Source organism: Antechinus flavipes, chromosome 1 (assembly GCF_016432865.1).
Source record: "Antechinus flavipes isolate AdamAnt ecotype Samford, QLD, Australia chromosome 1, AdamAnt_v2, whole genome shotgun sequence".
NCBI lineage: Eukaryota > Metazoa > Chordata > Mammalia > Dasyuromorphia > Dasyuridae > Antechinus > Antechinus flavipes.
Window position 1 is genome coordinate 527,658,716 of NC_067398.1, and position 576,716 is coordinate 528,235,431.

Here is a 576,716-nt window from a genome sequence, read left to right on the forward strand (position 1 = left end):
GTTAATAATGTAAATTGCCCTTTAACTCACAAATCCTGGTCCCTTTGAATTCCAATAGAAGATCCGGACCTGTCTCAGCCCCACCCCGGTTTGAGCCAACTTTGGGGCTACACCCAAAAGCCCTTGGAGCTAAGTGTCCTATTATAAAAAGGTCACACTGGGAACCCCTCTTTGCAGAGATTCCAAACATGCTAGCCATGTGAGGACCCTCTGTCCACTGAACCCTCTATCCAGTGCCCTCCTTATCTCTATCTTCACCTTACTGCCAAACCTAATAATAAACCTCTTTTTATCAATCTATCTCTCGGGCCAATAAATGCTTTTATTGGAACTCACATTGCTACTAGACCCCATTTACCACCGTACCCTTGCGCCAAATCCAAGGGGGTTGCAGAGGAGCTTTGCTTGACTCCCTGTACCCCAAACCTGCCACTAGACCTTAACTAAACCCTAATTTCATTTAGGTACCCCAAATCTAGACCTCAACAATATCTAAATAACTTTGGACCATATTTCACAAAATTTATACTACATATCCATCTGGGCTGACAAAATGTTAAAGAACAGCTCATACAATTCATACAAATTACCCAATATATAATTTAGAAGATAACATGGTCTATTCAGGAAATACAAACATGGGACCTCTTTAGATAAGTTCCAAGAGAACCATATTTTTTTTTAAATTTCAAATCAAATACAGATTTAAATTTCTAGGACCAATATTTCAATATCAATGCACATATATTTCTAAAATCTTATACAAGAATAAACAAGTACACGATTTTAGCATGCACTAATAGTGATTATTTCATACAATTTCAGAATCAGAATTCTGCAAAGAAAACCAGGGCAGAGAAGCTTGGAATATCCTAGAGAGGATGTTTTTTGTTTTTGTTTTTGTTTTTTTCCCTGTTGCAGTTTTTTTTCAAGTTCATGTTCAGGCCCTCTGAAGGCTTTTTTAGGCCTACTTAAAAATACAATAATTCAAATTAGTTGATAGATAATACTAAGCAATTTTAAACTTATTCTTGAAAACCCCAGAATCTGCTAAAATGTTTTAACAGTTCTGTAACTAACTATTTTTGTAGACCCAAATTTGTCTATTCTAGGTCCACAAAAATGTTAGCTTTTTGGGATTTTTTTTTTTTTTGAAATGGCAGTTAAAAACTTTTCCCCATTCAGAACTAGTCCTTCCTCTCTCTAGCTAAAGGCTATTTGTATATGTCCAATTACAAGTGTTTTTAAATCCCAAATAGCTAAATCTTTCTTCTGTAATTCACCTGACAGAGAAGCACAGAAGACAATACACAAGCTCACAAACTCACAAACAAACTTTTCCAAATAAATTAAGCTCCTGTTCTTGGACTCACTTTGAGATGGAAGCAAGGAAGGGAATAATGGAGCTGAAAGTTTGAGAACCAGCTGACTGAGTGTTGAAGGCTCCTTTGAATTTAAGCCTAACTCTGAGGGGATGGACAGCTCCTTAGAGTGAGGAGCACCAGCCTCAAACAAAATAGCCATATTTAATACCTAAACATTTTGGTACTTCATCTCAATTCTTCCTAAAGAGCTATCTTCTGGGTGATAGAGTTCTAGTGACAGAGAGTTGTGGAAATCCCCTTTTAGTCAGTACAGGTCCTTCATGAAAGAATTCATAAACCCGAACAGTTTTAAGTGGCAAAAATGGAAGTTTATTGTTGGATGAAAAGTCAGCTTTTCTAGAAAAAACTGACTTCTTCAATGGCAAAGTCCTATTAGGGAAATAACAATCATTTTTTTTTTTTTTTTTTTTTTTTTTTTTTTGCTGAGGAGAGGGCCTCTTCATAGCTGGCAGAAGTCCTGGCAGGCTTTGGACATTCTGCAAAAAAGTGAGTTTAAAATTGCCCTTTATTAGGGAATCTTGAAGCACCAGTTTCAAGTTGAAAAGAAAGCCAAAGTCCCCAGGACTAATGTCCAATTGAATGGAAATCACCTTTTGAAGGCTTCTGGAATTTGGAATTTCCTGAAAAGGATCTGTATCAATGGGGTAAATTGACTTAATCAATGGGGTAATGGGCCAGCCTGAGAAACACACTCTCTCATAGACTCCACAGAGTCTGGAAAACCAAGAGTCAAAAAGGGAACAGAATTTCAGAGTGTTAATTTTACAGATCAAAAGAGAATACAGTTTCACACCCCCATCCTGGGGATAGGTTATTAGAGCCAGCTAGATTGTTCCTTTCCCATGGTTCATAGTATCTTATTCTCTTTATGGAGGACTTACCTGATCTTACTAAAGAAAAATAAGAGAACTCTTAAGTTTGAATTGCTTAGAGTTTTCAAAGGGAAATGGGGGCCTTAAATTCTCCCAATTCCAATCCCAATTATGCAGGTGGCTCACCCGTTCTTAGCAAATGGAAAATCCTCTTAGTGACTTGAACCACTTAGAGTCTATAGCTTCCGCACCAGTTGCTTGTCCTACTTGGGTTGTACATTTATATGACTTATTTCAAACTTTTCTCAGCTGATTTATCTTCTGGGAAGAATTAATCCTTTATCTTTGCTAACCTATTTCTGTTTTGTTTTCTTCTGGTGTCTCTCTTCCAGGGTTTCCTTGACTGGAGCAAGAGTTCCCCAGTCTAAGGATTACTGGAGAACTCTTTGGAGGGCACCTGCCCAAGGTTTCAATACAAGGGAGACCCCTTAGGAACAGGAAATATCCCAAAATGAGTCCTCAAACTGTGTGGGACAGTGACCTTTAGCGAAATTAAAATTAGAGACTCTCAAGGTAAAAAGCAAAAAAAAAAAAAAAAGGATTTATTACTATGGCAAGAAAAGATGCAGACAAGGTGTCAGTAGAAGAGTGCAAACTACAAAACACAAAATTATATAGAAGTCCCCTCTCCCCACACTTTTTTTCCCATTGTCTAGGGGAATCCAGACTTACACTCTAAACACTGAAATCTATCCAAAACAAAACAATAAATAATAACAAAAGACTAAACAAAAGAATAAATAATAAACTTTTAATTCAAATTTCCCTACATAACTGCTATATAAACAGATATTCTTGGATGAGAGAATTCTGTTACCTGAATTCCCAAAGCCATCATGGCCTTTAAAAGAAGTACTTAAATGCTAATTAAGAGGTATAGGAAACTAGAGGGGAAATGTTCATCCAAGATAATCTAATAACTGCAGCTTTTTAGCTGTAGCTCAACTTGTTATTGTAAAATCTCAAGTCACAATTAGGGTATAGTTTAAGGTCATATTCCCATGAGAGGTCACTTAGTTTATCCCATTCAGTTCCAAGAAGAGCTATTCTGAAATCAAGTTTCTTCCAAACCCCATGGTCTTGATGAGGTTTAGATTTGGGGGTTCCCTTTTGAAGGGAGCAAATGATAAGGTCTAGATTTAGGGAACCAAAATGAGATTAGGGTTTCTGGTGATCAAAGAATTAAATGATAAGGTCTAGAGGCAGGTTTGGGGTTCAGGGAACCAAATGGAGAGGTTTGGCTTTCCTATAACCCCTTGGGATTCAGTGCAAGAGTAGGGAGTTTTGGGGAACCCCCTTCTGGTGGCACAGAGATTCTTTGTAAAGGAATTTACAAACCTGAAAAGCTAGTTTGATAAAAGAGATTTATTATAGGGATTGGGAAGTAAGGTTAGAAATCCCAACAGAGGCATAAAGTCTCGTTAAGGAAATCAGTGAGGATAAAGAGAGTATGGCCCTGGAAAAGAATATCATTCCAGTGTGCAGAGGCTTCCATGGCACAGCATGGCATAGCCTGGCATGTTTAGAACCTCTGCAAAGAGAGGATTTTAGATTGGCTCTTTTATAATAGGAGCTTTGGCTACAAACTGAAGGGGGCTAATGGGTAGAGTCCCAAGTTGGCTCATCTACAAGCTGGATTTCAACTTGAGTTGAATTTGAATAGAGTTGTATGAGTTTCTTTAATTCAATAGGGAATTCTTTTGCTCAGGACTGAACTAACCCCACCTAGATAACAGAATGAAACTGTCTTATTTCCCTTGGGCGGGGTCCCTCACTGAGGCAGAGTTGAAGATTTTCTCCTTCAAGGAGTTTTAGAGGTTTGGAGGCTCTTCTTCAGTCTCATAAATCAAGGTTATTATTCCTTTTATCAAAACTTAAATTAGGCACTAGTCATACTTTAAAGAAATAGAGACTGTACCTGTCATTTTATTGGGGAGATCTAAGGATAGAATAAGCATTTATTAAGCATCTGTTATTTTACAAGTATTATCTCATTTGATCCCTAAAGCAACACTGTATGAAAGTTGTTTTTATTATTCTTATTTTACAGTTGAGAAAACTGAGGCTGAAATTAAAGTCACACAGATCTAAGTGTCTAAGGGTAAATTTGAATTCAAGTCTTCCTGACTTCATGACTTCAGGCCTGCATTCTATGCCCTGTGACAGTAGCTGCCAAAGGATCTCCTTCTACTAGTGAATGTCAGTATCTTTTCTATAAGTAATAGACCCCCAATTAGTTGTCCATACTAGTGAAAGGTTAATGGATTTGTCCAGAAGTCATAAAACCACCCTGAAATAGAGTCAAATCTTAGACTGATCATAAAACCTCCTCAGAGTAGTCTGAAAGCTGGGAATTTTCTGAAAGATGGGAATTATAATTCATCCATCTATTCCTTTGAAAAATAATTAATAAGCAGCTATTGTGTGTTAAGTTCTCTGAAAAAAGTTGGGGTAGGGAAGAGAGGAGAAGAGAAACAAAGTTCATTCTGGAGGTATTTCCTACTGTCCTGGAATTTCTACATTGGCAACACTTAGCTTCCATACATTATTAATATTTATTGAATAAAAACACATTGAAAATTAATGTTTAAATTAGTGATGTCTTTTTCAGAGGTTTTTGATAGAATAAAAATAGAAGAAAATATGCAAATTATCATAAACTAAAATTTTTGAATCCATCTTTTTATGAGTTTTAGAAGAATGTATAATTCAGTTTCTATTGCCTTAGTAATATAGATTGAAACATAACTTGAGGATTATATTTGTGACTTTGTTTTAATATGTTCCAATCTGACACACAGACTAATGACATTATATTACATCTTTTTTAAAAAATTTCATCAAATATCAAAAAGTTATTTAAAATCCCTTGAAGAAAACAGATCAATACTGAGCTAGAGAGGGCAATATCTGCAAACAGAATTTGAACCATAAAACAGAATATAGTCACATCTTTCTAAGTATCCTAATGTGTCCAGAAAAAAATAATATAGAGTTTAAGTTTCTTTTAATATTTCTTTGCCAGGCTATAATATTGGTTTGCAATATGATAATGTCACTCTGGCCAATCAAACTCACTAGACTTTATCAGGGCTTATTTAAGAAGGCAGAACAGCAATAGTCGCACTTGTAAACAAAATGGCATTTAGTAATAGTCTGAATTTCAAGGCCTCTACCCGGATTTATAATTTGACACTTAGAACTGCAATAAAAGAGGACTCCTCTATGCAGAAGATATTCCTATATATCTGTAGCCTATAATTGGCTTCACATGCAAGAGTTTAAAGAGTTTATCTTACTCCTCTCCTAATGTCATTGCTCCATTCTTCCAGAAAGAAAATTTAGCCTTTATTACTCATCCTTCTATACCTCATATTCTCTTATCTGGAATACTTATTTTAGTAGATTGTGGCACCTATTTTAGCACATTGATGAAAATAGCCAAGAGATATGTTTCTGTTCTCTTGTTTCTAAAGATAGTGGAAGTTTTCTTGAGTAAATTTTCTTTACTCTATTTCCCTTTCCTACTCTTCTAAACTTAGAAATTTTCAAAACAGATAACTTTGAACTCCGGACATCAAGCAAAACAACATTATGTATACACATATTTTAAAAGACATTTCTAATAACTAAAGATGTACAAAAAATGAAAATGACTATCCCTGAAAGTAGGAAGATTTGGATATTAAAAAATTTTGTCAGTGGTTGGATAATTTCTAGGGGGCCAGAGGAGTGGTTGAGGTACTGGGTGAGCTGTGAGCACTTTTTTTTTTTCAATTTCATTAGCTTAGATGTCTTCTGAGATCTTTTCTGACTCTATCATCTGTTCTGGATTATGACCTCATTTTATTTTTAAAGTCTCAACTCCATCTGTAAATTATTTCAAATTCAGCTTCAATTAACATTTATTAATCACCTGCTCCCATATAAAAAAAAAATTTTAGTAAAATAGGGATCAGTCCCTACCAAATAGGTTTCTTTTGAGATACAAATGAGTTGATATACATTAAGGCATTTTGGAACCATAAAATATCATACAAAGTTCAATTAATGTTTTAACACAGAATTTGTATTTTATTGTTTTTCCCTCTTTTTTAGGCAATTAGGGTTAATGACTTGCCCAGGGTTACACAGCTAGGTAATATTAAGTGTTTGAACTCAAGTTTTCCTAATTCCAGGGCCTGTACTCTTTCCAACTGTGCCATGTAGCTGCTCTGGAACAAAATATTTTAGATAATACCAGAAGTTTAGGTGTTCAAATAATTTCCCCTTCTGAATGTAATATATAACAAAACTGGAAAATGACTGCAATAATAATGTCAAGATCTCTCTGAAGTTATAGCAAGATTTAATAAATGTAAAGCAAAACAAAATGTGCATTCATGAAATCATAAAAATTATCACATAATGTCTTAAAAAAGCAGCCTATAATCTTTAATCAAAACAATTTCTTCTTAGATTAATCTATTTATAAAAATAAAGATGTTTTATTATTATAAGTTAAACAAGAAAAATGCACAATCTACTTATGTTTGATATAAATCAGATGCTCCACCCAAATAGATTTGGGGTTTTTCTGAATGCATATACTGTTATAATTAAAATGTATTATTTCTAATAAAGTAAATTCTTCATACTTGAACATCAAAGAAAGAATATTTTTTTTGGTTGTTGTTGTTTTCCTTCCTAGGAGGAGAAATATTATAGAGGTCATAATTAGACAATGAGGCTTTTTTCCATTTATGTTTTGCCTCCTAAACTTTGAAAGCATCATCTCTTCACTGGGCTGGAGTCCAGTGACCTAAAAACCAGATCTTGATCATATGGTACTCAGTCATGAAACAAAATAAAACCTGAATGAGAACCTTTGACAAGGCATAAAAATACCAAAATCTATTTTAAACCCTAAGACAAATTATTTATGCAAATCCTCTATATAGAGGGAAATGCAGGGGATACAGTATGGAACTTGAAGTTATGAACACCTGAATTCAGATGTGATCCTAAATATTTATTAAATGCTGGATTCCCCATACAAAACATTTAACTTCTTTCTGCTTCATTTCTCTCTTCTACAAAATGAAGATCATAATAGCACCAATGGTCCAGAATTGTTGAGAGGATAAACTGAGATAATATTTATGAAGGATTTTGCAAACCTTAAATCACAATATAAATGAATAAAAATTGCTAACTAAATAAACACATTATTATTACTATTACACTAGATTATTATCTTAAGTACTAAATGTATAGTGCAATGCTTTGATTTCTAATGAATATTGTGCATTATCATGTATCTGGTTAATAATAATCATCAGTCCACTTTTAAACAATGTCCATACTACCATATTTGGTTATTACTTAATTAATATAGTGGCTCAGGATTTTATAGTATTTTAGATGTGCCAAAATAGGTTAGATTACAAAATATAACAATGATGATTATGATAATTGTTATTCATTTGATATTTTAGCAGGTTAGTGAACAAACATTTTTAAAGCCACTTATATGCTGGACATTGTGATAAGTGCTGGGAATATAAAGAAAGACAAAAACAGACCCTGCCCTAAAGAGGAACTTGTGGTCTGCAAAAACATTGAATAAAATTCAACTTTCATTTATTGTTAGAAACCTATTTCTGATCTGAAACTAGCCTTAGAAAATGATGTGTAAAGAGAAAGACTGTCTAGAGATTTAAGCAGTCAATTTGCTGCCCATGAGTAAAGAATTCAGAGATGCTTATTACAGTTTCCGAATTCTGACAACCATACCCCCTGGCAGTGGGAATAGGAAACTACACTGTTATGAATGAGAGGTGACAGCAGGGTGCTGCATGTCCTATTTTAAGTGAACAGTCACAGGAAACATGAAGATTTTCGTGCTCAAAAAATAAATGTTGAAGTGTAACAACTATTGTTATTTCCAACCTCTCATATATACAGAAAAGCAAAATAATTGAATTAAAATTTTCACCTGCCACAATTTACTAGACTCATAAGAAAAAGTGACACCACCCCTGAAAAAGTCAGCTAAACTATTTTTCTGTAACTTCCTCCAGGATTAAGGAGAAAAAAAATTAGGAAAGGGAATGTTTATTTTTCCTTTTGATTATAGTCAGACTTTGATTCTTATCACATCTCTCATTTCTTATCATTACACCCTAGCTTTAACTGATAAGTTAAAATATAAATGCACACACAGAAAACCTGGCCTTTTTTTAGATTTTCAAATACTCTCTCCTTCTTCCCACCCTACTTTTAAACATCTCTTCTCATCCTCCTCCAAGCCTCAGGATTACATACATAAAATCAATAACTCTACAGAAATTAAATAAGTGTGTTTAAGAAAATTTAGTATCTTTCACATTTCTTCCAGATTTTGTTTAGATTCACTCTAATTTCTCTAAGGTACTGGATATATGCAATATGTATGTATATATATATATATATTTTGCTGATAAAAACAAGAAAAATCTTGAGTTCTAGAGTTTTATTCTAATACCAATTTCTCCTTCTAATGGGAGCTTTTTCACTTAGTCACTGCTGCATCCATTTAAGAATTTTAAACCTTTTTAATGACTCAAAAATTTTATATAAAGTGTTCTATATCATCTATTCATTCAACAAATATTTATTAAGCACTAGGTATTTTTACAGGACTATGATACAATACAGGGAAAAGTCAGAGACTAAGTTAGACAATGAGATCTGTCCCAGTGCAAGGAAAGGAGCTGATATTTCTATTCATAGTAGTATATTTTCTACACACAAGTGTGGAGAGAGCATTGCCACCAGAGTCAGGAGACCTAGGTGCAAATCCTGATGCTGCCACAGTTAGTCATGAGTCATGAGTCATGACCAGAAAATCAATGAGTGGCATCTAAACATTTCTTATATCTGAATTTCCTAGAGAATTTCTTAGGTTACCCTACCTCCACAGTGAATTTTTGGGTAACATAATTTTGTAGTCACATAAAGCTAGGTTGCACAGTATTAAAGATAAATAATAAATTTTCTCCATGCCACTTAGTTCTTTTATGACCTTAGTTTACTCCCTTCTTTTATGACCTTGGCTTACTCTCTTTACTCTCAAGGATTTATTTTCTTCATTTGTAAAGGGAAGTAATCAAGTTATAATCTAGGATGTCTATTTAATGATGATACTTAGGATTCAAAGTTCTAAAGTTTCATTGTTATAAGTACTTCAAGTGTTTTAACTTTCATTGCTGCAGGAACAAAAGTGGTGCAAAACTTGAATCATTTTATTTTAGTATGTAATTCCCATGGATTACATAGGTTACATAGTTTGAAAGAGTTCCTACTTTGGGCCCAGCATTGTTCCATCTTCTTTCAATAGTCTAGAATTAAATGTCCTTCGTCTCTTGTCACTTCTTTTGCTGCCTCCCTCCCTCTCTTCCTTCCTCCCTCTATTCCTTCCTCCCTCTATTCCTTTCTTCTTTCCTTCCTTCCTTCCTTCCTTCCTTCCTTCCTTCCTTCCTTCCTTCCTTCCTTCCTTTCTTTCTTTCTGGACTGGAAAAGAGAGGGTGATCAGGTCATGGGGAGTGGAGTAGTAGAAGAAGGTGGAAAATGTGCAGATTATTTTGTAGCATGAAAATACATAATTTTAGGACTTATGTTTGTGTTAGTTGTTGAATTACAAGTTTTTAAATTGTGACTTTTTATTAGGAACTGGTAAATGTATTTTAACTGACCAATTTGAAATGGAACATTTACAGTTTTTAAATAATGCTTTTTTCTCTTACTTCAATAAGCTTTTCATCATTCTATGGATCACTCAACTTCCTATTAATTATTGGTTGGCTTGATTAAATTAAATAATGATTGCAAAGAAATTTAGACAGAGAGGCTATTGTGATCTATAGTTAGCTCATGGATCATATTTCTGTCAATATATTTGATTCAGATTCTTTCATTCATTATTTGTCCATTTATTCAATTTTATTTAGTAGTTCCTAAATGCAATCTAATTCAGTTAAATTTATCAGTTGTGTATTAAGTACCTACAATGAGAAAATCACTGCACTGGGTACTGAACACTGCACTGGGTACTGAAAATACAAAGAAGAATAAAATAGGTTTCTTGCTTCTTTATGTATTGATACTAAATGAAACAAGCACTATTTCTTAAATTACTTCATTATAAAATTTCATGGATTGATTTCCTATGTGAATTGGAGGTAAGCAGCTAAATGTTATGATTGTTTTTCCCTAAGGTTTTTATGGCCCTCATCTTATCACTTGAAAATTAGATTTAAGGACATCTAGGCATATGCAGGAAAACATATCAGTGGTCAAATTAAAAAAAAAAAAAGCTGTATATAAAATGAACTGTATCTACACCCAAACCAGAATTGGAACATCCTCAAAATACAGATTTATATTCTTAAAAGGAAGATGCTTAGAAAATAGATGTTGGATTTTAGCATTTCATTGATAGGGACATTTTCTTTATGTTTCTCTTTATTTATTATCATGGTAAGATGTTTATAGTATTTGGAGATTTATTATAAACTTACTTCAAAATGATGTTTCTTATGTGGTTGGAATGTCATTCCTTCCTGATTACAGGATATCTGGAAAATTTTAAAATCTTCACCCCCACCTTAATTCTCTAAAGCAGTGATTATTAACCATTTTTTGGCAGTCTGGTAAAATTTACATATTCATTTGCAAAATAATCTTTTCAAAAACACAAAATAAACTACAAAGGAAAGAAATTATATTGAAAACCATTTATCAAAATTTTACAACAATTAATTCTAAATCTAGGGGCAGCTAAACATCATAGCCCCATATGTGCTTACAAGAGATAGAAGTATTACTAAATAGAATAAAAGCATGAATATAATTGACATATGGATAGATGGATTATAGACGTAGATATATGGACATATACACACACATACACAGATCAGCATTCTTCTGTTTTGAAACTCATGCAGTATTTGCTGCATTTCAATGAGAAAAAAAGTGCTTCAGTCACTTCTATTGCCCTGCATAGGGGGCAGTTCCTTCCAAGTGAATACCACAATGCATAAGACTTCCAGATGGAACCCACAATGCTGAAGTTGTATACTTTGTTAGGCAGGATGAGGGGCAGTTTCTACAGGAAGATGTGGCTGCAGCTTATAGTATTCCTGGCTCCCAAAACAGTTGTACTGGAAGGGTCACAAAGCTTCTCCTTTCTGTTTAAGCAGGAGGATAAATAGCAGGAGCAGGAGCTAGGAACCCAGGTGAAGAAGGTGATAGAGGAACCAAGATTCTTTGGTATTCTTAAGTCCCCAGCAACAGCTAGAGCCCTGGTGATGGGAACAGGATGGAGACAATTGCATCAGCCTCCATATCTATCAGTCCACCACCTCCATCCCAAGAAGGTTGGATGGCCTAGTGTATGGGGGAGAGTAGAGAAATCATGGTTCCTCTCAAAAAGTGAGTTGTGTCTAGAAGATAGGAGCTCAGTTGTGCTGCTTTGTTTCCCAGCAGCTGAAAACCCACTTGTACCTTTGGAAAATTGGGTGGGGAGGAATGATTTTACTGAAGCCTGGAGATATACTCCTTATGGGAAAAATTTGGGAAGTCCACTTGTCAAGCCTTCTGGTACCCAATAATAATGAATACCAAGGTATCATTGTATGTAATACATATATATGAAATATGTATTTATATATAACATATATATGTATATATATACATGCATACATAAATACAGATATATACATGTACATGTATGTCTACTAAGGAAACTAAAGGAGGGTTGTATGCCAAAGATGGAAAATATCTTGGATGTTAATAATGTGGGAAATGCCAGTAGAGAGAATATCAATAATTACTAACCTAAATCTTTATGAACATCATCCAAAAAAAACTGATGGCATCTTCTATGAGGGTGTCAATAGGAAATATTAGATTTTTGAAAGTGATGTCTAATTATGAACCTTATAGCTTTCATTTTACAATTACAATCTAGAGAATGACATGGAGAATATAAAACTTTACTGGGCTTATAGTTTGTCTATTATAAAAAAAAAAAATCATTTGATTCAGTAGAGCAAAATACTGCCTTATACAAACCTTTTCCAAGAAATTGTTTTCTGGTTTTATTTCAAAATCATTTATTATTCGTTGACAGGTATAAAAACAGAAATAGCCCTGTTCCCAGGGGTTTCTGATCACAAATATGAGGCAAAGCATAAAACAGAGAGATGCATGCTCACCAAAAATAAGGCAGCCATCCAACAAAAACTTACAGAATAACACAAAAAATAATTTGATCTCTCTTTTAATTGTGTTTCTTGTGGTACTTATTCAAGATTACTTTCCCAAACTAACCATCTGCCTTAGGTTAGAAAATGTTATTTGTTAAATACTTACTTGTTAATCTGTACCTCCTAAACCCATTTTGGGGACTTTACCCAAGGTATTGTGATGTGAATGGGTCAATGAGGCACGTAGACAGACTTGAAGAACAAAAGAGCCGGGTGAAGTAGGGAGAGTGATTGACTTCTACCTGTATTTCATATTTCTATCTTTTAACATTTTAGGCTCTGAAGCCACATTTCAGCCAGAAAACTTCTATTCTGTTTCTTGTTATAATAATTATTATCCTTCATGTTCAAAGATGCTGATGATACTGCATATTAATTCATTTAGATACTGTGGAAATGGTGAATGTGTCACCAGAATTTTTTTTCACAAAAAGTCCATAGTTGCAAAATTTTTCTTTTGCTTTGTGACTCCATCCTTTGTTACTGTTTCTTATTATCATTTTTGAATCAGTCTCTTCATTTCATGTGAGTCCTTTTTAGGGATCCATTGAATTTCTTATTATTATCTGACAATTCCATTTCTTTTTTTCCAGAATTTTGCAGCTTTGCAATAATATTTGAAGTGCTGCTTTAAATATATTTTATATGCTTTTTTTTTCATCCTATGCTTTTCAACATAATCTTCAGCTCAATAAAAAGCACCTGCTGAGTATGTCTTTTGCAGCAGAACTCACCTGAAGCATCTCTTCTATATTGGTGGACTGAGAGAATGCTATTAAGAATTCCTTGACTACATTTTGGTATGGTGAGATTTTTAGTAGAAAATGAAGAATTTTTTTCAAGGATATAGATATCAGGTCTGTATGATCATCTCACATCCAATCTTCATCTGTTTTAAGAAGGAATATATGTTTTTTGTTGTGATTAATTTATTTAGCATTTTAATTTCATGATTTCATAATATAACATAAATAAATATATTTAAATAAATATAATATAAATAATATAAACAAAGTTGTGATTTTAGCCAGCATGCTCCAATGATAAATGATATATGTATATATGCATGTATCAATATATGTTTGTATATTATATGTGTATTGTATATATTACATGTATACTACATACATATGATATGTGTTTACATATGTCTGCATATGTATGTATTTGTGGGCATGCTTGGTTTTATAGCACCTTTATTTCTAAATAATTTGCTCCACACAAATCTACTTAGCAATCCATCCATTCTACCAAAGTACAAATGAGAAAGCAGGTAAGCAAAACCAACCAACACAAAAAAAATATGTGAAAGCAAAGTACAAATGAGAAAGTAGGTAGGTAAAACCAACCAACACAGATAATATATCTGAAAGCATATGCAATATAACAAAACAATGGTTACCTAATTCTGCAGAAAAGTAAGCGGAACAAGTATTATTAACATTTCTATGGGACAACCTTGCTTGCCCCATATATAATTTTGTATATATATATATATATATATATATATATATATATATATATATATATAAATATAATTACAAATTTATATTCTGTTTTTTTTCTTTCTATTTATATGAGTTCTCTATCTCTGTCTTTGACACTCTCTTTCTCTCTTTTTATGTGTTCTCTTCCCCAACAAAATTATGAGCTTCTTGAGGTTGAGGATATGTTGAAAACATGTTGTACTTCCATGGTTCTGTTTGCTTTAGTCTTAATCTCACTGATTCTTCCCATGTATTTCTGAATTCTACTTAATCATTGTTTCTTTATGGTAGTAATATTCCATTACACTTAACATGCTATCATGTGTTAATGTATTCTTCAAATGATGGACTTCTAATTCACTAACACAAAAAGTATATCTATAAATATTTTAGTGTTTATTATACCTGTCTTTCACCTCTTTGAAATTTATGTCTGTCAGTGAGATCACTGAAAGAAAGAATATGGGGTGGGGGTGGGGGGAGCTAAGATAGTGGAGAAGATACAAACAACATTCTAAGCTCCTCTCATGCCCTCACTACTAATTACCAAATTTAGCCTCAAAAATAGTGCTTGACTGGTAAAATTCACAAAGATTGGAATTACAATTTACCAGCTGAAGATAATCTGGAAGATTGCCAGAAAAGGTTTGTCTTCAGCGATGGAAGCAGGCCAGAACAAGCAGGGAGTTGGAACCAGAGGCTAGCATACCAAGCAGACCAGGGTGCGGGCGATCTCTGTGGCTGAAAAATTTATAAGGAGAACTCTACCACAAGTTGGCTGCTCTGCTTTGGTTGCAAAGCAGTAGACCAGCAGAAAAGTTAAGGCCAAAGAGAGTGTACTCCAAAAAATGCCAGAATCTAACAGGATCTGGCTACACCCACCCAAAATCAGAAGTAATTTAGCACAGACCACAGCATAGCTGTGCAGCCTCATTCTTTAACATGGGTATTTTGCCCGGGGCAGTCACAAATCTGCACTGCAGAGGGGTTCAGACCTGGGTAGCCTCTAATCTGCACAGTGGGGGGCTCTGCCTGGGACAATAGAACTTTCACAGCAGGACGGCACTCCCCAGGGCAGAGACACTTCTGATGTGGTACAGGAGTCTTCCCAGGGCAACTGCTAATCCCCGCAGTAGGGTTCTGCCTATGGCATTGGCACTTTCCCTGCTCATCCTCTATCTCCAGGACAGTCACTAATCTGCACAGCAGGGCTCTTAGCAGGATACTTCCGCAGCTTGGCCATGCTACTCAAGGCAGAGACATTTCTGGTGCAGGGCTTTTCTCAGAGCACTTCCCCAGCTTGGCTGCTCTTTGCATCTGTTTGTAGCATACCTACTATCCATATATCTATCCCTGCTCTGCAGAGAAAGCTGATAACCTCCTTCCCTTAAAGGCAGATCCTAAGGGCTTAAAAAAAAAACGAGCAAAAAAGGCAAAGGAATCATGGATAGCTTCTATACAGAAAGAGAGCAGGTTTTCAATCCCAAGGAGACTAATAGCAGAAAGTCTCCAGACAAAACCCCAAAGAGGGATGTAACTTGGTCCCAAATACACAAGGCTCTTCTAAAAGAAATTTTAAAAATATATTAAAAGAGAGCTAAAAGAAAAATGGGGAAAGGAAAGAGAAGCTATGCAAGAGAGTACAGAAAAGGCTTATAACTCACTTAAAGAAAAAATTGATAAACTAGAAAAAGAAAACAACTTCCTGAAATGTGAACTGGAAAAGGTAAAGAACTCCCAGGGAATGCATGGGAAAATAGTTTGTGAATTGGGAAAGATAAAGCACTCCCAAGAAAGTGGGATTTGTGAATTGGAAAAAAGAAAATAATTTAGAAAAAAAATTAGTGAAATGGAAAAAAATTTCATAGAGCAAAACAACTCATTTAAAAATGCAATTGGATATATACAAAAAGAAGTAAAAAAAAAAAAGCTAATGATGAAAATAACTCATTAAAAATCAGAACTGAACAAATAGAAATGAATGATTCATTGAGACATCAAGAATCAGTCAAGGAAAACCAAAAATAAAAATGAAAAATAGAAAAAATATGTTAAATATCTACTTGGAAAAACAAATTACCTGGAAAATAGATCTAGGAGAGATAATCTGAGGATTATTGGACTACCTGAAAATTATGATGAAAAAAAGAGCCTAGATACTATTTTGCAGGAAATCATCAAAGACAACTGCCCAGATTAATAGAATCAGAAGGTAAAATAGTCCTTGAAAGAATTCATCAAACCTCTTCTGAAAAAGATCCTAAAATAAAAACTCAAAGGAATATTGTGGCTAAATATGATACCCATAAGTTTAATACTGGGGAGAGGGATAAGGGGAGTAAGAAAAAGAAAAACATAATCTGGGGATAATGGGATAGCAGGAAATACAAAATTAGTAATTTTCATCATAAATGTGAATGGGATGAATTCTCTCATAAAGTGAAGACAAATAGCAGACTGGATCAAAAGCAGGGAGATACATACAGAATAAAGCTAAAAAGCTGGAGCAGGATCTATTATGCTTCAGGTGAAGTCAAAAAAACAGGGTTAGCCATCCTTAGATCAAGCAAAAGGAAAAATTGGCCTAATTAAAAGAGATAAGAAAGAAAATTATATCTTGCTAAAGGGTAGCATAGACAATGAAGCAATATCAATACTAAACCCTTCCTAAAGGAGAAGTTGAGAGAAATTGACAAGCAAAACTATAATAGTGGGAGATCTCAACATTGCACTCTCAGAATTAGATTAATCAAACAAGAAAAAAAAGAAATAAAGAAATTAAAGAGGTAAATAGAATATTAGAAAAATTAGGTATGATAGATCTTTGGAGAAGACTGAATGGAGACAGAAAGTAGTATACTTTCTTCTCAGCAGTTTATGGAACCTATACAAAAATTGACCATATATTAGGACATAAAGACTTCAAAATTAAATGCAGGAAGGCAGAAATAGTAAATGCATTCTTTTCAGATCATGATGAGATATAAAAATTACATTCAACAAAAAGCTAGGGGTAAATAGACCAAAAAGTAATTGGAAACTGAATTATCTCATCTTAAGGAATGATTGGGTGAAACAGCAAATTATAGACACAATAATTTCACCCAAGAAAATGACAACAATGAGATCATACTAAAATTTGTGGGATATAGCCAAACATCTCACATTGTGGGATGTATGAATACTTGAATAAAATAGAGAAAGAGAAGATCTATAAATTGGGCTTGCAACTTAAAAAGTTAGAAAAAGACCAAATTAAAACCCCCCCAATCAAATACTAAACTTGAAATTCTAGAATTAAAAGGAAAAATTGTTAATTTTGAAAGTTTAAAAAAACTATTGAATTGATAAATAAAACTAAGAGTTGCATTTATGAAAAAAAAAACAATAAAAAGATAAAACTTTGCTAAATCTGATTGAATAAAGGAAAGAGGAAAATCAAATTGTTAGTCTTGAAAATGAAAAGGGAGAACTTTTCACCAATGAAGAGGAAATTAGAGCAATAACAAGGAGTTACTTTGCCCAACTTTATGCCAATAAATTTTATAACCTAAATGAAATGGATGACTACCTCCAAAAATACAGGCTTCCCAGATTAACAGAGGAAGAAGAAAATTGTTTAAATAGTCCCATTTAATAAAAAGAAATAGAACAAGCTATTAATCAACTCCATAAGAAAAAATCCCCAGGACTAGATGGATTTACATGTGAATTCTAACAAACATTTAAAGAACAATCAGCCCCAATACTATATAAACTATTTGACAAAATAGGGAATGAAGGAATCCTACAATATTCCTTTTATAACACAGACATGGTACTTACACCTAAACCAGATAGGTTGAAAACAGAGAAAGAAAATTATAGACCAATCTCCTTAATGAATATTGATGCTAAAATCTTAAATTAAGATATTAACAAAAGACTACAAAAAATCATCCTCAGGATAATACACCATGATCAAGTAGGATTTATTCCAGGAATGCAAAGCTGGTTCAATATTAGGAAAACTATTAGTATAATTGACTATATTAATAACCAAATTAACAAAAAATGTATGATCATATCGATAGATGCAGAAAAATGATTTGATAAAATCCAACATCCATTAAAAACACTTGAAAGTATAGGAATAAGTGTACTTAAAAAAAAATAATCAGTAGCATCTATTTAAAACCATCAGCAAGCATTATATGTAATGGGGATAGACTGCAACCATTCCCAATAAGATCAAAAGTGAAACAAGGTTTCCCACTATCACCATTACTATTCAATATTTTATTAGAAATGCTAGCTTTAGCAATAAGTGCTGAAAAAGAGATTAAGGGAATTAGAACAGGTAATGAGAAAACCAAATTATCACTCTTTGCTGATTATATGATGAACCCCAGAGATTCTACTAAAAAGCTATTAGAAATAATCCACACCTTTAACAAAGTTTCAGGGTACAAAATAAATCCACATATGTCATCAGCATTCTTATATATCATTAACAAAAGCCAATAGTTAGAGTTACAAAGAGAAATTCCATTTAAAGTAACTAAGGATAGTATAAAATTTTGGGGAATTTATCTGCCAAGGAAAATCAGGAACTATATGAGCAAAACTACAAAATACTTTCCACCCAAATAAAGTCAGATCTAACCAATTGGAAAACTATTAAATGCCCTTGGACAGGCCAAGTAAATATAAAGATGACAATTCTACCTAAACTAAACTATTTATTTAGCGTTATACCAATCAGACTCCCAAAAACAATTTTAATGACCTAGAAAAAATAATAACAAGTTCATATGGAAAAACAAAAGGTTAAGAATCTCAAGGGAAGTAAAGAAAAAAATCAAATGAAGATGGCCTAACTGTGCCCGATTTAAATTTTATTATAAAGGAGCTGTTACCAAAAACATTTGGTATTGGCTAAAAAATAGATTAGTTGATCAGTGGAATAAGTTAGGTTTAAAAGACAAAATAGTCAATAACTTTAATAATCTACTGTTTGACAAACCCAAAGATCCCAGCTTTTGGGATAAGAACTCACTGTTTGAAAAAAATTGCTGGGAAAATTGGAAATTAGTATAGCAGAAACAACGCATTGACCCACACTTAACACGGTACACCAAGGTAAGTTCAAAATGGGTTCATGACCTAGGCATAAAGAATGAGATTATAAATAAATTGGAAGAGCATAGGAGAGTTTACCTCTCAGACCTGTGGAAGAGGAAGGAATTTATAACCAAAGAAGAACTAGAGATCATTATTGATAACAAAATAGAAAATTTTGAATATATCAAATTGAAAAGTTTTTCTACAAACAAAATTAATGTAGACAAGATTAGAAAGGAAGAAATAAATTGGGAAAACATTTTTTACAGTCACAGGTTCTGATAAAGGCCTCATTTCCAAAATATAGAGAGAGTTGACTCTGATTTTTAAGAAATCAAGCCATTCCCCAATTGATAAATGGTCAAAGGATATGAACAGAGAATTCTCAGACAAAGAAATTGAAATAATTTCTAACCATATGAAAAGATGCTCCAAGGCATTATTAATTAATGAAATGAAAATTAAGATAACTCTGAGCTACCACTACACTCATGTCAGATTGGCTAGAATGAGAGGGAAAGATAATGCGGAATGTTGGAGGGGATGCGGGAAAACTGGAACACTGATGCATTGTTGGGGGAATTGTGAATACATCCAGCCATTCTGGCGAACGATTTGTAACTATGCTCAAAAAGTTATCAGACTGTGCATACTCTTTGATCCACCAATGTTACTACTGGGCTCATATCCCAAAGAAATTTTAAAGAAGGGAAAGGGACCTATATGTGCAAGGATGTTTGTGGCAGCCCTCTTTATAGTGTCCAGAAACTGGAAATTGAGTGGATGTCCATCAATTGGATAATGGCTGAATAAATTGTGGTGCATGGATGTTATGGAATATTAATGTTGTGTAAGAAATGACCAGCAGGAGGATTTCAGAAAGGGCTGGAGATACTGAGTGAAATGACCAGGACCAGGAAATCATTATATACTTCAACAACAGTACTATATGATGATCAATTCTGATGGATGTGGTTCTCTTCAACAATAAGATGAACCAAATCAGTTCCATTTGTTCAATAATGAATCAAACAAGCTATACCCATTGAAAAAACTCTGGGAAATGAGTGTGAACCACTACATAGAATTCCCAATCCCTCTATTTTTGTCCACCTGCATTTTTTATTTCCTTCACAGGTTAATTGTACACTATTTCAAAGTCCGATTCTTCTTGTGCAGCAAAATAACTGTATGGGCATATATACTTATATTGTATTTAACATATACTTTAACATATTTAACATGTATTGGTCTACCTGCCATCTGGGGGAGGAAGTGGGGGGAGAGAGGGGAAAATTGGAACAAAAGGCTTTACAATTGTCAATGCTGAAAAATTACCCATGCATATATCTTGTAAATACAAAGCTATAATTAAAAAAATAAAATAATAAAGGAAAGAAAGAAAGAACATATACTTTTAGTTATTTCTTAGCATAAATTATTTTTTTTTACAAAATGTCTGGCCAGCATGTATTTAACATGTATATCTTACCACATCCCTTCTACATTGATTTTATATCTTCCATCATATATACAATACTTAGCACATTGTCTGGCACATAGAGAATGCTTGTGTGTTTATTGAGTGGTTGGATGTATTGGCTATGGCATAAATCCTCAGACTTTTATTGCTTTACATTTGTCTAATTATGAGTGATTTGAAACAATCTTTGATAGAACACTTGACAGTTTTCAAGTCTTTTAAAAACTATTTGTTCATACTCTCTGAAATGTTATCCATCAAGAATGGAAGTGATAAAACTTAAAAAAACAGAATCAAGGGAACAATATATACAATGACTACAATACTGAGTTACAGTCAGCAGTTTCTAGCATAGGTAGTTTTTTGCATTTTTTCACAGACCTTCAATAGTTGTCTTAATGTCAATTATACAAAATATATATTTTTCTATCTTCTGTATTATTTATAAAATTATTGACTTATAATTTTAAAAAAGAATGGATTGATATTTATAAGAACTATGTATTCAAATTAAATAATTACACTTTTCTCAAGTACAATGTATAAGTCATTATGATGGTGCAGAGAATAAAAAGATGCAATAAAATATAGGCCTTCCTTCAATGAGTTTACAATCTAATAATATAAATAACTTACACATCCAAATAATTATAATCTAAACTTGAATATTATATGAGTAAAGGGATGATAGAAAGGACTATGAGAGATTCCCTGAGGGAGAAAGCATTTGTAACTAGACATATAGGTGAAGGTAAAATATAAAATTATATTTTAGTAGATTCTTAAAGGAATAAAAGGATCCCAGTAACTGAAAATGGAGAGAAGGGTGGGAATCCAGTCCATTTATAGACAAAGCACAGAGCTGGCTGAAGATTCAATGGAATTCAACCATGGTGAGTTTCCTGTTTGATTAGAATGCATAATCCATGAAGTTGGACAATATAGAGGTAGAAAAATAATATATAAAAATAATTTCATAGAGCCTTATGTACCAATTTTAGTACCATATGTTTTCCCCTTAGCAGATAATGGAAAGACCAACTACATATTTGTGAATGTGGGGGGAATGGTTTGAAACAATTGAAGTAATACATGGAGAAGAGTACTTGAGCAGAGTCATGAAGAATGGGTTGGGCATTGAGAGCTCAGAAATAAGGACACATTTTAGGTTAATAGAATCTCCTTTGTTTGAAAACATCCGCAATGGGTTAGCCATAGTAGATGGACACAAAATATTTGCTATTTTGATGATAAAATAGCAGGAGTAGCTAATGCCTATTCAGGGACATTTTGAAAAAGTAGAAAGAAAAGACTCAAAAATAAGGGTTACATATCTAATGTATATTTTGTACTGGGGAAGGAGAGTAATCTTAAGTTGAAAAGATTAATCCATGCTACAATCTTGTGGTATATATCAATGTAATTTAATGCAAAATTAAATTGGTTTCTATACATGTAATAATTTATGCATACCTTAGATATATTTCCATTTATGCTGTACTGGGCACAGTCAGGTGGAGTTAAGAGTGGGGCTTACCTCTTCAAAAGATTATCTTATTAAATTAATGCCTAATAAGATTGCTTTTAAAAAGTTTCTGCAAAAGGCAGATGATTTGCTGAGTCACCATAAAAATACCAACCTGGTGCCTTATAAAAAATTTAGATAATTAAATATGATCCAGTGTATTGCTATTTATAATCATGTTATTCAACAATTCAAATAATAAATAAAAGATCATTTATTCCTTTCTAAATAAAATGATCTCTTCATTTGAAATAGAGACATTTGTACTTTAAGAGACTTTGCTTGTAAATGTTCATAAAAATCCCTTTTGTTTTTACCACATTGGCAGTCTGAAAACAAAGTTTCCTCTTTTGCCCTGGCCTCCCCAAAGAAATTTTAATGTGTTCAGTCACTGGATTATCAATGCCACCTGTCAGAAGCTTCATCAAAGAAAATATGATTGCTCTTTTCTACTTGATTCTTCATTGCCATGTTACAGAAATTTATTTTCAGCTACTCCTTTGTTTCTTATTGCTTCTGCTTGGCTAAAACCTTGTTCTCACTCAAGTCATCATAATGAGATTTTCTGATGGCCCCATTGCATTCTTCTGTACCATATGTTTTTAGCTGACTTTCCAAAGTGCCCTAAATTCCATAAGACACAATGTAGTTTGTCAGAAAGAATACTGAATTAGCAGTCTGGGGATTGAGGTTCTCTGCTCTATGCTGTCATTGTTAATTTGGTCAAACAAGACAACTTTTACTGTGGCTGACTTTCTTCTTCTACATAATGGGGTTTAACAAGACTTGGCACTTCAAAGTTAATTTCAGACCATCTGTGGTGAACTAAGAAGCATTCTTTCTTCTTTTTGGGCAGATCCTAAGGTTGCAACTAAAGATGGAAATGTGAATGTGTGCCTAGGAAGATAAATAAATAGTCGCCTTATGGAAGATATGGGTTTGAGTCTTCCTGTAACATATTGGCTATGTGATTCTGGGCTAATCAGATAACATCCCAATGTTTCAGTTTCTTCATTTGTGAAATGGAAATGTTGACTCAGTGTCCATTCATTTCTCTTCCACCTATAAATCCTATGATTGTCAATCCTACACAATTATTTAAAGACTATAAAATGCTGAATATATTATATTATATAGAGGGAGAAAGAGTTTCCTCACTGGGAGTTCTTTCTAACATATAAGTCACAAATCCAACCAATTCCCAACCCCTTTTTCCCCTCACAATATTTAACTCTATATCAGAATTCTTGATCAGTGGAATAAGTTAGGTTCACAAGATATAGCAGTTAATGATTATAACAGTCTAGTGTTTGATTAAAGCCAAAGACCCCAGCTTTTGGGACAAGAACTCACTATTTGACAAAAATTGCAGGGAAAATTGGAAATTAGTATGGCAGAAATTAGGCATTGTCCCATACCTAACACCTTATATGAAGATAAGGTCGAAATGGGTTCATGATTTAGATATAGTCATATTATAATCAAATTAGAAGAACAAAGGATAGTTTACCTCTCAAATCTGTGGAGTAGGAAGGAATCTATAACCAAAGAAGAACTGGAGTACATTATTGAATATAAAATTGATAATTTTGTTTTTATTAAGTTAAAAAGTTTTTGTATAAACACATTCAGTGCAGACAAGATTAAAAGCGAAGTAATAAACTGAGGAAAAATTTATATTCAAAGTTTTGATAAAGGCCTTATTTCTAAAATATGTAAATGACTCAAATTTATGAGAATTCAAGCCATTCAATTATCCAATTGATAAATTGTCAAAGGATATGAATAAACAGTTTTCAGATGAAGAAGTAGAAACTATTTCTAGTCATATGAAAAGGTGTTTTAAATCACTATTTATCAGAGAAATACAAATTAAGAAAACTCTGAGATACTACTTCATACCTCTCAGAGAGGCTGAGATGATAGGAAAAAAAATGACAAATGTTGAAGGGGATGTGAGAAAACTGGGAGACTAATACATTGTTGGTGGGGTTGTGAACTGAAACAACCATTCTGGATAGCAATTTGGAACTATGCCCAAAGGGCATTAAACTGTATATACCCTTTGATTCATCAGTGACTCTACTGGACCTATACCCCAAAGAGCTTATAAAGAAAAAGGGACCCACATGTGTAAAAAAGTTTATAGCAGCCCTTTTTATGGTGACAAGAAACAGGAAAATGAGTAGCTGCCCATCAGTTGGAAAATGGCTGAGTAAGTTAGGGTTTATGAATGTTATGGAATATTATTGTTGTATAAGAAACAATCAGCAGGATCATTTCAGAGAGGCCTGGAGAAACTTATATGAACTGATGCTAAGTGAAGTGAGCAGAACCAAGAGATCAATGTACATGGCAACAGCAAGATTATATGATGATCAATTCTGATGCATGTGGCTCTTTTCAACAGTGAGGTGATTCACACCAGTTCCAATACTCTTGTGATGAAGAGACCCATCTACATTCAGAGAGAGGACTGTGGGAACTGAGTGTGGATCACAACATACTATTTTCACTCTTATTATTGTTGCTTGCTTGCATTTCATTTTCTTTCTGATTGTTTTTCTTATTATTTTTGATATGATTTTTCTTGTGTAGCATGATTAATTGTGAAAATATGTATAGAAGAATTATATATGTTTAACAAATATTGAATTATTAAGGGAGTGAGCGAGGAGAAGAGAGGGAAAAAAATTGGAACACAAAATTTTGCAAAGGTGAATGTTGAAAATTATCTGCTCATATTTTTTGAAAATAAAAAGCTTTAATAAAACATAAAAAAACAACAAAAAAAAATTAACTCTACTTTAAAAATAAATTTTATCTACCTAATATATGTAAGGAAGATTTATAGTATCATCAATGAAAAAGGTATTACCAACACTTTCGTTGAATTACTATTATCTCTTACCTAAATATAAGTTCCTGTATGTATTTCCTGCCTCTAGCCTCTTGATAAAGCCCTGGCCTTTGAGTTCAAATTTAACCTCACACTTCCTACCTGTGTGACTCTGGGTAAGTCATGTAACTTCTGTCCTAAGTTTCCTCATCTATAAAATAGTGATAATAATAGTGCCTGCCACCCCTGGTTATTGTAAATATCAGTGAATAATATTTGTTAAATATTTATTGCAATGTATGGAACATAGTAGAGAAATGTTTATTCTCACCCTATCATTAATATAGTTATTGAAATAATCTTCCTAAGGCATAAATGTGACAATCTTATTCCACCAATTAAAAATCTTCCATGACTTTCAATTGCCTTCATGATAAATAAAAACAAAAAATAAAACAAAAACTTCTTAGCCTGTTTTATGGCTCTTCAATATATCCCTTCAATTTGCCTCTCCAATTAATATTCCCAAGCTTGTTTTATTTCTATCAGTATGTTTCATCCTACCTCTACCCTGATTCTTACATGTGTCAGGATCCTTGGAACTGTATTTTAATAAAAACAATAGCAGCAATAACAATTATATGCATAATACCTAGTACAGTGCCATTGACATGAGTGGCTTAATAAATGTTTATTGTTCATGTAATTAGTTAGTAGCTAGACCAAAATGAAATTGCTACAATATTTACTGTAAGGAATCTCTACAGGGAATTGTATAATATAGAAGACAGAATTCTGAGTTCAAATTCAGCTTCAGATATTTACTAGTTGTATGACCCTGGGCACATTTTTGGTTTGCCTCAGTTACCTCAACTATCAAATAGTACCTACCTCCTAGGGTTGTCCTAAGATCAAATTAATGTTTGAGAAATATCTGGTACATAATAGATATTAGATAAATGCTAATGACTATTATTAATTTTAATCTATATGTGATTGAGAAGATGTTCCAATCCAGTTTGAGAAATTTTAGAAATCCATTTTAGCTGTATATTACTAAAGGGCTGGTACTGTGTGATTATGATAAGTTTTCTGAGTGGAGGCATAGAGGAATCAATGATTCAGCAGATACTGAGCCAAAGTTAGTCTTTTTTCCTTTTTAGTGGCAAATGAGGCATGGATCTCTGCAATCTGTGAGAGATACATTCCCCTCTATTGTGACTATCTGGAATTACATGACATCTCTTTTTTTTTTTTTTTTTTTTTTCTGTGTTCACTTCTTCATGAGTACATAGGCAAGTGAGTTCAAGAAAATATTAAAGTTCTATCAGATATCTACACAGTAACTAACAATGGCAACCAGCTACAAAAAGGATGATGAGAGAAGAAGCTTCTGTGGACAAATTTGAGGAAAAAATCACCAAGAATGGCAGCACCTTCAAGGATCATAACCCCTTATGATGGAGAGAATTACCAAGTATGGACTCTAGAAAAGTACCTATTTAAAGAGCCTAGCAGAGGTGGACAGAGATAAAATGATGGAAGAAAGGCAGAAATTTGCCTGAGCTCTCCAAAATTCCTCTCCAAATATCTTTAATGAATTCCATAGTGAACAAACTCACAAAAGGATTGGGTTATAGTCCTATATGATAGTCCAGATTGAGGAGAAACACTAGAACAACAAAATTTGTGGCTTCAGGGAAGCAGAAACCCTAGTCACAGTTCCAGGCTGGAAAAAAAAAAAAAAAAGTGGTTTGTGATATTATAGCTCACAGATCAGAGGGTAGGCCTAGAGAACAAGGAACACATCTCTTCTTAATATGCAAGTTTAAAGAAATGAAAATTCAGAGAATCTAAGAATTAGCTCTTAGAGGAGGAGGAAGAAAGACCTGAATCTTTGATTAGAATCCCTTCAACTTTGGGAAGAGAGCCTTACTTTGAAATAGAGTTAAAAGTCAAGAAATAAGCTGCAAAAATGATCAAATAACAACAAGAAGAAAATTTTAACCATTTCATCCTGTTGCCACACAGGATTAACTGCCTGTGAGTAAATTCTCTCATTTAAAACAATTAGCCTTAATGAAACCTATTAACCAAGTTAACCTGGGTCCCTCTGTGTTTGGTATCTCAGGACATTCTATAATTGGTATGATCAGAACAAAACAAATCTTTTCTTTACAATTGGTATAGTAAAGAGGCTAATTTGCACTCACACTACCACCTCCACCCCTGCAACAAATCTTGTGTTGTTATATGATGTCTTATTGACAAAAATACACTGGTAATATTATTTTAAAAATGGGCCTTTGTTTTGATGGGTAGCAGTTATAATTTCTACATTCAATCCAATACATTTTTATCTTATTGCTTGATTCTGGGTCCATTTTATTTTCTCTCTGAACTTTCTGTTTCAGATGTACACAGTGATGGATAAGTTCTATAAGTTGTATATCTAAATGAATGCTAAAATCTGGGAAATAGATACGCTTCATCTCTTTGGTAATTCCTTTGTAGATGTATGGGCCATATACAATTCAGGGCTTGTATATCTTCTAGGAGATTTTACAGAGTTAGTTCTTTATGCAATGAGCAAAATATCATTTACAAGCAAGATATAAAAATATCCACCATCCATAGAGAATCCAACTTTTATTTGGAATCTTTGCTGAATCTCTGTTATCAAAGTGATAACCAGTGCAAACCATCAAATCTCTTCTCTTTTTTTTCTGAAGTCTAGATCAAAATCATATAACAGAAGTCTAAACCCAATCAATCAACATTGATAAACATTTGTTATGTATTATGGTAAGTACTGTAGATACAAAAAGAGGCCAAAAAAGTATCTACCCTTAGGGATCTTTCAATCAAATGGGGAGGAAAACATACAAACATATACATATACATGTATATACACAAAGCAAACTATACACAGAATAAGTGAGATAATTAATAGGAAAGAAGATATTAAAATTTAGAGGGTTTAGGAAAGGTTTCCTGTAGAAATTTGATTTTTTAATTGGATTTAAAGAAAGTCAGGAGTGGAAAATTGAAATTGTTCTAGGCATAGGAATCAACCATAAAAAAGGTCCAGAACAGTGAAATGGATTGTCTTATTCATAGAACTGACAGAAGGCTAGTATCACTAGATCAAAAAGTCATGTTAGGGAATAAGATGTGAGAAGACTGGAAAAGTAGAAAGGAAATAGGTGATGAAAGGCTTTGAACACCAAACAGATCATTTTTTTATTTGTTCCCAGAGGCAATAGGGAGCCACTAGAATTTATTGAGTAGGAGCATGACCTAATTGGACCTGTATTTTCAGAAGATCACTTTAATGGTTGAAAGGAGAATAGATTGAAGTGACGAGAGTCTAGAGGTAGGTAGCCTGACCAGCAGATTGTTGTGATAGTCCAGGAATGAGATGATAAGGGACTATATTATAAAGAGAGAAGAAAACATTCTGAATATACTTCACAGATTCAATCAGGTTTCAGGCTTTTTCCCTGGTCCAGAGAGGAAAAGTAAATACCCTGGTTACACACACACACATGCATGCATAGATTTCTATGTGTAAAATGCCTGTCTAGTAGAGTGTATAAAGATCCGGCCTTTAGTTTTGGAATTAAGAATCAGTCAGCAAATAATTGTCAAATACCCATAATTCTAGGCACTGTGCTAAATGCTGTGATAAGTGACAAAAGTACAACAGTTCCTGACCCAAGGAGTCTATGTTATGTTGAATGAAACAACAAAATATAAATAATTGTATGTAAAATATTCATAAGGTAAATAGAAAGAAGAAGATACTTGTAGTTGGAGATAAGGAAATGCTTCACATAAGAGGAAGATGTGGGTAACGATTCTGCCATATTATATTTATTAAGTGACCATAGAAAAATCATTTAACTTTTAAAAATCCACAGGCTGCTCTCAGTCACTAAGTATATAGTACATTGACAAATGTTGGATTCCATCAGAGGATCTGTGTTTAAAATCCTGTCTCTGTTGTTTAGTTTCTTTATCTTTAAAATTTGAAATTTAGATTAAATGGGCTCTAAGACACCATCTAAATCCTATGATCCCATAATTACTAAATATTAAGTAACTATAAATGCATATTACTTGGATAACACAAGCAGAGCAATCATACATTCCATTCTCCTTGCTCTCAAAGTAGCATGATGCATTACAAAACTACTCCCCAAATTAAATCTAAATATTTTAAGAAGTTGATTTTAATATTTTATTTAGTTACAGTTCAAACTGTGCAGAGACATCACCTGCAGTCCCACAGGAAAGCAATTTTTGGATATGTGGTTTTCATTCTGTGCAGTACTCCCTCTAAATACATTGCACTGAGCTTTTTTTTTTTTTTTTTTAAATTAACATTAGATGGACTTGTAAGTAGATATCCTGGGGAAGGGGAATTATTTTTTTATTCTGTGTAATTATTTGAGAGGAATATCAATTTAGAAAAATCATTAGTTTTTCACTTATGGGATTTAACATATGAGTAGTAAATTCTTCTGAATATGCCTTAAGAGAAAAAGTAACAATGGACATATTAGGAATTTCCTCATGTTATAAAGGTTTTCTCCCACTGGCCCTTCAGTGTTTCTACAAGAGACTGTGAAGTCAAAAATATTATGTGATTATCAAAGTCCTCCTGGCTTTGATAGCTCTATAAATTTTTTTATACATTTTATCTATTTCTTAAGGCAGCATAAGTTTGATTTCTGCAAACCTCTAGCAACCCACACCATGCTGGAGGCAAATGAGAGTCATGAGGGACTGATTCCCCATTTTGTAAACAGCAAAATCACCAGCCTGACATGAGCCCTAGAGTCAGCAGGTAATAGACATTAATGGATGTTAGCCTATTCCCTTCCCACCTTGAACGTGTCTGGCCACAGGGTACTTTTTAAATACCAGTAATTTTGAACTTCTTATTTTAGGGGGGCAGGAAGCTTTTATGGGAGTTTAGTGAGGAAAGAAGATCCTCACCCTGAGGCTGCAATCAAAGGACAAGTGATCCTTTTGGCCCATCAATCATGTTGTTATTTAAAGGGGCTATAATATTTGACTCACTGTATGGAGAGTACAACTGCTTAAACATCAATCTTTGAGGGTTTCAAGTACCACTCTGGGTCCATGACTACAATTTAGTCACCTGCTAGTAGATGTGACTGCAATTTTAATGTAGCAGACTCAAACTCCAAATCATTCCATTTGAGATCATCTTCCATTTTTTTTTAAATTGGACTTAAAAAAGATAAACATGTATTATTATGAAAATGACACCATCAATTAAATAGGCCAATGTTTACGTGATTACCTACTTCACTGTATTATTTTGGATAAAATGTCCTGGAAATCTTTAAGCACTTTGTAAATATGAATTATTATCATCATTCTCATAAATATTAATAATAATGCAGACACTATGTTATGTCATCAGTACAGTAGGGAGTTCCTAATGAAAATTATCTTCTACCAATGCAGATCAGTAATATCTTTGAAATTTTTAGGCTTAGAGAGTTGACCAAAGCAATGAAAAGTTATGTGACTTGAACAGGGTCATGTAGCCAGTATATGTCACAGGGAAGATTTGAATCTACTGTTCCTGATTCTAAGGCCAGCTCTCTATATGCTAAGTAATGCTACCTCTTAAGTTTTTGTTAGATTATATTAATATAAAAACTAATGTCAAATTTGACCTCCTTTCCACAGTCTGAATTGCTAACGTTGTTATAATAGTGAGAAAAAGCCAGAGTTGTGTTCATTCTCTGACTTCCACTTCAAAGGACATTAACAATTTTGGCAATAGATGGTCTTAAAGTTTTTTTTTTTTGTTTTTTTGTTTTTTCAGAATCCTTATTTCAGGACTTACTGTTTTCTGGTTAAGGAAGTTAGCCTAGATGAAACAAACAAACAAACAAAATATTTTAAAGGACATACAGGAAAGAGAGCATTGCCAACCAAGTTAAACCACAGCTATCACTGTGTCCAAAACCTCAGGCCTCCATGAAGATAACCCAGGATACTGAATCCCAGAGCTTTCAGAATACAAATGGCCTGTAGTCTAATGAAACTCCTTCCAACTCAGACCTTATTAAGCCAGGCTTATCAAAGGGAGAAATCACTAGGAAAAAAGAGGTCCACATTCCTTTCTACCAAATGCCATATTCTAACCAACTGATACCATTGATTAGGTAAATCAAAGATTCTAGGGCATGGTAGGACTACCCTTGAAGCCATTACTCAAAGAACAAACCCTATTACTTTTAATAGTTATGGAAACCAGGTCAAACAGAAGTTAAGACACTTACTTGTCCAGTAACTGTTTAAGTTTTTATGAATTTAACTCTTCCTAAATCTAGACCCAGCATTCTATTCATTTAGCCACCTAGCTGTCTCTGCTTAGGTATAAAGGAAAAACTTAATAGGTATGCTATTGATCAAAATGATTAGAGGAATCTAATAATATGGTGACTACAACTTTTCATAGGCCTTTGAATATATTAGATGAGGGTTGTGACACCTAAGAAGTCAAAAATTAATACTGAATAGTCAGAAACTTGGTGGGGTTGGGGAAAATGGAGGAGAAAAAAGTTAATATTCAATAAGGCAATAGGATGGTCAGCATCCTCCTGACTGCATAGCACTTCATGACTAGTATATTCAGATATTGTATAATGGATTAATTGGATAATGAAAAATGAATATACCATGTTACTCCCTTAAACCCTGGTGAAACATTTACCATTAAAAACAAACAAAAGATGAAGAACAAGAAGAGCTGATTATGCTACTAAGAGGTCACTGTTAACATGAATAAGATGGCTGATAAACAATTCCTATAATTTAGCAATTTGTTTCAAATCCATATATGTATATATGGGTGTTTGAATAAAACATATTAGGAAAATAATGTGTTTTGGACAATACTTGATAAAAATAATTTTCTTTCTTATCATAGAAATTAAGTGGGCTGGTGGACAATTTTAACCTATAGGTTTCCTAATTGACATCACCATGACATTTCATCTTTTCTTCATTTGAATGTGAAATCTTGTGGCTTCATGATGAAAGTTCACATTCTCACTAACTCCCAATCCAATTCACTAAGTGAATTCATCAAATACCTATTATGTGCAAGGTACAGCATGGGTGCCAGGGACACAAAAATAAAACAAACAAACAAAAAGTGGTTGTCTCCTCAAGGAGTTTACCTTCTATCTGGAATTAGTCAAACATTTGGCTCAAGAGACCACTGTAGTGATTTTATTGATAATTGTAATTGATTTAAAAATATCAAAGAAATTAATAGAAGACTTTTTGTTTTAATCTCTTCTAGATGGGGTTTTAGTTTAATTTCACTTTTAATTCAGCAAACATAGAGTAAAGAATATTTAAGTTTGGATCCTGCCTCAGATATTTCCTAGCAGCTTGATCCTGGACAAGTCAGTAATCTCTCACATATTAATTTTGCTTATCCATAAAATGAAAATGACAATAGTCCCTGCTTCATAAAGTTTTTGAAAATATCAAGTATATAAATTTTGAAATATTATAAAAATGTTAGTTATTATAATTAACAAATATTAATTAAATACCTACTATAGATTCTGCTAACATTGTAATAGAGAGGAATTTAGAAAACTGTCTTGTTGGTAAAAACATTTAGAAAGTAGACTCACTACTCTTAAAATTTAAACATAATGAATATCTCATTAGTAATCTTCCTAGAGGATTATACTATTTCATATAGGTCAGAATCTATATCTTCATAGGCTATGAATGTAATAACTAGGAATAGCATATGCACACACTTTAAGAGTGCAAATTATACCTTAGTTTCTAAAAGAAATGAGGGGGGGAAAAGACTTATGAAGCCTGGAGGAGAAAAAGGTTACCAATAACACTGGAATAGGTGAAAGTTCTTTGCAGGAACTGGTATTAAATTGGATTTAAAAGGATGGGTTAGGATTCAGTACATGAGGGAGAATATTTCAGACCTAAGAAACAATATATGATACTTATGTAAAATAATGGGAGGAGAGAGGGACACACAAAGAAAACTGGAGTTCAATCAATTAATATATATTTTTTAATTTTTAAACCTTTTTTTTTTTTTCAAAACATGCACAGATAATTTTTTAACATTGATCTTTGCATATACTTGTGTTTCAGATTTTTCTTCCCCCCACTCCCTCTCCTAGATGGGAAGCAATCCAATATATGTCATACATGTTTAAATATATGTTAAATCCAATATATGTAAGCTTATTTATACAATTCTCTTACTGCACAAGAAAAATCAGATCAAAAAAGGAAAGAAAATGAGTAAGAAAACAAAATGGAAGCAAACAACAACAAAAAAAGTGAGAATGTTATGTTGTGATCCACATTCAGTTCCCATAGTTCTCTCTCTGGGTGTAAATGACTCTCTGCACAAGATCATTGGAACTGATATCAATCATCTCATTGTTGGAAAGAGTCATGTTCATCAGAATTGATCATCGGATAATATTGATGTTGCCATGTACAATGATCTCCTGGTTCTGCTCATTTCAGATTGCAGGAAGAGATGAAGAGGGAGACCATTGCAGGTTTGAGGAGTAGTGAGAAAAAAATACCTGGAGTTGAGAAATGAAATATCTTTTGCATGGAATAGAAAGCAGGCTAACACCACTAGGTTGAGGAATAGTTTGACTGCAGCATGTGGTTAAGTATTATAAGGATCTTTCAGTTTTTCCCCATATTGATAATATGGAAAGGGGGACTCAATGTATCTGGTGAGGACCAGTGCAAGAATGTGAACTTGCATCTCACAGTTAATGTAAACTACCTTGATTAAATGTAAACAGCAAAAGTTACAACTATCACATAAGAATGCTTGCACAGGATCATCCATAAAACTATGCTTTCTTTGTGCTATTTCTATATAAAATCTGACATGACCTGGAGTTTTCCCAGGAATCCATTATACAATCCTTTCCTCTTGCCATCAAGAATTAGGTCTAGTGTGTAAACTCCCTGGAATTACCTAATCAACTCAATTAACTTAACAAATTCTAATAAACCTATTATGCATCCAATGTGGAATGGATTCCTTTTTATTCAGAGTCTGCATCCCTAATATCAGGGCATAACAGATTATCTCCCTTACATTTAGTTTATAAATGGTATAGCTGGCAGGATAGAGTGCTTTTTTATAGATTTTGTGTTGTCATAATGGTAACATAAATCAACCAATGGTGCTTATATTATGAAGTGCTTTCAATTCCTCATTCTCCCTAGTAATATCATAATTATTAACTAGTACTTTATGGCTATGGCCTAAGCTATACTTTCCCCTATAATGCTGTAATCAACAACTGATATCTTCTGGCAGGTTGGAGGACTAGGAGGAGAGTAAAAGGCTCTGGCCTTTCTCTAATTAGTCTTTATCAGCACAAGAATGCTCCCTAAGAAGTCATAGGTTAGGGGTCAGCTTCCCATCATAAACAGTTTTCAGAGCACTCTTCTTTCAATACTATGGACTTCTTCACTTGATGAGATCAAAAGGTCCATCTTCTAAATTGATATTTACTCAATGGCAGAGTTTCCAGTGTGAATAAGAATTATATCATGTTCAATTTTTAAAAATTTTTTATTATGGGTAGGCAGGGCATCACTTCCAAGGAGGGAGAGCTCTGAAATATATGATTGAACAGGGGACAATTTGGCCTGAAGAAGTGGGCAGGACTTGTGGAATTTTATTTTTTATCTTTTCTACTGTTATTCTTTTGACTGTTTCCCTGTTGATATCAAGGGCACCATTATCTTACCAATAATCTATATTTACAACCTTTATGTCATCCTTGATTTTTCACTTTTATCCCATATGTTTAATTAGCTGAAGTTCTTACATACATCTTCCACCATCCTAGTTCAGATCTTTCTCATCTCTTACCTGGTCTATTGAATAATCAGCTACCTTGTCTCTCTGCCTCAAGTCTTTCCTCATTCTCCTCCAATCAGATGCAAAAATGATTTTTCCTAAATCAGAGGTCAGATAATGCTATTTGTCCTTTTTATTTATTTCAACTCCAAAACTGGCTCAAAAGGGGAAAACAAAAAGGAAAAGAAATAAACATTTATAAAATACCTATTACATAAGGAACTATGTAAAGAACTTTACAAATATAATCTTATTTCCCTATTCAATAACAAAATATATAACTTCTCCCAGATGCCCCCATATAATTTTTGGCATCAGAAACAAGACCATTTATACCCCTTCTGTTAACTAACATTGAGCAAAAAAGGAAAACTGTCCCATAACTTCTACTTCATTCTATCCCTTCACTCTTATCCATTTCAACTACTTAATATATTCCAAGTTCTCAGAGAGCAGATCTAGAAGCTGATATAGGAGGAAACATCTTGCTTTCCATCAATCATTTTACTTATCTTTACTATACAAAAAAGAAGTTGGAAAGACATTTTGGAACTACTTTATAAACTTAATCTGGAGAGCTGCTAAACCATCCCCCAAATTGGATGCAGATTTGGAGGCTTCACAGTATCTTACTCTCGTATTCAGTCTGTAAAATCATATTCTTCAACGACTCTCCTTGGAGATGTATAAATCTTATGCTCCAGTTTTCTTTCCTCCTCTCTAGTTACCATATAATCAGTCATTTGAAGAAAAAAATTGCTAGCAAATGAAGAATTAAAATGTTTAAGAGCGTTTGATCAAATTTTCTCTTCATTTTTAAATTCCCTGTACTCAAGGAGATCTCATTTTAGTTTTCTAAATGACTGTCATTATTTTACAACAAAATTTGCAAACTGATTATCAATATTACTTTTACCCACATTTCCCCTTTTCTTTTTGTTTCTTTTATTTTCATTGATTTCTAGAATAAGAGACTAAAAAAAAGGCAAAAGTGTTTTTTTTTTAAATAATCAGCTTTATTCTTAACTAGCATATAGAATGTAAGTTATTTGACATCAGTGACTATTGATCCTCACAACAATCCTGAGGGAGAGATGCTATTACTATCTCCACTTTATAGTTGAAAACTTAGGCAAAGGTTAAGGAATAGCAATTTATATAACACTTAGTGTATGCCAAGCACTCTGCTAAGAACATTAAAATTGTTAACTTATTTGATTCTCACAATAACCTTGTAAGATATGTGCTACTCCCACTTTACAGATGAGGAAACTGAGGCAAACTGGGGTTAAATCACTTATCCTAGGTCATAATGCTAGGAAGGGTTTGAGGCTGGATTTGAATTCATATTTTTCTAATTCCAAATCTAGTACTCATTCCATTTTGCCACCTAGCTGCTACGACATTTGAGACATATGTCATAAAGCACACTAGTGACTGACTTAAGCATTCAAGTGTTCAGTTCAGTGGCAAAATGTTTTACAATCAGAGTCAATAGACTTTTGTGTATATCTTTTTGTAGACACTAAATCTGTAGCCAAAGTATTTAATCTTTTGGGGTCTTATTTTCCCACTCTTTAAAATGAGTCAATTGGAATAGATGGCCTCTAAGGTCTTTCTCAGTTCTAAATTTATGATACTATAATACAAAGTAATTCAATTACTTGTATAATTATTAATAACAAGATGATATTACTGTCAACTAAACATTGAAAATAAATCTTTTGTTTGCCTTAAAAAACAAGACATAATCATGTAACTAATAAGGTTTTTAATTTTTTTTTTCATGATTGATCCTGTGAAGGGAAATACTCACTGCATATGGCTGAGAATCTGTTCCTTCAATTTCTTTCCCTCCTTCCATGTATCTAAAACATTTTAACTCCCTACCCTTTAATATACATATACATATGTGTATTCATGTACACACATAAACACATACACATTTATGAGAAAGACAGAGACAAAGCCAGAAAGGAGACAGAGAGGGAGAGAGGAAGACAGAAACAGAGAGACAGAGACAGAGAGCAGGGAGAGACAGAGATAGTGTATGAGAGAGAGAGAGAGAAAGAGAAAGAAAGAGAGAGAGAGAGAGACAAAGACAGAGAGTAAGAGAAAGAGATCTTTGGTGTTTAACTAAGACATTTCTCAATAACAACTTTCTGAAAACACTCATGTAGAGGAGACAATCTAGATGTTTTGTGAGTTTTTACCACCCTCTAGTGGACTTTTATTATTCTTATACTAAACACCTTTAGTGCTTCATATTAAACCCAGGTTTAGCTGTGGATTTTTCTATGACAATGATAGGGAAAAACAAATGAGGAACATACTTCCAAGATTTTCTGGGGAAAAAAAAAAAAAATTAACTCAGAAAAATCTTTAAACTTAAAGCCTTGAAATTCCCCTTCCTTCCAAACTCAAGGCCATAGAAATTTATTTAATTTTAAAAAATGATAGTAATTCATAATTCATATGATAATTTAAATAGATAGTTGTGGTCCTGAAAACAAGAGGGCCTGTTTTTAAGTCCCATCTGTGACATATACTGGCTGTGTGACATGAATTCTCTAGGACTACAATTGACTATAAGAGGCTGACCTTTATTAGTACTGAGAATCCTCTCATATTCTAGTGAAATAACAAGTCTATCCCAGTCCCCTTAAAAACAAATTATTCTTTAATGGAATATTAGTCTTAAAAATACATACCTATATTCACACACAACACACAATTTCCACTCCAAATATGAGAAATACATTTCCTATTTACAAAGAAAATGCTTTGAGTATGCAGGAAGAGAACTATTTCAATTATATTTCAATTAAGGCAAATTTTAAAACAAAGATCAAAAAAATAAAATGAAACTCAAGACTGAGCTGAAACTATGAACTGAAGAGATTGACACAGAAAGACAAGGAAGTCTGCCTTACTGGTCTCTGTCCAGTCATGCAGAAGATCATATGCATTCCCCTTAAGCATTTACTTATGGAAAGGGCATGTTAAAAGTCTACTTCATGTGCTACATTATGAAGCGTAAGAGAGCAAATTTTGTCAGACCTGAGGCAACATGTGGCCTCATTCTTTTTTGCTTGTCAATGGAGCGTGATGGTTGACAATATTGAGAATGTCATGACAGTTTCTATGACAGGGCCTACATATAAATACACCACAAAAAAGGGGGAAAAACTGGGAAACAGTTTAACTTGTTGAATTATATAGTCTAAACGTTCAATGCACAGAAATGAAGGTGAACATGTTTCACATCTTTGGATATTCCTTATACATTAATCAAATAGAATAGTAGAATGATAAAGGTTCTGAATTTAGAGGGCAAAATGGAGAGTAGATCTTAATTCAAATTACAGCAGTGAATATGAGCTCTTTGATTGCTTATGAATGTATTTAAAAGACCTAATTCTGTTATGGCCTGATTTGTTTGCCTCTGTCCTTTCAGTTGCTCTATTTGTAATTAGACTCCATTGCTTGTGGCTTCTGGAAAAGTTATCATTGGTTCTTCGATCTCTGTGTTTGCTTTTTTTCTCTCTAGGTGAATAAAGTAGAATCTCCAATTTTGTGTTTTGAAAGTTCAGGAGTAAATCAACAAGATTAGTCCCTTGTTCCAAAGTTTGCATTTGTAACCAGAGCAATATTATTGACTTGAGGAATAAGGAGTAATTATTGGGACCCAAAAGAAGCAGAGTCATCCCATTTTCATGATACTTTTAGATAGATACTTGATGGGACCAATATGATCTAGAAATTGAGCTAAGTTTGAGCCTACTACACTCAATCTCTGAGACAGTATAGGGAAAAATATACCGAAAAGGTATTGGAGAAAATATGTTTGAATTTTGTTAAATTAATAATATAGAAACTTTATGTTGTAACAAAAAACTAAAGATAAAATTAGAGTTATTCTGGAAGTTGGCTGTAAAATCTTGCATGACAAAGTAATGCAATACTACTTCAATATAACAAAAGAAAATTCAAGAGGAAAACTGAGTATATTTGTATGAACTGAAATTAGTAGGGTAAGCAGGACCAAGAAGGTCATTAATATATGCTATAACTGCAATCAGTCTTAACAAAAAGAACGACAAAATTAATTCAGTCCAATTATGAAGATCAATTTTGCTTTGAAATAAATGTTGGTGAAATACATCATCCTCCAGTGAAAGACCATGGGTTTACATATATTGATGGATACAATTACTGTCAGATGATTTTACTTAAGTATTTTTCTTTATCACAAAGATATTTAGGGAGGTGAAGAGATAGAATTTAACTAGAAATGACAATCATTTAAAAGTAAAAGACATCATTAAAAATTTAAAGCATGATCCAGGAATATTGGGGAAGCAAATGTGCTAATTCATTGCTAGTGGAACTATGAATTGTTGTAACTTTTCTATAAAAGGGTTAACAATTATGTAAGAAAGGTCACTATATCCAACAGTGTCCAATGATCCCATTATAAGGGTTATTATCTTACAAGATCAATGTCAGGAAGAAAAGATTCATTTATACCAAAATACTCACAGCAGCAATAATTGCAATAGAAACAATGTTGAAAACAAATTCTGTCCAACATAGAGAATGGCTGTAAATTGTATTATGTTAATATAATATAATATCAATGTGGTATAAGGAGTAGCATGTATAAAAAGAATTCTGATAAGCACTAGGAGTTTTCTATTGATAAAGTGAAAGCAGAATAAGAATAAATAGATAGATACGAGAACAATATAAATAAAAACAACACTAAAATAAAATAAAATTCCTTCTCTCTCTGTTTTGGGAAGGAGAATCAGAATGGTCTCCTCTTTTTTATCATCCCTGCTGTGCTATTGACTCTATCTGACTTGATCAATATGTCCAGGAGGGAACACATTTCCATCTTCCCTGTTTTATTTCTTGTCTTCCCTCATTATAATGTAAGTAAGCTCCTTAAGGACAGGGACTTTCTTTTTACTTCTATTTGTATTCCCAGCACTAAGCACAGTTCCCTGCAAATAGCTCATAAATGCCTGTAGCGTATCTGCCACAAAATTCCAGTCAAATACAATAAACAATATTGCTTCTAAATTTGTTAAAGCACATATCATTCTTTTATGTTAAAAGAAATGACTTGGGAAATAGAAAGTAGTCCATAGCAAAATCTTTTCATCTCTTTTCACATTTCTTATAGCTATCCTTTCCCTATCTTCCCAAATCAGAATTTTGACTTTATATTTCACTGAAAAAATTGAAACAGTTCCCTGAGAGCTTTCTTTTCTCCCCTCTTCTGCATGGTACATCACTCAGATGTGTTCTGTCACAATCTATTCCTTGACTCCCATTTTATATGAAAAAGTGGTCTTTCTCCTTGCCAATGTAAATTCCTCTATTATTAATATTATCCTATTTCATTTTATCTTCTCCAGCAGATTTCCCATTTATCATCTCTTGTCTCAGTAATCTCCCATTGGTCTCTGTCTACTGGCTACTTTTCTTCTACCTACAACATCCCTGTCTCTTCCATCTTCAAAAACCAAAAAAACAAAAACCCTTATTTGGTCCATCCCTCCTATTGTCTCAAATATCTCCTTCCCTTTCATAGTTAACCTCCTTGAAAAAGTCATTAATAATATGTGCTTCTACTTGCTTTCTTCTCCCTCTCTCCTTCAACACTGTAATTTTTCTTTCAACTCCATTCAAATAAAATTTCATTCTCCTAAGTTACTAATGATCTCCAAATTGCCAAATTTAATGATTTTTTCTCAATCCTCATATTTCTTGATTTCTCTTGCAGCTTTTGACACTATTACTCTCTTTTTGACTTACCTTACTTTCTAGGTTTTTTGATTCTGCTCTCTTCTGATTCTCCTTCTACATATTTGACTGCTTCTTTTCAGTCTTCTTTACTGAATCTTTATCTACATCATATTTGCTAACAGTGATTTTCCCCCAGGTTCTGTCATAAGCTCTATTCTCCCACTATATAATGTTATCAATCCACAGGGCTTCAATTATTATCCCCATACACAGGACTCTTATTTATTTCTATTTATCTAGCTCTAGCCTCAATCTAACATTTCCAATTATGTATCAGGCATTTGAATTAGATGTTTCATAAACATCTTAAACTCACCATGACCAGAACCGAATTCATTTTCTTCCCCCTCAAAATCTGTTTTCTTATTTCCCTATTACTATTGATGGTTACATTATCCTACCAGTAATCCAAACTCAAAATTTAGCTGTTGTCCATGACTTCTCACTCTTGCTCATCCCATTTCACCTAATCAGTGGCCAAATCCTGTTGTTTTTACCTCGAAACATCTCTCATATATACTCACTTGTTTCCTGAGACTATCACCACCTTTTGACTTCCCTGGATTCATTTAAGTCTCAATTAGAGTTCTATTTTCTTCATGTATACTTTCCCAGTCCTATTAAATCTCCATCCCTTTTTTGTTGATTATTTCCAAATTTCCCCATATGTAACTCTTTTGGTATACAATTATTTGGATGTTAACTCCTCCATTAGACTGAGAACCAAGGGTATTTTTTTGTTGTTGTTGTTTGATTGTTTTGATTTTTTTGATTTTTTGATTTTTATTTTGAGGTCTTAATACAGGAAGATCTAGCACAAGGTAGAAACTCAATAAATGGTGATTGGCTGATATCTCCAACTCTGAATTTGTTAAACTAGATTCACAGCCTTTTTTGTCACTTTACTATTTCTATTGAGAATACCACCATCATTTCATTTACTCAGGTTCACAATCTCACTGAGTTCTTCAACTCTCACTCACATATCTAATCAATCACCAATTGTCACTTTTTTATCTCAACACCTTGTCTCACATATATTCCCTTTTCTTCATTCATGAAGCCATTACTTTACTTCGGACTACCTTATCATTCACTAGGACTATTAGGAGTGTTTTCTACTTGATCTTCCTGTCCCAAATCTTGTTGTCAAGATCAAATATTATAACATGTAAAGTGTTTTCCAAACCTTAAAACATCATGTAAATGGTGTTATTATCATTTTTGTTGGTAATTTGTATCATATTTTATTAGAATCCTTTCATGCCTTGATTTTACCTTCTGACCAGTAGGAGTTAAAGGATACCCAGGAGTTAAAAAAAAAAATCGGGGACAATTCTAGGTGAAGACAATAAGAATTTAGTAATATCTACCTGGAGTTATCTTTACTTTGCAAAGTGATTTAAGGCATATCATGCTGGTTGTGGTGAGTAGCAGGGTCATTTTAAATGGATTATGATCAAACATATCTTCTCTGAAAGAAGTGATGAGATTTCATCAAAGGTTGGCCAGGCTCTGGGTGCATGCTTTCTTGTTTCTGTTCATTTGGTGGAAAAGCTGTCCTTTGAGCTGAATTTTCAACTTCATATCCCTTTGAGGCTGAGCGGCTGTCAGACTGAGAACAGGCAAGAGCCTTGAGGAAGTTTACAATTGACTTTTCTAAAGAAAAAAGAAATTGTTAAGACTTCTGGATAGAGCAAGCCTTCAGCTCAGGGTCACAGTGAACCTTATTCTTTAGGGAAAATAATTCTTAATAATTTAGGGATAAAGAGCTGGGAGAAAAAAGAAGAAAAAGTTAGTTTATGAACCTCTATTTTTTAATTATTAAATTTAGTTGTGACTGTGCCTGCATAAAATTTTATTTATTTTCTTATTCATATAAAATATCTATTAAGCATATATCTGGTACTTTAAAAAAAGGATAATGAAGTATAAAGTATGAAATTAAGGATAAATAAAATATAATTGATTTCTGCCCTAAAAGAGGTTATACTTTAGTTGGGAAGAAAGAGCCTGTACAGACATTCAAAGTTAAATACCAATATATGTAATGACATTTAATAGCATATGATGAACTTCCAGAGATGGTATAAACTAAATTGTTATGACTTCAAAAGGATATTATGGTTTTCTGAAGGAATCAGGAAAGTTTACAGGAAGAGATGGAGCCAAGTCAGCACAAGAGATGGAGATAGGATATGGAGAGGAGAAAGGTATAGGGTATGAGCAACATCCTATAAGCAACTTGTTCATCTCTTCCCCAATTGATGGACACCTCTGCAATTTTCAGTCCTTTGCCACCACAAAGAAAGCTAATATAAACACTTTGCTACATATAAATTCTTTTTTCTTTTCCCCTGATCAACTTTGGAAATAGACCTAGTTATGTTATTGCAAGGTCAAAGCATGTAGGCAGTTAAATAACTCTTTGGGCATAATTTCAGATGGCACTCCAAAATTGTTGGATCAGTTTAAAATTCTATCAACAATGAATTAATGTCCCATTTTTTCCTAAATCCTTCCAACATTTGTTGTTTTCTCTTTCAATGATTTTAGTTAATCTGGTAGGCATAAAATAATATCTCAAGTTTGTTTTGATTTCCATTTCTCTAATCAACAATGATTTAGAGCATTTTTTTCATAGAAATAAATTATCTTTATTTTTTCATTGGAAAATTGCCTGTGCATATGTTTTGACTGTTTATCAATTGGGAAATAGTTTGTATTCTTATAGATTTGTCAAATAGATATGAGACCTTTATCTAAAAAAAACTGTCTATTACCCCCCCCCAAATTTTGTGCTTTCCTTCTGATTTTGGTTACATTTGTTTTATTTGTACAAAATATTTTAAATTAATGTAATTGAAGTTATCCATTTTACACCTAACTTTGTTAAATATTTCTTGTTTTTTCATAAGTTGTTTGCCTATCCATAAATCTGATGAATAATAAGCTCCTTTTTCTTCTAATTTTCTCATTGACAGCTCTATATTTAAGTTATCAATTCATTTTGACCTTATCTTGGTCTCAACATTGGTTTATGTCCTATTAGTAAAATATTGGTCTATGCTCAATTTCTAACATATTGCTTTCAATTTTCCCAATAATTTTTTTTTTACCAAATAATCAATTTTTATCCTAAATTCTAAAGTCTTTACACTTGCCAAATACAAGTTCATCCCATTTGTAATAGATTTGCAATTAACTATTCCATCATCATTATATATAAAATGTTATGGAAATTCTTGTTTTTTCTATAAATTATTTTTTAAATCATATGTGGTAAGAATAATTAGAATAGATCATATTTAGAAGGGCTTTAATATTTAAAAAATACTTCTCTAACAATTACTCTTTGAGGAAATAGCACTAATTTTGGGAAGGGCATTGAATGGATCCAAAGAATCCAGAGAAGGGTAGCCAGTTTAAAGAAGGAAGAAAGAAAAAGGTGAGGGAGGGATGCATAAATGCTGGCCTCAAATATATAAAGGGCTTTTGTGCAAAAGGATTTGATTTGCTCAATTTGGCTGCTGAAACAAGTAATCAGCGGAAATAACAGAGGATTGTATTTAAGTGTTATGCATGGGCAAAGTTCCTGATAATTAAAAATGTCTAAAAGTATGATGGACTGTCTCAAGAGAATATCTTTTGAAGGTTAGAGAGTGAAGTAGGGTATAAGTTGGAACAGATGGTCCCAAAGTCCCTTCCAATTCTGTAAAGATGGACTTCTTCACTTTCAAATCTTTCTTTTCTTTTTGTTTGTTTGTTTGTTTACTTTTTGCTTCTGTGATTTCCTAGTTGTCCTACCCAAAGAGAAATGTGTTAACTAAGCATAAATGAATATATGAAAACAAAAAAATACTTGCAGAACAAAATCATACCAATCAAACTATAGTGCTACCACTAGAAATAATATTCTACTCATTCCTTATCTCTAGTCATTAAAACTTAACACTAAAATCTTCTGACACATGCTGTATTACTCTAAGAAAGTTACTCTCTACATGGTTCTCTAAGACTATACTTTGGAGAGCAGACAAAGATCAATAATGATAGGCATCCCTTGTACCAATCAAACTGTTCATCCAATCCTGTTCGGGACAAAAAATGGAAATGGGAAAATTTCCACAGATAATGGCTTAAATGGTGGGCAAATAAATGAATTATTTCTCATATATGTCTTAATCTATTTATTCAAATTTGTTTTAACTGAGTAACTAAACATTTAAACTTTCCATACATGAATAAGACACAAAATTAGGCATCATAATTGTTGAGATGAAAATATCATCTACAACTGGAAAGAAGAAATAAAAACCTAAATAAGTCAAATAATTTTATTGTTACCTTGTTTTTTTTTTTTTTTTAATTTTCATTGAGATATACTTTCTTTGGACTTGTTTCTTCTTGGGTAAATAGGTAGTCTCTGTTCAAGGCTTGATACCATGCCATTTTCCTGTTCTTAATAAACATTTCTGTCAAAAACAATTGAATTTTATTCTGCAATATTTGCTGATATGAAAAGATTTAATATGTAAGAAGCTTTTTTTTTTTTTCTAAAAAGACTATAATCTGAAGAAAAGCAAACTAGCTTGGCTAGTTTAGTAACTTATTTTGAACTATTTCCAAGACTGAGGTAACATATCAGAACCTCAAAGTGTACATTAATTGAAATGAAAATTAGACTGTCTTTTTAAGAACTGAAAAATCCCAGTGTGCATTAAAATATGATTCAGTGCAGTTGTTCTATCATAAGTTTGTTTATTTATATTTTTTTAAATTTTTATTTTTTATTTAATGATTACTTTATATTGACAACATTATTCCTTGCACTCCTTTTTTTTCCGATTTTTTTTCCCCCTCCCTCCCTCCACCCCCTCCCCTAGATGGCAAGCAGTCCTTTATATTTTGGATATGTTGCAGTATATCCTAGATACAATATATGTTTGCAGAACCGAACAGTTCTCTTGTTGCATAGGGAGAATTGGATTCAGAAGGTATAAATAACCCGGGAAGAAAAACTAAAATGAAGATAGTTCACATTCGTTTCCCAGTGTTCGTTCTTTGGGTGTAGCTGCTTATGTCCGTCATTTATCAATTGAAACTTAGTTAGGTCTCTTTGTCAAAGAAATCCACTTCCATCAAAATATGTCCTCATACAATATCGTTGTCAAAGTGTATAATGATCTCCTGGTTCTGCTCATTTCACTTAGCATCAGTTCATGTAAGTCTCGCCAGTCTTCTCTGTATTCATCCTGCTAGTCATTTCTTACAGAACAATAATATTCCATAACATTCATATACCACAATTTACCCAGCCATTCTCCAATTGATGGGCATCCATTCATTTTCCAGTTTCTAGCCACTACAAATAGGGCTGCTACAAACATTTTGGCACATACAGGTCCCTTTCCCTTCTTTAGTATTTCTTTGGGATATAAGCCCAATAGAAACACTGCTGGATCAAAGGGTATGCACAATTTGATAATTTTTTGGGCATAATTCCAGATTGCTCTCCAGAATGGTTGGATTCGTTCACAACTCCACCAACAATGCATTAGTGTCCCAGTTTTCCCGCATCCCCTCCAACATTCATCATTATTTTTTCCTGTCATCTTAGCCAATCTGACAGGTGTGTAGTGGTATTTCAGAGTTGTCTTAATTTGCATTTCTCTGATCAATAATGATTTGGAACACTCTTTCATATGAGTGGTAATAGTGTCAATTTCATCCTCTGAAAATTGTCTGTTCATATCCTTTGACCATTTATCAATTGGAGAATGGCTTGATTTCTTATAAATTTGAGTCAGTTCTCTATATATTTTAGAAATGAGGCCTTTATCAGAACCTTTAACTGTGAAGATGTTTTCCCAGTTTGTTGCTTCCCTTCTAATCTTGTTTGCATTGGTTTTATTTGTACAAAGGCTTTTTAATTTGATGTAATCAAAATTTTCTATTTTGTGATCAGTAATGGTCTCTAGTTCATCTTTGGTCACAAATTTCTTTCTCCTCCACAAGTCTGAGAGATAAACTATTCTATGTTCCTCTAATTTATTTATAATCTCGTTCTTTATGCCTAGGTCATGGACCCATTTTGATCTTATCTTGGTATATGGTGTTAAGTGTGGGTCCATGCCTAATTTCTGCCATACTAATTTCCAATTATCCCAGCAGTTTTTATCAAATAATGAATTCTTTTCCGAGAAGTTAGGGGCTTTGGGTTTGTCAAACACTAGATTGCTATAGTTGACTATTCTGTCTTGTGAACCTAGCCTTTTCCACTGATCCACTAATCTATTTCTTAGCCAATACCAAATGGTTTTGGTGACTGCTGCTTTATAATATAATTTTAGATCAGGTACAGCTAGGCTACCTTCATTTGATTTTTTTTTTTTCATTAATTCCCTTGAGATTCTCGACTTTTTATTGTTCCATATGAATTTTGTTGTTATTTTTTCTAGATCATTAAAATATTTTCTTGGAAGTCTGATTGGTATAGCACTAAATAAATAGATTAGTTTAGGGAGTATTGTCATCTTTATTATGTTCGCTCGGCCAATCCAAGAGCACTTAATATTTTTCCAATTATTTAAGTCTGACTTTATTTGTGTGGAGACTTTTTTATAATTTTGCTCATATAATTCCTGACTTTCCTTTGGTAGATAGATTCCCAAATATTTTATGGTATCAACAGTTATTCTGAATGGAATTTCTCTTTGTATCTCTTGCTGTTGAGTTTTGTTGGAGATGTATAAAAATGCTGAGGATTTATGGGGATTTATTTTGTAGCCAGCTACTTTGCTAAAATTATGAATTATTTCTAATAGCTTTTTAGTAGAATCTCTGGGGTTCTCTAGGTATACCATCATATCATCTGCAAAGAGTGATAGTTTGGTTTCTTCATTGCCTACTCTAATTCCTTTAATATCTTTCTCGACTCTTATTGCCGAGGCTAGTGTTTCTAATACGATAATAAATAATAATGGTGATAGAGGGCAACCTTGCTTCACTCCAGATCTTACTGGGAAAGGTTCCAGTTTTTCTCCATTGCATATGATGCTTACTGATGGTTTTAAATATATGCTCCTGACTATTTTAAGGAAAAGTCCATTTATTCCTATGCTCTCAAGTGTTTTTATTAGGAATGGATGTTGGATTTAATCAAATGCTTTTTCTGCATCTATTGAGATGATCATGTGGTTTTTGTTTGTTTGGTTATTGATATAGTCAATTATGCTAATAGTTTTCCTAATATTGAACCAGCCCTGCATTCCTGGTATAAATCCTACTTGGTCATAGTGTATTATCCTGGGGATGATTTTCTGTAATCTTTTTGCTAATATTTTATTTAAGATTTTAGCATCAATATTCATTAGGGAGATTGGTCTATAATTTTCTTTCTCTGTTTTCAGCCTACCTGGTTTAGGTATCAGTACCATGTCTGTGTCATAAAAGGAGTTTGGTAGGACTCCTTCAATCCCTATTTTTTCAAATAGTTTATTTAGCATTGGAGTTAATTGTTCTTTAAATGTTTGGTAGAATTCACATGTAAATCCATCTGGTCCTGGGGATTTTTTCTTAGGGAGTTGATTGATAGTTTGTTCTATTTCTTTTTCTGAGATGGGACTGTTTAGGATATTTACTTCTTCCTCTGTTAGTTTGGGCAAGCTATATTTTTGGAGGTATTTTTCTATTTCATTTAAGTTGTCGAATTTATTGGCATAAAGTTGAGCAAAGTAACTCCTAATTATTGCTCTAATTTCCTCTTCGTAACTGGTGAGTTGTCCCTTTTCATTTTTAAGACTAACAATTTGATTTTCCTCTTTCCTTTTTTTAATCAGATTTACTAAGGGTTTGTCTATTTTGTTGGTTTTTTCATAGAACCAACTCTTAGTTTTATTAATCAATTCAATAGTTTTTTTTACTTTCAATTTTATTGATCTCTCCTTTTATTTTTAGAATTTCAAGTTTAGTGTTTGACTGGGGGTTTTTAATTTGTTCCTTTTCTAGCATTTTTAGTTGCAAACCCAATTCATTGATCTTCTCTTTCTCTATTTTATACAAATAGGCCTCTAGAGATATGAAATTTCCCCTTATTACCGCTTTGGCTGCATCCCATACATTTTGGCATGATGTCTCATTATTTTCTTGTGTGAAGTTATTAATTATGTCTATGATTTGCTGTTTCACCCAATCATTCTTTAGTATGAGATTATTTAGTTTCCAATTATTTTTTGGTCTACTTCCCCCTGGTTTTTTGTTGAATGTAATTTTCATTGCATCGTGGTCTGAAAAGGATGCATTTACTATTTCTGCCTTACTGCATTTGAGTTTGAGGTTTTTATGTCCTAATATATGGTCAATTTTTGTATAGGTTCCATGAACTGCTGAAAAGAAAGTGTATTCCTTTCTGTCTCCATTACATTTTCTCCAGAGATCTATCATATCTAACTTTTCTAGTATTCTGTTTACCTCTTTGACTTCTTCCTTATTTATTTTGTGGTTTGATTTATCTAATTCTGAGAGTGCAAGGTTAAGATCTCCCACTATTATAGTTTTACTGTCTATTTCTTCTTGCAGCTCTCTTAGTTTCTCTTTTAAGAATTTAGATGCTACCCCACTTGGTGCATATATGTTTAATATAGATAGTGCTTCATTATCCATGCTGCCCTTTAGCAAGATATAGTGCCCTTCCTTACCTCTTTTAATTAGATCAATTTTTGCTTTAGCTTGATCTGAGATCAGGATGGCTACCCCTGCTTTTTTGACTTCACCTGAAGCATAGTAGATTTTGCTCCAACCTTTTACCTTTAACCTGCATGTATCTCCCCGCTTCAGGTGTGTTTCCTGTAAACAACATATTGTAGGATTCTGGCTTTTAATCCATTCTGCTAACCGCTTCCTCTTTATGGGGGAGTTTACCCCGTTCACATTTATGGTTAGAATGACCAATTCTGTATTGCTTGCCATCTTGCTAACCCCGGTTTATGCTTTTCTCCCTTCTTTCCCCTTCTCCCCCCCCTTCCCAATATTAAGCTTGTGAGCACTACTTGCTTCTCACAGCCTTCCCTTTTTAGTATCCCTCCCCCCGCCTTAGAGTTCCTCCCCCTATCTTACCCCTTTCCCTCCCAGGTCCCGTATTCCCTTCACCTTAGCTTATTCCTTCCCTTTTCACTTTTCCCTTCTCACTTTTCAATGAGGTGGGAGAAGTTTCACCATAGATTGAATATGTCTTAAGATTTTTCACTTAAAGCCAATTCTGAAGGCAGTAATATAGCCACTATATTCATCCCCCTCCCTTCTTTCTCTCAGATATAATAGGTTTTCTATGCCTCTTCATGAGATGTACTATCCCCACTTTACCCTTTTTCTGGTACAATGTCCTTTCCACATCAATTTCTAGAACAAGGTATACATGTATTCTTTATACATCTATATAGTCAAAATATAGTTCCCAAGATTAATCTTTACCTTTTTAGATTTCTCTTGAGTTCTGTACTTGTAGATCAAATTTTTTGTTAAGTTCTGGCTTTTTCATCAGAAATAGATGAAATTCCCTTACTTCGTTGAATGTCCATCTTCTTCCCTGGAAAAAGATGCTCATTCTTGCTGGGTAAGTTATTTTTGGTTGCATACCAAGTTCCTTAGCCTTTTGAAATAACATATTCCAGGCCCTTCGATCTTTTAATGTGGATGCTGCCAGATCCTGGGTGATCCTTATTGTGGCTCCTTGATACTTGAATTGGGTTTTTCTAGCCGTTTGCAATATTTTTTCCTTCATCTGAGGGTTCTGGCATTTGGCCACTATATTCCTTGGTGTTTTGATTTTAGGATCCCTTTCAGTGGGTGATCGATGAATCCTTTCAATTTTTATTTTTTCCTCTGTTCCTATGACTTCTGGGCAGTTCTCTTTGATAATTTCCTGGAAAATAGTGTCCAGGCTCTTTTTTTCATCATGTTTTTCTGGGAGTCCAATGATTCTCAGATTGTCTCTCCTGGATCTGTTTTCCAGGTCTGTTGTCTTCCCCAGAAGGTATTTCACATTCTTTTCCATTGTTTGATTTTTTTGGATTTGCTTGACTGATTCTTCTTGTCTCCTCGAGTCATTCAATTCCATTTGTTCAACCCTGATTTTCAGTGAAGTATTTTCTTCGCTCACTTTTTTAAGATCTTTTTCTAATTGTCCAATTGAGTTCTTTTGTTCTGTGGAATTTTTTTCCATTTCACCAATTTTGTTTTTTAGAGAGCTATTTTCTGTTTCCAGTTCACCAATCCTATTTTTCAAGGATTTTACTTCTTTATCCACTCTCTCTTTAACTGACTTCTCCAGGCTCTTTTGCCAAGACTCACTCTGCTTTTCCCATTTTTCTTCTAGCTCCCTTGTGAGAGCTTTTTTAATTACTTCTATGAGGTTCATCTGTGCTGAGGAACAGATGATCTCCTCCTTTGGGGATTCACCTGGGGACTGTCTGTTTTTAGTCTCCTCAGGATTTAGAGTCTGCTCTCTATCTGTATAGAAGCTGTCAAGGGTTAAAGTCCTCTTCAGCTTCTTGCTCATTCTGTCTAATAATCAGAGACAAACAAGCAAAGAAAAACAGAAAAAACTGGAGTCTTTCTTTGGGGGGGGGGGGCTGGGTGTGTTATTGAGCTTCCTCTACAGACTGCAGGGGGCAGCAGTGAGGTACTAGCAGGACTGTGTTGTGCCTGCACTCTGAGATCCCAGAGTGTGCTGAGTCACTGTGGGGGGGGGGGGGTGGGGGGGGCGGCCAGGTCCCAAGAGACTCCAGCCGTTTGGGGTTGTATTCTTCAGCCCCGGTGTTTTTAGCTTCTCTGCTGGGCTGCTGACTTGCTGCCGGAGCAAAGTATCCAAACCTGTAGCGAAGCTCTCCCCGCAGTGACGGCTGCGATCACTCCCCACCTCCTCTCCCGTCTGCTCCCGTGCTCTCACTGCCGCTGCCCTCAGCCTGCGCCCGATCTAAAACCGTCCCAGCCCTCCAGTAAAGACAGACCTTTCTTGGCGAATATCAAGGATGGCTTCTCTTGGTAACTATATGTGGGTTTTTTTCAGTCAAGCATTGATTCAGAGGCTTGTAATGAAGTGGATAGTGAGAGAAAGCGCGGAGCTTATGCAGCTGTGAACCTCCTCTCCGCCATCTTAACCGGAAGTTTCCCATAAGTTTGTTTAATATCACTTGTTAGAATTTTACTTACCAATGACATTTTGTAATAGAAAAGCATTCCATTCTGGATTGGCACTCCATTTGGTTTGTCTTTCCATATCCATCTTTTTGAAGCTGTCTGATTTTTATTGGGCTCCCATAAAAATTAGATTTTCCCTGATACCTGTGATTAGGACACATTAATAACAAAATGGAAAAAAATGAAGTAAGATCATAGACAGAGAAAACAGTAAGTAGCCACTTTCTACATATATCTTGTATTAAAAGTGTTTATTTTCCTTTTGTTGATCATTTTCATTTCTTAAATGTTTGCAGAAAAAACTTTTGCCGTCTACAAGGCAAGGTGTTTTAAGAGAGAGAAGAGGCAATATCTTCCAGTTACTTTATAATTATGGATTATATTTAATGATATTTGATCAATACATCATGTATTTCTGTCTCAGACTTTAGGGAAAACTAGATGGCACAGTAGGCTTGGAGTCAGGAAGACTTGAGTTCAAATGTGGCCTTAGACACTTACTCTATGTGTGACCCTAGACAAGTCTTTTAACCCTCTTTGCTTTAGTTTCCTTATTGTAAAATGAGCTGGAGAAGAAATGGACAAAACATTCCAAGATGAAACTTCAAATGTTAATCAAAAAAATTTCAGAGTCATAAAGAGCTATACACAACTGAACAACAACAGCAACAACAAAATCTCAGAAAAGTTATTTTTTCCATTTGTAAGAAGGCTTTTAAGACATTTTGCAAAAGACATCATTTCTTTTCTGATTACATATCCTCTTCTCTATCAAAAGCTTTGGGGGACATTGAACAATCCTCTGGCCCGGGTTCCTGCAGTCATACAAGAGGCATGTTCTGTTTCTTAGTTATTTCTCTGACATCCTTCAGAGATGCTCCAGGTTCTGCCCTCAGCCAAGACAACTTCTTTAGGACTCCACAAAGACTCCAATCTAATCAAGAAGTGTCGTGGTCTTTAAAGCAATTTATTTGGTATTTCTGGGGTAGCAAAATTATTTCAGGGTTTAATGTCTCTATTAATTTTAGGCTCTAGAATCAAGGCAAATGTTAAACACAAATGATTAGTTAGCAAAGTACTGTCATTCATTCTTCAGTCACCACAAAACCACAACTGGGATTGAAGGCATGTCTTAAAATAGCTTTTCTGTTTTTCCAAAGCAACATTACCTCAGGTTGTTGGCATTAGATGTCTGCAAGAAAAGTTCTGAATACCAGTGGTTCTAGAAAATGATAATATGTTCTATTGAAATAACATTGTATGAGATGATTCAGGCCAATTCCAATAGACTTGTGGTGGAGAGAGCTATCTGCATACAGAAAGAGAGCTCTGGAGACTGAAAGTGGATCACAATATTGTATTTTCACCTGTTTTGTTGTAGTTTGCTTGTCTTTTTTTTTTCTTTTTCATTTCCCCCCTTTTTATTCTGATTTTTCTTGTGCAGAATGATAAATGTAGAAATATGCTTAGGAGAACTGCACATTTTTAACTTATATTGCATTACTTGCTGTCTAGGAGAGAAGATGGGGAGAAGGGAAGGGAAAAAATTGAAACACTAGGTTTTGCAAGGATGAATGTTGAAAATTACATTTATATATATTTTGAAAATAAAAGTTATTATTAAAAATTAAAAACAAAAGAAATAACATTGTAAATAATTATGGAGCACTGAACAAGACTGCAATTGAATTAAAAATAAATTGATGATTTGGCTAAAAATGAAAATATTTCTAGATATAAAATTTAAGTTAATAAAAATATATTAAGATGAATTTTATGCTTAAAAATACTTGGGAGCAAAATGATAAAAGTGTGTGTGTGTCTGTGTATCTGTGAGTTGTTCATTGTGGAATATATATATATATATCCATGTGAGTGGTCTAAGTAGGCTTGAAAAAATATTTCTAGAATTTTGACTTTCAGAAGAGAATTTAATCCCTGTATGATAGGGAGCAGAAAAGGATATGAGCCTACTTTTCCTGATTTCTTTTGAGACAAGGGAGTATCTTACTAGAATTATATTTATTTACTCCCTGTATATTTCTGATGAATGAAATTATTTTCCTTAAAGTTCAAGCTGTTTTCCCCTTCACTGTCTTAAAATGGAAGAGCTATCTTAAAGTTATATCCATAGTATTGACTCCTTCCTATCAAATGCTAGTTACATAAAAGATTATCACAAATAAGGAATATCAAGAAGAAAGGAGAAAATTATGCACATTAAAACATACCAGGACAGAACTTTCAGGAAACAAGATAATGAAGTAAGCAATAAACTTTCTATTATTCACCTACAAAAAATAATAAAATAATATCCCCCCAAAAACAAATCTTAGAATATCAGAACCAGTGGAAAAAAACAAACAATATTTTAACCCAAGAAACTTAGAAGATCAGCAGAAAAGATATGCCTAACTTAGGTAAAAAGGGAACACAGTCCAGGACAGAAAGCATCTTAGCAAATCAGTGACAAGCCCCATTTCAGCAACTCAGAAAGAGATCCTGAGCCTAAGTATGGTGAGCCAGGCAAAGGCCAACACCAGGACAACCTTATGTGTCTCAGCATAGAAAGAGGAACCTGTACCATTCAGCATCAAGTACTTTCACTTGCTTCAGTGTAGCCCTGGGTAAACAGGCAGCCTCCAGCTACCAGACTACCACTTGCTTTGATATAGCCTCAGGGAAACACAGAAACAACCCATAAGCCTCAACAAATGACATATATATTTAGCTCAGGTAAGCTGCCAGATTCTACAACCTTCTGCTACCTCCAGCCCCCTCAGTGCAGCACAAAATACAATAAATCACCATGGGTTTCAGGGCAACATAAGTACAGCACCAGCTAAACAGCCAGGGCCTGCAGTGCTGGGCACAGAAAGCCTAAAACAGTGCCCTTTCCACTCAGGGAACAGAGCTCAAATCTAAAAGAAAAGGGAAAAAGGCCCAAGAGGGTGAGCAAACAACAACAAAAAGAATCTGACCATAAAGTTATTATGGTGATAGGGAAGAACAAGACATAAACTCAGAAGGGGACAATGCCAAAACATCTAGAAGAAAAAGACCCCCCCGCCAAAGTGAGAAAGTGGTCTCAAAACCAGAAAGAGATCACAGAAGAGCTGAAAAATTATGAAAGAGTGATAAAATAAAAACTGGGAAAAGAAAGGAGAATAGGGGAAAGGAACTATGAAAAAAGAGTCAACAGCTTGGAAAAGGAAAACAATTGCTTAAAAAGTACAATTGGTCAAATAGAAAAGGAGATATAAAAACCACCTAAGTAAATAACTCCTTAAAAGTTAGAATTGGAGAAGTGACCCAATCACTCTATGAAATATCAAGAATCAATCAAATAAATTTAGAAGAATAAAAAATAGAAGAAATTATAGAATACTGCATGAAAAAAAATGACTTGGGAAACAGATAAAGGAGAAACATTGTCAAAATCTTTGGACTACCTGATAACCATAAACTAAAGGAAGGCCTGGACAGAATCCTTTAAGAAATTATCAAGGAAAACTGCTCTGTTATCCAGGTATTGGGGGCACAATATGCATTGAAAGAATCTGTCAAATTTTTAATTAAGCCAAACTAGTTTAATAGTACAATTGAAAAGGAATTTGTATACACAGAGGATACAGGTATAAGGTGAATTTGAGGGAATGACATAAAAATATAGGATGAGAAAGAGGAGTACACTGATTATACAAGGAAAGAAGATATAAACTGGGGTTAATTAATTCACATGAAGAAGCATGAAAACATTACAATGAAGGGTTGGATGGGAAGGGGGGAAGCTTGAAATCATTTGAACCTTACTCTCATCAGTACTGGATAAAAGAAGGAATAATATACACAATCAGTTGAATATAGAAATCTATCTTACCTTAAAGGAAAGTAGGAGGGGAAGAGATTAAGTAAGGGATGGGGGAATAGACAGAAGAGAGGGAAAATCGGGGAAGGTAATGATCAAAAACAAACAAACAAAAATATCCAGGAAGGAAAAAGAGAATACATAGGAGGAAAAATAGGATGGGGTGAAATACACAGTAATCATAACTGTGAGTGTGAATAGGATGAACTCTCCCATAAAAAGGAAGTGTATGTCAGAGTGACTCAAACCTCAGAATCCTATAATGTGCTGTTTAAAAAACACAAACACACCTTGAGCAAAGAGACACATAGACAATAAAAATAAGGGGCAGGTGCACAGTCTATTGTGTTTCAGCTGAAGTAAAAACAAAAACAAGAAAACAAACAAAAATAAAGGTAGCAATCTTGATTTCAAACAAAGCAAAATAAAAAATAGACCTAGTGAAGCAAGATAAGTAAGGAAACTACATCTTGCTAATAGGTGCCACAGACAATGAAAAAATATTAATACTGAGTGTATATGTACCAAGTGGTATAGAAATTAAGTGAGTTACAGGAAGAAGTAGACAGCAAAACTATACTAGTAGATGGACCTTAATAGCCCCCTCTCAGAACTCAATGAATCCAACAACAACAACAAAAAAAAAAAAAAAGAAAGAAAGAAAGTAAGGAGGTGAATAGAACATTAAGAAAGTTAGCTATGACAAATCTTTGGAGTAACCTGAAAGGGAATAGAAAAGAATATGTTTTGTTGTTGTTGTTGTTTTACTAGCACATAGCATCTACTGAAAAAAGACTAGGTATCAGAGGATAAAAACCTCAGACTCCAATGTCTTTTCCAAATTAGAAAGATAAAATTAAATATATTCTTTTTTTAGATCAAAATGCAAAAAAAAAAAATACATTTAAATAAAGCAGTGAAAAGAAAGATTGAAAACAAATTGGTAACTAATAATCTAATTCTAAAAGAATAAGTGAGCAAAAAACAAATCATAGAAATAAAAATTCCATTAAAGAGAATGATAAGATTACAATGAAGGGTTGGATGGGAAGGGGGGAAGCTTGAAATCATTTGAACCTTACTCTCATCAGTACTGGATAAAAGAAGGAATAATATACACAATCAGTTGAATATAGAAATCTATCTTACCTTAAAGGAAAGTAGGAGGGGAAGAGATTAAGTAAGGGATGGGGGAATAGACAGAAGAGAGGGAAAATCGGGGAAGGTAATGATCAAAAACAAAACAAACAAAAATATCCAGGAAGGAAAAAGAGAATACATAGGAGGAAAAATAGGATGGGGTGAAATACACAGTAATCATAACTGTGAGTGTGAATAGGATGAACTCTCCCATAAAAAGGAAGTGTATGTCAGAGTGACTCAAACCTCAGAATCCTATAATGTGCTGTTTAAAAAACACAAACACACCTTGAGCAAAGAGACACATAGACAATAAAAATAAGGGGCAGGTGCACAGTCTATTGTGTTTCAGCTGAAGTAAAACAAAAACAAGAAAACAAAACAAAAATAAAGGTAGCAATCTTGATTTCAAACAAAGCAAAATAAAAAATAGACCTAGTGAAGCAAGATAAGTAAGGAAACTACATCTTGCTAATAGGTGCCACAGACAATGAAAAAATATTAATACTGAGTGTATATGTACCAAGTGGTATAGAAATTAAGTGAGTTACAGGAAGAAGTAGACAGCAAAACTATACTAGTAGATGGACCTTAATAGCCCCCTCTCAGAACTCAATGAATCCAACAACAACAACAAAAAAAAAAAAAAAGAAAGAAAGAAAGTAAGGAGGTGAATAGAACATTAAGAAAGTTAGCTATGACAAATCTTTGGAGTAACCTGAAAGGGAATAGAAAAGAATATGTTTTGTTGTTGTTGTTGTTTTACTAGCACATAGCATCTACTGAAAAAAGACTAGGTATCAGAGGATAAAAACCTCAGACTCCAATGTCTTTTCCAAATTAGAAAGATAAAATTAAATATATTCTTTTTTTAGATCAAAATGCAAAAAAAAAAAATACATTTAAATAAAGCAGTGAAAAGAAAGATTGAAAACAAATTGGTAACTAATAATCTAATTCTAAAAGAATAAGTGAGCAAAAAACAAATCATAGAAATAAAAATTCCATTAAAGAGAATGATAAGATTAATTTTACATTATTTCAAAGTCTGATTCTTCTTGTGCAGCAAAATAACTATAAACATGTATATATATACATACATACATATATATATATATATATATATTGTATTTAACATATACTTAAACATATTTAACATGTATTGGTCTAGCTGCCATCTGGGGGAGGGGATGGGGGGAAAGAGGGGAAAAGTTGAAACAGAAGATTTTGCAATGGTCAATGCTGAAAATTTACCATGTATATATCTTGTAACTAAAAAGCTATAATAGAAAAAGAGAATGATAAAAATGAGACAATGCCCCCAAATTTATGAAATGTAGCTAAAGCAGTACTTAGGGGAAAATTAATTTTTCTAAATTCTTACAAAATAAAATAAAGAATAAATCAATGCATTTGGCATCCATATAAAAAAATTGAGGAAAAAAGTTAAAAATCTCCAATTTAGCACCAAATTGGAAATCTTGAAAATCAAAAGTTAGATTTATAAAACTGAAAGTAAAACAAAACAAAGTAAAAACTTAATTAACCAATTAAGTTAATAACTAAAACTAGGATTTGATTTTATGAAAGGAAAAAAACAGTAATACAGATAAGCCATTGGTTAATTTGATCTAAAAAAAAATGAAAGAAGAAAATAAAATATTTCTATATTAAAAAGAAAAGGGTGAAATAGCACCCACTGAAGAAGGTAAAGTAACCATTAGAAACCATTTTGCCCATTTATAAGTCAATAAATGTGACAGTGTGAGTGAGATCAATGAATATTTATGCAAATATAAATTACCTAGGAACAGATCTTAATAGGTAATAGAATACCTTAATTACCCCATCTTAGAAAAAGAAATTGAAAAAGCCTTGAATGAATAATTAAGAATAAGTTAAAAAAAAAAAAAACAGGGCCAGATGAGTTCGGAAATGAATTCTACCAAATATTTTTAAAAAAAGTTAATTCCAATATTTTATTAACTAATGAGAAAATAGGCAAAGAAGCAGTCTTGCCAAACTCCTTTTATGATGCAAATATGGAGCTTATATCTAAACCAGGAGAAGTTAAAATGGAGAAAGAAAATTATAGACCATGAATATTGATACAAAAAAAGGAACAAAATACTAGCAAGGGGAATATAGCAATATATAAAAAGTATTATACACTATGACTGGATGTAATTTATACCAGAAATGCAGTATGGGTTCAATATTAAGAAAACTATCAATGTACTTGAACATGTAAAGAACAAAACAGATAGAAATTATATGATTGTTTCAATAGTTGCTGAAAAATGTTTTGTCAAAAGACAATATCCATTCCTACCAAACACACTAGATAGAACAAAAATAAAGGAAGCATCCTTTAAAATAATAAATAGTATCTACTTAAAGCATAAACAAACATTATATCTGATGGGAATAAGCTAGAATCCTTCTCAATAAAATCAGGATGAAATGAGGATGTCCATGATCACGATTCAATATACTACTATTAGCTTTAGCAATTAGAGAAGAAAAATAACTTGAGGGAATTAGAGAAGAAAAATCAATTGAGGAAATTGGAATAGGCAGTATGGAAACAAAACTATCACACTTGGCAGATAATATAGCAAAGTACTGAGAATGACCTAAAGTACTTAAAACAATTAACAACATTAGACAAATTGAGGGTATAAGATAATCTATATAAATCACCAGTATTTTTTTATATGGCCAACAAAGCCTAGCAGCAATAGATAAAAAGAGAAATTCTATTTATAATCATTGTAAACAATATAAAGTACTTGGGAGGCATTTTTCCAAGACAAACCCTGGAACTATATGAACACAATTACCAAAAAAAAAAAAAAAAAATCTTTCATGCAAATAAAATCAAATCTGAACCATTGAAAAAATAAAATTTTTTCATTGATAGCCAAAAAAGGGCAAATTAATAAAAATGACAAATCTAAATAGGTTAATTTACTTATCCATTGCCATAACAATTACCTTACAAAAATTATTCGATATAGCTTGAGGGGAAAAAAAAGAATTTTATCTGGAAGAATAAAATGCCAAGAATATCAAGATTAATGAAAAATAATAGAAAGGAAGGTGATCTTGCTGTAGCAAATCTCAAACTTTATTATCAAGCTTTAGTTATCAAACTATTTGCTATTAACTAAGAAATAGAGTGGTAGATCAGTGGAATAGCTTTAGTACAAAAGACAGTAGTAAATGAGTATTGTAACCTAGTGTTTGATAAACCAAAAGACTTCAGCTTTGGGTGTAAGATAAAAAACTGGAAAACAATAGGATAAAAAGTAAGTATAGATGAAAGTCTAACCACATACCAAGATAAGATGAAATAGTACATGATTAGACATAAAAGGTGACACCATAAGCCACCTACAGGGCAAGAAATAGTGTACTTTTTAGATATATGGAGAAGGAACAAATTCATGCCCAAACAAGAAGTAAAAACAATGTAAAATAGGTCATTTTGATTAAATTAAATTTTAAAAGCTTTTGCACAAGCAAATCTAATGCAGCAAAGATTAGAAGGAAAGTAGAAAGCTGGGACACAATCTTTACAGCAAGTGTCTCTGATAAAGGCCTCATTTCTCAAATATATAGAGAACTGAGTCAAATTAATAAGAATACAACCCATTCCCCATTTTAACAAATGGTCAAAGGATTTGATAGTTGTCACATAATGAAGTCAAAGCTGTGTATAAAAATAGGGAGAACTGCTCTAAATTGCTTTTAATAGGAGAGTGGAGCCAAGATGGCAGAGAAGGCACACCCCACTTTCTAAGCTCCTCTCATACCCTCATGGCCAATTATTAAATTCAGCCTCAAAAATAGCGCTTGACTGGTAAAATTCATAAAGATTAGAAATACAACAATTTACCAGCCAAAGATAATCTGGAAGACTGCCAGAAAAGGTTTGTCCTGATTGGGGTGGAACAGACCAGCACAAACAGGGATAGAGAATTAGAGGCTAGCATACTGAGCAGACCAGGTGGGGGTGGCCTCCATGGTTAGAAAATTTACAAAGACAACTTTGCCATAGGCTGACTGCCCTGCTCTGCTAGCAAAGCAGTAGACCAGCAGAGAAATTAAAGCCAAAGGTAGAGGATACACTAAAAAAATGCCAGAACCTAACAGGATCTGGCTATACCCACCCAAAACCAGAAGTGAGTGAACCAGCACAGGCCACAGCACAGCTGTGCAGCCGCATTCTGCAGTATGGGGCTTTCCCCTGGGGCAGTCACAAATCTGCAAATCAAGGGGGGGGGGGCAAAGCCCAGGGCAGCTTCTAATCTGCACAGTGAGGGGCTCGGCCGGGGGCAATAGAACTTCTGTAGTGTGACTGCACTTCCCTGGGCAGAGACACTCCTGGTCCATGCAAGTATTTGCTGGACAACTGCTAATAACTACAGTCCCACAGTGGGCTTTGGCTTGGGGTAGTTACACTCTCACTCCTCAGCCTCTAGTCCCAGAGCAGTTACTAATCCGCATAGCAGGATTTTTAACTGGGCACTCTCGCAACTTGGCCCATGCTACAGCTTACTCAGCTGTAAGTCTGAGTCACTTACAGTGGGGAAGTTTTTCCCAGAGACTCCCACATCTCAGTCTTTGCAGCCCATTTGCAAGACAGCTATTGTCCATACACCCATCTTGTTCTGCAGAGGAAGCTGGTAACCTCCTTGCTCTGAAAGCAGACAATACAGGCTTTAAACAAAAATGAGTAAAAAAATCAAAAGGACAATTGGTAGCTTCTATACAGAAAGAGAACAGGTTTTCAACCCCAAGGAGACTAATGGCAAACAGTCTCCAGATAAAACCTCAAAGTGGGATGTAACTTGGTTGCCATCACACAAATCTCTCCTAGAAGAGACTATTAAAAATCTTAAAAGAGAACTAGAAGAAAACTGGGAAAAGGAAAGAGAAGTTATGCAAGAAAGTAACAACTTACTGAAATTGGAATTGGAATTTGGTAAATTGGAATTGGAAAAGGTAAAGAACTTCCAGGAAGTACAGGGAAACAGAATTTGTGAATTGGAAAATGTAAAGAAATCCCAGGAAAGTAGAATTTGTGAATTGGAAAAGATAAAGAACTCCCAAGAAAGTAGGATTTGTGAATTGGGAAAAGAAAATAACTCACTAAAAAAATAAGGAAATGGAAAAAAATCCTATAGAATAAAACAACTCATTAAAAAACTCAATTGGACATATTAAAAAAAATGTAAAAAAAAGCTAATGAAGAAAATAACTCATTAAAAATCAGAACTGAACAAATATAAATGAATGATTCATTGAGACAGCAAGAATCTCTCAAGCAAAACCAAAAAAAAAAAAAAAAAATGAAAATTTAGGGAAAAAAACGTTAAATATCTACTTGGAAAAACAACAGACCTAGAAAATAGATCTAAGAGTCATAATCTGAGGATTATTGGACTTCCCGAAAATTATGATGAAAAAAAGAGCCTAGATACCATTTTACAGGAAATTATCAAAGAGAACTGCCCAGACATGATAGAACTAGAAGGTAAAAGAGGCATTGAAAGAATTCATTGAACATCTTCTGAAAAAGACCCTAAAATAAAAACTCCCAAGAAATATTGTGCCCAAATTTCAGAAATATCAGACTAAGGAAAAAAGATTAAAAGCAGCCAGGAAAAAATGATTCAAATACTGAGGTGCCACAATAAGGATCAATCAAGATATGGCTGTCTCCACGTTAAAGGATCGAAGGGCCTGGAATCTGATATTTTGAAAGGCTAAAAAACTTGAAATGTAGACAAGAATAATCTACCTAACTAAGCTAAGCATTTTCTTCCAGGGAAGAAGATGGACATTTAATGAAACAAATGAATTCCATTTATTTCTATGAAAAAAAAAAAGATCAAAACAAAAAAAATTGATCTCCAACCACAGAATTCAAGAGAAGCAGAAAAATGTAAAAGGAACTGTTGAGAACTGTATTTCTGTTATGGATATACATAAAGACCACCTGAATAATTTGATTTTACTGATATAACATAAAAAAGAAATAGAAATGGAAAGGGGATAATGTCAGAAAAAGGGAAAAGGGGAGATAAAAACAGGAAAATGGCATCCCATGAAGAGGCAAAGGAAACCTATCATATCTAAGAGTGTTTAGCGAAAGGGAGGAACATTATGTGAATCTTACTCTCATCAAAGTTGGCTCAAAAAGAAAATATTTGACATATTTGGTTTACAGAGAAACTTCTCTCACCTCATTTAAAAGTGGGAGAGGAAAAGGGAAAAGGAAAAGAATAATAAGGGAAAAGTACAAGAAAGGGGAAGAGAGTCAAAGGCGGTGGAAGGGATTCTGAAGAGGGAGAGACATGTGAAGCAAGTGATGCCCATAAGTTTAATACTGGGAAAGGAGGTAAGGGGGATAAGAAAAGGAAAAGCATAATTGGGGGATAATGAGATGGCAAAAAATACAGAATTAGTAATTTTAATGGTAAAATTGAATGGGATGAACTCTCCCCTGAAGCAGAGGCTGATAGCAGACTGAATCAAAAGTCAGAACCCTACACTATGTTGTTTACAAGAAATACATTTACAGCAGGGAGATACATACAGGGTAAAGGTAAAAGGCTGGAGCAGAATCTATTATGCTTCAGGTGAAGTCAAAAAAGCAGGGGTAGCCATCCTTATCTCAAATCAAGCAAAAGCAAAATTTGATCTAATTAAAAGAGATAGGGAAGGAAACTGTACCTTGCTAAAGGGTAGCATAGACAATGAAACAGTATCAGTACTAAACATATATGCACCAAGTGGTACAGCATCGAACTTCCTAAAGGAGAAGTTGAGAGTTTCGAGAAGAAATAGACAGCAAAACTATAATAGTGGGAGATCTCAACCTTTCCCTCTCAGAATTAGACAAATCAAACCAGAAAACAAATAAGAAAGAAATTAAAGGGGCAAATAAAATATTTTTAAAAAATAGGAATGATAGATCTTTGGAGAAAACTGAATGGTGACAGGATGGAGTACACTTTCTTCTCAGGAGTTCATGGAACCTATACAAAAATTGACCATATATTAGGATATAAAGACCTCAAAATTAAATGCAGGAAGGCAGAAATAGTAAATGCTTTCTTTTCAGATCATGATGCAATAAAAACTACATTTAGAGGCTTACTTGAATAAAATAAAGAGAAGATCAATGAATTGGGCTTACAACTTGAAAAGCTGGAAAAAGACCAAATTTAAAAAATCCCAATCAAATGCTAAACTAGAAATTCTAAAATTAGAGAGAAATTAATAATATTGAAGTAAAAAAACTGATTTAATAAATAAAACTAAGAGTTGGTTTTATAAAAAAAAAACAATAAAATAGATAAGTCTTTGATAAATCGGATTAGAAAAAGGAGAGAGGAAAATCAAATTAGTAGTCTTAAAAATGAAAAGAAAGAACTTTCCACCAATGAAGAGGAAATTAGAGCAATAATGAATTACTTTGCCCAACTTTATGCCAATAAATTTGATAACCTAAGTGAAATGTATGACTACCTCAAAAAATATAGGCTTTCCAGACCAACAGAGAAGGAAGCAAATTGTTTAATAGTCTCATTTCAGAAAAAAGAAATACAACAACCTCTTAATCAACTCCCTAAGAAAAATGACTAGACCAGATGGATTTACATGTGAATTCTACCAAACATTTAAAGAACAATTAGCCCCAATGCTATATAAACTATTTGAAAAATAGGGAATGAAACAGTCCTACCAAATTCCTTTTATGACACAGGCATGATACTGATACATAAACCATGTAGATTGAAAACACAGAAAGAAAATTATAGACCAATCTCCGTAATGAATATTGTTGCTAAAATCTTAAAAAAGACATTAGCAAAAGACTACAGAAAATCATCCTCAGGATAATACACCATGATCAAGTAGGATTTATAGCAGGAATGCAGATCTGGCTCAATATTAGGAAAACTATTAGTATAATTGACCATATTAATAACCAAATTAACAAAAATCATATGATCATCTCAATAGATGTAGAAAAAGCATTTAATAAAATCCAACATCCATTCCGATTAAAAACACTTGAGAGTATAGGAATAAGTGTGCTTTTCCTTAAAATAATCAATAGCATCTATTTAAAACCATCAACAAGTGTTATATGTAATGGGGATAAACTGCAAACATTCCCAATAAGATCAGGAATGAAACAAGGTTTCCAACTATCACCATTACTATTCATATTGTATTAGAAATGCTAGCTTTAGCAATAAGAGCTGAAAAAGAGATTAAAGGAATTAGAATAGGTAATGAGGAAACCAAATTATCACTCTTTGTTGATAATATGATGGTATACTTAGAGAAACCCAGAGATTCTACTAAAAAGCTATTAGAAATAATCCATACTTTTAGCAAAGTTGCAGAATACAAAATAAATCCACATAAGTCATCAGCATTCTTATATATCACTAACAAAATCCAACAGTTAGAGTTACAAAGAGAAATTCCATTTAAAGTAACTACTGATAGTATAAAATATTTAGGAATCAATCTGTCAAGAGAAAATCAGAAACCATATGAGCCAAATAACAAAACACTTTCCACACAAATAAAGTCAGATCTAACCAATTGGAAAAATATTGAATGCTCTTGGATAGGGTGAGCAAATATAATAAAGGTGACAATACAACCTAAACTAATCTATTTCTTTAGTGCTATACCAATCAGACTCCCAAAAAACTATTTAATGACCTAGAAAAAAAAACAACAACAACAAAATTCATATGGAAAAACAAAAGGTGAAGAAATTCAAGGGAATTAATGAAAAAAAAAATCAAATTAAAGTGGCCTAGCTGTACCTGATCTAAAATTATATTATAAAGTAGTGGTTACCAAAACCATTTGGTACTGGCTAAAAAATAGACTAGTTGATCAGAAGAATAGGTTAGTTTCAAAGGATGAAACAGTCAATAACTTTAATAATCTAGTGTTTGACAAACCCAAAGACCCCAGCTTTTGGGATAAGAATTCACTGTTCGACAAAAATTGCTGGGAAAATTGGAAATTAGTATGGCAGAAATGAGGCATTGACCCACACCAAGACAAGGTCAAAATGGGTTCATGGCCTAGGCATAAAGAATGAGATTATGAATAAATCAGAGAAACATAGGATAGTTTACCTCTCAGACCTGTGGAAGAGGAAGGAATTTATGACCAAAGAAGAACTAGAGATCATTATTGATCACAAAATAGAAAATTTTGATTTTATCAAATTGAAAATTTTTGTATAAACAAAACTAATGCAGAAAAGATTAGAAGTGAAGCAGTACATTGAGAAAACATTTTTATAGTCAAAGATTCTGATAAAGGCTTCATTTCCAAAATGTATAGAGAATTGATACTAATTTTAAAGAAATGAAGCCTTTCTCTAATTGAGAAATGGTCAAAGGATATGAACAAACAATTCTCAGATGAAGAAATTGAAACTATTTCTAGCCATATGAAAAGATGTTCCAACTCATTGCTAATCAGAGAAATGCAAATTAAGACAGCTCTGAGATACCACTACACACCTGTCAGATTGGCTAGAATGACAGTGAAAGGTAATGTAGAATGTTGGAAAGAATGTGGGAAAACTGGGACACTGATACATTGTGGGTGGAATTGTGGATACATCCAGCCATTCTGGAGAGCAATTTGGAACAATGTTCAAAAAGTTATCAAACTATGCATATCCTTTGATCCAGCAGTGCTACTACTGGGCTTATATCCCAAAGAGATTTTAAAGAAGGGAAAGGGACCTGCATGTGCAAGAATGCTTGTAGTAGCCCTCTTTGTAGTGGCCAGAAACTGGAAACTGAGTGGATGCCCATCAATTGGAGAATGACTGAATAAATTGTGGTATATGAATATTATGGAATATTATTATTCTGTAAGAAATGACCAGCAGCATGATTTTAGAAAGGCCTGGAGAGACTTACATGAAGTGATGCAGAGTGAAATGAGTAGGACCAGGATATCATTATATACTTCAACAGCAATACCATATGATGATCAATTTTGATGGATGTGGCCCTCTTCAACAATGAGATGAACCAAATAAATTCCAATAGAGCAGTAATGAACCGAATCAGCTACACCCACTGAAAGAACTCTGGGAGATGACTATGAACCACTACATAAAATTCCCAATCCCTTTTTTTCTGTGCACCTGCACTTTTGATTTCCTTCACAGGCTAATTGTACACTATTTCAAAGTCCGACACTTTTTTTTACAGAAAAAATAACTGTTTGGACATGTATACATATATTGTGTTTAGCTTACATTTCAACATATTTAACATGTATTGATCAACCTGCCATCTGGGGGAAGGGGTTGGGGGAAGGAGGGGAAAAGTTGGAACAAAAGGTTTTGCAATTGTCAATGCTGAAAAAATACCCATGCATATATCTTGTAAATAAAAAGCTTTAATATAATAAAAAGTAATTTAAAAATTGCTTTTAATAAAAGAAATGTAAAGTAATGTAACTGTTGAGATACCACTTCACACCTATCAGAGTGATTTTTTAAAAATTGACAAAAAATTAAAATGATAAGTGGTAGAGAAAATGTGGGAAAATAGGGTAATGTACCATTGTTGAAACTGGGAACTGATCTAGCCATTCTGGAGAACAATTTGGAACTATGCCCAAAGGACAACCAAACTATGCATATCCTTTGATCCATCAATATAACTAATACATCTATAATCTTAAAGAGATCATAAAAACAGGAAAGAACATGTGCAAAAATATTTATTGCAGTAATTTTCATGCTGGCAAAATATTGACAATTGAGAGGATGCCCATCAATGGGAGAATTGCTGAACAAACTGTAGTATATGAATGTAATAAAATAGTATTATTCAATAAGAAATTATAAACAGACAAATTTCAGAAAAACCTGGAAAGACTTGTATGAACTGAGGCAAAGTTAAATGAGCAGAAATAGGAAAAAATGTACACAATAAGAGAAATATTGTGTGCTGATCAACTATGAATGATTTACCTCTTTTCAGTAAGACAATGATGTAAGACAACTATAAGGGACTCTGGAAGAAAACTGCAATCTAACATTCAGATAAAGAATAGATGGACTCAATGAAGATCAAAACATACTTTTCCACTTTTTCTTTTTTTTTATGTTTTCCCCCTCTTGATAATTTTTTTTTTCTTCACAACTATAAGTAGTATGGAAATAAATTGTACATGGTAGCACATGTATGATCTATATCAAAGTGTCTGCCACTTTAGGAAGTGGAGAGAAGAGGGAGGGAGAGAAAGAAAAAAAATTGGAAATCAAAATCTTATAAAAATGAATACTAAAAATTGTCTTGATGTGCAATTGGGAAAAATACTATCAAAATAACAGCAACAACACACAACCAGCAACACACAGAATGAATGAGGTCTCTCAATGGTGATCTAGATAGCTCAGCTCTTCTCTTTCATTCTATTTATCACATTAAAATCATTGTTTGATGGCATTTGTAGAAATTTGTTTAAAAGAATTGCACATATATATCCTATATAAGATAGCAATCTGTCTTGCTGTCTTGGGAAGGGGAGAGGTATGGAAGGGAGGGAAAAAGATTTAGAACACAAAATATTACAAAATGAATGATGAAAACTATTTTACATGTATTTGAGAAAATAAAATGTTATTGAAAATTTAAAAAGAATCATTTTTTGTAATTTGTTCCAGCCTATTTATGCCTACCTGGCAAATTTACATTGTTTTAAATTTTTTAATTTCTCCAATATGATGCCATTCCATGATACACTTTTTTTTTATGATTCTTTTTTTTTTTATGTTTTCCCCCTCTTGATAAGTTTTTTTTTTCTTCACAACTATAAGTAGTATGGAAATAAATTGTACATGGTAGCACATGTATGATCTATATCAAAGTGTCTGCCACTTTAGGAAGTGGAGAGAAGAGGGAGGGAGAGAAAGAAAAAAAATTGGAAATCAAAATCTTATAAAAATGAATACTAAAAATTGTCTTGATGTGCAATTGGGAAAAATACTATCAAAATAACAGCAACAACACACAACCAGCAACACACAGAATGAATGAGGTCTCTCAATGGTGATCTAGATAGCTCAGCTCTTCTCTTTCATTCTATTTATCACATTAAAATCATTGTTTGATGGCATTTGTAGAAATTTGTTTAAAAGAATTGCACATATATATCCTATATAAGATAGCAATCTGTCTTGCTGTCTTGGGAAGGGGAGAGGTATGGAAGGGAGGGAAAAAGATTTAGAACACAAAATATTACAAAATGAATGATGAAAACTATTTTACATGTATTTGAGAAAATAAAATGTTATTGAAAATTTAAAAAGAATCATTTTTTGTAATTTGTTCCAGCCTATTTATGCCTACCTGGCAAATTTACATTGTTTTAAATTTTTTAATTTCTCCAATATGATGCCATTCCATGATACACTTTTTTTTTTTATGATTCTTTTTTTTTTTAACTTTTTATTGACAGAACCCATGCAGGATAATTTTTTACAGCATTATCCCTTGCACTCATTTCTATTCCGATTTTCCCCTCCCTCCCTTCTCCCCCTCCCCCAGATGGCAAGCAGTCCTTTACATGTTAAATAGGTTACTGTATATCCTAGATACAATATATGTGTACAGAACTGAACAGTTTTTTTGTTGCACAGGGAGAATTGGATTCAAAAGGTATAAAAAACCCAAGAAGAAAAACAAAAATGCAAGCAGTTTATATTCATTTCCCCGTGTTTTTTCTTTGGGTACCTGTTTCTGTCCATCCTTGATCAATTGAAACTGAATTAGCTCTCTTTATCGAAGAGATCCACTTCCATCAGAATACATCCTCATACAGTATTGTTGTTGAGGTACATAATGATCTCCTGGTTCTGCTCATTTCACTTAGCATCAGTTCATGTTAGTCTCGCCAGTTCTCTCTGTATTCATCCTGCTGGTCATTTCTTACAGAACAATAATATTCCATAACATTCACATACCACAATTTACTCAACCATTCTCCAATTGATGGGCACCCATTCATTTTCCAGCTTCTAGCCACTACAAACAGGGCTGCCACAAACATTTTGGCACATACAGGTCCCTTTCCCTTCTTTAGTATCTCTTTGGGGTATAAGCCCAGTAGAAACACTGCTGGATCAAAGGGTATGCACAGTTTGATAACTTTTTGAGCATAGTTCCAAATTGCTCTCCAGAATGGCTGGATGTGTTCACAATTCCACCAACAATGTATCATGATACACTTTTTTCCCTCTCTTTTCTTTATTATTTTTGTCATTTATTTAATTGTGAAGGCTTGCTGAGCTATTTTGTGGGTTAATCATCTACCTTTGATGTCTATCTCAACTCTCAACTGTGGCTCCAAAAATCTATAGCATAAATAGCAATTCAAATCTCAGTAAAACATCTCAGTAGACAGGTTAGCCAAATTAATAGAGACTGAAAAGCTTCAAACTCTTAAATGTATTTGGAAGATGTCTACCCTACCTTCTGAAGATTTCTACCAGAAGAATGGCAAATGAGAACAATTTCTTCTCAACATCCATTAATGTGACTCAAGCACAAGTTCTGTGAGGTGCTTACAGAGTTTGGTTTCACATTGACATATTAAGATCATTCACTGCATATCAGGTTATTTCTGATTGGAGATAGCCTGTTATGAAGTGAATGATCTTAATTCTGGAGATTTTTTCTTACAATTGAATTTTCATGATTCTATCTGATAACTTTGTGTAACTTTGCCTCACTTAAATGCAATTCACACTAACAAGTAAAGACATCACCTTCAAAAATGAAAGACAAACAACTCAACCCAATCATACTAAATACTTTTCAAAAGATCTACTCATCTATCTGTAAATTATTTAAGTTGACCTTTCCATTTTCACATATATAGTACCAATGGTCAGATTTGAATGCATCTCCTCTGGTTCCATATCCAAAGTTATTAGATTTTATTCCTTATTATGTCACATCATTAGAAGAATGTTGGTATTAAGAATCAGGACTTTAATAAGAGTTAGCAACTTCAAAACATTGAAAGGACCTTAAAATGTCCCAAATGAGTTCCACTGACATCTACCCAACTCTCTTTCTTCTCCTATATTTAAGGTAAAGGTTATTATCTATCTGACCTTCCAAGATTCACTATTCATGTATTCAAATTATACATAGTGACGGACTAGAGCATAGACCAGGAGAGCAGTAACTAGATCTCTTCCTAAATAATAGAATTTTGGAAGCACCAAAATTTGCAGACTTCCAGAACTAGCTCTGAAAACAGCAACTTGAAAAAGCCTGAAGCTTGGCAGAGTGCTTCCTCACTTCTAAATGAGTGGAATCCAACTTTATCATAGAATTCAAGTTTAAAAAACAAAGCCTGGAAAAATAATCAAACAACAGCTATAATAAAGAACTCGATCATAAAAAGTTACTATATGACAAGGTAGATCAAGACATAAATTCAGAAGACAACAACAATGTGAAAATACCTACAAGAAAGAAAAAAATGTTCATTGAAATCAAGCAAAAAAAGAATTCCTGGAAGAATTGAAGAGATAAGAATGATAGAGAAGAAATCTGGGAAAAAGAATGAGAAAGATGCTAGAAAATTATGAAAAGACACATACATATATAACACCTTTTAAAAAATGGAATTGTCCTAATGGTAAAAGTGGGACAAAAATTCATTAAAAAAGGAACTCCTTGAAAAGTAGAATTAACAAATGGATTTAAAAAGTATAAAAGCTAACTAAGGGAAATGATTTCTTAAAAGTTACAATCAAACAAATAAAAGATAACAAAATAGAAGAAATAAAATATCTTACTGGAAAACAACTAGCCTAGAAAATAGGTTATTGAGAAGGTAAAATTTTAAAATGATTGAACTACCTGTAAGTTATGACCTTAAAAAAAAAAAAGAGCCTAGATATTATACTTCAAAATATATTGAAGGAAAACTACCCCAATATCTTAGATTCAGAGGGTAAATTGAAATTGACAGAAGCTATCAATTACTTCCTAAAAGAGATGTCAACATGGAAACTCTCAGGGATATTATAGCTAAGTTCCAGATTTCCTAAGTGAAGGAAAAAAATATTGCAAGGAGACAAAAGAAACGTCGGAATCACATGAGATTCAGCATCCTTCATGATAGAGGACTAGGAGTATGATATTTTAAGGCAAAGGAACTAGAATTACAAGCAAGGATCACTTAGCTATAAAAAGTGAGTATAATCCTTCAAGGAGAAAAAGAAAAAGTTATTCAGTGAAATAGAATGCTTTCAAGCATTTCTGGTGAAAATATCAAATTTGAATAGAAAATCTGACTTGCAAATCAACAAGTTTATATTATTTCATAAGAAGATGATACAAGTAACTCCTAAGAACTTTATTACTATCAGGACAGTTAGGAATTTACATAGACAGAGGGCATGCATGTGAATCAATTATGTTGGGATGATCTTTAAAAAGTGAAGGGGTGAGATTAAGAGGCAGTGGTCAGAAACAAAAAAAAAATTGAGAATAGACAGGATAAAAAGAGAGGGAGAAGGTCAAATAGAAGAAATAAAAAAATATATAAAGGAATATTAAGTTAGTAATCATAACTGTGAATGTGAATGGAATGAGCACAGTCATAAAAAAGAAGTGAATCATAGCTCATTTAGAAAGGAGAATCCAACATGCTGTCTATAAAAGATACTTGAAAGAGAAAAACAGCAAAAGAGTTCAAATAAAGGCTGGAACAGAATCTACTTGAAACAACTGATATAAAAAAGCAATCATGATCTCAAAGAAAAAACAAGTTAGTCCTAATTAAATGAGGTAATTTGGCAAATTATATTTTGCTAAAAGGTACCATAGACAATAAACAAATATCAAAATTAAATTATACCACATTTCTATGATATAGGCCTTGTTTCTCAAATATATAGAGAACTGAAATAAATTTATTAAAAAAATTATGTCATTTCCCAATTGATAAATGGTCAATGGATATAAATAGGGACTGTTTAGAAGATGAACTATCTCTACTTATATGAAAAAAAAAAAAAAACTTTCCAAATCACTATAGATTCAGTACTGCAAATTAAAAGATCTATCAGAAATGACAAATGATAGAGGGGATGAGTGAATATATGTACAATAATAAATGGTTGATTTGATCATGAATTGTTTCAGCTGTTCTAGAGAACAATCTGAAATTATTTCCAAAAGGCTATAAAATTGCATACTCTTTGACCTAGGAATACCATTAATATCTCAAAGAGATTAAAAAAAAAATGAAAAGGATTGTATATATGTAATACAGTAACAACTCTGTAGTAGTGAAAAGTTGGATATTGAGGGGTTGCTTGTCACCTGAGGAATGACTGAACAAGTGGTGGCATATAATCGTGGTAGAGTACTATTGTGTTATAAGAAATTATTTGGGGGAGTTTCAAAACAAAAACAACAACTTAGGAAAACTTCTATTTACTTTTGCAAAATGAAATGAAAGGAGGGAGATCATTATACACAGTAACAGCAATGTTGTAATCATGTAAAAGATTTGGCTACTGTAATTATTAAAATGATCCAAGAACATTCCAAAGCATTCACAATGATAAAATTCTATTCACCTCTAGAAATAAAAATAATGAACTATGACTATAAACTGAAGTATAATTATATTATTATGCATATGTGTGTACAGATGTACATGCCTTTTTCATGATTTGATTAATATGAAAACATGTTTTGCATGATTTCACATGTACAACTGACATAATTTTACTTGGTTTCTCAGTGGGCAGGGGATGGGCGAGAAAGGAAAAGAGAATTTGGAACTAAAATTAAAAAAAAACTGTTTAAAATAAATTACATAAAACACTATTGATTAGAGAACTGTAAATTAAAACAACTCTTAGGTGCTACCTCATACCTCTCGGATTGGCTAAGATAACAGGAAAAGATAAGTGTTGGAGGGAATGTGGGAAAACTGGGACACTAATACACTGTTGGTAAAGTAAACTGATTCCACCATTCTGGAGGGCAATTTGGAATTATGTCTAAAGGACTATCAAACTGCATATCTTTTGACCCAGAAGAGCCATTTCTGGATCTATATCCCAAGGAAATCATAAAGACAGAAAAGGACCCACCAGTACAAAAATGTTTGTGTCAGCTCTTTTTGTGCTAGCAAAGAATTGGAAAATGTGTAAATGCCTATCAAATGACTGAATAAGTTGTGGTATATGAAGATAATGAAATATTACTGCTCTATAAAAATGATGAATAAGCTGATTTTAGAAAGACCTGGAAAGATTTGCATGAAGTGATGATGAGTGAAAGAAGCAGAAGCAGGAATACATTTTACACAATAACAGCAAGATTGTGCAATGATCAATTATGAATGACTTGATTTTTCTCAGTGATTCAGTGATTCAAGGCAATCCCAATAAACTTTGGATAAAAAGCACCATCTGCATCCAGAAAAAGAACTATGGAGACTGAATGTAAATCAACACAAGCTATTGTTCACTTCTTTTTTCTGTTTTTTTTTTCTCTCCCTTAAGTTTTTGTTGTTGTTGTTGTTGTTGTTGTTGTTTTGGCTTTTTTCTTCCAACATGATTCAAAAAGCAATATGCATTTAAAAAATTAATATACATGCATAACCAGAAAAAAATAAAACAATTAATAAAGAAAAAAGAAAAATAAATTAAATTACATTTAAAAAAATAAAGTCAACATTTGGAGAAAGACAGAAAGGTATGTAGACTTTGGTGATAGAATCTGGCCAGGAGAGGTCAGAGGGAATATTATAACAGGTCAAAGTCTGGATGCTAGAACAAGAGAAGTTGCCATGCCAATTTCTGTATATTTCCAGGACATTATTACTTTTTACATAGTGGAGAAAAAGATTCCAAATATACTTCCCCTTCCCCTTCTCCCCCCACCACAATCTAATTCTAGTTCACAGATTCAGGCTTGACTGAGGAGGAACAAGGGTCCTAGATGATGTAAGGAGATAAGAAATTCAGAAGTAAATAGCAGTAGTGTGGCTCAGACTCTAGAAGCAGAATATGATATCATTTCCTGTTTTGAATTTATTCTGCTTCGTGCAGAGGAATAACCAAGAAAGGAATCTCAGATCAAAGAGGAATTAGCAGTTATATTCCTCTCAATCAGCAGAACTTCACTGTTAACTAAAAATGGCTAAGTCTAACAAAAGTCTACCATTCCTCAGACCCAACTCCAAGCCAAGAACTTGAGCAAGACAAACTCAGTGACAATAATCAAGACTTTTCTCTAAATCAAACTTTACACAGAACTCAATATTTAAAAACAACAGCAACAAACAACAAAACATAGAACTTCACAGTAATATTAAGTCCGAAGTCAAAAGGTAACCTGGAAAAATGAGGAAAGAAAATAATCCAATCATAAAAAGTTATTTTGATGATAAGGATACTCAAGACACAATCCCTGAAGAATGATTTGAAGACATCAACAAGAAAAACTTTGAAGAAAAACAGTTTGAGAACATACTTAACTAAAATTCCTAAAAATAAATAAATGCATAAATAAAATAAAACCAAAAACAAAACAACGAAGCAAATATTTCTTAATGATATACCTACACAAAGACACACACATGCATACACACACACACACACAGATGTATATGCAAGTGTATATATACACACATATATAGTATGCATATAAATAAAATGCATACATATGCATATTTTCTATATATGGTGTGCACATTGATGTGCATTTATATTTACATATGTACATAATATGCATGATATCTATGCATATCATGTATACACATACATGTCACTGAAATGAGAAGGCTAAAAGTAAAATATAGAATGGAAAAAAAGCCCTTAAAGAGAATTAAAAAAGAAATTAACAGTATGGCACAAAAGGTACAAATTTTTGCCTAAGAGTTTTCCTGAAAATTATAATGGACCAAATAGAAGCCAATAACTTCTTTAAAAAAAAAAAAGAAAAATTTAAATAAAGTTAAAAGAGTGAAAGAAAAACCAGAAGAAAGTTTATGGGAGATCAAGAGGGTGAGAGGAAAGAAAAGACCTGAAAAACAGATGGAGTAGAAGAATAAAATTAAGAATCATTGGACTGATTGTCATGACAGGAAAAAAAAAAGGTGCCAAAAACAAAACAAAAAGATACAGATATTATATTACAAAAAGTGTTAAAAGAAAATTGTCCACGTCTCTTAGAACCAGAGTATAAAGATAAAATTTAAATCACCAGGTATTTCCTGAAAGAAACTCCAAAATAAAGACTTCCAGGATATCATAGCCCAAATCTAAATCTTCTAGGACAAAGAAAAAATGGTACAAGCAAGCAGAAATAATTCAAGTACTAAGGAGGCACAGTCATGATCACACCTGATTTAGCAGCCATCATCATAAAAAATGAGATATCTTGGGGAAAGGATGAGATCTTGGAATACAATAATCCAGCAAGCAAAAAATATAGATTTAAAAGATAAGAGTAATACCAACAATAAAATAGAGAATTTTTAAAGTATTCCTAATGAAAAGAGTAGAGCTTCATAAAATCTTTGAAGCTAAAATAATAAAATAGAAGGAAAACATTAAGACCCATAAGGACCCAAATGAGAATATACCATTTATATTCAATAGAAGAGATAATAAATGAGCACTTTCTGAAATTTATCTTCATAGAGACATAAAGAGGGTTTACATAAAAAAAAGTCTGGGAGCATTTTGTTATATCTTGATGATTTTAAAAGAATAATGGAGAAGGATGTATGTCTAGAATAGAGAACAAAAAGAAAGATTAGGGAAATTATTTCAAATAATCAGTGTATTCAAAGAGATAATTATATAAATGAGAAGGATGTGAGATAACAGCTAACAAATTTAATCTTACTTTCATCTGAACTGGTCAAAGGAGAGAAGATTTCACATACCCACATATACACACACATACACATAGAATTGGTTAAAGGAAAGATTTTACATACATATGCTTCTTTCTATTTATATGTCTATATGTGGAGATTATAGTACCTACATGTGTGTTTACCTGTATGTATGTTTATATGTCTATATCATTATAGGTAAATATATTTGATAGGTTGCTGCCTTTTTTTGAGAGAAAGAAAGGAAAAGAAGGAAAAGATAGAGACAAAGACAGACAGACAGAGACAGAGAGATAGAAAGGTAGATAGGCAGAAGAAACAAAGAGAAACAGAAAGACACAGAAGGAGAGACACACAGAGAGACAGAGAAAGAGACACAGAGACAGAGACAGAGACAGAGACAGCATTAAATATTGACAGAAGCTATAAAAAGTTCTAGACACTTTGTCTTAGAAATGTAAGTGGATTTAGATGTTTATGGTACCTATATTAAACAGGGATCTTTAATACAAGCTAAAGAATTATCCGATTCTCCCTCACAGATTTGTTTAGAGGCAAATTGCGTTCCATCAGCAGCTGTTTTGACTTACTGATTTACATAATTAACTGATATATGAAATATTTAATGGCTCTGAGGAAGGAGAAAATCATCTGAAAAGTGAATAATAATTCATGGAGGGTTAATCCAGTTGGAGAGAGGAAACATGGCAAGAAGGAACATAGAACAAATCTCAGAGACAGAATTTAAATTCCAACTCTGACAAATAATATGTTATTTAATGTCTTCAATGCAAGTGAAGAACAGATTCCTATATGCTCTACTATAGGAGTTTCTCCCTAAATGAATGAACACAGATTCTTTAAAAAAAAAAAACTACTTTGCATGTACCTTTTCTAGATGGATGATACTTAATGTTAACTGAATCAAACACCCCTCCCTATAACTGGTGGATGGCTGGAGCCAAATAGAGCAGACTAGTGACAAGAAAATCAGGAATGAAACAGAAGTTTAATTTCAAAGTAGGGAATATGCCTTCCAGGATTCCCTGCCTTAGTTGGGTGATATGCTTTAGTATAGGCATATCTCAATATTTGTATCAGTGGCTAAGCAGTGAACAGTAGGCCTGACAATGAAGGTTAATGGTATCAATATGACAAGTTTGATTCATAGCTGAACTTCATGACCAGAATTTGAGCTTGTCTAGTGCTTGTCTGAGCTCAAAGAAAACCTGGTGATTTTGTCAGAGAATGAGATCATCTAGAAGATGAAAGCAAAGATTATTGTTAATGCCAAGTTCAGGGCACAGATTTCTTCCTGGACCTTAGCTCTGGAAAACAGATTGCTCCTAGTAGCATCCTGACATTCTAAAGTTATGCTATAAAAAATGTGAATGTCAGGGCTAAGAAAGCAAACATCTCAAATATATGTTGAGTAACTATTATGTGCTAGTCAATGAGCTAGATACCTGGGATTGTTGTGCCAAAGTTCCCTTTTAATGTCATGACCCAGTTTCTCCAATTATCCTATTTAGTTATTGTGCCTCAGGTTATAACCTTTCCCTCTTAATGTCTGATGAGATAAAGGTCTACCTCAGTTTCTCTGCCCCAAAACCCCAGGGTATAATCATTCCCTCTTAAATGGTTGATGAGATAAAGGTTTTAGATCTTTAGGTCATAAACATTCCTTCTTAATGTTTGATAGGATAAAGGTTTATCTATTTTAGATGTCATTAGAATATCAGTAACCTCCCTCCATTGTGTGATCCTAGGGGCCTTCTCCCCATTACATTAAACCCACCCAGGTACCTCCCCCATTATGTCATTGTTCTTGTTATCTATAAAAAGCTTGCCCTCTGATACTTAGTGCTGGACTCTTTGAGATGATAGTCTGTCCAGCCCTGGGACCAAACATGGATCCATTGGGCCCAGTATCTCTCTCCATTTAATAAACTACTGAATTGGTCTCTAATCTCTGTCTTGCTCAGTTTCTCTGGCATTACAGAATAAATATCAAAATAAACCCTGACCACAAGGAATTTGTAAATCATCAAAACAAAAAACAAACAAAAAAAAATCTTACAATCATTTTTTTATTTAAAATTGTTGTTGATTTTTTTTTTTTTTTTTAGTTTCAGTTTAAGTAACCTACACCAGTTAGTAAATCAGATTATTTTATTTCAAAGGAATGGAAATGAGAAAACTCTATGTGTCATCAAGAAGTATTCATGTTCTCTATCATTAATTGCTCAATTCCAAAACTGACTATTTATAGTCAGAGATAAAATTCATATAATTATAGAGCTGAACAGGCTTAAAAGATCAATTACATGTGTCCCTTTATTTTTCAGTATAGGAAACTGAGGACTAAGGAAAAAATTATTTTCTTTAAAGCAAAGAAGTAAATGAATGATGTAAGATTCAAAGTTAGAAAGACTTTTTGCTCTATGAATCTAGTGCTTCACTAAGGTCAACTTGAATTAAAAGAAATTTTATCAAATGTCTAATACATCTGGAATCCTGTTCTGTGCCTTGATGTAGATATAAAAATTCAGTATACCACATATTCTGCTCTTAGCAAGTTTCATGGAAGTTAAGGAGATAAATTGAAAAGATATACATGTAATTCATAGACCTATTATTTGGTTTGAGTTATGTGACCTTTCCAAATGGAAAAGAGGACCCATAGTCAGGAAGTTGAGTATTTAGTCTTAGACACTTATTTGCTGGACAAGTCACTTAACCTCTATCTGTCTTGATTTTCTTAACTACAAAATATGGTTCCTCATAACACCTATCTTGTTGCAAGAATCAAATGAGACAATAATTGTAATGTACTTAGCACATTCTCTGGTGCATCATAGACACTTAATAAATTATCATTTCCTTAAAATGAGAAACTATTTATAGTGCACTTAGAAAGTGCCTGACACACAATAAATTCATAATAAATGCTTATTTTGTTTTCTTTTCCCTGTAAAGATAGGAATGTTTCTTTTCCCAATCTGAAGTATCTGCCTCTCTTCCCTCCAATGTTCCTCCATTTTAAGGCTTTTCATTTCTTCTTTTCGCTGGTGAGTTAATAAGGGAAATCTCCAATATTAGAAGTTTCAAAGATTGGGGAGCTAAGTAAAGGAAAAATGATTTATTAAGCACTAATATGTATCATATATTGTTAAGTGCTTTCAAATCTATTTTATCATCATAACTACCTTAAGAAGCAGGTGCTATTGTAGTTGAGAAAACTGAGACCGGATGGGGTTAAATGACTTGATCATGATCATATAAATTATAAGTGCCTTAAGCTGAAATTGGACTGAAGTCTTCCACTGAGTTCCATTCTATCTGCTGAGCCTCTTAGTTGCCTAATAGGAAGCAAAATTTTTCCTTGATGGAAGGAGGAGTTCAAGGATCATGAGAGGCAGAAATAATGGAAAGAGCTCCTGGAATATAGTTCATTCTTAATAAATGTTTATTGACTTTATTATGAACTTTTATAATTAGTTTGCTTCTATATAAAAAATAATAATAAAGTTACTCATTGTTTCATTTTGTTAACCTTATTTATTTCAAAATTTAAAAAAAATAAAACAGAAAAAGAAGAATAGAAAAAGAAAAAAAAAAGCATTGCTATATGCACACAAAACATGAGAGGATTTTAATAAGTTTTCCTTTTCAAGTTTCCAATTCAAGAAAGCCTATGTAATATATACTACTCATTGTGTTCAGAAATGTCTATTTTTACTACATTTTCTTGTATATTTACTTTTGTTCTCTGTGGTACACTTTTTAACTCTATTCCCTTCTCTTCTTTCCTGCCCCAAACTTCCTACAAGAAGGATACAATTGAGCACAAATATATTTACATATAAATATATAGACACATATAACATACATAAATTTATACTTACATATACAAACATGTACACACACATAAATTTACATAAATATCTATAATTATATACACACACACATACATATATATATATATATACACACATGTGCATTTGTATACATCTATTTAAGGTCATACAACATTTGCTTGTCTTCTATTCTCTGAAGGTAGATAACATCATCCTTCATAAGTCCAACTCTTTCCATAGTTTTGTGCTATATCCATCCACTCATTATTACCTATACCACAGCAAAATTACAACCTTATATTATCAAAGTAATTTAAATAGCTTAAATAGTTTAAAAGAATATTGATTAATATGACTGGCATATAATATAGTTTTCCTAATTTTTTTTTCTTTTTTGATTAAGTCTACTTGTGATTAATAATTATGACTTTGGCTTTTTTTGAAGTTTTAAAAAAAATATTTGAATTTTAAAAATCAAAATTATCTTTTTTAAATGCTACATGCTCTGTAGGGTACACATACCTTTATACTGTGAACAATTCACATGAATTAATTTTAATTATTTTTAGATTAGTATATCTTTAATATCACTTCTTTCTTGATATACATACATAAAAATAATAAAAATATAGACAATGATAAGGTGCAAATATAATCATCACAAACATGAAAGTCAGCTTAGAATAATATCTAATGTCTAACAATTATAGTATAAATGTTAGATATTATGTTTTAATATAACTATATTTTCCTTTAATAGTTAACTTTCATATAACATTCACTATGTGCCAAGTACTGTACTAAACACTTTACAAATATTATTTTCATCCTACCAAGCCTAGGATGGGATAAGTGGTATAATTATCCCCATTTTATAGTTGAAGACACTGAGGTAAGTAGAAGTTAAGAGACTTGCCAAGCATCACATAATTATAGCTAGCAAGTGTTTGAAGCCAAGTCTTCCTGACTGCAGGTTCACCTCCCAATATACTGTACCAATATAGAGAGATCAAGAAGCTGCAGTGTTAACTCTGACATTCTAGTGTAGGGACACTGAAGAAATGACTGAACCTTTTAGAGCTCTGATTCTCTGAGAATGGTGACTTGCACTGAGAAAGGATAATCATTGATGGGAGTTCTCAATAGCTCTGGAGGAAAGAAGCAAAGAAGGAAGGAAGGAAGGAAGGAAAGAAGGAAGGAAGGAAGGAAGGAAGGAGAATGTTATATTGTAATCCACATTCAGTTCCCAGTCCTCTCTGGGTATAGATGGCTCTCTTCATCATAATATCATTGAATCTGGTCTGAATCATCTCATTGTTGAGAAGTTCCATGTCCATCAGAATTGATCATCATATAATATTGAGGTTGCCGTATAAAATGATCACCTAGTTCTGCTATTTCATTTTGCATCAGTTCATGTAAGTCTCTCCAGAAATTTTTGAAATCATGCTGATCATTTTTTATAGAACAATAATATTCCACAACATTCATATACCATAAATTTTTCAGCCATTTTCCAACTTATGGGTATCCACTCAGTTTCCAGTTTCATGACAAAGGGCTGCCACAAACATTTTTGCACATGTAGATCCCTTTTCCATTAAGATTTCTTTGGGATACAAAACCAGTAGACATACTGCTGGATCAAAGGTTATGCACAATTTGATAACTTTTTGAGCATAGTTCAAAATTGCTCTCCAGAATGGCTGGATCCATTCATAGTTCCACCAACAATGTATTAGTGTCCCAGCTTTCCCACATCCCCTTAAACATTCATCATTAACTTTGCCTGTCAGTTTAGCCAATCTCATAGGTGTGTAGTGGTATCTCAGAGTTCTCTTAATTTCCATTTCTCTGATCAATAGTGATTTTGAGTATCTTTTCATATGATTAAATGTTTTTAATTTCTTCATTTGAAAAGTGTCTGTTTATGTCATTTGACCATTTATCAATTAGAGAACAACTTGAATTCTTATAAATCTAAGTCAATTCTCTTTATATTTTAGTGATTTATTTATTTATTTTTATTGCTTCTCTTCTAATCTTATCTGCATTAGTTTTCTTTATACAAAAACTTTTTAACTTGATATAATAAAAATTATCTATTTTACGTTCAATAATGAACTCCAGTTCTTCTTTGGATACACATTCTTTCTTTCTCCGCAGAACTGAGAGGTAAACTATCCTATGTTCTACTAATTTGCTTATAATATCATTCTTATGTCTAAGTCATGAACCCATTTTGACCTTTGCTTGGTATATGGTGTTAGGTGTGGATCAATGCCTAGTTTCTTTCATACTAGTTTCTAATTTTCTCAGTTTTTGTCAAATAGTGAGTTCATATATCAAAAGCTGGGGTCTTTGGGTTTGTCAAATACTAGATTGTTATAGTTACTTGTTGGAATCCTTACTAACTACTAACTAATTAGAGTTGATCTAATCTTACAAGAAGATGTTTTGGCCAGAACCTGAAACAAGGTACTAAGTAGAACTAATCAAGACAAGGCTTGTGTTCACACCTTTACTCATTGGAGTTCAATGAGTTCACACCTCCCTTGAAGCTTTGGGCCAGAGAGCACTATGGGAGAACTACCCATAATCCCTCTCTCTGGAAGGAGCATAAATAGGCCAATGGGCCAGTCGGAGAGTTCTTCAGAGGAAGACGCTACAAGTCGAGATTTCACCGGAATGACATGAAGACTGGAGCTGGCTGGAGGCTGAAGAAAGCAGAGGCAGAGGCTGAAGGACCAGACCTTTGGATTTAAAGACATTTGGAGAGAGCTCTTGGAGCCAAGCAGAGAGATAGGCCGAACAGGGACCGACAAAATCCTGATTCCAGGGAAGGCACCCAGAGAGAACTTTTATAATATTTTATAGAAGAACAAGAACCCCACATTTGAACTCACAACATTTTGGCGCCCAACGTGGGGCTGACAGACCCCCTCAGTGGATTTCAGTGGAAAAGCTCCATCCTGATTCAAGTGGAAAAGCCTCTGATCCTGATCCAGTGGAAAAGACTCTTCAACCCAGAAATTAGGGTGAGTGCAACAAAGAAATTTTGTTAGAAGAGTTAAAGTAGAATTTCATCTAAGATGGGACAGATATTTAGAAAACAGCCTTCTGTTTCTGTTCAAGGAAAATGTTTAGAGAGCATTGTCAAAATTATGGAAAGCCAAGGTTTAATTATAATTTTGGAGCAGATCACTGAACTTTTAGAAATTGTTAAATATATATGTCCTTGGTTCTCTACAGATAAGGAATTAGATTTAGATGAATGGAAATTAATCGGAGAAAAACTGGGTGAATGCTACAGATCTAATTCAAACTCAATGCAGTGGACATTAGAAAGAGAGGATCTTTTTTATAATAGAAATGGACCTGACTTAGTTTCCAAAGACATAATTAATACATATAATGTAATACAAGTGGCTATAAGAAGTTATTTAAGTGATAGAATGAAGAAAAGGAAAGTACAGGAGGAAGAAGTGCCAACTTTACTAGGTGAAAAGGAGGACGAATCAGATGAGAATGGAGTTAATTACAATTCTGAGTGTGATACTTCACAGCAGGAGGAATTAGATCATTCCACATCTCATGACCCTCCCCCCTCAATTATAGAGGAAGAAGGGGGAGGAAGAGAGGTAGAAACATAATCAGCGATTCCTGTAAAGCAGAATTTGACAAGATTAGAAAAAGCATTAATTAAGGCAAAAAATGAAGGAGAAGATATATCTGATTTTATAAATGCATATCCTGTGATTGAAGAACTCAACTCCTCAGGTCAAAAAGAGAGAAAATACACTCCTTTTAATTTGGGAAAAATTAAAGATTTGAAAAAGGATTGCACTCTTTATGGGGCTACATCATCTTATGTGAAGATGTTACTGGATAATTTGTCTTATGAAATCCTAACCCCGAATGACTGGAAATCCATAACGAAAACTTGTCTAGAACCAGGACAAAATTTATTGTGGCTTTCGGAGTTTCATGAATTATGTAGGATTCAAGCCCAACGCAATAGGCAAACAGGAGCTATTGTACAAATCACTTTTGACCAACTAGCTGATGACGGTCAGTATGCAGAGAGTTCAGAACAGATTTATTATCCCACAACAGTGTATGAGCAAATTTCTAAGGCTGCCATAAAAGCTTGGAATTCTCTCCCTGGACAGAAAGATGGAAATAATGCTTTCACAAAAATAGAGCAAGGTCCCAATGAACCTTTTGCAGATTTTGTGGGACGTTTACAAACAGCTGTAATAAGAACCATTGGAGACAATGCAGCAACAGAAATAATGACTAAACATTTGGCTAAGGAAAATGCCAATGAGGTTTGCAAAAGAATTATATGGGGGCTAGACAAAGATGCTCCTTTAGAGGAAATCATTAGACGCTGTGCCACAGTGGGCACAAATGCTTATTATGCCAGACTATGATGAACATGGAAAGACAAGGTCCTTCTTGGCAGAGGAATTCTAGAGAAACTCGTCGATGTTTTCATTGCGGAAAAGTTGGACATTTGAGAGCTCATTGTAGATATGGAGATAGAGTGAGAAGACAGGGTGAGAGAAAACCTAAAACCCCATGTCCAAAATGTAACCGAGGCTTTCACTGGGCCTCTAAATGTATATTGACCCAGAGGAAGGAGAGGCAAGGCCCAGCTCCAAAGTATCAATCAAAGGACAGGTGGGGCATGATAGCAGCTGAGGTTACACCCAGAGAGACTTTAGAAATTCAGGACTCTGATGTCATCAACCAACAGAAAAGCTATCAGGATTACAGTTGGGAAGAATACAGGCCTTTTAAGACAACAAGGCAATATCCAGTGCAAACAGCTCCAATGTAATTACCAGATGATGAGGAGAAATCCCAAATTTGGTAAATAGAAAGGATGAGACTTTTTGCAGTACTTCAGAGCTTACAGGAATTATTAGATTCCTGGCGCATGAACTAATGGACAATGGATTCCTTATGGACTATTTCTAGGACTTATGGACATTTGTAAATTTTCAGGTCGATTTATGTTGTTACATTACTACTAGCCTGTGTTATATTACTATGTGCTTATGTATTTTAAGCAATTGCAAGAATCATTGGATTTCTTGAGATGAAAGATTGTTGATGAGACTTTTGCAGTAGTTAAATTTTCATGTTGATTCATGTTATTTGTTACATTACTACTAGCCTGTGTTATATTGCTATGTGCTCATGTAAATTATGTATAATGCCTCCCATATTGATGGATTTATGTATACCATGTATATCTGTTACAAAGTTCTGGCCCATATTGATGGATTTATGTGTACCCCCTCAGAAACCCCCTATGTTTTAAAACAAAAGAAAGGGGGAGATGTTGGAATCCTTACTAACTACTAACTAATTAGAGTTGATCTAATCTTACAAGAAGATGTTTTGGCCAGAACCTGAAACAAGGTACTAAGTAGAACTAATCAAGACAAGGCTTGTGTTCACACCTTTACTCATTGGAGTTCAATGAGTTCACACCTCCCTTGAAGCTTTGGGCCAGAGAGCACTATGGGAGAACTACCCATAATCCCTCTCTCTGGAAGGAGCATAAATAGGCCAATGGCCAGTCGGAGAGTTCTTCAGAGGAAGACGCTACAAGTCGAGATTTCACCGGAATGACATGAAGACTGGAGCTGGCTGGAGGCTGAAGAAAGCAGAGGCAGAGGCTGAAGGACCAGACCTTTGGATTTAAAGACATTTGGAGAGAGCTCTTGGAACCAAGCAGAGAGATAGGCCGAACAGGGACCGACAAAATCCTGATTCCAGGGAAGGCACCCAGAGAGAACTTTTATAATATTTTATAGAAGAACAAGAACCCCACATTTGAACTCACAACAGTTACTATTTTGTCTTGTGATCCTAAACTATTCCACTGATTAACTACTCTATTTCTTAGGCAGTACCAAATGGTTTTGATGATCACTGCTTTATAAGATAGTTTTAGACCTGGCACAGCTAGGCCACCGTTAGTGCCATTTTTTCCCAATAATTCCATTGAAATTCTTGACTTTTTCTTCTTCCAGATTAACTTTGTTATTATTTTTTTTCTAGGTCTGGAAAATAATTTCTTGAGGGTTTGGTTGTTATGGTACTAAATCAGTAAGTTAAATTAGGTAGTATTGTCATTTTTATTATATTCTCTCAGCTACATAAGCACTTGATATTTTTTCAACTGATTACATCTGACTTTATTTGTGTGGAAAGTATTTTATAGTTGTATTCATATAGTTCCTGACTTTCCCTTGTCAGATAGATTCCCAGATATTTTATATTATTGACAATTATTTTGAATGGAATTTATTTTTGTATCTTTTGCTGTTTTATTTGCTTATATATAAAAATGCTGATGATTTATGTGGCTTTATTTTGTATTCTGCAGTTTTGCTAAAGTTGTTAATTGTTTCTAACAGTTTTTTAGTTGATTCTCCTGGGTTCTCCATAGGAATGAATAGTAATGGTGATAGCAGACAACCTTGTTTACTCCTCATTTTATTGGGAATGGTTCTAGTTTGTCCTCATTATATATGATGCTTGCTCATGGTTTTAAATAGATACTACTGATCATTTTAAGAAAATGTCCATTTATTCTCACACTCTCTAGTGTTTTTAATAAGAATGGGTGTTGGATTTTATCAAATTTTTTTCTGCATCTATTGAGATATTCATATGATTTTTGTTAGTTTAGTTGTTTATACACTAGACTACACTAATATTTTTCCTAATATTGAACCAGCCCTGCATATCTGGTATAAATCCTACTTGGTCATAGTGTATTATCCTGGTGATGACTTTCTGTAATCTCATTGCTAATATTTTATTTAAGATTTTTGCATCAATATTCATTAGGGAAATAGGTCTATAATTTTCTCTCTGTTTTCATTCTACTTGGTTTAGTTATCAGCACCATATCTGTGTCATGAAAGAAATTTGGTAGGGTTTTTTCTTTCCCTATTTTTCCAAATAGTTTGCATAATGTTGGAATTAATTGTTCTTTAAATGTTTGGTAGAATTCACATGTAAATCCATCTGACCCTGGAGATTTTTAATTAGGGAATTGATTAATAGCTTGTTCTATATCTTTTTCTAAAATGGGACTATTTAAGTGATTTACTTCCTCCTCTGTTAATCTGGGAAGCTTATATTTTTGAAGGTAGTCATCCATTTCAATGAGGTTATCAAATTTAGTGGCATAAAGTTGAGCAAAGTAACTCCTAATCATTGCTTTAACTTCCTCTTCAGTGGTGGAAAGTTCTTCTTTTTCATTTTTATGACTAACAATTTGATTTTCCCCTTTCCTTTTTAACTCAAATTTACTAAGAGTTATCTATTTTGTTGGTTCATTTATAGAACCAATCTTTAGTTTTATTAATTCAATAGTTTTTTTTCTTTAAATTTTATTAATTTCTCCTTTTATTTTTTAAAATTTCAAGTTCAGCATTTGACTGTGGGTTTTTAATCTGTACCTTTTCTAACATTTTTAGTTGCAAGCGCAAATCATTGACCTTCTCCTTCTCTATTTTATGTAAATAGGCCTTTAGAGATATAAAATTTCTATTTATTACTGCTTTGGCTACATCCCACACATTTTAGTATGATGTCTCATTATTATCATTTTCTTGGGAAAAGTTATTAATTATGTCTATGATTTGCTATTCCACCCAATCATTCTTTAATATGAGATTATTTAGTTTCCAATTATTTTTTGGTCTATTTTCCCCTGGATTTTTATTGAATGTAATTTTCATTGCATTGTGAGCTGAAAAGGATGCATTTACTATTTCTCCCTTTCTGTCTTTGAATTTGTATTTTTTATGTCCTAATATATGGTCAATTTTTGTATAAGTTCTATGAACTGCTGAGAAGACAGTGTACTCTTTTCTATCTCCATTTAGTTTTCTCCAAAGATCTACCATCCTTAACTTTTCTAGTATTCTTATTTACCTCTTTGACTTCTTTTATTTATTTTGTGGTTTGATTTATCTAATTCTGAGAGTGCAAGGTTGAGATCTCCCACTATTATAGTTTTGCTGTCTAATTCTTCTTGCAGTTCTTTTAATTTCTCTTTTAAGAATTTAGATGCTACACTACTTGGTGCATATATGTTTGCTATTGGTTTTGCTTCATTATCTATGCTACCCTTTAGCAATATATAGTGCCTTTCCTTATCTCTTTTAATTAGATCATTTTTTTGCTTTTGCTTGATCTGAGATCACTATGGCTACCCCTGCTTTTTTTTTTTATTTCACCTGAAACATAGTAGATTCTGCTCCAGGCTTTTACCTTTACTCTGTATGTATTGCCCTGCTTCAAGTGGTTTCCTGTAAAAAACATATTGTAGGATTCTGGCTTTTAATCCAGCCTGCTATCTGCTTCATCATTATAGGGGAATTTACTCCATTCACATTTATGGTTAAAATTACTAATCCTGTATTACTTGCCATCTTGTTAACCCCTGCTTACGCTTTTCTCCTTTCTTTCCTCCTTACCCCACTCCCTAGTATTAAACTTGTGAGCACCACTTGCTTCTCTTTTTTTTTTTAAATTTTTATTTAATAATTACTTTATATTGACACTCGTTTCTGTTCCAATTTTTTTTCCCTCCCTCCCTCCACCCTCTCCCCTAGATGGCAAGCAGTCCTTTATATGTTGGATATGTTGCAGTATATCCTAGATACAATATATGTTTGCAGAACCGAACAGTTCTCTTGTTGCATAGGGAGAATTGGATTCAGAAGGTATAAATAACCCGGGAAGAAAAACAAAAATGCAGATAGTTCCCATTCGTTTCCCAGTGTTCTTTCTTTGGGTGTAGCTGCTTTTGTCCGTCATTTATCAATTGAAACTCAGATCTCTTTGTCAAAGAAGTCCCCTTCCATCAAAATATGTCCTCATACAATATCGTTGTCGAAGTGTATAATGATCTCCTGGTTCTGCTCATTTCACTTAGCATCAGTTCATGTAAGTCTCGCCAGTCCTCTCTGTATTCATCCTGCTGGTCATTTCTTACAGAACAATAATATTCCATAACATTCATATACCATAATTTACCCAGCCATTCTCCAATTGATGGGCATCCATTCATTTTCCAGTTTCTAGCCACTACAAACAGGGCTGCTACAAACATTTTGGCACATACAGGTCCCTTTCCCTTCTTTAGTATTTCTTTGGGATATAAGCCCAATAGAAACACTGCTGGATCAAAGGGTATGCACAATTTGAAAATTTTTTGGGCATAATTCCAGATTGCTCTCCAGAATGGTTGGATTTGTTCACAACTCCACCAACAATGCAATAGTGTCCCAGTTTTCCCGCATCCCCTCCAACATTCATCATTATTTTTTCCTGTCATCTTAGCCAATCTGACAGGTGTGTAGTGGTATCTCAGAGTTGTCTTAATTTGCATTTCTCTGATCAATAATGATTTGGAACACTTTCATATGAGTGGTAATAGTTTCAATTTCATCCTCTGAAAATTGTCTGTTCATATCCTTTGACCATTTATCAATTGGAGAATGGCTTGATTTCTTATAAATTTGAGTCAGTTCTCTATATATTTTGGAAATGAGGCCTTTATCAGGACCTTTAACTGTGAAAATGTTTTCCCAGTTTGTTGCTTCCCTTCTAATCTTGTTTGCATTAGTTTTATTTGTACAAAGGCTTTTTAATTTGATGTAATCGAAATTTTCTATTTTGTGATCAGTAATGGTCTCTAGTTCATCTTTGGTCACAAATTTCTTTCTCCTCCACAAGTCTGAGAGATAAACTATTCTATGTTCCTCTAATTTATTTATAATCTCGTTCTTTATGCCTAGGTCATAGACCCATTTTGATCTTATCTTGGTATATGGTGTTAAGTGTGGGTCCATGCCTAATTTCTGCCATACTAATTTCCAATTATCCCAGCAGTTTTTATCAAATAATGAATTCTTTTCCCAGAAGTTAGGGGCTTTGGGTTTGTCAAACACTAGATTGCTATAATTGACTATTCTGTCTCGCACCACTTGCTTCTCAAAGCCTTCCCTTTTTAGGATCCCTCCCTCCATCTTAGAGTTCCTCCTTCTTTCTTACTCCTTTTTCTCACAATTTCTGTATTCTCTTCCACTTAGCTTACTCCTTCCCTTTGCACTTTTCGCCTCCCACTTTTCAATGAGGTGGGAGAAATTTCTTCATAAATCGAATGTCTAATATTTTTCTCTTTAAGTCAATTCTGATGAGAGTAAGATACACACTATGTTCATTCCCCTCCCTTTTTTCCCTCAGATAAAATGTTTCCTTTGTTTCTTCATGATATGTAGTACCCCCACTTTATCCTTTTTTTTTTTTTTTTTGGCATAATTTTCTTTCCACCTCTAGTTTCTAGAACAAATTATACATGTGTTCTTTATGTATATTTATAACATAAATAGTTCCCAAGATTTATTTTTATCTTTTAATGTTTTTCTTGAGTCCTATATTGGGAGATCAAACTTTTTGTTTAGTTCTGTTTTTTTCATCAGAAATGGGTGCAATTCACCTATTTCACTTAATGTCCATCTTCCTCCCTGGGGAAAAAAAAATGCTCATTTTGACTGGGTAAGTTATTCCTGGCTACATACCAAGTTCTTTAGCCTTTCGGAATATTACATTCCATGCCCTTTGATCCTTTAACGTGGATGCTGCTAGATCCTGATTGATCCTTACTGAGGCTCCTCAAATTGGTATTTGAATTGTTTTTTTTTTTTTTTTTCCTAGCAACTTGTAGTATTTTTTCTTTGGTCTGATAGTTCTGGAATTTAGCCACAATATTCCTTGTAGTTTTGATTTAAGGGTCCCTTTCAGTAGGTGATCCACTAGGTGAATTCTTTCAATGTCTATTTTGCTCTCTGTTTCTATAACATCTCTTTGATAATTTCCTGGAAAATAGTTTGCAGGCTCTTTTTTTTTCAATCATATTTTTCAGGAAGTCCACAGATTATCTCTCCTAGATATATTCTCCAGGTCTGTTGATTTCCCAAGAAGGCATTTGACATTTTTTTTTCCATTGTTTCATTTTTTTTTTTTTTTTGGTATTGCTTGATTGATTCTTAGTGTCTCCTTGAGTCATTAAATTAAATTCCATTTGTTCAATTCTGATTTTTAATGAATTATTTTCTTCACTCATTTTTTAATTTCTTTTTCTAATTGTCCAATTGAGTTTTTAAGTGAGTTGTTTTGTTCTATGGGATTTTTTCCCATTTCACCAATTATAGTTTTTAGAGAGTTATTTTCTTTCTCCAATTCACTAATTCTGTTTTCCTTGATTTGTTTACCTTTTCCAATTCTTTTTCTTTTCTATTCTACTCACATAAGAAATGGGTCAAATTGGGAGTAATGCATACATATCTAAAAGAATGGAAAAGTCTTCTAAATTTTTAAAGAAATAAGGTGTGTGTGTGGGTGGGTGGGTGGGGTACTTCCAGGCAAGATGGTGGGTATATTTTCAATTATTATTCTTTTTTTCAAGGATTTGATTTCTTTATTCACTCTATCTTTAAATGAGTGAGGTGTCTTATCCAGACCCTCTTGCCAAGCTTCCCTTTTCTTTTCCCATTTTTCTTCTAGCTCTCTTGGGAGAGCCTTTTTAATTTTTTCCATGAGTCTTGTGTGTTGAGGGCCAGATCATATCCCCCTTTGGGGATTCATCTAGACACAGTCTGTTTTTAATCTCCTCAAGTTTTAAAGTCTGCTCTCTATCCATATAGAAGCTCTGTATTGTTAGAGCTCACTTTATTTTTTTGCTCATTTTGTCAAAGAAGAATCAAATAAAACAAACTAACAAAAAAAAAAATGCAATCTGCTTTTTTTTGGGGAGGATGGGGGGCTGGACGGTATTACCAAGCTTCCTCTACAGACTGCAGAGGGTAGCAGTGAGGCACTAGGAGGATAGCAATGACTGTGCTGCATTTGTACTCTGAGACTCTGAGATCATGCTGAGTCACTCTGAGTGGGTGTGGCCAGGTCCCATGAGACCCTAGCTTTTGGGGATTATAGCCTTTACCCACTGTGTTTACAACTTCTCTCCTGATCTACTGGCTTGCTACCAGGACAAAGTAGCCACACTGTGGTAAAGTTCTCTTCACAGAAAAGGCTGAGATTATACTCCACCTCCCTCAGGGCTGCTCAATGTGAGCTGCCTGCCTTGCTTTCACTGCCTGCCTTGCTCTCACTGCCTGCCTACAGTCTGTGCCTGATCTAACCGTCCGCAACTGCGAGCAAAAATAGACCTTTTCTGGTGAATTTTGAGGATATCTTCTGTTGGTAATTATTTGTTGCTTTTTTCAGTCAAGCACTAATTGTGAGGCCTAAAGTATTCTGCAAGCAAGAAGGAGCTTAGATAGATGTGTGTGTCCTCTCTGCCATCTTGGCCAGAAGTTCCCCCACCCCATTTCTTTAAAAATTACAAGACTTTTCCATTCTTCTAGATATGTATGCATTACTCCCACTTTGACCCATTTCTTAGTTCTTAGGATTGCAGAACTGCCAGCCCTCTTCCCCCATTTAATTTCTTTGTGTCAATTCTTGCTCTTTTACCTCATTTGTACCATGTAGTTATTGTTATTACCTTTTCCTACACAGTTTTACTTGTTAGAATTGCCCCATACTCTGTCCTACCCCAATCTTTCTTTTGAACTACCCAATTATTAAGGACAATCATAAACATATGACTTACATTTCCACATATGAAACATAAATACTCTGTCCTTAGGTCCCTTAAATTAGTCTTTGGAATTGATTCTTATATGTCATATTTTCTATTAACTTCAGGTTTGTTTGATACAAAATACTTAAAGGTTGGCAAATTATTAAATGTCCTTTTTTTCATTTAATAGTATACTTAATTTGCCTGAATTTTAATACTTTTGTCTACACTCTTAGTTCTTTTGCTCTTTGCTATAATTCTCTTAGACCTATGTATGGCTGTTGCTAAGTATTATGTGATTCTAATTGTGGTTTTGCTATATTTGAACTGTTTCTTGTTGCTCCTAAAATTTTCTTCTCAATACAGGAGTATTGGCATTTATGTTCCCATAGGCTTTTCTTTTAGGGTCTCTTTTAGGTAGTGATTGGTGATTTTTTTTCCTATTTCTGCTTTCCCCTATAAGTTTAATAAAAAAAGACAATTTTCTTTCATCATTTCTTGGCCCATAATTTTTCTTGCTTCTTCTTGCCCAATTCTTGTTCTGAAAGAGTCATTTTCTTTCTTAAGACAGGATCTCCTTCTATAGTTTCTAGAGTCTTTTTACAATGGGTCATCCCAGTGCAAACAGGAGGTTGAACTTGAGAGGCCTGGAAGTAATTTCTGTGACCGTCTCATGGGAGGAACCCCAGTCATATTAAGATAGCTCCGTAAAGGGAGATGGCTCCTTCTCTGATTGGCTGTGTGTGTGACCTTTCTTAAGCCCAGCAAGAGGTCAGTCTCTTTGTTCTGAGGGAGCCGAGCAGAGTGGATGGATATCAAACAGGTAAAGAGCTTGATAGTGAGCATGGGGGTCTCTCATTTACCTAGTGTTCACTTGGCAGTTAACAGGTCAGGGCCAGACTTTACATTTGCACATGGCTATTCTTGAGCATGCTATCAGTTTTAAAACTACAATTCATGAAATCATAGCCAGAGACCTCTGAAGACCTCAGAAGAGGTAAGTCAGGTTAAAGTTGGTTGTCACTGCAAAAGGTCAGTGACCAGAGGATTCTCTGAAGCCCTGGGAATTAGGAGAGACTGTCAATGTAAAGGGCTGCTGAGTAGCTCTAGGGCATTTGCAAATGAAGTGACGGCCCAGGGTTCTGCCCTTTACATAGAGTTGGTTGATTTTCTTTCTTTCTTTCTTTCTTTCTTTCTTTCTTTCTTTCTTTCTTTCTTTCTTTCTTTCTTTCTTTCTTTCTTTCTTTCTTTTTTTATTCTTTTGTTTTTCTTGGATTGGTCTTTTTTGAAAAAAAACTTTTTTCCCTTGTTCTCGCTCATTGATTTTTATTTTTTTTAAAGTTCTTCTATGAATTCTTTTGGGGCATATAATCAATTAACATTATTCTTGTTTTGTTTTGTTTTGTTTTGTTTTGTTTTGTTTTACTTGATTATCCTTCTTTGAAGATTAAACCCTGGTCTCCTCTGTTCCCATAGTTACATTCTACAATGGGATTCTTTTTCCTCTGTTTTTTAAAAGCTTGTTATCATAATTATCTCTGCTCCTGGGGTGAGGGGGTGGTAACTCTGGCCTCAGGTCCTTCTTCAGGTTTCCCTTTTTGTCTGGAGCCCCAAACCAAAAACTCCACCCTCCTGGAAGTATCCAGAACTAGCAGCATCTCTGCCCTATTACTACTTCTATACTCACCAGGTTCTTTCTCACCCAGGGGCAAGTTTCAACAATGCAGCTGGGCCTGGCATTCCTTATCAGCAGAAATTCCATCAATTTCCCCTGACTCAGAGACCTGACTCCTCACACTGTCTGGAAACTAAAAGCTCCTGTAGCTGAGGTAGAGGTTAACTGCCAACCCACCTAGTTCCAGGGCTTGTTGTATCAGTGGAACCAGCTTGGACATGTTCAAGAGTCAAACTTCCATCCTGATATCACTCTTTGGATCTCTTAAGAGTGTTCCATGAGGACCACTGTTTTGTTCCAAATCCTATTAGTTTTTAACCTTTATGTGTTAGTTCTGAAAATTTTGTCTTATTTGTGGGGGAAATCTTGTTTTCTGACCCTCTGCCATCTTCACAGAATCTTATCTGTTCATCTTAAAAAAACTGCTTTCTGAGTACCTGTGTAGAATAACAAACTTATAACCATTGTTATAGATTGTATTCTAGATGTTTTTCTGTTTCTCCATCACTATTACTGTTTCTGTGTCTCTCAGGCTTTCTCTTTCACTTGTCTCATTTAGACCTAAAGAGATGCTTCAAAGTATAATCTCTCAGTTTCACTGTTTCCTTTTAGGTTATTTGTATATAATTAATAGAATAAAACAAATGAAATCGTGAAGTATAATTAGCTTGTTTCTCTATTTAACATACATACCAGTATATTCTTTCTGCCAAACAGAAAAGAAAAAGAAAAATACATATATCTGGGTGTAACAGGCCTTAAATTGATTCAGCAATTCTTTTAATGAATTCAACTTCCTACCTGAAGTTAAATTTCTAGTTTGGGAAATAATAAGATCAGATTCTGAATCAATGAAAATTTTCTGAATTATCCTAAAGCAGGATGTTATGATAATAAAAGACATTTCCTATTAAATACCACTAGATGTCGCCCTCATACTTTGTAAAGGACCTATCAAGCACCATGGCTATTTTTTTACCTTCTTAAGTTTTAGGTAATCATTCAGTGGCAATATCTACAATTTTGCTAAGTGTATACTTTTGGTAAATAGTAATTTCAAGAATATCTATTATTTGTAAAATAGTATCCATCTTGCCATTTATTTTCAGCAAAAATGGGAAGGGAATGTTCTAACAATAAAAAGAAGGGTTTTAAGTTTTTATTTGTGCTAAACAGAATTAAAAAGGAAGCAGCATGCTTGACCAGTGTTCCTAATCTGTATCCTCAGCCCATTATTTGCATGAATGTAAGACTCCCCTCCACTCCTCTTCTATCACATTCTAGAAGTGTGCTGGTCAGGAGAAAGAAAAGAACATCATGTGCTTTCTGGGACTTTGTATTTCATGTGCTGAGTCTTTTGACAGAGGAGATATAGTGGCAATTTCAAATTAACTCCTCCAGTTTCTCTCTATCCACCACTTAGCCCCAAATAATTTGCCTTCCTACTTCATTGAGAAAATGGAAATCATCTGAAAAGAGCCCTTCTCCATTCCTCAACCTAACCTTAAATTTTTCTACATTGTCACCCAATTGGCCAATTATTTAATTATCCAACAGTGTTGCATTGTCAATCACATTCTCTGTTTTTTCTTGTTTAAAAGGGAAAAATATCCCTGCTCCATGCTGGTCAAAGAATCCCTTCACTCTTAATTTCAACCCCCTGAGTCTTCGTTCCGGGTTTGCCTCAACAATTATTCTTTTTTACCATAAAGTATGGCACAATGGAAAAAGTATAGAAACTGGAGTCAAGAGGTTTTGAATTTAAATAGTTCATCTGATAGTTACTCCTTCCATAATCTTGGACAAGTGTTTATGGCTTTGAATTATCTGACCTTTGAATCCTTTCCAGAATCCAAAATCTTTCTATAATCACAATCTTAAAAACATTTTTAAAATTTCTTTACCAGATTTTTTATTGTGTCTTGTAAAGATCACCATTGGCATCCTAATGGCCATACCCAAAGGCCTTTCTCAGTTAACATATGTTAAGTGACTATCTAAGCTAAAAGAGACATAGAAATATAAAGAGGAAAGCTTCTGGATGTTAAATAGACAATCCCTACCCCAGAAAGTGTCAGAGGCTTGAATAACTCAGAATAACATGAATAACAGAATCAAAGATCATGGGAAACTGAATTGGCCTCCAGGGCACAGATTGAATTCCTACCTGTGTCTTGGGTCATGAAATCCTGCATAAGGACACCTTCTGTACCACAGAAAAGGACAAATCAATATTATCAATGTTTTAATATATTTTTTACTTATTTTGCTAAATATATTCTAAAGACATTTTAATCTGGTTCAGCCCTTGGGAGTATTGTTGTTACCATGTACTACACCATGCTCTGCAAAGAATATTGTGAGGACCCCCCAGAGCAAATTGAGTTTGTAAAACTCAAATAGAATATTTTTCAGTTACATTTTATTCTAACTTGGACCACACTACAGAATTTTGTAACAATGGCTTTTGTTATCAATGCTAGGTTAAAAAAAAAAAAAAAGAATTATCATAGTAATAAGCTGTTTCTGCCTTATACACAAGCATCATTCTCATTAAAAAAAATTAATATTCTTGTTGTTTTAGATTTTGAATTCTAGATTTTCTCTCTTCCTACCACCCCTTCTCCATTCACTGAAAATGCAAACAACATATCAGTTATGCATGTGAACTCATGCAAAAAAAATTCCATATTAGCCATGTTTCCAAAAAAAAAAAGTTTTTTTTTTTCTTAAACTCAATGTTTTTATCAGTTCTCTCTAGAGGTATAGGATGTTTTCATCATGAGTTCTTTGGAACTGATTTGGTAGTTTTTATTGCTTAAAGTAGCCAAGTCTTTCATAACTGATCATAATTACAATAATGCTCTTACTAAACACTATGATCTTTTGGTTGTTTTCCATTTACTTTGCATTAGTTCAAAAAAGATCATAAGGATTATTGTTGTTGTTGTTTTGTTTTATCTTGTTTTTCTTCTGAAATCATTCTCCTCATCATTTCTTGTAGGACAATGGTTTACCATCACAATCATATGCCACAACTTGTTCAACCATATTGATTTCTATATAGAGTCCTAGTAATAACATTGTTGGATCAAAGGGTATATACAGTTTAATAGCCCTTTGGGCATAGTTTCAGATTGTTTTCCAGAATGGTCTTACCAGTTCACAACTAAATGGACATTTTATTCTTATACATGTTAGATCTCATGTTCTCCACAATTTATGTTTTCCAATAGGTATATGGTAGCACTTCAAAGCTACTTTAATTTGCCTTTTTCTAATCAATCCCATTGTTTTAAATTTATTCCCACTCCAAGCTTTCAATGAGTCTATGAAATTTTAGGAAAATGTGCCCCTAGTGATTCAGGAAGTTTTAGAATTATTTTAGAATTATTGCCTTTACTAAAGAACTAACTTAATACCAACAAAAGCTTGTAATCGATTCTTAGAAGATAGCCATTCACATGATTACCTCATAGAACCTTAAAAGTAGTAGCAGCCATTACTCTGAGGACCCAGCCTAACATGGGTCCCCCTAACTGGGGACTGGGCAAGTTAGTCCTGAAAGAATAATGCTGTTTTTATTACACTTATTTATATAAAACTAGCTTTTATTTAGTGCTTTGTTTTTGAAAGTACTTACAAATATTTTCCTCATTTTACATTTGATGGAGTCCAACTGAGGTTAAATGACTAGCCTGGGTCAATAAGTCAGTCAATAAACATTTATGAAGCATCTGCCATGATCCAGGCTATATGGCTGAAGGATACAAAGAACCACTAAATACAGTCCTAGGGCTTATAATTAACAAAGGGGAGAATTTGTATAAATAAATAAATGAATGAATGAATAAATAAATAAAACTAAAACAAAACAAAACAAACAAACAAAAAAAACTATGTAAAAGCAAATGCTATACAGAATAGACAGAAAATAATCAATAAAAGTGAGGTACTAGAATTATGGAGTATTGGGTAAGGCTTGCAGTAGAAGGTGTAATTATTTCTGGAACTTGAAGAAACTAAAAGGAGCCATGCAAAGATGTGTATAATATGAAGGGCTTTGAATGTCAGGGACTTTATATTTGATCCTGGAATTGAGAAAGTCAACAGAGTTCATTCAGTTGGAACATGACACAGACCCACACTTTAGGAAAAGCATTTTGACAGATGAGTGGAGGATGAATGGACTAGAGTAGAAAGATACTTGTTTGTGGTAGTCAGGAAAAATCAATTGATTGTTGCAATGAATAGGTCAGGAGAGTAGAAATGAGCTCCTATTTCAGAGTTGTGACAGTATCAGAGGAAGAAAGGAGAATACTTGAGAGATATAACAAATCTCAAATCTATAGACCTTGGCAACAGATTACATAAAGTTCTGAACTTTTAGAATGTTGCAGATAACTCTCCACTCTTTTAGCAGCTCTTATTTGTTAAGACCACAAAACAACATATCCCAAGTTGGCTTTTCCTTGGTGTTCCTTTTCACTCCCTTTTTTAGCTTCCTTTTATGTGTTGTGTAACTTCATTAGATTTTAAGTTCTTTGAGGACAGGAGCTGTCTTTCTTTTGTCCTTATTTGTATCCCCATTGCTTAGCATCACACCTGGCATATGATAGGTGTTTAATAAATGTGAATTAATTGAATTATGGTGGGAGGAGAGTTAGAGAGAATAGGGATTTAAAGATGACACAAGTGTCAAGACTGGTTGTCTTGGACAATGGTGGTATCCTTGACAATACTAAAAAAAAAAAATGTAATCAGAGAGGGCTTGGTTAAGGGGCAAGGGAGGAAAATAATGAGATCAGTTTTGAACACATTGAGTTTTAGATGTCTGTATTCAATTCAAAATGAGTAATAGGCTAAGACACGAAATACAAAATTAATGGAGATTAATGCTAGTTAAGTGTATTTGAGAATCATTGGAATTGAGATTATAATTAAATTCATGGCAGTTTATAAGATCATCAAATGAAATAGTAGAGAGGGAGAAGAGGTTCCAGTTCAGAATTCTGTGGGATACCCACAGTTATTGGGCATGATCTAGATGAACATACAACAAAGGACATTAAGTAATTAGATAGGTAGGAGAAGAACCAGGGAAGAAAGGAGACTTGAAAAAAGTAAAGAGCGTTATCAAGGAGAGGACAGTGTCAATTGGTGTAGAGAGGTCAAAAACGGATGAAAGCTTTAGAGAGAGCAGTTTTGGTTGAATGATAAGACTGGAAACCAGACCACAGAAATTTTTTAAAAAGTAAAAAGAGAGAAAGTGGAAGCACCTATAATAAATGATTTTCTCCAGAAGTTTAACCTCAAAAGGGAATAGAAACATGGAATGATAATTATCAGGGAATAATGATGGGTGGATCAAACAAGGATTTGGGGAATTCGGGGAGATACAGGTAAGTTTGTAGGCAATAAGAAAAGTCCAAGACACAGGGAGAGACAAGTGAGAAAGTGGGGTTTATAGAGGATCCTTTTTGCTGGAGGAGAGAGGACAGGATGGGATAAATTGTCCATGTAGAAGGATTGGTCTTGTCAAAGAGAAGAACCAATATATTATTTGTGACAGAAGTAAAGGAAAAGATAATGGCAGATGGCTAGTAAGTGTCTGAAACCATATTTGAACTTGGACTCCAAGTCCAGGGCTCTATCCACCTATTTACCTCTAAATAGTACTTTTCTAAATCCCATCAGGAAGGTACTGGTGTTTTTGTTTTTTTGTTTTTTTTTTTAACTATATGTATTTAACTAGTTGATATTCATCCAGAAGAAAATATACTATGTCTTCAAATATCTATAAAGTATAATTTTTAAAAACATAAAATATATGCTAATTGACTCCAAAAGGCAGAATTAAAAACAATGAATGAGTCCATGATGATGCAGATCCAAATTTGGGGTCAACACAAGGGGAAATTTGCTAAAATTTAGAAAATATATGATCTTTTATAGATCTGACATTCTGTGATTTTGCCACCCTCTTTTTGTTGTTCAACATATCAATATTTCATGTCATATTAGAGGATCAGGTTTTCAACTGTTAAACTGGCAATCACCAAATAAATCCCTCCAGAGCTAGTAAAAGTAATCACATATCTGAAAGGGTGGCGAATCCAAAGTACTTGTAGCATATGGCTAGAGAACTTATGCTATTAAAAGCCAAATATTCACCCACCTATTAAGAAGCCTACATGATTCTAAATTTGATCAACCAAGGCCATTTAAAAATAGTTAAGCTAAAGTTATACTAAAAATACTGTATCTGGGCACATCTTAGTATTGAGGGTGGCTAATAAATCTGTTTTATTTGGCAGAGGAAATGACTGAAACATTTCTCACAGAAAGGTAATGTAATTTTTTCTTAAGACTAATAAGTAATTTGTTGTTTCTATTATCTTAGTAAATGTGAAATAAAAACCAGCATGTTTATGAAACATAGTTGGACCATGAAACAAACTTAAATTTTTTTGCTGTTGCTTTTCTTCCGTAAGTTTAATCTTCAAAGGTAGCAGTATATCAAAAGTCAATTGCAAAAATCAATTGACAAAGATGAATTGTATCAGGAACTCTCTATTAAACTATGGAGGCAGGAGGACTATGGGGACTCACTGTGGATCATAACATAATATTTTCACCTTGGTTGTTGTTTTTTGCTTACTTAATTTTTTTCTTTCTCATTTTTTTTCCTTTTTGATCTTATTTTTCTTGTACAACATGATAAATGTGGAAATATGTTTAGAAAAACTGCTCATGTTTAGTCTATATTGGATTTTTTGCTGTCTAGGGAAGGGGAAAGGTGAGGAGATGGAGAAAAATTGCATGGGTGAATATTGAAAACCATCTCTGCATGTATTTTGAAAAATAAAAAGCTATAATTATAAAAAAAAATAAACTATGGGGCAGCTAGATACTTAGAGATGGGAAAAAGTATATGATGGAAATCATATAAGATCTAGTTTCAAGTCACCAGATGCATCAATATTATTTTTGCCTTCCTATTGCCAAAACTGTTAGTGATTTCATACTATGGAACCATTGAAGACTATGTAATTTACTAGGTAATCAAGATTTTTTTATAATAGATAATGCAACATATTATAAAGGAAAGAATAGTGGATTTGGATCTGAATCTTCTCTGTCAGACTGCCTCTATGAGTGCTGGCCATTCACCTAATCTCTGAGAGTTTCATTTTCCTTATCTAAAAAAGTCAGGCTTAGAAGTGTGAATTCATTTTTTCATCCTCTTTCTTCTCTAAATACCAAATCTCTGATTTTTTTTTCCTCTAAAAGAGAAATTAAAGTACTGTTAGCATGACATGGAAAAAATTTACAGCCACCTTAGCATTATCATTGACTCATGCTAATAAAAAACCTCTCTAGGAAAAGCAGCAGTAACAATAGTATATTTTGAATCCAAAAGTCTTTGTAGACATGACTATTCATAGCCTAGAGCAATAATCTGAAAGGGTAGAAGGAACTGACAAAAGAAGAGTTAATCTGGGAGCCATTATTTTTGTTCCAATTGAAAAAAACATTTTGTGGTTTTTATATATCTATATCTATATTTATGTTTATATGTTCAAATAGAATAAACCCAAACCTAACTTCATGAGATTAATTAATATTATGTAACTGTTTTATAAATTGAATAACTGGTGGGAAATAGTGTGTTTTAGGTTACATACATGAAGATGTGAGAGATTTCTTAAAGGAAAAAATATTTATAGATAAGGTTGTATCAGCATTTCTACAATAGTATTATTTTGAAGAAATCTAGATTGACGTATAAGCATTCCTAAAAAAAAAAATCAAAAAACCAAACAAATATATATATATATATATCTTCTTACTATGGAGGATTAGTTTTTTCAAGATAGCATGTGAGTGTATATGTATTGTGTTGCACTTTATTTCTTCTTCAGATCTCTCTCTAGCCACTGATATTCTGCCTGACTATATTCCTTCATGGGTAGCTTATATTTCTCCCTTCCACTTATACCACATCCCAGTGATTCTGAACATCCCCTAATTATGTTTAAACCTCATTCTACATTCCTCATTGTCCACTCCCTTCTTCTCATTCATTTCAATCTAAGACTTCAATGTACTATTCCAAACTGCTTACTCCTCCTACTATGGTCTCTGGAAAAGCTATTACATAATTAACAAGCTTTACTTTCTCTCTCTTTGTATCTTCTGACACTCTTACTATCTTAGCTACTATGTCCACCTTTTTATTACCAACACAGATTAAATTTAATTCTATTCTACCATTAACATTCAACAACTACTCCTCTGCTAAAGTTCATGCTATCCAAACTACACCCCAGTATAAATCCTGCTTGCCATTAGCTATTTCTATCCTCTCCTCATGTTCCCCATCTAAAACATTCTCCTTTCTTTCTCAATGAATTTAGTGCCTTGCTCATTCATTCCACTCCAACTCCTATCCTCATACTATGGGACATCAAAAAATATAGTTATGCTTCCTCCAATATCTTAACTCAATTCTTTCATTTCTCATGAACAATTCTTATACTTTGCATCAGATGACGACAAAGAGAGATGGTCATAGTCTTGATCTTATCCTCACCACAGGTACTTTACTTCCATGCTCATGAATGTCAAATGTTTTATCTGATCTAAATTGTCCAATCTTTTCTTAAGTTTCACAATAACCTTTTATTCATTTTAATCTTTATTCCTTACCTCTTAGTTCTTTTTTCAGGACATTACTCCTTTGCTGGAAAGTATACAATTTCCTCTCTGATCATATCTCATTCCCTCAGTGAACCAGTTCAACTCTACATAAGTCTATTTTTTCTGAATATTATGTCCCTTTGTCCAGTCACTATTGTGTCCTGCCAAATTTCATTTCTGGATTATATCCAGTATCTGTCTCTTTCATTCCTATGGACATGCTGCTTTAAGAAGCTAGAGACAATCAGAAAATAATATTTATTGGATCTATTACAGTTTTGTTATTTAATCTGAAATGAATTTTCTACACTGCACAGCAAGTCTTGATTTTCTCGCTTGTCTACTTTCTATCCACTTCTACATAAAGATGATCTAAAACCCTTCTCATTTCTACCATGGTATTATATCCTTTCTTTCCTCCACCCAAACTGAACATCTTATCTCAAACTGAAAAAAACAAAAGCCTTTCAATAAAGCTTTCAATTTAACTCTATTAAAAAAAAATCTCATATCACTCAGAAATCTTTGTTTACTATCTCTATGTACAGTCCTCTCTCAAGATGAAAAGGTGGCTTTCCTTGCAAAAATGTATCTTTATAAATCCCCTTGATTTCATCTTTTTCTTTCATTTCAAGCAAATTGAACCCTTTATCTTTCTTACTTTCTCTAATAATCTTTAATATCTCCCTATCTCCCTATTCCTTCAATGCTGCCTAAAAACATTTCTATGTGTTCTCCATCCTAAAAAACAAAAGAAAATAAAAACAGAAAAACCCTCTGCTTGATCAGGTCATTCTTTCCAACTATCCTCAGTTATTCTCCTCTCTGTATTTTCTAAAACCTCTTCAATCTACTTTTAATCTCATCATTCAACTGACTGTGCCCTCTCCAAAATTACTAATGATCTCTTAATTGTCATATCTAATGGCCTTTCCTCAATCCTCATCCTACTTGATTTATTTGAGTTATCTGATACTATTGATTACCTTCCTCTTAATATTTTCTCTTCCATAAACTTTTTTAACATTTTTTTTAAATCTTCCTCAGTCTCTTTGGTTGGATTTTTATCCATGTAATTCAGACTAAATGCAGATATTCCCAAGGCCCTGACCTGAACTCTCTTCTTTCTCTGTTTATTCCTTAGGGATACTGAATGTCCTGTTGGTATCTAAAACTATAAATGTCCGAAACAAAACTCTGTCCATTCCCCAAACCCACACTCCTCTTTTGAACTTTCCTACTACCATCCACTATTACTACCCTCATTTCAATCACTTAGACCTAGGATATCAGTGTCATCCTTTGTTTCTCACTTTTACTCAGGCCACATATTCAATTGTTTGTCAAATCTTGTAGTTTCTATTGTCATAGAATCTATGCCCTTTCTAGTCATTAGTCTACTTCATACTCTGATCCTCCAGTTTGGACTGGATTTTTACAATCTTGTTCTTTCTTAGCTTTGTATTTGTTACACTCTTCCTGCCTCTACAGAATCTACCATCCAGATATACTGCCTTATTCAATAGCTTATTGTTAAATTTTCAGTGTGAGAATCTATACCTTCTATTTTGTTGATTATCTATATGTAAGAAAGTGATGGAAGAAATGTCAATAATGAAAAAATAAATACAAAAGTATCATACTTTCAAGGGAAGTAATGAAAAAAAAAATCAAATGGAGGTGGCCTAGCTGTATCAGATCTAAAACTATATTATAAAGCAGCAGTCACCAAAAACATTTGGTATTAGCTAAGAAATAGATTAGTTGATCAGTCGAATAGGTTAGGTTCACAGGACAAAATTGTCAATAACTTTAATAATCTAGTGTTTGAAAAACCCCCAACCCCCAACCAAGGAATAAGAATTCACTGTTTGATAAAATTGCTGGGAAAACTGGAAATTAGTATGAAAGAAACTAGGCATTGACTCACACTTACCACCATATACCAAGATAAGGTCAAAATGGGTTTATGAGCTAGGCATAAAGAATGAGATTATAAATAAATTGGAAGAGCATAGGATACTTTACCTCTCAGACTTGTGGAGGAGGAAGGAATTTTTGACCAAAGAAGAACTATAGATCATTATTGATCACAAAATAGAAAATTTTTGATTATATCAAATTGAAAAGCTTTTGTACAAATAAAAGTAATGCAGACAAGATTAGCAGAAAAACAATAAACTGGGAAAACATTTTTATAGTTAAAGGTTCTGATAAAGGCCTCATTTCCAAAATATATAAAGAATTGACTCTATAAGAAATCAAGCCATTCTCCAATTGATAAATGGTCAAAGGATATGAATAGACAATTTTCAGACGAAGAAAATGAAACTATATCTAGCGATATGAAAAGATGCTCCAAGTAATTATTAATCAGAGAAATGCAAATTAAGACAACTCTGAGATACCACTACACACCTGTCAGATTGGTTAGGATGACAGGAAAAAATAATGCTTAATGTTGGAGGGATGTGGGAAAACTGGGACACTGATACATTGTTGGTGGCATTGTGAATACATCCAGCCATTCTGGAGAGTAATTTGGAACTATGTTCAAAAAGATATCAAATTGTGCATACCTTTTGGCCGAGCAGTTTTCTACTGGGTTTATATCCCAAAGAGATCTTAAAGGAGGGAAAGGGACTCATATGTGCAAAAATGTTTATGGCAGCCCTTTTTGTAGTGGTTAGAAACTGGACATTGAATGGATGCTCATCAATTGGAGAATGGCTGAATAAATTGTGGTATATGAATGTTATGGAATATTATTGTTCTGTAAGAAATGACTAGCAGGAAGATTTTAGAAAAGCCTGGAGAGACTTACATGAATTGACGCTGAATAAAATGAGCAGGACAAGGAGATCATTATATACTTCAACAACAATACTATATGGTGATCAATACTGTTGAACGTGGCTCTCTTCAACAATGAGATGAACCAAATCAGTTCCATTTGTTCAATAATGAATAGAACCAGCAACACCCAGCAAAAGAACTCTGGGAAATGAGTGTGAACCACTACATAGCTTTTCCAATCCCTCTGTTTTTATCTATTTGCATTTTTTATTTCCTTCTCAGGTTAATTTTACCTTATTTCAAAGTCTGATTCTACTTGTGGAGTAAAATAACTGTATGGATATGTATACATATATTGTATGTAACATATACTTTAACATTTAACATGTATTGGTCTACCTACCTTTTGGGGGAGAGGGTGGAAGTAAAGAGGGGAAAAGTTGGAACAGAAGTTTTTGCAAGGGTCAATGCTGAAAAATTACCCAGTGCATATATCTTGTAAATAAAAAGCTATAAAAAAGTAAGTCATACACAATTTTTGCTATTAGCAAAAATTACCAGAATACTTTTATTAGAATTATTACTTACCATCTATTGTTTCCATGTCTTTGTTCCAACTGTTCCCCATAAATACTTTACTTATTTTTATTTTGTAGTTTTTTTGAATTCCTTAAAAAATATAGCTGAAATTCTACCTTCTAAAGAAGGCCTTTCCTGACCCCACCTTGCTATTAGTTTCACTCCTGAAATCACTTTCAAATCAATCAATATGTATTTTTCTTACTGTTTTTTTGTTTTTAATTTTTTACTGATGCTTTTAAAAAAAATCCTCACCTTGATTCCCCCCTTCTTTCTCCTTTCCCCACTGCCTCCCAGAGAGCCATCCCAAGGAAAGAAGAAAAGTAATCATAAAACAGAAAATTTGAACAAGATACTGAAAAACTCTGAAATAGAAACCTTTGAAAAACAAGTAAAACATTAATGAACTTTTTATTTCTGCTAAGGAGTGGGAATTAGGATGTCTTTCATAGCTATTCTTTTTCTTTTACATTCTTTTTTTATATATAGCTTTTTATTTACAAGATACATGCATGGGTAATTTTTTAGCATTAACTCTTGCAAAATCTTCTGTTCCAACTTTTCCCCTCTTTCCTTCCACCCCCTCCCCCAGATGTCAGGTAGACCAATACATGTTAAATATGTTAAAATATATGTTATATACAATACACACACACACACACACACACACACACACACACACAGTTATTTTACTCCATAAGAAGAATCAGACTTTGAAATAAAGTAAAATTAATCTGAGAAGGAAATCAAAAATGCAAATAGATAAAAAACAGAAGGATTGGAAATGCTATGTAGTGGTTCACACTCATTTCCCAGAGTTCTTTTACTGGGTGTAGCTGGTTCTATTTATTGTTGAACAAATGGAACTGATTTGGTTCATCTCATTGTTGAAGAGAGCCACGTTCAACAGTACTGATCATCATATAGTATTGTTGTTGAAGTATATAATGATCTCCTGGTCCTGCTCATTTCACTCAGCATCAGTTCACATAAGTCTCTCCAGGCATTTCTGAAATCTTCCTGCTGGTCATTTCTTACAGAACAATAATATTCCATAACATTCATATACCATAATTTATTCAGCCACTCTCCACTGATGGGCATCCACTCAGTTTCCAGTTTCTGGCCACTACAAAGAGGGCTGCCATAAACATTCTTACACATATAGGTTCCTTTCCCTTCTTTCCTTTTCTAATGTGCATTTTAGGAAGTTGTTACTCTCTTGCCTGGCTTCTCTTTCCTTTCCCCATTTTTCTTCTAGCTCTCTTTTAAGATTTTTTATAGTCTCTTCTAGGAAACCCTTGTGTGGGGACCAGTTTACATTCCCTTTTGCAGCTTTGTCTAGAGACTGTCTGCTATTAGTCTCCTTGGGGTTGAAAACCTGCTCTCTTTCTGCTTTTCTTTCTGCTATCGATTGTCCTTTTTGGCTTTTTTACTCATTTTTTAAGTCTTTAAGGTCTGCCTTCAGGGCAAAGAATTTACTAGCTTCTTCTGCAGAGCAGGGATAAATATATGGACAGTAGCTGTCCTGAAAATGGGCTGCAAAGAGTGGCTGAGCTACGGGAGTGATCTGGGAAAAGCTCTACACCGGAAGTAATTCAGGCCTGGGTAGCACAGACCAAGTTGCTGAAGTTCCCTGTGAAGAGTCCCACTATGAGGATTAGTGACTGCTTTGGGGTTAGAGATTGAGCAGCAAAAGTGTTACTGCCCCAGGCTAAAGCCCACTTTGTGTATTAGCAGTTGCCCTGCTCTACCTGGTACCAGAAGTGTCTCTGGGGAGCACAGTCTAGCAGCAGAAATTCTATTGCCCCAGGTTGAGTCCCCCACTGTGCAGATTAGATTAGAGGCTGCCCTGAGCTGTGCCCCCTGCCATGCAGATTTGTTACTGCCCCAGCAAAAGCTCCATGCTGCAGAATAGGGCTGCACAGCTGTGTTGTGGTCTGCGCTGAGTCACTCACTTCAGGTTTTGGGTGGGTATAGACAGATCCTGTTAGAATCAGGCATTTTTTAGAGTACCCTCTTCCTTTGACTTTAATTTCTCTGCTGGTCTACTGCTTTGCAGCCATAGCGGAGCAGCTACCTCAATGTTTTTTAAAAGGAATGTTCAAAATTGTTTTTCATATAACTGGGGGGAAATAAAATACTAATAAAAAAGATAGTAAAACTATGGTGTTTTCTTTTTAACCCAGTTGTTGTGGGAATAAGATTCCCTCATTAGTCTCTCCATTATCTTTTTGCCCCCACTCTATCCTCTTAGCTTTATTTCTTTCTGAATTTCAAAGATTTTTATACTATATGTGTGTATGTATGCATGTATGTATGCTTGTATTATTCCCTCTTTAACTCATTGGCAATGAGATTAGGGTTCCAGGATACCTGTCCCTTTCCTTCCTCTAACTCCTCTCTGTCATTTCTTCCTTTTGTACCTCATTTGTATTAGACCTTTTTAATACATGGCTTTTTAGAATCACATCATACTCAGCTCTACCTCAAGCTTTCTTTTGAATTACCTAATTATTTCCATTTACAAAAAGTAAATGGTTAGTGCTTATTGATTCCCTTGTAATTAGTCTTTAATGATTACCTTTTATTTCTCTCAGATCTGATATGTGAAGTTTTCAGGATTATGCTTAATTTTGCTGGGTATTATATTTTAGGTCACAATTTCAATTCTCCTCTTCAATATATACTGTTTCAAGACTTGTGGTCTTTTAATTAGTTGCTGTTAGGTTTTATGTGATTCCATATATGTCTCCACTATATTTGAACTCTCCCCTTCCCCTTGTTTAGACCTGAGGGTTTAGAAATTTGGTTATGATATTCCTTTAAGTATTCTTCATAGGATCTCTTTTGTATGGCAAAAAAAAAAAAAAATGATTTTTTTTTCCTATTTGCTTTCCCCTGTTGTTTTAAGACTTCGGGACAAGTTTTTTTATTTCATGATTGTTGTATCAAAAGTCTTTTTTTTTTTTTTAATCATAGCTTTCAGGTAGTACAGTTATTCTTATTTTCTCTTTGTGATCTATTCACCAGATCTATTACTTTTTCGATGTGGTGTTTCACATTCTTTTCTATTTTTATTTTCATTCTTTATTTTTTTGTTTAATTTTTCTTGGTTTCCCCTTGCTCAATTCTAATTGAATTTTGTTCCTTATAATTCTGAATCTACTATTCTACTTGGTTGACCTTTTTTCATAATTTTGTTTTTCTTGGACTATTTTTTTTTTTAAATTTTAGTTCTTCTATGAATTCTTTTGGGGCACCTAACAATTTAGCATTACTCTTTGGGGTAGGAGACACTTACTTCAGTATCTTCCTCTGAAGATGAACCCTGCTCTTCCCTATTTCCATAGCAATGGTCTCTGGTTGAGTTCTTTTGCCTCCTCATGATCTTTATATATATATATATTTATTTATTATTATTATTATTATATAAATATCATATATATATATATGTGTAAATGTATATACACACACACACACACACACACACATATTATCTCAGATTATTATTATAATCACCTCAGGTCCTGAGGTATGGGTGATGGCATCTCTGGCCTCAGGTTTTCTTTCATTTATCCTCTCTGGCCTGGACCTGAAAGTAAGAACTACACCCTCTTATAAATACTTACACCAGCAGCATCCTAGCACCACTGCTACTGTACTCACTAAGAATATGCTTGTTTCTTCTTAGCCAGTTCTGGTCTATTATACATACCTGGGCCTGGTGTCCCTTATCAGCAGAGTTTACTTCAATTTTTCTCAACTCAGACTCCCAACTTCCCACACTATCTGGGATATGAAAATTCATGTGGGTGGGGTGAATTCTACCTCCCAATCCAACTAGTCCAGGGTTCACAGCTTGCTATTTCAGTGGAGCTACTAGCCTTCATAGAGAACAGACATCCATTCTGGGATTTATGTTTGGATCTTCTCAGATTGTCCCAGGAGGACCACTGTTCCTCCTCAACTCTTATTTGTTTTTACAGTTCTATGTTCACCCTAAGGTACTCTTTTGTCTTGTTTGTAAGGAAGATATGGAGAGCTTGGAATTTTTTGACTTTTTCTGCCATCATCCCAGAAGCTTTTCTTATGGTCATTTTGGTTTTCATTTATTTTATTTTTTATAATTTGGAGCATTTTTTTCACATAGTTTTGATAACTTTGAAGTCCTTTCTTTCTTTCTTTTTTAAAATACTCTAGGACCATTTTGTTTATATTGATTGCTTATATATCTCAGGTACCAAAACATCATTAGAGAAATTTCATACAATTTGATAAATCTCCCTTGACTAGTCAATTCAATTGCTCAAACAGTCTTTATTCTTTAACCAATACCAGGTAGTGTTGGTGACTGATGCTTTATAATATAATTTGATGTATGAAAGTGCTATTACCCATTCATACTTACTTCTTTTTTATTTTATCATTCTCCTTGATGTTCTAGATCTTTTGTTTATACAAATGAATTTTGTTATTATTTTTAAGCTCTTTAATCATCCCATTCTTAATTTGATTACTATAACATTAAAAGCATAAATCAGTCTTGGTAGTATTGTTTAATTATGTTGATCTTTTCCTTAATGCTAAGCCATGCTTCCTTCTCTGATCCAAATCCCACTTGACCATAACAACTTATTTCTTTAATAAATCACTGTAGTCTGGTTGTATTTTGTTTAAAATTTTTAATTCAGTGTTCATTAGTGGTGATCTATAGTTTTCTTCCATAATTTATCTTTCTCTCTTTTAGGTATTAGGACTTTATTTGTGTCATAAAAGATTTCTAGTATGGTGTTTTCCATTTCATCTTTTGAGAATAATTTATGAAGTATTATGGCATATGAATTGATTGAAATAAATAAGAAAATAAAGGTTCAAGTTTTTGAACATATTGATTTTTTAAGCAATACATTCCAAAGTGGAACAAATCAGGACCAAGCCTCCTCAGCTTGGCCCTGGATCCTGAATACAAGGGAAGACAATTTTTTTTAATTCAATAAAAGAAAAAAAATGAACAGAATATAAATCGGGATACAGGATTAGATAATCTGTTTTCTAATTGGAGAAAGATTAGGGGCTTTCCAAGTTGGGAAAGGGAAAGCAGATGCAATGTCTTGACATTAGAAAAAGAGGTATCCTAATTCCCCCCATCTTGTCTCTAAATAAGTGTCTGCATTCAAACAAAGAAAAATGAAAGAGTAATTTATTAACCAAGATGGGGTCAGTTTTCAGATAAGAAATATGGATTGCTTGGAATGTATAATTTGAGAAAGCTTGAATCTGCCTCTTAACTAGTTTCAGATCAGCATAATTCAGGTCTCTTAGCAGAAGCAGAGGTAGTCCAGCTTCTCAGGTACTCTGGACTAAGTTCACACAATGAACTAGAGTTTTCTCAAAATTCTCATAATTGAATCAAATTTTCTCAGAAGACTGTAATTGGATTAAACCAATAATTGAATAAAAAATTAACTGAGCTAGATCCAGAATTGAGTTATAAGGTGAGGTTAGTGTCATTTACTCATTTCATAATACAGTATAGTAATACCAGTTTCTTTCTTTCTTCCTTCCTTTCTTTCTTTCTTTCTTTCTTTCTTTCTTTCTTTCTTTCTTTCTTTCTTTCTTTCTTTTTAACAGTATAGTAGAGTACTGTAAATCTGTAAGGTCTAGGAGTATTCTCTCTCCCAACCAATCTTCTCTTTGGTTGTTTCTTTATAGCTAAATCAATTTTATTTTTGAAATTAGGTTAAGATTTCTAATTTTCTGTTAGTTATATGTTTTTTATACTTTAGGATATATGTGTCTTTCATGTTTTCTGTTTTATTAAAATATAATTGCATAATATATATAGTATTATATTCTTTTTTTTCCATTTTTCATGTAATTACTCCTCATTCATTTGCCATTTTATTGATTTTATTTTTTTCTCTTTTCTTTTTAATTAGACTTGCTAAGGTCTTATCACTTTTATTAGTTTTTTTTTTTTTTTTTGTAAAGATCCAGCTTTTGTTTTATTTATCTTTTCTGTGCTTTTTTTTTTTTTTTTTTTTTTTTTTTTTTTTGCTTCAAACTAATTTATTTCCTCCTCTAATTTTAATATCTTCTCTTTTTAGGTTATTTGGGTTTTATGTGTTGATTTTCTATTTTAAATAAATATTTAATTCATTAATTCTCTCTCTTTTTATATTTACTTATAATATATATTATAATATACATAATATATGAAATATAAATATTTATATATTTAAAAAATTTGTTTATAAGAATATGATTCCCTCACCCAAAGACTGCTTTTTCTGAATCCCAGAAATTAAGATATGTCATATCTCTATTATCATCTTATTTTACATAGTTACTGATTATTTCTATAATCTGTTCTTTTGTACACTCATTATTTAAGATTTCATTTTTGTCATCATTTGGATGTGTATTTTTAGTTTTTACTCTATGAACCAATTTCTTTTCTTATTGCATCATTGTTTGTAAGGGATGGATTGACTATTTCTATCTTTTTTCATTTGTTTGCAATATCTGTGTGTCTTATTATATCATGAATTTATTTTTTAATAAAAGTTTTATGTTGTACAAATGCATATTCTTTTGCTGTCCCACTTCAAATAAATCATAAATCTTTTACTTCTAGTTCTTTAGGATACTTTTAATTCCATATTTTTCTTTTTATTTATTATTCAGTTAGACTTATCCAAAACTGATAGAGGGATAGTAAAATCTCCACTCACTATTGTATCACTGTCTATTCTTGAAGCTCAGATATTGTTTCCTTCACAAATTTGGAAGCTATGACATTTGTTCTATATAAGTTTATTATTGATTTGGTGGACCATGCTTCTTTAAGCATAATATCATTTCCTTGTTTGGTTCTTTAAATTTTTTTGTAATGTCTATTTGTTGTTGTTGTTGTTGTTTGTTTTTGTTTTTGTTTTTTGTTTTTGTTTTTGTTTTTTTGTTTTTTTGTTTTTTTTTCATCTGATAACATTATGTAAAGGTCTGAAACTTTGAATATATGCACTTGAATCAGATAACGGAGCACTTAAGACTAATTACCTATTGGACAATGATTCTAATAGCATATGTTTGGAATTGCTTTTCTCACAGTTAATGCTGGCTCAATATTTGTGGTTAAGAGAATTGTAGGCAGGAATTAGAGGGTGGAGTGAAACAAGCCAGACTTCACTTTTCAGTAGCAGTAGGAGGAGAGAGGTAGGTGGTGTGCTTATGGCAGTTTGTCTGTCTCCTTCACTTCTCCCCCTAAAGACCAAGGACATTTACTCATTCTGACTCCAGCTGTTCTTGAGGCCTCCAAGGGCGTTAGACCAGACCTTACAACATGATGACAACTCACAATTTTTTGGATTCATCTGATGTATAGTAATTTTTCCCCATATCCTCAGTTTTACTTTATATATACCTTTTTTTTAAATATATATTTCTCATGTATACACATTGTAGGGTTTTGTTTTCTTTTCCAATCTTTCATTTTTTTTTCACTTTAATTCTTTAATACATACATTCATATAAGATCATAATGTAGGTAATCTGAATTCTTTCAATTTGAATTTTATTTTCTATGTTTGGAAAGAAATTCTGGGTGATTCTATTCTATGAAATTTTTTATTGTGATCTTAAATATTTTTGTTTTTGTTTTTGTTTTTTTGTTTTTTTGTTTTTTTTTCATCTGATAACATTATGTAAAGGTCTGAAACTTTGAATATATGCACTTGAATCAGATAACGGAGCACTTAAGACTAATTACCTATTGGACAATGATTCTAATAGCATATGTTTGGAATTGCTTTTCTCACAGTTAATGCTGGCTCAATATTTGTGGTTAAGAGAATTGTAGGCAGGAATTAGAGGGTGGAGTGAAACAAGCCAGACTTCACTTTTCAGTAGCAGTAGGAGGAGAGAGGTAGGTGGTGTGCTTATGGCAGTTTGTCTGTCTCCTTCACTTCTCCCCCTAAAGACCAAGGACATTTACTCATTCTGACTCCAGCTGTTCTTGAGGCCTCCAAGGGCGTTAGACCAGACCTTACAACATGATGACAACTCACAATTTTTTGGATTCATCTGATGTATAGTAATTTTTCCCCATATCCTCAGTTTTACTTTATATATACCTTTTTTTTAAATATATATTTCTCATGTATACACATTGTAGGGTTTTGTTTTCTTTTCCAATCTTTCATTTTTTTTTCACTTTATTTAATTCTTTAATACATACATTCATATAAGATCATAATGTAGGTAATCTGAATTCTTTCAATTTGAATTTTATTTTCTATGTTTGGAAAGAAATTCTGGGTGATTCTATTCTATGAAATTTTTTATTGTGATCTTAAATATTTTTGTTTTGTTTTGTTTTATATTATTTTCTATGAGGCTTCTGGTCCTTTGTGGCTCTTTTCAACTACAAAGTGATTCAGGCCAATTCCAATGGTCTTCTGATGAAGAGAACCATCTGCATCTAGAGACAGGATTATGGGGACTGGGTGTGGATCATAACATAGTGTTTTCATTTTTGTTCACTTGAATTATTTTTTTGTTCTCATTTTTTCCCTTTTTCATTTGATTTTTATTGAACAGCATGATAATTATGAAAATGTGGACAGAAAAAAATGCATGTTTAATATATATTGGATTACTTGCCAGCTAGTAAAAAAGATGAGGGAAAGTTAGTAAAAAAAATTTGGAACACAAGATTTTGCAAGCATGAATGCTGAAAATTATCTATATATACATTTTGACAATAAAAAGCTTTAATTAAAATAAATAATAATAAAAAGGGGAAAAAACAAAAACAAAAAGAGATTACTTATCCTTAAAATATCTCTGCATTCTGTTTTCAAGATCTCTATGTTACTTGAGTAGTATTTGTTTATTTATATATTTTTGTTTTCTGCTTTTCTTTTTCAAAGTGGTACTTTACTTTTGTTTATTGGCATCCTGAATCTACTGTTCTCTTTATTTATTTATTTATTTTTTGGTGTGTGTGTGTGTGTGTGTGTGTGTGTGTGTGTGTGTGTGTGGATTTACCACTGAAAATTAGTAGGTTGAGTTTTTGGTTTTGTTTTTAAATTCTGCTCGTTATCTTTGCTTAAAAGGACATCAATTTTGCCCTCATAATTCTAATTTCTTTTTTTAGACTATACAGGAACAGTATATTGTACTTCCTCATTGTTCTCAAATTCTATAGGGTCCTTTGTCTCATCAAATATTGCATCATTTCCTCTCCTTGAGCAATATTTATTCATAGAAGTCTGAACTTGTTTACTAGATAGATATGTAGGGCATATTTCCTTTTGTTGTTACTGTTTTTCATGTTTTATCTGTTTATATTTTAAGATGTTTTTATTTGTTTTTCTTGAAATCTTTGGTACTTTTACTCTTTCCCCTTTCCCTCATCACACACTTATTTTTCTTATCATTCACTTCTATACTTTCTCTTCCTTGGAAGCTGGGTCTCAAAGCATCTCAGGTTCCTCTCATACAGGATAATAATTCATAGTTCAGCAGCATAGTTTCTGTTCTAACTGACTTTTTGGATGCCAGAAATTGCTCCAGCTAAATGCTTGCTTTTTATTCTAGGCTTGAAAGAGTACTGCTTAGTTCCCCAAACACAAGGAATTCTATGCTGTTGACCTATCCTATTCCTTCTGTTCCTTAGCTCTCTCACTTGGCATCAAAAAGTAAGAGCCTACAGGAAGCAGCAGTTTGATCAGTTTTTCCTATTGGTTGTTTCTGGACTGTGGCCCCCAGAGACTTGTGTTTCTTAAATCTTGTGACTAAGCTGGCTATCAAGGCCCAAATAAACTCCTACAATCTAGATTTGAGGGAGGGATTCTCTCTGGCACCAGAAAAATGGAATGGTGAATGAGGTGCAAGAATAGTTTTATTTTTGTGAATACAGCATAACTAACTTATTAATTTATATATTTTTTGATAGCTCTGTCTTGTGTCCTTGGTTTATTAGTGTGGTTTGGGAGTACTGCTGAGTAAGCTCAGGGTCAATGAGCCTCAATTATTATGTCGTTGAAACTTGTTTTGTATTCTGAATGTCATAGATTATGAAAACCGATGAAATTGCTGTATTTCAGGTGCATAATTTCTATTTTAGAGAAGTATTAGAGATTTTTGGGATCCAAAAAAATCTTGTCTGCTGTCTTGTTGTTTGTGTGATCTAGAAGTCTCTACTGATTGATTTTTCAAGATTGAAAATGTCAGTAGAAAAACTGGTAGACAGAAATCAAAGGGTATGATTTTGTGTGTATTTTCCCATTCGTTTTTTCTTTCTTTTTTCCTTTCTTCTTTGCTTCTTCCCTTCTTTTTTTCCTCTCTCCCTCTTTCTCTCTCTCCCTAGAAGCTTGGATGGGACTGCTATTGTGAACTCATGGAAGCATAAGAACAAAAGTCAAATGGTATTATCTAACACAGATGGATTGTACTCTCCATCATTATAGGGAATATTCAAATCAAGAAGATCAAAGATCATTTGTAAAATTAGTATGTTTCTGTGTGTCTATATTTATATATGCATATACACATATGTTTATATATTTTATATATGCACAATACAAATGTGTGTATATATATACACACATATATACACACACACATGTATACATATGTAAATTGAAGGCTTACTTTGTATTATGGATATAAGCCAAAGAAAGCAAGCTAAAGAAAAAGGATTATAGTAAATGATTGTGGGCTAGATATATAGAGAACACTGACCTTCCCTCTTGAGGTTTCCTAGCTCTAATTCATTTGCTATTAAACCAGAGAGGATCTTGAAATGGGTGATAGTGAGTAAACACAACTTGTATAATTATTTGAAATCGCTTTGATTTTAGACAGAGAGATTAAAAAAGAAAAATCTAATCTTAAACTAAAGCCAATCTGTTTGGCTTTTTTCAGTCAGTTTTAATGACTCTAACTAAAGAGCTATCAGTTTCCTCTATCAGGAAACTTGGAGCCATTGTATTCTTATGTTAATTGAGCAAGGAGAAAGCCCATCCAAGATATTAAAACCTGTAACGACTCATAATGCAGATCCTGTACATCAGAAACCAAGCACCAAATTCACTGAATCTAGTGAAAGCAAGCTTAGTGAGTTAAATGGATTAGAGTACTCAACAGAGATGTCATGCCCAGTGAGAAGTAGACTTAGTGAACATAGTATAGAAAAGGAAGAGACTTCAAAGACATTAGGGAGTAAAATATTGATAGCACCAGTAGACATCAGTATTATACTGTGTTCGAACTGTGGATGAGTCCCTTTGGATGATCTTTGTATTCAGTTTCTCATTGTGCTGTGGGTATCTGGGATATTATATTTTCAAAATATTATTTGATTTACATTTAATCTTTTAAAGCCTTCTAAATGCTCATGCAATATTCACCTACAGGTATAGCTTTTTTATTTGTTTTATTTGTTGTTGGTTTTTGTTTTTGTTTGATTTGTTTTTTTATGAAAAGAGGTATGCTATCTATTACATGTTAAGGAACTCAAATGCTTTCCCAGTATCCAAAACTTTGCTTGCCAAAAAAAAAAATCCTTTTTCCTCATATAAATTGATTTGGACACAATGTTAAACTGGGAGACAGCTTATTTTATTTTGAAAATAGTTTTCAATTCAGTTAGCAATGATAAAACCCAACAATATTGTATTAAATATGTAGATCAGCAGTAATGCTTTTTGTATATAAAGCAAACTAAGTAAATAGAAGGAATGGATAAATGAGTTAGCCTGTGGTTCTGTCCTTTATTGATTTACATACTGTTCATATTTGGCATGAAAAAAATTAATTATGAAATTTTGTTCTAGTGTGAATGAACTATTGTTGAAGACTAGTAGGCCTAGTTCATTGTTTTAATGAATTGTTGCCACTAAACTGATGTTGAATATTCTAACCATATGTTTATTGTCATTTCAGGGTTCCAGGATGTGATATTAAAGCAACAAACAATATTATTGAATATCTATCTATTTTCTATCTAATATTGAGATGGAAAAGCCACTGAAGATAAACATGCAATCAAGCCAACTCATTTAAAACAAATTTATCAAGTCTAGCATGAAACAATCATTCACTTTGCAGTTAGAAATACTCGATACAAATGCATTTTAAAAATAAGCCTATATATACATCTATATTGTAAATTCTTTTCTGTCCTATAATACTATTGATTAGTTCTCATACAGGCTAAAATCCCAAGAGATTTTAAAACAATATCACAACACAAGGCTTCAAGAAAGAAAAGGAAAGTACTTCTTACCCCTAACAAAGACAAGTTCAGGGAAGAAGACTATGGGACTGAGATTGGGTTATTAGAAGTAGCATTATAATAATAATTTTATACTTGGTCCCATGATATACTATTTGTTGTGCCTTTTTCTGCTTCCCTAATTTCTGTAATGTTATTCTCTTTTGGATCTCCTACTTGTCTGGCCATGCCTTCACAGACCTTTTGTCTGTATCAATTTAGTTCTGTAAACTGCTTTCCATGGGTGGAATAGAATTCCTGTTTGAATCTGCCTAAAAAAAAAAAAAAAATTCTTAGTCATTTATAGTCCTGCTCTATTTCGCTGATGATATTTGCCCTGCTTTCTTCCTAACATCCATCTTTTGTTTCTATCCTGTATCTCCATCTAAAAGTACTGTTTCTCTCATCAAAAGAAAAAAAAAAATGGAATACAATGAATAACTCTCCTTTTTTTTCCTACCATATTATACCTTAAATTTTGTTTTCTTTTGAACATATTGAAATGTGCTAAGAGATAACAAACATCTTTAAAGAAGAGGTTGTCACTTTTCAACTTCAGATCCTGGGACTTGTTATTATGTTTTATTAATATTATACATTAAACAAATTGAATGTTTATCAAACATTAATAGAATTAAATCACTAAGTTGATAATTATAAGAAATAATATATACAGAAGGTTATTTTACATTATTATATATTATGACAATTCTTTGTAGAAAAACAGAACTTCAAAATTTGAAGGAACTGGAAAAGTTATCCAGTCCAACCAATATCTCAACAATAATATCTTCTGTAATATAACCCACACTTATCTTTTATATTCTGGCAGGGAATGTATGATACACCAAGGTAGCTTATCCCACTTTTGGATAACTCATGTTCCAAGTTTTTCTTTATATATAACAAAGCTGAATTTCTTTTCAACTGTTTCAATTGCTCCTAGTAGTGTCTTTTTTTTTTTTTTTTTTTTTTTTTTTTGGAGGGGAGGGTTATGAAAAACAACAAGAATAGCTAATTGCTAGCATTTATAGATTTTACATTCATTTTACATTTACAGTTCAAGAGCCTCAAAATGACCTTGTGAGGTAAGTGCCACTATTATCCCCATTTTAGAGAAGAAAAAACTGAAGCTGAAAATAATTAAGTGACGTCCAAAAATCACATAGTTGATAAGTCTGAGGCAGGATTTGAACTCAGCTCTCACTGATTGCAAGTCCAACTTCATCCACTAATCCACCAATTTGATGCCTCAGATCTAATCTTTTCCATGTGTTATTCCTTCATAATTTGAAGAAAGCTATTCCCTTCCCATGTCTTCTTTTCTTTAGGCTAAGCATCTCTAGTTACTTCATATGGCATGCTTTTCAAACCATCCAAAATTCTTATGATTGTTACCTGCATTTTCTCCAGCTTATAAATCACATTCTTAATACATGTTTTCTAAAGCCAAACATACTACTCTAAATAGTATCAAGTAAAAATAGTAAACATGAAATTATCACCTACTTATTTCCTCGATCATTTAAATAAAAGAAAAATCTTTAACAGAATGGCTTTAAAAAAATAGTTTCTTTGTATTGCCACTGCTACGGATATAATTAGTATGTGATACATTTTTGATACTTTATACTACTGTCAGAGGGGGTTCTCATGCAAGCAATCTTTCTTTAAAAAAAAAAAAAAGCTTTTTAATTTTTTTTTTTTTGCAAACATAGTATTCAACATTTACTTTTGCAAAATCTTCTTCCCTCCTCTCTCCTCTAGAAAGCAAGCAATTCAATATTGGTTAAATATGTAAAACAACTTTTTTATTCAGGTTCAGCAGGTGTTGGGATGAAATTAGGCACTTAAAAATCATTGAACAATTGCCAAAAAGAGATTTATTTTTTCCCTAACACAGTAAGAATATGCCACAAAGATATTGTGATAATTAACTTCTCTGGACAAAGCCTCTCCCATGTCCATATAGAAATATACCTGATTATTAGGTCAGGATATGGTAAAGAACTCTTATTGTCTTCAGAAATTCACCAAATCTTAGAAACATATTCTACATGTGACTTGGATTTTATTTGCTGTATGGCTTTAGGTGACCAGAAAGCTGTGTTAAGTCAAACCTGAAGACAGTTTTGTCTTTCTGTCAGGGAATATTTGACTCAAATAATTAGGGAAGGAGACTTGGGTCTCACATTGTTGTGTTCAGGCAGGGGGAAAAGAAGCTGAGTCAACTACATGATATTACATTATTATTATTATTATTTTTTTTTGCTTTCTTTATCACATGGTTGATTGATATTGAGTGTCAAGTCCATTAAAATCCCAAGGTCATAAAGTCACATATTAATACTTAGAATGGACCAAAGAGACCATCTTTTAGTCACTTTATTTAACAAGAAAAATTAGACTGAGAAATAAGAGATGAGTTTTCCAAGTCCCATAGGCAGTAAATGATATGATAGAGCTATAAGCGAAACCTAGATCCTCTGATTCCAAAGGCCAAAATCTTTCAGACACCTAGGTTCTCTAATGCCAAACCTCAAACTCTTTCAGCTATATCACACTTTTTTTTTCAAATGAATTATTGTTTCATCACAATCATTTATGTATGAAGTTGACATCTGAAGCTAAATAAATCATGTTATATTTATTCCTTTTATTGATATTTTCATTATTGATACCTTCTAATTTAGGAAAAATGGTAAATTTCTCAATTTTCCTAGGTAAACATGAATGAATATTGATAATTATTTAATTATTTTTGTTATTATTATTACATGTAATTGTACTACTAATAATTGGCAAAATGTTTGTGGGATATAAATAATATTTAAAAATTATACTCTCTTTATATTATTGCCTCCTAGATGATTTTATTCTTTTTGTTGACTTATATAGTTTGACTTAGGGCAAAGCAAATATCTATCCACTTCAAAAAAATTGTCTTTAAAAATATGTACATTTATAAAATGTGTCCTTTCATACACTTATATGTACCTAAATTATAGTGTTTTGTTCATTCAATTGCATTACATATAGTCTTTCAGACTTAGAGAGAAATGAAATCTACTTAAAGGCATAGGTTCCAGAGAAAATGATACTGCCTTGATAGTGAATGGTATTCCTCTATTTCTCTTTGGAGATAAGTTCTTGTAGATAAGTGAATGTACTTAGGATATTTCTAACAAAACTTGATCAACTTATCATTAGAGAATGAAATTCAGTACCCTCTCATGTCAATCATAGAATAAGCATTCCAAACTGTGATGGGGGTCCTAAATGTAAAAGTTCATATGAAAAAGTTATTCTCTACATTTGGACTCAATCACCATTCTACTATCTTTTTCCTATTATTCCTTATCTGTCCCTAAAGTTACTTGCCAAATATTAGTTCTGTCCTTACTACACTAAAAACTCCTGCTGGATCAACTTATTATTCATATCACTTAGGCCATATCTTCATGATAATGAATAAAGAGCAAATAATTTGGATCTGAAAAAGAATATAAAATAATAGAAAAAAAGGCAACATTGTGAATTGGCATTGATTTTCTAGTCATTAGCTGCAAATTATAACCCTTGGAAGAAAACAAACAAAAGAACAAAATAAAGCAGTAATCACAATAATAAGCTTTCCTAGGGTTGCCTTAGTGCATAGGTTTGTCTGTAGAGAAAAGACAAGGATTAAAATGTCACAAAGTGACATAAATGGATATCAAGATTAAATCTGTTTTTACAGAACTCAGAAAATCAACAAAATCAGTCCTTCCAAAGACAGAGAACTTATCTGCATTAAGTTCCTGACTGGGCATGGATACAAACAATTCCTATCTATACTGGGTGGCTAATTAAATTGATTAATTCCATGTTTGACCAAACTAGGATGAGTGACAAACACTTCTCTAAAAGTACTTAGTCAAAAAAATTATAGTCTTAGTCTTAGTCAAAAAAATTATAAATTTCGAGTCAAAAGTCATGGATTCAAATTCTACCTCTCATATTTACTACCTGTGAATTTCAGTTTCCTCTTTCATAAAATAAATGTCTTGAATTAGTTGATATTTCTTTTTCAAACAAATCTCCAAATCCTAAAACATTCCCCTGTCCTTTTTTCTTCAATTACTTTCCATTCCACTTTTTGCATCCTCCATTGGGATTATATACATATCAGTAAATCCAATCCAGTTCTATGCTAGCCCATCTATTCCTTGTTTTGGCTGTGGAAAATCCAGGAATACTTTTCATCCAATGTCTAGTGACATCTGATATTTCTAAGACCTGTATGTAAGCACACAATTTCCATTAGAAATGGTACAGAAGTGAATGATTAGGATGAGGAAAAGAACAGCCCTTTGGTAAAAAAAAAAAAAAAAAAAAAAGACAGCAAAAATTTATTTCCTAATGTAGTCTATGGAAAAAAAAAATAATTAAAATAAACATCCTGATATAGACAACAGATTGTTGCCTATATGTAATATTGTTGTATATTATATATAATGTTGTTTATATTTTCTATATTATTATTGTCTATATTAATCCTATGAGGTTAATTCTGTCACAGTACTTATTTCTCTATTGCTTCAAATTAAGTACTGACAACTACATGACAAAAAAAAAAAAATAACCTACAGCTATCATTTCAGGTTTTTATTTTTTTCTACAATAATGTGAAAGAAAACATCAAATTTTACACCTAACAAATAATAAATGTGAGTGATGAGACAAAATTGTAGATATTTCTAATAGAGCATTTGTATGAAATGAGATATTATGGGTCTGGCCCATAGATAAAGAGATGCTTCCTCAAGATAAAAGTTGATTTCTCTTCCAAAAGACACATGCATTTATATCATTTAATTTATTTGCCATCACTCTTTGAATTTGTGGGGTCACTTCCATTAGCCCATTTGTCAACTATCCATAATTTTTATAATTGAATGATGAAAAAAATACAGAGTAACAAAAATCATTACTTTGTCAGGATTTTAGAGTTGCAAGGAATATTAGAAATCTTTTTATTTAGGTATTTCATTTTTTTTCTCTCTCTGGATCCATTAACTTTCAGTAAATTTATCCATACACTCCCCTCCCTGTTCAATATGAAAGGTTCATAATTAATCTAGACACAGACATAAAATAGATTAAACTTAATAGTATAACATATTTACTATAATTATAACTATATATATATAACTTATAATTATAATTACAATATATAGCCTTTTTTTTTTTTTTTTTTTTTTTTTTTTTACATTTAACAAATATTCACCAGACCCCTTTGAGAAGATTGTCGTACCCTTGGAAGTTCTTGGTCTGGCACTCTTCATTACATACAAATAAAAATCCTCTCTTTACCATAGCCAAGAAATATTCATCTAGCTAAGGTCAAGATCTTCCACTGAATTCAGAACCATTTTTATTTTCCCTGATCTATATCTTGGCACTGGATCCAGATGGTTCTCAAGGAAAGAATGAGATTGATGACTTTGCACAATCCTTACTAACTTGAATTCAATTCATTTGCAAGTCTTGACAACTTGAGAACAAAGAACAATGAAAGAACAAACATGAGATAAGCCAACACTATTCAAATTAGTTTACTCAACTTTTGTACAACTTTAATTATTAGGAGGGAGTATCTCAGTAACTCAGCAGATATAGTGCTAGACCTGGAATTCGGAAAACTCATATCCTTGTATTCAAATCTAACCTGAAATGTTTACTAGCTATGTAATTCTAGGAAAGGCAAACCCTGTTTGCCTCAATCTCCTTATCTGTAAAATAAGCTGAAGAACCATTCTAGTATCTCTGCCAAGAAAACTATGAATGGGGAAATGAAGAGTCAGACATGAATGAAAAACAACCAAACAACACAATTGTTGAGAGTGTTTCCATTATATTGAGCCTAGATTGCCTTCTCAAATATTCACTCATTGCTCCTAATTCTCCCTAGGGGACTGGAATCTCTCCAAAACAATAATGATTATGCTTTGATGATGATATTGAAGATGATGATGATGATAAAGCTCCACTCTAAAGTCTTCTCTATTCAAGTACAAATATTCTCCATTCCTTCAATTAATCCATATGGAATGAATTGCGTCTCTTTACTCTCCTGTTATCTGTCTTCTGCATGCTTTTCAAATTATCTATATCTTCCTTAAAATGCAAAACCCAGAACTAAAGAAGATCTTAAAATATCATTTTAAAAAGGAAGATACAGGTATTATCATTTACTGTTAAAAGAAATAACTCTTGTACTTAATACAGGGTATTTAATCAGTCAACAATCATTTAAACACCTTCTCTTTGCAAAGCATTGTAAATAGTATTTGCAGCAAAGAAGATGAAAAAACAATATCCTTTAACCTCAAATCTCTTAGAGGTTATTTAAATCTCTATATTGTTCAATTCTACATTTATTTCTTTTTTATCTTAGATGTAAGTAAAATAATTGTGTAAGATTTCATTATTCTACCAAGATTACTGAAGGAATAAATGAGCAAAAATTCAATGACTTAGAATGCTAAATACAGAAAAGACTATAATGGAGAAATAGTCAGTCATACTCGTTAGCATCATTCTCTAACTATTTAAAAAAATGGCTTTTGTATTGATCATGAACTGAGTGTTCTTATAATTGATAGTCCTTACTGCCATTAACCATATGGACAGAAGCAAGTTACTTTCTTCTTCCCCTTGTTAGATGAGGGTATTGAGCTAGCTAACCTCTGAAGTATCTTTCAGAATCAAAGTTTTATCTTTATATTCTAGAGGGGGTTTCCATGACAAACTCCTAGAACATAGACAAAAGATATACTGCCTTTTTTTTTCTTTTGTAAGCATTAGTCAGAGAAACATCCTGTCTGGAAAAGATCTACAACAATCAGTTCTCTCTGTCAGTGTCTTTGTCTCTGTCTTTGTTTCTCTCTCTATCCACTGCACCACCTGGCTGCCCCTTCTCCCACTCTTTTTTTAATAAAGGAGGAAACAAATTCAATAAAATTTGGTCAATTATGTTCATCAATTGAGATCTCAAGTCTGAATGTTTCAGTGCCTACATTTTTTTGTCTCAAGCAAAAGTTTTGTGAAAGCCTTTAGTTCTTATATTAAAATTATTTCCTGTCATATCCCTACCCATTTCCACAAAATAAGATGAGACAACTGCATTGGATAGCATATTAATTACTTCATACTCACAGAAAAGAGGAAAAGGACTATAATGCTCTCAATTGAGAGATCAGTTCAGGAAAAAAAGAACCTCATTCTTAACCAAAAAAAAAAAAAAAAAAAAAAGAAGAAGAAGACATTTGAAAATTAACACAAAATCACAAAATACCTAATATAAACAAAAAATATTTGCCACTAAATTACAATCCTAAAACCAGGCAACTATTTTTATCCTTCTAACTGATGCATTCTTCTTTATCATCAAGAAAAAGAGTGGGGCAGATGTTCAGTCACTTTAAAGATCATTGTAGTTAAAATGAAAAAGACCTATTAGATCATTGACTCTATCCCTCTAGCAAAGCAAGGGGAGAAGCTGTAATACTACTTAGCAATTATCTAGCTTGTTAACAACCCAAATTCCTGTAATTAATCCTTTACAACATCCCACTGTGAGATATATAAATATTATAATTTCTATGTCCCAGATGAAGAAACTGAGTCAAAAATAAACCTTGGGAATCCTTGGAAAGCCACTGTCACTATCTTGTTAGAGCCTCAGCCTACTAACTTCCAGATCTATAATTAAATAAAAGAATTCAAATCATTATTTTATCATGAATCTGCTTCCAAAGATAGTGTGGCTAATTATCAGGCAAAGCATTTTCATGGGTCATAAATTAAGAGAACTAGATTCAGAATGAAAGACACTTCCTAGATCAGGTATTTGTCTAGAAGGAAAAAGTCAGTGGTTCACTCATCGGAATTAATGATTATATACAAATACTTCAATGTCATACTTGAATTATTTGGTTATGTTTGTTTCTTGTTTTTGTTGCTGACCTTCCTTCTGAAAGATGACCATAACTTTGGGAAGGTGATGCGATGACTTGCAAGTTAATTGGATTTAACTGAGGGAGTGCTATGCAAATTCACCAGCTTTACTCTCTCTTGAGCCATCTGGGTCTAGTAGCAAGATATAGATCAGGAAGACTAGAGATGGCTTTACATGCAGGGGGAGACCTTGACTTTTTAAAACTAAAATATTTAACAAATCTCAGTTTGACTGAAGCAATGCTCAATCTGTGCTTAAGATTAATGGCTTCCTTTACCTAGTTGAAGAATAAACACACACATACATAGACATATAAATACCCGTGTGCGCGCGTGTGCGTGTCTGTGTGTGTGTGTGTGTGTGTGTGTGTGTGTGTGTACATGTATATATTCTGAGAGATAAGAGCTAAAGGTGATAGACTCAAAAGTTTTTAAACATTATTTTTGTAAAAGGAAAAGAGTAAAAATGAAGCATCTGATGATCAGAAGTCAAAGATTTAATTCCACATTCTTTGCATAATGAAATTTTCCCTTACTTTTAGAACTACTATTGAAATCAATGGGAGTTTGGCATTCATAAGGTCAACAAAAGAGAGGCCCTGTAGTTGAATGAAATTAAGTAGGGCACTTATCAAAGTGAAATTTCACTTTTTTCAAATGTGCTTATTGCTTTAGAAACTATTAAGTATACTACGCCAGTGTCATCCAAGAACCAAGTTCTTTAGTTTATCCTTTAATATTAATACTTTATAGTTCTAATAACAACGTCCTTAGGTTCCTACATTACAATTATGACAATAGTCTAATAAATCCTCAAACCATGGGGAATTCCTGCTTCACATAGAACATATATGTAGAATCTAACAGTGAAATATTATTTTATTTCATTATTCATTAGTACTTCTCAGTACAATGCTATAACATACCACAGATTAACAAAGCATGGATAAATGGGACCATCAGTGCTTAAATATTGCACAGACAAGAAACTTTCCTTCCTAGGCAACATGATATAAAGGAGGTAGGATAGGGAAAAAAAAAAAAACATTCTTGATTAAGAGTGAAGTGCCTAATTATCTATATAAACTCAGGAAAGTTCTGTAGTTTCTCTGGTTTTCTAGGGCCTCATTTTTAAAATAAGTCAGTTTGATTAGCTTATTTATAATATACCTCTTAGCTCCATATAGAGTTATGAAAAAAAAGAAGCAAACATTTAGAATATTATATGAAAGCATAGGTAAAGGCTCTGTTTTTGTTAAGATAATGCTTTATTAGCAATAAGATGGGAAAACATTTTTACATTCAAAGATTCTGATTAAGGCTTCATTTCCAAAATGTATAGAGAATTGGTTCAAATTTATAAGAAATTTAAGCCATTCTCCAATTGATAAATGGTCAAAGGATATTCACAGATAATTTTCCGATGAAGAAATTGAAACTATTTCTAGTCATATGAAAAAGTGTTCCAAATCATTATTGATCAGAGAAATGCAAATTAAGACAACTCTGAGATACCACTACACACTTCTCAGACTGGCTAAGATGACAGGAAAAGATAATGACGGATGTTGGAGGGGATGTGGGAAAACTGGGATATTGATACATTGTTAGTGGAATTGTGAATGAATCCAACCATTCTAGAGAGCAAATTCAAACTCTGCTGAAAGGGTTATCAAACTCTGCATATCTTTTGATCCAGCAGCATTACTACTAGGCTTATATTCCAAAGAGATCTTAAAGAGGGAAAAGGGAACACATGTGCCAAAATGTTTGTGGCAGCCCTTTTTGTAGTGGCAAGAAACTGGAAATTGAATGGATGCCCATCAATTGGAGAATGGCTGAATAAATTGTGGTATATGAATGTTATGAAATATTATTGTTTTGTAAGAAATGACCAACAGGATGATTTCAGAGAGATTTGGAGAGACTTACATGAATTGATGCTAAGTGAAATGAGCAGAACCAGGAGATCATTATACACGGCAACAAGAAGATCATACGATGATCAACTCTGATGTATGTGGCTCTCTTCAACAATGAGATGATTCAAACCAATTCTAATTGTTCAATAAAGAAGAGAACCAGCTATACTTGAGAGAGAACTATGGGAAATGAGTGTGGACCACAAAATAACATTTTCACTCTTTATTATTGTTTGCGTGCATTTTTGTTTTCCTTCTCAGGTTTTTTTTTTTTTTTTCTTTCTAGATCTGATTTTTCTTGTGCAACAAGTTAACTGTATAAATATATATATATATACATACATATATTGGATTTAACATATACTGTAATATATTTAACATGTATTGGACTACCTCCCATCTAGGGGAAAGGGTGGAGGGAAGGAGGGGAAAAATTGGAACAGAAGGTTTTTCAATGATCAATGTTGAAAAATTATCCATGCACATGCTTTGTAAAAAAAAAAAAAAAAAAGCTATAATAACAAATTAAAAAAAAATTTAAAAAAGATAATGCTTCATTTCAAGGATCTGACTTTTCTTCAAATACTTTATAGATAAGAATCTATTAAATATTCTTTTATTATAAAACTATACTTATCAAAAGGAAACCAAAGTGCTACCTATTTAAAGAGATACTGCCTTTAAGATGAAGCCAAGAAACTCTTGATTTACAGCAGAATGCAAAAGAAAATTTGTTTGTTTTTAATTATGTTTTATTGTTTTTGGAAGTTGAGTAGAACAAAAAAATTGTATTTCTGTATAGAATTACAAACTACAATTATATCCCTTCGCTATCTTGGGAGTTAAGAGTATGGCAATCTGGAAAATATGTGTAAATTTTTTTGCTCCTCTCTTTGCATCAGAAAAGAAGTCTTCTGGATTTCATATTTTGTTGGAATCTTTACAAATTGTTGTCATTAGAGTTGATAGAGACAATAATTATCTAATTTAGCATGGTTCAGTATACTTGATCTGATCTTATAAAGAGATGTTTTGGGCCAGAACCTGAAACAAGGTATTAAGTAGAACTAATTGATACAATGCTTGTGTTCACACCTCTACTCATTGGAGTTCACACATTTGGGAGATTTCAGGGTTTAGTATGAGATATCCGAATTCACACTTCCCTTGAAGCTCTTAGGGCCAGAGAGCATGCTGGGAGATATCCCACAATCCCACTCTCTCCTATATAAGAAACAGACAGAGGCTCTCAGAGAGAGTTCAGCTGAAGATTGAGAAGGGAGCATCAGTTCAGTTGAGAAGAAGTACTTTCTTGGAGGCGCAACCAGATTCATCATCTCACACCACTGTGATGGCTAGGCTCCTGCACTTCCCCCACTGAGACCAAACTGGTCTGAAAGGCTCTCCAGAAAGCTAGCTGAGCCCCAAGTGAAGGAGACAAGAGATCCATTCCATCTTTGCACTAGTTGGAGGCAGAAGAAAGCAGAGGCAAAGGACAAGCTTCAAGAGCTCTTACAACCAAGCAGAGAGATAGCCTCTAAGAAAAGCAAACAAGGCCCAAGGAAGGAGAAAATAAACACTTGTATTTTTACCAGCTGGCTGCATTTTGGGTGATTATTACTTTCAATTGCAACTAAGTTTGTCCCCAGAAAACCTCCCCAAGAAACCTGCTTTCTCCCAGAGAGAACTATTATTCTAAAGAAGATCACCACAATATTTCCTTCTCTTTTTTCTTGATTATTATATCATGCTACACATATGTTTTATGCATTCCTGAACTTTTACATTTTCTGCTGCATCTGTTGTCCTTTGCATGTCATCCACAGATCCCACAAAACTTCCCAGAAATTTTCATTTAATTTCTTATATTAATCCATGATATATTGAAACCATGATAGGGAAAATTACAAAGTGGAAAGGATAACTATACATCCTTCAAAAACAAAAGAAATATCAACCCTTAAAACTCAGTTATAACCAAGTTGTTCATTTCTCTAGGAACTTTGGGTATGAAAGGAAAGTAATGATTTTATATATATATATATATATATATATATTTTTAGCCTGTTCCTTTGAGTGAGCCTTTAATTGATTAATTTCAAGAGTTGTACACCCCCTCCCCCATTTCATTTAATTTACTTGTTATAGTGTATCATATATAAAATAATCTGTGACCAAAAGGGACAATGTTCCTAGTATTAACTGATTTGACTTTTAATGAGATTTGGTAAGGTTGTTATATCTGTGGAAACCATTAACTGGTATATAGTACTTAATTTACATTCTCTCTCTTGAGTTACCTGATTGCAGATAAATTTCTTGTAGCTCCTCATACTTAGTATGCTGCTCCCTATTTTCCAGGTTCTTTGCTTTTGTCTAGGCACATAGCATAGATTAATTTCATTAAGCAGAGTTTTGCTAGTCATTTTATAGGTTTTTTAAAATGCATTTTTAATAAATAAGGATCCATAATTTATTTTTTAATCCATTAAGACATGATGTTGGGTCCCCAGTTCTAGTTACCAGAATTTCCTCTCCCAAAAGTCAGAAAGGGAGGAGATGATGGATCAGAGCGGAGGGTCTTCTCAAAACTGTACACCTAGCTAAAGAATGTAGAGTAATAAAACTTTTTATCTACTATGCCTTATTTTGTCCTCTGCAAAAACCCCATCACATCTGATTGACAATAATCTGCTAAAAAGACATCCTGTCTCTTTACTTGGATGGAAAAGCATCCTCTCTCCTTTTTGACTCATTTTCTTCATTTGTAAAAACAGGATAATGCTAATGCCTACCATGATCATGGTTAAGGACAAAATGAGATGATATTTATAAAGTTATTTGTAAACTTTAAGTTTTATTTTAATGTTAGCTATTACAATAATTATGCCAACTATTATTTATTTAAAAACTGATCTTTCTAATATTAAGTAGAATAAACTTTAACAAATCAATAGTTTTTTTTTTCCCTAAATGCTAATATTTACACAGAAAATGACATTGGAGATGGGAAATAAAATTGTGTGATCTTCTTAGGAGATGATTAGAGTGGGAAAAGGCTGTCAGAGAATGGGAGAAAAACAACTATCTCTAGGAATAGATCAGAAATTATTTTGTAAACCAGGGAGCCTATTGTAGGATGAACTACAAAAAATTCTGAAAGGTATATTTATAGTAAGGAAAGAGACTAAGTCTAGAAGTTTATGGAATTAGGGAAGAAAAAGAAAATGAAGTAAAAAGACTTTTAAAGTATCAGTGTCAACTTCAAAATTCACCCATTAAACACTCTCATCACCTTTCTCTTCCTTGGCTTACATGTCAGTCTAACAACAACTACAACTCAAACAAACTTCTCTTGGGTACTTTTAATACACCATGCTTGCTTTGCTGAGGTAAATAGTAGGAAATGGAATTAGTGTGGTTTGTTAGAAGACAGATTAATGAGTAAGTGTCATTGAGTAAATTTAGTAACAGCTAATGATTAATTGGTAAGTAGTTATGGAAAACTTTAGGTTTTCAATAGCATCCACAGCTGTGTACTTGTTTGTTTCCTGTCTTTGCTTACATGACTGGAGACTTGGAGGGAATGATAGACTTTGTTGCTTATCCACAGCTTTAGAAAAATAAACCTAACCTCTAATTATTAATTTGCCTCTAACATACTATAATGGGTGATTAGATATTCTGGGGTTAAGGGAGAAAAGAGCTATAGGTAATCAGAAGTTTTAACAAGGCTAAAGGGTGGGAAGGATAGATAGTACAGTGCTTGGTATGCCAACATCAAAGAAAGTAAGTAATTGAAAAAACTCTAAGTTTCTATCTTTGAAACTATAAAAGGGTAAGAGATTTTAAAAATCCAAAGAAGTTAGATTTTATGGACGATTGGGTCTGGGTCCTTTTTTTTTTTTTTTTTTTTTAAGCTTGTTCAATGGTAAACTTGTATTTAATTATAATGCTTAATGTTAGTGTCCATTTTTAGCCATATTTTAAAAATTGTAATTGAGTAAATGTATTTAATTTGAAAAACACACAACAAATATTCAGGATTGAATTCTGGATGTCAAAGAACCTATCTTAATATTCCAGATTTAATTACTAAAACAGCATATAAACTTAAAAAAAAAAAAGTTTGAACGTCACCAAAGTATGGGCCGTAGGTTACAAGTAGACAAAACAAAATGAGTGTATTAGTTATTTTTAAATGTTCAGTAAACCAATTCAGCAAGGCATAGGAATGGTTAGAGAGTTGACTGAGGTATCAGAAAAATCTGAATTTAAGTTTCACTTCTGATACATGCTAATATGCAAAACTGTGTAAATCATTTGAAGTTGTAGTGCCCTAAGTATCTACCATAATGTTTTGTTTGCAAAGCAGGTACTGAAATGCCTTGATAGAGGAAGTATCCTTCTGAAAAGTTCTCTACACCAACAAAAACAAAACAAACAAAAAACTCAATAGCTATCTTTTGTTATTGAATCCATATAAATATAAATTTCACTTCCAAGGAAGTCAAAATATATTTGAAAACTTTAAAAAAGAGTGGGGAGAGGGATCACTCTATATTCTTTTTTTTTTTTCATAAATTTTTATTTAATAATTACTTTATATTGACAGAATCCATCTCAGGGTAATTTTTTTACAACATTATCCCTTGCACTCATTTCTGTTCCGATTTTTACCCTCCCTGCCCTAGATGGCAAGCAGTCCTATATATGTTGGATATGTTGCAGTAAATCCTAGATACAATATATGTTTGCAGAACCGAACAGTTCTCTTGTTGCACAGGGAGAATTGGATTCAGAAGGTATAAATAACCCGGGAAGAAAAACAAAAATGCACATAGTTCACATTCGTTTCCCAGTGTTCTTTCTTTGGGTGTAGCTGCTTCTGTCCGTCATTTATCAATTGAAACTCAGGTCTCTTTGTCAAAGAAATCCACTTCCATCAAAATATGTCCTCATACAATATCGTTGTCGAAGTGTATAATGATCTCCTGGTTCTGCTCATTTCACTCAGCATCAGTTCATGTAAGTCTCGCCAGTCCTCTCTGTATTCATCCTGCTGGTCATTTCTTACAGAACAATAATATTCCATAACATTCATATACCACAATTTACCCAGCCATTCTCCAATTGATGGGCATCCATTCATTTTCCAGTTTCTAGCCACTACAAACAGGGCTGCTACAAACATTTTGGCACATACAGGTCCCTTTCCTTCTTTAGTATTTCTTTGGGATATAAGCCCAATAGAAACACTGCTGGGTCAAAGGGTATGCACAATTTGGTAACTTTTTGGGCATAATTCCAGATTGCTCTCCAGAATGGTTGGATTCGTTCACAACTCCACCAACAATGCATTAGTGTCCCAGTTTTCCCGCATCCCCTCCAACATTCATCATTATTTTTTCCTGTCATCTTAGCCAATCTGACAGGTGTGTAGTGGTATCTCAGAGTTGTCTTAATTTGCATTTCTCTGATCAATAATGATTTGGAACACTCTTTCATATGAGTGGTAATAGTTTCAATTTCGTCCTCTGAAAATTGTCTGTTCATATCCTTTGACCATTTATCAATTGGAGAATGGCTTGATTTCTTATAAATTTGAGTCAGTTCTCTATATATTTTGGAAATGAGGCCTTTATCAGAACCTTTAACTGTGAAGATGTTTTCCCAGTTTGTTGCTTCCCTTCTAATCTTGTTTGCATTAGTTTTGTTTGTACAAAGGCTTTTTAATTTGAAGTAATCAAAATTTTCTATTTTGTAATCAGTAATGGTCTCTAGTTCATCTTTGGTCACAAATTTCTTTCTCCTCCACAAGTCTGAGAGATAAACTATTCTATGTTCCTCTAATTTATTTATAATCTCGTTCTTTATGCCTAGGTCATGGACCCATTTTGATCTTATCTTGGTATATGGTGTTAAGTGTGGGTCCATGCCTAATTTCTGCCATACTAATTTCCAATTATCCCAGCAGTTTTTATCAAATAATGAATTCTTATCCCAGAAGTTAGGGTCTTTGGGTTTGTCAAACACTAGATTGCTATACTTGACTATTCTGTCTTGTGAACCTAACCTTTTCCACTGATCCACTAATCTATTTCTTAGCCAATACCAAATGGTTTTGGTGACTGCTGCTTTATAATATAATTTTAGATCAGGTACAGCTAGGCCACCTTCATTTGATTTTTTTTTTCATTAATTCCCTTGAGATTCTCGACTTTTTATTGTTCCATATGAATTTTGTTGTTATTTTTTTCTAGATCATTAAAATATTTTCTTGGAAGTCTGATTGGTATAGCACTAAATAAATAGATTAGTTTAGGGAGTATTGTCATCTTTATTATATTCACTCGGCCTATCCAAGAGCACTTAATATTTTTCCAATTATTTAAGTCTGACTTTATTTGTGTGGAGACTTTTTTATAATTTTCTCATATAATTCCTGACTTTCCTTTGGTAGATAGATTCCCAAATATTTGATGGTATCAACAGTTATTCTGAATGGAATTTCTCTTTGTATCTCTTGCTGTTGGGTTTTGTTGGTGATGTATAAAAATGCTGAGGATTTATGGGGATTTATTTTGTAGCCAGCTACTTTGCTAAAATTATGAATTATTTCTAATAGCTTTTTAGTAGAATCTCTGGGGTTCTCTAGGTATACCATCATATCATCTGCAAAGAGTGATAGTTTGGTTTCCTCATTGCCTACTCTAATTCCTTTAATATCTTTCTTGACTCTTATTGCCGAGGCTAGTGTTTCTAATACGATATTAAATAATAATGGTGATAGTGGGCAACCTTGCTTCACTCCAGATCTTACTGGGAAAGGTTCCAGTTTTTCCCCATTGCATATGATGCTTACTGATGGTTTTAAATATATGCTTCTGACTATTTTAAGGAAAAGTCCATTTATTCCTATGCTCTCAAGTGTTTTTATTAGGAATGGATGTTGGATTTTATCAAATGCTTTTTCTGCATCTATTGAGATGGTCATATGGTTTTTGTTTGTTTGGTTATTGATATAGTCAATTATGCTAATAGTTTTCCTAATATTGAACAAGCCCTGCATTCCTGGTATAAATCCTACTTGATCATAATGTATTATCCTAGGGATGATTTTCTGTAATCTTTTTGCTGATATTTTATTTAAGATTTTAGCATCAATATTCATTAGGGAGATTGGTCTATAATTTTCTTTCTCTGTTTTCAGCCTACCTGGTTTAGGTATCAGTACCATGTCTGTGTCATAAAAGGAGTTTGGTAGGACTCCTTCAATCCCTATTTTTTCAAATAGTTTATTTAGCATTGGAATTAATTGTTCTTTAAATGTTTGGTAGAATTCACATGTAAATCCATCTGGTCCTGGGGATTTTTTCTTAGGGAGTTGATTGATAGTTTGTTCTATTTCTTTTTCTGAGATGGGACTGTTTAGGATATTTACTTCCTCCTCTGTTAGTTTGGGCAAGCTATATTTTTGGAGGTATTTTTCTATCTCATTTAAGTTGTCGAATTTATTGGCATAAAGTTGGGCAAAGTAACTCCTAATTATTGCTCTAATTTCCTCTTCGTTAGTGGCGAGTTCTCCCTTTTCATTTTTAAGACTAACAATTTGATTTTCCTCTTTCCTTTTTTTAATCAGATTTACTAAGGGTTTGTCTATTTTGTTGGTTTTTTCATAGAACCAACTCTTAGTTTTATTAATTAATTCAATAGTTTTTTTTACTTTCAATTTTATTGATCTCTCCTTTTATTTTTAGAATTTCAAGTTTAGTGTTTGACTGGGGGTTTTTAATTTGTTCCTTTTCTAGCATTTTTAGTTGCAAACCCAATTCATTGACCTTCTCTTTCTCTATTTTATACAAATAGGCCTCTAGAGATATGAAATTTCCCCTTATTACCACTTTGGCTGCATCCCATACATTTTGGTATGATGTCTCATTATTATCGTTTTCTTGAGTGAAGTTATTAATTATGTCTATGATTTGCTGTTTCACCCAATCATTCTTTAGTATGAGATTATTTAGTTTCCAATTATTTTTTGGTCTACTCTCCCCTGGCTTTTTGTTGAATGTAATTTTCCTTGCATCGTGGTCTGAAAAGGATGTGTTTACTATTTCTGCCTTACTGCATTTGAGTTTGATGTTTTTATGTCCTAATATATGATCAATTTTTGTATAGGTTCCATGAACTGCTGAAAAGAAAGTGTACTCCTTTCTGTCCCCATTACATTTTCTCCAGAGATCTATCATATCTAACTTTTCTAGTATTCTATTTACCTCTTTGACTTCTTTCTTATTTATTTTGTGGTTTGATTTATCTAATTCTGAGAGTGCAAGGTTAAGATCTCCCACTATTATAGTTTTACTGTCTATTTCTTCTTGCAGCTCTCTTAATTTCTATTTTAAGAATTTAGATGCTACCCCACTTGGTGCATATATGTTTAATATAGATAGTGCTTCATTATCCATGCTACCCTTTAGCAAGATATAGTGCCCTTCCTTATCTCTTTTAATTAGATCAATTTTTGCTTTAGCTTGATCTGAGATCAGGATGGCTACCCCTGCTTTTTTGACTTCACCTGAAGCATAATAGATTTTGCTCCAACCTTTTACCTTTAACCTGCATGTATCTCCCTGCTTCAGGTGTGTTTCCTGTAAACAACATATTGTAGGATTCTGGCTTTTAATCCATTCTGCTAACCGCTTCCTCTTTATGGGGGAGTTTACCCCGTTCACATTTATGGTTAGAATGACCAATTCTGTATAACTTGCCATCTTGCTAACCCCAGTTTATGCTTTTCTCCCTTCTTTCCCCTTTCCCCCCTTCCCACTATTAAGCTTGTGAGCACCACTTGTTTCTCACAGCCCTCCCTTTTTAGTATCCCTCCCCCTGCCTTAGAGTTCCTCCCCTTATCTTACCCCTTTCCCTCCCAGTTTCCGTATTCCCTTCCGCTTAGCTTATTCCTTCCCTTTTCACTTTTCCCTTCTCACTTTTCAATGAGGTGGGAGAAGTTTCACCATAGATTGAATATGTCTTAAGATTTTTCACTAAGCCAATTCTGAAGGCAGTAAGATACCCACTATATTCTTCCCTCTCCATTCTTTCTCTCAGATATAATAGGTTTCCTTTGCCTCTTCATGAGATGTAGTACCTCCACTTTACCCTTTTTCTGGTACAATGTCCTTTCCACATCAGTTTCTAGAACAAGGTATACATGTATTCTTTATACATCTTTATATCAGAAATATAGTTCCCAAGATTAATCTTTACCTTTTTAGATTTCTCTTGAGTTCTATATTTGTAGATCAAATTTTTTGTTAAGTTCTGGCTTTTTCACCAAAAATAGGTGAAATTCGCTTACTTCGTTGAATGTCCATCTTCTTCCCTGGAAAAAGATGCTCATTCTTGCTGGGTAAGTTATTTTTGGTTGCATACCAAGTTCCTTAGCCTTTCGGAATATCATATTCCAAGCCCTTCGATCCTTTAATGTGGATGCTGCCAGATCCTGGGTGATCCTTATTGTGGCTCCTTGATACTTGAATTGGATTTTTTCTAGCTGCTTGTAATATTTTTTCCTTCGTCTGAGGGTTCTGGCATTTGGCCACTATATTCCTTGGTGTTTTGATTTTAGGATCCCTTTCAGTGGGTGATCAATGAATCCTTTCAATGTTTATTTTTTCCTCTGTTCCTATGACTTCTGGGCAATTCTCTTTGATAATTTCCTGGAAAATAGTGTCCAGGCTCTTTTTTTCATCATGTTTTTCTGGGAGTCCAATGATTCTCAGATTGTCTCTCCTGGATCTATTTTCCAGGTCTGTTGTCTTCCCCAGAAGGTATTTCACATTTTTCTCAATTGTTTGATTTTTTTGGATTTGCTTGACTGATTCTTCTTGTCTCCTCGAGTCATTCAATTCCAATTGTTCAATTCTGATTTTCAGTGAAGTATTTTCTTCACTCACTTTTTAAAAATCTTTTTCTAATTGTCCCATTGAGTTTTTTTGTTCTGTGGAATTTTTTTCCATTTCGCCAATTTTGTTTTTTAGAGAGCTATTTTCTGTTTCCAGTTCACCAATCCTATTTTTCAAGGATTTTATTTCTTTATCCACTCTCTCTTTAACTGACTTCTCCAGGTTCTTTTGCCAAGCCTCACTCTGCTTTTCCCATTTTTCTTCTAGCTCCCTTGTGAGAGCCTTTTTAATTACTTCTATGAGGTTCATCTGTGCTGAGGAACAGATGATTTCCTCCTTTGGGGATTCACCTGGAGACAGTCTGTTTTTAGTCTCCTCAGGATTTAGAGTCTGCTCTCTATCTGTATAGAAGCTGTCAAGGGTTAAAGTCCTCTTCAGTTTCTTGCTCATTCTGTCTAATAATCAAAGACAGACTAGCAAAGAAAAAAAGAAAAAAAACTGGAGTCTTTCTTTGGGGGAGGGACTGGGTATGTTACCGAGCTTCCTCTCCAGACAGCTGGGGGCAGCAGTGAGGCACTAGTAGGACTGTGCTGCGCCTGCGCTCTGAGATCCCGGAGCGTGCTGAGTCACTGTGGGGGGCGGGGGGGGGGAGGGGGCGGGGTGGCCAGGTCCCGAGAGACTCCAGCTGTTTGGGGTTGTATTCTTCAACCCCGGTGTTTTTAGCTTCTCTGCTGGGCTGCTGACTTGCTGCCAGGGCAAAGTATCCAAACCTGTAGCGAAGCTCTCCCCGCAGAGACGGCTGCGATCACTCCCCACCCCCTCTCCAGTCTGCTCCCGTGCTTCACTGCCGCTGCCCGCCCCTGCGCCCGATCTAAAACCTTCCCAGCCCTCCAGTAGAAACAGACTTTTCTTGGCGAATCTCAAGGATGGCTTCTCTTGGTAACTATTTGTGGGTTTTTTTTTCAGTCAAGCATTAATTCAGAGGCTTGTAATGACATGGATAGTGAGAGAAAGCGTGGAGCTTACACAACTGTGTGCCTCCTCTCCGCCATCTTAACCGGAAGTCCCGATCAATCTATATTCTTAATCTGAGGAAGTAGTAGTCAAACTGTAATGCCAGAGAAACTGAGCAAGACAGAGATTAGAGACCAATTCAATAGTTTATTAAATAGAGAGATATACTGGGACCAAATGGATCTTGGTCCCAGAGCTGGATGAGACTATCATCTCAAAGAGTCCAGCACTTAAGTATTGGAGGGCAAGCCTTTTTTATAGGATGACAAGAACAATGACATAATGGGGGAGGTACCTGGATGGGGATAACCTAATGGGAGGGAGGGCTAGGATGACACAATGGAGGGAGGTTATTGATATTCTAATGACATCCAAAATGGATAAACCTTTAACTGTCAAACATTAAGAAGGAATGTCTATAACCTAAAGATATAAAACCTTTATCTCATCAACCATTTAAGAGGGAATGATTATAGCCTGGGATTTTGGGTCAGAGCAACTGAGGTAGACCTTTATGTCATCAAACATTACGAAGGAAAAGTTATAATCTGAGGCAGAGTAAATAGGACAATGGGGAAACTAGGTCAGGACATCAAAAGGGAATTGTGGCATAACAAAGCCATGAAAAATTAGACTATTTGGGAAAAATTCATCAGTCTCTTAATATTTAATGAATGAGATAAACTGAGTGAACATCTCTTATAAGAATGTGGCATCAACCTATGTCCTAATTGGGACTTGAGATTTTGTAATAACAAGTGGAGCTATAGCTAAAAGCTGTGGATGTTTCATTATCTTAGATAAACATTTCTCTCTTGTCCTTCCCCTCCCTCCATTTGCTCCTCACTTTTGCATTAGCATGAACTACTTAATATGGGTAAAGAGTGTGTTACTGACTAGTATTCTTTGTTTCCTTGGGTAGATATTTAGTCTCTGGGTAAATTAGAACTCCCCAGATAATGGGAGAAATGGTCAGACAGGCGAGGGACCACTGCCTTAGGTTCCATATAATCTTGTATTTTGCAATTTGTGCTGTGCACTCCTCTATGGAAACCTTGTCTATTGGGAGTTGCCCTTTTTCTCAAGATCTTAATAAATCTTTTTTTTTTTTTTTTTTTTTTTTTTTGCTTTTTACCTTGAGAGTCTCTAATTTTAATTTGGGTAAGAGTTGTTGTCCCACACTTTTAATAATGTGAATAAGCCAGACACTAAATGTCAGTGTAGAAGAAAATTTGTAGTGGATGTCCATAGATATATGGTCCTTACCCTATGCTACCTAATATTATTATTGATAGCTTGGGTGAAGGCATACATAAAATGCTTATAATTTTGCAATTATACAAAGCAGGAAAAGGTGGCTAACTTGTGTTGGATGACAGTTGGACCTCAAAAAGATCTTATTAGGCAGAATCTAATTAGATGAAATGTAATTGAAATAACCATAAAATTCTACAGTTTAATTCATAAGTACAAAGAAGTAGAAGTGTGAAAAGATAGAAAGGTCTGGATAATTTCATGCAAAGAAAGCTCAATGTGTAAAACATGATATGGCAACTAACAAATCTAATTCTAATCATAGCCTGCATTAAAAAGGGCAAAGTATTTAGAACATCTTAATTGAGTTCCTTCATTATCTTTCTCCTGGATCATTTCAATCGTCTCTTACACTAATCCATGAATTCATGCATGTTTGACAATCAATGATTCTGATATGGTTACATTTTGTGAAAGGAATGGTTTGATTTCTGTGCTCCTACTGATATTAAGTTAAAGTACAGGATTAAGCTGAATTTAGGTAGTAATAGCATATTTATTTGCAAACAGTCAAAGGGCTCAGTTAAAAGAATAATCAGTTAAAAGAGTACAGATAGGAGTAGCTTCACATATGGCTTCAGACAATTCCTCTCCATGTGACTCTGGGCAACTCATTTAATCTCTGGTTGCCTTAATCTATTAGAGAAGAAAATAGCAAGCCATTATAGTATATTTGCCAATTAGACCTTATGAACAATATGTTCACAGTCAGATATGATTGAACAACAATAAAAGCAACTTTATAGTTAGCTAATTACTGAATTTCATGTCATGCATAGGCATTTTATTGCTCTCTTTTGCTTTGTTTTAAATATTTCTAAATTTAAGTTTCTAAAAATAAATATTGCTTAAAGTAATGTGTAAAAGAGTGTGTAAATAGCACACTTTAATGACTATTAGAGTAATTGTAACAGTTGTTATTCAGAAATCAAGCATTTCAAGAATCATTCAACTCGAAAGAATTATTTGGACAAAAATTCAAAGTTATATTAAAAATGGAGCAAAATGTCAAGAACTGACAAATTAGTGTTATAAACATTAATGTTCATAAAATAAGCATTATTAAATATATAATTTACATAATAATCAGTTGACCTTGTCTATAAGGAAGCTCTATAACTAGTATAGACAAGAACCATATTTTCTTCTTATTATGTTTTATTTTTATTTTCCTTTGTTACATGTTAATTTTTTTTTTTTTTGGCTATACATATGCATTCATTTCTTTTCCCCTCCCTTTTCCCTCCTTTTCCTTATAAGTAACATTGGGAGAAAAAATCAGAACAAAAGGGAAAAACCAAGAGAAAAAAAAGCACAAGGGAAAAAAAGTGAATATAACATGTAATGATTTGCATTCAGTCTCCATAGTTCTCTCTCTGGGTATAGATGAGGTTTTTTCATCCAAAGTTTATTGGGATTTTGTTGGATGACTGAAGAAGACCCATGTCTGCCATAGTTGATTGTCACACAATCTTCCTATTGCTCTGCATAATGCTTTCTTGATTCTGTTTGTTTCACTCAACATCAATTCATGTAAACCTTTCCAGGCCTTTCTAAAATCAGTGTTTTTATCACTTTTATAGATAATAATATTCCATTATCTTCATATACCATAGCTTATTCAGCCATTATCCACTTGATGAGTGTCCACTTGTATTCCAATTTTTCTCCCCCACAGAAAGAAATGCTACAAACATTTTTGCACAGGTAGGAACTTTTCCCTCTTTTATGATATTTTTGGGATACAGACCCACTAGAGGCACTGCTTGATCAAAGGGTAAGCAACATTTTTTTTCCTTAGCTTTTGTTTAATTGCAAGCCTAATTCATTGATCTTCTCTTTCTATATTTTATGGAAATAAGAATCTAGAGATATAAAATTTCCCCTTATTACCACTTTGACTGCATCCCACAAATTTTGGCATGTTGTCTCATTATTGTCATTATTTTGGATGAAATTATTGATTGTGTCTATAATTTGTTGTTTCACCCATATAATCTTTAGGATGAGATTATTTAGTTTCTAATTACTTTTTGCTCTATATTCCCCTGGCCTAGTATTGAATGTAATTTTTATTGCATCATGATCTGAAAAAAAAAAAAGCATTTACTATTCTGCCTTTCTGTATTTCATTTTGAGTTCTTTATGTGCTAATACATGGTCAGTTTTTGTATATGTTCCATGAACTGGTGAAGAAAGTGTATTCCTTTCTGTCATCATTCAATTTTCTCAAAAAATCTATCATGCTTAATTTTTCTAGGATCCTATTTACCTCTTTAACTTATTTCTTATTTATTTTGTGAAAGAGTAAGGTTGAGATCTCCCACTATTAAAATTTTGCTGTCTATTTCTTCTTGCAACTCTCTTAAGTTCTCCTTTAGGAATTTAGATGCTACACTACTTTGTACGCATATATTTAATATTGATATTATCTATGGTACGCTTTAGCAAGGTATAGTTTCCTTCCTTATAACTTTTTATTAGTTCAATTTTTGCTTTTGCTTGATCTGAGATCAGGATGGCTACCCCCTGCTTTTCTTTTCTTTTTTTTTTTTTTTTTAATTTCACCTGAAGTATAATAGATTCTACTCCAGTTTTTTTTTGTTTTTTTTTTTTTTTTTAGTTCTGTATCATTGTGCTTTAAATGTGTTTCTTGTAAACAACATATTGTAAGATTCTGGCTTTTAATTCACTTTATGGGAGAATTCACCACATTCACATTTACAGTTAAAACTACAAATTATACTTTTCTCTTTCCTTTCCCCCTTTCCCTATTTCCTGAGATTTTACTTATTGTAATGTTCTGGCTAGCTTTCTGGAGGTCCTTTGAGTGGGCTTCAGCAGGATAGACACCATGAGAATCATCAAGAATAGAGTCTAGAGTCTTTATTCTGGTCCAGTCTTGATCTTAGTGCAGGGGGAAGGAGAGCCACAAGGAAGATGGTCAAAGACAAATTATCTCTTCTCCATCCTTCTTAACCCTTATATACTCTATAATAATTACATCATTATAGCATACTATGTATGTGTGAACTAGAGAACCATTACATCATCATACTAAGTACTAAGTATATATGTAAACTAGAGAAGCATCATCTCATCAATTCCATTGAATTAATACCTTGTTTCAAGTATATTTCTCCAGAGTTCCGGCCCTCTACAACTTATGAGCACTACTTGCCTTAATCAGACTTCCCCCTTTAGAGACCCTCCTCCTTTCTTATAACTTTTCCCTATTATTTCTGTTTTGCCTACTATTTAGCCTACCCTTTCCCCTTCCTCCTTTTCCCTCCCACTTTTGTATAAGATGAGAGAAGTTTCTCAGTGAAATCAAATATGTGTAGTATTCTTTCTTTGAGCTAAATATGATGAGAATAAGATTCACACAATGTTCATCATCCTCCCTTCTTTCCCTCTATTATAATAGGTTTTCTCTACCTCTTTCTGGGATGTAGTTTCCCTCATTTTATCTTCACTTTCCTCTTTTTCTGGCACAATGCCCTTTCCACCTCTAGTTTCTTTTTTATATTATAACAGTAAAATCAGATTATACCTGCACTTTTTATGTATACCCATAAGAGAAATACAGTTCTCAAGAGTTCTTTTCCTTTTACCTTTTTATTCTTTTTTTTTTTTTATTCTATATTTGGAGATCAAAATTTTTGTTTAGCTCTGGTCTTTTCATCAGAAATAAATGGAATTTATTTGTTTCATTGAATTTCTATCTTCGGTCTTTAAAGAAAATGCTCATTTTGCAGGGTTATTTATTCTTGCCTGTATCCCAACTTCCTTTGCCTTTTGGAGTATAAGATTCCAGGCCCTTTGATCCTTTAAAGTGGAAGCTGGTAGATTCTGTGTAATTCTTATTGTGACTTCTGAGCATTTGAATATTTCTTTCTGGCTGCTTGTAATATTTTTTCTTGGTCTGATAGTTCTGAAATTTAGCCATAATATTCCTTGGAATTTTAATTTTGGGGCCTCTTTTAGGAGATGTTTGGTGAATTCTTTCAATGACTATTTTACCTTCTGATTCTATGACATCCTGGTAGTTCTCTTTGATGATTTTCTGAAAAGTAATGTCTAGGCTCTTTTTTTCACCATGCTTTTGAGAGAGTCCAACAAGCCTTAGATTGTCATTCCTAGAGCTATTTTTCAGGTAAGTTGCTTTTCCAATTAATTATTTTTTATTTTTTTCTATTTTTTTTTCCTTTTTTTTTTTTTTTTTGGTTTTGCTTTACTGATTCTTGTTTTCTTATTGAGCCATCCATTTCCATTTGTTCAGTTCTGAATTTTAGTGAATTATTTTCATTTACATTTTTTTAATTCATCCAATTGAATTTTTAAAATGAGTTATTTTGTTCTATAGAATTTTTTTTCCATTTCACAAATTCTGTTTTTAAGGAGTTATTTTCTTTTTCCATTTTACAAATTTTGTTTTTCTGGGAGTTGTTTTAATTTTCAATTTTATCAAATCTATCTTTTAATGAATTATATGCTTTTTCCAAATCCTCTTGCAAAGTTTTCCTTTTCTTTCCTCATTTTTCTTCTAGCTCTCTCTTAGGATGCTTTTTAATTTCTTCTAGGAGAGCTTTCTGTGATAGGGACCAGGTTATATTATATTATGGGGCTTCATCTGGAGACAATCTGGTTTTAGTCTTCTCAGGGTTTGAAATATGTTCTCTTTCACCAAAAAAAAAAAAAAAATTGTCTATGGTCCAAGTTCTCTTCGATTTTTTATTCATTTTTGAAAAAAAATTAAGGTCTGCTTTTAGGGCAGGGGGGAGGGGAAAGAGGGTTTACCTAGCTTCCTATACAAGCAGCAGCTTTCTCTCCAAGGAGCACTAGTTGTATTGAACCTGTCCTGACTCACTCCAAATGCTGAGTAGGATTAGCCAGGTTCTGTGAGATTCTGACAATCCAGGATTTACTATTTACCTTATTTGTTTGTGTCTGTGCTTGGCCAGCTTGCCCTGGGCCTGCCTCCCTCTGTTTCTGATTGAAATAGACCTTTTCTGGTGATATTCAAAATTATCTTCTGCTGGTAATTTGTTGTAGTCCCAATATACATGGACTTTCCCAGTCCAGAATTAATTCAGAGGCTGTATTTGCTAATTAGTCTGTGGGTTGTAGGAATAGGTCAGAAAGAAACATGTGTCCTCTCTACCATCTTGGCTTTGTCCAACAGAGATACTTCCTGCCCCAAAAAAGAAATCCTCTGCTTTCAGTTTTTCTTCTAATTTTGGATGCATTAATTTTGTTTGTGTGAAAATATTTTGATTTAATATAATTATCCATTTTACATTTTGTAAATGTCTCTTGTTTGATCATGTTTTTTTTTTTCCTTTTTATTAGATCTGACAAGTAAACTATTTCATATTCTCCTAATTAAGTGTTTCTACCCTCCCTTCTAACTTGTCCCTCCTTTTTCTTTTTCTCTTTATCCTCCTATGGTTTAAACTGTGAACAATATACATTCCCCCCCATTTACCTGTCTATGCTTCTCTTTAATCCTATGTTTGTAGATTTTTGTTATTGTTGTTGTTGTTTAGTTCTGGCTTTTTCAATAGAAATGATTGAATGTCTCATTTCAATGAAGATCCATCACCTCCTTGAAATATGATGCTGAGACTCACTGGGTTGTTAATTCTTGCTTGTAATCCTAGGTCCTTTTCCTTCTAGAATATGTAATTCAAAGTCCTCTGATCCTTTATTGTAAACACTATCAGATCTTGGGTAATTGTGGCTATTGCCCCTTGATATCTGAATTATTTTTGTCCAGCAACTTACAGTATTATTTTCTTGAGATTGTAGTTTTAGAGTTTTGCAACAATGTTCATTGGGGTTTTCATTATGTGATCTCTTTTTCAAAGGTGATTGATGTATTCTTTTAATGAGTATTTTCACTCCTGTTTCTAGGACATTAGGGTAGTTTTCCTTAATGATCTCTTGTAGAATGTGATATAGGCTCCTTTTTTTTTTTTTTTTTTTGTCATGACCTTCAGTTAGGCCAATGAATTTTAAGTTTTCTCTTCTGGATTTATTTTTCAGGTTAGCTGTTTTGCTAATGAGATATTTCACATTTTCTTCCATTTTTTTTCATTCTTTTTAGTTTGTTTGACTGATTCTTGCTGTCACACAGTCATTAGCTTCCATTTGCCTGGTTTTTAATGTGTGATTATTTTTTATTCAGTTAGCTTTTGTATCTCTTTTTGATTTGGCTGCTTCTACTGTTTAACTAATTGTTTTTTCCAGACACGTTTTTCCTTCCTTTTCCAGGCTATTGATGCTCTCATGCATACCTCTCATTTTCTTTCTAATTGTTTTTCTTCTATCTTTATTATTTGCCTTTTAAAGCCTTTTTCGAGCACTTTCAAAATGCCTCTTTTGATTGAGAACAATTCATATCATTTTTTGAGTTTTCTTCTGTGGACATTCTGTTCTTATCTGAGTTTGTGTTTTGGTCTGCCTTGTCACCATAATATCTTTCTATGGCCAAGGGTCTTTTCTGTTTCTTGCTCATTTTCTTTCCTTTTCTTTTGGTATTTCCTCTTTTTTTATTTTTTTATTTTTTTACTTTTATGGGAAAGTTCTGCTTCTGAAATAAAGGGGGTGCTTTCTCCAACTTCCTGTGCAGTGCTTATTTTTGGCTTTGAACACAAGGGCCCCTTGTATTTGCAGAGTGTAGCTTTGTGCTCTTTTCAGAAAACAGCCTGGTTTCCCAGAGTTTGCTTTCTGAACTGGAACTGAAAGCTGTACCCCTAATCTGCTCCTCTACTAAGCCAGGACTGAGTCTTAGTTGTTGATTTGCTATGATTATGACCCTCTCACTGGCTTTCCCAGTCACTGTCTGAACTAGAATGAACACCCTTTTTTCACTCCATTGAGACTGACCTTACTTGAACTTCTTTCCAATCTATTGTCTACTGAAAAGTTGTTTAATTTCATCAGATTCTATTCGGAGACTTGGTTGTATATGCTTTTTGAAGGAAACTGAGAGATTCAAGCAGCTTTGACTTTACTCCACCATTGGGGTGCCAATCCTGGAAGTGACATGGCTCTCTTTAACATGAGGGGGTTCCAATGGTGGTCTTATGATGGAGAGAGTCACCTGCACTCGGAGAGAGAATTGTGGGGACTAACTATGGATCACAACATGTATTTTATTTTTTGTGATTGTTTGTTTATATTTTGCTTTCTTTATCATTTTTCCCCTATTTGACCTGACTTTTCTTGTGAAGCATGATAATTGTAGAAATCTTTGTTGATTCTAATTTTTGTCTCTTTTCTACTTTTTAATAGTGAAATCACACAAATAATCTGAACTATATTTACTTCTGGAGGAGGTCAGTCTCACATGAGAAGGGTAGGTTTTTCTTAAAACAACAACAACAACAAAACATTCTTTAGTTTATTTATTACAAGTAAAAATGCTGAGGCCTTAGTTGTTGGCTTATGTTTAAGGAGTCCATAAAATGGAGTATGAAGTAGCTATAAAATGCCGGTATTAAGTCAGCATTATAAATCTGATATAGAGCAGGAATTTATTTCTTATACATGAAATAAATGCAAATATGGAACATAAGCATGAGTTGACAAAAAAAAAACTTTTAATATTATCTGGTAATTTTGCTTGCTTGAGATGTTGATACTAAAACTTCATTAGAACAAAATGCATTTTGTGGGACTAATGAAAAAGTATTCCATATTTTATCTTGATTTTATACCATTTACAACATTTCTGACTTTTAGTTTTAGCTAATACTATCCAGGATTTGACCTGGTTAATGTTGCTATTTCTAGGGCTCTTGAGCTTACCTTCCTAATAATGGCAGTTGGTTGACTGATCATGGTGTTGACAAATAATTTCAACCAGAGTTGCTTTCATTAATCATGATTTTACAAGCCCAATTATTAGAGGTGAACTCCTATATTTTTGGTTCTTGAATTTATTTGCCCATTAATTTACTTGCTTGAATTACTAGTCATTTGTTTAATAATGGACACCTTCTTCACGATTGTTGCTCAGTACAGTAATGTTTAGAATGCCTTGTTAAAAGTAATGCTAATAGTGTGATGGTTGTTGTTTTTCAGTCATTCATTCATGTTTGATTCTTTGTGACTCCATTTAGGATTTTCTTCACAAAGATATTAGAGTGGCTTGTCATTTTCTTCTTAGCTCAATTTAAAGATGAGGGAACTGAGTAAAGCAGGTTGAAGTGACTTGTCTAGGGTCCCCCAACTAGCAAGTTTCTCAGATCACATTTGAACTCAAGTCTGTTTGTTTTTTTTTCCTTATTTTGAATCCAGGTGAGGAAATATAACTATCATACAATCTAACTGCCTTTATCCTTAGTGTGGAAGACACTGCTATTCTTGGATTTCTGGAATTCAAGGTCCAAGTTAATTCTAGCAGTGTCAAGTGATAGTCAAGCTAGTTTAATCCACTTCATGCATGTAGCCAGAAATTTCCTCTTTTTTTCTTTTTTCTTTTTTAAACTGGCTTGAAACCTTACCTTCCAACTCATTTTACTGGGAGGAAAGTCTACAAAAAAGTTTGCCCATTGTCTCCTGTCTCATACAAAAGCTCCAAGAACTTTCATCACTGAATCATGATATGGTTGAAAGCAACAAGGAACTTAGTCATCTCTGAAGTGCTCAAGAGCTGAATTATCATAGCCAGCTGGCAGGAAGGAAGGAAGTTCTGCACATTCTCTAGGCAATATTTGATGCATTTACAGTATATACAAAATTAATAAAAAGTAGTTTTGGGAGAAAGTGGACTTCTTGCTGATATGGTCAAGTTTCATGCAGATTAAACTTATTCTGAATCTTGAAAGGAACCAAAGATTGCCAGAAATAAAGGTAAAGAAGTAGTGTATTCCAGAGATAAGTGAAAGAATGTAAAAGGGCATGGAGATAGGAAATAGCCGTGTGTGTGTGTGTGTGTGTGTGTGTGTGATTCTGTAAGTTGCCATGAATAATTAAATCACAGAGTATATGAAGGGGTGTAATTATAAAGAAGGTTATAAAGGATTATAGAGAGATTTGAATGCTCAAGACAAGAATTTATACTTATTCTAGAAATAATGAGGAACCACTGGAATTTGTCAAGTAGAGGGATAATATGATCAAATTTGAACATTAACAAAAATTACATTGGAAGCAGTGTAGAAGATGAAATAGAGCAGGGAAAAACTTGAGAATCAGGGAACAATTAAAAGCGATCAATGAGAGCTGGATGAAAGTGCTTGAATTTGAATGGCAGATTTTTAAATGAAAAAGAAAGGAAGTACTCAAGGGTTGTTGTAAAGACAAAAACAAAAACAAAAAACATAACAATTGACTAGATATATCAGGTTAGTGATGACAATGAATTTGTGAACCTAGGAGATAGAGTGGTATTTTTTGTTCCTATCAAATCACTATACAGGAAAGCAAAAACAAGGTTGAAGAGAGAAAGAAGGTTGTTGGGAGAGAAGTGATAGTAGCAGCAGTGAGGTATCTAAGCACAACTGAATTATGACTACTATCACTTCTTATGAGATAGTAATCAATAATTTGGTGCAAGAATCAAGTTTTCATTTCACTAAAAATTTGTACAAATAGAATTTTATAATCCAATAATCAATGTAAATTCTTGGAATTTAGGTAGTTGGAGATTAATTGATTTTAAATGATCTCCAAATGTAATGTTCTCTCCAAAATGTAATGTTCTCTGTTGAGGTTTTTTTGGGGTCTCTGGGAGCAGCCTTCATTTCAGTTCAATAATCACCACAAGAGTACCCAAAGGTTAAAGTCCAAATCCTTTATTGTCTCCTTCAAAGTCTTGTCTCCTTTACTTGGGGCTTGGATAGTTTTTCTGGAGGTCTTCTGGACCTTGGTTTCAGTGGAGAAGCAAAGGAGGACAGCCTGCCACCACTTCTCTGTCTTCCCTAGTTCTGCTTCTGGCTGGGTTTGTCCAAACTGATATGTTCTCTTATCAAAGGTGTGAATCTTATAGAACTATACTAAGTACTAAATATATGACTAGAGAACTGTTAAGCACTTTGCTAAATTAGATAACTATCGTCTCTATCAATTCCACTGACTTAGTACATTTTAAGAATCCTTTGTTTCAAGTTCAAAGTTCTGGCCCACAACATCCAAATCTATTAGAAAAATAAAAATGGCAGGATAACAGTAAATGACAGAGTAAAGATGTTCATTTTGAAGATGAAGCCAAGTTGAGCATGTGATACTGTATCTTTTTCTCCCATCATGTTGGACAGGATAACTTAGACACACCAAGGACGTCATTCAACTTGGAGAATATATCAGCTTTTGACATCTTATTAGATATATCTTTAAATTACTATTACCAAAAAAAATATTAATTTAATTCTTCCCTCTAAAATAAAAGAGATGATTTTTTTTCTGCCCAGATGATTCCTATTTTAAGGTTAATTTATCTATATGTTCTTAATGTTTAATGAAATCTTTACCCATAATGTCTTAATTTAAATTGAAATCCAAAAATTAAGATGGTAAAATACTTGAAAATTAGATATTCATAGCAGATATTTGATATTTAAAATATGCAAGGAGGGAGTATTTGAAGGAAAGTCTAATTATAACTCATTAAATCAGGGATATATATTTATAAAATGTGAAAAATGGGAGATTTAAAGGACTTATTTATATATGCATTTTTCTTGAGGCTATGTGTCTTAATTCCTCAATGTGTCTAATTATAAGGTCACCTGAAGTAGGTAGAGAAATGTCATCATTTTATACGTGAGGAAAATGAAGCTTAGAAGGTTTTAAATGATTTATCCAAGGTCATACAATGAGTTGATTCGGCATCAGGATTTGAATCATCTCTTAACTCAAAGTCCAGGGCTTTTTACACTTGACATGAAGCCTCTCTCAGTTATTTTGTAATGCCAGAGAAACTGAGCAATACAGAGATTAGAGAACAATTTAATAGTTTATTAAATGGAGAGATATACTAGGACCAAATGATCTATGTTTGGTCTCAGGGCTGAACAAGACTATCGTCTCAAAGAATCCAGTCCTAAATATCAGATAACAAGGTTCTTTTATAGGATAACAAGAACAATGACATAATGGGGGAGGTACTGGGACGGGGATAACATAATGGCAGGAGGAAGCTAGGATGAGCATGACATAATGGAGGTAGGTACTGGAGAGGCTCCTGATATTCTAATGAAGTCTAAAATGGATAGACCTTTATCCTGTCAAATATTAAGAAGGAATGATTATAGCCTAAAGATATAAGACCTTTATCTCATCAAACATTAAGAGGGAATGGTTATAACCTGCGGCAGAGTAACTAAATAGAATAATTAGGGAAACTGGGTCAGGACATTAAAAGGGAACTGTGGCACAACATTCCACATTCTCTATCTTCTAACAATTCAAATATTTGAATTACCTTCCTCTAAAAGATCTTAGCACCATAATTTTGACCAATTCTATCTGAAGTAAATAGACCAATAAAAATCAAAATAAAGCTAGAACAATGCAAGGACTTATGAAGGTCAAGTCTCTCCCTGATAACCCCAGAATTAATCAACAATACATAAAGTTCTTTATTGCAATCATGTCAGGTTCTTTGCAGTTGGGGAGCATATGGACAATTCACTGTGAGTTAGGTCTGTGGTCATTTGTTCATGACTTGGCCTCTGCTTACAGAGCAGCAGGGATCAAGACAGGGATCAAGAGAGCTCTGAATGCTGCTCATTCAGAGGGGCAACCTGCTCCAGGGGAGAAGGGTGAGGCTTGGAGTAGCTCTACCTGTCCCTTCCCAGAGGAACAGACAAGGCTGCAGAAAGGATCAGATTTCTGAGCAGATTATGACAGTTAGACCAAGGCAGGCAAATCCCAAACTTTTAGAGGTCCTTTTAAGTGCTGAAATACTAATTAAGGACCTGGGGTGACAGGAATGGAGAAACAAGTCAGAGAGATTTCCAGTCCCAAGACAAGTATCCAATTTCTGGTTGTTTCTGAAAAAAATAGTTTTCCAGGGCAATTCCAACAGAATAAGGGATTTCAAAGTTAAAGCATAACCAGCAAATCATAATCCAGTAAATTTAAGCAAGGAGTAAAAAAATGAAAAGGACTGTTTAAAGGACTTCCAATTAAATCTGAACTAGTAAAATAAGGGGTAGGGCAGAAGTGCCTAAGAAAATACACCAGTTTCCCCAATTTCCTATTTCTTCCTCCCTTTTTTTTTCTCTCACAGAAAGGAATTATCAAATAACCATCCCACATATAAATCATATACATAACAGACTAAAAATCCCTCAAACATAACAGTAATAGTTATACAAATTTAACAATTTCCATCCCAAGTCTTAGACACACAGTAATACAGTTAAAATTCTAACAATTCAACCACTTTCCCATTCCTCCATATAAGTCCAAATTCCATCAGGAGCAGGGGCGATGGTTTTTTAAACAGATGCTTCCTGCTGAAGATGGGCAGAGATGCTCAGTCCAGGGAGGGGGATAGGTGTGGTGTGGCATGCTGACAATCAAAGTTCTATCTAAGTTCCAGAAGCAAGTCAATATATCTGTAATTTGACCTAATCTAGAAACAAAAACAAATCTAACAAAGAAAAGTTAGAATAGTCTGAGATAGAAAGACTAAAGTTCACAAGGACTGCTACAAGATGTGGCCTCTCATTAGTTATAAACCTTAAAAAAAAAAAAAAAACCTTGAATATCCAGACACAATATCTAGTAATTGATAGATGACCAGACTAAGTATTTATTTGTTCAAGTATTTAGGATATAATGATTACAGATAACCATTTGGAAACAGCAAGGTATGACATAATTGAATTGCATTAACAATTTCTTATTGACCATTTCTCTGATTATAGAAATCAGTTACAGTAGGAAAAAAATGCAGGGACATATTAACTACAAACCCAAGAAATTTTACCTGCAATAACAAATCCCGTTAATCAGTTTTTGGTTTAAATCCTAAACAGATAGTTACCATAACCTTATCTTTATACAAATGAGTTTGTTCCTTTTAGCCAAAGTTCAAGTGGCTACAATTTGATTTAAAAAAAAAAAAAAAACATCTGGAGGGGGGAGAAGAGGATTCCACTTGGCCACCCTCCAAAGAGGCAGGGGTAGGGGGAGGGAAGTCGAACTAAACTGCAGCCCAGGCTAGCTAGAACTCTAGACCTGAAGTAGCAGAGAGAAGTGGGGGGACAGTGGGAGGGGAGATAGGAGTTTAAATCTTCACCTTTGAAGACAAAATATCCCTACCCCACCCAACCTTTAAAGTAGCAGAAATTAGTGGGGAGAGAGGGAGGGAGATTCTATTAAACCCACATGTCAGCAGAGCTGGATTTAAAGCATAACTTACAATGTTATAATATAGGTAACAAATTCTGAACCAAAATACAGCTTTAAATTTCAATATAAAACTGCTTTTCCTATCATATTTCACATAATGAAACAGCATAATTTTTCTTTCTCTCCTTCTGGCCCCATGTGGCCATTATTCCCAATGGACTTCTCCCAAGCTCCAACTTGGCCACAGTTGAAGCCTTCAGAAAAGTCAGATCCTTTTTGTTACAGGCTTTACCTAATTAGAGGCACATTACCCCTTCCAGGCAATTTAACAGAACTTCTTTAACAAGCTATTGTTCTTTTAAGATCTTATACTTAAAGATAACTAAATCTAACCAGCATAGGCAACAGTAAAATTATTTCCCACAATTTTAAAACTGCCTAAAAGAATACTCAGAACAAATCTGCATGCAAAGGCAACAGTAAAATTATTTCCCAAATTTAGAATCATCCTAAAATTCCTAATCAAATGTTTCTCCAGCTGGAGTTCAGAATTATACTAAGTACAGTTGCAACATCAAAATAATCCAATTCCCAAATTTCTTGATCATTGTTCTTAAATCTAACAGAGCTTGTACATTAACAAAACAAACAAATCACACAGAACACAGAGCATAGAACACACATAGACTGCACAGTCAAAACATTTAGCACAGACCAGGGGCTATCTGGAAAGAATAGCCCTGAGGGAAGTTTCCACTGAATTCTCCTGGTCAGTAGCCTAGGCAAAACTGCCATCCTAATTAATCCTATTAATAATAATTAAACAGGTAAATACATAAATACCACTTGGTAATATCAAATTCAGGATGATGAGCAAAGCAACTAGAAATCCAGTCTTCCCTGCCATAATCCAAATGGAGTCTTTTTTTTTTTTTTTAAGCCAAATGGTGTCTTTAAAAAGACATCCAGATTTATATTCTGGAATGCCCAGAGTTGTGCCATTGCCACACAGATGTGTCTTAGATATCCAGGTAGGGTCTCCTGCCTCTAGAAGACCCTACTCCCAGAATTTATGCTCATCAGCATTTCATAATTCTGGGAATCCAGATTGCTAGCATACAGACAAAACAGAACAGGTCTTATGCAGACAGAACAAATGGTACCCCAAAAGGTACCCAGACAGACTTACTCTCCTGTGGCCAAAATGGGGTTGTCTATCATCAGGCTGTTGTGGCTGGAAACTGTCCTCTGTCCTGGAGGCTCTGGAAAAAAAAAATCCAGGGGGCTGGCCTCTCCAGGCCAAGAATTCAGATCTGCAGTCACCCTGAAGCTGAAGGCAGAGACCAGAAAGTCTCATCTCTAATCCTGTTCATTTTCTAACATCTCGTTGAGTAGCCTCCAAAATGTAATGCTGGAGAAACTGAGCAAGATAGAGATTAGAGAATAATTTAATAATTTATTTAATGGAGAGATTTACTGGGACCAGATGGATCCATAGTTTGGTCCCAGGGCTGAATGAGACTATCATCTCAAAGAATCCAGCCACAAATGTCAGATATAAGATTCTTTTATAGGGTAACAAGAACAATGACATAATGGGGAAGGTACCTGGATGGGGATAACCTAATGGGTGGAGGCATCTAGGATAATGGGAAGTAATGAAGAGGCTCCTGATATTCTAATGACATCAAAAATGGATAAAAACCTTTATCCCATCAAACATTAAGAGGGAATGATTATAGCCTAAGTCTTAGATATAAGACCTTTATCCTATCAAATATTAAGAGGAATGGTTATAACCTGAGGCAGAGTAACTGAATAGGACAATTAGGGAAACTGGGTCAGAACATTAAAAGAGAACTGTGGCACAATACCCCAATCACTATGATTGCAGGTGGGGAAGTTCAACTACACACCAAGTGTGTACAGTAGTACAAGGAGCAAGAACATTTACAATGCCTGGATCCCTAACTGTGACTTAAAGATAAAATAGAAGAGTTCCTAAGTTTGATCAATCCCCCTTCTCCTGCTCCTTCCCCAAAATTCAGAAAATAATAGTAAGAAAGATATGAAGATTATGGCAACATCATCCAAAATTTAGGATTAAAACTTGATTAAAATAATAATAATCAGCTGCTAAAGACAACATAAAAATAAGTAACAAAAGAAACAAGAACCTGATCACAGATAGCTACTTTTGTATTAAAGAAGATCTGGGTTCATATTTAGGGGAAGATAATAATTTATATTTAAAAAGCCTCTCCTACCCCAAAGAGTAACATCAAATGCTCACAAGACCAAAAGGAATTATTGGAAGAGCTTAAAAAGAACTTCACAAATCAAATAAAAGCAATCCAACATAATTACAAAAAGAAATTCAACCAGTTTGAAAAAAGAGAGAGAGAAATCTTAAGGAAGAAAATAACTCCCTAAAAATTAGAATTGGGTAAGTAAAATTGAATCATGTTAGAAAATACCAAGAAGTAATAAAAATAGAAAAATGGAAAAACGATCTGAAATTTCTCAGTGGAAAAACAATTAAATAGGAGGGAAAAAAAAAACTATAAAAGAGATTGAAAAGAGTCAATTTCAGAATTGTCAGACTCCCTGAAATTTATGATGAAAAAGAAAATCTGGATAAAATATTACAAAATTTATTAAGAAAAATTGTTCAGAAGTTCTGGAACAAGAAGGTAAAATAGAAATAGGAAAAAAAAAACACCAAAAAACAAACAAACAAACAAACTACAATTTACAATCTGAAAGAGATTCCAGAAAGAAAACTTATAGGAATGTCATACCTAAGTCTCATAATTCTCAGATTAGAGAGATATTTCAAGCATCATCATCAGCAACAACAACAACAATAAAAAACAAACAAACAAACAAACAAAAAAAAACTGTGGATAAACAAAAGTGGTAAGGAAATTGCAGGAATGCCCTTCAATTAGAGAATGATTGAACAAGGTATGGTATATGCTTACGATAGAATACTATTGTGCTATAAGAAATGATGAGTTCAGTGATGTTACAAACATATTGAAAGACTTGAATGATATAATGAATAGTAAAATGAACAGAACAAAGAGAACATTGTATGCAGTAACAGCAATACTTTTTAAAATTTTATTTTTATTTTATGGAGTAAAACATTTTTATAACACAGTACGATAAAAAAAAATGATTGCACGTGAAACAATTCTACTATACATAACTTGCCATTCCTTTCAAATGTATACCAAAATCAGAATGCAAGCTTCTTTTTTCTTCCCTATCCCCTTCTACCCTAGATTCATTAGGTCTACTATTAGACCCCAATAGGTAGATAGATAGATATGTTTTATATGTAAAATTATTCTATACATATTTCTATTTACCAGTGTTTTCTCTGGATTCAGATAGCATATTTCTTCAAGTTTTCTTATCTACAAAATTATTATAAAGAATGACTTTGAGGTAATATTAACCATTAAAAATACCCAAATTAATTATAAGGGACAAATGAAGAAAGATAGTATCTGCATCCAGAGAAATAATTGATAAATGGAAGTATGGGTCAAACAATTTTACATATATATAAGTCTTTGTTTCTAATAACGGCCATCTATAGGACAGAGAAGGCAAGGGGAAAAGAAAAGAAAAAACAGAGCCTTACATGATACTTTTGTTGTGTAGTTATGTAGTAGTATATTTGTAGTTCCATGTATAATCATTTTTACATGTACATGTACAAGCATGGAAATGCTTGTTTCAAGTGAAAAGAAGCACAAAGAAAATGCATTGGAGTGAGAGGTTTAGTGCCAACTCTTGAGAAAAAGGAAAAGGATAGTTTGGTTGAAATATAGAGCAGAAGAAGAACAATATATTACAAAATACATCTAGCATTGCAGGTGTAAGAAAATCTGTAGAGGACTTTAAGTTCCAAGGTGAGCATTTTTGGTTTTTCTAAATTGAGAATAGATAGGAAGGGGAAAGGTCTTTTCCAAAAATCAATTTATTTGAAACAATGCCATATATTATTTCACTAAATTCTCAATAACAACAGAATTATTTCCAATATAGAATACTTAAAAAATCATTATGGAATGGTATGTGGTTGTTTTGCATGGATGGTTTGCTAATTAATAGCTCCCAGGGGCACAATTTATAATAATTACATTCATTTATAAATTACTTGATATTTTATAACAACATTAGCAATTTTATGGAACAAAGCTTTTTTCAACATACTGGGAAAAAAGAATAAGCAACACTTAGAGCAAAAAGACATTGTTAATCTTTATTAAATTTGGTCTAGATGTCATTCTATTAAGTGACTAATACCAATTTTCATTAAAAAAATATTTTAACCGTATTAATCCCAATGGCAATATCTGAGACATTATTGCTACTGTACATGTTTAGATTTGTGAGTGAAGTATTGAAGAGTATAGGCATTTCCTTTCTGATCATTCCCTGCCCTGGAATTAAAATATGCCACCACCAGCTAAACAATTGAAATTTCCCCCAACATATTTTAAAATTAAAAAAAAAAAATCAAGTTTTATATACATGTGGTTAACTGAGCTAGAGATTCCTTTCATTCAATTATTTTACATCCCCAAAAGTGTCTTTTTAAAGATAATTTAAGTACAAAATTTAAAGAACCAAATACCAAGATCTAAAAATTGTTTTAATAGCTATGTAGAAGGAATTTCCATTCCTGCTCCATAAGAACTATAGAATTGAAACCAAAGAGGAAGCTATTTGCCACAGTGCAGGAGAGAGATGATAAGGCCTTTTCCAAAACTCAATTTATTTTTAAATAACACCATATATAATTTACAACCAAATTACTTAAGAGCAGATTTTTAAGAGAAACATTAGTTAAAGTAGTAGTGTGTAGCCAGTTCAAGTGATACCATTGTTTTTGGTTTTATTCATCTTCTAAGTACATTCCTTGAAGTCTTTAAAGAAAGGCAGTATGTACTTCAATCCCATTTCTTTGTTCTGAGCAGTATCCAGAATGAGGCTGATGATTTTAATATCTCTGTCTTTAATTGGCTCCCAAGTCAAGACATCATTGTCCTGATGCAGATGATCTTCTTCCTGAAAGAAGGAAGAACAACAGTTTGCTAATAGGCACTTAACTGTATGTTCTTTCATTCCATCTCTTATGTCTGAGAAAGTCTAGCCCATCCCATTTTAGAAATATATGCCAATCAGAATGATTTTCCCTTATTATGACTGGTGTAGTACTTAGCTACTCCTAATGCCTTATTGACTTGAGGTGCTTAGTAGATTTTAAATTTTTCTCTGAATTTGTTTCATTATTGATGGTTAGTTCCAAACAAAGATTTTTTTTTAAACAATTTGAGGAGCTAAGCCAGGAGGACATTTTGCCTGGAAGGGGATGCTCATTGAAGAATTCTAGTTCTACTGCTGGAGCCAGAAAATCATACTTTTATCCCATAACTACAGGAATAGATTCCTCTAGTTAGTAGTTAACCATGCAGTGATTAGAGAATTTAATTCCCCAAAGTTCAGATAGGATAAGGAGAAATACACCTAAATCTAAATTTTGATAATTTTTCTTTTATCTATGTGGGGAGAACAGAAGTGGAGCCCCTGTGAAAAAAGGTGGGGTAAGGAAAGTACATGCAGGGGAGTGTCTCTCAGTTGCAAGTGAATGCCCAGTGTTCATAATGAGATTGGGAAGGGCTAGCTGCTAAATCTCTGGCAAGAGAACTTTATTAAACTTCACTACTTGGGGTGTACTGGAAAGTAGTGGGGGAGATGGGAGTAAATTCAACTAGAAAAAGATATGTCAGATCTAAAATAAGATTTAAATATCAATATCCTCGGGGGGTGGGAGGAGGAGAAAGAGCATGTGATTTTTTTTTAAAGTGAGATTCTAAGTAACTTTGAAATTAAAACTTCTCTCATTATCTGCTGTTTAAGACTTTCTCACTGGCTTTCCCAGATTCAGTCTGATCTGGGATGAATACCTCTTTCATCCAAGTAAGACTGACCTTTCTTGAAATCTTTCCAATCCAATTTGAGCTGGAGAGTCATTTTATTCCCTCAGACTCTATTCAGAGACTTGGTTTAATGTGGTTTTCCAGAGCAACTGAGAGAACTCAAGCAGCTTCCTGGCTTCACTTTGCCATCTTGGCTCCACCCTTGGAACTCTCATTAACCTAGTTACTCCACCTCTGATTACTTCTCCCATTGGCATTCACCTTATTTGTACACAGTTCAGTCTCTCTCCTAATTCTCCATTGGCTGGTCACTATAGAGCTTACATCCCATCCAAAATGCCTAATTTCCCCATGTAAGTGTGAGTTTTTCTCCCTGGTCACATCTGATAGAAAAAAAAAAATTACATGTATACATATATATATATGACTTCCCTCTATAAATTTTGTAACCTTTTGTTTTCATTTCTTAGGTTTCAGTTTAATTTATCTGCATTTCTCTAATTTAAGTTTCATAACTCTGTGGAAACTAAATCCTCATCCAATTCTCACAACTAGTACTACTAATAAAATGGGGAAACTCACAATTTTGCTGTTGGTACAAAGTGAGTTTTATTTAACATATTACTTAGTTATCACTTATAAAAGTATGAAATTATACATATTAAAAAGTAGTATGTATTGGATTTGCACCTTTGGATCAACTTAGTAGCATTAACCTTTAGAGGCAAAGACTGTATTTTAACTTGGGGTTAACAGGCCATACAAGTTGAATGCTTGCTTTAACAAGCATTTTTTTTTAAAGCTGGGATTTTAAGTAAACTCTCATATATTCACTGTGTGTGTGAAACTCCAGAATCTAGTTATTCTTATTTTTTTTAAGAATATTAAGTGAGATGTTCCTATAAGGTGCTCATTTTTTATTATTCTTACATGAGAAAAATGATAATAATTTAGCCCTAAGCTGTGATTAGTGTTAATTTGCCACTTGAGGCAAACTCTCCTAGGATTGTGCTTTGATAATGTTCTGGATTTTTATTTCAGGTATGATTGTCTGCATTGCATAATCTGCATTAATATTCATTAATCCATCAGTCTGCCATTCAAGAGAAATGCCCTGAGCTGAACAAAGGGCGTGTAGTCTGAGAATAGCTATAACGGGATGTCAGTGCCTCAGAAAATTGGAGGGATGAAGAAACAAAATTAGAATTCTTTTCACTAAATTTCCTCATTGTGATATTTTCTTGCTCAACAAGAAATTATCCTACTTAGTTATTTATGCACCTAGCTTTGATTCTCTGTAAATAATGTAGAACTATACTATTTGATTGACTGATTAAATATGATATATCTGAAATCAAACAGTGCTGAAGGAATTTTCCTCTATTATGGCTTATGTTAGATAAGTTCATACATTTTTTAAAATTGAAATTTCCTATTATCAGGGTGGTTGAAAAATGAAAGTTTTATTGTTGCAAAACAGAATCTATTAATTAGCATATTAGTACAAAATGTCTGAGTTATTATAATAAAATGGAAAAATGAAAGATTTTATTGTTTTTATTTGAATTTGTGGTCAACTCCCATCTCATGAGCAACTAAAGTAATTCTTGGGTTTGTTACGTTATAAATCCATGTATGAATTTGGGCCCTTGATTTATCTTATTCTTTCAAAATGAGATGAAAATAATACATATCTCCCCAAATGAAAAACAGGATAACAATGTAAAAGTTTGAGGAAATTATTATAATTTTATCTACCTATATATCTATTTTTCTGCAGTGCAAAACTTTGAGAAAGCACCAAGATCAACCTGTTGGAAATCTAAGGAGTAGGATATATGAGCAACTGGCTTCTAATGTTTCCACATAAAAAACAAACTTTGAGTATTTTTTAAGAATAATCTTTTTAGAAATGGATTAAGTATTTTTACATGTAAAAAGGCATTAATAGTTATGAGGATTTTAGTTTCCTGGTCATAATCTCCCTGGCAGTATTAAGAAACAGAACTTTTTAGAGTATAAGTAGATCAATTATATCTGAAAAGATTTTACCATAGGAAGTAATTACTGACAGACTAATCTGATTAAATTTGTCATAGTTTGCTAAATTATGCAAAGTGCTATAACTAGCAGGTTTTCCTAATTTTATCTAAGGAATCTCTGCAAGTGACCTTGCCTGAAGATGGCCACAGTAATGCTTTCACAATTCTGTCTTGATTCATACACAGCTAGTTGAGAGATACACAGATCATGCTTGCCATATCCCTCAAGATCATGGATATTACAAAAAAGACTGAGATACTCAAAACTACTGCTATGTTGTGTTTATTCACCTGTTGCAACTGTACTTGTTATATTAATCTTGAATGATCTGTACTTGTTATGGACCTGTTACATATTTTTTAAGCTATCATATATCATTTCGGCTTGAAGCAATGCCAATGTAGGAACTGATGCCATTGTACTGCCTGTTTGATGAGTCATGATTTGCCCATAGTGTTTATGGAAATTCCCTATTATCAGGGTGGTTGAAAAATGAAAGTTTTATTGTTGCAAAACAGAATCTATTAATTAGCATATTAGTACAAAATGTCTGAGTTATTATAATAAAATGGAAAAATGAAAGATTTTATTGTTTTTATTTGAATTTGTGGTCAACTCCCATCTCATGAGCAACTAAAGTAATTCTTGGGTTTGTTACGTTATAAATCCATGTATGAATTTGGGCCCTTGATTTATCTTATTCTTTCAAAATGAGATGAAAATAATACATATCTCCCCAAATGAAAAACAGGATAACAATGTAAAAGTTTGAGGAAATTATTATAATTTTATCTACCTATATATCTATTTTTCTGCAGTGCAAAACTTTGAGAAAGCACCAAGATCAACCTGTTGGAAATCTAAGGAGTAGGATATATGAGCAACTGGCTTCTAATGTTTCCACATAAAAAACAAACTTTGAGTATTTTTTAAGAATAATCTTTTTAGAAATGGATTAAGTATTTTTACATGTAAAAAGGCATTAATAGTTATGAGGATTTTAGTTTCCTGGTCATAATCTCCCTGGCAGTATTAAGAAACAGAACTTTTTAGAGTATAAGTAGATCAATTATATCTGAAAAGATTTTACCATAGGAAGTAATTACTGGCAGACTAATCTGATTAAATTTGTCATAGTTTGCTAAATCATGCAAAGTGCTATAACTAGCAGGTTTTCCTAATTTTATCTAAGGAATCTCTGCAAGTGACCTTGCCTGAAGATGGCCACAGTAATGCTTTCACAATTCTGTCTTGATTCATACACAGCTAGTTGAGAGATACACAGATCATGCTTGCCATATCCCTCAAGATCATGGATATTACAAAAAAGACTGAGATACTCAAAACTACTGCTATGTTGTGTTTATTCACCTGTTGCAACTGTACTTGTTATATTAATCTTGAATGATCTGTACTTGTTATGGACCTGTTACATATTCTTTAAGCTATCATATATCATTTCGGCTTGAAGCAATGCCAATGTAGGAACTGATGCCATTGTACTGCCTGTTTGATGAGTCATGATTTGCCCATAGTGTTTATGGAAATTCCCTTAATGTAATCTAAACCTGACTTTCTTGTCAAGAGTTTAACTCTGAAAAAAAAAAAAAGCAGTAAAAAGAGATATGTGGAAGTGGGCACCCTAGCACTTGAACACCCATAGAATAACTATACTGAACTGCCTTTGAATTGTACAATTTATCACTGACTAAAGTATCTTTTTATGGGTTTTCTTATATGTGTTCTCAGAGCAATTATGTATTGTTTATTGTTATGAGTTCAAATGTTGGAATTCTTGTTCTTCTCAGAACACAGCCGGTTTAGCTTAGGGCCCTCCGAGTATCTCCAAATCCAAAGGTTCTGTCCTTTAGCCTCTGCCTCTGCTTTCTTCAGCCTCCAACAAACACAGAGATGGAATGTCTCTCTTGTCTCCTTCTGGGGAGCCCAGCTACCAACTACAGTGGTGTGAGATGAAGATGAATCTGGTTGTCCACTGAACTCTCCACTCGTAGATTTATCCTCTGAAAACTCTTCGTCTGCCACCAGCCAGCCAAGAGGAAAAATGTATTCTGGAATGGCTGTCTCGCCTTATATGTGAATCTTCTGAGAGAATGGGATTATGGGTTTTCTCCCATAGTGCTCTCTGGCCCAAAGAGCTTTAAGGGAGGTGTGAACTCCCTTGAAGTTAGAAAGTTTACTTTGTGAAGCTGGCATACTTGTGAACTCCAATGAGTAAAGGTGTGAACACAAGCCTTGTATTAATTAGTTCTACTTAGTACCTTGTTTCAGGTTCTGGCCAAAATCTTCTTGTAAGATTAGATCAACTCTAATTAGTTAGCAGTTAGTAAGGATTCCAACATCTCCCCCTTTCTTTTGTTAGATGAAAACACCAAAGGAAATAGGAAATCTAATCAGATTAGTGGATTTCTAAAGGGGTACACATAAATCCATCAATATGGGCCAGAACTTTGTAACAGATATACATGGTATACATAAATCCATCAATATGGGAGGCATTATACATAATTTACATAAGCACATAGCAATATAACACAGGCTAGTAGTAATGTAACAACATGAATCAACCTGAAAATTTACACATGTCCATAAGTCCTAGAAATAGTCCATAAGGAATCCATTGTCCATTAGTTCATGTGCCAGGAATCCAATAGTTCCTTTAAGCCCTGAAGTACTGCAAAAGTCTCATCAACAATTTTTCATCTTAAGGAATCCAATGATTCTCACTGGTTTTTCAAGAACTAAAACAGTTTCATCTTGTGTTAGGAAATCCAATGATTCCTCAAGATTTTAAAAGTCTTTTTAACAGTCTCTTTGTCAGCTATGGTCTTTCAATGGTGAGCACAATCAGCAACAGAACCACCCAATATTTCTTGGGTCTTCTCCTTTGTTTCAAGGGTCTGCTCCATCTCTCTGCAATGGACAAGGCGAATGCGGCTTGTCGGCACCCATCTGATTCCTTCTCCACATGTAGAGATGCAAGCAAATCCTCTCCCCCAAGCAGTTAACCTATCTGGTCCCTTCCATTCACCACTTTCTGGATCTCTCCACATCACCTGGCGATTATCTAAAGATAGTGGAGCTGCTCGCACTGGACACTGCTCTTCTGGTGGGTTATAAAACCTGTCTGCTGGAGCCAGTGCATCTTTATCAAAGATTAAAAATGTATTCTGGAATGGCTGTCTCGCCTTATATGTGAATCTTCTGAGAGAATGGGATTATGGTTTTCTCCCATAGTGCTCTCTGGCCCAAAGAGCTTTAAGGGAGGTGTGAACTCCCTTGAAGTTAGAAAGTTTACTTTGTGAAGCTGGCATACTTGTGAACTCCAATGAGTAAAGGTGTGAACACAAGCCTTGTATTAATTAGTTCTACTTAGTACCTTGTTTCAGGTTCTGGCCAAAATCTTCTTGTAAGATTAGATCAACTCTAATTAGTTAGCAGTTAGTAAGGATTCCAACATCTCCCCCTTTCTTTTGTTAGATGAAAACACCAAAGGAAATAGGAAATCTAATCAGATTAGTGGATTTCTAAAGGGGTACACATAAATCCATCAATATGGGCCAGAACTTTGTAACAGATATACATGGTATACATAAATCCATCAATATGGGAGGCATTATACATAATTTACATAAGCACATAGCAATATAACACAGGCTAGTAGTAATGTAACAACATGAATCAACCTGAAAATTTACACATGTCCATAAGTCCTAGAAATAGTCCATAAGGAATCCATTGTCCATTAGTTCATGTGCCAGGAATCCAATAGTTCCTTTAAGCCCTGAAGTACTGCAAAAGTCTCATCAACAATTTTTCATCTTAAGGAATCCAATGATTCTCACTGGTTTTTCAAGAACTAAAACAGTTTCATCTTGTGTTAGGAAATCCAATGATTCCTCAAGATTTTAAAAGTCTTTTTAACAGTCTCTTTGTCAGCTATGGTCTTTCAATGGTGAGCACAATCAGCAACAGAACCACCCAATATTTCTTGGGTCTTCTCCTTTGTTTCAAGGGTCTGCTCCATCTCTCTGCAATGGACAAGGCGAATGCGGCTTGTCGGCACCCATCTGATTCCTTCTCCACATGTAGAGATGCAAGCAAATCCTCTCCCCCAAGCAGTTAACCTATCTGGTCCCTTCCATTCACCACTTTCTGGATCTCTCCACATCACCTGGCGATTATCTAAAGATAGTGGAGCTGCTCGCACTGGACACTGCTCTTCTGGTGGGTTATAAAACCTGTCTGCTGGAGCCAGTGCATCTTTATCAAAGATTAAAAAATTAATGGTATAGAGAACTAAATTTAGAAGTTCTCTAGGGTTACCCGTGGCTCCCCCTTTCTTTTGTTTTTGGAGGAGTGTCTTAATGTCTCTGTTTCTTCTTTCTACTATTGCTTGACCTTGAGGATTAAAGGGTATGCCACTAGTGTGTAAAATCTTATACTGTGCTCAAAAGTGTTCAAAATGTTTGGAGGTATATGCCGGTCCATTATCTGTTTTTATTTCTTGCGGCACACCCATAATTGCGAATGCTTGAATGAGGAATTCAGTGACCACTCGGGCTGTCTCTTTTGCTGCTGGTATGGCAAAAGTGAATCCTGAAAAGGTGTCTACCACAACGTGGATAAAAGACAGACAACCAAAAGATTTATAATGGGTCACATCCATTTGCCAGATTTCATTGGGTCTCAAACCACGAGGGTTCTTCCCTGGAGGCAGTGTAGGAGCGTGGAAGGGAAGGCAAGCTGTACAGCTTTTCACTATGCTCCTAGCTTCTTTTGTAATCCCAAACTGTAAGTGCAAAGCTCGAGCAGCCTGATGGTATTTAGAATGGGATTCCTGGGCCTCCTGAAATAAAGGCGTACTGGCCAACATAGTTAAAAGGCTATCTGCCTTTGAATTTCCATCAAAAATAGGACCTGGAAGTCCACTATGTGAGTGGACATGCAGGATATAAATCTTTCCTGGATGCTTTCTCACTTGCTCTTGAAGTTCCTTAAAGAGCTGATATATATTAGAAGCTGCAAATTTTATTTGGGCTGTGGCAATTCTTTGTACCACACCTACTGAATAGGCTGAATCAGATATTATATTTATGTCGCCTGGGTAATAAGTGAGAGCTAGCATGATCGCATATAATTCGTTCTGCTGAGTGGACTGAAAAGGAGTTCTGACTACTCTTTTTACGGTTAAATCATGAGAGTATACAGCACAAATATTTTGTTTGGCTGCGTCTGTAAAAATAGTTGGTCCTTCAAGAGGAACCTTAGAAACCTTCTCCTCAAAAATCCATTGCCAATTATGCAGTAGTCTGGTTATCTTTAATGGAGATCCATGTGCAAAATTTGGAGCCATGGCCAATAAAATTTGCCACTCTGGGATGGTTTCACAGCACACATTAATTTGTGGATTTGTATAAAAGGTGTATATCTTGTCAGGTCTTGTCCCAGATAATTGTACTGCTCGCTTAATGGCCTTTAATAGAATTCTAGCCACAAGCACTGGGTAAGGCGTAAGGCTTTGTTCTGGTTGTGCTGGGAGGTTCACCTGCTCTATCACACTGTCTCCTTGATGAAGGACTGCTGTGGGTGCTTCTTTCGTAGCAAAAACTGATATTTCCAAGGGTTTTTGAGTTACTCTCTCAACTACATTGGATAAAGCCAGTTCAACTTCTCTCAAGGCCTCTTGAGCTTCTTTTGTAAGCCGGCGTGGTGAATTTAAAGCAGTGTCTCCCCTTAGAATGTCATATAGGGGTTGCAATTGATTGGTAGTTTAACCTAATACTGGACGCATCCATTGGATATCTCCTATTAATTTTTGGAAATCATTTAAGGTGTCCAATCTCTCTGTTCTTAAAGACAGTTTTTGTAGTGTAAGTGTCTTAGGATATATTTCATATCCTAAATATTGAAAAAGAGCATGCCTTTGAATTTTTTCTGTAGCGATATGAAGTTTGTAGTATCTTAGTGTTTCTATGGTTTTTTGTAGATATGCTTCTAGCATTTATTCCTCAAGTGCACATCCCAATATATCATCCATATAATGTAATAGCATAACTTTTGGAAATGCTTTTCTTATTGGAGCAAGAGCAGCAGCAATATACATTTGACACATAGTGGGGCTGTTCTTCATTCCCTGTGGCAAAACTGTCCATTCATATCTTTTATAAGGCTCAGCTAAATTAACGCTGGGCACTGAAAAGGCAAATCTCTTCATATCCTCCTTATCCAGAGGAATGGAATAGAAACAATCCTTGATGTCTATAACCCAAAGAGGCCATTCTCTAGGAAGCTGAGTAGGAGATGGCAGTCCAGGCTGAAGAGTTCCCATAGTTTCCATCTGTTCATTCACTTAACGAACATTAAGTTCTTAAATCAGTGAGCATCCTCCATTTTCCCGATTTCTTTTTTACAACGAACACTGGTGAATTCCAAGGACTTAGAGAAGGTTGTAAATGCCCTTGTTCAAGCTGCTCCTGTACTATATCTAATAAGGCCTGAATTTTATCGCTACTTAAGGGCCACTGTTCTATCCACACTGGTGTATCAGTTTTCCATTGGATAGGAACAGGTGAAAGTGTTGGCAGGCCTTCAACAGCAGCCCTGCTTAAAAAACCGAAGTACTCATTTTTAACCCCAATTGTTGTAAAACGTCTCTTCCCCACAGATTGATGGGGAGTTTTTCAACTATAAAAGGAGTAAAAACTCCTGTTTTGCCTTCAAAAGTCCATCTCATAGGGACAGCACTAACTTCAGCTGCTATTGATCCTCCTACTCCAGACATATAGGTGTCTGCTTTAATCTTTGGCCAGTGACTGGGCCAACTGGCACCTCTAATGACTGTATGATCTGCACCTGTGTCTACCAATCCTTCCAATGGTAGGCCATTTATATAGATAGTGAGCATAGGTTGGTCAGCCGTTACAGCTGCTGTCCAGTATATTCCTGGATGTTGTGGTCTGGAGTCAGAACCTGGGTGACTATCATGAGGCTGCTTATTAGGATTCTGTATGAGTAAACCTGATGCTACTACGTCTCCTGGGTGATAAGTCACACATTGTCTACCTGTATTAGTGACTGGGATATTATCTACACATTCTCCAGTTTCCCACATCAGTGTGTGGATGGACACTGTTTTGTACATACAAGAAGGTGAAATGGTCAAGCCTACTGTGCCTGGAGGTAGGGGATCCATAGGCTGGAGAGGAACAGATTTCACCTCTCCAGGGGGTATCTCAGTTGTCCCAGCTGCATACAGCTCTATTCTCCCCAATTGTAATTCCCTTCTGCCATCAGGTTGCTTCCTGGCTGGTTGACTGTGTAATCCCCTTCTCCCATCATATGGATTTCTGGCTGATTGGTCATGTCTGGGTACTGGACTTCTAGGCACTCTCTGGGTGTGCCATTGGCTGCCATCGTGCCCCAAGTGTTTTTTGCCTTGGGCCCTGGGGCTGGGCCCCTCATCCCGTTTCCCTGAATCTGTCTGCATTCTGAGGCCCAATGGAAGCCTCTGTTGCATTTTGGACATGGGGTTTGGGGTCTTGTTCTCCCACTTTGTTTTCCCATTCTATCTCTATACCAACATTGAGCTTTCAGATGTCCTACTTTTCCACACTGAAAGCATCTACGAGTCTCTCTGGAAGTCCCTTGCCAAGAGGGACTCTGTCTTCTCATGTTTGGATTTTGGGAAGTCTGCATCATAGCCTGGCTATAAAAGGCACCTGTGCCCACTGTGGCACAGCGTCTTATGAGCTCCTCTAAAGGAGCATCCTTGCGCAGTCCTAGTATAATTCTTCTGCAAACCTCATTAGCATTTTCCTTAGCAAGTTGCCTTATCAAAATGTCTGTTATTGCATTTTCTCCATTTGTTCTTCTGATAGCTGTCTGCAAGCGTCCCACAAAGTCAGCAAAGGGTTCATTTGGCCCTTGTGTTATTTTTGTGAAGGCCCCCCCTTGTCGTCTTTATTGTGAAGAGAAGCCCATGCTTTGATAGCATTATCAGCAATTTGCTGATATGCTGCTACAGAATAACCAATTTGTGCTGCGACATCTGCATAAGGACCTGTACCTGTTAGTAGGTCACAGGTGATTGCCGTATGAACTCCACTTTGACTATTTTGTTGGGCTGGTATCCTACAGAGCTCACTATATTCAGAAAGCCACAAGTAGTTCTGTCCAGGTTCTAGGCATATTCTTGCTATCGATTTCCAGTCATTAGGGGTCAAGATTTCAAAAGACAAATTTTGTAATAGCATCTTAATATAAGCTGATGTAGCCCCATAAAGAGTGCAAGCTTTTTTCAGGTCTTTGAGGATTTCTATATCAAAAGTGAGTATCTTCTACTTTCTTGACCTGAAGAATTAAACTGTTGAATTACAGGAAAAATGTGGTGTTGAAATTCTGATACATTTTTCCCTTCTTCTCTGGCCTTAATTAGTCCCTTTTGCAATCTACTCATAGGAGCAGCTGGATGCTGGGGGGTCGGTGCTGGATGCTGGAGAGGTGCTGGATGCTGGGGGGGAGGTGCTGGTGCTGTCACTGCCCCCCCCCCCAACCCCTCCTCCCTCCAATCCGGAGGGTGGAGTTGATGAAGGAGAGTCAATTCCCTGCTCCTGAGGTGGGGCTGAGGCTGCCTAAGATTCACCCCACCCTTGAGCCTCACTTAAGTCTCCCTGCCCTGTGGGGATATGGCCATTAATCTGTTCTTTGTCTTCCTCCTTTATCTCAGGCTTCCCCCTTTGGCTATTCCTAGAGTTTTTTCCTTTTCTCCTAGAACAAGTACAGTATTTTAAGGCCATCTGTATTGTATTGTATAAAAAGAATACTTCAATGGAAACTGAACGAGGACTGTTTTCATTGTAATATGCGGAGAGCTGTTGACCAACCAATGCCCAGTTGTTTAGAGAGATTTGCTCTTCCTCTAAGAACCAAGGGGAGGTGCGTTTTAATGTAGCCAGAAGTCTAGCTGCCTGTCCCCAAGTTACAAGTAGCCCTTGATCTTCTATCAGCTTAAGCAGGCTTTCTATAGCACCACTCCTGGGTGGGGCTGGGGTTTGTGGGGTTGGGGTGGGGATGGAGAATCTTTACCTAAGATCTGTCCCATTTTTGCGGAAAAAGGTTGTACTCACTCAGTTCCTAGTCACTGGAGACTTCTTCAGTGAAAGTAGGGTCTTTGGTTCCCACGCTTGGGCGCCACATGTTATGAGTTCAAATGTTGGAATTCTTGTTCTTCTCAGAACACAGCCGGTTTAGCTTAGGGCCCTCCGAGTATCTCCAAATCCAAAGGTTCTGTCCTTCAGCCTCTGCCTCTGCTTTCTTCAGCCTCCAACCAACACAGAGATGGAATGTCTCTCTTGTCTCCTTCTGGGGAGCCCAGCCACCAACTACAGTGGTGTGAGATGAAGATGAATCTGGTTGTCTACTGAACTCTCCACTCGTAGATTTATCCTCTGAAAACTCTTCGTCTGCCACCAGCCAGCCAAGAGGAAAAATGTATTCTGGAATGGCTGTCTCGCCTTATATGTGAATCTTCTGAGAGAATGGGATTATGGGTTTTCTCCCATAGTGCTCTCTGGCCCAAAGAGCTTTAAGGGAGGTGTGAACTCCCTTGAAGTTAGAAAGTTTACTTTGTGAAGCTGGCATACTTGTGAACTCCAATGAGTAAAGGTGTGAACACAAGCCTTGTATTAATTAGTTCTACTTAGTACCTTGTTTCAGGTTCTGGCCAAAATCTTCTTGTAAGATTAGATCAACTCTAATTAGTTAGCAGTTAGTAAGGATTCCAACAGTTTATGTTTACAATGCCTCCCTTGGTTCAAGGAACTGATTCTTCAAGTCAAGTACCATATTTATGGGTAAAAGAGATTGGAATGATGCACTTGAGGAAAGAGAACCAATACATGTCTGATGGGGTTCTACACCATGGGTATAATGTGTCTAGTGTGGGGAATTATTGAACTTTCTTCTGAGAGTGTCCAAGTAATTCCATTTTTTCCAGTATTATTTTCTGGAAAAATACCAGAGAATTTTTAGGAATAGATTGGCCTGTACTTTGATCCCATTTCTTTGCTCTTTGCAATACCTGCAAGTACATACCTGGCTGAATGTCTTTTCATACCATCTCCTTATCTCAAAAATCATTTCCCTATGATGTAAAAAAATAATGGATGAGCTTAGGGAATAGCCTACACCCTTTTAGAAATACTCATCTATCAGAATTGTCTTTCCCTTAGTACAAAATAAAAATAGGTGGCTTGAATTTGGTGCCTGGGCATTCTCAACTCCTGTTGTATTGAGATGCTTAATAAACTCCTTTTCATTTTCTTTACTTAAGTTTGTTTCACTATTGAGGGCAAAGCCTGAGTGAAGATTTTCTTCAACAATAGTTTTAACCTACTAATCATTTACTATTATCACTGCTATATTTTTGTACTTAACTCCAAACCCCCAAAATCCTCCATAGAGAATGCGCTAAAACTCTACTAGCCTCTAAAACAAAACAAAACAAAAAATAAAAAACAACCACAAAAAAAAACAAACCTAAACTAAACAAAACAAACAATAACAAAGCCTGCAAAAGGGTTTTTCATGTCTGTCTATAGATACAAATCCTGTACCTCATCCTAATCAGTTTACTAGCTTAAGGTACTGCTTTGAATTTTATTTTTTGTTTACTTTTCATTTTTATTTCCCTAATCTACTTTCTTCTTTCCTCAAAGCATAAGAATATGAGAGACAGTAAACTTTAATCCATGTTATAGTTGATTCTTCATTCCCTTCATTTTTAGTGTGAATGATCAATCTAATCACTTTTTTTTTCTTCTCCATATTCTTTCCCTTGTTAATCTCTTCTGCTCTCTGGGGTTATTATTTCCATCTATAATGATATTCTAAAATCAATATATTCAGCAGCAATTTGTCTTTAACCTCTAATTATCTGACAGCCATCTCCTCCTGGTTGCCAAAATATTACCTCAAATTCAAGATATTAAAAAATGAACTCACCTTCTTTTTTCAAAATCTATCCATGCATCCAACTTTTCTATTTCTTATAGCTTTCATTCATGCATATTCAAATCCTTGGAGTCAACCTTGATTCCTTTTTCCTTTAAGAACCCACATTTGGTAAATTGCTAAACTCTCTCAATTTCACCTCCATAACATTTCTTGTATTTTTCCCAATCCCTCAAGTTATATCATCAGTATCTTAGTTCAGGCTATCATCATTTTTCATATGAATTGTTTAAGTAAAGTCCTTTACTCCATTTGGGTAGGAAAGCCCTGCCCAATACTTCCTTGACAGAGCTGACAGATCTGATCATGTCATTTCCTGTATTAAAAACTTTTCAGTTGTTTTTATTATCTTTAAGGCAAAAAATAAATTTTTAGGTCTGGCATTCCATACCTTAATCTATAGAGCCTTATTGCTCTCTTTCATTTGCATATTACAGCCACTCTGAAACTATTTTCCTAAACTTGACATGCTACTTCCTGTTGTAATCTATATGTATAAACTGTCTTCTATTCCTTCAATTTACTCTTTCCTCATCTCTGCCTATCAAAATCCTCCAAGCTTTGGGTTCAGGTGCTTTATTCTCTTTAACTCCACAAAATTCTCTATTTCATCTAGGATTTTTAATTTGTTATAATAAAGTCTATATTTTAAAATGTTTACCTGTATACATATCTTTTCCCTCAATTTGAATACAAGCTTGTTTAGGGCAGTGACTAGGCATTTTAAATAAATTATTCTATGGATGAAATGGGTATAACCAAACCCTAAAGTAAAAATTTTGTCTTGAGATATACTAGTTCTCCAACAAAAGACACCCATCTACCAGGCCAGAAATTCCTCAAAGGAACAAAAAGAACAAAAGCCTATATATAGTTAAACCACAAAGGAGGAGAAAGACTCCAGACAAAAGGAGATGGGATGGGAATATTGTTAGAGTTGGTTGATTAGATAAAATACCCAGACCTCAAGGACTAAGTAGATTCCTGAAATCAGGGAAGCTTTGAAGTCTCCCAGAACAGATGTTAGCAGATAGGAAATTCTTATGGTGAGGTCATGGGGTGTGAGGGGAAAGGGAGAATTAGGGTAGAAAGTTCTTTAATTGATGAGCTAATGCTTAATAAAAGAGGAGGGAAATTGCTATCCACAATTCCCATTGCCTAGAAAACTCTTTTGCACATAGTGGGCATTTAAAAAAAATAGTTTCCTATTAGATTCCTAAATCTAAATATTTCCATAGTCTGAGACAAAGAATGAGAAGCCCTATATCTTTATGTTCTTGGCATGAGTATTTCTATCTTTAAAATATCTTTTTTTTTCCTCCAATGTCAATTAATAGTTAATTAACATTCTCTGTCCTATATCTAAGATCAGCTAAGATCCAGGCTGTTTACTTTCCATTATTCCTTGATTTCTTTCAAAGTATATCAATGAGGAGATTATTTGAATGTATAGTTCTTTCTGATGAAAGCTGTCAATCAATTTACTCTTCCCTTTCATAATTTCTAGAAATAAAAAAGCTTTTATATCTAGTGTGTATTTTAGATTTGTAACCTGTGGTAATTTTACAATGAGAAAAATCATGCATTTTCATTCTTTAGGGCGCTATAGTGAGGCAAGTATAATAAGCTACTTGAGGAAAATAATAGAAAATTAAAAAAAAAAAACTGTGAAAGATAAGTTTAATCAACAAAGAAGTGATCAAGGACAAAAAAAAAAAGGTGAGGTTGGATACCTCTGTGCCAAATCTTACTCCTTTACATCCCCAAAATTTATTATCACAAACTTAATTAATTGAAGGGGGAAGAAATAATATTTCCTATAAGGCCCTGGAAAACAAAATTTCTTGAAAAATCTCTGTCTCATGCTTTTGTGACTCTTATGTCTTTAGCTGTATTCCCTACACCAAAATCCTTATCCTGGAACATGCATTTGACATTGTTGACTTTATAGAACTATTCTATTCTATTTCTATTTCTTCTCCATCTCTTGTCATGGTTATAAAAGTATGCCTTCCATTACAACTCTAGCCTCCTGTTTAACTATCCGTTTTGTTGTGGACCAGATTGGAAACACTTTAAAGAGAGTAATGTTGCCAGATACCCATCTTAAAAAAAAATCAAGGAATATGATGTTATTCATTCAAAAATAGGTCTTTCTTTTTAAAATCCAATAAGATTTATTCTACATTTTTATGTTTTTTTCCCCCCTAAGAAGTTAACTACCATGTGAAAGCAATGTAAATTCAAAGATCCAATTATGCTTAAGAATCCTAATTTAAATAGCATGGAAATGGCTAATTTATTAAGTACATCATTAATAGTTGAAAGCCCTTTCTTCATATAGTAAGGAACATAAATAAATAGAATAATGCAATTTTAATGCCTGGAAGCTACATTTGAAATTTGCCTCACATTAATAATTCTTGCCTTTGCAGAATAGTCTTACTTATTACCATCATTCTATGATTATGAGCTCCTTCACAAACCATCTCAAACTCTTGTCTCTCACCAAAAAAAAAAAAAAAAAAAAAAAAAAACAAACAAACAAAAAAAAACCTACATTGTTCTTACTACATCCACTCAATTTTTAGCTACTTTCAGAATTTATGCAATCAACTTATATTTGCAATACGAATGAACAAATAAAAGCAAACAAAAAACTCCATTAAATTCTTGTTTTAATCTAAGCACTGTGATACATTGGTGTTCTTCACAATAATTTGTAGGAGATAGCATAGTGCAAAATAATAAACTGGAAGTCTGAAGACTGAGTTCAAATTCTGTCTTTTCTTACTTTGTGTATAACCAAAATAATTTTCTGCTTCCTTTATTTTAAAATAAGGTATATTTCCCTTAATTGTAAATATAAAATTAATTATATATGAAATAAATAAAATCTGAAGTCCTTTCTAATTAAAAGAAAATCTATGATCCTATTCTCAGTAAGAAATTCTAAATTTACATCAATAATGCATTCCCAAACTATCTTTTGTTAGCCATTTATTCATTTAGATTTTTTAAAATATGTGAAAGAGAAGATTCCTTGCCTCAATTACTACCTAGCCTTAATCACTGAATGAATATGGCTCCAGTCAAACTGAGCCAAGGTCTCTTATTGCATCAGTGCCATCTTCAGTCATCCCGAACCATATCTAGCCACCAGACCCAGATGGCTCTAGAGGGAAAAGGGAAGCACGTGACCTTGTACAGATCTTAACTTAAATCCAATTTACTTGCATATCATGGCCTCACCTCCCTGAAGTCATTGTCCTTTTAGAGAAAGAAGGACAAACAACTATGTCTATGAGTGGAGCTATTCCACTGGAGACTCAACTAGACAAACTTTCTCCCTTCCTTCTTTCTTTACCTCCTTCCTTCCTTCTTTTCTTTTTCATTGCTTAACACTCTCAGGATATCTTAAGGCTTGTTGACTAGTTCTTTCTCAATGTCTGTGCCTTAAATCAAAAACTTGGTTTTGGTTCTCTGGTTAACAATAAGACCCATGACTGAGGTCCTGGTTCATTGCTGAGGTCCTGATTAACTCAGAGTGAATGTAAATAACAATAATTTCTGTTTTGGCCACATAGCCTAGGAGTCTTCCCCTCCCTTGTTTATTTAGTTATTCAGATTTTTTTCAATTTTGCCTCAATTGCTACTTAGGCTAAATCACTGAAAGGGTATGACCGGTCAAAATGAGACATGTTGAATATCTTAGCTTAAAAAGGCCAAACTTTCTCATTGACTCCAGGGTCATCTCCATCTTGTGATCTGTATTTGTCCACTGGATCTGAATGGTCCCAGAGGGGAAAATGCATAGCCCTCCCTCACTTAAATCCAATTCACCTGCATGGCATGAAATCACATTCCTGATGTCCTAGTCCTCTTCAAAAATGAAGGATAAACAACAACAATAGATAACCAAAGAGGACCCCTTACATTTGGGACTATAATGGACTAAGGAGTTAGACAAATCTTTGGGATAAATGGTTTCTTATTTCTAAGTTTAAGTTTTGCTCATATTTATATTGTTTAAAAGGTAGATAGAGACATCTCTTGTTTTATATGATGTTCTTTTATAAATAAATCCCTCTTCTATTGCCCAATGCAGTGAATAACCCCTTGAAGAATAAATAAGAAAAAAGGGGTAAAATAGCAACTTCACAAAGTTATGTAATATCAGTCATGTCAAATAGAATGTCCATTGTTTAATCCCCAAGGACTCCACTTTTGCCAAGAAGTAAGGGAAGAAAATTTTTTCATCCTTTCACTGGAGGCAATCCTGAACATGAAATAGATTTAAATAAGGTAGAGTTGCACAACGTTCTCAGTCTCACTCTGTTCCTACATCATTGAAGTCTAGTGGTAGGATAAAAGTAAAGACAGTTGATGATGGCCTGGGATATAGTAGATATCCTTAGTATTTTCAATGCTTTACCAGACTTTAAGAGATTCATCATGGCTACTTCAGCTTCCTTCAGGGCCCTTTGAACAAAGTTTTCTCATCTGCCTTCTTTTTGGGAAAAGTCAACATGTGTGAGATAAATATGCTCCTAATTCAGTGATAGGCTTGAGGTCTGTTGGTTATGCAAAATCTGGATCAGCCCCTCTGCCATGTGACATAGAAAATTCCAGAGACATGATTTCTGTATAATTAATTATTTCATTAATTGTGCAAGCAGATGATTAATAAAAGAAGTGAATCTTTTCTGATCTGCCATCAGATCTGATATATTTGATATGCCTAATCTGAAATGCCAAATATCCCTCATGGAAATGATTCAACATTTATATTTCTTAGGAAGAGTAGTGGATGTTCCTGAGAGTGGCAATCAATCCTTTTTGGCTAACCATTAATGAGAAAAATGATTGTTATAATGAGGCTTATTCTTTTATTTTATTTTTAAAGCTTTTTATTTTCTAAACATATGCATTGATAATTTTTCAACACTGACCCTTGCATAGACTTGTGTTTCAGATTTTCCCCTCCATCCTACCCATCCCTCCTTTATATGGCAAGCAATCTAATATATGTTATACATGTTAAAATATATGTTAAATCCAAAATGTGTGAATATATTTATACAGTTCTCTTGCTGCACAAGAAAAATCAGATCAAAAAAGAAAGAAAATGAGTAAGAAAACAAAATGCAAGCAAGCAGCACCAAAAAGTGTGAGAATGTTATGTTGTGATACACATTCAGTTCCCACAGTCCTCTTTCTGGGTGTAGATGGCTCTCTTCATCACAAGAATTGGAACTGGCATCAATCATCTCATAGTTGGAAAGAGTTGCATTCATCAGAATTGATTATCCTATAATATTGATTTTGCTGTATAAACTGATCTCCTGGTTCTGCTCATTTGATTTGGCATCAGTTCATGTAAGTCTCTCCAGTTCTCGCTAAAATCATCCTCCTGATCATTCCTTATAGAACAATAATATTCCATAACATTCATATATAATAACTTATTTAGCCATTCTCCAACTGATGGACATCCACTCAGTTTCCAGTTTCTTGCCACTACAAAAAGAGCTACCACAAATATTTTCACACATGTAGGTTGCTTTTCTTCCTTTAAGATTTCTTTGGAATATATGTAGGCCCAATAGAAATAATCTGAGAAGTGTGCAGTAGAGTCTCAGGGTTATCTTAATTCGCATTTCTCTGATCAACAGTGATTTAGAGCATCTTTTCATATGATGAGGAATGGTTTTAATTTTTCATCTGAAAATTGTCTGTTCATATCTTTTGACTATTTATCAACTGGATAATGGTTTGAATTCATATAAATTTGATCCAATTCTCTATATATTTTAGAAATGAGGCCTTTATCAGAACCCTTAAATGTAAAAATGTTTTCCCAATTTATTGCTTTCCTTCTAATCTTGTCTGCATTAGTTTTGTTTGTACAAAAACTTTTTAACTTAATATAATCAAAATTATCTATTTTGTGCTCAATGATCTCCAGTTCTTTTTTTTTTTTTTTTTTGGTCACAAATTCCTTCTTCTTCCATAGATCTCAGAAGTAAAATTTTCTATGTTTTTTCTATTTTGCTTATAATATCATTCTTTATGTCTAGATCATGAACTCATTTTGACCTTATCTTGGTATACAGTGTTAGGCATAGGTCAATGCCTATTTCTTCCAGACTAGTTTCCAATTTTCCCAGAACTTTTTGTCAAATAGTGAGTTCTTATCCTAAAAGCTAGGGGTCTTTGGGTTTTTCAAACACTTGATTGAAATACTTATTGACAGTTTTGTGCTGTGATACTAACCTATTCCACTGATTGACTGCTCTATTTCTTAACCAATACCAAATGGTTTTGATGACCGCTGCTTTATATTATTTATAGTTTTAGGTCCAGCATAGCCAGACCACCTTCAATGACATTTTTTTTTTCATTAATTCCCTTGAAATTCTTGACCTTTGTTCTTCCAGATGAATTTTGACATTATTTTTCCTAGGTCTGTAAAATAATTTCTTGAGAGTTTGAGTGGTATGGTACTAAATAAATAGATTAATTTAGGTATATTGCCATTTTAATTATATTCATTCAGCTTACCCATCAGTACTTGATATATTTCAAACTGATTGGATCTGACTTTATTTGTATGGAAAGTGTTTTGTGGTTGTATTCACAGAGTTCCTGACTTTCCCTTGGCAGATAGATACCCACATATTTTATACTATGGACAATTATTCTGAATGGAATTTCTTTTTGTATCTCTTGCTTCTGTACTTTATTGGTAATATATAAAAATGCTAATAATTTATGTGGATATATTTTGTATCCTGCAACTCTGCTTAAATTGTGAATTGTTTCTAGTAGATTTTTTTAGTTGATTCTCAAGGAAGGGTTCTTTAAGTATACAATCATATCATCTGCGAAAAGTGATAATTTGGTTTCCTCATTACCTATTCTAATTCCTTTAATAGCTTTTTCTTCTCTTATTGCCAAAGCTAACATTTCTAATACAACATTGAATAGTAATGGTGATAGTGAGCAACCTTGTTTCACTCCTGTTCTTATTGGGAATGGTTCTAGTTTTTCCCCATTACATATGATGCTTGCTAATAGTTTTAAATAGATGCTACTTATCATTGTAAGGAAAACTCCATTTTTTCCTATACTCTCTGGTGTTTTTAATAGGAATGGGTGTTGGACTTTATCAAATGCTTTTTATGCATCTATTGAGATAATTATATGATTTTTATTAGTTTGGTGTCAATTATGCTCATAGTTTTCCTAATATTGAACCAGCCCTGCATTCCTGGTATAAATCCAACCTGGTCATAGAGTGTAAGGGGCTACTAACCCTCTTGTGTCTTTGGACAACTGCATAGAATGCAATTCAGGTGAACTGAGGGCATTTCTGTAATGGTTGAACAGCATGGCAGTGGGAGAAAGGAGCCCCACCCCTGTGTAAAACTAGATGGTGGTGAGCTTAAGAAGCCTAGCCCCTGTTGGCTATGTGGCATGTCTGAAATGGGCATGAGAGGGGAGTGACAGTCCCTGGTAGTTTAGTATGATTGGCTTGGAGAGCTCTTGCTATGTTGACATAACTAAGGCTTTAAGACTGCTGCAGAAGCTGGAATAAATGGAGTTTTGCACCACCTCAGCTCCCTGTCTCTTCATTACTCACTATCTCCCCATTATTAGGCCTTGAGTTTCTACTGGTCAGAATAGGCTTCACTTATCTGTAAGCAAGGAACTCTAAGGGGCCCTAACAATAGTGTATTATCCTTGCAATGACTTTCTGTAATCTCATTGCCAATATTTTATTTTAAGATTTTTACACCAATATTCATTAGGAAGATTGGTCTATAATTTTCTTTCTCTGTTTTCATCCTACCTGGTTCAGCTATCAGCATCATATCTGTGTCATAAACAAGAATTTGATAGGACTCTTTCATTCCCTATTTTTTCAAATAGTTTGAATAATGTTAATTAATTGTTCTTTAAATGTTTGGCAAAAATTCACATGTAAATCCATCTGGCCCTGGAGATTTTTTCTTAGGGAGTTGATTAATAGCTTGTTCTATTTCTTTTTTCTAAAATTGGACTATTTAAATAATTTGTTTTCTCTTCTGTTAATCTGGGCAATCTATAATTTTGTAGATATTCCTCCATTTCACTTAGATTAACAAATTTATCCACACATAGATGGGCAAAATAATTTCTAATTACTGCTCTAATTTCCTCTTCATTGGTGGAATGTTCTCCCTTTTCATTTTTGCGACTAACAATTTGATTTTCTTCTTTCCTTTTTCTAATCCAATTAACTAAAGGTTTATCTATTTTGTTGTTTTTTTTTCATAAAACTAACTCTTAGTTTTATTTATTAATTCAATAGTTTTCTTATTTTTGATTTTGTCAATCTCTCCTTTTATTTTCAGAATTTCAAATTTGGTATTTAATTGAGGGTTTTTAATTTGTTCTTTTTTAAAAGCTTTTTTTAGTTGTAAGCCCAATTCACTCATTTTCTCTTTTTCTATTTTTTTTTTTTTTGCAAGTAAGCATCCCTAATAACCATTTTGGCTCCATCCCACAAATTTTAGTATATTGTTTCATTATTGTCATTTTCTGGGATGAAGTTATTGATTATGTCTATGAAAAGCCAGAATTCACCTTAGATTACCTTTTTTGTTCTCTAGCTGAGTGGGGAAATAACTTGACCTAGATAAGATAGTGTGGGATAAATTTTGGGGCAACAACAGAAATTTCCTTAAGGATGAAATAACCCTGGATTTCCTTAATAATTTGTTAGCTTATAATCATTTCCCTCAGAAGAGTTGGTTTACTAAGGTGTGGCTGCTATGGTATGATAGCTTCTTAGGGCCACAGATGAGTGTTATGTGAATCAAGTGGACATCAAAGATGAATAAGCAGTCCTAAAAAGGGTTCAGCAAGACCTCATGTCAGAGGTGTTAATTTTCCTAAATATCCCATACACGATAAGTGGAAACTCATTAGTAACCATTTCCAGTAAACTCCAATTTCTAACACTTCAGCATTCCAGAGAGACAAATGATCAGTTTTGCTTTGGGAACCCAGATAGTTTACCTAGGGAGGGAGCTGGGAAAGTAAGCCTTCACCTATTTCCAAAAAGTCATTGTGATGATCGAAGGAAATAACTTAGCTAATGCATTTTGTCCTTTAAAAAGTTCATTTTAATTAATATTGTTCTGAATTGTCAAAGGCTGAAAAAATTTTGATATTCTTACCTCTTAAAACCTTGGTTTTGTTGTTTAACTATTTCCATCTGGGTTTTGCTTGGCAGAGATGCTAGAATGGCTTGTCATTTCCTTCTTTAGTTCATTTTACAGATGAAAAAGCTGAGATTACTATTACATTGTCCAAAGTTACACAGCCAGTATCCAAGGCCAGATTTGAATTCATCTTTTCTTGACTTTAGGCCCAGCAGTCCATCTAGTGTTCCAACTAGCTGCTATCTATTCAAAACTGAATTCATTTTTCCACCAAAATCATTTCTTTGTAAATTCTTTATTGCTGTTAAGGACACTATCATCTTCCCAATCATCTAGGATCTACCCTTCACAACATGTCTCCTTAAACACTGTCATCCCTTTCAGAATCCCTTCATGCCTTGTATTTGTAGATGTTGTTCTTCAGTTGGTCAGCTGAGTCTAACTCTTTGTGACTATGTGGTCTATACAGTCCATAGATTTTGTTGGAAAAGATAATGAAGTAGTTTGCTATTTTTATTTCCAGTGATTTAAAGTAAGAAAGGTAAAGTAATTTTTTTCAGGTTCATATAGCTAGCAAGTATCTGAGATCAAATATATAATCAGATCTTCCTGACTCCAGATCTAGCACTCTATACACTGAGCCCCCAGCTGCCTCCTAGGTTAACAGAGGTTAATGATCTGCCTAAGTTCATACAACTAACAAGATTCTAAGGCCACATTCCGATCCTTCTGATACCAGATCTGGTACTCTATGCATTTTACCAGACTGTGGAATTGAAAAGTGGGAGAGATATTTATGGAGGGGGAAAAAAGTACTTTTTGTTGCTTCTCAAATAGTACTGTTTACATATTTGTATATCACAAATGTGCTTAATAAGAAACCTGATGATAACAATAACACAGAATGTCATAGGACCATGAATTCCAATTAATACTGAGCAAAAGAGATGATAATTGGAAAAAAATTATTGAAAATAATACTAAGCTGTAAGTTTAAGGAGATATGAGCTATACAGTAAAGTGCCATTAACTCTATAATACCTTGAGCAAATCAATTCAGTTTCAATAGCTATACAGGGAAGCTATTGGTCTATTCTAGATGCCCTCTTGGTTCTTTTCACCTCTAAAATTCTATTTCAATGTCATGGAAGTAAAGCAGATGCCCTTTTTTTTTCTCCTCTGTTCCCTTTTGGGCAAATACCTAACTTTTATGAGTGTCACCTTCTTCATATGTAAAATGGGGACAAGAGTGACAATCTCTTAGAATGGAAAAAGTTCTGCAATAAATTAAAATGCTATACAGATCTTCACTGCTATTTTGAAGGCTTTGGATGGCTTGTTTTGCATCAATTTAAGTTTACTTGCCATAGGCTAAAGTTTACTTTTCTAGATTTTAGTAATGGAGAGGAAGCAGGGAATGAGCTATCATAGAAGACAATGAATGAGATTGATAAAAACAGACTGATAAAAATGAGATTGATTGAACTAATACCATTTTGTATATTGAATGGAATTTTCCTTGGCCAGAGGATTTTTGAAAGCAGTGTTCCTGGCTTATATTAAGATAACTTAGTTTGATTCACAAACTAGTAGATCTTTCAAAAACAGAAACCCTCATATCCATAGGAACAGGAAGTTTCTAATTTGGATAAGCCAAAAATGGACATCTTTTAGAAAGTGAAGTTGAATTCAAATGATGGAAAAATTACATTAAAATAGTCATTCAATGAAAGACAGTAGTTCTGGGATGATAGGGTAGAACAGAATTAACAAGGAGCTTTTTGAAAGAGAAAGTATTCAGAGGAAATGACTGAGCTATTTCTGCCTAAATATAAGAAGCAATATTTAACTGGTAATGTAAATTACTATTTCTGTGGAAAAGTGATGAAACATCTCTTATGTGTTTCTGGTTTCAGAAAAGCTGCCATCAAATTAAACATCATTCAGAATGGAAAATAAAGAAGAATTAAGGAACTGATTTTTGAAAATCTCTTTAAGAGAATTTAATTATACAATTTAATTTTATCTAAGTAAGACCTACAAGTTAGTCTAACTATTGCCCTGTATATTTCTAAAGTGTGGTGCAGATCAAGGAGAAACACATGTTAATAGTTGGATCAAGGAAGACATATGGTAACATGCCCTTCACACAAAGATATTTTATATACATATACATACATGTATATACGTATATACATGTATGTATATGTGTATATGATATACATATACACCCACATACACATGTATATACATATATGTATGTTTGTATGTATATACAAACATATAAACATAACATACACATATATACATATACATTAATACGTGTGTCTATGTGTATTTTCCCTGAATTTTTTTTAACATCTGATAAGTCACCTTGTTCTCTTTTATGATCTAGGCTTTTGAATATACAAATTAATATCTTCAGTGGAAGGCAACAAGAAATAATCTATTGTCACTTTCCCTACAAAAAACCAGGCTAAAACTGAATAATTTTCATGTTTCATTTCATTTTATTCATTCATTTAGTAAACACACACACACACACACACACACACACACACACACACCCCTCTTCATTTTTAATTTAGCATCATTAAGCCTGTCCATTATTTTATCTTTGGTAAGGTAAAATATCAGATTAGGAAGCATGTCTTTTAACTTAAAGATTAGCCTTAATAGTTTTTTTATTAATTTATTCAATATATCAAAATCTTTGATTTTTATATTATAAGAAAGTTCTTCTAATAATTTTAGATAGATTCGTCTTTTAAAAAATTGCCTGAGGCTCAGGGAAGGTAAATGAGTTGCCTAGACCACACAGATAATGTGTGTCAGAGGCATGATTTGAATCTGTCTTTATGATTTCATATTTATAAAGCTGTTGAATATTATAGGGTGAAAAGATGAGTTTAAGGAGATAGATATTTAATTTGCTCCAAATTAAAACATTTAGAAGTAGTCCTGATTTTAGCCTATCAGATTAAAAAAAATCATAGGTGAAAATTTTGCTTAAAAAGATGTCTCAAAGACAGTATATATAGTATTCTGGGCTAATATCACAAAAGCAGTATTTAAATGGAACAAATAGATTCAGTATAATGTTTGAGTATCTGAGGTGCCAGAAAAATCACCCATATGATTATAAAACTCTGATGCTTGTTTACATTGCAGAGTTATAAGTTTCCAATTTATCTTAATTGATCTTTGCAAAGGCCTATGGAGAAATATATCCAGGAGGAGGAATGTAACTACCAGTTCTGTAGCCCAATAAATGGGACTCTTTCTTTATTGGTGGAGATCCATGTCATATGCTTGCTTTAGAAACATGGCAGAGTTGTTAGCAAGAGTAGGCATTTTTCTTTACTTCATTTCTTTGATATATATTTTTCTATTTTCTTTCTTTGAATTTTATTTTGCTTGGCTTCAGATAAATGAGGACTGTTGGCTATAAAAACAAACAAATCCCCAAAAGAAAAACAAAAGAAATAGAAAAAGAAAAAAAAAAGAGTTCATTGAGGGTTTTAAAAAACTCTTTCCTCTGATGGCTCATCACATTCTCAAGGTGACTTTGAATTCTAATAAAATTATGCCAGCATATTGTAAACTCTGGTCAATGTTTCCTCATCATCACAGACTGATGCAGAGAGAAGAGTCAGCCAGGTGCAATGGAAAGATCTCTAGTTCTCAACTGATTGTCTGACTTCAGGCAACACTGGATCTTATTTCCTTATCTCTAAAATGAATCTAGTTGGACTATGAGTTTCCTTCAACTCTAAATATATGATCCTAAGGTCTATTAAGACAGAAAGGAGTTTGTAAAATGATATTAGAGGGAGTCTTCATACAGTAAAACAGATCTTTTGAGGAGTGAATTAACTTACAAAATCTCTTGGTGCAAAAACTTTATAAGATAATTTCTTATGGAACTAGGAACAATGTTGATGTCTCATATAAAAGGGGACAAGTTAGTTATTTAAATAGGTATCATTTTCTTGGGGGTTATGTTGAAAGATAGTGTGATATAAAGAGAAAAGAGCTGGTCTCAGTCCAAGACGACCTAAATTCTGACATGTATTGGCTTTGTGACCCTGGGAAAGTCATTAAAGCTCTCAGTGGCCCCCAGACAATTCTCCAAGAAAATAAATTACAGAGCAGGTACATTGCTACATTAGTACACAATTGGTGCTTAACAAATTCTTATTGATTGCTTAATTGATTGAGGATGATTCACTCCTGGAAGCTATACAATGACAGATACAATTTTTAAGCTAACTATCTTAGAAGAACATGTAAGAAGATGTAGTAGATTCAGTGTTCCCTGCTGGCTTCATTAAAATTCCTAAATATGATTTAAATCTAAAAGTAACAATTTAGGGGCAATTTTAGTACTATGGACAGACAACTTTCTGTTGAGTAAGAAGATTTGGGTTCAAGTTTAACTCTTGCACATAATGATTAGGTCACCTTGGGTACATCACATAATCTCTAAATGGCCCAGACAACTTTCTATGACTATAAGTTTCAAAGAAGGAAGTTTCCTCATTGGAGTTCCCTGTATCAACAGTATCACAAGATGAATCCTCTCCCCAGTCCCAGCCTCACTATCATACGTACAGTTTTCTTCCTCCCTCCTCCTCTGCCCCTACCACTTTCCTCACAACAATAAAGATTAGATTACTGCCAAAGGTATTTTTATTAAATACTTTCATCTTAAGTAAAGCCAGTGATGTGGACTTACTCTCTTGCCTTGTCAGAAAGAAGCCCTATCAGCTATAATCAAACATAACTAAGGTCCAAGCTATCCTGTTTGTATAGAGTAATTGTGAAACTGGAACTCTTTTATCAACTTCTGTGCATCTTTAAACAACCTTTGAGATATTAATTAGCATATTTTAGACAGGTTTGGGACCGATCTGCCAGGTGTGTTCCATCTGACTCCTGGATCCCTCCCTCTGAGCTCCACTTTTACATCCCTGGTTTTCCTGAGAAATGTCCAAGGCTGAATTTTCCCTACAAAAGATGTGCCCATGATTAAGACCTTTGCTAAAGTCCTTTGAGGGACTAGGCCACTATGAAGTACTCTTTTCCTTTCTCTCATAATGCCCTCCTTTTAACACTGTTTTTCTTCTTACTCCAGCTAACTAGAATTAGTCTGTTAAACCCCTCTATAGATCTAACCTGTTAGTCAATGGCATACCCAGGCCTCATAACATATTCCTTAAATGGATTTTTTCCAAATTCTTTTCCTTGAAAACCTTATTGCTTTCCCAACTCTAGTTCATATTTGCCACTCCTGGTACCTACTATTTTGTCAGTAACCTCTTCCAATGAAACTTATCTTTCAGCAAAAAGAATGGCCATTGTGAATTTCTTACATGTTTATTTGGAACTAGGAATTGCTTTCCTGATGTCATCACAGAGCCTACAGGAAAATACTATGAAATTCATAGGGAAAAGATATTAATTCATTTTTTCAGAGTCAAATAGGGAACTTAACATGTTTTTAACTTCACTTTAAAATGTTCTTAAATACTAAATAAGTGGGCCTCCATATGTGGACTCTTTTTTTTTTTTAATAGATTCTTATAACAAGAGTTTAATTATGAAAACTAAGATTTTATAGATTGGGGCTGGGGAAGGGGAATTTTTGTCTTAACCTTTACTAGTTTCCTTTATCTCCCTTGAATCTTTGGATGGAAAGAATGCCATAATTCTCTCTCCCTTGTTATGTTTAGCCTCTAATCATCATCTATAAACTGTATACTTAAGCTCCTCTGGTGATTTGGAATTAAATTGTTATTTAATTGATTAGACATATTATAATGCCTTTGCCACTTAGCAGGGGACCTTAAAAAGCTGATTCTTGGTCTTATGACCCAATTGGCTGAAACCCAAAATAATGAAAATAATGTTCACACTATAATTATTTCCTACCACTGTTACACAAACTAATTAAAGCCTCTAACATGGCACAGAAGTGAGTACAACTTAATATTATTCAATTCCATGAAGAGGTAGCCACCTAACTGAAACAAAGGGCAAGAGGAAGATGGTGGTAATTCCCCCAGACTATTTGGGAAAATAAATTAATTTTCCTGTATACTGTGATCCTAATGATTACTGCTGTGAACAAAATTATAAATAAACAAAAGAAACATCACAAGGACCTAAGTAATTTCTTTAGGAATCTCCTTAGCGCTAATCTTATTGAAAATAACTCATATCAGAATGTAGCAAGGGGGCAAGAAGAGTTTATAGAGACTAAATTATATGGTAAATTGAGAATAAAATACAGCATAAATAGTTGAAAATGCATTTAATTAACGTGAAAATTCTAGAGAAGAGGGATTGTACATCCCAATTTTTTTCAAATTGTATCTCTTGGGGAAGTGTATTCAAGAAAACCATTTTAAAAGGTCTTTAAAAGATCTTTCTTAAGTTCTTCTCAGGACTAAACCCACTACAATGTATTCTCTCTCTCTCTCTCTCTCTCTCTCTCTCTCTCACTCTCTCTCCCTCCCTCCCTCCTCTGTGTCTTCACTTTAATGGCACTTTTCTCCTTATTCTAGCAAACTGGTTAGTCTACTAAACTCCTCTATGGGTCTAAACTGCCACTAAATGGCATACCTAGGTCTCATGGCATATTGCTTTAATGGATTCTTCCAAAATCCTAGATTTTAAAATAGCCTTGGAAATCATTTAATAGGCAAGATGGTATCCAGCCTAAAAAACTCAGAAAAGAAAATTAAACTTGATAAAAAGTAACTATAGGTATAAAGGTGAATTCATAAGTTGAAACAAATATAATATAAAGTTGAAAAGCCTCATGAATTAAGCACTGTATTGTAATACTTAAAGTCTATACTCTATGTCCTCACTATGAAGTCATATGCATGTACTTGACAGAGCCAATAAAAGCAAACAAGGAGGCTTGTGCTTCAATATTCAGCTACAAGCATCTTTGGTTCTCCTCATGCCTTTCATAACACACATACACAAATACTCACAAGCATAGCAATTACTAAGCAAAAATCTCCTATTGCCACAAAGGGAAGACAGATATTAATTCTGTCAAAATGTGGTGAAGGAAAAGATAGACTCAGGGTCTGTTAGAAAGTGGCACAAAGAATAGAACATTGGCTCTAGAATCAGAAAGATCTGAGCGTTATTTGCTATTTGACCCTAAGTAAGTCATTTAACTCTATCTGTTTCAGTTTCCTCATCTCTAAAATGAAGATAATAATACTTACCATTCAAAGTTGTTCTGAAGATTAAATGAGATAATATATGTAAAGTTTTTGCAGACTTTAAATATTAGTTTTTAGTTACTATTAGAACTACTATTCTAGTAGGGATAAGTAGAACATTAGGCAGTGAAGAAATGGATAAAGAATAAATAGTTATCCTTGGGGGAAAGTCAATTGAGGTATATGCTTTCTCCATGTAATTTATTTTGGAAAGAGACTTGGGCCAAAATTCAGTACCCCTAATGCTAAGAAGCTATGGATGAATATCTTCTGGGATTTGTACATTGGCAGAAAAGGCAATATAGATAAAAGTAAAAAGACACCAGAAGCAAGAATCCAGGAATATAAGAGAAAGGTTGAAAAAGAAAAAAATATTCAAGAAACACCTATTAAAAACATTTAAGTTCTTAGGTGAAAAGGAAAGAAGGTGAAGGAGAAGGAGAAGGTGGAATTGAAAGAGGAAGAGAAAGAAAAGGAGGAAGGGGAAGAGGAGGAGGAGAAAGATTTAGAGGGTCAGGTGTACTTGAAACAAGTAATCTTACAACAAGGTGTTAACTCAGTGGAATTTAGATGATTCTCTAGTTTACATGTACTTAGTATAATTTTAAAGCTAACACCTATTCTACAAGATTGACCCCTATGATGATACACTTATAATAGAATATATAAGAACTAGGAGATCTGGGAGGGAAGACAGACTTAGAGATACATAGAGAAGACAGACGACTGGAGGCTGGAGGCCAGAGTCCCAGCTTTCAGACTCAGATGTTGACTCAAGAACAGACTTAAAGAAAGATTCAAGGACAGACTCAAAAACAAAGACCCTGGTGGTAGCAGTTCTGTCTCCTTCAGTCTCCTAGTCTGAAGCAGTCTTCCCCATAGTGCCAGGAGAGCCACCAAGAGTCTGATCAAAGATTGAATGTCTATGGCTGACTTTGTCCTCAGTTTAAATACTCTATTACAATTACTTCAACTGTAGAACTATTATGTCATTATGTTAAGTACTAAGTATATATGTGAACTAGAAAACAATCATCTCATCAATTCAGCTGAGTTAACACCTTGTTTCAAATATATGTCTCCAAAGTTCTGCCCTCTAGAAAGAGAAAGTGGAAAACGATAGTCACAATAACAACAATGTAAATAAAGAAAAAATAAATGCCATATAATTTAACTGGCTAAGCTTGGTCCCCAAATAATTGAGAACAAAAGCCAAACCAAAATGAAACAAAAAAAACCTAGTTTCTTTTTTTCATCATAGAAAAGAATCATAGAGTATATTTCCTTAGATACTAAAGAATATGTTGATTAACCTTTCTGAACTTTCTTGTTTTCTCTTAATATCTTCATTAGAAGAAACTATTCATTCAATAAAGCAGGGATAAGAAATTTTGAAATGAATGTGATGTAAAAATGAGATGAAAATGGGAGAAAGTAATGTATATAAAAAGGCCAAAAATGAAGATATCAATATGCAACTTCTACTCATTTTCTTTTAAAATATTAATAAATATTTAAAAGTAATGTATGTCTTTGAAAATAAAGTATAAAAACAATCAGCAAAAGCAGCCAACAATCAATCAAGTATGACAGTATATGCAATGTGTCACATCCATAGTATTTTTTTGTTTTGTTTTGTTTTTCCTCTGCAAAGAATGGAAATGTTTCCTTCAGAAACAATATTAGATATAATAATTACATAGTATTTAGTTTTAAATTTTGGCTCTAACTTTCCATTTTTATTTTTTAAAATCATTGTGTCTGTCTTTTTCCTAATTTAACTTACTTTAACTTTTGTAAGTTCTTAAAAGTTTTCAGTAAGAGTCATTTCATTATGGTGGGAAGGAAAGAGAAAGTTCAGAGTAAAGAGGAAATGCTAGAATCAGAAGAATTGACATATAGCTTTTAAAGCTCAACTTCTTGAATGTGGAACCAATGGACTATTTTCTTTGTGATCCTTGCAATTTGGTATTTATAATAGGCAAACAGGAAATAGAAAATGCTTTCTTCTTCTATTTTAGAGCTTGGAGTTGGATCTCCCTCATTTATTGGAACAAAATACATGGTGAAAAAACAATTTAATGAAGACAGAGGTATAAGGGAAATTAAAAAAAAAAATCTGTTGCCTAATCAGATTTTGTATAGTTATTTCAACTACTGTCCTATATAATGTGATTATTGTAGTAGACTTTCTCTAATATCTCTGATAGCTAAAATAAATATTTTGATGTAATAAGAACAAACTGATTACATAAGGTATTTTTAAACATTTTTTGAATGAAAAAATATATCTGCATCTTCATTCTCTTGAATTTGGGGGCAGAGGGGAGATGGCAGAAAGCCTATTTACATAAAAATAGTAGTGATTGATTTCTGAATGCTTTGTATTGGTGTGAACAGAAGAGTTGGTGAGGCTTGAGAGGTAGAGATCTTAGGAAAGATCTGATCATCTGATTTCCACTTCAAGAAAGAGGACACCTAATTCCAGATCTTTTCAGAGAATAGGAGTAGAAAAATCTTGAGAATAAACCAACATGTAAAGGCACTATCATCTTGATGACATTCCTATTCCCAAATCACCACAGTGGAGACTATGATATTTTTCTTCTTAGAAGAGATCTGGGATTTTTTTTTTTTTTTTGATTAAGCTGAGAAATCTCCCTCTCAGCCAAAGAGAATTATTTGTTCTCTGAATTATCTGGTATATATTCATCTATATACCTAGGCTAAGAAAAAATACATTTATTTGCTATTCATTATGTGTAGTCTTTGTATAACTAGCATTTGGTAGGAAAAAAGCCAAATTTTGGTTGAATAATTTGAAATACTCATTCCCCTTTACGACTGTATTTTTTAAAAATTAAGTTCAAATCTTACTGTTTGCAGTGCATCTTTCACAAATAACCCAACAGGTAATGCCTTTTCCTCTCAGATCCATTGACTATATACTCTGCCTATATTTTCTGCTTATTTCATATCTAGTTATCTACATGTTATCCTATCAATTATAACGTCAGATCCTTGAGAGCAGGGACTGTTTTTGTTTTGGTGCTTAAAAGTGTATGGTATGTAATAAATGATTTTTGACTGATTTATTATAGTGGAATGATTGTTTTAACAGAAACATTTTGACTAAAAAGACATGATGAATTTAAAGCATATACTACATAAAATTCTTATTGTTTTGAATAATTTTAGTGAAAAAAGGAGGTAATGGATAATTACTGATAATTGGAAATACCTCTAAACTATGTCTTTAAAAACAGCTTTAACATAGCTGTATTATTTCCTTCCTATGGCATGTTTCCTTATTTTAAAAAAATGGACAAAATGATTATCTCTAAAGTCATTTCCACTTCTAACATTCTAAGATTTTACATAAGAATAATCTTGTGATTTTTCTTGGCTTGAAGACATCATTTTTAATACACAGTTATTGTTATGCTTCATTTCTTCTCACAAATATCATTATAATACATTACTTTAAAATATAATCTCCCAAACACATAAAAATTCAAGCAATAAAACTAGATGTATTATTGATAAAATAATTTATTTTAGATAGACATTCCATGTATATAAACACTTTATAAATGATAAAGTAGTACAATAATCAGAGCTAAGAAATTTGGTACATCTTCTGCAGCAGTTATGGGAACACATAACCAGAAGTTAAAATAAATTAGGACTCTGCAGTCTTCTATAACATGACTATGTAGTTATGTAAATCAAACCTTAGGATTCATATTGATGCATGTCCTCATCTGTTATGCCAAAATAGTACTTTATAGGATGTTCATTTTGTTTTGTTTTGTATTTTACAAATATACCGGAGAATGATCCAAGAATGCTTGAATGTATTCATGAATCCTATCTCATAGATTTGGCTACAGTTTTTTTTAGGGAAATCTAGTACCATACGTCTATATAAAAAAAAAAGTAAATATTTTCAAAACAAGAAAAATTTTTGTTGGGTGATAATAATACACTGATAGTTTTGTAATCTTTGGGGAGGTCGTGAAACAGTGATAAACTTTAATCTTTTAGTTGAATGAATAAATGAATGAATGAATGGGTGGATTTTAAAAGATCTGATTGATCAACTGTAGGGCACTAAGTTAGACACTGTGAGCAGAAATATAAATGTAAGATAATTAATGTTTTCAAGGAGCTTGGATTCTAACAAGAAGAAATTAAACATATAGAGATCTGGTGTTTCCTATGGAGTCAAAGGAATATTTAATAGAGCCCTTGAGCAATACAGAAAGATTTTCCCAGAAATGTTAGTATACTGTATTCAAAGAAATCAGACAATGTGATCCATTATCTTTAATATTTAAAACTCCACCAAACCATACTCTTTTACTAACCATGTTATGTTAATTCAGATAGGGATGTGGAACACCTATTGTTTTCCCCTTACCTCCCAACACCTTACTCTAATATTGATTCAGTCATTTTAACTGGACTATAGGACAAAGCAGGGGAGAGGAAAGAGAATAATATAAACTTCTGGAGGTAGGTCATATGACAAAGTGACCAAGGTATGTGGATAAGGAGCATACATGGCAGGGTCTAAGAGTCAAGAGATATAATGGGTTAGATGAGTCTGTACTCATTAATTCACTAGTTACTATTATTTGGCTGTAGGCAAAAGACTTAGGGTATATATGTGTGTGTGTGTGTGTGTGTGTGTGTGTGTGTGTTTCTTCCTTCCCCTCCAGAGGCCAAAAGGTTTTGAACTTCCTGATACATACATACGTGTGTGTGTGTGTGTGTGTGTGTGTGTGTGTGATTGAAATAACTTGTAACTTAATAGTAATGAGAACATTTTATAGTCTCTATCTGGAAGTGTCCAAAAATGATGAGAAGAGGAATAAAGGAAATGCTGTCTCTAGAAGCAACTTCTATAATTCTAGTAAGTTGTATAAATTATAATTCTTAGCACCATGCAGAGAATTAATTTCTATATAAGATGTATATAATATGATTTTATACTGTTATTTCTTGAAGGAATTGACCCAATGTCAAGCACTTGTCAATTCACTTTTCAATTGGAACAATAATATTATCTCAATCACCTAAATAATCAGCTTGTTCAGAAAAATTCATAATTTTAATAATACATATAAAGAAACATGGTCTATGCTTTAGTCAATATTCCAATATGCAAATTTGCTAGAAGGAAATATGGCTATACAAGATTTTAGTTTCATGACCCTGTTATATTTAATTTTGCTTCTAGCAAGACAATTTCCCGGTATAATCAAGTTAGAGGTCAATAACAGCAAATCATCATTTATTTATTTATTTTTTGCTGAGGCAATTGGGGTTGTGACTTGCCCATGGTCATACAGCTAGGAAGTGGTAAGTGTTTGAGACCAGATTTGAACTCATGTCCTCCTGACTTCAGAGTTGGTGCTCAAACCATTATGTCACCTAGCTGCCCAATAATAGTAAATCTAAAAAAAAAAAAAAAAACCTAAAAAAACTAAAAACTAAAAATAGACCTCATTTTGATATATCATGCTGTTTATGTTTAGATTGTAATTGTCTTCTTATAATTTAAATTTAAAATATTTACATTTCAATTGTAGATATGCTTAATCTAATTAAAAATTCAAACCTTTAATGGTTTGATGATGATTAATGGTTTAATGACATATCAAATTCCAACATTTTATGTCAATGATCTTTCTATAGATACCCCAATCATCAATATCATCTTAATAAAAATAATGACAATAATAATAAACTCAAATTTATATATTGGTTTATATAGTACTTTACTCTTAACAGACTAAAGTATAAGCTTCCTAAGGATGAGGAATATTTTGCTTTTGTCTTTGTATCTTAAATGCCTAAGCATAGTTTCTGTTAGAATGTAGATACTAGGTGTTGTTGACTTGAATAATGCTATGATATATTTATTCAATTATATTACTTAAATCAATAGTTTCCTAAAAAAAAATTACATTAGATCCCAAAATAATCTAAGAGTATTTTATTAAAATACCACACACATATACCCACCTCTCAGATTTTAAGTTTCTTAAAATTATAGATTCTTGACTGACTTCTGGTGCTACAGTTTTTCTTTCCTTGATATTTTCATTTACAAAAAGAGGTTGAATTAAGGTTGGAAGGTCATATAGGACCCTTAATCCAATGTATAATATTGAATGGATATCCAAATCAACATATTAGGCAGCCTAAAATATCAGCTTTAGCTTTAATTTCCTATATTCAGGCATCTATTCTGTATCCTGTGTGGCATCTGTTTATGCCATTTAAAAATATAGTCATTGATTAAATGCATTAAAATATAGGTTCTACCAAAAGCATATTTTTTTCCAAAGGTCAATGTTGCTTTGAAATGAATCACTCCTAACTTCCACCAAGATGGGCAGAGAGGACTGAAAAAAACACACAAATACATTACCAACAGAAGATATCCTGGAAATTCACAAGAAAAAGTCTGTTTTTGCTTGTGGGGGAGGGGGTTGATTAGATCAAGCACAGACTGAAGGCTGGCAGGAAGGGCAAGGCAGGCAGCTCACTCTGAGCAGACCTGAAGCCAGTAAATCAGCAGAGAAGCTATAAACACAGGGGATAAAGACTATAACCCTGAAAAGCTAGGGTCTCTCGGGACCTGACCACACCCACCTTGCACCTGGAGTGACTTAATACACTCTCAGAGTCTCAGAGCACAGATGCAGTGCAGCCATTGCTATCCTCCTAGTGCCTCACTGTTGCCCTCTACAGTCTGTAGAGGAAGCTTGGTAATACCATCCAGCCCCATCCTTCAACAAAAAGCAGACTGCATTTTTTTTTGTTAGTTGGTTTTCTTTGATTCTTCTTTGACAAAATGAGCAAAAAATTAAAGCAAGCTCTAACAATAGAGAGCTTCTATATGGATAGAGAGTAGACTTTAAATCCTGAGGAGACTAAAAACAAACTGTCTCCAGATGAATCACAAAAGGGGGATATGATCTGGTCCTCAACACACAAGACTCAGAAGAAATTAAAAAGGGTCTCACAAGAGGGCTAGAAGAAAAATAGGAAAAGGAAAAGGAAGCTTGGCAAAAGGGTATGGATAAGTCATCCCACTCATTTAAAGATAAAGTGGATAAAGAAATCAAATCCTTAAAAAACAGAATTAGTGAATTGGAAAAAGCAAATAGTTCTCTAAAAAATAAAATTGGTGAAGTGGAAAAAAATTCCATAGAACAAAACAATTCACTTAAAAACTCAATTGGGCAATTACAAAAAGAAATTAAAAAAAAAAGTAAAGAAAATAATTCATTAAAAATCAGAATTGAACAAACAGAATTGAATGACTCAAGAAGACACCAAGAATCAGTCAAGCAAAACCAAAAAAAATGAAACAATGGGAAAAAATGCCAAATGCCTTCTTGGGAAAACAACAGATGTGGAGAATATATCTAGGAGAGAGAATCTGAGAATTATTAGACTTCTTGAAAAATATGATGAAAAAAAGAGGCTAGACATTATTTTCCAAGAAATTATTAAGAGAGCTGCCCAGATCTTATAGAAACAGAGGGTAAAATGGACATTCTTCAATTACCTACTGAAAGGAACCTAAATTCAAAACTACAAGAAATATTGTGGCCAAATTCCAGAACTATCAGACCAAGGAAAAAACACTACAAGCTGCTAGAAAAAAGAAAATCAAATATAAAGGAGCCACAATAAAGATTATTCAGTATCTAGCAGCATCCACATTAAAGGATCAAAGGGCCTGGAATCTGACATTCCAAAAGGCTAAAAGAACTTGGCATGAAGCCAAGAATAATTTACCCAGCCAAAATGAGCATTTTTTTTTTCAAGAAAAGAAGATGGACATTCAATGAAATAGGTGAATCTCATTTGTTTCTGATGAAAAAAAAAATAGAACTAAAAAAAAGTTTGATCCCCCCAAAAAAGGACCCAAGAGAAACATACAAAGATAAAAATAAATGTTGGAAACTGTATTTTTGTTATAAATATACATAAAGAATACATATATAATTTGTTCTAGAAACTAGAGATGGAAAGGAAATTATGCCAAAAAAGGATAAAGTTGGGGCACTACATATCACAAAGAGGCAAAGGAAACCTATTATATCTGAGGGAAAAAAGGGAGAGGGATGGACATAATGTGTTTCTTACTCTCCTCAGAATTGGCTTAAAGAGAAAAAAAATATTATACATATTTAATTTATAGAGAAACTTCTTCTACCACATTGAAAAGTGGGAGTAGAAAAGTAAAAAGGGAAGTAAGCTAAGCAGTAGGGAATACAGAAATTATGAGGAAAAGGGGTAAGAAAGGCAGAGGAACTCTAAAGTCAAGGGAGGGATCCTAAAAGGGAGAGCTGTGTAAAGCAAATGGTGCTCACAAGCTTAATACTGGGGAAAGGGCTAAAAGGGAGGGAAAGGATAAAAGCATAAGCAGAGGTTAACAAGATGGCAAGTAATACAGAATAGGTAATTTTAACCATAAATGGAAATGGGGGAAACTCCCCCACAAAGAGGAAGCAGATAATAGACTGAATTAAAAGCCAGAATCCTACAATATATTGTTTATGGGAAACACACTTGAAGCAGGATGATACATACAGAGTAAAGGTAAAAGGCTGCACCAGAATCTACGATGCTTCAGGTGAAGTAAAAAAAAAGCTACGGTAGCCACCCTTAGATCAAGCAAAAGCAAAAATTGATCTAATTCAAAAAGATAAGGAAGGGCACTATATCTTGCTAAAGGGTAGCATAGATAATAAAGCAATATCAATATTAAACATATATGCACAAAATGGTGTAGCATCTAAATTCTTAAAAGAGAAATTAAGAGAACTGCAAGAGAGACTTCCGGCCAAGATGGCGGAGAGGAAATACACTTCTGTGTAATCTCCGTGTTTTTCTCTCACTATTCATTTCATTTCATGCCTCTGAATTAATGCTCGACTGAAAAAAAAAAAACCATACAATTACTTACCAAGAGAAACCATCCTTGAGACTCGTCAAGAAAGGTCTGTTTTTGCGCGAGGGCGGGGACGGTATTTGGAAGCAGTCTGCGGGCAGCAGCGGCAACCAGAGCACAGATAGCAGCTCAGAACCGGGTGGAGCGGAAAGGGGGTAGGACGCGATCGCAGCCGTCTCTGCGGTGAGAGCTTTGCTATAGGAGCAAGTCAGCAGCCCAGCAGAGAAGCTAAAAACACCGGGAGTGAAGAATACAATCCCAAACAGCTGGAGTTTCTCGGACCTGGCCACCCCTCCCCCACAGTGTCTTAGCCCGCTCGGATCTCAGAGCGCTCGGATCTCAGTGCGCAGGCGCCATAGCACAGTAGGACCTGTGCCTCACGAATACCCTGCCCCTCCCCCAAAGAAAGCAGCCTCCATTCAAGGGGTTTTTTTTTCCTTCTGTTTCTTTGATAGTTTGTCTTTGATAAATAGACAGAATGAGCAAGAAACTGAAAAAGAATTTAACCCTGGACAGCTTTTATACAGATAAAGAGCAGACTCCAAACCCTGAGGAGACTAAAAACAAACAGTCCCCAGGTGAATCCCCGAAGGAAGAGACCTTAGGTCCCTCAGCACAGATGAATCTCATGGAGGAAATTAAAAAGGCTCTCACAAGGGAGCTAGAAGAAAAATGGGAAAAGGAGAGGGAGGCTCTGCAAAAGGAGAGGGAGGCTTGGCAAAAGAGCCTGGAGAAGTCAGTTAAAGAGAGAGTGGATAAAGAAACCAAATCCTTGAAAAATAGGATTAGTGAACTGGAAACAGAAAACAGCTCTCTAAAAAACAAAATTGGCGAAATGGAAAAAAATTCCACAGAACAAAAGAACTCAATTGGACAATTAGAAAAAGATCTTAAAAAAGTGAGGGAAGAAAATACCTCACTGAAAATCAGGGTCGAACAATTGGAATTGAATGACTCGAGGAGACAAGAAGAATCAGTCAAGCAAATCCAAAAAAATCAAACAATGGAAAAGGATGTGAAATACCTTCTGGGGAAGACAACAGACCTGGAAAACAGATCCAGGAGAGACAACCTGAGAATCATCGGACTTCCAGAAAAGTATGATGAAAAAAAAAGCCTGAACACTATCTTCCAGGAAATTATCAAAGAGAACTGCCCAGAAGTCATAGAAACAGAAGGTAAAATAGACATTGAAAGAATTCATCGATCCCCTACTGAAAGGGATCCTAAAATCAAAACACCAAGGAATATAGTGGCCAAATGCCAGAACCCTCAGGCAAAGGAAAAAATACTGCAAGCGGCTAGAAAAACCCAATTCAAGTATCAAGGAGCCACAATAAGGATCACCCAGGATCTGGCAGCATCCACATTAAAGGATCGAAGGGCCTGGAATATGATATTCCGAAAGGCTAAGGAACTTGGTATGCAACCAAAAATAACTTACCCAGCGAGATTGAGCATCTTTTTCCAGGGAAGAAGATGGACATTCAACGAAATAAGCGAATTTCATCTATTTCTGATGAAAAAGCCAGAACTTAACAAAAAATTTGATCTACAAGCACAGAACTCAAGAGAAATCTAAAAAGGTAAAGATTAATCTTGGGAACTATATTTCGGCTGTAAAGATGTATAAAGAATACATGTATACCTTGTTCTAGAAACTAGTTGTGGAAAGGACATTGTACTAGAAAAAAGGGAAAGTGGGGGTACTACATTTCATGAAGAGGCAAAGAAAACCTAGTAAATCTGAGAGAAAGAATGGAGAGGAATGAAAATAGTGAGTATTTTACTGCTTTCAGAATTGGCAGTAAGAGAAGAATTTTAGACATATTCAATCTATGGTGAAACTTCTCCCACCTCATTGAAAAGTGAGAAGGGAAAAGTGAAAAAGGAAGGAATAAGCTAAGTGGAAGGGAATACGGTAACTGGGAGGGAAAGGGGTAAGTTGGGGGGGGGAACTCTAAGGGGGGGGAGGGATACTGAAAAAGGGAGGGCTGTGAGAAGCAAGGGGAGCTCACAAGCTTAATACTGGGAAGGGGGGTAAGGGAGGGGGTAAGGGAGTAAGAAGGGAGAAAAGCATAAACCGGGGTTAACAAGATGGCAAGTAATACAGAATTGGTCATTTTAACCATAAATGTGAACGGGGTAAACTCCTCTATAAAGAGGAAGCGGTTAGCAGAATGGATTAAAAGCCAGAATCCTACAATATGTTGTATACAGGAAACACACCTGAAGCGGGGTGATACATGCAGGTTAAAGGTAAAAGGTTGGAGCAAAATCTACTATGCTTCAGGTGAAGCCAAAAAAGCAGGGGTAGCCATCCTGATCTCAGATCAAGCTAAAGCAAAAATTGATCTAATCAAAAGAGATAAGGAAGGGCACTATATCTTGCTAAAGGGTAGAATGAATAATGAAGAAGTATCTATATTAAATATATATGCACCAAGTAGTGTAGCATCTAAATTCCTAAAAGAGAAATTAAGAAAGCTGCAAGAAGAAATAGACAGTAAAACTATAATAGTGGGAGATCTCAACCTTGCACTCTCAGAATTAGATAAATCAAACCACAAAATAAATAAGAAAGAAGTCAAAGAGATAAATAGAATACTAGAAAAATTAGATATGATAGATCTCTGGAGAAAATGTAATGGGGACAGAAAGGAGTACACCTTCTTTTCAGCAGTTCATGGAACTTATACAAAAATTGATCATATATTAGGACATAAAAACCTCAAACTCAAATGCAGTAAGGCAGAAATAGTGAATGCATCCTTTTCAGACCATGATGCATTGAAAATTACATTCAATAAAAAGCCACAGGAAAGTAGACCAAAAAATAATTGGAAACTAAATAATCTCATACTAAAGAATGATTGGGTGAAACAGCAAATTATAGACATAATTAATAACTTCATCCAAGAAAATGATAATAATGAGACATCATACCAAAATGTATGGGAGGCAGCCAAAGCGGTAATAAGGGGAAATCTCATATCTCTAGAGGCCTATTTGTATAAAATAGAGAAAGAGAAGGTCAATGAATTGGGCTTGCAACTAAAAATGCTAGAAAAGGAACAAATTAAAAACCCCCAATCAAACACTAAACTTGAAATTCAAAAAATAAAAGGAGAGATCAATAAAATTGAAAGTAAAAAAACTATTGAATTGATTAATAAAACTAAGAGTTGGTTCTATGAAAAAACCAACAAAATAGACAAACCCTTAGTAAATCTGATTAAAAAAAGGAAAGAGGAAAATCAAATTGTTAGTCTTAAAAATGAAAAGGGAGAACTCACCACTAACGAAGAGGAAATTAGAGCAATAATTAGGAGTTACTTTGCCCAACTTTACGCCAATAAATTCGACAACTTAAATGAAATAGAAGAATACCTCCAAAAATATAGCTTACCTAAACTAACAGAGGAAGAAGTAAATATCCTAAACACTCCTATCTCAGAAAAAGAAATAGAACAAACTATCAATCAACTCCCTAAGAAAAAAAAACCCCAGGACCAGATGGATTTACATCTGAATTCTATCAAACATTTAAAGATCAATTAACTCCAATGCTAAATAAACTATTTGAAGAAGTAGGGATTGAAGGAGTCCTACCAAACTCCTTTTATGACACAGATATGGTACTGATACCTAAACCAGGTAGGCTGAAAACAGAGAAAGAAAATTATAGACCAATCTCCCTAATGAATATTGATGCTAAAATCTTAAATAAAATATTAGCAAAAAGATTACAGAAAATCATCCCCAGGATAATACACTATGACCAAGTAGGATTTATACCAGGAATGCAGGGCTGGTTCAATATCAGGAAAACTATTAACATAATTGACTATATCAACAACCAACCAAACAAAAACCATATGATCATTTCAATAGATGCAGAAAAAGCATTTGATAAAATCCAACAGCCATTCCTAATAAAAACACTTGAGAGCATAGGAATAAAAGGACTTTTCCTTAAAATAGTTAGGAGCATATATTTTAAACCTTCAGTAAGCATCATATGCAATGGGGAAAAACTGGAACCTTTCCCGGTAAGATCTGGAGTGAAGCAAGGTTGCCCACTATCACCATTATTATTCAATATTGTATTAGAAACACTGGCCTCTGCAATAAGAGTCGAGAAAGAGATTAAAGGAATTAGAGTAGGCAATGAGGAAACCAAACTATCACTCTTTGCAGATGATATGATGGTATACCTAGAAAACCCCAGAGATTCTACTAAAAAGCTATTAGAAATAATTCATAATTTTAGCAAAGTAGCAGGATACAAAATAAATCCCCATAAATCCTCAGCATTCTTATACACCACCAACAAAATCCAAGAGCAAGAGATACAAAGAGAAATTCCATTCAAAATAACTGTTGATAGCATAAAATATTTGGGAATCTACCTACCAAAGGAAAGTCAGGAATTATATGAGCAAAATTACAAAAAAGTTTTCACACAAATTAAGTCAGACTTAAATAATTGGAAAAATATTAAGTGCTCTTGGATAGGCCGAGCAAATATAATAAAGATGACAATACTCCCTAAACTAATCTATTTATTTAGTGCTATACCAATCAGACTTCCAAGAAAATATTTTAATGATTTAGAAAAAATAACAACAAAATTCATATGGAACAATAAAAAGTCGAGAATCTCAAGGGAATTAATGAAAAAAAAATCAAATGAAGGTGGTCTAGCTGTACCTGATCTAAAATTATATTATAAAGCAGCAGTCACCAAAACCATCTGGTATTGGCTTAGAAATAGATTAGTTGATCAGTGGAAAAGGTTAGGTTCACAAGACAGAACAGTCAACTATAGCAATCTAGTGTTTGACAAACCCAAAGATTCTAAATTTTGGGATAAGATTTCATTATTTGATAAAAACTGCTGGGATAACTGGAAATTAGTATGGCAGAAATTAGGCAAGGACCCACACTTAACACCACATACCAAGATAAGATCAAAATGGGTCCATGACCTAGGCATAAAGAACGAGATTATAAATAAATTAGAGGAACATAGGATAGTTTATCTCTCAGACTTGTGGAGGAGAAAGAAATTTGTGACCAAAGATGAACTAGAGACCATTACCAATCACAAAATAGAAAATTTTGATTATATCAAATTAAAAAGCCTTTGTACAAACAGAACGAATGCAAACAAGATTAGTAGGGAAGTAACTAACTGGGAAAACATCTTTACAATTAAAGGTTCTGATAAAGGCCTCATTTCCAAAATATATAGAGAACTGACTCAAATTTATAAAAAATCAAGCCATTCTCCAATTGATAAATGGTCAAAGGATATGAACAGACAATTTTCAGATGAAGAAATTGAAACTATTACTACTCACATGAAAGAGTGTTCCAAATCACTATTGATCAGAGAAATGCAAATTAAGACAACTCTGAGATATCACTACACTCCTGTCAGATTGGCTAAGATGACAGGAAAAAACAATGATGAATGTTGGAGGGGATGCGGGAAAACGGGGACATTGATGCATTGTTGGTGGAGTTGTGAACGAATCCAGCCATTCTGGAGAGCGATCTGGAATTATGCCCAAAAAGTTATCAAACTGTGCATACCCTTTGATCCAACAGTGTTTCTATTGGGCTTATACCCCAAAGAGATACTAAAAAAGGGAAGGGGACCTGTATGTGCCAAAATGTTTGTAGCAGCCCTGTTTGTAGTGGCTAGAAACTGGAAAATGAATGGATGCCCATCAATTGGAGAATGGCTGGGTAAATTGTGGTATAGGAATGTTATGGAATATTATTGCTCTGTAAGGAATGACCAGCAGGATGAATACAGAGAGGCTTGGAGAGACCTACATGGACTGATGCTAAGTGAGATGAGCAGAACCAAAAGATCATTATACACTTCGACAACGATATTGTATGAGGATGTATTCTGATGGAAGTGGATTTCTCTGACAAAGAGACTTAACTGAGTTTCATTGGAGAAATGATGGACAGAAACAGCTACACCCAAAGAAGGAATACTGGGAAATGAATGTGAACTATTTGCATTTTTGATTTTCTTCCCGAGTTATTTTTACCTTCTGAATCCAATTCTCCCTGTGCAACAAGAGAACTGTTTGGTTCTGCAAATATGTATTGTATCTAGGATATACTGCAACATGTTTAGCATATATAGGACTGCTTGCCATCCTGGGGGCGGGAGGAGGGAGGGAGGGGGAAAAAATGAAACATAAGTGATTGCAAGGGATAATGTCGTGTAGAAATTATCCTGGCATGGATTCTGTCAATGCGAAGTTATTATTAAATAAAAATAAAATTTATTATAAAAAAAAAAAAAAAAAAAAAAAAAAAAAAAGAGAACTGCAAGAAGAAATAGATAGCAAAACTATAATAGTGGGAGATCTCAACCTTTCCCTCTCAGAATTAGATAAATCAATCCACAAAATAAATAAGAAAGAAGTCAAAGAGGTAAATAGAATAATAGAAAAGTTAGATATGATAGATCTTTGGAGAAAACTAAATAAAGACAGAAAGGAATACACTTCCTTCTCAGCAATTCATGGAAACAATACAAAAACTGACTATATATTAGGACATAAAAACCTCAAATTCAAATGCAGAAAGGCAGAAATAGCAAATGCATCTTTTTCAGATCACGATGCAATGAAAATTACATTCAATAAAAAACCAGGAAAAAATAGACCAAAAAGTATTTGGAATCTAAATAATCTCATACTAAAGAATAATTGGGTGAAACAGCAAATCATAGACACAATTAATAATTTCACTCAATAGAATGACAATAATGAGACATCCTACCAAAATTTGCGGGATGCAGCCAAAGCTGTAATAAGGGGATATTGTATATTTATAGAAGCCTACTTGCATAAAATAGAGAAAGAGAAAATCAGTGAATTAGGCTTTCAACTAAAGGTAAAAAAGGAACAAATTAAAAACCCCAAGTCAAACACTAAACTTGAAATTCTAAAAATAAAAAGAGAGATTAATAAAATTGAAAGTTGAAAAAAAAAAACAGACAACAATTGAATTAATTAATAAAACTAAGAGTTGATTCTATGAAAAAAAAAACAACAAAATAGATAAACTCTTAGTCAATCTGATTTAAAAAAGAAAGAAAAAAATCAAATTATTAATCTTAAAAATAAAAAAGGGAGAACTCACCACTAAAGGAAATTAGAGCAATAATTAGGAGTTACTTTCCCAACTTTATGCCAATAAATTCAATAACTTAAAAGAAAAGGAGGAATATCTTCAAAAATATAGCTTGCCCAGATTAAAAGAGAAAGAAGTAAATTGGTTAAATAGTCCCAACTTGGAAAAAGAAATAGAACAAGCTATTAATCAACTCCCTAAGAAAAAATCCCCAAGAGCAGATGGATTTACATGTGAATTCGACCAAACATTTAAAGAACAATTAACTCCAAATGCTATATAAACTATTTGAAAAAATAGGGATTGAGCTATACCCAGCAAAAGAACTCTAGAGGATGACTATGAACAATTACATAGTTCCCAATCCCTCTATTTTTGTCTGCTTGCATTTTTGATTTCCTTCACAGGCTAATAGTACACTATTTCAAACTCCGATTCTTTTTGTACAGCAAAATAACTGTTAGGACATATATGCTTTAACATACTTAACAAGTATTGGCCAACCAGGTATTGTGGGGAGGGGATGGGGGGAAGGAGGGGAAAAATTGGAATAAAAGTTTTGGCAATTGTCAATGCTGTAAAATTACCCACACATATAACTTGTAAATAAAAAGATATAATAATAATAATAATAATAATAAAATTTAAAAACAAAAACAAAAAAAAAAGAAAAAAGAAAAAAATAGGAATTGAACGAGTTCTACCAAATTCTTTTATGACACCAACATGGTACCTAAACCAGGTAGGTTGAAAACAGAGAAAGAAAATTAATAACCAATCTCCTTGATGAATATTAATGCTACAATCTTAAATAAAATATTAGCAAAAAGATTACAGAAAATCATCCCCAGAATAATACATTATGACCAAGTAGCATTTATACAAGAAATGCAGGGCTGGTTCAATATTAGGAAAAGTATTAGCATAATTGACTATATCAATAACCAAATTAACAAATACCATATGATCATCTCAATAGATGCAGAAAAAGCATTTGATAAAATCCAACATGCATTCCTAGAGAGTACAGGAATAAATGGACTTTTTCTTAAAATAGTAGCATTTATTTAAAACCATCAGTAAGCCTCATATGTAATGGGGATAAACTGGAACCATTCCCAATAAAAACAGGAGTGAAACAAGGTTGCCCACTATCATCATTTTTATTCAATATTGTATTAGAAATGCTAACTTCGTCAATAAAAGTTGAGAAAGAGATTTAAGGAATTAGATTAGGTAATGAGGAAACCAAATTATCACTCTTTACAGATAATATAATATTATACTTAGAGAACTCCAGACACTCTATTAAAAAGCTATTAGAAATAATTCACAACTTTAGCAAAGTTGCAGGATATAAAACAAACTCATATAAATCCTCAGCATTTTTATATATCACCAAAAAAATCCAACAGGAAGAGCTACAAAGAGAAATTCCATCGACCACATACAATATTTGGGGATCTATCTATCAAAGGAAAATCAAGAATTATATGAGCAAAATTTCAAAACACTTTCCACACAAATAAAGTCAGATTAAATAATTGAAAAAAAAATTAAGTGATCTTGGATAGGCAGAGTGAATATGACAAAGATGACAAAACTACTTAGGCTAATCTATTTATTTAATGCTCTACCAATCAGACTCCCAAAAACCTATTTTAAAATTCATATGGAAGAACAAAAGGTCAAGAATTTCAATGGAACTAATGAAAAAAAAAATCAAATGAAGGTGGCCTTGCTGTGCCTGATCTAAAACTGTATTATAAAGTTACTGTCACCAAAACCATTTGGTATTGGCTAAAAAATAGATTAGTTGATCAGTGGAAAAGGTTACGTTCACAGGACAAAATGAATTAATGACTATAGCAATCTAATATTTGACAAACCCAAAGATCCCAACTTTTGGGACAAGAATTCATTATTTGCCAAAAACTGCTGGGAAAATTTGAAATTAGTATGGCAGAAACTAGGCATGGACCCACACTTAACACCACACACCAAGACAAGATTAAAATGGGTCCATGATTTAGACATAAAGAACAAGATTATAAATAAATTAAAAGAACATAGCATGGTTTACCACTCAGACTTGTGGAGGAGAAAGAAATTTGTGACCAAAGAAGAACTAGAGATCATTATTGATCACAAAATAGAAAATTTTAATTATATCACATTATAAAGCTTTTGTACAAACAAAACTAATGCAAATAAGATTAGAAGGAATGCAATAAGCTGGGAAAACATTTTTACAGTTAAAGGTTCTGAGAAAGGCCTCATTTCCAAAATATATAGAGAACTGATTCTAATTTATAAGAAATCAAGCCATTCTCCAATTGATAAATAGTCAAAGTATATGAACAGACAATTTTCAGATGATGAAATTGAAACTATTTCTACTCATATGAAAGAGTGTTCCAAATCACTATTGATTAGAGAAATGCAAATTAAGACAACTCTGAAATACCACTACACACCTATCAGATTGCTAAAATTACAGGAAAAAAAAATAACGATGAATGTTGGAGGGGATGCGGAAAAACTAGGACACTGATTCATTGTTTGATGGATTTGTCAATTAATCCAACCATTCTGGAGAGCAATTTGTAATTATGCCCAAAAAGTTATCAAACCATGTATACCCTTTGATCCAGCAGTGTTACTACTGGGCTTATTTCCCAAAGAGATACTAAAGAAGGGAAATGGACCTATATGCGCCAAAATGTTTGTGGCAACCCTTTTTGTAGTGGCTAGAAACTGGAATATGAATGAATGCCCATCATTTGGAGAATGGTTGGGTAATGGAATATTATTTTTCTGTAAGAAATGAGCAGTAGGATGAATACAGACAGGCTTGGAGAGACATACATGAACTGATGCTGAGTGAAATGAGCAGAACCAGGAGATCATTATACACTTCAACAACAACACTATATGAGGATATATTTTTATGGAAGTGGATATTTTCGACAAAGAGAACGTCTAATTACGTTCCAATTTAACAGAACCAGCTACCCCCCGAGAAGGAATACAAAGAAATGAATGTGGAGTACTTGCATTTTTGTTTTTCTTCCCAGGTTATTTTTACTTTCTGAATCCAATTCTTCTTGTGCAACAAGAGAATTGTACGGATCTGCACACATATATTGTATCTAGGACATACTTTAATATATTTAATATGTATAAGATTGTTCGCCATTCAGGGAAGGGAGTGGAAGGAAGGAAGGGAAAAGTTGGAACAGAGTGAGAGCAAGGGATAATATTGTAAAAAATTACCCATGCATATGTTCTGTCATTAAAAAGCTATAATAAAAAATATCAGAAAAAAAGGAAATGAATCACTCCAGATATATTCCTTTGGAAAGCAAGAGATGGTGAACAAGGATTACTATCCAACTCAACAAATGCAGCTGTTTGAAAATATCTGCAGCAAATGAAATTTTGAAGTGGAAGTTTTAACTTGCTTTCTGAATTGTTATTTGAAGAATAACTTGTGCTTCACTGGCATTTTATAAGTGGTTGCAAATGCTTAAAAAGGAAATCCAATAATGATTGCCTTTAATTGTGATTTTGTGTAAGTGATGCTTTCTTGAACACTTGTTACAGTAACTTGCAATTTTTCCCTATAGACAATCAAATTAATATTACTAACAGAAAAGAAAATCATTTGAAGTGAAATCTTTTAGTCCTGTAGTTTAGATATTCTTGTTATATTCCTGCATGTAATTTATGACAATACATGAATGCCATTCATAGATGAATTTATTCATCATTTTTAGATATTAAAACTTTAAAAATTTTCATGTGATTATTTAGTTAATATTTTATTAATTTATTATATAAATACCATACATACTAGAGGAGATTACATAAATGAATCTCCAAAAAAAAAGAAGCAGGAATCTAATAGATAAAAAAATACAAATGAAATGAGAGCTAGTTTTTCATATTATATTATATCATTTTTTATGGCATTGATAATTATTCAGTAATCAAGAAGTAATAGTTTGCAAGTCAAAAAGAGAAACCAAAGCATAAATAAAATGAATTTCTAATAAAGTAGAAAACACAGGACTTTGAAAATCAGAAAATAGGATTAAAATTTTAAGTTGCAACCTTTATTAAATCATCTTGGATAAGTCACTTATCCTCTGTTCTCTGTTCTCTCATCAATAAAAAAATCTTGCTATGTTTTTGATTTTTTGTTTTCTTGTCTCAGGGACTTGTTTCTGATGATTAAATGAGATAGTTTATGAAAAGATTTTGTAATCTTAAAGTATAAAGGTATTAATATTAATAATAAAAATGATCACATACCATAGTGCCAAAACATTGAGTAGAACATGTGGGAAGTGAATTATCTCATCTGTTGAACACAATTTTCCGTTTTTGTTATACCTCAGCAAAATAAGGAAATATCTGGATTTCTATACTTCTTTATAATAAAAAATATATATAGAAGAGAGAGAATGTATTTGAATATAAATCAATGTATTAAATATTAAGCAATGAAAACTTAAAATTACACTAAGAATTTTTGGATACCCTACATAAAACAAATTTAAAAAATGGAAGAAAAGCAATCCCAACATTAATTATAGATTTCTAAGGACAAACTAAACCTTTACTTCCTATTAGACGATCAAAAGGATTTTACAAAATCCCAGAATTCTAATCTTGAAACTCGGTAATCATCTAGTCTAATCCATACTGAAGGGAAAACAAAATCTCAACTAATAGTCATCCAAATTCTTCTCAAAGAGTTTCTTCAAAAAGAGAACCCAACCTTACAATTTTTGGAGATAATGCATTACATTTTGCGATAACTTGAAGAAATAATGTTGTTATTTTTTTTTCCAAAATTCAAAACCTAAATTTTCCTTCTCTTTGTTGATGTTTCCATATTGATTGCTCCTTTTTCTTTATTTCCCTTCAAAATGTCTGAATATCTACAAGTCACCTATTCATTTCTTTAAGACATTTTTCTTTTAACATTTTACAAATATAGTCAACTTTCTTTTCTCTCAAAAAAAATCTCTCCTCTTTTACTAATTTTTACATCTCCCAATTTATTTTAATTAGCTTTACTCAACTTTAGTTATTTACTTTCTCTAACAACTATCTTTTCTTCTTGGCTTTTTTTTTTCATCAAGGAACTTTTCCATACTTCCTTAAGAATGATTCTTTTATATTGAGCTCTTCCTCTTCATGTATTCTTCACCTTTTCCTCAAGATTTCCTAAATTTCTTTCATACAAAGTCAACCTCTGTATTTCTTTAAAAAAAAACATCAAATCCCTTCAAATAATGTTAAATTCTTTCTTCTTTACATATAATTCAAATCATCTTTTCTCCTGAATTTTCTCCCAGTCTAAAGAAGATTCATATTCTTTTTTTAAAATTTTATTTTATTTAATAATAACTTTATATTGACAAAATCCATGCCAGGGTAAATTTTTACAACATTATCCCTTGCACTCGCTTCTGTTTCGATTTTTCCCCTCCCTCCCTCCCTCCCTCCACCCCGTCCCGTAGATGGCAAGCAGTCCTATATATGTTAGATATGTTGCAGTATATCCTAGATACAATATATGTTTGCAGAACCAAACAGTTCTCTTGTTGCACAGGGAGAATTGGATTCAGAAGGTAAAAATAACCCGGGAAGAAAATCAAAAATGAAAATACTTCATATTCATTTCCCAGTGTTCTTTCTTTGGGTGTAGCTGCTTCTGTCCATCATTTATCCATTGAAACTCAGTTAGGTCTCTTTGTCAAAGAAATCCACTTCCATCAGAATACATCCTCATACAATATTGTTGTCGAAGTGTATAATGATCTCCTGGTTCTGCTCATTTCACTTAGCATCAGTTCATGTAAGTCTCTCCAAGCCTCTCTGTATTCATCCTGCTGGTCATTCCTTACAGAACAATAATATTCCATAACATTCATATACCACAATTTACCCAGCCATTCTCCAATTGATGGGCATCCATTCACTACACTAGCCACTACAAACAGGGCTGCCACAAACATTTTGGCACATACAGGTCCCTTTCCCTTCTTTCGTATCTCTTTGGGGTATAAGCCCAGTAGTAGCACTGCTGGATCAAAGGGTATGCACAGTTTGATAACTTTTTGGGCATAATTCCAGATTGCTCTCCAGAATGGTTGGATTTGTTCACAACTCCACCAACAATGCATCAGTGTCCCAGTTTTCCCACATCCCCTCCAACATTCATCATTATGTTTTCGTGTCATCTTAGCCAATCTGACAGGTGTGTAGTGATATCTCAGAGTTTTTTTAATTTGCCTTTCTCTGATCAATAGTGATTTGGAACATTCTTTCATATGAGTGGTAATAGTTTCAATTTCATCATCTGAAAATTGTCTGTTCATATCCTTTGACCATTTATCAACTGGAGAATGGCTTGATTTCTTATAAATTAGGGTCAGTTCTCTATATATTTTGGAAATGAGGCCTTTATCAGAACCTTTAACTGTAAAGATGTTTTCCCAGTTTGTTGCTTCCCTCCTAATCTTTAGGCTTTAGCCTTTGTACAAACAGAACTAATGCAAACAAGATTAGAAGGGAAGCAACAAACTGGGAAAACATCTTTACAGTTAAAGGTTCTGATAAAGGCCTCATTTTGATATAATCAAAATTTTCTGTTTTGTGATCAGTAATGGTCTCTAGTTCATCTTTGGAAACAAATTTCTATCTCCTCCACAAGTCTGAGAGATAAACTATCCTATGTTCCTCTAATTTTTTTATAATCTCATTCTTTATGCCTAGGTCATGGACCCATTTTGATCTTATCTTGGTATATGGTGTTAAGTGTGGGTCCTTGCCTAATTTCTGCCATACTAATTTTCAGTTATCCCAGCAGTTTTTCTCAAATAATGAATTCTTATCCCAAAAGTTAGGATCTTTGGGTTTGTCAAACACTAGATTGCTATAGTTGACTACTCTGTCTTGTGAACCTAATCTTTTCCACTGATCAACTAATCTATTTCTTAGCCAATACCAAATGGTTTGGTGACTGCTGCTTTACAATATAATTTTAGATCAGGTACAGCTAGACCACCTTCATTTGATTTTTTTTTTTCATTAATCCCCTTGAGATTCTCGACTTTTTATTGTTCCATATGAATTTTGTTGTTATTTTTTCTAGATCATTAAAATATTTTCTTGGAAGTCTGATTGGTATAGCACTAAATAAACAGATTAGTTTAGGGAGTATTGTCATCTTTATTATATTCGCTCAGCCTATCCAAGAGCACTTAATATTTTTCCAATTATTTAAGTCTGACTTTATTTGTGTGGAAACTTTTTTGTAATTTTGCTCATATAATTCCTGACTTTCCTTTGGTAGGTAGATTCTGAAATATTTTATGCTATCAACAGTTATTTTGAATGGAATTTCTCTTTGTATCTTTTGCTCTTGGATTTTGTTGGTAGTGTATAAAAATGCTGAAGATTTATGAGGATTTATTTTGTATCCTGCTACTTTGCTAAAATTATGAATTATTTCTAATAGCTTTTTAGTAGAATCTCTGGGGTTCTCTTGGTATACCATCATATCATCTGCAAAGAGTGATAGTTTGGTTTCCTCATTGCCTACTCTAATTCCTTTAATCTCTTTCTTGACTCTTATTGCAGAGGCTAGTGTTTCTAATACAATATTGAATAATAATGGTGATAGTGGGTAACCTTGCTTCACTCCAGATCTTACTGGGAAAGGTTCCAGTTTTTCCCCATTGCAGATGATGCTTACTGAAGATTTTAAATATATGCTCCTGACTATTTTAAGGAAAAGTCCTTTTATTCCTATGCTCTCAAGTGTTTTTATTAGGAATGGATGTTGGATTGTATCAAATGCTTTTTCTGCATCTATTGAGATGAACATATGGTTTTTGTTTGTTTGGTTATTGATATAGTCAATTATGCTAATAGTTTTCCTAATATTGAACCAGCCCTGCATTCCTGGTATAAATCCTACTTGGTCATAGTGTATTATCCTGGTGATGATTTTCTGTAATCTTTTTGCTAATATTTTATTTAAGATTTTAGCATCAATATTCATTAGGAGATTGGTCTATAATTTTCTTTCTCTGTTTTCAGCCTACCTGGTTTAGGTATCAGTACCATGTCTGTGTCATAAAAGGAGTTTGGTAGGACTCCTTCAATCCCTATTTTTTCAAATAGTTTATTTAGCATTGGAGTTAATTGTTCTTTAAATGTTTGATAGAATTCACATGTAAATCCATCTGGTCCTGGGGATTTTTTCTTAGGGAGTTGATTGATAGTTTGTTCTATTTCTTTTTCTGAGATGGGACTGTTTAGGATATTTACTTCTTCCTCTGTTAGTTTAGGCAAGCTATATTTTTGGAGGTATTCTTCTATTTAATTTAAGTTGTCAAATTTATTGGCATAAAGTTGGGCAAAGTAACTCCTAATTATTGCTCTAATTTCCTCTTTGTTAGTGGTGAGTTCTCCCTTTTCATTTTTAAGACTAATAATTTGATTTTCCTCTTTCCTTTTTTTAATTAGATTTACTAAGGGTTTGTCTATTTTGTTGGTTTTTTCATAGAACCAACTCTTAGTTTTATTTATTAATTCAATAGTTTGGTTTTTATACTTTCAATTTTATTGATCTCTCCTTTTATTTTTAGAATTTCAAGTTTAGTGTTTGACTGGGGGTTTTTAATTTGTTCCTTTTCTAGCATTTTTAGTTGCAAGCCCAATTCATTGACCTTCTCTTTCTCTATTTTATACAAATAGGCCTCTAGAGATATGAGATTTCTCCTTATTACCGCTTTGGCTGCATCCCATACATTTTGGTATGATGTCTCATTATTATCGTTTTCTTGAAGTTATTAATTATGTCTATGATTTGTTGTTTCACCCAATCATTTTTTAGTATGAAATTATTTAGTTTCCAATTATTTTTTGGTCTACTTTCCCCTGGCTTTTTATTGAATGTAATTTTCATTGCATCGTGGTATGAAAAGGATGCATTTACTATTTCTGCCTTACTGCATTTGAGTTTGAGGTTTTTATGTCCTAATATATGGTCAGTTTTTGTATAGGTTCCATGAACTGCTGAAAAGAAGGTGTACTCCTTTCTGTCCCCATTATATTTTCTCCAGAGATCTATCATATCTAATTTTTATTCTATTTACCTCTTTGACTTCTTTCTTATTTATTTTGTGGTTTGATTTATCTAATTCTGAGAGTGCAAGGTTGAGATCTCCCACTATTATAGTTTTGCTGTCTATTTCTTCTTGCAGCTCTCTTAATTTCTCTTTTAAGAATTTAGATGCTACACCACTTGGTGCATATATTTTTAATATAGATACTGCTTCATTATCCATGCTACCCTTTTGCAAGATATAGTGCCCTTCCTTATCTCTTTTAATTAGATCAATTTTTTCTTTAGCTTGATCAGAGATCAGGATGGCTATCCCTGCTTTTTTGACTTCACCTGAAGCATAGTAGATTTTGCTCCAACCTTTTACCTTTAACCTGCATGTATCTCCCCGCTTCAGGTGTGTTTCCTGTAAACAACATGTTGTAGGATTCTGGCTTTTAATCCATTCTGCTAACCGCTTCCTCTTTATGGGGGAGTTTACCCCGTTCATATTTATGGTTAAAATGACTAATTCTGTATTACTTGCCATCTTGTTAACTCCGGTTTATGCTTTTCTCCCATCTTTTCCCCTTACCCCCCTTCCCAGCATTAAGCTTGTGAGCACCACTTGCTTCTCACAGCCCTCCCTTTTTAGTATCCCTCCCCCCGCCTTAGAGTTCCTCCCCCTATCTTACCCCTTTCCCTCCCAGTTTCCGTATTCCCTTCCACTTAGCTTATTCCTTCCTTTTTCACTTTTCCCTTCTCACTTTTCAATGAGGTGGGAGAAGTTTCACCATAGATTGAATATGTCTAAAATTTTTCTCTTAAAGCCAATTCTGAAAGCAGTAAAATACCCACTATATTCATCCCCCTCCATTCAAGATTCATATTCTTAAAAGAAAAAATATTTTTATAAAAAATTATCTATTTTAAATATGCCTCTTTCAAACTAGCTAATATTTATGTTAGTTAACTATAAGAAAATGTAATCCAAAAGTAAAAATGTATTGGGCATAAACATACAGAACTATGATGCAATATTATCTACTGTCAGAGAAAATCAAGGGATGTTAACAAGGACATATATGACCAAAATCAAAACAAAACAAAGAGAGAGAGAGAGAGAGAGAGAGAAAGAGAGAGAGAGAGAGAGAGAGAGAGAGAAAGAGAGAGAGAGAGAGATGAGCCAAGCATGTAGTGAGAATCAAATACATTAGAAGAGAAATCTGAATATAAAAGTTGTATTACCTTATAAAGCACTATCAGAACCATAGGAAGTCCTTTCATATAGATTAGAAACTTCGTGGAGACTATGGGAAAATATGGATAAGAATGAACAGGATTAAAGGGAATACAATATTAGTTAAGAAAAGGAATATTCACACAGACACTCAGAGATTCTTCATGTAATCAAAGTAATTTACTTGTAACAATCTAGTGAAAGACATATGCTAGAAATGAATACAGGATGAGGATGAGAGTAATTTTATAAGGATAAAGACAGATGTCAGAAATATATGCATCTTTCAATAAAAAAATAATATTTAGATACAAGAATTATCTATAACTAACTTTATGGATCTATTGTTTTTACTCTAGAGGTTATGAAATTTATTTTTATTTGTTTTTTTTTTTTTATGCTGACCTGGGCTTACTATAGTGTATTCAAATAATTCATTATTGATATTATAATTTATGATGAAGATCTATGATTCTGAGGCCCTGGATAAGAACACTGAAGACATATCTTTATAAAATTCACTGAAAATTGAAAAAATGCAGACATCTCAAAATATCTTATCAATGAAGTATATTTTAACAAGTTAGAAGATTTTATTTTATTTTATTTCAAGAAATAATTATTTAATTAGAACTTTTTAGTTTCAAAACATACACATGGATAATTTTCAACAATCACCCTTACAAAACCTTGTGTTCTGATTTTTCCCCATTTCTTCTCCCTATACTCTCCTCAAGAAGGCAAGTGATACAATATATATTAAAAATGTTCAACACACACACACATTTCCATAAATATATTGCATAAAAAATCAGATCAAAAAAGAAAAAAAAATAGATGAGAAAGAAAACAAAATGCAAGTAAACAACAACAAAAACAGTGAAAGTACTATATGGTGATCCACATGCAGCCCCTATGATGCTGGACTGCCATCTCAGCCAAGGAATCAAGTTGGTTTTCCAGTTTGAGATGGACAATTTGATGTAAATCAGGTCTGCAGTCATCTGTGCATTCAACTCAGTGTAATTGGAGCTGCTTGTAAAGAGTCCAACAGTGCTCAGGGCGGTTGTGCTGGCTAATCCTAACCATCCTAGGAGGGGAAGGAGTTGCACTGCATGGAACTGTCAGTGAGAGTCCAGTTGCACCCATCCCCACCTGGAAGAATAGACAGCCGAGGGAACACCACTATCAGGATAGAGAAAGTGTCCAGATTGTTGAGAAGGGTGTGAGATATGCACACTTGGACCCTAAATGCGGATACATTCTATAATTTGACAAACATTAAGCTGAATTGTTAGTAGTTATCCCTTTTTCAGTAACATTTACCCAAATCTTAACCCATGTTTCCCATCCTAACTCTCAAACATATTGTAACAGGGCATCCACTAAATTTGCTGTTCAGTCATCAACTATTTCCAATTTCCTCCTAATTCAATGGGGACCAAAAACCATTTTTGGGCTAGGGACAATGGTCTTATCTTTTGAAACTACTTTCTCCTGAGAATGGGCTTAGAGCTGAATCATCCTGCAGGATTCCAGTTATGGGGGAAGAGGGGAGTGTGTGTGTGCTGAAACTGATTGAAGTGTTCAATTGGTTGAGCCAGGCCTCAGAAGGTGGCCAATACTGCTATAACTGAATCTAAAATAAAAAAAAAAAATCTACATATTTAGGTGTTAGAATAATCTGAGACTGAAAGACTTGTCCACAAGGACTGCTGGAAGATGTAGGGAAGCCAATATAGATTGGCCAGTAGCTTTTCATGTAAGGAAACATGTTTGTGACACACAATACAGACAAATGTTAAAGATGTGTCAGCTATAGCAAGTAGGTATCACAATGTGTCTGTTGTTCTTGAATTATTTTAGAAATATTTAAGGGCCTAATTATCTAGGGACACAAATATCTAGTAACTGAGAGATGACTAGGCCAAATACTCATTCATCTAATTATTTAGGATATAATGACTATACATAGCCAAATTGAAAACAGCAATATATTACATAATTGAATTGAGCTCATGGCTTCTATTGATCACTTGCAAGTTTTATTAAAAAGGGGTTTCAAATAGCTATAAAAACAGAAAATCTCACAAACCCTTGAACAAAACTTAGTCAAAACAAGTGCAGAGATATCAGGTTAAAATTCTGCTGTAGGTACGTTAAGAAAGTTATAAATCATATTTATTATCCTATTAATTAAATAAAGAGATCATTATGCACTTCAGTAAATATTAAATAATTTGCTGAAGATAGATGGAGACCTTAATAAAATAATCATTTCATTGACCTTGCAGTTCTAACAAGCCCCTTAAAAGTTCGTTGTATTGCTAAGCAGTAGAATCTTTGATATAGGATCAAAATGCCCTTGCTTTAAAACAATCATAAACTTGTAAAGCAAAAAAACAAACATTCAGTTATGAACATCATTTAAATGTAAGCTATTCCTTTAACAGAGGAAAATGACAGAGAAGGAGGAGGGGGATAAGGAGGAGATGGGGAGTGGGAAGGGATGGCAAAGAGGCAAACATTAGTTCTTAGGGTTGGTACTGGGGAGGACCATGAGAGGGGGAATTGTAAAAGGGAAGAAAAGGGGAGAAGGGATCAGAGAAGGAGCTGATGAAAGATGTGTTGCAGAAGGGAGGATGGTTTAGCAGAAGGGGCAAGTTTCACAAGGCTAAACAATATCCAGTATGGAGGGGAAAGAGGTGAGTTAAAACTTCACATTTCCAAGCCAATAGACCTCTCCCTTTCCCCTTCCCTAACCCTATTTTGCTTCCCAACCCTACTTCTGCTTATAGCTAACTTTTTTAGAGTGCCATAGATTCTTTGCCTCCAGGCACAGTAAGCTTGACCATTTCATCTCCTGAGAGTGTATACAAAACAGTGTCTATCCATACACTGATTTGGGAAAGTGGGGAATGTATAGATAATATCTCAGTCACTAATACAAATAGACAATATGTGACTTACTTCCCAGGAGAAATATTAGCATTGGGTTTATTGACACACACTCCCAATAGGTAATTTGCTGATATTTGCCCAGATTTTAACTCCCAACAACAGAATCCAGAAATATTCTGGACTACAGCTGGTACAGTTGACCATCCAATGCTCATTATTTATGTAAATGGCATACCATTGAAAGGGTTGGTAGACATAGTAAGGGCATTGTACAGTCATTAGAGCTGCCAATTGGCCCAGTCATTGACCAGATATTAAGGCAGACACCTATATGTCTGGCATAGGAGGATCAATAGCTTCTGAAGTTAGTGCTACCCATTTGAGATGGACTTTTGAAGGTGAAACAGGATTTTTTACTCCTGTAGTTAAAAAATCCCCATCAATCTATGGGGAAGAGACATCTTACAACAGTTAGGATTACAAATGAGTATTTCAGCTTTTTAGGCAAGGCTGCTATTGAAGGACTGCCTGCACTCTCACCTGTTCCCATTCATTGGAAAACTGATACACCAGTGTGGGTAGAACAGTGGACCTTAGTTAGTGATAGAATTCAAGCCTTATTAGATATAGTACATGAACAACTTGACCAAAGACACTTATAACCTTCTCTAAGTCCTTGGAATCCCCCTATATTTATTTTAAAAAAGAAATCTGGAAAATGGAGAATGTTGACTGATTTAAAAAAAGTAAACAAACAAATGGAAATTGTGGGAACTCTTCATCCTGGACTTCCATCTCCCACTCAATTGCTTAGAGAATGGCCTCTTTGGATTATAGACATTAAGGATTGTTTCTATTCTATCCCTCTAGATAAGGAGGATATGAAAAGATTTGCCTTTTCAGTGCCCAGTGTTAATTTAGCTGAGCCTTATAAAAGATATTAATGGGCAGTTTGCCACAGAAAATGAAAAATAGCCCTTCTATGTGTCAAATGTATGCTGCAGCTGCTCTTACTCCAGTAAGAAAATCATTTCCAAAATTGATGTTGTTACATTACATGGATGATATCTTGGGGTGTGCATCTGAGGAGTGAATGTTGGAAGCATGTCTACAAAAGGTATTAGAAACACTAAGGAACTACAAATTGCATACAGCTCCAGAAAAAATTCAAAGGGCTGCTTCTTTTCAATATTTAGGATATGAAGGATATCCTAAGGTGCTTACAATAGCTTTCTTTAAGAATAGAGACATCCACCACCTTAAATGACTTTCAGAAATTGATAGGAGATATCCAATGCATGTGTCCAGTATTAGGCTTAACTACCTATCATTTACAACCATTATATGACATTTTAAGGGAAGACAGTGCTTTAAACTCACCATGCCAGTTTACAAAAGAAGCTCAAGAAGCTTTGAGAGAAGTTAAATTGGCTTTATCTAATGTGATTGAAAAAGTTACTCAAAAACCCTTGGAAATATCAGTTTTTGCTGCAAAAAAGCAGTCCTTCATCAAGGAGACAAAATGATAGAGTGGGTGAACCTCCCAGCATGAACAGAACAAAGCCTTACTCCTTACCCAGTGTTTGTGGCTAGAATTTTTTAAAAGACCATTAAGAGAGTCATAATAATTATCTGGGATAAGACCTGACAAGATATACACTTTTTATACTAATACACAAATTAATGTATGCTGTGAAACCATTCCAGAGTGGCAAGTTTTATTGGCCACAGCTCCAAATTTTACACACAGGGATCCATTAAAGATAACCCAGCTATTACATAATTAACAATGGATTCTTGAAGTAAAGTTTTCTAAGTTTCCTCTTAAGGGACCAACTATCTTTACAGATGCATCCAAACATAACATTTGTGTGTATAGTCTAATGATTTAGCTATAAATAGAGTAGTCAGAACTCCTTTTCAGTCTACTCAGCAGAATGAATAGTATGCAATCATGCTAATTCTCACTTATTATCCAGGAGAAGTAAATATTAATTTACTTATTAAATAGTAAGAAATATTAATATTCATCTTATTCAGTAGGTGTGGTGCAAAGAATTGTCACAGTCCATATAAAATTTGTAGTTTCTAAGATATATCAACTCTTTAAGGAACTTCAAGAGCAAGTGAGAAAACATCTAGGTAAGACATATCTTGCATGTCCACTCTCATCATGGACTTCCAGGTCCTATTTTTATGGAAATTCAAAGGCAGATAACCTTCTAATCATATTAGCCAATACTCCTTTGTTTCAGGCATTCCAAGAATCTCATTCTGAAGATTATCATGCTGCTTGTGCTTTACATTTGAAATTTGGGATAACAAAAGAGGAAGCTAGGAGCATAGTAAAAGCCTGTACAGCTTGCCTTCCTTTCCACGCTCCTACACTCCCTCCAGGGAAGAATCCTCATGGTTTAAGACCCAAAGAAATTTGGCAAATGTATGTGACCCATTATAAATCTTTTGGTCGTCTGTCTTTTATTCCTGTTGTAGACGACACCTTTTTAGGATTTACTTTTGCAATACTAGCAGCAAAAGTGACAGCCCGAGTGGTCATTGAATTCCTTATAAAAGCTTAATAAAAACAGATAATGGACCTACATATACTTCTAAACATTTTGTATACTTCTGTGCATAATATCAGATTTTACGGCATATCTTTTAATCCTCAAGGACAGAAAATAGTAGAGAGGAGAAAGAGAGCCATTAAGATGCTCCTCCAAAAACAAAAGAAAGGGGGAGCCACAGGTTACCCTAGAGCACTTTTAAATTTAGCTCTTTACACTATTATTATTATTATTATTGTTTATTTTTGATAAAGATGTGCTTGCTATGCCAGACAGGTTTTATAACCCAGCAGAAGGGCAGTGTCCCATGCAAGCAACTCCACTATCTTTGTATAATTGCCAGGTGATGTGGAGAGATCCAGAAAGTGGTGAATGGAAGGGACCAGATACATTAAGTGCTTGGGGGAGAGAGTTTGTTTGTATCTCTACAGATGGAGAAACAGGAATGGTTCCATCGCTGACTGTGTGTGTGACAATAGATTGGTTTTGGACTATCTCTTGTCTGCTTAAGTAGGTATATATGTGATTGTTATTTATATACCCTCCTTCCAGGACTTATGGATATGTATATTCATATTGTTTGTTATATCATATGTTGATTTATGTTGTTTGTTCACTATATCATACTGAGCATGCACAACCTTTATATCACCATAGAGAACCATTATCTCACACTGAATAGGTACTTAACTGTAAGCACCATGCTGACCTAGATTTAAGTATACCTTTAAGTATATCTACAAAGTTCCTTTCAGAATTTAGCCACTTCTAGCAAATTGGAAGCTCCTTCCATTAAATAATTTCTTTTCTTTCCAACCTACTTCTCTCTGTGCCCTCATATCCCTTGTCCCTCTCTCCTTTCTAACATGCTGTCTCTCTTCCTCTCTCCTTCCTTCTAACAAGCTCTCTCTCTTTCTCCTTCCTTCTAACATGCTGTCTCTCTCTTTATCTACTTCCTTCTAATACGCTGTTTCTCTCCTTCTCTCCTAACATCAACATACCATCTTCCCTTCTGTCTAACAACTTATCAAACCAACAATCCTTAAAAATTTCACATTTTAATATTACAACAATAATCCCTACACAATTATAAGTTTCACAATTTTCACACATGATAGTCAAATAAACATAATATATCACAAAATTGATAGGAATTTCATGTAATTTATAGTCATCTCAAATTTAAACATACACATCAATTATTTTTTTAAGTCAATATTTTTCCATGTGATATTCTAACAAATGTTCCATTCAAACTATCAATCATTTGTGCAAATCAATCTTTCTTTATCCCATATTTGTAAAATCACTTTTCTATTTTCCTTTGTTTTCTTTTTCTTCAAAACCTTTAAGTTTCACAACATAGTTAACAGCTAAATACTTTCATAAAGCTTATACACATGTCCAGCAGATCTGACAAAATTTTAAAGCATAGCTCATAATTTTTACAAATTACCCATTATACATTTTAGAAAGCAACGTACTTTAATTAGGGGATACAAATGTATGACTTCTTCAGGTAAGTTATCAGAATTTTGTTTTAACAACTTTTTGTTCAGCTGAATCAAATAAAATACAACTTTAATTTTCAATAGCAATATTTCAATATTCAAAGAAATGCGGAGTAAACAAGTTCAGCTTGTACCAGCAAGTAGCAATTATCTCCCAAAATTTCAGAATCACAATTCCAATTTAAACATACATAGCACCCAAAATTAAACAGATGAGTCACTTAAATAAGTTTCCCTAAATTCTAATTAAATGTTCCAGGCAAACTGAAATATCATTTGATTTTTTTTTTAATACATACAAATAGGCCCTCATAAGTCTGATATTCTGTAACTCAAGAGCAGACTCAGAAATTTGACAAGATATTTCAAAAAGAGGTTGTTCCTTGCCAGATTTTTTTTAAAGTAGTTTTTTAAAGAAGCTTAATAAATTTATAATTCAAGAGTTATTCCAGAAGAAGACTCCTTCTTCACTTCTTGCCTTTTAATTGTAATCAGCTTACTTTATTCTCTTACCTCCCCCTATTCAGAGCTGCCTACTTTCAGATTTTCAAATCTTTACAATTCAAACCTGATCCATTTCAACTTTTTGCTCTCTTTTTTTAATGCATTTTAACAGGCTTGTGGACCAATCTGTTTACCAGCAGATTCTAAAAGCAGCCAAGTGCATTATTGTTTTTTTTTTTCTTCAAAATCAGTGCAAATGGGTAACAATTAAATTCAATAAAGAAGGTATCATTAGTATAGCATTTGTTTTATGCTAAACACCATTGCAGTCTCAAAATGATCAATTGTCAAACTTGACAATCATTGTTGTTAAAACTTCTAGAATCAGATAAGATTTTTTTATTATTATTATTTTAATCAGATAACATTTCTGCAATCCCTAGCTGGGCCAGAGCTGAAGGAGGGGGTTTTAGAGTAATTACAGTGTAACAGAACTGCTTAAAGAGACATAACAAAAACAGATAAGGCACAAACACTGACTGAACAAATGCAACAAATTTTTCACCATATATCAACAAATACAAACCAAGGGCAAGTTCTTGATATCTCAGGCATGCCTTGAGGAAACTTTTTGGGGACTTTTCAGTTCAACAATTTCTCTCTCCCAGAAACAGAAATACCCACCTGGAGCTTTTACAGAGGAAAACCAGGCTGCCAAACTCCAGATTAAAATTAAAGAGACCAGATCAATAACCAGATGTAACCTCTTGCTTTTAAACAATAAAATACCCCAAATCTAAAAATGCCAAGTAGCATTCAGATGTACTTTCTTGAACTTAACAAAATACCTAAAACCTAAATGTGCCAAATGGCACCAAGAATTTGCCCAGAGGCACCCAGAAGTATTTTCTTGTTTTTTAAAAAAAATGCCCAGAGGTGTTGGTTAGCATCTCAACAACACTGCTAAATTGATTTTTGGCTGTGTCAAGCCCAATGTTTCTGGACCCAGATGTGCTAGCACTGAGATAGGAAAAAAAGAACTCACCTCAGGAGGTTTCAAACCAGGTTCTCCTCTGACTCTGAATAGCTCACCGTCTTGTCTATGGTGAGTCTTTACAGAAGTCAGACCTAGCCTCCCCTGGGGTCCTGAAATATCTCAGGTCCCGGGTCCCCTAGGTGTAGATAGAATGAACTAAGTCAAGACTCCCCTCCAAGGCCCACAAGTCTCCAATTTTGCTCTTTATCTCACTGGGACCTCCAACAAATGTAGTACCTAAGAAATTGAGTTGAGTAGAGACTGGTTTAATTTTAAAATAGAGAGTTTAATAAGCCAGCTGAGTACATAGGTATATGATGCCAAAGCATACAAGAACAAAGAAACTGAGGCTTAAAACTTATACAGGGTCTTAGTTAACTAGGGTTTGCAAGCAGAACACAGAAACTGAGTATGCAATTTGCCTAATATATTGCAGCTATTGTTATCTTTACTTCAAAGAGAGTAGGGAGAGAGGACTTAGCTTGGCACTAATGAGGAGGGAAGTGTAACTCAGACCCTGTCGGACAAGGAAATCAAAACTACTTTTGGATTGATAGGGACCATAACTTGAGTCTTGACATGGAAAGAGACTAGATAACATAATTTGGTATCTTTGTCAAGCACAAATTCCCAGGGTAATTCTAGACAAGGATGGAATCAGAGAGACAAGTACCTGTATACTCTTTTTCTTTGCTTTCTTTCATTGTGGCATAATGGTATGTGAAGGGTGAAGAAATCAGAGCCTCAAGGTTTTAAGTTTTCTTTTGAACACAACTTTCTCAGGCCTAATTGCAAGAAGGGGCAGGGAGAAGAGGAGCAGCTAGGTGTTGCAGTAGATAGAGCACCAGCCTTGCTTAACACTTCCTAGCTGTATCATTTTGGGCAAGTCACTCAACCCCAATTGCCTCAGGAAAAAAAAAAAAAAGTGGGGGGGAGGGGCTATAGCCTATTACTCAGAGCTCAACAATTTCACTTAGCAGTAGTTCATCTAAGTCTTTTTTGACCTCTCTGAAATCATGCAGCTGAGGATTTCTTATAGAACAATAATATTCCATAATTTTCATATACCATAACTTATACAGCCATTCTCCAACTGATGGGCATCTGCTCATTTCTTGCAACTACCAAAAGGATTGCCCTAAACATTCTTGCACATGTGAGTCCCTTTTCCTTCTTTATGATATCTTTGGGATATAGCCCCAATAGAATGATAGCCCTTTGGACATAGTTCCAACTCGCTCTCCAGAATGCTTGAACCAGTTCACAACTCTACAAACAATGTATCAGTGTCTTAATTTTTCCACATCCTCTTCAACGTTTATCATTTTCTTTTCATGTCATTTTAGCCAATCTAAGACATGTGTAGTGGTATCACAAAGTTGTCTTGATTTGCATTTCTCAAATCAAAAGTGTTTTAGGACACTTTTTCATAGGACTAAAATGGTTTTAATTTCTTCATCTGAAAGTTGCTTGTTTATATCCTTTGATTATTTATTAATTTGACAATGGCTTGAATTCTTATAAATTTGAGTCAATTTTCTGTATATTTTAGAAATGAGACCTTTATCAGAACACTTGAATAAAATTTTTTTTCACATTTTATTGCTTCCCTTTTAATCTCATCTGAATTAGTTTTGTTTGTAGAAAATCTTTTAAACAATATAATCAAAATTATGCATTTTGCATTCCATAATGTATTCAGGTTCTTCTTTGGTCACAAACTCCTTTCTTCTCCACAGATCTGGGAGGTAAACTACTTTGTTCTTCTAATTTGCTTATGATATCACACTTTATATCTAAATCATAAATCCATTTAAATCTTATTTTGGTATAGGGTGTTAGATATGGGTCCCTAACTTCTGGGAAAAGAATTCATTATTTGATAAAAACTGCTGGGATAATTGGAAATTAGTTTGGCAGAAATTAGGCATGGACCCACACTTAACACCATATACCAAGATAAGATCAAAATGGGTCTATGACCTAGGCATAAAGAACGATAGAACATAGAATAGTTTATCTCTCAGACTTGTGGAGGAGAAAGAAATTTGTGACCAAAGATGAACTAGAGACCATTACTGATCACAAAATAGAAAATTTTGATTACATCAAATTAAAAAGCCTTTGTACAAACAAAACTAATGCAAACAAGATTAGAAGGGAAGCAACAAACTGGGAAAACATCTTCACAGTTAAAGGTTCTGATAAAGGCCTCATTTCCAAAATATATAGAGAACTGACTCAAATTTATAAGAAATCAAGCCATTCTCCAATTGATAGTCAAAGGATATGAACAGACAATTTTCAGAGGATGAGATTGAAACTATTACCACTCATATGAAAGAGTGTTCCAAATCATTATTGATCAGAGAAATGCAAATTAAGACAACTCTGAGATACCACTACACACCTGTCAGATTGGCTAAGATGACAGGAAAAAATAATGATGAATGTTGGAGGGGATGCGGGAAAACTGGGACACTAATGCATTGTTGGTGGAGTTGTGAATGAATCCAACCATTCTGGAGAGCAATCTGGAATTATGCCCAAAAAATTATCAAATTGTGCATACCCTTTGATCCAGCAGTGTTTCTATTGGGCTTATATCCCAAAGAAATACTAAAGAAGGGAAAGGGACCTGTATGTGCCAAAATGTTTGTAGCAGCCCTGTTTGTAGTGGCTAGAAACTGGAAAATGAATGGATGCCCATCAATTGGAGAATGGCTGGGTAAATTGTGGTATATGAATGTTATGGAATATTATTGTTCTGTAAGAAATGACCAGCAGGATGAATACAGAGAGGACTGGTGAGACTTACATGAACTGATGCTAAGTGAAATGAGCAGAACCAGGAGATCATTATACACTTCGACAACGATGTTGTATGAGGACATATTTTGATGGAAGTGGATTTCTTTGACAAAGAGACCTGAGTTTCAATTGATAAATGACGGACAAAAGCAGCTACACCCAAAGAAAGAACACTGGGAAACGAATGTAAACTATCTGCATTTTTGTTTTTCTTCCCGGGTTATTTATACCTTCTGAATCCAATTCTCCCTAAGCAACAAGAGAACTGTTCGGTTCTGCAAACATATATTGTATCTAGGATATACTGCAACATATCCAACATATAAAGGACTGCTTGCCATCTAGGGGAGGGGGTGGAGGGAGGGAGGGGAAAAAAAATCGGAACAGAAACGAGTGTCAATATAAAGTAATTATTAAATAAAAAATTAAAAAAAAAAAAGGAATCCTCAACTTTGCTAAAGTTGTGAATTGTTTCTAATATATTTTGGTTAATGCTCTAGGATACTCTAAGTATACCATCATGTCATCTGCAAAGAGTGATAATTTGTTTCCCTCATTACCTATTCTAATTCCTATAATCTCTTTTTCTTCTCTTATTGACAAAGCTAACATTTATAATACAATATTGAATAGTTTTTTTTTAATTATTATTATAGCTTTTTATTTACAAGCTATATGCATGGGGCATTTTTCAGCATTGACAATTCCAAAACCTTTTGTTCCAATTTTTCCCCCCCTTCCCCTCATTCCCTCCCCCAGATGGCAGATTGACCAATACATGTTAAATATGTTAAAGTATAAGTTAAATACAATATATGTATACATGACTATACAGTTATTTTGCTGTATAAAAAGAATTAGACTTAGAAATAGTGTACAATTAAACTGTGAAGGAAATCAAAAATGCAGGTAGACAAAAATAGAGGGATTCTATATAGTGTTTCATACTCATCTCCAAGAGTTGTATTGCTGGGTGTAGCTGGTTCAATTCATTACTGCTCTATTGGAACTGATTTGGTTCATCTCATTGTTTAAAAAGAGCCAAATCCATTAGAATTGATCATCATATAATATTGTTGAAACATATAATTGTCTCCTACTCTTGCTCATTTCACTCAGCATCAGTTCATGTAAGTCTCTTCAGGTCTTTTTGAAATCATCCTGCTTGTCATTTCTTACAGAACAATAATATTCCACAATATTCTATACCACAATTTATTCAGACATTCTCCAATTGATGGGCAACCACAGAGTTTTCAGTTTCTGGCCACTACAAAGAGAGCTGCCACAAACATTCTCACACATACAGCTCCCTTTCCCTTCTTTAAAATCTCTTTTGGATATAAGCCCAGTAGTAACACTGCTGGATCAAAGGGTATGCACAGTTTGATAATTTTTTGAGCATAGTTCCAAATTGCTCTTCAGAATGTTTGGATGTATTCACAATTCCACCAACAATGTATGTGTCCCAGTTTTCCTATATCACCTTCATCATTCTGCATTATCTTTCCCTGTCATTCTAGCCAATCTGACAGGGGTGCAGTGGTATTTCAGAGTTGTCTTAATTTGAATTTCTCTGATTAATAATTACTTGAAGCATCTTTTCATTTGGCTAGAAATAGTTTCAATTTTTCATCTGAGAATTGTCTCTTCATATCTTTTGACCACTTATCAATTGGAGAATGGCTTAAATTCTTAAAAAAAAAATTGAGTCAATTCTCTCTATATTTTAGAAATGAGGCCTTTATCAGAACCTTTGACTGTAAAAATATTTTCCCAGTTTATTGCTTCCCTTCCAATCTTATCTGCATTAGTTTTGTTTGTACAAAAATTTTTCAATTTGATATAATCAAAATTTTCTATTTTGTGATCAATAATGATCTCTAGTTCTTCTTTGGTCACAAATTCCTTCCTCTTCCACAGGTCTGAGAGATAAATTATCTTATCTTCTTATAATTTATTTATAATCTCATAATCTCATTCTTTATGCGTAAGTCATGAAGCCATTTTGACCTTATCTTGGTGTATGGTGTTAAGTGTGGGTCAATGCCTAGTTTCTGCCATACTAATTTCCAATTTTCCCAGCAATTTTTGTCAAACAGTGAGTTCTTATCCCAAAAGCTGGGGTCTTTGGGTTTGGCAAACACTAGAATATTAAGATTATTGACTGTTTTGTCCTTTGAACCTAATCTCTTCCACTGATCAACTAATCTATTTCTTAGTTAATACCAAATGGTTTTGGTAACTGCTGCTTTATAATACAATTTTAGATCTGGTACAACTAGGCCACCTTCATTTGATATTTTTTTTCATTAATTCCCTTGAAGTTCTTGACCTTTTGTTTTTCCATATGAACTTTGTTGTTATTTTTTCTAGGTTATGAAAATAGTTTTTTGGGAGTCTGATTGTCATAGCACTAAATAAATAGATTATTTTAGATAGTATTGTCATCTTTATTATATTTGCTCACCCTATCCAAGAGCATTTAATATTTTTCCAATTGGATAGATTAGACTTAATTTGTGTGGAAAGTGTATTGCTCATAAAGTTTCTGATTTTCCCTTGGCAGATAGATTCCTAAGTATTTTATACTGGCAGTAGTTACTTTAAATGGAATTTCTCTTTGTAACTCTAAGTGTTGAATTTTGTTAATGATATATAAGAATGTTGATGACTTATGTGGGTTTATTTTGAATCCTACAACTTTGCTAAAGGTGTGGATTATTTCTAATAACTTTTTAATAGAATCTTTGGTGTTCTCTAAGTATACCATCATATCATCAACAAAGAGTGATAATTTGGTTCCCTCATTACCTACTCTAATTCCTTTAATCTCTTTTTCAGCTCTTATTGCTAAAGTAGCATTTCTAATACAATATTGAATAGTAATGGTGATAATTATCAATCTTGTTTCACTCCTGATTTTATTGGGAATGGTTGCAGTTTGTCCCCATTACATATGATGCTTACTGATGATTTTAAATAGATGCTACTGATTATTGTAAAGAAAAGTCGATTTATTCCTATGCTCTCAAGTGTTTTTAATAGGAATGGATGTTGGATTTTATCAAATGCCTTTTCTGCATCTATTGAGATGATTATATGGGTTTTGTTAATATGATTATTAATATGGCCAATTACACTAATAGTTTTCCTAATATTGAATCAGCCCTGCATTCCTGGTATAAATCCTACTTAATTATGGTGTATTATCCTGTGGATGATTTTCTGTAGTCTTTTTGCTAATATCTTATTTAAGATTTTAGCATCAGTATTCATTAGGGAGATTGGTCTATAATTTTCTTTCTCTATTTTCAACCTACCTGGTTTAGGTATCAGTACCATGTTTGTGCCATAAAAGGAATTTGGTAGGACTCCTTCATTCTCTATTTTTTCAAATAGTTTATATAGTCTTGGGGTTAATTGTTCTTTAAATGTTTGGTAGAATTCACATGTAAATCCATCTGGTCCTAGCATTTTTTCTTAGGGAGTTGATTAATAACTTGTTCTATTTCTTTTTTTCTGAAATTGGACTATTTAAGCAATTTACTTCCTCCTCTGTTAATCTGGGAAGCCTATATTTTTGGAGGTAGTCATCCATTTTACTTAGGTTATCAAATTTATTGGCATAAAGTTGGGCAGAGTAACTCCTTATTATTTCTCTAATTTCCTCTTCATTGATCTAAAGTTCTCCCTTTTCATTTTTAAGACTAACAATTTGATTTTTCTCTTTCTTTTTAAAATCAGATTTACCAAAGGTAAAACCAACTCTTAGTTTTATTTATTAATTCAATAGATTTTTTTTAAACTTTCAATATTATTAATTTCTCCTTTTAATTTTAGAATTTCAAGTTTAGTGATTGGGAGTTTTTAATTTGGTCTTTTTCTATCTTTTTAAGTTGCAAGCCCAATTCATTGATCTTCTCTTTCTCTATTTTATTCAAATAAGCCTCTAAAGATATAAAATTTCCCCTTATTACCACTTTGGCTGCATCCCACAAATTTTGGTATGATGTCTCATTGTTGGCATTATTTTGAGTGAAATTATTAAGTGTGTCTATAATTTACTGTTTCACCCAATCATTCTTTAAGATGAGATTATTTAGTTTCCAATTACTTTTTGGTCTATTTACCCCTAACTTTTTGTTGAATATAGTTTTTATTGCATCATGATCTGAAAAGAAAGCATTTATTATTTTTGCCTCCTTGCATTTAATTTTGAGGTCTTTATGTCCTAATATATGGTCAATTTTTATATAGGCTCCATGAACTGCTGAGAAGAAAGTATATTCTTTCTGTCACATTAAGTTTTCTCCAAAGGTCTATCATACCTAATTTTTCTAATATTTTATTTATCTCTTTAATTTCTTATTTGTTTTGTGCTTTGATTTATCTGTTTCTTAGAGTGCAAGATTGAGATCTCCCACTATTATAGTTTTGCTGTTAATTTGACAGCAACTCTCTTAACTTCTCCTTTTGGGAAGTTAGATGCTATACCACTTGGTGCACATATGTTTAGTATTGATATTGCTTCATTGTCTATGCTGCCTTTTAGCAATATATAGTTTCCTTCTTTATCTCTTTTAATTAGATCAATTTTTGCTTTTGCTTGATTTGAGATAAGGATGGCTACCCCTGCTTTTTTGACTTTACCTGAAGCATAATAGATTCTGCTCCAGTCTTTTACCTTTACTCTGTATATATCTCCCTGCTTCAAATGTGTTTCCTGTAAACAACATATTGTAGGGTTCTGACTTTTGATGCAGTCTGCTATCTGCCTCCACATTATGGGAAAGTTCATCCCATTCACATTTATGGTTAAAATTACTAATTCTGTATTTCCCGCCATCTTATTGTCCCCTGATTATGCTTTTCTTTTTCTCATCTCCCTTACCCCCTTTCCCAGTATTAAACTTATGGGCCCCACTTGTGTCACACAACTCTCCCTCTTTAGGATCCCTCCCACCCTCTTTGAATGTCTTTCCCTTTCTTGTACTTTTCCCTTATTACTCTTTTCCTTTTCCCTTTTACTCTCCCACTTTTTAATGAAGTGAGAGAAGTTTCTCTATAAACTAAATATGTCAATTATTTTCTCTTCGAGCCAACTCTGATGAGAGTAAAATTCACATAATGTTCCTCCCCCTCTCTAAATACCCTCAGATATGATAGGTTTCCTTTGTCACTTCGTGGGATGTAGTTTCTTTTTATCTCCCCTTTTCCCTTTTTCTTACACTATCCCCTTTCCATTTCTACTCCCCTTTTTTATGTTATATCAGTAAAATCAAATTTTACATGTACTCTTTATGTATATCCACAATACTATTTGTATTGTATTGTAGTTCTCAAGAATACTTTTTACCTTTTTGTACTTCTCTTGAGTCATATGGTTGGCGGGCAATCATTTTTTTTTCTTTTTTTTTGGTTTAGTTCTGGTTTTTCTTTAGAAACAAATGGAATTCATCTGTTTCATTAAATGTTCATCTTTTTTCCTGGAAGAGAATGCTCAACTTGGCTGGGTAGTTTATTCTTGGCTGCCTTCCAAGTTCTTTGGAATATCAGATTCCAGGCCCTTAGATCCTTTAATGTGGAGGCAGCCAGATCTTGGGTGACATTATTGTGGCACCTTGGTATGTGAATTGTTTTCTTTTTCTGGTTTCTTGTAATATTTTTTCCTTAATCTGATTGTTCTGAAATTTGGTCAAAATATTCCTTGGAGTTTTTATTTTAGGGTCTTTTTCAGAAGGTGTTCGATGAATTCTTTCAATGACTATTTTACTTTCTGGTTCTATTACCTCCTGTAAAATAATGTCTAGGCTCTTTTTTTTATCATAATTTTCGGAAAGTCCAATAATTCTAAGATTCTCTCTCCTAGATCTATTTTCCAGGTCTGTCATTTTTCCAAGTAGATATTTCATGTTTTTTTTTTTTTTCCCCAATTTATCTTTTTTTTTTTTTTTTTTTTTGGTTTTGCTTGATTGATTCTTGCTGTCTCAATGGATCATTAGTTTCTATTTGTTAATTCTGATTTTTAATGAATTATTTTCTTCATTAGCTTTTTTTTTTACTTCTTTTTGTATATGTCCAATTGAGTTTTTAAATGAGTTGTTTTGCTTTATATATTATATAAATAAAACCCAATTTTACTTTTAGCCTCTAAATATTCCTATAACAAAGAAATAGTTCTAAAGTGTTCTTTCCTTTTTACCTTTTTATGCTTCTCTTGAGTTCTGTCTTTGGAGATCAAATTTTTGTTTAGCTCTTTCTTTTTATAAGAAATAAGTGAAACTCACCTGTTTCATTGATTCCCCAAAAGGCAATACTCACTTTTATTGTATAGTTGATTCTTGGCTGCAATCCAAATTCCTTTGCCTTTTGGAATATCAGATTCCAGGCCCTTAGATCCTTTAAATTGGAAGCTGCTAGGTCCTTTGTAATCCTGATTGTGCTCTTTGATATTTGAATTATTTATTTTTGCCTATTTGCAATATTTTCTTCTTGATCTTATAATTTTGAAATTAGCTACCATATTTCTTAGAGTTTTCATTTTGGAATCTCTTTTAGGAGGTGATTGGTGAATCTTTCAATGGCTATTTTACCCTTTACTTCTAGGACCTCAAAGCAGATCTCCTTAAAGATGATGTCTAAGCTTTTTTTCATCATGGTTTTCAGGAAGTCTAATAATTCTTAGATTGTCTCTCCTAGAATTGTTTTTCCAATGAGGTATTCCACATTTTCTTCTATTTTTTTCTTTTTGTTTTGTTTTGTTTGCCTGATTCTTGATATCTTAGTGAGTCATTATTTTCCTTTTGTTCAATTTCAATTTTAGTGAATATTTTCTTCAGTAAGCTTTTTAAATCTCCTTTTGCATTTGGTCAGTTGAATTTTTAAATGAGTTGTTTTGTTCAAGGGATTCCCCCTCTCCCCCACCCCCCCAATTAACAAGTTTTGTTTTTCAAGGAGTTGTTTTCTTTTTCCATTTTGTCACAATTATATTGTAAATTATAGGCTTTTCCCATTAAACTAAATTTATTTTGTAAGTTCTCCTCATATAATTTCTGTGTTTCCTTTTCCAATTCTTCTGCAGTGTTCTCATTTTCTTTCCACAATTTTCTTCTAACTCTGTATTAAGATGATTTTTGAATTCTTCGAAGGTAGTCTTGTGAGATGAAAACTAAGTCATATGACTTTTTGGTTTTCCATCTGGACATAATTTGCTTTTTGTGTCCCCAGGATTTGAGGTCTGTTTTTCTCTTTCTCCCTAAAAACTATCTATGATCAGAGTTCATTTTGATTTTTTTGCTCATTTTTTAAAAAGGTTGATGTCTGCTTTTAGGGCAAAGGGGAAATTGTCCAAGCTTCTTCTATAGATGACAGTGGAGGCACTGTGTCATTTCTGCAGACTTCTGGTGCTGAGTGGACATGGCCATTCCCTCATTATTCTGGAGTTCCAAGGCTCAATACTTGGCTCTTTTATTTGTATTTCATGTATCACATTTTTCTGATGATTCACTGGCTTTCAACCAAGAAAGAGTAGCCAACACTGCTGTAGCTTCCTCCCAGTAGATCCTCCAGCATGGACACCACACCATGCTGGTTCTTTGCACTGTACCTGGGTTTAGCTGCCTCTCTCTGTGCCTGTTTGAACCAGAGCTTTTCTGAAGTTCTTCCAAAATATCTTCTGCTGAAAATTTGTTGTACTCCAAATGTTTGTAGGTTCTGTCACTCCAAAACCAATTCAGAGGCTTCATTTGATGTTGATCTAAGGGACATCAGGGAAAGCTTAGATAGAGAGGTGTCTCATCTCTGCCATCTTGGCTTTGCCCCCTTCAATGACTTTTCTTGAATGTGTATTTCAAATTATTTTTAATAATCTCACTATGGATTATTGATCCAAATATATTTACTGTTATAAAAAAAGCCTTTCCTATTATGTTAAACATAAGAAATGATTAAGTTTCTACAGTTGTTATTTTTTGTAAGGAAAATAACTTTTCTTTTGTAAGGGAATTGATCATTAATCGGCTAATTTTGAAACTATAAATTAGAAAAACAGAGAAAAATCTATGAAATAATGGGAGAAAAAGGAAAATTAAATGATTAGGAAGGCAGATAATAGTCCTGGAAAATCAAAAGTCAAAGAAAACTTTCAAATGAAATCTTGGTCAGTGAAATCATAGTTAAATTACCCTCAATCTGGGAGGTAAAACCCTCAGGGTTTCTTGCCAAAGGATGAATGACTGTTAATTGCATTTAATCTGAATCAATCTCTACCCAAATCATGACCAAATGAATTTGAAGAATCCTTCCTCCCTTTTTTCTCCTTCCTTTCCTTCTTCCTTCCTTGCTTGCTTCCTTTCTTCTTCCCTTCCTTTTTTCTTTCTTTCCTTTCTCTTTCCCTTCCTTCTTTTCTTTCTCCTTCCCTTTCTTCCTTCCTTTTTTCCTTCCCTTCACTCCTTCCCTTTTCTCTCCTTTTTTTCTTCCCTTCACTCCTTCCCCTTCCCTCCTTTTTTCCTTTCTTCCTTTCTTTCCATCCTTCCCTCCTTCCTTACTTCCTTCACTTCTATCTTTTCCTTCTTCTTTTCCCCTTCTTTTTCCCTTCTTTTTTCCATCCTTCCTTCTCTTCTTTCCTTCATCTGCCCACATGTGGTATTATGCCCTTCCCTATAGATGCTCTTAAAAGCATCTCCCCCCCCCTTTTGCACATCTATGTCCTTATAATCTATCTTGGGGTTTACTGGTTGGACCAATAAGACCAGACTTTAAATCAAAACCAATCTAATTAGCATCCAATGGGTCAAATCCAAGCCCCATTTGGTCATTCTTTGTGTCCTGATTGAATAAGATTTAATAATCTTATTAATATTAATATTAATTTATCAATAAGAAAGTCATTTCTGCTTTGGCCAGAAACCTAAAAGTTTTACCATTCAATTGATTAATTAATTAGTTGTTTGATTTGTTTGTTTGTTCATTTTGGGGGTACTACATGAAAAAGGAGATATTGTGCCTCATTTGCTATTTGCTAGTGCTTACTCACTAAATGGGTGTACCTTCAGTCAAACTGAGAGGTGTTGAAGACCTTAGCTTAAAAAGATTAACGCTCCCTTGTCATGCAGGGGCATCTCCAGTTAACTTGATCTATATCTTGTTACTAGGCCCCGATTATTCTGGAGGGGAAAGTGATGGTGATAACATTGCACAGTCCTTTCTCACTTAAATCCAATTCATTTTCATGTCATGACATCATCTATTTGATGTTATGGTCCTCTTCAAGAACCAAGGACAAACAATGAATTACCCTTATGATTTTCTTCTTCTGTTACCAAGTTTCTTTGTCCTTGCTACAAGTTATGTTGATTTAATCTATTACCATTTACAGAACACTTTTCTTACAAGTCTAATAGAGAAGCAGTGTAGATATTATTATTACATTTTACAAATTACCACAAAGGTCAAGCAACTTGCCTCTTAACCAGCATGTAAATGTCAGAATCTCAGTCTGTTAAGTCCAAATATATTTGTCTTTCCACTAAATCATGTTGCCTTTCCATAGTGTCTGTGGTTAAGAACATTTAGTTTGGTTGTTTATGATAAATTTGAATTCCTTATTAAAAATCAATGAGACCATTGTTAAATAATATTGCTATGGTTTATATGTGAACACAGTAGAATGCAGTTAGGAATAAAGGTAATGATTTTAATCCAGACATTATCTGCAAGCTTGTATAGCTGGGAAAACTAAAAATATGTTTGTTTATCAACAGAAAGCTGTTTCAATTTATATTCTCTTTTCTTTCATATTTAATGGTGCCCAGAAGTCAGTAACATGCTGAGGCAAGTTTATTAAATATAAATTTGTGCTTTGAAGAGAAGACTACTATATTAGCAAGAATTTTATAATTGGAAATCTTTGATCAACTAGATCTATAATTGAGGATAATTTTAATAAAATTTCTTCATTATTTCAGATCATCTAATTATTAAGACAAATATACAGATAACATCAAATGAGAAGAATAAATAAAGGTTGGAGAAATATATGGCAAATAATTATTAAGTCAAAAAAGAGTAAAAATCGGATAGGGAAAAATGAAAATACATTAACATAAAGTACTACCATTAATTAAAGAAATTTGACATATATGTCTGTGTAAGTATATATGTATAAAAACATACAAAAATGTATGTATTACATGTGTATATATGCACATATGCATAGGTATATTTGAAATGTAGACGTGATTCTGGAAATATCTCATTGAATGTTTGGAAAATTGTTATGGAAATCAAAGGTTTTTCTCACTTGCCTATTGAACCATTTCATTCAGCAATCTCTTTTCCAAATAGAAAGACATGACAACCAAAAACAACAGTAGTATAGATTCAAAATCCATTTGCAAAACAATGATAATTATAAGTTGATGTAGGAAAATGGTAGAATGTTATGAATAGTATTAATTCCTAAAATAGGGAGAATTCATAAAAGGAAAAAAATGAATTGACATAAAGTATATGAGATCCATTTAAGACTACTTATTAAAAATAATTTAAAGATGGAAGGAAAAATGGGGGGACATTAAAAGAAATAGTGAAACAGAACTATAAGGATTACAATAACAAAATCTTTTCTCCATAAACAAAAATAAAATGTTAACAATTCATATTCCATAATCTTAATTTTTAAAAATGTTGTGTGAGGAAATGTAAATAAACACAAAATATATCAAGAAAAGGATGATGCTATAGGTGATAAAAACTTTGAAATGTAGAAGTAATTCTCAAGATATCTCGTTGAATGATTGGAAAATGGTTAAAGAAAACAAAGGTTTATTTTTTTAGTTGCCTATTGAATAATACAAAGATTCCATTATATAATTATCATTTGACTATTATTTAAACAACAAATAACATTATTTCATTGAGTATAATAAATACATATTTAAAGACTATACCTAGCAATTTGCATCTCATGTACATGTTAAGATGAAACAAAATTCTTTGATAGATGTAATGTCTTTTATGAGACATTACCATAAAGTCATGCATAAAACAGGGAGACATATCTTTGACAATGGTATTGTTAAATCTATCAGTTATAGAATCCAAATGGAAGCAGTCTTCCTTACAGATATTCTTCAGTAGATAAAGCTTTAATTATTTTTAAATGCATTGAAGTTTTTGGTATAGCTTGCATTTATATTTTTTTTTAATGGCATTATATTGATTTAACCAAGCCTCACAATTCTGGAAGGCCTCTAAAACAAGAACTCAAACTTCTCAAAAAGTTTTACCTAAATATATATATGTAGGAAAAAATAATAAACAATAAATAGAAGTAAGTTTAAGGAAAGTGACTATTGTGCATTACAAGTCCATGACATGTAATTGGGTACACAGAACAATGAGCAAGTCCTTCCGAGGACATATCTTGAGTGAACTCTGCAGATGATCAATCAGTTAAGCTTGTAATTGAATATAATACATAGAACAAATTTTATTACATCTGAAAAATTGTATTGTGCTTTGAGTTATCTTAAGTTATTCCCTAAAAGCACATCTTAATGCCAGCATTCTTTTCATAAAACTCAATCTACACAAAATCTTTTAATGAGAATGAGGGAAAAGAAATGGATAACCAGATTACTACCTTGGTATCCTTAAAGTGAGAATATCCAGCAAAGGATTTATAAAAGTGTCTGGCAAGAGTCATAGTGTTAGATAAGGTGTGAATAGTTTGAAATCACCCATACTAGAACATATGTTCTCTTATTGCTAAAGTTAATGTTTCTAGTATTATATTGAATAATAGCGGTGATAATGGGCATCCTTGTTTTACCTTACAATGCTTGTTGCTGGTTTTAGATAAATAAAGCTTATCATTTTAAGAAAAACTCCATTTATATCTATGCTTGCTTGTGTTTTTTAATAGGAACAGATGCTGTGCTTTGTGAAAAGATTTTCCTGCATCTACTGAGATAATAATGATTTCTATTAGTTGTCTTATTAAGAGGATCAATTAAGCTGATACTTTTCCTAATAGAGAACCAGCTTTACATTCATAGTATATTTCCCTCATGATAAATCTTTTTAAACAATTTGCTTTTTTAAAGCTATTTTGGTTTAAAATTTTGCATCATTCATTAGGGGAATTGATATATAATTTTCTTTCTCAGATTTTGCTCCTTCAAGTTTAGCCTCAGTACAATATTTGTGCCAGAAAAAGAGTTTGGAAGAACTCCTTATTTTCTTATTTTTTTTTCAAATAGAGTATATAGTACTGGAATTAATTATCCTTTACATGTTTGGTAGAAATTCATTTGTAAATTCATGCGACTACAGAGAATTTTTTTTTCCTTATAAAGTTCATTGAAGGATTGTTGATTTTTCCCCCTAAAATAGGATTAAGTATTACTCTTCTATTAATCTGGGATATACTGCATGTATATACATACTGCATACACACACACACATATACACACATGCATGTATATGCTTATATATGCATGCACACACATATATTTACATAGATAACACATACAGTAAATAGTCATCCATTTCACTTAGATTGTCAGATTTATTGGCATACATCTGGTTAAAATAGCTCCTAATTGTGTTAATTTTCTCTTTATTGTTGGTGAATTCATTCTCTACATTTTTGATAATAATTTGTTTTTCTTTTTAAAATTAAATTAGCTAAACTTTGTCTATTTTATTGTTCTTGAAATAAGCAAACCATTTTATTTATTAATTCAATAGTTTTCTTATTTTCAGTTTTATTAATTTCTCCTTTAATTATCAGAATTTCTAATTTGATATGTGATGGGGAATTTAAAAAGTATTCCTTTTCTGATTTTTTTTTTTTTGCTGCACACCCAATTCTTTTTCTTTTCTTTCTCTATTTTATTCATGTATGCATTTAGAGATATAAACTTTCTGCAAAGAACTGCTTTGCATCACATAAATGTTGGTTTGTTATCTCATTGTTTTATTCACTTTGATGAAATTACTGATTGTTTCTTTGATTTAGTTTGGGTCACTCATTCTTTAGGATCAGATTATTTAATTTCCAATTAATTTTTATTCTATCTTTCCATGGCCCTTTATTACATACATTTTAATTGTATTATGACATAAAAGGATACATTTAACACTTATGACTTTCTGCATTTGAAAGGTCTTTATACCCTAAGATATAATCAGTTTTTATATAAGCTATGTATTACTGAGAAATGGCATGTTCTTTCTGTCCACATTCACTTTTCACCAGAGATCAATCATATCTAAATTTTTCAAAATCCTATTTACCTCCTTAATTTCTTTATTATTTATTTTGTGGTTATATTTATCTCATTTTGAGAGAGGGAACTTGAGGTCCCTTATTAGTATCAGATTTGCTGTTTATTTTTTCCTGTAACCCACTTAATTTTTCTCTAAGATTTTGGATACTAAAACAATTGATGTATATATGTTTAATATTGATATTACTTCATCGTCGATGGTACCCTTTAGCAAGATGTAATTTCCTTCCTTTTAATTAAACTTATCTTTTGTTTTTTTCTTTGCATGAGATCAAGATTGCTTGCCTGCTTTTTTACTGAAACTGAAGTTTAATATACCCTACTCCATTCTTTTGCATTTACTCTTGCATATCTTTCTGTTTCAAATGTATTTCTTGTTAATGATATATTATAGAACTCTGGGTTTAAATCCATCCTGCTATCCACTTCTGTTTTACGTGAGAGTTATCAGCTTATTCACATTCATAATTCTGATTAATAACTGTATTTCCCTCCAAATTACCCACCCATTTATTCTTTTCTCTTCTTTTACCCTGTTCCTCTTTAGCACTGTTTTGTTTCTAAAACTCAATTTGTTCTTCCTTTTATTAGCCCCTCAACCTTTTCTTTCCTTTTTCCTCTCTTATTTCTTCTGTCTCTTCTGCCTTCCCTTTTTTTATCACAACCCCTACTAGGTTTTCTTGTTCCTTTCCCCTTCTACTTCTATGTAGGGTAAAATAAATTTCTATAACCACCTTAGTATGTATGGTATTCCCTTTTTGAGACAAATTCAATTAGAATAATGTTCAAATAATGTTCATCCCCAGTATTCTTTCTCTCCACTATAATAGGTCTATTGACCCACTCTGGTAGGCTGTTTTCTGACCATAGTTAAAAGAATTGTGAAGAATGTGTGCCAGCAGAATCTCAGACTTCAAGATCTGAGAACATCTCAATAAACAACAACAACAAAAAAAGTGGTAAATGTAGAGAACTTCCAGGAAGCTAGAGACTTTGGTAACTGGGTTACCAAAGATTAATCAAGGATGCTTCTAAGCTTAAAATCATAAGAAAACATAAAGTCCTGGAACATTTCCTGGGGCATTGTGAACTTTACACAAGACTGAGTCTCCAGAAAATAACAACATGCTTCAGAGAATTAGAACATAGAAAACAGAAACCAGGGTTGGTAATAGAACAATATTTTTCATAATGACATATAGTTTTAAGATATATGAGCAGCATGAGTTCTCTTAATAAGAGATACTATTCAATTATCAGCAACCCTATTTCCTTATTTTCAACTGTCACTAGCCCATTTGTATTGTGCTGGTCATAACACTTCTTCCTGTGATACAACTTATCATGTTCTGCCTTGCCTATTTCTCTTCTCTCAGACTGATTTATTTTGTTCAGCCCTTATTTTTTATATCATCAATTTATATGCAAACCCTCAATCTATGTATACTAGATTGTCCTAAAAGAGATAAAGTTCTGAAGAGTTACAAATACCATCTTCTGTTGTAAAGATGGAAATAGTTTAAATTTATTGAATAATGTATTTTCTTTCTTGTTAACCTATTTAAGATTCTCTTGAGTCTTATATTTAAAAATAAAATTTTCTGTTCAGCTCTGGTCTTTTCATCAGGAAAGTTTGAAAGTCCTCTACTTCATTGAATGTCCATCTTTTCCTCTGAAAAATTATGCTTAATTTTCCTGAGTAATTGATTCTTGGTTGTAATCCAAGATCCTTTGCCTTCCAGAATATCATATTCCAAGCTTTCCTATCCTTAGAATTCCCCAGAACTTAGAAATTGGTATGTTTAATTGTGATTCCTTGATATATGAATTTGTTTTTTTCTGGCTTCATGCTGTATTTTCTCCTTAAATTGATAATTCTGGAATTTGCTTACAATATTATTTGATATTTTATTTTGGACTTTCTTTTACAATCAGTTTGTATCCTTCCCCCCTCCCCCCATGCTGTTGATTTTCTCTTAATAACTGTCATTCCTCCAATCCCCCAATTTTCGCCTATTTCTCTTTTTTAACATTTAAAGTTTTGTTGACCTCTTCCAAAAATGCTTTTTGAATTTGAGACCAAGTGATGTTCTCCTCTGAGGTTTCACATAGAGGCCTTTTTACATTGTTGTCCTCTTCTCAATCTGTGCTTGCTATAGTACCTTTTTTCATGATCAAGACCCTTTTCTGTTTTTTTTTTTTTTTTTTTTTTTTTTTTTTTACTTATTTCTAGCATATTTTGTGACTTTTAATAGTCATCTCTGCTCATACAACACACAGGCTATATGCCAAGTATCTTTCACTGGGGGCTTTCTGCAGTAGGGTCCCCAAGGCTCAGTGCTTATCCAGTGTGCTGGACCAATCCAGCCTAGTTGCACCTGTTGTGGCCTTGGTTCCAGGGCTAGCAGTTCTCCTGCACTGGAGCTGGAGGCCTCACAGTTGGCTTGCTGTGTCACTAGTCTGCACATCTTGGTCAAGGTGTCTCCATTGCTGATTTGTGCTATAGTTAAGACACTCTTGCTGTTTTCTTTTTCTTTTTCTGGACCCCATCTGTACTATTCTTTGCTCTCCTTTTACCTAAGTGAAACAGACCTTCTTGAAATACTTATAAGTTATTTTAAGCTGGAAAATTGTTTGCTCTATCTTTTTTTTTTTTTTTGAGTGGGGGCAAGATAACCAAATTACAAAAAATAGCTAGCATTAAAGTAATGTATGAAGGTTGAGAAAGTACGTTAGAAATATCTTGTTTCTTCCTCAAAACTATTCTGAGAGGAGAGTGTTAATATTATTATTCCAATTTTAGAGCTGAGAAATAATTTAAGTGACTGGCCCAGAGTTTAAGTAACTGCGAAGCTAGATGACTCAGTAAACAGGATACTGGGCCTGGATACAGGAAAACTCATATTCCTCAATTCAAATCTGGCTTCATATCCTTCTAGTTGTGTAACCCTGTGCAAGCTATTTAACCCCATATGCATCAATTATTCATTTATAAAATGTGATGGAAAAGTAATTGGTAAACCACTAAAGTATCTTTGCCAAGAAAACCCAAAATGGGGTCACAAAGAATTGGACAAAACTCAAATACTTCAACAAAAACAAAAACAAAAAAAGTCTCTAAGGATTAATTTTGAACTTAAGGTTTTCTCCTCACTCAAGGTATACTGTTAGAATTCTTACAAGGCACTAAATCAGTTATCTAATTTAGCATGGTACCTTACAGTTCTCTAACTCACTAATGTATTTAGTACTCTTTGGAGTTCTACAAGATTCACAAGTCTGAGAGGAGCACAGGAGATTCACAAGTCAGAGAGGAGTGGAGAAGATTCACAAGTAAGAAGCCTACAATCCCACTCAGCTGAGGCTACTTTCCAATCAAGCTAGCTCCAGGGCTCACTAATCATTTCTGTCGATCTAGCCCAGAAGTGTTTATAGATCACACTGATTAATCCTCTTGGTTCTTTTTTCAGGGCTTCTCCCATTATCATAGGAGGACCCTTGTTCTGCCCCAAGTATTATATGATTTTTACCAGTCCAATTTATTCTGTGGCAGAATTGTATTTAGTTTGTGGGAAAAATCTGGAGAGCTTGAAGTGTTCTTCCCAAAATTCTTTTCCAACCTCATAATGATTAGAATGGAAAACTGTGAGAAGTGATAAGTTCCTCTTCCTTTAAGATCTTCAAGATAAGTCTGGATGTCTACTTGTTGTAAAAGTTAGAGTTGGGATGCCTTTCATGTAAGGGTTAGACAAGATGGCTATTGAAATGCCTTCTAACTCTTAAATTTTATGATTCTGTGATTTCTTTCAATAAAATTCACTTGTTATATTAATATTACAAGAGAAGCCACTTGGGTCCAAACAACTTTGGACCATGTGTTTTGATCTTTTTCTTGTTAAGTTTTCATTCTATTGTCACATGAATGCCTCATCTTTCTAATTTTTCTTTTGCTATTTTTTTGTAAAAACTATCATCAAATCATTGTTTATTGAAAAAGAGCTTATGCTAATAGATATCTCTATTTTCTATTCACTATTTTAAAATTAAAAGCTTTTTATTTTCAAAATATATGCAAGGCTATTTTTCAACATTAATCCTTGCAAACTCTTGTGTTCCAATTTTTTTCTTCCTTTCCCCCACCCCTTCCCCTAGATGATAAATAATCTAATATATGCTAAACATGATCAAATATATGTTAAATCCACTATATGCACACATATTTATACAATTATCTTGCCACACAAGAAAAATAAAATCAAAAAGGAAAAAAAATGAGAAAAAATAAAATGCAAGGAAAAGACAAAAAAAAAAAAAAAGAGTGAAAATGCTATGTGTAGATCTACATTCTCTTCTTACTCTAGGTGTAGATGGCTCTTTTTATCACAGAATCATTGGAACTGGACTAAATCATATTATTTTTTTAAAAGAACCACAGACATCAGTATTGATCATTGTATAATCTTGCTATTGTCTTGTATAATAATCTCCTGCTTCTGCTCATTTCACTTGGCATCAGTTCATGTAAGTCTCTCAGTGCCTCTCTAAAATCATCTTGTTGATCATTTCTTGTAGAGAATTAATTTTTTATTACATTCATATACCATAACTTATTCAGCCATTCTCCAACTGACGGGTATCCACTCAGTTTCCAGTTTATTGCCACTACAAAAAGGACTGCCACAAACACTTTTGGCACATGTGCATCCCTTTCCCTCCTTTAAGATCTCTTTAGGATATAAGCCCAGTAGAAACACTGCTGGAACAAAGGGAATGCACATTTTGATAGCCCTTTGGGCATAGCTCCAAATTATTTTCCAGAACAGTTCACAAGTTGGATCAGTTTGTAAGTCCACCAACCTTAGTATCCCAATTTTCCCACATCCCTTCCACAATTGGCAATTATCTTTTTTTGTTGTTGTTGTTATTGTTATTTTAGCCAATCTGTGTGTAGTGGTACTGCAAAGTTGTCATAATTTGTATTTCTCTGATCAATAGTTATTCAGACTACCTTTTCATATGAATAAAAATGGTTTTAATTTCTTCATTTGAAAATTGTCTGTTCATATCCTTTGATCATTTATTTATCAACTGGAGAATGGCTTGAATTCTTATAAATATGAGTCAATTCTTTATATATTTTAGAAATCAGGTCTTTATCAGAACCTCTGAGTGTAAAAATGTTTTCCCAGTTTATTGCTTCCCTTCTAATCTTGTCTGCATCATTTTTGTTTGTACAAAATCCTTTTAACTTAATATAATCAAAATTATCTACTTAGCCATTCAATAATGAACTCCAGTTCTACTTTGATCCCAAATTTTTTCCTTCTCCACAGAACGGAGAGGTAAACTATTCTTTGTTTTTCTAATTTGCTTATAAAAATCACTCTTTATGTCTAATTAATGAACCCATTTTGACCATATTATGTTGAATATAATGGTGATAGTGGGCTGTAGAGGGCCAGAACTCTAGAGAAGTATAAATAAAACAAGGTGTTAACTCAGTGGCATTGATGAGATAAAGGTTCTCTAGTTCACATATATGCTTAACACTTAGTATGGTTATGTAATGGTTCTCTAGTTCACACATACATAGTATGCTATAATGATGTAACCGTAATAGGGTGTATAAGGGCTAAGAAAGATTGGAAGATAGACATTCTATTTTTGACCATCCTCCTGGTGGCTCTCCTGCCTACCACATTATGGGGGAGACTGGTTTAGACTGGCAGACTGGCAGACTACTGGAGGAGGCTGTGACTGGGTCAGACTATGAAGAGACAATAAAAACTTTAGACTCTATTCTTGTCCATTCTCATCATGTCTAGTCTGTTGAGAGCAAGGCCCTTCCAGAGGACTTCCAGAAAGCTAGCCTGAACACTACAGTGGGAAACTTTGCTTCACTCATGATCTTATTGGTAATGGTTCTAGTTTGTCCCCATTTCATATGGTGTTTGCTTATGGTTTTAAATAGATGTTACTGATCATTTTAAGGAAAACTCCATTTTTCTTATATTTGCTAGTGTTTTTAGTAGGAATAGCTAGAATGTATCAAATGCTTTTTCTGCATCTATTCAGATAATTATATGATATTTATTAGTTTGGTCGTTGATATAGTCAATTATGCTAATAATTTTCCTAATGTTGAACCAGCCGTGCATTCCTAGTATACATCCTACTTTATCATAGTGTATTATCCTGGTGATGACTTTCTGTAATCTCATTGCTAATGTTTTATTTAAGATTTTTGCATCAATATTCATTAGGGGAATTGGTCTATACTTTTCTTTCTGTTTTCACCCTATCTGGTTTAGCTATCAGCACCATATCTGTGGCATGAAAGGAACTTGGTAGGGCTCCTTTCCCTATTCTTCCAAATAGTTTGCATAATGTTGGAATTAATTGTTCTTTAAATTTTTGGTAGAATTCACATGTAAATCCATCTGGCTCTGGAGATTTTTTCTTAGGGAGGTGATTGATAGCTTGTTCTATTTCTTTTTCTAAAATAGGACTATTTAAATAATGTTTCCTCTTCTGTTAATATGGGCAATCTATATTTTTGCAGATATTCCTCCATTTCACTTAGATTATCAAATTTGTCGGCACATAGTTAGGCAAAATAACTCCTAATTATTGCTGTAATTTCCTCTTCATTTGGTGGAAAGTTCTCTCTTTTCATTTTTGAGACTAATAATTTGATTTTCCTCTTTCCTTTGCCCAATCAATTTAACTAAAGGTTTATCGATTTTGTTCCCCTCCCTCCCATAAACCCAACTCAGTTTTATTTAATAAATCAATAGCTTTCTTACTTTCAATTTTATTAATGTTTCCTTTTATTTTCAGAATCTCAATTTGGTATTTAATTGGGGATTTGTAATTTTTCCTTTTTCTAGCTTTTTCAGCTGCAAGACCAATTCATTGATGTTCTTTTTCTCTATTTTACGCAAGTAAGCATCTAGAGATATAAAATTTCCCCTAATGACCACTTTGGTAACATCTAACAAATTTTGGCATATTGTGTAATTGTTGTCTTTATCTTGGATGAAATGATTAAGTCTATGATTTTTTTTTTTTTTTTGGTTTCACCCATTCATTCTTTAGGATTAGATTATTTAGTTTCCAACAAAATTTTGATATATTTTCATCTGGCCTTTTATCACATGTAATTTTATTGCATCATGCATTGAGAAAAATTCATTTACTATTTCTGCCTTTCTGTATTTGTTTTTGATGCTTTTATGTCCTAATATATAGTCAATTTTTGTATATGTTCCTTGTACTGCCAAGAAAAAAGTGCATTCCTTTCTATCTTCATTCAAGTTTCTCCAAAGCTCTATCATCCCTAAGTTTTCTAGAATTCTATTTACCTCCTTTACTTCTTTCTCATTTATTTTGTAATTTGATTTATTCAGTTTTTATAGAGCAAGCTTGAGACCTCCTACTATTATAGTTTTGCTGTCTAATTTTTTTCTAGCAGTTCTCTTAACTTCTAGTCTAGGAATTTGGTTGCTAAAATATTTGGGGTATATATGTTTGACATTGATATTACCTAATTATGTATGGTAACTTTAAATAGGATATTGTTTCCTTCCTTATCTCTTTTAATGAGATCTATTTTTGCTTTTGCTTGGTCTGAGATTAAGATTGTTAACTCTCCCTCCCCCCTTTTAAAAATCTCATTCAAGCTTCAGCCTTTTATCTTTACTCTAAATATATCACTCTGCTTTAAATGATTTTTTTTTTTTGTAAACAACAATTTGTAGGATTCTGACTTTTAAACCAATCTGCTAACTACTTCCATTTTATGGGAGAGTTCATTCCATTCACATTCATAGATAAAATTACTAACTCTATATTTCCTGCCATCTTGTTTACCCTAGTTATATTTTTCTCTTTTCCTTTCTTCCTTTTCTTCCTCCTCAGTATTTTTTCACTAATCAGCCCCTCCCTCAATTAGCCCTCACTTTTTGCAACTTCTCCCCCTTTCTTATATCTTTTCCCTTCTACTTCTGTCCTCCTTTCTATTAGCCTTCCTCTTTCCCTTCCTATTTCTTTATAGCATGAAACAAACTTTGCTGTGAAGCTAAATGTGTCTGATAATCTCTCTTTCAGCCAAATCTGATGAGAGTAATATTCACACAGTGCTCTTTCTCCTTCTCTCTTTCCCTCAATTGCATAAGATCTTTTTTGTCTCCTCATAAAGTGTAATTTATCCCATTTTAACTTCATTTTCTTCTTCTTCTAATAGAATCATTTTTCCTCCTCTATTTTTTTAAACAATTACAATAAAATCAAATTATACCTGTACTCTCTAAATATACCCATAACAGAGATACAGATATTAAGATTTCCCATGTAGGGATATAAGCCTTTTAACTTTTAAAAGAAAATTATTTTTTCTTTTATTTTTACTTTTTTATGCTTCACTTGAGTTCTGTATTTGAATATCAAATATTCTATTCAGCTCTGGTATTTTCATCAGAAATAGATGAAATTCAATAGTTTCATTGAATAACCATCTTTTTTCCTGAAAGATGATCCTCAGTTTTGTAGGATAGTTGGTTCTTGGCTTTAATCCAAGTTCAGTTATCTTTTGGAATATCAGATTCCATGCTCTTTGATCTTTTAAAGTGGAAGCTGCTAGGTCATTGATACTCTTAATTGTGGCTCCTTGATATTTAAATTGTTTTCTTCTGGCTACTTGCAATAGTTTTTCCTTGATTTGATAATTCTGAAATTTAACTACGATGTTCCATGAAGTTTTTATTTTGGAGTCTCTTTCAGGAAGTGATTGGTGAATTCTTTTAACTTTTCCTTGTTTTCCTGAAAGATGTTGTCTTGGTTCTTTTTTTATCATGGTTTTCAGGAAGTCGCATAATTCTTAGATTGTCTTTCCCAGATCTATTTTCCAGGTCAGTTGTTTTTACAATGAGGTATTTTACATTTTGTTCTTTTTTTTTTTTTTTTTTTTTTTTTTTGCTATTGTTTGGCTGATTCTTGAAGCTTCATTGAAGTCTCACTATCTTCAATTAACTTTTTTATCTCCTTTTTGCATTTGGTCAATTGAGGTGTTTTGTTCATTGCATTTTTTTCTATTTCACAAATTCTGTTTTTCAGTGAATTAGTTTCTTTTTCATATTTATTTTGTAAGGAATCAAATGCTTTTCTCATTTCATTAAATCTATTTATAAGAGTTTTCTTCAATTGTTTTCTGTTGTTTGTTTTCTGTACCCTCTTGAAAAGATCTCATTTCTTTTCCCCATTTTTCTTCCAGCTCTCTTTTAAGATCCTTTTTGAATTCTTCCAAGAGAAGTTGTGGACCAACTCATATCATCCCTTGGGGCTACATCAACAGCTGATTTTCCTTTAAGCTCCTCAAGTTTTGAAGTCTGTTCTTCTCTTCCTCCTTAAGAGCATTTATAGAGTTCTTTTTGCTTTTTTGCTTTTTTTTTTTTTTTTTTTTTTTTTTTTTAACATTGAGGTCTGCTCTTAAGGCAAATGGCAAAAGCCACTTCAGTTTGCCCTGGGATCAATGGCTGCTGACTGATTTCTGGTGCAGGGTAGGCATATCCAGATCATGTGTTCTGGGGTTCAGTGGCTCTCAATTTGCTTTATTTATTTGCTTTGAGTGTCTCTCAGCTAATCTGCTGATTCATTGGTTTATAACTAGGACAGAGTAGCCTAAGAGCCTTTCAGTAGATTCCTTGGTGTGCAAATGCCACAATGCTCTGGCTCCCCACCACAGCTCCTTTCCTGGTGCTCCCAGGGCTGCAGTCTGGGTTCAGCACCCTCTCCCTCTCTGCCCAATTAAAATAGACCTTTTCTGAAGTTCTTCCAATGTATCTTCTCCTGGCAATTTGTTGTACTCCGAATGTTTATGGGTTTGGTTACTCCAAAATCAGTTCAGAGTCTTAATCTATTATTGATTTGAGGGAAGCTTGGAGGAAGTCAGGTAGATATGTTTCTGTTCTCTGCCATTTTGGCTGCACCCCTATTCACTTTCTTAGTGACTTTTATGAAGTACAGTACTTCTGGCAACTTTTTTTTTTTTTTTGTTATGTCTTTCTATAAAGATATGAGATTCTTGAGGGCAGAGTGTGCCTAGATTTTGTATTTTCATCATTGCCAGTGCTATCAGAGTACTTAATAAATATTTAAATGAGTTTTATTTATTCCTTATTACTTCATAAATATATCTGTACCACTTCCTGGGGACTCATTTACTGACACTTGGAAGATGGGTCCTAAGAGAAATGGCTACTACTTTTAGTCCTAGGGACAATCTTGTATATAACTAGTCCTAAATCTATATGTCAGAAGCCATTATCAGTATGGTTCCTCATAAAAATCAACCAATAAATTTTTTTTAAAGCATTTATTATATTGACATTTCAAAAAATAGTAGCTACAAAGTATCCCCTTTTCCCCAGTAAAAAATCTGAGGCACCTTATCTTACAAATATACATAGAGTCTATATGGGGTGTAGAAGAGGGCATAACTTAAAGCACAATGACAGTGAGGTAATAAGTTAAGAAATACACATAGCTAAGGAAAGCAATAATTCTGAAACATAAGGAGCTCAGGCCAAGGAAAGATAGACAATAAACCAATTGGAAATTAAATAATCTAATTGCAAAGAATGTAGGGATCAAACAACAAATCAGAGAAACAATCTATAATTTCATCCAAGAAAATGACTATAACAAGACAATATACCATAGTCTATGGGATGCAGCCAAAGAAGTTATTGGGGAAATTTTATATCTCTAAATAGCTACATAAATAAAATTGAGAAAGAAAAGGTCAATAAATTAGGTATGCAACTAAAAAAAGCCAGAAAAAGAACAAATTAGCCCCCCCCAATAAATAACAAATTAGAAAATTTTAAACTCAAAGATAGAAACTAAAAAAAAAAATTGAAACAATAAATAAAACTAAGAGTTGCTTTTGTGAAAAACTAACAAAGTAGACAACCTTTGGTTAATTTGATCAAAAAAGGAAAGAAAAGATACAAATCATCAGCAACAAAATGAAAGGATTGAACTTAACATCAATGAAAAAGAAAGTAAAATAATTGGGAGCTATTTTGCTCAACTCTATGGCAACAAGTCTAATAATCTAATTGAAATGGATGAATATTTACAAAAATACAAATTTCCCAAATTAACAGGGGAGGAAAAAATACATAGAAAAAGAAATTGAACAAGTCAGTAATGAATTCCCTAAGAAAACATCTCCAGGGCCACATGGATTCACAAGTGAATTCTCCCAATTTAAAGAATTTTAATACTATGTAAACCATTTGGAAAAATAGGTAAAGAAGTACTGTGAAATTCTTTCTAGGATACAAACATGGCACTGATACCTAAGCCAGGAAGGACCAAAACAGAGAGGGAAAAAATTATACACCAGTCTCCCTAATGAATATTAATAAAAAAATTAAATAAAACATTAACAAAGAGATTACAACAACTTATCATTACGATAATTCACTATGACTAAGTGGGATTTATACCAGAAATGCAGGACTGGTTCAATATCAGTAAAACTATTGCCATAATCAACCATATCTATCACAAAAAATTCATCTGGAAGAACAAAAGGTCAAGAATATCAAGGGAATTAAATTTAAAAAATACAAAGGACGGTAACTTAGCAGTAGCAGTCTAAAACTATATTATAACAGCAGCATTCAAAACAATTTTATATTAACTAAGAAATAGAATGATGGATTGGGGGAATAAATTAGATACACATGACATAATAATCGAGGCCAAAAGCAATCTTGTACTTGATAAACACCCAAACTCCAGCTTCTTGATTAAGAACTCATTGTTTTATAAAAATTGGTGGGAAAATGAATACATTATGTAAGAAACTCTGCATAGACCTACATTTCACATCCCATACCATAATAAGATCAAAATGGATACATGATTTGGGCATAAAAGATGATACCATAAACAAATTAGGAGAAGAAGGGATAATTTACCTATTAGATCTTTGGAGAAGGGAGCAATTTATGACCAAAGAAGAACTAAAGAAAATTATAAAAGGCAAAATGGACAACTTTGATTAAATTAAATTAAAAAGTTATTGCACAAACAAAATGAACAGAAACAAGATTAAAAGGGAAGTACAAAACTCAAGTTTTTCTCTTTATAGTCAGCATTTATAAAAAAGGCCTAATTTCTAATATATATATAAAGAACTGTGTCAAATTTATAAGAATACAAGTCTTTCCTCAATTAATAATGGTCAAAGAATGTGAACAGAAAATTTTCAGATGACAAAATCAAAGCCATTTTTAGGTATATGAAAAAATGCTATGAATCACTATTGATTAGAGAAATGCAAATTGAAACAACTCTGAAGTACCACTTCACACCTCTGAGATTGACTAAGATGACAGCAAAAAGATAATGACAAATATTGAAAGTTGTAGGAAAATTGAAACACTAATGATTGTTGGTAAAGTTGTGAAATGATCCAACCATTTTGGAGGGCAATCTAGAATTATGCCCAAAGGGCTATCAATCTGTGCATTTCAGTGTCATTACTGGGTCTGCATCCCAAGGAAATAAAAAAGGAGAGGAAAGGATCCACCCACATATGCAAAAATGTTTGTAGCAGCTTTTTTTATGATAGCAAAGAATTTGAAAATAACTGGATGCTCATCAATTGGGAAATGATCGAACAAGTTGTAGTACATGAAGATATTGGTATATTATTGCTCTATAAAAAATGATGAACAAGCTTATTAGATAAAGGCCTGGAAAGATTTACAGAAACTAATGCTGAGAAAAACAAACAGAACTAGGAATACATTGTGTATAATAGCAGCAACAATGTGCAACGATTCACCATGAAAGACTAAATAGTTTGTGAAGTCATCCCTAATTCCAAATATGTTAATCTACAGTATGAATCTAAACTATCTGGGTCAAGTGATACAACATGACATGTAAGGAAAGCTGCAACTGAGCCCAAATATGGTAAATACATAATGTCTTTTGTTGGAAATGCCCAGGAAACATGTACAACAACAAAAGGTGCTGCTTATTTTAATATCAATTATTGCTACTTTCTCCTAAATTACAAAGACTTTTTATAAGCACTTTATTGTTCTCACAATATTATTGCATATTTAAAAAAATGATTTATTATCAATTACATCTTCGAATGAAAGAAAACCAAGGTTTAAAATGACAACTTGTTTATTCATCTTAAGTTGTTGTCATTCATTATTTTTTTCTTAGTTAATGAAAGAAAAGAAATGAGTTTTCCTTGTCCTAATGAATGAGAATTCAAATAGAGAAGCAAAGTCCTTGCTTCAAGAAACTTACATTCTTATTAAGAGTGACAAAACCAAGGAGGGGCACATTACTCTGGGAAAATTACAGGCATGGTGAATATACCCATAGATAAGTTTGACATATCTTTTCCAAAGGTGTGAAGTGAAGATAATTGTGGGGACAAATTTTTTGAAAAAATGACTATGAGGTAGGTAGGGAATGAGATAAATGATGGTTCGTGTAGGTAGAGGCAGTTATCAATCAGAACAGATGTAGTAGTGCCAAAGTAATGGTATTGTGATCAGTATTGTTCAGCTGCTGCCATCTGCCTCTCATTCAACTAGAAAAAGGGACAAATTCAGATAGCATTACTGTAATAAATGTTTCTCCATTGGGGAAGTAGTGTCAAAAAAAAATCTGTAATTCTTTTTGTCTTTTTTATTCTTTCATTAACTCTTAAGTCCTCAAATGCCCAGGACAAATTCCTGGCAAAATATTTCAGCATCAGAACTTTGCTTTCTTCGACGTTTTTTGTCCCCAGATGCTTTCCCCCAATGCTAAGTAAGGATATCATGACTAGCGATTTCCAATTTTTACCAACATTTATGAGTATAAAGTAAATTTTTGAAATTAAAAATAAACCCATTTTGATCATCTTTGCAAAGGAAATTCCTTCCTATAAAGAAACTAAATGGAAAAAGAAGGTACAGGAATACTTCCCTCAACTATAGCTGGGGGCCTTGAGGAAATTGGAAATGGATCTAATCAGTCAAACAAAGTCCTGACTCCATCATTTATGGCACTTGCCTCAGTCTACATTTTTATTCTCTCTGTTTCAAATTGCTTTTTAGTTTTACTTTTCCTCGAGTTCATGAGGCTTCTTACGGATTGGCTTTTTTTTTTTTTCCTAGCATCATACTTCTCTTAATTCAATGAAATGATTTTTAAAAGTAATTGTGAGGTATGACATTTCTTTATTTATCCTATCATGGTGTTTCTATTATGATTCATTCAAGGGACTTACCTTCATCTTATGAAGAAATTAGTTGAAATGACGTAGTTGTCAACTTGTTTTCTGTGATTAGATTATTAGATTCTGGACTTCCAAGGCCTATTTAAATCCATTCAATCCCCAGATAAACATTTACTTTCATATATATATATAATATATATATATATATGTATATATATATATATTATATATATATATGACTATAGGTTAAAATTAAAATTATATGCAGAGAATATTACAAATATATGTCACAACTATATATAAATATGTATTTATATATAGTGCCATATATATAGTAGTAAATATAAATGAAAAAAATACAATAACACCATCACCAAGTGTATATAATATTTGAATAAGCACATCAATATTTATACATATATATGAAAAGCAAAACTTATACATAGTTAATGAAGAAATGTAATTATGTGATTTCATTGGCATAAGGAACTTCCAAATGATGTAATTTATCCCTGCTTTTACAAGCTAACACCTAGTTTGTAATTTATTTTTTAGAGAATTTCTTAAAGCAGTGGTGTCAACTTCAAATAGAAATGACTACTAATATATAAAGACTCCTGTGGGTATCATATTGATTTAGAAAATCATTTATTAACTTTATCTATGTCCTATGATATTTCTATTTATTTTGTAAAACATAATGCATTTGCATTTTGATCTGTTTTAGGCCATACCTACTAATCTTGCAACTTGTAGGCCACAAATTTGACACCTTTGGCTTTGAGAAGTCAATTGATTTAACCAGTTAATGTTAGAAGTGAAATGAACTCAAATCTTCCTAGCTCAGAGGTCAGTTTCTCTATCCATTATCTCATGACATTTCTCATGATAGTTTTAACATGTAGTAATTACAAGAGAAAGCTATGTGGCAAGGTAGATAGAGGTCTGGATTAAAGCCTCTAATGCAAATCCTGCTTTAAGTACTTATTAGATATTTGATCCTAAATAAGTCACTTTATCTCTTTCTTTAAATATTTTAAAGTAATATATAAATGCTATATATTATTATTTGTACAAACATAAACAAATATGCATTTGTTGATACAATTATATGCAAGGCACAATTTACATAAACACTAGTTTATTCTCTGGAAACTTATATAAACATTCTTCCAAATTCTATTGTTACCAGTAATGTAATACCTATTCCATCTTCAGGCGCTAACAAGTCTATGTTCTTCCTTAAAGCCTAAAGTTTTTTTTTTTTTTTTTTAGCTTGTAGCTTTATTTCCTTTATCTTTATGCCTAATAAAAATGTGGTTTGGAACTTTTCATAAACTTAATTAAAAGAATACCAAGGATTTTATGACTTAGAAGAGATTTCTGTTTGCCTATATATGAAGAACACTACAAATTTCTTACTCTTTTCTGTCATGGGCCAGAACTCTATACTAAAAACAAGGATTCTTAAAGGGTGCTAAGTGGAATTAATAAGACAATAGTTATCTAGTTTAGTGTGGTGATTAATAGTTCTCTACTTCAGTACATGTACTTTGTACTTAATATAGTTCCACAAGATTCACACCTATGATAATGTAATTAAAATAGAGCATATAACCTGGGAGAGATGAAGAGACAAATTCATTCCATTGTCTACTTTTGTGGTGGCTGGAGGCTGAAGCACAAGCCTTTGGACTCAGAGAGATTCATTCCATTTTCATCAGCCTCATGGTAGCTGGCCTATCCTCCTGCTCCCCCAACTGAGACTAAGGCCAGTCTGAAAGACTCTCAAGAAAGCTAAACAGGCCTCAGACAAGCAAACTAGACTGTGAAGGAGATAATAAAAGATTTGAACTTTAACACCTGACTATTCTTGTGGTGATTAATCCGCTGAAACAAGGCTGTTCCAAAGACTTCCAGAAAACAAACAAGAACATTACACGGTTCCTTTTGGGGGGGAGGGGGGAACTTTTCATGTCATTCTCCTCCACCTCATTCCCCCTTCCATCCCCCCAGCTATTACAGTTAAGCACAAAATTTTTCATAACAGCACAGAGGGAAACTGAAAACTGAATCAAATAAATCTCTAATTTTGTCTGGATTTTTAAAACATCGTTTTTTTGAGGATGTTTTACATGAATTGATAAAATGTTAGATGTTTGATAAAAGTCTTAGCAGAGAGTACATGCATACAAATTGGTAATCACTTATTTTGACCTGAATTACAAAAGGTGTTTAAAGATTTATATTTTAAAGATGCGACTTAAGATTATTTGTTTTACTGCCCTTTTTCTTGCAGATAGAAACAAAATAACTTGAATCCAGGTATACTACTTATTTTCTGAGAAATAGTTTTCAACTATAGATTCACTAACCTTGAAATAATTGTTTTGATATCTATGCTCTCAGGCAATCTTTCTCCTCTTACTACTATTGTTCTAGTTATATCCAATTAATAAATAACCAGATCCAATATTTTTAATAGAGGAGTTATATAATATATTATATATTATGCATATTATAGTTATATAATATATGTATTATACATATAGAAGAGTTATAAAACCTACGTTATATAAGTTACATAAAAACTAAGTTATAAAACCTAATTTGGAATAAAGGATAATAAAGTGTTCTCTGAATTAGTGAAAAACTGAAGTTGAATTTTAAAAACAATTTCATTTTTCAGGTAGATATTGTAATCTTATTCCTACATAAGAAGGGAGCCTAACTTTAAGTACTAGACAGTTTATATGCTTTAATAGGAATGATTTATGTTTAGAAAATTGTTAGTATGCACATGGAATCATAAAGGCGTTTTGAGATTATTATGAAAGCTATGAGGTGCTCTTCTGTTTTATTAAATTAGATTGTCCCCTTTGAAATGTTATTTTCATGAAGATAATACAAAGTTAAAATTGATCTTATCTGCTCAAAATTTTTTTAAAGTTCCAAATGAACAAAGATTGATTTTTTTCTTATAGAATTATCTTCTAAGCTTATGGTAGTTTGAAATAATATTTAGGCTAAAATTTGGAATTTAAAAGCAACAAAAATTGTCATTAAGGAAAAAAGAAATATAATTTTAGGTGATCATATTTCAATAAATACATATATGATGGTTAATAATATAATTCATCATTAACAATCATCACTTTAAAATGATAAAAAAAAAGACAAACAAAAACAAAACATCACATTATACAGTAGGTTATAAATGTTTCCCCTCTAGAACCTGAAAATAAAGTACCCTTTAAAGGGGAATGTTTTTTATTTACTTAAACAAATAACTGATGGCCAATATATTAAAAATTAGTTCCATTAAGTTAAAGTGAGGTAATTGGAAAGGAATATGGGCAAAAAAAACACAAAAAAACCTTTCATTGTACAATGAACATTATTCTAGGGTTTTTAAAGTTCTAGGTGCAGTTTTTTAAAACTAAACTTAGGACAAATAATAGAAAAATAATTGAGTATACTTAATTTTATCATTCATGTTTAAATATAAATTGCAAAGAGCACATCAGCTTAAGAAAAAAAAAAAGCAAACTGGATATAATCCAAGTACTATGCAGAGATGTCTTTATTCATGTCCTTTGTCAAATTAGTGTTTAAAACTTCCATCAGCGGATACAACTGTATCCATTTTCAACATATGTAATAGAAAGAGTACTTAGATGGATATCTTTTTGTCATCATGCTGTCACTTCAATATCATACCGCAAATACAACTGCAATAGATTCGATAAAAAGATCCTGATTTTTGAATTCCCTGATATACACAAAGCCACTCCCCCAAATTTCATTCACTTTTATACAACAAATGTTGCTTGTTTTCCCATGACATGCATATTAGTCATGTCAATTCAGTTAGAAAAAAAGTGGGGGTGCTTAATAATCAAATCATAAATCATATTTGGTAATAGATGTCAGCTAGCACTTAAGATGGTATCTATCAGAATATTTTACATGAATTCAATTAGTTTTCCCTAGTAATTATTAAATTTATTTTTATAGTATTTAATAAGTTGTGGGGGATAAGATCTTTGAATTGGAGTCAGGACGACTTGGATTCAAAGCCTGATTCTTACACGCTGTAGGTATATGATATGTGCATATTAACACATGTGGTTCAGGAACCTCTTGCTGATTTATGTACTAAGATTATAATTGGACAGTGATTTGCTTCAGTGAAGGGAATTCTCCACACTAAGGAAGTTACAGATTATTCTGGATATCTCACTTTTAAATGATGTTCTCTATAATTTAAAAAAAAAAAAAAAACTCTTTCAATAGATGAATTTAAGTTGATGATATTATCTTTGTTTTTCCTTTGTTGGGTGATACTTCTCAAATCTCTTCTGCCTGCCCCATACTGACCCCACTAGCATGTCCATGTACCTGTGAACTGACAACAATTGCTTATGGGGCTCTAAGAAGTCAGAGTCTTTCCTGAGTCAAAGTCCTCTGGTCATAAGAGGACTTAGGCTGTCCTCCAGAGAAATAAAAACACTGAATTGATTTTGAACAAATCATTTAATCTCTCTGATTCTTACACAGAAAAACAGAAACATTTAACTAACAAATTACTGTGTCCCTTTTAATTCTATGCAACTAGATTTTATGACAACTCAAGTTTTGTCTCTTGGTACCATTTTAGTCTGGGTGGTTTCACCTTTATAATGATTAGAATAATATTAATAGAAACTATGAATGGTATTTTCATACTATCTTAATAAGATTTTGTGGATTTTGAAACTCATTCAGTGACATAATATATTCAGAGTGTTTCTGGGGACACAAGCAAAACCATTCTATCAGTTCTTGGTGACAAAACTAGTTAGCCTACTATGACAGAACCCTCTGAGTGTCTATTTAGCTGGTGTATGATCTGCTTCTATTTAGTTCCATCCTACAGTTCCTGGTGGAGTTCTAAAAATATTTGCTTGAGTGCAAATGTTACTATTTATTGATATTCATCATAGTACATATCCCATAGTTTGCACTTAATAGATATTTGTTGCTTGATTGATCAACAGAAGTTTTCAGTACTTCTGCAAGAACAATGTGTAATACACTGTGTATACAATATATAGTACAATGTATACACATATACACATGTGTATAATACAATGTGTAATATACAGTACACTGTGTGTACAAATATTATTTGTATTGTGTACAAATAATACAATAATTTATTGTAATGCAGAGAAAAACAACAAAAATTAAAGTTAACTTTAAAAAAATCACTACATATGTATGAGAGAAAGGTTCTATTTTACTGAGCCTGAGAAAACATAGCATGAACAATATGGAGAGGTTTTGTTGTTACCATGTTGGTTATGAAAAATAGGCTGAAAGCTGAAACTTAAAACTTCATAGTAATAAACCTATAGTTATAATTTTTTCAGAAAGATACTAGTAATAACATTTTCTTTCTGTGATGTATAAGAAAGTTCATGGTCTAATGGTTTTGTGATTTGGATTTCTCTGGCATTCTGGTAAAGTAGGGATCCATCCTTTTTCAGAATGTTTTCAAATGCGTAAAATATAACAAACAAAATTACAAAGGAAATCTATTCAATTGAAACAATCATCAAAATACTTTTTGAAAAGTTCATAGATTCCAGTTTCAGAATCCCGGGTTTATATATACTATGCCTTGGTATGAGGAAAGTCTAACCAACAAAAATAAAAGCAACAAAAATGATATTGATTATTATCAATTTCTTCACTCTTTCTTTTTTTTTTTATTTTATCAAAAGTTAATTTACAAAGAAAAGCTACATTGTAATTTTAAAGAATTGGGGGGAAATTTATTATTTAATCCTGCTGAATTTAATAAATGTTTATTAAGCACCCTCAATGCATATGTAATAATATCTATGTATCAAGTATTGTTATAGATGATGGGCTATGGCTGGATCAGCAAATTTTTGACTGCTCTAATGATTTCCAAATCTGGCTTTTCTAATCTGTTGATCCCTTCTTAATGCACATTGAAAGTTTTAATTTTTCTTCTTTAGAATTTTGTAACAGCCAGTGCTCTCCTTCAATCTGGGAAATACAAATTGATATTGCTTATCATACTATACAAATACATACAAACATATGTGTACAAATACAAATACATAGACATACATAGATAGCATCCTAAAAGTCTTACTTTTGGGACATCTTTTGAGTTATCTTGTACGTGCCAAATATGCATACATTTATATAAAAGTACATCAAAAAATATATCATTTTAGCTTTTACTTTTTGTTTTAAAAAGGTTTTACCTCTCTCGCCCACCCCCATGGAATTACATGTAGAATTCATACTTGCTCCAAAAATCGACAAAAAAAAGTCTCAATTCAAATGCCAAAATAATTTCCAGATGCCTTTGATTTGTAATTTGAGGAAATAAGCCAGTTATTTTCTAGATATTTGCAAGCTAATTTTTCATGTATCCTATATATGTTAAGTATCCCTTTTTTCTTCCTGTTATTCTTAAAATTGTACAAGTGCTCACCCTTTTTGCACAGTAATAATATTGTACATAGTATCCATCTGAGACAAGAATGCTTTAGCATCTAGTGATAAGACATTCACATTCACATTGTCAGCTAACTTCGAGTAAATTAAGGAACTTTTCCTTCCCATAATCTCTTCCTCCTTCTTAACCAATCTCTATACTCAAACAAAATCAGGAGTTCATCATTTGTTATACCAATCACCATCCTGGAGTTTCTGAAAATGTCTGAGCCTTCCTAAAAACACGTCAGAGATATGACTTCACCTATTTCTAAAGAATGGCTCCAGAAGCCATTCTTTGAAATGCCAATCCATCATAATTTGAGAGCTTGCTCAGCATCCCACCAGTCTTGACAGTATTTTGAATCTATATTTAGTCATCTAAAAGGAATATTTCTAATGTATCTACTTGGAACATGTAAGTTTTTATAAATGAGTTTCCTTTTCTTTTTCCTAGGATTGTTATTTGTTCTTCATTCTCATCAGGGAGGTATGCCATGAAATGCAAGTGAATAAATTAGATTTAAGTGAAGGAGAGCTGTGCAAAGTCATCTGCCTCACTTCCCTCTGTAGATCTGTTTAGTTCACTGGAAAGATACAGATCAAGATGATAGGAGATGGCCCTGGATGAAATAAAATGGCCCTTGATCTTTTTAAACTAAGGTCTTCAACAGATTTCAGTTTACTAAGGGAGCACCCATTCAGGGATTAAGGCTAAGTAGAAATTGAGGCCAAGAATCTTCTCTTTCCCCTAGTCCCAAAAATGTAAATAATAAATAAACTAATGAATTAATCTGGGAGGGGAAGATCCTCAGAGTTTCTATAAGGACCCAAACAATAACCAAATGAGACATGGTCTAGGACCTATCGATGGCTAATTAGAATTAGATTAGTTTTGGTTTAAGACCTCATTATTAAGAAAGAAATCTAGCCAGTAAGCCCCAAGATATTATGGAAAGGTTCAGAGGTTCAAAAGAGGGAAAAAAGTGCTTTTAATAGCACTCTTATTTATCATCTTATGTGGACAGAGTTGTGGAAGAAGGAAGAGAGAAAAGGAAGGGAGGAGAAGGGAAGAAAAGGAGGGAAGGAAGAAGAGAAGAATGTAGGGAAAGAGAGAAAGAAGAAAAGAAGGAAGGAAGGAGAGAAAGAAGGAAACAAGGGAATCTTCCAGCTGACCAATTCCAGGTCAGCTTTACTCACAGAGGTTATTTTTTGTCCTTTGTTCTCAAAGAGGACCATGACATAAAGGAAATGATGCCATGGTATGCAAGTAAATTGGATTTAAATGAGAGAGGGCTACGCAAGTTATGTTCAGGGTTTCCACATAATAATTTATTGGAAAGGCATTTGCTGCCAATTAAAAAAATTAAAACCGGTAAATTAAACTGATCCTAAGTCTTTATTTTTAATTTCTTCGAACTCAAGAAATCATCATTGTAATTGATGGTCTCTGCCCTCTTGAAGTTTACAGTATTGTATTTCATTTTATTAGTAAATAAGTTATCTCCCCTACAAAACTGGCATGTTTTAAAGCATATGTAAAGTATCTTATTGATATTTGTATTTCCATATACTGACCTTCCCCTTTCAGAGAATTCTTGCATTCTGATGGCTGAATTGCTGAATGTTACATGGAAACATCAACTTCCAGAATAATTCTTTTTGAGGTGACTTTCAGAGATTCTTTTAATTTTTTTTTGTCATAGCATTTTCCTGCTAACACTTTTTTCCTATTTGTCTCTATAACTAGCATTTGGATCACACACAAGGCAAATTAATTCTGAGTGGTAAGTTTAAAGAGCTTCTAGGAGCAAATAAAATGATGTCTATCCCATTATAGGTGGATATCAATAGTATGAAGTTTCTAATAAATAGAACTGGAAAATTCCAACTAATCCAACTTTTTAACTTTACTGATGAGAAAACTGAAACCTGGAAAAAAGAGACTACATGGTTACACAGGAAAAGAGGTAAGATTCAAATCTAGGTTTCCTATTCTCCAATTCATTGTGATTCTGAACTTTTGATGGTAAGAGTCTACTTAAAGAGACATGATCCAATTCCTAAAGGGTTCCATAACCACAATAGTTTATTTTCCCTAAACATCACCATTTCCAGAAGGAACAATTGGAAGTATTTTTTTGAAGTTTTACATAGTGCCATGAATAACTAGCATGCTGTATTTTATAGAAATTATTCTTCCTTCCCCATATTCCCCTTGCATCTGAATTATATAATAATGTCCCACAAATAATAATAGATGTACTCAATGCTTATAGTATTTCCACCTTTAGAAATGGTACTGACTCCCAGTCTCATCACTTCATACAACTATTTTCTTCAAATAAAGCATTTTATCAATAATAAATGTGCATATAAGTTTGTATTTCAACAGCCCTCAGTTCATTAATATGAGGATAGTGGGATACAGTGGAAAGGATACTGGCTTTAGAATAAGAGTATCTTTTCCACATTATTTGACTTCTAAGTCTCAGTTATCTATAAAACTTGTATATAAGCTTTCTACCAAATAATTTTTATAAAGGAAGCACACCAGTCACCCACCTGGAATCTGCTTCAGGCAGATGAAACCATAATTTTTTAAAGGAAGTGAGGGCAAGACCATAGATTTAATGTTGGTAGGAACCTCTGAAGTCAATGAACTTAGTTTTCATTTGTTTGTTTGATTTTTGCTGAGGCAATTGGGGATTAAATGACTTATTCAGGGTCACACAGCTAGGACGTGTTAAATATCTGAGGCCAGATTTATACTCAGATCCTCCTGAATTCAGAGTTGGTGCCCTATCCACTGCACCACTTAGCTGCTCCAAACTATTTACTAAAAGCCTAATTATGTTTAATTTTGACCTGAAATACTTTATCAGATACAACTAAAATGTTTAATAGGAATTAATGGTCAAAATAAGTTCATCATCTAGGTATCTTCCTAGAGAGGAGCTTTAGTTAAGTTAGTTCTTTGGGAAAAGACCAGGGATCACATAAAGACTATATTTAAAATTCTTCTAGGTAGATGTAAGATTATAAGATATTAGTATTTGTGCTTTGCTGATGCCTTTGAAAACTGTCTTTACTAACCATGATGAATCATTAAAGTTGAATTTCTGTGAAGAAACAAGCAAAGAGTCCAGGGCATTGTCCACATTTCCTATTGTCAGAGTTTTATTGGGGTAAAAGGGGAAAGAAAAGACTAAAAAAGTTTCCTTTTATGCTTACTGATTTACTATAGTACCACACACACACACACACACACACACATATATATAGATATAGATATAGATGTAGATATAAAAGGCCAAAAAAGGGTTTCTTTTATGCTTACTGATTTGTTATGGTACTATATATATATATATATATATATATATATATATATATATATATATATACATACACATATATATATATATGTGTATATACATATATATGTATATACACATATATAGTACACTAAAATTATACAAAGTTTAGTCTTTAAAATGATGAATTATTTTAAAATAAATTCTCTTTCAATGACTAATAAGCCTTATACTAAATAATGCATGAAGTAAAAAGCAAGTCTTCACATTATAGCTATCTCTTGAGCTCCAAAGATAAGATAGTCTTGGAGAGAATGCATACATACAGGTGTGTACACACATGCATGTGTATGTGCATACATAAATGCATACATACACAACACACAGTGTTCAGGTATGCATATATATGAAATACATATGCTCATGTGTGTGTACATGTGTGCGTTGTGGAATCAATTATTAATTCATATAAATCCATATCCTTTAAATGGATAGTACAACATAGTGGTTAAAAATAAATAATTTATTAATTGTCTTGGGAAATATTAGGCATGTGCGTGTGCATGCATGTGTGTGTGTTTAGTATCATTTGCAGACATAAATGCATTTCTACACAGGCCTACCCATTTAAAAATAAGAATTTTGTATAATCAATTTGATCATTCTCAAAATGAGAATGGAGATTTAATCACATCTAAACATATGAAACAGCACCACTGAGTCAGCAAATAATGAATCCAAAGATAGTTTATTGAGGAAAAAAACTTTATTTAATAAACATGTAGTGAGGTAAAAAACAGTGAAATTAATTTTAAAACACTTCATTGAGCTAAACTGAAAATTTTATTCAGTTCTGAATATGAAAATTCACTGTTTTTCAACTCAAAAGAGTGTTTTTTAAATTAACTTTAAAAATTGAATCAAAAAATTAAATAGAGGACTCTCTCTTTTCTTTTTCAACATCAGAAGTCTTGACTTGGGTTTTATAGTCTTCCCAAAATTTCTCATACATGATCTAAAGTGTTCACTTAGTTTTATAATAACAAATTACTTTAAGGACAGATACACTATAAATTTTTAAGTGAATAAAGTAAAAATAAAAGGAAGCTTAGCAATCCTGTAAAATAGTTACAAGCTATGTTCATTTAAAAAGGAAGGACATCAAGCCAAAGCTGACAATAAGGAAACCAGTCAAGTCAAATAAAAAAAATAAATTTTACCACAAATACCACTTATAAAATATGTGGCATTACATATCTTGAATGACAAATGCAATCACAGTCTCTTTTCCAGAATATCTTTTTTTTTCCCACCAAGTTCTTATATTTGTTTGTAAATTTCTGAAAAATGACATTTTTTCCCCAAGAGCCTTCCTTAGAATTAATCTATCCCAGCTATCCTAAAAAGTCTTATTTTACTCTTCCAAAATTTTTAGTTTTTTGGTAATATGCATGAAATAAAAAGAAAAAAATAGAGAAATAACCATAATACATGTTTCCTTTGTAGTGTCTTTCATTTAGTATGGTTTGAACAAAAAGAAAAGATTACCTAGGCATGCAGGATTCTGTAGCTCTGAATATTTGGGTGGAAATAACTTAATTTACTTCATTTTCTTCTTCTCAACAAAAGAAAATATTATTTATAGTATTTCCCAGATGCCCATCACACAATTAAGTATCAATATCTTTTGTACTTAAGCCACTATTTGTTAAAAGCCTAAATGGATTTCATTTTGACCTGAAGTACATAAGCATCCACTATTAAGCTTTTTTAAAAAAAACTTATGAGTATAGCATAAAAAGAGTGGAAGAAATTTTATAGTAATGATTAAGAAGGAATTATTTCTCACGAAATGTTAATGTAGTGAATAAAAAAAAATGAACAGCTTGGAGATTGTTGATGAGAAAGGCAATGACCAGTTTGCCAGCATATTCTAGGTATGATTTATATTTCAGTTAGAGTTTGGGATAAATAACCTATAAAACTGACCATATAGGTTGGTGCATTTAGGACCATGAATAATTCTATTATCATAAAGACATTAAAAAAAGATTCTCCAATCTAAAATGAGTCTTGGAGGGAGGGTGCGCCATCAAAGCACATAAATATCAATTAAAATTAAAGAAATCAAAATATTTGGGGCATTTATTGAGCCTCAAATAAGGGAGCTTTATAGATTAGAAAAGTAGAAAGAGTTCATGAAAATTGTGTATTAATATGTGTAAGAGTGCATTACTTCAGTAAAAGAAAAACTTTTTTTAAACTCAAGGTAGGAAATTATTATACATTTTTATGTATCTTTATAAAAAATTACAAGTAGCAAGCATATGACACAAGGAAATGGAACAGTAAGAGCAGTAATTGTGAATGCATGCTTTTTACAATGTGTCAGATAAATGGGATTATTTATGAAACCAAATATCCAATACAGACATGCAGAACATTTTCTCAAAATGTCAATTCAGCCATTTTGTTAGGTACTAATCCAACAAACTTTTTTTTTTATTATTATCTTGTATAAAAATGGCTAAATACCTGATTTCAACAAACTGTTCCTGAAAATGAGAATCTACTTTTGTATTAAAAAAGAAAATGAAGGAGTGGAAAGTCGAGGTAGGGAATGACAAAAGAAACCATATTGTTTTTTTTTTTTTTTTCTTATTGCAATCTAATAATTTTACTCAATACTTTTTGCTGCATTTGATCATGATATAAGAATAGCTGGTTAAAGTCCATAAAACCTCTAGCTGGTGTTTCCATGGTCGATATTTTCACATTTCACTGTAGCATGTTCAAAATCACCCAGGGATGTACTATTTTCAAGCAGTCTATATAATGAAAACAATGTACATACAACACAAATTCATTTAAATCATTTTGTTTTCCACATATCACATCATATACAAGTATATAACAAAGACAAAAAACAACATAGAAATGGAAATAAAACTGACAAGAAAAATAAAGCAGGGAAAGTCTTAATCAGGAACTAATTTCTTCTTCAAGTTTCCAGTAAATCTCAAAAATGTATTTAAAAACTAAGGAGCACTTGGTGGCCAGCAACCAAATTACAAAATAAACATATCATTGTGCAGGCGGGATGTCTTGCCGAAGGAATAACAAATGTCTGTAATTCTTAGGTTTGGATAAAGGCAGTGGAATGAATTTAGAAACATGTCCACTTTTCACAATTCACTATAGAATTTTCTTTTCACAGTCCCCATGTTTGTATAAATAGTTCTTCTCTGAAAATAAAACAGAGTTAAAACATTTTCTCCCTATGAAGAAACATATACATCAATCAAGACATTAATCAAGCATTGGCATGTATTCATCTATTGCAGGCAAGGGGTGTTGAAAGATTTTGATGAAATGATCTGTTGAGCAAATTAAATGGCATACGTGAACAAATCAAAATTAGACCATTGAAATCCCAAAATCAAGGTCATCATGATCCTACATGATAAAATGGATGTTTACGTGGATAATTGGTACTTTATAACAAAGCCATATTATCCTGATTTCATAAACCCATGTTATAATCTTTGATATTGCATGCTAAATTTTATTTTGTAAAAACAAACAACATATTCATGCAAAATACTCATTATCTCTAAATTGATCCAGCTGTGCAGGTTCTGTTGATCTGATCTTATGATAGATATGTAAGCTAAATGGGCTATTTGTCAAGATGATACAGCACGAATTAATAATCTAATATATTCTCTGCCACTTTTGAATTTTCCAGGCCCTTATCTTTCTCCTCATTTGAGGAAAAAGATTTGGAGCATTTTGCAGCTAAGAACATATATTCTGGCAAAATGAAGAAAGAAAATCTAGTTTATCAACCAGAAATTATTTTAGCTCCTTCATTCAAAGGTTTGTATTTTGAGGTAGTGGAGAGATGAAAATATTTGTAAATTTGATGCTTTATTGTTACACGTGAATTTAAGAAAGGCTGTCTTCTTTTATCACAGATAGCCACATAGTTGCTTTAATAAGGACATATCACAAGGTGTAACAAATAGCTAATACATTTCTCTTAAACCAAAAGACAGCTTAAACAAAACAACAGAAACAAAATACAACAAATGTATTTTTTTTTTTTTTTGTTATCGAGTATATTTGCTTACCTTGAGTTCTCTTTTTAGACCCTAGTTGTGTTGTATTCAGATTCATGTTTGCTTAGAGACCCAATGAGGCAGAACCTGGAATGTTATGGCTATTTCATTCAACAAAATAATATTTGTATACACACAAAATATATGCATATATATACATATACTTAATTTAAAATATACCTGCAAAATTTAATCAAACTAAACAATTTTTTTCTTGGCATGCAAAAATCTTTCAAAATTACTAAAAATATCTTAGACACTTAAAAAAGATACGAATTCATAGAGAAAATATGAATATTATATAAACATAAATCTATATAAGTCATGCAAGACAAAACATAAATATGTACAAAAGATTTAGAGTGCTTAGAATTTGAAAATGTCTTTCTAGCTGTAAATGTTTTTTTCCCCTCTCATAAACTTTTATTTGTTCTTATTTTCAGGTATTCTAGAAGGTAATAATACAAGAAAAAAGTACCTTATACATTTAAAAAGCCCACCAAATTTTATTGCTTCTTCTTGCTACATTTTTCATAAGTAAGTATTTGGCATTCTCTCAACACTGCAATTCGGTTTATAGTTTGAATATTTATCTTTATGCTTTCTTTGGACAAGCATTGAGGAAAACAGTTTCTTTTCAATGCAAAACATTAAGATGAAATGTTTTGAATAAATGATAGTTATAAAAAAACTTTCCATTTAAAATATGTCATATATATGGATATTTCATTAATAAGTTTAACATATCCAGTCATTATGTTTATTAAAATATAAAAAATATACTGATGAATATAGTAAATAATATATAGGAATTTCCTTCCCCTTTAATACAAGGGTGGTATGTGATAATATAAAAATATACATTATGTAAGTATAAAGACGTATGTTTACATCTCTATTATCCTTAAAAATGATCTTTGGTTCATTAAAATATAAATACCTGTAGTATATTGTATGTAAAATATGTATGTATGCATAAGTATACCCACATATGTACTTCATATACCTGTGCTGTGCTATTCCATATATAAATATTAGGGGAATTATAAAATAAGACAGAAAAGAGAAAGGTAAAGAAAAGCAAATTAAGATACTACAATCTGAACTATTAATAGAAAAAGAAATGAAAGAAAAGAACACAAACTATTGTGTGAGCAATTAAGTCTTCATGGAATAGTCTTCATCAAAAAAATCTATTGATACTGACCGCTGGACAGATTTATCATGTCTGGACAGCCTGTGACTCGTAGTGGGCACCTCTTCAATTTCATCTATATCACACGCCTCTGCAGCATCTTGTGAGTAGTTATGCTTCATGACAAGAATATTTCTTCTGTTCATGGGTGGGATGAGGGGCTTGACAGGTTGGGGTGGCATTTCTGCCAAGAGAGGAGCATCTCTTGTGCTGAGGTTACTACGGCTGCCTTTAGTGCTAGACAGTTGTGATCCACAGTGATGGTCATGAATGCATTTGGAAGATGACCTCCTCAGTTTATGGTAATTTTCAAAGTCATCAGCCACATCTGCAAAGTCAGCTGTAGCCCCTGTCCCTCTAAGAGTGCATAACTCATAATGAGGAGGTTCAAATACCTCCTGGAATACTGTCTGGTCAAATTCTGCTTTCCTTTGGACAAATTTTTTACGAGGCTGTTTGATCTGTACGATGACAGAAATAATAATAAGGATGATCACTATACATGAAGTCACCCCAATGACAGTCCCACTGGTATTGGTAAGCTGGTCCAATAAGTTAGTCTTTCTTTTTTCTGCATGTTGGAGAGAAGTTAAAAAAAAAATAATTAGATATATATTTATAGTATTTCAATAGTCTTAGTCTTATTTTCAAAGCCTATTCTAGAATGATCCATAATGTCAGTATATTTAAAAAATATATCAAACAAAAAACCTTCAGAATTTTGATTGTGCACATATTTATCAAACTTGATCAGTACAAAAGTTCAACTTCCATACATTCTTTTTCTTCTTCCCTTTACCTTATCTCTTTTAGAAAAGGTCAAGAAGAAGCTTTTTTTTTTTTTACTTTAAGTTTAGGTCTTGGAATATTAAACTCATTTTTTAAAAAGTTTCTTCCATCCTACTATACCTCCATAAATACTTCTATGTACTTCTAAATATTTCATTTCCCCTTCCCTTATTCCTTTTATTGATAACTAAGAATTGTGGAAAAGTAAGAAGTTGTAATTACTTGAGAATCAATTATTAGCAATATTCTGAAACTAAGATAAATCCAGAAAGGAAAAAAAAATTTGCAGATGGAAAAAATCCACATAAATTATTAAATATTTTCTAAGTTTTCTATTTTCATTGAACTTTCATTCATTGTCCAAAAGAGGGTTTGGATGAGATCTTGAAAACGAGATTGATTTATTTTTCTATCTCTTCATTTCTGTCTCTCAGAAACTCTAGTTTCCTTTAAGTTTTAACTTATATATGTCACCTCCTACCAGACTTCTCCTATAGGACTCATCACCTTGGTTGTTCTCTCTCCTTCCTCCTTGAATTATGTACTATTTCTTTATACCTTATCAATAGAATGTAAACACCTTGTGGATAAGACTACTTTTCCCCCTTTCAGTTTTTCTTTGCATCCTCAGTACAGAGTACAGTCTACAAAGTTTGTAAGTACAATTTTTGTTGTTTTGCATTTTATTACATATTGCATTCTCTAATGCTGTATGTTGTTAAAATAAATCTTATTCAAAATGTTACTTTTACAAAGAAAGAAAAAATGCAACGGAGAGAAAAGAGGAGAATCTAAAGAATTTAGGGAAGAAGAGGAAGAGAGCAAGGGGATGCATCTTCATAATAATTGACTACTAAACTTAATAATTGTTTTATTATTGACTGACACTCCGGAGAAAATCCTGCATTAGGACACTGTATTTTAGCAACTTTGCAGTTTTGCAATTCTGCATGTTGTCTGTAATTGGGATAGACAATTCTATATACCCACATAGCTAATCCTTCAGATTTTTTTTTATATCTTTGGAAATATCAAGGCACACTAGGTGTGTTTGTTTGTTTGTTTTTTTCTCTCCTAGATGGCAGATAATACTCTTCCAATGGCACCTTGCACTTGGGCAAAGAGTCAGTTTCCAAGATTAAAGTGATCACAATTAGGTCACTGGAATTCCAAAGCTATAATTATTTTGCTTCCTCTTCTCTGACCTCTGAATCTACTCAGTCTATCATATGCTTTCCCACTGAGACTATGGCCCTGATTAGGAAAAAAACACCCAGAATTTTTCTGGTAATGGAAAAAAAATACTTTTAAGTGATCACAGTTTGCTTTCTTTAAAGAATGAAAATTTTTTATAAAAAGAAAAATACTTCTGCAGCAATTTGCTTCAGTTATTTGGGAATGAAATATTACATTCTTTTGAGTATAAGACTGCTTTCTGAGGTGCATGAAATTTTCATTTTTCCTACCATTCTGCCCCAGCTTTTCAGGGATTTGCAGAATTTAGTAGAATTGCAAGTTTCATGATCCATCTGGTTTGCATATTTCTTGATTATTTCCTAAATTAAGTCTATCCAGCCTTTATAGGAACACATCAATAGTAAATGAAAGTAGATAAAAGTAGGTAAAAAGTAGATAAATAGTAGATTAAAAACAAATAAACAAAAATGGTGATTTGATTCCATTTCCCAATGGTACCATTAGGCAACACTGTGTAAAAGTAAAAGTACGGGGTTCAAATCCTGGCTTGATCCTTTACTATCTGGATGGTTATGGGGCAAATCACTTATCGTTTACACTTTCAGTATCCTCATCTGCAATTTCTTATAATCATATTTACCTTATCTATCCCACAAGGCTGATCTGGATAAAGCACTTTGTAAACACTAAAGAATTTTGTGAATGCAATAGAAATTCATACAGTTTTCTATTTTGGAAGGACACTTCAAAGAGTACATCTTCTTTATACCTTTAACCCTCACTGTAAATTATATTTACAGTGATTTTCATCCCAAGAACTCATTTATTCAGAAAAATCCATATCAGATGTGGGCCTGCAGCCTTTACTGTTCTTCCCATGGTTGAGAGTTTCTGCTTCCATTCACAATAAATAAGCATTTTAATGTGCAATTCTAATTTTTAAGCATGAAAAGATTTTTTAATTCCCATCTCTTTGCTTGGCTGTGCTTATCAAATTGTTTAATGTCGGAGTGTGATAAAGCAGTTTATCTGGCACTTCCAACTATGCTTAAACATGCTACTTTCAGGACCCAATCAAAGCTCCCTGGTTCCTGGGGCAAACCTGTGTCCATATACAAGACAGGGAGCAATCAGGCAATCCCTTGGAAGGAGAACTAAATAACTTGCTCATTGCATTAAGTAGTCTAAAGCATCAGAAAGCCCAACTCATATTCAGACTTTAGTATTTCTGCACAATGTCCATTGAGATCAAACTGAAATTAATGAGAGATGCAGCCATGGATTAAGGAGACTGAAGAATGAAGTACATTAAAGGATTCATTTTGTTTTCATGGCCATAAGGATTAAAGAACATATATATATGCTCCCATGCACATTAATGAAATTAGAAAATTTCAGAAATGGAATGAAGGCAATATAAAATTCTCAGTCATCACACACACACACATTCTTGTACATGCATAAGCATGTATGCATGTGCACACACACACACACACACACACACATATATATATATATATGTATACACACACACACACAAACACACTCATACTCATCATGATAAAACATACAGTTTACAGAAAGATCTGCCGTATTATCTGTTTAGGAAAATTTGCTTAAGCTACTCAGAAGGTCAGTATAATCTTCTCTTTATTACTAGGCAAAAGGGGAAGAATTCCAGAGACTCATGTCTAAGTATTACCTTTACAGTGATTTTCATCCCAAGGATACACACAGTTCTGGAGTCCATTGCAGACCAATGTGTTATTAATGCACATATTACTATGGCAGAAAAATGTATTGCCTTCACATGGAGCTAAAATATAAAGAAAAAAGAAAAAAAAAAGGAATCAGCGATGTTTGCTCACATCTTAGATCTAAGGGGAAGAGAGAAATATATAAATGATAATTTTTTGTTAAATTTATGTAAGTCATCTTACATGGATTTCTCATAAATGTTCAGCATTTGAGGCAGATTTAAATATCTCTAGAGAAGCCTATTGAACACATACAAGAATTTACATTGCATATTATATATAATTTCTTTAAATTTAAATTTAGTTAAATGTTTAAATTGGAGCATAAACAAATTGTATTTTGGACATACAAAAACTAGAAAATCTTAGTCAAACTGGATTAAAAAAAGAAAATATAATACTGATATATTACACAGGTTCTGCCAGTGGAATCAATGGGATCTCAATAAACGTATTTCATATATATATATTATGAATGATATTATTTTGTATATACTTTTCTATAACCCATAAATAATAATAAATTAGTTCTGTCAAAAATTTACTCTAAGCATTAAAAGAACTTTTGGGACCTAGTTGCAAAATACATATGAAAATTAAAATCCGCAAGTGTTAATACTCCCTTAAGATAATCTTTACATTATCAGAATTCATTTTTTAAAATTTTCACATTGTTAAAATTGTGACAGACACCTTTGTATAACAGATAGTATGAACAGTGTGCTAGGGTTGGAATCAGGAAGACCTAGATTCAAATCCTCCTTCTGACACTTTCTACTTATAATAGGTAAGAAACTTAACTAGTTTGAGCTGCCAGCACTTCTATTAAGTTATAATTATGAACTAAGTTTTCAACAAGTTGGAAAATCAGTTTATTTATGTAAAACACTATTAAGATCTAAAATGAATTAGCTATTATCTAAAGTAGGGAAAGTTTATTGACTAGCATTCATTTTTTTAAACTTTTAATTTTCTCTATCAATCTCTCCCTGCCATTTTTATCTTTTCCTATTTTAATTACTTATTCCCTTCTATCTATATACATACTCAGGTTTCATCTTAGCATAATTCTTTCTAATGAAATCTTAAGAGATCAATCCAAAGCCCACATTTTTCTCTTCATTTTGCTTCATATTTCTATAGCAATTGGTATTAATCATTATCCTTACTGGATATTTTTTTCAATATCTGGGTTCATTGATGGTGTCTCATCTTGAATTCTTTCTATTTCTCTGACAATTTTTTGTTTGTTTCTTTCATTAGCTCCTCTTCCTTCTCACAACCCAAAAGGTAGGGAAAATAACCCAAAGTGTTGTCCTTTTCCTTTCTCTCCATTCCCTTCCTCTCCTCTCTCCATAATCTCTCCTCTTCTTTTATGTATCCTCCCCTCTTCATCTCTCCTCTGCTCCATCAAAATGTGAACTTGTAGAAAACAGGTACTGTGTATTTGCCTTTCTTTCTAGTTGAAGATCTTAGCATAGTATCTAGTACATAGCAAGTATTTAATAAATTATTCCTCAGCGATTCTTCTCTCCTTCTCCTGATCCTTTTTCCTTCCCTGCCTTTTTTCCCTTTCCCCTTTCCCTTTTTAATCTTACTCGGTGCAGTTTCATTAATATTCAGCTAGTTGCCAAATCTATATCTCATTAACACCTTAAATTTAACTAAACTCAGAACTTCTTTGCTGCCTACTCCAGTAAAGTTCCTTTTTTTTTTTTTTTTTTTTTGGCTGAGCCAGTTGGGGTTAAGTGACTTGCCCAGGGTCACACAGCTAGGAAGTGTTAAGTGTCTGAGATCATATTTGAACTCAGGTTGTCCTGACTTCAGGACTGGTGCTCTATCCACTGCACCACCTAGCTGCCCCCAGTAAAGTTATTTTTATATAAAAAAGTATTTTGAATTATGTGCTCCAAATGTCTCCTTTCTAACTTCTCTTAATCTGTTGACAGTAGCATTATTCTGTTGGAATCTTTCTGCTTAGCAACAATTGGCAATATCATAAGTATTGACTTATGGCACATTGCTTTTTAGTTATTTGAAATGGGGTGTATAATTAGTCCCTCTCCAACAACAATATGTCTCATAAAACTAGACTTCAGTAGGACTCATGACTAGAATGAAGAAGGAAATTTCTGTTGTTAACAAAGACTTTTTTAGCAGAAAGTTTATCTGCCCTATCTCCCTACCAGTCAGAAATGGCATAGCACTTAAAATGAATAAGCTATGATTTTGTGTAACTGTCAGAGGAAGCTGAACAATAGGTTATAGAAGTTTTACTTCCTACTAGAAGGAAGGACTTGAATTCTCTCCTTAAGCCTGTGTGTGTATGTGTGTGTGTGTGTGTGTGTGTGTGTGTGTGTGTATGCAGAAGAGCTCTTTTTATCTGTCCTATTGGGTCCCTTTTTTTCTTTCAAGGGACCATGTGAGAGGAAGCAATTTTATGTTTCTTTTTTGGTGGGCAGTCCTTATAGAATTTCTCTTTTTTAAAAACAGAAGTATGTCATTATTTAGTGAGGTTTAAATTATCCCACTTATCTTTTGGCCACAGTTTGGGAAAATTGGGAAGATGGTCAAGGGATGGGGAGGGAAAGGAAAGAAGAGGGAAAATGCAGCATTATGTTTTTAGAGGCCTGTGCTTAATAGTTCTCTGAAATAGATCTATATTTCAAATACTTTTTGTGCACTATTCTGTAAATCATCTGCAGCTAGATTGGTACAGTGGATAAATTGATGGGCCTGAAATCTGGAAGACTGGATTCCAAATCCATCCTTAGACACTTACTAACTGTGTGAATCTCAACAATTCATTTAACTATTTCTATCTCAGTTTCCTCAATTGTAAAATGGGAATAATAGAACCTACCTCCCAGGTTTATAGTAAGGATCAAATGAGATAATAATTATAAAGTGCTTAGCACAGGGTATGTCACATGGTAAGCATTATATAAATGTTAGCTACTAGCTATTATTGTTATCTTTCTTTTCCTTTAACTCCTTAGGCAGTCATTTGGCACATAAATGCTAAATAACCAGTTATTTACAACCTGCCAACTAAGTAGCTATTTCTCTTGAGTATCACTTTTATCTGTGCATTCCTTTACATGACCATTGTTCTAGTTTAGGGCCTAATTTACATTTCATGTGAGAGTAATATGAAAGAGTACTAATTGTTTTTCTGCTTTATTTATCTTTTAAACACAATCCCACTAAGTCACCAGAAAACAAAACCAAGAATCACTAAGAAAAATAAAACAAAAACTCCTTTTATCAAGATTTAAAGCCCTCCAGAGTTTGGCTTCAATCAATTTTCCCACTTTTTCTTATTTAATCACACCACTTCTCCTTTATTCCCTCTGTGTTTCACATTGCACTATTCAATATTCCCTGACTTTATACTGCATTCCCTTGCCACCATGCATTTGTACAATTTATTCCTAAACTTAAAGTGCCCTTCCTCTTCAAGTGGGCTGTGTGATGAAATCCATCATTTCCTTAAATGCCTAACATATGTCCTTCATAAGATCTTCTGTGTTTCCACCCAAAAGGATAATGAAATTGAAGAACTGGAAGAGACCTCAAGAAACTATCTAATTCAGCTGAGACTAGCAAGGGACTTTTGTCTATGGTAACCCCCATAACTTTCAATTGAAGATAATGAGTCATGAGAAATACACTATTTCCTGAGGCATACAATTCCACATTGGGAAAATCATAATTATTATAGAATGTTTTATTGTTTCAGCCTAAAGCTAGTTCTCTGCAATTTCTACTTCACTGACTCCTAGTCAATCAAAGAAAATAAATCTAATACCTCTTCTTCCATGTCACAACTTTTCAGATATTTAAATCAGCTATAATGTTCCAGTTATCTTTTTTCTCCAGAATAAAAAAAAAAAAAAACAACTATTCAACCAATTATGTATTTGTTAATTGTTTATTTAATCCCATATCATATACTAAGCTCTGTAGTAGAGACCAAACAAAGAAGGAGTTTTTTTTCCATTAGTAAATTTAAATTTGAATAGAGAAGAAAGCATGATCAAAACTTAATACATACACAATATATACAAGATAAATAAAAAAAGTATTTAGGGAGGAGCATGAGGGAAGGATCAGGAAAGGCTTTAAATAAATGTCCCTTGAACTGAGTCCTGAAATCTCACTAAATTTCTCAAGAGGGAGGTAAAGAGCAATTCATTTAAGACAAGGGAAACAGTACAAAGTCATAGAAATGGGAAATGGAGCTCTTAGATCATTAAACTAATGCTCAAAAGGCATAGATTCATGGCCCTTTATCCCTTTCTTTATGTTCTACTTGGAGAGTCTACAACTTATCAATGTCCAGTCTAAAATGTGGTGTTCCAGAATGACTATTATATATCTGATACATTTGATCCTGTCTTCATTTAATCTCTCAGATTACTATTATCCCTTTTATTCACTTAATTATGTCATAACATGTATTATAATTATTTATGCATATTATTTTATTTTTTTAATTTTTATTTAATAATTACTTTATATTGACAGAATCCATGCCAGGGTAATTTTTTTTTTTAACAACATTATCCTTTGCACTCATTTCTGTTCCAATTTTTTTTTCCCCTCCCTCCCTCCACCCCCTCCCCTAGATGGCAAGCAGTCCTTTATATGTTGGATATGTTGCAGTATATCCTAGATACAATATATGTTTGCAGAACAGAACAGTGCTCTTGTTGCATAGGAGAATTGGATTCAAAAGGTATAAATAACCCGGGAAGAAAAACAAAAATGCAGATAGTTCACATTTGTTTCCCAGTGTTCTTTCTTTGGGAGTAGCTGCTTTTGTCCGTCATTTATCAATTGTAACTCAGGTCTCTTTGTCAAAGAAATCCACTTCCATCAAAATATGTCCTCATACAATATCGTTGTCGAAGTGTATAATGATCTCCTGGTTCTGCTCATTTCACTTAGCATCAGTTCATGTAAGTCTCGCCAGTCCTCTCTGTATTCATCCTGCTGGTCATTTCTTACAGAACAATAATATTCCATAACATTCATATACCACAATTTACCCAGCCATTCTCCAATTGATGGGCATCCATTCATTTTCCAGTTTCTAGCCACTACAAATAGGGCTGCTACAAACATTTTGGCACATACAGGTCCCTTTCCCTTCTTTAGTATTTCTTTGGGATATAAGCCCAATAGGAACATTTATGCATATTATTTTAATGGCCCCTATTAGATTGAAAGTTTTAGGTGTATTTAAAAAAGAATTTCTGTGAAGTAGACAGTAGAGGAAAGAGTGCTATAGTGAGTAATGATCTAGTGAATTAACTTTGGAATCAGGATGTTTGGAGTCAAATATTGTCACTGACAAATTCTTGTTGTATAGTCATGAGAAAATCCTAATAATTGTATATCATCCTAGATAATTATCTAAGGTTACAACCTATGGAAAAATGATGAACTATTCTGATGTCATCTCACTTTTCATCAAAGGTCATTGTAATAAAGGTAGATATTAGTTAACTATTCTCCAGGATAGGACATTTTGAGAAGCATTTATGGAATACTGATTAAGAAGACATTGTTCTAGTCACTAGCAATACATAAAAGGGAGGGTAGGGGGAAATTTCTGTTTTTGAAAAGCTCACTGTCTAATGAAAGAATAAATATGCAAACAAGTATGTATAAACAATATTTATCCAGGTTAAAGTGTAAATAATGTTTCTCTCATTTTTTTTTTGGCCCACATTCAATCAACAAATTTATTTAAAAAAATTCTTTGATATGCATATAATTTTACCATTTATTAAAGATGAAAGCAAATTTTCATACTAATGAAATAGATATATTTGTTAACTTTCACACAAAGAATTAAATTTTGGTGAAATATTTGAAAAGCATGGTTGCAAAGAAGTTGTACAATGCAAGGCAGACAAGTATTTCCAGAAACATTTTGGATTCATTATCTATTTCATTTTCAATCAATTTCCAATCATGCACTCAGAAATCTTTTGCTATTGCTAAATTTTTTGACTCCCATATTGAATTATATAACCCCTTGTGGGATCACAGCCCATAATTTAAAAGTTTTTATATACTCCAGCTTTCCTCACTCTATAGATGAGGAAACTGGGGCCCACGAAGGCTGAGAACCATCCTGAAGCCTCACAGGTAACACTGAATTTGGACATAGGTCTTTTGATTATTCTTTGCTTAGCGCCATGTTGGAACCCATTAGCATAGAGTCATATTTGTAAATTTTAAAGCATTATTTCAACATAGATCATTAGTATTTTGGATATAACATCATATATTTAGAGGTAAGTTTGAACATTAAACCTGGTAATCTTATTGTACACAAAAAAATGAGGTACAAAGAGTTGTCACAGCCTGCCTAAGGTAATACAGATAGTTTTTTTTTTTTTTAAATTATTATTATACATTTGTATTTACAGGATCTATGCATGTGTGATTTTTCAGCACTGACAATTTCAAAACCTTTTGTTCCAATTTTTCCCCTACTTCCCCCACCCCTCTCCCAGATGACAGGCAGACCAATACATGTTAAATATGTTAAAGTATATGTTAAATACTACATATCTATATATATACATACATATATACATAGACAATATATGTATGTACATATACATATATACATATATAATATATACATGTATGTATGTGTGTGTGCATATATGTGTGTGTGTATATATATATATATCCATACAGTTATTTTGCTGCACAAGAAGAATCAGACTTTTAAATAATGTACAATTAACCTGTGAAGGAAATAAAAAATTCAGGCAGAAAAAAAATAGGGGGATTGGGAATGGTATGTAGTGGTTCATACTCATTTCTCAGAGTTTTTTTGCTAGGTGTAGCTGGTTCTATTCATTATTGAACAAATGGAGCTGATTTGGTTCATCTCATTGTTGAAGAGAGCCACATCCATCAGAATGGATCATCATATAGTATTGTCGTTGAAGTATAATGATCTCTTGGTTCTGCTCATTTCACTCAACATCAGTTCATGTAAGTCTCTCCAGGCCATTCTGAAATCATCCTGCTGCTCATTTCTTACAGAACAATAATAGCCCATAACATTAATATACCGCAATTTATTCAGCCATTCTCCAATTAATAGGCATCCACTCAGTTTCCAGTTTCTGGCCACTACAAAGAGGGTTGCCACAAATGTTCTTGCACATACAGATCTCTTTCCCTAATTTAAGATCTCTTTGGGATATAAGCCCAGTAATATTACTGTTCGATCAAAAGGAATGCACAGTTTGATAACTTTTTGAGCATAGTTCCAATGGCTGGATGTATTCAACAATTCTGCCAACAATGTATCAGTGTCCCAGTTTTCCCACATCCTCTCCAACATTCAACATTATCTTTTCCTCTCATCCTATCCAATCTGACAGGTGTGTAGTGGTATCTCAGAGTTGTCTTAATTTGCATTTCTCTGATTAATAACTTGGAGTATTTTTTCATATAGCTAGAAATAGTTTCAGTTTCTTCATCTGAAAATTGTCTGTTCATATCCTTTGACCATTTATCAATTGGAGAATGGTTTTATTTCTTATAAAGTAGAATCAATTCTCCATATATTTAGGAAATGAGGCCTTTATCAGAACCTTTGACTATAAAAATTTTTTCCCTTTTATTGCTTCCCTTCAAATCTTATCTGCATTACTTTTGTTTGTACAAAAGCTTTTCAAGTTGATATAATCAAAATTTTCTATCTTGTGATCAGTAATGATCTCTAATTCTTCTTTGGTCACAAATTCCTTCCTCCTCCACAGGTCTGAGAGGTAAACTATCCTAGGTTCTTCTAATTTATTTATAATCTCATTTTTTTTGCCTAGATCATGAATCTGTTTTCACCTCATCTTGGTGTACAGTATTAAGTGTGGATCAGTGCCTAGTTTCTGCCATACTAATTTCATATTTTCCCAGAAGTTGTTGTCTAACAGTGAATTCTTATCCCCAAAGCTAGGGTCTTTGGGTTGGTCAAACATTAGATTATTGAGGTTATTGACTATTTTGTCCTTTGAACCTACCTATTTCACTTATCAACTAGTCTATCTCTTAGCTAATACCAAATGGTTTTGGTAACTGCTGCTTTATAATATAATTTTAGATTTGGTACAGCTAAGCCACCATCATTTGATTTTTTTTTTTTTTTGTCCCCATTAGTTCTCTTGAAAGTCTTGACCTTTTATTCTTCCAGATGAATTTTTTTGTTATGCTTTCTAGGTCATTAAAATACATTTTTTTCTATACTCATTTGGTATATCATTAAATAAATAATTAGTTGAGGTAGTATTGTTATCTTTATTATATTTGGTCTCCCTAGTCAAGAGCACTTAATATTTTTCTAATTGGTTAGATCTGAGTTTATTTGTGTGGAAAGTTTTGTAGTTTTGCTCATATATAGTTCCTGACTTTCCCTTGGAAAATATTTTATACTATTAGCCATTACTTTAATTGAAATTTCTCTTTGTAACTCTAATTGTTCGATTTTGTTAGTGGTATCTTGCAAATTTGCTAAAGGTGTGGATTATTTCTAATAGTTTTTAAGTAGAATCTCTGGGGTTCTTTAAGTATATCATCATATCATCAGCAAAGAGTGATAATTTGGTTTCCTTATTACCTATTATAATTCCTTTAATTTCTTTCTCAACTCTTATTGCAAAGCTAGCATTTCTAATCCAATATTGAATAGTAATGATGATTGTAGGCAACCTTATTTCACTACTGATCTTATTGGGAATGGTTCCAATTTATCCCCATTAGAAATGATGCTTAGTGTTGGTTTTAAATAGATGCTACTGATTATTTCAAGGAAAAGTCCATTTATTTCTATACTCTCAAGTGTTTTTGAATGGATGTTGGATTTTATCAAATGTTTTTTTTCTGCATCTATTTAGATGATCATATGTTTTTTGTTAAGTTGGTTGTTGATATAGTTAATTATGATAATAGTTTTCCTAATATTGAACCAGCCCTGGTATAATTCCTATTGGTCATGGTATATTATGCTGGGGATGATTTTGTGTAGTCTCTTTGCTAATATTTTATTTTATTTAAGATTTTAGCATCAATATTCATTAGAGAGAGTGGACTATGATTTTCTTTCTCTGTTTTCAATCTACCTGGTAAAGTATCAGTACCAAGTCTGTGTCAAAAAAGGAATTTGGACATTCCCTATTTTTTCAAATAGTTTATATAGCATTGAAGTTAATTGTTCTTTAAGTTTGGTAGAATTCACATGTAAATCCATCTGGTCCTGGGGATATTTTCTTAGGTACTTGATTAATAGTTTGTTCTATTTATTTTTCTAAAAGGGGACAATTTAAGCAATTTAGTTCCTTCTCTGTTAATCTGGGAAGCCTATATTTTTGGAGATAGTCACCCATTTCACGTAGGTTATTGTATAAAGTTGGGCGAAGTAACTCATTCTTGCTCCAATTTTCTCTTCATTGGTGGAAAGTTCTCCCTTTTCATCTTTTTCTAATCAATTTACCAAAGTTTTTTCTATTTTTTTCATAAAACCAACTCTTAGTTTTATTTATTAATTCAATAGCTTTTTTGCTTTCAAGTTTATTAATTTCTCCTTTTAATTTTAGAATTTCAAGTTTAATATTTGATTGGGGGGGTAATTTGGTCTTTTTTTTTTTTTTAGCTTTTTAAGGTGCAAGTCCAAGTCATTGATCTTTTCTTTCTTTATTTTATTCAAGTAAGCTTCTAAAGATATAAAATTCCTCTTATTACGGCTCTGGCTGCATCCCACAAATTTTGGTATGTTGTCTCATTGTTGTCATTCTCTTGGGTGAAATTATTATTTGTGTCTATGATTTGCTGTTTCACCCAATCATTCTTTAGGATGAGATTATTTAGTTTCAAATTGCTTTTTGGTCTATTTACCCCTAACTTTTTGTTGAATGTAGTTTTTATTGCATTGTGATCTGAAAAGAAAGCATTTACTATTTCTGCCTTTCTGAATTTGAATTTGAGGTCTTTATGTCCTAATATATGGTCAGTTTTTGTATAGGTTCCATAAACTGCTGAGAAGAAAGTGTACTCCTTTCTGTCTCCATTCAGTTTTCTCCAAAGATCTCTCATAGCTAACTTTTCTAATATTCTATTTACCTCTTTAACTTCTTTCTTATTTGTTTTGTGGTTTAATTTGTTTAATTCTGAGAGTGCAAGGTGGCGATCTTTTACTATTATAGTTTTGCTGTCTATTTCTTATTGCAATATTCTTAACTTCTCCTTTAACAAGTTAGATACTATACCACTTGGTGCATATATATTTAGTATTGATATTGCTTCATTATCTGTGCTACCCTTTAGCAAGATATAGTTTTCTTCCTTATCTCTTTAAGTTAGATCAATTTTTGCTTTTCACTCAAAGAGGGAATAACATTCTATTGAGTATAGAAATTTATTTTATTTTATAAAGTAGGAGGAGAAAGAGAAAAGAAAAAGGATGGATTAAATAGAAGGGAGAGTAGGGATGTTAGGAGAAGGGGATAAGAGAAAGGACAGTAGTGATAGAAGACAGGCCAGGTAGTGGGTGGAGCAAATTAAAAACAAAACACTACTAAGGAGAAACAAGATGTGAGAATAAAAGTATATACATGGGAGAAAATAAGATGGAGGGAAATACAGAGCTGATAATCATAACTATGAATGCAATGAACTCTCTTATAAAGTGGATGCAAAGAGCAGAATGGTTTAAAAAAAAAAAACAGAATCCTACAATATGTTCTTTACAAGAAAAACATTTGAAACAAAGAGATACATACAAAATAAAGGTAAAAACCTGTACCAGAATTTACTATCCTTCATCTAAAGCAAAAAAGCATGGGTAGCCATTCTGATCTTACATAAAGCAAAAGTAAAAAAAAAAATAGATCTAATTAAAAGACATAATGAAGGAAAGTATATCTTGATAAAGGGTATTATAAAGAATGAAGTAGTAATGATCCTAAATATATATGTACCAAATGTTAGAGCAGACAAATTCCTAGAGAAGATTTTAAGCCAGTTACAGGAAGAAATAGACAAAATAACTATGCTAGTGGGGACTCTCAACCTTCCCCTCTCAGAATCAGACAAATCTAACCACAAAATAAACAAGAAAACAAAACTAAGAAGGTTTATAGAATTCTAGAAACTTTAGGTATGATAGACCTCTGGAGAAAATTGAATAGGGATAGAAAGAAGTGCAACTTCTTTTCAGCAGCACATGTACCTACACAAGAATTGAACATGTATTAGAAGATAAAGTTAATTACAATTAATTTAATTAAATGGAGAAAGAAATAATAAATGCTTCCTTTTCAGACCAGGGTAAAATAAAAATTGAAATTAATAAAAGACCAGGGAAAAATAGGTTAAAAACAACTGGAAATTAAATAATCTAATTCTAAAGAATGAATGAGTCAAGCAAAAAATCACAGAACCAAACCATAATTTCATCCAAGAGAATGACAATAATGAGACAACATGCCAAAATCAGAAAATGGGATGCAGCCAAAGCAGTTCTTAGAAGACATGGATAAAATAGAGAAAGAGGTGGTCAATGAATTGGGCATGTAATTTTAAAAAGCTAGAAAAAAGGCAAATTAAAAGCACCCAATTAAATAATAAATTAGTAATTCTGAAATTCAAATGAGTGATTAATAAAATAGAAACTAAGAAAATTGTTGACCCAATTAATAAACTAAGATCTGGTTTATGAAAAAAAAATAGATCAAAATCTGATTAATCTGATTAGAAAAAAGAAAGAAAGAAAAAAAAAAAACAGTTTACCAATATCAAAAATAGAAAGGGTGAACTTACCACCAATGAAAAAGAAAATAAAGCAACAAGTAAGAGCTATTTTGACCCACTATATGCCAGCAAGTTTGACAATATATAATTTAAATGGATCTATATTTACTAAAATAAAAATTTCCCAAATTAACAGAAGAGGAAATAAATTACTTAAATAGTCCCATTCTAGAAAAAGAAATTGAATAAACTATCAGTGAATTCCCTAAGAAAAAATCTCCAGGGACTGAATTCTACCAAATATTTTAAAACAATCAATTCCATTGCTATGTAAATTATTGGGAAAACAGGAAAAGAAAGAGTGCTGTCAAATTTCTTCTATGATATAAATATGGTACTGATACCTAAAACAGAAAGAGTCAAAACAGAGAAAAAATAGTAAAGAATAATCTCCCTAATGAATATTGATACAACAGATTTAAATAAAATTAAAATTTCTTAGCAAAGAGGTTACAGAAATTTTAATCATCAGGATAATATACTATGACCAAGTGGAATTTGTACATAAATTGGACTATTTATTCAGTGCCATACCAATCAAACTGCTAAAAAAAAAAAAAAAATCATGTCAAAGAACAAAAGGTCAAGGATATCAAGGGAATTAATGAAAAAAAAATTACAAAGGATGGTGGCATAGGAGTACCAGATTTAAAATTATATTATAAAGCAACAGTCATCAAAAGCATTTAGTACTAGCTAAGAAATAGAAAGGTGGACAAGTAGAATAGGTTAGGTACACATGATGCAATAATCAAGGCATAAAATAATCTAGTATTTGATAGACCCACAAACTCCAGCTATTGGGATAAGAATTCACTCTGTCACAAAAATTTCTGGGAAACTGAAAAATAATTATCACATAATATGTCAAAAACTTGGCATAGAGCTATATCTCACATACCATACCAAAATAAATGTATATGATTTGGGCACAAAAGTTGATACTATAAGAAAATAAGGAAAGCAAGATATAATATACTTATGAGATTTTTGGAGAAGAAAGGAATTTATGACTAAAGAACAAATAGAGAACATTATAAAATTCAAACTGTGATTACATAAAATTAAAATTTAATTTTTACTTTGTCATTCATAAAATAAATTTAAATAGAATAAACATTTTAAAGTTTTTGCACAAACCTAATCAACACAACAAAATTAAAAGGAAAAAGCAAAGCTGGGGAAAATTTTTAAAGCCAATGTTTCTGATAAAGATCTCATTTCTAAAATACAAAAAGAACGGTATCAAATGTATAAGAATACAAGTCATTCTCCAGTTGATAAATGGTCAAATTATATGAACAGGAAATTTTCAAATGACAAAATTAAAGCTATTTATAACCATGTGAAAAAATACTTGAAATCACTCTTAACTAAAGAATGCAGATTAAAACAACTCTGAAGAACTATCTCAGAACTCTCAGGTTGGCTAAGATGACAGGAAAAAATATTGATAAATGTTGGATTGGATGTGGGAAAACTGGGACACTAATGCATTGTTGGTGGAGTTGTGAACTGATCTAACCATTCTGGAAAGCAATTTGGAGCTATTCCCAAAGGGCTATCAAACTATGCATACCCTTTGACTAAACAGGGCCAATAATGTGTCTGTATCCCAAGGAAATCATAAAGGAAGGGAAAGAACCTACATGTGCAAAAATGTTTGTAACAGCTCTTTTCATGGTAGTAAAGAATTGGAAAATTAATAGCTACTCATCAATTGAGGAATGACTGAATAATTTATGATGTATGAAGGTAATAGAATATTATTGTTCTAAAAAAATAAAAAAGTTGATTTTAGAAAGAAAGGCCTGGAATTCTAATTGAAACAAGCAAAACCAGAAATATATCATATATAGTAACAAGATTGTGTGATGATCAACTATGAAAGACTAGGTTCTTCTCAGTGATTCAGTGATTGAAGGCAATCTAAATAAATTTTAGATAGAAAACACCATCTGCATCCAGAAAGAGCATTATGGAGACTGAATATATATCAACATATGCTAAGTTCATTCCTTTTTTCTGTTTTTTTTTTTTTCCAATCCTGTGGTTTTATCCCATTTGTTATGATTTTTCTCTCAACTTGATTCATAAAGAAATATGTGTTTTAAAAGTTAATATACATGTATAACTATAAAAATAAATAAAAGCAAGTTAAAATGAAATAAAATGAAGCATTTTATAAAATATAAAGTACTATAAAATGTTTATTATTGTTGTTGTAATTCTCAACAATCTAAGCTCAAATTTCTGTGACTCAGCACAGGAAAAATCTCTGATGCCTTATAATTATATACCTAAATTTATAATGTTTTCCTATCTTGATTCTATTTGGGACTCTTAATTCTCTTCAGTGGTAAACTCACTTGCCAACTCCTAAAAGAGATCTTTTATTATTCCTTAGTGGCTATACCTCATCCATTAAAAAATGCTTGTTTTTCTTTTTCACTTATTTTCTATGTCTGTATCCTTTTTCCCTTTTCCCCAGTAGAACATATGTTCCCTTGAGGATAGGGAGTCTTTTACTTTTGTTTTTGTAGTCTTTGTGCTTAAGAACTTTGTCTGGCATATAATGGGTGTTTAATCACTGCTTATTTAATTAAAATAAATTTCTTCATGGGAATCCACCATATTGATGACATTATACATCTAGACAATTAAAACAAACAAACAAACAACAATTCCATAATAATTTAATGCTTTGACACAATATTTGTTACTTTGAATTCAATGTAGATTAAATTTTCATACATATAAAATTTTCATTTTATCTGAAGTAAGTTTATATATTTGTTTTATGCATTGTGATTATAATAGAATTATTGAAGCATTGTTGAGATATTTCCTTTGTTTCAAGTCCTTTTTTCACCAATTAGTACTTAATCATAGATAAGTCACTTACTCTTTTAGAGCCATAGTTTCCTAATCTTAAAATGGGTTAATATTTATGCATTACCAATCTGGGGAAGCTGTGATGAGAAAAAAGTATGACCATTATCAATGGTTTTATTAGGCTTATTAAGCTAGTTGGAACTGACTCCAACTGACAACCATCGTTATCATTAGAATGATTCCAACTTTATCATCATCATATACTAAAACAATACTACCAGGAGGCATATATGACTTCATGATTGTTGTAATTTGATGGGATGCAACAATTAAAGAAGTATGACTGGAGCAAAGCCAAGATGTCAGAGAGGACAGAAGCTTCCTTCTTAGCCTTCCTGCTTCCCTCACATTATTTACTAAATTCAGCCTCTGAATTAGTGCTGGATTGTCAAAACCCATGAATTTTGGGAGTGGAACACATTACCAACAGAAGAAAATTCTGAAGATCACCAGAAACAATCTCTTTTGGTTGTATGTAGATACAGGAGGAGGCCAGGTGCAGGTACAGGTAGGCAGGCAGCACATGGAAGCTAGCACACACTAAGCAGCCCTGGGGGGCAGGGTGTGGTCTCCACACAATGAAGAATTATAGGATGGACTCTACCACAGTGTTAGCTACTTTGCTTTAGTTGCAAGCCAGTAGATCATCAGAGAAGTTATAAAACTTCTAACACACAGAGGATTAAGAGTGTACTCCAAAGCACCAGAGTCTCATGGGATCTGGCCACACCCACCCAGCACTGGGAATGACTCAGCACGATCCCAGAGCAGCCAATTCCAGCGCAGATGCTGCAGTTCCATTGCTGCTTTGCTGCCACTTCCTGTTGCCTGTTGAAGAAGGTTGAAAAGCCTTTATTGACCAAAAAAACAGACCCCAATTTTTTATTTTTAATGAGTAAAAAGGCAAAGGGGGCTCTAACTATAGATAGCTTCTATAGTGAAAGAGATTAGATTTCAAACGCTGAGGAGACTAAAAGCAGATTATCTCTAGATGAAATCTCATAGGGAGAATACAATCTGGTACCCACCATTCAAGGCTTTCGTAGAAGAAATTTAAAAGGATTCTTAAAGAGAGATTCAAGAAGAATGGGGAAAGGAAAGGAAAACTCTGCAAGAAGCTTTGGAAAAAGAATATAAGTTATTGAAAGAAAGATTTGTTAAAGTGGAAAAAGAAAACAACTCCCTGAAATGTGAAATGGAAAAGGTAAAAAACTCACAGGAAAACAGAATTTATGAATTGGAAAAAGTAAAAAACACCCAGGAAAACAGAATTTGTGAAGTGGAAAAAGTAAATAACTCCCAGGAAAACAGAATTTGTGAATTGGAAAAAGAAAATAACTCCTTAAAAAAAATTGCTGAAATGGAAAAAAAAAATCCATAGAACAAAACAACTCATTTAAAAACTCAATTGGACAAATAAAAAAAGAAATAAAAAAGGTGAATGAAGAAAATAATTTATTAACAATCAGAACTGAACAAATGAAAATGAATGACTTGAGGAGAAATCAAGAATCAGTTAAGTAAAACCAAAAAAAAATGAAAAATATAGGAAAAAAGCAGTTAAATATCTACTTGGGAAAACAATATACCTGGAAAATAGCTCTAGGAGAGATAATATAAAGATTATTGGACTCCCTGAAAATCATGATGAAAAAAAGAACCTAGACACTATTTTTCAGGAAATCATCAAAGAGAACTGCTCAGATGTCATAGTAATGTAAAATAATTCTTGAAATAATTCATCAAACACCTCCTGAAAGAGACTCCAAAATTAAAGCTGCAAGGAATATTATGGCTAAATTTCAGAACTATTAGGCCAAGAAAAAAATATTATAAGCAGCCAGAAAACAAAAACAAAAAACAAAAACAATTCAAATACCAAAGAGCCACATTAAGAATCTAGCAGCGTCCACATTAAAGGATCAAAAGGCTTGGAATCTGATATTCTGAAAGGCAAAGGAACTTGGAATACACCATAAATAAATTATCCAGCCAAACTGAGCATTTTCTTCTAGGGAAGAAGATGGGCATTCAGTGAAGTAGGTTGTGTGGAATAGAGAGATAAAGTGAAGAACTTGTAGGAACATATGAATTCTTTTTATGTATTTTATTTTCATTATTTCTGTGTTTCCCTTATGACCTGTATAATATGTGCAGGCTTATATTTATTTGAGTATTGGACAGATATAAACATATTTACTTAACCTGAGCTGATGATATTTATCAGTATTTGACATTTATCAATATTTAGTCAATGAGCTTGACCACTATCTGCTTGAGTAGGCCTGAAGGCCTGATTTTCTCTTTCCTAGAAATCAGGAGATTTCAGGGAAACAGAAACCTTCCATTCCAATCTTTCTGAATAGCAACAACCAATTAGATGCCTTCTCCTCCCCTTCTCAATGCTCTCTTACTTGTGATGTAATTTCTAGAATAAAAGCAATGTATCTTTACTACTTCTTTAGCCCTCTTACCATGAGCTTTCCCTTTCTTATCTTGTGATGGGATGACTTATCCTCCAGAGGTTTTAATAAAGTACTTTTCTGCTTTCTACTGAATGATCTCTGAGCAGTCATTTTGGGTAAGGGTCTTCTACACCCTCACAAGGTGAAATCCTTTTATTTGTGATGAAAAAAATAGAGCTAAAAAAATTTTGAACTCCAAATATAAGACTCAAGAGAAGTAAAAAAGGTAAAAAGAACTCTTGAGAACTGTATTTCTGTTATGGGTATATATAGAGAGTACATGTATAATTTGATTTTATTGTTATAACATAAAAAAAGAAACAGAGTGGAAAGGAGATTTTACCAGAAAAAGGGAAAAGTTGAGGTAAAAAGAGGGAAACTACATTTCATGAAGAGGCAAAGGAAACCTATTATATCTGTGGGAAAGAAGGGAGAGTAATGAACATTGTGTGACTCTTACTCTCATCAGATTTGACTCAAAGAGAAAATATTAGACATATTTTGTTTACAGAAAAACTTCTCCCATCTCATTGAAAAGTGAGAGGGGAAAAATAGAAAAAAAGGAAAAGGGTAGGATAAATAGAAGGAAATACAGAAATAGTAAGGAAAAGGTTCAAGAAAGGGGAAGGGACTCTTAGGGGAAAGGAGGAATTCTAAAGAAGAAGGACTGTGTGAGGCAAATGGTGCCCATAATTTTAATAGTGGGGAGTGGGGTAAGATGGAATGGAAAGAGAAATGTATAATTTGGCATAATGCGATGGTATGAAATACAGAATTAAAAGTTTTAACTGTAAGTTTGAATGTGGTGAACTCTCCCATAAAGCAGAGATGGATAGCAGACTGGATTAAAAGCCAGAAACACATTTAAAGCAGGGTGATACATACAGAGTAAAGGTAAAAGGCTGGAGCAGATCTATTATGCTTCAAGTGAAGTCAAAAAAGGAGGAGTAGCCATCCTAATCACAGATCAAGCAAAAGCAAAAATTAATCTGATTAAAAGAGAAAAGGAAGGGAATTATTTCTTGCTAAAGGGTACCATAAATAATGAAGCAATATCAATACTAAACATAAATGCACCAAGTAGTATATCATCTAAATTCCTAAAGGAGAAGTTAAGAGAGCAAGAAGAAATAGACAGCAAAACTATAATAGTGGGAGACTTCAACCTTGTACTCTCAGAACTAGATAAATCAAACCACAAAATATGAATGAAGTTAAAAAGGTAAATCAAATACTAGAAAGGATAAGTATGATAGATCTTTGGAGAAAACTGAATGGAGAAAGAAAGGAGTACACTTCTTTCTTGGCAGTTTATGGAATCTATACAAAAATTGCCAATATATTAGAACATAAATAGCTCAAAATCAAATGCAGAAAGGCAGAAAAAGTAAATGCATCCTTTTCAGATCATGATGCAATAAAAACTATGTTCAATAAAAAGCTAGGGGAAAAATAGAGCAAAAAGTAATTTGAAACTAAATAATCTCATACTAAAGAATGAATGGTGAAATAGCAAATCATAGACACAATTAATAATTTCATCCAAGAGAATGACAATAATGAGACCACAAACCAACATTTGTGGGAAAGAGGTAATAAGGGGGAATTTTATATCTCTAGAGGCTTACTTACATAAAATAAAGAAAGAGAAGATGAATGAATTAGGCTTGCCATTAAAAATGTTAGAAAAAGAGCAAATTAAAACCCTCAATTAAACACTAAACTTGAAATTTTAAAAATAAAAGGAGAGATTAATAAAATTGAAATAAAAAACTATTGAATTAATAAATAAAGCTAAGAACTTTATTTGAAAAAAACTAACAAAATAGATAAGCCTTTTGTAAATTTGATTAGAAAAAGGAAAGAGGAAAATCAGATTGTTAGTCATAAAAATGAAAAGGGAGATCTTTCCACTAATGAAAAGGAAATTAGAGCAATACTTAGGAGTTATTTTTCCCCAATTTTATGCCAATAAATTTGATAAGTAATGTGGATGAACAAATGGATGAATATCTTCAAAAATATAGGTTGCCCAGATTAACAGAGGAGTAAATTGCTTAAATAGTTCCATTTTAGAAAAAGAAATAAAACAAGCTATTAATCAACTCTCTAAGAAAAAATCCTAGGACCAGATGGATTTACATATGAATTCTACCAAACATTTAAAGAACAATTAACTCCAATCCTATATAAACTATTTTTTTTAAAATAGGGAATGAAGGAGTTCTACCAAATTCATTCTATGTCACAGACATGATACTGATATCTAAACCAGGTAGAATGAAAACATAAAGAAAATTATAGACCAATTTCCCTAATGAATATTGATGCAAATATCTTAAATAAAATATTAGCAAAAAGATTAAAGAAAATCATCCCCAGGTCATTCCGATGACCAAGTAGGATTTATAACAGAAATGCAAGGCTAGTTCAATATTAGGAAAACTATTAGCATAATTTTCTATGTCAATAACCAAATGAACACAAACCATATGATCATCTCAATACATACAGGAAAAGCATTTGATAAAATTCAACACCCATTCCTATTAAAAACACTAGAGAGTCTAGGAATAAATGGACTTTCCCTTAAAATAGTCAGTAGCATCTATTTAAAACCATCAGTAAGCATCATATGTAATGGGGATAAACTGGAACCATTCCCAATAAGATCAGGAGTGAAATAAGTTTGCCCACTATCACCATTATGTTTTAATACTGTATTAGAAATTCTAGCTTTGGCAATAAGAGATGAAAAAAAAATAAAGCAATTAGAGTAGGTAACGAGGATATAAAATTATCACTCTTTGCAGATGATATGATGTTATACTTAGAGAAACCCAGAGAATCTACTAAAAAGCTATTAGAAATAATCTACAACTTTAGCAAAGTTGCAGGATACAAAATAAATCCACATAAATTATCAGCATTTATATACTTCAGTAACAAAATCCAACAGTGTTACAAAGAGAAATTTCATTTAAAGAAACTGCCAATAGTATAAAATATTTGGGAATCTATCTGCCAAGGTAAAGTCAGGAACTATGTGAGCAAAACTACAAAACACTTTTCACACAATTCCACATATCTAAACAATTAGAAAACTAATAAATGCTGTTGGATAGGTCAAGCAAATATAATAAAGATGGCAACACTACCTTATCTATTTATTTAGTGCTATACTAATCAAACTCCCAAGAAACAATTAGAAAAAATAACAATAAAATTCATCTGGAAGAACAAAAGATCAAGAATTTCAAAGGAACTAATGAAAAAAAAAAATCAAATAAAGGTGGTCTATCTGTACCAGATCTAAAACTATATTATAAAGCAGAGATCATTAAAACCATTTGGTACTGGCTAAGATACAGAAGTTGATCAATGGAATAGGTTAGTTTCACAGGATGAAATAGTCAATAACTATAGTAATCTAGTGTTTGAAAAACCCAAAGAACCCAGGTTTTGGGATAATTATTCACTATCTGATAAAAAGCTGCTGGGAAAATTGGAAACTACTATGGCAAAAATTAGGCATTGTCCCCCACTTAACACCACACACCAAGATAAAATCAAAATAGGTTCATGATCTAGACATGAAGAATGCAATTATAAATAAATTAGAAGAACACAGGAAATTTTTCTTCTGGACCTGTGAAGAAGGAAGAAATTTGTGACCAAAGAAGAACTAGAAATCATTATTGATCACAAAATAGAAAATTTTGATTATATTATAAATTATATTAAAAAATTTTGCACAAATCTAATGCATATAAGATTAGAAGGGAAGCAATAAACTGGGAAAACATTTTTATTGTCAAAGGTTGTGATAAAATCCTCATTTACAAAATTTTTAGAGAATTGTCTTAAATTTATAAGAAATCAAGCCTTTCTCCAATTGATAAATGATCAAAGGATATGCACAGACAATTTTCAGATGAAGAAATTAAAACTATTTCTAGTCATATGAAAAAAAAATGCTCCAAATCATTATTGATCAAAGAAATGCAAATTCAGACAAGTCTGAGATACCACTTTACACCTCTCAGATTGTCTAAAATGACAGGAAAAGATAATGATGAATGTGGGAAAACTGGGACACTGATACATTGTTGGTGGAATTGTGAATTCATTCTACCATTCTGGAAAGCAATTTGGAATGTTCAAAAAGTTATCAAACTGTGTATACCCTTTGATCCAGTAGTGCTACTGCTGGGCTTATAACCCAAAGAGATCTTAAAGAAGAAAACGAGATTCACATGTGCAAAAATGTTTGTGGCAGCCCTTTTTGTAATGGCTGGAAACTGGAAATTGAATGGTTGTCCATCAATTGGAGAATGGCTGAATAAATTGTGGCATATGAATGTTATGCAATATTATTGTTCTGGAAGAAATGAGCATCAAGATGATTTTAGAGAGGTTGAGAGAGACTTACATGAACTGATGGTAAGTAAAATGAGCAGAACCAGGAGATCATTATACACTTCAACAACAATACTGTATGATGATCAATTCTGATGGACTTGTCTCTCTTCAACAATGATTCAAAGTAGTTCCAATTGTTCAATAATGAAGAGAATTAGCTACATCCAAAGAGAGAATTATGGAAATTGAGTGTGGACTACATCATAGCATTTCCATTCTTTCTTTTATTGTTTGATTGCATTTTTGCTTTTGTTCTTAGGTTTTTTTATTTTCTTATTAGATCCATTTTTTCTTGTGCAGTATGATAACTATATAAATATGTATACATATATTGGATTTAATATATACTTTGACATATTTAACATGTATTGGACTACCTGACATCTAGGGGAGGGTTTAGGGGGAAGGAAGGGAAAAGTTGAAGTAGAAGGTTTTGCAAGGGTCAATGCTGAAAAATTACCCATGCATATGTTTTATAAATAAAAAGGTATAATAATAATAATAAAAAGAAATGTGACTTTTTCTTCAAGAAAGAACATAATTTATTATTCCACTTCACTTGAATCAAACTCAATGATGGCCCTACACTTAATTTTGCCATCACTCACAAATATCATTATCTGCTTATATTCTATTATCCTTTCTCCTATCTCTTTGACTTCTCTTACAAACCCTATCTCTTATCTGTACTCTGATCTTCAATTTCTTGATGCCTCCATTCCCTCCCAAGTGATCTCTTCTGCCCTAGTCTCTCTCTCTTTTTCCCTCTCCATTTTAATCCATTGGTGAACCAATTCAATTCTACACTGTTTTCTTCTCTTGAATTCCTAGATCTTCTTAAAAGAATATTAATTATACTAAGGTAAGACTCAGTCTTGTGTTACTGATCATTTTTCATCTTAGGTCTTGCACATGTGCAATAAAGAAAATCATGTATCCAATTTTGAGTGGATTCACTACAAATTTATGGAATGGAGCTTCAGCTGGGCCTTCATTCCTGATAGGCAATCCTACTGCCTGAAAATTCTATACTTTTCAAATTTCCTACAGAAACCTCTCTCTTCTCTCATCTGAGAACATTGCTTCATATTCTACAGAAAAAAATAAAAATAAAAAAAACTAGGGATATTTGTAGTTAATTTACTTTTCTCCCTTCTTCATATCTTATCACTCAGTGATACCATCTGCCACTTTCTTCTCCTTCTCCTCTATCTCAAATTATGAAGTGACCTTACTTCTTATCCAGATTAACCCTTTTTCCTAGTTCAAGTGTTCCCATTCCATCTCATCTCCTCCAACATAATACCCGCTCTATCATCTCCATTATTTTGTATATTTTCAATTTCTCCCTGCTTAATTTCCTACTGCTTCAAATCATGTCCATCTCTCCCCAAAACAGAAAAAAAAAGCTTAACTTGATCTTTCATTCCTTACTATCATGTAATATCTCTTTTGCTGTTTATAGCTAAATATTTCAAAAAGGATACCTACAATAGTTGCCTCCACTTTCTCTCCTCTCTTTTTTCTTACAATCTGACTTATGTTTTATCATTCCACTGACACTACTTTTCCAAAGTTAATAATGATCTCTAAGTTGATAAATTCAATGGCTTTTCGTTCACTCCCCATCCTCCTTGTTTTCTCTATTGCCTCTAACTATGTTAATCAGCCTCTTTCTTGATACTATTTTCTCTCTAGGTTTTCAAGAATATTCTGTTCTCCATATTCCCCTCCTTTCTGTCTGACAACTCTTGATCAAGCTTCCTTAGTTCAGTACTCATAGAGATAACACTCTCTAAAATGATAGCTTTCCCTCTGGGTTCTATCTTGGGTCCTTTTTTTCCCCCTCTCTAAACTACCTCACTTGGAGAACTCATTAGCTCTCATGAATCTAATTATGATTTTTATACTGATGATTTTCAAATTTATTTTATTCCCAACCACTTGGCTAAGCTGTAATTTTGAATTTTCAATGATTTTCCAGACTTTTCAAACTTTTGAATTGGGTGTTCAATAGACATATTAGCCAAAATATATACAAATTTGAATTTATTAACTTTGCATTTAAACCCTTCTCCTTTCTCTTTCCTATTACTGTAGAGAGCAACACTATTCTCCTAGGCCTTCAGGCCACCAACCTAAGAATTTTCCTCTTCCCTTAATTTTCTTTCAGCCTCTTATATGCAATTGGCAAAGCATGTCTGTTTTAACTTTCTCAATTATTCTTCTTCTCTCCTTTGTCAATTCCATCAATCAAATGCAGAGCATCTTCACCTCATCCCTGAGTTATTGTAATAGTCTGTAGGTGGGTTTGCCTGCCATAAGTCCTTTCTGATTCCAATTCATTAATCACTAAAGTGATTTTTTTTTAAGTAAAATTTTATTCCACCCCTACCCCCACCTCACTCATTAAACTCCAATGGCTCCTGATTATCTCCAGGATCATAAAACAACCCAAAACAAAAAACAAATAGAAAAAAAAAAAACTTTGTTTTACATTCAAAGTCCTTCATAACTTAGCTCCTTCCTGCTTTTCTAATCTTTTTACATCTTATTCTCTAGTAGGAACTTTTTAATCCAATACCACTGACCTTCTAATTATTCTATGAACAAAACACTTCATTTATTAGGTTTGGGCATTTTTTCTGGCTCTCCCCTATGGTAAGTATTCCCTGCTTATTCAACCCCCGCCCTTATACCATTTTTTTTTCTCTTTTGTTACCTATAGTTTACTTTGTTTACATTTGTTTGCATACATTTTTCCTGTAAGATTGTAAATTCCTTGAGGACAGGCCTATCTTTTCCCTCTTTTTGTATTACCAATGGTTAGCATAGTGCCCGGTACCTTTTTAGTATTTATTAAATGATTACTGATTAATTGAAAAGTTAAATATATAAAAGGAATACAAAGTCAAAAGGAATAAAAAAAGCAGAGAGTCACAAGCCTGAGAGAGGACATGGTTTTAAATGTAGATGAAAAAAGAAAGAAAAAAAGTGATTTAGTACTAACAAAATTCTATAAGTTGTGGTGCAAGCCATAGTTATTGGAGTGAAGGTCAGAGCATTAGTATAGAAAAAAGTTATTGCTGTGATGGTAGATAGCCTTAAATATGCACCTCAAATACTAGATGGACCCAGAACAATACTAGACACTGTATTCATAGCATTACCTACCCTTTGATTTATATTTTAAGCATTTTTTACATAGTTACCTCACATTGAATATTCAAAATACAATTTTATTTATCGAAAATGATTCTGATGCCCATTTTTGAGCAAACCAATCATTACATAAAGTTTATTAGCAGAATAATTAAGAAAAAAGAACAACTTAAAAAATCACTTTAGGTAATTAACTGGGTTATTCAAGCAAGGGAAGTTTTTCCTCCATGAATTTTCTAAACAATTTCTTCATTCTTCAACTCTGTGTAGGATAAAATGCCCAAGAATAAAAATGTGAAACAAGAAAGTTGAAAAAAAAAAAGTCCAGTTGCATCACTTCATTGAGCCAGTAATTTGTTCACCAAGAACAGTGTAAAAAAAAAAAATATACTGAAGAATTTAATGACTCCATATATCATTTCAAATATCAGCATTTTAGTGAGGCTAAATCAGTATTTCCATAATCTACCATAATGGCTTTTTCAGAATAGTTATGGTCTATTAAGCAAATAATGAATGTTGTTATAATTTGTATACAAGAAAAGTTTCTATCTAGCATATTGGAATGAGTGTAAGGCATATTTTCAACTTTGGAACATGTGCAAAAAAGGTTTAATTATCCAATAAATTTAATAACTGAAATACAATTATTCATCAATTAAATATGGCACCCATCATAGTGAAAATAACTATGATCTTATCATTTCAGTTTCCACCAAGAATGCAGGTCACAATCTATTTATCCTGACCATCCAGTATGACTTTTGTCCATGTCCTCTCATAAATTCACCAGAGGAAATCTACTCAACATACTGTATGTCTCCTCAGACTACTTTTTCCTGACATTGTGAAGAATCTCATCTGAGTACTTTGGCAATCTTACAGTCATTCCTCATTTTTGCCTCCTCAATAGACTTATAAACAAAAATATTTATAAATATGTGTATTTTTAAAAAGAATCAGTTATATTATTATTTCAACTCTTCAAACACAAATATGCCCATCATGTTAAAATAAATGAAAATCCAATGCATTATTTCAAAATGTGTTAACTTATTAAATATGAATTTTATTGAATCATCATATAGATAAGATATTTTAGAGTTCAGTTAATAATCTATAACCTTAATACATTCATTTGTTTAATAATTATATCAAATGTAAAATGATAGAAATCATTTTTGCCCAGTTGTTTCAGGTTATTCTATACCAATTCCCTGTCCTCTTAATCTTTCTCCTTATGGACATGGCTAAATTTTGAGTTGCTGTATAAACAAATTAATTGCAATAGGTAAAAATTTTCTGCATACTGAAGAATATACATTCTTCTGGATTAAGCTGAAATCTTTATTTATAATCAACTAATACTTACAGGTCAAAACAAGAATACAATACAAGACTATCTTATCAGTTATATACTTCTGTCTTCTTAGTATTATATTTTTGAATACCTCTAGGTAGTGGGAAGTCTTAATTCAGTTAGAGAGTAGTTCAAAAGGTGAAGAATAATCATACCAATATTTTGTTTCACATCTTAGAATCATTCTTCCCTTCCTCCCTCAAAAAAAATGGTTCTTTCAAAGCATTCACATCCTAGCTGTGTATTACCTATTCTATCTTATTTCTTACTAATTTCTAATAGATAGACTTTGATTAATTTTTTAGACCTAAAAAACATCATGCCCATTTCTACACTTGAATTCTTGTTTATAATGGAATGTTCTCTCCTCCTACCTCTTTTAAAGGATACCAAACTCTTATCTTCTCCATGAACCTCCTTTTGGTTACTTCCTATTCATTTTTGTTGTTCTTCTCAAAGGAGAATTAAGGATCCTGGAATTCCTGAGATCATTTCAGAGGGCATACAACTTCATAACTATTTTTATAACAACAAAAAGACATTCTTGCATGTTAAATTACTCCTCTCTTTTTTAGTTATATGCTTTTATGAAATCAGACTTTTTTCATACATTTCAAAATATTGATAAAAATATTGTAACAGATTGACTACAGAGAATTCAACAATTTTCTATTAAGCCAAAAATTAAAAACACTTGCAAAAATACATAAACCAATGTCAATCACTATTTTTTTTTTGCTTTGGAAAATAGATTTTTTCATAAAACATACTAAAGTAATGGATTTACAAATGTTATTTTTTAAAATAAACTAATAAATATTTAAATATTTAAAATTTTATTAGTCAACTTTTAATTTGTAGATATAATAATTGATAATTATGCCAATAGATATAATTCATATAAATAAAAGATCTTTTGAGGTCCTCAATAACTTTTAAGAGAATAAAGTAGTCACCCTGAGACCAAAAAAATTGAAAACTGCTATTCTAGGCAATTCCCTAAGATAATAAATTGCTAAGAATGTGCTGACCTGAATTTAAGAGGAAGTTTCCTTATCCAAAAATTCCTCATATTAATGAAATCATAGGTTACAGGTCCATTAATTAATCATATCTATCTTCCATGTATACAATTCAAAGACAAGTGAAGATGAATTTCTTGAGGCCAAGATGACTAAACACAGTTTGAGATGCCAGTAGAGTTTAAAAGGATATTTACTTTCCTGGTTTGATTTCTGCATAGTGTTGATGCACTGCATAGTGCCTCAGGACAACCAGATGGAATGCTAACACACTCACTAGCAAGATCTGGGGCCAAGCTATAATTATAGCTTTTCTCAGACAATATTTTGTGCAAACTCTTGCCCATCCCAGTTTCTGTCTTTATAAACAAATACCAATGGACAGCCCTGGGCAGAGGTCCTAATCTCACAAGGAAATATTCCACTTGAAAATGTAGAGACTATGTAGATTGAACCATGATTAGCCAAAGTAGTCAAGATAGTAGTAAGACATAGAACTCACATAGATAGAAAAACAATACAAGAATCCTAGAAAACCATGAACTGAAGAGATCCCATTGAAATCTAGTTTCTGAATAAAAATCACATTTTCCAATTGCAAAGTGTATTTACTACAAAGTAGACAATGGCAGAATCCATGTCATCAATAAATATTCATATTTTCACCCAATTTGTATCTGTTAACGCAGAAATTGGTTTGCTGTTGGATAGCAGTGGTGGAAAAATGGCCAAAGACTTATACAATCAGTGGGGAAAGCCATAGGAAAGAAAAAGGGAGATCTGTATTTTTGTGCATTACTCTCTCATCTCAGCTCTGATAACTTCACTGCCCTTTTGGAGTTAGAGCTTGGTGTGTCTTTAAATATGTTGAAACACTTTTCTGAATAGGGTAGATATTTTAAATAGTTTTGTATACCTCATTTCTCTGCCACCCTAATATCAAATGAAATTTGAAACAGCAATAGTGTAATGGGCTGAGGCTTGAGTTGATGCACTGAGGTCCCAAGCACACGAGGCTAAATAGTAATTGGACCATACTCTATTAATATATAAGCTTGGAGAAAGAATGGCCCCCGCCCACTCTTTGTGCAAGTCCTGATGTGTTGTATAGGAAATGACGATTTTGGTGGGTGGAGGCAGGGGAGTGGAAAAGGAAGGGGAGGGAGAGACTTTTGGGATTGCCATTGCCACAGTGGGCTCAGCTCAGATCGCTCTCTGTTAGCTGGCTTCCTGTCGCAGCTGCCTATATTTGCTATCGCAATCTTTATTCTCCTCTTCACTTCAATAAATATTGAAGATTTTCCCCTTAATCTGAATTCCTGACTCCGGCTGATTTTAAATACGCGGTCATTACACAATAGGGTACCTGGTACCTCACTCTCCCAACTCTTGAAACTAGTATGATTTTAGGCATTGAGCAACTCTCAAGTTATCTGAATTTTCGAATTTTCTCCAATTTTGTTGTAGGTTCTTGGATAAATCCAGGAACTTGAGGCAATACAGGAAATCCAAAATCAAATTGAGTTGGTAGACCAACATAAAAAATTGACTTACTAAAAGTATCATATAGTATCTTAAAACTCTTAAGTCCAAAAATACAAGTAATTTAGGTCAAATTGTATGTGAAAATGAATGTCTTTTGCTTTATCCAGTCCCTCCTTAAAGAACTCCTACTGTAATGCCAAAGAAACTTAGGCAAGATAGCGATTAGAGAGCTTTAAATATTTTATTTGAAAGGGAGAAATTTATTGGGACCAAATGGATCCATGGTTTAGTCCCAGGGCTGAATGACACTATTGTCTCCAAGAATCCAGCATCCAGCAGAGAATGTGAGTTCTCAATGATATATTTATACACAGTAGCTAAACAAAGGCAGGGAGCAAATTCTGGTGATCACAGATCTCCAGAGAGGAACCATTAATTTGGTTCTAATAAGTTGTGGGGTAGGATCATAAATTCTAACAAACTGGGAGTTAAGAAAGTGTCTGGCTAGAGTCAGAATTTCTGGATTCCTCCTTTCTGAGTTTACACATTAACAATTTTAACCTCTGAGTTATACCAGTCTTAAGTCACCAGAGAGGGTAGGTGGGTTTGCAAGTAAGATTGAGGCAGGACAATTAAGGAAACTGAGGCAAAGCCAATTAGGGAAACTGAGGCAGAACCAATTTAGGGAAACTGAGTCAGGACAATTAGGGAAACTGAGGCAGAACACTTTAGGAAAACTGAGTCAGGACATTAAGAGATCTGTGCCACAACACTACCTTCCTCTCAGCAATATTTCCACCTTTTGGATATCTCTAATTCTAGGGAAATACTTTATTTGTTTGGATTATAAGTAGGCTTCTCTGCAATATCAACTTATTACTAATACTTTTTTTTCCTCTGGTAATAAGCCAAAAAAAAAATCTAATTTCTTCTCCACAATATAGGAATTCAGTTATTTAAAGAAGAACATTATCTTTTCTTTCCCATTTATTATTGTCATAGATTCTTGGGCAGGAGTCCTCAAACTTTTTAAATAGGGGGCCAGTTCACTGTCCCTCAGACTATTAGAGGGCCGGACTATAATAAAAACAAAAACTTTGTTTTGTGGGCCTTTAAATAAAGAAACTTCACAACCCTGGGTGAGGGGGATAATTGTCCTCAGCTGCTGCATCTGGCCCATGGGCCATAGTTTGAGGACTCTGATAAAGGGATAAGGAATGTTAGAAACTATCAGTTTCAAGCCAACATCCAACTCTTTGTAGAGGAGAAACCTGAAGCCCAGGAAAGCCAAGTGATTTGTCCAAAGATACAAAAATAGTAAAAATGTTAGAGGCTGAATTTGAATCTAGTTCCTTTGCCTCTAGAGCCCGCATGGGCTATTTTCATTTAACTAAAATCTTTTTCTTTCTTCTCCATGTTGGACATTTCTGGTTCCTTCAATAAATATTTTGTTGTATGTTGACAAGTCCAAGTTTGCATTCATAATATGCATCCTTATTCAGACATTTATCACTAGTTGTCTGAAGTGTTTTAGCAGCATCACCTTCCTAATTGCTTTTTCTGCTTTCCATCTTTTTTTCTAAACAATTGTGTAATTAATATGCCGATAAAAAGATTTGACAATGCAAAAACATGTCAAATCTCACCCAAAAAACTTCATCATTTCTTTTGGATAAAACAATAATTTGTCAGTTTATCATTTAAGTTCCTACTTTCACTTTAATTTCTACCCACCTTTACAAACTCATTTAAAATTACTGCCCAGTCCCCATTAACTTTTCATTGCAGTCAAACTGTCATCCTTGGTGTTCTAAAAATTTACCAATCCATTTCTCTCCCTTGGCCTCTTAGAATCTTTATATGCTTTTGAGACTTAACTTAGATAAATCCTTTCCTACACTCTCCAAGTTAGTGCTCTTCTCCTTTTGAAATTACATTGTATTTATTTTTCTGGTGTCTGTTATATCTCATCAATAGAAAGTAAGGGCAATTTCCTTTTATTGGGGGGGTCAATTTCATTTTATTTTGGGGGGCATTTTCAGTATCAGCCCTATGCCTTGCACTTAGTTGGCATTTAATTTGTTTTTGGTGAACTGAAGTTGATTGGCTTATGACATGAGCTCCATATTTTTCTCCTTTTTTTTTTTTTTACATATGTTTCAATTTATCAATATTACTGCTAAACTGAGGTACTGAGGATTGAATGTAACACCCTATAGATGATAAAAACTACAGTTAATTTATTAACATATTTTCAGAGGATAATGATGCAGAAAAATTCTATAAATAATTGAAAAAAATGTTAAGGACCATGCCTCGATAAAGGGGAAGATCAATTCTCTGAAAGTCTCCATAGCTGTGAATCATAATATCTAAAGGAGTGTTACTTACACAAGTGTTGCTTGTGGACTTGGAATAAAATAAATTGGAGGCAGAGGGAAGAGGAGAGAGGTCAGAGAATAGCAACTGCCTCTCAGTTTCCTTGAATCATCATCCACTCACATGAAGAGAACCATTTTACAGTCTGAGTTAGACATACAGCAGCCACTGGCAGTTGGCTCCTGTATCACAATCAAAAATATTCTCCAAAACAAGTCAAAATATACTTTAATATTACCTCAATTAAAAGTTGAGCACTAAGGGAAAATGACCCCAAAATTATGTTGAAAAATCTGGCTTAGGTTTTCAGCTAAAGCTATGTAATTTACTCAGGATGTTCCTACTTTTGTAAAAAGAATATGTTATTTCCAGTGTTGGGAGATAAAGTATATCACAATCATCCATTAACACTATGAAAAATGAAGTTGATATATCTTAGTTTAGAAATTATTGTTCTTTGTGAGCACAAGTAAAATATAGCATGTTTCCCATAAGAAGTATCACAAAAAATATGATTATGGAAATGTATAATTACAAAGGAAGTGAGCTAGTCATGTATGCAGAGGACTAACAAATGAATAATAACTTCACTACTATAATTCTATTCATGAAATATTTAAGACCAAAAAATCATTCTCCATCATACTGGAAGACATGTGTGGAAGGTTTATAGGAAAATATAGTAAAGAATTAAGCAAAATATAAGGGTAGGAATGACTTTGGATCTGCATTAATGTAGTCAGTGCTTACACTGATAAAATCACAGATCTATTGAAGTATATATTTAATCTAAATACATTATAATTCTTTGAATATAGCTTGACACTTTCTTAGCATTTTCTCAGTTATATTTGGTATGTTGATCAACAATTTTTTTTTCTTCCTTCCTAATTCAAATAAAATTTTCCTTGAAAAAAAAAAATGCCTATAACAATAATGAAGTAACTCTTCTTCTTCTTCTTCTTCTTCTTTTTCTTCTTCTTCTTCTTCTTCTTCTTCTTCTTCTTCTTCTTCTTCTTCTTCTTCTTCTTCTTCTTTTTCTCTATTACCATTATGTGGACTAGAAGGTAGTCATTACAGTACTTAATTGATCTTCCACCTGTCTTTAACATGCGCAAAAAAGCTTTTTTGGGCTATCCATAAGAAGTAAATAGGTAATGCCTACAACATATTTTAATGCCTATAAAGAGGTCTTCTTCACTGGACCCCAGTTATATCAATTATAAAATGATGATAGTAATACCCCCAATTTTCTCATTGAGTTTTTTTATAAGTACATATTCCAAGGGTATTTTGAATCTTAAAACATTATATAGATCTTAGCTTTTATTTTCCTTAACATTCATCACCAACCCTGGCTTGTTCTTAAAATTGGAATTTATACCACTATTCCTATGGACTGAATGAATCTTTTAAATTTACTTTAATTTTACCTTGTTTCCATCTTCTGTATACATCTTTTATAAATCAAAGGTAGTGCATGAGTTTTTTATGTGCCCAAATCATTCTTTTTCACTGAATTCAATTTTTTTCTTCTCATCAGAACTTTTGTTATACAGACTCTATGCTGTAGGCTGATATTATGTTTTATTATCTCAAAGAACAATTTGATTTATTTCCATATGTGATGGAAATAAATCATATGTTTCTTCTAACTCAAACTAAGTAAGAATCTTCTCCCCTAGTCCTATTTATTATACCATATTCCAAAAACCAGTAAAAGTCCATTGAAGTAAACAATAAATTTACCCCCATTATATTGGATTGTAATAGATTAAACAGTTACAATCAATATATTATTTTAGGTTGCAAGTACATAGTTGTTTATCAAGTTTAAATCAATGTTTTATTTTTCTCCCATGAAATACTTTTTAAAATGTAAATATGTGTTTAGCCAAATAGACAAAAGAGTGAGAAATAAATGGCACTGATAGAAAATGTTACTATATTTCCTAAAGAATACAAATCAATTTATATCATCATTTTGTTTAAGGTGAACTGAATGCTGCTAAGTCTTTTAGAAAAAATTCTTGCTATTTTCCCTCCTATTTGGTCATATTTTATATTAGCATCTGAGTGAACTGAACACAGGGGGGTGCTACAGCACTACAGAATTCATCCTGAAATCTTTTCCAGTCACCAATTCTTAGCTCACTGTTAGGAGTCCTTTGAATGGCAAGTGTTTTTAGTGGTCAAGATGTTGCCACTATTGTTGACTTTCTCATAGAATACAGTGATTTTCAGGTAACTGTTCCAGTAGGCATAGTTACACAGCATTTCTGATGATGGCCAACATTGCTGAGAAACTAGCGATTTGTGATTTGTTTCATTTTTTTAAACAAATGGTTGTTTCAAAATGACCTTAAAAGAGTTCAAGACCTATTAAAAGCTTTTCATTACTAACAACTTGGGTACATGATAGAAGGTCAACATCTGTAAGCCTCAATGGATATCTATGTCAACCCTTGGAGTAGATTCAAATATAAAATCTCCATTGAACAGAGACTTGGCAAGAGAAGCTTTTTTTTTTTTTTTTTTTTTTTTTTTAATGCTCATAGGCATAATTTCTTTCATGCTCATATTTACTCAGTTTTGAACTCATCTGACTTTTAGAATAATTTAATACAATTGTATGGTTGATCTTATCAAAGATTGGGCTTAAATTTGAAAAAAAAAAACAAAAACTAGTTTTCCCTCTTTGAAAAAAAAATTATATATGATATATTTACATCTCAATTGATTCAAAATATGTCTGACAAGTATAGGTTTTTTCCTTGATTTTCTCATATTTTATTAAAGCCCCAGAATAAAGAGCTGACCAGAAGGAGATTCCAAATCAAAATGATAGAATGAACAAAAAGACACCAAAAAGTATTTTTATTCAAATTAAATAGGAAAAGTTTAAAAGAATAAGAAAGCATTATTCTCCATTTTGGGAAAAAAATCATTTTAACTTTTCTCTTGTGTGAAGAACCAGTTAGTTGTAAATCTGGAAAGAGTTCACAAATAATCCTTCACTGCTTTATATGGGCATGGAAAATGTGTTATCTTCATTTTCCAATTCCTTATGGATATATAAAATTGAAGAAAAAAGAAAGTCTTTTCTTCTATTAGGACCCAAGTGAAACTTCATTTATTGAGATGTGAAAGGAAGGAATCTAAGAAGGAAAAGAACTGAGAGTATGGCTATATCTATAAATCTTTAAATACTTAGATACTTAACACATGTTTACTGATTACTAGTTCCACACCCCCCCTCTGTGGCTAAAGCTTCTTATAAGCCAGAGTTGTGATGATAGCTGTCATGAACCACAGAGGAAGCAAGAAGCTTTGAGGGAAAGATTTTGATGAAGAGGAATCAGGTCAGGGGAAACTTTGACTTATTTAGTGCCCAAATCTCCTTGATATAAAAAGATATCAGATTTTAAATATGTAATTTCATATGAATTAATAATGATGATAAAATTAATTAAAACATAACACTCTAAAGTGTTTAAGACATTTTACAAATATTATTTGCTCTTGTGAGGGATATCTTATTTAATTCCAATTTTGCTGAAAACTAATGTAAGGCTGAGAGAAGTCTGTTGTTTTTGTTGTGGTTGTATCCATTCTCCAAGATTCCATTTGGGTTTTTCTTGACAAAGATGCTGGAGTGGTTTGCCATTTCCTTCTCTAGCTCGTTTTACAAATTAGGAAACTAAGGCAAACATGGTTAAATGATTTTCCCAAAATCATACAACTTGAGGTCAGGTTTGAAACTCAGGGAGGTAAATCCCAGTTCTCAATTCTTTGCATCATCTAGTTGTCTCTTGAGAGTAAACAAGTCACTTAAGAATTTAAATACATTAAAGTCTTATTACAAGAGTCTTGGGCAGTTGACTGACACAATGTACTTGATCCTGGGTATGAATTACCTTGGGCCTTTTTCACCCATTCATAGTTGAGAAAGAATCAGTGAGATTCAATTTTAAAACAAGTTATTGAAGCAAAGTTGGGGTTTGGGAGTTATTTCAGCATTGATATGGTGGACACATATGCTTGTATATAACTTGAGAAGAGAAGAAATGAAAGGAAATTGCTTCCCAATCCCTAAATTTTGATTTAGACTTAGAAATATTGAAACTTGGGGACTTTCTTCTGCTGCTTAGAAGATAATAGGCCTATTGGCAAGACTGAGGAATCTGAATGGAAGAGCTTTCCATCTATCTGATCATGGAGTAAAAGTTCTGACTTTCTCAAAGCCAAGAGCTCTAATCAAAGATTTCAACGAAGCTGGAATCTGAAGCTTGTAGAGATGATAGCCAACAAGCAGGACAATATTAGCTACAGAAAGAAGGCCCTACAAGTCTATTAGAACAGCACATCCAAACAAGATTTTCTGACTAGTGAAAATAAGTTCATAGACATCACAAGAAAATATTAAGGGGCCCATGATGTTGCCCTTCCTCCATGCTTTCCAATGTATGAGTCTCATCATGTATAATCTCAGCATGTAGTCATTTTCTCCTTTGATGCTGCATGTGTTTATAAAAGAGGTTCCTTAAGTTGATAGTGATTACACTCTCATCTTTTACTACAAGTCATTAAATGTTTTTGTAAATAATTTTGTCTTTTGCCTGGCTATGCAAAGATAAACCTATGAACTATCATTTTAAGAAGATAGATTCCTGAAATATATTACATCTAGGGTAGCCATGGTCTGGAAGACCTGATATTTTAGCTAATCAAAATTAGCAAGAAAATATCTCTTATTGTACTATCTTTAAGGAGGTTAAAATGAATTATTTCCCCCTTTTCATGAACATTTTTAGTCATTTCTTTCATGAGATGGAAAAGTTTGCACAGATTAATAGATATAGGGACATGATAATTAATATGTTCAAACAACATCAATAATAACAAACCTAACATAAACCTGAAATTAATGCTATATATTAGCCCTATATGGAATAGAGGAAGAAAAATTAGACTCCTCCATAAAAGAATGATATATTTGCTTTAAAATCTGTATTATTATTGTAATCATAATTGCTTGATTTCATGTTCCTTCTCCCAGCATTACTTCCAGAATTATTGGTGATTCATTTTTTAAAAAATCAATCCCCAAATTAAATTTGCATGTAAAGTTCACAAAGTGACTTTATATTGATAATGATATCATCAGAAGCAACACAATGACAGATTATACACTATGAGAAAGTCAGACTGTGATAATAAAAACTAATCTACTTGAGAGCTTAAAGAATTTGAGTATGTGTTTTAAATGCTAAATAGACTTCCTTTACTTCATGTCTTCCTTAGAAATTCACCTATAAGCATGATAGCAAGCCTGGGCAAAGAAAGAGTCACTAATCTACTCAGGACACTCAGCATGAAGTTCTTTGATTTTATGATGACTCACTTCTATTTGTGGGAAAAAAAAAAAAGAGGAAAATACAGTTAGTCTCTGTGTCTCTGAGAAAAGTGTATTTCCTGATGTCTTTCCTGATTAAAATATCTTTTTTTCCCCCCAGGGCTGAAGCTTGAATTATAATCATTTGCTGGCACAAAGATAGAAATCTTTTGTACTCCAGAAGTAAAGAATACCTTATTGACAAATTTTAAATAAATTAGTAAAATAAAGCATTTGACTGTTTGGGCTACTAAGGTGTTAAACTAGGATAAGAAGACTATCAAAGACATCAGATAATTCAGATTGTCATGTGAAATGGCAGAGGAAAGACTCAGAAATATCTTTCACAGGAGAAAAAGACAGAGGATCTATAAAATAGAAGAGAATGGGGTCTGAACCAGAATACTTTCTAATAACTTATCCTATACTACTCAGCGATCCCATGTAATGGAAGGTAATTTCAGGAGCACATGTGTCTGCAAATAGCAGTAAATTTTCTGAGCAATCATTCTCAGATTAGAATTCTAGAATATAAGTTTCTTCATATCTCTGCAGCCCCTGATGACAAAGTATCTTTTTAGTGTCATAAGAAGCAGAATAATGAATAAAATAGCCTACAATTTTTAGTTGATAGCTTTATAAATAGAAAGAGGTAATATAGTGATGATGATGATGATGATAATAATAAAAATTTATAGAACTTTGAAGGTTTACAAAGTACTTGATAAATATTATTTAACTTAATCCTGACAATCACTCTGCGAAGTAGGTGTTATTATTATCCCCATTTTATAGATAAGAAAATTGAACTCTAGTCCTACTTGTCACAGGCCAAGAGCTCTATTCATTGTAACACCTCTCTGCCTTTAAATGTAGTGAAATGAATCAAGAAATGAGTTCAAGTACATTTCCATGTACTACCCAACATCCCAAATGTGTTTCCAGCCTCTTCTTTAAGGCTTTTAATGGCTGAAAGACACACTAATTATTACTTTATGACCTTAATCTAGCTGCCTTACTTCTCTGGGTCTCAGTTTCTTTATCTGTGAAATGAATCTTCCAGGGTAGATGATCAGTGTGGTCTCTTTGAATTCTAGATCTATAATCATCTCCTGTGGAATTGTGTTCCATATTTGTTCTGCTTTAATTATTAGAGGGGTTTTCCCTTCTCCACAACCCTCACCTTAAATTTTTCTATTTTCACAATATACTTCCTTTGGTTCTAATTTTCCCTTCTAGTGGCCAGCAGAACAAATCTACTGTTTTCCAAATATTTAAGAATAATGATTGGATTTGTAATTTCATTGATTCAGAGAATTCTTATTTGAGGAAATTGCCACTATCAATGCAGATTAGTTTCTTCTTTGAAATGTATAATTTTAGAAAACTTAGAATAACTTGACTGGTTGTGTCAAAGGTGATTCTGAAATAAGCTCTTTATCCAGTAGTTTTTGTTGCCTCTCATAAACTTTATACATCATGACCTTTAAAATAATCGGGGGTGGAGAAATTGATCTCTTTCTAAGTCTTCAAAATCTTTATCACAGGCACCAGACTAACACCAGTTAAAGAGAAATGTTTCAAATCTCTTTATTAAGTACAATTTTTTTTTTTTACCAGCTGTAGTGTGGAGATTGAATAGCATTCGTGCCTATGAATTATGATTCTTTTTTAAATTAAGAGAACATTATTTTGGTGAATAACAAAGAAAATATGATGTTGAAATTACTTTTTTACCTTTTCCTTTGACCACTTAAATATATGAAGGATAGGTATTGGCAAGATCCTTGCTATGGTATTCATGGGCAATAATTAACTCTTCACTGTCACTTCTTTTTGGAAATTATGTAGTTTGAATAGAATGCAAACACAAATTTTATTGATAAAAAGTCTTAAGAGGCACCAAAAAAACTGAAAATAATTTTTTAAGCAATTGTAATCCTTACCATATAAAGAAATAAAAGCAAAAAATTCTTCCTAAAGGTAATGATGGATGGATTTGTGCCTAATAATGGCCCTATGAGACTTAGGACTATTGGGATTTATCTGGGAGAAGCAGGAATTATTAAAGATTTGTTTTGGAGAAAATGATGACAAGGATTGTCAGAAGACTCCTCTTTTCTTTTCTTGATAACTAGTAATTCGTAGCTACTTGAACATAGACTGAACTTTAAGGTCCTTAGCAGTGAGATGATAACGTTATTAAAATGGAAATCATGTAGATATACTATATGACTGCAATTCTGGGACAAAATTCTACCCAGGATTAAAACAAACAAAACAAATCAGAAGAGATGAGATACAACAGCATTATTCGGGATAAATTAGTACACAGCAGGAGAGGTAGGAGCAGAATGCATCCTAGGTATTACTTTCTTTCCTTTAGAGTATAATTGAATTCTCAAATAAATAATATGCAGAAATGGAAATAAGAAGAGAGTCTTCACTTTATCGAATTATGAAAAAAAGGACGAAAAAAACAAACCTCATAGTTTACAGTTCTATAGGTTGCAAGAACAGGCAGATGGCAGATAAAAGAAACTCAGTCTCAGAGAATTCATCTTGGCCTTGGGTTAGCTGTATATAGTATATTTTATACATGAATATAAACAGAGAAAAATACAGACAAGATGTGAACTTGTTAAGAAGCTTTTGTTAAAAGGTCTTTGAGACCCTGAGATTTCCTCTATCTCTGTTTTTCATTCTTTCTCTTATCCAGTTGTAAATACATACATAAATACTACACACACACACACACACACACACACACACACACACATGCATGTACAAGCAATAGCAGAAGCAGATATTCTCAAAATGAAACATAAATAGTCTCTATTATACCCTAGGCAAATGATCATCTAACATTCATTTAAAGACCTCCATTAAAAGGAGCTTACTTTGCCGTGAAGGACTACTGTCCCCTTTTGAATGGCTCTAAGTTTAGGATGCTTTTATTAATATACTAAATCTAGAACTCTCAAATTTTTGCCTTTTATACTTTTGGGAGCCAATAAGAATAAGTCTTATTATTCACTAAGAATATGGAATAGGGGAGAGAGAAATGTTCTCTCTTAAGTTGGGATTCTCTTAAGTTGACCTTTACATAGCATGATCTCAAGACTATTCATTATTCTAATTAATTTTCTCTGGACAATTTCTAATTTATTAAGATTCTTCTTAAAGTTAGGTTCTCAAAACAATATATTTCAAGTATTTAATGTTCCAATATTTCAATTCTTATATTCCCAGATTAGGATATATTTGAACAAATGTCTACCCTACATTATAGATACATATTTCTTAAACCTAAAATGTCATTGGCTTTCTTGGCTACTTAAACACACTATTGCCTAGTATTAAGCTTGCATTGCATTAAAATCCCTAGATCTCTTCTTTTAGATAAACCTCTCTCTACCCATTACGTACAGATTTAACAACTCTGTTGATCTAATATACTGAAGAAAATATTTAATTTTATGTAGTATAGATATTTTAACATAGAAAAGCATATCCAATTAATTAATAAATAGTTTCATATTTTCTGACAGTCAATACTCCTATAAGGCATTCACAAAATAAAACATTTATATATGTTACTTAATAACAACTGGAGAAATTCTGATTTATTAGATTAGATTCATTTAATATCTGCTAGAAAATATTTATTGCCTCTTTTATTTAGTATAATTGTGATTGTTTATGGAATAAGAGGATTTAGATGGATTGCTCAGCCTTGAAATATATGATTCTACATGTGGTTGAAGCTACACCCTCTACCACCCCAAAATTTTCTATTCAGCAATATCTTTCAATGCAAGAGCAAAACCAATCCAACATAATATTCCTATTAGTATTCACTGTATATAGTATTTCATTTCTTTCATACAAGTGATTTTCCATATCTGGAAGGCATTCTCCTCATTCCTATCTCAATATATCTCAAAGTCCTTCAAAATATAGTGCAGGAATCACTTCCTACATGGCATCTTTCTTAACTCCTCCCAGTTATTGGCATTCTCTCATTACTGGAAAAATATACATGCATATGTGTATACACACACACACACACACATACACACACATAGATATGTCTCGCTCTATCTATATGTACTATACACCTATATACATGCATATACATAATAATTTTCTATCATCTATCCATCTATCTGAAAGCTTATATTTATTTATATGTACATATATCACATCCCTAAAGAATTGTAAAACACCTGAGGAAAGGGCTATTTCACTTTCAAATTTTTTATCCTCACTAGCTACCATACTTTCTTGCTTATAGCAGATATTTTACAAATTTTTAGTTCAATTTAATTAAAGGTGTTATTATCTAATTCTTTGGTATAAAGGAAAATCATCCACCCTCTCCCAAGAGAGTAAGATTTTCTAGAGATTATGGCCATAGAAAATAGTTACCCTCCTTTCTCCTTAACATTTGATGTCTTCTTTTCTTTTCTCTCATCTCATTCTTTTCATTTCATCACCCTCAACTTTTGCTACTTACTTCTTCTCTTTTCCTATTTTCTCATAAAACATTTTCTTGGTTCTTGTATTTCAGCTATTAATTTCCCTTTTCTTTGTCACATATTACTTTGTTTATTCCACCATAATCCATTTCTTCACTCTGGGTTTGAGGTAATCTTGGTAGAAGGAGGATGCTGCCAAAATATATTTCAAAGAGATACAAAATAGTGTGGAAAGGCAGAGAAAGAAAAAAGATTTGTGTTGGGTTGGTGGAGCTCCTTTAAAGATACTGCTTTCTCACTGGCTCAGATGAACCAGACTCAGACAAATTAGATGTGGAGAAGATCATGGAGTAACTGCTATCTTCTGGATATACTGTGAGGTTCCAGGGTTATAAAGACAAAAATGAAATAACCTTCATCCTAAAGGAGCTTACATTTTATGTTTGTTATTACTCATTGAAATCTTCTCTGCAGTGCTGAAAATCACTGCAAAGCAACAGTAAATTAATCAGAATGTCCTCACTGCATTGACAGATGGACCAAAGACTTGAATATACAATTTATCTGTAGACAGGATATCAATGGACAGATTAAATGCTGAAGTTCAACAATTTTAATCCAACATTTTCCTTTTTAAATGTTGAAATGTAACTGTAACTGAATTGCCAAGGAAGAACAATGTCTTTCTTAATACCATGCAATAACACAATACCTGGACAAGGGTCAGAGAAGAATTGACCAAATATTATAAAATGCAGAATTCAATAATTTTGTAGAAAGAAGTAGTCAGCATGCTACACTTTTTCACAACATAGATAACAATGTTCTCTTTAAGAGCATCTTTCTAATGTGAAAGGAGGGATTATTAGATGGAGATAAGCAGCTTTCAGCTTAAGGAACTTTGAGAGAAATCATTTAACCATCAGAACCACCACCCTCCCCCAAACGTTTGCTTCTCTGCCATGGACAAAAATATTTATTCCTGCCTTCACCATTTGGACATAAGTGATATTACATGAGTCAGGGCATATTCGATGAACATTTTACTTATAACATTCTTGGTTTACTTGATGTCACTGTGGATAGGTCCTATGATTGCTATTTATGCATCTGCACTATATTTTCCTCATTTCCTCATTGTTGAAGATCAATATTTCCTTGGCACAGTTCACCAGCAACCAATATGTTTCTATTAGTCTGTAATTTCGGGCATAATATCTATTTTAATCATAAACTGTTTTTTAAAGTAATGTCAAATAATTCAAAAGATCTATTTGACACCTCTCAGATTTACCAAGATGGCTATTACTTAATACTGTTTTATAAACCATCAAGTGAAAAAAGAACATAAACATCAGAAGATTCCTGTCATATTCCTTAGATAGAAGCTGTCTCTACCTTCATGAAGTAAATGAACTGCAGCATGGCTGATTCCTTTACTCAGACCTCTTAATGATGGATGTAAGCTCTCTATACTATCCATTTGGCTGCATTGAATCAGTTATGTTAGGGTCCATTCATTTTGTGGATTGAGACTAGTCCTAAACTGGAATATGGAGCATATTAAATTTCCTTTGGGTCTTTTGCTTGATTATCATTAGACCCTGGGCAAATGGCCCAGTGCATATTTTCATTGCTGATTTATCCATCTCTGAGCTTCTTTGTTACTATAGACAAAGCCATTTTTAAATGACTTGGTTTCAATGTTATTCAGTGTTGTTCAATGCGATAATAGTAGTATCTACTTTTCTGTTTCTTTGCAAAAATATATTGCCTTATAAAAGAACAATCTGAAATTAATCCAAGCTAGAGTTTAACACAAATTAACAAAGGCCCCAACATACATACATACATACATATATATATATAATATATATATATTTTTTTTTTTTCTCCCCTAATTCAAAGCCTAAAATTTCAGGATAAACATTTCCTTCCCATTGAGTGTCAAAGCATTTTGTCATTTTTAGTTGACAGTCCTAAAGTATAATATCTGTGAAGCTATAAGCATATACATAAGTATATATAATCTCCCAAGGACTACACATAATTTTGTTCTGCATAAATATACACACAAATATTGTTCTGCACATATATATGTGTCTATGTGTATTTGTCTATATATGTGTCTCATTATACAAAAAATTTAATAAAAATTTTTATGGGATTCATCTATGTACTTAATTACATATTTACATATGTACATAATTAATGTACCTGGAATAAGAGTAGAAGTCATTTTAAAAACAGATTTCTAGAATTTTCTTCTCTTTTCAGAATTGAGCAATACTTTTCTTATATGAATATTTGTGTGTGAAAATGAATTTTTAACTAATTTTAGCTCCATGATAAATAACATAATTTCTCAGGTTTACTTCAATTTTTTTTTCAACTACAAAGTTAGTAGAGTTATGTAATTGTTTTTCTATGAGAATAGGAGACTGACGTGTGTGTGTGTGTGTGTGTGTGTGTGTGTGTGTGAATTTGGATATGTGTCTGAGTTTACAAAAAATAATTGTAAAGAAGATAAGGATTGTGTCTACATAGTCAAGTAATCAAATCCATCAATCCATACCATCACAAAATATTTATAGTTGGAAGGGATTCAGTAGGTTATCATCTAATCTAACCTATATCTAAAAGGATTCCATAACAAAGAAAATCAACAACAATCTTGTTTGGCTTGAAAATTCTCATTATCATGAGAGAACTTATTACCTCTTGAGATTGGGCAGTTTACTTCAGATTTTTTTTAAATGAACCAAGCCTAAATTTTCCTCTTTCTAAACTTCTATCAATTGACCCTCATTTCTCATGTAGAGCTGAAACATAATGAAAATAATTTTTCATTCATAAAAGTATTTAAAATATGTGAATAGTTATGTCCCTCCTCAGTCTTCAGTAAGCTAAACACTCGCATTTTCACTTTAACTTATATTTATAAAATGTACTTAAGGCCTTTTATTATTCTGATTATTTCTTCTATAGCTTCTTGATATTTTTATAATACTGTAATTCTTAACTCCAGATGTATTTGATAAGAATAGGATAGAGATTCTTTTTTCATGGCAATTATGGTTATATTATGCAAGATTGGCCCAGGATCACAACACAGTTTTTTTTTTCTTTTTTTTTTTTAATTACCACATTGCAATGATGAGTCATAAAGAATGCAATGATGAGTCATAAAGAATTTGCAGTTGACTAAAAGTCTCCAGATCTTTTTTTTTTCTTAAGTTAATGCTTTCTAAATATGCCTCCTCCACTCTACACTTCTGAAGTTGATTCTTTGAACTTAAAAGTAATACATTACATTTATTCTTATTGAATTTCTTATTAGACAAAATCTAATTCTCTAATTTTTTTGTATATTCACTATATTATCTGGTGTTTTATCTATCCTTTTCTGTAAATGTGCCATCTGCAAATTTGATAAACTTCTTATCTATGCTTTTATCAAAGTCAATGTATATAGTAATTATTATAGGACAAAATACAAATCCCTATAGCATTTCACTAGAGACTCCACCAAACTCTCATCTATTAAAAGTTATTAAAATAATTATTAAAAAAACTATTTCTTACAACTAGTTATCTCTTTCTAGATTGATCTTATCATATTATCCTCTATCCCACATCTCTCTTTTCTCCAAATTAATAATTTGAAGTACTTTATCAAATCTTTGTTTAAAATGAAGCTTATACATATATATGTATATGAATATATATATATTTATATATATATATAATGAATGTATATGTATACATATGTATGATTTCCCTCATCTATCCTGCCAAAAGTATAGAAACTCTAACAAAAAGAGAAAATGAAAATAGTCTAACATGAGCTGCTAAACTATCTGTGATCAGTTTTCTTTTCTAGTTGTTTACTAATCATCTCTTTAGCAGTTCATCCTAGAAATTCCCATAGAAACAAATTCCTCTGGCTTGTAGTTTTTAAAATCTGGTTTTCCCCCTCTCCTCCATATATTTCTCTGTCATTTTTTTTTAATTCAAGATATTTCCTCTTCTCTGGACTACAGTATTTTAAATTTTTTTTCAGTTTTTCAAATACATCAGACAGACTCAAGATATTTATTCTTTTGGTACTAGAAGATATAATTTATTGGGATACATGCTTTGAATTCATCAAGAACAATTAGGAGCTTTCTGACCATGTTCCTATTTATCTTAGATATCAACTCTTAGCCATTTTTATTCTGTCATAACCAATACAAAGGTATTTTCCTTTAAAGAAAATAAAGAAGCAGGGGATGAAAAAGATGAAGAAATCAATCATGACAGAATACATCCCATATTATATTGGATAAGGATTTTCCACACTACCAAAAATTCAAGCTCGGGCAGCATGATAGTATCATCAATTACATTTTCTATTCAAAAATGACAAATTAGCGGAAGTAAACCATGATGATTTTTTTTCAGTTTTCAAAGCCCTGACAATGCATTCTATTTTTTTAATGGAATTTATTTTTTTATTTTTATTTTTTTAGAAATCTATTGCTTTCCTGAAACCCCATAAAGCCTTCTAAGTTATCATAAATCTTCATCAGACACATAAACCAGTAAATGGTGACACTGTTTCTGTGCATATAAATATTAGTGAAATGCTATTTTTATTATTTTCTATATTTTTGGTTGTCAGAGATTATTTCATTCTGCTCCTTGAGCTTTCTCTGTGTCTTTGTTTCTTTCTGGCTTCACTGAATTGTATGTTTAGGGAAAACAACAACAAAAACTAATAACAAGCAAACAACCCTTATTTTCTGAGAAACAAGATCTATATGTCCTCTCAAATATATATTTATATTCTAGAATTGCAGAGTTAGAAAAGACTTTTGAGTTTGCCTAGATCAATACACACTCATAAGAATGAATCTCTGCTGCAATATCACTATGAATGTTTATACAATCATTTGTCAATCAAGAAGTATTTATTAGATAACTAATGAGCTAGATACCACACTAAGATTCTTCAGGTATGTTAGGCAATGGTAAGATCTCAGTTTATTTACTGAGGAGATTTTGAGATACTGATAGAATTTCATAGAAGTCCCTAGATTAGAAAAAAAAAAGTCCCTAGATTAAAACACAAAGGATTATTAGCCACATGGAATGAGAGGATGCTACTTGGCAGTAGGCCCTACTATGTAGACAGTTGTGTTTTATTTTATGTCTCATGAATAATTAAACACTTCACGCTGATGATATGGTGCTTGACATTACATATAAACATTTCCCCTTAGGCAGCTCTTCATCCTCCCAGATATAGTGGCTTCTCTACTCTTTTTTGGGCCACAGAGGGGACACTCAAACTTGGTTTCAGTGAATATAAAGGGAGAGATGAGGTCTTGCCATTCAAATGAGCAAGCCCTTAACCAGAAGCAACATTACCGACATAGAGTCTGTGTATTGGGCAACTGTATCCTTAAAAATTAAACCATTCTCTTTTTATAGCCATTTACTTGTGATAGTTAATTTATATCTTTTTTTTTTTTTTTTAGGATGACTAAAAAGTGGCCCATGATTTGGGGATATAAAGACCAAAAATAATAATAGTAAGTAGCATCTATATAGTATTTTAAAGTTTGCAAAGTGTTTATAAATATTATCTCATAATTTATTTTCATAGAAACATTGGAGGAAGACATATTATTATGTCATTTTACATATAAGGAAATGAATGCAGATGACTTAACACAGTCTAATGTTATACAGTTAGGAATTGCCTAAAGGAGAAATTGAACTTAGGTCTTCCTGACTTAGGGTACAGTACCATCTGGCTACCTTAAAACAAACAAACAAATAAACTAAAGCCTTGAACTCAAACTTATCTTCTATTGGAAGAGAATTAGTGCAATATTTAGACAGATTTTAAAAATGTGACTTATGCACAAAGAAATCTATGTGAGATACCAATTATTCTGTGAGGAATTAGAGGATCTAAATAAATCCAGTGTGGGAAATGGCTCTTGACCTAGCTTTGGAGAAAGACACAATTTCTAAGACACATAAATTAAAAGAAAAACTCTCCATGAGTCATAGTTTGTGCCATGATAAAGGAATTGGAGATGGAGTTTTTTCATGAAAAAAAAAAAAAAAGAGAGCAGTTTGGCTAAATTGTACACTGCAAAAATGGGGAATAAAAGTAAAAACCCTAAAAAGGTCACAGCTACATCAAGATTATGAAGAACTTCAGATACATTTGTTTTACAGAGGAGTCACTAGTGCTTTTTTTGAATAGGAAAATGAATATTACCAAATATTGCTTTAGATCTGCATGAAAAATGGATTAAAAATTGAGGATTTGATGTTTGGTCATCAATAGTAAGTGAATGAAATAACACTGAGGTTAAAGATTCTGAAATTAAAAATCTTAATAGATATATTTTATTATTGAAGAAAAGCAAAGGTTTAAGAAAGAGGTTTAGTTTGCAAAGGGATAAACAAGTGTAATAATGAGTTTTGCTAAATTTAAGATGTCAACAGAACTTCCAATGGGAATTTCTAAAAGACAGTTGGTATTGTTAGACTGAAAAACTCTAGAGAAAAATTAGTCAGAGATATACATTTGGGAAGTCATTTGCATAATGATGATACTTGAAACTATGGTAGTGGAGGTAATTATCAGTTTGGCTTGAGGAATTTCAGAGAACTCCAAAGATAGACTATGCTACTTTTGGACAAATGATTCATTTAAATTCAATTAAGAAACAAACAAGAAAATAAACCTCATTTACAATAAGAACACAAGATAGTAAAGCAGTTACAATGTTGGCACTGGAGTCAGGCTATATTTTCAGTATGAGCATTTATACTTTGGAAATTAGCAAAATGCTACAAATCTAGGCTTGATTTATTGTTCTGTCAATTGCTTAGACTTAAGAAAGTAATGGAGAAAAATATTACTAATACACAGTAAACTTAAAAGTGTGTGGTGCATACATTTGTTTTTCAGAGAGGCTATTATTAAACATTTACCATCATATCTTAATTGAATTTTTCTTTCACCTCAATTAATTGAACTAACTGTATTAAGGAATTTTGCTATTATTTCAACTCAGTGTTTGTATAAGTCCTTTATTTATTTGAAAGAATCATAGAATTCTGACTTTTAGATAAAAAACCAACAGTACCAAAAAGGAATCATCATGTGACTGGTTGACAAGATCAAGTTACACCTCTTGAGCTACATAAACATCCAATGCTTAATGTAATAATGACAATAACTAACATTTACTTAGAGCTTATTATAAGGTAGGCATTGTGCCTAAGTGCTTTTCAATTATTACCTTAATTAATCATCATAACAAACTTGGGTGCTATTATCACTCCCATTATGTAGATGAGAAAACTGAGGCAAGGAGAGGTTAAATGATTTGCCCAGGGTCATACTAGTAAGTGTCTGAAGCTTGATTTGAAATCAGATCTGTTTTGACTTCAAGTTCAGTAATCTGTCTACTGTGCCACCAAGCTACGTCTAATAATAATATATAAAAAGACAGTTCAATAGTGAGCTGATTTCTGCAATGAGCCAGGAAGATTTTTAAAAAGGCACTTTTGTCTATGCAAAAGGTTAGTTTAAAAAAAGTATCTTTTTTTGTAGATGATGTAGATAAACATTGGAAATTATACTTTTCTTTCTCCAACTGACCATGTTAATAGAGAAGAGAGTTCAGTAGGACAAAATGCATCCAGAAGATGCACTGAGGATAAATATAAATATACCTGAAAGAAGAAGCAACTTCAAAGAACATGAGGAGAGAACATTGTACTAGAGGAGACCACTAGCTAAGTACTTAAGGAAGGTGTTCCAGGAATGAAGTTATACATATATCCTATGACCTCATCTATTTTCTAGATGAAAAATACTATCACTTATATTGCACTTACATTGAATACACTAACCCAAGGGAACTTAAATATACAAGTAGAGAAAGCCCCTGTAGTTTGGAGGAATATTTTGTTTTTACTATGCTATATTAAAAATTGTGCTAAAAGATAATTGAAGATACTAGCTGATAATTGATTGGAAATCCACAGCAGGGGAAGAGGTTCACAAGTAAAAGTTACAGAAATCCATCTTTTAAGAACTTTGAGGAAAGTATAAGTTATCCACATCTGGAGTTCTGGCTCCCAATTACAATGGGAGATGGGTAAATAGCCCTGAAGGCAGTTCTACACAAATATGCTACAAATCTCCATTCATAAATATTTTAAAGAAATTCCAAGAAGAAGAAAGCATTATCAATTTAGGAGGGTGTCTTAGAAAATCCACAGGGTAGCAGGTAACAACTTATTATAATATTAATTCCTTCTACTTTCACTTGAAATCTGCTTCTTTTATACTTTCAACTATTTTTTTCTAGTTCTGTCTCTCCTAGATAAAAGAGAGCAAGTCTGATGCCTCTTTCATTTGATACTTCAAATATATACAGATGGTTATGCTCCCTCATGAAGCCTCTCTCATGACTAAATCTTTTTTTTCCTCAATGATTTTTTGTTAACCATGAATTCTATTTTAGTCTCGTTACCATTTGGGAATTTTTCTTCTGGGTTTTCTCAAAATCATTAATATTCTTTCTAATATAACTGGACAAAAATTAGGTATGATCTAACTAGGAAAAAATAAAAATGTATAACCTTCCTCACTTTTTAACTTGCCATTCATTAATCGAGAACTTTTTTTTGGATTCAGTTTTATCAACTAATGCATTAGCTACCTCTTCATGATTCAGATCTATGTAATAAACATATTCTTTATACTTTTATCAAAGTTATTGATAAAGATGTTGAACACAACAGAAGCTAAGCCTGAATTATTTTTTCTCCATTATAAATCTCTCTTGACAATTCATATTTATCCATAAATTATGACTTAACTATACCCAGTCAATGCTAAAACCATGAATTTTGTTGCCATTGATATGAGGAATACTTTGTCAAATGTCTTAATTAACTCTATCATAAAAAGGAAATAATACTAATCAGATTTGACTTGTTTTAGTCAATCTTTGCTAACTGGTAGTAATAATCTGATTTTCTTCTTTCTTAGATGATCACAATCTATTTTGTTTTTAAGAAATAGAAAATTCTTCTTATTCTGAAAATTTTCCTTGACTAACAATAAAACATTAATTGCTCTATGCCAAAGATTATATACAAATTCTCTTGTGTGATAAAAAAGTATGTACTAGTGGCTAGAGTATTAGAACTGGAATCAGTAATACTTGAACTCTCTTTTCATTAGTTCAGTGATTTTTGACAAGTCACCTGTCCTTTCTGAGACTAATTTTCTTCAGAGGTAAAATGAAAACATTAATTATACTTATCACAGAAATGTGCTAGGAGGATCAAATGAGATATATACAAAGTACTTTATTAATCTTAAAGCTCTATACAAATGTAACACTACATATAGCCACTAAATAAACTGTTATTCTTTCTTTGGCAAGTGGGTTTTACTTCACAAACTACAAAAAAAGGCAGAAGAAACCAGAATTTTCTACCATCTAACAGCTACTTATCTTCATCATCACTCTCATCCTTTCCAATTTCCGATGATATTGCTGATGGTATTTTATATTAATAATGAATGTGAAATCAATCATTCTTTTCATTCTATTAAAGAAAAACATACTATAAAATCCTTGTATCATTAGGATCAAATGGATAACACTTTTAGAGGGAGAAGAGCACAGCTTTTACTTAGATAACTCTGAATTTAATTTTATAAAATATATTTGATATTAAAATACCACAAAAAGGGCTGACAACTCTTCCAAATGTGTGGGAAAATAATGTTGTGTTTGTCATTTTCGGCCTACAATTTACTTCCTTCTGGAAAAGTTGTGGAGAGTGATTATAAGAGGCAGGTGACAGACTTTTTTTTTTCTTAAACAGTGATGATTGTCAAATAAAAGAGGGAAAAACAAACAAACAAATAAACAAAAACCATCAGTTTCTTCCAGTAGAGGATTCATATTGTCTGAAAAGTCACTAGGCAGTGAGGAAGACCACACTGTGAAAAAAAGAAGCAATGGACTCAATAAAAGTCTATTGGTTTACTGAGAATAATATAAGGGGAATTTTGGAGCATTCCTAATATCATTTAATATGGAATGATATTGTTTCTGAGAGAAGACAGATTATATTTCTCTACCACATAAGTGGGAATAGGTTCTTTCCATTGGATGCATATTTAGAAAAGATTGTTTTCATATAATTTGAATGGGACATCCACTCTCTTTTTTTTTTTTTTTTTTTTTTTTTTGTGGTTGCTAAAGAAAGTAAAAGTCACATTTGATCCACAACCAAGAACTGAGTGGGTGGAGTGAAAGGCTTCTTTGCTGCCTTTCCCTTTCTTTTCTTTTTGACTCTGAGAATAAGGGTATAGGTTGCATTTTGCTTTGTCTCACTTGCCCTTGGCTTTCGTGGTAGGTGGTGCAGAGGACTGACAACAGAAACAAGCATAATGAGTCACTGTGTATTTGAAGCCATGATTCTACCTTAGCCATTACTGCCAGCCTACTTTTTTGATCTTGATGATAACACTTAACTATCTGGTCTTCGTTTTTTCATCTAAAAATGAGCAGTTGAACTAGTTGACATTTATTATCCCTTCTAGCTCTAAATATATGTTTATCAAAATCCATTAATATTTAAAATTAGTAAAGGGAAACTTTGTTAACAAAAATCAGAAGCTCTGAGGATGTTTTATTTTAGACTGAGGCAAGAGGAATGATCTTAGCTTTGGAGCATGACATTAGAGAAGGGAATAAGCATTTGTCAAATGCTAGACTATGCTAAGAGTTTTACAAATTTTATCCCACTTGACTTCATAATAGATTTGAGAGGTAGGTGTTATCCTTATCTTTATTTTACAATTGAGGAATCTGAAGTAAATAGAGATTATACTATTTGCCTAGCATCATTCAACTAGTAAGTTACTGTACCACCTAGCTGGAAGACCACCCTAGATGAATTATGGTTATATTAACTCTGAATGATTTTCTACCAAATTCAGTCATTTAATGTCATTTTTAAAGAATAAAAAATAAATTTACATAATTGTTGGAATCCTTACTAACTGATAACTAATTAGAGTTGATCTAATCTTACAAGAAGATGTTTTGGGCAGAACCTGAAACAAGGTACTAAGTAGAACTAATTAATACAAGGCTTGTGTTCACACCTTTACTCATTGGAGTTCAATGAGTTCACACCTCCCTTGAAGCTCGTGATAGGCTAACTGCGCACATAATCAAAAGTGAAAGATAGATGTTCTATTTAAAATTCCAAACCAAATTTGCAGTATTTGACTTAATAAAACTATTAAGTATCCAAGAGAAAATTTTCACCCAATACATTACAATGTATGAGATTTATTTTGGTTCAGAATGATACTGGTACACTGTATTACTGAAGATATCTTGGAACATTATTGGGACAATAACATGCTTCCTAGTTGTTCTAAAGATCTCATAACAACTTTAGATATAGCCTGGCCAGTCATTTTAACTTTAATGCTGATATTGTATATTGTACTTTTCTCTGTTGTTGCTATATATGCATATATATCTATCTTTATCATCATTTTCATCAGCATAATAAATTATTGGTTGTTTGGAGTCAAACAGAAAAAAAAAAAAAAAAAAAAGGAGGCATCTAGTTGACTCAATGGATAAACAGCTAAGCCTGAAATTAGGAAGATCTAAGATCAATTGGCCTCAGACACTTACTAGTCATGTAACTCTGGGCAAGTCATTTAACCTTTAAACACTCCAATATCTTTGCTCAGAAAATCCCATGGATTCGTGAAGAGTCAAACACAACTGAATAATAACAAAGATTAAATCAAAACTGAAATTCACTAATAATCTCAAACTTTCAATTTAATCTATATTTTAATGCTATCAGCCTTTAGTTAGAGATTGTACATGCATAATAAAACATTTTTTGAGCATGGTCAATGTATAAATTGATTTTGTTGCATTATGCATATTTATTATGAGAGTTTATTTTTAATTTTTATAAAATGTTTTTAATTGGTGAGGGTACTAGATTCTAGTAAGACAATAAATAAATTTATTCAATAATTTTACAGTGGTGTCAAACTCCAGTAGCAAACTCCTGAATGAGCCAGAACCAGACTAAAAGATGAATTGGAAATGTTTACAAAATAAATAAAAAGACAAAAGGTATACTGTTAATATGTGGTTTTCTAAGTCAATATTCAGACCACAGGAATCAATTTCCATTTTAAACTATTTCCTAGCTGTGGTATGGCATGGAAGGACTGATGTTGGCCTCCTTAGATTTCTAACTTTAGATAAAGGTGAAATAGATAAAATTGCTTTGATGAGGAAGGCTAGCTCCCAAGATAATCCTAAATTCGGCAATAATCAATCTTCAAATAATCAAAACATTACATGATATATCCTTGCATATTATTATTCTTATATACTATCCTTATATATTAATACCTTTTATTCATGGTTCACATGAGGAAGGAGGAGGAGGAACAGATAGATCCAAAGATTTTTGTTTATTTTATAGATTTATTTTATGTTCACTTTCCCAAATTAGAGATTTTCCTTAGCAGATCAGAAGAGGTCAAGAAAAAGCCCTCTTCTCCCTGTGCAACAGGAGAACTGTTTGATTCTGCAAATATGTATTATATCTAGGATATACTGCAACATATTTAGCATATATAGGACTGCTTGCCATCTTGGGGGGGGTGGAGGGAGGGAGGGGAAAAAACGAAACATAAGCGAGTGCAAGGGATAATGTTGTAAAAAATTACCCTGGCATGGATTCTATCAATACAAAGTTATTATTAAATAAAATAAAATTAAAAAAGAAAAAAGAAAAAACCCTCTTCTCTTGTAAGTAGAGAAAAGGGTTATTTTTGTTAATAGGAAGGAAAATATCATTTATTAAGCATCTTCTTCCTACCATGTGCCAGGCACTATATTAAATGCTTATAAATAATATCTCTTTTGATCTTTACAACAACCTTAGGATGAAGATGGTATTAATACCATATCAACTTTATAGTTGAGAAAAATGAGACAGACAAATATTACATGTTTGTCCAGGGCTCCATGGTAAGTATCTGAGACTGAATTAAACTCAGATGATCCAGGCCCAGAGTTTTATCCAGTGCCTCATTTAACTGCCTTTACATAATAATGAACAATATCTATATACTCCATATGTGGATTATTGATTTTTAAATATTAAAATCAGAAAATATCCATTCAACATAAGCAGGAATCAAGCACAATGTAACTTTTTTGCATACACATTTGACTTTTCTAAGAGTCATTCAGGCCTTTAAGAAATAACTTCTCTTTATATAATCAAATATGCAAAAGTGAAAGTTCATTGATTCCTAATTAACTGACAGAAAAAAAAAGCAAGTTTATCATAAGTATTAGTAGGTAGTTTGGAACATAGGAGAGTCCCAGGATGGTGGTAATACTTTCTAGAAGTGAGCAGGTTACCCCCTAAAGAATACTATCAGAGAACCAAGAGGCAAAGGGCTAGGATGATGGTTCTTACAGAGGGAAAGCATGTAAGCACTCTTAAGACCCTTCCCTCTAATATGTTGACTGTTTAGGCCTAAAGCACCATTTACCTCATATAAATGAAATCTCAGTGGATTATCCATGTCAGGTGATATCCATCACAGATTTTCCTTCCTTGTACAATTATGATATTTCTTGGTTGTCAGAATATGCTCTCTCCCTGTCATTAGTTCTTGTGTGCTTAGGTCATGTAAGTGAATCATAATATTTAAAAATAAATCTAAATGTTGATTTATATAAAATGACATATGACACAAAATTTCCCATTTAAATAGTACTACATAAGTCAAAATTAAAGATAAATTTTCTTCTTTTTAAAATCATCTATGACCATGACTATTTGAACTGAACCAAACAAATGAAAGTTTAACATTATTACTAAACATTAATAAAGCAAAGCTATGCAAAAAATCATTATAGCTCTTTAAGTGGTATTCACTACTAGAAGGACTCAAGGACCAAAAGGGCTCATTGTATTAGAAAGTTAGAAATCCAAGATGGTAGCAATTGTGATATTTATGGAAACAGATCAAGAAACTGAAATTTTCAAAACTTAATTGGTCAAATAACTATTTGCCTTTTTCTATGGCCTTATTATATTTCTTCATATGGCATAAATTTTAGAGTTTGTTGCTTGATTGGAAGCAATTTAATGGAGTTAGTTATTGCTAAAAAATCAGAAGATTTGGGATTCAATCCCCAGCTGTGATCTACAGGTTGATGTGATTTGGAAGTGTCAATAGGGTATAAAATTTCTTCAACAACAGGATCATATCAATTGTGATAAACTTGGCTCTTTTCAACAGTGAATTCCTTTCAGGTAATATCCAATAGACCTGTGATAGAAAGAACCATCTCCATCGAGAGAGAGGACTATAAGGACTGAATGTGGATCATAACATTTTGACTTTTTTGTTGTTGTTTTTTTATTGCTTTTTTTCTTTCTATTTTTTTTTCCTTTTTGACATGATTTTTCTTGTGTAACATGATTATGAAAATGCATATAGAAAAATTGCACATGTCTAACATATAATTGATTATTTGCTGTTTCAGGGTAGGGAGGAAGAAAAAAATTGAAACACAAGGTTTTGCAAGGGTAAATGTTGAAAATTATCTTTGTATTTATATTGAAGAATAAAAAGCTATTATGACAAAAAATAAAAAAAAGAATGTTCTCATTCCCTCTCCCTCCCAAAAGCCAACAACAAACCAAAAAAAAAAAAAAAAAAAAAGAATCTTAGAATTTCAAAGGTTGACAGACATGTAGCTGCCATTTAATTTAAATAATTGATTCATTGCTATCTTTCATTCTGAAAGAGTACCAAAATGAGATCCCTAGGTTAGAGTCAAATTAGTTTATCTGACTGTGGCTGACTATACCATTACAAACTCAGAATGCTCTGTCATTGGTGGAGTAGATTTTCTAACTTTGCACATCTTCCATTTCTTCTGAACTAATTCAATGCTGCTTTGCTCAAGAGCATAGTACCTTCTCTGATGAGAGCATATTATGCTGAGCAGTACAGTACCAATGTCTTCTATGTCATAAAATCAAATTCAAAGTTTTTAAGAGAGACCTTGAGGGTGTCTATGACTATTTTTATTAATTATTTAGCTCTAAGTCTCATTCTTACATTAATATTTCAAGATCTATAGCTCAAAGTAACTTTAAAATACATTGATATCTCATTATAACTGTTACTTTTGTGGCAGCTGTTGCTGTGCTGCTGTTGTTACTACTACTACTACTACAACTATTACTACAACTTCTATTACTGCTACTACTTCTACTACTACTAAAAAAGTCCTTCCCTACCTCACTTGACATTCAGCTGGGAAGAATATTTGTTGAAGATTTAAGAGTTATTAAAATGTCAAGGATACTTTTCTAATATTTGTGTCAGACAGAAGCTGATCATTCATTTCAAATACTGTAATCTGCTTTGCTATCCAAAAGCTCACTTGGCTATTCTTAAGTACTTGGCTGTCTGAAAGGAAACTCAGTAATATACAATACCTAGTAAACTGCTAATGTTCAGAAAATATGACACATCTAGAAAACTGAAATGTTACCTCTGCCAACTGATGAAGAAAAATGACTAATTTCTCTATCTGGGGTTTCTGATAAAGAATTCATGCTGCCCATTTCAGAATGCTCCCCTGTTTATTTTTCCTTCTCTTTTCTGGCTTTCAAAATGATGTATATCTGAAGGATTTGCAAATTCAATCCCCTGTCTGGATGATCTGATTATTTCCAAGTGTTGATTAAAGACTTAACACTCTACAGCCAAAGTGTTTCATCTTAGAGTGACTTTGATCTTGGGTATGTAGTAGCAGTAGTCAGCACATTTCTTATGAGTGTAGAAATTCATCTCTGTAAAAATGTATAGATAACATGACATAGAGGAGATTTTTGACAGAAATAACAAAATATGTGTTGAGGCTTTTACTTTACAGTTGAGAAGTAAATTTATGGATTGAGATACATTGGAGAATGCACTCCAGTGATACTCATCACTCAGAAAAGAGTAACAGTTCATCAGCCATTCATGAACGTAGAGAGTTGGTTGCTTTTTGAACCATTTCTTTAAAGAAGAAATCACTGACTTGTTATATGATAAAATCAGAATATTTTCTCTTGGCAATTTTCAAAAAATAAATACTCCTACATGGTTAGGGTTCAGAAAGTTTTTAATCCGCTGCATTTTATCCCTTTTATCCCTTGAGGCCCAGATTAACAGAAATATCTAATGTAATACAATCTGATGTAATCTCCACTTTATTTGTATTAACAAGACTCACAAATCATAAAATTATAGGATCACAGGTTAGGGATATTAGAAACCATGTGGATCAAGTCAGAGACAAAATCTTTAATGTCTCTGAAGAATTCAGGAGCCACTCATACAATTCCAGTGACAGACAATTCACTGCCTTTCAAGGCCATTTATTCCATTTTATAAATAGAAAATATTTCTTTACGTTGAGCCTTTCTAAATGCCTCTCTAAAACGTCTATGCTTTGCTCATCATATTTTGTAGGCATAAAGAGAATAAAGCTATTTATTCTGCAAGATAATCTTTTAAATATTTGAAGACACTTATATATATTCTTCAATTAATGTTCAAGATTATCCTGAGATCCTTTGCCATCTTATTCATTGAACTACACTGACCTGTAGACTAAGGGTTCTTTACCTGAGGCCCATGAATCCTATGTATATTACTTTATGCATTTCAAAATATGTACTCAAGAAAGGGTACATAAGTTTCATATGATGCTTTGGAGGACTCAACTATTTCATGTTTGGAAACTTTGCCATAAAGCCTATTGTTCTCATTGGTGATTATCTCATATGGTCTACATATCTAAACAGGTTGCAGCTATCCTTTGTTATCTGGCCTGCTATTTTCTTGCCTTTTCAGCCACTATAAATAAATATCACCATTGCTATGCAAAATGTTGTTTTGATATATCCATTATGAATCCACTCACTATCCCTATAACTTTAAAAATCAAAATCCTATAACCTAGACACCTATTATAAAGTAAGCTTCTTGAAGATGGACTATGCTTGTTTTTGTACCTATTTGTATCCCTAGTACTCTGCATAGTGCTTGGCTTAAAGTAAATGCTTAAAATGCTCCTTCCCTCTCTCTTTTCCTCCCTCCTTTTCTTTTCTGCCTCCCTTTCTTCCTATTATTAAGCCAGCTAAAAACTTATTTAGCATGCCACAAATATTTCTTAATCATATTTCAATGAGTATCAATTGATAATCATTTAAGTAAAGCCAAATTATTATTGTGATACATAATCATGTTAATCTTGAGTTTTTGAAAATTATATCAGTAGGACATAAGTTGTGGAAGATCCTACTAAGTTAGAAGACTTTAAGAAATGGGACCAATGAAAGATTGTATAATTAAAAAAAAAAGAAATAGTCTAGATAAGTATAGAGAGATCCATTGTCATGAGCATACATAAGATTTATTATTTTGGATATAGATAGCCATGAAGACAGATAATCAAGCCCTGGAGATGATGCACTGTTCATTGTTAGAATACTCAGAAAAGACTGACAGTTCATCAGCCATTAATGAACATAGAGAGTTGGTTGCCTTTTGAAACATTTCTTTAAAGAAGAAATCACTAACTTGTTATATGATAAAATCAGAATATTTTCTCTTGGCAATTTTCAAAAAATAAATACTCCTACATGGTTAATAACTTGTGAAGTGTTAAGAAGAATGATGAGGCTCTTCTTTAAATGACCAAAGAAACCAACATATATTATATTTAATATTTTTGGTCAGTGATTTAGATGGAAATATAAGGGTACATATCAGATCTTCAGATATTGCAAATCTGGAAGCTGCTACATACCCAAAGGACATGGGCCTAAGCATAGAGTCAAGAAAATCAACATTCAAATGTGGCCTCAATAACTTACTAGCTGTATGACACTGGGAAAATCACTTAATCCTTGCCTGCTTCAGTTTCTTCATTTTAAAATAGACAAAATAACAATATCTATTTATCAAGGTTAGTGTAAGAATAACATGATATAATATTTGTAAGTTATATAGCATTATATAAATGGCAGATAATTATTATTACTAAAATGATTTTAGCAATCTGGGTAGCATGAGGAACATGAGTTTACTTAAAATGTTTGATATAAAATTTATTCATAGATGAAGAATAGTAGATTAAGTCTCTTAATATTATTATTAAAAACAAACAAATAAACAAATATGATTTGTTCTATTAGTAGATAAGCCAACATATTTATGGCATTTTTTTGGGGGGGGCTGTTATTGCTTCTAGTCTTTTGCTTTTTTTTTTTTTTTTAATTCAAGATTATTTGTTTTGACACCCAAGGTCTGACTTTGTGGTTATATTTGTCAAGTTTCCCTCTTTAGTTGATCACTGGATAGAACTATAATCTAACCACTTTGGTTAGTGGTTCTAAAGAAAATTATAAAGTAATGTATTAAGAATAAATTCTCATTTTTTGGAGAAAAATTTGACAAAATCATTTTCTTCCATATTTACTCTCAATGGACAAATGTGAATCCCACTGGCTTTGCAGTTTAATCTGTTGATTGATATTTTATTCATTTGTTGTCTTTCCAAGAAATCTCTTTGTTCTAATTAAGATATGATAGTAATAGTCTTAAATGAACATGACTAAATACTAAAGACAATTGTGCAAATAATTTTATCCAGGTTTTTAAAAATAATGTAAACTTCATCAGAAGCCATTATATCACTTGTATAAAAGAGCTGGTTGGAAAGTCAAACAAGTCATCATTTTCCCAATGAAAGATATGAGAACTATCTTAAGCAAGAACATGGCATCCCCTATAATATAGACAATTGAAATGAAATCTTTGATGGTCATCTGCCAAAATAACATAAATGAAAAGAGTAAAAGAACTCAGTGATTTTTAACAATGTATTACAAAATAACCTGCTGTGCTCAAACTGCATGAAGAAAACACCTTTTAACAGCTTATGAGGCTCACATTATATGACATATTTGAAGGACAGACAATCAAATTCAGAGAATCTTACGTTCTTGGAAAGACGTGAAGAGCATCTGGAATCGGCTATTTCGACTTCCCTCATCTGCCCACATGCGAATTACCCCAAGACCTGTGCGCAGCATCACATCATTAGCCACAGTACTACAAAATTTAGCTTTCAAATCCTCTACCGAGCTGCTCCCATCATATACGGCCACAAAATTCCTTTTGCATTCATTTGAATTTTGCATCTCATAGTCCAAGAATCGTAAATAAATCTGAAAAAAAAGTAAAATAATTCCCATAAATCAAAATATTGAATTTCAATAAAAAGATGTTTTTCTCCATTTATTTTTGTGACAGAATCTGCTGATTTTAATAAGGTTTTTTTTTTAATGGTATGAGCAACTAACAATTCACAAGATTCAAAATTTGTTTCAAAACAGCCTCCTGACATTTTTTTCCCAGACTAGAATCCTTAAATCCAGATATGTTCTAAGGCTTGTCATTTATTCTGAAGTTTTTTTCCCCGATAGTGTTACTAATATTGTAATTATATATGCCATTTTATTTTTGAAGCATACTTTTCTTATTTGCTGTATCTCTTTGTTAAATTTCCATTATTTTCATTTAATACCAAAGGGAGAGGAAAATGGGTCCATGGAAGTTATTGTAAGATTTACAAGTCAAACAGTAAACTAGGAGAGAGATTAAAACACACACATATATACATGCACACACATGTGTGGGTAAAGGTAAAATTAGAAGAATTGTACTAAATAATATTTAAATTGCACTAAATGACTTTATGGTTCATTCCAATTCTGGCATCCTATATTTTAAATAATAAAGCAAAAAAGTCTTTTTAAAAAGATGATATGCAAACATAAGCAACAACAGACCATGTAAAGGGATATTCATCCTGTAACTTCTGATTATTATAGTCACAATTTACTAATATATTATTACAATTAAGATATTTACCAATATTGCTATTCTGCCTGTGACACTGTGTCAGAATCACATTGATTAATTACAATAAAAGTAAAAGTTTGATTCTGGAACAGTTCTGCCACAAGGTATAAGGATATTGTCCTTTTATTTTTAGCTTAAAGAAATCATTCTATCACATATCAAGCAATATCTTCCCTTAGTCTAATACTGACTGATGTTATCATCAAATAAATATAATGTTAAAATGCCAAATTCAGATAGGATTCTTATCTATGAAGATTCTATAAGAATCTATTATATTATTACATTAATTTTTTTAGTTTCATAATATATGAATCTGACACAATGAACATTTTACCATCCTTAAGACCCATGCTAATCCATCTTATAGCAAGTCAATTTTTTCAATATATGAGAAAAATAAAATGCTAAAGGTCAGGTTTTTGTTGTAAACTCTATCCCCAAATCATCCTCAGTAGTCTTTAATGCCATTACATAAATGGAAATAGGTTTTCATTAAGCTTTATAAGAGATTATATGTTATAATGCTTAAAACCAAATACTTAGAATAAAAATGCACCATGAATAAATGTAATACTTCTGCATGTTGGAGAAAATTTTATGGAAAGTATAATGAAATTCTGTGGTATGTGTTTCTTATAAGAAAGCATGGTAATATGAGTAGTAAACCATTTTATTCTTTTTAGGGAGGAAGAATATAAATAAAAGTCAATTTGGTCAAAAACACATCTTCCCTCCTTAGGTAATTAAAAGTGCCACATAGTAGAGAGTTTCTTAAACTTTTCCCACTCACAATCCCTTTTTGTCCAAGAAATTTTTATGCAAATTTGGGAATATGGATGTATAAAATAGTTATATGTGTCAAAATTACTGATAATAAAGCATAAGTCTGTGACCTTAAAATTAGCTATGCAACCCCATATTGGGTTGTGACTTATAGTTTAAGAAGGTTTGATATAGAAACATTATTCAAAGCTGAATTTTATTATAGTACCATACCATGTTACAACTCTTTTGAAAAATGATATAGAAAAAAATCCAAGTTGAAGGTATACAGAATGTGAAATTCCTGAAAGTAGAATATAAATTAAGCATCATAAATATAGAGTTCTGAAATTTGCCCTGATAATCGTTATTTAATCGTTTTGAGAAGATGTAGAATTTCATTTGCTTTATTTTATTCTATCAAGTAACTTATAATTTCTCATTCCTAATCTGTTAGTGATCCACTTGGGCTAAATAATCACCTGTCAGCATCTGTCAAATTATCCATAAAATTGCCAAGATGTTCAGTTCATATTTCCTATCTACATAACTTAAAATGTAGATAGATTCTTCACTAATTTTATTAGTTTTATGTCCTACACATCATTCTACTGTATACAAAGGAAACACAGGTGAATATGTTGATAAAAACAAACAATCCCCTTTAAAAAAAAAAAAAGCCAAACAACAAAACAAACAAAAAACCCAATCTTCCATTCCTTTAGCCACATCCAAAATCTTTGAATTTTAATGTAGTTCTATTAAATCTTTATATAAGGCAGGAATGACTAGATGACATGTGAGTTCAAATCTAATTTCAGATACTTATTAGCTATGTGACATAGGCCTGTATGCCTCAGTTTCCTCATCTGTAAAATGATTTGGTAAAGGAAATCACAAGCAAAGAAAATTTGAAAAGGGGTTGCAAAGAGTCAGACATGACTGAAAAATGACCAAACAATATATAAAGCAGGTCAAAGATACAATTAGATTTTAAATCACTGCAAAAATATGGATTGGTCATGATTTATGAACTTTTCATGATACTGCTGTGTCTGATAATAATTAATTTATGCATATAATGCTACAAAAAATCAATCAGCTATATTTTTATAGTGTTGTATAGAGAAAGCAATGCAATTGGAGACCAGGCTAAAATACATATTACTTTTTTCCTAAAGATTCTTTGTTTTTTTTTCCCTTCATTTTAATAGTATTTTATTTTTTCTAATTACATGTAAAGATATTTTTCAATATTCATTCTTGTAAAATTTTGAGTTCTAATTTTTTATTAATCTTTCCTTTCTCTCCTCTCTCCACAAGACAGCAAGAAATCTTACACAGATTATACATGTTCAATCACAGTAAATATATTTCCACATTATTCATATTGTGAAAGAAGAAACAGAATAAAAGGGAAAATAAACCATGAGAAAGAAAAAAAAACCAAGTTAAAATAGTACACTTCAATATGCCTTCAGATTCCATAGTTCTTCTCTGCATGTGGATAATATATTCTGTCATGAGTTTTTTTGGAATTGTCTGCTGATTACATTGCTAAGAAGAGGTAATACTATCATAGTTGATCATTATGCATGTATATACAATGTTCTCCTGATTCTGCTTATTTCCCTCTGCATCAGTTCATGTAAAACTTTGCACATTTTTTCTGTAATTCAGCTTGTCATTATTTCTTATAGCATAATGCTATTACATTACATTCATATATCAAAACTTGTTCTGCATTAATGGGCATACCTTCAATTTCTATTTCTTTTCAGCTACAAAAAAGTTGTTAATTTTTTAAAAAAATATATGTATATTTTTCTCTTTTTTATGATCTCATTGAGATATAAATAATGGTATTTGTACTATTGGGATACAAGTAGTGGTATTCTAGATTAATGGATTTACATAGCTTGATAGCTTTTTGTATATACTTCCAAATTGTTCTTCAGAATGGTTGGATTAGACTATAACTCTACCAATAGTGTATTAGTGCCCTAGTTTTCTAACATTCTCTCCAACATTTTTCATTCTCTTTTAGTATTATATTAAATAGTTGAGAGGTGTGAAATTATACCTCAGAGTTGTTTTGATTTGTTGGACTACATAGCAGTACCAACTGGCCCAGTCACTGGCCAAAGATTAAGGTAGACACCTACATGTCTGGTGTAGGAGGATCAATAGCAGCTAAAGTTAGTGCTACCCCTTGGGATGGACTTTTGAAGATGAAACAGGAGTTTTTACTCCTTTTATAGTTGAAAAAATCCCTACCAATCTGTGCAGAAGATACATTTTACAACAATTAGGATTACAAATAAGTATTTTGTTTTTAGACAGGAATGCTGTTGAAGGCCTGCTTACACTTTCACTTGTTCCTAGTCAATGGAAAACTGATACACCAGTGTGGATAAAACAGTGGCCCTTAGCCAAAGATAAAATTCAGGCCTTATTAGATATAATACAAGAACAACTTGACCAAGGACACTTACAACCTTCTCTAAGTCCTTGAAATTCCCCTGTATTTGTTGTAAGAAAGAAATCTGGAAAATGGAGGATGTTGGCTGATTTAAGAAAAGTAAACGAACAGATGGAAACTATTTCAAACTCTTCAGCCTGGACTTCTATCATCTACTCAATTGCCTAGAGAATGGCCTCTTTGGGTTGTAGACATTAAGTATTGTTTTTATTCTATCCTGTTGTCTGATTCAAGCATACCTTTTTGGAGTTTCAGCCTTTTACAGGCAGTTTGTTCTTTTTTCCAAATAGATATATTACATTTTATCCTATTGTTTTATTCTTTTGATTTTGCTTGACAAATGACTGACGTTTCTTAGAATCATTAGCATTCACCTGTCCAATTGTAATTGTTAGGGAATTATGTTTTTTGTGAGTTTTTGTACCTCCTTTTCAATTAATCATACTTTTAAAGAAGTTGTTTTCTTCAATGATCCTCCTTCACTTTGTCCAAGTCTGTTCCTTAAGGAATTTTTTTTTTTCAATCAGTTTTTGTCTCTTCTTTTCCAAATTATTGACAATTTTTTTCATAATTCTCCTACATAATTCCCAATCTTTTCCCCAAATTTTCTTTCACTTCTGTTGTTTGATTTTTAAAATCATTTCTGAAGTCTTCCAAGAAGATTTTTTAGGATTCAGACAAATTCATATTTCCCTTTGAAATTTCACATATAAGCATTTTTACATTATTGTACTCTTTGAATTTGTGTTTTGATCTTCCTTGTCACCATAGGAGCTATCTATGGGCAAGACTCCTATTGTTTTTTTTTTTTTTCTCTCTTTTATGAAAAATTGGGCTCTGCTACTGAGACACAGAAGGTACTGTTCTAAATTTCTTGTGTTGAGGATGAGGGGCCTAATCCCTGCATTTCTGTGCCCAGTACTCAGATATTGTGGCTTGACCACTATGCTGAGGTGGCTCAGTAGAGACACTCCAATTGTGCCATAATTCTGGAGCTAGCTATTTGCCTCCTGCACTGGGTCTCACAGCTGGTCTTTTGTACCACTAGAATATTAAATCAGGACTGTGGGGTTCAGTTAGTGATCTGTGGTGTGGCTAGAACCTTGCAGTGATTTTTCTAGGCACCATCATTGCCAGATTGAGTTCTCCTTTTGCCCAAGTGAAACCCCTGAAGTCCTTCTAAATTATCTTAAATTGTAAAATGACTTCATTTTCTCTTTTTGTGATTCCTATCACTCCAGAATCCATTCAGAGGCTGATTTTAACACTGTTTTTGAAGGAAACTGGGGAGAGCTCAGGCAACCTTGTGACTTCTCTTTACCATTTTGGTTCTGCTTCTTTCCTCAGGATTTTCAAAGACTTTCAATTCAAAAGCAAGGTCTACATATAGAAGATTAAATGAAGAATTAAGAAAATGGTCTTGGGCAAGTGACTTTACTTCTCTGGGCTTCCATTTTCTCATCTTTAAAATGAGGATATTGGACTAGATATCCTTCATTTTAATCTATAGATCTGTGATTCTGCTCTGTAATTTAGAGTCCTAGTGATTTGCCTGGGGCACTGAGAATTTAAGTAGTGTGTCCAGGGTCAAACAGCCAGAATATATCAGAGAAAAGTCTTGTCTTTCTGACAATAATTTGCCTCTCTTTCTGCTACTTCACTCTTCCTCTAGCCAATATTACTCTATTTACCCAAATTGTCCTTAATAGAACATTTGCTATACATTCTTATTGAAATAAAGTGTTTGATTAAAAAAATCTGCCTTGCACATTCTAAGAAATATTGTAACCTTAAGAAAAAAAATAACATATGGTTTTCATTCTCAAAGGAACTCAAGCACAATAAATATCACAGTGAAAGAGGGATTCATAAAAAATTCAGGAAAAAATATTCCCCTGCAATAAATGAATTCCCTGAAATTCTATAAGCCTAAAATCATTCTTTACAAGTGTATTTTTTAAAATACATGAATTAGAATATGTAAAATATAATTCTGGTTTCTATTTAGTTTTACTATAGAAATTTCTTATTTTCTATTTTAGCTCATTTATTTATATGCTTTTAAAGTTAATTACTGATGTATAAATTCATTCTTTATTTAAATTTCAATCTTATTTTTTTAAAGACATGATTTTAGATGGGCAATAATTAGCCAGTTTCTGCCTCTGTTCTATGTTTTGTTCGTGTTGGGCTCAATGAAATAATTTTAAATATTGATCTTTAGCCATTAAAAAAATATGCAGCACACTAGGAGAGTATTAGTTTTTACTGAAATCTGCTATATTCCTTCAGATGCCAAATGTCTTTAGCAATAGAAATGATAAAGCTGCTACACAGCTGTGCCATATATAATTTATGGCCATCCCTGCATTATTATTTTAATAATTGTCATGTCACTTTAAAGGATGGAACATTACAATAAAGGAGGAATACCTGCTATGTGGTGTTGTTTTGTTTTCTTGACTTAAATTAGAAAATAACAGAAATCTTTTCTGCATCCATGTTGAAGAAAAGGATTGATGATAAACTGTGAATAATATTTAGCTTCAGTAAAACAGTCAGATTATAATCTCTGCACAGTGAATCACTTTTGATGAATTCTTCTTTTTAATCAATCACCTAACATTTGCACTGACAATATGATTGATTAAGCAGATCATGAATAGCTCCAAAACATTTAAATGATATCCAGCAATATCTGACTTAATAATCAAACTATAGTGTGGAGAGCAGAGAATTACTTTTTTTCAAATGTACAAAGCAAATAAAACTAGACATTCATTTACCAAGTAATATATTCACAAATAGGAGCATATTTCAAGTTTCTCTTGTTTTTTTTTCCCTCCCTGTATGATTTATAGATGAGTTATTATTGAAAAGTTATCCAAGAATTTTCGCAGCCAATTTAATGTAAATTAAAATTAAATATAGAGACAGCTAGGTGACACAATGAATAGAACACTGATCTTGGCATCAAGTAGATTCCTCTTCCTGAGTTGATAATCAGCCTCAGATAATTACTAGCTATGTGACCATGGACAAGTCACTTAAACCTGTTTGCCTCCATTCTTTCATCTTTAAAATGAGCTGCAGAAATAAATGTCTAATTACTCCAATATTCTTTCAAATAAACACCAAATGGGGCCATAAAGCAATAATATGACATAGATGACTCAAAAATGACAAAATTAAATATACCAGAATTTATCTAACATTTACATAATTATTCCGTCTATTTTCTTTGAGTCTGTGTTTATAGACTATATCGGAAATAAAACACCAGTATTGAAGACTTGATAAAAAGAAGATCCCTGTTTTGATTTATTGAATCGGGCCATCACATACCATCTCCTAGCATTTTTCTACAACAGGGACCAGTAGCAGGGATATTTTTATATTTTTTGGAAAATTTTAAAACTATCATCCTGTCAAATGAAGAATTCAGAATGATCACATAAATGTTGAAAAGGCATAGAAAGTTAGGAAGCAATAAGGACTTGTACTATGTCAAGGTTATCATAATGGCTGAGAGCTTTAAAATGAAAATTTGACATATAGAGAGATTCAAATTTACATAAAATTTGCAGCAGAATCACAAGACTGCAGAATTATAGGAAGGGGGAAAATCTCATTCATGATAAAATGGAAGTGCAATAGTTAGGGGAAAAAAATCCTGATTTACCACCACTAAAATCCTCTTTAAGATATATTATCATGGCTTGAAAGCAACCTTGTGTCTTCATGAAAATCATACCACCAGAGTATAGAGTCTGCCGATTCTAACAAGCTGGAAGACCACAAGCATCTGTTAGTGACGAGTGTCTATCATTAAGTATTCCCTTCTACAAATTCTCATAGAATTTTAGGACTCCTAAAGATCTAGTTCAGGCATCTCTTTTGGAACATTCCACTAATAGCTAGAAGGTTAACTACCCAAAAATCATGAATATTTTAGATCCAAATTAATCTATGAAGATAATCTACTAAGAGGGAGAAATTGAAACCTGTGCTGGTAAAGGCAGTACCAAGACAAATTGCTAAGAAATCATTCAAATATTAAAGCATCAGATCAGCTAAACAGATAAATTAATTTGATCAGATTCATTCAAATTTTATAAGATTTGTACATAGGAAACTAAATACTGATAAATTTTTATCATTTGAGAAATAATCTCTTCTTAGAAATTTGATTCTGCTAAAATCTATTATCTGTAAGCAATTATTTCATTTTCATATTCTTGGAAATAATTTTGATTTTTCTCTTTTTAAGGAGAAGGAACCTTTCCCAGAAATCTGAATTTACCATGTAGAACCTTAATATCTATAAGAGCATCATTTGCTTGTGTGTATGTGCATGTAACACGTGTAGAAACATGTTTATATTAATATATACATGTAAAAAAGTTTGTCAAGATAAGTAAATTGTCATATTTAATGAGTTATTTCCTCTTGAGTAATAATACTGAAAATGAACTACTCTACTTAGCACAGATCACTGATCACTTGGTTTTCTTTTTTAATGTTTTTATTTTTAATTTAGTATTTTATTTTCCCCCAGTTACGTGTAAAACAAAATTTTAATATTTGTTTTTAAAACTTTGAGTTCCAAATTATTTTCCTCCCTCCTTCTGCTCATTGAAAAGGCGCATGTGATGTCATAGGAAAGAAAACATAGACAACCCCCAGAAAAAAAAATTATCAAGTAAAACAAAGTTTAAAAATCTGTACTCAAACATATTCAATTCCTTTTTTGGGGATGTATAGAATTTTTCATCATTGCACTTTCAGAGTTATCTTGGATCATTGAACTGCTGGGGAAATAGCCATGTCATTCATAGTTGATCATCTAACAATATTGCTATTACTTTGTACTTAATGCATTTCACTTTGCATGAACTCATGGACAACTTTCCAGATTTTAGTAAGAACATTCTATTCATCATTTCTTATAACACAATAGTATTCCATCATAACCATATACCACAATTTGTTCAGCATTCCCCAATTGATGGGCAACCCCTTAATTTCTTTGTCCCAGAAAAGAACTATTAAAATGTTTTTGTGCAAATATGTCTTTTTCCTAAAAAAAAAAAAAAAAAAAAAATAAAACTCTTTGGAGACATATACCTAGTAGGACCACTGGATTTTCCAATTGTAATTGTGATATACTCTATATCTAAAAGAAAAGTTAAATTAAGGTCTTTTCAGCATTAATTTCTATACCTTTCAATATTCTATTTTTGAAAGCAATCTTATAAAGATAGAAAGTCCATTCTGTTGAGCTCTAGTTCTTGCTCCACAGTTATTCAGTGCTTTTTTGTATACTCTAACTTTTAATTTAACAGAAAAAAAAAAAAAAAAACGTGTCACAACACAGTCATCTTTGTTCATCTTTGCAGATAACTTTCCCTTTGGGTCATGGAATATTAAGTTGAATAACAGATATGTACATTCCATTTTGCTTCCCTAGGATTACACAAAAGTTTCTCTATTTACTAGTTTGAGGGAAGGGTGTGTGTTTGCACACTCTTCTGAAAGCTGTTTTGACAGTAAAAGCTAGCTATAATGTTAAATAGGAAAGCTATATATATATAACACATTTTCCTTGCGTGTGGCTATTTTATAATGGCTATACTTCAAGTCTCACCAAAAGGTTTCTTAGGGCACAACTTTGTAAATTTTGGTTGTGATCAAAGGTAAACATATGTTTTGTATGTATATTTATAGTATTTAGTGAATATATATATATATATATATATATATATACATACTGCAACAACAAATGCTTTCTTCTCTCTGAATGCCTTAAATCTATTCTGTATATGTGCATGTGTAAAGAATTATATTATTAAGATCAATTCTAAATTTCTTAAGAGAAACCTTGAGAATATCCTTATATTTTTTTTTTTGTGTGTGTATGGGGAGGGTTTAACCATCTTGTGAGTGCTTGCCCTATGTGGGTTCTTCATAAAATAATCTTTTTGGGAAGCATTCAAATAATGTGGCAGCCCAACAGAGTTGTGCTCTCTGCAGTAGAGTTGTAATATGTTCTCTCAAGGTCTCCTTAAGAATTTTTAGATTGTATGACATGGGATACACTGGCACAGACTGCCCATTTGGGGATGGATAGCATGGTGAGCCCTCAGCAGAGAAGATGCTGCGCTTTATGAACAAAGAATTAGCTTAGAAGAAATGTGAAATGAGCAAAGTTAAGGAAGTCAACCCAAATATTCATAGAGACTATTTGCGTTTAAGCTCATAGTAGTCTGATCAGACACAGTTAGACCTACTATAATTTTATGTTATGACATGTCCCAATGTCATGATGTCATTTTGGTCCTTTTTGAGAACAAAGAACAACAACTAACCAATATTAAGATGAAGCTCAATTTCTTACCATGGATGTGAAGTAGGGATGCTCTTCAGTGATGCCAACAAAAGTTGGCATGTCTTTTTTTCTCTACTTATATGTGTGTATATATAAATTTACGTACATACATATGTATATGTATGCAAATATACTCATGCACATGTAAGTATATATATGTACATGTGCATATAAATGTTATATATGTGTGTACATATATATATATAAAAGAGAGAGATGTACACATATACAGACACACACACACACACACACACACATATATACACATAGAGTATTTGTAAGGCATTAAGAAAGAAGAAGGCATTTATTCCTATAGAGAATAAGAAAGGAATCCTGAAGGTGTGTAGAATTTGATCTAAGTTTAAAAGAAGTCAAATAAACTAAGAGCTGGTGTTGAAAGGTCAAAGAATCCCATTTTTGGAGATAGCTAGTACAAAAAGAAGGAATTAGAAGATTAAATATCATTTTTGAGGAATTTAAAGAGACCAGTGTTTCTGGAAAATAGCATACGAAGATGAATGAGATGTAAGAAATTGAGAAAGTTGGAAGGAAACAGATTATGAAGAACTTTAAATTCAGCAGGGAGTTGAGAGTATATATTTGATCCCAAGATGATAGGGAGTCACTGGAACTCATTGAGTAAGGTTAGAACTTTGAAGGATGTGTAACTTGTTCAAATCAATCCTTTAGAATAAAAACCTTGTCAACATAATGGAAGATAGGCTCTAGTGGAGTGAGATACATTTCAACAGTCCAGACAATAAAATCAGGACTAGGGATGAAGTTTTGAGAGTGGAGAGAAGAAATGTATATGAAAAATCTTGTGAAGATAAGAATAACAAGATTTGGCAATGGATTAAATATATGGAATCTGTGAGAATAAAGACAGAGGGTGAGAAAAGGAATAAAGATCTATATATTACCTCTCATGTTCTAGGCACTGTCCTAAGCATTTTATAATTATTGTCTCATTTGATTATCATAGCAACCCTACTAGCTAGATGTTCGTTATTATCCCTATTTTACATCTGAGTAAAGAGAGGGAGGGAAATGTAAAGTCAAGCATGACATGAACATTTTAAATCTAGGTGACTGGGAGTATGGGTATTTCCTTAACCATAAAAGAAAAGTTGGAAAGAAGAGAGCATTTTGATAGAAAAAAATTAGTCCTATTTTTGACATGTTGAATCTGAGATGCCTACACAATAATCAATTTGAGATGTCCCAAAGGAAATTACTATAGCCTGATATGTAAAATTGGTAATCATTTTATAGAGTTGGTAATTGAGCACCTAGGAGATGATGAAATCATCAGATGAGATAGTGTAAAAGGAAAAAAAAAGGGTCCAGAAGAGAACTTTGGCCTACATGATTTTTTATTTAATTGAATTGATGGTTCCATTCCAAATGTAAACTTTCTAACATCAGCTGGAACCTCAATTCTACTAAATGATACTTTTAGACAATCCTTATTGTCTCAGACTTTTCACAGAACATTGAAACACTCCTTATTTCTCCAATCTCTAGTACTTCCTTTCCCCTTTCATTCCTAACAGATAACCTTGTTTCCCAATGGTTCCTTTTTATTAATGACAATATCACCAACCCTGAAATATCCCAGACTAAACCTTGGAGTCACCTTCAACAATTACCTGCCTCTTACCCTATACATCCAAAGAGTTATCTGGTCCTTTTCATTTTCATTTCTTTTCTGTTTTTACTACATCACTACAATTTAGACCCTCAATTCTTCCTGACTACATTATTGGAATAGATACTTAATTTTTCTTTCTACCTTTTGTTACCCTCTAAACAAATCATAGGTCAGATAGCCATCTGATTAATATTCCTAAGATATTTATTTAATTCATGATACTTATCTATTACAAAACAATCAATGTAATCTAGTGTAAACGACATTCAAAGAACTCTGAAGCTTCACATTTTTTTTATACTATTCTACTTCTTATAGTCTATTTTCTTAGTTAAACTGGACTACATTTTTGTCTCATTCTTCCCTGATTTTCTCTCATTTCTTTGACTTTTCATGTCCTGCCTGCATTAAACTTCTTCTTCTCCCTCCTCTATCTCTTTCAATTGGATCACCACCCTTGCTTAAAGATACAATTGGAATCCCAACAAACATTCTATTTCCTCCAGGATACTTTCTCTGATTCCCAAATGTTGGATTTGTAATGATAATATACTTGTATCTCTCATTTGTACTTTTCTTACCCTTGTATACATGAGAGTTATTTGATATTTGCTTAATTCTTCTTCCTTAACTTTAAGATCTTTGATATATTCCAACTGTCACTTATAGTTGATAGATACTAGATACTTAATAAGTGTTTATTTCTCTAAAATTGGTTATAATGTCTTGGAAATAGTACTCATTTCATATGTTTATTTGGTTAATTGGCCATATATGTAAATATTGGAGCACATAATATCTGCATCCTTCATGATACATATATGCACATACCATACTGATCAAAAGGTGATATAAAGGTAATGCATAAATAGTTGTGAAATTGTCTTTGAAATAGACTACTATATCAATACTAAGAATTACTATACAAAAGTGTTGAGAATTATAACATGAAGATTACAACTAATCGAAAATTTAATTAATTATGGACACAGCTATAATTTTATTCTATTTTAAAATGAGAAAAAAATCAATAAGATATGGAGAAGAAGAAAAATTAAGGTGTTTTACCAATGAAGGTAAATTATATAATCTATAAATTATAATAATTATATAATCTATAAATTCACCCTGAAATTATGGCAATGCCATAAATAAGTAGGCAAAATTGACATTTCCCATTCAATAAATTAGTTTAAGTCAAATTATGTTCAAATGCAATGTATTTAATTTTTGAAAAATTTGAACAACAAAGAGCAAAATAATTACCACCATAATGGATTCCTGAAATTTTTATTTATTCTAAGCTGAATAAATAAATTATTTTTGGACTACTGTCTACATGCAAAATTATTTATTTGACATACTATCAATCCATAAAAGTTTGTGACATTATTGAGAGATGAGTTTCTTTCCAAAATAGAAATAAAATAGTCTATATTTTTTCTAGAAGTAGAATTTAAAAAGCACCCCAACACTGTCCCCCCCACCTTGATAAAAGAAATATATAATATAGAGTTGATGGTTTTTATAACCACTTTGTATACTGACTGCCCAATCAGTAGTGGGATAGAAGACTGACCTTGGATCGTGGTGGGGCTCGGATGTACCATTTACAGTCAACTGCCTCAGTGGCAGAAGCTTTTCCTTCCTTCATAATTTGTACAGATTCCACAATTCCTTCAGGTCCGCCCATTTCAAACTCACACGCTAAATAATAAAATGCCAAAGAAACAAAAAAAGGGAGCTTCAATAACAACTCAGAATTATTTTCTAAGACAAAAATCAAGACCTTGGGATATCATGAAATATCTAGTATACCAACCTGGTAATGGTTTCAAAACTCCAAGGTCCTTAAAGTCAGGATCTTAAAAATTGAGAAAAAACAATTAGTCCTATTCTGTATATTTTACTGAAAATAATATATAGAAATATTCCATTCAACAACCCAGGAAACTATCTGAAAATATCACTATATCTTCATACATTAAATAGCCATTATAAAGAAAAGTTTTAAAACTTAATTTGAACTTGATTTATATTAAAATTGAAATAGTTTCTCAATTCCAAAGAAATTTACTTCTTTAAGACTTTTGCTTGACTTCATGTAAACATTGTGTTGTTAAGGACAAATTTTTATGATAGTTTACTGTGTTCTTATGAAGTCTAACCACAAGTACTCAAGTACACTAAAAAGTCTACAAATATTTATCTTGCCAATTACTTTGACAGCCTTATTCACATAGTCATTTACATAAAATTATGCATATACATATGATATGATATTTGTTTTTGTTGTTGTTTTATTTTAGTTAAGGGTAGTATACATATTTGCCACCTATTCCAATTTACAAACATGCTAATGAATTCTCAAATTTGGCATTTGTAACCAAGGGATCATTTTTCTTTTCTCATGACAATATACCCAAAGAGATCTGTTCATTTAAACAATATGGATATTCCCTCCAATTGATGTAAATTGTAATCTATACATATCTGCATAGTCTATGTGACTCTTCTATATATTCTCTCATGAATTTAATCCAATAAATCCATTTAACATAATGGGGACTTTTCTTGTTTTTCCCTCACAACTACAGGATATCAAGAAAACCTCATGTTCTTCTGTTCTACAGTCTTGAAATATCTATCCTTATGAAATCATTCTTGATCAATTGTTTGATTCAAAACCTCCACTAATGACTTTATGTGTTAGCTGATTTAGTGGCTACAATATTGTTTATGTTTAACCTATGAGGTATTTATAGAGAATATCTAGAAATTCCAGATTCCTGTTTCAGTGCTGTTCTCACTATATGACATCATGTATACTTAAGTTAAATACTCAGGTTGAATTTATTTCATTTACTTCCCACAAAATACACAACTCACAAAAATGAACACATTGGTATACATTATTCAAATCAGACTTGTTGGATTTAAGTATAAAAAATAGAGTAGTTGATAGATTATTTTCAGATATTAAGACTGTGTGTGTATGTATTTTGTGTGTGTGTGTGTGTGTTTTGTGTATGTGTGTATGTGTGTGTAGCCACCAATTGAATGACTGATGGGATTAATTCAGTTACTATGTATATTTGTGGTCAAAGCAACAAGCTAAATAGTTGCAGAAGTCATGATAATAGGTGAAATGACTGATTTAGAATACTACAAATTTGTTACTTTGCCTATTTAGACTAAACTTACTTATTCTTGCTTGTTTTTGAAATGTACATCACAAGCTCTTTGTAAGTATATTTGCAGGCTATTCTTTTATTTATGAGTAAGAACATTTACTATATGCCCATACCAATATAAAACAAACAAAAAATCCAAAACATGAAAATAATAAAATTATCAAATACCTTGTCAAGTATTCTGCAGTTTCCATTAACATTTCCCTAAACATAAGCATATTCCCAACATTCTTATTTTTGTTGATGTCACTTTCCAGATCAGTCAGGCTCAAAATCTTATGATCTTTTACCCTTCTCTCTCTTTCATCCTTTACATCAGATCAGTTACCAAACCCTGTCCATTTTACATTCTCCATGTGTTTAGCTTGTATCACCTTCTCTTCACTCACACAAACAACTTTTTAGATTAGCTCTTACACAATCCTAGTTTCAGAGCTGGAAAAAAACCTAAGAGCTAACAAATTCCAATCCCCTCATTTTATAGATGAAGAATCTATGGGCTAAAGAGTTACAGTGATTTGCACAGGGTTATACATCTGGCGTCTGAGGTATAATTTGAACCAAGATATTTCTTAACTCCATACTTTACTCTCTACAGTAGCCTTTATTACTTCTTTCTTGAGCCACTATGATAGCCTGTCACCTAATTCTTGTCTCTAGTCTCTCCCTTCTCTAATTTATTCTTCATATAGGAGTCAAAATAATGTTCCTAATCATTTGCCCACATGATCATATAATTTTTATATTTATAATTTATTATTATTTGTATATAGGTTTATTTGTTTATATATTTACATAAAATACAAAAATAAATTCATATACTTTATATTTATATGTAACATAAATATGTATTTATATTTATAAGGTGCCTTATATAGAAGGCTCCTGAGTGGTTATCTAGCCAATCCATTCATTTTATAAACAAGAAAACTGTAATTCAAAAATTTTAAGTTATTTGCCCAAGGTATCTAAGTCAAAGGCAAAATTCAGACTCTGCTCCTCTGATTCCAAATCTAAACTATTTCCATCACATTATTCTACTTTTGTGTCAACTGTTCTTGCCTAAAAATATTCAGTGGTTTGTTCTATTTTTTCATATAAATGCAATGCATTTATAATTTTTACACATTCTGTGTCCTACCTCCCTTTCTAATCTTATTCCATGCTCCTTCCTTTCACTAGAATTGCCTTGCTGAAATGGGACCTGTTTTAAATTACATAATATAAAATACGTGGCAGTCAGCTTGGTTGTATGACATTGTTCAGTTTTCTTTCATTCCTAAGTGGGTAAGAGATTGAGGATATGAATGATATAGAGTAGGGATTTGGCCAAACTTAAGTATGAGACATTGAGGGATTGGAGGTCCTATTAATGTCAAAGAATAGGTTTAGGATGAATAGAAGAGATGAGCAAGCATGGGCTTATGATTACATTGTTGATGTCTTCTAGTAAAGGAGCAACAGTTAGGTATGAACATATCTGTGAGCCAAATAATGAAATCTTTGTTAGTTGAGTGATGATGATCTGGGAGCTGGTAGATAATATTCACAAGGATCTGGATGGCATGTTAAATTTGGAGAATATCAGCTGTGAAAAAGGAAGGTGATATCAGCAAGGTGAGAGTCTTTAAGTAGCCATGGAAAGCTTCTCTAGGGGAAGATTATTGGGAGTGAGACACAGGAAAGGCTATGAGAGAAAATATAGTTATTACTAAAGAGAGAAACCAGGGAGGTACTGTCATGTAAGAGAAACAAGTCTAAGTACAAGAAGATGGATGAAGCATGAATGCAAGAGGTCCCAGAAGGAAGGGACTTTTATTACATTATCTCATTTCCCATGTTTCAGGGTGTTTTTATTCCTTCATGGATTAGCTCTCATATAACTCATAAGAAGTTAGTGCATTGGACAAAAATGACCTCTAAGGTTCTTCCTAGTTTTATATGCTAATCCTAAAAGTATACTACGAAATAGCTTCCTAAATTGATAAATAGACAATTATAGATAGATAGGTAGAAAGATAGATAGATAGAGATAGTGAGAGTTAGAGAGATGTATTTATGTATAGGTCTATCTATCTGCAATGCAATTGTGGTTAAGTGACTAGGCCAAATTAGTGTTGAGTATCTGAGTTAAATATCCTCCTGACTTCAAGGCCAGTATTCTATCCATTGTGTCATGTAGTTATCTCCATTTAGATAAATATTTACAAAGACATATAAACAACACAGAACCATTCCATGGAGTGATAGAAATGAAAGGTGAAATGAGATATTGCCTTTGCCTTCATGGACCTTACAATCTAGAAACTAATCCATACATAACTGATAGAAGTACAAAACGAAAAGTTGTTAAGAAATTTAGGCCATATTTTCACTTTTTTTTGTTGTTTGCTTACATTTTCTTTTTTTTTCCCTTTTTTTTTTTTTTTTACTTTTTGATCTGATTTTCTTGTGTAGCAAGATAATTGTACAAATATGTATACATAGAATGGATTTAATATATATTTTAACATGTTTAACATATATTGAATTACTTGACATTTTGGAGCAGGAAGTAGAGGGAAGGAGGGGGAAATTTGAAACACAAGGTTTTGCAAATTTTGAAAAATTATCCATGTATATGTTTTGAAAATGAAGCTTCAATAAAAAAAATTTAAGCCATGAAAATACTGAGGGTAGAATCATAAGTGAATGGGGAGATCAGTTCAAGATTTCTGGGGGATGGACAGGATTTTATTATTCAGAAACAAAGCAGATTGTGGGTCACATTACAGACATCAGAAACAAATTTAGCACAGGAAAGAAAGAAGAATAGTGAAGGGGCCAGTATGAAGGTCATTGAATCATAGATTTTGTAGCTAGGATTAAATTGGATTGTCATAGTTTGGATAGAGCAGTTGAGGCTTTGCCTCATGGTTATTAGAGGATAAAATGGGAGCATCCTACAGTCTTTCCCCACCTGCCATATTCAAATTTGGTAACAGGCATCATCATTACTTTGCTTCTTTCCCTAAGCAGCAACTTTTTCACCATTGTAGAATTCTAGGGTATTCCTTTTACTTTTTCCATTTCCCAAACCTGATCACATCTTGGCTGAAAATATTGTTAGCTAGTTATTATAATTCTTGAAGTAGTGTTACATAAGGATGAGAAAGGTAGTGTGGTGCTTCTTGATAAAGTGTCTCAAATATTAAGCTAAAAAGATGGGATTTTATTTAGAATGTAATGGGAATCACTGAATAATTTGGAACAATAGAGGAACATAATCAGATTTATGAATAAGAAATGTTCATCTAATAACAGTTTGAAGGATAAATTATAGAGCTGGAGAGTACATGTAGAAAGAAGTATTGGCTAAGAGGTTACTGTTATATTACTAGCTATGAAATAAAATAAAACAGGAAAATATTTAGCTAATTAAAGCAAAATCTTGATTTTTGCCTCAATTACCTAATTATATCTAATCATTGTTTCATCTGGCTAAATTTTTTGTTCTCAATTGCCTTCTTGTTATACAAAATGAATTACAAGTAAACCGCAGATAGACTAAATGAACTAAATGAATGTGTCTGCTTTGTCAGAAAATGTCAACAATTAAAATGAGACATTCTAAGGTCAATATCTTACACTAAAACATCTCTTTTCAAATAGAGAAAAAATGGCTATTCTGGTAGCAATTAGTGTTTCCATAACAAAAGGGAATGAAGACTTCAGATCAATTTATGTTCCTTAATTGTCCCATCTCTTTTCTTTACAATTATAATTTTCCAAGCCTTTCTCCCCTAGCCTTAATACTTAAATCTCCAATGGACCAAGAACATGACCTTTGAAATCTGTTTATTTAAATCACAGAGTTAAGAATTAAAAAAAAAAAGTATAAAAACTTTTTTCCTTCTCTCCAATTTGTAAAGTAGGGAAATATATATATTATTCATATGCATATTTTATTTACATATGCATATCTTTACATATTTAAAATATTATACAGTGATTGACTCTTTAAAGTTATATGTAGCTTTAATTAATATGTTAATTTTCTATGCTTAGGAACACCTTGATTTCTAAAACATTTTGTTACATATACGGATTTTATGTTATTTTTTTAAAAGACATTAATTCATATTCAGATTTATAACGATCTATATTATTGTAAATCTAATTGGAGTGTCATTCAAAATGAAATATGATAGATTAAATCTACTGTACTTCTGTATTTGGAACAGCTCTAGGAGTGCTTAAGATATCTATTTCTCTGTCCCTGTCTCTGTCTCTGTCTCTCTTTTGAAATAAAAAAGGGGGAAAATTCAGGGGCAAATTCATGTTTATAAAATGATAAATCAAATTGACAAATAGCCAATCCTTTATTTTCCTTTCCCTTCTTTTCCCTTGTGTAATAAATGAATAAAGGGAAATGGAGTTTGAAAAAGTATAAAAAGAAAGAAAAGCAATAGAAGAAAGTAAAAAAGAAGAGAAGAGGAGAAAATTGAGGGGAAAATTGGATTTCAGTTATTTTATTGTAGCTGTACTTCTTCAAATGTTGGGTACAAAATAAGACTAAATATCTGATATTGTGAAGTTTGTAATTCTTATTTTTTAAAAGTAACTCAGAAAAGTCATGAAAAATGCATTTATATTTCTTCAATAAGATATCCTAAATAATCTAACACTTAAATAATTCATTTAGGAATCATTATTGTAAACTGAATTACTTAGGGATATAGATGTGTCATTTGAAAAACTGAGAAGTAGGCCTCATTCTCAATTAACACAATTCAAACATAATTGAATTTAAACATTTATTAATCATTTATATAGAGAGAGACTTGTGATGGATAGATATCAGAGAAGATCAAAGTCTAAAGAATTCTTGATTTCTTGATTTCATGGAGGTTACAGCCAATTCAGTAGTCCCAGTGCCTCTTATTTATATTTAGAGATGTAGAAGAATCATTATTGTGTTTCCATCATCAGAAGCAAAAATGGGAAAAAAGTGCTAGCACTCTCTCTCTTTTTCTCTCTCTGTATATGTGTGTATATACATATATATGCATATATATTTTTTCTGTGTGTGTATGTGTGTGTATATATACCTTTGCCCACTATGATTTCTCAATGATGACCACTTTTTCAATTGGATTTTTCTCTCTAGTTAGCTGTTTTAACTGATTTTTTGTTTGTTGTTAAATTTTAATATTATTCTAATACTTTACAAATGTTTTTTTTAGTTACCATTTTATATTTTTTGTAATCTCTATTTTGTAAAAGAAATTTTTTTAAAGCCCTTATTATAGGGAATTATAATTAACATAAAAATAGATGTAAAATTTTAAAATATATTTTAAAAGGAACAGAACTAAGTGTTTAAAAAGGTATAGTGATTTTTCACTATATTTAGATTCAATTCGAAGCATGGCATCAATAGATTCCACAATGGTGTTCAATGATGAACATGGTAATGCATTCAATTCAATATTTTGATAAGCTCATTTGCCCCGGATTACAGTTTAAACTTGTTCATTTGTGCAAGCTTCAGTAGAATGTTTAGTCTTGTTCATTTTTCCATTATTCTCAATCACAATCACTTAAGATTATTTCATTAAAATGTGTGAAAAAATAATTTAAGGCCTTCAAATGAATGATGCTCCAGAGCCAATTTTATTTTAGTAATAGCATAATTTATAAAATTCATTAATTTGGAAGACATGAATGAAGCTCTATCTATTGGGTGGGAGTAAGGCAGAACAAAGTCAATTTCTCCCTCCAGATAGGTTTTTATCAATGGCATTATCATTTATCAACTACATAGGCCAAAATGTTAGAAATATATTTGATTTTTCCCTTTCCCTTATATCCAACACTCACTCACAAAGCATTATCAATTATTCCTTCATTTGATTTTGATCAATGACCTTTCTTTTTTTTTTTTGAACCCCCACTGATCATTTATATTAGCTTTCTTGCATTCTTATTGCCTCTGTCTACTGAACTCTAACATATGCTTCCATTTTCCTCTTTAGATTCTGGCTTATCTTTTATTTATCATATACACCTTGCTATATTTCTTAGTGCCATTAGTATTCATGTGCAGTAATAGTTAAATGTTTTGATGTCAAAGTTTCTAATCTGTTAATTACAAGTGCTTTGGATTAAATATGAATATACCAATTCTTTCAATTTCATCCTCCTAAGTTGTACTGTGGGTAACCCAGAATCAGGAGATGATCAGTCATTGATGGTCATCACTGATGACAAGAAAAGATTTTAAAAAATGAAAGAGTTAAGTGTATGACAATGGATAGTTGAGGGAAAATAAGTGAAAGTATTTAGGACAGAGCAAATGACTACTCTCATCATGAATTCAGGAAGCTTATCCTTGAAAGACATTAACCTACTTGCCTTTGAATGATTGTTGGGAAGAGAAAATCCTCCTGAAGGAGTAAGGTGTTGACAGGACTCACTATAGAGCAGGTAGGGGAATAAATATGAACTGGCTATGATGCATGTCAGAATCTCTAGGACTTGAGATAGGCAATGGAGTGGAAGCCTAGGATATAATATAAATCAAGAGTAGAGCTCCAAAATAACAACCCAGAATAACAAGAAGTAGAGGAAAGGAGACATTCTTTAGAATGCTAGGGAAAATATGTTGGAAAGGGTTAAGGGATTCGTCTGCCTGGATGTCAATTCCCTGGGGAAAATGGATAAGTATGATTTTCTTTTCTCAATATCAATATCTTTATATGAATGATTTGGACAAATTACTGGAAAGTAACTTTTAAGTGAATTACACTATATATAAATGCATGTTTGTGTGTGTGTGTGTGTGTGTGTGTGTGTGTGTGCCTGCATATGCACAATTTTTTTTTTTTTTTGGTTTAACATCCTGGAATCGGAAAAAGAAGTGTGAATTATGAAGGAAGGTTATTGGTTCATTTGCCTTAATTTAAAATTTCTTACCCTTATTACAATTCAAGATATTTTCTTAAATCAATGTCATCTGGCTGCAAAAAGAATCAGAGTAAGCTTCAATCTAAAAATTACTTTTTAAGTTTTTTTTTTCCTGTTTCATAATTTTAATCTTAAGAGTAAAATGGTCAAGGCAAGAAGAGTAACTTCTGCTTCAGATGTTGATTTATATAATTAAAGATAAATTCCATTTTTCCCAATTTTGTAAATCTTGATTCTATGTAATTAACATGTTTCCATGGCCTAACCTGTATCTCTAGTTTCTAACACAATATCTAGCACATAGTATATGTTTAAAAAATATTTTGACCAATATAACCCACAAACAAAGGTGCTTGGTTGATCTTATATAACCAAAGAAACATGCTATAACACACATGATTCACAATGATTTATTCTTCACAAAGAATATCATTTTTTTGTTTTTAATATTTATTTTTGTATTTTAATTGTATTCAAATATAATGTAAAGAATATAAAAACTTGACAGGTTTTGTTGTTGTCATTTCAGTCTCTGTGACTACATTCTTTTGACAAAGATAATGAAATAGTTTGCCATTTCCTATTCTTTTGAAAAGTGAGTTCAAATGATAAGAAAATATTTTTTCTTCAACATAGGACACCTGTAGCATAATATAATGGGGGGGATCCTTGGAATGGATACTTGGAGCCCAGAACTCTAATTCTTAGCCATCCACTCATTAGTTGTGGGACAGTGAAGAAATCACTTTGCTTTTCTGTGACTTAATTTTCTTATGTATGAAATGATGTTTAAAGTTCCTTTTAGTTCTCAAATTATGTTATTTATGGTTTTTAGAACATGAATTTGTAGAATACAGATCAAAGCAATTAATAATTGATGGGGAGAGTTGCATGGAATTGAAAAGAAAACATATAGCTTTGGTATAAGTGACAAAATAAATAAATTTGCAGTCAACCATTATTAACTGTAAAGTGTTGAATGCATGCAAACAACAACCTTTAATTGTATCTCAAAAGTTTAAAAGTAAGAATATCTCTGTAGGTCACTAATAAATTAAAAAAAATAATAAATAAATACAATTTTGTCTCCATCCCAGTTTTTCTTTAATGCCATAATAACCTTTACAACCTTGCCCAAAGAAAAGCAGTTTTTGTTGAATTGTTCTAAGTCACATGGCAAAGATGTGGTATTAGTATACTCCTTGCTACATTTAATGAATATATATATATTTCAAAGTTAATATAATAATTTGAGATCATACAGAGAAATGCAAATTAAGACAACTCTGAGATACCACTACATACCTGTCAGATTGGCTAAGATGACAGAAAAAAATAATGATGAATGCTGGAGGGGATGTGGGAGTGTGAAAACTGGGACACTGATGCATTATTGGTGGAGTTGTGAATGAATCCAACCATTCTGGAGAGCAATCTGGAATTATGCCCCAAAAGTTATCAAACTGTGCATACCCTTTGATCCAGCAGTGTTACTTCTGGGTTTATATCCCAAAGAAATACTAAAGAAGGGAAAGGGACCTGTATGTGCCAAAATGTTTGTGGCAGCCCTGTTTGTAGTGGCTAGAAACTGGAAATTGAGTGGATGCCCATCAATTGGAGAATGGCTGGGTAAATTGTGGTATATGAATGTTATGGAATATTATTGTTCTGTAAGAAATGAGCAGCAGGATGAATACAGAGATGCTTGGAGAGACTGATGCTAAGTGAAATGAGCAGAACCAGGAGATCATTATACACTTTGACAACGATATTGTATGAGGATATATTCTGATGGAAGTGGATTTCTTTGACAAAGAGACCTAACTCAGTTTCAATTGATAAATGATGGACAGAAGCAGCTACACCCAAAGAAAGAACACTGGGAAACGAATGTGAACTATTTGCATTTTTGTTTTTCTTCCCAGGTTATTTTTACCTTCTGAATCCAATTCTCCCTATGCAACAAGAGAACTGTTTGGTTCTGCAAACATAGATTGTATCTAGGATATACTGCAACATATCTAACATATATAGGACTGCTTGTCATCTAGGGGAGGGGGTGGAGGGAGGGATGGGAAAAATCGGAACAGAAGCGAGTGCAAGGGATAATGTTGTAAAAAAATTACCCTGGCATGGATTCTGTCAATATAAAGTTATTATAAAATAAAATAAAATATGAAAAGAAAAAAATAATAATTTGAGATCATATAGCAAAACCTCTTCATCTTGTAAAGGGGGAAAACAAAACTAAGAGATCAATTGTTTTGTCCAAGGTTACAAAGATTTGTATATCAAAGAGCAGGGATCTGAAAATAGCTTCTCTGGATCCAAATCTAACATTTTTTTCTTTCATACTATCCTGCCTCTCTAGAACTAACCACTTTCAAACTTCTCTTTATATCATTATTGCTTGATAGCCTATTGAGTTGCTCTTTATTTTCTTTGTTTTACAATAAGTGTCTCAGAAGCTGAGAAAATTACTCACCAATCTGCTCTCCTTAAACCCTTTCAATATGGCTTCTATGACAACACTCAACTCAAAATCTTTCCTCAAAGGACACCAATGAGTTCTTTATAAACAGTAGTCTCTTCTTAATCTTTTTTTTTCTACTTCATCTTTGTATAGCATCTTAAATAATCAAATAATATGCATGTACTAAGTACCTACCATATGCCATATAGAATAGGTGTGAAACACAATGGACAAAGTGATAGGCCTGGAATCCAGAACACTCATCTTCTTGCATTCAAATCTGGCCTCATCCACTTAGTAGTTGAAAATAACTGAATAATAACAATGCACATGTGCCAGGTATTATTTAAAAATCGGGGACAATCTTAGATATGAAAGAGTGCCTGTCTTTAAAGAGTTTATATTTTGTCAGAGGAAGGAAATATATACAAAAATAAGTATATGAAAAAGGTGTACAAATTTTATAATTCTTTTTGTTAATTTATTAATTAATTTCAAGCTATTGATCACTCCTCTTCTTAAAAAATTTCTTACATTGTTTCCTGAGATTTAATATTATACTGTTATTGTGGAGTAATTTTTCAGTCATGTCCATTTCTTTGTGACCACATTTGGAGTTTTCCTGGCAAAGATACTAACATAGTTTGTCAGTTCCTTCTGACAGGATAAGGAACTGAGTCAAACAATTTGCCAAGTCACACAACTAGTAAATGTCTGAAGCTGGGTTTGAATTCAATAAAGATGAGTTTTCTGGACTTAAGCCTTGGCACTTTATGCACTGTGCCACCTAGTTATTTTTAAACTATACTGATCCTCTTTTTTCTGTTTGAGTTCCATTTCATTCTTCTCCCATTTTGTTTCCCTCTATTCTAAACACAGGTACAGCCCAAATCATTTCTTTCACATTTCTGTTACTCTGTTCTCCAAACTTTACTTCTAAAGATCATGCCTGAGATGAGCTGAGCCACTCTGTTTCATCCTTCAATGGGTAATCTTTCTTTGATCTGGGAAATCTCACTAGTTAAGATGAATGACATTAACACCACACCTTAATGCTATTCCTCAAATATTTTCCAAATTGTGCTCTAAGAATTATATTTAAAGCAACAGTATCTTTGCCTTTGTTGTCTGCTATATTGTTCTCTTCACTAGCCTTGATACTTTTAAGCAATTTGAGAAAAAGACTATCTTACAATTTTATCCTTAGTGCTTGGCAAATAGTAAATATATAATAACTAATTTTTCATTTAATTTATTAACCTCCATTGTCATGCCCCTAACTCTGGATTTTATGAGGTTGCATCTTTTTTTTTTTTTTTTGCTAGACCTGATTTATTTCCCTAGCTCCAGTTCTGCTTTTTTTGTGGCTTGCTATCATTTTCTACCTATAAAGTCAGTGATACTTCTAAGTTTAACTTATTTGAAATTAAAGTTTATTGTGACTTTAGCAAATTATCTAATTTAATTGCTCTCTCTCACAAAGATCTAGATTTTGAGTCCTAGAGTCATTTTTTGGATCTGGCATCACTTCAGAGGCAGAGAAGAAGCAAGCCATCAATTTGTCTGCATTATATTACTACAGAGACCAAATTCAGTATCAATGCTGCATATATCTTGGAACTAGAAAAGTAAAAATATTAAGAAACTGAAATGAGAAAAAAATCAATATATTTTACTATTATTCCAACCTAATTAGTATAAATGTATAATATTCCTCCTCCCCTTCTACTAGTTTTAGATATTTCTCAGAAATCCTATTAAAAATCACACACATATCAAAATAAGAATAAATTAAACTCAAGTTGAGTAAAGTCCAGGTTGAGGAAGGACCCCACAGCACTTTGAGAAAACCTCCGTTCCATTGCTGTGACTTTCTAGTTGCCTAGTATCAGGTACTAATCCAAGCCTAAGTGGAACCTCTTCTGTATTTTAAATAAACCCCCCAGTAAATACAACAGACCAGCTGTTGTATTCTTTTAACCAATAAAGAGAACCCTCTGCAAACTTTATGCTATTCAAATGGGTATAAAAATACCAGTTTACGTCATTTCAGGAATTGCAGTGGCCAAAGAAGAATTACTATCCTCTTCAATTCTAAATCTGAATATTACTATATATTTTTTACTTTGGGGTGACAGTAAGTCCTCAAGAAGCATACCTAAAAAAAACAAAACAAAACAAAACAAAACAAAACAAAAAAAAAAACAGTGGCAGGTGATTCTAAAGGGGATGTTTCTAATGAGTTTTTTGCTATCAAGACACCTGTTTTTGCACTTGATTAACTAAGTGATGCTACATCAGCCCACCTGCACTCTGGACCTCATAAAACATCATCTTACACTTCAAATATAGTGGCAGGAATCCACTTTGGTCCAACTCCATAATTCATAGCAAAAAATAACTTTTCAAAAGACATGAATGCCAGTAGACTCATACATAACATAATCCTTTCCTGCCTATAGAAAAAAAAAAAGTTTTTCAGCAGGCCTGATGAAGATGGAAAAGGCAAGTCTTAAGCCATGATCCCAATAGTAATTTAGCTGGAATAATTAATTTTGCCAATGGAGTGACATGCTGAGTGTTTTCAAATATGTTTTAGTTAGTACTTTTGGTTAATCTACCTCAACAGTTATTGCATCATTATTACTTTTAGGCGGGGAAGATAAAAGAAACTATATTATATAACAAGACAATACTGAAGTTCATCTGGAAATAATTGCTATGATAAGCTAGGTAGATACCATGTGTCTATTGTTGTTGCAAATATCAAAAGTCAAAAAAGGAGAGTATGACTTGAATTCTTAAACCACAAGATGACCACAAGCATGATTGGGGGACTCCCTATACACCTGGCACTAAATGTCTGAAGAAAGGCTACAATGATCACAGATCATATACTAGTTTCAGATATTTCTCAGAACCCCTATTAAAAATCACACACATATCAAAATAAGAATAAATTAAACCCAAGTTGAGTAAAGTCCAGGTTGAGGAAGGACCCCACAGCACTTTGAGAAAACCTTGGTTCCATTACTGTGACTTTTTAGTTGCCCAGTATCAGGTACTAATTCAAGCCTAAGTGGAACCTCTTCTGTTCCCCTAGTAATCCTATAGTAAATAAATCCTCTAGTAAAGCTATATTTGACTATTTCCCAGGAAATTCAGAAAGGTTATATGATTAAAAGTAATAGAATCCTACAATCTCTAAAAAAAGAAAAAAAAGTTAAAGATCATCCCAAAAATATTGAAGAGGTAAGTGATAACTGCAAATAGCCTTTAATGCACCAGGGGGAAAAGAAAAGGGTTTTAGAGGAAAATATTGACATAAAAATAATGTGTGATTTAAAAAAAATGACTGGGAATAAATATAGTTAAGGAAATACTGAGAGTATACAAGCTTCATTTGCATCCTTTAGCTTTTAAAATAATTTAGGAAAAACACCAAATATATTGGGTAAACCTTTGTGATAAATTTATGAAAAGACATGGGTAAGAATGCATAGTAAGAGCAGGATTGGGTGAGTTGTGTAGTTACTGCAATTAAATGACATTCACTGGAGATTAAAATGTTTGTGTCTATTACATAGTAAGTAATCAAATGCTTTTTCATATATCATATATCACACAAAGACATTTATTAGAGTCAACAAATAAAGTGAATTGACATTTATCAAAGACATGTCCTCTGGGTCAGAGAAGGGAACTTTTTTTCTGCCAAGGACCATTTGAATATTTATAACATTATTCAAAGGCCATCCAAAATAATCAACTTATAAAACTTTAAGCAGGTTACACCTTTTAGCTCATCATTTGTAGTTGCCTTAGCAAATGATTACAAAGCCTTATATGACCCACTGGACAGATGTTTCCCATCCCTGCTCTAAGTAATCATTACTGTATTATATGCTCTTTCTGCTTACTGTATGTTTCAGATGAAGTAATCCCCAAGTTGACTCTATTTCGAACAATAGTGGATCCTAATGAGTAATGCTGATATTCTTGAGGGAGTGACTTTCTATTGTTAATAGGGTAAAACTTTCTTAATTTCAGAGCTAACTCATCTCTTGAAAAACAGTGTTGTTGACTTTTAGATCTGTTTAGTATGCAGAACATACAATATGGCTGCTTTTTCTGAAGACCACAGAGCAAAAGAAATGACTGATACACATGTCCTAATTAGAAGGGAAATAGTCAATGGGATTTGAACATATCAGAATATGGGAGGTCTAGATATTGATTCTTTTTGCTTCCTAGTACTTAGTATTGTGCCTGGCACAGAGGCACTTAAATGTTTATTGAGTGATTGATTAATTCACTTCCTCCTGACGAACAAAGAAGTCCTCCTTGGATTTTTCAATTCTTTAATGATTATGGAAAAGGTCACACAGAGACTAGAAATCTGTAAATTAATAGTTCAATTCCAGCCTCTTTCCAGAAATCTATATACTTCTTATATCTTTAAAGTTTTTTTTTTTTTTTTTTTTTTTTTTTTTTAAGAAATAGTCTCAGTTCATAAAACCAATTTTATGTTCATTATGGCACAAGGGATTTCAATAATATTCCAAGTCCTTTATAATTCTGTCAAATACCTCTCTAAAAAAATAAAAATAAGAACAACTCAAACTAGTTGGGAGATGTATTTTATAATTTTCATTCAGCTAACAAGTAATTTTGATGTTTGGAAAGTTGTCTGCATGAAAAAAATAGATTCGATGTTCTCTAGAATTCTTTCATGTTTTGAAGTTCATGGTAGACAACAAAGGCATCTACAAGGTACTTAGGTTACCTTGCTCCTTTCCAATATAAATCTTAGATCTTATCACTTATTCTGAGGTCCAGTGACAGTGACCTCCTTGCTGATTCTTAAAAACACTCTTCATCTCTCACTATCTTTTCTCCATGGAATTATTTTTCCGTATTTTTGCCTTGTTCTTTGGCTTCCTTTTAGTTCTAGTGAAAAATTACCTGCTAGTGGAAACTTTTCCCAAATTTTCTTAATTGCAGTTCCTTCTTTTGATGATTTTGCTCTCATATAATTTATATGATTATTGAAAAGGAAGAAAGTAATCAGATTATAAAGGGCTTTGAACAACAAACAGAGAATTTTGTATTTGGTCTTTATTGATAATGGGAGTTGACATGGGCACGTTTGTGTTCTACGAAGATGACTTTGACAATTGAACATAAAATGCATTAAAGTGATAAGAAACAGGATAACCAATACCCTATTTCAATTGTCCAAACATGAGATGATGAGGACTTTCTCCATATGGTGGCAGTATCAGAGCAGATTAAAACAATTTAAATTAAAAGATTAATGAAACAAAGCTGTTTGTCATCATTCTTGGTGTACTGGAAAGATTTTGAATTAAAAAAAAAACTGAGCTAAGGACATAATGTGTTCAAATGAAATCTAGCAAGGAATATGTTAGAAAATGGATATTGAGTGGCAATATTCCTAATAAGTCATCTCATAAAGAAGAGAAAATTTCTATATCCTATTTGGGAATCTTTTCTATATTCTGTTTGGGATAAGGAATATATACATAGAAGGGAGATTAAGGAAATTAAGAAGAGAATTAAGGATAACAATAAATAGAAAAGGAAAAAAGAACAGACAAGGGAACCAAGCTTTGGTAGGAGTTGCATGAATTATAATTTCATGCAAATAGTTAACAGCCTAACCAGCACATTGGTTGGGTGGTGTGGGAATGTCTAAAATATGAGGCAGAAAGTCCAAGAGAAAATATCCAAAATGTTTTTCAACATAGTTGATATTCTGATAAATTAGAAGAATTTTATACACATCACATACTTTCTTTTCTCAAAGTATTTGACAAAGTCAGAATATGCTCTAAACATTTTTTTCATTTTATCTCCCCAACTAAAGTACACAAAATAAAAATCTAAAGATTTCTTGAAATCTAAGACTTTCATTCCAATCTACTTAATTGGATATGAGAACTTAACAGCCAACTTCACTATTTGCATGAAATTATAATTCATTCAAGAATACTAATGATTCATAATAGTACCATGTCACTGTACCCTAGTAAAATTTACATGAGGGACATCAGTATTTAAATTTAAAACATCAGTTCATTCACTAAAATAAAAATTCAATACATTATATGCTAGGTATTTTCAAGACCTTAAGGAACTTAATCCCCACCTTTATGGAACTTATATTTACTGGAAAACAACAGGTACAGAGTTAAGTAAAAAACAAAAACAAAACATGAGAAAATACATACAACATAATATTGGGTGGGGTGGGATGGCACTATACATTGTAGAACTCAACATAGGTCTTGTAGAAAAGATGGCATTAGAGCTGAGCCTTGAAAGAAGCCACACCTTTGATAAGGTATAGACACTGTTGTTTGATGATAACATTCTATCCTATTATGTTTGTCACTTTCTCAGGATCATTAAAGCTGCTCTTTCTCATCTCCTAGCAAATATTTTCATCTTTATCTTCAAATCACAACAACCAGATCCTCCAAATTTACAACTAATGAGTATGACTAGCTTCTTAAATCAGTGAGAATAAAGTGCTCTAGAAGGATCTCATCAATTCCCTTCCACCCATTACAATGTGTATATAATATCATGTACCTTTTTATTTTTTTCAATTCAGAGTAGAAGAAATATCTGTATTCCTTATGAAAAATAATTCTTCTTCCTCTGTCCTTGATCTTATTGATGCAAATCCATTCCAAAGAGTTGCTCCGACTTATGTCAATAAACATTTATTAAGTGCTTATTATGTACCACTGTGCTATAAGTAAGCATCTTCTCTTTTTAATTTTTTTCTTTTTTGTCTTTAATAATTTATCATTTGTGCTGGTTACAAATATGCTTCAAATTCCACTTATCATTTTTAAAAACTCTCTCAACTGAATCTAATTGATTATCCAATCTATTTCTTTATTACCAAACTTTTGGAAAGAATTATGCTTTTCTTTAAGTTAGTAATTTACATGCCAAATTGTCTTCTCTTCAATCATTTATTCCTATGCTAAGAGGCAGTATGAGATTATGGAGAAAGTGTTGGACTTTGTGTCAGGAAGCATTGTGATTAAACCTTCCTCAGATAGTTTTTAATCATATCTCCTTGAGCAATACAATGTGGACAATCACATACAGTGTATAAAGTGCCATGCCTGGAGTCAGGAAGACTCTCCTTCCTGAATTCAAATCTGGCTTCAGACACTAATTAATTGTGTGAACTTGGGCAAATCACTTAATCTTGTTTGCCTCAGTTGCCTCATCTTTAAGTGAACTAGAAAAAGAAATGGAAAATCACTTTAGTATTTTTTGCCAAGAAAAATCCTAATGGGGTTATAAAGAATCAGACATGCCTGAAAAACTAGCTTCTAAATTATCCTATAACTTTAAATCTAGGATCCTTTTTTGATCTCTATTTTGATGTACATACTTTGAAGACACAAATTATGCTTATGTGCCAAGACTTTATCATAGTAAAACTGGAAGCAGATTTGAGCAATTTTGGGGAGAGATTTCTTTTTGGCTTGTTGTTAACATAGCCTTTGATATTAAGTCACACAACAATTTATTGCCAGTCACTACAAGGAAATCTTTTTTTTTTTTTAAATCATCTCTAAATTAATGAATATACTGAAAAGCATTTGTTTAACATCCGTGTATACTATTGCAAAATAGTGAGGAGGGGAAGAATTATCTCTTGTTCATTTTTCTTTGGTACTTGAACATTTTAAATTTTGAGAGTTTACTCATAATTTTTAATGTTTTCAATATATAAAGTGAGGAAGTGGAGCCAAGATGGCTGAGTGAAGATAGGCACTCACCCAAGTTGTCCTTGCTAATCCTTCCAAATACCTTTAAATAATGATTCTAAACAAATTTTAGAAAACCAGAACCCCAAATATATTGAATGCTGAAAGCACCTTAGAAAGTATTCAGAACAGGTATATTGCATCAAAGTGGGTATGGAGTGCAATCTCAGGGCCCCAGGAAACCAGGAAGTGGCAGTGATTTCTAGATCTCTCAGCCCACAGAGGCACAATTCAGCAAAAAAAAAAAGTTTCGTTTACTAGAATATGTGGGGAGATCCAGCCCAGGAACAGGCTTTGGGAGCAGCAGCTCTGTGTATAGTAGTAATGACTGTGGCAGCAACAGTGATAGTGGTAATTTCTGGAAATCTCAGCTCATAGGGAGAGGGGTCCGGTCAGCTAGGTAGAAGGAGATTGCAAGGGCCTCTTTGCTGGCACTGTAGTATGACTGCTGATTTGCCTATATTAAGATCTGGGTAGCAGTGTTGGCTCTCAATACAGGTCCCTGGAAGGATCTCTGAGAATCTGCATGAAACTCCCGAAGCTTGGGCAATTACACTATCCACCCTTGAAATAGCCCTATATTAACAAAGAGTTAAAAGGCAAGTAATAGATTAGAAAAATGACTAAACAACAGAAAAATATTCTGACTATAGAAAGTTATTATGGTGACAAGGAAGATCAAAATACATACTCAGAAGATGATAACAAAGTCAAAGCTCATATTTAAAGCCTCTAAGGAAAAAAAAAATCGATATCAGGCTATAGAAAATCTTAAAAGGCATTTTGAAAATCAATCAAAAGAGGTAGCAAAGAGAAATGAAAGTGATGCAAAAGGGAATACAAAAAGCTAATGAGAAGATTGTCTTAAAAAGCAGAATGAGCCAAATGGGACAGGAAGCACAAAAACTCACTGAGGAAAATAGTTTCTTTAAAATTAGAATTGAGTAATGAAAGCAAATGATTATGAGAGATCAAGATACAATAAAACAAATCCAGAAGAATGAAAAAAATAGAAAAAAGTGAAATATCTCATTGGAAAAGCAATTAACCTGGAAAGTAGATCCAGGAGAGATCATTTAAAAATTATTGGTCCATGTGAAAGTCATGATAAATGAGACTGGAGATAATCTTTCAAGAAGTTATCAAGGAAAATTGTCCTGATATTCTAGAACCAGAGAGTAAAATAGAAATTGAAAGAATCCATAGATTACTTCCTAAAAGAGATGCAAAGATGAAAACTCCCAGGAAATTTATAATCAAATGCCAGAACCTCCAGGTCAAATAGAAAATATTGCAAGCATCTAGAAAGACACAATTCAAATATAGTTCAGACACAACGAGTATAACACAAGATTTACCAGCTTCTACACTAAAGGATTGTAGGTCATAGAATATGATATTCCAGAGAGCAATGGAGATGGAATTACAACCTAGAATCACCATTCCAGCAAAACTCAGTATAATTCGTTAGGAGGAAAGGTACATATTCAATGAAAGAGAGGATTTTCAAGCATTTGTGATAAAAAAAGACCAGAAATGAATAGAAAATTTGATTTTCAAATACAGGACTCAGGTGAGGTATAAAAAGTAAGCAGGAAAATGATATCATTAGACATTGAATTAGGTTTATCTATTTACATTCCTACATGTGAAGATGATACTTGTAACTCATAAGAACTTTCTCATTATTATGGCAGTTAAAATTAGTATATAAGGACATCGATGTGAGTTAAATATGAAAGGATAATATCTTAAAATAATATCAAAGGGTGAGAGAGGAATGTGCATGAAGAAAGGGAAAGGGAGAGTTGGAATGTTATAAATTATTTGCCATAAAAGAGGAAAGAAAAAACATTAAAATGTAGAAGAGGAGGAGGGGAAGAGAAGTGAATGAATCTTTTTCTCATCAGAATTGACTTTAAGTGGAAGTAACATACACCCTCAATATGGGTATAGAATCTTAACTTACCTATAAAATAGGAAGGGGGAGGGTTTTTGTAAAGGGAGGAGATGAGGGGAAGGTGATAGAAAAGAGGACATATTGGGGAGGGGCTGGTCAGAAACAAAATACTTTTGAGTGGGGATAGGGTGAAAGGAAAGAGATAATAGAACAAATAGGAGAGAAATACAATTAGTAAAATAATTATGAAGAGAATTTTGAAGCAAAGTTTCTCTAAAGACCTTCAGAAGGCCTCATTTCTCAAATGTTTATAGTGAGTCAAATTTATAAAAATTTTCCCAATTGATAAATGATCAAAAGATATGATCTATGCTCAAAGGGTTGTAAAATCATGCATATCCTTTGACCTAAAATATGATTACTAGATATGAATCCCAGAAGAGATTTCAAAAAAAGAACCTATATGTATAAAACTATTTGCAACAGTTCTTTTTTCAGAGCAAAGAATTGGAAATTGGGGGTATGTCCATTAACTGGGGAATGGTTAAAGGAATTGTAGTATAGGATTATGAGCAAATGTTGTTATTTAAGAAATGATAAGTAGAATGCTATCATAAAAATTTAGAAAGTTCACCCTGAGCTCAAGAAAAGTGAAATATACTGTATATATAGTAATAACTGTTGGAATCTTTACAAACTGCTAACTCATTAGAGTTGATAGATTATTGATCTGATCTTATAAGGAGATGTTTTGGGCCAGAACCTGAAACAAGGTATTAAGTAGAACTAATTGATACAAGTTTGTGTTTATACCTTTACTCTTGGGAGTTCACACGTTTGGGAGATTTCAGGGTTTAGTATGAGATATCCGAATTCACACCTCCCTTGAAGCTTTTAGGGTCAGAGACATGCTGGGATATCCCATAATCCCACTCTCTCATATATAAGAAACAGACAAAGGCTCTCAGAGAGAGTTCAGCTGAATTAGATTGAGAAAGGAGCATCAAGTGAGTTCAGCCAGAAGCCCTCTCTTGGAAGAAAGTTACTTCGGAACATTGACTAAGGTCGGAGAGGAGTACTCTGGGAGAAAGCCCACAAGCCCTCTCTCAGAGACAAGACAGATTCACCTTTGTGCTGGCTGGAGGCTGAAGGACAAACCTTTGGATTTGGAGACATTCGGAGGGAGCTCTTGGAACCAAGCAGAGAAATAGACCTCTAAGCTAACCGGACTATATTGGAGACAATAAAAGATCTGATTATCACCTGGCTGCATTTGGGGTAATTATTGATCTGAAATGATACTAAGGCTGCCTCCAAAACACCTCCCCAAGAAATCTGCTTTCTCCCAGAGAGAATTATTATTCTAAAGAAGAAAAACACCACAATAACAGTTATGGGGATGATCAGCTGTGAATGACCTTACTATTTTCAGCAATAAAATGATCCAGCACTACTCTGAAGGATTTAGAATAAAAAATGGTATTCATATTTAGAGAACTGATTGTATTTGAATACAAACTAAAGCATAATTAATTTTTTTTCTTGATAATTTTTTTTTTTTGAGGGGGAGGTCTATGTTTTCTTTCACAACATGACTTTTATGGAAACGTTATGCACAAATTCACATAGGTTTTCTCAATATGGGATGTGGGGGGAAAAGAATAGAATCTAGAATTCAAAATTAAGAAAAAACAAATGTAAAAATGTTTTATATGCAACTAGAGAAATAAAATCTTTTTTAAAACAGAGGTGGGCCAACAAAATTTTAAAAATATGTAGGAACATCATAAGAACTCATTTGTACCACTAATTTGTGACTAGAATTGCTCTTAAGAAGGTTTGACTGAGTCTACAGAAAATAGTTTTATATCCTATTTTTTAAAAATAAAATTACATGCTAACACTTCTGTAACTTCAGTCATTTTATTAAACTGCAACTTTTTACAAAACATTAAATCTATAAAACAATAATAACAGGATAATTTGACCCTGCATCATTTATATCTGTATTCCAAGGGAAATGATGAGACTAGATAATGATGTTGCTGCTTCTGATACTGATATTGATAAATATCAAATGAACCAGAGTCCTTCCTTAACTTGAGCTACTGAAGATTTATTCATGATCAAAGTTCTTTGAGGAACACTTAGCTCTTCAAATATATAGCTCCAAATTTCCCATTCCCATGACTCTTTCAAAGCAAGTTAAAACTGGAAAATATTTAATGAAAAATAATTGTAAAGTAGTAGGAAATACTTTGGTTGTGTGGAATTCATTATGCCACCAATCCTCTAAGACTTCCACATTTTACATTCTTATCATGAAAGGTAAAGGAACACAAGCAATTTAAACCACACAATAGTGCTGTAAGTCAAAGGTACCTAATCTAGTCATTTTCTCTCCATCTAGCTCAAAAGGTTCAAAAGCCCTGGATGCCAAAGACAAGAGCACAGAAGGCTCTTGATTTTTTGTTGCTTGCCTTTGTACTGCTCACATCACTAGCCTTACTATTTCTTTATGGACCCATCAGTTGTGCTACTTCTCACCACTGTGCTTCTGTCACTCCTGTCTTATAACAGCTGCTTCTTTTCCTGGCTATCAATGCCCTTATCCCTTGGAATCTTCATTAGCTCCTGTTCCTGTATTATGCTAACCCAGAATCTCTTCTTGTCTTCTACCCGCTACTCTACTTCAGCAATACTTTCCTTAGTGCCTTTCAAAATCTTTTCTTTTATATGATCTTCTATGAAATCATACAAAATCTTTTGAAAATGCAGTTCCAAATTAAATATAATATGAATGAAAGGAGCTTCTCCCACACCTTAATTCATTTCCTAGGAAAACAAAAAATAAGATAAACAAGAAACAATAAAATATTGAGCTCCTAAAAAATGCAGAATCTAAAACATAAAATAAACATCATTTTTCAGTCAGTAGAGTCACAGAAAATCATCTAAATAAAAAGAGTATATGAAATTACCTAAAACATGAACTCTACATTAGAATTACATGCATCAGAATATGGAGGCCATGTGTAGAAATATAATGCATACTATCTTTTACGATAAGACAGAATAGTATATACAATTAGTTACATACTGAATACTAAAAACATAATACCATATAGATACATAAAACATAATACCATATAGACAAAACATCACATCATAATTTGTAGCCACAGATCAATACATTGGTCACATATAGCATTTAACATATAGCATGACATATGCAAGTTACATACAAAATTCATAGTAAACACACTTATTTCCCATCAGGTTTCCTTTGGACTTCTCCATCTTGCCACCAGGAACCTTAGTATTTTCCTTCATATATGCAGCATATGGGGCTCCCTTTGAAGAGCTGATCAGTTCTTTCCCAAATTACATTTAAGGAAAGTATCTAGGACAGCAATCTCTTTATTTCCCACCAAGCTATTCTCCAACATCTCTCTGCACTAGTTTCTTCCCTTTATCTTTACCCTATTTGAGTTCTTTTTGTCTGTTATTGTTTGTAAGATAGTTGAGAGTGGGAATTCATTCTCCTTCATTTTTGCTTCCACAGTGTCTGGCACCTAGTAGGATAGTATGTTACCTAACTATTCCTATTACCTAACTTCCCTAATATTCTGGAACATTAAGATAGTCTGGTCCAGGACCAGATATTGTTAGCACTCCTGCAAAGACCTGCTATTAATTCTGTATGTTTTGAATCCTTAAACCAATAATTCTAATCCGCATATAAATAAGGTTGCTTTTCAAGGTCTCTAGCACCAGTAAGTCAAGCTCTATGGAATGATTCTATTTCATTTAGACATGCAGTAAAATGGATTTAGCTATTGATACTATGCAGGTTAAGGTCCTTCCTAAGCAAGAACTTCAGAAGTCTTCTCTAATCCTTAAAAGTTATTAACATGTATTCTCTTTAATTGAATCATGATCTACATACCCTTAACATAAATACTAATTTGGTTCTAACAATCCAGCTTGTAGTTTAAGAAACTGCATTTCATTCTCTCCTTTCCCTTTTGCTTAACAAAAGTATGTCCCATACCAGCACAGAATAAGTCTTTGTTCTTTTACCACTTTTTTGATACTCTCACATCTCTGGTCATAGTACATCTAGCCAGTAAATTTCCATTTTTTAAATATCTTTTTAAATTTAGTTTCCACAGTCTCTCTATCACATCTTCCTTTAGGTAATGGAACACCTTCCACTTAAATCTGTTATAGACACCAGCCTGGCATCCCGGAAATCTTGTATCCTGATTTGTCTCAGACTTCACTCATTAATTTAAGTTACCCATGTTTTCATATTCATATGCTCTTTGTGAGATGTTCTATAGTTCTTTTTCTAGATTCCACATCTCAGTGTCTCATACCCTGTGAATTCATGAACAGCTTTCTGAGAGATGAGTTCCAAAGTAAACATCATCCTTATTCCCCAAATTTTCCAATTTTTAAAATAATAACTGACATTCATGCAATAATTTAGAATTTTCAAAATAATATGTTTACACATATGCATATATATATACATATATATATTTTTTAAAATTATCTAATTATTTATCTTCATTAACATTGTCTTTTGGATTCCTACCTATTCTCTGAAGACTAATTCAACTGATTCAACAAACTAAGGTACAGAAAACCATACCTGGTTCCATACTTGGTAAAGATATATATTTTTTAAATTAAGCACCTGATACCCACTCCCACCCCCACCCCCGGCATGAATTTATTATTTTTTCTTTATGTTTCTTATCCCACTACCAAAGTATAATTTCCATAAGGACAAGGATCAGTGTATTATTGAAATATTGTATCTCCTATGGCACTTAGCTTAGTATTCTTAGGCATTCTTTACATGTTAAGTATTCTTGCACATGTGGAGTTTGTTTTTTTTTTTTTTTTCAAAAGATTTTAGTGTAGTTTTATAAAAGTATTAGTTGCTAAAGGTGCTCAAATTGTTCATTGAATTGAAAGTGGTGAGGAAACCCATGAACTGATGACTTAAGGAAGGGGAAAAAAGCTCCCATCACCATAGGTTTTGGAATAAGAAACAAAAATATCTAAAATTTATGATTTAGATTCAACTAGACTTGGCATGGAGCAATGGTCAAGATTTAGTACTTGGGACTTCCGGTTAAGATGGCGGAGAGGAGGCTCACATTTGCATAAGCTCCGCGCTTTCTCTCACTATCCACTTCATTACAAGCCTCTGAATCAATGCTTGACTGAAAAAAACTCACAAATAGTTACCAAGAGAAGCCATCCTTGAGATCCGCCAAGAAAGGTCTGTCTTTACTGGAGGGCTGGGGCGGTTTTAGATCGGGCGCAGGCGGCGGGCAGCAGCAGTGAGAGCACGGGAGCAGACTGGAGAGGGGGTGGAGAGTGATCGTAGCCGTTTCTGCGGGGAGAGCTTCGCTACAGGTTTGGATAATTTCCTCCGGCAGCAAGTCAACAGCCCAGCAGAGAAGCTAAAAACACCGGGGCTGAAGAATACAACTGCAAACAGCTGGAGTCTCTCAGGACCTGCCCCCCCCCCTTCCCCCCCCTCAGTGACTCAGCACGCTTTGGGATCTCAGAGCGCAGGCGCAGCACAGTCCTGCTAGTGCCTCACTGCTGCCCCCTGCAGTCTGTAGAGGAAGCTCGATAACACACCCAGCCCCCCCCCAAAGAAAGACTCCGGTTTTTTCTGTTTTTCTTTGGTAGTTTGTCTCTGATTAATAGACAGAATGAGCAAGAAGCTGAAGAGGACTTTAACCCTTGACAGCTTCTATACAGATAGAGAGCAGACTCTAAATCCTGAGGAGACTAAAAACAGGCAGTCCCCAGGTGATTCCCCAAAGGAGGAAATCATCTGTTCCTCAGCACAGATGAACCTCATAGAAGTGATTAAAAAGGCTCTCACAAGGGAGCTAGAAGAAAAATGGGAAAAGAGCCTGGAGAAAGTTAAAGAGAGAGTGGATAAAGAAGTAAAATCCTTGAAAAATAGGATTAGTGAACTGGAAACAGAAAACAGCTCTCTAAAAAACAAAATTGGCGAAATGGAAAAAAATTCCACAGAACAAAAGAACTCAATTGGACAATTAGAGAAAGATTTTAAAAAAGTGAGTGAAGAGAATACTTCACTGAAAATCAGAATTGAACAAGTGGAATTGAATGACTCGAGGAGACAAGAAGAATCAGTCAAGCAAATCCAAAAAAATCAAACAATGGAGAAAAATGTGAAATACCTTCTGGGGAAGACAACAGACCTGGAAAACAGATCCAGGAGAGACAATCTGAGAATCATTGGACTCCCAGAAAAACATGATGAAAAAAAGAGCCTGGACACTGTCTTCCAGGAAATTATCAAAGAGAACTGCCCAGAAGTCATAGGAACAGAGGAAAAAATAAACATTGAAAGGATTCATCGATCACCCACTGAAAGGGATCCTAAAATCAAAACACCAAGGAATATAGTGGCCAAATGCCAGAACCCTCAGGTGAAAGAAAAAATATTGCAAGCGGCTAGAAAAACCCAATTCAAGTATCAAGGAGCCACAATAAGGATCACCCAGGATCTGGCAGCATCCACATTAAAAGATCGAAGGGCCTGGAATATGATATTCCGAAAGGCTAAGGAACTTGGTATGCAACCAAAAATAACTTACCCAGCGAGAATGAGCATCTTTTTCCAGGGAAGAAGATGGACATTCAACGAAGTAAGCGAATTTCATCTATTTCTGATGAAAAAACCAGAACTTAACAAAAAGTTTGATCTACAAATATAGAACTCAAGAGAAATCTAAAAAGGTAAAGATTAATCTTGGGAACTATATTTTGACTATATAGATGTATAAAGAATACATGTATACCTTGTTCTAGAAATTGATGTGGAAAGGACATTGTACCAGAAAAAGGGTAAAGTGGGGGTAGTACATCTCATGAAGAGGCATAGGAAACCTATTATATCTGAGAGAAAGAATGGAGGGGGATGAATATAGTGGGTATCTTACTGCCTTCAGAATTGGCTTTAAGTGAAAAATCTTAAGACATATTCAATCTATGGTGAAACTTCTCCCATCTCATTGAAAAGTGAGAAGGGAAAAGTGGAAAGGGAAGGAATAAGCTAAGGGGAAGGGAATACGGGAACTGGGAGGGAAAGGGGTAAGATAGGGGGAGGAACTCTAAGGAGGGGGGAGGGATACTAAAAAGGGAGGGCTGTGAGAAGCAAGGGGTGCTCACAAGCTTAATACTTGGAAGGGGGGGAAAGGGGAAAGAAGGGAGGAAAGCATAAACCGGGGTTAACAAGATGGCAAGTAATACAGAATTGGTCATTCTAACCATAAACGTGAACGGGGTAAACTCCCCATAAAGAGAAAGCGGTTAGCAGAATGGATTAAAAGCCAGAATCCTACAATATGTTGTTTACAGGAAACACACCTGAAGCGGGGAGATACATGCAGGTTAAAGGTAAAAGGTTGGAGCAAAATCTACTATGCTTCAGGTGAAGTCAAAAAAGCAGGGGTAGCCATCCTGATCTCAGATCAAGCTAAAGCAAAAATTGACCTAATTAAAAGAGATAAGGAAGGACACTATATCTTGCTAAAGGGTAGCATGGATAATGAAGCACTATCTATATTAAACATATATGCACCAAGTGGGGTAGCATCTAAATTATTAAAAGAGAAACTAAGAGAGCTGCAAGAAGAAATAGACAGTAAAACTATAATAGTGGGAGATCTTAACCTTGCACTCTCAGAATTAGATAAATCAAACCAGAAAATAAATAAGAAAGAAGTCAAAGAGGTAAACAGAATACTAGAAAAGCTAGATATGATAGATCTCTGGAGAAAATGTAATGGAGACAGAAAGGAATACACTTTCTTTTCAGCAGTTCATGGAACCTATACAAAAATTGACCATATATTAGGACATAAAAACCTCAAACTCAAATGTAGTAAGGCAGAAATAGTAAATGCATCCTTTTCAGACCATGATGCAATGAAAATTACATTCAACAAAAAAGCAGGGGGAAGTAGACCAAAAAATAATTGGAAACTAAATAATCTCATACTAAAGAATGATTGGGTAAAACAGCAAATCATAGACATAATTAATAACTTCACCCAAGAAAACGATAATAATGAGACATCATACCAAAATGTATGGGATGCAGCCAAAGCGGTAATAAGGGGAAATTTCATATCTCTAGAGGCCTATTTGTATAAAATAGAGAAAGAGAAGGTCAATGAATTGGGTTTGCAATTAAAAATGCTAGAAAAGGAACAAATTAAAAACCCCCAGTCAAACACTAAACTTGAAATTCTAAAAGTAAAAGGTGAGATCAATAAAATTGAAAGTAAAAAAACTATTGAATTGATTAATAAAACTAAGAGTTGGTTCTATGAAAAAACCAACAAAATAGACAAACCCTTAGTAAATCTGATTAAAAAAAGGAAAGAGGAAAATCAAATTGTTAGTCTTAAAAATGAAAAGGGAGAACTCACCACTAACGAAGAGGAAATTAGAGCAATAATTAGGAGTTATTTTGCCCAACTTTATGCCAATAAATTCGACAACTTAAATGAAATAGAAAAATACCTCCAAAAATACAGCTTGCCCAAACTAACAGAGGAAGAAGTAAATATCCTAAACAGTCCCATCTCAGAAAAAGAAATAGAACAAACTATCAATCAACTCCCTAAGAAAAAATCCCCAGGACCAGATGGATTTACATGTGAATTCTACCAAACATTTAAAGAACAATTAACTCCAATGTTATATAAACTATTTGAAAAAATAGGGATTGAAGGAGTCCTACCAAACTCCTTTTATGACACAGATATGGTACTGATACCTAAACCAGGTAGGCTGAAAACAGAGAAAGAAAATTATAGACCAATCTCCCTAATGAATATTGATGCTAAAATCTTAAATAAAATATTAGCAAAAAGATTACAGAAAATTGTCACCAGGATAATACACTATGACCAAGTAGGATTTATACCAGGAATGCAGGGCTGGTTCAACATTAGGAAAACTATTAACATAATTGACTATATCAATAACCAAACAAACAAAAACCACATGATCATCTCAATAGATGCAGAAAAAGCATTTGATAAAATCCAACATCCATTCCTAATAAAAACACTTGAGAGCATAGGAATAAATGGACTTTTCCTTAAAATAGTCAGGAGCATATATTTAAAACCATCAGTAAGCATCATATGCAATGGGGAAAAACTGGAACCTTTCCCAGTAAGATCTGGAGTGAAGCAAGGTTGCCCACTATCACCATTATTATTTAATATCGTATTAGAAACACTAGCCTCGGCAATAAGAGTTGAGAAAGATATAAAAGGAATTAGAGTAGGCAATGAGGAAACCAAACTATCACTCTTTGCAGATGATATGATGGTATACCTAGAGAACCCCAGAGATTCTACCAAAAAGCTATTGGAAATAATTCATAATTTTAGCAAAGTAGCTGGCTACAAAATAAATCCCCATAAATCCTCAGCATTTTTATACATCACCAACAAAACCCAACAGCAAGAGATACAAAGAGAAATTCCATTCAGAATAACTGTTGATACCATAAAATATTTGGGAATCTATCTACCAAAGGAAAGTCAGGAATTATATGAGCAAAATTATAAAAAAGTCTCCACACAAATAAAGTCAGACTTAAATAATTGGAAAAATATTAAGTGCTCTTGGATTGGCCGAGCGAACATAATAAAGATGACAATACTCCCTAAACTAATCTATTTATTTAGTGCTATACCAATCAGACTTCCAAGAAAATATTTTATTGATCTAGAAAAAATAACAACAAAATTCATATGGAACAATAAAAAGTCGAGAATCTCAAGGGAATTAATGAAAAAAAAATCAAATGAAGGTGGCCTAGCTGTACCTGATCTAAAATTATATTATAAAGCAGCAGTCACCAAAACCATTTGGTATTGGCTAAGAAATAGATTAGTGGATCAGTGGAAAAGGCTAGGCTCACAAGACAGAATAGTCAACTATAGCAATCTAGTGTTTGACAAACCCAAAGCCCCTAACTTCTGGGAAAAGAATTCATTATTTGATAAAAACTGCTGGGATAATTGGAAATTAGTATGGCAGAAATTAGGCATGGACCCACACTTAACACCATATACCAAGATAAGATCAAAATGGGTCTATGACCTAGGCATAAAGAACGAGACTATAAATAAATTAGAGGAACATAGAATAGTTTATCTCTCAGACTTGTGGAGGAGAAAGAAATTTGTGACCAAAGATGAACTAGAGACCATTACTGATCACAGAATAGAAAATTTCGATTACATCAAATTAAAAAGCCTTTGTACAAATAAAACTAATGCAAACAAGATTAGAAGGGAAGCAACAAACTGGGAAAACATTTTCACAGTTAAAGGTTCTGATAAAGGCCTCATTTCCAAAATATATAGAGAACTGACTCAAATTTATAAGAAATCAAGCCATTCTCCAATTGATAAATGGTCAAAGGATATGAACAGACAATTTTCAGAGGATGAGATTGAAACTATTACCACTCATATGAAAGAGTGTTCCAAATCATTATTGATCAGAGAAATGCAAATTAAGACAACTCTGAGATACCACTACACACCTGTCAGATTGGCTAAGATGACAGGAAAAAAATAATGATGAATGTTGGAGGGGATGCGGGAAAACTGGGACACTAATGCATTGTTGGTGGAGTTGTGAACGAATCCAACCATTCTGGAGAGCAATCTGGAATTACGCCCAAAAAATTATCAAAATGTGCATATCCTTTGATCCAGCAGTGTTTCTATTGGGCTTATATCCCAAAGAAATACTAAAGAAGGGAAAGGGACCTGTATGTGCCAAAATGTTTGTAGCAGCCCTGTTTGTAGTGGCTAGAAACTGGAAAATGAATGGATGCCCATCAATTGGAGAATGGCTGGGTAAATTGTGGTATATGAATGTTATGGAATATTATTGTTCTGTAAGAAATGACCAGCAGGATGAATACAGAGAGGCTTGGAGAGACCTACATGAACTGATGCTAAGTGAAATGAGCAGAACCAGGAGATCATTATACACTTCGACAACGATATTGTATGAGGACATATTTTGATGGAAGTGGATTTCTTTGACAAAGAGACCTGAGTTTCAATTGATAAATGACGGACAAAAGCAGCTACACCCAAAGAAAGAACACTGGGAAACGAATGTGAACTATCTGCATTTTTGTTTCTCTTCCCGGATTATTTATACCTTCTGAATCCAATTCTCCCTATGCAACAAGAGAACTGTTCGGTTCTGCAAACATATATTGTATCTAGGATATACTGCAACATATCCAACATATAAAGGACTGCTTGCCATCTAGGGGAGGGGGTGGAGGGAGGGAGGGGAAAAAAAATCGGAACAGAAATGAGTGTAAATATAATGTAATTATTAAATAAAAAAATTTAAAAAAAAAAAAAAAAAAAAAGATTTAGTACTTGCTTGAAATGTTGGCTAACTAGGTAAAGCATCTTGAATCTATAGCATATGAGTATCATTTGACGGAATTGAATATATTTAGTCTAGAAAAAATAAGACTCCTAGGGGACATGATATCTGTCCTTAAGTTTCTCAAAGGTTGTCATGTACAAGAAGGATCGATTATATTTTTGGTCTAGAGGGAACAACCAGGAATTATAGGTGAAAGTTTTAAAGAGGAAAATTTAAACTTAACACAAGGAATAGAGAGACAAACTTTTTTTTAAAATAAATGCAGGATCAAAAAGTTGAAAAAACAATTCAAAAAATTGTGGTCATATTTCCCATCCTTGTTATAATGGAAACTTTTTTCATTGTTTGACTGAACAAGTTGGCTTCTGAGGTCCCTTTTTACTCTCAAATTCTGAGATTCTCACTTTAGCTGTCTATTATTTAATGTTGAAATTCGATGAAGGAGTAAAGAAGGTGAGAAGAAAATAGTTGCAATGTATCCTAATCCCCTGAAAGAATTAATTGCTTTCACTCTCCTTAGCATTTTATTCCCAAGTCCATCAATTTGTTCATCTGAAAAAATCCCCTTTATTCTGCATATTCTAAGAAGTTTGCAAACATTTTTTTCCAAGTATGCCCAGAGGTATTTCATAAATACCTCTCTGTAAGGCAAGATATCAAGTCCAAATAGTATTCTTTTAACTCTTAAGTTGGCAAGAATCTAAGGTATGCATTTTAACCAAAATAAACTTTACCAAGAGTAAACAGCAAGACCCTGGAAGTGAATTATAGTCTTCTGATGTTTTCTTTTATGTTGAAATTAATAGATTCTAAAACTGTACTCAAATCTGAATAAAAAGCAGGAGCTATTATAAGACACTAAGGATTTTGAAATGATATTCAAGAGAATCATCAAATTATATCTCCACATTATCACTTGGTGACATAATAACATTTTATATGATGCTCTGAAATTTTATGAAGTATTTGATAGAATTTTTTATTTGATTGCCCTAAAAAAAACCTGTGAGTTAGTATTAATATTAGTATCATTACCACTATTTTGTAGGTGACTAAAGACTCAGAGTGCCTCTAATTTCTCCAATGTTTAGTAATGTTATGATCAGTTTTCATGAACATTCTGATAACCAAAGTATAGTTGCATAAATGTTAGAAATTGGTTTTGAACTCACGATTCCTAATTCTAATATCAGCACTTTATGAATTAAATCACATCTCCTCTAAAGTGCAATAGTGCCATTTTTAAAAAATGTTTTTTGGTTAGAAATATGACAAATCGAGTTTGCTCCTTTTTGACATTGTTTTGCAACAAACCCACTTCCCATGTGACACTCTGGACAGTTTATTTGGCATCAAAATAGTTAATGTTTACACTGAAAGTTCCTTAGGCAGTGTTGCTAAAAATGAATCACATAGCCAAAAAAAGGAATCACACTATTTGAATTTTGGGGGAACTTTTGAATGTATAGAGAAGATTCACAGTTAATCTACTATAGAATATTTCACTGTAATGCCAGAGAAACTAAGGCAAGATAGAGATTAGAGAGTTTTTTTTAATATTTTTATTTGGATTTCTGAGAGGGAGGAATTGTTCTAGGGGCATGTTACCCTCAGGAATAATGTCTCAAAGCATCCAGCAGCAAATGTGAGTTCTCAATGATATATATATATATATATATATATATATATATATATATATATATGATTCTAAATTCCGGTACACAAAGTGGGGGTGGAGTCCAAACTCTGTTGAGTGGAAATCTCCAGGCAGAGACCATCAATCCCGCTCTGACAGGTTGGGGATAGGACCATAAATTCTTACTTACTGGAAGTTAAGAAGGTGTCCATCTAGGCACAGGAAGTTTGAAACTTAGAGATAGCTATTAGGTATCTGAGATAGGACATCTGGAGTTTTATCTTTTGGAATGCCAGATCTCCAGAGCCCTAATTATTTCAGTTCTAATGAGTAGAAAAGAGGAGTTGCAACCAGGGAAACTGAGACATAACAATTAGAGAAACTGAGGCACGACAATTTAGGGAAATTGAGTCAGGACAATAAAAGGGAACTGTAGCATAACATACTTTGCTGTCATGGCACTAAATACTATTCTGCTGTACTGTATATAGCTAATGAAATCAAGAGAGAAATGGTCATTTCTATGACTCACATTTGTAGTTTTGCAAGAACAAAAGTAATTAGAATTTTTATTCAGCCTATGGGTAATTAGCTTTAGGGGTCATGTAGAAATTTTCTGGGGAGTCAACATTTTAACTTCTTGCATGAGACATCTTGCCAATTTTCATAGGGCTATTGGCTGCATAATGCTATTTAGGCACGCTGCAGAGCTTGGCTCAAATATAACTAGTTTCATTGTGCTCCAGTCATTTAGAATAACTTTAGGGCTACAAGTTGATCTTTTCTACTCAGTGTCTCCTGAGGTAGCCCCAGGAATGAGAACAGTACATAAAGAAACCACCACAGAGTAGAGGAAGCAATTCCTGGACAAATTCTAAAACATGTGGATTAGTAAAAGGAAGGCAGGATAATTCCAGAGGTACCTGGGAGTGCTGGTTCGCTCTTGGGAACAACTGAGGACAATTAAGACTCTGCAGAAACAAATTGAATTTACCAGATGGCATTAAAAATGCCTACTAGACTAGAACTGCCCAGGTATTTTCAACCTTGAAAGAATCCTAAATTGTGGCAATGGATTAGAATTGCTTCTCCACGTCTACTGTCAGCAATCGACAGAAAAGTAGAAACCACTCTCCATGGACATAAAGTCATATGACAAGGATCTCTAGCAAATTGTAAATGATATGTCTATCCGTAGAAGCAGCATGAAAAGCACAACAGGTTGCAACAACAACAACAAACAGACAAAAAGTTAATGAACTTTCTAGAAGCTTATTGTAATCATACTTCACCTAAAAAGATCCTAAAAGAACAAATAGTGATAGATTATTATAGAAACTAAAATAGACAGATGACAAACATTCAGGAACATTTCAGAGAAAGAAAATCAGTTACGGTAAACTAGATGAGGATAGCCTCCCTATCCCCTTTCTGTTGAGGTCAGTAAGATATAAGGTATAAAAGATAATGGCAGGGGCATAATAACACTATTAGTGACTTGATTAAGTTCTAGAACTTTCCCTCTTTATCCCCTTTAGTTTCTTTCTTGTTTAAGTATTCATTACAGGGTCACTAAGAAAATTTGTGAGGTGAAGTTTTTATAGGCTAATGTCTCCAAGGAAATTTCTATACAGTCTGAGAATCTTACTCATTTTTACCTAGTATACATTTGTATTTATGCTCTGAGTGTGAGTGGGGCGGGGTGGGAATGGAGCTGGTGGGGTGAAAGGAAGCAAGGTGTTCAAATAAATTTCTTCTTTGGATAGTTAACAACTGAAATAGAAAAATTGCTGCAGCCAGGAATTATTGGTCTCCATGTTAATGAAGGAGGAAGGCTTATCAAAGTGAGAGTATGAGTAGAGACCTTGCAAGTATTAAGAAAGGGAAACAACTTATGAGAAAAGACAAAAGGGACAATGAATCCCAATTTTTTCTGAGGTGAAATTTGCAATTTGGAGTGCAGTACACATAATTATTCATAGTGTTATTGATTAAGGATATGGTTAATTAAACCATCACTAAAAGGTAATTTTTAATGCTAGAAAAGAAGGAATTAAAAAATAATAAACTATTTTTTTTATTTTGCCTGTGACCATGTCTCTGAAGCACTCCTGACTCAATTTCTAAGGAATGAGCAAAGAAATGACATAATCACTCTCAGATTATCAAACTATACAAATCTAGCTATTGTTAGAAGCATATTATGATTCCTAAATACAGTGAGAGGCAGAATGGAGTAATAAAGCAGACCTCAAAGACCTAGATTCAAACTCTATCATAGCTATTGGTAATACAAGTTAACTAAAGCAATTAAGACTAAAAAGTCTTAATTGCTAGGTAAGTAGATAGGAGTTTCCTGATCTAGGAGTTACTTTACAAAGTCATAGGTCTAATTCCTGGCTTTACTGATAACAGTTCTAAATAGCTGTAGTATATAGCTCTCTTTCTCTAGTAATGTGGTTTTTCATGTGAATTTGAGGTACTTTTTAAAAGATTAAGTACATCGCACATTTTCCTCATTATTTGATAAATTAAGTGAGATCTGCCCCCTCCTGAAATAACACGACTTATTTAAAAAATTTGCAACAAGGATAACAATGTCACCAATAGGCATTATTAAGTATATCATGAAGATCAAAAGCAACTTCTGAATGAAAAACATTCTTTTTTTTTTTTTGGTATAATCATGTTATATATAACATAAACTTCTTTTTATATAGCTTTTTATTTACAAGTTATATGTATGGGTAATTTTTCAGCACTGACCCTTGTAAAACATTCTCTCCCAACTTTTCTCCTAATTCCCCTAAACCCCTCCCCTAGATGGCAGGTAGACTAATACATGTTAAATGTTAAAGTATATATTAAACACAATATATGTATACATATCCATATAGCTATTTTTCTACACAAGAAAAATAAGACAGAAAAAAAAATAAAAATAACCTCTGAGAAGGAAATAAAAAATGCAAGTGGGCAAAAACAGAATAATTGGAAATGCTATATTGTTGTTCACACTCATTTCCCATACTTCTTTCTCTGGGTGCAGCTGGCTCTCTTCATTATTGAACAAATGGAAGTGATTTAATTCATCTCATTGTTGAAGAGAGCCATGTCCATCAGAATTGATCATCATATTGTATTGTTGTTGAAGTGGATGATGACATCCTGGTTCTGCTCATTTCACTCAGCATCAGTACATGTAAGTCTCTCCAGGCCTTTCTGAAATGATCCTGCTGGTCACTTCTTACAAAATAAGAATATTCCATAACATTCATATACCCCAACTTATTCATCCATTTTCCAATTGATGGGCATCCATTCAATTTCCAATTTCTAACCATCACAAAAAGGACTGCCAAAAGCATTTTTGCACATACAGGTCCCTTTCCCTTCTTTAAGATCTCTTTAGGATATAAGACCAATAGTAACACTGCTGGATCAAAGGATATGTACAGTTTGATAATTTTTGGAGCATAGCTTTAAATTGTTCTCCAGAATGGTTGGATGCATTCACAATTCCACCAACAATGTATCAGTGTCACAGTTTTCCTACATCCTCTAGAACATTAATCATTATCTTTTCCTGTCAGCCTAGCCAATCTGAGGGGTATGTAGTAGTATCATAGACTTGTCTTAATTTGCATTTCTCTGATTAATAATGATTTGGAGCATCTTTTCATATGGCTAGAAATAATTTCCATTTCTTCATCCAAAAACTGTCTGCTTATACCATTTTTATCATTTGAAGAATGGCTTGATTTCTTATAAATTAGAGTCAATTCTTGATATATCTTGGAAATGAGCTCTTTATTAGAACCTTTGACTGTAAAAATGTTTTCCTGATTTATTGCTTCCCTTCTAATATTGTCTGCAATAGCTTTGTTTGTACAAAAATGTTTCAATTTGATATAATTAAAATTTTCTAATTTGTGATCAATAATGAACTCTAATTCTTTTTTAATCACAAATTCCTTCCTCCTCCACAGGTCTGAGAGGTAAACTGTCCTATTTTTTTCTAATTTATTTGTAATCTCATTCTTTATGCCTAGATCATGAACCCATTTTGACCTTATCTTGGTATATGGTATTAAGTGTGGGTCTATGCCTACTTTCTGCCATACTAATTTCCAATTTTCCCAGCAGTTTTTGTCAAACAGTGAATTCTTATCCCAAAGCTGGGGTCTTTGGATTTGTCAAACTCTATATTATTACAGTTATTGACTATTTTGTCTTCTGAACCTAACCTATCCCACTGATCAACTAGTTTATTTCTTAGTCAATATCAAATGGTTTTGGTAACCATTGCTTTATAATATAATTTTAGATCTGGTACAGCTAGGTTACCTTCATTTGAATTGTTTTCCATTAATTCCCTTGAAATTATTGACCTTTTGTTTTTCCATATGAACATTGTTGTTATTTTTTCTAGGTCATTAAAATAGTTTTTGGGGAGTCTGATTGGTATAGCACTAAATAAATAAATTAGTTTAGGTAGTATTGTCATCTTTATCATATTTGCTTGACCTATCCAAGAGCACATCATATTTTTCCAATTGGTTAGATCTGGCTTTATTTGTGTGGAAAGTGTTTTGTAGTTTTGCTCATATAATTCCTGACTTTCTCTTGGCAGATAGATTCCCAAATATTTTATACTATAGGCAGCTATTTTAAATGGAATTTCTCTTTATATCTCTAGTTGTTGGATTTATGCTGATGATTTATGTAGTTTTATTTTGTATCCTGCAAATATGCTAAAGTTGTGGATTATTTTTTATAGCTTTATAGTAGAATCTCTGAGGCTAAGTATACCATCATATCTGCAAAGATTCCTCATTACCTATTCTAATTCCTTTAATCACTTTCTCAACTCTTATTGATGAAGCTAGCATTTCTAATACAATATTGAATAGTAATGATGATAGTGGACAACCTTATTTCACGCTTGATCTCGATTGGTTCCAGTTTATCCCCATTACTATGATGCTTACTGATCATTGTAAATAGATGCTTCTGACTATTTTAAGGAAAAGTCCATTTTTTTTATACTCTCAAGTGTTTTGAATAGAAATGGTTGTTGGATTTCATCAAATACTTTTTTTGCATCTATTGAGATGATCATTTTTTATTAATTTGGTAATTTATATATTCAATTATGCTAATTGTTTTCCTAATATTAATATTAATTTTCTTTCTCTGTTTTCAACTGACTTGATTTAGGTATCACTACCCTGTCTGTGTCATAAAAGGAATTTGGTAGGAGTTCTTCATTCCCTATTTTTCAAATAGTTTAAATAACACTGGAATTAATTGTTCTTTTAAATGTTTGGTAGAATTCCCATGTAAATCCATCTATCCTGGGGATTTTTTCTTAGGGAGTTGATTAATAGTTTGTTCTATTTCTTTTTCTAAAATGGGACTATTTAAGCAGTTTACTTCCTCCTCTGTTAATCTGGGCAGCCTATTTTTTTGCAGGTAGCCATTCATCTTCATTTAGGTTATCAAATTTATTGGCATAAAGTTGAGCAATGTAACTCCTTATAATTGCTCTAATTTCTTCTTCATTGGTGGAAAGTTCTCTCTTTTCATTTTTAAGACTAACAATTTGATTTTCCTCTTTCTTTTTTCTAATCAAATTTACCAAATGTTTCTCTATTTTGTTGTATTGTTCATAAAACCAACTGTTAGTTATGTTTATTAATTCAATAGTTTTTTTTTTTTTACTTTCAATTTCATTATTTTCTCCTTTTAATTTTAGAATTTCAAGTTTAGTATTTGATTGGGGGGTGGGTTTAAATTTGCTCTTTTTCTAGCTTTTTAAATTCAATCCCAATTCGTTGATCTTCTCTTTCTCTAATTTATTCAAGTAAGCCTCTGAAGATCTAAAATATCCCCTTACTACTGCTTTGGCTGCATCCCACAAATTTTGGTATGTTGTCTCATTGTTGTCATTCTCTGGGTGAAATTATATACTTGTGTCTATGATTTGCTTTTTCACACAATCATTCTTTAGGATGAGATTATTTAGTTTCTAATTACTTTTTCGTCTATTTACCCCTAACATTTGTTGAATGTAGTTTTTATTGCCTTGTGATCTGAAAAGAATGCATTTACTATTTCTGTCTTTCTGCATTTGAATTTGAGGTCTTTATGTCTTAATATATGGTCAGTTTTTGTATAGGTTCCATGAACTGCTGAGAAGAAAGTGTACTCCTTTCTGTCTCCATTCAGTTTTCTCCAAAGATCTATCTTACCTAACTTTTTTAATATTCTATTTGCCTCTTTAACTTCTTTCTTATTTGTTTTGTGGTTTGACTTATCTAATTCTGAGAGTTCAAGATTAAGATCTCCCACTATTATAGTTTTCCTGTCTGTTTCTTCTTGCAACTCTCTTAACTTCTCTTTTAGGAATTTAGATGCTATACCACTTGGGCATATGTGTTTACTATTGATATTGCTTCATTGTCTATGCTACCTTTTAGCAAGATATAATTTCCTTCCTTATCTCTTTTAATTAGATCAATTTTTGCTTTTGCTTGACCTGATATAAGAATGGCTATCCCTGTTTGTTTTGTTTTGTTTGTTTGTTTGTTTGTTTTTTTACTTCACCTAAAATATTATAAATTCTGCTCCAGGCTTTTACCCTTAGTCTGTATGTATCACCTTGTTTTAAATGTGTTTCCTGTAAACAACATATTGTAGGATTCTGGCTTTTGATCCAGTCTGCTATCTGCCTCCGCTTTATGGGAGAGTTCATACCATTCACATTTATGGTTAAAGCTACTAATTTTATATTTTCTGCCATTTCATTCTCCTCAGATTATACTTTTGATTTTCTTTCCTCCTTTGCCCCTCTTTCCAGTATTAAACTTATGGGTACCACTTGCCTCATTAGTTCTCCCTCTTTAGAATTCCTCTCACCCCCTTTGAATCCCTCCACTTTTTTATAGTTTTCCCTTATTTTTTTCTGTATCCCCTTCTATTTATCCTACTGTTATCCTTTTCCCTTTTTCTCTTCCACTTTTTAATGAGGTGAGAGAAGTTTCTCTGTAAACGCAGTATGTCTAATATTTTCTCTTTGAGGCAAATTTGATGACAGCAAGATTCACACAATGTTCCTCCCTCTCCCTTAATTCCCTCAGATATGATAGCTTTCATTTATCTCTTTATATGATGAAATGTCCCTCTCCACTTTTCCCTTTTTTTGATACAATCCCCTTTCCATTTCTAATTCCCTTTTTTATATAACAGTAAAATCAAATTATACAGTTGCTCTTTTTGTATACCTGTAACAGAAATACAATTCTCAAGAGTTCTTTTTATCTTTTTATGCTTCTTTTGAATCCTATATTTGGAGGTCATTTTTTTTTTTGTTTAGCTCTGGTTTTTTCATTAGGAATAAATGGAATTCACCTGTTTCATTAAATGTCCATCTTCTTCCCTAGCACAACATGCTCAGCTTATCTGGGTAATTTATTCTTGGCTTCATTCCAAATTCTTTTGCCTTTCAGAATATTAGATTGTAGGCTCTTTGATCCTTTAATGTGGAAGCTGCTAGATTCTGAGTGATCCTTATTGTGGCTCCTTGGTATTTGAATTTTTTTTTTGAGCTGCTTGTAATATTTTTTTCCTCAGTCTGATTGTTATGAAATTTAGCCAGAATATTCCTTGGAGTTTTTATTTTTGGGGTCTCTTTCAGAAGGTGTTCAATGAATTCTTTCAATGCTTATTTTACTTTCTGATTCTATTACATCTGGGCAGTTCTCTTTGATGAGTTCCTGAAAATTAGTGTCTAGGCTCTTTTTTTATCATAATGTTTTTTAGGGAGCCCAATAATTTTTAGATTATCTCTCCTAGATCTATTTTCCAGGTGTGTTGTTTTTCCAAGTATTTATTTAACATTTTTTTCTATGCTTTCATTTTTTTGTTTTGCTTGACTGATTCTTGATGTTTCAATGAATCATTCATTTCCATTTGTTCAGTTCTGATTTTTAATGAGTTATTCTCTTCATTAACTTTTTAAACTTCTTTTTTGTATATGCCTAATTGAGTTTTTAAATGAGTTGTTTTGCTCTATAGACTTTTTTTTTCCATTTCACTATTTTTTTAATGAGTTATTTTCTTTTTCCAAGTCACAAATCCTACTTTCCTGGGAGTCCTTTACCTTTTCCAATTAAGATTTCAGGAAGTTGTTTTCTTTTCCCACTTTATCAAATCTTTCTTTTAATGAGTCATATGCCTTTTCTATATTCTCTTGCAGAGCCTCTCTTTCCTTACCCCATTTTTCTTCTAGCTCTCTTTTAAGATCTTTTATAATTTCCTCTAGGAGAGCCTTGTGTGATGGGGGTCAAGTTATATCCCACTTTGGGGTTTTGTCTGGGGACTGTCTGCTCTTAGTTTCCTTAGGCTTGGAAATCTTCTCTCTTTCTATATAGAAGCTATCAATATTTAGAGCTTGCTTTGCTTTTTTACTAAATTTTTTAAAAAAAACCTTTGGGTCTGCCTTCAGGCAGTGAGGTTCTCAGCTTCCTCTGTAGAACAGGGATAGATGGACAGTAGCTGTCCTGTGAAAGGGCTGCAAATAACAATAGCACTGCAGAAATGTGACTGCCCTGGGCAGAGTCCTGCTATGTGGAAGTGTGACTGCCTTGGGGAGGGCACCGTGCTGCAGAATGGGACTGCTCAGCTGCGCTGTTGTCATCCTGAGTCACTACTGGTGCTGGGTGGGTATGGCCACCTGGTATGGCCAGGTCCTGTGAAACTCTGGCATTTGGGGGTACACTCTACCTTTGGGGTTTGTGTAACTTCTTTGCTGATCTAGTGCTTGCATTCAAAATAGAGCAGCCAACCTGTGGTAGAGTCCTCCCTATAAATTCTCCACTCACAGAGACCATTTCCCTCCCACAGTCCACTCAGCACGGGCTAGTTTCTGTGTTCTGCCTCACTGCCTGTGCTGGGCTCCTCCTGCCTAATCAAGATAGACCTTTTCTGGCAATCTTCCAAGTTATCCTTGGCTGATAATTTGTTGTACTCCCAATATTCGTGGATTCTACCAGTCAAGCACTATTTCAGAGGCTGAATTTGGTAACCAGTAGTGAGAGTAGAAGCCAGTGCAGAATGAAGTGTGTGTCCTTTTCATCATCTTGGCTCCAACCCCCATGAAAAACATTCTAAAAAATTTCTATCCATGAGCATAAAATAAATACTTCTATACTCATAGGTGAAAATAACTTTCCTGCAAACATGAATAGCTTCAGTTACTAGATAAATTCGCTGATCCTAGGGCTGATGAATGCCCTACTGAAATTCCATGATAAAGATAAAAACCATGTTTACCCACATTTGAGAACAGAACCAAAATAAAGTTTATGTAGGTGTTAAATGAATGCATGCATGCATCAGACACACATATACACATACACACACACATACACACACTATATGAATAACAATTTTAGAATGTATTTTGAAAAACTTTTGTTACAACTGTGAGAAATGGATGAGCATTTATTTGATTTCCAAAGTAATGAAAATTAATTCGGAGAAATGAAACTTTAATTAGAAAATTGAAACCTACAAGGATATCAAAGAATAATCAAAGATGAAGGTTATCTCCCCTAAAAGACTGGAACCTCCTTGGGTAGGGACTGATTTCTGTAATCTAGGGTGGTGGCCTGAGATTTGAAAAGAATCCTTTGTTCTTTGCCCCCAATACTCCACTGTTATCTTCTCCCTTTTAGAATGTCCCTTGGGGACAGGGACTAGTTATGTAATAAAAGGTGAAGATTCACATTTTGTAACTTCTGTAACTTCAATTAAAGGGAATTAGAGAAGGGGCTTGTGCTTCAGGATAAGAAATAAACTGCTGCCTTTGGAATTTCAAAGGTTTGTCTACTAACCCAGGCATCCATCTTTGAAAAAATGTAAAATACAATCTTTCCTGCATTCATTAGTGAGTCAGTGGAGTTCTTGGTAAGATACTTTGTTTCTTATGCAACACATGCTCCAAATTGGAAACCTAGCTGTATTGTATAATAGAAGGAAAGAAGGAACAAGCATTTACTCACTACCCACAATATATAAAGCAATGATAAACACTTTACAAATATTAACTCATTTGATCTTCACAGTAAAATATAGGTACTAATATCCCCATTTTACAGTTGAGGAAACTGAAGCTAAAAGATAGAAAGTGATTTGCCCAAGGTAACATAGCTGGCAAATGTATAAAGCTGTATTTGAACTCAGATCTTACTGACTTCAGACCCAACACTCTACCTATTATGCCATAGTATTCAAACTTTATGTTAAAAAATGAATTTTATGAATCTGGAAGTATTATGTAAAATATGGGTATGTCATAATTAATATTGTACTATGCCCTACATGAGGTAAATAAAATGTATAGATAACACATAGAGATCCTATTTTAATTGGAGACACCAGCACAACATAAAACCTTGGAAAAATACTTTGGAATACTTTGAAAAACATCTTATTAACATCAACTTAAAACAATAAATTCTGAAAAGAAAAGAGCCAGGTAACCTCTACCAAAAGTAAGAAATAAAAGGAAAAACATTTCCCTATAGCAATTAAGTGTTGAGAAGATTCTTAGGCTAGGCTGATTTGCTGGCTTAAGAATGCAATAAGTATCAATCAATTAATATAGGGATTAAATATGATAGTGGTATTTAAATTATGTATTTATTTCAGCCTTCTCAAAAGATCACCTTTAACATTGTAGTAATGTTGGGTTCTCAAAGGCTAGGCTGATAGCTGGGATTTAGAGTAGCTTTGAGTACTGGTTTGGCCACAGGTGATTTTGTTTGAGGATTAGCTGCTTAGATGATTTCTCATCTTCCACCCCCATTATTTCTTGCCTTTGTTGAAGACTGTTGACTAAGGAAGGAAGAGATTGTAATCAAAGCAGTGAAGGGAATAACTTTGTTGAATTGCTAGATCTTTTGAAGAGATTCATTTAAAGCTTCCTTTTATTTTTTACTATATCCGAAGCATTTATAAAACATACACCTAGCAATTGATTCACTTGCTAAGAACAAAAGCTTAATTTTTGTTACATTGAAATTAAATTTTATTAAAATTAGCATTCAGTTTACTCTAGTATTTTGAACACACTCAAGTCTGCCTGATGATAGTCATTGTGATGACTGTTGTTGTTTATGTTTATTCTTCATTCTGGCAGAGGACCATGACTAGGATATGATGCCATGACATGGAGTGAATTGGATTTAAGTGAGGGAAGGCTGTTCAAGGTCACCTGCCTCATTTTCCTCTCAAGAACCATCTATGTCCACTGGCAATATGTAGATCAAAATAATTAGAGATGGTTCTGGATGCATTATGATAACACTTATTTCCTTTAATGGACATAGCAATTTTTAGATTGACTCTTTGACATTTGTGAGAGACTCAAATAACTTTATTGGAATGACAATGCCCTTTGCTATAATCTCTACAGAGAAGAAAATCTATACATGCATTCTTAAAATGACATCAAAAACCAAAAACTCTATGCCCAAGTTTTGATATGTTTGATAGTATCTTTTGTCAATATAACATAAGAACTGAAAATTTGAACTTTAACATGGAAAACATATTTGTCTTTCATTTTCCCATTAAATCACAGTTGATCTTTGATTCTTTTTCTAAATTTGAAAAATAAACCAGGAATTATTTCTTATCATATCCATCTTAAGGCTTTTCATTGCTCTAAACTGACACACAAACTCAATTATTGAGATGAATGAGCATTTGTGTTGGTTCTCTCCTCCTCCCCTCCCCCCATCCCTCAGTGAATGGCAGTATGGAGCTCTGCTCAAAGTATCTGATGAAGCAGTTCTAATTGTGGCCCAAGATGGAAACAACTCTGAATACTGCATCAATCTCCATTTGATTCCCCCCCCAATTTTTTATTAGTTTTTACTTACAGAATTTGTTTAACAAAGTCCCTAAAGAAAAATACATCCAAGATTGTATTAAAATGGATAGTTAAAGCAATCACACTATAGAAGAGAAGCCATCTCAATATCACTAATGTTATTCCCAGAAAATTCTAATTCAATCTAAATCACTTCTCCCTCTAATTAATTTACCTATATTCAGTTCTAACAAAGATGGAAAGTAACTGGTCACAGTACCACATCTAAAGAAAAAAAAATCAGTAAGTTCTGAATAATTTGTTTTTGAAATTACTTGAATAGTCCACCAACGTAATTATCTCAATAGATTCTTTGATTTCTAACACATGTATTTCATTGGTTAATGGACCTTCCAGGGGAAAAAAAAATCCCTTTATCTTTTAGGATTCTCTGCAATTCTATGACTATAAATTACTAAGAAGCAGTCAACCTGCACTGGTAGAGGGAGTATCTTCCTCTGAGGATCACAGATTGTATTATAATTATCCCCTATCCTCACTTTGTAATATTTTAAAAATAAGTATAGCCTTCTACTATCAATTTCTCCATTTAGCTTATAAAGCATAGTACATAATGCAGAATACAGCCAAGATCTGATCAGTGTGATGGTAAAATTCTCAAGAATTCTTGATAGCATACTTATCACTTCCAATACAGTGCAATATTGTGCTTCTTTGACAGTATGGCATGTTCAATAATTTTAAATGATTCACAGTTCTTTTTTCTTAATAATCAAATAAACTTTACATGTTTCTCAGTCTGTATGTAATCAATGTCAAAATAATCAGTTAAGATATCTTAAAATCCAGTCCACTGACCAGCTTCTTATCTATACATTATGAAAAACAACTTGATTTTTTCCCTCAAATTGAGTATCTCTTTTACTGTTGTACAGATGCTACTCTTGTAAACATAAGCAGGTGAGTATTAAGAGATGAGATATTTTAGTGTCTATGTCAACTATATACCATCTGCCATTTAAATAGAATCAAGAAAATCCATTCCTATTTTGCTTCCTATTATTTTCAGAGATTATCTGTCCAAAGTTTGGAAGAGTTGTCAATGAAGATAACTTTTGAATTTCTTCCAAGTAGAAGCACATCTTCATTGTGATGCTCAAATGAAATGATGAATTTAAAGCATTTTGCAAACCCTAAAGTACCAAATTAATATGTTGCTGCTATTATTTATTATTATTTTAATTATTATAATTAGAATTGTTGTTAGCCTCCTGTCACAATGACTGACATCTAGAGATGATTTCATTTCTTGAGTTTTCTATGACACTCTTACTGAGTTCAAGCAATGGTTCTAGAACAATATGAGGGTGTGATGATAAATGTTTATCAGATTTTCCAGTTGAAAAATATATGCATAGACTTGTAAATTTAATCTGTATTACTAATATTGAATTATGTCCAGATAATCAACAACAACAAAAAAATCAAGGGCTGATTTGTAATAGACTATGAATTTCTGAGGTTTAAGGGCTCACACTGCAAGTTGAACATTTGGAGCTAGTTCAGGCTCACTTCTGACTGAAAGACAATTAAAAACCATTGAGTTTAATATTTGCCTTTTATAAATTATAAAACTGAGGTTAAAACATATGAATTTGCCTGCTTAAAGTGTCATGGTTAATAAATGGTAAAGATGGAATTCAATCCATTAAAGCAGATAATGTGTTAGTGAGAATATTGAATTTTGAGTCACAAGATCTGAATTCAATTCCTTTTTTTCTTTTTTCTTTTTCCTTGATGCAATTGGAGTTAAATGACTTTTCCAGGGTCACAAAACTAGAAAGTGTTAATGGTCTGAAAGCAGATTTGAACTCAGGTCCTCCTGACTTCAGGGCTGGTGCTCTAACCATTGGCTTTTAGCTGTCCCTTGAATTCAAATCCTGATAGGTGTTTTATTATGTATAACTTTGAGCAAAAATTTCTCTGTGTCTATCTTAGTAAAGTGAGAAGGGTGAACTTAATAAACATTAAAAATCCCTTTTAGCTCTAAATCTATTATCTTCTGACTCAAGATAAAGAACATTTTTTACTATACTATGTTGCAATCTGGCTCAGGATTTGAATTAAGGTCTTCCACATTTCAGTGTCAATTAGTGCAAGATTTATAACGAAGTTAAATTCCCAAAGCAAAAGACAGAAGCTTTTTAAAGTTCTTTGTTCCTATGATTTTTTTTTTTTCAGGAAGGGGAATTGGTGTGAGAACTCTTCTTATTGTTTCTCTCCTCTAAATTGTGTTTGTTTTACCCAAATACTACTCTTGTCCCAACACATCCTAGAAAAGTGTATTTCTGAGGTTATGTACTCACACGATATCAGATCTTTACTTCTCTTTATATTACTCTATGACAGGTCGCTGAACTTGTTACATTTTAAAATAATAAAATAAATATAACGTAATATGCTTAAAGATATATTTTAAATATATTTTAAACATTCAAGAACATTTTAAACATGAGTGTTTAAACAACAGTTTTTGCGCATCACTTAAATTAACACTGTTTTCTTTCATCTGCCAAATCTTACCTAATTTGTTGTAGTATTTAAATAATAAGTGCTAGCTTTAATTCAGTATATATACCATTAATAATCTTGTATTATATTTGCAAGTATTAAAATATAGTAGAGTGATGAAGACAAATCATTCCTCATTCCAGTTTAAATATTCCTCAAATGCATTTAATGTCACATCTTATTTGGAATTTTCTGAAATAAATTCAACTAAATCATTTTTATAATATTTTGATGACTATATTTAAAAAAATGAGAAGATGATTTGCACAACGGACAATTGACCTTAGAATCAGGAATATATGGATCCAATCTTACTTCTGACATATACAACCTGAGTCATTTAATTTCTTAGTACCATAGCCAACCATTTAAGATTATAAATTTCAGTAGAATTAATTTTTGTACAGGGAAACCCCTATTACAGTGAAATCATAGATCTTGATTTTTCTAAATATATGGATTATTTCCAATTCATAATTAAAAAGTAATGGTAATGTAATCATAAATGATGGCATAACATTTGTAAACTTAAAATTAATTAAATAAATAATGCTTTATATTTTTCATATCTAGTAGGTAGTAAAATGTCTGAATAACCCATTGAAATTTTTATAATGTACCATAATGCATAGACATGTCTCTATTGGTAAATAAGAGATGCTGAGATTTTAGGCTTTTTTTTTTATTAATAGATGTTTATCAAATTCTATCTTTTTTTTTAGTCACTATGCTAGATACTAGGGGTACAATGCAAAAATGAAATAATCTCTGTCCTTAATAAATTTAAATTCTATTTTGGGAAAACAAATGTATAGAAGAAAAAGGGAGAGAAACAGAGAGACAGAGAGAAAAAGTATATACAAAGTAACTTTGGTAGGGTCCTAGAAGTTGTGGGGGAAGATTAAGCAAATATCAGTTACAGAAGATGGCATGAGCTGAATTTTGAAAGGAGTTAAAAATTCTAGAAAATAAAAGTGATGTGGTGACACATCCAAGGGATAGGGGATAGCTCAAATTCATAGAAAAAAAATGGAATGTTTGGTACTTAAGACATAAGAAATCAAGTTTGATTGGTATACAAGGTATGAGAATACTGTGCAAGATGAATTTTATTTTCTTCTTATCAACAACTGGGAACTTCCTAAGGGTGTGATACGGTCAGATCTGTATCTTAAAAATATCATTAGGCAAAATGTATGTAGAATGGATTTCAGAGGAGAGAGACTCTCTAAAGGAGAAGGTGAAAGCAACAATTAGAATGTTATTACAGTAGTTGAAAAGTGAATTAATAGAGGGCCGAACTAATGTGATGCACATTTGAGCAGAGATAATTGGACAATTGCAAGAGACTTTATGGGGATAGACTGAATCTGACTACAAGTGAAAACTAGGGAGAAGGAAAAGTCCAAGATGATTTGAAGTTGCAAAAGTGTATTATTCAATGGATATACTCAATAGAAATAGGAAACTTAGGGAGAAGAAAGATGATTTTTTTTGTTTTGTTTTGTTTTGAATATGTTGAGTTTGAGATATTTATAAGATATTTAGTTGGAGCTGTCCAAAAAGCAGATGGTTATATAGTACTTGAGATCAGGAGAAAAAATTAGACTGGCTATAAAGATCTGTGTTACTTTCATAAATAACTCCCTTACAGTGAAAGCTAAAATGAAATATGGTTGGAGTTAACAAGATTCACAGAGGAATAAAAGGACATTACCATAAAGAATAACAGACACAGTATTGTGTTCAAGGAACTGTGAAGTAGGCCAGTGTAGTGAGAACATAGAATGCATGGAGAGGAGTGAAGTGTACAAAAACTGGAAAGTCAGGAAGGAGATGAGTTGTGAAGTGATTTAAATGTTAAAACATGAATTTATATTTGACTGAAAGAAATAAGAAACAACTGGATTTTCTGGTGTTTGGGAATATTGTAATCAGAATTATACTTTAGAAAAATTGCTCAAGCAAGTAAATAGAGGATAAAAAAGGAACTGATTAGATGGATATTGCATTGGTCCAAGTGAGGGTTGATGATGAGAGCCTGAACTAGGATGGCTCTTGTGTAAGTCAAGAGAATAAGACTTTTAGGGTACATATTGTGAGAAAAAAATCAAGATTTGGCAGTGGTTAAGATATGTGGGATGAGTGTGATTGAGAAGTTAAGCTTAACACTGACACTGGGAGCCTGAGTGATTTTGAGAAGGATAGTATTCTCATCTGTAACAGTAAAGTTGGGAAGAGGATAGAGTTTATTGAAAAAGGATAACTGAATCTGTTTTAGACAAATTGAGTGTCTAACATTTATGGGACATCCAGTTAAAGGTCCAAAAAGCAGTTGGTGATAGTAATTATGGCTGAAGTGAAAGATTATGTTTGGGTAAATAGATCTGGGAATCCATATAGAGATACAGCTACACAGAGGTAAATAGAGATGATTACTGAATCCACAAGAGTTGACAGGATCATCAAATGAGATAGAATAGACGGGAAAAAGACTACCAGGACAAAACTTTGATTCATATCATTTGATAGTGAGCATGATATTTATGAAAATTCAATGAGATATAGGAAGATAACAAGCAAAGATTGTCAGATCAAGTGAGAAATTGTATTTTATTTGTATGTGCTGTGAGATGAGAATAGAAGAAAAGAGAAAGAAGGTAAAAGGAGATTTGAATGGAAGATAGCATATAGTTGGACTGATTCATCAAGAATTTGATATAGACAAAAGAGGAGAGTGTACTTAGGAAAGGGTGAAAAGGTCTCAAAAAAGACTAGGGAGTATAGGAAATGAAAGTCATGATGAAGATGAATCACACAGTTAGGTGTCATAAGTTTTAGGGAAAGATGAAATTATAAGATTATGATCAGATAATCAGATGAGTTCATTTTATGAATATGGAAATAGAAGACACAAGTGTTAGATTCTGATGATGATATAATTGGGATGGCATGTAGAAGTAGGTCATGGGAACTCAATAGATTGAGAAACCAATAGACTCTTTTCCTTTTTCCTCTAATCATCTCTGGAAAATAGATTAAATAGTAGTAAGACACGGAAGTGGTATTGCTTGGTCAAAGAGTATAGCTAGTTTAATAACTCTTTGGGCATAATTCTATAAATAACTGGATCATTTTACAATTCTACTAAGAACTAGTGTCTTAATTTTTCTGTATCCTCTCCAACATTTGTTACTTTCCTGTTCTATTATTTTAGCCAATTTGGTAGGTATAAAATGGTATCTTGAGGTTGTTTTTAATCTGCATTTCTCTAATCAATAATAATTTAGAACATTTTTAAATCATTATAAATTGCTTTGATTTCTTCATTGGAAAACTGCCTATTCATATCATTTAACCATTTATCAATTGAGGAATGACTTGTATTCTTATAGATTTGGCAAAATATCAGTAACACTAAGTAGTTGGGGTTCAGAATCAATGAGATTGGGAGAATCTAAGAGGATGCAGTATATTAACTATTGAGGGATAAGTGTAAGTTGAGTATCAGGGGGTTGGAGAGAGATTCATTAAGGGAAGCAGATAATTACTGTACAAGTTTTCCATTGATGTCTAACCATTGGCAGGTATTGATCTTATGTCCTGTGAGGCCTAAGAGGATTGTCTCATATCAGGAAAGAACAAGCAGAATTTCAGCTCAGGGAATCCAGGAGTAAAACCAATAAGCAAGAGGAGGCCATGATACTCTGGCATGCTAAAGCAGAATCTAGAAGCTGAAAGAAGCTAATCAGCAACTATGAAAGGAGAGAATAGTCTTATTAGGCCAGAGCTGGACAGGGCTGAAAGAAGATGGAAGCAAGATGCAAAGTTTTTGCGTTTTTTTTTTTTTTTGTTTTGTTTTGTTTTGTTTTTTGTTTTCTTATTGATCTTGGGTTCATGCTGGAGAAGGGCCTGAGGGTTAATGGTAACCATTCCATTCTTTGCTTTTTCACATTTTCCCATTCTGCTTAGAAGCCAAGAACTATTTTTCATTTTTAAAGACTTTTATCTACTTCTAGTTGCTATCCATGATGGAACAAGTTAAGACAACAGCTCAGTCAAAACACAAAACTTATAAAAATGACTACTTCTCCTGGTAAGGCAAACTACTTCAAGGAAAAAAAAATCTTTAGGAAGATATTATAATTAAATAAACAAACTACCCAGAAAATTCTTGTAGTATACACCAAAAGATCTATCTCTGACAATTGTTAGCTGCTTAACCTTGGATAAGTCACAAACATTCTGAAACTCAATTTTTTTAATCAGTAAAAGGGTAATAACTATGTTTACATAGTTTGCTTACATGGAAAAATAAGATAGTATACAAAAATATTGCAAATAGTAGAGCATATCGTGTCTCTACTTTTTCACCTCTTCACATTCTTGATTTATGAATTCATAAAAAACATGCCACATCCATCATCTCCCCACCAATAGGCATGTTTTTTGAGGGCAGGGATTGTTATTTACAATCTTTGTAATTCTTGCAACTAGTCCAGTACCCTCACACATAATCAGTGTTCACTAAATATTTTAATTAATAAATTAAATTGTTAATCAATTAATTAATACATTAGTTAATTTAATAAGTCCATTCATTTAATAAATTAATTAACTTTGTTAATTAATTTAATTCATCGAGAGATTAATTGATTTCAAAGTAAATAATAATCTTATTATTAAGGGCACTCTGCTATCAAGTAGTAATAGAGCATACCTACAACAAAATAGTATGTCATATTATTTCAAGTAATATTAGAGACCAACTCATTGTATGTAATATTACCTGTGATTGGTATCCAAGAGCAAAACTGAACCTTGATGTCTCCCTTCCTATCAGCTGAATTTTTTTTAATAAAAAATTATCAGTGTTCTCCCAATATAACTACAATAACAAAGAAACAGCATCATTGAGTGATCATTTTGCAGATGGATGAATAAGAGAATTCTCAAAAAAAGCAAAAAAAAGTGATGCAAGGGTAAACTAGGTGGCACAATGGATAGAATACTGGGCCTGGAGTTAGGAATTTCCATTTTTCTAAGTTCAAATCTGGCCTTTGACACTTACTAGCTATGTAACTCAAACTAAAACACTTAACCCTGTTCAGTTTCCTCATCTGTAAAATGAGCTGAAGAAGAAAATGGCAAAACAGTTAAGTGTCTTTGCCAAGAAAACCCAAATGGGGTCATAAAGAGTTGGATACAGCTGAAAACAATTCAACAACAACAACAACAACAACAACAACAACAACAACAACAACAACAACAACAAAATGATTTACATGACATTATCTTTTGCTTGTTTTTGCAATGATCACTACATTCCTTTGTAAAAGTTATTAAAAATAAATAAACTGACCCTAAACAAGCTTTTAAATGGTAGAATTACTACATGGTATTTTAGTTATCTCTTCTAATTTTAGCCTATAAAAGAAAATGTTGACAGTCCATGATACAATACTGTTCTTCTGACATGTTATTCACCACATTTAAGAAACATGTTTAAAGTGCCACAAGCAAGCTAAAAAGTGTCATAAAAGCTTCTCCACAATCCTGATTTTCTAAAGCAGTAGGGATCAAATGGATGATTTTCAGAATAAATATAAAGGAGGGAAAATACAATTCACAGTTATCAGACTTACAGAATTCTAATTATTTTTTGTTCATCTGAGAAGCAGGAAATATGGCACATTCTTCACTGACTTTATGAGTCATATTTCCTATTCTATTCATTTTACGAATTTTCCCTCTTATATACCCTTCATTATAGTCAAATCACCGTTCTTGGTCTTTCTAATACAATGTTTTATGTCTTTCATCTGTATGTAATTGAATAGCTCCTCCTCCACATCTAAAATAAACATCTTCATCTCAGAATTCTTGATCTCCTTTAAAACATTGCTATATTGCTCTCTCGCACTTGATATTAGTTTTTTTTTTAATATTTGTTGTATTTTTTTATTTGTAGGATAACATCCTCCCAGCAGCATATAAGTTCTTAAAAGACAGAAATCATTTTAAAAATTGTGCCTATCATAGTAAATATATAATCCTTTAAGACTAGTTTATTAAATGGAATTGATATTAAAAATAAAAATACCAGAGCAATAAATGGTATTAAAGATTTTTTTCAAAGCAATTAGTAGGAATTAATAAATCTTGTAAGAAAAATATATTGCTTGTACAATTTGCATTCTAGAGATTTTAATTATAAATGTTAGTAGTATTTAAAAAAAAACACTGGTAGAGTTAGAATTTTTAAATGTACAAATCATGGGACAGCTAGATGGAACAGTGAATAGTGCACAAGTCCTGGACTTAGGGGAAACTACGTTCAAATCTGATTTTAGACCCTTAATACTTTATAGCTGTATGATACTAAATATGTCATTTAACTTCAATTAGCTTACAGTAATTATAAAATACATAGATTATATTCACTTTAAAAGGGAAAATTATATTTGAAGGGCATTTAAAAGTGATATTCAAGAAAAAAACATGTTATAGTGAAAAATGAATTATGTTAAGGTGGGGAAATGTATTAGGAATTTGTTTCTGATGCCAATTTTGTGTAATCTTCAGAAAATCACTTAGACTTTTATATCTTAACTTCTTTATGGAAAAAGTGAGCAATAATTGAAGTACTCTAGATGATCTCTAAAGCCTTGTACAGCTTCCACAACCTAATAAAGTCATTTCTTAAAGAAAGACTTCAATTTTCCAAAAACTAATAAAAAACTATTTTAATAATAAAACATTTCAGTTGCTTTGATAATGATTCTTCTTCTCATATCTGATTCTCACAGCAAAATACAGTTAATATTTTCAAGTCAATCATATTTCCCCCCCAATTTATTTTATTCATACTTTAAAAAATCTTCCTTTATCTAATAATAATGAACTTCATCTTACGTTTTAAAATTTCACAATTACATGACATTGAGAATTCTAAATTATTGGTCTTAATTTTATGAAATTGTTGACAAAGAAAATGAAGTATCATCTTTCCTTATGGTTAAATCTAACAGAAAACAAAGCAGAAACTACAAATTAAAAAACAAAATAAAACAAAACAAAACAAAACAAACACCAAAACTATATTTGAGCATATGCATGGTAAAAAGGAGCAAGTTTTAAAGTTAAGAAAGTTTGTGGTTAAGATAAGGGTTTATAGATGAAGTTTAGGACTTAAGAGTAAGGAGAACCTGAACTTGAATTCTCCCTCAAACACATACTAGACTTGGATATTAGACAAGTCAATTAATTTCTGTGGGCTTCAGTTACATCATCAGCAAAGGTAGGATAAAGAAAAATGACCTGTTAGGGTCATTGTGAGGATTAGATAAAGTAATATATATAAAGAAATATGTAAACCTTTAAGAGTTATATGTTATTATCATTAATGTTTCAGACACATGGTAGCTATCTGACCATGGACAGACTTTTTAAATGAGTAGACTTTCTAAAAATATAAGTTAAAAGAAGTTAAAATTTTGTATAAATGGAGTAATAAAATATTCACGTTGATGAAAACACAGGTCTGAACTTCTTCCCCTTCAAATTTTATTTTAAGAAGGCAACAGCCAATAAATCTTAGATTTAGTACAGATAACTGTACTCATTCCTGAAATAACCATTCTCTGTAAAAAACATGTAAAACAAATTATATGTAGAATTCTTTTATTGTCCATTGATTTATATGATAAAATTAAAAACATCCTTCAAGATAAATATATAGAAATAGAAGTTAAGTTAGATCATTTTTTATCCAGCATTTTACCATAGAGTTGATAAAAAATAGTAAAGTTAAGATTCAAATCCATTATCTCTGGCTCCATATGCAACACTTTTCTTAAATATCATTCTGACTCTGATATTTTAGTTTTAATCATCAATTTATTTTACCAAAAAAAAAAATTAATGAAAGGGAATTAGTCATTCTCTCTCTCTCTCTCTCTCTCTCTCTCTCTCTCTCTCTCTCTCTCTCTCTCTTTTGTTTCTCTTTGTCTCTGTCTTTCTCTGTCTCTGCCTCTATCTGTCTCTCTATTGTTGTCTCTGTCTCTGTCTCACATAGAGAAGGCACAATGAAAAAACAAACTAGTTTCTAGCTAATGCTTTGATCATTATATTTATTTGAGCTGCTATCATAGGAGGGGCAAAATAACAGGTGGAAAAGATCTAAAATCTGCTGTTTTATATAATATATGAAATTTATCCAATTTTATAAATTTCATTATCACATTTTCCATGTTGAATTAGTTTATATGCATAATATACCCTTTACACTGGATTTATAAGTGACTTATATTTTCCTATTTCCTTAAATGCCTGCTTTTTATATTCCTCCCTCCCGATCCATCATTTGTACTGCCTCTGAAAATCTTCTAAAAGCATTGTTCTGTCAATGTTGCCAAAATGTTTAATTAAAATTTTTGATGCTTCTCCATAATTTCCTAAAGTTCAAATTACTTTGTTAGTTCTTCACAATTTTTCCTGAGCACGTACTTCCAGTCTAATCTCCTATCATCCTACATTGTAGCCAAGTTTTCAACCTCTTTTCTTTGCCTTATATGATCTCCTCTCTTGCTCTGCCTAATAATTCCTCATTTTTCAAAATCAATCTGAATTCATATCCTCTATGAAAGCATTTCTTATTCTTCCAAATAGAAATTCTCATTTCTCTGAACTCATTTATAGGTTTATGCCTTTCATTATACCTTGTGTTATTATTATTATGTTTTCATTTTGTGCCTTTTCCCCTGCTCAGGGTATAAGTTCCATGAGGCCAGAAACACAAACTTTTAATTGTTTACATGTTTCCTCTATAATATCTTGAACAGAGCTGTAGCTCAATGAATATTTGTGAATTATACATTTGCACATCTATAATACATTTTAAATTGTTAATTCCAACCAACACTTCAGCTTTAAATGCCTTTGTTTCTGGACCATATACAAATGGTAAATAAAATGTAAATTTGTTGGACACTGCTATATAAGAAAAGAGTGATAATTTTCATTTAGATCTAAAAAATTGCCATATATTAAGCTATTATTAGTCAGAAAACATACACATTTCACATTTCTAATTACACATATCTGTATATGAATATATATATATACATAAATATTTCAATGTGAGTACTATAGAAACTAGAATCATTTTTTAAAAGATAAATATTTTCAAACTAGGTTTTCAATAGCTAAGAATGCATTTTATCAGCTTTTTTACAACAACAATTCTAAATGGAAATTTTGCAATCTTAAATTAAAGATTTATATGAGAAATCTTGTATTTATCCAGATATTTTTATTCTTAAATTATTTCAAATATTCATTAAAATTGCTGAAATGAAAGAATACAAACTTAAGTGAATAAATGGCAATAGTATGCTAAGACATTAGGAAAAATACTTTTATTTTGAAAACTTTCTAAATGTGAAGTATCTAAAAGTATATATATGATGTGTGTATGAGTATATGTGTTTGTAGAAATAGATATAAACACATATTAGTAACTTCATTGGATATACAAATATTTGTTTAAAGGTAATGACACTTTCCTGTGAAGATTATTGACTAATGATTATATAGTGCATTTCAAATGAATTTGTAAAATTATTTTTAGAAGCATTAAAAAGTAAAAACTTCTGATTTTACAAATTCTGCTTTGTCATTCAGTCATTCAATAGTGTCCTATTCATCATGACCTCGTATGGTGTTTTCTTGGCAAAGATACTGGATTTACTTGCCATTTCTTTCTCCAGCCTATAAATTCTGTCCTCTCTTAATCACCCTATTTCCCAAGGAATTCTTTTATGGAAATATAATATATAAAACCAAGCCAAAAGAGTATATAATATCCTAGCAATCAGATTGCAACAGAAAGAAGACTGGGTTTAGGAATGAACACAGTAGGCTCCAATTCCAGTCTTGCAACTTATTAGTTGTGAGGCTTGGAACATGTGGCCTAAACTTTATCTATCTTCCTTTCTCCTATGTATATAATGAAAAATGGAGGACATTCCCATGTTGAACAAATGCAATCCTTTTGAGAGTATGCAGATATTTTGTAATTGGTTCTATTCTAGTTACCATATGGTGAAGAGGAGTCTTTTTGATTGCTTTATGGAGCAGGAATTGGGGTGCATTCAAAAGTCACTCAGCAGAAAAAGTGAATCTCTTTTTTTTTTTTTTTCTTCCTGGATCTTACTTTCCTGGAATGCACTTAAGAAGGATGAACTACTGTAATAGTTCATCTATATAGAGGTGTAATCCTTTATCCAGTTCCTCCTTCATCCAGAACTTGTATGAAAACAAATGTGTATGATTCTAATGTTCCTTATATCTCTTTTGTATTTCTTCTTTCCTAATTCTAGGTAAAGGAGATTGAAAATTACGATACTTTGTGACTTAGGAAGTTCTGGAGGAAAACAACTTCAGACTTCAATGTCTGGGAGATGGAGCTCATGCTGATATTAATTAGTAGCCAGATAACGAAAATTGCTTGATCTAGCCTAGCATTAATAGTGAGCTGTAAAATTGTCCATTAATTGGCTATGTTGCATTTGGAAGTAAAATGGACAAAGAGGAATGCTAACTAGAAACAACATTATATTTCAGCCAACTCTCCCAAGGGGCTGAGATGGGTGTGTCTCCCAGATGATGGGATAAGATACCAGTATTTGCTATATCTTTACATAATCCTATGCAAAAGTAACTTGGTGCTAATTGCTTCTAGGTAACTGAGGTACCAAGTCACTAGCAATTAATGGGGCATGATGGGGAGATACATTAGAATATGAGCTAACATCTTAATATTACCAAAAAAAAGTCTTTCAAGGATGCCCTAGAGCCTTAAGGAGGAGATTTAACCTACTTTTTCTCTGAAACAACAAAAAGCTGTTTATAAAATATGGGGATTAAACTAGATAACTTCTAAGTTACTTTAGTTATAGAACTTAAAATTATTAAAACATGAATCCTGAGTAAGCAAATGCAATATTTTACATTAAACAGGGATTATACCTCAAAAGTTAAAAAAAATAGTCCTAATTATACTATACTTTAAGGTATAAATATGTTTGAAATTCTGACACTTTTACTCAAAACTGGTACCAATGGACTATAGTGGCAAAGGAACTGAGTTCGAGTAACTGTGCCACTAATATATAAAATTTTGCACAAGTCATTAAACTTTATCTGTAAAATTAAGATGTTAAACAAGGTGGTATTTGAGGGCCCAACCAGCTTTTAAGTCATCTGGAAAGCCAAAACGGATTATGGAATGACTTAGATATTTTTGACATTTTCTTATCTGGTTATGCAGAAGACATGAAATAATTTGCTAATTGAATTCCTGAGAAACTATGTCATTCATAGTACATAAAATCTGACATGGAGTCCTTCTCAATATTATAACCTGTTATCTTGGACTTATACTTAGTTTTAAGCTATTGCCACAGATGGTATAGAGGAAGGATAAAGAACATCTTTGAACAATCTCCTAATTGGGGGAGTATACTTTAGTTAGTATTATTTCAGACTTGAGTGATTATCATTTGGAAAATAGCTTCCAAATATTTTCTGCCTCAATTGACACTCAAAAAGACAAAAATGATAAAATGTTTATAGTAAGGGAGATGGAAGAGAACGCATATAGAGCAACTGTTAAAATTGAATTAGCAAATCAAGTTATGAAATCTTCTTCCTTTTGGTATTTTGAGTGTGAATTGCCTTTCCATTATTTGTAGTTAATGTCAGTTTAAAGGGCCATCCAAAAACTCAAACATCTGCCTGTACATCATACATGGCAGTCCTCATTAGAAATTAACCAAATAAATGGAAACAAAGTGAAATATATATATATATAAACACAGAGAGAATTAAAAAAAATCAAAGATGGAATAATTTCTTCACATTCAAAAGAGAAATTTACAATATCCCAAGCAATTTAATTCTCATTCCACAGTTATTCTTCTATATGACAATGGTATCAAAATTAAGGTTCTTTTTTCTGGCTCTAGTATTAACTAATTTGATGATATTAAGCACTTTGGAACTAAATGATGTCTAAAATTCCTTCCGGTTCTAAAAATTTCTAATGTTTCTGTGATTTTAAGTATGTCTTATTGGACTTGGGGAGCATTATCTGTTTTAAAATTCTTCCCAACTCTGTAATTCTTTCTTTCTTAAACTTTGATGCAAAATACAAAAAAAAAATTGCAAAGATTAAAAAGGATCTTAGAGACCATATAGAACAACCAATACCTAAACAAAACAACAACAAAATGTCTACAAAGCAGTCACCTAGCTTTTCATCAAATTCCTTTAGTAAACACAAGACAAGTACTTCTGAGGAGTTCTATTCCATTTGTAAATGGCTCTAATTATTATTACTTTTCCCTAAAATTATAATAATGTTCTAAATAGCAGATTGACATAAAAATGTTTCAATGAATAAATGTTATATTTAATAAACATACCAAAAGTGTAAATGAGAACTTAACATTGGCATTTCCTTTTGATATGAAGAATGATTATTAGTATAGAATGTATGTACTTGCCTAATTTATTTTTGTTCATGTTAATGCTTGAATTAGCAAATGTATAACAACATAAACAAATCAAATCAAAACAAAACAAAAACAATCCAAATAAATAAACTTAATTATCAAATTTCATTATAAAAGCTTAATGCACTAGAATCGTTGTGTTACTTATCTCTTTATGAATAATTGTACATAATCTAACACTAATTCTTAAATTTGTAATCACTGTAAAAATTATTTATCACTTTCCCAAGGATTAAAAGGTTTCTTGACAAATGGGCATTCTTTAGCTATCATTTTGAATATTCAGTTATTATTTTACTACTCTGGGCCTTGGTTTCTTCAGTCTGTACAAGAGGCTATTTTAAATTAAACCAGAAAAATGAAAGTTTAAATAACAAGTAATAAGATTGAGTATTTTTTAGCCAACATACTAAAATAAGCAGATCTTCTAACACTGTCTCTTGAGTTTCTAGATAAAATCTGGCAGAGAACATCTTTTCATGGGTCCTATTACATGACATCTTGCCTCAGTTTATTCTAGGGAAATAGGATGTGATCAGACTAACCAAATGTATTATTCTGCAGCTTTAGATCCACCTGAGTTTTAGAGATGAATACAACACATCAATTATTTTTCCCATTAAATTTTATTCTTTTCATTACTTATACCACAATTATGTCCAGTAAATCTTCTCCTCTCTATAAGATCTTCTCTCAAAACGAAGGAAATAAATTATAAAAACCCAACAACATTTTGACTATTTCTGACAGCATTTGCAGCTTTCCTCACCAGTAGTCTTTTACCAGTCTTCTAACACGGAGGGAAATGATTTGTTTCTTTTAAATAGTGATTCTATACATATTGTACACTGAGTCTAAATGTTAATGAAAAGTTCTTGTCACTTCTCTATTTTCTAAGCAAGTTATTTAAATGAACATATCTTCTCATTTGCAACACTTTTTGGTTTAGGAGGTCACAATGATACATTAATGCACTGAGAATTTTAAATACATAAGGATGAATTGATGGTAATTTTTATTTATTGTGATAATGATCATCAATTTAATTATTTTAGTGTCTACTATAATTTGTTTTGCAATAAAATCAATCAATCATTAATTATTTCTTGAAGCTGCAAGGTTGACTTGCTCTTTTCCTAGCTCCTTTCTTAGATGCAATCTCTCTTCTGACAGTAGAATAGTAAATTCATTCCTGCTCTATCCTACTCTCTCTCTGTTTTTCTTTTAACACACCTTTTTGGTGAGCTAAAAAATTCAAAGATCTTATGTTAGAAAGATCTGGTTGAGCAACATGTTATTTAAAAAACATGGAAGCCATCCTTTGTTACTTAATCTCTCAGTGTCATTTCTTATCTGTACAGTAAGACCATTTGACTAGATCTTCCATATGATCTATCTGAAATCTAAATCAATAATTCTATATTCCTAGTTTCCTTCTCTCAAATTTTATCTATCTTCCAGTACTCACCTAAATTTCTCATGAAGATATTATCTCTCTTACCATCTCAGTTGAACTTTCTGTTATGTCAGAACCAGAAGTACTCCTCACCATTAATTTCAAATAATTCCTTTCCCACTTTTATTTAAAAATTACCTAATTCCCTTTAAAATTCTCTCCATCTTGAATAGATTCTTTTTACTATATTCTATTCCTCAATGTGCTTTCAATTCTTTGCTCATTGTATTACATTCTCCCCACTTTATTCCTCAACTCTTTCAATTATCATAAATACGGTGCACTATGTCATCTCAGCTAAATACAAGTGAAAGCATAATCTAGACACTCTTTCTTTGAAAAAAGTGAGAATTTCTTCCACATGCTAGAATTTTTAGTCATAGCTTTAAGTTGAGATTTCACTACATCAATTGTTATAGAATTAAAACATCATATGTATTAAGTAATAAAAAGTCATATCCATAGAATTTCATTTGTCTTAAAAGGAAGAACCTTTGTTTGCATCCTTTCTATGGCTTTTTACATAAATTCATGTGCCCTTATTTTTCAAACATTTTCCTACTTTGGTTTCTATGATCATACACTATTCTACAATTCATTCTGCAACTTATCTATTCCTTTTTTTTATTCTCCCCACTTCTCCTCTTTGAACCTTGAATATTCCCCAAAGTTCATTATGGACCAATTATCTCTTTATGTTGTACCTGTTGGCAAGTAAATATGGAGAACTGCAGTTATGATATCTGTGCAACTGATTACCCAATACATATTTAAGGTCTGTCTTTTTAACCACTGTGCATTCCCATATACTTAACTATTGACATATCTAGTCTGGGTGCTTAATAGTTACTATAAGGGGTCAATAAATATTTCTTAATAGTTATTATGAGGGGTCAGTAAACAATACTAGTACTTAAAAGTGAAATGTCTAATATAGAACTTGTACTACTTGACTTATTTGCTATAACAGTACTAGATATTCTCTCCTTCTCTGGCTTCACAGACTATACCTTTTCTCTACCCACCTATCATTCCAAATTCTCCTTTTTCATTTTCTTAATTTAGGCCACACTCCATTGTATATACTATAACAGAACTATTCCCAAAAAGTTTGTCTTTGGTTTATATCTCTTTTGATGCTGTATTCTTATCAGATTAACATTTCTACTGACCTATATCTACACCTGAATGCCCTCCTTAATCTGTAAACTTAAATTTATGTTCAAAAACAAGTTTTCCTCTTTTCATTGCTTTATTTTTGTCTGTGTAATGCCATTCACTTTATTCCTTTTTCAGGGTAATCTTTGACTCTTCTAAAACTTTCAAAGTCATTCATTTAAAAATGACTGGCAATTCACTCTCTAAGACATGGCTTAGATCTCCCCATCCTCAATATTCCCATGCATATCACATAATTTCATGTTGTTATTTCAGTCTGCCTGAATTGTTGCAATAATTTTCTAATAAACTTCCTCCTGTACTCTCTGACCTTTCCAATCCATACTGACCACATATAATAATAGTAATCCTCTACATAATTGCCAAATTAATCTTATTGATGCTTAAATCTAATTATGTCATTCAAATATTAAAAAAAATCTCCAAGGCTTCCATAAAATTCTTGCACTTGGGACTGAAGGCTCCCTACAATTTTATATCATTCTGTTTCTAGCTTTATTTTTTTTCATATTCACATATTCACATTCACATATTCATATTCACATATTCACATTCACATATTACCTTTTGCTTCCTACCCTCCATCTCCTTCCCTAGTTAGCCCTAGAAACTTGAAGGTAATATTAGTCAGTCACTGTGTACAAGTGCCATTAGGGGAAGCTCCCAAAAGGTATGATAGTTAGAGTGCCAGACCTAAAAATAAAGAAGATCTGACTTCATATGTGACCTCAAACACTCATTAGTTGTGTGAACCTGATCAAGGTACTATAAAATCAACTGGAAAAGGAAATGCAAACGACTCTGGTATCTTTGTTAAAAAAAAAAAATCTCCCAAATGTGTTTACCAAAAGTTTAACATGACTGGAACAACAATAACAAAACAACATTAGCTTTAAAACAAAGAAAACTTTATATTTTGTTGTGGAGTTTCGCTTAGCTTTTTTCATCAGTCTTAGTATATTCTGAACTTATTGACATGTTTTTTGTTTTTATATGGCTAATTTTCACATTTATATATTTATCTTCTACTTTCTTTGTTTTCCTTGGTCTTAAAAAAAAAAAAAAAAACTAAATTGATTAGACAAATACCTGTATATCCACATTTAGTTTTTTTTTTTTCCTCCAAAATATTTGATTCTCCTTGGAGAAGTTATAACCATGGAATCTTACTTATCTTTCTTCTGAACCTTTTGAAATAACTTCTCTAAATTCAGAAATTATGAATGCATTCAGTAAAAATGATTAGCTTTATTAAATGGGTAACTAATAAAACTGTACACATACATATATACACATATGCATATACATATACATGCATATATGGTGATATGGGAAGCATTGCATGTATATATACATATACAATTGCATTGCCATGTATATATACATTTTGGTCTTTGTGAAGAAACATGCTTAAATACATGTTTTCTTTTCTTTCTTTTTTTTTTTCTGGGAAGAGAAAACAAAATCATGGCTCCTTTAAAAAGTCTTCTGTGGGAAGTAAAATATTCTGAATGAAGAAATTAAAAACATCTGGAAGAAACACATTGTTTCATGCCTGATGTTTGAATCCAGATGGTCAAAGAGATAGATTATTACAGGAGAATTTAAAAACTGCTTTAAGGGCTATTAGTGCTCAGACCAAGTAGCATAAAAAAAAGTGTTTATGAGATACTTAGTACCCACAATTCTGACTAAAAGTTTGTATAAGCTAAAAAATATCTATTAGATAAACTAAACATTTCATTATACTAGATGATAATAATAATAATAATAATATTTATATAGCTAACCCCTTCATAATTATTTCATTTGGAAAATAACCTGGGAAAAAAAAGAAAAACAATATTTGGAATAAGGTCTGATAAAAGCTTAGGTTAGTAACAAATTACACCCCTTATGCCCCAAAGTGCTTGATCTTTTAAAAACTCATATTATTTTTTTGATATTTGTGAAGAGAAATAATGCTAATTATGTAGCCCTAATTAAACAAGTTTAATTTCATTTTATAAACAGTATTGTCTTCTATTAAAGACCTACATGGTATGAAATTAACATCATTTAAAAATTAACCACAGAATTTAAATCTTTAATTGGTCTGACAAAACGAGTACAGACTGAAAAATGGTATATTTTCTTCTTCTTCTTCTTTTATTTTTTTTAACTTATGCACTAATATCCCTTAAGCAGTTGCTTGACTGCTTAAAGTTTCTTACTTCATGCTGTGAATTTATCTTTTTTTAAATAATAGCTTTTTATTTTTCAAAATACATGCAAAAATAGTTTTCGATATTCACCTTTGCTAAACTTTGTATTCCAATTTTTTCTTTCTCCTTTCTCCTCTCTCCCCTGGGCAGCAAGTAATTCAGTGTAGGTTAAACATGTGCAATTTTTCTAAACATATTCCCACATTTATCATGCTGCACAAGAAAAGTCAGATTAAAAAGAGAGTAAAAAAGCAAGCAAACAACAACAAAGATAAAAATACTAAATTATGATCCACATTCAGTCCCCACAGTCCTCTTTCTGAATGTAGATGGTTCTCTCCATCACAAATCAATTGGAATTGGCCTGAATTACCTTATTGCTGAAAAGAACCACATCCATCACAGTTTATAATCACATACTATCGTTGCTGTATATAATCTTCTCTTGATTCTACTCACTATACTTAGCATCAGTAGATGAACTAATTCTCTCCAGGTCTTTCTGAAGTCATCTTGTTGATCATTTCTTATAGAATGATAATATTTCATTATATTAATATACTATAACTTATTCAGCCATTCCCCAACTGATTGGCAAGGGATGATATATTTTCCACAAGCCAAGACAATTTTCACAAAAGCTTATCACCAGAAGATTGGACACAAAATAATCTCCTTTTCCTTCTCCATCTCCTCTTCCTTCTTTTCCTCCTCCTCCCTCTTCTCTGATAAATACATAAAAATAATTAACATTTTTATACTTTTTACTATATCAGGTACTATACGAGTATTTTTTGATGTTCACAATGACCCTGGAGGTAGGTGCTATCATCATTCTCATTTATAGATGAAGTACCTGAGGTAAACAGAAGTTAAATGATTTACCCAGGGTCACACAGGTAATGTGTTCAACAATCAGATTAAGTTGTCTTCCTTAACTCTAAGCACTGTGCTATATTTACTCTACCTAGCTACCCCATTATATTATCATTACAAGTCCTTTATTTCAAATCCATCCAAAACTACTGATGGTTACTTTTTCACTAAGTTCATCACCTTTTTTCTCTTCTTTCCAATATAATCACACAATTTCATAGTTAAAAGATTATCTACTTTAAAGCACCATATTTTATCAATTCTTTATTTTCTAAGTTAACACCTGGCACCCTCATGTTTAAAATTTCAATTTTTATTATAAATCCTTTTGAGAAATGACAAAACTTTGTATCATGTCCATGTTCTGATTTGGCAATCCTAATTACTTGTTCAGTGCAAAATAGTTAAAGTTGTACATTGAATCCTCGATTGCCAGTTGGTGAAAGGCAAAGAGTTGCTGGAAGATGAGAGAATGAGAGAGCCAATAGATTAAAATTTGGGTTGAGATATCTTTTTTAGCAGGGAGACCTGAATTGCTCTTGGAGGCCATCAGGATGGAATATAGTATCAGAGTTGGAAGGAATTAGAGTGATCATCTAGGCATCCAAATAGCAGTGTGGATAGTTTCAGATCTCAACCATTTTCAATCAAGTTTGACCCTTCATGACCATATTTTGAATTTTCTTGGCAAAGATATTGGAGTGGTTTACTATTTCCTTCTCTGGCAAAAACTGAGACAAATAAAGTTAAGTGACTTGTCCAGTCACATGCAAGTGAGTGTCTGATCCCAAATTTGAATTCAGAAAGGTGTGTTTCTGACTCTAGAACTGGCACTCTAACTTAACTGCCCAGGAAATCAGCAGGGGCCAAGTTCAAATTCTAACTCTATAATAAACTAGCTGCTTGATCCTGAACAATAGACTTAACCTTTCTGAGCCTAAGCTTTATCTGTAAAACAGGAATAATAATAAGACCTATGTTTCAGAGTTGTTGTGAGAATCAAATCTTAAAAATAATATAAAAATTTATCGCTTTATCTAATATAATTATCTAATTCAAAAAAAACAATTGAGGACTGGAGATGTGAAATGATTTTGCCTTATATGTCACCATAAATTAATGGCATATTTGTACTAGAACCTAGGTTCATGGCCCACTAATATTTAAATGTTCAGACTTGACTTGAAAGATATAACAAAAATTGCTGCCAGGAATAACAAAAGAGAAATGTATATTAACCAAATCTTTTCCCATTCTTCATTCCATATAACATCCAAATCAAAGGATTCTATTATAAGAAGTTCATCTTCTCCGGATTCTACTTTTAACAGATAAAATTAGAACAACATGCTGACTCATCAAGTTGCAGAATATTGTATTCTCCTGAATGAGATGCATAACAATCTCAAAAGTCTGACCTAAGAATCTTCTGCTTGAGTTTCAAAAAGTCCTTTTCATTTGAATCTAAATGTTTCTGGCTGTTTATTGAAAGATAAATCCTCAAAATATTCAATTTCCCTAAGCTTCAATATACTTTGTGCAAGAGACATATACTTTATAATGGAAAAGAAAATATGTATTAAAAAAAAACAAAATGCAAGATGATAAATACATAATGCAACATTATGATTGATGTTCATAAACAAATGTTTGTTGATTGACACGAAATATTTCAGTTTAAATAGAGAACATAGTATTAAACTTTAGCCTAATTAATTTAACTAAGATTATAAGTAGTGGAAGCAAAAACAAAACATAAAGAAGAATGCTACGAAGCCCAAAAGAATTACATAAAAATTCAGTTAAAACTGAAAAGAGGACAGGAAATAATGTAAAATGGAACAGATTTGCTGATTGTCCTATAATGAGCTTTTTCCATTAGCAGTGACAGAAAAACCACCACATAGGGATTCACTCTAACAGTTCACACAAAGGACATTTAAGTCAAAGACTTAAGAAGAAAGATTGAAGCAATACAAGTATATGCTAAGGAAATCTATGAAAAAGATTATGCAATCTTGAAAGAAAGCATCAAAAGACTACTTCAAGATTTCTCAGGGAAGAAAAATCAGAGATAATATTAATACCCCCAGTAATCAATTAAAAGAATATTAATAATTATTGAATTATTTGCTTATTTTCTTATTGTTATAAAGTCTTTTAATAAGTTATCAAGGATATCTTCAATGAAAATATGAGATACAAATAGGCCTGCTTTCACAATTATCTACTGTGGGCTAGAAGTCTAGACTGTTAGTTACAAAAAAGAACAGCATTTAACTTGATAGAGTAAACTTCAATCCTTAAGTCTTTCTTCTAACAAGGCAATACTCAGGAATATGTTAATAGTATATGATTCCTTGACAAACACAACCTCAGAGATTACTCTTCAATGATTTTAATTATTAGAATCAAGTGAGATATAAAACAAAGAAATATTCATTAACTAATAGAATACTCCATTATCATAGAAAATGTCTACTTAAATTGCAAATGGAATCAAAATTCTATCCTTAGCAGAATGCCTGGCATATAGTAGGTCCCTAATAAATGTTTATTGGTTGCTTGATAAATGTGATAAGGGCTTCTAATTATTACCTTATGAAAATGATATCAAGCCCCAGTAATGTTACAGAATTTCCTAAATGGGATTCATAATCATTTAAATCATTTGCCTTAAAATTTCTATTCAGGAAAATTAAGATAAAGAATTCCTATTTTTTCATCCTGTGACATTCAATTGGATGGACAGCCCATAGAATTGGTTCATTTGTACATTTGTCTTTGGCATATACTGCAGACAAATAATAATTTGGACCCAGAACTGTTAGGAAGAAGAGAGATAGATTAATAGCATTTAAAGAATTGTTTAATTCTTTCAAAAATCCTAAGTTTCTCCTTTAAATGAAAGGAAACAAACAAGAAAATAACAAATGTCTATTATCTAATTTATGCCATGCAAGTGGAAAAGAGGGTCCATCAATTTTTATATTTGGATATAGATTGACAATGCATTGGGACCAGAATTATATATACTGGATAGCATTTGGAAAATTAGCCAGTGTTGTTAACAGTCCTAAATTGCTCCCCAGTTAAAAGACTTGTCATTTTAAGATGGGTTTTCCCAGCAATGGTATAAGGTTGAAAATTTTTTAAAAGTTACATTCTCTTAGGAATTCAAAGTACAAGAAACCAAAATACTGATATAGTATGATAAGAATAAGTAAGTTTAGCATGTTTTCAATAATGTTAAGCTCAAGAAGTAACTTAAGATTTTTATTCATTAAATAGTATTAAGAATCAAATAAGGTAAGTATATTAAGCTCTTTCAAAATCTTCAAATGTGATAGATAAGTGATAGTTCTTTTTTTTTGTTTGTTTGTTTTTTGGTGGGGACTGGACCTGGGATTTCACTGTTATAGTAAACTACTATATTTCCTTTACCAATGCAGATTTGCTCATACTCTGCTGGGTCAAAGATATATTAAGGGATATGCTCAGGATTTACAATTAATATGTGTTGGAGGAGGATCTGAACACAGATCATAGCAGGTATCTATCCATTCTGCCATTTTGCACAAGGAATTTCATTAAGAAAATGTTTGACCAGAAAAGAAAATATATGGATAACAGGCATCAAAAAGGGAAATTAAAACAGGTCATATGGGACCATCTCCTATGGAAAGATTGATTTGGAGCCAAGGTGATAAAGACATGAACTTGAGTGTTCCCCCCAAACCACTACAAATTCTATTAAGTAATGCCTCTAAACAAATCTTAAAGTATCAGGATGAACAAAAAAAATGGAGTACGACAATTTTCCAGCTGAAGAAAACTTAGAAGGTTGACAGAAAAGGTGGCAAAAGAAAGTGGCAGCAGAGTGATCTCATATGCAGTTATGATTCAAGTCACCAGCACAGCCCCCTTTTTAGCACTAGCTGTAGTCCCAGCACAATTGAAACAGGTCTAAGATCTATAAATCAGTGGTAGTTCTGGTGGCTTTCAGACCTCTCAGGCCAGAGACACCAAAGATGATTTGGAAGGTCAGCAGAAAAAATCTGTGGCACTATGATTAGAGTCCAGCCCACAGTCCCAGTGCTGACTATACTGGCACAGCCCTATCCCTGGCTTTGATACAAGCAAAGGAAGAATGGACTTACAAACCTCTGAATCAGCAGCAGCACTGGTGCTTTTTAGACCTTTCAACTTAGAGACATCAAAGACAACTTGGAAGATCAGCAGGGAAAGTTTGTCAGTGGGTAAGAGAACCTTGGGAAACCAGCATCCCAAGAATGGGCATAAGGGTAAGTGGAAACTTCCAGAGGTCTCAGCTCACTTTGTTGCTCTAATACACTATATTTTACAGTTATTGTGTGGTGGGAATCTCCTAACATTTCTAGGGCAGAAAAGAGTGCTTATGGTCAGGTCCCTAGAAGGATTTCTGAAAACATCTGCTCAAAACCCCTGAACTTTGGGGCAGTGCATCCTCCAACCTGGAAACAGAGAGCAAACAAAAGAAAATGTTTCTGACCATTAAAAGTTACTATGGTGACAAGGAAGATCAAAACACACTCAGCAAAAGATAACAAAATCAAAGTTCCTACATCCAAAGCCTCTAAGAAAAAATAAAAAAATTGGCTCAGGTCAATGAAGAGGTCAAAAAGGATTTTGAAAATCAAGTAAGAAAGTTAGAGGAAAAATTAGGAAAAAGAATTTAGTGTGGTACAAAAGGAAATGCAAAAAGCTAATGAAGAGAAGAATGACTTAAAAAGGAAAATTGGTCTAATAGGAAAGGAGGTACAAAAATCCACTGAAAAAATATTTCCTTAAAAATTAGAATTGAGGAAATGGAAGCTAATGACTATGAGAAATCAAGAAAAAATAAAATAAAATTATATGGAAATATTAAAAGCTCTATTACTACTCTCAAAATATTAAATATTTTTGAGGAAGGTTTTTTAATCTTCTTCCAGAACACTGCACAGAACTTTGTAAGAAGAACAAGGATAGCATAAAAGAGATGAGATGGGATCTGTATTTAGGGAAGAAGTACCCATATCAATAAGACCAGAAAAAGATAGGAAAGTTTGAATAAATTTTCTGAGAATAGCATGCCTTATCTAAAGTTCATCTTTTCCCATGCATCAACTATAGGATTCTTCATACATACTAGGCACAAGGCATGGAAGCTGGTATAGTAATGGAAAGACTCCTAACCCTAGAGTCAAGAAGACCTGAATTCAAATTTGACTTCAAACACTATCAGTATGATCCTGGGCAAGGTACTTAATCTTAATTTCTTCTTTTATAAAATAGAAATAATTGTAGGACATAACTTGTGAAGACCAATGGAGAAAATAATTTTTAAACTTAGCGGAGTAATTGGCACATAATAAATTTTATAAATGTCAGCTATAATTATGATTATTAAGTGGTGCAATTTAAATAGGAATCAGAAAGACCTGTTAAATTCTGCTTTATACATTTACTAGGCAAGTGACGTAATTGATATATAATCAGTTATAATATAGGAACAACAACAAGAAAGAAAACAAAACAAAAAACACTTCCCTCCTTTCCAGGATTATTTTGAAGATTGAATTTTTTTTTGGAGGGGAAATTTGATTATTGAGCATAAATGACTTGCCCAAGGTCATATAGGCAATACATATTAATTATCTGATTTGAACTCAAGGCCAATGCTCTATCTGCTGTCACCTAATTGTCCCTAAAATTATATATTTCTAAAGTGCTTTGAAAAACTTAAAACTTAGAGCACTGCTTTATTTACTTATTTATTATATTGAAATAAAATAAAGTAAACAAATTAGGCTATAGAGGAAGACTTGGAAATTATATCTTTGATTTTTTTAAAGACAGAAGAGAATGGCAAAAATTCTTAACCTTGTGTGTATGAATGTATGTGTTTTTTTTTTTTGAATGTATGTGTTTTAAAAAGAATTTTGATAACTTTACTTCAGTATTACAGATTTCCTTTTAAAGTTTATGTATATTATTTTATGCATTTTAAAACATTATTCTGAGGAGTTCATAGTCATTGCCAGATTGCCAAGATGTAATCTGACAAAAAAAAAAATTGAAAATCCTGTTCTACTTGAGAGTATAAGAATAAATAGACTTTTCCTTAAACTAGTCAGGAGCATCTATTTAAAACCATCAGTAAGCATCATATGTAATGGGGATAAACTGGAACCATTCCCAATACGATCAAAAGTGAAACAAGATTGTCCGCTATCACCATTACTATGCAATATTGTATTAGAAATGCTAGCTTTGGCAATACAAGTTGAGAAAGAAATTAGAGTAGGTAATGAGGAAACCAAATTTTGCAGATGATATAATGGCATACTTAGAGAACCCCAGAGATTTTACTAAAAAGCTATTAGAAATAATCCACACCTTTAGCAAAGTTGCAGGATTTAAAATAAACCCACATAAGTCATCAGCATTCTTATATATCACTAACAAAATCCAAGAGTTAGCGTTACAAAGAGAAATTACATTTAAAGTAACTGTCGATAGTATAAAATATTTGGTAATCAATCTGCCAAGAGAACGTCAGGAACTATATGAGCAAAACTACAAAACACTTTCCACACAAATAAAGTGAGAGCTAATCAATTGGAAAAATATTAAGTGCTCTTGGATAGGTTGAGCAAATATAATAAAGATGACTACACTAATCTACTTATTTAGTGCTATATCAATCAGACTCCCAAGAAACTATTTTAATGACCTAGAAAAAATAACAACAAAATTCATCTGGAAGAACAAAAGGTCAAGAATTTCAAGGGGACTAATGGGAAAAAAAAATCAAATGAAAATGGTATCAAATGAAGTTGTATCACATATAAAACTACATTATAAAGCAGCAGTTACCAAAATCATTTGGCATTGGCTAAGAAAAAGACTAGTTTATCAGTGGAATAATTTAGGTTCAAAGTCAATAACTTTATATAATTAGTCAATAGTCAATATTGTATTTTGTAAATGTCAGCTATAATTATGATTATTAAGTGATGCAATTTAAGTCAATAACTTTAATAATCTAGTGTTTGACAAACCCAAAGACCCCCAGGTTTTGGGAGACAAATTCACTGTTTGACAAATCCGCTGGGAAATTTGGAAATTAGTATGGCAGAAACTAGGCATTGATCCACACTTAACACTATACACCAAAATAAAGTCAAAATATGTTTATGATGTAGGCATAAAGAATGAGATTATAAATAAATTGGAAGAACCTCTCAGATCTATAGAGGAAGAAGGCATTTGTGATCAAAGAAGAACTAGAGATCATTATTATCATAAAATAGAATATTTTGAGTATATCAAATTGAAAAGCTTTTGTACAAAGAAAACTAATGCAGACAAGATTAGAAGGAAAACAATAAACTGGGAAAACATTTTTACAATTAAAGGTTCTGATAAAGGCCTCATTTCCTAAATATATAGAGAACTAACTCTAATTTATAAGAAATAAAGTCATTCTCCAATTGATAAATGGTCAAAGGATATGAACAGACAATTTTTAAATGAAGAAACGGAAACTATTTCTAGCTAAGGGAAAAGATACTCCAAGTTATTAATTAGAGAAATGAAAATTAAGACAACTCTGAGATACCATTGAATACCTGTCAGATTGGATAGGATGACAGAAAAAGATAATGCTGAATGTTGTAGGGAATGTGGGAAAACTGGGACACTGATACATTGTTGGGGTAACTGTGAATACATTGAGCCATTCTGGAGAGCAATTTGGAACTATGCTCAAAAAGTTATCAAACTGTACATACCTTTTGATTCAGCAGTAATATTACTGGACATATATCCCAAAGAGATCTTAAAGAAGGGAAAGGGACCTGTATGTGCAAGAACATTTGTGACCCTCTTTTTAGTGGCCAGAAACTGGAAATTGAGTGGCTGCCTATCAATTGGAGAATGGCTGAATAAATTGTGATATATGAATGTTATTCATTCTGTATTATTATTGTTTTGTAAGAAATGACCAGCAGGATGATTTCAGAATGGCCTGGAGAGACTTACATGAACTGATGTTGAGTGAAATGAGCAGGACCAGGAGATCAATACATACTTCAACAACAATACTATATGATATTCAATTCTGATGGATGTTGCTTGCTTCAACAATGAGCTAAACCAAATCAGTTTCATTTGTTTAATAATGAATAGAACCAGTTACACCCATTGAAAGAACTCTGGGAATTGAGTGTGAACCACTACATATCATTTCCAAGCCCTCTGTTTTTGTCTGTGTGTATTTTTGATTTCCTTCATGGTTAATTGTACATTATTTCAAAGTCTGATTCTTCTTGTGCAGCAAAATAACTGTATGGATATGTATACATATATTTTATTTAATATATACTTTAATATATTTTACATATATTGTTCTACCTGCCATCTGGGTAAGAGGGTCAAGGGAAAGAGGGGAAAAATTGGAACAAAAGGTTTTGCACTTGTTAATGCTGAAAAATTATCCCTTCATATATCTTGTAAATAAAAGGCTATAATAAAAACAAAAAACAAAAATGAAACAAACCAAAAAAAAAAAAAACCCTGTTCTGTGATGTAAGATTATGATAATGTGAAAGCAGGGGTATAGATCACACAAATAAGCTTACAATATTAGCCATCATATAATATTCATAGATTTTGGCAAAAACAGTTTGTCCAATGTGAAAACAAAATGTATACTTGACTAGTCTTTAAAGCTGTGTGTAAACAAGAGAAAATATGTTAGATAAAATTGTTTCTATTTTAGAATATTATACATACACACACACACACACACACACACACACAATATATATATATATATTTTGTGAAATGCTACCTCGAAAGAACAAATTTAATAAATATATACTTGCCTGTGACAGCTTGCAGACTGATTTTTTTAATACTACTTTGTGACCTTACTGGTATAAGCAACTCTAGTTAGAAACTTCCTCAGCCAATGGAGACTTAAATGTTCTCAATAACTTATTTTTAAAGAGTTAAATGGAGACAGAGACAAAATGGAAAAGTAAAGAAAGGAATTCTCCTAAGGTTTTCCCCAAATGCCTGCAAATACTTTTAAATAATGCCTTTAAATTCTAGAGTTGCAGAACGCAGACACAGTGAAAAAAATGTCCACTTCAAGACAATTTGGAAGGTCTGCAATAAAGGTCTGTTATACCAGAGTGAGGATAAAGCACATTCCAGCTCAGTCTTCACCAGCACAGCCCTGTCCTCAGCAAAATAGGAACAGGACTTGTGAATCTCTGAATTATCAAGGCCACTGCTGCTTTCAAAACTTTTAGCCCACAGATAGCAAACTATCAAACAACTGGTCAGCAAGTGATTACAGGGGTCTCTTTTCTGGTACTGAGGCAGGACTGTGTTGCTTTGCCCATGGTAAAATTAAGGTCACAGTTTTGAGTGTCAGTTCAAGAGTGAGAAGGACCATTAACACACTAGAGCTTGTGACCACAGAAGAGTAAACCTCCTCTTCATAGCTCCAGGACAGGAAATAGTACTTGTGATTACTCACAGATCAGATTATTTTCAGAAGAGTTGTGAACATCTTTTCTAAAATCATGCAATCTTGGGAGAACTGAAAACTTACAGGTCTCTAGAAGTATTTCTGAAAACAGACACACAAAACCCTTGTGGATTGGGATAGCACACTTTCCACCCTCAAAGCAGAGCTCTACTTTAAATCATGTAACAGAATAGAATAGTTAAAATTCAAATAATAAAATGGGAAAATTAACAAAAGAAAAAATATTCTGACCAATTGAAAACTACTATGGTGAAAAGGAAGATCAAGATCAAATACACATTTAGAAGATTAAGTTACAGCTCCTACATCCAAAGCCTCCAAGAAAATATGATTTCAGTGCATGGGAGGACTCAAAAAAGATTTTGAAAATCAATTAAAAGAGATAGAGGGAAAATTGTGAAGAGAAAAGAAATGACAGTAATGCAAGAAAATAATGAAAAATAATTTGATAGCGTGGTAAAAGACACACACACACACACATACACACACTAGTGAAAAAAAGAACATCTTAAAAACAGACTAGGGCAAATGGTAGAGGAAGTACAAAGAGCCAATGAGGGAAAAAATGCCTTAAAAATGGAAAGAGAGGCACAAAATTTTTCTGAAGGAAAACAAAACTCTTTAAAAAGTGAAATTGTACAAATGGAAAAGGAGATATAAAATCTTACTGCAAAAAATAATTCTTTAAAGAAGCTAATGACTTTTTGAAAAATCAAGAAAAAACTTAACAACAACAAAAATCAAATATATGAAAACATAAAAGATAAAATCTCTCACTTAGAAAATAGATCACAATATATAACTTTGAAATTATTGGACTATCTGAAAATCATGATCAAAGAAAGAGCTTAAACATCATCTTTCAAGAAATTATCAAGGAAAACTACCCTGATATTCTAGAAGCAAAGGGCAAAATAGAAATTGAAAGAATCCATCAATCATCTTTTGAAAGAGATCCCAAAATTAATATTATAGTGAAATTCTATAGTTCACAGGTCAATGGAAAAATATTCCAAATGGTCAGAAAGAAATAATTCAAGTATCATGGAGCCATGATTAGGAAAGCATAATGTTTCACAACTTCTACATTAAAGGATTGGAGGACTTGGAATACAATATTCCAGAGGGCAAAAGTCAGAATTACAACCAAGAATCACTTGCCCAAGAAAATTGAGTATAATCATTGAGGGCAGGGGGAATGGATATTCAATGAAATAAAAGACTTTTGAGTATTCCTTTTTGAGTAGTTAAAAAAATACTCAGTTTTACTTAATTTTTTTTTCTTACAGGCTCTCTGAGCAATGATTTTATTTTAAAAAGAAAAACATAGGATTTTATGGTGTTTACTCTAGTAGGCTGGAAATGTTAGATGGGCATCTTGTTGATCCGTGCTAATAAGAAACTCAATACAGATTTATTCTTACAGGCATTTTATGAGACAGGAGTTAACCAGAGTCTTTAATGGACTGGACCAGTGTTCATCTCAAATTTGCTGCAGAAAACTATATGATTTTGATTTCAGAGTAGGAATTCCTCTGGAATCTGGGGGAAAAACCAAGTTGATTAATTGAGGTTTACCCTCGGAACTTTATTTTTCAATATTCTGAGACATCAGGAAAGATTGAACCAGTTTTTCAGTAGAATACTAGCTGGTGTTTACATCTTCCAGAACCTCTATTATTGGAAACTGGTGATCCTACAAGTGGCTTCAAGTGACAAGAATATTGTGGCATTCAAATACATTCACATAGTCGTTAATTAATTATGAAGCTCAATGAAAACTCAATAACCATACTCTAGTTCATTGTAGTCTTCATCAAAAAATTTCTTTCCAATTGCTATTTACCTCAAGTAGTTTCTCTGTGTTTTATATGAATTCATGTTATAGTTATACAAATAAGTCAAATGTCCTACTGAATGAGCTACTGCATATTTTTCTTGACCAAAGAATTCTTTAATCTGATTAATTTGATAAGCATTTTTTTTTTACTTTCTTAAATTTTCTCATAGTCTGATAGTCTTCCAAGGTTCCCATAGTGTCTTTTTAAAAGTATTCTTGATGAAAATTATAGAGCTTAATAGAAAATTTGACTCTAAAATACAAGATTTAAGAGAAATATAAAAAGGTAAATAAGAAAAGGAAATTATTAGATTTAATAAGATCAAACTGTTTATTTTCCTATATAGAAAAATGATACTTGCAACTTATAAGAAATTTGTCATTATTAGGAAAGTTAAAAGAAATCTATCTTTATACATACATACATATATATATATATTATATATATACATATATTTATTTATTTATACAGAGAGAGAAAGGGAGAGAGAGAGAGAGAGAGAGAGAGAGAGAGAGAGAGAGAGAGAAGACACAAGTGTCAATTGAATATAAAGGGATGATATATAAAATTAAGGGTGAAAGAGGAATATACTGGAAGAAAGATAAAGGGAGGGATAAAATAGAGTTAATTATCTTACACAAAGGAGATAAGAAAAAAACTTTCATAATGGAGGGGAAGAAGAGGAAGGAAGTGAATCTTACTCTCATCAGAATTGCCTCAAAGATAGAATAACATCTCTGTTTACCTAAGTAAAGTAGGAGGGAAAAGGGGATAAGATTGGTAAATGATAGAAGAGAAGGCAGATTAATAGAGCAGGTAGTCAGAAGTAAAATGCTTGTGAGGAGGGAAAGGGAGAAAGAAGAAAGAGAACTGAATAAATGTAAAATAAAATGAAGGAAAATACAGTTAGCAATAGTAACTAAGAAGAAAAAATGAAATAAGTTTCTCCAATACAGGCCTAATTTTTTAAACATATAAAGAATTGAGTTAAATTTATAAAAAAGTGCCATTCTCCAAATGATAATCAAAATATATGAACAACTTTTAGATGATATATCAAAGATACCTATAATCATATGAAAATAAATGCTCTAACTATTGATTGGAAAATAATAAAATAAAACCATTCTGAGATACTATCTCATATCTATTAGATTAGATAATAAGACAGAAAAAGAAAATGACAAATGGTGAAGGGAAAAAAGGAGACTAATATATTGTTGGTAAAAGTGTGAATGGATTCAACAATTGTGTAAAACTATTTGGAACTTGGACCAAAACACTATAAAACCTTGCATACCCTTTAATTTAGCAATATTACTACTAGATCTGCATCCCAGAAGATTTTTTTTAAAAGAAAAGACATGTACAAAAATATTTATAACAACTTTTTTTTGAGAGAAAAATGGAATTTGAGGAGATGTCCATCAACTGAGTAATGCCTAAACAAATTGTAGTATGTGATTATTATGGAATACTATTGTATTATAGGGTATTTTGGAAAAGCAAAACAAAACAAAACAAACAAACACCCCCCCCAAAAAAAAAAAAAAAGCTGGGAAGACTTGCATGATCTGATACAAGGTGAAATGTACTGTGTACAAAGTAACAGCAATATTGCAAGATGATCAACTATGAATGACTTTGCAATTCTAAGCAATATAATACAACTCTGACAAAAAAAATTCTAGCCATATTAAGGAAAACCAATGGTGTTTGAATACAGATTCAAGCATACTTATTTTACTCTATATTTCTTGAAGTTTTAAATTTTTTTTGGCTATGTTTTATCACACAACATGACTATCATGGAAATGTTTTACAAGACTATATAACTTGTATCAAATTGTCTGCTTTCTCAATGGAGGGCATCTGGAAGAAAGAAGACAATTTGGAATTCAATTAAGTTAATTATTCAATGACTATGTAAGTTATACTGCTTTTGACAGACTGGAATCTTGTACAGAGTGGTAACAAGAAAATAAGTTTATCATTTTATACCTATATCACTATTTTTCAAGGATCATTTTAATTTATGATGAATGAGAATAATTAAAAGGTATGGATTATGATGATTTCAGATCACAAAAGTTTAAGTTAGTTACTTTGGAGCTATTCAAACTGCTATAATGATGGAAAATTTTGAAGTACTTTATAATAACTCTGTGAAATAAAGAATATAGGTATTATTATCCTCAGATTACAAGAACCATCTCTCCTCCAAAAAATGAGGTCTAAAAGGTATATGAGGAGCCGAGAGGGATACAAAATCAAGATTCTGATGAATTCAAATTCAGGTCTCTTGACTTCTGGCTTAATGTATTTTTTAAATTATCCAACAATCCTTTTTAGAAGTTGGGATTTAGAAATGATTTTAGAAGTTGTAGTTCAAATTCTTGCCTTAAATATGAATTCACTTCCTACTAGATTTCCCAAAGGCATCATATTATTACCATGGTCAAAATAGAATTCATTATCATTTTCTTTTCTTCCCTTCTCCCCCTTTTCCCCCCACCCCATATTTTTCAGTGAAGTATCCAACAAACTAGTCGGTTGGTAAATGCTTAACATTTCCATACTTGTACCTTCCCTCAAACATATGTAGCTTACATTTTTAAATTTAACATGTTGTTTACTTTTTCATCACTTTCTTAAGGTTTAGACAACAAAAATGATATAAATTCCTGATTTTCAGCATTTGTTCTTTTTTAAAGTGTGAAATCTCATACTTCAGATATATTAACTAGTTCTGGTGAGCTAGTTCAAACTGGCTCCAGTACACTCCTGGAATTACTAATGCTTCAGGTTCACAACATTGGAGTCACTTTCTGTTCTTACCTCTCCTTTTCCACATTTGTCCCCCACCTGCTCATCATAAGCAACAAATTGCCAAATGTTGTCAATTTTATTTTCAACTACATTTCTTATAGCCTTATGCTTTTTTTCTCCAGTATTCAACATCTTAAAACAGAATTTTATTATCTCTCTCCTAGACTATTTCAACTAGTCTCCATCTTCTAAAATCTATCCTACCTAGAATTGCCATATTAATAATCCTAAACCATAAATCTGGTTATTTTATTACACTACTCAAGAAACTCGAATTGTTACTAATTATCTCTAGGATTTAAAGCAAAATAAAACAAATTAACTTCTATTTGGGGTTTATCCTTTTCCAACTTGGGTCCAGCTTACTTTTTCCAAGCTTATTTTTCATTACATTTCTTTACATATGCATTATACTACAGACAAAATGACTTTCTATTTCCATTTTCTGTCTATCTTTCTAGAGGTTATCTCTCATTACTGGAATTTATTCCTACTCCTTCTGCTTCACAGAATTTTCCAAGGCTAAGTTGAAGTGCAGTAGAGAAGATATTTAGTTACCAGCATTTCCCCCAACCAAAACCAAGACAAAACAAAACAAAGCAAAACAAAATTTTGTCTTTCTTTACTATATTTAAATTTTTCACTTATCTATATTCATGCTCTTCTCCTTCTAATATAATGTAAGTTACTTGATAGGTAAGTTACTTGATAGGTAGAACTGTTTTCTTTTTGCCTTTGTAAGTATATTTCCTGACAAAGTAGTTCCGCACTTAGTAGGTGGTTAATGAGTTCTTAAAGAAATAATGGGTTGATGCTAATTCATAGCACCCAGAAGAAAAGGTCATTCTGTTTCCACTTGAATACCTCTGTAATAACTTATTATGAGTTAATCCTTTACAATTTTGGACATTTTAAATTATTAGGAAGTCATTCCTTAAATTGGCTTCCTTTCATTGGTCACATCTTCTCTTCTTTAGAATTAATATAAAATAGCTTTGGGAATATTTTATCCCAAGTATTCTGAATAGATTATCTCAATAAATTCCTATTTTGAAAAATTAAATCTAGATTGCTAACTCATCAACTAATAATGAATAGGAGAGCACACTAATGGGGCAAAAAAATCTATGCCATTAGAAACCTACCTCTAATCCCTAAAATACAGCATGGGGATGGGAAGAGAAATGACTTAACATTCTTTGGAGACACTTGTTAGTATGAATAGGAGTAAGAGGTAGAGGCCTCTGAGCCTATGCTACATTACAGTGAGAGTCACACTATGTTGTTTGTGCCATTGTATATATGGACCACTTTTCATTGTCCTTCCTAAAAAGAGACAAGCAGAAATGAGCATGACTGACTAGGGCAAGGTACAGCAGGGCTATAATTTTCTTGAACACTATGCTTCTATTAATTCAGCTTTGCATTACATTAGCTTTACTGGCAACCATAACACACAGCTGACTCATACTGAGTTTGCAAAGTCAACTGAAACAATTCTCTAAGATACTTCTGTGCCTTATTATCAAGTTTCCATCATACTTATAGAAAATACTACTTTATTCCTGTTAATATGATCCTTTGACATGGTCTTATTAGCCCTTTCTGAAACCATGAAATTACTACCAGTGAAAAGAAAATCCATTCTTGACATTGGCAATTTGTTTAAAGAAAATATTTCAAGAATGAGAAAAGAATGAAGGAGAGAGGAAGACAGAAGAAAGAGGGGAAACAAATCATTCATAAAAATTTAGAAAAATAATTGCGCAGTGAAAATGATTTAGGTAAAATTGACTTTTCCTCCAAATTAAATTGTACTACATTTACTTTCTCCTCCTCATTTTACCTTTGAGACAATTACAAGAGGTCTTCAGGGACATCTCCTAGGCATCATTTTTAAAAGACCAAAAATTAAAGTGATTATCAACATAAAAACATGAATAAAAAACACATAAAAAATGGAAGGATGTTTTTAAAGAAAATTGATCCTCACCTTAACCTGCCATTTTACATTTAGTGACTTCACAATGCATCCAACACTCTAAGATTGTCTTCTTAGTCACCCTTGAGTTTTCATTTTCTCTTATCCAACACAAAATGTTACAAAGGTTTTTTTTTTTTTAATTTTACTTTTGAAACATCATCTAACTATCTATCTATTTATATCTCCTAATTTTCACTCTCAATGATACTATCTTAATTCTAACCTTTACTATCTCTCATCTTGACTATTGCTATGTTGTTTTTGTCCAATCATTTCAACTCTATTACCTTTGTGACATCATTTAGGATTTACTTGGCAAAGATATTAGAGTGATTTACCAATTCTTTCTCCAGTTCATTTTACAGGTGAGAAAACTAAAGCAAACAGGGTTAAGTAATTTGCTCAGGGTCAAACAAAGGCAGATTTGAATTAAAAAAAAAGATGTACTCCTGAACTCCAGGCTTGCTGCTATCCACTGTGCCATTCAGCTGCCCTCCACTACAGTCTATTACTATAAAATCCCATTTAATGACATCCTTGCCAACCAATCCTTCATGCAGTTACCAGAGTAGCATTTCTAATTCATAGTTCTAATAATTTCCCCCTTTCTCCCTTCCACTTGAAAAATTGGTATCAACTATTGAATAAAATCCAGTCTCAGAAATCTAACATTCCAGCTCCACTATATTCTGGCTGAAATAAACACTGCAGGCCTTATCTCACCTTATTCTTCATAGCAATGACACACTTCAACCAAAGTTAACTTTTCAGTGCTTTTTTAATTTACCCCATCTTTCTACTACACTAAATCTTTGCTCAGACCCTCTTTTCTAACTAAATGCACTTTCTTCAATTACTGATTGAAAACTTTATTTTATTCTCATTGATCAGAAATTCTTTACTTTTTGAAAAATGTGTCCTGGAACCTTTGAGCTGTTTAATAAAATTTATGAATCCCTTCTCAGAAAAAAAAATTCCAGCTAAAAAGGAAAAAAAAAATTATAAATGCTTTTCTCTCCACTCCACTCCACCCTCTATACTCTCCACTCCACTTTGCTAAACATGAAGGCTCCAAGTTATGATACAACGAATGTTGAATATAGAATGAAATTATTTGAATAGAAATCCCAGATTTTCCAATTGTATGCCTATTGTCACTTTGAAGATATTGAGGTAGAAATTGTATAATGAGGAATTGGATCAGATGACCCCAATGGTCCCTTCCTAACAAATCTATCATCTGATCACATGAACAAAAAGAGAGGATAAATATGACCTCTTCCATTGTTGGTGGGGGAGGAAACTTGGGGGGGAGCAGAAGTAAGAGCACAAAGAAAAATTATTTGGATAATATACAGCATACTATATACTTCATCCTTTGTTGATGTGGTGATATTATAGTTTAATGTAGTAAAAAATGCATTGAACTTGGAGTCAGAAAGTTGAATAGGAACTCTGTTAACTAGCTACTTTAACAATATCATGTTGCATATCTAATCCTCAATTTTCTCATATGTAAAATGAGACTGATAATACCTATTGAACCTAATTTACAGGATTGTTGAAAGGATTCATTGATTTACTTAGGATTTATCAACTACCCATTCTGAGCCAGGCTAGTATCACGAGAAGCTTTTGTTCAGATGCATGTGGGTAACAGACATATGTGTGTATTTACATATGTTTAAAATAATTTAGATATATACATGTAAGTATATTCGCATATAAATGTACATATATGTAAATATACACACACATATGCATACCCACAATCTAATTTCAGAGAGGAGGGCATTGTAGGACAATCAGTGTGAAGTCACAGAGACAGGAGTTAAAATTCTTTTATGGAAAAAGACGAACAATTTGGCTGGATCAAATGAGATAATGTCTACAAAGTGCTGTATAAATGTGATTTAGTATTACTATAACATTATTTACAAGCTACACATTATATAGACATGGCCTTAGAAAATTCTCATAGATGGATGAGTGTATTTGATTATAACTCTAAATGACAACATCCAAAAGTTTGAATAGAAATTAGAAAGTAAATGTTAGGACATCTAAGGTGACTTTTACCAATCAATTCTATGATCCCATGAACTATGATGCCATCACTATCAAACATTTGTATCCATTAGAATTCTGCTACTTTATTTGATGGGTTGATCTCAAGTCATAAAATAGAATAAAGTAATTCTACTCAGTCACTTGTCTGGTTTTTAAATTGACTTTAATCTAAGGAAAAAGTGTCTTGAGGATGAGACAAAGGAAGCAAAGCAGAACTTTCCCTTAATTTTATGCTGTCTTCAAGATAAGATTAGTTACTATACAATCAAACGTAACTGATTGGCTTTTGGAATTACACAAGAATCACTCAATCCAATAAAGACTGGACAGTCTTGGGAACAAGATAGTATAATGTAATATAATGGAAAATACCCTGGACTGTACATCAGAAAATATATGCTCTTTTCTGTCCTTGGCTTCCTCTTCCCATGGAGTGAGATTTGTCCCATCTAATATATCTACAATTACTTCTAATATTCTAAAAATAATTTTAATAACATATAAACATTTACTTACAGAGTGTTTTGTACTTTATCATCCTAGTAATACAATCAAAAGTTATTGTTGTTATTGTTTTTACATCACTTGTGTCATTACCATGGAGAATTATTTCTGTGGTTACTTTTGTTCCTCAAGACAATTGCAGATCATGTATTCTCTACATCTTTATCTGTTAGTAATGATCAGAAGAATGCTAGCTCATTTTTTTAAAAGGAAACATACATTACCCTCAGGTATTATTGGCAAAATGAAGGTTTGAGCAAGTATTTGTGATGTTACTTATTTCTGTGTCTGTCACATTTGTTCAAACCATACAATTAATTTTCCTTCTGGATTCCTTACAGTAACTCCTTAGGGGTTTGAAGTGGAAATTTCAGAAGAAAAACAGTACCCAGGGAATAGAACACACTCTTGTTTTTGGTTTTGATCAACCATGAAAGAAGAAACATGTCATATTTATGACTGATCAGTCATTATTCTTTTAAAAAGCTAAATAAGGCCCCTTTGGGCATAATTGATAGACAATCCTATCATATTACTATAATTATTGTAGTAGAGTGCTAAAGTGATGTGCCTTATAGGAATCAAATAGGAGAAATCCTATAAAAATAAGTTATTTGGCATTGCTGCAGAATGATGGAAAACAGAAGACACAAGCCAACTTGACATGTAGTAATCAGCAACAGTAAGCAATTGTCTTTTTTTTTTTTTTTTTTTTTTTTTTTTAGCAATTGTCTTTTAAAGCAAATTCATCAGGCATATCAGGAGGTAAAGTGGCAGAGAGTGCAGAAATGGGTTCTAGCACTGTTAGTCAGTAGGAAAAAATACTCTCATTTCAGTCACATGCTTTGTGGGAAAAAAAAATCAATGTTCATGTGCCTGTCTCTTCTGTCCAGCTCGGCAGCTATATGCATGAATAATGCCAATAAATCAGAAAGCTGAATAAGGAAAAGTTTTTAAAGGCAGGGAAAAATACATATTTGTATATGTATAGATATATATATACACACATAAATTTTCTCTTTCTACTTCTCTCTCTTTCTCTTCCCAAATACACATGTATTTACATATATATGAATTTACACATATATGCACACATATATTTGAATAGAAATATGTTAGTCCCTTTAAAAAAGTCTTCCTGTTTATTATACACACACACACACACACACACACACACACACATGTTTGAGTGTATATGAGAGTATATATGTTTACACACAAATACATATTTTTAAACTTTTTTATATTTCTTACATATATATTTATATTTCTATGTGTATGTGTGTGAGAAGTGAACACACAAGCAAATACTAATTTGAATGAATCAAGAATTACTTTAATTTAAGAGTTTAACATACCATAAAACTTAATACTCTTCCTAGGATTCTATAACATGAGGAAGAAAAAGTCTTACCACTGAAATCTCCCTTCTATACATTCACTTTGCATTTTATTTCTTTAGGTAAATAAAGTATTACCCCGAGAAGAATGTAAGCTTTTTGATGGCAGTAGCTAGTTTAGGTTTTGTAAATGTATCTCTAGTGTTGAATTTGGTACTTTACACAGAAGTGGAACTTAATAAATGCTTGTTGAATGAACAATAAAAACTCACAACTGCCAAAAAACCCGCAATTGTGCCTCTTGCTCCCCCTCTGGCTCAGTGAAGAGTTCTTAAAAATAGAAAACTTGAAAAGAATATTTATAATTTCTTGAGGCCTTCTCCTTAAAGTGCAATATAAAAGCTGCTATCAATATGTATTCAGAAGCCCTTGAGAAATTCTTTCAACCAACAGGTCTACAAAATCATTAAAAAATTATTAAAATGTTATTAATACAGTTATATACCTTAAACTACTATTTGAAGAGACCTACATTCTGAAAGCAACCTATCAACATTGTTTTTTAATATAAGGAACAAAACAACCCTGTTAGTTTATCGACTCATGTCAAGATAACATTTAGAAATTGATAAAAGACTTGTCCTCCTTTACTTAAAAAGCAGTCTTGCTATTTATCCAGGCATTATTATACTACTTCATTAATAGAAAAAATAAAATATTGTTAAGGATCATGCCTAAGTGAAGGTGCATGTCAATTCTCCAAGAGCCTCCACAGCTCTGAATCATATCACTTGAGGGAGTTGCAAAGCAGCCTTTGCAGATGTTCCTTGTGGATTGAAATGAAATAAAATGGAGGCAAGAGGAAAGAGGAGAGAGATCAGAGAACGCAACTGTCTCTCAATTTCCTTGTATCATCATCAATTTCCTTGTATCATCATCATTTTCTCACATGAAGAGATCCCATTCTACAGGTCTGAGTTAGACCTCTAGCAGTCACTGGCATGTGACTCCCATACATCAACATATGGCACCCCACATTGGGCACCAAAGTGTACTATGCTTTCTAGAGCCCCCACACTGGGGTGCCAAAATATACCATTTGCACTAGCTCTCTGGAGTATCTCAAGACCAGCCCAAGTCCTTGGTCTTAGTGGAGGAGTGAAGAAGGCAGGAAACCCATGAGAATGGTCAAAAATGGAGTCCAATGATGGAGTGTCCTTATTTTAAGTCCTCCCAGCCCTTAAATACCTTGATATGATTACATCATTATAGACACTAAGTATGTGCCAACTAGAAAACCATTATATCATCACATCACACTGAGCAAGTGCTAACTATAAGCATCCTGCTATTGATATGTATCCCTTGCTTCAAGTAGAACACAGGTAGTCACGCCCTCCATGACTTCTCAGAAAGCATGAGAGCACCAAAGAGACGTGGGGAACCAAACCAGACATTGTCAGCAGGTTCACTCTGGGCTGAAGGATCTTATACCTTATCCAGATTTCCCCCACTATCTGCGGCCCTCTACAAAATGTCATGGAAACTGAAATAAGAATACAGTCATAACGGTATATGCTATTTAATAGGGCTTTAAAGAAGTTTAGCTTAATTTGCATCCTATTACACTGAATCTTTTCTGTGCATAAACTTCACTTGAAGTCAGTGTGGAGTGTGGAGGTGTGTAAAAGGGAGTTGAGAATCTAGTCAGTTCCTTAAAAAATCTTGAGCTTTTCAGATGACAAGAGATATTTTATGTTCAAAATTATCATAATCATTTCAACATATTTGATTATACCACTTAGTTCATTGTCAATTCCTATCTGAATCCTCCAAAATGAGAGTTTGGAGACTTTTTGTTGTTGTTGTTTTGTTTTGTTTTGCGTGTGTGTGTGTGTGTGTGTGTGTGTGTGTGTTTATTTATGTTTCTTGTCTCTTTGAAAAAAAAAAGAAAAGAGAAAAATAATCTGGATTCAGTGGGACATATACAGAGAATTCTATAAATAGTTCAATCCAGAATACAGTTCTGTACTGGGGTCGATGATATAAAAAAATTAATTGAGAATCTGAATAGAGGACATTAATAAGAAAGATCAACACTTAGTAAAGTTATGTTATTATTTTTGAATGGTCTATCTCTTCTCCCCATCTCTATATGAAAGGATCAGCAGAATATCTTTATTTTACCCATATATGGAAATTGTGCCTGGGTATAACAAGAACAATTATAATATATATATTTTTAGATTTTTTTGGGCTTCTTTAAAAGTATTCCTTATAACTTTATTCTGAATTATTTTTTATTTTACTATCATGATTCTCTTTTCTAATCAGGTATAATAAATAAAATTTGAATTAATTGAAAAGGGCAAGAGAGGTTCTTTGCTAAAATCCAATTTTTAACTATCATATGGATGTTCCAAAGTCAAGAGTGGAACATCAAGATAATTCATTATTTATTAAAATTCTACCTGAATTAATTTATTCTGTGCCATACCAGTAAAACTATTGAAAAATATTTTATAGAGCTAAAAAAAACAAGAAAGAACAAAAGAAAAATGATATTAAAGGAATTAATGAAAAATGCAAAAAAGAAAATTATTCTTAGGAATCTAGAATTAGGCAAGGGAAAACCACTGATATTATAAGAGATCGAGAAATAAAACAAAGTATGAAGAATGAAAAAAAAAAAATAATAACAGAAGAGAATGTGGAAATCCAGTAAGAAAAACAGCAAATTTGGACAATAGATCAAGAAAAAGAAACTTAAGAATAATCTGACTACCTGAAAGTTATGATGAAAAAAGAAATCTTGATATATATATAGATATAGATATATTTTTCAAAATTTTCTGAAGTGTTAGAAGAAGAAAGGAAAGTATAAATAGGAAAAAAAAAAAAAAAAACACCAATAACTACCTGAAAGAGATCCTATGAGGAAAACCTACAGGAACATCATAGCCAAATTTAGAAATCCCCAATCAAGGAGAGAAAATAAGCAATAAGAAAAAAAATTAAATATAATTAGAGCCCCATTTAGAACCACAGAAGATCTAGTAGTGGCTACATTAAAAGACCTCAGATATGGAACACTATATATTAAAGAACAAAAGAAATAGGGTTGTAGCCAATAATATCATAACCAGAAAAGGTAAACATAATCCTGAATGAATAAAAAAAAAGATATTGAATGAATTGCCAGACTTTTCATGATTTTGTTAAAAAAAATAACTGAACTTGGGAATTTTTTTTTTCCCTATAAGATACAAGACAAATGTAAAGTAAAAACAAAGGCAATCAAGACTCAATAAGAACAAACTGTTGGTGTTTTATATATGGAAATATAAACCAATCATCCAAGACTGATGTTAATAATTGGGTAATTCAAAAGAAAGATTGGTATAGAGATAAGTATGATGTAATTCTAAAACTCAAAACTATGGAGGAAAAGGAACAGTAATTATGTTCTGTTATATGAATGAGGTAAGAGAACAAGAGCTGACACAGAAGGTTGGTAGTTCTGGAATCCTACTCATGATGAATGGATTGAAGTGGTAACCACACACATATACACACACACACATACACACACACATATATACATATATACATATATATATGTATATATATATAAATTTTTCTATACATATATACATATATATTTACATATATGTATAAAAGTTTTCTAAATTTATAAAGAAATAAGAAGAAGAAGAATTTGGATAAGAGGAGTAGAGAAGGCATATAGATTAAAAAAAATGAGATTAATAACAATAGAATAAAAAGAGAGAGGATATGCAGGGATCCTTGAAAGTGTGGAAGGTTAATAACAAGGCAAGATAGTTGATAGAAGTAAAGCACAGGACTCAGCAAGAATGGAAAATAAGAGATGTATACAAACATAAGTAATAATAAGGATTTATTAGAAAAATAAGGATTTACTAGAAAAATACAAGTTATTAGAAAAATAAGGATTTATTAGGAAAAAATAAGGATTTATTAGAAAAAAAGTGAGGTAACAACCATTGTTCTCAGACAAAGGTTAAGCTACAATAGATTTAATCAAAAGAGAAAATAAGGAAACTACACTATATGTCAGCTATGTAAATCAACTTTGTTTTAGACTGTTTAAAATAATTAGATTGTACAAAGTTGGAATACTGCTGTGGTATAAGAAATGATTTGTTGGATTTACAAAAATATGGAAAGACTTGAACTTATAAAAGATGATGCATAATATGGCTATATATATTTGTATATATATATGTGTGTGTATATATAGGTGTGTGTGTATATATATATGTATATATATATATAAATTTTTCTATACATATATACATATATATTTACATATATGTATAAAAGTTTTCTAAATTTATAAAGAAATAAGAAGAAGAAGAATTTGGATAAGAGGAGTAGAGAAGGCATATAGATTAAAAGAAATGAGATTAATAACAATAGAATAAAAAGAGAGAGGATATGCAGGGATCCTTGAAAGTGTGGAAGGTTAATAACAAGGCAAGATAGTTGATAGAAGTAAAGCACAGGACTCAGCAAGAATGGAAAATAAGAGATGTACACAAACATAAGTAATAATAAGGATTTATTAGAAAAATAAGGATTTACTAGAAAAATACAAGTTATTAGAAAAATAAGGATTTATTAGGAAAAAATAAGGATTTATTAGAAAAAAGTGAGGTAACAACCATTGTTCTCAGACAAAGGTTAAGCTACAATAGATTTAATCAAAAGAGAAAATAAGGAAACTACACTATATGTCAGCTATGTAAATCAACTTTGTTTTAGACTGTTTAAAATAATTAGATTGTACAAAGTTGGAATATTGCTGTGGTATAAGAAATGATTTGTTGGATTTACAAAAATATGGAAAGACTTGAACTTATAAAAGATGATGCATAATATGGCTATATATATTTGTATATATATGTGTGTGTATATATAGATGTGTGTGTGTGTATATATATATATACACACACACACACACACACACACACACGTTTGTCTACGTCCATTTATACATATACAAGTGTATGTTTACATATGTATGTGTACATGCATATGTGTGTGTGTGTGTGTGTGTGTGTATCTGTGCTTAATTGTACTTATATATCTGTCCTTAATTGTACTGCATGGGGAGGAAAAGGGAAAAAAGAATAAAGTAAAAAATGCCCAGCAGAGAACAAAAGAAAACCCACTAAGAAGCAAAGATGGAAAGCTCTGAAAGCAAAGTGTAGTATTTACTTAATAGATTTTCTCTTATGCTCTGGTATGCATAATGAAATTTTTTCTTGTTTTTTTTTTTTTTTTTTTTTTTTGTACTTGTTTTAAACAACTAAAAAAAAATTTAAATCCAAAATAATGTGACCTATCCATATCAGATCTAAAACTATATTACAAAGCAACAGAACTATTGGTACAGACTAAGAAATAAGAGTATTGGATCAGTGGAATAGATGAGGTACACAATGTACCTCAATTGTAGTAGACAATGACTTTAGTAATGTACTGTATGATAGGTCCAAAGACCCCAGCTTCTGAGAAAAAAACCTTGTATTTGACAAAAATTGGAAAACAATATGGCAAAGCTAGGTATAGACTGAGATCTTATGCCACATGCTAAGATAAGATCAAAATGTGTATATGATTTACACTTAAAGGGAGATACCATAAACAATTTAGAAGAGCAAGTAATAGTTTGCCAATCATATCTATAGAGAAAGGAAGAACAAACAAAAGATTGAGAACATAATGAAATTCAAAGTGAATAATTTTTATGGCTTTAAATTAAAAAAGGTTTTGCAACTGAAAGAAAGCAGAAAACGGGGAAACAACTTTTACTGATACTTTCTGAGGGAAAAAGCCTCATTTTTCAAATATATAGAGAACTGAGTCAAATTTATAACAATACAAATCATCTCCCAATTTATTAATGATCAAAGACTATGAACTTTTATATGAATTCAAAGAATATGAAGCTTTCAGATGATGAAGAAATTAAAGCTATCTCTTGTCATATGAAAAAGTGCTTTAAATTAATATTGATTAAAAATACAAATTAAAACAGTTCTCAGGTACCACCTCACACCAGTGAGATTGTGTAAGAGTGATAGAAAAGGAAAATGATACAGGTTGAAGAGGATATGGGAAAATTGTAACATTAATGTATTGTTGGTGGAATTATGAACTGATCCAACCATTCTGGAGAATCATTTGGAACTATGCCCCCAAAACTATAAAACTTTGCATACCCTTTGATCCATCAATACAACACTACTAAGTCTACATCCCAAAAAATGCGAAAGGACCCACATATACAAAAATATTTAAAGATGCTCTTTTAGTGGTAACAAAGAATTGGAAGTTGAAAAGATACCTATCAATTGGGGAATAACTGAACAAATTGTGGTATATGAATATAATGGAATAATATTGTTCTATAAGAAATGATAAGCTAGCAGATTTCAGGGAAAAAATGAAAAGATTTATATGAACTGATGCTACAAAACCAGGAGAACATTGTACACAGCAACAGTAACACTGTGTGATCATCAGTTTTGATAGGCTTGCCTCTCCTCAGAAATGCAATAATCTAAGACAATTCCAAAAGAGTCATGATGGAAATTTTTATCCATAGTCAGAGAAAAAAAACCTACGGGGTTTAAATGGTGATTGAAATGTTTTCATTTTTTTTTTCATTTTTCATGGTTTTTCCTTTTTATTCAGATTTTTTTTTTTTTTTTAACAAAATGACCAATGTAAAATTATGTTTAATGCAATTTTATCTGTATAACCTCTATCTGATTGCTGTATTGGGGAGGGGAGGATAAAAAGAAATTAGGTCTCAAATTCTTATAAAAGTAAATGCTGAAAACTATTTTACATGTAATTGGTAAAAACTATTAAGTGGGGAAAAGATAATCCATTATTATTCAGAATAATATTCAGAATATATTTTAGTATAAGCACATTTATTTAATTCCTACTTCTATTTCTCATTGTGAAATAGAGGTGACTTTGAGTTTTGAAAAACCTGACAGTGTATAAATTCCAACGTTTTTACAAAATGCAAAAACTTTGGGTAGGGACTATTTCAGCCCAGAAATAGTATAGATATGTTCAGAAATGTACATTACTATAAGAATGTCTCTAAGTAAAAATTTCTCTTGTTACAATTCGTGACTTTTTAAAAAAATTAATAAGTTAAAGCATGATCCATAAAATACTGCAGTGATGGAACGAGTACCCATGCTGTTTAATTCAATATCTTTTAAGATAGTGAAGTATATGAAAAATATTTTTAAAATTAAATTTTCTATTTTAATTTATTTGTTCATTTATGTATTTAATCTATGTACTTGATTTTTTGGTTAGGGAAATTTCCAGGAAGGAACTGTCTCTCTAATTGTACATCAAGAATTATCCTGCAACTTAGTCTTTAAAACTTGTATGGGACACTGAGATATTAGGCAACCTATCCAGGGTCATACAGCCAATATGTGTCAGAGATAGAAACCTCTGTTAAACCCTGCTGAACATAATTACTCCTGTCTTCAGCTATGTAGTTACTATGCCATGATGCTGCTCAAAAAGTGGTATTTATATAGTTTATTGTATCATGGGTTCATAGACTGCTAAGCCAAATGATCTTAGAAACTAAGTATTGTTAAATTTCTCAAGTTTAGGAAAAGAAAACATGGTTTATCAGCAATGAGATGAACTAAATCAGTTCCAATGGAGCAGTAATGAACTGAACCAGCTCCACCCAGTGAAAGAACTCTGGGAGATGATAAGAACCATTACAATGAATTCCCAATCCCTATATTTTTGCCTGCCTGAATTTTGGATTTCCTTCACAGGCTAATTGTACAATATTTCAGATTCCGATTCTTTTTGTACAGCAAAATAACGGTTTGGTCATGTTTACTTATTGTGTATCTAATTTATACTTTAATATATTTACCATCTACTGGTCACCCTGCCATCTAGGGGAGGGGGTGGGGGGAAGAAGGGGAAAAATCTGAACAAAAGGTTTGGTAATTGTCAATGCTGTAAAATTACCCATACATATAACTTGTAAATAAAAAGCTATTAAAAAGAAAGAAAGAAAGAAAGAAAGAAAAAGAAAGAAAGAAAGAAAGAAAGAAAGAAAGAAAGAAAGAAAGAAAGAAAGAAGAAAGAAAGAAAAGAAAGAAAGAAAGAAAGAAAGAAAGAAAGAAAGAAAGAAAGAAAGAAAGAAAGAAAGAAAGAAAAAATGATTTAGAATCACTTTTCTAAGTAAATTCCCAGTTTAGGATCACATAGATCTCCAATATCAACTAGATCAAAATATACCCTCCAAAAGAATCTCCACTTTGATATATTTAAAAATGACTATCTTTTTTTTTTTTAATCTTGAAGATTTCAAGGGAATAGGAAATCCACTACCACTTAAAGAAAGTCATTTTTATGTCCTTTTTAAATGACAATTCCAATTACTTGGAAAATTTTCCTTACCTTAAGCCTAAATTATTTCTTTAAAATTCTCAACTATTGCTTTTCATTGCCCCATTGTGACCCCTCATGAACCACTTTCAAGTATTTGAGGAGAGTGATGATGTCCTCTAATCTCCTCTAAGCTTTTTGTTGTTGTTGTTGTTGTTATTGCTGTTTAAACTAAAATATTCCCGGTGACTTCAAAGGATCTTTATATAGTTTGAACTCAAGACCCTTTCCCATATTGATTATCATTCTGTGAACATTCACCGTTTATAAACATCTTCCATGAGATATGTTCAAGGTCATGTCATTATTAAGTAATTAAAGAGGAACTGAAACCCAATTCTTCCACATTATAGTGTATATTTCTTTCTACTGCAGTCAGTGCAATAATCAAGTTTAGTATTTTTAATGTATCCAGAGATATAAAAAGGATATTATTAAGACAATGTACATTTTGAAAGGAAATATGCCTACTCGTGACATATTAGTGAGGGATAACTCCTAGGCTGGCTGAGCACTTCACTTATACACATAGAACATAAAAATTTTAATAGTTTTCTCCAGTGAAAGATCAATTGAAGAATATGGATAAGAACCATAAAGATCTGAAAATATATGAAGAGAGCATACCTACATTGATAAGATCACAGGACATAAAATGCTCTTAATTCATATTCCTAGAGATATATAAATTGTATTTATATGTATATATTAATCAATCCTATATATATAATTATGTATGAAGTATATGTGTATATAGATATATATTTACACACGTATATAAGTATCATATATGATTATATATAATCATGTACAAGGTATATAGAGAATATATATGAACATATATTTATAAACACATATATTCATTCCAATAACTGCTTTTTTAATATTAATTCATTCTTTGATTTCTTCTGACTGCAATCTACCAATTCTAGATATATGAGATTAACTACCTACTGAGACTGTTGTAGTTTGTTCAGTCATTTCATTCACATCTGACTTTATGTGACCCTATTAGGGGTTTTCTTGGCAGAATTGCCATATGCTTAATCAGTTTATTTTATAAATGAGGAATTGAAACAAACAGGGTTAAGTGACTTGTTCAGAGGCACACTTAGTAAATATCTGAAACCAGATGTGCAATGAGGAAGAGGAATTTGACTAACATTAGGCCTGGCACTCTATCCACTGTACCAACTAGCTGCTCAGTGAAACTGTTAAATTGAATGATTTTCATTACTAATTTTCTTTCACCATTCTGTAGCTTTAATACTGATGAACATCCTTTCCTTCTCAGTACCCTTTTCTTTGGCTTCTGTGACCTGTTTTCTCCCTTTCCTCCTTTACTCTTCTAATCTACTCTGTTTTGCTGAATCATTCATTTCCAGTGCTGTTAGCATAGGTATCCCATAGAGTTCTGTACTTGGTCTTCTTCTATATACTCTCTCTCTTTCTCCTTCTCTCTCTGTCATATCATCTAATACCATGGATTCATGTTCTTTTTTTTTTTTTTTTCCGTATTAGCAGATATGTAGCTTTAACTTTTTTCTTCAAATTGAGTCCTACATTGTCACCTGCCTTCTCTATATGTCCTACTCTGTGACTTAGAGGTTTCTCAAATTCAACATGTCAAATACAAATTATTTACATTTCTAAACCTAATTCTCTTCCAAACATTTCATTTCTATTTAAGGTATCCTCCTAATTTCTGAGTTTCATAACCTTCACAATATCACTGGGTCTAGTTTCTTTTCTCCATTCACATAGTCATCTCCCTAGTTTATACTTTCATTATCTCTTACCTCAATTACTTCAATAGCTTCCTATCAGTCTTCTTCTTTTCTGTCTCTGTCTATATAACCTTTCTTCAATTTATCCTTTATATTGCTGCCAAAAGAACTTTTAAAATATATCAGATTTATAATCTCATTTATCTATTCAATTTTTGGGGCTCCCTAAAATTTCTAGGAAAAATGATAATCTAGTAAAGCATTTAAACCACTTTACAGTCTCTCTACAATCCCCTATCAAAGTATCTTCAGGTATTCTATCTCCAGTTCAATCTGGACTACTAATTGTTTCCTGAATTAGATTCTCCAGTAATTGATTTCATCTCTTGCAATGTACTTCTCCTTATCTCTGCGGCTTGGAATCCTAATCCTACTTAAGGTTCACCTCTTTCATAAAGCCTTCTTTGTCCTTCCTCATCAAGATAACAAAACTTTCTCTCTCTTCAAGTGATCTTACCTTTCTCATGGCCTTTGCCATGTGCTACTTCTCTTGAATCTTCTCTCACTTTCTGTAAAACATATACTCATCAAGAGCATAAACTATTTTATTTTATTCTGTTTTTTTTTTTTTTTAATTTTTCCCCCTTTATATTCCAAGTACCTGCCTGGGTGTTTTGTACATAGTAGACATTGAATAAATGTTTATGGGATAAGTTGAAATTGAATAGCTTATATCAATGATAGATTAGAACATTTAGCAATTAAAAAGTTTGTGTTTTTTAATCTAATTTTCTCTTCAGAAAAAAATGACAATCTCTTCTGCAATAATACTGATCTACAAATAATCATAATGTTTCTCTGTTTGATTTAGAATTTTTGTATTCTTTTGGATTTCAGGAGTTCTATAAGTGTTTTATTGTGAACAATTATCCACAAAGGCAGAATTTTATTGTGTCTAGCTCTAGACTAGGAGCCAAGAAGACTTTCTATCAGTCACTAAGTAAACACTTTTGAATGTCTACATGATGTCATGGATAAATAACTAACCTAAAAGCCAAGAAAACTTTGATTAAGTTTTCTTAACTTACTGCTGTGTGACCTATTAAAAATATTTAAGCCCTCAGTGCTCCAGGGATTTTTCTAAGATTATCAATTGCAAAGAAGATCTCATGCTGCCTTGACAAAAAGTTTCCTCATCAGAGATAGTTTATAATGAAATCATAGATTTCCTCTGTAAAATTCCCTTTTGTAAATATCACTAAGTATCAACAGCATTACATTTTCTCCAAATATTTCAGAACCTGTCTCGTTTATAGAATCAAAAACTGACTTTGCTAAAATTAAGCCAGAAAATCTCTTAGCAAACATGCATGGCTTTTTTTTTGAACCATGGGAAAAGTAGAACGTGTTCCCATCTGTGCTGGATATCTGGGTGATGACATTGGAAACAGATCATTCCTCTGAAAGAATTTTCCCATGTTCCAATATGGGACAGAGCCACTGAATCATAGGATTATTAGGTGGCACATTGGATAGAATTCTGGGCCAGAGTCAAGGACTTCCTCAGTTCAAATCTGGTTTAAGACTCTTAATAGCTGTGTGACCTTGGTCAGTTACTTTATCTGTAAAATATGGATAACAATAGAACCTCTCTGCCAGAGTTATTTGAGAATCAGATAAGACAAAATTGTATAGAACTTAGCACACACTGCCTGACATATAATAAGCACTATATAAAAGTTCTTATTGTTATATCTAAAAAGGAACATTGTGTTTATTTAGCTTTATCTGCCTTTCTATAGATAGAGAAACCAAAACCAATAAATCCTCTACATTTCCCCCAGCTAGTTTATAATATATCTAGATCCAGAATCAAGTTCTCCTAATGCCCAAGTCAAAGCTCTTTCATGATACACTTATCTGTTTTCAATGTGAGTTCACTTTGTTATTTCATCATTATATTCTATTTGATCCTTTAGATATGTATGTGTGTGTCTCTCTGTGTGCATAGACAAATTTTAAATATTTTTGAATACAATACAAAAACACTGAAATTTATTTTGAAAATAAAATTTTCCTGCTTCATATTTTTAAAAATGCTGTTCTCTCAATAACACTTTTTATCTTAATGCATTTTACTTGTAAGCACTGTTTCTTTTTAATATACATACATTTCATATATATATATATATATATATATATATATGCATGTATGTATTAATGTGAAGATATATGCCTGCAAATGGATTATATAGAAAAAGGATAGAAAAATATAACATGGAAAGGAATCAAACAAGACATATTTTATGATTAGAGAGAGTAGGAATCCATAAAATTCTAGAAAATAAAACTATTTCCTTATACTATAGACTCTTTCTGAAAGAGTCAAAAGCACCCTATCAAGAGGTAATCTAGATATTGACATAAGCGCATGAATTTAACAATCTACTTGAAGTTTGACCATTTAATTGTAAACCTGGCAAATACCTTAGGGATTGTCATGTTGAACTCCTTCATTCTATCAGATATAATAATCCAAAGTAAAGCCTTTTTCTTAGATTTGAAATAGACAATTGAAACTGTGCAGCCTCACTCTAAAACCAATTCTTCCTACAAGTCTCCATGAAAAGTTAAATAATTTATTCACCTTTTATTAAATATTCTCAACTTTCATTCTTTTCTTTTCATTCCCTCTTTTATTTTTTTGGAATTGTACAAGGAAAAAAGGGTAGTATCAGTCTTTCAACCCAAATGCACATTCCAGAATCCCTTGCTTTACTCCTCCTTGTTGTAGCTCTTCTTTTTTTTTTTTTTTTTTTTTTTTTTATTTACTATCCCAACCCCACCCCCACTCCAGACACAGAGATCACTTTTATAAAGGTCAAATACAATTCACCTCACAATTCCTCATCTAAAAGTGAGGATATTTAACATCATCTCTGAAGAAAACAATACTTTTCTCAACAACCTTCTTGGATTCTCTGTAGGTGTTCTTCAATTCTGTTACACACTATTTTGCACACAGTAGGTGGTCAATAAATGCACAGTGAATTGAATTGATTTCTAACATAAATGTAAAATATTAGTTAAATGAAAAAGCATTTCTTACATTAATTATTTAATAAAATAAAATCCAATTAACAATTCAATACATTTTATTTTATTATTCTTTCACACTGAGATTGTTAAGGAAAAAAACATAAAATAAATTAAAGAGGTACCCCTAAAGTAATAAACTGAAATTAGGCTGAATGAAAAGAAGCATCAGAATGAACAAATTTAAAAAAAAAAAAAAAGACTTTATATAACTATATAAAAAAAAGAGCGCTAAGGAGATAGTCACTAAACCCCTCTACCTAGAAAACTGAGATGGGGGGAGTCTTTGCAAGAAAAAGAAAATAACTAGCCAGTGAAAAGCAAACGGATTCTAAATTCTGTATCCTTATTAAGTACATTATAAATTCTTGTGGTTTTGTAGAAAGGCAATTGGGGTTAAGTAACTTGCTCAGAGTCATGCAGCTAGTAAGGGGTAGGTGTATAAAGTTGGATTTGAACTCCAAATCCTCCTGACTTCAGGACTGGTGCTGTATCCCGTTGGCCATCTAACTAACGCTAAAATTCAAATTACTTTGACATCAATTAATAGGCATTGAACTTTGACAATGAAAAATTAAGGGCAAGGGAAAGATAAGTTTGTTTCTTTGTTTGTTTTTAAGATTACTTATTAAAAAACACACACACACACACACACACACACAATATGCCCAAATGGAGAAACCTTCATTTGGTTAAATGAAATCAGGATGATACCAGTAATATATATATGAATTTGTCTTATGCTTAAATTATTTTCCTAGCATAAAAAGACTTCCCATTACACATTATGAATTTCTCTCATAAGTAATATTAATAAAGATTTATTGAGATATTAAAATCAAAGGCAGTCACCACCAAAAACTTTTTCAGAGATTTGCAGTAGCTTTTGGAACTCAGTCATGTTCATTCCCTTCATATCTCTCTACTACTAGCTACTGCAACTTTAAATTTTGCAAAATATCTTGACAAAAAATTATTTCATCTTAACTTCATTAAAACTCTGAGAAGTGGATGATATTGCTATTCTGATTTTACAGAAGATGAAACTGAGGAAGACTGAGGATAAGCGGCTTGCATAGAATTGTATAGTATCCGAGGCTGGATTTAAATTCAAGTATTCCTGACTGCAGGTCCAGTAATCTGTCTTCTGTGTCATCTAATCCATCTATATATCCCACTTCTCCTCTTCACAGGTATTATACGCATACACACACATACACACATTGAATAAAGTATATAATTAGTAATATACCCTTTTACACAAAAAGAAAAGATGGAAAAAGAAAATCTGAAAATCATGCTTGACTTGGTGATAGTGTCCATTTTTAGATAAATTTTTGAGATAGTCTATCTACTCAAATATTTTCTAGCCTTGAGTATATACACTCCTTTCTTTCTTGGCCAAAAGACAGTATACTTTTCAAACTTCAAACATACTAGACTCAGGGTGCCATTTTTATTTTTAATTTTAATTTTTTTTCTTTTTATGTGTGAATTCCATCTAATTTCAGGGAGTGGAAAATATCTGTTCTGTATTCCCTACTAAACCATGACATGAGGTCTTTCTTCACCAATTTATTTTTAGAGCATGGTTTTCTTCCTAGAAATACTATGGTATATCATCAGAAGAATCATATAAAAATAATTTAGGTAAAAACCTGTATTTTGTAATCGTATTGTATATAAACTGATTGTATGAATGAAAATGATTATAGAATTTGTAATGAGGAAATATGTTGATGAGGCTGTATGTATGTGAATGTATTTTTGTATCTATGTGTATAAATACATACATATATCACTATAATATATATTTAGTAAGAAATTTATCTAATATATAATTATGTAAACAAATGCCTTTCTGAATATAAGCATGTTTACATACATACATGTATGTATATACACATAGACACATTATGATTGATTGGGCAGCTAAATGATGAATAGGATAAAGGTTGACTTGGAGTCTGGAAAATAACCTCATACACTAACTAGCTGTGGAACCTTGTGATAATCTATTTATTTCAGTTTCTTCATCTGTAAAATGAGGAAAACCTATCTCACAGTTTTGTTGTGAAGGTCAAATGAGATATTTGTAAAACACTAAGCACATATTACTTACACATAGTAAGCAATATAAAGATGTTGCCTATTATTTATTAATAGCCAACTAATTGGCTATTAGATTATTATTATTTGTTCATGTGTATATGTCTTGATATATGCATATACATATATATGTAAATATATCTCAGACTAATGCACTTGACCTCAACTTTCTCCTATTTCTACAACTCCCTTTGTGGAAGGGAGTATGAAATAGTTTAAATAAGTTGATCACAAATAGTTAAAAAAGAAATAACCTGGTGAATGAAAGACTGTTAGTCAGAAAAATTTGACAGTCCCCATTCTCACCATTAAAGCCAATATCCCAATCACTAATTCTTTGGTCACCAAACTTGGAACACAAAATATTAAAAATCCACTATAATAGAGAAGATATATTATAACACTTTAGGTATGCTTGCATTTACCCATTAGTATGATGGTATATTTTGTTTTATTTACATAATATGAGAAATTTGCTAGATAAAGCAATATAGACTTGCAACTTTTTTCTCATAATTAAAAATCAATTCTTGCCTCTTTACAAATATGGAGAAATGATTACTTTTTGAAAGAAAAAAACAATATATGTCGAGGGGAAATTAAAATGGGAAATTTTATTTTCATCAAAACTTCTATGGTGTGATAAATTATGTTAAATATAAAGTCTTCTAAAATTAAAGCAATTGCCTATAAACTTCAAGGGGTCTAAGGTGGGGAAAGACTTATAGTCTAAGATCAATATCTGTCACAAAATCCATATCAAACTTCCTCAAACATAAACCCTAAATTTATTGAACCAACTAAAGTCCTATCTTTATGCAGCCTAAGCTATTTTTAAAGTGATTTTTAAAATCATATTTGGAAAATAGAATAATCCCTTTATCAACTTTTCAGATTCTAAACCTTCAATCCACGCAAAATAACCTAAATGAATCATTAAATAGACACCTATAAATTATTCAAATGATAATGAATATATTTATTTGTATAATATGGTTATTCATATACTAAATAATACAATATAATTTTATCAAATACGAATCACTGCAGTGCAGTACTTCTTCAATGAAATACATACATATTATATATATATATAAACACACACATATATACAAATACATACATACATATATGTATACATGTATATCTGTGTTTCTGATGTATGTGTGTATATATACATATATTCATATTATATATATAATGTTAAAAGAAATCTTTTAAGTATGTCAATCAAACATACTTTTAAAAAATGTAAACTAAATACAATATAATATATATATAATCATAAAATTATTAATAAAACCTTTTAGATCTTTCAAAAAAATATATTCAACTGATTGTTACAAATCTGACTTTATTTGCCAGGTTCTTAGGAATTTACCATTTTTGGAAAAGGAAACTAGTTTTTTCCAGTGAGTTCCTTACAAGTTTAATAAGTGCAATTGATACACTTTTTAGAGCAAATATACTTTTTTATCAAAACTGTTTTTTTCCAGATCATTCTAATGGATGCATTTTGCATTCCTACAAGCACATTCAAGTTCTTAATACTTCTGAACATAGTGTTTCTTAATCATTTTTTTTTTAAAGTATGGGATTTTGTATTAATGAAAGTAATTTGAATTAACTGCTTCTCTGATATACTATAAGGAAATGATTTTTTTTTCTCTATCAGATGTCATGAAGTGAACAAAGCAAAAAATTGCATTTTAAATATTAAATGATAATATTTTTCACCAAAATTTATCAGTCTGATAAAAGTATAGAAGTTAAAATTATGAAACATACAAATAATCAATTATGGAGGGGAAAAGGAGATTATCTACTCACCAGTTGTGAAATTATATCTAGCAGAAAATCCCATAGATTCCAACTCTCCGTCAGCAAAAAATTTAATCCATAAAAACCTGCCACTGGATTTTATTACAGGTGGATTTTGCTGTCCACAGAAACGTCCAATGATTGGAGAAAAGCCAAAAGGTCCATCTCGCACTTCAATATGATCAAATTTACACTCCCAAGAGGGTTCAATAGAGTACTTTTCATCAAAGTAAAGTTCAATACATTGTCTGGGGGCAGCTGAAAAAGATGAGGTGAGAGAAGATTATTTACTAATCTTGTTTAGTTTTAATTTTCTGATGCATCTCTGATTTTCCCTGCAGATCTGATATTCAAATCATGATTGTGTTCTACACACTCAAAAATAAAAAGCAAGCAGATGTATTCTGATAGATAACATTCTAAAGAGGAGTGCTTTCCCTGGAGGATTCCAGATTTCCACAAGGAAATTCTAAATGTTCATTAGGGGAAAGGATTGATAATGGTAAACAAATCTAATGCGCTTTCTCCCCTTTTCCTTATGAAAAGGAAGTAATTAAACATCATCTTGGGATTCAAAAGAAAAAAAAAAAAAGCTTCCCTCTGCCACTTTTCTACATTAAATATGAACAAGTGGCAGAGGGAAGTGGAAGATATCCCAAAGAATTGTTCAGTTCTGGTTTGATAGCTAGGCTCTATAGTGATATAAACAACATTTCTAGAGAAGTCCCTTAATAAGAGTATTTTATACTTTACTCTGATGCTCCCTTCTTTCCATTTAGCTTCTTATATACAACCTTTTGATATGTATATGTTTGGAGTAACAGTGATGAAATAGTAATGTATTGAGGTCAATATTGATTTTCTACTTAATTGTTTCTCAAATCCACACTGATCTGGAGATTATGTAGATTAAAATGTTACAAATCTCTCAAAGGTTGAAATTAAGTGTGACTAAGTCAGGAGGTTTTAGTTTTATCCATGAGAAGACATATCTACATCTTATTTATCCTTTTGCTTAGTTGTGTAATTCATTGAAAAATCTGTACTCCATTGTGTGAACCAGAGAATGACAAAGCTCTACCATCTGCCTGATGATTTTAGGGATCAAGAAAGAAATATGACAAGAAGAGAAGGTTCAAAGAATCTGCAGATATTCCGTCACCTACTTAGATTGTAAAAGAAAAGCCCAGCAAAATAGGAGGAAAACAATTTAGGAGAAACTTCAAAAAGTAGATTTTGGAAAAGTTTGAGGTTAATGGGTTTATCATCTTCCTTAATCAGCTCACATCTAGATATAGCATTTTAGCAAGGGTACTAATCCATAGTAGACCAATCATGATAGTGGAGGAAGAAAGACTCAGATCACATTATATAAAGATGAATAGAAGGAAAAGGAAATTAGCCTCAAGAAGATTTAATGGAATTATGAAAGCTGTCCTTAATAATTTGAAGAATTATAAGAGTCATAAGAAGGAGGTCTACAATTTATTTTGCTTGGGTTCTAAGGGAAGAACTGGTTAAAAAAAAAAAAAAAGAAGTAGAAATGCAATAGTAAAGATTTTGAGAAAATGTATTCATAGTTAGAAATATTCCAAAATGTTATCTACCTTAAAGGGTAATAGGTTCACCCTGCATAGGAATGCTTTAAACCACTATTGAATGAGCATTTGTTACTTTTGTTGTAGAGGGATATCTTTGTTCAACATGAAAATTTTGGTAGGTTTGAAAACAGGTTGGACTAACTGACTTGTGAAATTCTTTGCAACTCTGATGTGTTATTCTCAGAAAGGTGAGATGTTTACTTTACTCATTTATTCTCACTACATATAAATCTAATTGTAAACTGAATTCCAGAGGTGCAACTATGGTTTAACCTAAAGAAATAATCCCATCTTGCATAGTGTGACAACTGCGCTAGCACCCAGGACACCCCAGAATCAGGATAAGCAAAAGTCTTTAGTCTTTATTCTTGGTCTTTAGATGCAAGTTGAACAGGATGGAAGCAGAATCTCCACAACCACCTTCTCCCTCATCTACCATAAAAAGTGACTCTGGCTAGTCTTACTCCACCCCCTAATCCCTCCTACAATCCTCTGTATACACCAATCATTGAGCCAGCACAGAATAGTGGGAAGGACCATTTTCCAAGCATATACCCATAGAATATTGTCCAACCGGTAGTTAGCCTCAAGTGCTTGGCAGTCCTGACCTCAGTGCATTGAATCAATAGTTTCAGCCCTCTACACATAGTAAGGATACTTCCTCTTGACATAAACATTTTTTAATTTGGTATTTTATTTTTTCCCCAATTACATTGTTTTCAAAACTTTGAGTTCAAGATTCTCTCCCTTTCTCCTTCCTTCCTTCCCTCCCCACACTTTGGGAATGCAAGCAAATCAATACATGTTATACATGTGTAGCCACGGAAAATATTTTTATAATAATCATATTGTGAGAGAAAATACAGACTGCCCTTTAAAAAAGCCCTCAAGAGAAGTGTTGAATTGAGCATAAATATTTTCAAATGTTTTGTGACTAAAAAAGTACCTTATCCAAGATGTTTTTTAACCTATATAATTTTACTCCTTTTTAACTTAGTAAAACAAATGGATATTAGTAATTAATTGAAGATTTCAGTAAGTCTTCATCAGGTAATTGAATAAATTTGGTATAGCATAAATATCAATATGAACAATTTGAGACAAAAATTAGTTGTTGTTTAGTCATGTTCAACTCTTTGTGATCCCTTCTATGTCTTCTTGGAAGAGATGCTAGAGTGGTTTGCCATTTCCTTCTCTAGAAATTGAAGCTAACATGCTAGATGAAATAAAAAGATACTAATTGTTATACTTATGTTATTTCCAAAAACTGTATATTTAAAGACAGTGTGTATATATATATATATATGACAGTGTGTGTATATATATATATATATATATATATATATATATATATATATATGTATGTATTTTTTCCTGCAGAGATTATTTCCATTCTCTAGAAGATTAAAAAAAAAACTTTAACTTCTCTTCCATGTCATTTTTTTTTTTTTAGTTTGAAACTTTATCCATTTAGTTATATGTTTCCATTTTTAAGAGAATAGTCCTTTTTCTCCATTGCCAGAACTAACTTTCTACCAGTTGTCTTTGGAGAAAATGTCCTTGTTCCATCAATTATTTACTCTTTCATCTTTAATCTCCTCTTGTCCCTTATCCTCTACCAATAATCATGCCAAAGACTCCTCATCAAAATAATATAGCAATCAACAATTCAACTCATACACAAACAAAAACCTTTAAACTATGTAGTGCTTCAACCCATTTCTCTTTGCTATAAGAATTCATTAAACATTTTTTATTCTGTCTGCTTTTACTTTTCTACTATTAATTACATTTTATATCCTTTGTATTGTCTACTACTTGCTAAAATTTCTCTATTAAGCATTGCCAATTTATGTAGCCTTTTTTTTTTAGAAATCTTCTTTGACCTTCCATTAGTGTGTGACACCATCAGACACCAATTCCTTTCCTGACTTTGCAATGTTATATTTCTCATTTTATTTCTCTGATGACTCCTGTTTTCACTACAACTCTATTTCTTCAATTCTACTTGTTTTAGCCCCTGATTATGGGCATTCCTTAAGAATTGAATTTCAACACTTTTTCCTGACCCAACTTCATGATTTTGGAGGTTTATTATAATGATAATATGATTCAATGATCAACTCTATGAAAACTACTCTTTTAAAAAATTGAGCTAGTATTATTCCCTTGAGTTTCTTAAATTTCTAAATGTCTAGTGGGCCTTTCTCTTTCAGCATTCTACTAGCACTTCAAATTCAATGTCAAAAAAACTGGTATCATTTTCTAATACCTGTTCCCTCTTCCCGAAAATTCTTCTGCATCTAACTTCCCTGTTCCTAGAAATAAATTTGGTTTTATTCAGCAAATATTTATTACATACCTATTTTATGCAATGCAACTAGATGGTTGTTGAAATACAAAGCCCAATAAAAAATAACCCACAAGGAATTTAAAATTTACATAGAAAATCCAGCAAAATATAAAGGCATAGCTAACAGTTCAGAAGATCAAGAAAAGTTTCTCTTGTGATTCTTCTCCCTTGTTCCATGCCATGTTCAACAGAAGTCACATAAAATTTTATTTTCACAATAACATTCTATATGTCCCTTCCATTCCAAATTCAAATAAAAATAAGTAACTACCTTATATGAAAAGCTTTATAGGAACTGTTGGAGTACAAGACAAAAACAGTACAGTACCTTTTCTCAAAAAGATTATATTCCTTTCTATTCTTGTCATCACCTTAGTTCCAATCATATATAAGCATCTTATACATGGTCTTCTCACTTATTTCATAATTAAATTCAATTTAGTGAACATCAATTAAGTACTTACTATGTGCTAGACATTGTGCTAAGCACTAAGGATGAAGATAAGAAAATGAAAGATAGTTTCAAGCAGTATATTAACAGTTTATAACTCATCTAAAACTATATTATAATACAGCAGTCACCAAAACTATTTGGTATTGGCTAAGGAATAGATTAGTTGATCAGTGGAATAGGTTAGGTTCACAAGACAAAATAGTCAACTATAGCAATCTAGTGTTTGACAAACCTAAAGATCCTAACTTTTGGGATGAGAATTCATTATTGGCAAAAACTGCTAGGAAAACTGGAAATTAGTATGGCAGAAATTAGGCATGGACCCACACTTAACACTGTATACCAAGATAAGATCAAAATGGGTCCATGATTTAGGGATAAAGAACAAGATTATAAATAAATTAGAGGAACATAGGATAGTTTACCTCTCAGACTTGTGGAGGAGGAAGAAATTTGTGACCAAAGATGAACTAGAGATTATTATTGACCACAAAATAGAAAATTTTGATTATATCAAATTAAAAAGCCTTTGTACAAACAAAACTAATGCAAACAAGATTAGAAGGGAAACAACAAACTGGGAAACATTTTCACAGTTAAAGGTTCTGATAAAGGCCTCATTTCCAAAATATATAGAGAATTGACTCCAATTTATAAGAAATCAAACCATTCTCCAATTCATAAATGGTCAAAGGATATGAACAGACAATTCTCAGATGATGAAATTTAAACTATTTCCACTCATATGAAAGTGTTCCAAATCACTATTGATCAGAGAAATGCAACTTAAGACAACTCTGAGATACCACCACACACCTGTCAGATTGGCTAAGATGACAGGAAAAAATAATGATGAATGTTGGAGGGGATGCGAGAAAACTGGGACATTGATGCATTGTTGGTGGAGTTGTGAACGAATCCAACCATTCTGGAGAGCAATCTGGAATTATGCCCAAAAAGTTATCAAACTGTGCATACCCTTTGATCCAGCAGTGTTACTTCTGGGCTTATATCCCAAAGAAATACTAAAGAAGGGAAAGGGACCTGTATGTGCCAAAATGTTTGTGGCAGCCCTGTTTGTAGTGGCTAGAAACTGCAAAATGAATGGATGCCCATCAATTGCAAAATGGTTGGGTAAATTGTGGTATATGAATGTTATGGAATATTATTGTTCTGTAAGAAATAACCAGCAGGATGAATACAGAGAGGCTTGGAGAGACCCTGATGAACTGATGCTAAGTGGAATGAGCAGAACTAGAAGATCATTATATACTTCAACAATTATACTGTATGAGGATGTATTCTGGTGGAAGTGGATTTCTTTGACAAAGAGAAGATCTAACTCAGTTTCAATTGATCAATGATGGACAGAAGTAGCTACACCCAAAGAAAGCACACTGGGAAATGAATATAAACTGTTTGCATTTTTGTTTTTCTTCCCGGGCTATTTTTACGTTCTGAATCCAATTCTCCCTGTGCAACAAGAGAACTGTTCAGTTCTGCACACATATATTATATCTAAAATATACATATTCAACATGTACAGGACTGCTTGTCATCTGGGGGAGGGGGTAGAGGGAAGGAGGGATAAAGTCGGAACAGAAGTGAGTGCAAGGGGTAATGTTATAAAGAAATTTTTTTTCAAAATTAAAAAAATTTAAAAAACAACTTATAACTCTTATTTTCAAGCTCTCTTGATTCTAATTCATTTTACTCATTGCTATTAGATGAATCTCTTCTTGGATCATTGACTTGTTTGTCAAGGCAGAAAGGCTTGCATAGCTAAATGAAACTATGAGCTATGTCATGCAGTATTACTCAAGATGGACAGGTCACAGTGGAGAGTTCTAACAAAACATGATCCATTGGAGAAGGAAAATATAGCATCTCTGAAAATAAAGATAATTAAATAAATAAAGACAAAACAAAACATATTATTAAAGTGATAAAAGAAATGACATTACATGATGAGCTCTTTAGGTTGGAATGCGTCCGATGTGTTACTGAGGAAGAGTGGAAAACAACTACAAGCAGCTCCAAATCCAAAAGGAAGATGTGGGTGGCGAAAAAAGTCTGATGGTGTAATGAAAAATATTGTGTAGAAAACTGGAATGCATGTTTTATGAAGCAAAATTAGTTGCATATTGTCAAACAAGAGATGGAAAGATGAAAATTTGCATCTCGGGTGTCAGTGTACTCACATGACTTGGAGCAGATAGATGTACTCCAGATGATCATTATATCTAACACCATGGGCAAGAATTCCTTAGAAGAAATTGAATAGCCTTCAAAAAGCCTTGACAGTGTTCTAAAAAGAATAGATATCACATTGCCAACATCTGTCCATATGGTTAAAGCTGTGGTTTTTTCCAGTAGTAAGGTATGACTATGAAAGTTGAACTTTAAGGAAAGCTGATCACCACAAAATTGATCCTTTGAAATTGTGGTGCTGGAGGAGAGTTCTGAGAGTCCTTTAGAGCAAGGAGATCACTTAAAGAGATTAATTTAGACTATTCATTTGAAGGTCAAACACTGAAGCTGAAGTTTAATTACTCTGGCCACATAATAAGAAGAAGGTACTCCCTGATGTTTGGAAAAATTGAAGGCAAAAGGAGAAGAGGACAACAGAGAAGGAGATGGAAGGATAGTGTCATGGAAGTAATGAACATGAACTTGGATAGACATTGAGAGATAGAAGTGACTGGTGTGTTATGGTACATAGGGTCATGAAGAATTGGGTATAATTGAACAAATGAACAATAGACATTGGATGAATTATTCTCAGCCTCTGATATCATTCTCCTGCTTAGAAATTTCTAATAGTTCCCCATTACTTAAAGAATGGAGAACATACTCATTACCAAACATTCAAGATTCTTCATAATTCGATGTTCACAGTTATTTAATTCTTATATTTCACTACCCATTAGCACAATATTGTAATCATCACATAGACGTTCTAACCTATCCCTTCTCAAATATTTTTCTTCTATGGTTTTATTTGTCATGTTTTCAGTTACTAAAAATGTTATCCATCCATTCCTCAGTCTACTAAAATCTAATCATACATCAAACTTTGACTTCAGTACTACTTCTTGCTTGATTTCTCTGATCACTCTGGCTAGTTGTGATATCTCCTTATTCTGATCTCCTACAGCTTTTTATGGTACCACTCCAATGAAATTCATCTTAGTCATTTTGGATACACTATGCCTAGTTTCCAATTAGTGCAAATAGAAGAATTCCCTAAAGTGTTCAAAAGTATCTGTGTTTACACTATTTGAAGACATAATTATGCAAAAATGGGCTAATTGCTTCTAACTCAAAAAGAAATGAAGAGTTCACATTTGAATCCTTTTTTGTTTAGTGTTGAAACCTAAATCATATACCTGTAGGACATGTGCAAATAAAATTTTATCTCTAATATATGAAATAAATGTCACAGTGCTTCCTAGCTATACGCATTGTATATAACAGTGAACAGATAACTGTCTTCAGAGTTGTCAATCTGGGTTCCTAATTGCCTCTGATACATTGTGTTGGCTCTGATATACTCTTTTTAAACCAGGCAAAATCAGTCACTTCTCAGACTCTCCAGGTAACTTTATCAACTTCTAACTTGCATAAAAGGTATTAATCTGAACCAGTAAATAAAGTTTCTCACTTAAAAGTCTTTATACTTGTAAAATCACAAATGCTACTAAAATACACTAAAACATTTTGAAAATGCAAATAGAAACTTTATGATAATAATTTTATTATTTAATTTCATAGCAGATAAACCTGATATAAATTTATATAACATATGGATGATGCAGGCAATGTCACTCCAAAAAAGCTTGGAATAGATCTTTTTGGGTGAGATAGAGAATATTTGGAAATATTGCCTTTTAAATCTTCAACAATCCATGCTTGTTTCCCAGTTCTGTAAGATGCCTAGTTCTTATTAAAGCACATTATATTACTTTATGTTTTATATTTATTTTTATTTACCTACATGATATTTTAGATTTTCCACAGGTTTTTTTTTTTGTTGTTGTTGTTGTTGTTGTTGTTAAAATACTACTATTGAATGATATAAGTCTACATGTTAACAGATTTTACTGGTTTTATCAATCATATGTCTAATTTCTGGACAGGAATTGTTAGGCTTTTAGTATCCTAAGGCATATTATAGTGATTGTTGTCTGACTTTCTCAAGTTCTTATGTAATAGTATTCTCTCAAAAAGTTTTTTTATCAACCCACATTTAAAGACTAAATGCAGGATGTGGTTATTATTAGCTGCAGTATAAATATAAAGTTTATAGAATAAGCCAAAATATTGGTTGGTATTCCTTTATTATTATTCTTTTATTTTAATAATTATTTCTTATGACTTCTATCATTGGTGATTTATTTCTTCATTTTACATTCATCTGTCATTATTTAAGTATATCATATCTTTAAGGGATATGTCCAATACAGTTTTATCTACAAAATCTTGGCAAAAATGATAAGGATCAGGTGAGTGTTTAAATCAATTACCTAGGGCCACAATTGTGATAATAAGAATCTCCAGCTTAGTTAAGCCCTTCAGTTCACAGATAACCAATAAATTCCTTCCTCAGCAGTTTTCTAGGTTGGTAGAACATATTAGATTATTCTTTGCTGACCTAGCCTTTCAGAATGAAGCCACTTTCACACAAGTATGATGCATCAGAATAAGACTTTAGTAGAGAAAAACATTTTAAAATAGATTATTGTTGTAGTGTCCAAAAGTTGCAAAGGATGAAAAAATATGAGTTAGGTGTAAAATATGAAAAATGATTATTGGTTCTTTTTGAAAATATAAAATACCTTTAGTAGTATAGGATTATAATAAAAACAGTAATTACTTATAGATATTCTACATGTGCTCAGGAGTACAACGGATATAAAATAATTTCCTTGCCTTTAAGGAGCCTGAAATCTAATTAAGAAAACATGGTGAAAAAAAAAAAAAAACAAGAAGTGATAATATAATTAGATATGATACAAACCTAGAAAATAGCAAAATGATCATTTTAACTTATGATGATTGTAGTTTGGGAAAGAAAGAAGGAAATGAGTGTAAAATAATTTGATTCAAGCTTCATGAGGAATGCTGGAACCTGAAGTTTAAAGGATGAACAGGAAGAAAAATAAGTATTTCACTATAGAGAAATTATATTCCCTAGCATATTGAGAAATATGGTTTTGTATGCATGGTGGAACTCATTATACAAAACTTTCAAAAGCAGGAGAGGTTTTCAGACTTGATTTGATTTTGAAATAGTGAAGCACTGGAAGTAGTTGAGCAAAAGTGATGAAAATAATATTGTTGAAAGATTAATCATTATGCACTATATTAAATAGGGTGGAGGAAGGAGTATTAAAGACAAAGAAAATAAGTAGTTAATATAGTCAAAAACCAGTACAGGGAAGAATTAAGCTGGTGGTAGTAGAAATCAAGAGAAAGTAACAGACAAAATGAAGTTTTCAAATAAAACATTGTGACTGCTTGGATATGGGACAAACAGAGGAATGAACAAAATTGATAACAAGATTTTTAATTTTGGTCCCTGTAAGAGATGTGGTACCAATTACAAAGAGTAGATAACTAGGAAGAAAAATTGCCTAGAGAACAAATAGAATATGACTTGAAAAAGTCACTAGTGTCTGTACCTCTCATCTTCTTCCTCTATAAAACATAAGTATTAGTCTAAATGCTTTTCAAGGTTTCTTCTACCTTTAAAGTTAAGTGTATTTAAAATAAGTTCTATATATTTTTTAAATAATGTGTTTAAATGTGGTAAATTATAGAAGTTGGAACAAAAAAACAACAACAACAAAGCATCTACTTTTTGAAAGGCATTATGCTCTTTACAAATATTACAAATGTTATCTCATTTGATTTTTACAGCAACCCTGCACCATAAGGGCTATTATTTCCCATATTTTACATATGAGGAAACTGAGACATAATTGAATAACTATTCTACAGTCATACTGCCAGACAGAATCTGAGACTACATATATATAAACTCAGTACTTGTTAACTTATCAAGTCCAGTGGTTTATCCACTCACTGTACCATTTAAATGTTTCAACAGAAATAATTTAAGTCCCTTGAGGGCAGGGACTGTTTTATGCTTGTCTTTACAACACAACACCTGAAGTGGTAGCTGACACATATTAAGCAATTAAATATTTAAATGGAGTTTAACACCTTTGAGTTTCACTTCATTATCTTTAGAAAACATGGAGATGGATTTTATTTCTAAGGATTTGTTTAACTTTAAGATTCTATTTCCTATGTCTATAGCACTCATGGCTTTTAAACTTCTGAGATAGCCAGGATTTTGGTGGAGGGGGAGTGTATTTTAAACAAGTTTGGGAAAAATATATTTTATCAAACTTTATACCCTTATTTGGACTTCAAAAATATAATCACTATTTCATACTGTATTTATATGGTATAACATGATGTAGTGTTTTGGTACAGAGGGGCTGAGCTCTATAACAGAGGTTGTTTAAAAAGAAAAAAAAATCAGAGGATCAGAAATTGAGCTGATGAACACTCAGAGCTTGCTGGGAGAAAAAAAAATCAATAAATGAAAGAAATAAAATACATTTGGGGAGGAAGGAAGACTATGGTGTTCAGTATCTTTGAAACTAAAGAAAGAAATAATATCAGGGAGAAGATAGGACATATACTTGGTCAAAGAAAACAATAATGAAGTGGAAGTCATAGGCATATACCTGTTATTCTAAAAGTTTGATTAAAATAAGTTGAAAACTAAGACAGTTTCTAGAAGGAATGGCCATGCCAAATAATGACAGCTAATGATTTTATTAATATAATTGAATTCATATATATATATATATATATTTTTTTTTTCTGGATAGTTATTTCAAGAAAGGTTTCTTCAATTGGGGCTGAATTGGTTATACGTGTTTCCAAACATTCTCTTCAATAGAACAAAATCTAGAATTTTAGTTATATTTCAAGACTTTAGTATGTACTCCAGTAGAGTAATATACAAAGAAAAATTAAAAAAAAAGAATATATATTATTTGTCTTGTAAAAATAAATCTTTCAAAATAGAGAACAAAGTCTTTCTTTGTACTTCCCTGGCTTCTGAAAACATACGTTATTCCTTTTTTTCAACTTTTTTTACATTTTTTTACTCATTTCTACCCTCTGTTTCCAAAAATAGGTAATGGTAAACAAGAATATTACTGTTAAAGAGCTTAGTCAGAATAAGAGAACCATAATGAAAGAATCCATGGCAGTACTCTTATTTCCTCCCTTGAGTTTTTCTTTTGACATTATTACTTTAGAGGGGAGGATTCTGGGAAGGTGGCAAAGTAAATTGATAAATTTCAAGCTCAAGATAAATTTCAAGATTTCCTCAATAAATATAACAAATTTGTGCCTTAGAATAAGCATAGACCGGTGAAAAATCAGGAAGACTTGGGGTAGAACAGGCGTTCTCCAAGCAAAAGAAGATCTAAACAGTCTTGGCCCCCAGGATTAACCTGTGTGAAGTGCAAACACTTCCAGGGTAACTCCACAGAAACATCAAGTGGGGAGCTCTAGAGCTAGCTGAGTTTGGTTACAGAGTCTTTCACCTCCTGGACTGTTTGAAGGGTACCAATCTGAGCCTGGGAAGACTGGGTGAAACCTGACTAATTAGGAACGCCAGGCTTAGCTATGCTGCTGAGATTTGGCTCTGGGTGAGAAAGAATGAGCATACTAGGTGAGTGCAGAAACAGTGAGGCAGGAATGCTGCTGCCTGTAAGCACTTGCTGCTGAGTAGAGCTTTTGATTTAGAATTCCTGGTCAGAGGGCAGAGCTGAAGTGAAGCTAGATATCTCCGCACTCCATGATTAGAGGTGTTTACACTTATAGCTTTTATTTAAAACAAAGTGATCCAGCAAAGAGGAAAGATAGAAACTTGACATGTGAACAGGGAAGACCAGGGTCCATCTTCAGAGGAGGACATGGAAATCAAACAAACAAACAAACAATGACAACAACAACAACAACAACAACAACAACAACAACAACAACAACAAAAACAAAAAAACTTCCACCCCCAAGAGTAAAGTGAAATGGTTCCCTGCCTAAAGGGAATTTATATAAATCAAAAAAGGGATTTAAAAATCAAATGAGAGACACTGAGGAAAAACTTAAAAACAAAAACAAAAACCATTCAAGAAAAATAAGATTATGAAAAAAAGTTAGCTAACTAGAAAAGAAGATATAGAATCTCAAAGATAAAAATAATTCTTTAAAAATTAGAATTAGGCAAGGGGAAGCCAGTGAAGCTATGAGAGATCCCCACATTATTTATTGGTTTAAGTGAGCAAAAGTGATGAAAATAGTATTGTTGGAAGATTAATAAATAATAAAACAAACTATAAAGAATAAAGAAAACAGAACAGAATATGAAACATAAGAAAAATGACAGCTGGAGAACAGAACGAGAGGAGAAAATATAAGAATAATTGGACTGTCTGAAAGTTGCCACCAAAAAAAAGAACCTTGACCCAATAATGCAAGAAATAATCCAAGAAAATTGTTTTAGAGTGATAGAAGATGAGAGGAAAGTATAAATAGAAAAAAATTATCAATGAACCAATCAACACCTCAATGAGATCCTTTGTGGACAACACATAAAATATTATTGCCAAATTTTTGAAACCCCCAGATCAAAGAGAAAATTTTCCAAAAAATAAGAATAAAGTAATTCAAAACCACTGGAGATATAATTAGATATAATTATAATTGTACAGGGCTTCTTAGTAGCCACAAGAAAAGACCACAGATGTTTGAATCATATCTATCGATAATCAAAAGAACTTAGGCCTGAAGCCAAAAATATCACTTCCAGCAAAATTATCTATAATATTGAATGAGAAAAATGGAAATTCAATGAACTTGCAGATTTTCAGGACTTTCTATCAACCAAATCTGAACTTAATAGGAAATTTAATATATAAGAGCTAATATCAAAGATCAGTTTCAAGGAACTCAACATGGACAAATTGTTTATAGTTTTTTTTATTTAATATGACATATACATATATATATATATATCATATATTTAAGACTCACATCAACAATAGGATAGTTCAAAAGAAAGATTGGGGCAGAGTTAAGATAAAAATTGTCATTATGTTATATCAATGAGGTGCAGAGAAAGAATAGACATAGAGGCATTTGAAGGAGAAGGGGTGCTTGTAGTTCTGAAAACTACTTATATATCATGAAAAGTACAGCACCCTCCAAACTCCATAAAAATAAGGGGAGAGGGATGGAATAGATGAGAAAAGGTGAGGGAAGAATACAAGGGATTGTTTCATGACTGGGGGGAGGTTAAATAATAGCAAGACAAGGAGCAGAAATAAAGCAAAGGGATAGGAAAGAAGTCTTGGTGTGAGTGTGTGTGTGTGTGTGTGTGTGTGTGTGTGTGTGTGTGTATGTATTTATCTACATAAGTATAAATATATCATTTCTTAATTATACCTAGCTTGATGGTGGTAGGGGGAGAAGAGAAGGGGGAAATGAATAAAGTAAAAAAGGTGTATAGCACAGAACAAAAGAACAATTTACAAGGAAGTAAAGATAAGATGGATACTCATGAATATAATTTCTTCTACTAATATATATACTTTCTTGAACAGGTAATTTGTTGCTGTATATTTTTTATTCTTCCTGATATTATGCTAGACACATGACAATGTTTTCTTTTTTTTAGTTTGTTTTATTTTATTTTGGCATGCCCTTTCTGTTTTTCTTTCTACTTATTCTGTTTTTTTTAATAAAATGCATTTTAAAAACAAAAAAATTAAATCACAATACCATATAAAATATTTGAAATAATAAAAAAAAGACTATCACTTTAAGGATCCACATGTGAAGTGAAAGCTACACTTTTTCTAGCTATCCAAATAAGCAAAGTTATATGAAAGCAGTAAAATATTAGGGCCATTGTACAATTGTATAATTATGTTTTTGTCCTTTTTTTTTCCATAATAGTAAATATATATATATATAGTGGTTTCAGTGTTTACACAATTACTTTCTGAAATCACTTTATTCTTGCATTACATTGGAGTTTGAAGTATTCTAATCCACATAGTCCTTCCTCAATAGTAGGAAGAAGTTTCCATGAAAGTCAATCCTTGAGCATTTAATACAAATAAAATTTCTTCACAAATCAATAATTTTATGTTTGTCTAGGAATCAGGTGGCAGAACTGCAGATTATGAAATGTGTGCCAATGTAGGTCTGTAAACACTTGTTTTGGTCATGGAAAAGTGATTATTAAATTTCTAATGGGAAAATTTACACTTCAGAAATTAGCATTCTACAATTCAGTGTATGATGTATCATTTGATTAATGTCTGGACTTAAGAAAATGTTGGAGGGGATATTAATAATGAAAATTAAACCCAAAAGTGAATTGTTAATGTATTTTCATATAAAGAGTTAATTGTTAAATATCAGCACACCACTGAAAATACCTCAAATAAACAAAGTCCACTCTTCAATTATATTTAGATTTTTCTTTTTCCAAAGACTTTTTATATTTAAGAATCAATACATCAATCTTATAAATCTAATAATTACACACAAAAATACCAATTCGAGGATTTCATGTTTGTTGGAGAACATTGGTTTTAACATGTGGTAAAAATAAGCAGCTGCAGCAATCCCTATGACATAAGCCCAAATGATTGACAGCAAAAGCTAACAGAAGTAGAAATTGAAAACCTTTCGGTTGTATTGAATTCCTTTAAATCCAGATTTAATAATAATCCTTTTTTTTCCCTTTAATGATTAAATAAATAAAAAAGAAAACACAAACAAACAAACAAAAGCCTTTTAACGCTCCAAGCATTTTTGGAACTTATAGCTATATGGAGACTACAAAACTGAGCTGCAATTAAAATGTGCTTCCGAAAAGATAACTATTTCTGAACAGCAGCACAACTAGAAAGCATGTGTCCTATATTAGTTCCAACAACTGCACCTGCTACTTCTTCTCTCATCCATGCTTCTTTCTTCTCAGTGACCAAACTGCTAATTCATTTAAGAAACTCCTTCCTCACTTTCATCTTTTAAGAGTCATTAGCTTCCTTTAAGTCTCAACTTTATTAAGGTTTTCCTCATACCTCAGTTGCAAATGCCCTCAGTCAGTACTTTATCCTTGCTCAAATGAGCTCCTACATATTTGTTCATGTGAATCTAGTTCACAGGGGTAAAACATGCTGTCAGCAACACTCTTCAGTGTAGGCCATAGCCAATTAAAATTTAATTGAAAAATTTAACAAAATAAATAAAAATACAATAAAGCATAGATAAAATTATGTTTTCAAATGAAGTCAATATGTATTCATGAGGGTTCCTAGGAAATGATTAGTAATCCTCATTTCTGAATCAGACACCACTATTCAGCACAGTGCTGGGCCTATAGTATGTGCTCAGGAAATCCTGATACACCTTTCATGAGGAGGAAGGATTATTTTCAATATTTTCTTTGAATCTTCTGGCCTCTAATCATAGTGTCTTGTAAATAGTAGATACTTAATAGACACTGCTGAATAAATTAGTGAATTATCATCTCCTTAAACAGGCATCTAAATGGTGCAAGTTAGAGTACTAGGCTCAGAGTCAGGAAGACTGGAATTCAAATTCTAAAACCCTTCCTAGTTATGTGTTCTTATACATGTCATTTAACCCCTATTTGCTTCCATTTCTTTATGTGTAAAAATGAGAGTCATAATGGCATCTATGTTCCAGGGTTATTGTGAAGATCAAATAAGAGGTTAATATAACTAGCACCATGTCTGCATGGAATAATAGGTGCTTTATAAACATGCTAGCTAGTGAATATAATGAATATTTTTAAAAATTGAAGAACTTTTTAAAAATGTAGAGTGATTATTTTGTAGTCAAAGCCCTCGGATTCAAATCCTGACTTTACTATATGCTTTTGTGTAACCTTGGGTGAATTACTTAATTCCTCTATATCTAAGTTCTTTAGCTACATGATGAAGTAGTTGGACTCTGTAGCTTCCAAGGTTCCTTCTATTTCTAAATCTGATAATAGAATCCTGATTGAAATTTATGATAACATAATGAATTTTTAAAAATGTCATCTGTACTGAAAGACTTGTTATGCTTAGTTAAATAGTTGCCTTATTTACAATGAGAGAATGAACAGTTAGTGTCATGAATAAACTAACAACAATGCCAGGAGGCAAAATGTAGCTAAGGATATCTATATTGCTGTCTTAACTTAGTAAACACAAGACCCTTACATCTGTGTAAACTACTTGAAAGTTAACTCCACTGTATCTAGACAATGTCTGAATAGCTGAATAGAAAATGGAAAAGCTGATCCATTATCCAGATGCCTACAAATATCTAAGTCCCTGTCATGAAGCCAATAAAATCCATTTGTTTTGTCATCATGTATATAGGGAATATCTTGCACCTTATTTTCAGTCTCTATATTTGTTTAAATTAAGACATTGGTGAAATGGATTGCAATTCATTTAGTTATATTTATTGTTTCAACTAGACAGTTTATTAGCCTGTTTTCAGTTTTAGCAAAGTCAGATAAAATTGCCTACCAAGTAGTATCATATTTAACCATTCTACGGTCATTTCAGAACTCTGCTATATCTGCAAAAATTTTACTATGTCATTGTGTGTCTTCATTTTTTTTTCACTTTCATCCTCCTAAACACCCTGCAAATTAGGCCAAAAGACAAATCTTCATTCAACATTATGAAGCACTTAAACTCTGAGCCAGGTAGTATATTATATACTTGGGTGACAAAACGAAGATTTTGCTTTGGCTTATTTACTCTGGACATTCATTGAAGTGAAGATGAACCATACAATTTTATTTAATTTTTATTTAATTTAATTTAGGAAAATTCAAGTTGAATTTCTTGAGAATTATCAATGATAATAATTTTGAATGTTTTTAACCCTTGTGAATTCTATGCCTGGAATTTGTGCTCTTTCTTGTTTCTATCTTTTGGAATCGATCTTACTTCAAGGTTCAATTTAAGTGTCACTTCTTTCATGAAGCCTTTCTTGATTTTCCCCAATTAAAAGTTTCTTCACCCTTTTCAAAATTTTTAGAGCATTTTGTCATCTTTCCTTTGTCCCTTTCATTCTCTCTTTGATCAATTTTCATTTAAGTCATACTTCAATGCCCCACTGTAGTATAGAAAAAAAAATGTTGATTTTTTTAAGCTATTTTATCAGAAGACAAGTTCTGGCAGGTCCAGTTGAGCTGGAATAGCTTTGAATATTGGCATAAAGATGAAATGTGCATCTCTTAAATTAAGACTAGTTTAGCTAAGTGTTGTTAAAGTTGGCCACTGCACAAGTACTAAGTACACTAAGTGTACTTTTACAGGTGCAAATGTTGGTCCTACATTCTCTGATTATGTGATTCCTTCCCTCCTTTAGCAATAATATTCTTCAATAACTTAGTGACTAAAAATGAGAAGAAGAAAGTGCTAATAATAACAGTTTTAAAAGCATTTGCCTGTTGGTACTCTTTAACATACCATTCCCACTGATGATGAATGAACTGATACACTACTGGAAGTAAGGAACAATAAAATGTACTATTAAGTACAAGATTATTCTCAATGTGCTAAAGGAACACATTAAAGTTTGTAGAACCCTCTGTAATAAAATGTGTGTGTGTGTGTGTGTGTGTGTGTGTGTGTGTGTGTGTGTGATGGATTTATAGGAAAATAAGAAGTTTGAAGAGAAGAAATGTAGGGATTTGTGATTTATTAACATAGGTAGTACTCAATTGAAAATAGAATCCTTTCAAAGTAGTATCAAATAATAAGATTTTGGGATTTTGATGGATTTGTGGCTCATGTTATGATAACTAAGTGGTTCAAACCAGACAAAACCAGAAATGGAATCCAGAAGACCTGAGTTCAAATCCAGCCTTAGGCACTATTTAGTCATATTACTAAGTCACTTAACTCCTACCTGGCTCACTTTCCTAATTTGTAAAATAGAGATACTTTATAGTACCAGCCTCCTGGTATTTTTGTGAAGATGAAATGAGTTGTTTATAAAGTTTTCTGCTATAGGAACTATAATTTATCATCACTATCATCATCATTATATTAGTTGATTATTAGCAAAACTCCAATATTTAGAATGTATATATGTAATTTAACTTTTGGGGTTCATTTAGCATTCTTTGCCCTTTTTCTTATAATCCTTTGCCACTACAACTGTGGAAATGGAATAGGGCTGCATGATGCAAGTACTGTTACATATATATTATTTCTATGATGTTGATTGGGCATAGAAAGGGAAAGAGAAAAGAGTAAAGTTTTATTGACTGTTATATGCCAGGCAATATCATAAGGGCTTTACAAATGTTAACTCATTTCATCCTTACAACATCCTTGGAAGGTAGGTGCTACTATTACTCCAACTTAACAGTTGAGTAAACTGAGATAGAAAGAAGTGAATGACTTACCCAAGGTTACATAGTTAATAAGTATCTGAGGACAGATTTGAAATAATCCTTTTTTGAAATAAAGGATTTTCTGACTCTTAGTGCCATCTTGGCCAAAGATTTTATCATTTAGTGAGCAAACAACTTTTTATAATCAAATTTTCTCCTGCAAAATTAGATTAAAAATTCATTCTGTCCCTGGAAACTCTATGTAATGATGATAACAAACTTTACATTATAAAAAAAAAAGTTAAATACTGTCATTTCATCAAGATGAAAGCTGTTTGAAATTGATCCTGATAGTAAATTGTCATCTTAAATTTTTGGCTGTCAACTAAATTAAGTATAGTACATAATCCAAGAATTATCTATGAGTATATCTGGGTCTGAAAAAATGTAGATTTTAAGATCAAATCTGTCTACACTAGAATAATTTTGTTAATTATCTTTAATACTAGATATATTTATATTTAAAGATAAATATTATCTTTAATTTTTTAACAATTGACCATTTCTGAAAAAAAATATTTATAAAAGCACATGTTTATAAGCCATTCCATACATATTAGTTTTAAAAATTACTTTGTAATGACATAAATTGCTATTTATTTATATGGGATTCATAGCATCACTTATCTTACAAATAAATTTTTGGAGAAAATACAGAAATTTAGTATTTTCATTCTGTAGATAGTCCAGTGCAGCTTGTCACTCCAACTACTTACTGGATATGTTGTCACAAGTAAATTTATAAGTGGAATCTACTTCTTTGTTTTGTAGAAACCTCAAGTTTAAGGAAAAGGGATGATGATGTAAGGGTAATAAGTGTAAGGGTTTCAAATAGTGAAATGCATTCTAATACCAAAGAAAACTAATGAAAATATATATTTTTAATTTCATCTATTTGTATATATGTAATTTCTGATTCCCTTGTCTCTACATAATGTGAGAAATAAAGTTAATTTTCCTCTTTCTTAGTATATGTCATAAACATGTGATTAAAATTGTAAAAAAATACTTGCTAAATAGTAAAAACAACAACAACAACAAAGGAATACTTAAGCACAGACAGACAAAAAGGAAAAACACCATTAACAACTCACAACATAAATCTAATCAGCTGTTCTAACACTGAGCTGGGGTAGAAATAGAATACAAAAGTGATGTTCATTATTATGAGATACAAATATTGGTACATTACCACTCTATTACTTGAAGTTTTGTGAATTTGACTAGATATATTTTACCTCCTAGAATCCAAATGCCTGGAATCAATTTCTTCATTGTCTCTATCAGAATCAGATCAGATTCTGATCAGAATCAACCTTATTTTAAAGTTGATATTTGCTTCCACCTACTCCACGAAAAATTTCTTGATTCATTTCTTCCTGATAAAATTTTCCTCCTTCAAAAAATTTTAGATCACTTTGTTTCAATTATTCTTCTCTGTCCCCACCATTCCCTATTTACACTAGATTTAGTTGTTTACTTATATAACCAATTACTTTCAATAAACAAAACTACTTGAACACAGGGGTTACTTATTTTCTAAAACTTATATATCTAGCATCTAAAATAGAACTTAGAATTCAAGTGATATTTAATATTTGTTGATTTTGAAATGGCATTATTTAATGATTTATTATTTTAATTGAAAAAGATATCTATTATTATACTTTCCAACATATACTAAATTCTAATTTAGTTTATGGAAATGAATAAAGAATTAGAGGTATTCTTGCATTGTAGAAGACATTATGCCTTTTTTCTAAGAATTTTTAATTTTGGAGTATAAAATTCTGTGTTTTTTCTCAGTCTTTTACTAATATCAATAACTATTAGAAAAATTTATTATTTTTGACTTAGTGAGCATTTAATAAATGTGTTTTGGCTGACTATAATACTTTAATTTAATTTAAGCCATTTATAAATACCATATTTGATAAAGACAGTAGTAAAATACACCATTTTCTAAATATTAGGGGAAAATTAATTGTTTTCCATACAAGGTCACCAATAATTTCAAATAAGCCCAGCATATAGATGCTTCTTTACCTCTCTAAAGCTTTTGATGATATTCACTAGCCCATTTCTTTCTGAAAATTGTGTCCTCCTTTGGTCTGATTCTACTCCAGACATATCTAATATTTTCTTTCTATTCCTATACAATAATTTTGTTCATACCTCATGATCCCTTACTAATATCTAGCCATCTAATCATTGTTATCCTTCAAAGTTCTTTCATGGCCCACTCAATTCAACTTGTTCTCTCTTCCTTGTTGATATAAAAAACTTGCAATGGTTTAATGCTCATCCCTAAGCAGATGATTTCCAAAACTAATTCTCACTCTTTCTGTCTGTCCATCCATCCATCCGTCTGTCTATCTTTTTCCTATTATCTTTTCTAAAATCATTCTCAAATTCCTAGTTGTTGACTAAGCTTTTAAACCTGAATATACCATCAAACATCTTAAACTTAACATGTCCAAAAAGGAGCATCATTTTCTTTTTTCCCCATTAATGAACTCTTTTTTCAAACTTTATTACTTTTGAAAGGTAACTACCATCCTCTTACTCACAAAGCTTCATAATCTCAAATCATCTTTCACTCTTCTTCATTTCTCCAATGTCCAATTACTTGTAAAGTATTGTCACTTCTTCCCTCAACAAAATGTTTTTCAATATATTCTTCCTTTCTTCTCCATCTACTTAAATCCCCTCTTAGTTCAGGCTCTTGTTATCTCTATCTCCTCACAAAGTGTCTAGACTCTCCTCTATTCTCCACACAGCTGTCAAAAACATCATTCTTTGTATTGTAAGTTCCCTCCTTTCAAATTCTCTATGGTTCCTTATTATCTTTCAGATGATTTGCAATCATCCTATGATTTGAGTCTCTTAAACTTACTCTTATTTCACAATACTTATCTTCAGAAGGTATCTAAGTAGTATAGTGAATCAAGCTCTGGACTTGAAGTCAGGAAGGTTTTGGGTCAAGAAGGTCTGAGTTCAAATCAAGCCATAGCTGGATGGCCCTGGCTAAGTCAATTAACCATTCCTTCCTGGGTCTGCTTAAACTGTAAAAAGTGAACAATAACAGCATTTATGCTGCAGGGTTTGTAAGGCTCAGCTATGATAATATTGGTAAATATTGGTAAAGTGCTTACTTAGTATAATATCTGGCACATAGTAAGCACTTATTAAAGGAATGATCCCTTTCCTTCTTGTATGTACATTCAACACAAATTGGACCATTCTCTGAACTAGACATCTGATCTCTTACATCTATGAATTTATACTGGCTGTTTTCCATACCCAGAATGATCTTCCTCCTCATCTTTGCAACTAAGAGTTCTTTACCTTTTTTTCAAGCCTCAAATCAAACATGACTTTTCCTCTGTGAAGCCTGCACTAATGCTGCTCTGAGCTGGTGGTGCTCTTTGTCTCTGAAGTAGCCTTACAGGTATTTGTCTTTCTACCTGTTGCTATCCCATTGTAGCTCCAGGGAAAAGATTGTTTTGTTTTTGTTTTAGTTGTTTGCCATATAATGAAGCACTTATTGAATATTGAAATGAACTGACTAATCAATCTCAGAACAAGTTTCTTTTTTTCCCTCTGTGACTTGATAATCATACTATGTAGATCTTTGATTAAACCTTTGCTTAAAAATAAGAGAAAAAAACAAATCTGATATGAAGTATGACTAAATACCACACTGAGATTTTCAAAGCACTTCCCATTTACGACAGAGTCCCTGCCTTCTAGGTTTATTGGACTATCAAAACTTTACTTTTTCCAAAGATCTTCAAAATTCTTATATCTAAGACTTATAGGTCAATTCAAATGATCATAGAACTTTCCACAGAAATTATATTTTAGTATACTCAAAATAATTTTATGATGTTTTCAGTATCACTGTATAAAGGTTATATAATGTCTTTATAAAGTAAGATAAGAGATATTAAATCGCAGTTTCTGACCTTCTCTAAGAATTTTGTGCTCTGGAGACATTTAAGCAGACAGGGAGCAAGGAAAATTCAAGAAAGGTAGAAGGCCTTTGACTTTTTTAAAAATCTTCACAAACATTTATGAGACTTGGGTTGGACAAATTTAGCTGCCAATCAAATCCTGGAAATCTTAACTGGGAGTCGAAGCACATCACCAGGAGTACAAGCACAAATCAGTAAAAAATAAAGCTTCAGACTAATGTTTTGGATGATACAAAAAATCAGGGAAAAAGTCCTTCAGGTACTAAAGTATAGTTTTCTCTTGTATATATGAGAAAACTTGAGTCTGATTTAGTTGCTCATGTAGCTAATTAATGACATTTAGGACTAACATGCCTTGACTTCTGATTTTCAGTCTAGTGTTCTCTCTGATATACCATATTGTTATAAAGTGTTCTTTGACAATATAGATGATTTAATTTTTTTACATCGTTCTATTTCCCATTGTTTATGAAGTGCATTTAATATTATCAATCAATATTTATTAAGCACCTACTATATACAAGATGAATGAGGCATTTGATTTTATTATCATTAGAATCCCTTCTACCTTTAAATCTATGATTATCAAGTTTAAGGCACATTCTTCCAGTTTCATGAGCTACCTAGTATTAATTCCATCTAATGCACCCAATTTAATTACACTCAAGTGAGCATAAACTCAATGAAATTCTTTTTAAGAATTGCAAAATAAATTGTTAAGGAAGTATTATTTAAAAAGAAATTTGGGCTTAAAGTTATTTTGTCATATTTTCCCCTTGTTTTTTACCTTCTATGATATAGATGCACTCTCTGTCCGGAGGATACTTGCTGGGATAATTGGGAGAAGTGAAGATACCTCCATTGGCATGCTTTGTCCAATTTCCACACTGCACTGATTTCTGTGCTTCTGAAGTGGTTTGCTTTTCTGCAAAACAGAGCCATCATTCAATGTTTGGGGAAGAAAAAAATAGACCTGATCACCTTTGTTTTAGCTCTTATTTTGTAAATTGAGCTGTGAGCTTTCTTTAAAGAAAGGCAATCAGTTGTGTATATGGTCAGATTCTTGTAACATCATTGTTTAGAGTATAAATAGAATTTGGGAAAGTGTCAGGGATTTGCAATACTTTTTATCCTATTTAATAAACTTACCTATTCCTTTTTTGGTAGCCCCAGAGGAATGCAGAATGATTAGACTTGCTACCACTGAAACAAATAAACAGAAATAATCAGGGAAAGACAAAATTAGTGTTTATACTAACATATTATGACCTATATAAATATAATAACTCAAAAGATAAAATACCATAATCATTCATTTTTGTTGCTATTTTGAAAAAATGCCTACATGGGATTTAGATAACCTCATTAAGAAAATTGAGAAAAGTTTGGACTTTCATTTTTGAAGTTAGTATAAGTTGACTTTGAGTAACAATCAGCAATCTAAAGTTATTGAATACTAGCAGTAAACATGTTATCCCAACAACTTTAATTTAAATAATTTAATTACAAAAAGATATTTTTAATTTCTAAACTACTATGATTATACTGGCACCTAAAAGGGAAAAAGGAGGAAGAAAAGAAGCATATATTCTTGGTGCTAAAATACAATGGGGAGATACAAAAACAATAACAACTTGTAATTCACAAGAGAAATCCCTAGGATCAAATTCTTAGGGGAAAAAGAGTTAAAGGGGAAAAGGGGAGGGAGAGAAACAAGGGAGATGAAAGAGATTAATTTGGTTGGAAGATATTTAAGCCAGCATTATTTTTTAAAAATCAACATATAAAACCACTGAGATCCCCACAATTTAAGATGATATAATATTAATCCCTTGAGACTTTAATGATAAACATTTACATTCTGTTCTGTATTGCAGCCAAATTTTGAATAGGTTTTTTTTTTTTTTTTAAGAAAAAATCTATTATAAGTTCATTTTTCTGAGGATCAATTTTTTACATTTAGAAGAGAAAATTACTCTCTCTGTTTTAAAAAAGAAAATCATTTAAAACCATCTTTATTCTTTATTTTTTTGCTTGTTTCCATGACTTTCATTCTTTTGGTATGATCTGGAAGTAGGAAAGTATATAAAAACGGTTGCATATTTCATTTTCTTCTTCCTTCCTTTCACATTATCTTTATGTTTGTGTTTATGTGTGAAATCAGTAGAACAAAAAACTTATGTACATGAATATGTATTTGTATTTGTGTGTGAGAATATATATATATGTATATATATATATATACATGTATATATATATATATATACATATATATTATACACATATAAAGATGTTTTAAGGTGATTTGGGGTGGCATCATAATGTACTTTGAAAACATTTCCCTGAAGCTTGCCACATGAGCTTTTACCTTGAAAATAGGAACTTAAATAAAAGGTCAAGGAACATGGACTTCACTTTGGGTTCTAGAGTTGATATATGAACTGTGTTGTTATGAACTGTTGTTTTGCATAGCTTTAATCTGAACAGAGATTTCCTTTAAAAAAAAAAAAAAAAGGTTGTGGTCAGGCCATCTGTTCTTAGAATGGATTAGGCCCTTTTAGTATTTTCTAAGAGAAAAAATCAGTACTTTTACCATATCTTGAGATAAACCTGAATGCATGTGTTTGCACTTACATAAATGTTTCTATAAACAAACACACACAAAGGCAACAACCTTTTCAAGTTGACAGCTTCTTTTTGCCAAAGATTCTTTACTATGGTTCCCATTTGTACATTATTGAATATATGCTATCATCAACGTTGGAGCAGATCTTTTAAGTGCGCTACTCAGAAAGAGTATAAGAAACCTTCGTTTATTTTGACAGATATTCTCTGTATATTCAGGTTGACAGAGAATGAGGATATGCCACCAACACTACCTTCTTTTATGCTTTAGGATGTTGTTTTCTCTTAGCTAGACCCCCCCACCCCCACCCCAGGCAAACAGTTCTTACACTTACATTTAAAGACAGCATTAGATATTTTCTGACTAAAAAGCAAGTGAATTCAGACTAGTTGAGTTTAGTACTATATCCTCAACCCAAGAGAGTGTTTTTAGTGTACATGAAAGTAGCTATCATAGAAAAAATAAAAATCACTGGTTGAGGAGAATACTCTGACATGATGGAAAAGGGGGGATTTCTTCTAATCCTAACCTTTTCCCATCATCCCATCATTCCCATCACCCCCACTTCCCAAAAACGTGTTTTCTAATCAAGCACAATCCTAAAGCTACGGACTATTCATGAACTCAAAGGTTTCTGCAATCTTTTCCCCCCTTTCCTAACCTTAACCTCCCTACCAAAATAAGTAAATAAATAAATAAATAGTATTATTTCATTTCAGCACCAGACGAAAATACTAACTAATCACCATCCGCCCCCACCTTCCCCGCTAGCCCCTCTTCAATTATACTGCAATACAGAAAGTTTACATCTGCCCCAGAGACTCCAGTGCTACTGCGGGGTCCGGTTGAAGGGAGGTTGCGCTGCATCCACCTGCGCTTTCCAAAGGGAGGGAGGAGAAAAGGGACGGAAGGAAATCTGGAGGGGGGTAACTAAGCTCCGGGAGAAAGGTACTCACTGTGAAACAAACTGCGTCCATAGATCATGTCTGTTCCTTACGCCAGGGACTCCGATCTCCACTAATTCCATTTAGATTCGGGAGGACTTCCAGCGGTGGGGGAGAGGATGGAGTCAGGAGGGGGGCGGGGTGGGGGTTGGGGGAGAATCTGAACCCACACAGCAGCTACAAGCGAATCAACCCTTCCTTCTGCTAGCGCTCGCTTGCTCTAGCTCTCACCGCCTCGAAATCATCATCCCCACCATGACAATCACATCACACCCGGGCAATGATTACCACCATCATCATCACCAACATCACCACAGTCTTCTTTTGCATCATAGCGGCTGCAGCTCTCAGAATGACACCGCGGGGCTTTCTAATGAGTTTGCTGCCGGCTTAAGATCAGAATCCGGCAGGCGGACTAAAGGAAGGGGGGCAAAGAAGCGCGAAGGATAAGGGAAGGGAGTGGAGAGGGGGGAGCTGGTCAAGACTGACGGGCAGCGACGGAGAGGACGTTTAGTCGCTCTCACCCACGACTCGGCAGCGGTTGTAACTCCTTTAGTCCCCAGTTTCATACAAAACCAAGAGCAGACAGCAGCTTTTCCAAGAGGACGCCCAGCAGCAGCCGGTTTTGCTCCAGACCTTTGGGATCTTAGGTAGAGGCATTGAAGATGGGATGAAGGGGTCCTTCATCTGTTCACGAAGATCCCCGCCACCTTTGCTATCTTCAGAAAGAGGAATGGGTGGGTGGGTGAGAGGGAGTGGGAGGAGGATATGTAGGGTGGTGGAGGGGCACAGGAGTGACAGAAACAGGGAGGAGAAGGAATGAGCAAAGGGGAGAAAAGAGTGGAGAAGATGGAAAGAGTTACCAAGTAGGAGCTTTAGTTATATGTTTAGGGAAAGAGATCCTCAAGAAAATATGATGCCTTTGAAATAGATCAAATCCTTGTTGCAAAGCGCTCCCCTCTGCTGTTGCATAGTAGAATTGGAGTAACTGGTAGCAAGGACATTACACTCGGTCTGATCTTGGGAGGGATGGGGGTGGAGAGGGGGCGGTGGGAGGAGACGAACCGCTGAAGCTGTGCAGGGAGCTCTCACTTCGCCATCAGCCTCCCTTCCCTCCCCAAATTACCCTGGGGCGGGGTGAAAAGAAGAGAACGATGAAAGAGAAGAAAACCCAGATTCTTTCTTCGTGCCCACAAACTGAAGTAAAATGCGTTAGGGGAAATGATAAGCAATTAGAGTCTTCTCTCTTTCTCTCTCTTTCTCTGTCTCTTTCAGAAAATCGGAATCACTATATCCCAGCCCCTCCTTTTAAATTTTATTTATTAAAAGGAAATGGGAACTCTCTCCTAAGGTCGAGAACTAAGAGAGACGCGCTGAGACGAAAAGGCAGCAATAAAAGTTTAGGATAGTTAATCATAGGGCTAGTGTGAAGGTCTCATCTTCCAATCAGCTCCCACAGATACGATGGCATCTCTATCTTCTCCTTTTGAAAGATAGGATCTCCTATCATAGACGGAGATTCATTACTTTCTCTAGCAGGTACATCTTCTGGTATTACTTACCCAGATCCCTACACACCCATCCCCATCCACCCCGCTCTATGCCAAGGGAACCAAGTTGGGAATCTTGCACTGTAAGGAGCTAGACACGGAAAGCCTTAGCTTTAAAAAGAAAGAAGTGAAACAAAGAAAGGAGAATAATTCAGAAACGCAGAGAAGACAAGCCAGAAAAAAAAGGGGGGGTGTGTGGGGGCGTGAGGGAAAAGGAGTCACTGAAAGGAAATTGCAGCGATACCCCCACCCTACTCCCTTCTAGACTCTACGACTGTTGATACAGGTTCGGTTCTGCGAGGTATAGTAAAAGCCCCATGATTGTGTTCCCGGGAGCCTAGAAAAAAATGGCTAAGGAGGCTGAGCCCTGACCCCGGTTCGGTATACTCCCATCCCTCCAATCCTTCGATCCCCGGGGCTCCTTCCCTGCTGCTCACGTTCAAGCCTGGTCCGCTGCAGCCTCCCTTCACAGACCAGGAAACACATCTGCTGAGAGGGAAATATAGACTGACGAAGAGAGGTAGAAAAGAGAAAAGGGGAGGAAGGAGGAATAAGAGAAAGAGGGATGGGTAAGGAATGCTGAAAGAAGGGTTGGAAATTTTCTAAAAGGAGCTCCTGATGTGCCTCTATAGCTCTCCTTTGCTCAGCACCTGCTGCTGCGACTGCGGCTTCTGCTATGGCTGCAGACCCAGTAGCCGCTCAGAGACACGTGTGTGCATGTATGTCTTTATTGAGTGTCCTTTATAGGACCATTTTAGAGAGGAAACAGTATGTGGGACAAGACAGATATCGTCCCAAGGATAAGAGGAAAAAGAGAAGACAGGGAAGAGGGAGTAGAAGGAGAGAGGAGAGAAGGGAAAGAAGGAGACGGAGGATGAGGGGGAGGAAGAGGAAGAGAAGCGAAAGCAGCCGGAGAGAATCACGCTTTCTTAGCTTGGAATTTCTGAGTCTATAGCTTTATGCTCATACCCACATCTACCCCACCCCCGACACAACTTAGTCATCTTATGTTCCGGAGCCAAATGCAATAATCTATCTGCAGAGAAAGACTAATAAATGTAAGCAAAGACATGTATAGTGTGGGGTGGTGTAGGGTGGTGTGTGTGTGTGTGTGTGTGTGTGTGTGTGTGTGTGTGTGTATGTGCGCGTGTGTGTGCATGTGTGAATACGCGCGCGTGTGCGATACCATGCGAGCGCTGGTGTATGGCCTATTGAACCACTCCACCAGAGGGGAAACTATGCGGACCTCCGAGAATGAAGTGAATGAGAGGGTACTCTGTGAGAAAGGTGTATTGTTGAAAGGTTTATTATATATGAAAGGATGCTGAAGGACTAACTGCTCTAAAGTAATAGGCTTCGATGTATAAGATAAAATGAGAGTGCAGGATGAAACAAGATAAGACTAGGAACTAGAGTGGGGAAGTTCTCCAGTTGTCTGTATCTGAATAGAAGTCATAGAGTAGTGACCTTGTGGGCAGAGATGGATGACTAAATCACTGCAAAATCCCAAGAAATATAATGTTTTGTGTATTAGGGAATCTATTCTATATTTACTGGGATGATAGAAGTGGATAGTTCAGTTCATAATCCATGATTAAGAGAAGAAATGCCAATTTTAAGAATGTCATTTCGATAATTTAAAAGACAAAAAAAATCTAAAATACATTCACAAAATGTCAAGGATGTATATTACGTTCAGGACAATTACAGATTCCTATGTCACATCCAAAGAATTGAAAGTCCAAAATCTTGAGCTGAAATCTGCTTTAAGTTTCCTGCAAGTGAAAGTGCCTAGTCTTTCCTTTTTAACATCCCTTTTTCTACCTCATTCTGGAACTGGGTAGGAATTTTGGAAGTTTTATCTTTCTGTGTGTGAAGGAGAGTGAGATATAGGAAATTCATTGAATGAAACTTTAGAAGAAAAGTCTTTCACAATTTCAGTCCATCTCCTCATCTTTCACTTTCTGAAATTCAGGTGTTTTTAATGATCAATTCATATTACTAAATTGAACATGCCATCATGACTTCCTGTTTCCTAAATGGATCTTGTGAAGACTGATATTATGATATTGTTTTCATTCATTTAATACTCTGAACAGGGCTTGTTGCGGTATTTCTTCAGAAAGGGAGAAAAGACTGCAGTCTTCTTCCATATGCTAAATGGCCATCCATTTGCCCTTATTTACTTCCTTATAATTCTCCTTTGTCATTTCTAAAGTTCCAGAGAATCATTTGAATTGGTCAATATTTCTCCTTGGTTTCTGAACTTGCTATTTTTCCTTCTAGAGATAAGAAGCAACTTGTAGAAAAAGCAGGCACATAGTCCTTGTATTAGTCCTCTAGTTATTAAAGTAATTGAAAATATCTTCTTTAAGGAGATATCCTAAAGTAGCCAGGCTTTAAAAGGTAATCATTTTCAAAAGATATTTTGTAAGTGAATAGGGAAACAGCTGATTCTGCTGTTTCAGGAGAAAGTGCTATGTCAAAATTTACCAAAGTAAGTATCCAAATAGAAGCCAATTCTCCCTGATTTTAAATTATTTTAATACTTCAAAGAGCAAACACTGTCTTTTTAATTAATCCCAAAATAAAAGGCAATTGTAATGATCCACAAAAATAAATTCCAAAAAGATTTTGGGTGAATGGATTTTTCTCAATTTTTCTTAAGTTAAACAAAAGTAGGCAGCAGCATTTATCTTTGTTGTTGTTGTCATTATTTATATAATAGTAGCCCCATTGAAACTTCAGTCTCTTTATCTAAATGTAATGTTGGCAAATTTCTCAATGTGAAATTTCATTATGAATATAATTATGACCACTGGAGATGAAACTGGAAATCAGGAAATTTACATGTAAATCCTATCTCTCTAACACTTAGTGGCTTTAAGTTTGAACATAAGCTAAGATATTTGATTTTTCTCAACCTATTTGTCTTAGTCTATCAAATGGGAATACTGAATATATTACTTTTTTGATAATGTTGTTATAAGGAATGTGATTTTCAAAACTTAATGTGTCACATAAAAGGTAATTTATTGGACTTTAACTCCTTTTTTTCCTGTAATGAGGAGAATTAGAGTAGATATTGTCTAGGGTCCCCTTACGCTGTTGAGTCTACCATTCACAGATACAGGCAAAAGATGTGTCATTTTGCCCAGGCAGAGAATTTATAGTGCAGGTAGTTCCTTTCCAACTCCTCAATTACTTAGTAATAATTTGTTAAATGTATCAAATAGCTAGTATTAGAGATGAGATTTAAATCCAGATTTCCCTGACTGGCTATATTACATTTAGCTGAGAGTACAAAAATAGTTGACTGCAAAATCTATGCTTTTCTGTGTGTGAGCATACATATAAGAAAGGGTATGTGTGTATGTGTGTGTGTGTGTGTGTGTGTGTGTGTGTGTGTGTGTGTATGTAGTCAAGGCTTGTGATTTCATTGGTGTGGGGAAAGTTTTTGTGAAAACCAGATTTCTTCTACTTAGATTGGCAACTCCTTTTACAAAATAAATTATTGCATCCCTGAAATGTTAAATGACTACCATATGATACACTACTAATGTGTATCATATTCTGGAATAGAAATCAGGTATTCTTGACTATAAGACTTTTTCTTAATTATTATGATTCTATTAATTTACGAATGTTTAGTATTTCTACTTCATCATTTCACAACATTTTTTCTTTTGCTTATTAAAACTATGCATGCACACTTCATCTTTTTCTATTTTTATAAAAATAAGCCTTATAAACATCCTTTTACAATCACTACAACCAATAATGATGATGCACACACAAAACTCTTTGGCAGAAAAGTTGTCTAGAATTGCATATAACAACTTAAAAGATAGTTTTAAAAAAGAAAAGTTCAAACAGGAAAGGCTCAGTTAATGAGGACATTTCTCCACATACTCAGAAGCTTCATTATTTTCCATCTAACTTTTAAAATAAAATAAAAACATAACTTAAAATCTCTATTGCATTTTCAGTTTTTACAGGCAAAAGTTTGTAACTGTTTCCAGTTTAATCATAAATATGAGTGGAATATAAGCTTTTTATGCTTTATCCCAAATAAAACAGTGTCTACAAATGGTATATGGATACATATATAATAGAAATTCACACAACATACACATATGTTGAATTTTGAGTTCAATAAATATTTTTGAAAAATGCTGTTAATGTACAGATCATCTACCTCCCACTTAAAAATATTCTTCAAAATTATACACATACATATACCCACAAATATACATATATAGAGATGTACATTTATAATTGTATTTATTTAAAGTAAATTCTATTACTTCATTTACATTGTAGAATTTCATACAAGCTATATCTTCATCTATAATTTATTTTTAGTTGATAATAACATTTTATCTTTAAGTTGTTCTGCTCTTAACCTTTTTAACAGCTAATAATCCAGAAGCAAACATTTTAATAGTACTTATAGAGATTATAGAATTCTTATAAAAAGTAACTTAACACTTATAGGTGAATTACTTTGTAAAAAAATCCAGAAATAAAATAATCACTGCCTAATTTCTTCTATGTAAATTCATTCTTTTGTGTGTCTGGGATTTTATTACAGTAAGATGTCCCTGTATTCCAATAATTTCTACTCATTTTGAAAATTCAATTGATATTATACTAAATATTGGGTGATATAAGTAAAACTTGTGAGTAAATAAGATAGTTCAAATCAATATAGGGACCAATTTCAAACTCTAATGAAAAAAAACTTTCATCCAGTGAGAAAATCAGTTATGTGATTGATTTTTACTTTGAAGTCAGTTTTTTACTTTGAGTTAGGTTTTTATAGTTTGACCATGGACTTTATTTTCATTTAACAGTTTTAGTTTGTAGGCAGGACATGTAATCAGGCAATATTTGGGATCTTATGCAAAACAGATGCCTACTCCAAAAATTAATTAAAGTGGGAAATTACTCCTTTCTTTAATAATAAGAAGAAAATCACGTTTTCTGATTTGATCCTTACACCAGCCCTAGAAAACAATTATTATTATTATCGTCACTTTAAGATTGAGGAAACTTTGATAAACAGAGGTTAAGTGACTTGTTCATGTTCACACTGCTAGTGTCTGAGGTAGGATTTGAATTCAGGGTTTTCTTGAATTTAGTCGTAAAGCACTATCCACTGAACTACTTAACTCCTTGATTTCATAAGTAGTGTCATAAGCAATTACAGAAATGAATGAATGCATGAATAAAAGAGCAAATAAATGGATTTATTTCACCATTCATAGTAAAAATTTCTAGTGCTGAAACTCATCAATCTTTATTAGTTTGATTTTCAAAAGATGGGTTTTCATCCTATCTGTACCCAAAGTCTTTTGAGCTGTGGAGTATCTGTTAGCTCTCTACTACATTATCTTCAGGAATTCAGCATCATTAAAATTATTGAAACATTATTATGGGATTTTGCAAAGGATGCATAGATGTGGAATTATATTTGGGGATATAGTCTATTGAAAAAATAAGATATGACTATTGAGAATGATCCTGAGAGTTAGAGAGATGCAAAAATCAGATCTGAACCATAGCAAACCTTGGAAAATGAAACAAACTTTACAGCATGAAGATACTGGTTTCATGGAAATGAAATTACACTTTTGCTTCAATTAAAAATTCATTTTCATGTTTTTTGTCCTACTTTCTCTTTAATTTACCAACTTCTTTTGCATCAAGTATGATAAAAGGATTTAAGAGAATGCCAAAAATCACAGCACAACTCAACAGAAACCATTTTCTTTGCCAGACAAGCAAGGAAAACTAAACAAACATACATAAAAAGCTCTTTCTTCCACTTTCATAATAAAGTTTTTTTTTAATTCCATAACATAATAGTATGAATTAGTGCAGCAATGGGATTTCAGCTAAGTTTGAAAATAAAACTATTTTCCAAAAACAAGAATAAAGGAAGGCTTTGTTGTTGTTGTTGTTTTGGAAGTATCCTAAGTCTATGGAATTAGAATTAAAGTGGTCCATTAAGGAATTAGCTTTCTTAATGGAATACTATATATTTTTCTACCTCAGAAGTGAAAGTGTTTACTATACTTTAGCCTGCTAACTGCATCACAACTTATATAACATGATTGTGCTTCCCATAAGGTAATACTTCCTAATATGAATAAAGAAGAGAGGGAAGCAGTTGGAAATTTTTTAAAAAAAGGAATAATATTTGGATAAAAATAATGCAATCCTTCTCTTCTCTATTCTGTAGATGAATATTTTGTGTTCCATACAGTAAAGCAACTTGTTATAAAACAATTATATGTGTGTATGTGTGAGTGTGTGTGTGTGTATATATATCTCCACATATACCTACACATAAGTATATACATATATCAATCAGTAAACATTTATTAAATGTCTCCTAGATGCCAGTTACTGTTCTAAGTGCTGGGAATACAAAAAGAGACAAAATACACCCTCTGCTCTCAAATAACTTACAATCTAAAGTTTATTTTCACAGTATGTAAATTAAAATTTTAAAATAATCCATTGCTTACTTTGAGAGTATGCATGTGAGTTGGGGGGAAGGTATATAAATAAATTTTATAGATAAATTTTAATGAAGGTTAGCTATTAGGACATAATGATTAAATTATACCATATAATTTTATATTTGGAAAGGACTTTAAAGATTAGTTAGCAAAACCCTTAATACCATGAATAATGAAATTGAAGTCCTGTTACATATTTTCCTACATATTTTTCTGATTTCCATTTGCTATCAAAGTGTGTAAATGAGTGTATTTGTTATTTGTTATGTTTGCTCTTTATGGAATTGGCAATTGATGGGAAGGAAATCAAGCTTTGAATATCTAGTTTGAGACTCCATTAAGGATTAGCTATCTGGAATGACATTTGACCCTAAAAATTGGTTATTCTGGACTAGCAATATTAGAAAAAGAATTCTGGTTCAAGTTTTCAGCTAGAAAACAGAATAGATATTTTCTTCAATATTTACAACCTATTAAATAGAAATTATGTTCCAATGATAAAATGATTTAAGTTGTTTCTATGGTCTTATTGTTGCTTATTTATGACCAGCTTTTCAATATCCCAATTGGGATTTTGTTGGCAAAAATTTTGGGGTAGTTTACCATTTACCTTTCCAGCTCAATTTTATAGTTGAGAAAATTGAAATAAACAAGATTAAGTGATGTGCCCAGATTCACATAGCTGTCCAGTGTCAGGTCACATTTAAACTCAGGGAATAGTGTTCATGATTTCAGGCCTGACATTCTATCTACTGTATCCCTTAGCTACCCTTCCATAATCTAGGATACATATAATCCAAAAGAAGACAAAAAAAGCCCAAGAACAGACACCTGCTAGCCTTAAGCTCACTTAGCATCCCTTTCCTACTTCACTTACTACCAACAAGAAGGTTTCACTAGCATCCAAGGGCATGACATAACCTTACAACCAAACCCATTCCCATATCCTGATTTTCACCTCACTCTTTCCTTTCTATGGAGAACCTGCCTTTGAGTTGTGGAAGTTTTCTAATACCTTAACAGCTTTGTCCCAGATCTTCAGGACCTCATATACATGAGGCACTTTGCAGCATTCCATCAAGCCTGAAAGAGCACAGTTACCAATTAGTACAAATTCAGATCATTCAAATGTGAGTGGTGGTAAAGACTTGGACTGATGAACCATGAATTGTCCAATGTGGGAGAAAGCTGAGATTCTTTGAGATCCAATCTCCAAGAAAACTGTAATCAAGAGCAGAGAGTCAGGAAGTAAGTAATGCAAACAAAAAACAAAAAACAAAAAACAAATAGACAATAACAATAGAAACAAAATACAGAGTGGCAGATAGACAAAAGTGTGAAAGATTTTAAGTAGATGAAATCTCAAAGACCTTGAGCACAAATAAATCAAGAGGAAAAACAACAATAATAAAAGAAAGCATGGCCTCCAGAGCTATTAAATGAATTGATACATATGTGAATTAAAGTAACAAAATAAAAAAAAAAAAGATCCACTACTTGATAAAACAGAGGAATCCATGGAATTTGAGGACAGTAGGAGGCATGACAAATTCTTCTTCAGTAGTTTGGAAGAGATATGAATTTATGAGAATAAAAGATATATCCTGTGTAGCAAAATAATAACTAGGAAAAAAAACTTAATCTATGATTACAAACCTTATCAAAGAAGCAAGATGGAACAATATATTGGGAATGCAAATGCAAAGAAGTTAAGAAAACCTAGAAGAAGAAAGAAAAAAAGTCACATTAAAAGAAAGCATACTGAATGTTTTCTCTGAGTATCCTTAAAGACAGCATCCTTAAAAAGAAACTTGGGATCACAGTTTCTTAGGAGACAGAACAATAACAATCATAAAACCCTAATGCAATAAATAATGAAATAACAATAAAAAAACAAACAACAACAACAAAAAAAAGATTGCCCAGAATTTTTAAACATTGAAAATGAAATTCTATTGGAAAAAATAATATATCATCTTGGGGGGGTTGCAAATTCCAAAACACATAATGGTTAAATTTAAGAAATCAATTCAGAAAGAACAAGTTATGTGAATCATCAGAACATTAAAATAATACTAGGCTATCCCACCCCCCACTAGAGAAAAAAAAATTAAATGGAATAAACATTTTTGAAGAGCTCTGGAGTTCAGGATACAGCCCAAGTGACCTATCCAGCAAGTCTGTGATTAAGTATAAAGAGAAAAAAAATGGAAATTTAAAAATCAAATAAAAAACCAAATATTTGAAATATTTTCAGAAAGAAAACTAGAATTGAAGAGATGATTTCTTCTCAAATATCCTAAAGAAAAGAAATGGAAGATAAGGGGATAAGCAATGAAGGACAATAGTAAAAGAAACAGAGAAATGATAGAAAGATCAGTAAGAAATACCTTTCTAAATATACACAATAAGGCAGGAGTAAAGATGGGAATTTGGTAGAAGTGACAGGGAAGAATTGGGCAAAGGGATTATGAATAGAGCTTGCCAGTATCCTGCCTACAAGTGAATACTATTTTTATGGGACCACTTTATAATATAGAAGAGTATACGGCAGAAGGGAGGTGAAGAGGGGGATCAAGTGGAGTGAGTCATACACTGGGATTAAATCACCAACTAAAAGTTAGGGAAAGATGATGTCTCAGAAAAAGAAGTGCCTACTGAAAAGTGTGGTGGGGAGGAATTGAAAGTGGGTGAGAAGTAAGAAAGTTTTACTTTGGAGACAGCTTAGAAGATCCTTGGGAAAAATTTGTTGCACTAGAATGAGAATGCAGCACAAGCCAAGATAGTACAGTAGGACCAAGCTTAGGAAACAACTGAATGAATAAACAGTGGTAGCAGCTGCTTCCAAAGATAGAAATAGTCAAAAATAAGTCAGGGGTCTTTGTTAGCACTGAGGCAGGATTACAGATTGCAATTAATATTTGAACCTTACTCTCATCTGAATTGTCCAAAGGAGAAATAACATATACATTCCTTTATATATGACAATCTATTTTACTTTATGTATCAGACAAAGAAAAAATAGATTTAATTAAAATAAATAATCAGGGAAATTATATTTTGCTAAAGGCCATACATGATGGGATAATATCAATACTGAACATATATATACACACACACACCAGATTATATAGCAACCAAATTTTTGAAGAAAAATTTCCATGAATTATAGGAGGAAATAAAAAGTAAAACTTTACTAGTGTTGATACCTAAATTAAAGTGAGCAAAATAGAGAAAGAAAACTATAGATAATATAGACCAATTTCCCTAATGAAAATCAATGCAAAAATTATAAATAAAACTCTAACAAAATCAATATATCATAAAGATAGTAAATTATAATCAGGTAGTATTTATACCAGAAATGTAGGATTCTGTTGCTTTGCCCATACTTGAATCTAGGTTACAGTTCTGGGTGACAGCCTTAGGTGAAGGAGGAATACTAGCGATCTAGAGCTTGTGACCACAGTGGAGAAAAAACCCTCCTTACATTTGTAGGGAAAATAGTGCTAAAGTCACTCAGAGACTACAGCATAGACTAGGAGAGAAAGAAACATCTCTCCTTAGCTCACACTAATTTGGAAGATCTGAAAATTTACAGATCTTTAGAAGTAATTATGAAAACAGTTTCACAATGGATCCAGTCATTCCAGAGAGTAATTTGGAACTATGCTTTAAAAAGTTATCACCTTGTAATCCAAAAGTGTTTTCACTGGGTTTATATCCCAAATAGATCTTAAAGGAAGGAAAGGGACCCACATGTGCAAAAATGTTTGTGGCAGCCCTCTTTGTAGTGGCAAGAAACAGGAACCTAAGTGGATGCCCATCAGTTGGGGAATGGTTGAATAAGTGATGGTATATGAATGTTATGGAATATTATTGTTCTATAAGAAATGATCAGAAGGATGATTTTAGAGAGGCCTGGAAAAATTTATATGAACTGATTCTAAGTGAAATGAGCAGAACCAAGAGATCAACATGCACAAGATCATATGAGGGTCAATTCTGATGGACGTGGCACTTTCCAACAATGACATGATTCAGATCAGTTCCAATAATCCTATGATGAAGAAAGCTATCTATGCCCAGAGAGAGGACTATGAGAACTGAGTGTGGATCACAACATAGCATTTTCACTCTTACTGTTATTTGTTTGCTTGGATTTTGTTTTCTTTCTCAGTTTTTTTTTTTCCCCTTCTTGATCTGATTTGTCTTGTGCAACAAAATAATTGTATAAATATGTATACACATATTGATATTAACTTATATTTTAACATATTAAACATGTTTTGGATTTTACCTGCCATCTGGGGGTGGGGGAGAGGAGAAAATTTGGAATACAAGGTTTTGCAAGGGTCAATGTTGAAAAATTACCCATGTGTATGTTTTGCAAATAAAAAGCTTTAATAATTAAAAAAGAAAACAGTTTCACAAAATCTTTGAACTTATGACAAAGCATTCTATACTCTGGAAGCAGTTAAAAGTCAAGATCAACATCAAAAATCTGGGGAAGATTAAAACATACACTGCAAAGATCAAAAAGTCAAAGCTCCTATATCTAAAGCATCCAAAAAAAAAGTACTAATTGAGCTTACACTATAGAAGAGCTCAAAAAGGATTTTGAGAATTGAGGAAGAGATATAGAGGAAAAATTGGGGAAAGCCATGATAGTGAAGCAAAAAACTCATAGAAAAATGGAAAAACAGGTCAACAGATTGGTAAAGGGCACGCACACACACCCACACACACACACACACACACTCATGAAGAAAATAACACCTTAAAGAAAAAACAGACCAAGCCAAATTGCAAAAGAAGTACAAAAAGCCAATAAGGAAAATAATGTTTTATAAAGCAGAATTGGCCAAATAGAAAAGGAGTACAAAAGCATGATTGATAAAAAGACCAAAGCTGAATTGAAAATGTAACCTGCAGATACAAGACTCAAAAGAAGCATTAAAAAGGTAAAAAAGAAAAGGAAATGATGAGGGACTTAATAAGGTTAAACTGTTTACATTTCTACATGGGAATATGATAATTATAACTCATAAAAGCTCTCATTATTGGGATAGTTAGAAATTGTATATATAAACAGTATGCACAGATATGAGTTGAATGTGAAGAGATAGTTAAAAAGTTACATTAAAAGATGAAAGAGAAATGTGCTGGGTGAAATGGAGAAGTAGAACAGGATAAATTATCCCACATAAAAGAGACAAATGGAAGAGAGAAGACAAGAAGTAAGAGTGAGTGAACCTAATTCTTATCAGAATTGGCTAAAGAAGGGAATAACATACTCACTCAATTGGGTATAGAAATCTAATTTTAACCCATAGGATAGTAGTAGGGGAAGAGGTTAAGAGCAGGGCAGATAGAAGGGAGAGCAGGTTTGAGGAGAGGGTGGTCAGAAGCAAAGCACTTTTGAGGAGCAACTGGGTGAAAGGAGAGACAAACTAGAATAAAGGAGGGAGGATACAGTTAGTAATTATGAAAAAAAATGAAGCAAGTTTCTCTAATAAAGGCCTCATTTCTCAAGCATATAGAGAACTGAGTCAAAATTTTAAAAAAGAGTCATTTCCCAATTGATACATTATCAAAATGCCTGAACTGTTTTGGGTGAAGTAAACATATCTTTGTATAGCTTTATGAAAACTACTCTAACTCATTATTGATTAGAGAAATTAAAATTAAAACAATTCAAGGCACTACCTCATACCTATTAGAGTAGCTCATAGGACAGAAAAAGAAAATGAAAAATGATGGCGGGAATGTAATTAATGCTCTATTGGTGGAGTTATGAACTGATTCAACTATTGTGTAAAACAATTTGAAACTTCTTAAAGAGCTATAAAATTATCTATACCCTTTGACCTAGAAATATCACCATTAGATCTGTATCCCAAAAGAGATTTTTTAAAAGGAAAAAAAGATTCATATGATGCACAAAAAATATTTAAAACAGATCTTTTTCCTTGGGAGAAACAATTGGAATTTGAGGGGATGCCCATCAATTGGTGAATGGCTGAGTAAATTGTGGTATGTGATTATAGTGGAATACTATTGTGTTATAATAAATGATTAACAAGGTCTATTAGACATAAGCCTGCAGCTCTTGTTCTGCTCTGCATCTTCAGTTAGTGCTAGTGCCTCCTTTTAGATAACGTTCCCTCCCATCCACCTCTCAACCAGACGAATAGTCCAGGGATAGTCCAGCCCTTCTCCTGCTCTCATCTTCTCTTACCTCTCCATCCTCCCATATCCTTCAAGTAGGGGGCGACAGATAAAGTGAAAGGATGGTCATCTGAATTTTCATCACCTCCTTCTCTGACTTTGTAGCAATAAAGAAACTGCAAAATGCAGTTTGAGTTTTGGAAGCCAATTAGAACTTGAGGAGATAGACATCACTGCTGACAGAGAAACAAAGACAGTGGATGTATAAGAAGGCTACTCCAGAAATAAACAAAACACAAAACAAAAGCAAAAAACAAACAAACAAAAGAACAGTTCAGAGTAATCCAAGGCCACCACAAATATTCAATGGAAAGCAATACTGTGGTGATTGTGACAGCTTTTTTCAAAGGACAGCAGCACAGTCTTTTCATGCTTAAATCTGAAAGCAAGATTACCATCAAAGGTAGAGCCTTAAAAGTAGAAAGAAAACTAAAAGGGCAGAAGTACACTTGAAAGAACAAGTGTGGTGTTCATCAAACAGCTACAGAAGACTGTGTACAATAACAGTAACATTCCGTCATAATCAATGGTGACATAATTGAGTAATCTCTGCAATAAAATGATCCATGACAATTCAGGAAGACTTATCATGAAATATGCTATCTACCATCAGAGAAAGAATAGATACTGTCTAACTAAAGACTGAAGCATACTTTTAAAAAAATCTGCATTTTTTGTTTTGTCTTGTGTTTTGATCTATATTTTCTTTTCAACATGATTAATATGAAAATATGTTTTGCATGACTGCACATGTAAGATATTTATCAAACTTCTCAAAGATACAAATGGGAAAGAAGAGATAGAAGTAGAGAATTTGAATTCTAAATTTAACAAAATGTTTAAAAATATTTTTGGTGTAATTAGAGAAAATATATTTAAAAAGTAAGCATTGGCATTAAGATAAATTTAATTTTTAAAAAATTGAAAAAAGGATCAAACAAAAAAAGTATATAGTCTTAAAAGAAACCATAGTCAAAAAAACAAAACAAAACAATATAATGATAAACTTATGGCCCCAAATGCTATCACAATCAAATTCGTAAAGGAAATATTATCTGAACTTCAAGAAAACATAACATTTAGATAATAGTTACAGGAAATACCCTGTCTTTAGCGTATCTATTAGTATCAGTTAATCTGAATGGAAAGAGTATAAAGTGAAAATATGAAAATGAGCAAGTTTTTGGAGAAGCTAGAGTTAAAAGACTAGTAGCATCTAAACAAAAAAGCAAAAGAATATGTTATACACATATGTATATAACATAAATACTATGTACATATATTTATATAATATATGTAGATAAGTAATATATAACATAAGTAAAGCATATGTGTATATAATATTTCTCATCACCACATGGCACTTTTGCAAAAAAAAAATGATACACTAGGCTACAGAAATATTATAAACAAATATAAAAAGGCAGAAATAAATTTATACATCTTTTCTTTTGCATTAAGAATAGAAGTCTGTTCAGGAACCAAAAAAACCAAAATATTGACCCAAAAGGATATGTGACATTGAAATTTTAAATGATAACTAGATCAAAGATTAAATCATAAAAGCAATTAATAAATATGTAAAAAAAAGTAATTATGATGAAATAACATACCAAAGTTCATGAGATGTGACTAAAGTAATAATATGTGGGAAAGGAAATCCTACATTAACAAAGTAAAAAAAAAAAAAGAGAAGATTAATGAATTTAATATGAATTTAAAATTAGAAAATGAACAAAACAAGAAGCCTAAAATGAGCAAAAAAAAAAGACATTAAAATCTGCAGCAAAATATTTTAATTGGAACCAAAATATTTATAGAAATTCTAGATGAAGATACCAGTTCTTTGAAAAAATTAATCAAAAGGAAAACCTAGCTAATCTAATAATTAAAAAAAAATAAAAATTAAATAAACAAAAGTAACTAGAACTGGTATACACACACACACACACACACACACACACACATACATATCCCACACATAAATTTGTATTCATCTATATAAGGTTGTACTATGCTTATTCGTTCTAAGTTTCCCTGAAGGTGGATAAAAATAATCTTTTTTTTACGGTCTAAGTCTTTCCATATTTTTCTAGCTTCCCCACACATCATTGCCTTTGCCACAGCACTATTTCAACCATTTACTATCTAGTTATTTTGAATTATCTAAAAGAAAATTCACAAGACTGACATATAATGTAGATTTTTTTCTCTTTTAATTGATTTTTTTTCAAAAAGACTTGAAAAATAAAATGAGATTGTGAAAAATTATATAAAAAAGAACAATACAAGAAAAACAAGAAAAGTATGTAAAGAAAATCAACCAACGATAAAAAGAGATCCAGAATCTTAAGGAAGAAAATGACATCTTGAAAAGTAAATTGAGCAAAAAGAAGCCAGCAAACTTAAAAGAGACCAAGAAATTATAACACAAAACAAAAATAATGAAAAAATAGAAGAGGAGGTAAGATATGTCATAAGAAAAACAACAGATCTGGAGAAGCAGAGAAAATATAATAGGACTCTCCAAAAACTGCAACTAAAAAAAAAAGAATCTTGATATAATACCAAGAAATAACATAAGAAAATTGCCCTAAAATGTTAGAACAAAAGGTAAAAGTAGAAATAGAAAAAAATTCACATACCATCACCTGAAAGAAATACCAAATATGAACATCATAGACAAATTTAGAAACCCCTCAGATCAGGGAGAAGATATAAAAAAATAAAAATAAAAATTCAAGTGCTATGGTGCCACAATTAGAATCACACAAGTCCTGATTGTAGATACATTAAAAGACCACAGGACTTGGAACATTATGTATCAAAGAGTGAAAGAATTGGGTATGCTTTTGAAATATCATTTCCTAAAACAATTAAATATTATCCTTAAAAAAAATGGAATTCACTGAATTGTCAGACCTTCAGAATTTCCATGCAAAAAAACCTGAACTCATTAGAAAATTTGACTTATAATATCTATGAGAATTATCAGGTAAATGTCAAAGATTAATATCTAGGGACTCAATAAGAACAAACTTTTTTATGTTTTATAAGTTTAAATGTAAATCATATGTCTAAGACTGTCATAAGAATAAGACTATCATAAGACTAAGACTAAGTGAGCAGTTCAACAGAAGATTGAAGTGAAACAGTATGATGTGATTTTAAAAAAGGAAAAACTGTAGAAAAAAATTTAAAAGAGTAATTAATTTAAGGGGTGAAGAAAAGGATTGTGCTGGGAGGAGAAAGCAGGGAGAAACAAAAAAGGGAAAATTATGTCACATGAAGGTGTGCAAAAGACTCATTAACTTAGAGGGAAAGAAAGGAGAACATGAGAATGATTTAAATTTTACTCTCATAGAATTTGGCTCAAAGATGTAATGATATACACACTTAGTTGGCTATAGAAATTAATCATATCCTATAGGGAATTGGAGGGGAAAGGGAAAAGAAAAGGAGAAGGCTAATAGAGGAGAAGCAAATTGATCAAGGTGAAGGTCACAAGGAAAATATGGATGAGTAAGGGAAGGGTGAAAGGAGAGAGCAAAATATAAATGTTGAAAAGTAGGGTGGAAGAAATATACAATAATCCTAATTATCAGTGAAAATAAAATTAACTCTCATAAAATGAAAATGGATAGCAAACAAGATTAAAAATGAAAATCCTACGATATATTCTTCATAAGAAACACATTTGAAGCAAAGAGACACACATCAAGTAAAGGTAAAAGACTGCAACAGAATCTATTATGCTTTGGGCTGAAAAAAAAAAGCAAAACAGAAATAGCAATTCTGATTTCAGACAAATGAAAAGCAAAATGCATTTAATTAAATGAAATGAGGACTGAAAATACATCTTGATAAGGGGCACCAAAAATACTATAAACAATGAAGTAATATCAATACTAAATAGACATGTACCAAGTGATAGGACATCCAAATTCCTAGAGACGTTAAATGAAGTACAGGAATAAATATACAGCAAAACTACATTAATAGGTGATTTCAACCTCCCTCTCTCAGAACTAAATAAATAAAGCCACAAAATAAACAAACAAAAAATAAATTGATGCCACAAATAACATTTTAGAAAAATTAAATATGATAGATCTCTGAAGAAAATTCAATGGACATAGAAAAGAATACACCTCTCAGCAATACATGACATCTACACAAAATTGATCATGTATCAGGATGCAAAAACCTCACAATCAAATGCAGAAAGGTTGAAATATTAAATGCATCCATTTCAGATCATGACAATAATATTATGTATAATAAATGTCCATGGAAATGTGGAACAAAAACTGGTTCAAACATGATAATCTAATCCTAAAGAATGAATGGGTCAAACAACGAAACAGAAATCATCGATAATTTCAACCAAGAAAGCAAAATAATGTGGCAATATTGCAAAACTTATGGGGAGCTGCCAAAGCAGTTCTTATGGGAAATTTTATATTTCTAGATGCTTACATGAATAAATTTAGAGAAAGAGTAGATGAATGAATTGAATATGCAATTGAAAATCTAGAAAAAGAAAAAAAAAGAAAAATCCCCCATTAAATACTAAATTAGAAATTGGGAATATCAAAAGAGAATTAAGAAAATTGAAATTAAGAAAACTATTGAACTAACAAATTAAACAAAGGACTTGTTTTATGATAAAAAAATACAATATGATGATCTTTGGTTAATTTGATTAAAAAAAAAAACACAAAGAAAGCCAAATCACCAGTATCATGAATGAAAAGACTGAATTCTTCAATAAATCTGAGGAAATTAAAACAAAATTAGGAGTTATTTTCCCCAAACATAAGCCAATATCTGAAAATCTAAGTGTAATCAATGAATATTTACAAATTTTTTTCTCAGATTAACAGAAGAAATAAAATACTAAAATAATCTCTTGTTTAAAAATTGAAAAAGCTATCAATGAACTCCTTAAGAAAAATTCATCATGGCCAGATTGATTTACAAGTAAATTTTGCTATTTTTTTTTGTTAAAACATTTTTTTTCAAAACATATGCATGGATAATTTTCATCATTTATCCTTGTGAAATTTTGTGTTCCAAATATTTCCCCTGCCTTTTCCTCACACCCTCCTCTAGATATCAAGTAATTTAATATATATATTAAACATATTTCCACAAATATAATGCTTTAGAAGAGATATCAGATCAAAAAGGAAAAAAAAAAGAGAGAGAGAGAAACAAAATGCAAGCAGACAACAAAAAAGTGAAAATACTATTTTTTGAGCCATACTCAATAACTACACCCTCTTTCTGGATACAGATGACTCTCTTCATCATAGCATCATTTAAATTGGCCTGAATCATGTCATGTCATAAAGAAGAGCCATGTCCATCAGAATTGATCATTGTATAATCTTGTTGTTGCTGTGTACAATGATCTCCTGATTGTGCTCACTTCGCTTAACATCAGTTCGTTTCTCTGGCACCCTCTGAAATCATCCTGCTGACCATCTCTTATAGAACAATAATATTCCATAACATTCATATACTATAACTTATTCAGTCATTCTCCAACTGATGGGCATCCATCCAGTTTCCAGTTTCTAGCCACTACTAAAAGGACTGCCATAGACATTTTTTTTTCACATGTGAGTCCCTTTCCATCCTTTTTAATCTCTTTGGGATGCAAGCCCAGTTAAAACACTATTTGGTTCAAAGGGTATGCCCAGTTTGATAGCCCTCTGGGCACAGTTTCAAATTGTTCCTTACAATGGTTGAACCAATACAATCACAAACAATGTATCAGTATCCCAGTTTTCCCACATCCCCTCCAACATTCATCATTATCTTTTCTGTCATCTTAGTCAATCTGAGAGGTGGGTAGTGGCACCTCAAAGTTGCATTTATTTGATCAATAGTGATTTAGAGGGTCTTTTCATATTACTCATCGTTTCAATTTTTTTCATCTAAAAACTGTCTGTTCATATTCTTTGACCATTTATCAACTGGAGAATGGTTTGGATTCTTATAAATTTGACTCAATTCTCTCCATAATTTAGATATGAGATCTTTATCAGAACTCTTGAATGTAAAACTGTTTTCCCAGTTTATTGCTTTTTATTTAATCTTGTCCACATTGGTTTTGTTTGTACAAAAACTTTTTAACTTAATATAATAAGAATTATCAATTTTGCATTCAATAATATACTCCAGTTCTCTTTGATCATATATTCCTTCCTTCTCCACAGATCTGAGAGGTAAACTATCCTTTGGTCTTCTAATTTGCTTGTAATGTCACTCTTTGTGTAAATAATGAACCCAAATCAACTTTATCTTGGTGTGTGATGTTAATTTTGGGTCAGTGTCTTGTTTCTGCCATACTAATTTCCATTTTTCCTAACAGGTTTTCATCCAGCAGTGAATTCTTATCCAAAAGCTGGCATCTTTGTGTTTGTCAAACATTATATTACTATAGTCATTGACTATTTTGTCCTGTGAATCTGATCTATTCCACTGATTGACTACTCTATTTCTTAGCCAGTATTAAGTTGTTTTGATGACTACTGCTGTTAATATAGTTTTAGTTCTGGTACAGCTAGAACACTTTCATTTGCTTTTTTTTTTTTTTTTTTTTTCATTAATTCCTTTGAAATCCTTGACCTTTTATTCTTCCAGATGAACTTCCTTATTATTTTTTCTAGCTCTGTAAAATGATTTCTCAGGAGTTTTATTGATATAGCACTGAATAAGTAGATAAATTTAGGGAGTATTGTCATTTTTATTATATTAGGTATGCCTGCCCATGAGTACCAGCTATTTTTTCAATTGATTAAATCTCACTTTGTTTGTGTGGAAAGTGTTTTGTAGTTGTGTTTTTATAGTTCCTGACTTTGCCTTACCAGGTAGACTCCCAAATATTTTATATTATCTACAATTCTTTTAAATGGAAGCCCTCTCTCTTCTTTTTTGTAAAGGAGTGAAACTCCAAAAAGGCATACTTGGATCAGACAACTGAGCACATAAGACTAATTACCTATTTGATATGAGACAATGACTCTATTAGCATATGTTTGGAAAAATGGCTCTTCTCACCATTGGTGCTGGCTCAATGTTTGATGTTAAGATGATCATAAGCAAGAATTAAAGGGTCCAGTGAGTGAGGCGAGACTTCACTTGGCAGTAGGAAGAGGAAGACAAAGTTGGAGAATCTGGACTCCATATCTGAGAAGAGATCTTGGGCTAAACTCCTGGCAGTTTGCCTACTTCTCCCCCTAAAGACCAAGGACTTTTATTTTTCCTGATTCTGGCTCGTCCCGAAACCTCCAGGGAGCTAGCTCAGACTTAACACTTTTTGAGAGGAACACTGTATTTTATTTGCTTCTTTCAGAATACTGTACAAAGACAGAGAAAAAAAATCTATTCACACTATCTTAGAAAAGTTTTTGAGCTGAAAGTTCTCTATAATACATAGGATGAGGGTTGTGAGGGAGGGGAAAAAAAGACAGAGAATAAGGCATAGTGACCATCCCTCTTCCTTCACACTTTCTGGAGGGACTTCCACTTCATCCCTTCCTGAGCCTCATCTCTTTACTTTTCTCAATGGCCTAGCTACCAGGAAGAGAATCTTTAGGGTAGTAGGCCATGCCCATGCAAAGAGTGCCAGCTCCAAATGATGCCCTCAAGAGCAGGAAAAATAAAGTGCTAATCAATCCACACTAACAAAGTTCCACACCTATCCCTGCACTCTGTGAGTCCACAAGGATCTTGGTTCCAGCTAAATGATGCTAGCAGGAAGGGAAGAGAAAGGGAGGCTGACTGAGGGGAAGACTTCAAATAAGATTCAGAGGCCAAGCTAGGGGCCTCTCTCCTTACCCCACTTAATTCCAAAGGCAATTGTATTTCATGTTAGGGCAGAGTGGCTTCTGTGGGATCCCCATCCCTTATGACCCACATCAATAGATGTCTATACCAGTCCTGCTGAGGACTCACCAGTCCCTCTTCAAAACATTATGGCCCCAAACACCAATTTGAGTTCTCTGTGCCTTCTCCCTTAGAAACTGGTCCAAAAACCAAGAAAATGAGCCTCTATCTGAAACTTTCTCCTTTTAGCTCACCTCCAGGATCACCATCCTGACCTCCTTTACCCTCCCTGGACACACACAGATCCCAGCCCCAGCCTAGGCTAAACCCCAGCTTTTGGGAGACTAAGCTACCCCTGATTCTTTCCTCACTCACATAGTACCTTCTCTACTCCTGAATGCCTAACTACCTTTTCCTTGATCTTTTGTATGCCTAATGGACTTGACTTGGGGGTCTAGACAGACATTGTTTTGCCCTGAAAGGTTGAATTGCACACATTGAGTCATACTGTTTCTTTTTCTCTTTCTCTTTGCTCTCTCTCACATACACACACATTCTCTTTCTCACAAAGATTCTCATTTTCTTTTTGAGAGTCAACTAAGAGAATTGATAAAGTGAAATATAATCTAGAGGCTTTGCCTTTCCCTTTGCCCCCTGCCTGGCGGGTAGGATGGGTTAAAATGCATTGTCCAGAGTTACAGTGAATGATGTGTTTCCCAAAATCCTCTGTCCCTCGTCAGCCCAAGTAGGTGGACTCACTGAAGTACCACACATCCCTCTCACATTTACTATTTATCCAAATTGGGAAAATCAAAAAGGGAACAAAGCCATTGAGAGAGGAGGGGCAATGGGGGAGAACCTCCTTCTCTAACCCCATTAAAGGCTGCTCTGTCTTCACTACAGAGGGGAAGGTAGGAGAAGGAAGAGGAAGGAAGAGCTTTAACTAGTCCCATAAGCTCAACACCAGTTTCTGGAGACATGCATGGAATCTCCCTTCATCTTCATTTCCTCAGATTCTTCTAGGGCAGGTCAAGGAGGGAGATGGGCCCTTAGTACTTATCAGTCCCCAAAATCTAGAGCCATGGAGCTGAAGCAGATTGGGGTTCAGCACACTCATCAGAGACATAGGTTGAGGATAAAGTGGAGTTGGTCATATTTTGTATAGAAGCTGTTTAGGAAATAAGGCACAATTGGTATAATGCTCAGGAACTTACTGGAGGCCATGGATTGTACACCACAGTTCATTTGTCCCCAGTGAGTTAGCAACTGTGCCTTCCCCTGATCAATATGTAGTAAAAAATTCCCTTTTATTGTATGTAGAAAGATGTATATGCCCATGTTGTGGATGAGGTTGGTGAGGGTCCAGGATGCTGACAAAAGGAATACTGAGCAGCACAACATGGAGGAGTCCAATGGCCAGCACCTATGAGAGCCAGATGCCTTAACTGTTCATCACACTTGTATTGGGGTTAATCTCACTGTGTGCTGTGCCCACATTCATCTTGCTGCCTCTGGGGCCATTGCTCTCACCACTCAGGGCCAGAAGGTCAAAGAGACCAGGGCGTGGGCTAGAAGTAGCTGAGGTCTATGTTTTCTTGGAAGAGTATTAACTACCAATGGCGACAGCCTGAAATTTCTCTTTGTGTCTCTTGCTGCTGGACTTTGTTGGTAATATGTAAAAATGCTGATGGAATTTATGTAGATTTATTTTGTATCCTGCAACTTTGCTAAAGTTGTGAATTGTCCCTAGTGACTTTTTAGTTGATTGTCTAGGATTCTCTAAGTATACCATCATGTCATCTGCAAAGATAATTTGGCTTCTGCATTAGCTATTCTAATTCTGCTGACTTCTGGTCCTGGGTGGCATGGCCAAATCCCTTATTATTGTAGAGCTCAAAGGCTCAATATTTGACTTTTGTATTTGCATTGGATGTCTCACAGCTATTCTGCTGATCCACTAGTTTGTCATTAGGAAACAGTAGCTCACACTGCTGTATTTTGGCTAAGAACCTTACAGCAGATTCCCTGAACAAGGGGATGCCATACAGCCTGAGTCTCTGTGTTGTGCCTGCACTTGGCCACCTCCCCTCCTTCATGCTGATTGAAACAGACTTTTTCTCAACTTTTTTAAAATATGGTCTGCCGAAAATGTGTTGCACTTAAAGTATTTCTAAATACCAGTTCGCAGGCTTGATTTGGTGTTGATCACCAAAGCTCACATAAAGGCATGTCTTCTCTCTGCCATCTTAGGTCCACTTTTGCTAAACATTTAAAGAACAATTAATCTCCATACTATATAAACTATTTGGAAAAATAGTTGAAGAAGCCCTGTTAATTTTTTGTGACAAAAAAATAGTATTGATACCTAAACCAAGAAGAATTGAAACAGAGAAAAAATTATAGACCAATATTCCTAGTAAATATTGATGCAAAAATTTAAATAAAATATTAGCAAAGAGATCTCAGAAATTTACCTCCAAGATAATATACCATGACTAATTGTGATTTATACCAAGAGTACAGGGCTGGTTCAACATCAGGAAAACTATCAGTACAATTGACCATATCAATAATAACACAAACAAATCACATTATTATTTTAAGAGATTCAGAAAAAAGCTTTTGACAAAATATAGCATCATTCCTATTAAAAACATTTTAAATCATTGTAATAAATGGAGTCTTCTTATAAGAATAATCATTTCTGTCACATTTGTTCTATCAGGGTAGGAGATCTACATTTTCATTATTTATTTATTCATTCATTCATTTGTTTATTTGTTTTTCTGGCTACAATGAAAACTGAACTCATAATTATCTCGTGCTTGAGTCAATGATCTCATGGATCTGATATCCAACTTAGATCTCCAGTTAAAAGATAAACTGGTTGATTATAACTTAAAATTGTATCCTACACACAGTGTATCATTGATAGCTTTCTGAAATCATAAATTTTAGTTTGTGGATTGCATAACAAAATCCATGCTTACTGAATCCTTTGCTTGCAAATGCAATAGTCTTTCTAATAACTATGCTTATCTCCTAAGTACTCTGATGGCATTATTGATTTCTTCATATTTACAAAAGTCATTAATGGTTCACATCTGAGGGAAATTGACCAAAATTGTTAAGAATTCTTTACATTTCTCATTCCAGCTGTCTCCACATAATTATAGGTTTTTGACCTTATCTCTTTTATTTTTAGGCCTTTCAACTTTAAAGTTCTTTTTAACCATATAACAACAAGTGCAATCATTGACAGACTTAGCAATGTGAATATAGTTTTACATAAATTTCTCTTCGTAATTATCAAAAATTATTAGTGTTTGGCTCTCAAAAATTCACTGGCTTTGATCTCTTTTATGTAAGTCTTTCATCATTAAGGATATAGAACAGGATTTGGGAAATACCCAGTTATTGAATTCCATTTTGCTGCCTGGATTACTCTGCCAGTACATGGAAGAGGTTGGATTTGGTCCCAGACAATGCTGACCAGGCAGAGATGTTTCCAGGTCTGGATGCACCAAAGCCACCTTCTTGCTGACACCCACAATTTCTTTAAGTAAGTCCAAACTTATTCTAATAATAACTCAATGTGGATCTTTCATTTTACACTGTCTGTAGAGATCTAACCCCCTGAATAAATTGCAGTTATGTGCTGCAAGTGTACTCAATAAAATTACTGGAATACACTTGTTTTTGGCATATACCATCCACTTCAGCAGGATATCTTGCCTCTTCAATTCATATTGCAACTGCTTTACCAAATCCTATGAACCTTGGTAAAAAAAAAAAAAAAAGATTCAGGAAATTTTTTTTGGGGGGGACAAAGATTAATCAGTTTGAGTTCTTAGATATCCACTACACTGAACTCAATTTCTACATTTTTATGTGTATCTCTGACTTTAACTTATGGCCGACTGCTGCTGAATTCTCTGCTTGAGTATACCTAGTATATTTTAACCCACCGTACCCACAATTCTGGCCAAATACAATGCAACTTTTTTATTTCCTCAGTTGTGTTTTTTTTTTTTTTTTTTTTTCCTTGAGGTGGACTACCTAAGCCTCTTGGTCAAAGCCTTTTTGTCTGTCTCATAGAAACAATTCTCAAGGATGGGCTACAATATATTATATTTGATTTGGGACACATATAGAAGGGATTCCTCTTTTTTCTTTGTTGCCTACAATGAAGGGAATTGCCTTGAGCTCTGATGGAATCACTTTTGTTGTTTTAACAAATTCTTTCTGTTCATACACAAATTTTCCTCTAGTTGTCAATTGAGTCTATCACTTCATAGAAACTGAGGAGTTAGTCATACATGCATTAGGAACACACTATAATGTGCAATGTTCCAGAGAATTTTAGTTAAGCTAATGTGGTCAGTGTTCTCCAGAGATATCACATCCATGACTCCCTTGAAGCAATTTCTCCAATTTTAGCATAAAGTCAAAAACCTTCTATTTTTAGGTATATAAGACCTTTATAAAGATATTGTCAGTTCTTTTAGTATAATAAGAAACTATGACATTGAAACATTGCATCTTTCACATGCATCCATTATCAAGAGGAGATCCAAAAATTTCTATGTTGCATTGTATATCTATATGAATGGAATATTAAATAGCTTTCAAGCAGGCCCATTAACATGTAGCTTCTTAAAGATGGTAGAAGGTGCAACTATTTCAAGCAGCTTACATACTGCAGTTACCATTTTTTAACTCCTATAGTAGAGAGTAATTGAAATTCTCCCAAAATATCCATAACTTATTATAAATTACAATTTCATATCTTTATTACCTCCCCAGTAAATGTCCATCAAGCCAAGGGTTGATAAAGATTAAGTGTTGCTATTATACTTATTTTTTAATAACTCAATCTTTTGAATTTGCTAATTGGTCAAATGCTTACATATGCATTACAATAAGAAGTCATCAATATCATAATAATGATATTTTAATGACATCTTAATATGTAGTAGTAATTTTAAAAATTAATTGGTTGGGCTTCAAGAAGATGACTTTCAAACTTTTTTTTTGCCCAGTCACAGCCTTGGAAGAAAAATACATGAAGAGAAAATTCTTCAAGGGATCCTTGCAATTGGATTTTTTGCTAAATACACTATTACATTGCAAAACAATCCATCTAGCATGTCTTCCCCAAAATGCAACCATAGGCTCAGATCTTATTTTGGATACTTTATAGATGTATTATATTAGACTAAATAATTTAAACTTTATGATCCTTAGTTTAATCATTGATAAAGTGAAAATGATACTATCTATCTTGTTTTCATTCATATTTATCTACTTTCTGTTCTTTATACATGACATTCTATCATCCTTCCTCTATGTTCTTACAAGGATATCCTTATGCATTCTTAATTCCTCTTTATGGAGTCTTTAGATTCCTTTAAAGCTCAGTTTAAGTGCTATCTTCTATATTAGGTTTTTCCTGCTGTCTCATGTGTTAAAGTCAACACATAATCCTAGCTTATTTTATATAATTTTTTTTATTTCTAAAAAAAATCTGTGTGCATTTAATTTTTCACAAAAGAATGAAAGCTGTTACAGGAGCAATCTGCCAGTGGCTCCTGGGGATTCACTCAGCAGACCAGCAGAATAGATCCCTTCATGTGAGAGGATGATAATGATACAAGGAGGCTGAGAGGCAGTTGTGTTCTCTGACCTCTCTCCTCTTCCATCTTGCCTCCAATTTATTTCATTCCCAATCCACAAGCAACATCTGTGTCAGTAAAGGCTGATTTGCAATTCCTTCAGGGTTGTTATGATTCACAACTGTGGGGGTTTTTGGAGAAATCAACCTGCCCCTTCACACTTAGGCATGGTTCTTAACAGAAAGCTTTAAAAAAAAAAAAACTTTTTAAAAGCCTTTTTCTTATGTTTAAATATTTGGATTTTATTTTTTATGCCCAATACCAGCATAGTGCTTTGCACATAAAAGATAATGTTTATTGATTTTCTTGTTGTGATATTTAAATGAAATAGTAAATATAAAATGCTTTGCCAATTTTAATGTGTAACATCACTCTATCTCCCAACTCTGGAAACTTTTACTGCTCTCTCTCCTGGCTGGAATGTTCTCTCTCCTAAATCTCGGCCATGTCCCAGATAAAATCTTTTCTTCTAAATTTCCAATTCATTCGTTTTTATATATATATTTCAACTAAGTATGTTAGTTATGTCTTCCGCATTCTATTGTCAGCTCATTTAGATCAAGGACTCTCTTTTGTCTTTTTTTTTTTTAATATCTCTAGGACTTAGCACATATGTGCTTGACAATTTTAGGTTCTTAATACCATGTTTATTGACTATTTCAGTTTCAGTTATTAATTCTATTAGGATTGCCATATTTTGATCTTATTGTTCATATATCTCCATTGAGGTTTCTCTTATTAAGTCAAACCAGATGACACCAAATTCAATGAGGAGATACTTTTGGACACAAAACAGTAAATAACAAAAAAATCAGGTACAGATGGTGATGGTTCTGGTTTCCATTTTGTAATTATTGCCATTCATTCTTTCAACAGGATCTTTTATGGAAACTAGTCTAACTCCTGATTGACCCCTTGGTCTTCTCAAAAGAGCAAAAAGGGAATATGTCTTATAACTCAGTCATGGCAGTAATTTAAGAACTTTGTAGTTCTTAATAGTAGAAGTAATCTATTTTAGAACTTGATGTTTACTTTTAGTTTTTTCTTCTATCTGACTACATATACTTGTTATTCTAAATTTGCCTTTTACAGCTAATTTCCCATATTTAATCTCAGTGATTCTCTTCTTAAATCTTTGAGAGTACATATGCTCTCATGGGAGATTTCCATGTTCTAAAATTTTCTTAAACTTTTCACCCTAGAAAGCTGCTGTCACCAAATACTTGATAACATTACTACATCCCCTACCATGTTTCAAAGAACATAATGATATTATTGTTGTTGCTGCTGATGATGATAAATTTTGTATAGTCTAGTATGTACTAGGCACTGTGTTAAGCACTATTTCCCAGAGAAGAAGGCTGTCAGTGAAGTTGTCTACATTGTTGGTGTTAAATGGAAATAAAAACTGTTCATAAATATCTTTGTGGGCATAATGAGTTAATAAATCACATATTAATATTATGCATGTCTTACTATGGTTTTTTATATTTTGTTAAATATTTCCCAGTTACATCTTAATTTGGTTCCAGTCATGCAAATACAAATACAATGGAGTATTGTGGACTACATGTGTATGCTGGCTGTATATTGACTCCTCTGTTATATATCTCAAAGAACTCTTTTGGGAATAAGTAAATGATATGAAGACACTGTAAACAACAATGATTAGCTAATGATTAATATTATCAATAATAAAATAATTAGAAATAGGATTAATATGAGATCTAGATAGAGATAAAAGTTTAGGGAGCAGATAGATGCTAGGAACTACAATGTAGTATTAAGATAGAATAAAGCAACGGAAATGATAATGGTCTAATATGGTCTAAAAGACTGCTGCCTGAATCTAGCCTTAATTTCCCAATGTGAATCAGTGAGTGATTTAAATACAACCCATAGAGGAAAAGTAATATCAGAAGGAAAGCCAAGGATGATGTCATTCTTACAAAATTGTAGCAATAGCAGCCACTAGAGTGATTTCACATTCATCATGCCTTTGGGACTGGCTCAGAAGCAAACAATGCATATTGAATGGGTTAGCAAAGATAACTGACAGTATGTTAACTAGAGGCAGACCAACCTACTTTTGTACTTGATAGGATGGATTATGCCATCTTGCTCAGAAAACTTTCTGTTTTCTTTCTCCTTTCTGTTACTTTAGCAAATAAGTTATTCTTTATACTTTTCATTTGACAGCATAGAGGTTGTTTGTTTGTTTTTTGTATATCACAATCTTTTTGACAAATCCTAGATGAAGTAAACCAATTGACTATGTTTTGAGAGTTGTAGTGGGATTACAAGGGTTCAGTAGTTAAGGGCAAAAATATCAGAAGCAAAGTCAAAGAAAGTGATATTTGTCTGGTTGCAAGTCAAACAGCCAAGTTATGAACTGAACTTTTATTTTCTTTAGGATTCTTTCTCTTTCTTTAAATTATCATGAAGTCCCCAGAGTCCCCATTTGTTTAAAATAAAACTACTTTCAATCATATTGTGACTTTAAAAAAGGGAAAGTAGAGAGACACAAACACTTGAAAAGTTTAAACTCATCCATGCAGAACCTAAACAATATAGAAAAAACATTTCATGTATACCCACTGATAAAAAATTAACTAGTACTACTACAGTTATTTTTGTGTTCATGTTAAGAATGAAAAACTTGCAGCTTAGAGAATTTAGGGGATTTACATATGATCAAATCATATACGAATGTAGATGGTAGCATTCAAATATAGCACTTTCATGATTACACATACACTTTTCATTCCATTATACCACATTAGCTCTTACCTTAATTGTCTAGTTCTTATTTTTATAATATCTTTTTTGCTTACATCAAAGAAAATAATCATTAGACTTAAACTGGTAAAAAAAAAAAAATTGTCTATATTTATAACTGGACAGAAATGGAATGGGCTGCCTCTGGGAATTATTCATTTCCTGTTACTCAAGACAGCATATTGGACTATGCATAACAGTGCAATCACAGAAATACATAGTTGGAAGGAACCTCATTGGCTCCAGAATATAAACAGTCCTCTGCTTCAATAAATTCTTATCATGCTAACAAGAGCCTGCACAGTCTTTTGTTGGAGACATTTAGTAAAGAAACATTTACTACTTCTCAGAACAGTCTATTTTACTTTGGGATAGCTTTATTTATAGGGAAGATATTCTCTATATGAAATTTAAATTTATCTCTTTCCAACTTTCCATTTTGGAACTTAGTTTTGCTTGATGGGAACAAAAAGATTAAGTTAAATTCTTTTTTTCCCACATGAATGCTTTTCAAGTACTTAATGCAAACTTTCTTGTCTTCCCTAGGTTTTTTATTCTACATGCTAAAATCTCTACTTCTCTCATCTAATCCTGATATGGCATGAGATCAAGTTCCTACACTATTTTGGGTACCTTCCTCTGAGTCTTCTCTAGTTCCTTTTAATTCCTGTTTGGAATTGAAAGCATTACTTCAGATATGGTGTGACTAGGAGTGGAATATAGTATGTCATATAATACTCATGATTTACATTGAAATTGGTCTGCACTCAAAGTACCAGAACATTTTTTAAAACAAATTGTCTTTCATTGTGCTTATGTTCCACTAAAATCCACACAGAGATTTTTAGAGATTGCTGTTAAAACTCACATTTTGCCCTTGTGAATTCATTATTTTGAACCAAAATATAAACTAGATTTTTTTTCTATTTAACTTTCAAATAGTTTCATTCCAGTTTTCCAGACTATCTTAAATTTTGAATTTAGACTCCATTCCTCATATTTTTGTCAATTTTATTTCAGTTGATATACTTAACATTCAAATGAGCTTTTTCTGACATCTGTCACACTTGAATGTATTGAATTTGTAATCAACCAAAGAATTTATCTTTTTTTCGTAGGGTGGCTAGATGGTGCAGTGGATAGAGACCTGAGTCAGGAAGTCTTGAGTTTAAATCTGGCAACATACATTTAACAGTTACTAGCTGTGAGTCCTGGGCAACCTAACCTCAATTGCCCCATGGGGAGAGAATTTATTTTTTTCTCAACAATTATTGAAAAATTTTCCCTCATATCAATCATATAATTCAGTTTTAAAATAAGTATGTTATCTATACTTTTATCTAAGGTACTGCTAAATATCTTAGAAATCTTATAGAAGATCCCTATACTGAGGCATAGTGAAGTAGAGAAAGTGAGGAAAGAATCTGTGATAGGAATAGAGGAATGAGCATGACTGAATTCAGCACTTCCTCTAAATGGACATTCTGGAAGGAATTAAGCAATTGAAAGAAGGTACCATAAGTGTAGAGGGATCTTCCAGGAAAATAAGAACCCAAGAGAACAAAACATCTTCCAGGGTGATAAGGCTGGTGAATATGTTACAAGTGTCCAGAGAAGCATAAGCACCTTCTGTAGTGGAGTGGAGGAGTAAATACCTTGGCTTGAATGAATTGAGATGCAAGTAGATTTTAAATTGGAATTATACATGAAATTTATAAGGATAACAATTATACTTCATGTGATATTAAAACTAGAGTTTTATTTTTATGATAATATCATTGATATTAATCACTATGATGACCCCAAATATATTTCAGTCAATTCTTCAAGACAAGGATACCTCAGCCATATTTATTATGTTGAGTCATTTTCTCAAACTGACCAATACTAGCAAATGATAGAACATATTGGAAAAAATAGTTTATTGGTTATAACCTAATTCATAAAAATAAGCATCAAGTTAATTTCTTCACCAAACTGCTCCTAGAATAAGGAGTAAAATATAATATGAGGGAAAAATATTCTTAAAAACAAAAACAAAGCAACCTAATCTCTTATTTTAACTTCTGAAGACCAGGAATCTTTGTCATATTGATTTTACTACTTTAATTTCTTGACAGTATGTAGGGATGTGACTTTAAACACCAGTGTCTATCTATTATCAGTCACTATTTTTTCTTTCATGTTTTGTTGAACTAACACTCAGATATTTTTTATTAATCTTGTGTGAAAAAAATAAACTGTCACCCTCCTTGAAACAATTGGGATTAAATGACTTGTTCAGGGTCATACAGCTAGTAACTGTTAAATGTCTGATGCTGGATTTGAATTCAGATGTTTCCGACTGCAAGACTATATCCATTGCACAATCTAGCTGTCATAGGAAAAGATAAATTCTTTAGTTGATTACAAATTCAATATGTTCAAGTGTGACAGATGCCAGAAAAAGTTCATCTAAACGTAGAGTATATCAAGTGAAGTAAAATATACAGAGTAATGTTTTCCATGGCCCCACTGTTCTCAATACTTGTCGGACAATTTAAAGAAGACATTACCAAATTAAAATGCATCCAGTGGCTGGCAGATTGACTTAAAGTGTGGAAAAGAAGGCTCATACTTGTTTTAAATAGCTCTACAAGATACAATCAGGAATAATAGATGGAAATGTAAAAGAAGCAAATTGAGATCTGCTATGAAAGTGAAAAAAGATTTATCTATTAAAAGTAATCTAAAATGTTTTGTTTCTCTTAGTGAGTAATGGATTCCTCGTCACTGGAGGTCTTAAAAGGGGTGAGTGGTTATGACAACATAATGGATATATTTCTGTGGTTATTTCTGACTGAGAAGCTGAATGGCATCATGTATAGAGGAAATAGCTTGGATTCAGGAAGAACTGGGTCCAAGTTTTGTTTTCACCACATGCGTATTATGTGGCCATGATTTAGTTATACAACATTTCAGCGCAATAGATTACTTTCTAATATTGTAGGTGGCAGAATTTACTACTATGTAGCAATGGAGAGTTTCTCTCCTTTACCCGCTCTCCCCTCAGATAAAGGTTAGTTAGACTAGGTGGTATCCGAGTTTCCTTCAAATTCAGATTCAATGATTCCTAGACTAGAATAGTTAGGGGAATTCAAAATCATACCTTAGGAAGACTTATTCAGGAGTCTGAGAGTGCTAAGCATAAATGTGAATTTCAGGGCAGGGTGTAGGCAGTAGCTGGCTTCATTTTTTTTAATGGATACAACATTAAGGAAAGTCAGCTTTACTTTGTATAGTTTCTGATTGTGTAAACTAGGGGCAGAAGGGGGAAGTTATAGGAAATCACATTTCATTTCGCAAAGAATATTAAAAAAAATTGGAGACATCCAACCCCCCAAATGGACTGTTTTTGTGAAATACTCATTTTCTTTGTCACTGAAATTGTGCAGACAGTAGGTTAGATAAATACCTGTCAAGGTTGTTGTAGAGGTAATTCTAACAAGGTTGAACTAAGATGGTTTCTAAATTCTTTTTTCAAATCTCAACTCAATGTTTCCTTGATGTCATGGTCTGAAAAGAAGTCTTTTTTTATTAACTAAATAGTTTTATTACACCCCATTTTCTTAATCTCACCTTTATTTTTTAAGATTTCCAATTTGGTGCTTATTTGAAGATTTTTAACTTATTTTTCTCTGTTCTTTAATTATAGCTTTTTATTTACAAGATATATGTATGGGTAATTTTGCAGCATTGATAATAGCAAAATCCTTTGTTCCAATTTTTCCCCTCCTTCCCCCCAGCTCCTCCCCGAGATGGCAGATTGACCAATACATGTTAAATATGTTGAAGTATATGTTAAATACAATATATGTTTACATGTCCATACAGTTATTTTGCTGTACCCAAAGAATCAAACTTTGAAATAGTGTATAATTAACCATGAAGGAAATAAAAAATGCAGGTGGACAAAAATAGAAGGATTGGGAATTCTATGTAGTGGTTCATACTCATTTCCCAGAGTTCTTTTGCTGAGTGTAGCTGGTAAAATTCATTACTGCTCTATTGGAACTGATTTGGTTCATCTCATTGTTGAAAAGGACCATGTCCATCAGAATTGATCATCATATAGTATTGTTGTTGAATATATAATGATCTCCTGGTCCTGCTCATTTTACTCAGCATCAGTTCATGTAAGTCTCTCCAGACCTTTCTGAAATCATCCTGTTGATCATTTCTTACAGAACAATAATATTCTATAACATTCATATACCACAATTTATTCAGCCATTCTCCAATATGGGCATCTATTCAGTTTCCAGTCTGAAAAGAAGTTCCAAGAAAGAAAATAGTTTTATGGTCAAACACAGATCAGAGCATAGGTCAAAATAATAGTAAATATGCTTCTTGAATCATACCCTCTGAGAAGAATTGAAAACTTATAGATTCCTAGAAGGATCTCTGAAAACATTTGCAACAAAGCTCCAAAGCTTGGAACATTGCACAGTCCATCTGGAAACCAAACCCTAATTTAACAAAGAGTTAAAAGTCAAGTAATAGGCTGAGAAAATATGCAAATAATAGGAAAAAAAGATTCCGACCATACAAAGTTACTATGATAACAAGGAAGATCAAAATACATACTCAGAAGAAGATAACAAAGTCAAAGTTCCTACATTCAAAACCTCCAAGAAAAATAACAATAGCTTATCTCAGGCCAGGGAAGAACACAAAAGGGATATTGAAAATCAAGCCAGAGAGTTAGTAGAAAAGTTGGGAAGAGAAATGAGAATGATTCAAAAAGAAGTACAAAAAGCTAATAAGGAGAAGAATGCCTTACAAAGCAAAAATTGACCAAATAAGAGAGGAGATATAAAAGTTCACTGAGGAAAATAATTACTTAAAAATTAGAATTGAGTAAATTGAAGTTATTGGCTTTATGAGAAACCAAGAAACAAATCAAATCCAAAAGAATGGGAGAAATAGTGTGAAATATCTCTTGTTTCTCCATGGTTCAACAGACCTTTCCCACTGACTTTTCAAATTCAAATTCAAATTCAGCTGGAAAATTGTTTTACTCCATTTTTTTGTGGCTTCTGACACTATAAAATCTGCTTAGATTCATTATTTAAATATATTTGCAGGAGTTTGGAAGAGAATTTGGATGAGTCTTTGCTTTACTCTGCCATCTTTGCTCCACTGCTGTTCCAAACCTCTTTAACTTAGTGTAAACAAAACTATCCATTTTGCATTTCATAATATTCTCTTTTTCTTGTTTTGTCATAAATTCCTTCCCTTTCCAAAGCTTTAAGAGGTAAACTATCTTTGCTCTTCTGATTTGCTTATATTATCACATTTTATGTTTAAATCATGAATTAATTTCAACCTTATGTTGGTGCAGGATGTGAACCATTGGTCTATGCCTACTTTCTGCCATACTATTTTCCAGTTCCCAGCAATTTTTGTTAAGCAGTGAATTCTTATCTCAGAATCTGTAGTCATTGATTATGGTGTCTTGTGTACCTTACCTATTACACTGATTTAACCTATTACAGGGATTCAATCCCAAATGTTGCTTCATTTAAAAAAAATATTTTCACATTTTTTGACATTCTGAATTAGAAAACTCCTGCAAATATTTCTATATAGAGATAAGGTCATGGATAGGGTTATATAAGCATATCTGTTTGATGTAGCTTGCTTTAAGTATATAATAAATTCTACATCATAGCTTCATAGGTGTACTGGGACAGAACTCTGGAATTACTTACAACAAGGTGTTAACTCAGTGGAATTGATGAGATGATGGTTCTTTCTTACACATATACTTAATACTTAGCATGGTGATGTAATAGTTCTCTAGTTCACACATAATCAATATACTGTAATGTTGTAATTATAATAGGTTTTTTTAGAGGTTGAGGGGACTGGAAATGAGACATTCCATCTTTGACCATCCTCTTGATAGCAGTCCTGCCTCCTGCATTCTTTCACTAAAATCAAGACTGTCAGACTATGATAGAATTAGATTGCTGGAGGAGGCTGTGTCAGACTGAGACTGTGTCAGATTAAGACTGTGACAGACACAGACTGTGAAGAAGGCAATAAAGACTTTAGACTCTATTCCTGTCCATCTTCGTGGTGACTATCCTTCTGAGACAAAGTCCCGTCCAGAGGACCTCCAGAAAGCTAGCGCAGATATCACATACTGTTTTTTTTGTTTCTCTCTCAACTTTCTTCTGTTATATGCATTTTTTAAAAAGTGTCTTGATATATATTTTTTGTTTTGACATCAAAATTACTAATTCCATATACCCTTCCCAACATATCTCCCCCAAAATAAAAAACAAGCAAGCAAAAGTTCAACTTTCCCTAGTAAAAACAATATCATAGCAAATATCATACCATGGGTAAGAAAAAACAGTTTATAAATTAATTATGTTCAAAAGTGCATGTTTCATTATGAATTTCTAGGTTATCATATCCTTTCACCAGATAAGAAAGTTTCTTTATATTCAGTCCCCCAGATTGTTTCGTTATTGTATCACTTAGTTTTTAAATCTTCCAAATATGTGTGTATGCCTACACACACACACAGACACACACATACACACATGTTTTTTCAATGTCATAATTGATTTTATTCTGATAATTTTATTCACATTACTCTCTATCATTTCCCAAATTTCTGTGTATTCATTTTCATTACCATACCATAATTTATTCAATTATTCTCTACTTGATTATCATCACCCTAGGGGTGGTGTGTACATTTTGATACCTGAAAACCTCAAGAAGTTTTGCAACTTCTTTTTCTTTGGATCATGCTAATATTTAATCAGAAATGTAGGTAAATAATTGCCCTGCAAATTTATTCAATTCTTACGAAAAATAGACTGGGTACGTAGTAAAAACAGATAAGATGAAGGCACACAGATGTGATTTGTAAAGAGAGACTAGTTATACATTTTTGAGTTCCATAATTTCCACTAAGAATGCTCAGTTTTCAAGACCATAATAACTTAAATTGAGTGAAGGATTTTAGAAAGCAAAGAATAATCTATGCTTTTTTTACTATACTTTAGAGGATATTAAATACTTTATATGTCCATTACTGATTTTCAATTATGAGCAAAATTTCAACTCACAGGAAACAAAAGCTTCCACTGATTTCTGTACTAATCTAGAATATGACTATAAATTAAATTATGTTTTAAGTTTAAAGACAATCACTATTTTATTTAATTGGCAGAGTCAACCCACAGTCTACATTTTCTGATACTATGTGACAAATTTTACAGTCTACATATTGTGATAACAATCAATATTAATTGTTAGGCTTTGATGTGACAGTCACTGTGCTACGCAACAGAGATTCAAAGACAAAATATAAAAAGTCTGTAAATTCAAAGAGCTAATATTCTACTTGATCAAAATAAATGTACACTTGTAAATACATTATATTTATGTATGTGCATATATATATATATTTATTTTGTGAGGGTATGTGTGTGTGTATATATATATATATATATATATATATACACACACACATACCCTCACAAAATAAATTTTAAAAAATTCAGATTATTTTTAAGTCGAAGGGTATTTTTTTAAAAAATTATTTTAATTTAGGTTTCTGTTCTACTAAAGTAAATGTTGGCTAGCTAGTTGTCTCAACTAGCATGAAAGTCTACCATTGAACTTTAAAAAGCTTTTTTGGCATTTTAATGCAGCAAAGTAAGAAAGAAGCAAGAACAATTGATCCTTGTGGTAAAAAATTTATGTGATTCCAAAATAATTATTATACTCCATTATTTTGATTTTGTCATTTATTTAAAAATTCGGGTAAACACTTAAATTCAACCAATCATGAGTCTTCTGAGTGGTGTTATATGGTTACAAATTTTGGAAATATGTCAAAAAGAATAAAAGTTTCAGGAGATGAAAAAAGCAATAAAGAAAAAAAAATCGATTGATGTATTTTATCCATCTAAAATGGGAATCAAGATTATTTGTATAAGACTTTATTCATTCATGAAGAATGATTTCTCTATACTTTGTGCAGAAACAAGGGACAAAGATGATAAGTATTTAAGATAGGACAAATCCTAGTTATTTAGTGTTCTGACTTTTAAGTAGGACAAACACTATTTCAAGTTTTCTTCAGGGAGAAATTTATTGTAAAAGGGTAAGACATTGAGAAGAAACTAACATATAGCATAGTAAGCAGAGCAGATTAAGTGCTTTAATCATACCTTTTTTCCCTCATAACTATACTAAAGTTTTATGGAAATGGAAATCTGGAATCTGTCTCCCTCTCTCTCTCTCTCTCTCTCTCTCTCTCTCTCTCTCTCTCCTTCTCTCCCTTTCTCTCTCTCTCTCTCTCTCTCTCTCTCTCTCTCTCTCTCTCTCTCTCCCCCCCTTTGGGAAAGTGTGTAGAAAATCAAGAATAAAACACTAAGGAAAATGTATTAAGTTTGATAACCAAGCTAAACTCTTCTAGCGCAATCATTGCTTCATCCATCCTCTGAAATGATTGATGCCATAAACCATTTAAGGAGAGTGACATCTCCCACTCAATAAGAACTATTTTTTTTTCAAGAAAAGGAAGTTTATTTAGTTTTTAAGGTAAACAGTAAAAGAATCATATTTTTACTTAAAGATTACAAGATTATTGTTGTAGAATGTTGACACCAAACTATATTTTAACATATTTAACTTTTTCTGTATTCAAAATCCCTACAGAAATCACCTAAATTTTAATTTTCTTGGGTAGATACAAGTATGAGGAGAGACTTTTTATTTATTCTCTCAATTGCTTGGATTTATATAATTGTCAAAAGAACAAACAATTTCTTCCAGACTGATGCCTGACATAAAGAGTACAGTGTTAACAGTTTTTTTCTTTATTAGCATGTCTAATTGTTATGAAGGATAAGAAGGCATGTGTGTGGGTGTGGGTATGTGGGTGATGATAATCATGAATCCATTGCAAAAAAAGGCCAAGGGTACTAAAGAACTGAAATTTTTATATCATGCAAGAAATAGAATCTTCATTCACTAGATTTCAATAATTTGTTTCTACTACATCATGTTTTAATACTTTATGTTAAATATTTTCTTTAGGTTGAAACTGTTTAAAATACTCTATAGGTTCAAAGTTATGTCTTATTACTTATATCCTATGGAAAATCAATGCTGTGCACCCTACATCTCTACAAACTTTTTTGTAGTCCTCATAAACTTTTTTTTTAAATAAAAATTCCCTATCAGAAAATTGTTGGGGGTTTTTGGTTGATTTAGATATATCTGACTCCTTATGATTCCATTTGGGATTTTTAAATTGTTTTGGAAAAGATACTGGAGTAGTTTTCCATTTCTTTTCTCTATTCATTTTACATATGAGGAAGCTGAGGCAAACAAAACTAAATGACTTGCAAGTGGTCCTGGAGAAATTTGAACTGTGGTATTCTGACATCAGACTGAATACTCCATCCTCTGCACTACCCACCTGTCCATTAGTAAATAGAAATTAGTAAACAGATGATTTCAAAGAGACATGAAACATAGAATTTGAATAGATAAAAAATTAAATCAGCAAAATCAGAAGACTGATTCATATTATAAAATCAACTTTATAAAATGAAGATTTTTAACGCTTTTATAAACTCATGAAAATAAGTTGAGAAGATTCCAGAGAACAAGAAATACTATAGTAATAACATTGTAAAGATGGGTTCATTCTCACTAAGATTGAACACATATGTAGTTAGTACACTAAAAGTTTAAAAGGAAATGCCTAATTGCTATCATTTTTATTATGCAATTTAATTAAATGTTTTTGTTTTGAACTGCTTGTAGGTGCTTAATGACAAATAAAAGGTAACCACATTGATAGGGGCTCATGGTTTTAAGTGATATTGATCCAAAAAGTAATTGTAATCTTGAATAGCCATTCTGAGAGATCTGCCCTGTAAGGTATACGTGTGGTGAGGAGAGTGAATAGTTTCTTTTTCCTTTCTAGAATTCAATTTTTTGAAAACATCACACACATTTCTGCTCCAGAATTTTAATCACAGGAATCTTACTTATCCTTCTGCCAAGATTTTGCAAATTTCTCTTTAAAAATTTACAGTGCAAATCAAATAATGGAGAACTTTTCTTCCCTTCTCAATCACAAAGTCCAAAATCAAAAAAAAAAATAAATAAAATCTTCTTACCATCCCTAGGGAGGCATCCTTTAGTTTTACTAATCAATTCCTTTTGCTTGTAAGAATCAGGTTCAAAGAAGCAGCTCCCATCATTAGTGCTTCCTCCCTTATAAAGAAACAAATTATTATTACATATTCAATAAATTCTGTATGTGTGTGAAAGAGAGAGAGATAGAGAAAGAGAGAGAGAGAGAGAGAAGAGAGAGAGAGAGAGAAAGAGAAGGAAAGAAGAGAGAAAGGGGAAGGGGGGAGGGAGGGAGAGGAGGAGGGAGAGAGGAAGAGAGAATGCTTACTAATTGTTTTGTCTAGGAACATTTGTATTATGACACACAGATAAACATTTGACATGACAATTGATTAGAAGTCTGAAATGGCATAACTGGTAAAATGTATTTAAAGTGGAATCCCTTTACATTTAATATTCATCTTGTGTTAAGAACACCCCTTCATCAAGCTCTCTAGCAAAAACTCATGTCTTTAACATTGAAATGCTAATGTTGTAGTTTACTTGTGAATTTTTCTCATTTTACTTGTATTATAGTCATTTGGTTATCTTTTATTTCTTCATATGGATAAAATTCTCCTTGAGATCAGGGGCTATATCTTTTAACATCTCTCACTTTTCATAGTATAGTACATTATGTATTGTACTAAAATATTAAATTCAATAGAAACAAGTGTAAAGTAATATTTTTAGTCTGCAAAAACCTACCTCAAATATTAAATGAGGCAAAATTTTGAAATTAAGCAATAGTTTGTGTGAAAATTATCTAGGTGATAATATTCATTAAATTATAAGCTTGAGAGACAGCAAGATATAGTGGATAAAGAATGGACCTGAAAGTCAAAACAATCAGGATTGAAGTCAGGTTTCTGACACATCTTGGTTGAATGACTAAAACAGAACCAATTATTTAACCCTCTCAGTATCAAGACAACTATGTAAGATTAAAACCTGCGCAGCAAAGGGTATTGATCTTCTTTGGAAGAAAATTTCCAGGAATCACTCTCACACTCATAAAAATCATAGGCTTAGGGGGCAAAGCCAAGATGGCGGAGAAGATACAGGTATCATTCTAAGCTTCCCTTCTACCCTCACTACTAATGACCAAATTAGACCTTAGAAATAGTGCTTGACTGGTGAAATCCACACATATTGGGAGTACAACAGATTACTAGCCAAAGATAAGATGGAAGATCACCATAAAAAGATTTATCCTCATTGGCTGGAGCAGGCCAACACAAGCAGGGAGTGCTAGCACACTGAGCAGACTGGTTCGTGAGAGGTCTCCATGGGTGGAAAATTCACAGGGAAGACTCTACCACAGGTTAGCTTCTCTGCTTTAGTTGCAAAGCAGTGGATCATCAGAGAAGTTAAAGCCAAAAGTAGAGTGTACTCCAAAATTTGCCAGAATCTAACAAGATCTGGCTACACACAGGTAGCACCAGAAGTGACTCAGCACAGAACACAGCACAGCTGTGTAGCCCCATTCTGCAGGCCTGAGTTTTTGCCTGGGGTAGTCACACTTCTGATCACTAGGGTGGGGGTAGGGGTAGGGGTGAGGGTTGTCTGCCCAGGACAGTCACAAATCTGCACAGGGGGAGGGAAGGGGGTGTTCTGTCAGGGGCAATCACAAATCTACCCAGTGCAATAGAACTTCCATGCTTCACTTCCCAGGACAGGAACATTTCTGGTGGGAGGCTCTTCCCAGGGCAGCCATTGATCCACACAGCAGGGCTCTTCCTAGGGCAGCAGCTGATTGCAGAGAAAAGTTCTGCCTGAGGAAGTGACACTTTTGCTGTTCAGCCACTAATCCCAGGGCAGCACTGATTGGCACAGTGGGGCTCTTCCTAGAACAGTAGTACTTCCACACTTTGGCTATGCTTCCCAGGGAAGTGACACTTCCAGTGTGGGCTCTTCCCCAGGCATTTCCGCAGCTCTCATCAATTAGCAGCCCATTTGCAGGACAGCTATTATCCATATATCTATCCCTGTTCTGCAGAGGAAGCTGGTAATCTGCTTGCCCTAAAGGCAGACCCTATAGGTTTTTAAAAAATGAGTAAAAAAGCCAAGCATATACTATCTATCAATAGCTTCTATAGAGAAAGAGTGCAGGTTTCAACCCCGAGGAGACTAATAGCAGACAGGCTTCAGACAAAACCCCACCTGGTCTCCATCACATGAGGCTCTCCTAGAAGAAATTATACAAAGATCTTAAAAGAAAGCTACAAGAAAAATGAGGAAAGGAAAAAGAGAAAGTAAAATAAAGGCATATAATTAACCTAAAGAAAACTTTGATAAAGTGGAAAAAGAAAACAACTTCCTGAAATATGAACTGGAAAAAGTAAATAACTCCCAGGGAGTGCAAAGAAACAGAATTTGTGAATTGGAAAAGATAAAGAACTTCCAGAAAAGTAGGATTTGTGAATAGGAAAAAGAAAATAACTTGGGAAAAACAAAATTTGTGAAATGGGAAAACAAATTCCTTAGAGCAAAGCAACTCATTTAAAAACTCAAATTGGACATATACAAAAAGAAGTAAAAGAAAAAGCTAATGAAGAAAATAACTCATTAAAATCAGAACTGAACAAATAGAAATGAATGATTCAGTGAGCATCAAGAATTAGTCAAGCAAAATAAAAAAAAATATATTAAATATCTACTTGGAAAAACAACAGACCTGGAAAATAAATCTAGGAGAGATAATCTGAGGATTATTGAATTTCCTAAAAATTATGATGAAAAAAAGGAGCCTAGACACTATTTTACAGGAAATTGTCAAAGAGAAATGCCCTGAGGTAATAGAATCAAAAGGTAAAATAGGCATTGAAATAATTCATCAAACACCAAAAAGATACTCTAATATAAAAACTCCAAGGAATATTCTGGCTAAATTTCAGAACTATCAGACTAAGAAAAAAATATTACAAGCAGCCAGAAAATTAAAAAAATATATATAAATACCGGGGAGCCACAATAAGGATCATTTAGGATCTAGCTGCTTCCACATTAAAGAATCAAAGAGCCTGTAATATGATATTCTAAGAGGCAAAAGAACTTGGAATGCAGCCAAGAATAAACTACCCAGATATGCTGAGCATTTTCTTCCAGGGAAGAAGATGGACATTTAATGAAACAAGTGAATTCCATCTATTTCTGATGAAAAAAAACAGCACTAAACAAAAAAATTGACCTCTAACTATAAGACTCAAGAGGAGCAGAAAAAGATAAAAAGAACACTTGAGAACTGTATTTCTGGTATTGACATACATAAAGAGTGAATGTATAATTTGATTTTACTGATATAATATAAAAAAGGGAAGTAGAAATGGAAAGGGAATAGTATCAGAAAAAGGAAAAAGAGGGAAGCTACATCCCACAAAAAAGCAAAGGAAACCTATCATATCTGAGGGAATTTAGAAAGGCAGGGTAACAGTATGTGAATCTTACTCTTATCAGATTTGGCTCAAAGAGAAAATAATTGACATATTTCGTTTATAGATAAATTTATCTCACCGCATTAAAAACTGGGAGAGGAAAAGGGAAAAAGGAAAAGAGTAATAAGGGAAGGGTAGAAGAAAGGGGAAGGGATTCAAAAGGGGTGGGAGGGATTCTACTGATGGAGAGTTGCATAAGGCAAATGATGTCCATAAGTTTAATATTGAGGAGAGGGGGAAAGAGGGTAAGAAAAAGAAAAGCATAATTTGATGATAATAAGATGGCAGGAAATACAGAATTAGTCATTTTAACCATAAATATTAATGGGAAAAACTCTCCCATAAAGTGGAGGCAGATAGCAGACTGCATCAAAATACAGAACCCTATAATACATTGTTTACAGGAAACACATTTAAAGCAGGAAGATACATATAGAGTAAAGGTAAAAGGCTGGAGCAGAATCTATTATGCTTCACATGAAGTCAAAAAAGCAGGGTAGCCATCCTTATCTCAGATCAAGCAAAAGCAAAAATTGATCTAATTAAAAGAAATTAGGAAGGAAACTATATCTTGCTAAAAGGTAGCATAGACAATGAAGCAATATCAATACTAAACATATATGCATCAAGTGGTATAGCATCTAACTTCCTAAAAGAGACATTAAGTGAGTTGCAAGAAGAAATAGACAGCAAAACTATAATAGTGAGAGATCTCAATCTTGCACTTTTGGAACTAGATAAATCAAACCACAAAACAAATAAGAAAGAAGTTAAAGAGGTAAATAGAATATTAGAAAAGTTATTTATGATAGATCTTTGGAGAAAACTGAATGGAGACAGAAAGAAGTATACTTCCTTCTCAACAGTTCATTGAACCTATAGAAAATTGACCATATAGTAGAATATAAAGACCTCAAAATTAAATGCAGAAAGGCAGAAATAGTAAATGCATTCTTTTCAGATCACAATGCAATAAAAACTACATTTAACAAAAAGCTAGGGGTAAATATACCAAAAAGTAATTGGAAACTAAAGAATCTCATTTTAAAGAATGAACAGCAAATTATAGACACAATTAATAATTTCACTCAAGATAATGACAATGATGAGACATCATACCAAAATTTGTGGGATGCAGCCAAAGCAGTAATAAGGGGAAATTCTATATCCTTAGAGGCTTACTTGAATAAAATAGAGAAAGAGAACATCAATGAATTGGGCTTGCAACTTAAAAAGCTAGAAAAAAGATCAAATTAAAAACCTCAATCAAATACTAAACCTTAAATTCTAAAATTAAAAATTTTATTGATAAAACTGAAAGTAAAAAAAAAAAACTATTGAATTAATAAATAAAATGAAGAGTTGGTTTTATGAAAAAACTAAGAAAATAGATAAACCTTTCATAAATTTGATTAGGAAAAGGAGAGGAATATCAGATTGTTAGTCTTAAAAATGAAAAGGGAGAAATTTCCACCAAATGAAGAGGAAATTAGAGCAATAATTAGGAGTCACTTTGCTCAACTTTATGCCAATAAATTTGATAACCTATAGGAAATGGATGACTACCTTCAAAAATATATGCTTCTCAGATTAACAGAGATAGAAGTTAATTGCTTAAATAGTTCCAATTTAGGAAAAGAAATAGATCAAGCTATTAATCAACTCTCTAAGAAAAAATCCCCGGGACCAGATGGATTTACATGTGAATTCTACCAAACATTTAAGGAACAATTGACTCCAATGTGATATAAACTATTTGAAAAAAATAGGGAAAAAAGGACTTCTACCAAATTCTTTTTATGACACAGATATGGAACTGATACCTAAACCAGATAGGTTGAAAACAGAGAAAGAATATTATAGACTGATCTCCCTAATGAATATTGATGCTAAAATCTTAAAGAAAATATTAGCAAAAAGATTACAGAAAATCATCCCCAAAATAATACACCATGACTAAGTAGGATTTATACCAGGGATGCAGGATTTGTTCAATATTACCAAAACTATTAGCATAATTGACTATATCAATAACCAAATTAACAAAAACCATATAGTCAACTCAGTAGCTGAAGAAAAAGCATTTGATAAAATCCAACATCCATTCTTATTAAAAACACTTGCGAGTATATCGTGTTTCCCCAATAATAAGACCTATCCCAAAAATTAGCCCTCCCCTTACTGTGTAAGATTCCTCTAAAATAAGCCCTCCCCTGAAAATAAGCCCTATTGAGGTTGCTATTGTAGTGAAGGTGATCCCCTGCACTACACGCTACATTACATTATCCTCTGTATGCACCGTTCCCTCCCTCCCCCCTCCCCCGGTGAAATACACGCCGCGCTCCGAGCTGCATCCAATCAGAGCTGCAGCAGTGAGCGCGTCATGTTCTTCCCCAGTGATTTGCTTGCTGGTGCCATTGAGAGCAGTGCCATGGAGGTTAGCTGAGGCAGGACAACATAAAAACCCGGTATGTAAGCGGGAGTGAGGGGGCATGATGGAGGATAAAAGGGGCATGATGGAGAATAAAAGAAGAACTCAGGGGGCATGATGGAGGATAAAAGAAGAACTCAGGGGTCATCATGGAGGATAGAAGGAGCACTCAGGGAGCATGATGGGGTTAAAACATTATTGAGGAGCATGATGGAGTGAAAAGAAGGACTGATGGTCATAATTTTATTATTCTGTCTGTTTTGACCCCCAGACATGAGTACAAAAAGGAAGAGCTATACTGCTGCGTACAAGAAAACAATTGTAGAGGAGTCACATGGCAAGAATCTTGCAGTTTTCTGTAAAGAAAAACTTTTGGATCTTCAAATGGTCTAAAAATGGAGAGTAGATTATAATAACCTCAATCAACAGGTGGATAAGGGAAAAGGGAAAAAGAACAAGTCTGGATCAGGTCAGCAACCCTTATATCCTGACTTGGAGATCCTCATTGATGAATGGATTGCTGACAGGAGAGCAAAGGTCTTGGTTGTGCGCAGGGCTGATATTCAAGCATTTGCCCTTTCAATGGCACCAGAGTTTGAAATGGTCTCAGAAAGTTTCAAAGCATCACAACACTGGTTGGATGGTTTCCTTCAATGGTATGAACTGCCCCAAGAAGATCAGCAACACTGTTTAAGCTGGAAGATGCTAAAGTTATTAAACATGCACTTGCATTCAAATCCTTTATTGATAGGATCGACATTTTCAAGTACCAAACCTGCAATATGATTGCTATGGATGAAACTGCAGTGTTTATGGGACAAGGATCTCAAACAACAATTCATCACAGGGGTGCAACGTCAATCTACATTCCCACCACTGGCTATGAAAGTGCACGGGTCACCTGTGTTTTGGCAATTCATTTAGATGGAAAGAAAGCCACACCTCTAATCATCAGTAAGGGTAAGAAAGATAAGATTGAACGTGTATCAGGCATTTACATTCTTGAAACCGAAAAAGCCTGGTTACACAAGCCGTTATAAGAAAGTGGGTTGATTTAATGCTGCCACTTGTTATGCAAGGTAACCAAAGAAGTCTGATAATCTGGGATTCAGCCAGCACTCACCGCGCTAAAGAAATGAAGAACTACCTTGCAGAGAGAAGAATAGATCAAGTAATGATTCCTGCAGGAATGACTGCCTATCTCCACACCCTTCATATTGCAATAAACAAGCCATTCAAGGACCATTTGCGCATGGAAGTCAATGACTACATTGAAAATAGAATGGAAAGAAATCAGCGTGGAAACTTTGTGAAGCCCTGTCTGCAAGAAGTTGTGACTTGGGTGAAGAAGTCATGGGATAAAATTACTGACAGCTGTGTTGCCAAGGCACTACTAGCAGGTTACCTGGACGAGACATGTTCATTTAAAGAGAGCTATATTGCTGGACATGACAGATTGGGTCCACTTCTTCTGAAGGAAATAGAGGTGCAAGACATCCAGGACGGAATTCAGGGTATGGACACTTATGACGATGTTGTTGAAGAAGATGACATGATCATTATTGAATAAAGGTACTTTTTTTGTTCACATTTACCTGTTTATTAAAATTGCTGTCAATGTTCATTAAAATAAGCCTTCCCCTGAAAATAAGCCCTCTGGTATTTTTCTGTCCAAAAAAATAATGACAGTGTCTTATTATCAGGGAAACATGGTAGGAATAAATGGACTTTTCCTTAAAATAATCAGTAGTATCTATTTAAAATCATCAGTAAGCATCATATATAATGGAGATATATTGGAACCATTCCTAGTAAGATCAGGAGTGAAACAAGGTTGCCCATTATCACCATTACTATTCAATATTTTATTAGAAATGCTAGCTTCGGCAATAAGAGTTGAGAAAGAGATTAAAGGAATTAGAATAGATAATGAGGAAACCAAATTATCACTCTTTGCAGATGATATGATGGTATACTTAGAGAACCCTACAGTTTCTACTAAAAAAACTATTAGAAATAATCCACACCTTTAGCAAAGTTGCAGGATACAAAATAAACCCACATAAGTCATCAGCATTCTTATATATCACTAACAAAATCCAATAGTTAAGAGTTACAAAGAGAAGTTCCATTTAAAGTAACTACTAATAGTATAAAATATTTGGGAATCTATCTGTAAGGGAAAGTTAGGAACTATATGATCAAAACTACAAAACACTTTCCACACAAATTAAGTCAGATCTCACCAATTGGAAAAATATTAAGTGCTCTTGGATAGGTCAAGAAAATACGATAAAGATGACAATACTACCTAAACTAAGTCTATTTATTTAGTGCTATACCAATGAGACTCCCAAAAAAACTATTTTAATGACCTAGAAAAAAATAACTACAAAATTCATCTGCAAGAACAAAAGGCCAAGATTTTCAAAGAAATTAATAGAAAAAATTAAACGAAGATGGCATAGGTGTGCCAGTTCTAAAACTATATTATAAAGCAGCATTTTTTGTATTACCTAAGAAATAGACTAGTTGATTAGTGGAACAGATTAGGTTCACAGGACAAAATAGTCAATAACTTTAATAATCTAGTGTTTGACAAATGTAAAGACTCCAGCTTTTAGGATAAGTATTCACTGTTTGACAAAAACTGCTGGGAAAAGTGGAAATTAGTATGTCAGAAACTAGGCATTGACCCACACTTAACACCATACACCAAGATAAGGTCAAAATGGATTCCTGATCTAGGCATAATGAATGAGATTATAAATACATTTGAAGAACACATGACAGTTTACCTCTCAGACCAGTAGAGGAGGAAGGAATTTGTGACCACAGAAGAACTAGAGATCATTACTGATCACAAAATAGAAAATTTTGATTATATCAAACTGAAAAGCTTTTGTACAAACAAAAGTAATGCAGACAATATTAGAAGGGAAACAATAAACTGGGAAAACATTTTTACACTTAAAAGTTCTGATAAAAGCCTCATTTCCAAAATATATAGAGAATTGACTCTAATTTATAAGAAATCAATCCATTCTCCAATTGATAAATGGTCAAAGGATATGAACAGACAATTTTCAGATAAAGAAATTGAAACTTTTTCTAGTCATATGAAATGGTGCTCTAAATCACTATTGATCAGAGAAATACAAATTAAGACACCTTTAAGATACCACTGCACACCTCTCAGATTGGCTACAATGACAGGTAAATATATTGCTGAATGTTGTAGGGGATGTGGTAAAATTGACACATTGTTGGTGGAATTGTGAATACATCCAGCTATTATGGAGAGCTATTTGGAACTATGCTCAAAAAGTTATCAAACTGTGCATACCCTTTGATCCAGCAGTGTTACTACTGGGCTTATATCCCAAACAAATCTTAAAGAAGGGAAAGGGACCCGTATGTGCAAAAATGTTTGTGGCAGTCCTCTTTGTAGAGGCTAGAAACTAGAAACTGAATGGATGTCCACCAATTGGAGAACAGCTGAATAAATTGTGGTATATGAGTGTTATGGAATATTAATGTTCTGTAAGAAATGATTAACAGGATGATTTCAGAAAGACTGGGAGAGATTTATATGAACTTTTGCTGAGTGAAAAGAGCAGGACCAAGAGATTATTATATACAACAAAAATGCCATATGATGATCAATTTTGATGGACATGGCTTTCTTCAACAATAAGATGAACCAAATCAGTTCCATTTGTTCAATAATGAATACAATTAGCCACACCCAGCAAAAGAACTCTTGGAAATGAGTATGAACCACTACATAGCATTTCCATTTCCTCTGTTTTTGTCTGCTTTCATTTTTCATTTCCTTCACAGTTTAATTATACACTATTTCAAAGTCCAATTCTTCTTGTACAACAAAATAACTGTATGTATAATTATACATATACTGTATTTAATATATATTTTAACATATTTAACATGTATTGGTCTACCTGCCATCTGGGGGAGGCGGTTTGGAGAAGGAGGGGAAAAATTGGAACAAAAAGTTTTGCTATTATCAATGCTGAAAAATTACCCATGCACATATCTTGTAAATAAAAAGCTTTAATAAAAAAATCATAGGCTTAGTTTAAAATGTAAGCAAATAAACCAAAGAGCAAGAAAAAAATGTAGTCCCAATATGTGTTAATGGTGCATCTAAGCAACTAAAAACAAACAAATTAAAAAAATATATATGATCTTAAGCAGGATAAGACAAGAATAACCTAGATAGAAGGACATGACAATCTTTAATTTTTAATAAATGTTTGGCAAATGAACGAACTGTTCTAGATTAATTAGGATCCTTTAGAAAAAATCTGAACGAAACTGATTATACCCAAATCCAACCAGTAGATTATCCTCATTCTAATATATTGTTTTTATATGTGATAGAAACAAACAAAATTCTCTCCCTTTGAAACATAAATGTGAGTCACTTTGCTTGGTGTTTTGAAAATTAGAGCATAGTACATACATATAAGAATGCCTTCAATAAATATGAATCACGTGAAAAAATAATATCTTTTCTCTTTGTCTTGTTTCCTTTCCTTTCCTTTTCTTCTTCTTCTTCTTCTTCTTCTTCTTCTTCTTTTTCTTCTTCTTCTTCTTCTTCTTCTTCTTCTTCTTCTTTTTCTTCTTCTCTTCTTCTTCTTTTTCTTCTTCTTCTTCTCTTCTTCTTCTTCTTCTTCTTCTTCTTCTTCTTCTTCTTCTTCTTCTTCTTCTTCTTCTTTTCTTCTTCTTTTCTTCTTCTTCTTCGTCTTCGTTTTCTTCTTCTTCTTTTTGCTTCAATCTTGAGAGACAGGAAGAACCTGATTCCACTTTTAAAAAAATGGGTTGCTGAAGCAAAAATGATACTCTGAGAAGAAGCTATCATGAGAAGAGATATAATTCTTTACTGTTACCCCTCCCCTCCCCTCCCTCTCCCTCTTCATTTCCTTTTCCTTCTCTCTCTCTCTCTCTCTCTCTCTCTCTCTCTCTCTCTCTCATAGTTCTCCAAGAAAAAGTCATTCTACTCTATTTTATCTGGTATATATTATTGTTTATCAATGTTCTCTGATTTACCTTTTGCTATTAATTTGGGTAAATGACGTTCTTTCCTACTTTAATCATCATGGATCTAATATTTGGTAAGAAGAAAGTCAGACATAAAGCTTGACAGCCTTATTTCTCCATTAAGAAAGAGTCATCAGAAGTTAACTTGAACTGAAAATTACATTTTCTAGACTATACTTAAGGGGGGCAATAAATACAATTCTATTTTATGCTTCTTTTTTTCTGTAAGAGTACAGTGGCCACGATTCTGAACTCAACCCTCATGCTTCCCTTCCTGGAAGAAATTAAAGTAACCCTTGTAGAAAGGTGGGGAGAATAGAGATGATACCTGTGTGTCTGTGTGTGTATTTGTGTATATACATAAAGATATATAAATATGAATAGATAGAAGTACATATAGTTAGATATGCATAACAATGGGTGCATATCTCTCTTTTATACTCACACATATATCTATATACCACATACATACACACCTATACACATATTTACATATATGTGAATATTCATATAAAACAATATTAATATGGCTGACATGTAATGTAGATTTCTCTTTTGATTGAATTTGTAAGATTGATTTTGCCTAAGATCAATGATTACTAGCTCTACTTTTTTTTTTTTTCCTAATGAATTCTACTTCTGATTCTGGTTATAGTATTTGTGTATATCTTTTATTTCCTATCCCTGCTAACACATCTACTCCTAAACTTGCTTTGTTTATACTTAATCCATCCCCCTCAATGGATCCCTTCTTTATTTTCCCACATTTTTTCCCTCCCTCTTTATGCCATTTCTAGTTTACACACTTTATCCCACTCCCCTTAATCTAACCACTTTTTGATGTCCTATTAATCTACACATCTTTTCTCATTACCACAAACCTATATACCCTTCTAACCCTGTCTTATCCTGTTCCCTTCCTCTAATTTCTTTATAGATTTTGGAAAGTTCTGTACCCTTCATGGTATATGGGTATATGTGTGTATATGTCTCTGTGTATATGTATGTATGTATGTATAGAAAGTATATGTATGTATGTATGTAAGAAAGTATATATATATATATATATATATATATATATATATATATATATATATATACTTTCTTATTTACTCAATTCCCAATGTATGTTTTCAGAACTACCAGCCTTCCCCTGGTTTCTAGTACATCTAGGTCAGTTCTTCCTCTTGGCCTCTTTGAAGCATAATTATTATTTCACCATTTCTTAAACAGTTTTGCTTTTTAGAGTCAGATCATACTCATCATTGCCCCAGTCTTTCTTTTGAGTTACCCATTTACTGATGTCAGTTTTAAACATAAGGTATGCATTTCAATGTAACAAACATTAAAAAATATCCTTGTTGAATCCCTTGAAATTAATATTTGATGTGGGCTTTTATATGTCACATTTTCTATTAAGTTCAGATTTGATTGAGACAGTCTTGAAAATGTGCAAATTTATTTATTTACTGTCCAATTTTTTTTTTGTTTAATATTATGGTGAGTTTTGCTGGATATGATATTTTTGGCCACAGGTCTAATTCTTTTGATTGTCTATATATATATATTATGTCAAGACATGTAGTCTTTTATTGCGGCTGCTTTTCTGAATCCTGTACAATTCTCATTGAGGCTCCAGGTATATGAATTTTTTGTTTGTTTGTTTCTTGGAAAATATTTTCTTTGATGTGTAGTTTTTGAAATTTTGCAGTAATAGTTCTGTGTGTTTTCATGTTTTTGTTTTGTTTTGTTTTGTTTTGTTTTGTTTTGTTTTGTTTCCTATTTCCACTTTCTCCTTGTTTTGTATCACCCCAGGACAATGTTTTTTGGTTATTTCTTTGTATTATTTTGTCTACGTTCTTTTTTGGTCATAGCTTTCAGATAATCCAAATATACTTATATTTTCTCTTCTTGATCTGTTATTCATATCTTTTGTTTTTTCTTTTGTTTCACATTCTATTAATTTTATTTTCATTTTATATATTGTGTTTTGTTATTTCTTGGTCTTTTATAGTCTCACTCTCTGGATCTCCTTTTCTAGTTGGTTGACTTTCTTTGCACAATCTTCTTGTTTTTTTCTTGGATGATTCTTCTTATTCTTTTTGGTTTTACTCAATCTCTTTTATTTGATTTTCAAAGTCTTTTTGGGGTTCTTTTGTAAATGTTTTTTGAGAAGGTAGACATTTAATATTTCTTGTTGAGATAGGAGAGGTTTTTTTTGTTTATTTCAATGTCATCCTCTGAAGATCAATTTCAATTTTCCCTATTCCCATAATAAGTTTCTATAGTTGGGTTATTTCTTCTTTGTTCATTTTTATTTAAAAGAGAACTATTGATATAAGCGCCTCTATTCCTGGATTGGAGGATGGTGCCTCTGCCTTCACTTCAATTATCTTCTCTGACCTGTAATCTCAAACCAAATACTCCACTCTTTCACAAGTGCTGCATCCCTAGTCCACTACTTCCACACTCATCAGATGTGCTGGTTACTTCTTGCTCAGCATCATTCTCTACAACACAGTTAGGCCTGGTATTCCTAATCATCAGTGGTTTCCTCAGTCTTCCAAGTTTCACTTCCTCCCTCACTTCCCTCACTCTTTGAGAAATGAAAGTACCTTGGTTCTAGATAAGGCTACCTCTGAAACCATCTAGCACCAGAGATCCCTGCTGGCTATTTTTATTGAGCTAGTCTGAAGGTGTTTACACTTTACATTCATTAATCCAAAGCCTTAGGGTGTTTCATCCCATTTTCTCAGATTGTTTTAGGAAGATAATGTCAAGTAACAACAAAAACAACAATAACAACAAAACCCCAGATAAATATTCAAATAAATTACAGAAAACTGTGATGGTGGGGAGGATTCTGGGAAGATGGTGGAGTAGATTGGTAAATTTGAAGTTCTCCCAATTTCTCCTACAAATAGAACAAATTTACTCCTCAAGGCAAACAAGGACAGCTGAAAAATAAAGACGTTTTGGAGCATACAAGGGTCTTCCTGGTACAACCCAACAAAATCTAAGGAAAGACTCCAGTCTGGGATTGACCTGTATGAAGTACAAACACTTCTAGGCTAGCTCCACAGAAATATTTTGGGGATCCAGCTGGATAGGGCTGGAGATTTATCTGGAACCACAGAGACTTTTGTTTTCTGTACTGTTTGTGGAGTCCAGGTCTGAGTTTAAGAAGAGAATTGAAGCAGAAGAAGCAGAAACAGAAGCAGAAGCAGCAGCAGAAGAAGAGAACTGAAACCCCCAGAGGGGCTTACACTAACACCTCTTATTAAAAAAAAAAATAAACTGGCAAAGAAGAAAAAATCCTGCCATAGAAACCTGCTGTGGGAACAGGGAATACCCAGGTTCACCTTTAGAGGAGAATAGGGAAGTAAAAAAAGCTTCTACCCAAAAGAGTACCATGAAATGAATCCTTGCCCCCCCCCCAAAAAAAATAAAAGAACTCAAAAAAATTAAAAATCAAATGAAAGACACTGAGGGAAAACAAAACAAAACAAAAAATAACCCTTCCAAGACAAAAAAAGAAGATTATGGGGGGGAAAAGTTAACTAGAAAAGGAGATACAGAGTCTCCAAGATGAAAATAATTCTTTGAAAATTAGAATTGGACAAGGGAAAGCTAGTGAAGCTATGAGAAATGAAGGATTAACAAAATAAATTGTAAGGAATGAGAAAATCAAATGGAATATGAAGCATCTTGTAAGAAAAATGACAGATCTGGAGAACAGATCAAGAAAAGAAAATATAAGAATAATTGGACTGTCTGAACGTTGCAACCAAAAAAAAAAAAGAAGAAGCTTGGTCCAATAATGCAAGAAATAGTCCACGAAAATTGTTCTAGAGTGATAGAAGATGAAAAGAAAGTATAAATTAAAAAAAAAAAATCCACCAATCACCACAATGAGATTCTTTATGAAAAACAGAAAGACTATTACTACAGGTCTAGCACTCTATCCATGAACCTTTCAGTCATCTTCAGCTCCTAAAAGTACTTTGTAATTACTTAGCTTTGTACAATCTGTACTCTCCCACTATATTGTAAACATCAGGGGTTTGTATATCATATTTTTTGTTTGTTTATTTTATTTTGTATCACTAGGACCAGCACAGTTACATATCTTCTTTTGGGCCAGACTTTGATTTCCTCTATGTAAAAATCTCCAGATGTGGAAATAAACTTCATGGAAGATGATAGGCAAACTTGGGGATCACAAAATTAATAAGTTTCATAGACAAGAGTTATACTGAAATATTCCCAATTCCAGTATCCATTATCTTAGCCTACTTCTCTCCTTGTAGATAGTAGATAGGTTTGTGATTTTATGAGTGTGTGAACCTTTTTTGAAATTTCTTCTATTGGTGTAGAACAATAATTTCTCTATAATTTATATTTTGAAGAAGTGGCTTGGTGCAAGCCCATAGTCAAAAGGTAGTATATATTAGAGGAAGGATTTGAATTCAGAATTTCTGACCTAAAATGAACCTTCTAACCCTCTATACCACTTATAAATTCTCAACAAAGTAATAAAATACAACTTATATACTGTTGAATATAAAATTTAGTTGGCCTCTTCCATTTATCTTTTCTCACTTTAGTCAGACTTAAGCATCTCAAAACCATAAAAGTATACCTTTCAAATTAAGCAAAATTGTCAAATATTTTTAATTTTTCTAAGAAGGCATTTGGCAGTAAAAATAAAAATGAATTTATAAAGCAAGATATTTAAAAGCTTTGTAAATAACTTATTTCAATTCTTTGGTTTTTAAAAATGGGAATAATGAACATTATAGCATAATAATGATAACTGATATGTTTATGGCACTTTAAAGATCAAAAAGTGTTATCTCCATAATTGCCTTGGGAGAGAAGTAATACGCACATGATTATTTCCATTTTGTAGATGAAGTAAACTGATGCTCAGAGAATTTAACTTGTTCATGGTCACTCAATCATTGAGCATATGATTCTTACTGTTGATTTGAGTGCATTACATTTTGAAAATACATATGTGTTATCTATAGAGAAAATAAAATATTAAATGCATTTTGTAATATAATGGCAATTTTTACATTAAATTGCATGTTTGACAGATTGTATGATATAAAACAACAAAATCAGGCCCTGAGATGTTTAGTTTTACTCCTTATAACAAGAATAATTTGAGGCTGAAATCAAGAGATGTGAATATTTATGGATGTACCAGTTAAAAGAACACCAGAACTTGCTAAAATACAATTTATAGCTAGTTATCTTTATTAAAATCACATTTAGTTCTAAACTTTTACTGAATTGCAGATGTTGGTAGAAAATTTAAGTTCTGGTCTATTGAGCAAATGTCTAATTAAATGACATTTTTGCCTGAATCACTCGTGTTTTTAGAAAAGCAGGATGTCAAATAAAATATCCTGAATATATTCAATCATCAGAATATAGTCTTTTTTTTTTTTTTTTTTTTTTACCCAAGGTAATAATACAATTCTGATATTTGGTCTTTGTGTCTGTGTCTTGTTCCTTGTATACATTTCACTTTAAAATGGGATTCTGACGAGGAAAAAAAAAGTGGTGTTTTTCTAAAGTTAATAGAAATAAAGTTTATTCTGACATATAATAGCTATAATCTGGGGTTGTAGGACTGCACATTTTATTTAAAAGAAGGTAGCACAAACCAGTTTCTTAAGGTGGAAAGCACTTAATTCTAAAACAAAGATGAAAAATAGCATTACAAAGGAATAATCAATTGTGTTTTGAATGGTTAGGGTGAAATTTATCATTTATATGAGAGTGTGAGCACAAACTTGATTTTCTGTCTTCCCTATGACCTTTCACTTAAAGCTTACTATACACATTTTCTTAGGTTTTGGGAGCTTAAATGAATAGTTTGGTTGGTACATGACAACTATTTAAATTATAACTCTACTGACTGTGTTTTCTGATCTTTTGTTTTAACTTTAGAAAAGGAACACTCTCCCTTTTATCTATTCAGTTTTTAAAACTGCCAAACAATGTGTTAATAACATGGAGAAACAGTTTGACAAATAATTAGTTCTGAGGCTCAGCATAAACTGCCATTTTAATTAAGTCAACTTGAAATACTAAGGGATTACTTTGGGTTTTTGGACTGGTTGCAAAGCTTCCAGAGCCCTGATAGTGTCCCTGGGGAAAACAGCTTATTGTTTTGCTTGTTTGTTTGTTTGTGTTTGTTTGTTTGTTTGTTTGTTTGTTTGTTTGTTTTAAAACACAAATCTGCTAAACTCACTGTGTTTGCATATCTAGAGGAAGTTTTATTAATGTCAGTGAAGAATTAAAGAACATGTACAAAAATTAAATAAAGTGAAAAAGAACCTAGAATTATTCCCTAAAAACAAAGAACCAATTATGCTAAGGAATTGTTATTATTAATATTTGTAATTAAGTGTTTATTTCCAAAGACCCTAAGGTTGATTTTTGCAAGCTGACAAAAAAGCAGTCCTCTGTCATTTTTTGAAGGCAGATTCTCTATTCTCATATTTCTGACTAAAAATTGGAATCTGTAGTCTATAATTTAGGAGCTCAATATTCTATTCATTTAGAAAATCTCAAAATCAGTTTTAGACCAAAAGAGAAGGGTGATAGTGTGTGAGAAGAGAAAGACCAAGAGGAAGGGAAATTGGAAGAGCTGTTTTATATGAAATGACCCTTACTGATTTTTTTGCTTTTTCCTCAATTTTGTATGAACTGATATAATTTGCATTTATTTTACTCTCAAAGTCAGTGACTGGTTCTTTTCTCTATCTCTTCTAGGCAATCTGTGTTTTTACTCCTTTCTTGACTATTGTCAAAAGCCTCCATAATCTGAATCTCCCCATCCAATTGGCCCCATAGAGACCATTTGTAGGGGGGGAAAAGAGTACTTTGGTAAATTTATGAGCTTTTTGAGAGGTGCTGATGCAGATATAGTTCCCACCTTTCTAACCTGATGTTGGTGACAATGATTTCCTAGGAAGTAAAAAGAGTAGGCATATAGTCCTAAATTCTAACAGAATTCTTATTGAATCCAGAGATCTAGGTGAAATGTTAAGCAAATTAGAGGCTTCAGAGAAGAGACCTGATCTTGTCCAGAAGTTCCTCTCTATTTTTTATCTGCAACAGAACAGGATAGACTAGAAACATCACATAGAGCCATTGGATTACGAGATACTAGATTTAGAGAGGCTATGTAGTCCACCTTTTCATTCTATACATAGATTATTGAATCCTAGAGCAATGTAATTATTTCTCCAAGGTAACACAACTAATAAGTAGTAGTGCCAGGATTCTTTTTTTTTTTTCATCTTAACTTCATTACCCTCATTCATACTCTCCACCTGTGGATCACAATCAGAGGAATATAAGAAAGACCACACAGTTGGGAGTAACAGAAAGCAATGATAGAACAAAAATGACAATAGGCTGAAAAATTAAGGCAGAAATACTCTAATGCAGTGTCTATCACATTTTTCTAATCACTACATTGTAGAATAATTTTATTAATATTAATTCTGATCAAAGTTACATGCTAGAAATGTTATCTGGCACCCTCACTACCTACCAAATAAAGTACAAACTCCTTAATCTGCCATAGAAAATCTTTGACCCTATTTCTTCAGCTTTCTTTTACAATTATCACCTTTAAACACTCAGGGATCCAAATTAACTAGTTTACTCACTATTTTCTTATACCATTTCCCATTCCTAGACCAGGTTCCCAATGGCACTTCCTACTCTCAACCCTTATTTTCTAAACTTTGCTTTTAAAAATCCTTACCTCCTTTCAAATCCAGATTGTAACTTCTCACATACTTCATTACCATAGATTATTCCAAGCTAACAACAAAGAAAATGCCTAGATCTTCGGGATACAAATACTTGAAGTAGAATAGATAAATCTACACAAAATTGATGGAAACAGCCAGATGAAATCAAGAGGAAAGGAGTTCACTGTCACTATAGAAAGTCTAAGATACAGAAAACTCATAGGTTCATAGAAAAGAAGGACTAATCAATCCTACAATTATGATCTCACTGGCTGCCTTCATTGTTTGAGAAAGTTATACTAAACCTGGAAGGACCAACTTCTGGAATTTTCTTTGTATTAATTATAAGCTTTTCTGAAGAAAAAAAATAAAGGGGAAAGCATTCTAAAATTTAATTGCCATGGTTTAAAGAAATACAGCCCTCTGTATCAGAGATTTCCTTTTCTTTGATGTCTGATATTATCCTCACAATTGATTTGTTGTTCCATTATATCTAATTTCTTCTGGGTCAGATCATTTGGTACTTAAAATGGTGATGTTTTATTTCTTTATTTAGAAAACCTGGTTTTAGTGACAAACAACCAGAGCACTGATCAGAGTTGCTCAGATCCTTTGACAAAACAAATTCTTATTTTAGAAAATTAGCCTCAATCTATCTTTTTTCCCCCCCATTTACCTTAGGCAGCAGATAGTAGACTTACAAAAAATTTTATGAATTTATCTGTACTACAACTATTAGTGTCTTTGTCCAGTATTTTCTGATTCTTTGAAGGTTTGAGTTTTCTTATTTAATCTCTGCATACTCAGTGTTTCCTTGTATTTAACAAATGTTTACTAAAAATCTTGCTAAGCTCATCAAGTTAGATAATATAATCCTAGACCTCAGTATTTTATTGGTCAAATTCACTGAATTCACTAAATCTCTCCTTTCTATTAATATACAACCAGCTAAACAAGTCAGTACAATTCAGAGATTAGTGTCACAATTTAATGAACTCTACTTGTGAGACAGTTGACTAGATGAAAGAAAAAATGAATGAGTTAAGTATGATCACTGTCACTGACTGTGCTTGCCATGGATTATCTATTTTAGATAGATAATCTTGAACATGTCAGTTTTAAATTCTAATATTCATAAGCTGTCTAAATAATAGGGTTCAAAACATGAATTCAATTCCTCCCTTACTAATCTTTATCTGTTTATAAAAATAAATGATCCTGATAGTAAAAGTATGGAAAATAGAATGACCAATGGTTAACATTTTATCACTATTTTGATGGATACAAAATGAGTCACATCATTCTGAACCTCACTATAAGGTGAATTTTTTTTATGTTAAAGTGTAAATTAAATACAATATAATTATACATGTCCAAACAGTTATTTTGCTGTACAAAAAGAATCAGACTTTGAAATAGTGTACTATTAGCTTGTAAAGGAAATAAAAAATGCAGGCAGACAAAAATATAGGGATTGGAAATTCTATGTAATGGTTCATAGTCATCTCCCAGAGTTCTTTCGCTGGGTGTACCTGATTCAATTCATTACTGCTCTATTGGAAGTGATTTGGTTCATCTCCTTTCTGGAAATGGCCATGTCCATAAGAATTGATCATCATATAGTATTGTTGTTGAAGTATAGAATGATCTCCTGTCTTGCTCATTTCACTCAGCATCAGTTCATGAAAGTCTCTCCAGCCCTTTCTGAAATCACCTCTGTTTGTCATTTCTTACAGAAGAATAATATTCCATAATAATTTATTCATATCCATAACAATTTATTCAGCCATTTGCCAATTGATAGGCATCCACTCAGTTTCCAATTTCTAGCCACTACAAAGAGGGCTGCCACAAATATTCTTGCACATACAGGTGCCTTTCCCTTCTTTAGTATCTATTTGGATATAAGCCCAGTAGTGACACTGCTGGATCAAAGGGTATATGTACAGTTTGATAACTTTTTGAGCATAATTCCAAATCGCTCTCCAGAATGACTAGATGCATTCACAATTCCACCAACAATGTATTAGTGTCCCTGTTTTTCCACATCCCCTCCAACATTCTGCATTTTCTTTCCCTATCATTCCAGCCAATCTGACAGGTGTGTAGTGGTATCTCAGAGTTATCTTAATTTGCATTTCTCTGATTAACAATGACTTGGAGCATCATTTCATATGGCTAGAAATAGTTTCAATTTCTTCATTAGAGAATTGTCTGTTCATATCTTTTGACCATTTATCAACTGGAGAATGGCTTGATTTCTTATAAATTAGAGTCAATTCTCTCTATAGTTTGGAAATGAGGCCTTTATCAGAACCTTTGATTGCAAAAATGTTTTCCTAGTTTATTGCTTCCCTTCTCATCTTGTCTGCATTAGTTTTGTTTCCACAAAAACTTTTCAATTTGATATAATCAAATTTTTCTATTTTGTGATCAGTAATGATCTCTAGTTCTTCTTTGGTCATAAATTCCTTCCTTTTCCACAGGTCTGAGAGATAAACTATGTTATTCTCTTCCAGTTTATTTATAAGTTTATGCACAGGTCATGAACACATTTTAACATTATTTTGGTGTATGGAGTTAAGTGTGGGTCGATGCCTAGTTTCTGCAATAATAATTTCCAATTTTCCCAGCAATTTTTGTCAAATTGTGAGTTCTTATCCCCAAAACTGGGATCTTTGGGTTTGTCAAACACTAGATTATTAAAGTTATTATCTGTTCTGTCCTTTGAACCTAACTTATTGCACTGATCAACTAGTCTATTTCTTAGCCAATACCAAATGATTTTGGTAACCACTGCTTTATAATATAATTTTAAATCTGTACATCTAGGCCACCTTCATTTGATTTTTTTTTTCATTAATTCCCTTGAAATTCTTGACCTTTTGTTTTTCCTTATGAACTTTGTTGTTATTTTTTCTAGGTCATTAAAATAGTTTTTTGGGAGTGTGATTGATATAGCATTATATAAAAAGATTACTTTAGGTAGTATTCCATCTTTATTATATATGCTCGCCCTATCCAAGAGTATTTAATATTCTTCCAATTGGTTAGATCACATTTAATTTATGTGGAAATTGTTTTGTAGTTTTATTCATATACTTCCTGATTTTCCCTTGGAAGATAGATTCCTAAATATTTTATACTATCAGTAGTTACTTTAAATGGAATTTCTCTTTGTAACTTTGACTGTTGGATTTTGTTAGTGATATATAAGAATGATGTTGATGTATGTGGGTTTATTTTGTATCCTGCAACTTTGCTAAAGTTGTGAATTATTTCTAATAACTTAAGTAGAATCTCTGGTATTCTCTAGGTACACCATCATATAATCAGCAAAGAGTGATAATTTGGTTTCCTCATTACTTACTCTAATTCCTTTAATCTCTTTCTCAACTCTTGTTGCCAAAGCTAGCATTTCTAATATAGTATTGAATGGTAATGGTAATAGTGGGCAACTCTCCACTCCAGACCTTATTGGGAATGGTTGCAGTTTATCCCCATTACATATGATGCTTACTGATGATTTTAAATAGATGCTACTGATTATTTTAAGGAAAAGACAATTTATTCCTATACTGTCAAGTGTTTTTTAATAGGAATGGATGTTGGATTTTATCAAATGCTTTTTATGCATCTATTGCAATGATCAAATGGTTTTTGTTAATCTGCTTATTGATATGGCCAATTATACTGAGAGTTTTCCTAATTGAACCAGCCCTGCATTCCTGGTATAAATCCTACTTGATCAGGATGTATTATTCTGAGAAGGATTTTCTGTAGTCTTTTTTGCTAATATCTTATTTAAGATTTTAGCATCAATATTCATTAGGGAGATTGGTCTATAATTTTCTTTCTCTGTTTTCAACCTACCTGGTTTAGGTATCAGTACCATGTCTGTGTCATAAAAGGAATTTGGTAGAACTCCTTTATTCTCTATTTGTTCAAATAATTTATATAACATTGGGGCTAATTGTTCTTTAAATGTAAATCCATCTGGTCCTGGGGATTTTTACTTAGGGAGTTGATTAATAGCTTGTTCTATTTCTTTTTCTGAAATGGGACTATTCAAGCAATTTACTTTCTCCTCTGTTAATCTGGGAAAACTATATTTTTGGCGGTAGTCATCCATTTCACTTAGGTTATCAAATTTATTGGCATAAAGTTGGGCAAAATAACTCCTTATTATTTCTTTAATTTCCTCTTCAATGGTAGAAAGTTCTCCCATTTCATTTTTAAGACTACTAATTTGATTTTCCTCTCTCCTTCTAATCAGATTTACCAAAGGTTTAACAATTTTATTGTTTTTTTTTCCATAAAACCAACTCTTAGTTTTATTAGTTCAATAGTTTTTTTTTTTTACTTTCAGTATTATTAATTTCTCCTTTTAATTTTAGAATTTCAAGTTTAGTAATTGATTGGGGGTTTTTAATTTGGTCTTTTTCTAGCTTTCTAAGTTGAAAGCCCAATTCATTGATCTTCTCTATTTTATTCAAGCAAGCCTCTAAGGATATAAAATTTCCCCTTATTACTGCTTTGGCTGCATCCCACAAATTTTGGTATGATTCCTCATCATTGTCATTATCTTGAGTGAAATTATTAATTGTGTCTATAATTTGCTGTTTTATCCAATCATTCTTTAAAATGAGGTTATTTAGTTTCCAATTGCTTTTTGGTCTATTTACCCCTACCTTTTTGTTTAATGTAGTTATTATTGTATCGTGATCTGAATAGAAAGCATTTATTATTTCTGCCTTCATGCATTTACATTTGAGGTGTTTATGTCTTAATACATGGTCAGTTTTTATATAGGTTCCATTAACTGCTGAGAAGAAAGTATATTCCTTTCTGTCTCCATTCAGTTTTCTCTAAAGATCTGTCATACCTAATTTTTCTATTTTGTTTTTACCTCTTTAATTTCTTTCTTGTTTGTTTTGTGATTTGATTTATCTAATTCTGAGAGTGCAAGGTTGAGATCTCCCACTATTATAGTTTTGCTGTCTATTTCTTCTTAACTCTCTTAACTTCTCCTTTAGGAAGTTAGATGCTATACCACTTGATGCATATAGGTTTAGTATTGATATTGCTTCATTGTCTATCCTACCCTTTAGCAAGATATAGTTTCCTTCCTTATCTCTTTTAATTAGATCAATTTTTGCTTTTGCTTGATCTGAGATAAGGATGGCTACCTCTGCTTTTTTTGGCTTCACTTGAAGCATAATAGATTCTGCTCCAGCCTTTTACCTTTACTCTGTATGTATCTCCCTGCTTTAAATGTGTTTCCTGTAAACAATATATTGTTTACAGACTTTTGATCCAATCTGCTATTCACATCCTATTCACATATGGTTAAAATTACTTATTCTATATTTTCTGCCATCTTATTATCCCAAGATTGTGCTTTTCTTTTTCTTGCCCCCCCACCCTCCCACCTCTTTCCCAATTTTAAACTTATGGGTCCCAGTTGTATCACACTGTTCACCCTCTTTAGGATCCCTTCCTCCCCCCTTTGAATCATTTGCCTTTGCTTGTACCCTTCCCTTATTACTCTTTCCCTTTTCCTTTTTCCTCTCCTCCCTTATAATGAGGTGAGAGAAGATTCTTTGTAAAACAAATATTTCAATTATTTTCTAAGTCTGATGAGAGTAAGATTCACACAATGTTCCTCCCCTTGTTTTTTCATGGGATGTAGTTTCCCTTTTTTATCCCCTTTTCCCCCTTTTCTCTCATTATCCCCTTTCCATTTCTACTTCTCTTTTTATGTTATATATATAGATTTTATATATATAAAATCAAATTATACAGGTAGTCTTTATGTATATCCACAACTATGGTTGGAGAGCAATTTTTTTTTTTGTTTAATTCTGTTTTTTTTCTTTAAAAAATGCAATTCATCTGTTTCATTAAATGTCCATCTTTTTCCCTGGAAGAAAATGCTCAGTTTGCCTGGGTAGTTTATTCTTGTCTGCATTCCAAGTTCTTTTGCCTTTTGGAATGTCAGATTCCAGGTCTTTCTATTCTTTAATGTGGAGGCAGCCAGATCTTGGGTTATCCTTATTGGGGTACCTCAGTATTTGAATTGATTTATTTTCTGGTTGCTTGTAATATTTTTTCCTTAATATGATAGTTCTGAAATTTGGCCACAGTATTCCTTGGAGTTTTTATTTTAAGGTCTTTTTCAGAAGGTGTTTGATGAATTCTTTTATGCCTATTTTACCATCTGATTCTATCCTGTAAAATAGTATCTAGGCTCTTTTTTTCATCATAATTTTCGGGAAGTCCAATAATCCTCAGATTATCTCTCCTAGATCTATTTTCCAGGTCTGTCGTTTTTCCAAGTAAATATTTGACAGTTTTTTTTTTCTAATGTTTCATTTTTTTGGTTTTGCTTGACTGAATCTTACTGTCTCAATGAATCATTGATTTCTATTTGTTTAGTTCTGATTTTTAGTGAGTTATTTTATTCATTAGCTTTTTTTTTTACTTCTTTTTGTATATGTCCAATTGAGTTTTTAAGTGAGTTGTTTTGCTCTATGGGATTTTTTTCCATTTCACTATTTTTTTTTTTTTTTTTTGGTGAGTTATTTTCTTTTTCCATTTCACAAATCCTACTTTCCTTTTTTTTTTTTTTTTTTTTTTAACCTTTTCCATTTCACAAATTCTCTTTTCCTGAACTTCCTGGGAATTATTTACCCTTTCCAATTCACATTTCAGGAAGTTATTACTTTCTTGCATAGCTTCTTTTTGCTTTCCCCATTTTTCTCCTAACTCTTTTAAGACTTTTAATGGTCTCTTCTAGAAGAGCGTTATGTGATGGAGGCCAGATAACATTCCCCTTTGGGGTATTGTCTGGAGACTATTTGCTATTAGTCTCCTCAGGGTTGAAAACCTGCTCTTTTTCTGTATAGAAGCCATTGATCATTCTTTTGAATTTTTTACTCATTTTTAAAAAGCCTTTACGTTCTGCCGAGCAAGAAGGTTATCAACTTCCTCTTCAAAGCAGGGATAGGTATAAACAGATTGCAAAGAGTAGCACTGTATGGGAGAGCTCTGGAAAAAAGTTCCCTTCACACACTGGAAGTGATTTAGATCTGGTTTGCAGTGGCCGGAGCTGTGGAAGTGCCCAGTGAAGAACCCCTGCTGTGTGGATTAGCATCTGCACTGAGGGTAGATGCTGAACAGTAAAAGTGTCAGTACCTCAGGCCAAAGCCCACCAGGGAGTTGACAATATTAGCAACTGACCAGCGAGTAGTCCCACTTGGACTGGAAGTGTCTCTGCCCTGGGAAGCACAGTCCACTGCAGAAGTTCTATTACCCCAGGCCAACACCCTCACTGTGCAGATTAAAGGCTGCCCTGGGCTTTGCCCATCTGCTGTGCAGATTTATAACTGCCTGGAGCAAGCCTGTACTGTGGAATTTGACTGCAAAGCTGTGTTACAATCTGCGCTGTCCTTCACTTCCGGTTTTGGGTGGGTATAGCCAGATCCTGTTACGTTCTGGCGTTTTTTAGGGTATTTTCTGCCTTTGGCTTTAATTTATCTGCTGATCTGTTGTTTTGTAACCAAGGCAGAGCAATCAGCCTATGCCAGATTTGCCTCTGTAATTTTCTAATCACAGAGGCCACCTCCTTTCCCATCAGCTCTGTTTGCTAGCCTTTCCTACTTCCCTGACTGTGTTGGTCTGTTCCCGCCTTGCAGAACAAATCTTTCCTGGTGATCTTCCAGATTATCTTCACCTGGTGAGTTGTTATACTCCTAATCCTCGTGGGTTTTACCAGTCAAGCACTATTTTTGAGGCTGAATTTAATAATTGATCATGAGGTTATAAGAGGAGCTTAGAAAGTCATGTGTGCCTTCTCTGCAATCTTGGCTCTGCCGCTGTAAGGCGAATTTTGAAGAAAAGACATACTAATACTGTGGTGTCTGCTCTGGCTTTCTGGAGGGTCTCTAGAGAGGCCTTGGTCTTTAGGTGGTGAAATGATGAAGGGAGGAGAGCCATCACAAGGCTGGTCAAAGATGGAGTATGGAGCCTGTAGTCTCAAAGTCTTTTCTGTGTCCATGTCTGAGTCTTCTCTGTGTCTGTGCTGAGACTTTTCTGTGTCTGTGGCTGAGCCTCTGAATTCCCAGTCCTTTCAGCCCTTAAATACCTCAGTATAATTACATCACTACAACAACTGAGCATGTCCCAACTGTCACCATATCACACCAAGTATATCCCAAATAGAGTGATTACATCATTACATCACATTAAGTATATGTTAACTAGAGAACAATTATCTCATCATTCACACTGCATAGTGCTTAACTATAAACACCCTGCTGTCCTTGATTCAAGTATTTTTTTTTCAGAATTCTGCCCTCTACATAATAGTAATACTAATTAAATACTATTAGTAATGCTAATTAAAACTAACTCTACAAACCATATAATTTATCATGAACTGGAATATACATTGTAGATAGGAAAGTAGAATTTTCATCTAATACTATATATTTTTTAAATTTGGAAATACTTTCAAATCTGAAAGGATCTGAGAAACATCTTTTTCATAGAAAATTATAAAACACAAATGTAGCTTCACAGAGAGTATCAAGAGTATATATTGCCTTAATAAAGACAAAGAAATGTGTGAGTTATTTTGATTTTTTTCTTTTATATATAGTCCAAAAAGGACATTTATTCAACATGTATGTAAGAAAATGAATTCAAAAATATTAAATTCAAAATGAACAAAACTCATAAGAACTACTTTTATAGTTTCCAAATACAGAGAAATACTACTTAATGTGATATGTCAAAATAAATTTTAGTATTGTATCTCCATAATAGGATGTATTTTTTATCAGTCATCATTTTATATTATATTTATATTTAGAATTGTTTGTTGTTAAAAATAAGATTTATGGTTATTGCAAATGAAAAGTGATACTTAAAAAAAGAATAAATCTGTAGAAATCTAGAGGGAGTTTTACAACTGTTTTACTCAATTTTCACCTTAAGAAGCAAAGAAATGGCAAATCAAATTGAATTTTTCTTACTTGAAATGTCTTTATTATGTGAATTGAACCAGTGGCTCCATACTAATTTTCCTGGCAATAGTTTTTTAAATAAAGTGCTTTATCTAAATTCACACTTATTCATGCTATTTCTAAAGGATATAATGCAAAAGTAAAAGACATTCCTTTTTTCTTTTTTATTTTGCTCTTGTGAAAAACAAAGTTGTGAATTTTAAAGACTTGACAATTCAGCTTTAAACAAGAGAAAACATGTTTGATCTTTTTTTCTGCTCAATTTAAATTAAAACAGAATCAGATATGATTTTATGCCATGAAAGGATGAATTTATTACCCTATCTGTGTGAATTATACTTTCCAAGCACTTGATTAAAACATATTAACTTCAAGTACCTAGGGAAAAAAAATACCTATTCACAGGAATATAAGTAAAGCAAGCAGGTTAACAGAACTAGACACTATAGCTAGAACTGACCAGGGCCAAATCCCAAAGCTAAGAATGCTCTAACTTCTTAAAATTCTGAATATATTTTATCCTCCAATTTGATAATTCATTCCTTCCGAAATATGTATAGTTGTAAGAGAAGGACCTTGGAATAATAGATGCCTCCTCAATGCATATTTGAAATACCTTATTGATTCTGCTCTTATCAACATATATATCATTATTGCAAAATGGTAATCTGCTAAGATGTTGCAATTGTTCCTTCAATGTATATTACAATCCAATTAGTAATTGTTCTCCAAAATATATTTAAGAATAGTATTCCATCACTACATCTCTTCAAACTGATGCTTGAAATGGGCATTAGTTTAAATGAATTATCTAAATTTACTTAACAATCAATACCTACTCTGCAAAGAATCAGAAGATCTTGTTTTCCTTTTCACTGATTATGGAGATAATGATATATATGTATGTGTGTATGTTTGTGTGTATAAACATATATAAACACATAGATATAGATATACAGTATATATACAGATGCATGCATATACATGTATATGTATGTATACATACATATGTGTGAATGTGCACACACACACACATTTTCCCCTCAAATTGACTATTTGTAAGCTACAGCTTGCCATTCTATATAAACACTACCACTGTACATGCTAATTTCTCAAAGTGGTAATAAATATTAGGATACACATCTTTATATTCTCATTTCCTTAAAAAAAATCCACAATAATACCTGGGTGCACAATCAAGTTTTCTGCAACTGCCCCTTCTGTGTGATCAAATGCCTTTCTTACATATATCATTTCAAGCTTCAAGACAATAAAGATAGCTGAGATGAAATGCTGTGATTCACCTGACCGCAGGATAATGAGATGCAAATGCCATAGATTGAAAATGGGGGAAGGAGAAGGAAAGTCCTACTTTGGCTAGTGGGAAGTTATAATCATACACTGTGTGGTTATTTTTCCTCTTAAATGTCACATTCCCTTACACTCTCAGCATGATTCAGAATGCAGGGACTTTCTAATTTTATAGAAATGTGTAAATTTAATTTCTTAATCAGCTGAAGGACATCATTCATGTGGTACTTAAATTCCATCACAACTAATGACAGCTGGAGAATCTAGAGAACTAATCAGTTAGACATCCTTTGCTTAACTTCTTTCTATCTATTCTCTTCTTTTCTTCTTCCTTTTTATTGTGATATTTTTCAAGGGCTATTATTAATGATGAGACTAGTATTGTCCAGTCGATTTATACTTTGAAAGATCTTAACATGAACTTTTCAAAATAAAGATGATATATACTTAATTCATTGTATGATAGCCCTGTACCTGCAGGATTTTTCCCAACCAATTGTCCTGAATTTCTGCTCTGCTTTTGGGTTTCAAAGTAAGAGAATATCTACCTTGTATAAAAATTCTGGTTAATTTCTTTCCCAAGGGTTATAAGACTATCATCATTTTGTTCACATAATGATGACAACTGTGGAACTTTTTAAGCAAATATAATGAAATGCTGAACAATGAAAGTAATTTTTGGCTCCCTTTAATTGTAATAGGTATCTATGTTTTCTACTTACTAACAAAGAGGTCTGAAAATGAAAATAATATCATTAGTCATGCTTGATTACATGTTTAATAGTGTTCTGGAAGAAGAGCAGAAACAAGTGTAGAAACTGAAGAACATTAAATCCCAGACAGTTATCCTAATGTCTAGAATGATTTCATCTATGAGGTAAGAACTATGTATTTTTCACATGGGAATCACTTTGGAGGTTAATGTTTCTAGACATCCTCAACACACACAAATGCAAAGGACCTCTTATTTCAGTAGTGTGACAAATACCTAATTTTGAGATTCCCTTTTTCAGGACAAATGACATTTGTAGATAAATCTTAGTGAATTGTATAACAACATATGCAGAAGCTCATAAAAGGCTAAGTGACATATCCTAAGATTGTATACTTAGTACATGACAGAGATGAAATGTGAACTCTGCATCCTTACTCAAAGCCTAACACTCTATCTAAGATACATCACACTGATTCTATTGTGTCATGTAACTATATAGATTGTCATCCTGAAAATGAATTAGCATAAGGATGATATTATTTCAATAAATTCAAAATTAATATAAATAATTAAAATTAATCTATAATGACACATTGGACATGGAATCATAGAACTGTAGAATTGAGAGAAACTATGAAAGACAATTTCTTTTATGTCCTTCTGAGTGCAAAGATCCCTTCTTTCTGAAGTAACAAATGGCCATGTTTCTGCTTTAACACTTCTATTGACAGTGAGTTTCCTACATTGTGCAAATATTTCATTCTACTCTTAAACAGATCAGTTTGCTTAAAAGTCTGCCTCTATATAAAGATAAATCCTGTCATCCTAAAACTTTGCTATCTTGGTCATAGTTCTGCTATCTAGCATTCAGAGATTAGACAAAACTACATAATCTACCATGTTGTTTAATCATTTTTCAATTGTGTCTGATTATTTATGAGCCTCTTTTTGGAGCGACGAGACAAAAGTATGGTAGTGGTATGCCACTTCCTTCTTTAGTTAATTTTATAAATGAGAAAGATAAGGAAAACTGAGTCAAGTGACTTTCTTGGAGTTACTTAAATAGTAAGTATTTGAGGTCAGATTTGAAGAAATGAAGTCTTCCCATCTCCAGATCCAAGATTCTATCCACTTTGCCACTGAGATGCTCATTCTGGCACATGATAACACGCAAGCATTCTAAGACATTAATCATGATTTCTTCTTCTCCTCCTCCTCTTCCTCTTTCTCCTCCTCCTTCTCCTCTTCCTTCTTCTTCTTCTCTCTGTCACTCTGTCTCTCTGTCTCTCTGTCTCTCTGTCTCTCTGTCTCTCTCTCTCTCTCTCTCTCACACACACACACAGACAAATGTTAGTCTTTCTTTTTCTCTCTCTGTTTCTGCCTCTGTTTCACACTATTCCCTCTTTCAATAAACATGCAATATCTTAATTTCCTCAATCATTGATAAGATTATAAAGTTTTCAGAAAGCATCTGTGTTCTATTTGCTTATCTCAGAATGCTCTATGATTTGTCAATATCCTTCTTCTTGTGTGTGCTGAGAAGTGGACACAATATTATAGGTGTTTCAGTACTTAAAGATATGACTTCAACAATGTAGAGTTTCCTTTCAATTATCCAATTCACTTCTTTGTACTCACTGTAATTTCTGCATATTTCCTCTTTTAAAACATCTAGAGGATATTTATGTCTTGTGCTGCTTTTCTCTAGAAATCTTTTCTAGACATCACAGTGGATAGAAGGTTTATATCCTGCCTAGTATACTTCCTAGTTACAATGTTAGATAAGTCAAAATCTCTAAGTGCCTCAGTTTTAATTTTAAAATGGAGATAATAATAGCACCAATCTCCTTGGGTTCTTATAATATGCAAATGAAATGCATTTTTAAACTTATCACATTGCTTGGTTCATAATAGCCTTAAAAGAAATGCTTATTCACCCATATCCCTTTGGAATTGTAAGATATTAGTAGATTAGAACTATGAGGTCATCCAGTGGAACCTACATATATATGTATGTATGTATGTATATATTGACAATTATGAGACAACATAGCAAAATTTGTGGGATGCAGCCAAAGAAGTAATAAGTAGAAATTTTATATCTCTACATGCTTTCTTGCATAAAATAGAAAAAGACAAAATAAATGAATTGGGCTTACAACTAAAAAAAAGCTAGAAAAAGAGCAAATTACAAAACCCCAATTAAATACCAAACTTGAAATTCTAAAAATAAAAAGAGAGATTAAAAAATTCAAAATAAAACTAATGTTGAATTAATAAATAAAACTAAGAGTTGGTTTTGTCTCTCTGGCTTAGGAAATTATTAAAAAAAAAAACAACACGATCAATAATACATTATTTGAAGAATAAAACACCTAGTTTAGGAATAAATCATTGTATTCCTGAATTTCTGTGTTCATATTGGAGAAACTAGAATTTAATAAAAGTGAAAAGAAGAATCAAATATAATATAAAGAAATGGAGATTTGGGAGTAGGCAAATGCCATACCTTTCCATGGAACAAACAAATGAAGTATAAGCCTTTTACCGAGACAAAAGATTTGGAAGAAAGAGAAATCAAGGAATCAAAATCTTTCCATCTCTTTGTATCCATCCTTGTTGAATCTTTTTCGTAAGGGTCTTTTTGTTCTGCTATTTCTCTTTTTCATATGGTACAATAGTTGGTTATGATACAGGTTTGGTTTTCTTCTTTCTAGTGTCAAACCCTCACTTAGGAATTGGCAGGTTTGTCAGTCACATTCTGGCCCCCACAATATGAGGTCAGAAATAATTCCTAATAATTCCTTGAGTGTCAAAGAGAGGAATAGAAGGATTTAAATCCTAACCAGCATGGATGTTTCTACAATGTTTATTTCTGTATAGAAATCCCATGGGGGCTATATTGGCAAAATAATCAAACTTGAACTACTCCTACTATTCATTAAGGGGAAAATTATTTGGATTAATTACATATCAATGTAACTACTTTTTAGATAAAACATTGTAATGATATTTTGGGAGTTAAATTCATACTTACTTCATAATATATAAATCTATTTTAAGAACATTTATCTTCATAATTATCACTTTGGATTCAAGCTCATAGTGTATCCTATTTTCTTTTTTAAATGTTATGCTAAACAGTAAAAATATGTTAAAATTTAATATAGGATAATTCTTCTGGTTATCTTTTTAATTTTTTAAATTGTTCTGTTTTATTAAAGCTTTTTCATTTTCAAAACACATACAAAGATAACTCAACTCACCCCTACAAAACTCTGTGTTCCAAATTTGTTTTCCCTCACTTCCCCCCACTCTCTCACCTAGATGGCAAATAATACACTAAATGTTAAACATGTGTAATTCTTCTATACATATTTCCACAATTATCATGCCACACAAGAAAATCAGATCAAAAAAGAAAAAAAAATGATAAAGAAAATAAAATACAAGCAAACAACAATAAAAGAGTTGAAAACATTATGCTGTGGTCCACATTCAGTGCTCATAGTCTTCTCTTTAGTTTCAGATAAACTCTCTTCACCATATGACCATTGAAACTGGCCTGAATCACCTCATTGTGGAAAAGAACATTCACATACTAAATTCACACACTAAAACTTATTCAGTCATTTTCTAACTGATGGTCTTTCCTCAGTTTCCAGTTCCTTGCCACTACAAAAAGAGTTGCTACAAATATTTTTGCACATATAGGTCCTTTTTTTCTTTTTTATTGTCTCTTTGCCATATAGGTCCAGTAGAGACATTATGGATCAAAGGGTATGGTACAGTTTAATAACCTGTTGGGTTTAGTTCCATATTGTTCTCTAGGATGGTTAGATCAGTTTATAATTTCACCAACAATGTATTATTGACTCAGTTTCCTCTCATTCCCTCCAACATTCATCATTAACTTTTCCTATTATTTAAGCCAATCTGAGAGGCATATAGTGGTATCTCAGAGTTATCTTAATTTGAATTTCTCTGATCAATAGTGATTTAAAATATTTTTTCATATGATTGGAAATTGTTTTAAATCTCAAAATTGTCTTTTCATATCATTTTTATCAATTGGAGAATGACTTGATTTCTTTTACATTTGAGTCAATTCTCTATGTATTTTAGAAATGAGATCAACTTTTCCCCACAGTTTATTGCTTCCCTTGTAAGCTTGTCTGCATTGATTCTGTTTGTACAAAAACTTTTTACATTAATATAATCAACATAATCCATTTTGATTCCATAACATACTCTAGTTCTTCTTTGGCCACAAATTCCTTTCTTTTCCACAAATATGAGAGGTAGACTATCTTTGTTCTTCTAATTTACTTATAGTATCACTTTATGTCTAAATCATGTACCCATTTCAACTTTATCTTAGTATAAGGTGTTATTGATGCCTGGTTTCTACCATACTAATATCCATTTTTCCCATCAATTTTTGTCAAATAATGAGTTCTGATCCCAGAAGCTGGGGTCTCTGGATTTATCAAACACTAGATTAAACTTAGTCATTGACTATTGTTTTCTCTGAAACTAGTCTATTGCACTGATCAAGTACTATTTCTTAGCACCAAATGGAATAATTTCCTAATATTAAACCAGTCCTGCATTCCTTGTATAAATCCTACTTGGTCTTCATGTTTTATCCTGGGGATAGCTTACTGTAATTTCTTTGATAATATTTTATTTAAGGTTTTTGCATTAATATTTATTAGGGAAATTAGTCTTCAGTTTTCTTTCTCTGTTTTGACCCTACCTGGTTTAGGAATCAGCACTGTATCTTTGTCCTAAATTTTTTTTTCACCTTTAGTTTCTTTTTTTATATAATCACAATAAAATCAAATTATACCTACACTCTCTAAATATACCCATAACAAAGGTATAGTTCTTAAGATTTAAATATATCATCTTCCCATATAGGAATGTAATCTTTCTATCTTTGAAAATAATTATTATTTTTTCTTTTCTTTTTACCCTTTTATGTTTCTCTTAGTTTCTGCATTTGAAGATCAAATTTTCTGTTCAGCTCTGGTCTTTTATTGAGAAATAAATGAAATTCACCTGTTTCATAGAATTCTTTTCTTTTCCACTGAAAGATAATGCTTAATTTCACTGGATAGCTGATTTTTTACTTTTATCCAAGTTCCTTTTCCATTCAGAATATCATATTCCAGGCCTTTTGATCCTTTAAATTGAATGCTGCTAGGTCCTAGGTTATCCTGATTGTGGCTCCTCAAATATTTGAATTGTTTCTTTTTTGCTGTTTGCAATATTTGATCTAATAATTTTGAAATTTTAGCTATGATATTCCTTGGAATTTTCATTTTTGGGTCTATTCCAGGAGGTTATCAGTGAATTCTTTCAATAGCTATTTTGCTCTCTGTTTTTAGGACATCAGAGGAGTTTTCCCTGATGATTTCCTGCAAGATGTTGTGTAGGCTCTTTTTTTTTTTTCCATCATTTTTTCCCTAAGCATACAGTAATTCTTAGATTATCTCTCCTGGATCTCTTTTTCCAGTCAGTTGTTTTGCCATTGAGCTATTTTATATTTTCTTCTATATTTTCACTTTTTTATCATATTTTTCTTGGATGTCCAATAATTCTTAGATTATCTCTTTTGGAACTCTTTTCCAGGTCATTTGCTTTTCCATGTAGTTATTTTATGTTTTCTTCCATTTTTTTCAATATTTTTGGTTTTGCTTAACTGATTCTTGATGTCTCATTGCATCCTTCATGTTTATTTGTTCAATTTTATTTTTTAGTGAATTATTTTATTTAATTAGCTTTATCTCATTTTGCATATGACCAATTGAACTTTTAAATGAATTTTTCTGTTCATTGGGGAATATTTTTAATCTCATAAATTCTGTTTTTTTTTTTTTTTAGCAAGTTGTTTTTTTTTTCATTTTATCAAATTAGTTTCTTTCAAACAAGTTGGTTTCTTTTTCTATTTCATCAAATCTATTCTGTAAGGATTTATATGGTGTTTCAATCCTCTAAATTTCTTTCTTTTTTATTTTTTCTTTTCTTTTTTTTCTTTTTTTTTTTTTTTAATTGAGGCGATTGCCCAAGGTCACATAGTTAGGAAGTGTTAAGAGTCTGGTTTTTGTTGTTGTTTTTTGGTTTTTGGGTTTTTTTGAACTCAGGTCTCCTGACTTCAGGGTTGGTGCTCTATCCACTATGCCATCTAGCTGCCCTCCTCCAAATTTATTTTTAAGGAGTTTTCTTCAGATAATTTCTGTGTTTTCTTTTCCAAAATGTCTTGCAAAGTTCTCATTTCCTTTCCCTGGTTGGTCTCAAATGGAGACCAACTTATCACATCCATTGGGGCTTTGCCTATAGACAATCTGCCTTTAGTATCCTCAGTGTTTGAAGTCTGTTCTTCGCTATCTCCATAAAAACTATCTAGGGTCTGCATTCTTTTTGCTTTTTTTTTGCTCATTTTTAAAGGTTGAGGTCTGCTCTTAGAGAAAAAGGGAGTATGTTCCAAATTTCCTCTATTGATGACAATGGCTTCATGCTACTCTATAGCTAGTGCTGCTGACTTCCTTTATGTCCTTTATGTCCTTGGTGGGAATTGTCAAGTCTCTCCATATGCAGTAGTTGCATTGGATGTCTCACAGCTAGTCTGCTAATCTACTGTCTTCTGAACAGGGCAGAGTAGCCAATGCTGTTGTATCTTGGGTAAGAACCTTCCATTAGATTTCTCCTGGCATGTCAATACCACACCACCCTGGGTTCCTTTGTTATATCTGTGCTGCACTGCTTTCCCTGCCCTCCCATACCCAATTGAAACTGATCTTTTCTGAAGCCCTTCCAAAATATCTTTTGCTGGCAATTTATTAAACTCCAAATATCTGAGAGTTCTCTCACTCCAAAACCAGTTCGGGAACTTGATCTGATGTTATTCTCAGGGAATCCAGGAGAAGCTCAGGCAAAGACCTTTCTACTCTCCACCATCTTGGCTCTGCCACCATCTGATTACCTTAAAAAAAAAACCTCAATTAAATTAATTGAATTCTTATTGATTATATTGATGACTGGGGTTAATTGAAAAGAAAAAAAAAAGGAAAATATAGATTACCCAAGGAAATTTACTGATTTATTATGGATCAAATTATCCCATCAAGTAACTAATTAAATGTTATATCCTCCTGAGTGGGTATGGAAAATGACAAGTAGGCATGCTCTATCTATCTATCTATCTATACATATATATATATATATATATATATATATATATATATATATATATATGTATAGATAGATAGATAGATAGATAGAGCATGCCTACTTGTCATTTATATATATAGATAGATAGATAGATAGATAGATAGATAGATAGATATACTTTTTTTTCCTATTTTACATTTAAGCCTATATTGTTGTCTACTAAACTTTCAGGTAGCACAATTATGATTGTGCATGCAGACTTAAAATTTAAAAACAGAATATTTACTGTGGTAGCATAGTAAAAACAAAACATCTTACCCTAAAAATAATTTTTAAAAAATCTGTGTATCATTGTTCTACCAGTAATACAGAATCTAAAGAAAAAAAAAAAACCACTTCAGGCTTAGTGACTATATGTGGCACAGGTATAATTCACAAATCTTGATTGCTGGGAGTAATTTTATTCACTTTGTGGGATGCTCAAAGTATTCCTCTTTAAAATGGTGTAGTATTTGTTGTTGCTTTGTTTTGGGATTTTTTTTTAACTTAGTTCTTTGCTAGGACTCTGCATATCCCTCCTATTTGTCCTTGGCTTTTGACGTAGCAACTGCTCTTAGATGTATCTAAGATGCTGGTAGGTTTGAGGATAAAAAGGTGAAAAATATTCCAAATTTCATAAGATTCTTCTCTAGCCAAGGGAAAGTGGGAGGAGGAAGACCTAGGACAAGATACACACTGAGGCTCTTTCTCTCAAACTAGCCTCATACCACTGTTTGTCACCTACCTAAAGGAATCTTCAGAGGTAGTTCTCTCCCTCTTCTGCTAGATGCTCATTTAACTGAAAAATTTCTTGGGTCTGAATTGCTTGATATTTTAGGAGAGCAAGTTTCCTTAGCCACTCGTTCTGTTCCACATCACATCCAATATTTCAATAGTTCATTAGACACCTGAATTTATCAAGGACTTTCCACCATTAGTCATAATGACTTTATTTGATTTGATTCAATGAAAGAGATTCATTCCCACCTGTTTAAAGTATAAAGATGTATAATTTAATTGGTCACTTTATGTGAGGTGGGATAATTTGATTATTTTTTTTTCAATTCAGCATCCATTCGCCCCCTCTTTTTACAAAGAATTTAATGAATTTTGTTTCTATTTAAGAACACCTAATGCTATTGGTTGTCATAAAGAAATTTGTTTCTGTCTTAATTGTTAAATAAAAATAGACTTAAAATTTACAATTTAAAAAATTGTAGTCTTGAATTTATAGTTGTCAGTGAATATCATTTGATTGATGTAGGCAATATCCAAGTTTCTCTTTAATCCTTTACTTCTACGAAAAATCCAGCTCAGCCCTTTTGACAAGAGAGATTCTATAATACATTTGGTGGAGAGTGATTTGTTTTCCCCTAGGAAATAAATATCTTTTAAGTCATACTTATATAGGACAAAGGTTACATCCTTTAAAGGTTAATTACATTACCAGTGGATGTGAAGGTTATTATATTTAAGAATATTTTAAACTGGTCTTTAAGCAAAATAATTTATCTTACATAATAGAATTTGTCTTTTAATTACATTACAACCACTAATTATAATCTCATTAAATTTAAGAGGTTATTAATTTGATGTAATCATTAGATTTTTCATAGTTCAGTTTTAAGACCCTAATGGCTTTTAATTTCATACCCATTTTGATTGAATACTGTCTATGAACTCAGTGAGATTAGATAAACTCTAATCTAGATCATTTTAACAACAATGCAGGTTGATTAGTCCATGATAACTTTGACTTTTCAATCAACTGAGATTTTAAAATACCACACTACCAAAACATACTGGATTTTATTTAAAAATTATATATATATACATATTCATCCATTTCTATGACTAAAAACATACAACCCACTGGCTTGTGAAGCAATTTTCCTCTTTAAAAAAAAAAATATCATCAAAGACTCCAACTCATGTCAGTAGAGCCATGGTGACACAAAATGGCTGTTATTTAAAAATGTGGGAATGCTTTAGGAAAGAAAAATATATGGTTATACTCATAAAATTTATGATACAATATGGTTTAACTTCCCTCATATTCAAGATAGAAATTTTTAAAGTTTTTTTGGCCAATGTCCTCTAATAATTAATAATATCCTGTGTCAATTATAGAAAATCATGCTGTATACAATAAGATTTTGGTACTTGATATATCTTGTGTAGTGACACTCTGAATCTACTTTTCCTACCCAGACTAGGACTGACAAGTTAGCCAAAGCAAAACTGCTAGATATAGTCCCAAAGAATAGCAGTTTCTTCTAATAATTATGTCTCAAGCTCTTACTCTAATGTAATTCCTATAAAGACACATCAGTCCTTAGAGACTACTGCCCCAGCATCATTTATATTTTTAATATCTCTCATAACTGATAATAAATTAATAAAAATTTACTTTTATAAAGTAGTGTAATTTATGAAAATGTCACCAAAACAAAGATACAAACTCGCCTTCCCCCTACCTTAACCTGACCACCCTCATCTCTCTAGTGCCTTGGTCCATGGGAAGATTGGACTTAACCTTAAAAGTAGATGTTCAACCTTTTTTCCCACTGAATTACTTACAAATTAAATGGAAATTTGGGATATGCTTACTTGCTTTCTGTGCATAGCAAACCAGATGCCTAGTTGTTTCATTGTTGGACAGGGTCAAAAAGATCAGTATTCTAGTTTTGGTTTACTCAGCAGGCTCAGCTTTTAGCAAATTCTGATACATGTTCCAATTCCTGGACCTTTGGGAGTTTGTCTTAAATCTTAAATAGTGTAGTCTCTTCCATCTCCTACATTTTTTTTTCTATGCAGTAAGACAATAGCACATAGTTACAAAGTGCCCATAAATGCTCTAAATGCAGGGCAGAAAATTTGTATTATGTGCAATCATGTATTTCCAGAAAGAAGCTCAACAAATACCAAATGTGAGTTGGCATCTGGCAAAACACATTGCTTATGATGGGAAGAATGGACTCTCATTGGTCAATCATCATTGTAATTAAAAGGAAAATACTATTCTGGAATGCTATGATTTGGCAACTTTATACTATTATGATTTATGAAAATATGATACATAATTGAATCATAAATTATACATATGATATATGTATATATGTGTTGCATACACATACACATATGCTATGACATTATTATAAGGAAGTAATTAAATGTATTTAAAGTACTCTGTGGCTTTAAATTACTCATTTGTGGCACATATGTCTCTATTACTATGAATAAATCACTAAATTCTAAGAGCTTTAGGCAATTATAAAATATAAGTTACCTAAGTATATTTTATCTCTAGTTATCAAATTCCTGACAATATCAAAATATAAACATAGGCTGAAGGTCTAAGCTATTATCTGCAAGAAAATCTTAAATAAAAATAATCCCTCTTTGTGTAACCTTTTTCATTTTACTTCTCTACTGTTACTGCTAAACAGACTTCACATAATGTGTGTTTGAATTTTTCTTCTGATATCAGTAATTAAATTTACTGATAAACTAAAGCTCAAATAAGTTATGAAATTTTTCAAAATATCAGAATAAGTACTTGAATCTTGGTTTTCTGACAGTGTCTAGGATTCATGACATTGTACCACTTTATTTCTATCCTTTTACAAATACTATTACAAATATCATTCTTGAAGGCATATTAATTTACAAGTTGACTCAAGTAAAGAATTTTATGAAGAGAAACAAGACTGCCTAATTGGTAAAAACATTCATTTCAGCAAATTTTAAAAAAATAAGCTTTCAAGTTTCAAAAAAAAAAAGAAACAAAAATAAGCAAAGACTATAGAAAATTATCTCCAGGGTAATACACCATGACCAAATAGCATTTATACAAAGAATGCAGAGTTGGTTCAATATTAGGAAAAGTAATAGCATAATTGACTATATCAATAACCAAATTAACAAAAACCATATGATCATCTCAATGATGCAGATGCAGAAAAAGCATTCGATAAAATCCAACATCCATTCCTATTAAAAATACTGGAGAGTATAAGAATAAATGGACTTTTCCCATTAGCATTTATTTAAAACCATCAGTAAGCATTATATGCAATGGAGATAAACTGGAACCATTCCCAATAAAATCAGGAATGAAACAAGGTTGCCCACTATCACCATTATTATTCAGTATTGTATTAGAAACACTAGCTTTGGCAATAATAGTCGAGAAAGAGATTAAAGGAATCAGAGTAGGTAATGAGGAAACCAAATTATCACTCTTTGCAGATGATATAATGATATACTTAGAGAACCCCAGAGATTCTACTAAAAAGCTATTAGATATAATCCATAACTTTAGCAAAGTTTCAGTATACAAAATAAATGCACATAAATCATCAGCATTTTTACACATCACTAACAAAATCCAAAAGCAAGAGATACAAAGATAAATTTCATTTAAAATAACTGTCTATAATATAAAATATTTGGGAATCTATCTGCCAAGAGAAAGTCAGGCACTATATGAGCAAAACTACAAAACACTTTCCACACAAATAAAGCCAGATCTAAACAATTGGGAAAGTATTAAGTGCTCTTGGATAGGTTGAGGGAATATAATAAAGATGACAATACTACCTAATCTATATATTTAGTGCTGTATCAATCAGACTCCTAAGAAACTATTTTATTGACCTAGAAAAAAATAACAACAAAATTCATCTGGAAGAACAAACGATCATGAATTTCTAGGGAACTAATTTAAAAAATCAATTGGACATGGCCTAGCTATACATGATCTAAAACTATATTACAAAGCAGCAGTAACCAAAACCATTTGGAATTGGCTGAGCAATAGATGAGTTGATCAGTGGAATAGGTTAGGTTCACAGAACAAAATAGTCAATAACTATAGCAATCTAGGGTTTGACAAATCCAAAGACCCCAACTTTTGGGATAAAAATTCACTATTTGAAAAAAAAAACTGCTGGGAAAATTGGAAATTAGTATGGCAGAAACTAGGCTTGACCCACGCTTAACACCATACACCAAGATAAGATCAAATTGAGTTCTTAATCTATGCATAAAGAATGAGATTATAAATAAATTGGAAGAACACAGAATCATTTACCTCTCAGACCTGTGGAGGAGGAAGGGATTTGTGACCAAAGAGGAACTAGAGGTTATTATTGATCACAAAATAGATAATTTTGATTATATTAAATTAAAAAGCTTTTGTACAAACAAAATTAATGTGGACAGGATTAGAAGGAAAGCAATAGACTAGGAAAATATTTTTACAGCTAAAGGTTCAATAAAGGTCTCATTTTTAAAATATATAGAAAATTGACACTAATTTATAAGAAATCAGGCCATTCTCCAAATGATAGTCAAAGGATATGAATAATTTTCAGATGAAGAAACTGAAACTATTTATAGTCACATGAAAAGGTGTCCCAAATCATTATTGAACAGAAATGCAAATTAAGATATCTCTGAGATACCACTACACACCTGTCAGATTGGCTAAGATGACCAAAAAAGACATTGACAAATGTTGGAGGGGATGTGGGAAAACTGGGACACTGATATGTAATATTCTCTCTAAAATGTAATGGTCTCTTGTTGGGGTTTTCTTGGGGTTCTCTAGGAGCAGCCTTTGTTTCAGTTCAGTAATCACCACATGAGTAGCCAGGGGTTAAAGTCCAAATCATTTATTGTCTCCTTCAAAGTCTTATCTCCTTCACTTGGGGCTTGGCTAGTTTTTCTGGAGGCCTTCCAGATCTTGGTTTCAGGGTTCTAGTTCTCTTGGCTAAGTTTGTTTGTGTTTATATGATCTCTTATCAAAGGTGTAAATCTTGTAGAACTATATTAAGTACTAAGTATGTGTACTGAACTAGAGAGCTGTTGAGCACCATACTAAATAGCCATTTTCACTGACTTTGCACCTTGTTTCAAGTTCTGGCCCACAACATTTTCTGCTTTCTTTTGTTTTTAAAACATAGATGGTCATGACCTCCCTGACTTCTCAAGGAGATGAAAACCCCAAAAGAGTGACTGCTCAAAAAAGGGATAAAACCACTCTAAAAGGAGGTGATCACACCCTCCCTGACATCTCTGGAAGGGAGATGAAAACACCAAAGGAAAAGGGAGATCAAATCAGATTAGAGGGTTTCTGAAAGGTTTCACTCTTAAAACAGGTATACATAAATCCAACAATATGGGAAGTATTACACATAATTACATACATTACATCAGTACATAGTAACATAACACAGGCTAGTAGTGATGTAACAAATAATATGAATCAACATGAGGAATTATACATGTCCATAAGTCCTAGAAATAGTCCAATAGGAATCTATTGTCCATTAGTTCATGGACCAAGAATCCAATAATTCCTGCAAGTTTTGAAGTCATGCAATAGTCTCATCTTTTGTTAGGGAATCTAATGATTCCTGCAGATTTTGTTCTTAGGTATTCTCCTTTGTTTCAAGGTTTTTCTCTTTTTTCTGTCTCTCTCTGATGGACAAGGCAAATATAACTCATTGGCACCCATCTGATTCCTTCTCCATCTATAGAAATACAAGCAAATCCTTTCTTCCAAACTGTTAACCTATCTAGTCCCTTCTATTTGCCACTTTCTAGATTTCTCCTCATCACCTGGCATACATTGGAGCTGCACGAACTGGGCACTGTCCTTCAATTGGGTTAAAAAAGCTTGTAGTCTCTCCAATTGTAATCCCTTTCTCCCATCTGATTGTTTTTTGGCTGATTCTTGAACTTCTGAAGGTATAACCTCGGCTGCCATCATGCCCCACCTGTCTTTTGTATGATATCTTGGAGCTGGGGCCTGCCTATCATTTCCCTGAGTCAATCTACATTCTGAGGCCTAGTGAAAGCCCTAGTGGCATTTTGGACATAGGGATTTAGGTCTTCTCTCACATTGTCTTTTCACTACATCTCTATACTTACCTTGGGCTCTCAGATGTCCTATTTTTCCACACTGAAAACATTGATGAGTCTCTCTAGAAGTCCCTTGCCAAGAGAGACCCTATCTTCCCATGTTCATCATACTCTGGATATAATAAGCATTTGTGCCCACTGTGGCACAGCATCTTATGATCTTCTCTAAAGGAGCATCTCTGTCTACTCCCCATATAATTCTTCTGAAAACCTCATTAGCATTTTCCTTAGCCAGTTGTCTGATCATAATTCTTGTAGCTGCATTTTCTCGAATGGTTCTTGTGGTGATCTTTTTCTTCTCAAAAAGCAGCCAGGTGATAAAAGTTCAGATCTTTTATTATCCCAATATAGCCCGGTTAGCTTAGAGGCCTATCTCTCTGCTTGGTTCCAAGAGCTCTCTCTGAATGTCACCAAATCCAAAGGTCTGGTCCTTCAGCCTCTGCCTCTGCTTTCTTCAGCCTCCAGCCAGCTCCAACTCTTCATGTCATTCCGCTGAAATCTCGACTTGTAGCGTCTTCACTCTCTCCAGAACTCTCCGACTGGCCCATTGGCCTATTTATGCTCCTTCCAGAGAGAGGGATTATGGGTAGTTCTACTTAGTACCTTGTTTCAGGTTCTGCCCAAAACATCTTCTTGTAAGATTAGATCAACTCTAATTAGTTAGCAGTTAGTAAGGATTCCAACATCTCCCCCTTTCTTTTGTTTTAAAACATAGGGGGTTTCTGAGGGGGTACACATAAATCCATCAATATGGGCCAGAACTTTGTAACAGATATACATGGTATACATAAATCCATCAATATGGGAGGCATTATACATAATTTACATAAGTACATAGCAATATAACACAGGCTAGTAGTAATGTAACAACATGAATCAACCTAAAAATTTACACATGTCCATAAGTCCTAGAAATAGTCCATAAGAAATCCATTGTCCATTAGTTCATGCGCCAGGAATCTAATAATTCCTGTAAGCTCTGAAGTACTGCAAAAAGTCTCATCAACAATTTTTCATCTCAGGGAATCCAGTGATTCTTGCTGGTTTTTCAGGAACTGAAATAGTTTCATCTTGTGTTTAGGAAATCCAATGATTTCTGAAGATTTTTAAGATCCTTTGGACAGTCTCATTGTCAGCCATCTGATTCTTTCTTCATCTGTGGAAATATAAGCAGATCCTCTTCCCCAAGCAGTTAACATATCTAATTCCCTTCTATTTACCAAATTTGGGATTTCTCCTCATCATCTGTTAATTACATTGGAGCCATTTGCATTGAATATTGTCTTGTTGTCTTAAAAGGCCTGTATTCTTCCCAACTGTAATCCTGATTGCTTTTCTGTTGGTTGATGACATCAGAGTCCTGAATTTCTAAAGTCTCTCTGGGTGTAACCTCAGCTGCTATCATGCCCCACCTGTCCTTTGATTGATACTTTGGAGCTGGGCCTTGCCTCTCCTTCCTCTGGGTCAATATACATTTAGAGGCCCAGTGAAAGCCTCGGTTACATTTTGGACATGGGGTTTTGGGTTTTCTCTCACCCTGTCTTCTCACTCTATCTCCATATCTACAATGAGCTCTCAAATGTCCAACTTTTCCACAAAGAAAACATCGACGAGTTTCTCTAGAATTCCTCTGCCAAGAAGGACCTTGTCTTTCCATGTTCATCATAGTCTGGGCATAATAAGCATTTGTGCCCACTGTGGCACAGCGTCTAATGATTTCTTCTAAAGGAGCATTTTTGTCTAGCCCCCATATAATTCTCTTGCAAATCTCATTGGCATTTTCCTTAGCCAAATGTTTAGTCATTATTTCTGTTGCTGCATTGTCTCCAATGGTTCTTATTACAGCTGTTTGTAAACGTCCCACAAAATCTGCAAAAGGTTCATTGGGACCTTGCTCTATTTTTGTGAAAACATTATTTCCATCTTTCTGTCCAGGGAGAGAATTCCAAGCTTTTATTGCAGCCTTAGAAATTTGCTCATACACTGTTATGGGATAATAAATCTGTTCTGAACTCTCTGCATACTGACCTTCACCAGCTAGTTGGTCAAAAGCAACTTGTACAATAGCTCCTGTTTGCCTATTGCGTTAGGCTTGAATCCTACATAATTCATGAAACTCCAAAAGCCACAATAAATTTTGTCCCGGTTCTACACAAGTTTTTGTTATGGATTTCCAGTCATTCGGGGTTAGGATTTCATAAGACAAATTATCCAGTAACATCTTCACATAAGATGATGTAGCCCCATAAAGAGTGCAACCCTTTTTCAAATCTTTAATTTTTTCCAAATTAAAAGAAGTGTATTTTCTCTCTTTTTGACCTGAGGAGTTGAGCTCTTCAATCACAGGATATGCATTTATAAAATCAGATATATCTTCTCCTTCATTTTTTGCTTTAATTAATGCTTTTTCTAATCTTGTCAAATTCTGCTTTACAGGAGAAGCTGACTGTGTTTCTGTCTCTCTCCCTCCCCCTTGTTCCACCCATGAAGGGTTAATTGCGGGGGGAGGGTCATGAGATGTGGAATCACCTAATTCCTCCTGCTGTGAAGTATCATACTCAGAATTGTAATTAACTCCATTCTCATCTGATTCGTCCTCCTTTTCACCTAGTAAAGTTGGTACTTCTTCCTCCTGTACTTTCCTTTTCATCATTCTATCACTTAAATAACTTCTTATAGCCAATTGTATTACATTATATGTATTAATTATTGAGTTAGGCCCATTTTTATTATAGAATTGACAAAGATCCTCTCCAACCAATTTCCATTCATTTAGATCTAATTCCTTATCAAGAGAGAAACAAGGACATATGTCCTTTACAGTTTGTAAAAGTTCAGTGATTTGCTGTAAACTTATAATTAAACCTTGGCTTTCCATAATTTTGACAATGCTCTCTAAACATTTTCCTTGAACAGAAACAGGCTGTTTTCTAAATATCTGTCCCATCTTAGCTGAAATTCTACTTTAACTCTTTTAACAAAATTTCTTTGTTGTACTCACTCTAATTTCTGGGTTGAAGAGTCTTTTCCACTGGATCAGGATCAGAGGCTTTTCCACTTGAATCAGGATCGGAGCTTTTCCACTGAGATCCACTGAGGGGGTCTGTCAGTCCCTGTTCGGGCGCCAAAATGTGGTGATCTTTTTCTTCTCAAAAAGCAGCCAGGTGATAAAAGTTCAGATCTTTTATTATCCCAATATAGCCCGGTTAGCTTAGAGGCCTATCTCTCTGCTTGGTTCCAAGAGCTCTCTCTGAATGTCACCAAATCCAAAGGTCTGGTCCTTCAGCCTCTGCCTCTGCTTTCTTCAGCCTCCAGCCAGCTCCAACTCTTCATGTCATTCCGCTGAAATCTCGACTTGTAGCGTCTTCACTCTCTCCAGAACTCTCCGACTGGCCCATTGGCCTATTTATGCTCCTTCCAGAGAGAGGGATTATGGGTAGTTCTACTTAGTACCTTGTTTCAGGTTCTGCCCAAAACATCTTCTTGTAAGATTAGATCAACTCTAATTAGTTAGCAGTTAGTAAGGATTCCAACAGGTTCTTGTAACAGCTGTTTGCAAATATCCCACAAAATCCACAAAAGGTTCATTGGGACCTTGCTCTATTTTTGTGAAGGCTTTCCCTCCATCTTTCCCTGGGAGGGTACTCCAAGCTTTTATAACACCAATAGCAATTTGTTCATACACTCGCATGAAATAATCTGTGCTAAATCTCTGCATACTGACCTTCACCTGCTAGTTGGTCAAAGATGATTTGTACATTAACTACAGTTTGCTTATATCATTGGGCTTGAATCCTATATAATTCATGATACACCAAAAGCTACAGTAAGTTTTGTCAGAGTTCTAAACATGTCCTTGTTATGGATTTCCAATCACTGGGGCTTAAGATTTCCTAAGCCAGACTCTCTAGTAACATCTTAACATAAGATGATGTAGCCCCATAAAGAGTGCAACCCTTTTTCAAATCCTTAATTTCTTCCAGATCAAAAGAAATGTATCTTCTCCTTTGCTGACCTGAAGAATCAAGTTCTTCAGTCACAGGGTATACATTTATTAAATCAGATATATCCTGTCCTTCATTTTTTGCTTTAACCAGTTGCTTTTGTAATCTTGGCATAGTCTGCTTTGTAGGTGGTGTTAATTGTGTTACTGCCTCTCTCCCTCTTCCTTTTCCCTTAACCAATGAAGAGTTAATTGAGGGAAGTAGGTCAGCAGATGGGGAATGCTCTAATAGCCTCTGCTGTGAAGCACTACACTCAGAGTTGTACTTAATGCTATTCTTATCTGATTCTTCATCCTTTTCACTTAGTTTTTTGGATCCTTCCAATCCTGCTTTTTCTTCTTTTTTCTTATTCTATAACTTATATAATTTCCTAAAGCCAGTTGTATTAAATTATATGTATAAAGTATTTCTTTGGAAATTGAGTCATGTCCATAATCATTGTAGAATTGACATAGTTGCTCTCCTACTACTTTCCACACCTCTAGATTCAAATCTTTTTCATTGGAGAGCCAAGGAGATATGTAATGTACAGTTTCTCAAAGTTCAGGGATCTGCTCCCAAATTATAATCATAATTGGCTTTTCATAAGTCTGACAATGCTTTCTACACATTTTTCTTGAATTGGAAGAGAAGGCTGTTTTCTAAACATCAATCCCATTTTAGATGAAGTAATACTTTAGCCCTTTAACAAAGTTTCCTTGTCTATTTTTATACTCACCTTAATTTTCGGGTTGAGGAGACTTTTCTACTGAAATCAGAATCAGAGGCTTTTCCACTGAAATAAGGATCATGTCTATCCCATGTAATGTAATATTCTTCTCTAAAATGTAATATTCTCTGTTTCTTTTTCTTTGAGGGTCTCTGGGAGCAGCCTTCCTTTCAGTTCAGTAATCACCACAAGTGCAGCCAGGGATTAAGCTCCAAATCCTTTATTATCTCTTTCCAAGTCTTGTCTTCCTTCCTGGGGCCTGGTTAGCTTTCTTATATGCCTATCTCTCTTCTTAGTTCCAAGAGCTTAAGCTCATGCCACCAATCCTTTGTCTTCTCTGCTTCCACCAGCTTCTTGAGGTCATCCTGAATGTGTCTTGGTTTCTATGGGGGAGGCAGGAGGACCTCCACCATGGTCTCTGTCTTCCAATTCTGATTCTGGCTGAGTTTGTTCTAGGTTATATAGTCTCTTATGACAGATATGAATCTTATAGAACTATAGTAAATACTAGTTCTATATATATATAGAAATATATATTCTATATATATATAGAGAGAGAGAATTCTATATTATATATAGAAATATATAGTTCTATAAGAACTATAGTAAATACTAAGTACATGTGCTGAACTAGAGAACTGTTAAGCACCATGCTAAATAGCCATTGTCTCTATGAATTCCACTGACTTAGCACCTTGTTTCAAGTTCTAACCCATAAGACTGATGCATTGTTGGTGGAACTGTGAATGGATCCAACCATTCTGGAGAGCATTATACTCAAAAAGTTATCAAACTGTGCATACTTTTTGATCCAGCAGTGTTACTACTGGGTTTCTATCACAAAGTGATATTGAAGAAGGGAAAGGGACCAGAATGTACAAAAATGTTTGTGACAGCCCTTTTGTAGTGTCTAGAAACTGGAAATTGAATAGATTTCCACCAATTGGAGAATGGTTGAATAAATTGTAATATATGAATGTTATGGAAAATTATTGTTCTAAAAGAAATTACCTGCAGAATGAATACAGAGAGGCCTGAAGAGACATACATGAACTGATGCTAAGTGAAATGAGCAGAACCAGGGGATCATTATACACTTCAACAACAATACTATAAGATGATCAGTGCTGATGCACGTGGCTTTCTTCAACAATGAGAGGATCCAAATCAGTTCCAGTTGATCAGTAATGAACAGAACCAGCTACACCCAAAAAAAGAACACTAGGAAATGTATATGTACCACAACATAGCATTTCTATTTTTTCTGTTATTGTTTGCTAGCATTTTTGTTTTTTCTTCTCAGTTTATTTTTACCTTCTTTCTAAACCCAATTTTTCTTGTGCAACAAAATAGCTGTATAAACATTTATACATATATAGTATTTAACATATACTTTAAGATATATAACATGTATGGAACTACTCACTATCTAGGGGAGAGGGTGGAGGGAACAAGGGAAAAAGTTGAAAGAGAAGTTTTTGCAGGAGTCAATATTGAAAAATTACCCATGCATATGTTTTGTATATAAAAAGCTAAAATAATAATAATAATAATAATAATAATAAAGCACTGTATTTTTTCTAATCAAATTTTTATAGCCAATTAATAATAAACATGTTCTTTGAACTTTTCAGTACATTTTATATATCTTGTTATATATATAAAATGTACTGAAAAGTTATCTTGTTATATGTATGTATACATATATACACATATATTGAAATAATTTGATCCTCACAACTAACTCATGAAGTAGGTATCATTATTATTCTCATATATGTATGTGTGTGTGTGTGTGTGTGTATACATGTGCACATAGATACAATGCTGTCTTGTCATTATTCTGTTAAAGCTTAACCTACTTAGAGTTAGTTATTATCAATACTACAACACCCATTTTTCATATTAAAGTAAAAATTTTAAATCACAAGGAATTTTAATAGAAAAATTATTTATTAACATACTATGAAGATTAGTAACAACTACTTTCCTAGCTAAATATATTTTAGATAATGTAAGGATTATCATACTTCTACTTGAAGAAATTATGATACTACATATTATATATATATATAGTATTCATATATGTACATTTGTGTATAATACACTCATGTATACTTATGGATATGTGTCCATATATGATTTAATATATTTATAGAGATTTGTTAATAGATTCTGTAAAGTCAATTGTAACTTGAAAAAATGCATATGAATATGTATATTGATATATGTATATAATAATAGCTAGCATTTACATATAAACATAAATATATGTTGGTTAATGAACATATTTATATGTAGATAAAAACAAATAAATTACAGATATAATCCAAATAGGAATGGATTGGGTTTTAATCTTTACTAGTTTTTAAAAGACCAATTAAAATAATCCTATTTCAGTATTCCAAATTCTCTTTCAACCTGGTCCCTGTGCAATAGTACCCCTCCAAAACTTATAATTAATGAAGCCACAGCATTGATAAAACTTTGTAGGTACAGCTGTTCTTTAATTCTCAAAGAACCTAGCACAGCATGAGACAGGTGCTTCATCAATATTAAATGATTCTCAACTAGCTTGTATATAACATTTCCTATGACAACTTGACTGCTTATATTTAAAGAAAAAAAAAAGGCTGTTGAGGTTTAGTTGAAATTAAGTACCAGAATTATAGTCAAAAGATCTGGGTTATAAATTGCAGGTTTGTTGATTTTGAGCCCCATTTTTTTCTGCATCCCAGATTAACATTTGTAAAAGTGGGAAAAAAAAGTAGGAATCTGTGATTCGTACTTCACATTAGTATTGTGATGAATAAGTGATATTAGGTAACTAAAAAGTATGAAGGTAGTATCTCAATTAACCTAGGAACATATGGTAAATTGCTAGAATATTATTTGGGTTTAGCTTTAGAAATACAACCATCAAATGGCAGATAATCCAAAACAGTCTGTATTCCTTTGATCTCAAAGAAACAATAGTATGTCTATTTCCTCAAATAGCTTTAAGATGATTTCTAAACAGGGTCCTACAGTTATTATTCCCAATAGATGATTATGCACAGTTTTAAAATCCATTTAGTGTTTTAAAGTTTGCAAAATGTTTTCCTCAAAAAATGCTAGCAAGGTGGATATCATATGTATTGTTGACTTCATTAAGCAAATGGGGAACAATAGACTTGGAGATTTAAAGTTACTTTCCTGAGTCCACCCAACTAATAAATGTCAGAGCAAGGATTCGAGTTTTGGAGACTTGCATTGCCTATGGTTTTTTAGAGTTATGCATTGTTTGAGGATGATTCTTATTTGCAATACAAGCTTTCGGAATGTATAATTATATATAATAATTTATATGTTATATATATAATATGTAACATATTATATACAACATATATAATATATAATAATTCATTCACTCCCTTATAGTTTAACTTGCAGGTTTCTTTTTTATGTTCTGACATAATCAGAATGATAGAATCCATTCTAGAAGAGTAGATGTCTCATAATAAGCGTGCATGTGTGTGTGTGTGTGTGTGTGTGTGTGTGCTCTATAGATTCTTTTCTAAGTCTCTATCATTTGATCCCAAGATCCAGAAATAGGTTGAAATGGACTGGGCTTGATCCAAGCTAATATCTTAATAGTTTAAGCAGATAATATTGGAAAGACATAAGAGACTTATGGCTCATTTAATGGTTAATAAAATAATACTTGCATAGCCAAGTAGGGGAAGAATATTCAATAAGGATAGGTATTGAGGCTGTCATTTTGATTCATCTGAGCACAGCTTTAGAAAGCTGTTCATACTGTGTCAGTTCACAATCATAAACCTTAAAGTGAGAATCAGATGGCCTTTGATATTCAGGTGACTAGGAAGTCATATCAACATTATAAGCCAATCACAGAGAGTGTTAAAACATCTTAAGGGAAAAAAAAAAATCTAACATCTTATGTGAGATAGAGACTCTAAGCAAAATTCATTCAGCCTGCATGGTAGGGCCTAAGAAATATTGCTCTTCTCAAAAATAGAAACCCTGAAGATGCAGAAGCAAACAAGTTCTAGTTTAATTTTATTTTCTTAAACAATAATTATTGATATCTTTTCTAATTCTAAGATTATGAGCCTCAGGAACATGCTAATTTTAATTATAATTTAATTCCTTTGTTGTATATGGTAGGTACCTTGCACCCATCAAATAAAAAAGAGAAAGAAAACAGAAATCACTTCTGTTATTTGAGGTATGAGTGCTATTACTTTGGTTTAAAGAAGGTCAGCATTTCTAGTTCTTTTACCTCTTCTTGACCCATGCTCCCCTAATATAGTACTATGCAAAATGTCATTTAGTTGAAAGAATAAAGTTTTGTAGTACATTTATTCTTAACCATAATGTGAAATACAAAATGATGATAAAAATTATTTTTAAATATGAGAAGTAATTTAATGCAGATGAGGATGCTTTTTTTGAAACTAGGATATTAGATGGCTGTGGTGTTTCTTTTTCTTCTTTAAAATAATATAAATGAAGGTTCTCTCTGGGGGAAGAGTAGGTTTCTTGGGGGAGGTTTTCTGGAGGCAGCCTTAGTATCAGTTCAGATCGATAATTACCCCAAATGCAGCCAGCTGGTAAAAATACAAATGTTTCTTTCTCCTTCCAAATCTGTCTCTTTCCTTGGGCCTGGATAGTTGAATTCTTAGAGGCCTTTCTCTCTCCTTGGTTCTAAGAGTTCTTGCCGCTTTGTCTTTGCTTCTGCCTCTGCTTTCTTCAGCCTTCAATCCAGCTCCACTCTTCATGTAATTCCGCTGAAATCTGTCCGAGAGCCTCTGTCTATTTCTTTTATACTAGAGAAAGGAATTGTGGGATACGAGAGAGAGGGATTATGAGTTTTTTCCCATAGTGCTCTCTGGCCCTAAGAGCTTTAAGGGAGGTGTGAATTCACAAAGTTACAAAGTTTACTTTGTGAATCTTACATACTTGTGAACTCCAATGAGTAAAGGTATGAACACAAGCATTGTATCAATTAGTTCTACTTAGTACCTTGTTTCAGGTTCTGGCCCAAAACATCTTCTTGTAAGATCAGATCAATAATCTATCAACTCTAATGAGTTAGCAGTTTGTAAAGATTCCAACAGATGGCTATCTATTCTTAAGTATTTTATAGTTTCTTTATCAGAGGAGAGATTATGCCCATCTTCTTTTTCACATATTTACAAAGTTAAAGTACCAGATGTTGATAAATAAATATCATCCCATAGTACAGATGTCTCCATTTGGTATATAGGCAAGGACATGCTGCAACTAGCTCCCACTGGTTTGTGAGAACCAATTATTAAATTTTCAGTGTGAGCATTTACACCTCAGAGAAAGGCAAGTGCTACTATTCAGAATCTGCTTTATAGTTTTATTGATTGTTAGACTTAAGAAAATGATGGAGAAAATGTTGATGCAAACTAAACTTTAAAGTGTGTCATGAATATATTTTTGAGACATTTGCCAATACACTCCTGTTTATAGGATCATCTGAGTTCTTAAATTTTAAACTATAAAAAACAACATAAGACTAAGCAATTGTTAGGTGCTGCGCACATATAGAATTAGATGAATAAGAAATAAAATCTTAAAAATCCATGACAATAGTCAGCACTGTGCCTTTCAAGAAAAAAGAAAAAAGAAATCAAACAAATTTGGAATTTATCCTAACTTCAAAAATGAAATATGTAGAAAAAACTCTGTGAATGGAGAATAATACCTTGTAATTTTGGATTTTTTGCTGCTAGCAGAGCTAAAGTATAAGATAAGACTATCTTCAACAACAAAAATGTAAAACTGTTGAAAACACGAAGAATAAACTGATTCATTAAGTTCTTAACACACAAAAAAGTAGATCAATGTAGTGAATGAAGGAGGTTATGCAAATGCTGATAAAGATGTTGCAGCCAGAAAACTATCACAGATAAGGAATAAATAGAAAAGACAATCCTGTATCATGTGGAAGAGAGTATAGGGATGCCAATCAGACTTTGAATGTCATCTGTCAGATTCAATTTTCAAACTGATTAGGCCATCCTAATTAATCCAGGGACCTTTGAGAGTCAAAAACTTGATAGAAATCCTTTGACTGTTTAAAAAAAATGTGTATTTTATTATTCATGTTTTAGAATAAAAAAAAAAACACAATAATATATTTAGATTTAGAAGCCATGTCTGCATAGCATAATCAGTCAATCAGAGAATAAACATTTATTAACTTCTTACTCTGTTCCAGGTATTGTGTCAAGTTGTGGGGATATAAAAACAGGCAAGATAGACCTTGCCTTCGGGAATTCAATCTCATGAGGAAGGCAACAAGCAAATATATGAAAAAAAAAGCTATATGAAAACATATGAAAAGAAATTAAATGTGGGGTAAATAGGAAATAATTGAGACTAAAGAGGCACTAGAAATAACAGGGGGTAGGGAAAATTTCCTAAGGTGGGATTTTAATTAAGAATTAAAGGAAGCCAGAGAGTGCAGTACATTGAGATGAAGAGAATATTGTAAAGAAGGCAAATAGCTAGAGAAAATAATTAGAGCAAAGAAATAGAATATAGCTTTTATGGAAAAGCAAGGAAGCCATTTTAACTAGATCTAAGAATATGTGATGGAAAGTACAGTGCCAGAATTTTGTAAAGGTAGAAGGGGACTAGATTATGAAGGGCTTTAAATATCAGAGGATTTATATTTGATTTTAGGGGGGATAGAGAGAGACACAGAGGATCTGGGTGTGGACTAAATAATTGCTTCCTGCCTGTCTTCCAAGTACACTCTCCCAATAAATTCAGAGATTTTTATTTTCTGCCAAAAGTTTTTCATTTTTTATACCTGTTTGACTAGCCTTGTACTTCCTTTCATCATGGTAATAGTTCTAGAATTCATGGTAGTTAATCTTAGCTCCAGTTGTGCTACAACAACATTAGGATTAATAAGAGGAAAAAAAAATATGCAAGCAGGTATAAATGGTTGCAGCTGTGAGTCATTTCAACAATATCACATAGGATAACAGTCATTAATATAAATTGTTCTTGTTAGTAGTGGCTCAATAGGAAGACTGGATTATATCTGAAACATGGTTGATTTTATGCAAATTTGTTTAAATTACATACTATTAATACCAGAGAAATTAAACTTTTGTTTGAGTCAAAGCAAAGATTCTTCATCTTTGGGGCTACAGTTAAGAATTATACAAGGGTAAAATACAAACACTGTGATTTGAAATTGTTACTCATTACTATTAATTAAGTGCCAAACACTGTAAGTATAAAGCATTTCAGTGCTAAACCAAATGTGTGTCAGGAGTCAGATCAACCTGGAACGACGGAGAAAAAGGGAGCTGGCATTATGAACAACAGAATTTTTAAAAAGTAGCATCTGTTTTACCTGTTTTAAGTATAAGTTAGCATTGATTGAGCTTATATGGATAGCTGTCAATAATCATACTGTCTATAGTTGTTCTGCTGTTAGAATGAAAAGAAAGAAAAAAAAAACCTCTAGAAACTCATGTAACTGCAGAGACAAAGCCTAAACACAGGTGAATTCCTGCCCTACCCCCCAAAAAAGTGCCTATATTTAATTCCTAGGATTACATTTGGAAACTTTAGATAGTACTTCTAACCAGATTCAGCTCCAGACCTTTGCACAGTGTCTAGTACATAGTAAGCCTTTAATAATTGTTTGTTGACTTACTACTTGACTAATTTAGCTGAAAAAAATAATGACAATGCATTCATAATTTCAGCTTCAGTAACTGAAAACTGCAAACTTTTGGATGGGTCTTGAAACAAACAACATATAAGTGCATACATTTCCTAATCCAAACCACATCAATTAAACTGATTCATTTTTGTAAGTTATTGACCCACCAGTAAAGTCATGTCTTTTTCTCCATTAAGTAGATGTCAAGTTCCATATTTATTTTTGTGCCATTCATATTGTTTACTTTTTGAATAATGGATATATAATCCATTATTACAAAAATAAACTTATTTTAAGCATGGTATCAGTACAAAGTATAATAAAGTCTTCCTCTGGTGCTTTAAAAAGTTTAAAATTTCCTTTTTTTTTTTGTTTTTT

The 576,716-nt window shown here is 32.8% G+C and overlaps 1 protein-coding gene and 2 pseudogenes across 4 annotated transcripts; 1 reads left to right on the forward strand and 2 right to left on the reverse strand.

Annotated features, from left to right (window-relative positions):
- Positions 1-157,894: 157,894 nt before the first annotated feature.
- On the reverse strand, positions 157,895-481,768 carry NETO1 (neuropilin and tolloid like 1). 4 transcript variants are annotated; one of them, XM_051970541.1, is made up of 11 exons: positions 479,199-481,762; positions 476,766-476,819; positions 476,404-476,541; positions 452,705-452,953; positions 348,855-348,896; positions 348,612-348,739; positions 334,818-335,046; positions 274,666-274,779; positions 270,990-271,548; positions 269,795-269,869; positions 157,895-160,069 (listed from the first exon to the last, which is right to left on the reverse strand). In XM_051970541.1, the coding sequence occupies exons 1-10, from the start codon at positions 479,224-479,226 to the stop codon at positions 269,809-269,811; spliced, it is 1,602 nt and encodes a 533-aa protein (XP_051826501.1). In that variant the 5' UTR covers positions 479,227-481,762; the 3' UTR covers positions 157,895-160,069; positions 269,795-269,808. The 4 variants fall into 4 exon arrangements, with proteins under 4 accessions (XP_051826501.1, XP_051826500.1, XP_051826498.1 ...); XM_051970540.1 differs by lacking the exon at positions 157,895-160,069 and adding an exon at positions 266,391-268,489; XM_051970538.1 differs by lacking the exon at positions 157,895-160,069 and adding an exon at positions 266,391-268,906.
- Positions 481,769-493,559: 11,791 nt separating this feature from the next.
- LOC127544069 (SH3 domain-binding glutamic acid-rich-like protein 2) lies at positions 493,560-493,912 on the forward strand (annotated as a pseudogene).
- An 8,433-nt stretch (positions 493,913-502,345) lies between these two features.
- LOC127547136 (ORM1-like protein 3) lies at positions 502,346-502,849 on the reverse strand (annotated as a pseudogene).
- Between the last annotated feature and the right edge of the window lie 73,867 nt (positions 502,850-576,716).

Coding starts and splice junctions, on each gene's coding strand:
- NETO1 (XM_051970541.1), bottom strand. CDS start 479,226: ATGATCTATGGACGCAGTTTGTTTCACA. Junction 335,047..348,611: donor GAGCCCCACCACGATCCAAG/GTCAGTCTTCTA, acceptor CTTTTTTTTCAG/ATTTATTTACGATTCTTGGA. Junction 269,870..270,989: donor CATGATAAATCTGTCCAGCG/GTCAGTATCAAT, acceptor ATAACATTCCAG/GTTCTGCCTCATTGGGTCTC.